This window comes from Hippoglossus hippoglossus, chromosome 8, assembly GCF_009819705.1.
Source record: "Hippoglossus hippoglossus isolate fHipHip1 chromosome 8, fHipHip1.pri, whole genome shotgun sequence".
In the NCBI taxonomy this organism is placed as follows: domain Eukaryota; kingdom Metazoa; phylum Chordata; class Actinopteri; order Pleuronectiformes; family Pleuronectidae; genus Hippoglossus; species Hippoglossus hippoglossus.
Window position 1 is genome coordinate 4,561,823 of NC_047158.1, and position 576,716 is coordinate 5,138,538.

The window sequence follows — 576,716 nt, forward strand, 5'->3', positions numbered from 1 at the left end:
GTGGGTTTTTACAGGCCTGTCAGGGCCGAGATGTGTCAGCTACACCATATTTGTTTCTCTGAGGCCGATGTTGGAGGCTGGGCAGCGCGACCCGGATCGATCCCCGGACCTTGATAAATGTCCATGAATCCCCTGCTTGTGATCAACAGCTTATAGAGTTGGCTTTACTCGATCGATTGGTGATCGATAAGGCAAACAGATGGGACTGTAAAGCAAGAGATAATTATGTGTCAGCTGGTGCTGGGAGGTTTCTTTACTGAGGGTTGTGCTGGTTGTAGGAGATAACGGCTTCTACCGTCCAGTGTCCATCGAGCACTTGATCCACAGTGTGTCTAAATAACTCATTCAGAAGAAATATGAGGACTAGATTCAGGCTTTTTACTTACTCAAGGCTCTCAAATCTATTTATTAACTCTTAAATGTATCTTTCTGAAATTTGGAAAATAAATATTGTGACTGCAACATAAAAAGATAAATATTTTTTGTAGACCAATGTTTCATATTTAAATCAAATAAGGCCAATCGTGCCGTAATTATTATTCATTAATAATTATTTCAATGACATTTTATTAGCATGGCGCAAGATCACGACAGACATTAATCCAAGGCACTTAGTGTTGCAGAGACCTTCAAATATTTAAGAGCACAGACTCGGTGTCGGAGGTCTTGACTGGTCACGTGAGCGGAGAAAAATGGGTGTGAGGTGGCTGGAAAGCAGGGTAGGTGGGGGGGGGGGGGGGGGGGGGGGGGGGGGAGACAACGAAAAAATGTGTAACCTTCACATTGGAAATCTATGTTGAGTCCTTCTTTGATTACAGTAAGATGTTTGAGAGTTTGTTGTTGGTGGAAAATGAAGAATCAGTGAGAACGTTTGTGTATTTGCTTCTCCACCGTTTTCATGGCGCTGCCACTGGGAGGTGCTACTCGCTGCTTTGAGTTAAACACAGTGTCTTGTCTTTTGTTGCTTCACAAACAGGTTCTTCTGTTGATGACTTCTGTAAAGTGGCTTTTAAACAGGTATATCAAAGTTATTCTAAAAGCCTCGATTATTAATGTAAGAGCAGAAAAAGGTGCATAGGCGCTATTAATCTAAATCTGCTCTGTTAAGGCTACGAGGGCTTCTCAGCTGAAGTTACATGGACACCCTTCAGGAATCAAATTTTTATATTTTAACCCTCAAACTGACTTATTCCAATAAACAATGACTTTAATTGTATTTATATAGTTGCTTTTATCTTTACATTTGCATGGTGTACAATGGATGTAACCTCCTACATCAGAGTTATGCTTGGATGCGACAACATCTGGGATTGGCAAGCAATATTAATTTATTACACTTTATGTGGGTCAGTGTGCGCAACACGGACCTCTCTGAAATGAAAAAAAAGTATGTGTTAACAATAATCCACTTGATTTGTGATTTTAGTAGAACATGTGGAAATATTACCTGTTACCCCTCAAATGAGATAATATGATCATTGATCTACCTTCTACGAGGACAAGCTGAAAAAGTGGCCTCAGATAACGTACACTGCCACTTCTGTTTCAGAACGTATTGTTAACCACTGGAAATGCAAACTCTGCCATAGCCTATTACAAGACGTTATATCCATATCACAGTAGTGCTCAAAATGCAAAGTGCTGAAGCTCCACAGACGACAGCTAACCCAAAGAATATAATGAAATAATAAAAGGGAGAAGACCAGCATGAACATCGTTGAGCCGTTTCACCGGTGAAGCAGGGAAGGGTGGGATGTATTTGTTCATTCGAGGCTCAGCATCAGACTCTGACCAAACCACAACAACAAAGGCAGAGTGTTAGAGAGGAGGTAGAGAAGGTGTAACATGTCATCTCCAGCGGTGTCACTGCTGCCGCCTCTGCTGCAGAACTGTAGCCTCTTTGAACGATGCCATGTTTGATCATGTTTACATTGTATTACGCTAAATCTGAAGCTACTCTGTCTGCCCCCTAGAGGAAATGCCTCAGGAACACATTTGGTATGCAGACAAGTGGGAACGCTGTAAGTCTTTGGTGAAAAATGATGGCATATAAATACTTGGTTTGAGGGTATTCCAGTGAATACATTAAATGCTTGCGTTCACTGTGGTAAATATTTCCAAAAATAATCTAACGGATTTACTGACAGAAGAATTGTTGGTAACTGGACATTATTTTAATGTTCCTTTATTTGAACCTGGGTCGAACTCTTCTCTGACAAAACCTCCTCTAACTGGCGTTGATGACACAAATCGGACACATCCTGCAAACTGTTGGTGTAAACTGGCGTTCATGGTAAACTCTGAGGCTCGGGCTAAAGCAGGTGGGCAGAGTGAGGAGGAAGTAACACATGTCAGGGGCATATGCTCTCTCTCTGTGGCCTGGCCTTCCTGCTTGACTGGACAATATGGCAGAGAGGCACATCTGACCCAAAATAATATCTGTCATGTCAACCGTCGCCGTGGCTCAAGCTCCTGGCATTTGCAAACATGCTCTCCCCATTTTCTATCTGGGTTTGCTTGGAGCTATTTTCAGACGTGTCCCTGCGACTGAGGCGAGGGGGAAAAAACAGCGTGGTAAAAGGCCAAACTTGGCCCTCGTAGATCCCAAGAGGGAGGCTGGATTTATCCCCCTCCGTCTCCAAGTATTGACCAGTGCCATCTCAGCTTACACCCTAAAACCAGGGTTTCTGTGTTGCACAGAGAGGCTTTTAGTGCTTCCTGTCTCCCTGAATCCAACACTGCAGCTTCTGAAAACAGGGTATAAATCCACTTCTCAAACATGTCGGTTGTTGAAGAATTGCAATTGGATTTCATACGTTTGTTTCCCCTCTTTCCAAACATGAGCATCATGTGCATGGACTTCCGTTCATCACTTTCATTGATTTAAATATTTTAAGATCCAACGAGCTCGAGGCGGAAACCAGGTTAAATTTCACGTTTTGTTTCAGATGTCTGAGTTCCATGCAACCATTGTTTCAAGAGCGAATACATTGCAATATCTCAGTGAAAAGGGGTTTTACTATTGTTTTGGAGAGGTATTGTTTGTTTTCAGTTGCAGTCAGCGCTCACCTTGGTGATAAATACTGTATGATTTCTGTGGCTTCACAATAAAACAGTAGGAAGTGTTGATAACCTGATGTATAGAGGGCCAGTAGCTGAATTTAAATATGCTGAGTGACCTTTGCTGAAAAAAATGCAGACTATTAATAAAAATTGGTTTTAACCCTCCCGATTTCCTCAACTTTACTAACATCGTTTATCCTTGGGGACATTTTTTGACCTACACAAAATGATTAGAATCAAAATTTTAACCCACGTTTATGTTTCAGGTACTTTATGTTTCTGTGTTGACTATTTAAATAGCCCACACAATCCACCCAACCATCCCATAATATGCAAATTGATAAATAAATAAAATAGTTTGTCACGCTCTCGTCCGCCCTGAATTGTTTCTCTGTCATCAAAGCCTATGACATGGAGACAAAACATGGAATGGCTTAGGGGCTGGAAATATTGTCCTTCCAGGTCAATATTCCAATAGGTTGTTGTTGCTCCAGCCAAAATGAGCAGCCAGGTTTTTTCAACTGTCCCCATACACGCACCTCTCCTCTAATTCTGTCATCTCATGTATATCCTTCTCAATTGACGGTTACAAAAAGCTCAAATGCGGATATTATGTCGTGGACATGGCTGACAGCATATCTGGTGGGAACTGTTTCAATGACATTAGCAGACATAAATCTACCCTGTCATTCAAGTGAAGAACGGGGACCATGATAACTTTCCATTTTCGGCAGGTATACGTGTCAGCTGGTGGTTGAGAGACAGCAGAAGGATCAGGACTAAAGCTCTTATTCTCATCAGAGGAGGATGCCTCATAATGTCACTTTCACTGTCAGAGAGCTGCGACAAAGCCTCACTGGCAGAAAACCATTTTTAGATGTTATTTTCAATTGAGAGTGAGCATGAAGAGAAAGCACACGAGCACCAGGAGAAATGGTTTAGAAAGCTGCTGTGCATGCCTCCCCGTGTCAGTGGTTCTTACACTACAACGGGAATGGTCGAGCAGATTAGGGGCCTAACGCAGAGGGAAATTCTTTAAAGATTATATAGAATGATATTTTATAATGATCTCAATATCTTCCTAAACGACCAAAACAAACGTGTAAAATATTGATACTTCATTCTTTTTACGGCTAAAATTGCCTTGGGTTAAATTGACCCCAAAGAACAGTGATGTGTACACTGTGTATTTTATGTTGACCCAGTTTCCCCATTTAATTAGGAAAATGATATCAACGATTTATTTACTTTCGACGTTAAACATTGAATGGGGTCAAATTGACCCCAAGGGTAATAGCCAAATAGTCTTGATCGCCACCTAGTGGCTGGTCGTGGTATAGGTCATAACCAACAAAAAAATTAAAATACACATCCAATACATACATACAAATAACATCAAAATGCAAAATGGCAGTGTTCCTCTCTAGTATATTCTGGCTTTATCTCTGGATAAGGGGATGTAATTGAGACCTGTCAACCATCTTTATTTACAGGCCTATGGTCTGTTATTGAAAGCAAAGTTCCGAAAGTGAAGAAATCACATGCTCTTTATATTTTGAATTCAAATCAAAAAAACGTTCATCCTCCATCTGTTTTACATGTGTGAGATGTTATCCATATTCGCGTTGATTAAATGTCTGAATCTGAATTTGCTAAGTTATCGGATAAACATTCAAGATTGAGCAAAAATAAACAGTGCCCAAACTAGATGGCTACAGAGAAAAGACAGGAATACACTATCAGTATTTCAACATACATGAGAGACAGGGTTGTAATCTCCAGGTAATTTCTCTAGCTCGTAGTCATCTTGAGGCTGTGTGTGTCACTCACCTCCTCAAACTTCTTTTTTCTTCTTGCCTGCCGTGTCTGAAGCTGCTGAATGTCATAAAGCTGTCTGGTTTTTTTTCTCTCCTCCTAGCAGCCAGCGGCGTTTCGGGTTGAACCCGGACACAACCTGTCATGCCATTAAGAATCGGTGGGTCTCTCTGGGACCTCATGCCAAGCTGAGACCTGTTGCCTGATGGATGATGCAGTCACTGCAAACAACTCAACGTTGCTTCTCAGGCTGGTGATCTTTCTCCATCCGCTGTCTCGTGTAGACAAAAAAAACAAGAAAACAAAAGTGATGTAAATAAACAGAAAATGAGGCTCAGCTGTGTTTTTATTCAGCTTGTCATGCAGTCAAGTTTACATGCTCACTTATCTCGTATCTACCACCTGCAGCTGAGCTTAGCTTGGCTCTGTACCCACAGCTGATGTATCAGTGTCTTCAAATCTCCATCGTTGTCAAACATGCCCCGATGGCAGGCACATGCCGCTGTTATCCTGTAACTCAGATTTACAAACATGACGGCAGAGACGTTTGCAATCCAAACCCATTAGACGAGCTGTCACAGACGTGTTGCAAGTTTCAAGCCAAGTTAACGGATGTAGCCAGGAATCTGAAATATCAAAACGCCATCGGTTCTTAGAGCCCTCGATTTGGAGAGGGGGGGAAAAACTCAGCATAAGGAATTCAAGAGGCAAAGAATGTGAGAAGGAGCAACAGGGTGATGATGCTTCCTTCTGGTCAAACAGACAGGAGATAGGTGTCTTGACAACATCTACGAAAGGTGAGAAAATTTCAGTTGTGATTGTCAGGTCAGTTTTAGGTCATTCTCAGATTTAAAATGGGTGAAATCTGAAGCAACAATACATTTCATGTCTGACTTGTCTTTAGTAACATGTATTAGTGCACATTTTCAAATATTTGCACACCAAAACTAAACATAAGTAGTTTCTGTGTATTAACTACTGTTATTTTTCATATAAAAACAAATTTTTAGATATATACTAAATTTCTGAATCGCTGGCCCCCAACCAAACCACTGAAGATAGCAACCAAACTTCCACAGTTTCCTATATATTCTGTTCACATTGTATACAACATTTTTTTGTTTTTATATTTATTTGTGTATATAGCTATAGATGTTCACTTATTTACTTTTACTGGTGTGTCTACTTTTGCCAATAAAGGATTATCTTATCTAATCCCGAATAAAAAGCCTAGATTGATCTGTATTTATATACGGGACACACCATCCAGACAAGATCATATTCCATGCCCTGTCTGACTCAGTATTAAAAATGTAAGATAGCTTTATGGTGCAAATACTGTGGTTTTAATAATACAATCAAAACAAAAAAGTATAGAAATTCCTCACACACCAAGTAAAACAGATAATTTTCTTCAAATTCCAGACTGTTGATAAAAACTACAAAATGAATATGACTGAAGTCTTTTTTTTTTTTGGAACTGTGCTATGACAGAGCTTGAGGATGCTCTCAGCAGGTGAGCGTCACTTAGCACCAGCCCTGAGACATCACACACATGCGGCGGCTGAGAAGCGTGTCCTCAGCACCCGGTCCACTGGACAGCTGCTCTCACCACCAGTCAGTCAGCGCCCTCTATAGGACGCTCAGGGTGCCAACCTGACACCATTCCAACACTGCCTGCTCCACGTCTCATCCGAGAGCTTCACCCTTTTAGGCACAAAAAGTAAAGACATCAAAGAATTTAAATCCCATATTCAATCCCACAGCACCAAACGCGCTGCACTGTTTTCCAGGCTCTGGCTGCGGGGCATCCACCTGCATGGACCTTTTCTTGGCTCTGGCTCCACGAGGGCAGCCTTGCCAACCAGTCCCATAATCCACAGGGTGAATAAAAATGGATTTGGCTGGAACAGACGCCCAGTAAGCTGCCTTAAACCAACAGGCAGGATCGTCCACAGCCCGGTCTCTCATGTACATCCTCCTTTTTCATAGGTCATACGTGGTCACACCTGCAAGTGCTCTGAACATGTTAACAGCCGGACTATTAAATCCAACCGAAACATTATCAAGTAGAAAAAAAGACCTTCATCATAACGTAGTTAAACTGCGTCCTCCAGCTCAGAGAGAGTGAGGTGATCAATGCCTCTTCACGAGCGCACTAACCACTCCATAATGATTTTACAGGGGAGTGAAGCAGCAGAACTGCAGGTGTTAGTGGAGGACGGAGGCTGTCAGAGTGAGCAAGTGTTCGCTCTCTGGCACGACGCTCGCTCCTCTCCTCGTCTCCAGAGGCCTCGGACAACAGACGGGTCACAGCGAAGCCACATTTTAAATCCGGTGTGCAGATGGACACCAGTAGTGGTTGTAAATCCTGAGCGCCTTGGCACCAGGCGAGTGCAGAGAGCAGGTTTGGCCCGATACGCCGTCAGGTCGATATTCCTGCTCTCCTGTGAATCACACGTCGGACACTTTGATCTGTTTACTTTGCCTCTGATATCTGAGCGAAGAGAATGCCTCTGTTTGAAATACACGTGTTTGCTCTCTGAGATTCTGCTGTGGAAATTACATAATTCTTCACATTTGTTAATACCTCTAAGCCTTCTCAAGAGACTCCTGTGGTTTTCACGCCTGATTGTTGTTCATGTTGGTTTTAAATCGTTCCTCTTCTCACCTCAGTCTATATTTACACTTTGTTCTCACACCGGCATCAATTCAATCTCACTTCTGCTAGAAGTGCACTTGAGCAGCATCAGCCCTCTACTTGCTTTCAATTCTTCTGGCTGTAACAGGTTGAGTTAATTTTGGGAATGGGTAACGACTGCAGGATTTAAATATAAGATCTCTCACTTCTCATTTTTAGCCTCCTAATGGAGTGGAGCAATGAAAAAAATCACTCTATTGTGTGACAACGTCCTTGTTTATGACACTCTGGTTAAAGTGTGACAATGCACGCACATGACGTGACAACGTGTCCTGCAGCCTGTGAGTTTTTCTCAGCCGGCTGCATCATGCATCAGACTACCTTTAAGTAAACAGCTTTCAGCCTCGTCAGCAGGCCGCTCCCGCTGTTAAACATGAAGCACCGAGGCAGGAAGAAAAACTGGCCTGGGTGACACTCACTCCACTCTGGACGGCTTAATATGATTGTGGTTTAATACCCATTACAAGAGTATGGAGGGGCTGTCATTAGGAATTCAGCCGGGCCCAAACTCACCTTCCCTTTTTCAACCTATTAGGGAAAATAATGATAAGAATCCTGGAAAGAGCTGGGCTATTAATGGAAACAAAAGTGCTGGGCTTGACAGAAAAGGAGCTCTAGCTATAATTTGTGGGATTAGGTGCGCATGCTGCTGATGACCCGCAGCCTTCTGGGTAATGCAAGGTCAGGTGGGAACTGGGCGATCTTAGAGCTGGCCAATAGAAACCCCCCCATTGCACAAGGCAAGAGGCGGCATATAGATGGCGAATGAGACGGACGGAGAAATGAGTAAATGAGGCTGAGAAGGAAGAAATGCAAAAAGGAAAGGGAGGAGTGAGAAGATACAATAATGAGTTGGTCATCATGCTTTAGACTTGCGGCTAATGGTTGTTTTTAGTATTGATTAACCTATCTAGTAAAATAAATGGGGAATTTTCACATTACATTTCCCAGGACACACATCCACGTGGTGTTTTTGTCCGACCATCAGCCCAGATTCATGAATTATTCCAAATTCAATATAAAAATCCAGCAATTCCTCAACAAGGCACAACAATTGTTTGGTATTTTGGCTCAAGAAATGACTGAAATGAGTCAGTGACAATCAAAACTGCCGTTAATTTAAGTGAGACCACGACAAAACTACATTATTTCTCGTAAAAAAAACAGTATCAGATTTCCAAGCTTTAAAAAGAATGGTTCACCCCCACGGTCAGTGTTTGTTATGGGCAGTAAATTCTTCTTGGATAGATGAGAGAGAGAAACACCTTCGTGTGAGTGTTACCAAGCAACAATGTGTGAAACTATCTAAGCATCATGGAAACTGTCTTATAATATGGGCACAGATTCAGACAGAGAAGAAGTTAGAAGAAAACATACTATGCCATCATGACTTATTGCATTTCTATGATTTAAGATATCATGTCAATTTTCACGAATTTTCACGACATTTTTACGACTATAATAACTATACTACCAGAATTTTATAACCTATTATATCATGCCATTTGTAGGACTAAGTTTTAGTAAACTAGAGCATGAAAAATGACATAGCATAGTCAGGCATCAGCAATGTAATGAAATAGATAAAGTGTAGTAAGACATTAAAATGTCATGAAATAAAGTAAGTCTCAAAGTAAGTACGGCATCAAGGTATCAAAACAAAAAATTCCCATTATAGTAAGGCATCAAAAATGCTGTATTTAAGTCATATTATATTGAGGCATCAAAAATGTTTTGTAAATATAAAAGCACAGTAAGGCATTCAAAATGTCATGCAAATGTAAAAGTATATGAGGCTCAAAAACGTCATTGTATGTAAGGTATCAAAAATATCCTAGACAAGTCATACTATAGTAAGTAAGTCAGAATGTGATGTAGCAGATTCTCATCCAGGTCATGGAATCTTCAGGAGTTGTACCAGTGTACATTCTGGACATTTTAGTTTTTATCGTCCAAGAGGCTTCTTCAGTTTCAACTGACTATTGGGAGGTTTCAGGTATTTAACCTCTGCTGGTCTGTAGTCATTATAAGTCATTATATATGATGTTGTGGTTTTCTCCTGTGTCTGAGGTGCTGAGACACTTCGTGCCGGGTCGGAAGCTGCAGCACGTTTTACATTCAGTAGGTTTTCGTGTCGTCTTCAGTTGATCCTGGTTTCAGCCATAGAGTCATTAAGTACAACATAAAGTACAACATTTGAAGTGCATTCCTAAATGTCATTACTCTTGTTACACCTCCTGAGCTTCATCCATTGCACAGTTCTACTGCAGGAGAGTTCCAAGGGTCTTTTCCTGGTTTGCAAAATGAATTACTGTTGGAGTTAATCCTCAGTGTTTACGTAACACGTCCTGTAACTGCAGCAAAACACAAAACATTACTTGTGAATGATGTGTATTGTGTTCTCCCTGGATGTCTCCATCTCTGAGGTTGGACATTTAGGTCCCTCTTCTGGACAGGCAGTGTAATTACTGCATGTTGGATTACATCACTCTCTATATCCAATTTAAATGCTGCCAGAGTTATTTATAGGTGTTTAACATAATTTTATGTGAAGAAAATATTTCAACTTTTCTCTCTGAATATGTTGGATGACTGGTGTTACAGGGGGAGCATGAAACACACTGTTTTAAACCACTGCTTCACAACACAGCTTCTGGTCTCCTCTTTAAAAGCCACTCAGCACAAGTTGTGAATCCAGCGTAAAACTTCTCCGAGCGAAGTTGGCCGCAGATGGCACTTAGTTGGGCCGAGCAGTGCAGATGGTGGAGTGTCGTGCTGATGGATGTGCTGTCTAAAACTCCAGACAAGAAACCTGCTGGTGCCCCGCTGTCTCAGAAAACGGAGGGGGAGGCTGAGGAGGACCTGCAGCCCTTAAAAACACCCGGACCACACACACACACAATCATCAAAATACCTTGTGTGAAAATATATAAAGAAGAAAAGATATTTGATTTGATAGTTGCAAACTTGCAGTTTTTTCCAACAACTGTTGATAAGTGACAATTGGTCAGTCAGTCAGCAGCTGCTGTTCTGTCTTCTGTTTCATAGAATGGTAAATAAATAAAGTTTGGATTTTTGACTCACGGCCACACTAAAAAAATCTATATGAAGACACCATTGTGGGTTAGAGGAACTTGCAGTAGACATATTTTAGTTGACAGAACAATCAATAATATAAATATTATTTATGACTATAGAACAATGTGTAGAGCCTGGATGGCTTAGGGGGAAATGTTCAGGGAGAAAAAACATATTGGTGCATTCTCATACACAATGTACATAATGTGCATACATGCATACACACTTGCGTACAACAACCTGCAAAATACAACAAAAGAAAAGAAACGTCATGCACTGGATGCAGACATGCTCAAAATGACCATCGGTTGTTTGCAGACACATGAATGTTGAAAGGTCTTTGCATAGTTTAATAAGTTTTTGTTTCGCATATGCATACATGTTTTTATATTACACTTATTTGCACTTTGCTCAGCATAATATACATTATGCATTATATTACCACAATAATACAATAATACAGTTCTGCACACTGTGGTTCTCATCAGTGCAGTTTTAATAAGACATGATCCACCAGTTGTGTGTTTAAACGACATGTTCTTCTTCAGCCAGAACAAACACAGACATCATCTTAGGCTCTGGTCATAATACTCACATGATACATGTTCATGACTTACAATGATGGGACAATAAATACACATAGAGAGACCAACACCAAATCACATGTGTAGATACAAAGAAAACTATACATTTATATAACATATACATTAGTTCAATATGACTAAATTAGAATAATTAAAATAGAATAGTTCCTCTACTTCAGCACCTGCTTATGTTTCACGCGAGGGACATAAACATCTACGACATTTTTGGAAACTTAGCTAAAACTAAAGCATCTTCTGTAATAAATCCTTATTAATAAAACTTTTGAAAGTACGCTTTTTTCTGTAGTAAAATCTATATAAGGACATGCAACATGATGTACTTCATTAAATATGATAAATATGATAAAGGACCTGTCAGAGTTCATAATGTTTGGTAAATACTTCACGGAGGTGTTGAGCTGATGTTGAGTTGCAATGTGTGAACAAAATATTAGAAAAATTTCACAAATAACACATTACAGTTTGAATGCATTATATTCTGTATCAGTTCAATCGGCAACAGTTTCAACAAAAGCATGTTCACTTTCATTAGAGGAGAACGTCTTGCATATACAAACAGTGCAGGTCAAACTCTGCTGCCCAACGCTGAGAGAAATGAGTGTGATATAAATACTTGATTAGACTGAAACGTGTCATCAGCTGGTTTAGATTCAGCTGTAATTCGGCTCATGAAGCGTCTTTGTTAATATCATTTGCTGCCGGAGTCTCACAGGGGAGTCCTGTTCCTACAAAATTGAACGCGCCTGCACAATATTTGAGCAGTGTTTTTCCTCGACACCTACAGACTCGCCGTTTCTTCCGCTCCCCTCTGCTAGATGTGCCGTGACTTGATATATCGGGTCCTGTCGCCCCTGCTTTGGCTCCAATCCAAGGCCCATTTTTACAGATGGGTTTTACGTTGGCCATTTTAGCAAAGCACCCTCCCCATAAAGCCAAGTGTCTCATCGCTTCATAATTACGTGATTATGGTCAATTGCTGTGGTTGGGGTGACAGATTCTATTCGAGCCCAACAGATGCTTTTATCATATTTTAGTTCCCCATTTGACCGTAATCAACCGTTACACGTATGAATAAAACAGGGAGGTGATATTTCTCTCCTGAGGTGGATCAGGTGTCCGACAGGTGCGGGTGCGGCCGAGGAGCGAGTGAAGCCAAACATTTCACTGAACAAAGAGAAGTCGGGGTGAAGCTGAAAAGTGGCGACAGTGAAATACTTTCTCAGGCCCACTGCAGAAAGGAATTACACAGATAGATGGTGCCACCATGTGGGAATTAGATGACATTACAATTACAATGTGGGGGTCTAGTGATATACATATAGTATAAAAAAGTAAACATTCTGTCTTTTTGACACTGAAAACATGAAACATTGCTTCATAGTTTGTTTTTTTCACAGAAGACTTATGTTTTCCTGTCATGTCATTCTATATAAACATTTGACTATAATATAATACAACTTTTTTGTTTTGTTAAATACTATTTGTCTACTTTGTTTTTCTTTTTAGTTCCAGGTTATTTGAGGTCTCGTCTTCTTATAGAGTAAAGGCTCAGACAGAACTACCTTCTGGAGGGATGCTAACTGATAACCAGCGACCACCAACAGTTCACAGCAGCTGTGTCCTACTTGCATGCAATAGATACATTCCAAACAGATGGAGTGTAGAGAGTACTCGGAACAAGTAGCGTACTCAAAACAGTCAGTATACACACACAACACAAAATCTTAATTTCACTGTGTCACATTGCAGCAGGCGAGAGGAAACGCTGCAAAGCCTCAACACAAATCGCACTTACAATGCACAATAGACCCAATAAATGTGTGTGATTGTTTTTTGTTTAATTTCAGTTACTTGGACACGTTGGCTTGTTTGCTTGTTTGAGTCACGGGGACATACATGAGTTGTTTTTCTGGGACACGACTTCTTGATCTTTACTTTGCGCAAGAGCGGCTTCAAAATGGTTTCTGACTCACTGACATCGGGGCTCATCTGGTTCTGTTCAGGATTGTTGCTTCACAGTTGCTGCAAAAACAAGTTCTTTAAAACTGTCAAATCATCTTGTTTTCTCTGCAACAGGCAAGCGCTGTGCTCAGTAAGAAAATCAATGATACAAGTAATGTCATTAACTTCAGCTGAAGAGTAATGACTGAAGTATTGATCATTGATGATTATTTAGTTTTAAAAACTGATAGTGTAGCGTAGGACACATGTGGCAGGTCTTAAAGTGCTGGTTTTAGATGCTGTATATGTGAAAGGATGAAGTAGGAAATAAAGATTATATTATCACATGTTGGAGTTAGAGTCTGGACTGTCATCAGAACTTTAAGGAAAATGGGAGAAGCACATTCATCATGAATCCTTTTAAAACTCGATGTTATAGTTGGCAGAAATTGGACCAAACTAACAAGTATTTACTGACGAGTGTGTTGGTCCGCACACTTTCCATGTTCGATACTCGGTCTGAACATTCGCACCTTCCTGTTTCAGCCCTGCTTCTGATCGTTCAACCTAAATGATGACAAGAAGCAATGAAAGTCTGATTTAATTGGGTTTTAGTCGAGGCCTCGGGCTAAAAAAGCCTCAGAAATTCAAAGAGCAATGCAGAGCATGCTCACCTACTGAGAGAGAGTGAGCAGAGGCCGTGTCGAGCACCGGAGTGACAGAAAATAACAACAGTGTTTTCTGGATTTTCATTTTTTCTTTTTTGGCTGTGACAAAAAAAAAAATCCATCTCCCATTGTTTGTCGAGGCTCAAAGGATTAAACAAAGTCAACAGTGATGGAGAGGCAGTGATCTTTTGAAGTATTTACATTTGTGTTTTTTGCTTCTCCTCCTTCCCCCTGAAGGCGTGCGTCTCTATTTTTCCTCTCGCAAATTCAGGCTCAGAGTTTGTCTTTGCTCCGGTTGGGTAAATGTCGGCCTCGGCGACAGACAGGTGCTCTCCATCTTGTAAACCCTGAGGGGGTTTGGTATAAGATAAATGGGTCTGGGGGCATGGCCCCGCCCTTTTCCACCTGGCTCATCTCGCATGGTGGTGGCGATGTTGTGTCATGGGATTTGTAGTCTCACCATGAGCGCCTGTCTGCCCCTGAGCTCACAGAAACTCACCACAAAACAGCGCTGAGACACGGAGGCTGAAGTAGACAAGTTTATTAATGATAATAATGAGGATGATGAGGATGATGATAATATTAATAATTAGTCATAATTATAATAACGTTAATGTCATAATAAATAGAACTCTTTATCTGAAGCACGTAAAGAGAAGCATACAGAAAGAGAAAAAACAAAAACACAAAGTTCAGAGTACAGAGCCAGAGGAGGGGGCAGGGACTTCTAGAGACATTTTTTTAACCTTTCAATATATTCATTTAATTTTTTAACATTTTTAAACTTTATTTAACTGGAACATTTACAAAAAGGAGAAAGAGATAGATTTTAAAAAATCCTTATAAATAAATTTTGTCATTATTAGAACAAAATACAAGATTTCGGGGAGTCATAGGATGTTTTTTTTTTCTTTTTCTTTTTCCCCCTGAAAGGACAGCTGGGGGAGGGGGGGCGCGGGGGGAGGACGGGTGAGGGGTTATTATGTACAGAACACCAGGAATACAAAAGGGGCCAGTCGACTCACATACTAGAAGGCTGGGGGGGAGGGAATGGTGGGGCGGGGTGGGCGTGTCAGGGGTCATGGGGGAGGCGGGGGTCTCTCAGAGGGGACATCCTGCTAGTGTCACAGCTCAAGCAGTTGTGCTCAGGAAGATCAGGACCTGTTCTCTGTACTCGAGGCATCTGAGGGAACTGAGGGAGGGAGGGCCGCCTCAACCCTGTCCCCTCGCCTCCCCCCTCCCCCCTCCATCCCACTGTCGAGCCGGAGTTTCATAGACATTTCATTTTTTTTTTGTGAAGGACAGAACTTCTCTGGACGCAGAAACACACTCGCTGCTTCAGGTCAAAACTGGATCAGCGAGGAGAAACGACAAACAGCCACAGTTTTGTGAGAGTGTGCGTTAAAGCTACCTGGTAAATTAGCACCTAAAAATAAAAACATGAAATATTCTCTTCAATTTCATACCTGACCACTGATGCTAGTGCAGCTACTGACATGGAAGACCAGCCGGGCTAACAAGTTAGATTGGAAAACGTAAAAGTTCCACCAATTAATGAGTTTAAAACTCATAATATAAAACATCTCAAGCTTAAAACTGTTTTTTTTTTTTTTCATTTCAGAAGCAAAGTCTCATGGGAGCTGTAGTTAAATGTGAACAAAAAAATAAATCACGTTTCTATGACTGTCCATCATCGCACCACGTTCGTTTCAGAACTTTTCCTCTTCTTTTTGCACCAAGACTTCTGGATTCTGTGAAGCTAGCGAATGTTTCCCTCCTGACACATGCTACAGGTAATGTGATATTTTTTTCAAATAAATAAAATATGTAAAAAAAAAAAAGAAAAAAGAATTGAAAGAGGAAGCTTTGTCCTGATGTGTGTTACTCAGTACTGTATAATATTAATCTTCCATTTAAATTTGCTCAAACTAAAACGGTGGTTTGTCTCTAATATAAACTCAAATTAAACCTTGAAACTTAACAGCTTCCTGTCATTGAATTTAGAAAAACTCTCCTTTGACCGAGGAAGAATCCTGTGAAAAGACCAATGACCAAACTTCTTCAGAGAGCTGTGTGGGTCTCCTTTCACGGGATTTGTTGACGATAGTGCGATATATAATAACACCTGCATTAACGCAGTCTTTTACATTTTTGAACTAGTAGCGAAGTAGAATGAGTAAATAAGTGGTTTCCCCTTTGTCACATGTGACATCACATCTTTTTTGTATTTTTTGGCAAAGTGCATAGATAAAATAGTGGACATCATGTGACCAAACAAAAACTGTGGTTGGTTCGTCATCTCTGCCAATTGAATTGGAGGATTAGGCTGATTCTGCCTCCAGAGCGGCTCTGGCTTCCAGGAAGTTCCCATTAAACAAAATCTCCGACCCGCTCCCGAGTCTTCTCTGACCCACCACAAGTCTGTAGCGCTGTAAGTAGGCCAGATGAATCAGTTGACTCTCAGAAACAAACCTACAGGTATGAAAATGCTAAGTCTGCATATGATCGCTGCATGGGAGAGAACGAATGATCGACTTTACCCCATTTAGACTTTACAACAGTTAGTTGCCATGATATAGATACTCTTTGTAATATATGAGAAGCTGTCTACAGATGAAGAGAGGTCGCGTGGGTAGGAGCCCTGATTCAGAACAAGTTTTTTCTTTTTTTTAAACCTGAAATAAGATGAAGTTAATCAAGAAGTGTGAGGTGAGATTTACTGTACAGGATAATAACAGTACACACTGTAGTTTTGTACAGGAAGTCAGGAGCTCAACCTAGTATTACCTTCTTGGAACCATTCACACAAAACCACTACACGAGTAGTGTACCCTGAACTCTCAAACAAAGTTGTGCTTCACCCGAACCTGCTGGCCTCTGATGATAAAGTTTCTGCTCAGGGCCAGCAGGTCATTTCCAATATGCAATAAAGCCGCCCGCCCACCAGGGTCAGCAGGAGAACAGCGGTTCACAAAACCAAGGCTCCTGCAGGAAGCGGCCCCGGGGCTTCGTCGGTGGGGCTCGTTACATTAGCTAGAAGAGCGAGCTCCTCCTCAGCAGTAATGAGTGTTCGAAATCTGGGTCACGTCAATACACATCCGGGCTTCCGCCGCCATCACAGAGTCCCGCTGTCTCCTGATCAAAGAGCACTGAGACTGCGTGTTCAAATCATACTTTGGTTCAAGTAAGAAAAGGAAAAATCAATATTCATCCGCTTTTTATCTGACACCTTGAACTAATTAGCAGGTCGCGGCTCCAACACAGGGGCCGGAATTACAGAATACTGCAGATGTGATTGTTTTCCTGAAGCGGCCGGTGGGTAAACCTAGGATGAGATATTTTATGTTTTTGCTCTGAATAGTAAAATATCTAGTTTGTGTGTGTGTGTGTGTGTGTGTGTGTGTGTGTGTGTGTGTGTGTGTGTGTGTGTGTGTGTGTGTGTGTGTGTGTGTGTGTGTGTGTGTGTTTCATTCTAGATATGTTGTAAATTGATGCTTCGCTGCTTTGGATGTGTGTGTGTGTTGTTTTGCGTAGTAAAGGGGGAGGGGTATCGGGGAGATCAATTCACACTATCACCATCACACTTTCAATCATATAACACATGATCACATGTTACAGTAAATATCAGGGACATATGTAGTTGGAGGGGGAGGGGGGGGGGTCTGATATCTATGTTCGGGGGCCAGAGGCTTTCCTGCCCACCCCCTCTACTCCCTGACATCACCACAGCCCATATAATAGATATGTATATATATTTATATACAGAAAAAGAATACATACTTATTGGACACCCTAGACATTAAAGTACATTCAAAGAACTGAACCAACATTCTTGTTTAAACACGTTTACAGTGACTCTCCTGATATAAAGAATTAAGGTTTCGCTTCCACCAAATTAAAACTTTTTTTTCCTCTTTAAAAGTTTTCAGTGCTGCAAAAAAACAAACAAACAAACAAACAAACAAAAGAATCCACACAAATAAATATTTTCAGAATACATTGACAAAAAGAAATTGACATATTTCAGCCCTCGTTCCTTGTTACCGTTGGATGGGCACTACTATATTTCTATAATGTTTTATCTAGCGACATAGTCTATATGCCTCAGGCTTGTGTTTTGGTTATGCACCTGCTGATGTAGTACAATGGGATTATTCGATTATAATTCAATTTGTTACATGAACGTTGATGAGTTATTCTCGGCAGGTGGAAACGTGCATCCTTGGTAGTTGTACGCACCTTTTTATCACGTGGGTCTGATAGTTAGTCAGTCGGTGCAGAGTGACACAAAGGCTTGGGCTCGGAGTCTGGCAGGTGAGTAAAGTCGGCGACTTCTGCGCCATCTTCTCTAACTAGTCCATAGTCATTGACCTCTGCTGGGGCGTGGAGAGGGGCAGACCGGGGAGGCTCGGCTTTATACCGTCTCACCGTCCCGCCGTGGCTCAACCCCCCACTCCCCAACGCTGTAAACCAGTGACGCTGCCCATTGGGGAGGGCGGGGATGCCCAATGGTGCTGCCAGGAGGAAGTGACATCACGACAGTATCCACAGGGGACGCTGCTAACAGTAGGCGCTGCTGGCCAGTGACACCGCAACAAGGAGGAAGGAGCGACATCACCGGCCCGAAAAGGAAGAAGGGAAGGAAGGAAGGAAGGAAGTAAGCAAGTGGTCGGGGAGGTTGGAAGGAAGAAGGCGGAGCAGTGAGACCAGGAGGCTGACCTCTGACTCCACCCACAGGAAGTAGAGCGTAGAAAGTGCTTCTGCCTGGATGCCGAGCGCTCCCTGCCACCTTTATGTTTATGTTTTTGTTTACACAACCTCGGCGACAGAGCAGTGTGCCATAGAGAGAGGAGGGGGGCGCTCCTCCCTCCTTCTTCCTGCATACCACAGAATCAGCATCAAGGGCCAACTGTTCATCTCCCTTACCAAAAAACATAAAAACAGATTTGTACATATATACTGCTTTATACACACTTTTTACCATTGTAAATCACAAAAGTATAGAAAAATAAAATGTTTTATAATAACGGGACACTTTTCTTTCTCTCTCTGTCTTTTTCTACCCGGCAAAAAGGTGGTCCCTGGTGGAAACTGGCTCACTCCGTCTGTCAAGTTTGTGGCTGGTTTGACACCGCTGCCGCGGCGTCACTTTGTACGCCTCCCGTCTTCCCTCGCCAGCCTCAGTAGAGGGACTCCTTCTTGTATTCTTCTTCTTCTTGTGTTATTTTCTTAAAGCTAGATCTCCTCTCTTCGTTGTTTTCATCTGTGATGTCCATCAATACTGAGTACAGCTCTTCCTTTTGTATTTACTGGAAACAGGGGAGAAAAGTAGGGAGACTGGTAAATATGCAGCATGTTATGTTTCTTACGTTAGGCATACATTATGAGAGGTGCTATGAAGAGTCAGTGTGGAGCAGCTTCAGGGAAACTTTATTCCTTTCTAGACAAGTTTTTAGAAGTGAGGATCTTGCCACAGAAAATAAAGGGCCGGGAGTAGTTCTTTGAAAAAATTGATTTCCAGTAAACATATGAAATAATGTCTAGAATAAATAACACACACCTTCTGTAAATTCCTACCCTCCCAAGTTTTATAAATTTATGCAAAATACAATAGTACACTGAGCGAGTTCACAATATCAGGTTAACACACATCAACTGAGTCAAAACAGCCAAATGGAAACAACGTTTGAAACTAAACTGCAAAAAAAAAAAAAAGAAAAAGTTTGGGAGCCGAGAGACAACAGCTTCATTCACTTTTCATCCGCCTCTTGTAATGTGGCATAAAAGAAGCAGGAGCAGAGGCTTCCCGCCTGCCAAAACGAGTGCTGCCGCTCTCCCCAGAATAAAGATCAGAGTGCGCCGTAATCATACAAGTGGAGATCGGCAGTTTGGCAGTGCAAAGTGAAAAGTCTCAGTGTAATGGGACTGGATGGAAGCAGGGGAAGAGGTGGGGCGGGCTGTGTGCAGGTCGGGGGGCAGGCAAGGCAAGGCAGATGTCCCAGGACCCCCGTCACGACAGATGCTCGCTAATTCGGAGTGATCCCCAGCAGCTCCGTGGAGTCTCTCGCAAATAAATAAATAAATAAATGAAAGAAGACGAGGCTTTAATTTTGAAATGGCTTTGTAGTGCATTACCCAACCCCCCCCCCCCCCCAAACTTCCAATCCAGAGAGACAAACAGTCAACCAAGTGGCATGCTCAATCAGTGTCTCCTCGTATCTGTTTCTTCTCATGGAGGAAGTGGCCTGAGCTTCTCCACCTCCCCCTATCTACCCTATAGCTCAGATTTACCGAGCACTCGCCAGGGACCCGCCATACAAAAATATCCACATGCAGGCTTACAGCTCAGCAGGGAGGGAGCACAATAGCGCCGGAGCTACATATAGTCCTCACTGACAGGCAGCCTAGAACTGGAAGAGCTGCCGACACAAATATATTAATCACCCATATGAAGGATTCCGGAGGGGGTGAGTTCAGGTATTAGAGGCTGTCCCTCTTCCAGTCTTAGTTTGTTAAAACGAGTCTGAATTTAGAAATTAAAACTTGAGCCTATTAAAAGGGTCAGTTCACTCAAAGAACAAAGTAACAACTTGTCTCCTTAGACCTAGATGCATCGAGCCATGCGGGGAGTTTTGGGGTTTATTTGTAGCCACGTTTCGGGATCTCTGCTGCCACCCTGGTGCAGTGGAGGTGAATGGGACTGACACAATGTCCGAAATCTGTGATGGATGACAACTGAATGCTTTCAACTACACCGAACGCCTGAGATGCCCTGCACTTTCTTCGGAAGAGGTGCATGAGTGAACGCAAATGTCCGAGTGAGAGCCTCCAGTTTATCCGCAGACTTTCTTCGCCTGGGCCCCTAATCTAAAGTCCACAGAAAGACGAGAGAATCCGCTGTCAGATCACGGCGGGATGCTGTAAACATGATCACGTGATCTCCGCAGTGGAATTAATATGTTTCTTCCTGCCTGTGCCTGCTGCACCCGGCTGCACCACCAGGATTTTGTGTTGTTGTAAATGCGTCTGTGCAGAGAAACGGACCCTATTCTCCAGACTTTATCTGCAGGTCATTTCTAAATAAGGCTATAGAGCCAAAGGGTCAGAGGCCATGTCTCACACAACTGAGACGCTTATTCTAAATGTGCTGGAAACATGTTGAGAGAATTCTCCTAAAACCTGAAATATATCACTTTATCCCACATACTTAATTGGTAAATGCTAAACTTGGAACATCCAAACATGGTATGATTCCGAGTCTGAGTGAAATATTTATGTATATATAAATCATAGACTCTATATTAAAGATACATGACAGCTCCCATAAGTGGAGCCAAAGAGTCTCAGCTGCACCCTGGTGGCTAGCTGCAGTGTATGTCATAAACTCCACCTCCTCCACGTTAGCAGATGGGACGTGGACCGAACTTGTCGGTTTTGTTCAACAAAGTAATGTTGAACAAAAGATGATTTCTGTCATTTTAGGTAGTTCTTATAACACTGATGTATCTTCATGTGTTATTTGTTCAGGTAAGTATGGTTTTAATTAGTTATTTGATGAAAAATAAACGAAACGTCATGTTTGACAGCTGAGACTGACTCGTGTTTGGTTGTGTGAATGATTCAGTAGGACCTCCATCCCCACTGCACAGACTCCGAATGACATCTCAAGGATACGTTGGCGGCGTTTGTTTCCAGGATACTTTGCATTCATTTCTGGATAGTGGGAGTGTTAACTTGTTTGTCTGCATGACTTCTGTGTAATTGTGTGTATTTTCTCTCTTTGTACTAGGGTGCTTTGTTTGTATTTGAATGTCATTAATTAAACAGCATTGCATTGAGCTCTCATCCACCACAGAAACTTCCCCTTTTTACAACCACCTGCATCCCCGCACAGCGCCAGAGGTGAGAAAGTGTTTTTAAATAAACCAAAAAAAATCCAAGAAAAATAAAATCCAATAAAACGCAGAGTTTGACTGAAAACCCTTAAGTTGACAACAACATCCATGTGTGCAGGCAGACATAATCTTCTTATAACTGCTTTATTCTGACACTCAAAACAATCAGAGATTACTTATGTCACATATTGACAACAGAAATAATTAATGAATAAAGAAAAAAAGTCATCATAGTATACTTTTACCTATGAAATTAATCCAAAAAGAAAATTACTTTACACCTTTCAGACAATATATTCTCATTATAGAAATAACATACAATTCAAGAACAAGTTCAGCTGAATTGGAAATACACAGATGACCCCACTTCATATAGGAATACATATAAAACAGTTACTCAGAGAATTGCGATATAGTGTGTGTGTATATACAGTACATTTAAATGTATTTACAAGTACTGTAATTTTTTTGCTTGGTTCTTTTTCGTACAAATCTTTTTAGGTGGATTAATAAATGCACCTGCCAGCTTATCAGGGCTTAGTGAATACTTGTAGTAAATATAAATGATGGATAAATATTATTTTCTGCTCATATGTAAACATATCTCAATACTGCTTTTAATAAGTACGAACAAATGTTTGGATCAAATAGAGGTCTGGTTGCATATTAAGCTGGTTATGGAATACAACGAAAGCAAACGAACCCAAAAATATCAAAGTTTTTGTTTTATAAATTCACCTTTAAATGACTGTTGACTGTAAGCGTAATAAAAGACCTCCACAATACTGCCAGTTATTTACATGTTATGTCCTTGACATTTAAGCCTTGATAAGCCGACACTGAAACAGCTCAATGCTAATTTTAACTTTTTCTGTAAACTGTAGACAAACCCGTGCAGACTGATGACAACACTCCAACTCATCCCTGTAATAACATGACGGTCGAAAGGGGGATGCTGAGTGAGACTATGAGATATTTCCCGGGACGACAATACTTTCATTTTCATTTTACTCAAAGCAAATTGACATGACCTCAATTCTGAGGACAAATACATTCAAGTTAAGTAGAACAGTGACGATCACTGGGATAAATGTTTGTGTTAATTTCAGTTGAGATAATAGTCACTTAATTGTTTAATAAGTTCAGCAAATTTAGTTTCTCATGCAGAAGACTATTTCTTTTTAACTTAGTGTCGTGCTAAAAACAAAATAAAAATCCCTGTAAGATGATACAATTATTCTATTGCTGTTTTTGCACATTCATATTTTAAGCTTTGGCTTATTTCTGAATGATTTTAATGAGGGTCGGAATCTTGTGGATATACGTCAAATTTGACCAATTAAGTTTTCAGTGCGATCTTTCACATCGCCTAAAAATAGATTTATTCCCAAAAATAATGTGCTGTTAATCTACAGGCAGAAATTATACATGAAGTGATAATTTAGTGATAATTAACATTAGTTTTAAACTTAATGATTTAGATGATTAATGCTTGAAAGACAAATTTTCTATTTAGTATAACTTTCATCATTCGTGCAATGAGTTCCATCATCATGGACTTCATTATGTTCTCAGGTTATTTTAACATTGCTGCTCCAGCACATACTGTGCATGTGTACAGTATGAGTGTTCAAAAAACAAGGTTTATTAGGTGTTTTTTATCTGTGTCTTTTGGTCTTTGTAGTAATTATTTCAATTTAAGACCATAAAGACTTAATCTTAATCAATCTTATCTCTATGTTTACGTCACATATTGCCTGCGAAAGCAACCCCGTCTCCGATCATATTTAAGTAGACCAGACGGGTCAAACTCCCAAAAAGCCCCTGAACAATAACTTTAGATTTTCCTGCCACCGATGGATCTGAGTTCAGCGGCTGTTGTGACATTATTACAGGGTGAGGGAAGAGTGACATCACGTTAAACTTGCTCACTGCAAACGACAGCGTGTTAGTTAACTGCATTTGCTTCTTCTTTCTCTCCTCCCTTCCACACCCAGCCACATACATTCTAAATGCATATATGTATATATTTGTATATATATAGCACATAGGCACACACATTCAAAAATAATCTATTTCATTCCAGTCTAGCTGACTAATGGTGATCACTAACTGAACGCCCACACACGTACTCTGCTGCAGAGTTTATATGAGAAACTCCTACAAATGCACAAACCAGTTCTCCCATTTGAAAATGGTAAAAATAATATTCAAAGTTTGTTTTTCGACTCATATAAAAACCCCAAATGGTGCATACGTACTAGCATAGAAAAGGAAGAACAATGTTTCTTTACCCACATAAAGTTTTCTTTTCTTCGTAAGATAATGGGTTAATTCTCTTCTTTTTTTTTTTTTTGATATACAACATTACTTTATAGCATTTTAACATTTTGACTAAACATAACTAGCTGTGTATGATATTTTTTATAAATATGTTACATCTCAGAAAGGATTGAAAAACAACAATAACAAAAAAATAAAGTGCAACAAACAGATTTTTTCTTTTGAGACCACAAACACTTTTTGTGAGCACATATAAATTAAATTAACGCTAAAAAGAAAAGCTTTGAGTCGCGTTGCCTTCGCTGTGCTGACATCTTGACAGCTGACTGTAGCTACACAGAGTCTCTTCTCAATCTACCTCACGTAGCACAAAGCTGTAACAGAAGCAACGACTGTACGTCGACTAAGAGGCGAGCGCCACTGCACTCTACACACTTACACTGTGTACCCTAAAACTCCTGGGTGCTTTTATAGAACATCGGACTCTCTTTCTGTGTGTGTACAGTGTAAAATGTGTTATACAGTATATGTCTACACACACACATATATATGTATATATATAATACAGTAGCTTTAATAAAGAACAACAGTCTTTATTTCATCGCTCTCTCTTGGGGTCTCTGCTTAAATGAAAACTCTGAAATCAAGCTCATCTAAAAAGCTGCGTTGCTAAGAGGACAAACCTGCTGGTTGTGTTGGAGATGAAACTATCCTGCCTGCTGAGAAGTGAACAGCACTGTGTTGTCGTTTGTGAGTTTCAGTTAGCTTATCCTGAGGTAAAACACTTTGTGCAATGCTTTTGAATAAAGAGACCAGTGACTTGTAGCAGAACAGCCCTCTGTCAGGTTCACCCTCCTCAGTGCTGTGTGTGTGTGTGTGTGTGTGTGTGTGTGTGTGTGTGTGTGTGTGTGTGTGTGTGTGTGTGTGTGTGTGTGTGTGTGTGCGTGTGTAAAATGTCGTGGACAGTTTATCTGCTGTGGTGTATTAGTGAGGATATGCAACTGTATCTTCTGCAAATGAAGTTCATATGCAACTATTCTGCATTTGCCTGTTACATTTTTAGAAACATATGATGACTGAGCAGAAATTATAAATACATGATAGAATGATTTCTATTCCAACTATAATTTTCATTTTTATTAAATATATAATCTATAAAATGATCCATAAAAGTGTGAATCGCAATTTACAAGAATAGGTCTATGTTTTGTCCAGAGCAAAACAAATATTCAGTGACTAGCTGGATTAACCTTTAATAATTGTCTTTAGTAATTCATTTATCATTAAAACTATTTGCACTGATCCAGTACAATTGAAATCACACTAAACTGTATTTAGTTATACAAAATACATTTTCTAGATATTTAAAACACTTTCCAATAAATTGTGTTTCAATATGACCTCACAATCTAAGGCTGCACAATGTTCCATAGAACCGAGTTGACCACTGATTCTAGAACATGCAACAGAACTACAATCTGACAGTTCAGTGCCACTTTTCTTAAAAATCAGATTTCCACAATATTTCTAAAAAGTGACATAACAGGACTGAATTTGGACGCAGATGCAGAACAGTTGCATACACACATGTGCAATTATTTGCAAGAGACTGGGCTGGAGTATGAGCAGTGACAGAAATCTGACCTTTGTGACCCTTTACTCTTTGCATGCTGTCATACTTGAGCCTGTTAGACTCAACTGCAAGTGCACAACAGTAGGGACACTCGAACGTTGAAAGAAAAAACAAACGCAATCAGAGCAGTGCTGTCTTTGAACTAAGAATTACCAAGGCATGTTAGTCAGCGTTTTTGAGCTCTTTATTTCTGCATGTCAAATGGAGAATAGAGGCTAGAAAGGTAATTAACGGGGACGGGATGGGTGTCCTGACCTGATAAGACCTGCTGTGTTTCCTGTTTGTTGTCTTTACATATATATTATAAAAATGCCCCAGTATATTCTTAGTCAGATGACAGCGGCTGCATACACACACCTCTGAGCATGCATCATGCGTGCTACAGTAGGCTCACATTGGTTATGGTGACACAGCACCCATATACAGCAATCGAGATAATGCACATGTGCATAAAACTTTCCAAAAGAAAACCAAAAGCACAAAATGAATACAAAACAAGAGCAGACCAATGATGACATCAAAAAGGTTGTTGTAGAAATATCGGTGTCAGGGGAGGGGGCTCGGGATGGGGACCTGGAAGCTTTTAGTTTGATTTAGCTCCCCACCAAGGGCCGCTTGTTTTGTGTTTGTCTTTTTTTGTTCTTATAGATCTTTTTTTTGTTAGTTTGTTGGGGTAATGTCTCTGTCTTTTCTCGCTTTTTTTCTTTCTTTTAGTAGGGAGTGAAGCGACTGTACCCTCCTCTGTATAGGCTAGCCTGCAACATCAAAGATGAAAAAGTACCAATCAGTATTCAAGTGACAGCTGTAGTCGGTTTCTCTTTCTCCACAAATTTCCTTCCTTTTTCCATGCACGTTACTATTAATTTTAATAAAGTGGAATAATGGTTTTCATTTATGATTGATAGTTTGACACGTTTAAGCCAAATGGTTTTGGTTGAATTAATTGGATCGACTGCGGGTGTGTGTTAGGAACAGGGTCATCAGGAGGTAAGGTGGATTCGGAGTTTAACTGGTGCAGTTCAATTAATTGTTGTTTGTAAAATATTTTAAATATGGCACCAAAAAAGAGCACTTTCTTGAAAATTTAAATCTGAGGTCGGAGCTTAGTTTTTTCTTTTCTGTCTTTTTCAATTTTAATACATTAAGCAATAAATTGGAAAATACTGCGCTTTGGGCTTTTTCACTTGAGGAAATCCATTTGTTTTCAGGCTGTAACAATATCAGAGTTTGGACCAAAGCAGAATAAGTTCAGAGAGGTTTAATCACAGCTCCTTTTCAAGTCTGGCAGAGGTGCCTGCACCTTTCTGCAGGGGCAAACCACCACAGGATATTAGCCCTTAGATTTAGCACCATGCTCAAGATATCTAGGGCAGACACACACATAAAGCATGCACGTGGCCCTCTGCATGCACACCTACACATGCACACGCACGCACACACACAGACACAGATACACACACACACACACCACATGGGCCCTCCTCTTATCTTTCGGTGGCTCCGCTGCAATTAGGAAATCAGATAAACTCCAAAGGCTACTGAATGTCTTCAAAGGCTAATTTTGCCTAATTTTGGGGAGCCCTCTTGCTTGAACAAAACTTTCATCCATATGAGATGCTTCTGTACGCTGGAAGTGAGTAAAGAAAATGTCCAACCTCAACCTCAGAGGAACTAATTATTGTATAGCTTTTAAATGCAAAAATGAATCCTCTCTGCTGGAGAACCATTAATCAAATATGATTAAAGAATAAGGAACCAAACTGGTCGTATCTCTTTAGCACATAAGTATATTTGATGTTGGCCTCAGCACAGCTCAGCTCCCAGTAGCCTCGCCATTTGGTCAACACACTCACTCTTACACACTCTCTCTCACACACACACACACACACACACACACACACACACACACACACACACACACACACACACACACACACACACACACACCCTCTCGAGTCTGCGTTAGCTCCCTCAGCTCCCAACACACACAACATTAGCGCTAATTTTTTTTAGGGGGGGCCAAGCCCGGTCTTCTACTTTCATCAAGAGGACGATTTAAGTGTCAGAGAAATGGAAGGAAATTCGGAGGAAAAAGAAGAAAGAATAAAAAAAAACATTCAAGCACATTTTTTAATTAAGTAAATGAAGAGGAAAAAGAAATGTCTTAATTAATGAAAGCTTTTAGCTAGCAGCTGCACCGGGGAACTGTACGCTGTTTTTTTAATATGGTTAAAAAATCGCATGCATGCCGGAATGGTAAATTTCAGTCATTTCTCAAGAAGAGAGCACGCCTCCGATCCAGCTTGTGGGCAGGAGGGGGGGGCGAGACAACTCCCTCCCTCCGTCTTGCTCTCTCTTTCATGTCCCACGGCACACTGCTGCATGCGTTTGATGGCCCTTAATATCTAGGTTTGGTCCGCGAGCTCGATCCCATCCCCTCCTCATCATAAAGCAAAACCAAAGAGAAACTCTCTCTGTTTCAAAGAAAGACGTTCTTTTATTTATCGTCACTTTTTCATCTTTGATGTTACAGTAGCTGCAAAAGCTAGCTAAAAACAGACATTAAGAATTCAACGTCACCCCTTCTGGTTTGGCATGGATGAACGAGGAAAAAAAAAAAGAATAAAGATGATCCAACTCACTCTGCGGTGAGTCGAGTGATGGATGAAGGAACAGAAAGCTTGGAAATGTGGTTGTTATGTAAGATGCAAAGTTTGTGTTGAAAAGGAACACAAAGAAAAACACTGCAGTGATCATTCATTCTCATTTCAGGAGAAACTGGTGTCAAATCAATATTGCAAGAGGTGAGCTTTTGTGGCATAACATTCGTTTGTTGCACTAAATGTCTGAGAAATTTCCACATGCCGGGGTTTTATAGTATTGCTCAGCTCCACCAGGGTGTGCCAGAGAGCATGACAGAATAAAATCAATTAATGAGTAAATACACAAATAAAGACCAGCGACCGCTGCGGTCCCTGCTCTTTATTTTGGAGTGTGAGTTCAGTGTGTGCTAGCTCGTGTCGTGATGTTTGAGACAGGGTGCAGACAGGAAGAGGCGGCGGTCTCGTAGACTTACCATAGTCCCCACACTGTACGTGGCAGCAGGGCCAATCGTGTGGTGGTAGGGGTCTGCTGTTGCATAGACTCTGCCATAGCTGCACAACGGGAGGCAGAGAGAATGCGGTCATTGATCTATCATTGACGAGGAGAGCAGAACATTTATGCATGCTTGTTTAATGCTCAACCCCTCAAGTCAACTCTTTCAAGTCTCTAACACAATCAGTTATTTCCCTCCTCAGCCTCCTGGGCTTCCTACATTATACAAGGTGGTTCAAAAAGGGGAGTTCAAAGGTTGGTGAATTCGACTTGTCTTTTCATTGTCATCTTGATTAGGTGGATGGAATAGGTAATGAGCACAGAGAGAGGGGGAGACGGAAAGAGAGAGGAAGGCAGCGGAGGGAAAGAGTTGGTGCTGGAGGGCTTGGTCTCTCACCCTGTTCTTGTTTACCCAGGCTGCACACTGGGCTCACACCCCTGTCTTTTCATTGTTACTGGTTTGGAACTAATCCTTCCAATTTCCTTCTGAGACAGGACAAGATGTGTCTGCCTTATTTATTTATTTATTCGACTTCACATATTCCTCTATTTACTTCCCTTTTTTTCCCCTCTCCCCTCAATGCTCGCTTGCAAATGAGGGTCTGCACGGAGCAGATAAGGCACACCCAGCCAAGGACTGAGGGCACCAAATCAACCAGGAATAAAGAAGTGGAGAGAGGAAGGAATTCTCCTAAAGGAGACAACAAGACATACAGCGTTCATGCCTTTCGCATGAGCTACATTGAGTTATATAAGATCTAAATATGGCTCTGCACATTTAAGTCCGGCAGCACCCAAGGTCAGCGAGCAGGACGTGAAATCAGAAAAGGCTGCCTCGGCTCCTTGGGGAGGAGGCCGGTGCCATGAGATGGTCAGGGGAAGTCTCCGTGGTCCTCTTATCTTCAGTGAGCACCGAACCCCACAGGCCCTGTAAGGCTAATGTATCTACAAAATGACTCTCACCAGAGTGGCACTGCTGACGAGCAGCAGGTCAAACCACCCTGTGCAATGTCACACAGCCTCAACAGAGCTGATTGGAAGCCGGCAGGGTCCCCACAATGTGACTGGCTCCTCACAAGGTCTCTTTGATACAACACACTCAATGGTATGAACTCAGTTTAGTTACTTAAAGGGCTTTGGTAATGCAGCCTGTGAGCACTGTGGGCTTTTCAGATAATAAATGTTTCATATTTTACAGAGGTTTCACACGCCTTCCACAATCCCGGTGACCTCTTTTTATGATTGGCTGACGGCTCCACGGTTAAATCTGATAAGGTATTGCCGAGACAATACCGACAAACCTCTATTGATCCAATGGGCATGACCGCTTATTCAAAAGGAAACAAACAGACAAAGCAAAACAAACAACTTGGCGGCGAATTACATTAAATCTCAGGGAAAAGTATAGGCAAGAGAAGCACGAATTAAATCACTCTGGGGGAAAAAAAAGAAAAGAAAAAAAAAAGCTGCTGTCCAATTTCTGCTCTTGCTGAGCACGGCTGCTCATAATTCGAGCTGCGGCGAGGCCTGATAAATCTTACATTATCGATATGATCTTCAGGCTCTCAGGCAGGGTGTACGTTATCACAAGTGACATGCTCAATCCTTCCCAGATTAGATTCCCAAACCAGCCCACATCCCGGGCTGACAACGGCTTTCGGGGGCCGAAATGAATCAGCGACGCCTCCTCAAACGGAGCACACCTGAACCAGAGTGACATCACTCAGAAGTGATAGAGTTCCTGCCGGTCCATCTCTCCTTCTCTCTGTCTGCCTACCTCCCTTCCACAGACCTGAGGCCATTCATAAATACTGCAGTGATATACCCGCTCTCCCATCACAAGTGGAGAGTCACGACGTATATCACTGCTTTTCTCATCGAGTCCAACAAGGTTAGTCTTTTTTTTTTTTTGGTCTTCTTTAGCTCCGAGCTAAAAAGAATGCGGCAGTTTCCCTAATAGATAAGAAAAACCCCAGGAAACCAAAAATAACCAATATTGAATATTATAAAAAACTCGTATGAGGGAGCGCCCTCATTCATCACATACATTCCCCCTCTGCGTTTGGCCTGTACACGTCTTATTTCTTGTTAGGAAAACAGTAATTAATAAAAAACTCCACCTTTGCTTCTTAAGATTTTAGTCATTAATCTGTGATGTGTTTTGTGACAAACACATTTTCATCTATTTCTACTTTCCACTGTAATTCCCTCCAGGTTCAACACAGAACAGAGACAGTAATGTCGAACCATTTCACTCTAAACTCAACATGTGTTTTATCAGCATTACATTATGTTTCGTATGTCTGTTTTCAAAAAAAATTATAATCTGTAATAACGGATTTCTTGCTTGTGATGATTTCAAATGTTTCGGTTGAATTTGAGCAGTGACGACATGACATCACATTGTCGACGACGGGCCAAAAAAGGGACGCACGAAAATTCATTATACATTAACACATTCAGTCATCTTTGTACAACATGGTAATAAATTGATACATTAAAAGGAATGAAGGGGGGATCAGAGGGATTCTCACCTGTCACTGTAAGCAGCGGTGGTGGCGGGCTGGGCAAATCTGTATGCTGCATAGCCACCCTGTAAAAAAAACCCCAGTGTTAATAAATGATTAAACAGAACCTGCACATTGAAAGGTTAGCGCTCATAGACACATAAAAAAACACAATACAGACACAGAGGCTCGGGTTTGCCTTCATAGTCAAATGTCACCGCGCAGTGTTTTGGTCATCAGTTCACATTCCCCCAGCTGCAAATTCCCTATCAAACACCAGAGGGCGCTGTTTGATATATGCTGTGTTGGGCAGGTGGTGGCAACAGGGGAATGAATGATGCTCTGGAGAAGCAGCGTATCTGGGGGAAGCGAGTCATTGTCACACTGGGGGCTCATCCCAGGAGCAGAAACAGCGTAACAGAGGCCACGTGAGCCAGCTCCCCAAATTCAGCCCATTTTTAGATTGACGAGACTCCGCTCTTGCATTATTGAAGAGCCCCTTTTTCCTTTACACGACCCCCCTAGCTCACAAATGAAGTAGGAAGGCAGAAGATGACCGGACCATTGGGGAGTCAGGACCGCTGTATTCATTTGCCAGAGTGGGGAAGGAATTAAAGACCTCATTGTGGAGTGCTGCTATTACTCTCTTTGAAAAATGAAGCTGTTCTCCCACTGTTTTTCTATTAGTGCCAGTAGAGTGTGTGCCCATCTGCGTCCATACGCCGGATAGGTGGCTTTTAATAATGCATGTTTTCATTCATTTTTAAACTCACGGGGGAAGACGTCCGATGGAGAGCGGCGCAGCGAGGCACCGGTGTGATGATCGCAGCCACGGCTGGCGCATGAAATCAGGTCAGGGGCAGCGATTGAATCCCGCTACCCCGATCCCCCCCCCCCCTCAAAGATTCTCCGCTGGGACAGGAAGTCACAGTAGTTGAGGCAGATGACTTTCTGTGGGACGGCCATGCCTTGGGACTGCGCTGATTACAGCAACAGCCTGAACAAACACGCCCAATAAATCACTCTCCCTCTTTGTCAAATCCTGCACACAACAGTGCAGCACATTTGTTATTTTGTCGTGCCGAATGTGTGTGTTTGTGCATTCATCTATGTGTGTTTCATGCATATGTATGAGCACATGCGATGTATGTAGTGTATATTTATATACGTAGGCATTTAAATTCCCTCTCTGCTAATGTATTAGCAGGTCATTTATTTCCAAAGGGAAACTTTGACACATCAGCTGGCTGATAAAAAAAAAAGCCAGTGTCCAGTGAATGATGGTGAAGGACACTGAGGGCTAAGGGACAGCTTCCTTTTGGTCACCGGAGACCTTCACGCACACTCAGTCAGTCTGAAGCAGTGCAGCGGCCAGTGCCAAAACTAATGGCAGTAAAACACCAGGGGCTGGCCTGACGGGTTGAGTGATGGACCAACCTGGCTAGGCAATGGTCAAGGGACACAGGGGTGCAGGACTTAGCTAGAGGTGGCAGAGCTAGTGTGAGAGATCACTCAAGGCTCGGCCGGGGTCTCGTCCATGGTGGTGGTTGTCCCTACAATAAAAGCTGGTGAAATACGGCGCTATCATGTGTGCTGGTGTGTAAGTCATATATCACTGGGTTTCAGCATTTTGTTCCCAGACGCTGGTTGTCGGTGAGAGTGAGAGGCAACTGTCATTGCTGCTGTGCCCCCACTGTCATTTCGCTTGCAGTCGAATCAAAGGGACAAATTACATCCCCCCCCCGCAAACGTTTGGACTGATGTCAAAGTGGGGCAGCGTGGTAATTTCAGCATTATCTCCCAAGCATCCATGCTTTTCTCTGTCAAGGGCGACGTGGAGCAAGGCCAGCCCCTGATGTGACCCTGCCTGCACGGACAGCTCCAGAGGGACGGCTAATCCCTTTATCTTCCGCCGCTCCCCTTATCTCCCACATGGTGATGGCTGGGAGGAATCGGCTCCACTCAGGCCTGTGCAGAACCCCTGGGGCAGGGATATCCCAGCCAACCCCTCTGAGTGTACACAAGCGGGAGCGAGGAGGGAAAGAAGTAGCGAGAATTGGGGAGGGCTGCAGAAGATGGGCCACCTCAAAAACCCAGACGAATCTAAAGCAAGAAATGACCTAACTTGACACGGGACACTGAGCGCGGGTCTGCCTCTTTGCCAAAGTCTGAGATCATAGGAAGAGAGGAGAGGGAGACGAGGGAGGAGCACAGGGGGTTTTAAATTTTGTTGTCGGGTTTCTTGGCAAAGCAGACAGAGACCTAATCGACACTGGCTTGGCAGCGAGGCTGGGAGAATGCTGAGGGCTGAGGAGATCACGTTTTTGTCTCCGGGGCTGGGCTTTTTGTCTGCTTTACTTCTGTTTCATCTAAGCAGGCAAGAAGAAAAGAGCCAACTGTACTTACATAGATCTCTGCACCGTAGAAGCCATCTTGGTACACCACCCTGTGAAATGAAAGAACAGGAAAGGAGTGTTAGTTATGCTGCCCTCCTGAATCTCAGCCCCTGACACTCTTCCTATTTCAACCATTTGTGTGCCTGTGGGGTCAGCTCTTAGCGGCTTTAGTGTAGTCTGCCACAAATAATGAATGACACATTAAAGCGAAAAGTGCAACCGTTTCACATCCCCGTCCAATTTTCTGCTCCGGTAAAATTGTTTGTCTTTCCAGTTGCTGCAGTGTTGTCAGGCGGGTGGCGGGGAGAGGAGGTGAGGACAAAAGAAGGCAGCGAAGGAGCTCCGTCACATGACTCCGCCATATAAATCAACCAGCTGCCATCAGTAGCGGAGGGCCCCGGAGTGGGAGGGAGGGGAAAGGGGGACGTGGGATTTCAAGTCCCGGCTTCGACGGTGAGTCTCTCTGCAGCAAGATGGATCCTGATCTAATCACAGATAGACAGCTATACTGGGCCCTCGGCCGGCCTCCGTCAGACCTCTCCCATGGCCACACAGACCACTGCTGATAAGAGACGAGTGTGAGGCCGGGCTGCGCAAAGCCAGGAGATCAGCATAGGCCCTGGTAAGAGTCCAGGGAGATCTGCCCAGTAATACGCTATCTCAGCTCACTGCGGCTCTCCCTGTGGCTTTGTTAGTTCCTCCTTTGTCAATACACAGCGCACAAATGTGAGGATGGTCTATACATACCTAGATACCAACAATGATTTTATTCCCTAAAGAGCCCTTTAGGACGAATAAAAAGTAGATGACCAGAAATATTACTTAACTGTTTTTGACAATTGACACTTTAATTGTTTTCAGCAAAACTAGGACAAAACACTGAATCACACCAGGTCCCTCGTGAATAAAAACTGCTCGGTGTTGAGAAATAACAGAAATATATCTCCATTGAAATGTTCATATGATGGCTACAACCATACATGTAAATATAGTACAACCCAAACATGGACATAAAAACACATGAGTGTGGCAGGAAGGTCTTGTGTACAGTCACTCATACTACACACACTACTACATACAGGTTAGAGATCAGATACTCACGCTCCGTAAGCTGGGATGGGTGGTGGCGGCGGAGCTGTGCGGAATGTGTTGTACACAGCCCGCCCCCGACCTCGCAAGTGGGCACCCCTATAGGCCACCGTAGCGCCTGTGGCAGGGTAGGGAAACCCTGTTACTGTGGAAGCAAACACACAAGAGAAGAGAAAATGACTTTCAGAGAACATCCTCGACTTGGCATTGCTTACCTTATGACAGAATACATTAGAGAGAGACGTGTGGCACTGCTTTCCCTATGACAGAATGCATTATGGGGAAGACAAGGAAACAATAGATTTAATCTTTTCTAGGTGCGCCTCATCGAGCACTCTCGCCTTTCTCAGCTCGCTGCTTTGTGCCGTACTCAGCAAGGATCCACATTTGCTGTACGCATCCTTTCCCGAAGCCTGGCGAGGGGCAGCCTTGAAGCATAGGCAGGTAATAGATGCAATACCACTAGTTTCGCACCACGGCTTTTGCACAGTTTAGACACAATGGGCTAGCAGCAAGGAGAACAGTGGGAGGGTGGACGGGGGGAGAAGCAGAGGGCGTTTCTAGGTGTTGGGTAGAGACGAATGAAAGGTGAAGGTTGTTGAACAACCTGACTAGATGTTCAGAACTTCCCCAAGGGGAAATGGAGCAGATGGGCTGGACAGCCAAGGCCCAAACCTCAGTATGACCCCCGTCTCCAAACCCATCTGGGAACATCTTTAGCCAATCACACAGCTCCATATGTCCTCTGCTGACGGCTACCAGGGAATCACAAAGGGGAGGTTGGGGTGAAAGGCTTCAGGGGGACTGGTAAGGGTTGGTGTGATGGTGCGGCAAAATGTTCATGGTCACCGATTAGAGGACAGGCGATGTGATCCTCAGCTCTCTACTTAACCTTCAATCAGTCCACTGACTGTCTGATTACAAGCAGTGAAGGTGCATACAAACACACCGATCTCGAGACATGATTAAGTTGGCCACCGCTTTGCCTGCAATCGAAATTCCCTCACACCCTCTTTTCTTCACCCTCTCTCCCTCCCCCAACGCCTAGTCAATCACGTTACAGTCATCTCCATTATTCTTCATCCCCTGCAACGCCTCCTCATCACCCTCCCCTCACCTTATTCCTCTTTATTCATTTCCATGAGATGTTTTGGGTGAATTCATCACAGACCACTTCAGTTTCTCCAATCAGAGATCGCTTGGAGCTGCAAAGCTCCTGTCTGGTCCTGTTGGAGTGGGGGTTGGCTCGGTTGGGGTGAATAACGCAGGTTAATAACATGTATCCACCGTGTTTCAGATCAACCCGCCGCCACAGAGGAGACAGCAGGCAGCCCCTCGTGATCGCAGATAAACGAGGCCGCAATGAAGATCCATGGTGGCTCGTATATATTTGGCGGTGTATGGGTTTCTGCCTGGGGAGTGACGGTCTGGCGTCACTGGGCCGTGTGCGGCGTTAACCCCGCAGGTGGACGAAACCAGTGAGCATCCTAATGAACGATGCACACACCGGCCCCGCTGCTTCAATAAAGCTGACAGGGAGACAGATTAGTAGTGCTTTTAAAAACACAGAGAGCCAGGTTTAATGTCTTCTGCCATTAACATCACGCTCCATTAGTGGGTCCGCACACATATTCAAACTCTGCGTCTCATTTGGCCAGGTAACACCCACATTCTCCCCTCCTCCCTTCCACACACCCACCAAGGTACAGGGCACTTTGTTTGCTGCCAACGCACCAATAGACTGCCTGGACTCGCAGGGTGCCCCCTTTCCCCCAAGTGATTTATAATGCTGACCTTGACATTTAAATTAGTCTCTTTTTTTTGGAGCACTGGACATCTGAGCGTAGTCGCTAAAGGGCAAAAACTATCCTCTTTGATAGTTTCTGAGGTGTGTGTGTGTGTGTGTGTGTGTTTTTTACCCTCTACATAAAAAAACTCGCTGCTATTTATTGGCCACCACAAAGTCCAATTGCCATTTTCTTTCTTTTTTGGAAATTTGTATGCAATATGCATGCACTGATGTATGTGAATGTAAACTCGTAATGAGTTGGCGATAGGCTACACTGCTTCAATAATAACCCATAAATCAAAGGCACTGTCACACCTTAGTAAGCCTGTGAAAAGCAACAACAGCCACGGTGTATGAGAGCACAAACCTGGTCTAGCCACCAAAGTCAAACACCTTTTCCGGGAGGGGGGCTGGAGAAAATATGAGTTATGTGCTGGAGGGCGGCGGGGTCACGCTGCACCTCATATGTCATATGTGTCAACCTGAGAGAAGCTCAATACCTGCAGAGCCAGTTGGACCTGAGGTAATCCAGCTCTGTGCCAATGATGGGGTCATAACCGGCTCCCATAAAGAAAGATCTGATTTTCCACAAGGTTGATCTCTCTAATACTTCCTGCTCAAATACATCGGGCAATGAGCACTTAATCCACGCACTGGGGACCAAAAACAGCTTAATCTAATCAAGAGTCTGGAGCTTAATTATCCCCCTAACGTACACTCCAACAATGAGAGGATCTGTCGACATATATTAAGATGGCAATTAGCCTTTCTTTTCTGTCATTTACACAGCTGGTAAGCTTTCCATGAGTCCTCAAGAAAAGTCCACCTTAGTCGCAGAAAACATGAAGTGGTGAATGAAAAACTACTCATCTCCTGTCTCTGCAGGAATTAGGCTGCAGAGGAGAGGCTCTCTCTGTTTGCCTCGGGGCAACTGGCCATATGAAGGGATTTCTCAGTGGCAGCTGTCCATGGTGCTGAAAATACCCAACACAAGGAGTAATTTAGAAATCTTTGCCAATTATTTTAAGGTGAGGTAAACAGAATCATATGTATTGCATAAAGATCAGAGGCATCTAGATATCTAAACTATTTCTTTGTGCTTTGATGCAATGGTCAATGTTTGCAATGTTTTTTATACATAAGAAAGTGAATGCAAATGTTAAAATCTGTGTATAGGATTACTTGAATCCATATATCTGTATATAAATATGAATGCTTTAATTTCATATACAAGTATGTCAAACGAAATTATGATACATAAATTAAAACCAAATGTACATTTAAGTCGATGAATTGGACCAAAGCAAAGACAGCTAGATGGTCATTATATTATACTGTATGGACAAATCTACATGTATGTGGCAGAAAACAGCAGAAATCTGAGCACAAAAACTGAATATCTACCAGCTACCACACACCATGATTTGTGCCACTGCCAAGTTTTATTGGCAATCCCTTTATTTGACTGCGAACCCAATCACCTTGCTTCTCTTACTTGGTACAAGACAACCCCCTTCCCCCCTACAGCAGGCCCCTGGGGGAGCTTTGGGTGTTAGGGTAGAAACAGAGGACATGGACCTGGGATCAGTGCTGCCTGCCTGTACCCGACCAACTACACCCCCCCCCTCCTCTCCCCTCTATCAGTAGGAGGGGCCAATCTACCCTGGAAGAGGTTAAGAGCGGGGAGCTGGCGTGAGGCTCTCATCCGTCATTCTCCTGAATGGGTTTTGAGGACAATAAACCTGTAGCGCCAGGACGAATGGAGACGAAGTGCGCTGTCACCGAGTCAGGATTTATGGCTCCCAATTTTACTGATCTCCCGCACAGAAATGAGGACTGATAAACAGTGATTAATCGCCTTTATATCCCATTTTACTCCCACCAAAAGTATATTAACTGTAGCTATGATGATTTTCCTGGAACCTGACTTTAGTTTTTTTTTTTCCCTTGTTTTTCTTGGAGATGGGGGAACATCATAGTCAAAGGCATGATCAGTGTTGTTGTTTTTTTTCTGTCTTTTTTACAGCTAAAGCCGCCTTTTTCTGCTCATTAGTGTGGTTTTGTTTCAAAAATGTATCTCTTATTTATGTTTCCCATCTTCCCAGCTGGCAAGCATATGTTGTCGTTTAGGCTTGGCAAACTCCAGCGCCATGTCAAGACGACTTGAAAAATTAGCAGCCAATAAATCACCCAGCCCCTCCTGCTTCCTCTGCCTGGAGTGGTGGACCACACTCCCTCTGATTTATGAGATGATTTGGGAAGTGTGTGAGTGTGTGTGAGTCTGTGTGTGTGTGTGTGGGTGTGTGTGTGTGTGTGTGTCTGTTTTTGAGAGAGTGTATTATGGAGAAAGTGTGCACGAAAGAGGCGACATGCATTAGTGTCTGTGTTCTACATAGGTTATCTATTTCTGTATGCTGGAATGCACTTGGTCCGAGTGTAAAAGCAGGGCATGGGGCAGTGTTATGTGTGTATATAGGTCAGTGAAATGATTGTTAATATAAGTTAGACTTACTTAATGTGTAGATTTTTTATTCAAGGGAAATTCTACCTGACCCATAATTTATATGTTTGAGTGTATGCATGCAACATAAGAGAGAAAGAGAGGGAGAGAGGGAGAGAGACAGAGAGAGAGTATGTTTGTTTGTGTGAGTAATTATCAGGGGAAGATGTCAAAACCAAGGGAATGCTGGGGGGAGGAGTAGGAGGGTAGGTGGGAGGCAGGGGAGGAGGCATGGAGGGGGTGAGGGGTTGGGGATGAAATAAAAATGATAGATGGCTGCTTTCTGTCATGGACAGTTATTTAGAGGTTCGCCGTAAAGCTGTCCGGGGAATGAACAGATTTTAGTCTAATGAGCAGAAAGGAAAGCCGTTAAAGTGGCGCGATGTGCTCAGCACTTCTTCCAAATGAAATAGTACCATTTCCCCCTCATTAAAATGCAAAGGGTTCATATAACATACAGCAATAAAGCTGGCATGTCGAGGCACAGAGAGATAGGGAAAACCCCACTGAGCTCATCTCATTCCTCCATTACTGAGACCAGAAGGAATAGCGGCCTTCGACAGGGTAGGTGCCAACAATATCGCTCACTCAATCTCCCTTATTCGGTTAGCTCTGTAAAAGTCAATCTGGCGCACTTGGCAAATCCATCCACAGCAGCAGCCTCCACAATCTGATAACAGTTGCAGGGGCGCTTGCTCTTGAAATCATTTTTTTCAGCTTTACAGTTGCACACCGTGCAAACAATGGCTCAGGCTCCTTCAGCCACTCAGAGAAGCTTGGATCATCCACTGCTTATCTAAGCCGCTGGCAGATTCACTTTGATTTGAGGGGAATTTCATGTTCAGTAGGTTCAGCATGAACCCGATTGTGAAAATTCAGGGGTCAGATTGGGATTGGCTGTGGCTGATAGTGGCCTCAAGTACACTTGCAGTGCATGGGGTGGAAGGTTGAGAGGAAAGCATTCAAAATTCAAACAGCAGGAGCTGCAGGTCTCTTACCAGCATACAGTTCAGGACCATAGACAGCTCCGACCACTGGATTCAGCTTCCAGCCTGATGAACAAAATAAACTCAACTCACGACCAGAACTGAATGGGAATACTCTTGTGACTTTTGTTTTTAGGTATTGTTATAAGGTTTGGCACTTACCGTTCGTGTAAGGGTTGGCCACTTTTTTGTTTGTCATCACTCGTGCTGTTGCATTGTTCACCTGTTAAAATCAATAAAACAAAAGGTGATTACAGACCCTCACATTTACTATCCAGACACACAAGGGTGGGCCAAAAGCAAGAAGCAACCGAAGATGTAACAAAGTCCTAAAGTAATATGTTAATAAATAAATAAATAAATGATTATGTAAATATGTTTGTAGCACTTTGGTGTGATTGTGTTTGGTTCACCCTTTCATGAATTTATTCATCATTTCAATTTTCTTACACATTAATAAATTACTGGAAAGAGAGGGGGAAGCATGCACCAATTACCCACAGGTATGAATACAAAAAACAACATCCTTCAAAATCAGTAATTGGTTGAATAAACAAATGGATTCCAAAAGAAAAACACAGGCATTGCTTTGATTTTCTTCTATTGACCTGATGAGAATGACTGAGCGGGGGCTCGGCTCATCGTAAACAAGAGCAGAATCAGAGCAGGCGCCGCTAAACGATGGTGACGGGGGAATGCAGGTCTTCTCAGGTTTGTCAGGAACCCAGAGGATGATAGCATGCATTCATTCTTCATTGTCAGGTAATGATGGACAACCAGCGTGTCCAGGTTGACATATATGAAACGTGCATTCTAGTGAGAACAAGTTATATGCACCATTATGCATGCATGCATCCAGGCACATGTACATTCTGGAATGCAGATATCCACTCACACACATCTCAGCCACATGCAAATGCATGGGTTCGTGGGTAAGTTTAGGAGGCAGCAGGCAGGAAGTAGAAAAAGATGAGGAAAAAGGGAAAATGAAAGCACCTCAATTTTGCGTCCCTCTACGATTGTACCGTTTAGTTTCTCCCGTGCACGATCAGCATCTGTGCTTGTTTCGAAAGTTACAAACCCAAAGCCCTGAGATCGCCACGTTAGCAACCGGTAGAGAGAAAGGAGAGGGAAAGATTGGAGACACACACACACACACACACACACACACACACACACACACACACACACACACACACACACACACACACACACACACACAGACACACACAGACACACACACACACACACACACACACACACCACACATATTCACATACACACAAAGAGGAAAAAGAAAGGGGCAGGGAGGAGAAAAGGGAAAGAGGTGAGAAGACAGGAGTAGGTGAGCAGCAGAGTCGAGTTGTAAGCAGCCAGATTAATTAGAGGCAGTTAGTGAGGCGTCAGGAAACAGCAAAGAGAGAGATCCGAGGAGGAGAGGATGGCGGTGACGTGACCTCACACAACAACACCAACAAACCTGCCCGCTTTACCCAATTAAACAGCACAGCACTGGTGCCATGGGTGAATGTCAGGAAGTAGCGGATGCAAAACACTGTGTTAGCTGCCATAATAGTCGTATAATTATCTACACAACTCCAGCAGCACAGCCCTCGTCTTTCTTTGAAGGCGTGGGCAACGGGGGAAGGAGTGAGGATGAATTCTCCAAAGAGAGATGTTAACTTGATCTCTGACTGTTTCTAATTCAGTGCACTAATAAGTGGGACATTTTTTACAGAGGCAAAATCACACTGGCTCACTGATGCAAAAAAGTGATTGGTGTCACTGCAAATACCATCGTCTGTGATAGAGGAGAGCGAGGATGTTGACTTTAAAACCCCGACCAAAATATACCCAACCTCTCATTTCCATCCCCCCTCCCCCCCAGTTCTCTGTCTCCCTTGCTCCCCTGGGGGGGTTTGTCACTTCCTTGAGTTATGTGGACGGGGATACTGGACCTGAGCTCTATAGCAGGAGCATTAAGATATGCTGGCCAAACAAGTCCCATTCCTTTGCTTTCTATATATACTTATAGAGGTATGGGCAGGGGAAGAGGGAGCATGGCCGGCGCTGCCTCATAATTGCTTGAGGATGTAATACATGTGAGAGATGGCGAGCGGTGTGATCTCGTATGCATACGCAGGATCTCCGGGCTGCTATTCCTAGCATAAATAACACGGGACCTGTCCTTGGGGAAAGAGAGATAAAGGAATAAATTCAAAAAAGGAACTGAGGGCAAAATTAATCCTTTGGACATTCACCCAACTGTGGTTACCCCCTCTATCTTTTTTTTTTATCATGCACACATAATTAGCTTACAAGAGGGGAGAGTGGAGCCACCATTTTTCAAAGGAGACAAACATATTGAATGCAAATTGCCAAAGCTTCATAGGAAATAGATTGTTTATTAATGGCCTGGTCGGTTCATTATAAAGCACACAGGGTGCGGGAGAGGGAGAGGGAGGGAGAGAGAGAGAGAGAGAGAGAGAGAGAGAGAGAGAGAGAGAGAGAGAGAGAGAGAGAGAGAGAGAGAGAGAAAGGCATCATGGGTAATGGCTTTGTAGGGCACAAACAATAAATGCTTGTTACGGCGGAGGAGGCAGGTTTATCCGGTGCTCAATCTTGTCTGGCAGAGGGGGCTGAGTGCAGCAGTGTCGCCTGGTTCCAGGGCTCCCTGCATGCCTGCATACGAGCCCAAACTACTCCCAGGTATGAATGGGAATCAATAGTATTCATGCCTCAACACCCAGCCAGGGAGCCTGTCTGCTTTATGAATGGAAAGCTGTGGAGCTTAGTGCACTCCATTAAATGAACAGCTGGATGAGGAGCACTCGGCTGTTCACACCTCCGCAGGCTTCACCTGTCCATGGTAGGTGGTTAGGAGAATGATATTGCAGTGGCATAGCAGGGCTGTGGCTAGTTTCCTGGTTGACTTTTTGCTAATCTTGGTTTAGGAATTCAAATTAGCATCAAAATACATATATGCGGACACAGCTGAAATTAAACTTTGAGCGGTCAAATTTGAATTATACCCAGTATATTTGTGTTTCTGTATTAATGTCTTATATATATTTATATATATAGCCATATAGAGTAGAATAAAGAATAAATATTTTAAAACACACCAGTAAGTAATGCACTGGGTGATCCTTCATTAATATTACACACATTGTACTTTATTTTGACTCACAAAATCCTACTGCTTCAGTACTTCTCTGGTTTTTCTGAAATATTTACTGGAGCACCAAATGTGGATGCAAATTAAAACTATTGTCAAATGTTTTTTAAACCTGAAATCTGTATGTCCGTGATAGGATGGCAAAGATTTACCCCTTCAGCAGGAAACATTGGGTTTAGGGCTGACAAAGTAGACAGGCCAGAAAGTGCTGCTAGAGAAACACTTTCATGCTTTTGGTTGATTCATGGGATTTATTAGCAATAAAGGAAATTGTTGAAAAACCTCAATCTTTCAAATGTCTCGTTTAAAGCAGCACTCTGCAACTTTTGCTGAACAACAGCGCCTTCTGCAGCCAATAATCATAAGTAATTCTGTTGGGCTCTGAGCTCCAGCCGTTTTAATGTACAGCAAACAAAGCTTATCAATCTCCTGGCCACAGCTCTGATTGCGTGGTCCCTCTCAAAGAAATGATACATGGCCGCATGGTGTATGTTCCTGTCTCCGTAAAAATATACACCAAATTCTATTCAAAATTCTTTATATTTAAAAAGTTTCTTCGCTTTCTAAGCCCTTTTCAACTGATCTTTTGAACTTATGGTTTATTTCGGCACCTCTCGCTGGAGATCCTGCCTGCTCACCAAGGTTATACAGAGTTGAAACTGCTGCTATTTCCAGGTGAAACTGTTGCATAGTGTTGCTTCAAAATCACTTTAACTACCTTGGATTTGAACCTTTATTGCATTCAACACACAAACACTTTAAATAAAAGTTAGCATTAGTATTAGCCTCCAAATTTCTTTTAGCCAAACAACATTTATTTGCAAAACCACCCCAGAGGACACCATTACTATCCTGAATTATCGTCTATTTAAAACAAAATGATAAAACCTGAATAATGTGGAATCTGTGGAATCAACACCCGGCCTTCAAAGAGAACCAGGTCCCTTAACAAGTGGTTTCAGCTCCATACGCTTGAGGACCTGCAGCCTGCTTGTGGATTAAGTGAATTGTGAAACAGCTCAATAATGAATTGATTGACAGGGCTAATGATTCACAACTTGGGTTAGAGCTGCAACAACAAAAACAATAGGGAGGGAGGGAGGGAGAGAGAGAGAGAGGGGGAGGGAGAGAGAGAGAGAGAGAGGTGTGGTGGATGTATGTCTCCCAGACCAGGCTTAGAGACCACTACTCTCAGCCAATGTACACACTACACTAATGCCATCATTAGGAAACAGAAGAAGTACATGGTAATGAAGCAGCTGGCGTTCTAGTTCACTTACCTTGGATCCTCGCTCATTAAAGATAATCTCCACATCTAAAATCTTTCCAAATTGCTGCAGAGAGAAAAGAAAAAGAGAAGAGCGGGGCAGAGTTAGAAAGCCTCATTGGCTGTGAATTCATGAGAAGGACGACTGGAGAGAGAAAAACCATTAAGACAATATGGAAATGTTGCTTTTGTGAGGAAATGGTGGTCAATTTGCATTTGTTAGCTCGGCAAACAGTTCTTTAAGCTCACTGGTGTGCTTTAAAAAGAGAGCTCATAGTTGCTGCTCTGGTGCATTGTTGTATTTCAATCAAAACTCTACATGAGATCACAGAGTCTTTGATTGCACATCAGCATTTCTGATGTTTGTTTCCTTGTTTCAACACAGAGAGATAAAGAAGCATCAGACGGTATTTTGATGACTTGAGATATGGATCCACCTCCACGATCACCTGGTCTGAAAACTTTGTTGGATCAGTTCTAACTGCACCTCTCTGTCCTTTTATAAGCCTCCCTCTGTCTCTTCTGTTCTTTCCCCTCTCTTCCTCTCTTTGTTTGTGTGCTCTCCCAGTCAACAGGACCTAAGGGCCAGTCCCCAGGGGTTAACATGCTCCAGCCTTTCGATTTAACAGGCCTGCCTTTGGATCATTAAAAAACAGAGGAATGAAAGTAAACTGTAAGTTCCTCTAATGAGTGGAGTGAGAGCGACTTTTAATTGCTGTCTACAATGGCCGTATTATTTCATTAAAAGTAATTACCCTGTCAAGCGGTCCGCGTCGCCTTCATTTCTGCACAACAGGGAAGAAATGGGCCTTCCATGTGGTCGACGCTCAATGGGAATGGATGGATCGTTTGACTGAGTCTCTAATAGGGGTTAGGAGGAGCTGGCTATTATCTGGCTGGAGTGAGTGGGCTTGAGGAGCTGAGGGTTTATGCGTCAGCGAAAAACATATGCCCCCCCCCACACTCGAAAGGGTAATGCAGTGACCTCACCACACCAAGTTCAAATGGAAGAAAAAGACTTAGTTATTTAAAACCTCCTCAGTGTTATCAGGTTGTGTTTCCTCTCCGTTAAAAGATATTCCATAGATCCCATCCACACATTGGCCTCATACGATGCGCAGCTCCGCTGATTCGAATGGGTAGCGGCGGCTACGATCACGCACACATTTATATCCCAGCGTGATGCCCCTTTCTCGCCTGAGATGACAATGCTTCCCCCATGCAATGTGCAGATGCTAATTGTTTTAACCGAGCGTAATGGGCTTGTGGCGTTGATTAATTAGTTTCAGAGGAAGTCGTCTTTGTGGATTTCCACATGGCGCAGGGGACTGCTCGTTGCTCACCAGTGATCTCATGCACTTCTGTCTCCACCCACCCACTCATACCCACACACTCTCACACGCACACACACACACACAAAAACAGCTGCATCAGCAGCACCGATAAACAATAGCTCCAATGGGAGGAGTCTCAAGAGGGAAGACGAGGGCTGCAGTCAGATCCATGCACCCACAGACTATAAAAACAACTCAATATCAATATAAAGACAGAAAACACGAAGAAGCATCCACAAGTTAAACCCACACCAGTGCATTTACATGTTCATTTATCAAAAATAATTAATTTTACTTCACAGCTGATCGCGCTGCTTGAGACATTTAAGTCTTTTTTTCCCTAGGTATCCATAGGTTTCCGTTCATTTCTAATTCCATATGGGTTCCTTTACTGTTATTTAGGAAACGCCGTGGAGACGTCTCCAGTCATTCTGCACTTAAAACAAATTATGGGGAAATGGAAATTAAATTACATGACTCAAGCAGGTTTAAAGAGTGTGGCTGTTACACATAAATGAACAGAATCCAATGGCAGCCAAGAGATGTAGCAAAAATAATGACATTAAATAACCTAAAACTGTACGACATGCATAGAAAGATGTCAGCAATTGAAGGGATTCTTTGACACAGTGTGGACTTGCTGCCTTTTTCCTGCACAAAAACTAGAAAACAAATTCATGACACACAGTGTTTCCTGTGCCTCAAGCCAGCCAGTGTGGGAGCAACAAACACGATCAACTGTGCCTCCACCTTTCATCAGCTTGGATTTCTTTAAGCTCTTCAGAAACCTATAATTACGCTACAGCGACTGTGTGTATTCAAACAGTAGCGTGGCAGTGTGGAGGATGTTCAGGCACAGCAGTCAGTGTGACAGCGGGGTGAGGGGGGGGGGGGGCAGAGGTCCTGATTGCTCTGGGAAATGCTGTGAGAGCCCTTACATGCGCCGAGAGAAGCACAGCTGAAGAACCCGGTCGCATAAACGAGGGCACCCTCAAGTAGCGCAGCATGGGCGCTGTGCAGAGCTCGCTCGCACTTGGAGTGTTTTCATTCCCCACACACTTGCTAGCTCTCAGAGATCACAGTTTCTAATTACTGATTGAGGTCCGCTGTGGTCGTCCTAATGAGCCCTTCATTTAGCGCCTCGTTAAAGGCTCGCAGGTTTCTCCACACCCGTAACCCTGTGGTGCGCTGGCTGAATCTCAGACCCTCCCTTCTTGTTTCAGGGTGCCGGTTCCACTGCCTTTTACCGGCGTTGAAACCTCTACTAGCGTCACCGGGGAGGGTTTCTCCGTGCTGCGTGGGAGCAGATGGAGCTCCTGGCGGGGTTTAGCCTTCTTTAGTGGGCCGTGCAGCACCTCCACTCTCCTCCTCCTCCTCCGTCTTCCCGCCTGCGTGTCTGTGGGTTTCACTCAAGCGTAACAGTAATGGCGTATTGAGCCGGTGGCGCTCCAGAAGCCATTAGAGCTAGAGGGATGAAGCTTTCCACACGCTGATCACACAAAGGCCCATTGTGGAGGCCATGTCAGAGGGTGGAGCGGACCAGCTATCTCCTTGCCAAGCACTACCCCAAGACAATCAATCCCACAATCCTCCGCAATGCCAACCGCCGAAAGGGGAAGGGGGGGGGGGGGGGGCAACACGTGGGTGAGGAGGGTGATTGAGGGGGACTGGGTGGGACGCGATCAATTTTGTATCGTATATCTGCATGAGCCGGGCCAGGCACACAAAGCCTCGGAGCTAATTACTGAGGCGATTTGGATTCCACATGACCTGCACCAGAGCTGGGAACAATAAAGCTAACAATCAGAGAGAGAAAGAGAGAGAGAGAGAGAGAGAGAGAGAGAGAGAGCAGCCATGTTGTCTGCAATTTATAAAGCCACAGCCCGGGCAGTAATTAATATCATCAGCTGGATGTTGTCTTCATAACGATGAGAATTAACGCCTCTGGGTTCTAATGGTCCAATTAGCGCATAACATTTAAAGTACATTTTTGGCCATCGTCTCCATTCAGATCCATTATCATTATTGAATTTGGGATGTTTGGGTCAATTCTTATTGAGGCTTCTGCGAGACACACGGGTGAGCTGTTGAAATATTCATCGCCTCATTAATTGGGGCGAGAGCCGGAGACAAAGAGAAGTTTTCTGCTGAGGACCTTTGGATTGCTGATATGTAATATTTGTCTTGCTCTGTGTGTGTGTAACCTCTGAACAGGTAATCAGGACAAACGGTTTCCTCCGTCCCAATTTCAGCAGACAATTTAATGTTATGCGATGGTCTAAAAGCTACTTAAGAAGCTTTTTTGTGTGGATGAATGTGTAATTCTAGTGACCAAGACAGAAAGAAATTAAAGATAATACTGCTGCTTTTTCCTCCCTAATTTGAACCACCATTCCTTTTGTTACTAATGACATTGTTCTCATCAAGCTCAGGTTAATTACTGAGATTTAGGGAGGCGGCTAAATAGCAGCCTCGACGGGTTAAAGACAAAGATGAATGGTAAAACTTCAGGGTACTGGGTTCCATAGCTCAAGTGCAGCAGGGAGTTTTTACCCCCCCCCCCCCCACACATCAGCACCTGATTGTGACTGATTTGCCTGTTTTTCTCTACTTTTCCGGACTTGTAAAAACTCAGAAAGCACTTTTTATTTCTCCTGACAGTGTAGTTAATGATGTAAATGCCATTAATTATGCGGCTGTTGTTGTGCGATTTGGTCCCACTGCTCATTTCTCATGAAGCTTAATAAGCCAAAGTGTAATAATTTCTTTCTTTGTGTCAGGCGAGGTGAGATGCCTTCACTACCATCCTTTCAGGTGGATTAAATTTTACTAACGTGGTTTGGAACGTCTTTAGATACTTCTAGGCCCCCGTTCATGCCTGGTGTTAACATCCGTCCTGAAACCTTATCACAGGTGGACAGCTTTAAGTTAATCTGTTCAGACCTGTCATGAAAATGTGTCTCCTTTGACCGTGTGATCGGTAAGCAACAGCTTGTAGAGTTAGTGGTGGTGTGCACCTTGTTGTTTGTGATCCAACAGTAAACTGAGAGAAGAGGGAAGAAGCGGAGGAACACCTAATGAAGCACCTATCGACACACGGATATATTTTAAAGCAGACAGTATTTTGTGGTATTAAGAGTGGTATTATTTTGTTGTAAATGTTATTGTACATTCCGTATGTTAAATTATTGTCGTCTGGATACGTTTTATTTGTAGTGTGATCTTGTGAATTTTGCACTTATTTATAGTGTATATTTAAGTTAAATATACTTTAAACTGTTAACAGATAATTCGTTAAATTTCAACTTCCAACTTGCCGTAGCAAAAAAATAGACACTCTTATCACCAACTGTCGTTTTGTGCTTTTTTTTAGGAGAAAAGTGTCGGTTCTGGCACGAATCCATTTTAAAAGTATCAATTTAGCACCGGTATCCAAAATAAATACAGACGACATCCAACCCTAGTGGTCAGCTTTGATATTGTGGCCACAATCAAATGAAAGGAAGGTCAACGAGAAGTGTAAAAAATATGTTCATTGTGAAACAGTAGCGGGTCAGAGGACGTCAGCTGAGTAGGTGGTCCTTCATATGTGCATTTGCATTATCATTACGAAAATAATGCAACCACATGCGTCCCAGACCACCTCTCAATGTGGTCACCACTCAGGACACATTTGGCTGCGTTCAGACCTGAACTTAGCACTGACCACTTGTGATCGAATCACTCAGGACCGATGTTAACACCAGGTGTGAACAGGGATCTGCATACTCTACATGCTGAGTGTGCATTGCCACCTCATTGTCATATCTCAGTAATTAACTTGACAAGTACAGCATCACTATAACTAATAGATGAAGGCCTAACCCACAAGACAATACGGAGTATTAATAAACTGGAGTTTTCCTCGCAGGCACACTCACCCCAAACATTTGCCTTAGGTCAGGGTCCCGGAAGCGGAAGGGAATGTTGGAGACATGTAACCGTTTGGGCTGCTGCTTCTCTGAAGAGTCTGAGTGCTGGAGCTGGAGCTGCTGAGAGCCCTCTGTTTGCGTCACATCATCTGTCTGCCGGAGGGAAACAAACACAGAAAAGACACACGCTGCTCATTAGCTGCTACAGTATACTGTACCTCCCGGTCCTGAAGCAGGCAGTGGGTGTGGGGGGAGTGGATGTGGCAGGGTGCGGGGGTGGGGTTGGGAGGCCTGGCTGACTAACTTACTCGGCATCTGCCATTTTTCAATCTGGCGAGAAAGCCAAAGCGATAAACAGCCGATGACTTATAGTGTCAAACCTGAGGTTGTGCATTACAAATCCACTTATTAATCTCTTGCACTTAGCTCTTGAGCAACAGGGAAGATTGAAGGCGCTGACAAAAAGGCGTGGATATAGATCCCACGGAGCCCTGACATGTCTAGACTAAAGACACATTATTGGTGACGTTTGCACACAGGCATCAGAGTGCGAGGCCCAAAGCCCTCAGCGTTGTTGTTTCCATCATTATGAGAATGCTATGCTGACATTTCTATATAAATGACGTGTCTGATGTCAATGACAAATTCACTTGTTTCTCTGTGTGACACCGGTGATGGATTCCACTGAGGGAGCTGGTGGTTTGTCTGTTTAGATGGACCTTGTTTTTGAGGCAGTTTCTTTCTCTGATGTATTTTCTGTGGACAAAACCTCATTGGTCAACAACATAGTTCATCCGCTCTTTTATTCCCGCGGTGTGGGACAAGTCTATCTACACAGGACCTCATATTTGGTGGTTTTTGAGTCAATAAAAATGACACTTTCACAAATCAGCATCCTCTGATGTCGTCTCTCTGATTCAGAGCAGGTTAAACATCAATGACAGTGATGTGATTTCTTGATATTCATAACATCAATATCACTTGAGCATTAAATATGAATGCAGAGTCAGGACATTTAAATTATTTAATTAATGTTAATTAATGTCTCTGTCCAAAGTAAACACAAACAAAAAAGGATTAAAACGAATGAAAATAATAAAAGATGTCATGTACATACCTCTGGTGTTTTCAAATATTCTACTTTTATTTGATCTTATTTTATTGCCTATTTTCATTCTATTTTGTACTTTCACTTTCACTCTCTTGTCTTCTTCATTGTTTACTATCTGCTGCTATCATGCTTTTCTCTGCATTAGATCAATAAAGTTTATCTTTCAGTTTATCTTAATTAAAATTAGGTAATTAATGGAATAATTTTGAGAAGGAAGCAAAAATATAAAATCCACTAAAAATTTTCAAAATAAGTTCATTAAAAGTGAGATATGAACACAGGACTATTTGTTGCAGACTATTGGGTATATACCTTATATTATATGTTCGTGGCTGTAAATTAAAACTGTATAAAAACAGGGTAGATATATAAGCTAAGGTTTCATCCTGCACCTCTTTCGTCAGTAAAAACATCCCAAAAAAATTTGAAAATATATATTTAAATGCGAAAAATGAAAAAAAAGAAAACAGTCAATAAACAAAAGTAAAAAAAAAAAAGAAGTTAGTTTGTAGTTATGGGTTTAGTTTTGTGCCGGAGTTATTTTTGCTAAACTCCAGGGTGCAGGGACTCCTGGAGGTGTTAGGAAGAATGTTATTGTCACACTGAAGCTGCCAGGTTAGGTTCTATCGCGCCTGAGGTCTACTAATATAATTCTACCAAGAAAATGTGAGTTCTGAAATTTCTGTTTCAACAGGAAAAGCTGCAGCTAAACTCACAAGAAAGAGAAGTATTAAAAGCAACTGAAGCACTATTAAGTAAATGTAAAAATAAAAACTGCCGTGTGAAGACAGAAACAAGTTTGATTGGGACTCAAATTGTACCAGGACACAGACTCAACTGAAACTAAACTGCCACAAAGATAAAGAAAGTAAAAAGGTGAAAAAGGACTTGAGTCCAGTAAAACCCTACTTTTGAAGGAAGGAGTAACTGAATGAGAATGCACAGTTGGAAAATTAAGGTTGTAAACTATAGTGCTAGAAACATTGATTTAAAATTAGAATTTTGTGGGATTTCCTACTGTTAGTGAATGCACCAAGTGCTGTTGGAGACCTGGATTGGGCTGAGAGACAAACTCAGGGTAAACAGTAACAGACTCATATCACCGCAGTGTTCCTATTGTGTTACACTCCGCTGAGCGTGGTGACGTTAATTGTTGAGATACAGTGACTTAAATCTGCCTCTGTTTCCGTTTTTCTTCAATGTAAAGCTCAGTTTACATTGAAGTCAATGGGGTGATACAGTAGGTGTATGATCCTCCCGTCACTCACAGGCTCATGCAGCAAGTTGTGTGAGTCTGTTTGGTTTGATTTCACACTTTGGCTGAAAGACGACAGACTTTCAGCAAAAAAGGTGTGAAGAGTGAAATGTGTGACCTCAAGGACGCGTTGAATAAAAAATATTCAGAAGGGTTCAACTCACTTCACTCTGAACCTTCCACCCACCGTAGACACAGATACAAAAATCCAAATAAGGTCAGAAGAACTCATGACAATTGAAGGGTGAATAATTGTGTCAAAAGTGTGAAGGGCACAAAAGAGCTGAATTGATGTGTTGCAGTCCTATTTTCAATCAATGTTTTAAAGTTTGAATAAAGTTTCCAGGTGCATGTGTGAATGAGGAGGACGAGCTTGAAGACGAGTGGGTGTGAAGGTTTCTCTCGTTCGCTCTTGTTATATCTAAGGTTCACACTGAATACTTGAAAAATGTAAAAAAGTTTGAAGAGGATATAAATTGGAATACGACCATGAATGAAGGGACGTTTCTGGACATGTTGACATCTGACATTGTTGGTGAGTAGAAGGGCCACAAACAGGGAGTGAGAAACTGGCGATTCTGTACGCTGGAAAACTGCTGAGATATATTCAACATACAAATATTTTGCTAATAATTTTTTCGAATAGGGGAAAAATAGTAGATAGATCAATTAAAGTAACTTTTACTGAGCAACAGCGCCCTCTGCAGCCACACGTGGTGATTGATTCTGTTGAGCTTCGTGTCCGAGCGATTAGTGGTTTTCATGTAGAGAAAAAAATAAAGCCTATCAATGTGTTGAACAAATTAACAGTGGATATTATCCATGATCACTGACTTCCTAGACCAGAAGAGCTGCTGCTGTAACAAATAAACAAAACTCTGTTTAGAATTCTTCATGTTTTAAAAGTTTCCTCAATGAATATCGTAGATTAACGTAGCTTTTGAATGACATCTAAAGGCTTATTTAGCTACCTTTATGTTTGAAAAAAGATATGTCGGTCCCTGCCCACATACTTCCATGCATCCTTTACGTTTGGTTATTCAGTAACATATCCACTAGAGGGCAGCGCTGAGTCAAGGGTTTCTGACAACAACAATGTAGACAATGGAAGAAGGTGTAATTAAGAAAGAAGCAAAAGCAGTATTGTGTCCCTGAGCCGGGGCGAAGTAACATCATATCGATGCCCGTAGTTTCTTTTTCGCAAAGTCTCTCCTCAAAAACCTCTGCCAATGTTGAAATATGGTCCTATGGTTGTCTTGCTTGAACTATCAGCTACACTGCCCCCCCATGTTTTCCTGTGGTACTGCTCCTTTTTGTTGTTTCTTCTGCGCCCACAAGCTTTCAGAAGACGTGCACAAAAATGGTCGAAATGGAAGAGTACAAACAGAAAGCTCCGTCCCTTTCTTTCTTCTGACATTTGAACTTGCAGCTACCTGTCAGTTACACACTTCACACATAAGATCGCACCAAAGTAACATAGCTGCTGGTGTATGGCCAAAAACAGTGGAACAACGACAGGAGCCTATAATGGTAATAATAATAATAATGTTGTTTGTAAAGAAGTGTCAGCAGCTATGAACAATGAATTCCATTGTTTTCCTTTATGTGCAAATGAAATGCACCCGGTGGATTGGTGAGCTCTGTAGGTGATGGTATAGTGTATTTGAACTTTGCAGAGATCCAGCCGTGGTTAAAAGACTGTTGGCAGGAGGTGAACTACAAAGAAGTGGTGTCAAAATCAGACACAAAATCATTTGCCTTATTCCCTCCCTGCGAGGTTTTGCAAACCCATAAGTACATCACACTGCCGTAATTGCTCTCATGACCACAAGAGGTCACTCATCAGAGAGAAACAACAACAACAAAAGGTTGCTTTGAGCGTTTGAACATTTGTTTTTGATGCCGTGGGGGCGGTCTCCACTCGGCAACAGCAAGCCATTGATCAAAATGAACAAAAATGAGTCCTGATTTAGTGGCCGCTGACTCTGGGACTAAATAAAGTAGCGTGTGGAGGAGGGGAGAATGAGAAACGAGAGAGTGGAAGTGGCAGATATCGAGCACAAAAGCTGTTTGAATGTGATATGTAAACTGCAAGGTCTCCCGGGAAGTGCTCTCTGAGCACGGCAAACACATTGTATACTGGCTGGGGAGTCACATACACGGACACAATCTTGTACTGAGATACAGACGTGAAAAGGGAGTAGGTTGTTGCCGGAGTACAAACGGTTCGAATGACACACACACGCATACGCACGCTGATAACCCTCACCCTGCTCCGAGCCGGTCGGATGGCTGCAGGCCTCTCTTAGTGATACATTTCCCACCATTTAGGAAATGGGGTAGGGATTTATTCATTATAATTCATCATCACAGTATTATCATTATCATCATGATCGTAATGATGATCGCCTTTATTATTCTCATTATCATAATCACAATCCCCACTGTAATGGCTGTCATTTATTTGGTTTTTATGGCCCATTCCGAGACGGTGACATACATTGTTAACAGTGACAGTTGTTTGATTCAAGGTCCCACTTTGTCTCCCCTGCAGCCATCCAGGTAGGGCAGGTTGGTGGCGGCTTCCTAAGTCCTGCCTGGGCTTTGACTCTGTCCAGACCAGAGGTTAACAAGTGGCGAAGGACAGGAGAGCCGGAAAATGCACCACGATGACCGGCCTGCTGGTGAGGAGTGGATTTGTGACAGAGAGAGAGAGAGAGAGACGGGCGGAGGGGTCTTAACTCTGCCGTGTCCTCCCGCGCTGGAGGTTAATAGCCTGAGTAGCCATGTTGGGCCCTGGGGGTGACACATAGCAGACAGATGCTGGGACCGTGGATGGTGACAAGGTACCGGAGCCCCGTGGGTCAATCTGTTTCATCGGTCACACATGACACTATCGACCTTTAGCGTATGTTGCCAGACTACTGAGCACCACTGTCCTCCAGCTCTGTCTGTCTGGCTTTTTATCATGGCAGGCGTGGTTGCGTGTTTGCAAACATCCAGATTAACTTTCAGTCTGTGCTCAGACAGGCCAGCAGCACGCTGACACCGGGGGCAAATACACATGTGTAGAACACAAATACTGAACTGCTGACTCCCGAGCACCCCAGACTGCCTCCTACTAACTCAATAGCTGTGAGTGTCACTGGGACCCGGGATGCCTGCCTCCGCACGCCGCTCCCGAGGATCTAACCTGCCTGCCTGGTTGTGAGATGGTGGTGTTCCAGTGGAAAATAATTACCTCCGTATTACCATAGGAGGCCACCATCAGTGGCACTTTACTGTCCCGACAGCTGCTGTCACGGAGACGGGGAGGAGGAGGAGGAGGTGGGATGCAAAACACGCCGTCACCGCCAAAGCCAGCAAACCAGAGAGTGAGAGAGCTGTCAACTCCGGCAACTCTCCGGCTTCCTGTTCAGTCATTTCTCTAAAAGACTCCCTTGCTGTTATTTGCAAATCGCCTGCAAAGTGCTCTGCTCAGCACTTTCCCCCTCCTCACAGAGTGGCATTACAAGAGCATAATTGAAACTATCTGATTGGAATGCTGCCAAGCAGGTAGATTACATCCGATTAAATGGGGGGGTAGAGGGGTGGGGGGATGGTTGAGTCTTCGCTCACAAGAATTATAATGCCTGAGCTTTAATTCATTATTTCTCCTCTCCTGGTCCTCTACTGTTTGTTGTCTTTTTCTAAAGAAGCTGCTAATATATCCCCTCCATCACCCCCGAGAGTAGGGGGTGTGAGGGGAGTGAGTGGTGGAGCAGAGGGGCCGCCCCCGCCGACTCGCCCTGATTCATACCAAGTAGGAAAAGGTGGAAGTATCGGAGTCATTTCAGGACTTCAGGAGACCATAAAAGTCCTGTTCAGTCTCTGCACAGACGTGGCTCAGCTCAGCACCTCGGAGGCTCCGACAGACATGAAACGCTGGTACTTGAATCATCAATACGAAAGACAAGGATGTGTATTTTAGAAAATATCTGCTTTGATTATGAAAATGGCCTAAGATATAGACGTGGATACGTGAAAACTGAAGGAGAGAAGTCAGCAACTGTGGTGCAGTGCTCGGTTTTAACTGCAACTGTGTAAATCTAAATGACGGGCTCTTAGTCTGTATATATAAATAATACGTCTGGAGATACTCAACAAAACATCATCAAAATACAATGACTACGATGTCACTATTATCAAGGCCTATTTTATTATGCTCCCTGCGCTAGACAGTGACATGTTCACAATTGACAGTTTATATGGATTTGATTTTTCACTACAGTGGATTTACCATTTCTTTCAATCAGATTAAAAACTGACAGATTTTTACCTACTGTCTGTCTGTTAGCCAAATAATCTATTACATTTTTGGTCCTGATCCGGGGACAGGATTTGTTTCCTACTTTCCTTAATACTTTTGTTTCTACTTTTTTGTGTATTTCTCAGAGAATAATTAATTTTAATTAAAAAAACAGGCATGTTTAGGGGACTGAGATTTATGAGTTTGTGCAGTTTGGTGCAGCTCCAAACAAAAACTTGGATCTGGTGAATTTAAATGTGGTTTCAGAGGACTGCAGGGCCCTGGTGGAGGTATGTGCTTTGCTCAGGTGCCCTTGAATTTTTCTTACCCAGCCTTTTTCAATAAGCATTTATTAAGTATTTATATCTTCACACGGAACAGTTGGAGCTTGAACAAACATCAGAAAGTTGTTGTTTTGAGTTTTCTCTTCTCAGAAAATATACACTGCATCACCTGCCTTATCCTTTAAAGGATCCAGGAGAGTTGTCGGGTTGTGGAACTCTGAGCATATCTATAATATCTTGAATTTACAGTGTGAAAATCGGCAGCTCCTCCCCCTTACAGATAAAATGGAAGCCGGCGTTTAATGGTGGCGTACATGCTGCCGTCAGCACCGCCTCTGAAAGCTACACCCCGGTGGAGTCTCAATCCCTTAAACACAGTTCATGTGAGATGAGGATGTGCATGTGCGTGTATGTAATAAATGTTTGCATGTGCTCACTCATGTTTTCAGAAAGCCCTTGTGTGTTTGCGTGCATGTGCGTGTGTGTGTGTGTGTGGGTCTATGTTATCACAGTCCCCCAGAATACCCTTTGGAAAGTCTTCATGCCGCTGACACGAGCTGTGAAAAATCTGGAATTGAGTGCTGCCCTAACGCCACTGCCTTAATTTGTTATCTGAAAAGAGAATGATTACTCATGAAATTCAACCAAACCTCAGACTATTTGAACTGAGCCAGATAACGAGCTCAGTTTTTTTTTTTTTCTCCAGCAGAGCTTCCTGGCAGCCCTCTGCTACCCTCATCTCTAAGGATTTGGAGAAAAGTTGGGGGCTGCCTCTCTTACTCAAGTCACTTGCTTTCAAGTCAGCTTGTTTGAACATGGCACAGAGCGAGGTCTCAGAGGTCTGGGTCTGGACAACGCCACCTTCCCAGCACAGGCGGGGGACTGGTAGACATAGACAGAAACAGAGAGGAGAAGTGAGGAGAGTCCCTGCGCCTCATTAAAACATACACACGCTCCGCTCTCCGCGGGGAATTCGCACGAATCCATACGTTTCACTGAATTTTCACTCTCTCTTGACTCTTTTTTAAGTCTTTAAGTCGAGAAGATGTGCAGAGTAAAGCGTCGTCGTGGGGTAGAGGAGCTGAGCGCAGCAGAGTCGAGCCAAGGGAGGAGGGGTGGGGACGAGGGGGGGGGGGAGTCGCTGCGAGTAGCTGATCTGCTCCCTCAATCTGTGTTTCTGCAGGGTGCCCTAATCAAAGGCACCCGGGCCCGTCTGTGGCACCCAGAGCAAACGGGCTGGGTCTGTCATTAAAGCCGGGGAGCACAGCGGTGGGCGACACTACACCAGCGGCCCCCGGGGATTTGACTCTCTGTTTACACCCCACTAATCTCATCTCTCTGTCCTCCCTGAGAAAGAGATGGGTGGAAGTGGGGCAGAGAGTGGATGCAGAGAATGAAGATGGAGGAAAGCGGGGACAGCGCGAGAGAGGAATAGAATGAAGGAAGGCAAGACGAGCTCTCATCTCTCCATGGCCACCATCTCTGGGCTTTCTTCACAGCGGGTGAACAGATGAAATGAAATCAAATGCGAAATGGAGAGAGAGAGCGAGAGAGAGAGCAAGAGCGAGAGAGAGAGAGAGAGAGAGAGAGAGAGAGAGAGGAGACGGTGAGAGACAGAGAGTGTAGGAGTGGTGTACAGTGTCGGAGGGGGAGGAAGAAGAAGGAGGGGGAGGAGGTGGAGGCTGAACCTCCTGCCAAGTCTCTCCTCACTTTAAACTCGCTTGTGTGTCAGCCATTACTGTAAGTGCGGTGCATAACCATGGAGCAGTTGGGAAGCGTCACACAAATCTTTAAATCAAACATTGCGACACTACAGGACGATGATAATATGCTGTGCAATTCTATCGCCGGGCTTGTGCCGTATAAGCACTTTTCTGACGCCAAATGTCCGTAGCCGCACGATAATTGTGAGGCTGGGAAAATGGAGTTATTAACAGTGTTCTTTATGAGTGACCCAGATCTCTCTCAGGAGGGCTGTGGCCTCGCCATGACCTCACCCAGCAGGTGTTTTAATGCTAAAGGGGAGAAGAAGGTATGAAGGTCTTATTTTTTTCATCTCTGCCAGCATTATCCATCTTTCCAGTGGTGTCTCTTAAGTTTGGAGCCAAGTCGTTCTCCCTTTTATCTACATCTGCCTCCTGTTAAGGTAAATCCCAGGTCAAGGCATTTCATATAAAAGGTATCACTACACAAGAATGAAATATATCATATATAATTTTAAATTACACTCACTTCCGAGATGTGTATCACAACGTGAAGCATTGCCAGAGATTTATTTTTCGAGCTGGAGTGCCGAATCAGGTCCTGGCAGAGGACTTTATCTTATGTTTAAATAAAAGTCTCAAACATTTGACTGCATTAACAGCTAATTAGCTGATTAAAAAGGAGATGCTTTTTTCTGGCTGAAAATGGCACCACTCTTTTTGTCCTTCGAGGATCAAGACGATCGTAGGGTCCTGAATAATCCATGTCAGTAGCATGTCCAATCTCCACACAGATATATAAAAGGTTTACGTGTTTTTAATGGAGCCTCAAATTACTCTTTAGAAACACACTTTGATTTCATCAGCGCCTCTTCAATCAAATTCACCTCCTTCGTCAACAAGCAATCTTTGCCATGACACCAGACTCCGCCGCTGCTCACTAATGTGCAGAACTCCAGCTTTTTATTAAGAAAGGTCATTTTGTGTTTGTAGGAAAATGATTTGGAAAGTGATTAGAACGTTGCTTCGGGGCCTAGATGTACTACGTCACAACACGGCTGGTGCAACTGCGACATTTTTCAAACACTGCAAGATGTCAGTTCATTATGATGGAGTATTTGGGCCACTTATAGAGGAAAAAGATTTAGAGGAAACAATAAGGTCAAATTATTATGAGAATAAGGTCATAATCTTAGGCTTTGTATCATGTTAGAGGGGTAATATCCAAAGATCATTCTGTCGCCTGCGTTACAATGAGCAATGTGGAGCATCTAACCTCTGTATAAATTTAACAAATAACAACGGACTTGAAGGACATGGTCTCTTTAATGGGGGAGGACATGTTTGGTAGTGGTCGACTGTGAGGTTATCGTTGGCTACATCAGGGTGATATTCAAAAAGGGTTTCAAAGTTTCTCATGAAACAATGATTGCTTCAAGATTTGGGGTCCAGAAGTTATGAAACTCCGTGATGTTTTGTTTATTTTCTCAAAATGTTATGACTGTTTTCTGATTAAATTATAACTTTATTCTATTGTGACTTCTTGAAAAGTCCAAAATTTTGTTTCTTCAATATGGCCCTAATACACCGTCCTTATTAAGACAATTATAATAAGTATGATATTCAACTAGATACAGAGGGAACATATCTGTGTATTAAGTTATTTTCAGAGCAGCAATCTATTAACGTATATTTTCAAAGTAATGTATGTGGGGGGGGCAGACATCTTGCAGCACAAATTGTGCTCCAAAGCTTTTCAGGCCGGGAGGCGATGGAAAGAGGGAAAAGAGAAGCAAACATTTTTAGTTTGTTACTGATAAAAATGTCACAATGACAATGACAATCACATTTAGCAATTTAACATTGATGATAAAATATATCAACATACTAACTTCATAAAGTATCAACAGTTTAGCATTTTATTTAAACATCTTATGCAATGATATGAAAAAAAAGAAAAAAGAAGAGAATATGAATATATTTTACTTGCTGACAGTCTGCTGAGAACAGTGTTTGCAGGTGATGAAGGACACTGACCGGTGCGGTCGTGGTGGCGGTGATGGCGGGCGTGCTGTTGTCAGTGCCGGCCGGCTCGCTGTGCGTCTGTGTGGGTGTGTACAGGGTCATGGCGTGCTCAGGAACCCGGCTCTGCCCGGTGTAGTCCTGTGACGGAAGTGGGTGTGGTGCGGCAAATTCTGCGGGGATTCCATTCTGTGGGGGAGGTGGGTACTGGGCTGGGGTGTACGGCTGGGCCATCGCTTCTGGTGGGTTGGTGGCCTCTTGGTTACCCTGAGAGAAACACACAACAGGAGGCAAGTGTTAAAGCTGCGGTCGAGATTAAAGTTGAACTGCATTGTTTGAGTAGCGCAAGCAGCATGAAAGACGTGCGAGCTCCCCTGTGCGAACTGGAAGGCAACTGGGGAGAGTTGTCCTGCAGACCAACTAAGTCAGGGGGAAACAGCAGTCATATCACAGCTCAGCTCGGATTAGAGAATTCCTTGATCATTGCTAATGAACACGGTTTATGTTGTAGAGCATGGCTCGCATGGAGGGGCAACAGTCAGGGGGGAATCTCAATTGCACTTGTGGCAAAGCACAAGAGGAAAGATCAATTAATTGATAAAATTTTGATTAGGGCTTTTGATTTAAATGACAGGTCTGTTAAAGTAGCAGCTGCTCCCTCTCCAAGCGCCACGTTACAACTTTTAACACCAACCTCCGCTTCGCTTTATGAGCTTTTCCCACCACCCCTGCCTTTGTTTCCGTCTCACAGTATCAGTTGGAACACAAAACGACCCCCAGCAGTGCCGCTTTCTGTTGTTTTTAATCTGGACTTTAACAAGTTTTAATTTTAAGTAGCCACACAAGAACCATGGATAATTAAAATGTCAAAAACAGGGGGACATTTTAATTAAATCAGTGAAGGCTAAGAATGTGACCAAGCATTTGATTCCGACTTCTGGTACAGATTGGAATGCTTATTTCCGTCAGGGCCCAAAATATTGTCCTATTCATAAATCTCTAATAAAATTAATTCCTCATGCGTCCAGAACCCACAGTTTGTGTTATCTACACCACATATGTTATTTTTGTCTCTGCTCCTGACTTAAGTGATTGATGGCCCTTTGCAACGAAGCTGTTCCACAGACCCTTTGTCTCGTGTGGATGCTTGAGATGATGAGCTGCAGAAATAATGGACTTTTCTGGCTGGTGCACATTGTTAAACTCAGTAATGGCTGGACTACACAAGTGCATGTCTTATTGTTGCGAAGCACCAGGCTCTGCGAATCCAGACTAATGAGCAGAACGGTGAGATCAGTGCTGCTGGAGCGGATATCCATCCCGACATTAAAAACACAGAGGGAAAAGGTGAGACAATAACACCAAAATCCAATAACACCCCCCACAAATACCCTCAATCAAATTTAAAGATACAGATCATGCGAGCTCAACGCATAACTCTTTCGATAAGAGAGAAAGGAGGAAAAAGCACACAATAGCAGCCAGAAGTGAGGGTTTATGATTGGAGAAAACAATAACAGTAAACAGATAGAGAAGTTTCTGCCTCTTCCTTTACAAGCCGGCTGGGGATGGTGAGATAGGAGATAAATGTGTTTTATTCTCCTTCTCTTTTTTCGCTGCTGTGGTGTTTGGCCTCCTTCTGCAGATTTCCACAGAACGCTGTTTCTGGACAGGAGGAGGCTGTGGTTTTAATGAGAGAGCTGAGCAACACTATGCTGTAAATGTAGTGGAAATAATTCTACTCTGACGTGTTGGCAAACAAACCTCAGCATAAACTGTGCTCTGCCAATTAAGGAAATGCTCCATTATCTAAATGAAAAAAGCGAGAAGCCTTGAGAGAGGGGAAGGATTGACCAGCCTCCTGCAGCCTGCTGGGCCTCAAGGCTGCTCCTGCCGTCGGAGTGGACCCTCACTCCTGTCTGACCTAATCCCCCTCCTCTTTTTCATTATACTACATTTCTATCTCCTCTGTCTCTCTCTCAATCCCTCCTCCCCTGTTTCCCTTTCATGCTCATCTCTCCCCCCTTCTCTTTTTATGCAGAAACTTTTTTAATCTCTACCCCTGTGCTCTACTTTTCCTCTCCCTCCAGTCATGGCATTATATAACACACTTGCATTGCGGGGCATTCTAATTCAAGGAAGCTCTTGATGTTGGCAATTTTCAACTTCTAAGCACCCATTTTAAAGGAGAATGGGGGTTGGTTACCTCAAAAAAAAAAAGAGAAAAGATGCACCTCCTGGTGTGACAGCTAAAAGTACTACCAGATCCTGTGTCCTCCTTTTCAAACCAGCCCGAGCAAAACCATCAACACATTGGTGCTCAACAGTCCAGTGAAGACAGAAAGCTGAGTAGCCTGGAAACAAGAAGGTGCTGTGTTCGACTCTACATCAAACACGGTTCGTGTCATGAAGCAGATCAAAGCTCCACTTCTCATCCTTTTGTTAGTCACTGTCAAGGCCGATGCCCATGGTCCTGATTCGTGATTTTGAGGATTTGCTGAGGAGTTGTTCAGTGTGTTTATATGATATATATACATAAAAGATCATCATACGCGCATCAAATTCTTACTCCAGTTTTGCGAAACCTCATTCCGCTAGCTGGGCTACTGGCTGACGCACTGACTGGTTAAATCCGGGATACCGTGGCACCTCAGGCCGTCGCAACAGCACAGAGTCCTCATTAGTTTTTCACACCCACATTAGCACAGGGGGGGTCCTGAAGCCGAGGGCTCTGGCAAAAACAACGAAGGGGATGCGGGAAAAAAAAAAGAAAGCTTGAGAACGTCTCAGCTTCTGCCGCAGCGCATTTCAGTGTCATCCTGCAACAGAGTTTCATCCAATCAAACACAGGCAATGTATATATCTTGACTGTCAATATGTACTGATATCTGAGTTTTGTGTCTTGCAGTCACATTTCAACATATGGTCTTAATGTCTTGTGAACCCTCATACTGATGGATGTTATACTTAAATTGGACCCCCTGCATCATATTTCAGGAAGTTTAAATTCCCCCACCAAAAGATGCTCCCTTTTTGGTTTTCCATGTGCACTGAAGCGTTCTCAAATCCAAACGAATAGATGATATATGTGCGTACAAGCTGAAGTGAAAGTGAAAGCCTAAAGATTAAATGGTGCTGTTGCTTTTGTCCAACCAGGAGCATCCTCAACTTGTCAGATAACTTAGGTGGAAACAGAAACGAGTGTGGATTCGATGTGAAGCCTACAATGACGTGGAAATTTAAAAAAAATGTGAAAACGTTGGAATCAACACAGAGCTGAAGAGTTGGGATCGTTTATATTTCGTGTAAATGTCAAAATATCCCGAATATCCCCAAACCGAGATAGGACCTGAAATCATGACACTAAAAGAGAGAAACACACTGTATGAGAATGTGACTGTGGCATTAATCATCAGGTGGTGTTGACTATTTTTCAAGATCTGTGGATTCTTCTCTGGTCATAAAATGAAAATCTCCTTTCCTTAAGAAATGTTTTTGTGCTTTGTTCTCTTTCCTATTTCTGTTGAGCACATTGTACGAGAGCTTTTTGGTATTAGTTTCTTGTTTGCAATATCCTCGGCTTCTTAGTTTAGGAACGCCTGTGATTTAGTTTACTTTCCTCACTTGCAGTGCTGTTCGCCGTTTCTTCTTCATGCCTCAGTTCGACATTAGTCATGACACGTTCCACTATACTTGTTAAATCATCATCTGCCCCGAAGTGTCCCTCTGAGCTCGGGCCACAATCTGGAACCTCACACTCGCAGGACACACACAGGAGACGAGTGACACACAAACAGGATAACAGCCCGGAGCTGGGTGTTGGGGAGAGAAAACTACCAAAGTGTTGTAGCACCATGCTGCTGCTGTTTCAAAGGGCAGCGGGGCGAAAGCAAGGAGGTGGAGAGTAAAGGCCTCATTAGTGAAACACAAAGTAACACTGGCTCTCGTATGATCTTCGCCTTCCTCTGATGTATGTGACAAACGAGTTATTCGACTGGAGATGAACTGGGAGAAGAAAAAAGGCCCATGCAAATCAGGGGAGCTGTGCTTGTCCCAGTGCGACCGCGTGCCCTTTTCGCTGGGGCTGACTCGCCGTCATCAAGATAATCCACGTTGCCTTAATGAAAAGCCCTTCATGACAAACCAGTCAGGTACACAGCACATCTCATTCCACCGAAAGATATTGCTGTTCATTACGGCTGCGAACCAGTGCTACGAGTCGTTGTTATATTGGGATTCGGGTGTTTCTCTACCTGCAGGCCTGTTTATTGGAAAAGAACAGGTCCCTTTGCGGCACTTTAATACCCCCCTTACATGGCCTGCTGCCATGAGCCACCTAAACCTCGTCTCCATGGACATGAAGACGAAGAATAAAGGCAACTAGCAAGAGCATCCTTTATCGATCTCCCCTCCTTTCCATTCCTCTTTCCCTCCTTCCCTCTATCTCTCCTTTCATCCCTTCTACTCCTATTACCGAAGAGCACAATAAAAACACTATCTCTAATCTTAAGCACTCTCCTTGCGTAAAATTGGATTGGAAACCCTTACTTAAGGAGATCACTTTTGGATTGGAGTTTTTGTTTTTACAGTCAGCGTCAGGAGCCAAAGAGGTCAGGAAGGCCATGTGATGATGTCCGATGCTGAGGCTGGCAGTCTGAGAGAAACTCCCAGCATACAGTTCTCAGAGAGAGACAGAGACTGGTGCTAACCCCGGTGTAGATGGTCAGGGCTATATTCCATCTCAGCAGGTAGAACGACTTGGCTGCTCGCCAGCGATCCGTGATCCTCTTTAGCGGCAGTGGGAGGGACGGTGTTGAAAGGCCAAGAGGAGATGGGCTGTGCAAATACAGGAGCTGTTAGGAGGAACTCATATCGGCAAAGTGCTGCACTGACTCATACACGTGCGCTGGAGGGTCAAAGAGCAATGCGAAAGCAAAATACGGCAGGCGACTAATTGCGCTGCATTGAATCCGGAGGGAAATCACTCAAATAGGAGCGGGCTGATCAATCTCAGCGATAGGAGCCGTGATGGAGTGGGCAGCTTTATGGCTTCAGCTCCCTCACATGCGGCTTGGATCATTTTTCAGCAAAGGCCTGCTTTACATAGTTCCTACTGTATGACACTAATAGTCGGAAGCAAGAAACGCTCCTCCTGATTCTATACACTAAGCAATTCAAACAGATTTATGAACAGCTCTGCTGTGTCTTGCATAATCCAAACAGCATGAATAGTTTAATATGGAGTTAACATAAAGCATCGCTGTCTCAGTCCTTCATGGAAAACAAGTGACTCGCTTTGTCAGATAACAGATGACATAACATCTTTAAGTGAATCTCAAGCTTTTCAGGGGCTGAAAATTGTTCCTGTGTCATCCGAAGCATCATGCACCAAGCGCTCCCCTCGACAACGCTGCTCATTTGGTTATAATGACCGCCTGACAGTGACAGTGGCAAACTTGTGACAAATCCCGCTGGGCCGTCACAGCACCAGCCCGGGCAGAGTTTGTGGGGAAAAGTGCGGAGCAGCTCAGCCAACGTGCGGCAATCAGTTGATGCAACCCAAACGAAACACTGAGTGGTTTTCAGCCAGCTGCATGAAAGCCTCTTGTTGTCCCCGGCTCTGCTGCTGGTGCTTGGTTAATTGTAGCCCCGCACACAGGCAGGCAGTCAGGCAGGCAGGAGAAAGGACGGCCTGCGATGATTTCCACAGGCAACTGGCATTCATTTTGTCTTGAAGGCGCATAAATAAAGGCTGTCTAGTCGGGTCCATTTTAATTAGGCGAGCCACATGATCTTACTCCGGCTCTCTCTGTTAACACTCACCAGAGGCTGCGGCATGTGTTAATTACAACCGCATGCCACACAGTGAATCCAAGGTGAGCTCGAAAAGAGAAACTCAGAAGAGGTAAACAACAACGATAAAAACAAAACACCTTCAGCGGAGTTTCTCATGATGAGGCACATATTTGGTGCAACGGTTATTCCCCTCCCCCAGTCAACCAATTACAGCGCAATGTTGGGAGAAAGAGAGAGAGCCGGGAGAGCCGGGAGGTGTGGAGAGGCAGCCCAATTTAATGCAGATTCACAACACACCCCCACCTCAACAGAAACGCGGTCTTCCTCACCTTTACAGTAGGTTTATGATTTCAAATAGGCTGGGGAGAGGCTTATTGTTTTCTCTCACATTTCCTCCCTTGCAAACTCCCGTCTTTCCATGTTTCCACCTCATTTGTGGAAAAATCAATTCGTGAAAATAAACACTCTGTGTCTTTGCTCCGCGTCCAAGTCAATTTCGATTTTGTGCATGTTTCTTCCCGCTTTTTTTCCGAAAGGCTTAATCGTTTTCACGTGTCACATATGTTTCATCGCCTCTAACGTGATTTTTCCTCGTTATTGGGAGCACTTATTTGCTCCACGTCCTTGGATGGAGGTATTAGAAAGAGAGTTCATTTTCCTCAATCCCTTGCTGATTTCTTCATTACATTGCAGCAGAGGCGCTGCACGGCGAGCCTCGTACCGAGATGGGACTGCTCTTAGCAGTGCGACTGCGAGTGTTACTATACCTCCGAGACGCTGGAGCGCCACTTAATAAACAGAGTAGACAGAGGATCACTTTGAACTCCTGTGACATGTAATGAACCTGTCTGTCTCAGCCACCGCTCTGTCTGGGCTCAGGCGGCGCACAGTAAAAACGCAGAAAAAAAAGAAATAAATAAACAAAAACACATCCAAATAAGCCTAGAGGCCCTGTGAAAAAGCCATCAGTTACACATGGTTAGACTCATAGCATTTTGCCAACGCCATAAGAGGAGATAATTGTCTGTTTCAGTGCTGTTGCCTCTTTTGTTGCATAACAGATATTTACATCTGGGACTAATTACTCCAGATTGGGTGTCAAAATTCGGATTAACTTGTGGGATGCATCCAGTTTGGTGTTGAGACTCATTTATTAGCGAGAGCAGACACTGTGCTGCTTTGACCCGATCAAAAACTCACCAAATAACTTTTTTCAAACTCCTCTTTCTTCTCTGTATTTGTTTCTCTAACGTCGTCGGAACAAAGGGATATTGGCATGTACAGGCAATCTATAAAAAAATTCTTTGAGATTGCTGTTGATGACTCCTAAGACTGAACAGTTATCAGTTCTGCTCATATCAACCCGTAAGTCAATCCCACGGTGTCGTCATGCCAGTGTGCAGCTCTTCAGATTACAGATGAGTCTTTTGTAATCCTACAGGGGCTAAAAAAAAATGCCAACATTTGTTTTAGAATCAGCTGATTGTCATGTTAATTCTGTCATTTTTTTCCCCTTCCACACACAGGGGTTGTGATGTGGGGCCAGAGTTCCTCGTGGGGACAAAATGCCATTACTTAAGCATTCAGGAATCTCGACGTGACATTCCTTGACCGCTGTGACAATGGCAAACATATGCAAATGAGGAAGAGTGCCACTGTCATTACGCCCCTGTCAGGGAGACGATGACACCTCCCACTGGACCCCGAGCATGTTGGAGGAAAAAGGGGCAAACTGAGGAAGAGATAACGGGAGAAGCAGGAGCGACAATGAACAAACTCTGGGAGGAAAACAGGTGTAACAACACCGTTTACCTTATCTCTGCCTCCTCTCATTCTCTCTGCTCTCCCTTTGTAATCCATCGCTCTGCTTTCCATTGGCCTATTTGCCTCACTGAAGTTTTTTTTTCTGCCTCTGCTCTGCAGTGGAAGGAGGGACAGGTTTACATGGGTGGGATTCTTTGAAGTGAAAATGCAGACTACTCCCTGCTGTAGCCAAAGCTCATCTAATCAGGGTCTAATTCCAGTTATTAAGATTTGAGAGATAACTTTGATTCATCACAGTCCATCTACCCCGATCGGTTAATCACTGTCGCGCTAAGCTCTTTTTTAGTCATCCTTTTGTTTCCGCTCCCTCTGGCACGCAGAGAAAGGGAATAAGAGAGATAGAAGAGAAGGAAAGGGAGAAGATATTAACAATATTAATGACCCGTGATTCTCGTCTCCTTAATGAGAAGGGTTATTAACCGTGATTATCCATGATGAAATGGTGGTAATTCTTGAAAGCTTGAGAAAACTTGTACAATCGCTTGTCTGCTGATTTGCTCCTGTGATGTTTAAGAAACAAAAAGGTGAGCGCAGTGAGGAAGAAAGAAGGAGAACTTAGAGGATAAAGAGGCAGGGGCAACCCGGGGAAACGGAGATGCTCACAGCAGGAAGCTGGGAGGGATTTTCTCTTCTTTCCTTTTTTTTTTTTTTTTTTTTTTTAAAGGAGGCTAAAGCATCCGTTCTCTAGTCCCAGTGCTGCTGCATTTCAGACAGTTAAAATCTGTCTTCTTCACAGAGATGAATCCAAACTCTGAAGTGTTTCTACTTTTTCAAAACCCCTGGCACCATGTCGCGTCTCGCGTCCTCTCCCGGAGTCTCTTCTTGTGGCTAACGAGTGGGGACAAAGTACGCACCCAATCGCACATCTGCTGGTTGACACTGCTGAATGGCTGTTTGAACACCTATGCCGCTCTCGCCAGATCCCTGATACAGCATTTCCTCCACTCACCCTTTTTTTTTTTTTTTTTTTTTCTCATTCCAATTATGGGAAGTTGCATGCTTGTAGAGTCCCTGTCGGCTCCGCGCGATTCCCTCTACGGAGAGGAGGGGGATGCGGTGGGGGGGGGGGGTCTGGGGGGGTGCGCTGTCTGGTGAATCATTGATGTGCAGTCAGACTGTTTCATTGCAGATCTGTGTGTATGTGCATGTGCGTATATATGGAGTGGGTGTGGGGTGTGGGGTGGGGGTGGTGGGGGGTTAGCAGCAGACAGATAACAATCCTGAATTATGCATGTCTGTCCCTTGCAAGGAGCGGGAGATGGTGATGTGGATGAGCCACACTCTCTGAAACCCCCCCGGGACAGATTTGGATAGAAAAGAGCTAGGTGTGGGAAAGTGGGGCCCACTGTGAGCGCTACCTGACCCGCTTCAGACGCCTCTCTTTAGCTCCACAAACTCCTCAAACTGTGATGGCTGCCGTCTCACACCAACAACTGCGCGGGAGATCTGCTGAGGAAACTGCCCCGTTACGGAGCCCCGTTCTGCGGTAATAACGCTAACAGGCCGGAGTAGCAGATTTGCCAACTTATTTGTTAGATGTTCCCTTTAAAAGCACCTCTGGGAATTAAGCCTGAGCCACGCGAAATGCTATCACCCTCCTAAAATTACACTGTACCACAGAAACACCTGCTGGGCCCATTTTAGATAATAATCCCATTTCTACATGCCAGTACAGCTCTCAGACGGGAGAAATTGGATTGTTTGCATTACTGACCTGTGGAGCAAGCCAGTCTGGGAAAAGCAACAGCCTTGAGGCTTTATTAGATTCAATCGGTCTTTCATAAACAAAACCTTAGTTTTCAGAAAGGTAAAAAAAAAAAAAAAAATCTGCTAAATGTGGGTAGGCCAGCACTTTGTGGACACACTCCATTTATTTTCTCCAATTAAATCTCTTTAATTGGATTGAGGGCTGGCACCTGGTTTACACTCTGTCAACCACGCAATCCACAATAATTGATGCCAGAGCTGTGGTGTGTGTGTGTGTGTGTGTGTGTGTGTGTGTGTGTGTGTGTGTGTGTGTGTGTGTGTGTGTGTGTGTGTGCGTGTGTGTGGTGTGTACATGCGTGCGTGGGCTGTGTGGCGATGGGGGAGGGATTTAGAGCATGTCTCACTACTCCACAATTTCACTGTGATCAATTTATCAATGGCGCGCCTCCTGTCCACCAGCGTCCACTGCACTGAGATGGGAAAAGCCTCTACACAAACAGACACGCACACACGCACACACACACACACACGCACACACACACACAAAATCTGATATTAAAAGATTAAGATAAAAAAATTGCATCATTTTAGCTAATATTATCAAAATGTATATCATTTCATACTTTAGCTGTTTGAGGTGAAGCTAATCTAACCAACTTTCAAAATGATGATAATGTTTGTAGATAATGTCTAATATTATGTTCATTATTTTGTTGTTTTTCCACATGTCTCATATGAATTAACTTTTCACTTTAAATTCATATTTTAAAAAAACAATGTTAAAAGCAGCATAATCAATAGTCATTAACAAAGAGCTGTCATCTGACACACTTATATATTCACATCCTGGAAATTTACAGCTTTTACAGCATTAAATCAAAGTAGATGTACTGTAGATAGCGTTTTTGACGCATGTCTACAGCAAAACAAAGTTTAATGTCAAAATGAAAACACACTCTATAATCTGGTGTAAATCAATTAAAAATACACTTACAATACTCTAAATTTAATTCCTATGTAGTAAATTAGTGAGTATTTTCTGACACAATGTGCAAAAGTAACCAAAACAGCTGTCAAATAGATGCGGTGTAGAATCATGTAAAATATTTCCCTTTGGATTGTGTTGAAAAAGAAGTGTAAAGTAGCATTTAGTGAAAATACTCGAGTTTCAACCAGACAGGAAGAAAAACACGCCTTCACGTGTATGCACATTTAAAAAGAAGTTCAAACACATGCTAATGAAACAGCTCTGATACATATGTGAATATGCACACCTACGGAACCGCTCCTGAATACAAAATGCCTGCGCAGAATACAAATGGTGTGCGCCCACACGTGGAAACACGCGGAGATACAAATCCAAGAGATGCATCACGGCGCGCTGACAGCATCTTTAAGACACTTTGAGAAACACCCGGCTCCTGAATACCGAGCTCCGCCACCGTACAAATGGAGAGAGGCAGAGACAGAGCGAGGGAGAGGCCAAGGGAGACCCGACACAGTAAATAAAAATACAATTTCCTCCAGTGACATGCCCATTCTGTTGGAATCCTGACTCTAATTATTCTAAGCACTTTGAGGGATGGCTTTCCACTGCATTAATCTACACACCCACTAGCCCATCCACAGTCGATGCACTTTTAACTACCTAAGGACGCCCCGAAACTCTTCCTAAAACCTCGGGAGGGGGGAGATTGACTTTGTACAGTGATGGGGCAAAGTGCTTTGCCTGACTGAATCTTTCTCTAAATCTCACAGCACAACACCCGAGCAACAATTTTCATTTTCAATTTCAAAGAGCGTATCTCCACTCCCACCCCCACCACAAGGAGAAAAAGGAGGGAAGGGGGTGTACGCCGTGCCGCGCAGCATCAGAATACGTCTGTGAATCCTCATTACAGGGCTTGTGTGAGAGTGTGCGGTTGTTTTCCTCTGGGCAGGAAAGCACTCGTAGCTCATTTGGAACCGAGATGAATCGATAAATCACTGGGGACCATCAATCAATCAATGGGCCTATCAATACTCGCTGGACGAGGCTCCTCCCAGTGCGAGGGGCAGGCCTTGGTCGAGAATATGACGGGCAAATGGGCTTTTTACATAATAGCTCCCTCCACTTGTGCTGAGTGCAAGATTGATGTTGTGCAATGTTTACATGTTGACACAAGCGGTAATATTGATACACAGCAGGTCCCTTGTTTACATATAAAATAATCAACACACACTCACACGTACACACACACATAGATATACTGTAATGTGGAAGCTACAAACATTCTGATCATGTTTATCAAAATCTAAACAAGATCAAACTATCTTTGAAGCAGCTCTGCTCTCTGATCGAGGCTATATATTTGCTGCACTGCAACATCTACCCTTTATAAACATCTGCCCCCTTGGCGGAGAGAAGAGAAAAAAGGAAAGATACAGAAATAGAGAGGCGGAAGCAGAGATCCATCTTTCCTAATTAATCAACACACATATTTTAAGTACAAAGTTTGTATTAATGTGGCTTCCAGCTGCTCTTTTCCCCCCCGAACAGACACCGAGGCCAAACTGCACAGCACGTGATGAAGAGAGTGACGTTTTGATGGAAAGTGGAGGGCAGGCTCTCTCTCTCTCTCTCTCTCTCTACTTAATATCCTCAAGACAAAATGCGGAAAAGGGATGAGGCTGCAATAACAAGCAGCATTGTTGCTCTTAAAGGCTGCTGATATTCTATATTTCTCTTACTGTCAGCAGATCCTGTGAAAAAATGGAAAAAACATCTTGTTCAAAGAGTGAAGCTGAAGATAAATTGATCCCACAAACGAGTATTGCCAAAGTGCACTTCATTACCATGAACTCTATGCTTCTGCTGCTGCCAATCCTGACATAAAATGTAGATCAATCCGCTGCTGAAAGTAGTCCCCAGCAAATGCACTACTGCTTAAAGATTCCTTCCGGTGAAAGAAAAATAGAAGGGAGACGCGAGACAGAAGCCATGAAATACAGATATGTCCATACGACGCTTCATTTAAATACCTTTCATTAACAGCGTAATAAAAATGTAGTATTCACTAAGAGGGATACATTTGTTATCAGTGGGAGCAGAAACCTGAAATTTGGAGAAATGTCTCCTGCAGAATATAATTCCTCACACTGGCTGCAAGCATGAAGTGTTGGCAGGTAAATTAACTTTCCTCTAACTTACTATCTCCAGCCCACGTGCCCTTCAGCAAAGCACTTATCCCCTAACTGAGCTGCTTGGTAGCCATCAGCAGAAAACCGAGACTGCGCTGAGAGTTAACGTGCACGACTGTGTGAGAGCACTGCAGGGCGATGCCTGAAAAAGAGGTTGCATACTCAGCAAATGCGTTGAAACTAAAAAAAAAAAAAAGAACGAAAAAGAACGAAAAACAAATGAATGAATAAACAAGCAACCAAACAATTAAATGAATAAATTAAGTTGTCATGTTTTTATTGAGAGTGAAGTTACTAGAGTTTAGGACAAAGTATGAGGAATTTGTTCTCAGAACTAGTGGATCACAAACGCTGATTTACCTTGTGGAAAAAAAGAAGCAGCTTCATTCCTTTTTTTACTCGGGCTCCTAAAAAAAGGATTTTAGACTTTTAAGAACGGCGCAAATCAGAAAATGAGCCTGTTGTAAAAGGAGATACTGCCGTCAAAGAGACAGAAGAGTGTAAAATTCAGTCGCAGGATAACAGATGTAAACAGTGCGGTTCTTTTTTTTTTTTTAAGAAATGACTGAAGAGAAGAGAATAGAGTGAAAATGGCCAAGCAGACGTTTTTTTTTTTTTCCTATTCTTGTTCCGTGTGCCACTAACGTTGTGAAGCTGCTCCTCGTGTGTCAGGGTCTGGCCGTCGTGGTCTGGTCCTGATGATGGACAAGCAATAAACGGTTGTGCATGAGTTGGTCTGTGTGTTACGACCACTCTCCAATTGAAGAAGATGGAGTGAAGGTGTCGCACACGCATGAGATGGATCTTTTGAACTACGCCTGCTGACGGCCGCTAACACTAAACCCGGTGAAGAAAAATGGAAACTGTTTACTAATAACACAAATGTAATACCAATGCTTTGCTTTACGAACACAACAGTTTATACCCTTAAAGAGCAAAAGAAAAATGGAAAAGCAAATTGACAACCTAACAATCTGGACAACCTAATATAGCCTCACGTATCCATTAATGATGAGGGAGCTTGTTTCATTTCACTTATAAGAAGCCTTTTGTTTTTGCCTCTAACAAGGTTCACATTCCCCTTAAATAAAATCTTTAGTCCACATCTGCAGCAAAATACAGATGTTGAGAGACAGCCATGGCGGTTTTTAGGCATTTTTCATGAGCAAATAGTGACAATTTTCTTTTTCTATATGTTTATAAACAAACAAACAAAAAAACTCTAGTCGGCCAACTTTCACTGAATTCCACTTGTTTCGGAGATACTGTTGGCTAACAACCATAACAACTACTAGATTCTGACCAAAAACCTTCCTCGGCTGAGGTAATGATCTGGGCCCTTATTTTTTTTATTAAACACAAGTTTTGGTCCAAATGCAACAAGGCTCCATCATTTCAGATGAGCCTGTCTTGTGATATCTATTGCATATTTAAAGGCCAGAATCTGCTGGATGTATAGGTGCAACCCAAGTACATAAGCATCAGTGTGTGTTGTGTGTGTGTGTGTGTGTGTGTGTGTGTGTGTGTGTGTGTGTGTGTGTGTGTGTGTGTGTGTGTGTGTGTGTGTGTGTGTGTGTGTGTGTGTGTGTGCACTGAGGCTCTGCACACAGTGCTACTATGTGGCAGCTGACACAATGGAAACAGATTGCCGTGGTTGCTCTGCAGCTCTCCATCACACCGCAGCAGATAGAGGGAGCATGAGGCCTAAGGGTCAGCGCCGTGACTGCCTGCAGACACACGGCACCGGGCCCAGTCATTACTGTTAGCTAATTGGAGTTTTCCTCGGGGTCAGGCTAGCCATCTGTGGTGCCTATACCACCGAAGACCCCAACCCCCTACATCATTTTTAACGCTTTGCCTCAGCTTGACGTGGCTCTCTTTCTCCCTTTTTTCCTATAAGAACGGGGAGGGTTTTTCCTCCAACCCAGTTAAGAAACCCTGCCCACTTCTGAATGACCAACGCCACGACAGAACGACCGCAGTCTCAACCCTAACCCTTACCCCAGCAGAAAATGGTTGGAAAAGCGATAACAGCGTAGGGAGCTAGGCTAGGGGGAGGTAGGCGGTGGTGGTTAGGGAAAGAGTGTGATCTCCCTTCACCACAGCTGGTTAATAGGAAAAGTCTCTGTCTCCTCTGTGCACCATTCATCATGTCAAATGGTAATATCTTTAAAGGTCAGGCCGAGTCATAAAGAAAAAAGAGCCTTGGCTAAACTTTCCTTGGGATTTCCAGAGGTCTAATCACCAATCACCAAATCTGAAGTGTCTCTTTTGATTGGCTTTTGATGACCTTGTTTCAAAGTGAGTCATTACACAAAAAGGGACATTTAGAAGACCAGTACCCAGCAAATTTTTACATAATGGCATGAAGGAAACTCTCTGGATGGAATTAACCAGCCTCACACAAAAAAAGAAAATGAGAAAAATAGAGGCTAGAGGAAATACAAAAAAACTGCAGCGGCATGATTTATCCAGCCGACTTCAAGCTGAAAAGCAGCAGGGTTCACAAAAAAGGAGCTTAAAAGCTAGATAAAATAGAGGAAGAAAAGGTGGCGGGAAATAAAAGAGAGGCAGAGGAGCTAAAGACTGCTACTGTCTGACAAGTGTCACACTTGCGCTTCGATCCAGCCTTCCTCCTGCGCTAATGACTGTCAACACGACAAGCAGGGCCGTCTGAAGGGGGAGAAAATTACTCGCTGAAAAGCAATTGACTGACCCCCATCATTTCTCAGGGAACCAGTGACCTGTGAATATTTCATTATGGGGAAAGTCGTGAGGCCCATATAAATGGGGGGCAGAGGGGGTGTTGATCCGGTGAGCTGTGCCGTCCCACGCCAAGGAGGGAAACCGGGGGCTGCCCTGCTTGCATGCCTGCCTTGTAGCCTTTTCACTACTCTACTCCTACAATGTATTTTGTCTAGCTAGGAAAGAAGAATTAATGAAAAGACTTATATTTTTCAATGGAGCGTGTTAAGACCTAATGTAGAAAGAAGGGGGGAGTATCTGGGAGGAGGAGGTGTTTCCTTTACCAAAACTCTGGAGAGAAAATATATGAAGGGGAAGAGAATGAAAGCGAGGGGGGGGGGGAAAATGTTTTTTTGTAGGTGTGGGTCAAAGCATGCCATTCTTTTACCCTCTGCGCGACATTCGTCTTACACTGAGAAACATCAGAGGCCTCGGGATCGAGAGGGGCAGGAAGAGAAAGAGAAGACGAGAAAGATGAAGGAAAATCAATCCCCTGGCAAGCCTGATTGATCGGTGGAGTTTTGGACAATTTCATCAGGAGACTCCACTAACCAGAGATGACACGACCCATATTGGAGAGAGAACGCATTGTGGAGATTGATACCCGCATTAGAGGCATCAGGTCGGATAAACGCGGGCTCTGGCAGTAAATACACTGGGTCCGTGTGCACCCTCAATGACGACTTAATGCCAGAAAAATCCTCGCAACCCACACTTCACTTTTCAAACTTTGACTGGACGCGATAATTGAGTCAATTAGGAGCACCTTAATCCGTGGAAGGGATCTTCAAAAGAAATATATACAGTCAAGGTTTGGGTTTGGTCTTAAGGATATAAATAAAGAGAGCTCGGAGATTGTCTCTGTTTATCCAACGACGGAGGGAAAGAGCAGAAGGATTATATCTGATCTCATTCAGGAACCTCATGTTACATATTAACTTCTACTCTTGACGGTTTTAGTAAAACTTTAATTCACCATTTTTGAGGTGACTAGCACTATTTTATAATTACTTTGTGACAGTTAAGTATTCGTCAACATTGAGGGAAGTGTTATGTTCCATCTGCGCTGCGACAAGCTCTGAGACAATATCAGGAACACCTTTAATTAGATAAGAGCAGCAGAATCAAGAAAATGGAATTTTCTGGTCATTCTGACATTTCTCCTTATTCGCCGTTATTCAAAAACAAGCTGTGAGGGTGGGTGGCAAAAGAAAGTAAACAAGCGCATCATGATCTAAACTTCCACTGAATCCACCTCGGTGAAAAGCTAGTTCCCTGCACTTCGCCGTGTGTCAAACCAAATGGAGGGAGGAAATGGACAGGGCGAACAAGGGGGAGGTGCAGAGGGACAGAGGGAATACTGCTGATCGAGCAGATCGGGCAAGAAAGCATGAAATACTACATTACAGAGGCAAAAGGACAAAAGCAGCCACCAGGGCCTGATCATGTAGGCCTGACAGGGAGGCAGAGGGTGGAAGTAATCGAGGGTCACGCAGGCCAGATGACTGATCGGGGGACGGCGGGCAAAGTGACAATTTTTGCGGATGGTAAATATTTCAAAAGTACTCGGCGGAGTGGTGGAGGTCAAGCCAGCTCCATTTTGAAACACAATAGACAGACACCTTTAATAAAACATCTCACATAAACACACATACCTGAGCTGCTCACAGGCCATTTTCACACTCGCACGCACAAACACACAGAAAACCCACACTGTCCTTTTTCTTACGTTTTAATGGTCTAATTTTCTGGGCTGCAGCCAGGAAGTTACCTTTAGAAAAAGGGATGAAATTCAGGTCTGTGTTCATAAGCAGGTAGGGGACGTGACCATGACTGTCAGTGACATTTTGCAATGATCCATTTCACACATTTTAATGCAACGGAAAGGCCTCCGCAGTGCCCGTCTCATCTCGGCTTTAAAAGCAAAGCCTTAAAGAGCATGTAGGATTTTTTTTCTTTTTCTAAGTGCTCTGCAGAGGAGAGGGGAGGAAAAAAAGTAGAAATTTGCCAAAAACAAGGGGAGAAAAATCGTCCTAGCTCCCAGCTCATCAGACTGGCATCCCTCCAGATTGTGGAACTGGAGTGTCTCACTGATATGCAACACCAGTGCCGGTGTGACAGTGCACATGGATCTCATCCATGTATCACTGGCTGAACATCACTTGCAGCAGCTCCGGCAGACACATCCAAGTCAAACCCTTTGTTGACTACCCAGAGTGGCCCTGTTGTTTTTGTCCATCAGCACAGGTAGTCAAAGCACAGAGAGACAAAGCCAGACTCTGGTCCAGAGGCTGTCTGCTGGGTCCCTTCTCCCAGCTCCTGTGAACTTGGCAACCGATGTCAGGTGCCGCTGAGTGGGGTTGGGATAGCTATGGTCCCCCTTTTACTCCCAATCCTCACTTAGACTGTGATAAGGCAGAACTGGGGTTGGTGGAGGGGGGCAAACGGGCCTTGTTAAGTGTCAAGAGATGGGATTGGCCTCTCATCCTCTGCTTTACATTACTGCATGTCTGCAGGAAAGTTGATTAAAGCACGGGCACAGATGTGAACTCCTCACCTGCTCCGCTTTCATCACTGTTGGGGTGGGGAGGTTGGGGGTGTCAGCTGCTTTTCTGTGCTGTGAATGCACTGAGATGATGATCGTGAAGGCTGCATTACAGTGTCCTCAAAGGGTAATCAGAAGCTCGGGGTGGGTGGGGATAGGGTTGCCTGTGTGTGGGTGGTGGTAAGAAGCGAGATGGTGGGTGCTCATTTATCAAACACCTCCAGGATGACCTCCCTTCTCTTTCTTTCTCCTCCATCAAAAATGTGCGGTGCATGAAAAAGCCTCTCCTGCCTCTCAACCGTCTTTGCTTTGAGCCTGCTTTCTGGTGCACCGTCCTTGTGGCAAATTAGCACTTATAATGAGCTGGAATCCAGTCCTCTACACCACCATTAAAAAGGGCCCATGGGTCCCAGGTGGACTCTATGACAAGACCATTGGTATGTTAAAGTGGTGAATGCATACCAAAGACCTCTAGCATGTACTGCCTGAACTTATGACCCCTGCCCCCCTGCCCCCCATCCTATCCCATCTACATCTCACATCGGTCCCCTCTGACACAGTTCCTAAGAGGTGATCCCAGAACCCATTCACCCATTTACCCGTTTTGAAACAATAAAATGGCCACAATGACTTCTTGGACTGGATTCAATAGGTACTTCAAGAGAAGGCAAACCTGCTGGGATTGGCTTAAATGATGAAAACTATTGTGCTCAGAAAGAATCAATTGATGCTTTTCAGCGTAATTCGATTCTATTCACAAAGGGCTTGGGAAGCAATCTTAAAATGGAAATGCTACTTTGCTTGGAGTGGGTGGGAAGAGATAAAGAGAAAGAGGGATAGTTTCGATGGCGAGACACCATCTTCTAAGGATAGCACACCTTTCAATCATGTCAGTATGTGTCTTACAAGAGAGTGTAGACTTTATGCTGAGTGCAACAAAACTAAAATGGGTTATCGTTTTCAGCCAAATAATTGCGGTGATGTGGGTGGGACTCCCCTCGTCCCCTACATCTACCACAAAGCAGCTTCACGGCAGCTGGAGTTTTAATTTGATCTCTGCTTGCATTCTCACCAACTGCAGTCCTTAAAGACCACTGTGCAATATAAGAGCATTTTAAAAGACTAGAAAGTCGAGTTGGGACTGCAGATCAGCTTCCTGAAAAAAATTAATAAATGGCAGCACTTTCCTTTTTCGAAGGAACACGAATGCTGCAGGTTTGGCATAGATGCTCGCATACTGGGAGCCTTACAGGTATTCACTGTTGGGGCATGTGTTACATACGGTTGCGTAAGATATAAAAATATTACATCTTCTGAATAACAGCATGTTGTTATCTAATCATGGCAGAGCTACAAATTGGTACAGCTGCTTTGATAAAAGAAGGCCAGAGGGCACACATGCCAGAAAAAAGAAAGAAAAATACAAGCAACTTTTTTGTGCTTTAATCAGAAATGGCACCTTTTCCTGGATTAAGCTCTTGTAAATTTTTGTCTGCACCTTGAGTCAAGCTGGTGGACAAACTGCATTAGGTGGAAATAACTGCACATGCACAAGCCGATCCTGCAGAGGTAGGGCTGTGATGCGTGAAAAAATAGATGAATGGTGGAGCTAAAAGCCAACTCCCCTCTCCAGTGCCAATCCAGCAGGATGTCGCTTATCTCTCTGGCTGGTAAAGTGCGGTTGAGGCTCCGGTCAGCATCCTTAACCGCTATCTGTCACTCTACCTCCTTCCCTTCCCCCCCGCACCTGCCTCCCCCTTCGCTGCTCTGGGAGCGGCTCAGTTTCAACCTGGCTGCGGTTGGAGACGGACAGGATGAGGTAGACAGGGAGTAGGACTGAGTCTGCAGGCAGGCACGGAGTGTTGAATGTGCAGGGGGAGTGGGGGGGGGGGGGCATTGTTAGAGGCTAACCCATGGGGCTGTTCAGTTCAGGGGCCATTCTCCTCTCCCTCTGCCTGTCTTGGCAAGAGAAGAGGTAGTGTCTCCTGCATCATTAATGAAGGCGGTTGACGCCCTGTACAGCAAAGCCCGGCAGCCAAAGTCTCTCCTGCCTGCTACCAGCCTGGAAGTTTGAAGGAGAGCTGATGTCGAGTATATCCACACTATGGTAATGACAGCGGTAAAGCCAGGCCTCACACTACTTTGGCACTCCATGCTGTATAATCAGCCATGATGAATAGAACAAACTCAGGAGATGGAGAGGTCTGCTAACTTTGGGCTGGCACACGGTGGACACCATTGTGAAGTTTATGAGTAATAAAGACGGCAAAGTCAAAAAGAATCCATCGCATGAAACTTCTGAACATGAAAGCTGCTGTTAATCTCGACTGAGCAGGGAAGAACAATGAACTAATTAAAATGTGCTCTTTTTCAAAATTCAAGTATGATTGAATCCTGGGTAACTTGCATCTCAAAGAGAGATGGAGTCTCCGTCAGAGACTGTTTACTGTAAAATGCACAATGGAGACAGACAGAAAGGAATGAAAAAAAAAAAATTACTTTCATCTACAGTGAAGACAACCATGTCACAATTGTTGCCTCCTCAGATTTCCTGATCAAAGTGCCTTAGTTCAGTTCCAAGCCTTCAAATCACATCCATACTTCATTCTGGGAGTTGAACTCTCTGTTGGTGCAATCGATACTTCTTTTTAATTTCAGCTGGAAATTGCCACTTCTCAGAAATCTCAGCAAGCAAGATGACAACAGCACATAAACTATATTTAGAGGTCCACCCTGTAATTCAGAGATAAACGTAGGATAACCCCTCTAAAACATCTGAATCAGGAGACAGGGAACGTTTGTTCTGAGGCTGAATATGAAACACCCCAGTTTTAAAGGAGCCGGGATAAGTGTGTTTAAGTCAGACTAAATTCCTTTTTGTTTTCCCATCAAGCTGAAAGGAGGAGAATACTAAAAGTCAAAAAGTGTGTGTGCAACTGGAGGTATGCTGAAAAAAGGGAGACATTTTCTTTTCTATAGTGTCGAGGCTGATGTCACAGTAAATTGAGGCATTTAATCCACCTTTGGAAATTAGTAAAAACAAGACTCTTATTTGGGAATATTATCATATATCATATTATTGTTTAATTTACCTCCTTTTCATTTTCGATGCAGATTTACTTTGACCATAAAAACACTTTTCACTCCACATTTTCTCCATGACAGGCCATGTATGAAAATATAGTTTATTACCATCAGCTCTTATTATCCATTCATGTGAGTGCACTTCTGTCAGTTTTGTTATCTGTGCCATCTGTGGAGCGATGAGCGTCGAGTCCGCCCCTGTTCGAAAAAGTTTGCGTAGTTTGAACACATCAAAGACGTCAGACGGAGACAGCCGCTGTTGACTTGGTCTTCGTCCGTCATTTTTCACTTTTAACTGTAACAATACAAAAATACAGGCTCAGGCATAGAGACCGCCACGAAAACGTAGTAAGGAGGGAGACGGATGAGAGTCAGGAGTTAATTCTGACTGTTTCCATTTCCATTTGTGGTCTTAAACATTAAGCTTATAACACGCTTGCAGATACACCTTTTTTCCCATATAGAAGGAAATTAGCAACAAAAAGTAGTTGACCCAGCTTTGCTAGTAAGCCTCCAAAGCCTTCAGAAGCTGCATGAATACATAAAAATACTGCTCGAGTTGGTCAGTGTTTACCTGTGTTTTATAAATTCACATTTACACAACAAGGTGGTGGTGGTGGTGGGCAGTTGGTGTACAGCTACATGGGATTTGTTTACTCCTGCAACATATGGGCTGGAAGGCACCGTATACTATGTGGTATGTGTGGATTCAGAGAGTGCCATTAAATATTTTATTCCACCCCACCTGTTTTAGAGCAGAGTGCTTGGGCAATCAACCTGAGAATTTCACACAGTATTTCACTGACGTTTGTTTGCATTGTCAGCAGGTGCAAGTGAGGAGTAACACAGTTAAAGTATATATAACTGAGGAGGTAAGTAAAAGCCTGATTACGATCCCAAAATGCTGCATCTGAATTCAAAATGAAAGAAAGAAAATAACAAATATTTGTGTAAAAAAATGCCTCTACATAAGATTCAACATTTTAAGGAGTACTTCACCAAAAACACATTCATGTGCACAGATAGATTGGAAAAAGGGACATTTGTGCAAGTGTTGACAAATGTGCTCGTCAGTTCCATTCAAATGGGAGAAGAGCGGACTCAATGCTAATCGACATATGAATGAAGCCAGGGAGGCAAGCTTATTTAGGAAGTGTACCCACTGCAGCCCTCCACTCCCAGAATAGCCTCCAGCTTTACTGTATCTGTGGCTCTTTGTCAGTGCTTCGCCTCCAGCCTCCGCCTGCTGCATTTGAGCAAAAGCGACAACAAAACACTTGTTTTTAGAGGGAAGAGCCCGAATCTGATTCAACTTCAGAGGATTAGAGCAACAATAGGGAGATTGCGCACTCACACGTGCATTCAAACACACTGACACACATACACACACACACACACACACACACACAGGAGCAGTCCCTTCCCAAGTGGGAATGAACTGCTCCAGAAAGGCCAAGGCCTTGGCAAGGTAATTAACCGAGGGTACTTGTTTCACATGGCAGAGTCCATTAAGTGCCATGTCACACTGATGTCAGCTTAAAGGTAGCGCACGCACGCACGCACACACACACACACACACACACACACACACACACACACACACACACACACACACACACACACACACACACACACACACACACACACACACACACACACACCGAAGCCACCTACGCTCAGCTTTAAAATGGGGAGAGAGTGTGGAGATTGTGAAGTGAGAACGACAGGAAAACGAACAGGGAGAAATGGCTGTGGCTTCTCCAGAGCTCTCAAACCGGGACCTCCCTAATCAGCAACCCCATTCCCCCTCTAGGTCCAGCCATCGATTGGTAGCACTACCAACCCCAGCGCTGTGATGAGGAGTGAGGGGGGGGAGGGATGCGATACCCCTACGTATACCCTCTAATTATCTGCCTGGGTTACCGCCACACAGCCATCCCAGCAAAATGGCCACCACACCAACTGATGGATCAACAACTCTGCTGGCAAAGCTTTATAATGGGCCCCAATGTAAGCCCATATAGGATTGGGCGACCACACAAAACAACTCTCTGAGTGGGGGGGCTTGGGATGAGTTGGAAGGGCTGCATTAGCTGAGGGAGGAAGTGGGTACACTTGCCCCCATAACCACAACAGTGAACAAGCCACGAAGGCACCGCACACCTGAGAGGGTAGGCCTGCACATGAACCCACACATTTGCACGTGCACACACACAAACACACACTGATGCGTATACCTTTCTGTGCTTCTCAGACTACTGCCGCATCTCAGATAACATTGTCTCCACTGAAGAGACTTCCACACTAGCTAACTGAGGTTTATCTCCCACTTAACAGATGAGCCAAAGGAAACAAGAGAGGCACTCAGGGACTGAACGAGGAGAGAAGAGGAGGGGACAAAGAAGAGGTAGGGATAGAGAGAGACAAAGCAACAAAATGCCAAAACAACAAAGTCTCAGCAAAAAAAAGTACCAGTGCGTCACATGGGTTTGCTGGGATTGAAGTGAAGCTGCTCGATGAGAGGACGCAAAGGAAAGGATGATCGTCGCAGGCAGGTTTCTTTGACTGCTCTTAAAACGATGATCACACTGAGCATCGCCTTAAACTTGATTGCATGGAGTGTGTGTGCGAGCGGTGGACCGTGGCGGAGCACGGTGACGGATGGATGTGCGCCCGCAGCCCCATGAGCTGCCGTTACGCTGCCCAGAGCAGCACCGCAATTAAACGAGTAAAAGGCCTGAATGCTAAGACCGAGGAGCAGGGGCCGGTGAGCTTTGGACGGCGAGGGTTGAACCGAACACTGTGCTGATTTGTGCACTGACTGTCCCCGAGAATAGGGCCATGTATTTTTAATCAATGTCAAAGTGATGAAGTGTGTGTTTGCTTCAAAAAAAATCCCCTGACAAACACAAATAGAGAAAGACAAACTCCCCAAGGGGACCCTTCATGCACGCGCACACAGATATAGAGCGCCACAGTGCAAAGGCTGGACGGAGCATTCCAGCAACTGAGCCGAGCAGCCTCCTCCGTCTTACTTTGGCGTACAACCTGATACTAAAACCTTTTGTTTTATTCGTATTATATAAACCAAACGTGAATTTGGAATGCAATTAACATTTTTAATAACAATAAATACTGTTTGGATAAGTGGTCGGCTGGCCGATAATTAGAAATTGGCGGATCCATGGCCATCCCTCAAGACAGACACATGCTGACGTTTCTGCAGGTTATCTGGTATTGGGAATCATTCCTGAAGCATAAACAAGCCAGGGAGATAGGCTGGCTGCCCTCCAACAGCCTGTCTCCTCAATTTTACAGGCCTCTTTTCCCCTTTCAGCCAATTCAGCCCCAAATATCGATCAGCAGAGAGAGAGAGGGAGAGAGAAATTGAAAGAAAGAGATGGGTAGAAAGAAAAAAACAGAAAGGGGGGAATTGGAGAGCTGGGATGGAGAGGCGGAAATGGAGGCCAAAGAGGTGAGGTATGTGGGTAAGTTGCAGAGAGGCAGAAAGTTTTTTAGTGAATTCCACGCACACACACACACACAACCACGTTACACCAGCAAAAAGAGCGATTGTGAGGCAGGTGTGGAGGAGTGCGGACTCAGTGGAAGAAAGCAACAAAAACGTAGGTGTGAAAAGGACGAGAGATCATGTTGTGTCTCAATCCAGACATGTGATACTGAAAGCAGTGGCGCCATAATCAGATCATTAACCCAAAGACCACTGACCTAAGGAGAATGCTCAGCGATCCCTGACTGAAATGCAGAGCATTAAGGAGGCTTCTGGATGATTGCTTCAGAATTATGGAACCACAGAACATAGGCAGGCGGGCTTGTGGGCGTAAATGAAGCCACAACCACAATTCTGTGATACATTATTCTCTTAAGTTCTCTCAGCTTTTATTGGAGTCTTTACAGTCTTGCCCCCCATTTGGACTCCACTGTACTGTATGTAATCTGACAAGGGGCTTCAAGGGCCTGATGCGATTACATGAAATGAAATTACAGCACATTCACTGCGCCAAAGCACTTCGCCTTATCAAAAGAACCAATTGAAATGCTACTTAAAGAACGCCAGATGTTATGTGGCGGAAGACTTGGGACGATCTTTGACCCTGCAGGAGAGCCAATCAGTATCAACGCATCTGAGGGCCCTCAGCAGAAGGAGGGGGCGAAGGAGCGAAAAGGGGGCCAGTCAAAAGGCAAGCTGTACATAGTTTTACACACTATAAAATATTCATTTGCTAAGTGGTACAGCATTTTGCCCTTTGAGAGGTTCATGCATTGTTTAGGCAGTGGAGCAGAGGAGGAGGAGGCCGGATGGTGGCAGAGGAAGTGCTCAGTAATGGGGCCAAACAGGAGTGCTGATTTATGTGCACAGTCACCTAGGCAAAAGAGAAAAAAAAGAGGAACAGAAAAAAAAAGGGGTTTTACCGATGCTCTATCTTCAAAAGCAGTTCACCGCCTCTGCACTGCACCGTGTTCGGCCCAGCTATCAACGACAGCTCAGTGCTGGGGATGCTGAGAGCTAGCTCCAGTGATGCTCCTGTTAAACTTTTCCTAAATTGTATCTACTGTATTTTTAATTGCCTGTGTTCTCAACTGTCAATTAAGATGAAGTTAAAAGCCACCTCTGGGACTGGTCGTCTTTGGTGAAGTAGCAGATGGTGGGCTGCAGAGCACCACCCAGTAGTGCTGACTGATCTGTGGCATGTGCTGCAGACAGCCACACGGCCCCACTGTCTGCTGCACAACACAATTCAAACCCTGTGATACTGTCATCAGGGTATTATGAAATAAAAAGCCGACACTCTCATTTTTTTCTTTTTACACCCTTCTGGCTCATTTACCAAATGTTATGGCAGCCATTAAGTGACATAAAAATACAAAACACCACAGCTAGAAACAGACATGCCAGACTAAATGCTGAAAGTGCAGCGGGCGAGTTGAGATATCTTCAGCTGAGTTACCTCTGACTGCATACCAGGACACCCAGGCCTCCGGGCTTGTAATGCAGTTGCCCCTCCCTGCATCCCACATTCATAACAATAGCATACGCTAATGCTCGGGCCAGAAGTGGTCACCACATTCCCGGCAAACACAACCCAATCTTTAACCTCTTTACAGTGCGCATGATATACTTTGCAAGCAGGGGCCAAGGGTTTATCCATTATGAATGAGACCCATATTACTCCAGGCATTAGCAATGTATGAGCTGGGCTTTAGAAACACACGGTCTGGGTTTTTTTTTTCTGCCGGCCTCCCTGCCACTCCTTCCTTCCCTCCTCTCTTTCCTCACTGTTTTCTTCCCTTCCTCGCCACGTGCTGCTGCTCTCACACAGCCTCCCGTGGATGCTCCCACTCCTGCCTGACAGCTCGTCTGGGCTGAGTCCTGCCTGTCCGATCGGCAGCTCCTTGAATGCAGGGCGTTTGAAGAGGCAGGGCCGCGCCCGGGGCTGAGGCCCTCCACTGACTTGCTTTGCTCGCTCTCCAGCTCTCCACCTCTAACCCAGCCGACCCTCGGCTTGGCTCCATCGCTCGCTCTGCCCTGTCTTCCTCAGTCTGATCTCAGTGCATCTACTGCCTCTGTGATGGTATCTGATTGCTCAAAGCCAGCCAACTGAAACTTTAATGAATTACAAGCAGGAAGAAAGAAACTAAATAATATTAAGGCTGAATGTATACGATTGTGTTATTCTTACCATCAACATGGCTTACAGCTTCCGATACATTTTTCATGAATCTGCCAGTTCACAAAGGCTTTATATGGATTGTTTAGTTTGCTGACGCGCATGCAGCGTTTGTTAGAAAAAGATCACATGGGCAAGTGACGAACAGACCACAAGGATATGTTACGGATATGTTATGGATATGTATGACTTTTTTTTTTTTTTTTTTGCCATGTGAAGCACTTCGTTCTGCGTGTGTGTATGAGAGGTGCTATATAAATAAAGTTGAGGACGTATGCACACCTTCATCTAATCAAGCACAAGCCCTTCCTCATCACATCTAACAAACTAATCAAAGAGGGTGAAGCGTTCGCGGGAGCAGCAGTGATGACCAGAGCACCTTTACTGCTTACTTTTAGCATTTTGGGAGCGCAGTGCAAGGTGGGAAGATGGAGCAAGTGCTCTCAGCGGAGCCTGGGACTCCCCAGGGCTGCAGCCGTCATCTCCACCCCCTTCATACCCTACTGTGGGACAATGAGATTACAGCAGCCCCCAGGGAGAGCCTGGCTCCCAGCAGGCACCACGGACCCCTGCTGGTAGCCTATATGAGAAATGGAGCACACTTCAAAAGATGTCTCTGGTCCTAACATTGGTCAGCTCGATAAAGATTGTGTCTCGCTTTAAAATGAACGGAACAACACGCTCAAACCGTTAACCTCTAGCGTGGTCTTGCATTGCATTATTAAAACACTGCAATGTGATCAGTATTAACAATGTGACTATGGGTGGTTTCAAATCCCACTGATGACTGGAAATGTACAAAATGTAATTAGCTGCAAGGTAAAAGAGGAGCACTTGTGCCATGTTGTCCCCATGTAAAAAGGAAATTAACATAGTTTCAGCTGCGTTTCAGCCACAACAAATAGCGGAGGACAGGAAGAAGTGCGGTGAGCAGCCGAGCGGCAAGAGGCCTGGACAAGGCCTATTATGACAGGAAGCTCGACTCATCAGCCATTCAGGGCGCTGTAAGAGGAGACATAAATCAATGGCGTGCCAATTATGACACCACACTGAGCCGTGTGAGTGCAGGGAATTAGCAGCACAAATCTCAGTATCAGGTTCAGTTAGATGGGCTGCTCCGGAGAGGGGAGGGAATGCCAAAGAAACACCACAGGGAGGTTAGAGAGGAGGCAGGGAGAGGAAAAGAAAGACGAACAGAAGTAAACGCTGAAATGTGAGACGGCTCATTACAATTGATGAGGAAATCGGCCAAAACATTCTTGTTTGTCTCTTTTGTTCTTTTCCAGCACATAAAGTTATAGCATAGGTGGAGGAGAGGAAGTTGGAAAGGCTCGGCGAGCGCCATTATCAAGTTCTTACTGAGCCAGTGAGGAGCCAAAAGCATCTGAGGTAAAACTGTAAAGACTGCAGTCCCCACACATCAAACATGGTTCTCATATATCATTCTCTCACACTGAAATTTCTCTCTTAAGAACATTAAACCTCCCGTGACACCTCCCCCTCTACACACACACACACACAGATCCTCGCAGAGTGCAATCAAGCGGGCGTCTCGGCCAGTCTCAGGGAAGCTTGGAGCCCAAGTTTGAAGCGGGCAGCAGCGGCGTTCCACTGGGCCTGAACACGATGCCTCGACACCACTGAGCACACAGCTGTATCCCAGAACTTAGATTCTGATTAAATGGAAACAGAACAGCCCATTAAAGTCATTAACATACATCTAGAGTATGCATGGGGGGATGTGCACCAAAGGGTGTGCATGCACAGTAATGTAGCGCATATATTAAGAAAAGATCCGCAGATAGGACTTGAAAGAGCATATCTTGCAAAAGCTTATATATATTATTTATCACTCAGACATCAAAAAGGAGACTTTGTAATGACCTTTTTTTAATTCATATGCAAAGGTAATGCAGATTCTGAAAATGGAAATCCACCAAAAAGCACAGGAGGCTGTAGCATGAATGTACTGTCCTGGCATGGCATGATATTCCAATTCACAGCTGCCTGTATATTTAATTTAATGTCACACTGGATATGGTACCGCTTTATCTCATGGGCTATCATAAAGCATAAAATCCCATTTAATTTTTTTAGATTATGATGTTGTAGTTATCGAGCCTGTGTTTAAAAATAAGGGGAAAAGATGTGTCAATAGAGCAGAATGCGTGACTAATATGGGAATATTCCCAACAAACTCATTATTATTATAGTATAGAGATATTTTTACCAATATGTATCAAACGCATTTGAGCCAGAGAAAGCAAAGATGTAAAGCTTACGAAGCAAGAAACCAAAGATTGGTTACCAACTTTCATTTTGCAGCATTTAAAGATGTAAGATCGTGTGTGAAAAACAAACAGCAGGATGTTTCAGAACCACAAATATCAGCGCACACTGAAATACGGGCTCGCTGTCTGAGATGGGATAGAGAGATGTATCCTGTATGTCTGATAAGTCATCACCTCCACTGTTCACACACTTGGGAGCAGCAGGAGCCAGAGCGTCAGTCCGGGCCGAGAGTTATTTGATACCCCCAGTGAGCTGCTCAGGTCACACTCCTCTCCACAGTGTGTGCGTGTTCAAGTCGTCAAACATCAAGGTTTGCTGCCTGCGATCCCTGCTGATTTTGGATTCTGTTCATTGGCTGATAAATCACGAACGTTTTAATTGTACGCTGACCTTGATGAAATGAGTGGACATCATTTATCAATTAGGAGTGCAATGGGGTGATGTAGGGAGAAAGTGTCTGCTGACAGACTTATTTTTCATCTCGTCTTTGGCTCGGTCAGCCTCCCTCTCTACTGCACACCTTTGAAACGGTTGAAACAATTTTCATCCTGCAGCGGTGCTGTTTTTTCCTTTTCACTTATTATTACTATTATCATTACATTTTCTGCTGCTCATGAAATCCTTTCCCTCAGTACAATCCTCAGCTGTTTACCAAGTATAATTCAAAAGGAGCAAATAAAGAAGGAAATGTAAAAAATTGAGAGAGAGCTGGTATGACCAGCCTAATCTGTGCGTGGGTGCTTCAGTGTGCTTGCACAGTATGGCTTTTCATGACACGAACATCAAATCCCCAGAGAATACAGCTGCCACGATGAGATGTGTTTTTATGGGGATTTAGGCTCTGGAAGAGAGATTTGAGTATTACCTATTGTTAAAAAATGTGCAATGTTAGAAGAGCTGCAGCAGTGGAGGATGGGGATATTATACAGGCCTGTTAATGTTTTACACAGTGTTGTTGATGCTCCTGTAGACCTGTAAAGTCTTGACAGTAACTCTTGGTGTTGAGTGGTACAGGAGCCTTATAGAAAGGTGGCGAGTGGGAGGTGCATAAAGGGAGATAATTCTGCTTTTCTGAGGGTTTTGGAGGAGATGCAACCCACCCACCCCCCACCCTCATCAGCCGTTTCTTACTCAGAGCAATCTAGCATGAAGAGGTACATCATTTCTCATCCCTCACAAAAGGCTCAGTGAGCCCTGTCTTTAACCAGCTAACAACAGACCAGCCTACCCTTTGGTTCTTCAGATAGCCAAACCCTGGCGGCGTTCACTTTAGTCAGGCAACGGGAGAATCAGCTCGGGCCAGTTTTTCTAACCTGAAGTGTAGTCTAGCAACGCACCCGGATAGATGTGTGACCACGAGCCAGAGAAGCTCAGTGCCGACCTTTTGAATGGTGGGCTGCCATTCTCAAACACCGGGCCCCAGATTGTCTTCGCCCTCAGCCAGATGAGAGAGCCTGCTCATGTGTGAACAGCCCTGACTGCCTGCATGGGCTCGCCAGATCCAAATGCCCTGCAGGTCTGAAGGAGCATTTTACAGCCTGTTTAACAGTAACTTCAAAAATCCCCCCCCCCCCCCCCCCCCCGTCCCATTTTTTTTTTTTTCACAAAGAGATTTCTCCGACATCAGGCCTTGCTTGCTGATTGCCTCTGAACGTGGTGTTGATTAAAAAGTCAGCATTGTTCAGGCTTTCTTGTTTTCTCTTTCTTGTGGATCCTGGGAGTACAAACAGCTCGATAGGCTGCGTGTGAAAGTCTTCGGGCCTTGTGTCTGACGAGGGACCCGTGGTGAGAGAGAGAGGGGCCCGCTTGCCCAGCTTTTGGAATCCAATAAAGTGCTTTATTCCAGGGCTGGGGCCGACGTGAGGCTAATCTTTGATCTGAACTGGAAGCTGAGGGCTCCGGAGTGGGCCACGCTACCCGATTATTTATGGGAACTTCAAAGGTTCGCTGATCACACTTGTGTCTCTTATCTAGCGAGCAAGAAACAGCCACAACAACAAAAAGTGACTTTGCGGGGAGAGTGGAAATTCAGAGCACGGAGAGAAAGGTAGGGATAAAGGCGTGATCGTTTGAAATAGCAGGGGGAAGGGTTTGCGGGGCTCTATGGGGAGATCTCCAGATTAGAAGTGATCAGACCGATGTATATGGGCCATCTGCCTGGGAATGTGCCTCTGGCTCTGTCCGAGAGACAATCGGACCTGAGGAGGATAAGTGCTGCTCCTCCTTCCTCTCTGTTCCCATGGAGGAGAGGCCGCCGATGTCAGGCAACCCCGCTCTCCTCTGTTCCTTCTTTCCTTTTTCAGCCTCCCTCTCTCTCTCTCTCTCTCTCTCCCTGCCTCTCGCCGTCTCATTCGCTTCCTCTCTAGCTCTCCCCCCTCCAACCCTCCTTCCACTATCACCACCGCCACCTCCACATCACATCAGAAATGTGACTGGCCTCAAACTGCTGACTTGCTCACAGTCCATTGAGTTTCCTCTCCTTATCAAATTACAGCCACCTCAATAACCCACTCACTGCAGCACGCCGGAAGAAATGAGGTTTTCTCCACCGCCCGCCCCTGGCACTGCACTCTTTCCCTCGCTTTTTTCCTCTCTCACATTTTTCTTTCAAAAACAGCAGACAGGGGGAAGAAGGGGAGGTGTAAGAGGACAGCGGTGGCTGATGTGAATGTTGGCGTATTTTTTACGAGTGGGCATGCGGACATAATGTTTCGTACAAACGTGTGCGAGGGGGAGCAGAGATGCCCCGTTCGCTGCACATTGCTGATTTGCAGACATGGGCCGATGTCCAGATGGCAGCCGCCTTCCGGGAGTGCGTTTTTTACTTCCACCCCAACTGCTCGGTCGCAGCAGCCCTCCAAGGCCCCGGTTACCTCCTCCTAGCATCAACTATCGTGGGTCACTACCCCTAGTTGAGCCACCAGTTGTCAGAATATGGCTGCCATATCTCTCGACATAACCCATCATCTTCCTTCTTTACCACTCCAAAAAGAGAACTACTACCACGTCTCGGAGGAGAAAATGACACAGTCCCATCACCTGGTATATACCTGCAATGAAAAAGCTTAGGGGAGCCTACGAAACAGACCACGCAAGGTCATCCGTCTCATTTTGTGAGCGAAGCTGCAGTTATTACAAAGTCAAAATGAAAAGCCTCATCCCCAGGTCAGGTGTCTGACAGTTGATGGATGTCATTTAACCTTCCCAGCAGCTGGTTACTGGTTTAGACACCAAAGTAAATAAGGCTAAGGGAGGAAAAAGTTGAAAACACCTCTAGGCCTGGACCCATTTTCTCCTGATATGACAGTCGCCTCCGAAGAGTAAAATTGATTAATTTTTTACGTCAGCGGCATTGATGTCTTTTCTTTTTAGGTCGTAATTGCTCCTGTGTTAATGAATGCAAATGAGAGTTCAGGACAAATTTACAGGAACTTGTAACACCCCCCCCCCCCCCCCTCCTTACCCATAACACACACACACACACACACACACACACACACACACACACACACACACACACACACACACACACACACACACACACACTACTCCTCCAGTGTGAATTAACATCAATATTTATCTTAGTTCTATTATCCAATTCTTACCTCATTCACATGCTAATTGCTACAATTACCATTAAATAAGGGCCCTAGTTCAGAGGAAATAACCTGCTGCTGAGCACTTGAATCACTGACTCGTCACCTGTGTGCACACGTACACACGTACACACCTACACATGCAGACACAGCGAGAGGAGAGGCGAAGGGGGAAGGTGCGTTAACGCCTGGCTCGTGGTGCATTCCTGAATCCCAAAACACCCAACAAAACTACAACGCAACCACGAGTTTATACGTATTTTTGGAAAGCTGTTCTGTCAGTGGCATCACGGTTGGTTCACTCACATGAGAAGACAGCAAAAATAACTGGAAGAGGAGCCCAAATTGAGAATGAATGCTCATGTATAATGATTGGAAGGAACCCGGGGAGGGTTAACATGAAAGCCCAGCAGAGTGCCAGCCCCAGTTACCTGGAGAGCCGCAGTCGACGTGCTCTGCCTTCACCTGTTTTATTGGAGACGACGCCGGCGTGTCAGTGACAGCGAATGTCCAAGTTGAGTGGGAGTAGATTAGATTAACTCCCCTGTGAAAGAGCCTTGTCTGCTTCCATTGTGCATCCTGTCTAGTTAAAACTACACAGGTATGCCATGGCAATAAGCAGGTGCGCTGACATCAAGAGTCGTGTTGGGAATACTGGCACTGATAGGAAACCCTATAGAGTATTCTTCAAACACAAACACGCGGCTTGACGTGCAACTTCCACCCCCATGAGTGACCGTCTTACATGGAGATCAAGTGCGTGATTCTTCAGGGCCGGTGCGGTACAAACTGCACTGCACCCACCGGACTCTGCGTTTGTTCCCTGAAGGGTTTCTCCCTGCAAAGACATCCATTTTGTAAATCGTCATGGCGGAAGAGAGTGCGAAGGGCGTTATTGAAAAAAGCTTTTGCAGGGAGTAGAGGCTAGAAACACTGCTGCAACCAAAATAAAAAACCCAAAACGTAACTGGATGGAGACACAGAGCCCAGTACTAACTGAGTTGTAAACTTCTATTGCCCTAGGGCTGCAGTCAAACTCTCATTGAATCAGCCTGTAACATATGAGAGCGAATTCAGACCTTTTCAAAAACCAAACTAAAAATATAAATAAATAAAAGCACAGCAAAGACAAACGAATGCAAACATTGCAAACTAAATAAGAAAAAAATAAGTTAAGGAAATCCAATTCTCCTCTTGGGACCAATATCAATGCCTCTGAAACTTTCTAAGAGAGAAATCCAAAGACTAAACCATGGGAAAAAAACGGACCTTAGCAACTGAGCCAAAGATGCTTTCATGATTTCTACGTGGGATTAAGAAAAAAAAGGCTTCCTAGTTTAGTGCATACAGAGCGCGAATCTCCCTCAAACAATAACATGCATGAAGAATGGTTACTGATGTCCGGGCCATCTTGCTTTTCTGGCCCGGCCTCATGCTCGTACAGCACAAAGAAGGGAGCTGATGACCTTTGCTGATGGCGGAATACCTCATCGCGACGGCCTCTCAGTCGTAAAGTTGTAGACAGGGCGTGCAAGATCTATTAGTTTGCTCTTTTATCTGTAATAATCCTGACAGAACAAATAATACTCCGGCATATTCGGAGCAAAAAAAAAATAAAAAGGTAGAAAAAAAAAATTCAAATAATCATTCAAAGTGATGCTCTGGGAATGAACAGAGCGAACGTGAAAATGAGTTCAGTTTCGATAAATCGGCCGCACTTGCGGGGCTGAAGTGAATGGAGGCTGTGGAGTGGATGGATACCATGAAACACTGTCTGTCTTGCGCACACAAACCTCCCTCGTAAATTATCTTGAGCAATGTAGAATTTATGAGGCAGAGATATCTCAGCGCCGGCCTATCATTTCCATGGCTCTGTCACCGTAATTCTCTCCAAAACTGCCCAAACCCATAGATAAAAAAACGGCCACTGCAGCTACAGATGGAAATGCGAGAAAAGGCAAAAAGGTGCAGGCTGTGGTCTTTTCCTGACTCGAGTGCCCACTACACGCTGGGCAACCAGGAAATATGCAAAAACAGAGCAAAGAAGGGCACAAGTGTGACAGTCAGAATTTGCTTTGTTTACGTTGTGTGGAAATCAAGTGTCGGGGGAATTTGAGTGAATTGGAAGATGAGTCAAATTGCCAGGCATATGGTGCTTACATCCTCACCGCAGCTGGTGCGGCTCCTCGGCTCGACAATAGCCTTTACCTTTTGAAATATGTGTTTGTGTTTCTCCGTGTCAGTGGGAGTGTATAGGAGTGTGTGTGAAGAGATTCGGGGGAGCTTTTAGAGTGCTATCATAGAGTAGGTGGAGGACGGTGGAGTGTATCAGAGAGGGCAGTCCGCACATGCTGCCCTGTGAGATTGGATTCTCACCCATGAAATGTAAGCACACAGAAAAACGCTCTGCAGCAACAACCTCCAATTTACACAGCAATTTTCCACTCGCTCGCGACAGAACTAAATCGTATTTGTTTCCCTGCCGTTGATACCACGCTGCCCTAGAATTTCATTCATATCCAGTTAATTAGCACTTCCTTCGCCCGGCACCAGAAAGAGCAATCATTGGACAAAATGCGCGGAGTAATTTATTACAGTTTATTACAGTTCATTGAGGAAGCCAGAACGTGTTGGATATTAGAACGATTACTTGTGTTTGTGCTGATAGCAGTCAGTGTGACGGGAAGGAGAAAAAAAAGTTATTTACCAAAAACAGCTGGACGGATAAATTAGGCCCTTTCTCTACATGACAGTATCTCCCCCGACTGCGCTGTTTCAACATTTCTGGGTGAAAAGCGACGTCTCTCAAGCTTTACTCCCTCCTTTGAAAACGTTAATTGCTATTCATTACTCGCTATTGCTGAATGATAACAATGTTGGAGGTACAATTCTAGGTCATTAAATTAGAAGGAAGGGGATGAATAGGAGGAGTGGGCAATAGAAAATCCTCATTCCTGTTGAGGCGTGACAGTTTGTTACAGTTTAAAGGGTCGCTTCACCCAAATTAGAAAAAAAAAAACTCATTTTCTCACTTACCTCTTGTAGTGTCTAACCCCGCTGATAGTTTTCATTTGATTTGCCTACCCCCAGTACAATGATGAATAGAATTTCAATTATGGAAATCAGGTTAAAATTAAAAAATATGCAGAAACATGGTCCTCGCTACTCTGGACGATCGACCATACACATACAGGAACTATATCTTCAGATAAACACGCTGAAGACCGTTCACACTGATGCTCCACGGATGGAATTCATCTTCTTAGTTTCTTAAAGTATCTTAAAGGTTTATATAGCACTTCATGTTTCTGCCTTCTTTTTTTTTTCTTTAATTGCTTATGCTCAGCAGTTTTGCTGTCCAGAGTGAGATTTTACTGCATCAGATTCACATGGTCGGTGGTCGAGGTGGATGCTTCATGCACCTGATATAACTATGCCTGAGTTGCCAGAAGCAGATTTAAAAATGTGTCCTTGTTATGTGGGTTAATCCAGGCAACATACTGAATCCTTCAAAACATTTGCTGTTGCAGTTATGTTGTAAATAAACACAACATTTTATAGGAGACAGGTTTCCAGGCAAAATAGAGCGAAAGTGAAGAAATATGCAATTTTATTTTTATTCGGATGAAGTGATAAGTTAAGGATGGAAATCATCAACCTGACACCTAATGCTGATCCCGCCTCCCGGACTCCTGCAGCACCATCATCACTAATGCAGCACTCAGCCCAGCAGCTGCAGCGGCGGCAGACATAAACACATTCATGTAGGGCTGCTTGCACCACCGATCTCTAACATACACACACAAACATGTTCCTTCATCAACTGGCCACGCCTGCATCTGTCTCTGCACAAACACACGGCAACACACAGTCGCGGGCGCCCGACACACGCACGGGCCTGCGGAGGCTGTAATCTGTAATTTGTAAGTTCCATTTGTTTTTAACACACACCAAAGCAGTGGTCCTGTGGGACCTAATAAAACCTCATAAGCACATGGAGAGGAAGCCCGAGGCGCTGCTCTTTCCCACAGATCTCACCTTGATAGATGATTTTAGAAAAACACAGAGGCGTGCTCCACTAACAAAGTGCTGTGAGAAAAAGCAGTGATATTTCGACTCTCCATCTGAGGAGAGGAAAAGTGAGGAGGAAGAAGAATGCGAGCAGGGGGAGGAGGAGGAGGAGGAGGGAGGCTCTGATTTGGGATAAATTACATGAGCTTCTCTCCTTTCTTACTGGTTACCCAATGAGAAGCAGAGTAATCAGTGGGATACCTGTTTGGTTGCCCGCAAGGAAAGCGGATCAAGTCTAAGCTTTTGCTATTTTTTTTCTCTCTCCTGCTGTTCATGCGAAGCCGAGCTGAGATTAACTAAAACAAAAGCCCCGGTTTTTCTGTTTGGAAAGTCCATCCCGTGATCATTTGTTTCACGGTGTTAAAGGGAGTCGCCAGTGGAGAATCATGGACATTACTTTATATTACTTTAGGTCTCTAAAAACGAACGTGCCGTAACTGGCAATTTCGGACCCCCACCTATGCAATATAGAAATAATAATAATAATAATAAAAGGGCTCATTTAATTTGGAGAAACAAAAACAATTATGAATCTGCCTGGGTGGAGGTCATCTCCTCTCTGCGGCACTTCTCCTCTTGGTTTCATTTCAGAATACCTGTAGACTTTTTCAAGGAGAACTTGAAATCAATTTCAAGCCCCATTTAATTTTATACCCCCCTACATGCTGACCCACAACAGCATAGTTCAAATATTGATCTTCTTTAGCGGGTGACCCAGCGTGCCTCTTAGTAGTCAAACACAATGTACGGTTGCATCCTTTAAAAATTAAATAATGAGATCGACTACAAGGGGGGGGGGGGGGGAGAAATTGAACTTCTGAGGCCTGTTTGATAAGAGAAATCATTTCCTCAAACTTGGTTCCCATGCAACACGCACGCCGCCGCGATGAAGACAGATAATGACCTTTTGAAAAACTAAATTTCAGTGTTTGCCTGGAGATGTATCTGTCAGCAGCAGCAGCAGCAGCCTGTCTTGTGGTGGTGAAGGAAACGGGCTTGCAGAAGCACAAGGAGAGGCGGCAGTAATGCTTTGCTGTTCACCACTGCCATTAAGCCGCTGGTGATAAAAAGGTGCAGTGCTTTTAATGGCTTGTGATAGCTTTTTTTTTTTTTTTTTTTTTTTGCTTTCACTTGTACGGCCACTCTGTTAACTCAGCACACGGGGTAATACGTCTCATTTGAGAGGATCCCGCCGAGAGGAGAATGCTTGAAGGACAGTATGAGAGTGACACTACATTATAAACATAATAATCACAGCTGGCTAAGATACTGCAGTAAAGAAATAATTGGACTCAAGCTGGTCTGGCTGCTTAAGCATTTTAGCGTGCCATTTGCAGAAATAGAAAACCTTGGGACAGATTATATTCTCAGGGGGGGGAAAAAACGGGCTACAAACGGTCTCTACTGTGAGGTGATCCTCCTGTCTTTATCCTCCTGTAACAGTATGCGAGTGAGTGTATAAGTGTGTGTGATGTAGTGAGAGCTCCCGCAGTGTAAAGACAGGGAGGCGTTGTGTCGTATGTCTTGTCTTTCTCCCTCTCGCCAGCCCTTCTCGCTCGCGGTCTCCGTTTGGCCGGAAGGAGCAGTCAAGCGAATGAGCAGCAGAGATCTCGAAACCTAGTGGACATTCCTGAGATGTATTAAACAGCGCGGGTGGGAAACAAGGCCACTGCAATGCAGAGCTGACAGCGGCGAGTGTCAAGAGCCCACTGTGACCAGCAGTCTTTATCTGAACCTTTGCATCTTTGTGTCGCGGATCACAGATTTGCAAGGATATGCAGCCTCATTATCCTCTTAGCAAAGAAATGTTACTGCATCTTAAAACCTTTTTAATTCCAGGAACTAGCATAAAAAACCTTCTCAGATTTGTAATCTTTTTCACTTATTTTAGATTATTTTACCTAAGCAAAACATAGCAAAAAGGTTGGGCTTCTTTTGTTGAATAAAAAACAGGGAGAAAACAAGGTTTAATTATTCTTTAAAAGTAATGTATCGGTAAATGCAGGCATCGCATCACCACCACTCAACAAAAATGACTCTAGGCTCGATATATTAGCAGGTAACACAGGAAGCATCTCCTGTGGTTTCATATTTCCTCCGTTCTGCGTGATGAGCAGCACCAAATGTTTAACACTGACGTTAATTAAAAGCCTCATTAGAAATTTGCCACCTTTGAAAAAAAAAAAAAAAGTTGGTAATTATTGTGAGGTGAGGACATCTGCAAGTGCAGCTTTGTTTTCCAGGAGTGGAGTATATTAGCATCAGCAGCACTGTGAATGCTAATTCACTGACACTATAGGTTCAGAATATAGACACTCCGGGCTAACGCGCAACATTAATGACTGGAGGATATTTAGCATTATTGGCAAAATGTAAATACACATTTATTGATGCACTGCACAGCAGCGTGCATGCAAAGCCCTGCTAGCATCCACCTACAGATGACAAGGATTCCTCACAGGGAGACAAATAAATATACATATGTAAGCTCAAATATGTGCGCTCACATTAAAACTACAGGCAGAGCCCCAGAGGAAAACCTTTGTTGGTGAGTAAATCTACTGCAGTGTTTGTGCCATTCTTCTATACAGGGAACAAATTTAATTTTGTTCCATTTACAAAGGTCTAGTGGAGTAAGACGGTGGGTAGCCTTGAGAAAAAAAACACACAAGTCAGCCCGACTGTGAAGTCTCTGTGAAGAACAAGGCAGCACTCGCTCACACACCAAATGAAATTTCAAAATAAACGACTGAGCTGTGATTTACAATTCTCCTCGGGGGCAGAGAAAAGTGAGAAAACATTTCAATCAGTCCCTCCGCCTTTGTTATGCTGCTATGAATCAGCTGTTTAAGGGACAAAACAGCTGAAAGGCGGCAACAGAAAGACGCTGAATGATTTCGCACCACAACATAGAACATATTGAGAGGTATATTCCAGAGCCCATGACATTAGTTTTTAACTTTTTTTGATTTGTGCCTGATTGAATCGGAGAAAACGGTGCTCGACTAAATTGTCTGAAAAACAACAAAGCTGGCAGAGCTTTGTGATATAATGGAAATATTTCAAATGCAGCGTTTATTTACGACTACACAACAGAGAAGAATCAGATAGTTTGTGAAAACGGACACAACAAATGCCTAAATCATAAGATCTGAGATTGACTTGCAAGTGTGAGCCGGGTGTTGTTATATATCTAACCTCTTATTGTTAACTGATCAACCAAAAAACTGTTTTTCCATCTCCTACCTTGTCTGAGACTCTGAATTCATCAGCTCCTACATAAATCTTTGAAAATAACATGGCTTCAATAAAAAAAAATAAAAAAAAGCCTCAGTAATTTCTCAGGAACATTTGGAGACCAGAAGATTTTAATGGAACCAAAGAAAAACAGCGCGATGTGTGTGGACTATTTTTAGCTGCAGATTATTAAACATTTGGTGTTTTTCCTGCAGCAGGACAGTGAGTGTGGGATTGATTCAAAATAAATTACTGTTACCATGTTTATGGTAATGAAGAGACGTGTCACCCAGTGTGGCTCGCTGATGTGTTTCTGGACAACGGTGATGGCGAAGAGGAATAAGATACACCGGGCTTCGGAAACACAGACAGCACTTGTTAGGGGGGGGATCGTTTGCTAGATTGGGTCTTTTTCGTGGAATTTCTTGACAGTAAGAGGAATATAGAAAATCACCAGCCTCCTCTTTTATAGATGATGGGGAAATACAGTATGAACAGTAAGAGGCTAATGGTGGATCGAAAAAGAACCAACCATTATGTGTTAACCCTCTTCCCCGAGAGGTCGGGAAGGGGTGGCATGGTGGGGGTGGTGGTCTCTCGGAGCCCTATTTGAAGCCCGGCGAGGCCGTGGCTCATTTCTCAAACTCATCTCAGATGCACCCACACGGGCCTAACGAGAGCCCATGTAGGGACAAAAACCTATTAGGCCTCCCCAGTTAAAGACAGCATCTCCATTTACAGCTGTCAATAGTACAGCTTGGCCTACAATAATTATCCCCCAGGAAGGAGCCGTCTCTGCACGGTCGCATTAGTCCGTCCCCGGGAGACCACCAACCTGAATCCTTCGATATCTAAAGTCCCTGTGAATAGCGGCGCTTTGGGAGGCAGGATCAAGGCCTGAACTGAGGGGGAAGTGTGTCGCGAGTATTCCCAGTCCTCCCCTCCCTGCATCCCTCGCCTTTAACCAGATGTATCAGTGTGTGTGTGAGGAGGGAGAGAGTCGGCTCCAGTACAGTAGTAGAAAAGAGATCAGCATGAGTAGGAATAAGTGGAGGAGGAGGAGGAGGAGGAGGAGGAGGTGGAGGAGGCAGCTGAAACCAGAGAGCCCAGGCAATTCCTCGCAGGATCCACCAGCACAGAAGGATCGCCTCTTCTCTGTGACCTAACCATTTAGGACGATACCGAAGCCGTGTACAGTTAAGGGGGAGATTCAAAACAGCCCGACCAAAGAAGCCACAAAAAAGAAATCAATAGATGCAACAATAACAATAGACATCAGCACAGAGGAATGCCATGATAGAAAATCCAATTACAAATCAAAGCGAGGCAATTTTAGAAAACGGGAGATCTCCGGATAAGTCCGAGGCAAAGACAGAGAGAGAGATGTGACACAGAGACAAAAACAGCCGCTGCGTTTTCCTCTTTAGACATAAGTAACACCCTGTTTCTCACCCAACAGCATCCTCTTAGATAATAGAGTTACATTTACGAGCGTTGCCATATGCCCACCCAGTGCCTGGTAAATAGAAAATCCATGCGATGCCATGTTTTTATGGCTCTGAAGACAGCTACTAACTACCATGAGCAAACCCGAGCTACCCCGTCAGCTTCGGCTCGTACCATAAATATATTTATACTTTAATACAGGCCTACAGCGGCGAGCATTGCATCCCGTAAAAGCCTCCCCACACTGTAATTCATAACTCCCTCAATATCCAGCGCCATAACTCACGAAATGAGCCACTACAATACAAATTGGCGGTGGAAGAAAAGTGACATCATCCTGCGGAAGGATGAAGCCGGCACCCCATGTGGTGGAGAAACTCTCCCCGTGTCGAGAGGAGGATCGGCCCTTCAGCAGTGGTGTGATACCGCCACTTTTTTGTAATCAGAAGCCCACAGTTCTCCCACCACACCGCAGGGAGTCTCTCCTTGTGCTAATGAAAACAAACATTTAGCCGGGATTTATACGCAGCACAGCTGACTACAAAGAGCATCAAAGCAAACTGCCTGAGAACACACACCCAAACACTGCTGCACACAAATAAAGGCAAGGTATGCTTTGCTAATCTTTTATGTAATAAACTCCTGTCTTCCTGTGATATCATGCGGCGCCATGTTCACACATAATAAGCAAAGCTGTTCCGAGCCTAACTTAATACAGTGTCTTATTTGAAATGCAAACAAACTGTGAGGCAGAGGCTATCACCTCAATCTATTCCCCTTCTGTTCTCTGGCTGTCATCTTACACGAGCCAACGCTGCAGCCCTGCACTGTGGCGAGGGGGGGGGAGGAAGCAGGAGAGCAGCGGCGGTGGTGTGGGAGGGGGGTGGGGGTGGGGGGGGAACACGGGCAGCATCCTGCGAGGGATGGCTGATGTGAGAGGAAAGGGGATGGCGGTGGGGAGGGGGGGGTACGCTGGCCACAGTGTGATTCAGAGGGTTGTTTCCCCTCACAGCACTGCAGGGCGAGGATTTACCGCAAAGAGAAGAGAGAGAGAGAGAGAGAGAGAGAGAGAGAGAGAGAGAGAGAGAGGGGGGAAAGAAAAGCAGAAAAGAAAAAGAGCAAAAGCTGCTGATACATTAAAGGGATTTGAAACAAAAAGGGTTTTTTCATGAAAATAGCACACAGGAAGTTTCAATTTCAGCTCTGTCTAGGACCGACTGTGGACATAAACACACACATGTGGCCGCGCGCGCACACACACACACACACACACACACACACACACACACACACACACACACACACACACACACACACACACACACACACACACACACTCTCTCAAGAGGCTTACTGGCCATCCGGAGGATTTGGATAAAGGTGAATGTAGTGGCAGGTAAACCCACCTGAACTGGGTTTACTCACAGTTTTACTTGTGGATCTTAGAAAGCTTTTTCACAACATGACATAAACAATGAAATATGATTTTAAAAGAAAATCTCGTTTTCTAATTAGATTAAATAAATAAAAAAAGGTCTGTCATGTTTGCAGATCCTGAGGTCAGAGATTATCCTAATTTTCCTAAATTCAGTTTTACTTTAACTCTTAGTGAATCTAGTTTCAGTTTGAAAGTGGAAGAGGTGTTGGTTTCTCTATAGTTGGTGTGCGCTGGTGGAGCCTGGTCTTCACCCTGTCCCTGCCTGGCCGGTTGGGTTCGCCCGCTCTGGACAGATGGGTGGGAGGGGGTGAGGGACATTACCATGATGGCAGGGGGAGAAAGGGGTGAGGCAGCGGGACTCAAAATGAGAAAGCAGGGGTTTCCATCACGAGCAGGCTCACGGTTATTTCCCCCTGCATCACTGCAGTATAACACACACACACACACTGTTTACTGCAACACATGCTGCCAGTAGTAAAAACTGAATTGGACGCTCGCCCCCCCCCCGCCACCACCCAACCAAACTCCCACACCCACCCTCCGCCCATGCAGCCCCCATCATCCCAGCACTCACAGCACTCCTGACCCCAACTCGCTGAATTAAAACATGTGAATAATTCAGCAGCTAGACAGGCCCACGGTCTCTTAAGAGTCACCTTGTTGTTGATTTTTCACCTCCCTCCAGAAAATTGTAGTGTTCAGGTTTCACAAAACAAGGGGATCAGTGACTGAATCAATTTCCAAAGGAGGGCGACAAAAAAAGAAAAAAAGGGAAAATCAATGTTAATTTGCAGAGATGTACGATTATTCAAAGTGTTGTCACTTGGTCGTGATTAACATTAGAAATATGAAGAGCTCACTGTGGGGCCCTCTGACAAACAGAGACATTTTGCTTTCTTTTTCAAGTCTGGACGTAGTGTGTATTTCAATTTAATGTGTAAAACATCCTTAAAGTCAATGAGACAATAATAAGCCAAACAAAACGCTGGCAAACAGAGATGAGACGAGAGAGAGTTGGAAATTCTCCACTTACAATTTCAGACAATTTAGTATTAGTTTACATGCCAAACATCCACTATGAACTTGAGTGCAGAATTTATTAAACACCAGCACTGGAGCCTCACATAATGATTATTTTGTGCTGTAATCATATCGGCTCTAACTTCTCGATTTCAGAGGTTCAACTTGAATTTCAGCTGTAATCTGGTTTTGTAAATGTTGAGCGGCCTGGGGTTCAGATTGGGTGACAATTCAGGCAACACACACACACACACAAACACACGCACACACACAAACACAGTACAACGTGTCAATAAACGAGGGGTTTTCTGCATAATTCTATAAACAGCTAAGGAAAAAGTTGGCACCCTCCTGCAGCCATGCAGCACGAGTCTCTCTTTTTTTTCCCCCTTCTCATTTTGAAAACACACCTGACTCTGAACTATCTTTATCTTTGCGGCAGCAGAGAGAGCAGCGATGGCCAAGTGTGAACACAACAAACTAGAGGAGGGAACACTTCCAAGCTCGGTGAGTCACGAGGCAACAGATGTACACAAACACTGCTGCGTGGTCCCACGTCACAGTGAAATCGCCAATTCGCTGCTCTTAATTTCATTCAGAAAGGGGGTTGGAGGGCAGGCAGGCAACACGAGGAGGATGAGAGGGAAAGAAGAGAGGACAAATGAAAGGGGGTGACCCTCCCCTCCACATGGGCAGGGTGAGGGTCAGGGGTTAGGGGGGCGTAGGGGTGGGGGGGTGGACGAGGTGAAAGTGCTCAGGGCACAACGGCACAAAGCGAGCGCGATGCCATCACGTGCCGCGGAGGAGCGCACGGAGGAATGAGAGGCACGGATGGAGAGAGCAAGCGAGCGAGAGAGCGAGGGAGAGCGAGCGAGAGAAAGAGAGAGACAGAGAGGGTGACAAAGCGAGCTTCATTCAGTCTTACCTCGGGCAGGTAGAGGAAGGCAGGGGGACACTGGAGCGAGTGCGGTAGCATCCCGGAGCCGGAGAGCAGCAGGCAGCCGGAGTTGGCCATGGAGCTCAGCGTGGGGTGACGGGACGCTTTGCGCATTTAGCAGGGAGATCCTTTCGCTCTACTCTCTTTCTTCCTCTCTCGCCCTCTCTCTCTCACTCTCTCACTCTCTCTCTCTGGCTCGCTCGCTCCCACTCACTCTCTTTCTCTCTGGATCTCCTCCTTTCTTCTGCCTCCTCTTGCCTTTTTTAAATGTCCCCTTTGCTGGCTTTTGTGTCTCTACTGAAGATGGAGCAGGAATGCGAGCAGCGCGCAGACAATGTGCATGTTCCACCTTTATCAGTATTGCACTCTCTCGCTCTCGCTCTCTCTCTCTCTCTCTCTCTCTCTCTCTCTCTCTCTCTCTCTCTCTCTCGCTCTCTCTCTCTCTCTCTCTCTCTCTCTCTCCCACTATCCCTGGCGCGACTCTGTTTACTTTGAGCACGATAAAAGCCAACATAAGCATTCAGACACAGAAGGGGAGGTTCTGTGCAAGCCGAGGAGGAGGATGAGGAGGAGGGGTTGTAGAGCCGGGGCTGGGTTGGTTAGGGTGGGGGTATGAAAAGTGGCGGTGGTAGCATTTGGGTGGGTGGGTTTTGGTGGTGGGGGTTACGGAAATCCCCAGTGGATTCATACATCAAACGAGGCCGGCTGAGTAACAGAGGGGACGTGAATGACATTAGAACAGCTGATCCTGGGCATTAGCACCTCCCGGGACACTGCACGCTGCCTTTTAATTGTTGCCCCCCCTGCCCTGCAAACACATACATAAACACACACACTCAGTGGCCAGCACTACCTCACCCAGTGTGTGTGAGAGTTTGCACGCTCAAGGACACATACTGTACAGCATGTATAGCAGATAGATCTGTGAAGCCGGGGGAAAATGCATAAAAAGGAGGAAAAAAACAAAAAAAACAGGCTGTTATTAGGCCCGGTCGTGACATCCTTCTTCATCTGCTCTTGCATCTACTGAGCTGTAAATATGCATCCATCCAAGCATGTACTGAGGAGCACGCTAAACTGTACAAGAAAAACAACTCAGAGTTTCCTTTTAATGTATCTTTTTGATTAATTCTGTTTGAAACGGCTTAAAAAGAAGCAGACAGAGAGAATGCACATGATGTATCTGTTACATCATGGGCGCCAGTCGGTTATGGATACCGCATTACCTTAAAAATGCAGGGAAACGAACCCAATTTATCACGAAATCCGGCTTCAAAACCTTGATGTCTCAGGAGAGATCGGTGGAACATCCCGTGGTCATTTACTCCCGGACATGTGATTTCAGAATTCTTACCGCAAACAAGTCAAATTAAGCAAATTAACAATCTGTACAATGTGAATGATATATATATATATATATACTGTATTATGCCCTGTATCCTTAGATCCTCGAGCATGATACTGATATGCCACCAAAGACGATTTAAAGAATGAGCCAATTAAAAGTTAAACCTTGTACCTCGGAAGATGAGTTTTTATCTTGTATGTACCTTCTTCTTTATTTTTCCTGTTTAAAGACTTGGGAATTGCGTGTCCACATCTCAAATTGTTTTCAGTGATTCAAATAGATCTGGCTCATTGATGTTGATGAAAAAAAATAAAAAATACCCAACCCAGACAATCAGAGACCTGTAGGCAGGATTAAGAACAGGGATGTTATCTTCCAGTGCCAGAGTCAGAATAATGGCAGCAGAAAAAGAAACCTGCCACAAAAATGGCGACAAGATGAGACTGATGCAGCCAAACAGGGAGATATCGTGCTCGTGGGAGATGATCAGCTTGTAACGCTGCGACCCGACGCCTTTATCTGCGAAGATCTTCCACTTTGTGACAAGTCTTAAATCAGCTTATTTCTTCCACTGATGCAGGGAAAATAAAAAAAACTACTCCTCATACGTGCTACTACATCTTGTGTATCCAAGGAAAGGGATGTTTATAGCTAGGGTTGGTAATCCTGGAAAAGCTAGCATGGGGCAGGCAACCCACCCCCTTATATTGGCCCTCTTGTCAAAACTACGCCCAGAAGAAACCTGAACGTGCACTGCCTGACAGCTGCTAGAAGATGACTCTTCCCTGACTCACTCGCTGACATCTGGTTATTGTCTTTGCTTCAGCACAGGCAGGGTGCAGGCAGGCAGGTCAGTTAGTGGCACAGAGGTACGCCATGTAATATCATTTGGTCCGAATGAAATGACTGGTCATGTTTATTACAGTCCTGCGAGGGACTGTAATATATGATATATAAGTTTTATATAAGTTTATAAATAAGTTTTTTTCAGACAACTCTATTGGCTTCTGATGACATGAAGAGGATTTAAAAAAAATAAGATATCAAGTGTCTTATAAAGAAATTACCAACCGTACCTTTAATGGAAGGATATGTTACATGCTACTGAATGCTCCTAACCATAAAATGGCCAAAATGTCAGATTGCATAATGAAGTGAGAATTTTCCGGTTATCACGTCATAAACTGGACTAAAAACATTTCTTGTTTCTCCATTTTTCTGCAAGTGCAGTTTAAAAAAAAGTCTCCTGTTTGCTGCTTTGGCCTGCACCAACAGTAATGATGGGGTCCTGCTGTGGCAGACACAACACAACCACAGAGAGAATTAACTCGCTCTGGGACACTTCCTCTGCAGATTAAATAATTCAGCAGCAGGGGGACGGCTGACCTGTAATTACACATTCATACTTGTATTTCATGAACTCCACTGAAAGAGGCCGACTAATAAAACATCGGTAATTCAAACAAATGCTCACCTCCACCGGCAGCCATCTTTATTGCCCGTATACAGTCTCATTCCTGGATAATTGGCCTGACTGTTTGATGCAACGATCAGTCATCACAGACGTTTGACGTGGTTTAAGCCGAAACAATTTGGCATCGCCGGCTAAAGATAGGAATCCATCTCCCTGTCTCTCCTCTATGTGTTTTTCTGTCTATCGCTCTTTTGCTCTCCTTTTTTGCTCCGTTAATAATTCAAATGAGCACTGCCAGATCACTCCCTTCAAAGGGAGTTGCTGGAATGTTCTCAACAGTGCCTTTTCTTTTTGTCATGTGAAATCAAAGGCCTCAGACGCGGTAGAGATATCCTCGGTTAACTCCCCACACTGCTATTCTGCCAATTAAAGAAAGATCAACAAAGGCTGCAAAAGGCTCACAGTTGATCACCAAAAGCAGGAAAAAAAGAAACTGAGGGATTCTAATCATCATCATCCTCATCATCAGTTTTGTCAGTGTCGCCCTTTGTCTTCCTCTATTTCTTCCTTGCGGCGCAATCACCACATCGCTGTGGCGGCCCCGTAATAATCAGCATAATCATTATTACCACAATCACCATCATCATCACTGTCACTGTCGACTCTGTCACGTCTGTCTTCTGAGCCCAAGTCGCTGGCCTGCTGCAGAACAGGATTTAGCCTCCGAGGCAGGTCTTAAATGCATTTGATTGTCACCGAGTCTGCCCGAGTGTGTGTTTGCGCAGGTGTGAGTCCCTATATACCTCATGAGATTCATCTGATTTGAGGCATCACAAGATTTTAAATCCGGTGTTAATCTCCTCTCAACCAAAAAAAAACAAAAAAAAACCATCCACCGACAAATCTGTCTTTGTGTATGAGACGCAGCTTCAGCGTGACAGCAGACATGGAGTGGTTTGTCTTTTGAGCCAGTGCTGTTTAAATGTGCTCCTCAAAAAAAAAAAAAAAAAAAAAGGAAAAGGAAAAAGGGTTGAAAGCAGCAGTTCTAGCAGTAAAAAGCCATCACATGCACTGGGAGCTCAGTCAGCAATAATCAAAGGCAATACAAGCAGCGACTAATGGGGCTCAAACGATCGGCGGTGCATTCCTGTTCTCCACTGTTTATCGTATGACCGCTGATCAATATGGCGCACTCGCACTAATCATCATAAGAGAAGACTGTTTATTTCCCTCAACTCCCATCACTCTGACAGTGGAGGAAGACGTGTTTACATCCTCTACTTAAGTAAGAGGAGCAATAACACAGTGTAAAATAATCCATTAAAGCTCCGGTCCGTCTTTAAAATTCTACTTATGTGAACACATGTCTTATTAGAGGAAACATATTCAAAGGCAATTATATGGAGTTATATGTAACATCATTATTATTATTACTGATGCATCAGTGTCTTTGATGTGGTAGCAGGTTGACATGACGCTAATATTAACTACTGATACTGTAAAACACCTTAATACATTTTTTATGTAAAATCTAAATTTCAATACTGTTTGACATCGTTATTATTGTAGGTATTTTTATGCCCTTATCCTTTATCACCAGTTTTTTGTCATATTCTTATTGTTTCCCTGCATTTAAAATTCAATGTTGTGTTTTATTTTGAATCTACAACTTGTTACACGTATTTTCCAGTATTTGGACATATATTTGCCTTTCATGGTTAATCCTATATTCTATTGTTTCTAAGTATTTTTAACTATGCAACACCTGTGAAATAAAAAAAAAAAGAAATGTCTTGTATTATCTGTCTTCAGTTTGTCCTGTATTATCTTAAATCCAAAACATTTCTACAACAGAGAGCCTAACCCTTTCATCAGCTCTGCATCCTCTATCGCAGCGATGACGGTTTACCCTTTTCACCTGCGCCGCTTGTTCAGATTCCTGTACCCACTCCAAAGTTATTAAGCCATTAAGTGCGTTGACTCTGTATTGTCGTTTTGAAAGCATTGTCATTCTTGTCCCACATCAATGTGTACTTACCCGTGACAATTTGTGCCAGCAATGTTTGTCACGGGGCCGGTAAATGGTTGAGTTTATGACCCTCTCACAAAAAAGGATGACTAAAAAAAGTTTCAATCAGGACTGATATCAATGAAGTTTAAGTCGCTCCAGCAAACCTCCAAACCGGCAGAATTTAAAAATACAAAACAAACACAACAAAAAATCTAAAATCTTTGAATTGCTCGCTCTTGTCATGTTTTCTTCAACTGTTAAATCATACTTCTGTGAATTCTACTTCCCAAAGCCTGCTTCAAAAGCTCTCTCCACGCTGCCAGTGAGGAAATTCTGATGGGGGAATACTGAAGCTTTCATTTAAAATGAAAAAAAAAGAAAAAAGTTTACTGCCTAAAAGTAGAGAGAAATTTGAATATACCCAGTCTAAAATGAGTGAAGTGTACAAACAGAATACAGGAACGTGCTATACCTCCGCTTGCTCAATTCCCTGAAACATTCTGAGGACATTTAATGTAGCATTCTCTGTGGTTCTTAAAAAGTAAAAAGTACAACAGTTTCCTCTGAATTCTACTGAATAGAAGTAGCAGGACTTGATAAATGCAGATGGTGCAGCAGATGAGTAAACGCACTCTGTTGCTTTCTAACCGCTGCACTGTGCGCTTCACTATGGACACAGCTCCCCCATCAGGAGGACTACCGGAGCTTGAACAACACAAACACATGTCAGGACGAGGATTACGCAACACTCTGCGCACGCCCAAACTTGGTAAATATGCATGGAAGTAAATATGGAACTTGCTCTCTGTTATATTCTTCATTAGTCACAGTGTGGCGTATAATTAGCCCATCTGATGTGATCAGTTGAGCTGAGGAAGAGATTGTGGACTCTGAAGGATGGGGGGGGGTGTAGTTTGGTTCCCTCTACGCACACACCCCCCCCCCACACACACACCCCCCGGCCCACTGGACACAGCAGCCAGGACCTCTGGAGACGCACTCTGAGGGAAAACAAAGCGGCAGTGTTTGGTGCTGGTGGGTTCTGTTGAGAAGCAGCGAGGCCTTTAGAGGGGCACCCTTGAAGTGCCCCTCTGACAGGCTTCCTCATTATCTGGCATCTCCAGAGTGCCAGCCAACCCCGCTGCAGAAGTGGGGGCACGAGGACGCCTCGATCAGCCAGCCCTGGGGGTAGTCACAGAGGGGAGGGTTGTGCACTCACTAAAGGTCCACTGATTACATCTCAGGCCCAGAGCTTCAGGGATCCCTGCTAATTAAAGGTTGTGTCATATCTGTTAGAGATAACAAACCTACGTAGCGCTTCTTTTTTTTTTTTTTAAATCAAGGAGTCCATTTTATAGACTTCCCTCCTCCACTCTGATGTCCGCGCTTTCCGGCATCATGTCAAGTTGCGAGTCTTGGTCTGCATTCAAGGCTGACCAGCTTTGCGCACCCAGAGGAGAGGGTTCCTGTTTAACCTGCCCTCACCCTTCTCAGCGTGCCAGCGGTGTTCTGGAGGCATCAGGGATCCTTTGTCTGGAGGCATAATTAAAGCTCTCGTTCATTATTTCTTCACTTTGAGCGCAGATCTGAGTAATTAGGAGGTAGTGTCACCGGGGGGGCTGGAGATTTCGTGGAAGCACATGCACACACACACACACACACACACACACACACACACACACACACACACACACACACACACACACACACAGACAAAAACACAATCACACATGTCTACACTCATAAAACCTACACACACACACACACACACACACAGAGACAAAAACCAAGCACTTGTTCAATCTTAGCACCAAATGAGCCGCATTCATCTCCCACCTATCTTTGGATGCCAATATCTGGCACCGAGTGAAGCATGCTTTTTCTCCCCTCAAAGCTGTCATGTACTAATGCATTGATTAAAAATTTTGATTAAATGGACAGTTAAGGGAGGAACTGCAAGAGTGATCTGCAATCCATGCCTCAATTGGAGGCTGGGGTAGGATGTGGGGCCCCGGCTTCTGCTGCGTTTGGAGCTCAGGCACTTGCTTCTCTAATGGATTTTGAAACAGAGCTTGGCTTTTATATGGTGTCATTCATCCTCATATGTTTTCGCCTGCCACGTCTCACAATCACTGCTTTCTTTATGGCAAACTAATGCACCCAGTGCTAAGATCAGCAGGTTGGCTCTGGCCATCGCTCACTGCGCGCTGGCCAGATATTAGGACGTTTCAAGAAGCTTCCATCGGAGGAGGCAGTGCAGGAGCCGAGGGGCACTGACTCTGCCTCCCACACGGTCATATATCAACCTTCCACGCCACACCGTCTACACCCCAAAACACACACTCACAAATACACACGCCAAGCCACTGCTCCTCCCGCTGCTTTGACAAGGAAGGAAAGGAGGTGGGTGATGGAGCTTTATGGCGGTGGACAGTCAACGTCAATACATCGAGCGTTTTACCACCCTCTTTTACAAAGGTCTGGCTCGCTCGCGGTTACGGAGTGCCGAGGCCACGGGGTGTTTGATAGTCCGAGGAGGTGGGTGGAAGACAGGGAAGGGTTTTGTTGAGGCATGGTGGGAGACAACAAACGGGGGCGACGGCTCATGCTCTGTTAGCCCTCTGGGCCGAGAGAGAGGCTATGTTAGGGAGCGAGAGAGAGCTGACAGGGCAAAGGGACGGCCAAGCATGGAAATCACATCAGATCAATGATGAAAAATTCAGTGGCGGCAATAGTCGCTCTCGGGGACAAAGTCACATGGTGCATGTAAGCGTGCGACTATGGAGTGTGTATGAAGAGGCTGATGTGTCACCCAGCAAATATACATTGGCCCATTTTGTCTTCCAGGGGTGGAGCGGTTGGTTTGAAATGAGCTTAATAGCAGGAATGAAAATAAATACAAGAGACATATTTGTAGAGCTACACTTGTGTGTGTGTGTACACTTCTGTTGGTATTTAAAATTATGAGCTCGTCTCCGGGGCTTTCGCTCTCTACAACAAACGTTATTCTCTGTCCCTAAAGCCTCAGTTACGCCAATTTAGCAGAAAAATAAAATGGGCCCACTCACCACTTACACAATAAGAACATATTAACATCACCCACAAGGATTGTTGGCACCGGCGTTGCTTGAAACTTAACACCACTAACAGAAGTCCACCAGTGCAGGGACAGAAAGTATGATATCAAATTATACTATGCTGTTGTAAACTGCCAAGACGACATTTTCTTCATATATTTCCACAGGAAGAGTAATTAAGGACGGGAATATAATCAGGGAGAGGTAAAAAAAAAAAAAAAAAAAAACACTTAAAGAATCCTGAATAGAAAAGACTGTAACGCCAAAAGTAGACACATTATCCCCCCTCCCTCCAAAAAGCCACTCATGTACTAAACCAGGAAACATTTAGAACTGTGCTGCTGCAGTAACACTTGCACAGTTGCCGGTGCAGGTGCTGTTTTCAAAGTGCTCCGCTTGGATGAGCTGATGGCGTCACATCGCTCTGCTCGGAGTTGAACTGTAAAAAAAAGTTGGTGCATTGTGGAAGTATAAGAAGGGGATAGAAACAGTTTTTAACATTTAAAATGTAACTTTGATGTGAACTCACCAAACTTGAAATGTTTTTTAATTCGATAACTGGTGATAATATATACATATAGACAGTTTGTGGTTGATGTTTGAACATGCAGCTGTGACTCTCCCCATTCATTCAGATAGAGGCTTAGTCTTGTTAACCACAACAAACTATCAGCTGCGTAGTCAAGATGGCTGCAGAACTGCGAGGCCCATAAGGACTTTGGTGACAGGCCACAGTGAACCACTAAACAACGATTGTGTTAGTTTTATCTCCATTTTCTCTGACTTGTTTTTATAGACATGTTCCCTGTGTTGCTTTGCGTATCTGTTACAGTTTCAAAATTCAGTGATATATAATAAACCTATATTATACAGAGGAAGATTTCCTCTTGAAAAACATCCCCGACAGAATTACACTACTGCAGCCAAGGTTGCAAAGCTTCGTGGAAATTATGGATTCACAGAATTTTTAGCAAATAAAAACTCAATGCGCTTTACATTAAAATATAAGTGCACTTTAAAAAAAAACACTCACTCAGCAAGAAAAACCACATACAAACCACAGACGTAATTTACACCGCACCACGGGGAGACTGTAAAGCCTCACCAAGGAGTTCTCCCTCAACGTATCTTGATTTTGCTAAATTAGACATAAAACAGGATTTTCTACCTGATCATATAAGCTATAAACCGATTTTATATTGAATATCTATAAAATGTATTTCTCCACGATGCATGCAATAATACAGCATGACTCCATTCCTCGGTGTCCGTTTCTTTATGTTGGTGCTGATCACAAGTTGCTCTTATTTAGACCTAATCTCTATTCTAGCCTTAACTCTGCACTCACGTCCCAACCATAAACTATCTGCAACTTCACTGAGGCATTTTGTCCATTTTTATAACCCACACACACACACATATGCACACACACACACACACACACACACACACACACACACACACACACACACACACACACACACACACACACACACACACATGCACAACCAAGCAGTACTGTAATCATGCAATGCTGAGTTTAGCACCAATCAATAAGTCAGGCCAATGTTCTCAAATCCAATCCTCAGGGTCCAGAGTACCGCTGCTTCTTTCTTTCTGCCACCCAGTTAATTGCATTCATCGGTTGTCCCGGGCCTAAAATCAGCCCTTGATTCCACTCCTGGAGCGGACACCTACGTGGCAGCAGTGACAACCTGAGCCCGCGGACTGAGCCTGAAGGTACCTGACAGGATGTGCTGCTTTACAAACACATTGCACATATCAGGTGGTCTTCACAGCCAAAATGTCCCACAATTCAAATCCATCCAAAGCAATCATTCTCAAAATCTACCAGCCTGGTGCATTTCAGATTTCATTGACATTCTGTACAAAAAAAAGGAAAAAAAGCAACCCTAACCATAATGGCTGCAGCCCAAAGCGAAGTCAATTACATAGATTGGTGCGGTGACATAAAGTGTATTCCATTTGGGAGCAGATTGGTCACACCCAGTAATGTTCCTTTCCAGCAGGCATACCTTTGACCATTACTCTAAACAGGCAGTTGGGGAACCAGAGACCTATTTCCCACAACTGTGAAGGCTGGTGTGTCTCCCAGAGGGGTCAGGGGTTCACACTGCAGCTACCATGCTCTCATATTTAGCAGCGGCAGGTGAGAAATGGTACATCAATACTGCCTGACACGCAGGGCCAGAGAGGCCTCCAACACACACACACACATATACACACACTCACACTCACACACACACACACACTCACACACACACACATAAAAACCACAGCCAGGCCACAAGGTGTCAGGGAATGTGTGAATATAGTGTTTGTGTGTCTGTCACTTTACACACAAAAAAACTAAATGTGTAGTTGTTGGATCATCGGCGTCGTTACGGTCAGAACCAAAACAAAATCAGTAAATGGAAACAATTGATAGCCTCATGTTTCTCCATCTTAAGACCACACCATTTGTCTTTCCTGGTTCACTATCACATTACAAACGATGAAGGAAAAATGCCAAACGTTCTTTGTTGGAGTATCATGAATTTAACGTTTTTGGCTTTTGTGTGCGAAAAACAATTCATGTGAAGGCAGTTCGTCCTCATTTTACAGATGAATGTGCGATAAATGATTTGAATTGATAATGAAAACAATCATTAGTCGCAGCGCTCCACTCCTTCCAGCATCTGCTATTGCCGGCAACTCTCAAAGCAGACCCACATCAATCAATCAGTCCATCAATCAGCAAATTTGAACCGAAGGCTCCCAATGCAACAAGCAAACCGTCTTCAACACCCTGAGGTGGAGGAGCACTGCACGCAAGACATGTTAAGAATTTGGATTTGAGTCCAACAATGGCGTCAATACGTTTAAGGATAGTTTAAGGCCTCATCCATGTCCCGCCCCCAGCTCCATCTCTACCCATTACAACCCCCCCCCCCCGTGAGCTTTAGTTCCCAAAAGTCTGAAGGTGGCTGAGCCTTTCGTCGGAGCCTGGAGGCTGTGGACGTTGAATCAGTGGCTTCCTCTGAATCACTTCTCGAATACCATTTGCTCCAAAAGGCCTTTTCATAAATCTGACTGTTGAATGTTTTATGCATCGGATTTTTTTGTTCTATCAGTGTATTTTTTTTTATTACGATGCCTTTTTGGTAAGCGCCTGTGTTTTGAGAGGTGCTACTTAAATAGAGGCTCTAAATATAAAAACGTGTGTGGGTGTGTGCCTCTGTCTCAGCCCCAATGTGTTTCCCTGAGTGTGTGAGTATTTGTATCTCTGTTGGTGTGTCTCTGGCTGTAAATGTGTTTTCTGTGTAGACACCTGCCGGGCTATAAAACCCTCCTGTGCAGCATGAAGTGCCTTAAGCGTCTGCTGTTGTTACCTAAGATCCAACCCTGCCCTCTGACCACATCACCGGCAGCGTACAACAACGACCCCGTCACCTCCCGCATTCTTGCCATTCCACCGCCATCATAACGCAGCTTCGGGGACTCTAGCACTGATACAGATTTTCCACGGACATCTGCCCTGGAACGGTGGCGGCTCGAAGAGAAAGAGTCGGAGACATTCTGCCCAAAGGAGGTGGAAGAAATGTGAGCGTAATATCTCTGAGTGGGAGTCATGAATGTAATATCACACCGAACCAAACTGCTGCGATCCCTGCTCAATATTTTAAAAGATGTCTGGGTTTTAATGCCGCCCTTTTGAGGGCATAATATCAATGGCTCCAATGGAAAATGTTAAAGTGTCAAACTCTGCGAGGCACATAGCTGTGAGAAAGAAAATTACAAACATACATATATACACGTGAAGGTGTCATGCAGGCTAATGTTCAAGCACAGCACCCTTGGAGAGAGAGATTGTTTTTCCTGGTCATGCGTGTCCATTGTGATCAGTCATGCTCATGTTGCTGTATTACTTCCTGTGATGCTCACTCGCTCTTTCCCTAATGCTTCTTTTTCTCCACTCTCTAAATGCTATCTGTCAGTAGGTGTTGCACGACTGATAGAGGCTCGTCCGTTGCCTTTCTCATTACAGCGGGAGAGACAAAATCCAGCGAGCGCGGTAACCTTTCATGGAGACAGAAGGAGGGAGGCATCCACACAGAGCCAGCACCTCCGTCTACTTGACATAACCCTATTACTGCTTCCTTAATTTGTCCCGCCGTGACAACTCGCAGCCAAAGAAACGGTTAAAAGAATGAGTGAACAAAAGCTGCATTGCATTATGGGGGGTGGAGGAGGAGAGCAAGGGCAAGGGTGGGTGGGTTGTTGAGGGTTGAAGACAATGGGGGAGGCAGAGCAGCGCTGCATCAGCCATATTGGATCATTTCTAAAATGCCAGCACAATATCCGGAGGTGGGCCTGAGCATACTCCACTTTACTGATCGCTCTCCGTCCCCACTCAAAGGGCTGGTGTTGTAAAAATCCTGTTGTTCACCATTTACCTTTTTCAACATCGAGACGTGGAGGTTTTTAAAAAATGCCGTCACGCTGATCAACTCCAACGTAATCAAAAGAATTCGTCAACAGTTTACACAAGCTGAGTTTCACGACGCTCAGAAACGCAGAGAATCTTTTATTCCGTTTGGCCCCGTCTCCCCCTTGAGAACATCGACTTTTGTTAAACGTAATAATGTTTGTTGCCTCATTTAATATTTGCAAACACGGAACCTTCAGTGCTTCTCCTTTGTTCCCTAAATCTGTTTCTACTAAACGTGATCAAAGCCGCGCGTAGACACAGCGTACCGCAACATGGAAATGACAACACCTCAAAAAAACAACTAAATGACTGGCAAAATGAGTAACAGCTTCAAAATGGCTGATAATAAGAGCGGCTGAAGTACGAGCACGGTGAAAGTGCCAGACGCTCAGACAAATGTGACACTAAATCCTGCGTTTGGCACATCCTAAGTAAACAGAAGTGTTGATAAAAGGAAGCCGGAGCAATCTTGTCTTTTGTGTGCAAAATGTGAAGAAAAAAAAAAAAAAAAATCATAATGTGGGGTAGTGTGGGGGCGGTTGAGGGGGGGGGCCTTTCTTTTTTCTGTGGCAGCCCCGACGCTTCAGCTCAGGCACCTCGCCGCGAGACGCTCGACTCGATGACAGACACAGTTCCCTGCGATCACACACAACTGGTTTCAATTAATAAGCTTGCGGTGCTTCAAACAAACGTCTCGTGTAATAACGTGTATCACAAACTGATCCAACAAAAGGCTGAAGTCATCTGAGTGCAGCTCCTGAAATAACTACTTTGGACAGTTTTAAGCACCAGTGGCTGTTATGACACGATGATTACTCTCATTTACTGTTCATAAGTAAAATTGTTTCATTCATTTATCTGAAGCAGTGACCGCAGACCGTGAATAAAGATGGACAATGCGTTCCCGACTATCTAGAAATGAAGCCAACACGATCGTTGGAGTCAGAGTCTGTGTAATAGCGACTGGAGGAGGGAGCCACACTATCGAGGCCCTGCTGATACACACGCTTGACCAATCGAGAGTCAGTCTCATCTGTCAATCATGGCACCTCAGTCTGTTTTTATATCATCAAATAATTTAGAATAAATCAAACTTATTAGACACACTTAAACATAGATCAGTGTGATAAGACTTACCTAAAATGACAGGAATCATCTTTGAGAAAAGTTTATCTGACATTTTAGTTTGGTCCATGTCCCATCTGCTAACACTGAGGTGGAGGGATTTATGATATATATTGCAGCGAGCCACCGGTGTGGGGGGGGGGGGGGGGGGGCTATCAAAACACTTGGGCTTCACTTTAGAGGAGCTGTCATGATGTCTATCATTATTTACTGTGACTGTGTTAGTGGCTTTTTGAAAACAGAAATGTACAAGTCGTAAAATAACTAAATCAAACAGACAATTATAGAGAATAACAAACAATAAAGTAACAAGAAAATTATACTTTCTCATTTATTTATCTTGAATGATTATTTTTCTGTTCTAAAATATTAAAGCCTGTCTCTGCATGTGAACTTACGGAAATATCAGTTCATTCATCAGGATGCATTTAGATCCGGGTTTAATGCACACAACATATCATCGGCTTAAAAAACACGATGTAGATTAAACTCCCGACAGCGGTGCAGGAGAAATCCTCTCCCTCTGGACCAGCTACAAAACAAGAATGCTGTGGAGGTTTTAATACATCAGAAATTCTAATCCAATAATCCAGATGTCATGATCTGATTCTGCTCAAAGAATAGTTTTACATTCTAAACTTTAAGGATAATGCTGTTCTTTATTTTGTTATAGCATCAACAAATCCCACGGAAATACCAAAGCTAACAATGTGTTCGTCTGCCTCTCACTCACTGGTCTACTCTCTCTGTCTGTGGCTCTCAGATCCAAAACCACGGTTTCCCACTAATCATGTAAATCTTTAAAACCAGTTCACAAATATATGGTTTCATTTTTAGCATTGATTAATTCAATGGTTATTTATTGGAGGATTGGTGTTTGTTGGAGCTGTGTGGCTCAGTGGAATAAGAAATCAGGCTTGGGAGGACACACACACACACACTCAATATTTGTTAGTAGGATACATTCAGTGTTGGTTTTGGTATGTCCATAGGATTTGTATAATATAAGAAGAATTTTGAATTCTACAAGGCGATATTCCCACAAATTCCCACAAAAGAGATGACTGACGCTGATTCTCCACCACAGCGTGTTTCATGTAACGAGCAACTTTGGTGCGTGTTAAAATATTTCAGTGTGGGGAAAAAAACAAAATAAAACTGGGTAGTAGAATGCTTAATGACGGCATCTACAGCTAATGAGACAGAAACACTGTTGAGCACCGGAGACACAGTAACTTCATTCTCTTGGAGCCTGGACTCCAGCGAGCACACAGGCTGTGTTGTTATGGAGGAGCAGGAAGTCGGGACACATTTCACAAAAGACTTTCTTGGATATTGGAGAGTTTGCCCACCTCAGGGCCCACGACCTCAGTGTTGGTGACCCTTGTGGCTTGGCCTGACCCCCCCCCCCCCCCCCCTATTCCCTGGCCTCTGAGCTGGGCTGCAGCGGCGGCAGCCATGGGTGTGGGTTCAACACCTGAGCGCGGGAGCTGTCTATGTAGAGAGATTAAAGGGCCCGTATCGATCCACAAGAGCTCATGCATTTTGCATGAGGGAGACATTGTCAAAGAGGCGTCTCAGATTAAAAAAAATAGCAGAGGGAGAGTTCTAGAAAATATGCTGAACTCTGTGAAAAATCTTAATGTTGAAGTGTTATGCATGTAAACTCGCCTTTATATATTGGATTGTCCATGAACTCTCATCGACCCGAGATATTACTCGTTTTTCATTTCTTCTCCCCCTTGCAACCCACAACACCACGCCGTCTTCTTCTCCTTCTCCTCCTCCTCTGTTTTTTTTTTGGGGGGGGGGGGGGGTGGTGGTGGTAGAGGTTGTAATGTTGAAGTCAGAATGTGAAAAACAAGCCTCACCGAAAAATAAAAGCAAAAAGAAAAACTGGCAGCCAGAGAGTGTCTAATGGCGGCAGTGAGTCCGTTGGAGAATTCTCAAGTAGAGTGTGAATTATTTAGAATGTGTGGCTAGTGTGCAGAGCATGAAGCCACCCCACCCGGCAACTGCCAGGCAGAGTGGCCGAGAGAATTCAGTGCGCAACAAACATTTTGCCCGTCTGAGGTCTTTATTTCCCCTCCTCGCCATCAGTTTGGCGGAGTGCGAGACCGAGGTTAGGCTTTCGGCAAAGAAAAGAAAAAATAAAAAAAATAAAATACGAGACGAGAGTTTTGGAGTCGAGCGAAAATATAAATGATTTTCTCTCTGCCTTCGCGCAAGGAGAGAAAAGAATCCGCGCACGTGTGTATCTGCCAAAACAGAAAGTGAAGCGCAAGGAACTCACTTTGACCCATTTACGGCTCCCATGATGCAACTGATTATTCATCATCAACATTTCATGCAGGTCATCATGCATGTTTAAAGGCACGCAACTGTACTGTACTGAAGACGCCCCTCCACCTCCACCTCCCCGCCTCCTCTGCAGTCTGAGAGCCTCTCGGAGCTCCTTATCCTGCGAGCACATGTCAATCTCACCTGAACGACCCCGATAACAAGACAAAAGCAATCAATCTCTGATATTGGCCGGGTGGGAGAGTCAGGGATAACACAGACACTATCAGCGAACGGCAACAAAGACGGAGATTTTCTGTGCCCGGATGATTAGAAACACGGCGGCTGCTGTGACACGCTGATCTGCGGCAGTTAAACAGAGGCGGCTGTCATCGCTGGCAAATGATGACGCCGAGCGCCGATAGAGGAGATAGGATCTACGTGAGTGTGTATTTGTGTGCGTCGATCAGAAGGGTTGTGCTCATGCAAAACGCAGAAATACTTTGTACACACTCACACACACACACACACACTGAGGCAGGGGCCACACACTTCGAAACATCCATGGCAAATCAATGAAAAACAAACATGTACTGTAATTCAGGTGAACACAGAGACGTTAGGTTCAAACTGTTCAGGCTTGTGAACACTCCAACGGATATTTCTGAACTTGAAACATAAACAGGTCCGAAAGAAAAGATTATTACATGAAAGTTAAACAAATCTTTTGAACACCCCCACCTAGTAGGAAAACTCTGCGCTTTTTAAACAAAGGCTTAACTTAAAAAATATCGAATGGTTAAATGAAAAGTCCATAGATGTAAATTTAATGGCAGGTTTTCCAAACTATTTTATTGCTGCTGTGGCCGAAAAAAGGAACCTCCATCGTACAGACACTGGATGCTGCTGTTTGTCTGATACAAACACAGGGCTGCAGCAAATGATTCTTTGATAAACAAATGAATTGTTCACTTTATAAAATGTCACAGCGTATTATTATTTTAGTTAAACAAGAAGTGAGTTTCTCAGGATTTAAAAGTCATTTTCCTTGTTTTAACAGTGTGCACATAAAAGATGGAGGAACTGTATTTCCATGGCACTAAGCCGTGCACGTACAGATCTACTCATCAAGAACGACTCGGGGCTCAGTGTCTTTATTAAAATAAAAAACCTTCTATTTAATGGACCACCTGCTCTGCTACATGAGCCATGTTATATCTGCACTAGTTCTGCAGAGGACGTTACCAGTTGTACTCAGTATAACTCACAGTGTAACTGCAGTCACGCTAAATAAGTAGACGGAGGAAGGAACAGTGATAACTGAGAAGTAAGAGGGAAAAAAGTGTGAAACACTAGGAACTATGGAAGCGTGTTGCTGCCACGGCAGGACAACAGAACAATCGTGACAAGGGGTTCAATTGTTATTTATGTAATTATAATGTGACAATGAATACATTGAGAAATATGGATATTATTATGATAATTATCATTATTATTATTACATGATTTGATTAAGTTCTACTTCCTGCTTGGGTTGATGGAGGATCTTGTTTTCAGGACATATCACAATTAGTCCACCTCTGCCCGAGACCAACTCATCCAACTCCTCATGTTATAACATGGTATAAAAAAACTGTTTCTTGTTATAGTGTAAAAAATATTGCATGCCGCCATTATGTCAAAATATCAACAATAAACTTTTCACGTTGTAACGTGACACTGATCCGTTGTCCTTTTTCTGTGATGGCTGCCGTAAATAACAATACATGCACATCGATAAAAATTGATTTACGTCCATGCGTTGTCTGTTGTCCTGGTGCATGCTGGGGATTGTCCCACACACCCACCACCTATGCAACTCTATAAATCAAACATTTTATGTCGTTTCAAGTAAGAACCTGTAATATTTGTTACTCCATCACCAACTTAAACTCGCCAATAAAACTGGCGATTCAAACTTTGGTCAAAATCAATTATTCAAGGTTTTTGGATCAATAGAATGAATCAAAAAAATGAATAGATAATTTACTCCTTTCCGTGTGTATGAGTAAAATCATCAAATATCACATTCATAAAGCTGACACCAGAGAATGGTGCTTTTTTTTTCTTTTTTTGCTGAGCGACTTATATGATTAATTGATAAGCAAGCTGGTTATTGATTCATATCTCCTGCTTCGATTTGCAGCTAAAAGTTACAGCACAAGTCAGAAATATATGAATAATGAAACAGCACCTGCCTCACCCTATAGCAGCCATAAATGCACATGCGCTGCCACAGCCTCACTGTATATATACGCAGCGTGTGTGACTGGAATTTTCCGACATCAAAAATCAAAGCATTTAAGTAGATTGTACACAAGCACGTCTTGGAAGCTTGATCTTACTAATCTACAAATGGCTTCTTGTTATTAAACTGCTAATTCAGAGGATTAAAGGATCCATGAGAACACAATCCCCTTTACTTCCTTTCCAGGGTATGCTGAAGGTGGCTTAAATATTAATTAAGCACACACACACACACACACACATGTTGGCCCATATGCACACACATACGGCAGCATGCTTACAGTGCTCCCTCTGCACAGGACTTAGTTTGAATGTCTGGGAGTTTCCCTCTTTCTTTGTCTCATTTTGTCAAGCAGCGTTTTTTTTTTTCTTTCTAAAACCTCAATTTCTCTCTGTCACAAACACACACCCAGAGAGACTGACACACACACACACACATGCCCACGCTCATGCACGCACACACACATGCGCGCGCACCCACACACACACACACACACTCACAGAAGCCTATTTTCATATCTCAGACAACCATATCTCCCTGATTAATTCCTTTCATTCTTTTTTTAGGATGCTCAGTGCTGTCATCTCTCCGCTCCTCTCCTCTCACATCCCCCCAAAATCCTTATTTGACTTCATTCTTTTGTGTGTGTGTGTATGTGTGTGTTTGTGTGTGTGTGTGTGTGTGTGTGCATGTGCCACAATGGTTCAGGATGAGGAAATAAACTCTGGCCGCAGAGTACAGCGCTCTGTGTCAGGAGATTTCACGGGCTTACGCAACCAAACTCCGAGTCAGAACACACCTGTATGTTCTGGCCAGTGTGTGATTTACTTTGTGGCTTGTTCCGGGTGTATTTCCTACTTGTTCGGAAATGTTGCGTTCAGCTCACAGCTCACTGTGGATTCATAAAAGCATGTTATGTGGGGAATATAAGTGTAGCCACAAGATTTGTATTTGAAAACACAATATTTCCATTTTGGATAGGAGTAACAACCTGAATCATTTTTATGGTTCTATATCTCCAACATAAAAAGGACTCAGGCTAAAAAATGTGCTCATTTTGTCAGCCAAGGGTACGCCAGCTCCTTTAAAAACTACTGTAAATTGTTTGAGTTTCTTTTTTTTCCCCTCTGATTAACGCCCTGTTTCCACATTTTTCAAACGGCGGAGATCCCATTTTTTGATTGAATCCGTGATGGTGGCACATTAGACATTATATATAGTGCATTAAGACTGACACTTATAATACATTACATTACACCGACATGCTTGTCTTGCTGAAGCTGCACAAACCGCTGGTAATGTATGACAATGTATCACTGCGGCCACGTGAAATGAAAAGTTAAATTATGAACCAATCTATTTCTGATTTTAACAACATCCTCCGACGACACATTATTTTAAGTGTTCCTGTAAAAAAAAAAGCCATTAGGAATATAAAACACCTCAAATTATTGTAATACCCTGATTTAAAAGGAAAAGTTCACCTCGCCCCAACTCCTGCTGCTCCTAAAGACAGAGACAGTAAATTGACATGGAGTGTCAAGCGTGTGTAAAAGTCAAAGAGTCAAATCTGCGCCATAGCCCAGAGAGAGAATGTACCGGGGCCAGCATGAAAAACTACTCACGGCGGATCACATTACCTGCCTTTTCCACTGAAATAAGCAGTGTAATTTATCCTGACCTTTTTAGATTACTATGAATGTGCTGTCTGTGTAATTTTAACTGAAGTCCTCAGCAGCTTTGCTGGTCTGGAAACACTGGCTATGAAACCTGAGGAGGCGGCCGCTGATGGAATCAATGGGCTGATGCCACCAATACAGCAATGATACAATAGCAAACACATACTGAGGGACCGCCTGACATTCGCGGCTATTAGCACACATGGAGGAAAATCACTTTCTTTCATCATCAGCGCCATGAGAGACTCACCTTCAGACGCTGTTTTCCAGTTGAGACAGATTCTTCGCCACTTCTCCTGACGGCTAATAACAAAAGCAGAAGCCTGTTTTAGCTGTGACAAGTGTTTTTAGGATTAGAATTTCATTCCTAATGGGTTCTCTGGTAACGGTTTAATTCACTACCTATGCGATATCAATTCCATTATAATCTCATTAAGCTATTGCACACTGAGGTGATTTCAAATGAATGTGAAACAGCCAACCGTACGCTCCCCTCTAATTGAGCAATACTTTTTATTCATTATTATTGCCCATTATTAAATTAATGAACTTAATGGACTTATTTTCCAAATTGCAAAGACCCCTGGCAACATGTTTTTAATTCCATTAGCAGACATATTGAACTAAAAAAAAAAAGAAAAAAAAAAGGGGGATACACAGAGGTGTGTGGGCAATTAGCCTACCGCTGCGACAGATCATCAGTGGCGCAGTTTCCCTTTTCTCCCAAACAGGAGTTTGTCCATCTTGTCCTGAATCTCTGTCACCTCCAGCCACACTTCACCCACTCAAACCTCATGTTTCCAGTTTAAAAGTCTCTTTGAAAAACAAGCGTTTCCTGCCCGAGGCTCCGTTCTGCCTCGGACCTGACTCCGTTTCCACCTCTAATCTGTGGCCCCTTCGATGTTAAGATACTGTACATATTCGAATATTGTACTGTAAGCCGAACTAAACATAACCTGAATAATATATGAAATGGATTTTCCGAAATGAGATCTTTTCAGTAACCAGAGGCCGCCACGCAAAATTGCCCAGAAGATGAAAGGATCTGCATAACTGAACGGCCAATCAATACGTCTCAAACTAAAATGGCAAGTCTTGATAAGGTTATCGAATTTTCGTTTTTAATTAAAAAGCATACCACCGCGCTCTCCGTCAAATACCACGGCCGCGCTGATGATGAGAGGACGAGAGGGCTGTCCTTGTTTATTTGTTCATCGCTATTTGAAAAACACCGGCCACATTGTCGGCGCGTCATCAGTCAGCGCGGCGGAGAAACTTCCTCTCTGTTTGTCTCTGTCATTTCTCGGGATTAAGCTGTCATGGCAGCTCTCAAACCCCAAGCGATGACATTCATATGGATATTAATTCTCATTACATGTCATTCATCAGCTCGGAAACTATCAGTGTTATTCATTCTCTGCTCGCGCGACATCATTTTCCATTTAGTGTTTTCCTTTCTCACCAAAGCCTAAAAAAAAATACTTTTGTGATATTTTCCTTCAAAAATAAAAGATGCAACAGCAGCTAAACACTAAAGCATCCACATGGTCATTGATGGTGCGACATGCAAGACACTGCATCCGTTTTGTTTAATGTAAACGTCCAGAAGTGGCACACTCTCTTCCCATATTCTAGTCATGAAAATGCATAATTTAAAAGAGCTGAGACCAAGCTGTTCCTCAGCGGTGCGGAGCGAGCGCGGCATCGTATCAATGCGAACATCAGTGGATAGAAAACTCTGGTCCCTGGAGAGGGTGCCATTACATTCAATCGCCAACCTCTGGATAAAACTCATTTCACTCTGCAGTGTCTGAATGGCTCTATACATTCTGCCGAGGCCACGATGTGATAGCGCAGCATGTCAGAACCCGCACTAAAGGGCTTTTAAAGCAGGTTAGGGCGCTGCACAAAAGCCACTGCACAAAGCCACAGAGCACTGGGGCAGAACGGTGGAGGCACCGCCGCCACAGCTGACCGTCCTCACACAGCCCGAAGGACCCGAGTAAACACACGGCACAGAGTTGCCCCTCGCTGGGAGGTCCAAGCCAAGTTGTTGACAACAAGATAATGTCAGCTTCTATTTTTAGATGAATGGAAGCGTCTTCTGGTGAAGTGAGCCTGTTTTAAATATTAATTCCTTGCCTCTCTCTTTAGCACTAGCTCCACGCACCTGAGCAAGAGATTCGAGACAACAGCATCCGAATAGATTATATGATGAACACGAACACGTGCTGTTTTCTTCTCAGGTTTCAGTCTCTCTATTCACAGATCCCGGATGTCACCGCCGCACGTCTTAGCCGGGCATGTCGGACTTGATTGTTTTCATGTTAAGTTGAGCAAGTGTTACACTTTCCACATGCGTGAGTATGCAGGGATCGGCGAGGGTCCACATGATGTACATTTGTATCATCAGAGGGAGATGGAGAGGCTCTGCGCGGACATCACTGCGCCCTCCAATTTGTTGTTATCTGTGCCGACAAGGACGCAACCTGCACATGAACTCCTGCTGGACTGGAAAGACGTATATACAGCATGTGTGGTTTCTGCAGCAGTCATCACCCAAAACCACATAAAACAGTGTACTGCTCAAATTAAATCAGGCGCACTTATTATATTAGTTGATATGAGATTTTATTCAGCTGTACCTGGCCAGTGATGGTGGCTCCGCAGCCATTTTGTGAGCGGTCCAGAGGGAGATACTAAAGCTGTCGGTAATTCTCAATTTCTCACACTTAAAAATTACAACTATTAGGCCGACGCGAACGGTTTCGCAAACTCAGGTGCACATGATATGATACAAATGCTGCTCGTGAACCATGTTTTTGTGACGTTCTTTGACTTAAAGCAGTGAACAAGTACGGAAAGTGTAGAACAGAAAAACTGCATTTTTTTCATCCGGGCTGCACCTGCATTATCTAAGGTTTGGTGAATCTGCACCATGAAAAGTCATTCTGCATTAGTTACTAGCAGCGGTTGTGGTTGTGGTTTGGTTTATAACAGCAAAAGGACGAAGGGCGAGCTTTGGGTGCACAAAGCGTCCATCTGCCTTTATGGAGGGGAAACAAAAGAAAAGGAAATCTGTGTTGGTGTTCTTTGGCCACAGTCCTCTCACCTGTATTAATTTATATATATATATATATATATATATATATATTTATTTTGGGGATAAAATGACAAACGTGTCACATTATACGGTGTTTTCACTGAGAATTATTCATCAGCAGGAATTCAGTCATCTTTATGGGCTGGCCCTTTGCACGCTGCTGAATATTTCTGTTTCTAGTCGCAGCTTAAACAGGAGTTTTGACCAGCTCACACCGGGCATGGAAACAGAGACCAGTAGCCACACATATACAGCAGGTTATATAATGATCATGAAAACTACATGAGAATGGGCACCTCCCCCTCGACAAAACCAAAAAAAAACGACTGACAGGAGCGTGCACGTGTGTGGATGAGGATGCACATAAACACACACCCACACGGACACAGGCTGACACCGAGAGAGGCCCCGGCCTGACATGAGGTGAGATGAAGTAGCATTTCTCATCATCCACTGAGCCTGGCTGTGTCTGACCTGGAGGATGGAGGTAGGCCCGGGGCATGGCCTCGGGACCCGGGCAACCAGAGTGAGAAGGGGCCTCCGCCGAGACTTGTAAAGTCCCGGCCACGATTTACTGGGAAGGCTCAAATTGTGGCGTCCAGTGGCCACAGTGCGGCCGCGCTGTCAGCCCCATTCTTATTTGCTTCATTCCCTTTGACACTGCCTCTCGATTAGGGTCATAAATTCCATGAAATCGGTCAATAACCTATAACACTAATGTCACTCTCCTGCCATTAATTTTACAGCCCATGTGCCACAGTGTTTCTTCACCCTTTTACGTGACAAGTGGCTTTATACTCACTGGGATTGATTGAGAAGAGTATATAAGAAGCTTTGAAGAGAGCCTTTGCAACCCTAAAGATGAACACATATAAAAAAGGAGAAGACCAGTGGATATCACCGTTAGATTCCTGGGAATGTTTATCAGCAATTTCAAATCTTTCTCTGTAGCAAAAGTTGCGGGAAAAAGCAGTTTTTTATACTGAATGTATATCAAATAATCATTACCTCTGGCCTCTTGACTTTAAGGGGACTGTTGTTGGCAGAGATATGGTCTAGTATTTTTTTTAAATTGTACAATAAAGAGTAGTACACTCCTCCCCAGGCTGTTGAAAAAAATCCTGTGGACATGACCTCAATGATCTGAATGTTAGCTTTGGTCCTGCTGGAGTATTAAGCCTCATATTTCATCATACAAAGCTTTTGTGTACAATAAAACACACATTTGTTGCCAATATTGGGACTAATTTCTAGATTGTTAATGTGTGTATGAAATGTGACTGTTTCAATGTGCATGAGGTTGTATAATCTATATGTAGAATATTAGGTAGGAGTCCCATGAAAAAGGTCAGTGAATACTGATCGTGTAGCTCATCACTGAAAGGTTTAACAAAACGCACGGGAAAAATGTATTTTGCAATGAAAACAGAACTGAAAGCATATTCCAAAAGAGGATGGGTGTGTTTTGACTCTCGCTGTGCTTTTTGTCAGCTGTCACTTTTGATCTAAGATTGTAAATGCAAACGTGACCATTCTAAGGGTTTTTACTTGTTTTGTCAGAGTGACGCTGCAACAATCACAAAACCTACGGCTTGTGCTTTTCATTTGTGAATTTTAAAGAGCGCGCCTTGATGAGACTATTGGAACAACTGAGTATAAAATGGTGAAAAGTGCACAAATTACATTTGAGAGAAAGAGAGAGGGCAGGAGTGGTTTTCTTATCATGCGTGGCGGGCTGCCAGTGGATATGTTGCTGCCGTTCTCACCGGGGCCTCTCCTCCAATCTCTTCCGTATGTGAGAGCTGACACTTCAGGGCATATCTATGGCACAGGCGTGTTAGCGATGCATACACCTTCTGCTGCAACGCTGCCGAGGAGGATGAAGGACTGCCATGAGAGACTTCTGGAGTTACTGCCAGTGCAACAGGCCGACCGCAAAAAAAAAAAAAAAGTAAAACAAATAAATACGACTGCAAAAAAAAAAAAGATCATCGGTATATTGAATTTGGCATCGGAAAGGCTCACTTAAACAGATACTTTTGTGCGAGTGCATTTGGAAATGAAAAAGGAGAGGAAAGGGAACGTCGGCAAATGAATCAGTGCTGAGAGATGCTATTTCTTTCCTTGGATCAGCCGAAGCGGGACATTTTTAGGCCATAGCATCTAAATTGCCAAGAAATACTTTCTTTCCTGCTTCTCCAAGGCTTAAATGACACATGGTATGATCCTGAGACACACTTTTGGTCCTACTGTCAATGTGCAAATGATGTCTCCGTCTATTTTTAGGCTCAAGACGTCATGGAATTTGGGGCAAAATCTTTGAACCTTCGCTCCAGTTTCTTTGGCTCATCATTTGTTGGAGGAGCCATTATCTTAATATTTAATTTCCCCGAGTCAGTAAGATGTAAAATGTCTGCTTCGCTTTAGTTTAAAACATTTTTCCGCATAATAACACATCCCGCTGCGTGTGATTCACTCATCCGCGTTTGTTCACTCCCTCACGAGTGGAAATACAGACAATATCGCCCCGTGTTTTGGCAAGTTGGTCGGCGCTGGCAACTTTCCATCCTACTTCTCCACCGGCTCACTGTTTTGCTGCTGGAGCTGCACGCCTTTACTCTCTCGTTCTCCTGGAGAGAGACGGAGAGGGCCCTTCAAACGACGCCGCCGCCATTAATCATTAAATCCGATTTTTTTTTTTTTTTTTCGCCTCCTGCCGAACGGTCGGGCTTGAATTGACACGGAGCCTCGACTGCGGCGAGGCAAAATGGCCGCTCGTAGTAACAGCTCACAAGCCCCTGGACAACCTGAGGCATGGCCATCCAATCCCACATCATTAAGGCTAGAGTCCTTTATTGTGTTGGAGGCATTAAATGGTGCGCTGGCTATAGCCCTGAAGTCACACTCCACTAGGAGAAAACAGCAGAAAAATAACGGCACAGCTGGATAATGACTTTTCCCTGGGAGGCTGACCATGTGTACAAAAGCGCTAATGATAGCAGGTGCAATAAGCGAGCGCAAGGCTTTTACTGCGTCCGGATCTATTTTCCTCTGCTAAACTCGCCAGTGATTTCCCCTGTGTAGGTGTCTTTCTGTAGTTTAAGAACACTCCCCCTCCTCCTCCGTCTCCCCCTCCTCTCCATCCTCTCTCTCCCTCTCTCTCTCTCTCTCTCTCTCTCTCTCTCTCTCTCTCTCTCTCTCTCTCGGTATCTAATCTCTTTATCAGCTGTGCGGCTAATATCAAAGAGGACTGTGGTGTGAAAATCCTGCAAGTAAAACCTGCTGTCAGAGCCTAATCACAATTAGCTGGGCTCTAGACCCATTAGCCCCAAGGGGAAGAGACCAAAAGCTGACAGAATTATTGTTAAAGCTACTGATTGCTAATGATCCCGCAGAGTGCAAAGGGTGGAGCCTATGCGTTTCAAGGAAGAGGAAAAATGTGTTTATACTGGAAAAAATATACAGTTTACAAGCAGATGAAGTTGCTTTAATCCCGCTGGTATTAGCGGTTAAACAGATAGCAGGTTTCCTGGATGGAGCAGCTCCTCTGCTTCCTTTAGCTCTGCAGCGGGGCCGTTACATCAGCTCTGCCACAAAGACATGTGTGCCTTCCAGATTATAAAACATTAAGCTGCACGTTAATGACAGATTGCAACAGCCACTCCTGAAACGTGTAAGAAAAGGCGAGCGACGGCGCAGACAAAACAACGTCCACGCGCCCACTCCTCTCCATCCCACCCCTACCCCGGAGTGAATCACCTGCAATATAAGCCTTTTAAAGAAGCGCCTCACATTTGATGTTAAGCCCCCAAACTGTTCTGGCTGTCGGAGGACTTGCCGGGGGAGATAGAAATGTCTAAAGTTATTACAGCAGTCAGGTAAAGTGTGAGGCAGCGTGGCCCTGTAATGGGGGTGGAGAGCTGGCCAGCAGCATCTAATGAAGGCGTCTCGGGGAGTACTAAAGAGTCTACGTGACACTACTCCTGATTCGCCCGTCTGAGGACACAGATCAATTAATACATTAACAAACGATTGCAAGCACTTCATCTTGCAATATGAAACCGGCGGCCTGGACTCGCCGCCCTCCCACCCAGAGTGGGCGGGAGCAACTGTGCTTCCCTCCATACGTCGTCCGCCATGAATTTTAACATCGTCTGCCGGTTAAGCTGCAGACCCACACAGTGAGCCTCACCGGGGCTGAGACCTTACAACTGCACCGTAGCACAACACAGGCTGAACATATAGTCACTGTGTTGAATAAGGGAGGATAAAGCAGTGCTTCAAGCTACTCTTCATCTGGGCAAAATCTAAACTACTGATACAATTTGCATTGTAATGCACCATGTATAAGACCAAATCACAACAGCTTTGATTGAGCGTCTGCCTAAAAGGAATCCACTCCTGCTAATGACCAACGATCCAAAGCCTCAAAGCAGCTCCTTGCTCATTTTTACGCCGGTGTTTGTGGACGTCTCTCTGTCGATTTTTGTTTTACACATAAAAACAAAGCATTAATGCAGGCCGAACACACTTGGTGAGCAGCCTGTGGCACACTTGAGTGCGTTGGTCGGGGAAGTCTAACGTAAACCATTGCTCCTTGCCATGCCATATATATCCAGCCTCCCCATTACCACCATCTCCACTCGACAGCGAGGGCCCTGCACTGCTAAATTATTCATCACACTGAGGGGAGGACAGAAGCATGCATGGTTTCTCCACTCCATGCCTCTTCCCTTTTTCTCTCTGTCCCTAATACAAAGGAACAGCCGGGTGGAGAGAATGATATACAGGCCGCCTCTCCATCACTATGTGGCCATCGCGGGAGATGTGCCTCCACTTCTTCCAATTACCACAGTGGAGTTGAGGTTGGGTTTGGGTTGCACACTGTGGCGGACCAGACGGTCGCTGGCTTCGCCCGCCGTGCATATGGGTGAGAGAGGTGGGTGGCACCCAGGGGCCCCATGCATAACCCGGGACGTCTTTGTATACACATTCATCTATATCAGTGGGCAACAGGGAAATGTAAGCCAAAGGTAATTGCCCTGGATAAGAACATCTGCTTGGTGAATAAATATTCTAATGAGGGGAGCTTGCAGGTTCCCCAGACTGATGCACGGCTGACAGGCCTCCGGAGGGACCGCAGGTAATGCTCACCACCTGCAGTTCAAACAGGAGGCGGTCCCATCCTCCTCTCGCAGCTAAACGCTGGCCGACTGACACACACGCACACACACACACACACGCACTAGATATCAGGGATAGGTGGTAAATCATTGATCATGCACCAGTTATGATGATACTTTTCTCAGGAGTGACAAGTATAATGTAATGCTCTGCCTGGTTCACCCGTCGTGTTGCTTTGCAAATGTTCTGCAGCTGAGCAGATGTTGATTTTAGGGTCTGCAGAGGAAAAACCTGAGAAGGTGAGGAGATATCCATAATTCTATTACTTTGTTACAGGAAGCTGGAGACATTAATAATTTTCAGGATTGATAACTCCTGCTTATTCAGGAGTCAAAAAGTTATGCTCCTGCTCCTGTTATCACACCAGGGCACCGACGAAAATTAATTTCAACATCTATTAATCCGTTATCTGATTATTTTTCAGTCTAATCTGTTTGAATTATATCAAATGAAAAAAAGATCCACCTACACTCGCCTGACCCCGTCGCTTTGCTTTCAAGTTACTTGTTTTGAAAATTAATTAGGAACTTTATCATCAGCATTGTGGAAAAATTCACTTTTGATCAGGAGGAACAGCATCTGTTACACCGACAGTCCGAAAAACTCAACACATTCCAGTGAAGAGAGAATATCTGTCCTTTGTTCTCGGTCATTAAAATGTTTTAGAAATCACCGCAGAGTTCATTTTTCATATTAAAAGTTTAAAAGCTGATTCACATCGTCTGTACTATATATCAAAATCATTTTCATTATATACTGTGACTCAGTATACTGTTCTCCGATCATGCCATCAATCTTTTCGTCAACAAAATGTCCGTCACAATTTCCTGAAGGCCAAGGTGCCATGATATGTATGATACGAAACCAGCAATTCCTCAAATTTAAAAAAACGGAAAAATGATGAACTTCTGCTTTCTACTCAATCGTTTTATCTCAAATCATAGATCAGTAATTGACTCCATTTCCTCAATAAATCTATTTTTTCCTTTAATTGTCTACATGCTGGAGAAGTTGTTCTGTTTTGTTTTTAGTTTTTTTTAACCCGACAAGAAATCATCCTCACAACTGTCGACAACATGCAAAAAGGCTTAAGTCTCACTGTGGAAACCACCAGCAACACAGAGCTGACAGCATTTGGGAGGTTTTAAAGGTAAACGATAAAACAAGGGGTCGTGTACCGAACTAATGCTTAGAGCTAAATAATAACGCTTTTTCTCATGTGAATAAAAAGTTAAAGCAGTTAAATATTTAACTGTTACACTGATGAGCCTGCGGGGCTGTAAACTGTCAGCGTCACGGCTTCCCTCTACTCAGCCACCGTGTGTGTGTGTGTGTGTGTGTGTGTGTGTGTGTGTGTGTGTGTGTGTGTGTGTGTGTGTGTGTGTGTGTGTGTGTGTGTATTGTCTGAATTGCTGGAGGGAGAATTAGTGATGAAACTGGAGGTGGAGGAAGGTGAGCAGCATCCTCGCAGCAAACCTTCAAAGAGGCCAGAAGACAGTGACAAGACTCTCTCAATAAGCACCGGCACCCAGGAGAAACGCTCCGAGTATCAGGGAGGCCTGCACTGGAGTGAGGCCTTTAAAAAAAAAAAAAAAAAGGGAAAAAAAAAGAAGAAGCGCACAACATTGCAGTACATGCTGTATTATTTTTCTTTGAGTTGTGACATAATGTGGAAATCATAAACCCTCCTGTCACTTCCACTCGACTTGGAAACAAAAAGGAAACTTTTCTTGTCGTTTCAAACGCGGGCTCATTTCTCCACTTGGAGTTACTCTGGCCCCAAAACATCCCTTTCTCTCCCTCTACGGAAATCCGAGCTCTAAATCAATATGCAGCGCTGTTTCATTCATGGCACGCTTATTATGCTTTTGTTATTCATGATTTAACCTCGCTTCCAAAAATACAGAGGAGAAAAAAAGTGGTTCAAGTATTAAGTCATTTATAATGGAGTCGTCCATGTAAAGAAACTTTTTTTGCTCCCCCCCACAAAAAAAAGATGCTTTCTCCCCAGAAATCTGAACTCACGATCGATATCCACACACACACACACACACACACACACACACACACACACACACACACAGAGCACAGAGCACTGCACAGTGACTGCATTACAGCTCAGAGTGTTTACAGTGACCATGCTGGAAAAATGTGTTGCATTAGAGAATAATTCAATTTGCTTTGTTTTCTGTGAAGGTACAGAACACCAGTTAGCGGAAACAGTGGGGGATTTAAATGGTGTGCAATGTGCACTGGCAAGAAATTACAAAAAAAACTGTAAATGCAGAAAACAGTGAGCAGTGGGCCGGTATTGTTGTGGTGAGAATACAAACCACTGAAGAGACAAAACCAATCCGGCTAATCACACATGATCTCAAACAGAATTAATCAGCAGCTCTAGTCGACAATCTGTAATCATCCTCATTCTGTGCTTAATGTCGCTTAATTTATGAAAAAACTAAAAGACGGGGAAAAAAAGGGAGAAGTAGGAATTCTGGCTTGGCTTAGATATGTGGGCAACAAAAACAACAACATCACAAAAGTGTTTGAAACACAGAAGCAGACGAGGAAAATCTAAATGTGTCCCCAGCAGACCCAGAGCAGCTCGTTTTTTGAGATGCCGGCACTAAATTGGGGAGAGACAGTTTCGAATGACACACATACTGCATGCTGGGTATTTTTGACTGCCAGTGGAAGTTGAATAACAATACTTGTAAAGGTATTAGTGTGGGTAATAATCACGCTCCAACATCCTCTCTCATTTAAAGGCTGAATAAATCCGACACGTACATGCAGGCCTCTATAGCATCTGCAGCACCCAGCATCAATAAAACACATGAAAGTGGAAAACCATCAGCTCTGTTCATGCATGTGGGAGGTGCAATGGCGCACGCACACACACACACACACACACACACACACACACACACACACACACACACACACACACACACACACACACACACACACACGCACGCACGCACACACACGCTGTATAGCATACTGTAGGGGGATGAAACACACTCGAACGCATATTCCACACACACCAACTCCCTGCCCGTGCTGGTGCAGTGTGAGCGTATGAGAGATCCACACTTTGTGGACCAGTACTCACCCAAAAGTACATCATCATGGTGGAAGTGGGACAGGTGTGGGCAGGCGGGCAGACGTGAGCGGGGCCGAGCACTGGGACCAGTCCAGCCAGCGTGGGCGTCAAGAAGAGTCCGAGCGTTTGGACAGAGAGCTCTACTGATCCCTGTTCCACTGAGGCAGCCCTCCCTCTAAACTGTTCAATGGGGCTTGACTTGAGGTTCCCCCCCCACCCTTCTTCTTTTCGCGTCTTTCTTTACAAGCAGCTTGTTCTTCAGTTAATGTTTAGAAGCCCCCTTTCCTTCCTCTTTCTTTCTTTCTCCTCTTCTTCTTCCTCTTCTGAGCCAACAAAAGAGGAGGGTGAAAAAAGCAGATGAGGGGGGAAAAGGAAAGAGAGCTGGGGAGGTGTTGTAACCTCTTTTTTCTTTTGACACTCTTCCACTCTACTTGCCTCTCCACACCACTCACTTCGAGACTCTCCCTCTGCCTCTCTGCTCTCTCCCTCTCTCTCTCCCCCCTTTTGCCGTCTCTTATTGGTGAATGTGAAATCAGTCGGTACAGCACCGGGGCTCAACAAGAGCAGCAGCCTGCGCTTGACAGCTGCCTCCAGCGTTCCCTCCACCGGAGCTGTGTTGCTCTGCACAGAGGAGTGCGCCGAACAAACCGGGATCCTGCAGACGGTACTGTAAAATTCAGCATCCCGGGGAGGGAGGCGGGGGGGGGGATGGAGGGAGGGGGAGCGGTGGGGGTGGGGGGGCAGGAAGCTGGGACTTGTGGTGGAGAGTGCTGGGGCGGGGGGGCCGCTTGTGTTGATGATGATGATGCTGGTGATAGTGGAGGACTAACAGATCGCTCCTCTGTCTTACTGTTTGTTACGGATGCGTTGCACTTGACAGTTTTAGTTCATTGACGAAGACGAAGAAGATGAAGAAGAAGAAGAGGAAGAAGAAGAAGAAGAAAACAACGCTGAAAAGAAAAAAAAAATGGGGGATTTCAGAGAAAACCTTAAAGTATGCCACAGGCAATTGGGAGGCACAGCCTATTTTCCACTTGTTTTCTACTATTAGCAGTTGAGGTTCACTCTCTTCGTGTGTGTGTGTGTGTGTGTGTGTGTGTGTGTGTGTGTGTGTGTGTGTGTGTGTCTGTGCATTTTCTGTTTTTTTCTCCCACACTCATAGGTTGGTGACCAGGAGTGTGTTTGGTGAGAACCCCTTTTAGTAACAGATCAGCGGCCAGATGAAGTTGGTGTGAAACACCTTAGTGTGCCAAGCTATATTACATTACATGCTTTAGTGTGTTTTCCATCTGGCGGCTGTAAAGGGGGAGGGGAAAAATGGGAGGATGAGGGGAGGGAGGGTGTGTGTGTGTGTGTGTGTGTGTGTGTGTGTGTGTGTGTGTGTGTGTGTGTGTGTGTGTGTGTGTGCACGTGTGTGTGTGTATGTGGTGGGGGGGGTTTGGCTATCTTCTAGACAGCACTGTAACAATGAGCCTGCCTCAGCAATTTTCAAAACATATCATCAATACACGACTGGGAGCTCGCGCTTTTAAATATTAACCCTGTGGCAACCGGGGCAAGCTGCGGAGAGCTCCAGTGGTTTTGCGGCATCCTCTAGTGCTGGATCATCCAATAAAACAAAAGACGTCCTGGGGGATGAGCTAATTTGCTGTAGGATCCTAAAGAACATTTGCCAGCTATAGAGAACATTGCCGTAATGAACAGAGCAGATATATTCAGGTTATGTTACCCATCAGTAATTGCCACATAAGGAGGCTGAGTTAAATTTGCAGCTGGCTTTGAGCGAATTGATACACAAGGGGCCTCATTCATATGGCGTAACTGTCATCTTAAATTTATCACCCATTTTATTTTCCCACCTCCTTCAGAAAGGCACAAGTGAACAGTGAAATATGAAACGGCACACTGGCAGTAAAAAAAAAAATGTAATTAGTGATTTTGCAAATATTGCGATGTTTAAGAAGAATGGTTGATTTCTGGAGGGAAATGCACTTTGGATAAATCAAGAGAAGCATGGCATAATTCTTCTTTCCTCTTTCCTCACATCTGTGTCACATCACAATCCAGCCTTTGCATTGCTTTGCATGCACGCACACGCACACACACACACACACACACACACACACACACAATCTCTTATCTGTGGCATTACCATGCACATACAAGTCCTCCATATCTTTATACATGTCCACCAGAACCCAATGGATTTACATTAGCAATCACAGAGTGGGTAACCGCCCCATTCCTACATCAATCTCTGATGGGAAATAAAAATGAAATGCACTTCTCAGGCAACTCGGATTAAGGATCACGCTTTTATCAAATACTGAAGTCTATTTCAAGTCCTGCTCATAAATAACTGAGGGGAGAGATGGAGGAACAGAAAAAGGGTGGAGGCAAAATAGAAAAAAAAGAAAAAAAGGGAGAGACCGGAGGGGAGGCAGCAGACAGACGGGGGTGATGTGGATGCAGACAGAGAGCATCATGGTCTGAGGCTAAGGCCATATGGGGTCAGAGGGATTAAGGGGGGGTAAAAAAGTCAGAAAATAAGCATTTGAGGGCACTTAAGCATCATATAATCCCGATGTCTTCTTTCTAGGAATCTCCTTCAATTAGAGATGAAAAATGGAATTTGGGTTGAGATGGCGTGGCTCAGGGTGCAGAGCTGTCGTCCCTGCTTCCTGTCTCCTCTGTGCGCTGCATTTCTCCCATGCTCCACTCTCCTCACCAAGGATGCAAGTGGCTTTCCCAACCATTTAGATTTCCCACCATAGTCTAGACACTCCCCAGAGACACTGCCATCCATTATAAAGATAGAGCTTTCAAAGAGATGAGGAAGTGAAGGCCTCACACAGAGCTTGTTCTGCCTAAAATGTCCATCTGTCTCAGACCCTCACTGACTCGAAAAAACCTGTTGTCTTAATATTTCATGACGATCTCACCTCTGTTCTGTAGTGAACCGCTACATACAGAGCTTCTTCTGCCAAGCTACACTCAGATCTTGTCATTAGAGAGACTCCAGAGGAGACAACGCGCAGCGCTGCTCACCCTCGACCCCTACAACTTCCCTGTGCAGTTACAGGGAAGTTGGGCCTTTCGCCCTGATTCATCAAACGCTCGGCCCCAGCGCCGTCCGGCCTCAGCTGGCGAGAGAAGCGGCTGGTTGGCTGAAGACAGGAAGAGGCGGCGGCTGCAGCCCGAGTCTCCCAAGTTACTTTTCTTTAATCACACACTTCACTTTATGGAGTGACCCGTTTAACAACTCCACAGCTACACTCGTTTTATCTGTCTTCATCGGCTCCACAGGTAGGTACTGACATTTCCATGCTGAATACGGCCTGTCGTGAGAATCAGGCTGCGCACAGTGATGGTGAAGTTTGAAATACAGCAAACGGAACATCAGGGAAATAAAGTTATGTTTTCACTTCTGTCTCTCTCCGTGTAAAAGATTACAACTTTTTAATATTGCATTAATTAGCACCCTCGCTATTCTTGTGGAGGCAGGAAGTTACACGAGGTGCTGCAGCTAAATGGCGCCCAGCAAAGGATAATCCCAAACAAAGACAAATACAAATAAAATAACTGAAAAATAAAGCGTGTGGAATTTTGGCAAAGCATTTTTGCAGCCACGTTTAGCAACTATCATGGTCATAGCTGCAAATAAGAACACCAGGATCATGTCTTATTATTATTACAGAAATGTTTCAGGCACCTCGGCCATTTTATAGTGAACAAATACACATAGAGGGTATCTGATTGGGTGATAAAGCATTTTTTGATTTCTTGAACCTAAATCTGAAATCTGCTTTAAAGCCAACAAGATAAAAAAAAAAAGGAACATAAAAGCCTCACATTTTCTCCTCCAGATTTTTGGAATTCTGGTAGTGTGAAGCGGCTTTTGAAAAAAAGCATTTAGACGGTCATGATGAGGAAACCGTGCCATGCCATCAAGACTTCCCGACAGCCGATAAATATGCATAAAATAACAAGACAAAATACATGGCGTTACTTATTTTATTTAACTCCAGCTTGCATATTTAGCCTTGAAAACGCTAATGTTTTGCTTCCCGGCCCCGCAAGACATCATTAAACATCATTTGTAAGCATACATTACACTATATGCAGCAAATCGCCCATCTGCTGAATTTGGAGCTCACTGTCTGGGAAACAATAAATCTACTGTATGGCTCCACGTAAAGAATCACACTAAAATAACGCCCTCTGTGTAGACATACGTCGGGTATATTAAACATGGCCGTGTGCACAGACTGTATGTAGTGTTAATAATGCAGTGTTTACATCTTGGCACTGAGCAGGCAATACTGGCCCAGGGCTGCAAACTGGCAGGGCTGTGCAGTAATTAGGGGCTGTGTGTCGGGGATGTGAAGGCTTGCTGCATGTCATGCTGATACCACTGCTGGGCAGGCTTGGTGTGTTCGGCAGCGGGCACACGAGTGCAACACGAGGCCACGCCTTGCTGTCACAGCAGGAAGTCTCCCCCCTCTCACTCCGACGAGCACCGCCGCAGCCTGTGAGCTCAGTCGTTACTCAGCGGTCCGAGATGGATGTTAACGCCATGACAGCGGTCGTTAGCTGTCTTCGAAACATGAGTAACACATGTGTGCGTGTGTGTGTGTGTGTGTGTGTGTGTGTGTGTGGTCCACGTGCTCAAACACACGTTCAGATCAAACCTTTAGATTTGTTTACATTTTAGCATCAACGTGCAGGAGAAATGGACCAGTGTGACAATAGGTGACGGGAGATTGTTCCACATTTTAAACCAGCTTTCTGTTCAAATCCTGTGCTCACCCTAACCCTGATTACATCACTGTGACATCATTATGGTAATCTAGTCGCAGAGCCACATCATATATTACACAACCAAGGAGCAGTCCTGAACATGGAAAAAAAAAAACTAATGCGTCAAATCAAACTGCCCCTTTAAGAGGAATTGAATGAGTTAATAATTCCTAAAAACATCCTATTATGCTAAATAAATGCCAGGCTTTGACTTATTGATTTGTGAAATGTTTTTCCACTCTTTGTTTTTGCATCCTCCTTATGAGTTACAGGTCAAATCAGTAACTATTTGTGTTTAATTGACACCTCTTACCGCTGTCCTGTCTGACATCTTTATCAATTGTTGGATCTTTCACAGACGTGTTTATTGGCTAGTGTGTGTGTGTGTGTGTGTGTGTGTGTGTGTGTGTGTGCGCATGCTTGGTGTTTACTTTGAATTCATTAGTGCATATATTATATAAAATAGATGTATTTCACCGTACGAGCCGCAGGCTGTTACAGTTGTGCAGAGATAGAAACAGTCGCATTGCCACATGCAACACAAGCAAATCCAACAGGAATCCTAACAGCCCCTCGCATCTCCGTTTGACATTAATTGATAATCAAACAAGCCTTCACATTAGACATTTATGAGATCAGCTGAATTATCTATTTAATGTAACCCAATTATATGCAACCCTTGTGCACCAATCAACAGTAATTCCCGACTCATAAATGACAGCTACAACGACAGATTTAATCAATAATAAACATTGATGAAAACTTGCGACCCGCTTAGAAAGAGGGTAATTACCAGGAAGAAAAAGTGCTGCGCTGAATTTCTTTTTTCTTTAGAAAAATTGCTCCGCATTCCTCGTTCACAAAAAAATCTCTGCTGTGCTGCAGCTTCTATTCCAGCACCAGTGAGAGCAAGTGTAAAACAAACATTCAATTTCCCTTTGACAATTAGGGATGGACATTTATCATTAATTCTTAACACAGACTTCAACTAATCCACTTCTTAATTAAAACCTTGTAATTTTCTAAGCTGTTGCCATAAAAGTACATTTCATTAATTATTAAATCAGCCTTTCTTTTCAGTCCGGCCTCGACAGGGAAATCAAATTCCATGAACAGCATGGCTTCACCTGTGTTTCAGGGCTCGAGAAGACGCATCTTTGTTTTGCCCCACATGGGACTTCCCTACCTACGGTTCAGCCTTCAGAGAGCACAGAAAACCTTTTAAAAAGTCTGATATTTAACAAGATGCTTAGATATAGAGGAGTTCCCTCGTCTAACATCCACAGCAGACGACTGTCACATCCTGTACGCTGAGTATAACTTCAACCAACACATGTCAGCAGAGCAGGCATCAAACGCAGCCCATTAGAGACTTTGGGGAATTCTGCACCTGAAGCCTGTTTGGATTCAACAGAACCGCATGAAACTCTCCCGACAAAATGGAGGTAAGTGTGCACAGAGGGGCCTGCTGCTCTTACCAGTCTTGTAAAGAGGGGCACTCCCAAATGCCAGAGGTGATCGTTCAGCAGTCCGCTGTATACCACGTTCCCGAAGACAGCAATGCTTCCTGACTTACACAACGTGTTTCCTGCAGGGACACAAAGAAACACAGCCAGGCGTCATTGAAACGGACAGGAAGCAGCAAGGGGCAAGTGCATGCACTCCAGCAGCAAGACACGGCGAGCTCTGAGGGAAAAAAAGGCAAATTCAATCAAAGGAAATCATTGCACAGGAAGAGAAATAATAGAGAATGCAGCATCGATTGTTATAAATATCGATTTCGGAGGTTTATTGACCTTACATGTAATGACGAATACAGATAGGTAGCTTGTCTAGAATCAATAAAGTTGCACAACTGAGTCAGGATGATCTAACAACACAGTGCAAATGACCAAACTGATGATGAGAACAATTTAGCACAAAAAAAGACAAGAATCTTCAGACTCTTGATATAAGAACATGATCTAAATCTGCAGATGCTTCATCGGGACATTGAGAACGTGGAATTACTCAAAACCCCAATCACTGCTCTTTTCTTTGTTTTGCACAAATCCAGAAATGACGGTGATGCGTTGGAGTTTACTTTCATTTCAACACACAATTAGTCTAAGTGGCAGTAAACCAACTTTGCAAACGAACAAGCACTGTGAAAATGTAACATAACATTTTTTAATGTTCTCTTCTTTACGCACTCCTGTTACAAAGACAAGCAACTGTTTCTGCAACACTGCCGGGATCCTGGCGGTGTTTACACAGGAGAAATCTTTAGGCTTTGAGTACTACATGATTCGTAGTTTCCTGAGATTGAGCGAGGGTTTTCACCTGACGCCCTCCCAAACAAGGCATCAAACCACCCCCCTGGCCCACATTCAAAATGATTATAGAGTGCTTAATAAGAGCCCCATTTAGCTCCAGCAACCGCCGCTGACATATTCGGATTCACTCATGATTTGACACATGTTCTATGTTTTAACTGCGATTCATTCTTGGGTCGGGACATCTGTCACTAAATTAGTCGTTTTTTAATAAAGTTAAATAATGATGCATTTGTTAGCTTTCAAAATCCCATATCTCCAATGACATTTCAGCGCACCAGCGTCGGCTCCAGAACAAATTATAGGGTGTCGGGAATATACTGTACGTGTGATCATGAGACAAATAAACACACAGTAATGTCACTTTACAGGAGGTAAACACGAAAACACGCACAGCAAACAGCTGCTTTACACAAAAAGAGCAACAGCAAGACGAGAATCTGAAATCCCAGAGGCAGAGTTCACTTTACAGAAGATACGAGAAGTTCACGGAGCAAGAATAAAGAAACGACTGACTAAGCATCATCACGTTATCAAGACTGCTGAACATGTATGTTGTCGTTTTAAGATTTTATTAATTTAACATTGTTTGTTTCTGATTTAAGCGGCTGTTAATTCTCAAACACTTTGAGCTGCATTTTGTGCTGTGAAAAGTTTGGTATAAATTGTTATTATTATTATTGATATTATCATTTCTTACATCCCTGGAATCGACATGAATACCGACACCATTATCATCCATGTCCACTGATTCTTTCGTTTGATGTATTTTTTTTAATATCATTCTAACTATAAATAAATGGAAGTAAATAAAAACAACATCTGAGCTGTTTTGCACACGCAGCTCATTCTCACATCTGACCACTCAGCTGACCTTTAACCCCTTCAGGTCTCGGTTTCTTCTAATGGAGTGAACCACATGACATCCTGTTCAGTAATCCTACATCAAAATTGATTTTTAGTCATTTTCAGAATCTTTGGAAGAGAAGCCAGAAGTTCCAGTCAAACTTTGCCTCCACTGTCAGTTCCTCAAAAAAAAAAAAAAAGTACCAAAAAATATAACAGACACACAACAACTGTGAAAGCTATAGCATCAGCCCTCTTGTAAAAGTCGTGTCCACTGCCACTGAGCGTCAGCTCACAGCTCATCCTCTCGAAGGGACTCTTAAATTAGCTTGGTGCCAATGAGCGGCCTCAACTAACAAAAAAAACACATATGCATGCATGCATGCCCACACACGTGTCCCCAGGAGGGTGATGTAGTGCACACCGGCGTCCGCGCGCGTGTCTGTGATGAATGCAGCTTATGGAGCGAGCACAGAAAACACAGGTCCCCATTGTAATTTCTGCACAAAGGAAGGCTGCAAAGGCGCACCAGGGGTGGAGGGAAGCAGTGCTGACAAGTAGCACATGCATTATTTAAAAACAAAAGTAAAAAATGCCCATTAAAGTGTCAGTGGTGCTTTCGGCAGTGCTGGCTTGGGCGCGGTGTGCGTATTACTGTTATTAATGGGCCAGGCGTGGGGGGCATTGCTTTGGTGTGATTGCTCTGCTGCTGTTGCTATCCGCGGTTCGAGCACCCCCCCCCCCACCCCCCCCCAACCCCTCCCCCTCCTTTTTTCCATTTCTTCTGTGTGCGTGTGCGTGTCTGTGTGCATGTATCCGTGTGTGTGTGGGGAAGAGGAACAGATAAAGAGTGTGATACAGACAGAGACGGAGAGACACTGTAAGACCCCGAGTGCACAGTCAATGAGCTCCTACAGCTAATATCATTTCACATTATTGAATGCATATTAAGGCAGAGAGACCTTGTCAGACGAATAGGAGCACCAGTGCTTATATCAAATTCTGATCCGCCGTCACGGCCACGTCTAAAAAATGCCGGGAATGTAGTCAGCATATTGAAAATAAGTGCATACCATTTTTCTTTGCAGTTTAAGATCAAGGGCTATACATTACCGCTACTGACACAGCAGAATGAGGTCATTGTGCATGTTGTAATTACAGCTGGGTAAACACTCTGCTCTGTGCTGCAACACTGGAAACACAGAGAGCACACAGAGGGACTACAGGGAGGCTAATAAAGAAAGAAGGAAAAAAAACTACATACATACATAAACCAATGGCTTTGCTCTCTGCTGAAAGAAGTATAAATAGTGGTATGAATATTTAATACATTACTGGTGATAAATAAATGGAGCAAAATGATCATTGGTGTTTTTTTTTATGATCAATCCCGCTGCAGTGTAACACATTAAAAATCAATGCACCAGGTTTTTCCTTTACTGCTGGACAAACAAAGACACATCTCTGACCTATTCCTCTACGGCCAGTGTGTTGTGGCATCACAAGCATGTGTTTACATGCAGCGAACACAGCACATAATACAATTTTCCATATTTGCATGTAGGAAATGTCACGTAGAAGACGCAACTTAATTTCCCCCCTCACTACCTCTGCAGAGCTGCAGAGCCAGAGGCTTTTATTCATGTATTATTTTATCTTTTTGGTTATAAAAACTGATTGAGGTAACTCTGCATGTTCGCGCCACTGCAGCATCTGTATCTTTTCTTCCTTTTAATAAAATCAAACCTAAACTGACGACGTGTTGCTTATTAGCTGTTGCTGGTTGTTGGTAATCCTTCTGTTTTTTTCCTTTTTGGGTTGTTAATCCTGCTTTTTTTAGGGCCCTTCTCAGCAGTTGGGTGTTCTCTCATCTGCAGACTCGACAGTATTGAGCCCAACCTCTGATTAATTATTAATTGTGTGATTAAAGTGTGCGTCGGAGTGTGTGTGTGTGTGGCTTGCAGGGAGGAGTGGGGGAATGCAACCTGCAATCCACTCGGTCTTATCTATACTTCAACTTCAACAGTTTTTTTCTTTTACTTTCCCTGAGATCGTTTTTTATGGACATTTGCTTTTCAGAATAAGGGCATTTTAACTACAGGCATCAAATTATCTAATACCTAAATCATCGAACATGTTGAACAATATCTGCAAGAGCAGACGGAGGGAAGGAGAAGGTCTTGTTTTATTAAGTGTGTGATGCCTAGTTGAGTCTGGCTCAATTTTCTTCTTGCTGCAAGTCAGAGCTTCTTTTTTTTTTCTTTTTGTACATCTCAGTGCAGACGTACATGGGGAGTTTGCCCGAGATAGATTTCAAGGCAGATGCTGCTACTACCAATACTTCAGGACTGAATCTACTTATAAATTATTTGAAACGCCAACAAGACTCAACCTTAAACTTGACCAATTTTTCAAACTTTTCCAAAGACGCAAACACAAATGGAAACTTTCTCAATTAGAATCGGTTCAATAGACGACGCATTTATTATTTATGCCTCACAAACTGAGTGCAATCAAGAAAACGCTACGTATCTCTTACATATGAGATGGTGTGATGATTGCACTGTAAAAGTCTTGATCTCATGGAGACATGTCTGTCGATATTTTTGCCCCTAAGACCCTCTTTTCTTAAAACATGTAAAACAAATATCTGTGAAAGAGTTTGACCTCTTTCCGATAGAAATCAGTGCGCCTCAAGATTTTTCTGTGTATGAGAGTTGACATCGTGGAACGAGGAGATTTCTGCAGGTGAAGAGAACACTTGATTTTAGAAAGTGGTTGAAATAGTTTGAAGGGCCTCAGAGATGAGCGGGATGGCAGATTTCTTGAACTCGTTTAGAGGAAAATCAAAGTGTGAGGACGAGAGCACAGACAAAAACAACTTGATGAGAGGAGAGGCTTTTGTGTTGTGAGAGAGAGAGGATCTGTCTTTTCTTTAATAAAAGGATGATTAGCAATACAGAATATAATGGAACATGAGTTAAAAACTCATTCGAGTATTAAGCTGATTAATCAATTAGTGGATCAAGAGAAAACTGTTCTGATTATAGATTAATCATTTCAGTGAATGCTCAATATTTCCTAAAGTTCCAACTTTTGAGTAGTTACAGCTTTTGGTTGCCTTATTTGATGATGAACATAATATGTTGACCTGTAATTTCATGAAACTTTATTGACGAAATGATAATTGGTTAATGGAAATAATCGTTAGTTTCAGGCCTATAATTGTAATAAAAAAGAACTGTTGATGACTGTTGATCCAGTTGCTTGAATTTTCCACTTAAAAACTGGAAAAACAAAACAGCGTGAGTGGTGTTATAGAAAGTGTTAATTTGGAGACGTGTGTGTGTGTGTGTGTGTGTGTGTGTGTGTGTGTGTGTGTGTGTGTGTGTGTGTGTGTGTGTGTGTGTGTGTGTGCACGTGCCCCCAGCTCTCTGCCCTCCTCCCCTGGCTCTGCCGTTGGAGGTGGGTCACTTTAAGCATTCAAACTCCAGAATGTGCAGCTCATTTCTAGCAACGAGGCACATTGCTGCAATGCAATAAGGGAAAACAACACTTTTAATAATTTAGGCCCTGAGACTGCAAGGGTGGGGGCTTAGGTGTAGGGTGGCGGTGGCGGCGGCGGCGGAGAGGGGGGGATGGGTGGAGGGAAGATGTCTTAAAGTACCGCAGAATGGCTCATTTAGCTCCTGCTACGCATTATTAAAGTTGTATCGAACCCCCTCCTGGGTCTTTCCCAAAGTTTTTTTCATTTTCCTTTCCTCTTTCCCCAAAAGCCTGCGAGGTATCCAATAACAACTACCCACATTTATAAACGACAGAGTATCCTGCACCTTAGAGGAGGAGGTAAACAATGGTGTAGCTCTTAATCTCTCTTTCTCCCTGTCCTCCCCGCTCACGAGTCCTCCGGTCCGAAATTTGTCAGTGCTTTATCCTGTTTGAGCCATAACACAGAGCTCTCGCTGTCCAGATTATTTTCTGCCTGAGCTAAGCCCACGATGCATAAAAAATGTGGGGAATGAACCTTGTATGGAATCAAATTGAGTAATAAAATCGTGTTCGCAGTGGCGCTGATGGACGCATGATGGTACCGTTAAGGGCATGTTCAAAGGTACCGCAAATTGCCTCTGAGCCTGATGGCAGTTTCCAGAGCAAAGAGAGAATATGAATAAAAAGAGGCAGAAGAAAAAAATAGGAGCAAACTAAGACTGAACGTGCAGATTTTACTTATTTTGCATATAAGTGTCGATGTGCCTGGTTTCATTAATCATTATCTTTAGAAAAGAACCAACAGCCGATGTGAAATCCTTCACATCGTGTTTGTACTTTTTGTTTCCAACTAAACACCTTGGAGGTTGGAAGAAATCGCGTAAATTCACAATCCACTAATGATTTAAGTGTCTGATAGCATCATACATATTCTGCATCATCTCGTTTCAGCTTCTTATTGAAGCTTCATGATGTTTACATCAAGTGAAATACGCTGAAAGTCGGGTTGCTGAGGGGGCTGCACCACCCTCTATTGGTGAGGGGCTGTAACTGCAAGGCCAAATAAAGTTTACAAATCAATAAAGAAACTTGAATTTAACTTCACATTGTAGAGTAACATATTGAGAGTAGGATAGCGGTAGGCCTAACGTCCACCCCTTATTAATGTTTTGAATTATTTGATTTCATTTGGGAACATTGAGTGTGTTGTCTTATGCACAAATGGAGAACGTGACAAGTGTGATTTCCGAAAATTTTGTTTGCTATCTGTTGTAGTGTGAAATGTTTTAAAGTGGATGTAAAGCCCCATTTCTGACTGACTCCCAGCGTCCCTGGCTATTTGGTGTAAGGTCTGCGCGACGCAGTATCAGCCGAGTGAAGCCGAACACCAGTGTTGATTAAATCCTCTCAAATTCTCACATGTGCAGCGGTGGTCAACCTCCCAACTCTGACATTTTAGAGATACCCTGAAAGGTTTTCAGCCGGCAGCAACAAATTATCATTATTATAATTTATGATTACTGCTTACATTGCATAATACAATGAGAGAGAAAAAAGCCTATTAAAATGTCCGTCGAGTATATATACACCATAAACTGCTGCAGAGATCTTAAATCAAAGCCCAGCATGCTGGAGGAGATGGGGAGACAGAAGACAGGAGGTCAGGAAAGAGGGGAAGACAGTGGATGTCTGATGCGTTATGATTGGCTGGTATATTGGTCTTTTATGAGAAATCAAATATGGTAGAGTCAGTGTTCACCTCCACGATGATGGATATCAAACAGTCTGACTGATTACATATTTATTGCACTTTATGAACCTGATTTCTGCAGGAGGCCCTAAATCTAAATTGATCTTGATGCGACATGTTGATCAAATTTCAGATAAATAATAATATTCGTATATTCTCAGATTGAAACGCAGACAAGACGAAGCTGCCAAAGTGGCTCTGTCAAAAAAAAAGAAAAAAAAAGGGAATCAAACTCTGCCGACCAGATTTAATCTGTGCAAAAACAGCCGAGCTCTTTCTCTGTTTCTGGTATTTGTGCTAACCTGAGCTAGCTGGCTGCTGCTTCATATTTAGTATGCAGATATGAGAGCGGTGTCGATCTCCGTACTTAGCTCTTGGCAAGAAATCCAATAAGTGTGTTTCCCTAAGTGTGAAACCTCAGAAGCTCACGCTGCATTCATGTCATACGAGATAAATGGTCGAGATAGGAAAAAACTCCCAAGTTAACAACTTGCGCACACTCACGTCAGTCGGCAGAGTTTGAGGATTAAGATACTGTGCACTGACAATTTAACACCAGATCCATTAAAATTGGCTTTAATTAAACTGAACGACACTTTTTGGCTCATGTGAGGCGTCTATGCTTGTTTTTAGTTGGTTTTTAATCACTTCCACATTATTAAGCACCTAGCAGGATATATCAGAGAGTTTTCCGTTGAATTACACTCTGGATGTTGATGTGAAAGCTGTTTACAAGTCGTAAACTCACACATGATGTGAACGCAGCATTTACGTCGACAGGGACACAGTTTATGGCAGACAGGTTTGACTTTTTTTGGGGCGCTCTGTTTGTAATTCGCAAAGAAATTCGCCGGCGGTACAGTTTCAGCAAGTCCGACCCCAAACATATCACTATGCATCATCATAAACCCGCAGTGTGATGCGGGGCCTTGTACATCAAAGCAGCCCCAGTGCAGCCAGCCAGTCATCCACCAGTCAGCTGCTGCGTCTCCCGCTGAGTGTCAGACTCTGACGTTCTTCCTGCTTCGTCCATCTAAGCTGACTAAACACAGACCCCGTTTTCTTCAAAGCAATGCAAATTAGCCACGCTGCTAAGTGGATTCCTCTTCTTTTTTTCCTTCTGTGGAGCCGCAGGGCCGATTAGGGCCAATCTCTATCAACAGCATGTATATACACCTACATACAGTAGGGCGCCGCTATGCATTTCTATTCTCTCTCCCCATTACTATGCTCTCCTCTATTCTCGGTGGTCTTCCCTTTCTCATAAAGCAACCCTGCTTTAATAGATCAGTTGTTGAATATAAAGTGAAAATAATGTACATTTCTCTGCTGTAATTAAATTATTATGTGTAAAAAAAAAAAATAGAGGCAGGAGGGAGCTAATAAAGATCAGAACGCAGCAGGGACACACGGAGGCAGGGATAGCTGACCTACGGAAAATATTGTTTTTTTTTAATTGCATTATGCACACCATGTGGCCAAATGTATTTGGACACCTCTTGGTCTGAGGCCGTTTTTTCCTCTGCTGGTCACAGTTGCAGTATATACGAGTATATAATGCAGAGTATGACATTTTATTTCAGTGGTCTCTAAAAAAAGGAGTCACAGTTCAAATCTGTGCAATTTTTTGCACACATTTATGTTCATATTTTTTAGACTTTTACCAAAATCGTTTGCATAATTTTTGACATTTCAGGCCTAAAATTAAAAGTAGTTTCAACTAGTAAACAAAAGCAACCAGTGATGATTCACAAGTACACACTGTGTTGGGTCACAAACCTGGTTGCGGGAACATACTTGTAAATAAAGATAGACGACATGACAACTTTCCAAAAGTGAAGCCAAAGCATCTTGATATCCCCCTGGTGGCAGTGCGCTGTATAGGTCATAAACCCTGCCTCCTCCTTGGTAATGTATGGAACATGGACAAAACAAATCGCAATAAACGTCACAATGTTTCTCAAAGATGGTTTCTGTTCTTATCACACTGATGTTTGTTCAAGTGCTCATTTCTTTACTATGTTTGGTTATAATTCACGTCATGATTGACAGCTGAGACTGACTTGTGATTGGTCAAAAGCATGTACCGGCAAGACCTTGCTACCGCGGCTCCATCCCTGATCACGACTGCACAGACTCAGAATGCACAAGATGGCATTGTACTGTGCCGGATATTTTTGGCATTTATTTCTGGATAGTGAGAGGAAGTGGAGATGGGTCATCCATAGTTATTTACAGTCTATGGTTGGGAACCATTGGGGTCCGTAAAGAATTGGTTTCATCAGTTTTTTATCGGTCTCTCTTGCTTTTCCATCAAATTGAAATGTTACTTTTTTTATAAAGAGCCCCCTCACTCTCTTTAATCATTCCTTATTAGTGTTCACTTACATTGTGCAGATCTGTGAGTCACTGGGCAGAGACTCCAAGAACTTGTTGGTGGGGTTACTGGTAAAATGGAGGGATGAAGGGGAAGAAGGATGACAGGGGGAGGGGTGATTTTAGACTCCTCTTCGTCGTTATCATAATTATCATTATGATTGGTGCCAGAAAAGTGTGATGTTGCTGTTGTGGAATATAAACACTAAAAACAGCATCCCTATTTGCTCCAGTCATTTCCATCCCTTCTTATCATTATCTCTTCATTATCATTATCACCATTACGATCGGTCGCGGCATTATTATCCTAATTGTTCTCAGCATCATCGCAACATACTGCAGCTAATGACAACCTCAAGACGTGGAGGGAAAAGGGGGGGGGGGTTAATGCAGAGATAAATAATGCAAATACGAAAACGACCACGAAACGTCTGAACTGGCCCATCGTGAAATGTTCTGGAGCGAGAGGACAGAAACCGAAAGCTGTTTTGATGTCTCAGTCTGGATGTGCGTTGGCAACAAACAAGGGCCTCGGGATTCCATCAGATTATTGATTGTTGAGTCCTGCTTTACCACCCTTATAAACAATCTCTCTGTCAAGCACACTATAGGGCAACAAATGATTTTATTTCATAGATTTTTGGATTTGACTGATGAATAATTCATTGATGTTCTACCCTTGGTGCAAGAGAATAGGGGAGAGGGTGTTGAAAAGGCAAAAAAGACAAAGGAATTTCAAAACGTTTCAAGCACAAGTCTGTATACATGAATGATTTCTCTTCCTTTTTTTTCTTTTTTTTTCTCGCCACGAAACCTACATGGGCTCTGCTTTGTCAACATCAGCTGAGTGAGGGCTCCCAGGGGCCGAGAGATCTCCTGTAATCTGCCAGACCTCCCCTCCGTGTCCAGGACTGTTCTTTCCCTGTTTCCTTCTAAGTGTTATTGAGTCCGCAAACTCAAGAAATTTTTTTATCAATTTGGATCCGGTCCAGCACCTGTGAAACACACAGACCCAGTGAAACTACACAGGCTTTAGTGCCACACACTCTTAGCCCAGATGTTCAGGATAATGTGACAGTAAAACCACAATGAAAGATGGTTACAGGCGGTAAAATTTCACAGTTTATATTTTGTGATGTTTTCTATTTTGTAAGGTGTTTAACTGTGGAGGTCAATTGCTGCTCCCGGATTGGTTTGGGTGGAGGTGTGGGTCTGTGTGTGCGTTAGGGTCTCGGTGTCCGCGGCTGACGGCTGATGACGCCTATTTGTCCGAGATCTCTGGGGGTCACAGGTGGATCACATTAGAAATCCCGCCTTGGGGAAACACTGGGCGGCGGCAGCAGCAGCTCCTGCTGGTGGGAGCTGAGTGGGGTCTATAAAATATCAAAGCAGATCGATCGGTCCGACCTCATAGCATATCCACGCTTAGCAGCCAGGCGGGGTTAAACCCAGTCAAGAGAGGAAAACAAACACTTTATAACAGCCGTCTCCTATTACAATAAAAATACATAACAATGCAGCCTCTTTGTGCATCCAACGGCAGCAGCTGGAGCGGCGCTGGAATTAACTTTAATGCCATTCTCTCTTGTGTGAGAGACAGCGGCGGAATAATACAGCGGTGGTAGTTCACTTCCTGAAAAATCGCCCAAATCACAGGGGATGATGATTGTTGCATTGCGCCTGGCATTTGTGTTGTATCCAGTATCGGACCAAGGCGCTCTCAATTGCACCCTGGAGGCTGGAGCTTGCTAACTGAAGAGAAACCAGGTCAACTGATAGGGGAATTGTGTTGTTATCTTTATATGTGCATGCTGCAGATACAGTGGCACAGCTCTCACTAGCAGCTCGCAACATTTTTACAAAGCAATCAGGGCCTGTTATCGACACACCACTAGCAGGGCTAAACTACAGTAATCCATTCCATGTTTACTAATGAATCGCCATTTAGGGACACGGCTCAGTTCTGCGTCGGGCTGAGGGCGGGGCCAACGCTCGGGTGAATTCACACAATCCGAGCGAGGAAGTGCGCGCACGAGGGTCGAGCGGCAGCCTCGCGGACTTGACATCCCATCATGAGGGGGGGCCGCTGGCTGGGCGGCTTGCTGGCAACGCACAGTCTGTTTGTTGTGCATCCATCAACCCCGGTGTCCTGCCCAGGAGCCGATCGATAGCCAACACAAAAGCTCATTGATGACAGACAGCTCTTGACAAACATATAGCATTTTTTCTGTCTAGTATAGCAATAATCTCCAAGGTCAGTGTGAGTCATCCGACGGCGGCCGGGAGGCGGGCGGCCCGCACCGAGTCGTCTTGGTGTCTTTTCACACGGGGGAACAAAAAGCTCTGATGCATTTTAAGTCAGCACTGAAAGCTCTTGGCACATTGTTAGGCAGCTGTACACAAGGAGAATGAAAGCACACACACTTGACAAGTGGTGAAGCTGCCATGGCATGTCACTGACTGACAGCACCACCCCCAAGGACACATATCTAATCAGATACTTAATGGTGTAATGGAAAGCCAAATTAGTGGACAGTCTTGGTCAGCACGAGCTCAAATAAAAACAGCACTTAATATTTTAGGGCTGTTTTCATGAGGAGTCTTTACGTTCGGTTTCCCTCTTGGAAAAGTTAGTTTGTGTGACAGCTGAGAAGATGGACAGCCACACATTTGAGCACACACACACACACACACACACACACACACACACACACACACACACACACACACACACACACACACACACAAAAACGCACACACACACTCAGACTACAGGTGTGTTAGGGCACGGACTTGGAGTTATAATAGGAAGGCCAGGTTCCCCCCCCCAGGCCATCCTGCCAGCTGGCCGGACTGAGTGTGAGTGATGCCCAAGCGAGGCAGCCCCATTAGGGAAGTGCTGGTGGTGAGTGCAGGATAGCTCAGGTAATTAAAGCCAAACCAAAGCAGGCAGGCGAGGCGGGGGCTCCCAGATTTATGTGGCTGAGTAATGCACATACTGAAGTCAGCTCACCATCCAAAGGCCTCCCTCACTTACAAACAGTCTCAAGAGGCATTAGCTTCCTCACCACTCTGATGCAGCCTATTACTCTCTCTCTCCCTCTCTCTCTCTCTCTCTCTCTCTCCATCCCACTCTTCATTTAACGGTTTTGTTTTGGATCCCCACTCTGTGACTCCATCAGATAAAGCGTCCAGATCTTTGACGATTAGGACCTGATTTACACGTTCTCAGTCCTCTGATGTTATTAGCCAACCACATTCTGATTAAGGGCTATCACATAAAGCGCCTTATCAAGGCAGCTTTTTTTTTTCCCTCCCCAAAAAGCATTATTAATATTCAATTAGAACATGTTGGGTGCTACAACTGCTAAGGTCAGCATCCAATAATGCAGAGTGTTAGCAGTCACCTTAGTTTCACATTATAACACTTAACAAAATGACCTAGGAAATAATGGTCATAATAGTTACCTCCACCAAGTAGGTTATGTTTTTGCTCCTGTCTGTGTTTGTTTGTTTGTCAGCAGGATTTCGAAAAAACTATGGACCATATTTTTCCAAAAGTTGGTGGAAGGGTGGAACATGGGCCAAGAAAGAGCTTGTTACATTTTATTTTGCTTGAATGTTCCTGCGGACCAATAAAGCTCAGTCTGCAAGAGAGGTGTTTGCGGTGGAGCAGGAGGAAGAGGGGGATCTCGGCAAGTTTTCCGAGTTGATTAGTTTTTCAAAAAAAATTCCAGACGTTTAAGGAAACAGCAGTGGTTTTACAATGATTGAGCTTTCTGTTTTCAATGTCTCTGCTCCGGATGTTGAGAAATTCAGGATTTGTAAATGTTGCTTATACTGTCAGCTCTTCAGAAAACCCTCAAGTTTCAGGGCGTTACTTTTAAACAGTGCTTAGGTTCTAGAGTCTGTTTTTACCCAATGTCTTAGGTGTTAATGGGTTAACTTCTTTGGAGCCTGATTTAAATATGTATTGGCTTCTAATCGCCATTCAAATAATCAAGTACTAGAATTAATTTCTGCCCTATGACTGAAAATAAAACTTTTTGGGTCAAAGAAACAAACTAACACCCAAAACTCTCCAGTGATGATCTCTCCAGGTAAACTGGTCCTCGCGTCCTGTTTGAACTTCTCCAGATCCTACTTGGTATTTGCTCTCTAGTACTGTGTTTAAGTGCAGCTGTGATGTTTGGCACACCTTGTCACATTCTCCTGACACCCATTAACATGCTGTTGAACATTTCAGAAAACGATAACAGTGTGTCTGAGTGGCAGATTCAGTTCTGAAGTCAGCACTGTCAAAAATCTGTCAGAGTAAAATCTCAAAGATGAAGCTCTCAGAGGAAGCCGACCACACTCGGCATCGAGGCTGTTTTTTTGGTCGATCACACCTGTCAGCTTGTGCATCAGTTACTTATATGGGTCCTTGTTAGCTGACCGATGATGTGTATAGCTGCGGAGTGCCTGCTGCCCTGGATGGTCTGCAGTGGATCAGCTTATTTCAGACCATAACTTAACCCAGCCTGGCTGATCAGATATGCTGGAGAATGGATCAGCTCAGGTACTCAAACAGAGAGCTGAGATCAGGGGTGGCTGTGAGGTAGCATGCAGTAAAACCAGGCTCCTGTCAGATCACATTTCATTCCCATCCCAACAGATGAAAAGATAGCTGGAGACACGCAGACAAATCAGATGGACAATGCTTGGATTGTCAAATAGAAAAACAGATCAGCGCAAGAGAATGAGAGCCGAGTCCTCGGGAGGGAGAGCCAATGAGAAAAAAAAGCCAGATGGGCAGACAAGCATAAAGTAAATCATGGAGAAGCTCCTCAATGCCGGAACAGTATGGAGAATGGCAGTGCTGGTTGGGTAGAGTTAGCCGCAGTGTGCACCAGCTAGCATTATCAATGCTGACAGGCAGACAACCCGTTTATAGGGAAAGGAAAAAAAGCATCAAGGAAATCCTGCTCTCGTCTATCCCCAATTGAATTACTGCCCTGATCCAAAGATGGGAGGGGTGAGGTGGGGCGAGAGGGGGGGGGAGGCGGGATAATATTCTTTGACGAGAGGGGCCGCTCCAAATGCTCACAGAAAATGTATATCCGTGCAGTGCGTCCCTCAGGGCTCACATCTCACAACTTTGCCCATCTATTTTTATTTGTTCCCCGTGCTTCTAGTTAAAGCAGTGCTGCAGCCCACAAAATGGAGAGAGGGGAGGGGAGGGGAGAGGAGAGGGAGAAAGGGGAGGAGGGGGAGAGTGCAACGAGACGCACTGCTGGGAGGGAGCGGGGTGTAGATTGCATGACCCCTGCGATGTTGTTGGAATACTAATGTCACACAAAGTTCCCCAGCAAAAGATACGAGGGATCAAAGTGCATTGGGGAGTGTTGTAGCGAAAACACGCGCACACACAACACTACTTATGTACATACACGTGCACATATGTACACATACATGACATATATGCACCCCCCCCCGCCCAAACTCCCAGGCTGAAGGAAATAGTGAAAACACAAGAAGCCTGATGGGGGAAAACGTGTGCCAAAGGAGACTGGGCTGGCATCAAGATGACAGGAGTTTGGATGAGACGCGCTGGTCCACCTCCATCCAGCTTAGCAAAACACACAGTTTAATCACTCTTTAAAAGGTGCATCATCCTGAGCCAATGAAACAACAGTCTCTCCTTCACAGGAGGATTCAGATTCATTAAAACTGGGGCTCTCACTAAAGACACAAAGTCCGACGGGAAAAGATGCTTCAGCGGTGAGATGATCGGACGGACAGATTTTAAACGAGACAAAAAGTTAATCAAAATCATCTACGCTGCTTTATTTGGATGAAGGCATGCAGGAAACTGAGAGCCCCCAACCATGATAAGTATGGTGGGTTGAGGTTAAAGCAGGCAAGTTGATGTTTAGCAACATTGGAGCTTCCCAAGATCACTGAAATTGATTAATTTCATTCATTTTACAATTGATTTAAAAAAAAAAAAATCAGACAAAAAAAAATTCTGGGCTCAGATTTGGTTTGAGCTGGACAAATATAACACTTGTCTCCGGGTATGGAGAGATTATGATTGTGTCCCAATCCAGGATTAATTGTTGAATTGCGTCAGGATGTGAGCTACAGTTTCCCAGAGGGTAAAACCACCAACACAGCCTCCACACCCTCACTTTCTGCATCACTAAGTAAAGAGCACACTATTTCCCACTGGAGTTGGCCATAAACCCTACGCTGCAGCGGTGTTCCTTGGGTTATGGGGCTAACCAACAGGAATAAATTTCAGCCAAAGATACAAAACTAAGATTCAGTCATACATCGCTGTTGGAATTATTCTTATTCTGGTTCTGGCAGTGGGGGGCGTTTTGTGACTTCGCAGGCAGCCATATCTGCCACTAAACGCTGGAGTGCCGGTGCTTCAGCTCTCAGAGAGACTGATGCCCCGGTAGAAATGGTTGTATTACTGCCGAAGCTTCCCCTCAGTCGTCAGTGAGCAAGAAACAGGAAATGATGCATAAGTATCTGGGATTTACTGTCACATACAGTACGGCTGTCATCACACAGAGGTGCATCATGATGATATACGCCTCCAGACCTCCATTTCTACTCAATGTCTTTATAACTCTGCATTCACCCAAATCCCCGGCTGGCACTGGGAGGTGTCAGTGGGGGTTTTAACGGTGGGGGTATTTCCTCAGTCGCACCTGCCTATTACACTTGCTGCTCAACTTAATGGCACTTCTAGGCATCCTGAACGTCTCGCTGAAGATCGTTTTCTTGACAAAATGCTCAACTCAGGAAGCTCCTCCGCAATATTTCCAGAACACCTGAACACGAGGGTGTTGGGTTGAAAAGCTGACACATGTGAAAGAAATCCACACAATCACTCTCATTATTATCCACTTCTTCTCACTCAGCGCCTCGACCGGAATCGGTAGGTGACAGTTTGTATAAACTAAATAATAACAAGGCTGTTTAGCAATGTGATTTATAGAAAGAGACAAAATACACTAATACAGCTCATATCCCTATTCATTTAGATTGCAGATATAAGCATGTGACCACTCTGATGATGCGACAATAGCCATTAACACAACGCAGCGAAGGCATTAATCAGGACAGACCGTTTGGAATGAGCCAACTGAGCCCATGCTGCTTAGCTAATCCCACACATTTCTGAACACCATTGATTTCATTTGACCATTATCGTCCGAGGTTGTGACCAAAATTAGATGCAGCCTGGCTAATTACCTGACAGTCGGCAGCTAATTATCCGACTGTAGCGAGACAAAGAGACAAGACGGGGGGGGGGGGGGAAGAAGCCACCTACCACCTCTCGCAAACTAGCAAACTAGTCATCTGCAAGACTTATGATAGAGACCACAGCGAGGGTGGAGATCAGGTTGAGTGATTCCATTTAAGATCTGAAGCAGGTTCCTTGAGAGAAACAGAGCAAATTGAAGATGAATGCAAAACCCAGCCAGACTCCACAAAACCCCGTCCTCACAATGAGCCGGGAGAGAGAGAAAAAACATGAGGCGTGATGCCTGGCCTGATTTTTATCTGATGAAAATTATTTCCATCATTCACCTGACGGTGGGAGGACTCCAGAGGCAGAGCCAGCAGACCGTAACACACACTGTGTAGTCACTCATCCAAACAAATGACTGGAAGATTGCGCATAATAGCAAATTAGCACTGGTGTTACTACCCGGGGATCAGATGCTGTTCGGTCTTTTGTTTGGCAGAGATTCATGAGGTGCCGGCGCGGACATCGGGGCAGGAGGGGAAATGGGGTGTTGAAGGAAAACTCACTGAGGTCAGAGGTCAGGAAGAGAAATCAGCCACGGACACACTTATTACCCAGGATTCTATGCCCGGCCGGCCGCTCACAGACAGGGATGAGCTTCACGGGTTCACTGCACAAATGACACATGTATACACCCAGGACTCAAGCAACACATTTCATGTTTCTGTTTTAACGGTGATGGAGTGGCCCTGTGATCTATCTGTGTGTAGCAACAGTCCAGCCTCTAGAATGTGCAGATTTATTACTTTGCACCGTTTTATATCACTGTCTCTTCACTGTCTTTGGGTTTGGACCGTCGGTCCACTGGACAATTTTAAAAACAGTTATTAACCAAATAACTAAATCATTTCCTGAAGTGTTTTCTCCTGTACAAGCTCCATTTATAATTGTTGGAGAATATTTTTTAAAAACCACCTGCCTGTTTTGAAATATTTTGGGCATTTTTGCCTTCATTGATAGGAGAGTGGAGATTCAAAAGGGAAGACATAAATCAAAGGACTGGGCCGTAAACCCAAGACACAAGCCTCCCCTTCTGGGTCTCCCGCTCTGCCAGGTGAGCTCACGGTCGAGTTGATGATGGAGGTTCAGACCAATTTTCAGCAACTGCACTGGCAAATGTTAATGTAAAAAAAGGAATCCAACAGAGTGTGTGACTGAGGGACATCGGGGACTATTGTTCCCGACCATGGCTGCAATCAGTTCCTAACCCTCAACCATGTAGTTATAGTTGCCTAAACCGTCAAACTTTGATCACAGAGGTTTCGAACCGTAAAATGGAAACATGAGTCATTTTGGTTTTTCGTCATTGTGCGAGTTGTGGATGGCAGTGATAAACAACTTTGTCCTGTTGGATCTGAAAATGCTCAAATGTATTATTTTCAAAGTCAATGAAAAAAACTACTTTTTTCATTGCTAATCTTGAAGAAAGAACTTAAATGCTAAAGAAACTCACAATTCATGAAACTTGCTTTAAAACAGCCAAACTGAGCTTTAAAGTCTATAATGTATGTACGATAGTAGCCCATGCAAGATAAAAAAAATGCCTCAGTAGTTGTGCAGAGGTGTACACTAATGCGTCAATGAATAATTGATGTTGTGCTTCATACTTTTACATTTTTTATCCACTGTTTCATATACATTTTAATTAGAAACTCATTAAGTATTGGTCTTGATGCCCTTTTTGCCTTAGAAATTATCTTGAGACTTTCACCACTACAACAGTAATAATTTGCCTTCTTGCTCCTTTGAGACACACCACAGGCGTCCGTAAGGTGATGTATTTGTAACCAAGATAACCCTTTGCCGTCTCTACCCTCATGCGTGACCCCGGAAGTACTTAGAAAGGAAGCCCCAAGCGGGCACAGGTTGCCACCGGCTCTCGCCCGCCTGGCTCTCGGTAAACATTTGGTGTGTTTGTGAGAGTGATGGGTACGTCGTTTGTTTTGCTAATGGGCGTTTTTCTCCTTCACACTCCGCGGGGAGTGCTATCTAATGAGCCGCCCACCCGTGCTTTCCCTCCTGCAGCCCCCGTGCCCTGAGTGTGTGGCTTTAACCCTGGTGCAGAGGAGGATGGATCACAGGGGCTGGGGCTACGTTCCCACACACACACACACACACACACACACACACACACACACACACACACACACACACACACACACACACACACACACATATATGAAGGGGCCAAGAGGAGAGAAACATATTCAACTGAACACACATGCAGAGGAAGGGGACTGACCTAAAAATATGCTTTATAGAATATGTTACACATCTTCAAATATTGATAAGCAAATGCACACACCCATGTGAATATAAGATGTAACTATTCCCAGGCTAATGCACAAAAAAAAAACTTTGCTAACACATGTGGACATTCGTGAACTGATAAGAATGTGGTAGCCCGGCTGTACCACTCTCTAATGCACCAGAGAGGACGTTAAATATACATGTGAACCTATGAAGCCAGGGCATCGGCTTCTTAGTACCATATCACACGAGGGTTGTCACGCAAGGCAGTAGATGATGAAGGCGGTGCAGTGATCAAAGCCTCAGCATATATGTAAGTATGCATGTTTATGTGCCTCCATTAGCATCGCCGCGCTGATTGGCTGGATAACATGTTCCAGCTGGATGTGGTTTGAAGTGGAGTGTAAGTTTAAAGGAAAGTGAATTCAGGACGAGTGTGTCTGTCAGTCATGTGCCAGCAGCAGCAGCGCTCTTCCACTATTAGCTGTACTGACATCTGCTATCTTTAAATACTGATATGCTCATGTTCATATTCATGTCAGAAGTTCTCTGCATTGATCTTCAATGTTTCCACCAAAACTGTATTTTATTTAAGAACAAGCTGTTGAAGAGTAACTGCATTAAAGGACAAGTATGTAGAGTTTAGGAGAATCTATTGCCAGAAATTAAATATTATATTTATGTTTTCATTAGCATACAATCACCTGAACTAAAGAATCATTTTGTTTTCGTTAGCTAAGAATGAGCAGGTCCTCCTATTCTAGGGAGCAACTTTCACATTCTAATGTTACTTAAAGGCCGACGTCGGTTCTGCTCAAAAACTGCTCATAAAGATGGATGACATGTCTCCACTTTCTCCCACCATTCAGAAATTAAGCCAAAATATTCCGGATACGAACACTGCCACCTTGCACCAAAGGAGAGTCTGTGTAGTAGCATACGCGATGGGGGAAAAAAGCAGAGTTATGGAACGACCCAAATTACATCCACTCTCATGGAGGAGGCGGGGTTTATGGCCTATGTTGCAGCCAGCCACCAAGGGGTGATCAAGATGCTTTGGCTTCACTTTCGGAAAGCAGTCATGTCGTCCATCTTTATTTTTATCGTCTATCGTTCCACTACAGACTTGGGAATAGGATGGGGGTCTCAAAAATGCATTTTTTGATTCAAACATGGGATAAAGCCAAAATCATACATTTTCTAATTATCTGTAAAGTGGCATCAATATTTCTGATTTTAATGTTGTTCTCATGAATCTACAAGATGAGAAGGGTGCTTGTAGTGTTACACACACACAAATAATCAACACTAAACCCCAAAGCTCAGGGTTGTGATATCACCCTGGCTGTACTTTTTCAAACTGATTCCATAGCTAACCTGCTCCCGGCACAAGCATTTTATGTGCTTGGCACACCTTGTGTTTCAAGTGAAATACTGAAAGAAGAAAAAGAAAATACCGATTGTATAAATGTTTACATCACTGCTGTTTGTTAAAGCTATTAAACCAGGAGAGTGCAGCGATGAGTAAGCTAAAGCTAAACCCTCCACAACAAAATTGAAATGGTTGATGACCAGCCAGAAAGAGGCTATTTCAAATATAATAACAGAAGCACCACTGGGTCACCTAGATGCAACGTAATCACATGTAGAGGCTAAAGTATATTGGCCGCAATGTCTATCTGTGAGTTAGTTACAAACATAAATATTTGCAACACTTCCCGTACCAGTTTCAAAGTAAAAGCACTCTACTGTTTATGGCTGACTTAATAGTTTAATGTGAAGTATTTGATGTGCAGCTTCATACGGTAGACTCCTTTACTTGAGTACATAGGCCTATTTGTATTGGAGGACAGTAGTAATTCCAGAAATCTCACGTAGTAGCAGGCACGCGGCAGAAACCCTCCCCATGTGGTCAACAGACGAGACACAACAGATCAGTGACGCAGCTGCACCCGGTGCGGTCGGGGAGTGTATATCTAAGTAACAGTATTTGAGGGAGATCGGAATCAGTGGTCCAGGGAGGGAAAGCATCTTGGTTCATCTCACATATGTCCAATGTGTCAAAGTACGCAATTTGTTGCCTGCTGCTGCTTTCCAGCCTCACAAGAGCCTGTCTCACAGTAGAAGTCGCTTTAAGTTCAACTGTTTACTCCTGAGTGTCGTGGAAAAAGATTTTAGTAGCCACCAACATCTACATTTTCAAAACAGATCACGCCATCATGGCAAAATCTGTGGACACGGACCAAATTAAAAGTTTAATAAACAGGTTAAACCAAAATATAAGTGACATTTTGACGTTCGCTCTCAGTCACGCGGGCTTCACGTGCCAAATACTGTGATAAAATAACACAACGGTAAACATGTTCCATATATGACGGCATATGGAGGCCACCGTCTCCACCTAAGGCGTAGGTTTTGATGTGCACGCCATGCTTTATTCAGATTAGTGTGACATCATATAAAATGCATTTAGATTTGCTAACCATCTGGAGGCAGGATGAAACAGGTGTTCCTCCAGAGTGGAGGTGCTCCCTCAACCCAAATCTCTGCATCGATGAGAGAACACATCAATAGTGAACAACACAACACAGTAGTGCAACAATCCTAGATTCTTGTGTGCGGAAACAATCAATCCACTGTCGCAGATCAATCATGTACTCCAGCTTTTTCCCCGCTGAATGGGAATACAATGTTTTCTAATTCAGCCACATACGTTCTCAGTCCTCCCTCTTTGTAAGAATAATCTCACAGAAAAAAAATGAAAAAATGGCAGATAAACCAAAAGACACCCGCGTTTTAAATAAATTAGAAATTCAAGTCATCTCAGCTGAGTGAGGAAGGTTCAACCCACTCAGTTTGCCTCCCAGGGTGTCTATCTTCATATGTCGGATGATGAACACTGCCAAAGCCATCACGGATGAGGCGGCGGAGACAGACAGGGGGCAAAGTGCTGTGGGTTAGACGAGGGAGAAGCAGCTCGTTCTTGGAGTGCTGTGGGTATATGGGCCTTCTGTAAAACTGTAGCACAAAGGACGGAAGAACTCTTTTATTTTTTTTTGTTTTTTAAAGACCATATGCTCCTGTTCCGCACAGGAGCTCGCCTGAATGGGATATGAGGTCCAGAGACACTGCTGGTCCAAGCCCAGCAGGTGTGCTGCCTAGCCTTCCAATCACATTTATGCACACACACACACACACACACACACACACACACACACACACACACACACACACACACACACACACACACACACACACACACACACACACACACACACACACACAAACATATATTCTGCTGTTTACACTCTGCAAAGTCATAACACAACAACTCTTAATGCAGCAGCTGCCCAGATTGGCCATCTTGAGCTGAGACGCAGCTTTCTTTTACATTGTTAAGCAATTTTCAGTCGGTAAAATAAAAGTTTTACGGCCATGGGGGAACATCACCAGAGAAATATAAGATGGCTGTCAGTTCTTCTAATTTCACCTGTGGAGGTAAACACCACCGTCCACCCAATAACCATGAAGCCTAACAACAGTGTTATAGTTCAGTCATTCGGTCCAACACCATGGTGCGGAGCAACTTGGGTCTTTGTAGCTGTTGCCATTTAAAACTGCTGCAGATATTCCCAGTCAATCCTTATTATTTTGTTGACGCATCTTCATTGGTCCAACATTTTCAAAGAAGAATCCACGTCACACTTATTATTATTGAGTTATTACATAAGCTTTCCTCTTCCACCATTTTCCCATGTCTCTGATCAGAACAAACACAAATGTTTCCATTTACGCTTTAGTGCCACCCTCAGGAGAGACCCATGACCAGTAACGCTCCATGCTGTTGGTCTTATAGTGTGGGCTGGTTACATTTACAACACGTATATAATATTACCCACGTTTTGACAGTAAATTGCCGCTCTAGGAATCACCATCAGGGCTTTTGGGCCAAATCCCAATACTCTTTGTACCAGTGTGACAACATTTCTTAAAATGCTACTTCTATGGTGGTCAAGCTTAAAAGCCCAGAACAACAGTGTTAATAAAAAGGAATGTTTCATTTAATCTTAGAGCCCATTGGCTATCATCTGATGACGAATTACCCCCTGGGGGCCACAGTGAATATTTTGGGGCTTCCGGAACTTTCGTTCGCGTACACCATTTACAGTCCGACTAGTTTCTTTTATCACAAAAGATACAAGTTTCTCCACGCAAACACTGATAATACCCCCACAGTGGTAGGGGTTTTAGGTCCACACAACATTTTGGCTAATCTTGGCTATGAATGTAAATAACTTTAAAAGCCAATAGCCAATGCATTTCGGTCAACCTGGTCCCCTGCGTGCAACCAAAGCCTGCTCTGACATGATTGGTCTAACTACAAACAGAAACCAGAGGGCTTACTGCCCCAAAACAGTGTCCCTCACCCACCCAATCTGCATATTCACATTATAGAGATTAGGGTTTTCATATTAATATATAGGGACCAATTCTACGGTAAATATAAAGTTTGCCTGATCGGAAGTAACTGAACTTCAAACTGTCTGGTTACTTTTAGACCCCAGACCAATATATTGTTGCTCTAACTCACTTGCAGCCGAGTTGAAATTCAAAAGCCCTTTGAGTCCTTTTAAACAGAAAAAAAAAAAAAACCTGCTATAGGATGATATTAAACAGTGAAAACCAATTCAGCTGAATGCAGGAAGCTACAAAACAAAGCCTTCAGCGAGGTGTACAATAAAATCCGACTTGAATACCTGTGCAAATGCACACGTTCAGCTTTAAAATGCAGGTACGCACACACAGCCGAACACACACACCTACACACACCCATTAATGCATCCCTCCCCCTATTTCTACAGAGGCTCCAGTATTAGCGAAACCCCAGTCCGCTGGCAGCCCTATCCATCATCGCACCACGCCAGACAGACAACAGAGCACACCCTCACACAGCCCACACTCCCACATTTGCATTTGACCACTTTCATTAAATTCAGCAAAGGTAAGACTAATTTAGACTCTCACAGGCAACTTGATCTATCCATCAAAACTTTTTTTCTTCAACGACTGTCCTCTAATAGAATTAAAAGTAAAGGTCATGTGTAGTGTATTAGTTTGGTGATTGAGTTAGTTACTTCATCCCTGTTGTTCTGCAGCATAGGGTGACATCTTCATAAGAGGGAAATGTGATTTTTCTCTTTTTGCTGTCCCTTGAAACCAGTTGCTGGCATGTAAAAATAAATAGTCGGATGATTTACTTTTATTTTATGACCGAAATAATCATTCAAAATCACTGGAATCAATGGAAATCACTTTCTAACCTGCTCTTCAGGAAAGATAGGGGAACAAAAAAAAAACAAGTAATTAAACATCAGGGTTCATCCTCACAATCCTTATTAAAAGTCTGATCAGTGACACGTTCTGGAACTTTTTCTAAAACGGGATGACATTTTACCAGCTGCCAAACTCACAAGTCAACAGATAAAACTCCATATTGACCTCAGAATCCATCTCCACATGAAACCTGGAATGTGTCATGTATAATACATACCACAATAAGATTTCATTTTTCTTTCATGTATTATCTAATATTGAGCCAGAGTCGACCAATCTTGAGTCCGTCTCAGCTGTCAATCATTATGTTTCACCCCATTTTTATATCATCGAATAACGATTTAAATCTAAAGTTATCAGGAACACGAACACTTGAAAATACAACAGTGTGATTAGAGTTACCTAACTTACATAAGCCATCAATTGTAAAAGAAATATTGACGTGTAATTGGATATATATTTTTTTATGGTCCATATCCCATCCACTAACATGGAGGAGGCAGGATTCATGACCGATACTGCAGCCAGCCACCAGGGGACAATCAACACAATTTGGCTTCACCGTCGCGTCGTCCATCTTTTACAGTCTATCATTTTTGTATCCCTTTTTTTGTTTGTCTTTCAAAGCTTAAACACAAGCAAAGAAATAAGTGGTCTTCTTAACATTGACAATTTTTCTTAACGTTCTCTATTTTCTCATTTACACCTATTAAATAAAAATGTTATTTGTGCATGAATGTATTTCTACAGCCAATTAGCATGTGGTTTCTTCTTTGTGTCCTACGGTCAATTTTGAAACTTTCGTTCACCGTGTTAAAAATAAATCAATGTGCCACTTTTCTGGTCGATAGTGTCACAATTTACATAGAAAACAAACAGAGACGTTACTCTGGTCTATAAATAGAGTTTATCTGGAGGAGGACCATAAACTTGTGGCTCGGCTGTCAGATGACCTCATGATCTTCTCCCATTTTCTACACCACTTCTGCCCGGGTGCTTAGTTCTAGGTGGTGGACAGTTGCACCAACCTCTCACGGCTTGGGGCGATGTGAATACAGAGCGCCAAACACAGGCCGGAACTTTCATGCACACGGAGTACAGTGAGTGAGTATTTTTACTCCTCTGTTGGCCTCTGGCCTGTCTGGCTCCTGACTGCTGCTCCGACCAGGTTCTCTACAAAGAGTGTGAAGCACTGGAACAAATGAGATGTCTCCTTTCGCAAAAAACAGCTTCGGTCTACTGTGTATGCAGTGGAATACACAATGCTCGTATAATCTCACCCATGCTGAGCACTGAGGCTGTTGTCAGAGTATCTTCAATTCCTCCCCCCTGTGTATTACCGACTGCAGGTAAAGGTGCAACCTCGAACAATATGACACAATTGGATCTGTTAGGTAGAAACCGTAACATAGACAATCACTTGTTTCATCACCGATGCCACATATGTGGAAAGTAGCATTGTTATTTAACCCCACCCACGGTGTTACTCATATTAACGGCAGCAAAAAAGGTAGAGTGGAAATAATAAAATATATATTCATTTTCAACCAAAAAAGACAAAATCATTTATGGCTGATAAAAACAAGTGGAAATTATTAACTATTAACAATTTAATAACAACAGTGAGCTATATGACATGTTCAAAAACCGAAGAGATGTCAATCACACATCCCACTGAGCGCAAAAATGATTTGATTTTTATTCCCCAGGGAAACAGAAATCATGTTGTTCACTGACACTGAGCAGTGACTCAAGCTGTTCAATAACTGTGCATGGGCTCGACAAGCTGCAGGGTTTTTCGCGGCAGGTTCTGCAGACTCCAAAAGCCACTAGAGGCAGTGAAAAATTACCATCAGATAAAGAAGAACAGCCGAGCTTCCTCTCTTTTGAGTGAATAAAAAAAAAAGCCCCCGTTACATAGATGTCCTCATCAGGGGTATCTCGGTTAAAGTGGTACTCTGCAGGTTCATTGTTTTATTGATTTTATCCCCGTCGTCTGTGATAAGAAGTCATTCCTGTGGTTGATAAGAAGTCATTCCTCTGGTGTTTTTGCAAGGAGACTTGCGTTTGCTGTGACACCTTTTTCTGAGGAAGTTCATTCTGTTGGTGTTCATGGATGTTATCACAGGCAAGAGTAACTACCACGTTTTGCTTGTGTTTACAGGGATGTCAAGTTGGAGCTATGTTCTCCAGCAGGTGCAGTTAACCAAGAGAATTATACCTTTTAATTTATTAATGCACCAGATCTTTGGTTTGTTAAGCTCAAAGAGGGCTGAACGATGTGCACAGTTAACGATGGTTAGATTTGACCATCCTTCGTAAATAAAGCCCTGGTGAAAATGCAACCTTTGTCATTTCAAAGCTCTATGGCTTGAAAATGTTTAGATGCCCTAATGTTTTTTGAACACACATTTCTTTCCTTATATTTTCCATTGCTGCAGCTCCTCCTTCCAGCCTTTGTCGAAAACTCTTGATTTTAGCTCCTGTCTCTTTAATGCCCCCCTCCCGATAAAGCCCAGTCTGCATCAATATTCTAGACACTAGTGTCTTTAATTTTATGAAAAGTGTTTGGGGAATGTTCTTCCTGGTTTCAACATGACAATGTCCCATTGCACAAAGTGAGACATCTGAGTTTTCCCAGTTATCTGTGGAAGAACCTGACCCCAGCTATCCCTCCACATGCCAAACAGCACCTTTGGGATGAACTGGAACACCGACTGTGATGCAGACCTTATCCTCTGTTGTTCTTTTCTCTAACACTCTTGTGTTTGAATAAAAGCAAATCCCTGCATCAAGGATCTGGACTCTGGAGGAAAAGCCTAAGACCAGAGGAGTGGAATCTTAGCAACAGCTGTTTGGTTTTAGCGTGGATGACTGTTCTTGTGGGCATATCCTCTAGAAAACCTGGGTATAAGCGTTCATTTTTGCTTATCATAAATTGTCCATTGATTAATAATCAACTACTTTAATCAACGCTCTCTATATCAACTAATCTATTAACTCTCTAATTGTTTCAGCGCTGCAGTGCAGCTGTTATCGAATTTTGTGCTGGTTATTAAAGCATATTCTATGACAGCGGAAGATAAAGTCATAACTGCTCTGCACAGCACAGTTAGGTGTGCATAGCATACAGTGTATAGCTCAGATTGAAATGCAAGAGCGAAAGCAAAAGGGAATAAGACAAGGTCGCTGGCTGACTTATCACTTGTCTCATTACTTGAAACAGCAACTGTCAGCAACTGAGCATCTTCCTCCTGGTCCAGTACGTATCCATTGTGCAGCAGAGAGGAAATCAGTGGAACAGGGAAGCCGAGTCGGACTGCTCCTGGTTATTCCTTACAGCAGTGATATGTCTTCTGTTGAGCTCAATTAGTGATAAGAAATCTGCATGTGGATGGCAGAGTCTATGGAAGGGAGTATAGTAGAGAATTGTGAAAGGTTTTGTAACTGCAGTAAAGACAGTCAGTCTGAAACAGTGGTTTTGACGATACTGAGGACATGCAGTACATCGGCAAGTAGCAACCACCAATGATGGGTTATAAGTGAAAGCCAATTATCTTGGTGGGGTACATATTAGTGTAGTGATCCTCTGAAAATGCTGTCAAGGTTAAAAAACAATGTTTCAACCTTTAGTTTGCTCAGAGAATGAGACAGAAAACAAAAGGAGTTCAACAGGGAGACAGAATACCAAGGAAGGAAGAAAAAATCATGTGTCGAACAAAGAAAGTAAATCTGAGGGAAAGAGAAAGATGAGGGGAGAGAAAGACGGGGTGGGAGAGTAAGAAGGAGAAAACACAAAAGTGTGGCCCTCCTGGGTTGGATGCTGACACCGGTGAGAGATTACCGAGGGGAGGAGCGCGGCCATATGGCTGCATGGCAAAGTGGAACCCACGGGGAGGCAGCGGGCACATTAGCTTGCACGGGGCCCTCGCCTCCTCTGCACTGCGGTTTGCGGGGCGCACAGGAACATTGACAATGACATCAGGCTCTCCCACCTCTGTGATGGCTCCTGGATCCCAGCTGACACCGCTGGCAAAGGGCCAGGAGGAGAGAAATCACCTGCTCCGCCCCGCGAGCGCAGAGTTACTTATGCCACTCAATAATGACCCGGGGACTGCCGCAAAAACAACAAGCGTGATGGTCATGGGAAGGCTGAGACTGAAGGCGTTCACCCGGTGCTCAGTATCGCTGGCCCTTTTCAAACAACAGAGGAGAGAGTCATAATAGCACCACGTTTCACACCAAAAGCGCCTCTGTCGTTAAATCAATAAGTCATTACCTTTAATGGGATAAGCACTTTGAAAACTAATTGAAAACAGCTCCATTTACTCCAGCCAGGCCCTTAATGCAAACAATACTGTTGTTGCAGCGAAAAAAACAAAGAAAAAAAAAAACAGAGGGGAAAAAAAATGGAGAGCAACACATATGGCACAGCTGGGGATCTGGTGTCTGATAATTTGGTCAACCGTTTCACTTTGTAATGCGCTCCTTTTCAAAAACCAGTGCACCCGTTTAACCCCCCCGATCCAACAACGACCAAAGGGCAGAGAATCAAAAGAGCCACGCAATGACGCTGAACAATAGTTGACACGATCCGGCGGGGGGGGGGGGCAGACAGCGCCATCGACAGCCATGAACCTACACACACGTCGGGGATTGGGGAGACATTTCAGAAGTTCGGGAGAAAGGAGTGATCCGAAACTTTTTACTTAGCAAGGTAATATGATTAAGTCGGAGTGGCTCTTAAGTGATTTGTTTTCCCAGATTTCACAAACAGACCAATATCTCTGCACAAAATGTGTCAACCGTTTGACCGTTTCACTAGTGCTCCAAACTGCAATTGAGCAATAGTGAGCATCAAATATGTGTTGTGGCAGGTTTGGAGAGTATTGATTTATATTAGAGAAAATGACTGTGCATTCAATTCCAATCAAAAGCCTCTGTGGCAGGCAGCCAGTTCTGTTACTGGGTGAAAGACACTGTATTAAATGTAAAGCAAATTGAATGCGCAAAGCCAAATTTAAACCTTGGCAAGCTTTGCTTCATCAGGAATGGATTCTTATCAACACTGTTACTAAGTAGGGTACGTCAGTGAGGTTTTCATCATATGATAAAAAGGCAATAAAGAGATTATGTACATGTGTTTTGTTTATACTATGAATAAGAATAGGGGCACGATTTCAAACACAAAATTTGAATACCCAAAACAATATGACAATTCTACCAAATATTTCACTTGGATATAAAAGTACAACGTAGGAATTTTGGGAAAACTGTCGCCACTGTATCCTAAAATAGGAAATTAAAGCCTTGAACATCCATTCTTTTCTGATGTATAAACAATATTTTTAAGATTTTGTGTAACCAAGACTACAGCGTGGTAGGTACCATGCACCCATATCCAACTACACATGAAATTGATTCATTTAAGTGCAGACACCCATCAGTGGTGTGTACAGTTTGTCTGATAACCAGGTTAGCAATTAGGCAGAGAGATGATCGTGCTGACAGACCAAGCTGAAAGATTAGTTAACAGGTGGGAGTCTGGCGGCACCCACAGTTATCCACGACCCCACCCCCACCCCCCCACACCTTCCACACACACACACACACACACACACACATGCAAACACTCATTCTATCTCTTAGTTTTTTTTTTCCCACTTGGAAGAATGACATGCCCACATAAATGGGTGAATAAAAGAACGGGGGCACCATCTGGTTGATCCCGGTGCTAATGGAGCTGCTCAATTACACTTTGACTTTCAGTGGACTGACCGGGACAGCACACTCGTGTTTGTGTGTGCTGTTTACGTTTAACTCCAGACACTAAGCGAAGATCAAATTTAGAAAAAAAAAAGAGCAAACTTTCTGAGGCTTTTCCAAGGGCGTCAACAATGTGTCATCCATCCAGGTACCACTTCCTGTTCTCTTGACGTTCCTCAGGAAGTACCTCTGAGCGACATGGAGGGAAGGTGTTGGGTGAAGGGTGGTGGCGGTGGCGGAGGGGGCGGTCTCCACACTTGTTGTTCTATCCTTGAACGAGGTGCTCAAGCTAAATTGGCTGCGCAAATGGCTAATGTGTATAATGGAATTGAGAGTTGCCCTGCATAAGGGCGTCTGCTAAGCAAATAAATAATTTAATGCAAATCCCAGCATCGTGCCTCCTGCCAATTAAGCTAACCTGTTTTAGCTGTAAGTGATTTTATTACATTAGCATGCCGTATCTCTGACTGCATTAGGGAGGGTTTAATCAGTCTGTAATCAAATTAGAGCATAAGACAGAAGGAGGAAGTGCCGCGCTTCCACAAAGCACCTTGCTTGCACACCTGCAGGTCTCATCTGAGAAATCTATATTTAAAATTATTTTTATACAAATGCAGTGTGCACCATCATGTGGCAAGAATGCATATACTTTGACACCTTTGAGCTTAAAAGCTACTCGGTTCATTTTTTTTCACGGTGAGAGTGTGACCTGTGCCTGGTTTCCATGTTAGCTTGCAAAACTGCAAACCAAACTGTGGTTATTGTTCATCACCAGTCGTGTTACTATTCTGGTGGAGATCGATTGAAGAGACACTCCTATTGTTTTCCCAGCGCCACGTGTGTGGCTAACTACGAGTCATCTTGTCCCCGTTGATGTTCGCTGTCACATTCAATAAAGCATCACCGACGGGAAAACAGAATTACCGGCGTGATTAACATAACACGCTCATGCAATCATCCGCATTACTTTATCACGCTGACCGGAGAAGAGGGACTCAAAAACATGATCTGCGGCTACTTTGCACACACAGCGTTCCAGAAAAATTCACAGCAAGGTAGCTGCCGTGCTTAAGCTGTCAAGGAGCAGCCACGCAAAGCCTGACAAATCTGCCTCGGCGAGAGTGAGCGCTCAGAACGCACTGCCAAAACTGATACCCTCATTGCCTTGTTTTCCAGCTTTTGTTTTTCTTTTGCTTATTGGTTGGGTGGAGGGGAGGGGTGGGTGGGAGGAAGGGGAGCAACATGAGAAATGTGTTTGCCCCGAAGGCAAAGTGCAGAGAGGAGTCTTTAAAGATTCCTTGTGCTGACAGATGCTCGTGATGTCTGACAGACACCGTCTCACATGTAGGAGATCCGGAGACAAGTTCAATCGTGATCACCTTTCCCTCCCATCATTCCCCTGATCAAGACAGATAAGTAAACCAACAGACAGCTGATTCCCAGCCAATTAAATGTGCATAAACATACGTCAGGCGTACACACTCACATGTCCACCCCTGTGTTTTTACAGCGAGAAAAAAGGTGTGAGTACAGAAAAAGGAAATGAGCTTTAAGTGGCCTCCCTCCTCTCGGCTGCTCGGGTTGATCCTTCCTTTTCCAGAAGAGTGGGGAACTCTCACATCTTGATGTGCTTATCATCTGGTGCCAGGGATGTGTGTGTAAAGTTCATCCTTTTGGTCTAATTAACTGATGCCTCCCCTGTCAGCCCGCAACAGCAAAGCCACTAATGAGGCTCGTTACAGGTGAGACAATAAAGAGATTTCCACACCCTGACATATCTTATGACATTTACTACACCAACATACATTTAAGTAATGAAGACGAGGCGATAAGGGGAGAGAATAAAGAAATAAATTGGCTTGATCTGCAGTTTACAGAGAAACGGACACTAATGTCAGAGAAAAGCTCGGCTGTGTTTCCAGGATTGAGTCGAGCGCAGGATTGTTATCATCTCTCTCGCAGTCCGACCAAGTCACCATCACCGCGGAGCCACACGTGTACTACAGGCCGGCAGTGATGTAACGTTTTGTCATACATTTTACATGCACTTCACTATGCACCCAGCCCGGTCCCCACTCCACCCGGGCAGCCCTCTCTCATGAATTATGGCCTTGCAGTTTGAGGAGTCATTGATAGGAAGGCTGGGCAGAAGTAGAAGAGGAGGAGGAGGTGGAGGAGGAGGAGGGAAGTGAGGGGAGAAAAAAAAAAAAGGAAAATCAATCGGAAGCGTCTCAATTAATCTGGCGAGTGGCGGATTGATTGCAGCCCTAAACTGGGTAAACAGGATTGTCTATTTAAGGGCCATGATCCCTTAATCATCACTTTAGCTCAAATAGACCAGGATCGCCACATCTGCTGGCCTGGCCTAATGCAGATGCCAGGGCCTCGCCTTCCGACTTCAGCCTGGGCCCCACCTCCTCCCCTTCGCTCCAGCCTCCTCTTCTCCTCCCCGTGCTCCCCTTCACCTGTGATGGACGGACAAGGCGCATGTGGCCTGGAGCGCTCTCGGCCCAAATTGCCGACGTGGGACTGCTCCGAATGGTCCAACCTGAACCCTGACCAATGCGCAAGCTGGGGCCCCCTGGTTTGTGGCTTTGCTGAAATGTCTGCTATCGGGGGTTGAATACAAAACATGGCATTATGGCTTGCTCAGCTCGCCATGAGGACCATATTATAAGGCTGCGAGCGAGGTGGATGAAGGAGGAAGAAAGAGAGGGGGGGGGTGTGAATGCACATGCCAAAAGCCCAGGCTCTCGCAGCATAACATGAATTACAATGGCGAATGTTTTACAGCGGGATGCAGAGTGTAGAGGACCTGAGGGTGTAGAGACACAGCTCTGAGAAGATGGCTAGGGCCAGATGAATGGTATACCTCACTCTAAGCATAGTCATCACCATACCAGAATATCACTGTATCTCCTCCTCCCTCCATCTCTCTCTTATTGTCTGGAGTGTTAGAGTTGCCCAGGCTCCATTCTCTAGAGCCTGATTGAAGAGGCTCTCCTCTCCTCCTCACTGGTTTGATTTACTTAGGCTATCTGTGGGAATTGGGCTGGAAGCTTCCTTATTAAGAGGAGACTGTCTGAAGGGTTCCACTGACTGATTGGGCTATTGAAAGCAAGGCACGTGAGATACAACAGCTATCGCTATCTCCCGCAACACACACACACAAACGCATACAAACACCCCAGTGGTTTATGTATGAGGTCTAGCAGGCACATGTCTGTCACAATTCTTGGTAGCCAGCTTCAGCCCAGTAAACCGGACGGATCTATCTCTATAAAAGGCCCTTAAATCGCTCCCCGGTGGTGACTGGCTTGCATTCAGTGGCTGCTCCCACACATCCCGTACACGCACCGACACACTTGTGAGGAAACGGCAAAACAAAGCTGAGATCAAATCCCGTGGCTGAGGATGGAAAGAGAAAACCTGCCTCGCCTGTGTGATGCAGTCTGTAATGACAGTTCATCATTTACATTTTAGACACAGCCGCGCACACACACACACATGTACTGTACATTGCACACACACACACACACACACACACACACACAAACAAACACACACACACACTCCCCCCTCTTCCTTCCTGAACATGCTCAGAACGGTGAGCAACGGAGGCTGAAAGAGGAGGAACGGCGCTGGAGGGAGGCTGAACAGAGAGATTCGTTTTTTTTTTTCTCGAAGTCACCCAGCCCTGCGGTCACACAGCCGAGCCAGGACGAATACAAAATGTAGCAATCCACCACGCTCACTTCATCCGAGAGACAAACATAAAGCCGGAGAACAAGAAATCTGGTTGTGGAGGGGTGGTGGAGAGCGGGGGCAAACGCATTCATCAAATTACCTCTGCCCGTTGACGGCTGTCTGTGCCCAGAGGCCCGTCATCTCCCGTACGCGCCGACTGCATTCGTGCCAAAAACACGTCTTTAAGTAAAAACTCCCTCCTTCCTGCTCTGCACTGACGGCCGACGTCTTGAACGCACGATTCACAAGACCTGCTCGATGACCTCAATTTGCTTCAGTCTCTGTATCTGTAATAGCCCATCTGTTTCTTCCTACTCATAAGCAAACTGGCATCGCCACAGACTAATATCATGGCACTTATTTTAGACACAGCAGATAGGAATGGATTGCAGCAGTAACTGTGATTGTGTTTTCGATGACTCTAAGAAAGCAACGGGGGCTATAAATAAAAATTCAAAGTGGTTCAGACTTGATGCTCTCGGCAGCTAATGAAATGAAGGTGACGTATTGCGAGGTGCATGAGAGGGAGCAGTGTTCATGGACAGCGCTTCAGAACTCCTGACTCCCTCTGATGTTGCCATGATGCTTTGCTGAAAGACAAACACCGGCTTATCATCCATCTAGCGGCTGACAGAGCAGGGCCCGGGTGCATTCATATTCAGCCATATATGCCGCATAAAGATTAGCCTTCATCTTAATCAATTCTGTAAATTATTTCATCATTCAGGGGAAATCGCATCAATACAGCCTGGATATATTTTTTTTTTCTGCAGGTCGCTTGCTATTCTGCATACCGAATGTGTGCATGTCATGAATATTTATACTTTTTTGCTGATGAATAATGTTGTCTGTTTATCCCAATGATAAGGATTGTAATGATCAAACAAAATTACCATTTATGACAGTTATGGTTTCCTCCCAAGACCGTGTGAATTATTAATGAGCGCCATTGATTGCTCGGTCTAAAGAAGGTGAACCGGGTAATTCCATAAGTGCCATAGTGCAGATTGGTCTGTTAGCTCAAGCTCTGGTTCTGCCTCTCCTCCTCACTCCATCTCATCCTCCATTTGTGCCTTTCGTCAGTGCGACCAGGGCAGGGTCTTTCCTGTAATTCCATTACTGCCGCTACTATGGCATCCCATCATCCCGCAGGACAACTTAGGGACCACTTAGAGACTTGTGCACGTTTAGCTGCGTTACAGTAATGCTGCCAACTGGGCAACAAGCACTATCTATCACTATCTAACAAACAGCAGCTCCTGCTCCAGCCCCAGTTTAAAAGACACTAGTGGGACAAAACAGAATGAAAAATACATCAACAAAACACAACAGAATAAAATCGTATAGAACGCAATACAGCCAAAGATTAACAATCAGAATTAAGTTGACAAAATAGCTAAACATAAAACACACAACGACAACGCATAAAACAACACAAAAGAAAACATAAAAAATAGAAGAGACACAAGACGACAGATAATATGACAAATAACAAATAAAAATGCATTCACTCACAAAATAAAACACACAACGGTGCTTAATACAAAACATAACTTAAACATTACGTGATACGACAAAGCAGAACAAGACTTTCAGACATAACTAAATATAAACTAAGCAAAGAAAGCCTGAAAACAAACGATGACACTTTACGCCGCATAACTACATAACACATACTGACATGTAACATGGCAACACAAAACACATGGAACACATGGGATAACCTTAAATAAAAAATAGTTAAAGAAGTTGTAAATGCACACAAAATAATTACTGTTTGCCATCAAGTCACAATGCATGATTTGTGTCTCCACTTCCTCCCACTATCCAGAAATGATGCCAACGTATCCCAGATGTGAATGTTGCCATTTTATGCACTTGGAGCTAGAGTTAGCACAACAGTGATCGGGGGATGGAGCTGCGGTTGCGAGGTCCCGCCGTTACACATGCTTGACCAGACCTGTGAGTTTATCTTTTTTTCAGTCACAGTTATTGCTAATGTGCTGCTCAGCTAAGTCTAGCCAGTTAACCTTAGCATATACCGGCAAAAGAAAAAAAACTTAACTTTGTTTCATATTTGATCTATTTTGAGATCTGCGGCCTGCAAACAAGTATCTTAACAACCGAGTCATGAGTTATGTCTCATATGTCAATCATGATGATTCACCCCATGTTTGTATCATCAAATTACTAATGATAAACCACACTTCACAAACATGAACGCTCAAACAAAAATCAGTGAACTAACTGAAATGACAGACACTATCTTGGAGAAAAATGTATTTGGAGAGTATTTTTGACTTTTTGGTTTAGTCAATGTCCCGTCTACTAACTTGGAGGAGGCTGGATTTATGACCTATACTGCAGCCAGCCACCAAGGGGCGATCAAGATGAACATAAAAAAACACAATTTAGATAAGACAAATAATAAAAAGTTTATGTGTAAGGGAGAGGTCCTCAGATTGAAGGCGTTTCAATCAAAAAACTGTGCTTTTCATTTATAATTAAATGTTACAAGTAGTCAGTTCTCGGAACGGATTTTATTTTCTGCTGGTTCACAACAACATTGTGCCTCTGCACGGAGCGGAGCGGAGCAGAGGACCTCCAGTATCGGAGCATAATGGTTTATTTTAGTGCTGTGATGGCTCAGTGGATTAGAGTGTGACCACAGTAGACTCGGTGATGGGCTGAGGAAGTGCTTTTCCCCCCACACTGGGCTCACTGCTGTACTCAACAGATTAGCAGCCTTTGTTACACAAGTGGTGTTTTCTGAGAAAGGACAGGGTGTCTGAGAGCCTGGCTGAAGGCTGAGAAGAGAGTGTGTGCACAGTAGAGCACACACACACGTACACAACAGCAAAACGGGAACAAAAAAAAGAAAAGAGGAAAGAAAGCGCGGATCAGGCTCAGATCTCATCAGCAGCCCACTTTAGAGCACTTGTTTCTCCCTCCATCTTGAAGGCTCACACCTCTGTCGTCCTGTGCCCGGGCCTGATCAGCCTCACTCATTTCCACCTACGCCGGCGAGGGTAAACTGGGATGGAGGAGGGGTCAAGCGTGGGTACACCCAATAAACCCGCCTCCCCCTAATCACCCTCCTTTCTCTCCTCCCTTCCATCCCTCCATCTCCAAGCAAGAGTGCATAAATCTGCCCTTCTTGACAGTTGCAATCAACAAGGGCCGTAGTGAACCATGCGTAATGGGCGGTTAAGACAGGGGCGTTGGGGAGCGGCAGAATTTACAGCAACAATTATAGCCCCCCATACAACGAGATGCCTGGGGGTGGGGAGCTGCTCGCGAACGGGTGGGAGGGGGGGTGGTGGGTTAAAGTGAGACACAGGTACGTCCCCCCCGTACCGCCAACCACTCACAGCTGCCTCATAGTAATACATTTGGATCTCTAGCAGAGCAATGCAATGAATTCCCCTGCGATGCAAGAAAGCAATTGCCTTGCAGCAAAGCCAGAATCTGGTAGGAGAGGGCCAGAGCAAAAATAATGTGCGAGAGATAAATGATGACAAGTGTGAGGAGAATACATGGATAATCCTTTTCAGCGGGTGCTAATGCTGTACGTCTCTCTTCCTCTGCTTGTACTGTATCTCCGTTTTCTTTTTCTTTTTTTTTTTACATATTGCTAAAAAATCCCTCACATTCACAGCCGCTGCACCAAGTGACACGAGAAAAATGTGACGATATGTCAAAAGAGTGGGGAGCTTTTCATATGTTTGCCTGACCTACTCCACTAATTCATGTATCCCGGCCCTCTCTGCATCCATCCATAACAAATGGCACTATACACCGTTGGATATGACCCGCGGAAATGTGTGTGCGCGTGGCTGTGTGTTTGTGTGTGTGTGTGTGTGTGTGTGTGTGTTTATGTGTGTGAGTGTGTGCGTGCGCGCGTGTTACCGACGGATGCTTTTAACGATCACTCATTTTAATCAACACATGTGACCTTTTAAAAGCCATTATGACAAACAGATCAGCCACGAAAAGCTGGTGACCTGGTATGTGGCCCCGGGACGTCAGGCCGCTGCGTCCCAACATGACCCCTCCCCCCTGCCGTCACACACACACACACCCACACACTCAAAACCCAGAGCGGCCTGTGCACAGTGAAACCGTAATCGACTGGAAAACTGACAAAGATTAAAGCTGAAATCGTACCTCACGTTATTTGTTTTTCAGTATTTGAATGGAATCAGCCGGCTTATTGCTAAACACACTGGCAAAGAACGCTGATTGTACTTACCTTTATATTATCAAGTGAAGTGTAAAGTGAAATAAAACACCTTCTAATTAGCAATTCAATGTGCAAATTCATTTAGTGTCAATGAGCGGAGAAAGTAACAATATTCCATTTCTAATCAAATTCTTCTGCAATACATATCGAATTACTGAACTGCATGGAAAGGGAAACGGGTCGGGGGGGGAATGGGGTGATGGTGGTGGGGGTGGGGGGGGGGAGATAAACACTTGGTCATTAGTTCTAAACAAGGAATGAGATTCATTAGGATTCCCTGGGAAAAAAAAAAAAAAGTTCAGATAAACTTTAGGGGAGAAAAGAGAAATTGTAATTAGACATGAAAAATATTCCCAATAATCAAATCACATTTTGTACTCGGGGCTTTGAAATTAAATTAACTGAGTTCATATACTGGTATATCTCTCAGCCACTTTCTTCACTCTAAAATGTGTTGCCGGAACACCAGTCCCCAGAGACCAGATAGGAATCTAATTAACTAAGATCAATATTACTCAGAATTTTCTCTCTATCTTTCCAGCTCTCCAGCTACTTGTGTCTCCTTTGTCTGCCGGTCTGAGGCTCAGATGAGTTTTATTTCTGCAAAATGTGTTTTGTATGAGGAGGTCAACACATGATTCAGTCTCTCTGTCTGGGGCGTGCGAGCTACAAATATGGCTCCTGCCTGTTTCCTGCCAAACAACCTCTGCAATAAAGGATGTTGCGAGATTGGTTTCTGCCTTTAAATGTAATTCCCTTCTTGGTTTTTTCTTCCGGTGGATAATCACAGCGAATTAACTACCTGTGTTTTTGCGCTCACATCTTTTTAAACATATGGGTAAACAGACACAAAGAGTGATGAGTGAAAGACTGGAGTCTGGCAGCGCGAGCTCGCACAGGGAAGTCAAACGTGCTGATTCAGGTGAAATAAGTGAGATTTGGTGCAGGGAGAATAAGATCCCACAGCCATATGCCGTGTATAGATCAGTGGTTGGCCTTTTCCCCTCACGACGGTTCAGATTAATTACGATCATCACGTCTTGAGTCTGGGGCCCATAAATCACGCTGACTTTAAAATAATGTAGTAAAATAAGATTCCATATATGGCATCGCCAGCAATTCAACACAATTATCACATATCTTCTGAGACGAGGGGAAATTAGATAAAACGTGAGGCTCCTTATAAAACCTTTTCTCTACGCTGAAGCATAAATAATTACATTTCTAGTAAATGGCTGGAGGTGGAGAGCCACTCGGAGCAGGGCGACACAGCCGTGTGGAAATGTAAAGTTCAAATAAAGTGTAAAACGGGGATATGCGAGGTGCAGAGCACTACCACCCCCCCTCCCCCCGACAACCGCTGGCTCCCACACAACATAAATCCACTCTGAGGAAATCTACAAGGCTGTCTATCAGCAAGATAAGTTTGACCTGCCTGTATCCCAACTGGACACAAATCCTCTCAGTCATAAATCTGCAAAGGGAGAGAGGGACAGCCTCTCAATCAAGAGTCAGCTCCCGTCAACATGCCCCATGCACCCGGTGAATGCTTACGCTCGTGTATGTATATTACGCCTCTGCAAATACTCCCAACAACTACCCTGTATTACCCCTAAAGCCAGTGTCCCGGCAGGTCAATCCACTGTGATCGGTTTTGCTGAGGGATATGAATGTTGGCACTTTATTGACATGACATGTCGCTCTTTTAAAATTACAGAACCCCCCACAGTCCCAGAAGAGAGTGTGGCTCCGTTCCAGCGGCAGGTCTTAAACCGGCTCTTCTTTTTAGTGCTGTGCAGGTTAGTCCCCTAATTGATACGGGATCAACTTTTGTGGATGTTTTTAAAGTTTTGAACAATTCTATAACTATCCATATATGTGATATGCCGCTTTTCCAATGAGGGTTATGTGGCGGCGGAAATCTCAGCTGACGTGGTGAGGAAGGGCAGGGTGCATCCTGGACAGGTCGCCAGTCCGTATACAGGCCCAATTCAGACCTGATACTAACATCAACATCTAAAGCCCCTTTTCCACGGGTCAAAAACCCACTAACATCCACTGACATCTGGCCTTTGTCTGCAATGGGATCTTCATTCTTCATTCTGCAGTGGACACAAGTTTGAATCGGCTCCTTCTCCAGTCGTCAGTGATGGGAACTTCTCTACGCATTCAGAAAACCCATGTATATGTGTAAAAACATTTGAGATCTCAGTCAGACCTTAATCTGATGTGGTCTGAGACACATGTGGCCACATGTTTTTATCAGCGTGAACACAAATGCATCCTGGGTCACATAAAGACCGCCTACACTCAGCTGACATCCTCTGAGCGGCTACAGCTTCATAATGGACCCAAAGTGTAGATACACTTCTTTGTGTTTCACACACATTGATTTATTTGTGGCCACTACCACATCACTGACCACCACATATTGACTTTATATGTTTTATATTTTTTAATTATTTCAAATGAGTAAAATCGTATTTGATCTCTCACACACAAATCACATTGACAACTAATCTAGTCTGTTATAGCTGGACTGGCTAAAAACATTAAAAAAAATATCTCTTCGTGAGCAGAAATGATGATATATATATATATATATATATATATATATATATATATATATATATATATATATATATATATATATATATATGTCTTTGGACTGTGGGAGGGAACCAGAGAACCCAGAGGTAACCGCACACACACTGGCATCTGGTCGGCCGACAGGTTCAAGCTACATCCACACTACTACGTTTTCATTTGCAAACGCAAACCGTCTCTGTCCACGGTGTGAACATTTTGGCTCTTTATCAGATTGAATCTGAAACCTGAGAACACACCTCACGTACTGCGGGCATGAACGCGCCAGTGAACACTCTTTCATTCGGTCGTTAACTGCTGAATTGTCGCAGACTGCTTGAATAATAGCTCGTCTCCTAAACATGTAAACAGTTGTATCATTGTCAAACGCAGACTTTAACTGCACAACAGCTGTAAGAGAAGACAACAGGGTCAGCAATGCTTCAAATTGATTAGCCATTTTGTGATCTACACTGGCAGGCTAATGTCAGTTGTTTACTTGGGAAGGGAAGTCATCTGATAGGAGCCTGAATCTCTGAGGTCCTGAGGTGACGCAACTGTATATATTGCCCATGATGTTGTCTCTCAACCTTGAATGAACTTCTCTTTTTATGTATTTACTTTACTTTATTGTTTTCTTCCATGCAGGCCACTGGCCTATATGATAGAATTTGAATTATACCAGTTAACATTTGAATTATACCTGTATTCTTAACTAACTAATGTTTTATTCTTCACATTTAATCTATAATATCAGCCAAAAGCTCAGTTACCTTTTTAACGTGGGTTGTCTTGTGATCTTCCTGGGAAGTAACTGTGACGTCAGACATTTAAATCAAGATGAAAAAAAAGGGATTTCTTCCTCTCCACTGCCGCTGCGTGCTCGCTCATGGTGGGAGCTGCTGAGCTGCTGAGCTGCTGTGTCCATCTATAATATTGTCAGGTCCCGACCTCTCTCTGTAAAGTGCTGGGAGATAATGTCTGAGATGATTTGACTCTATGTAAATAGTAAAACTGAATTTAGTTTAATTGAAAAAAAAAGGGTACAATACACGCTCCACACTTGCTTTTATACTTATATTGTATGCATACATTCAATTTGCATGTATGCATACAATGTTAAATTTTTTTTATCTAAGGTGTTTACTCATCGAGGGTTGTCAGGTGCAACAAGCGTGACGCCACATATGTTGCACAAGACAATCAAGAGTGTCTAGGTCTCATAATGCCAACGCCACGTCAGGCCGATGAACAACGAGAAAGTCAACATAGCATGTCTTGAAATTTGAGGAGATGAAATCCCTGTCTTGTGGACATGCATGATTTGTCAATTTGTCAAAATGACTGTGAACCAACTGATATATAATGTATCTGGAAGCCTTGAGGCACTTCATGGTCTGAGGCTCCAGGCAGTAGGTGCTCACATGTTTAGCTTGTCTCGCTCCACTTCCTGCCACTGAGATGCAGATACCAGTCGGACCCAGGTAGCAGTGCTGCGATCTGAGTCGTGACGTGTCTGAGATATCTCTTGATGTTCACAAACAAAATCTAAATCGGAATTATGGGAGAGGAAATTCATTAGGCTTAGTGTGCGTGTCAGAGTTGTGTGTTTTTAACAGCAACGCCGGCGTCTGCTCCAGCAGAGATGGCATAATACCTACAATGTGGCAAACAGGAAATGTTTGCTGTCTGCTTCATTTCAGAAACACCGATGCCGCCAGGGGAAAACAAAATGTAAGCAATGTCTGTTTGTGTTTGCGTATGTAGTGTACACAGCACTAACACAATATTACATAATGTCTTCCTTGCAAATAACTCCATTTGAAATGTGATCCACCACATTGCACACATGTCGCGGCGTGCATAAAAACCACACTGATTGGGAGCGACTGAAGGGAGGCGTTTTACATCTCTGTCCACTATAAAACCGTGTAGTGCCTCACAAAGTTGTAATTACTCCGCGTTGATTGTTATTTTTTTTTAGGAGGAAAGGGATAAAAAAAAAGAAAAAAAAAAAGCATGAGAACACTGTTTACTGATTCATGAGATTAAGCGTCATTCGTTCGCCGTTTTCAAAAACACACAAACCCGTACATTTGTTAAGTACAAGTAAAATTAGAGGCTTTTCCTTGTCCTGGGCTGTTGCACCGCAGGGGCTGTAAAAAAAAAACTGATTAGTCATCGTTTCACTCCTGATGAGATTCTAACACTTCATTTGATGGGAGAGAGGGAAAAAAGGGATGTGAATTCCTGCCTTCCTTCCCCCAGAGCTGCTCGTCTTTTTTTTCTCATCCTCCTGGGATCGTAGTTTGGACTTCCAGTCTTAAACCGGGTGGAGAGATGTAATTCTGGTTTAACATAACACCCACGCGTTCTGGCTGCCTGTAAATCGTCTGAGCGTCTCAGAGAACAGATAGAAACAAACAGATAAAAAAAAAAAAGAAAGAAAGTAAGGAATGTGTCACAGAGCCTGTGGCCATGTGTCAGGCCATTGCTCAGAGGAAGGTGTAGTCTTTATTTCTGGAGTAAGAATCGTCACCCCTCCCTTCATCACCGCCCCACACACATTACCACCACCTCCTAACCAACTCTCCCTCTTCACGGGGAGTCGGAGCAGTTCTGTGCATTCAGCACATTTCAGCACAGTGGATATTTGAAATGTCAGGACATTTACTCTGCTTATGTGTGGTAGATCTGAACTTCCCTACCGCCAGGCACATTCCTGAACCGGCCACATGTATTATTCATCCTGGGCTGTATACAGGGGGCCAGTCCACTTGACTTTGTCAACGTTCTGTAAACACATGCACTAAATCATTGAGGTGTCTAAAGAAGGGCCTGTAACTCGGTCGGGCCCGCTGCCATGACAGGTTGGATGGGAAGTAACGAGGAGCTGCGTAAGCAACCCCAGACAACCATTAAAAATGTACGAGTCGCCATCTCCCTCTGGTCAGGCAGAGGATCATCCAGCCACCCACAACTTCAGCTCGACCCCTTCCCTCCGCCACGGCTTACACAAAACAACTGCAACAACACACCTGCCAATTCACTCCTGTCGCCTGTCTGTGCCACGTCACTGTCACCTCCATCAGCTGGGGACGGAAAAGGCCGACTGTCACTCCCTAACCATCAGCTGTTAGATTCCGATACTGCCGGATCATTACACCGACCCTGATGTTCACAGCAACAGCCTCTGCAACTGGCAATCACGGTAACTGAGGCCCTGTAAAGACATAAAGATATGATTTTTCTTATGGTATACAATCCAATAGATAGTAATTTCCTGATGGTCTAATTGGCCCCGGGGGGAGTTTTGTCTTCATCTATTATGAGGAGACCCACTGGACCTTAGCTTTATTGGATTTATGACAGCAGCAAGAGAAAAGATACTAAAGGTATAATTTGTTAACAGTTTTTTTTCCCCCCTCCTTTTTTGATTGGGCTTTGTAGTGTAGCTGCCTCCTCTTTCTTATTTCTGTAGAGAGTTGAAGACAGTCGTTCTCATGCGGGTTTCTCTCACAGAAACAACAGCTTAGGATATTTAAAGTCAAGCACAGAGCCAATCATATTGACAAATTACGGCCCCGTTTCGGTATCATGTGCAGTTATAGGGATTTGGATTCTGCCTGTCAAACTGTTTCGTATTGAATCCTGGTGCTGATTCTTTAAATATAATTTGGGTGAAGAAAAAGAACAGTTGATAAAGTTTGGATTCAGCGTGCTCTAAGTAAAGTAATTGATGCCAAAACTGCTTTTTGATTCCTATATTAAATAAAGGTAGAAAATTATACTAGATTCTTTCACCACTTTAATATTTCCAGTCTTTTTTTAATTTAGTTAGGCTTCTGAATCATGTTAGAAAGACTTGTTCCCTTGGAATTGTTGCAGTGCAGTGATCAGATTAGTTTTCTGCCATATTGCACCCACTATATACAGATTGTATTTTGATGCATGCATATTGGACGATGTAGGTGAAAGCGCAGTCGGTCTATAAGTTCTTTCATCAGGGATCAATACGTGTTGTGTTTTGTAACAAATGACAAATTCTTATAAATTTGGAACCGGTTCCACTTCAGATTTGGGAATCAATACCCAACTTTACCTGTCAGAAGAATTGAAGAAAAGCTTAATATAATATTTTCCCCACCAGGAATCTCAGCCTTGTGTTAACCCTCATGAATAAAACAACAGCACAACCACAGACTTCGCCTCGATCTCTCCCATTGACAATATTTGCAACACTTGCCTAACTCAATTCCCAGAAGGCCTTTCCTCCTCGGCCTCTCATTGGCCTGTGGTATGCATGCCTGCAGACCAAAAGTCAAAAGGCAAAAGCCAAAGCAATTAAAAAAGCATCTCCTCCCCCAAAGAGCAAGGTTGATCTGCAGCTCCACGGTGGGTCCATGAGGTGCACCATTTAAAGCTGAAACACCATAAGCTCTGACACAGTTTGGCCCTGCCATTAAGGCAATCTGTTTTGTGAAAGGATGGCCATCATAATTTATCTGTTTTTAAGCTGCCGTTGAGTACTTTTCCACATCCATCTTGGCACACATTAGAATTTCAAAAGCATCTGTGAATCAGAGCTGGAGACTGGCTGAGATGATTGCAGTGGTTTTCTATAGTCTCCTGTGGCGCTCTCCCTGACCCCAAGTCTGTAATCTATATTTTCAGAATAATACAGAGAAGCAGAGATGTTCAAGGGCATAACCCTCTAATCTACTCCACTTGCCATGTACTTGGAATGTCCACAACCACTCTTGAGCTCAGAGAAATAAAAGCTGCCCGTCATAACCAGCTTCAATTTACTTCAACACTTCTGCTGTCAAATCAAAAATAATGTTCGTCAGGTGCAAACATGTTTACTCGTATCATCCTGCAATTAAAACCTGGAACGTGGGAGGAAACACACACATGCCCGTGCACACACGTACACACATATATTGCACGTGACAGACAAAGCAAAACAAAACAAGAGACAGACAAACACGGAGCATATGCTCCTTCCACAATGATCAGTGACCTCCCAGACTCGCAACACAGTGCTAAATGAGCAACTTTCCTCTGCGGAGTAGTCAATAACCACACAGCCACAACGATCGTGTCAGCGTCCAGCCTGGCCAACATCCCCCGTAATTAATTAGTTCATGTCTCCTCCGCTCAGAGAGAGGGAGACAGCACAAGGCATATGTACTCATCCATTACATGTGCTATCCAGAGGTCAGTGGCCCTGGCAGGAGCAGTCGGCGGGAGCGCTCGCAGACTTTCAACCTATAGGCCCGTTTTAGAAAATTGCCCGTTGGGTTAAAAAAACGTGCCTCTTGGCTGCTGTGTCAGTCAAAGACAATTTGATTAATATCAATCAGCATTAGGAGACCGCGGATCTATATGCCGGGGGACAACTTGTCCAGAGGCAACACCAGCCGGCCTGAGTGGAGTCTCTGGGCTCGGGACGGTTGGAATGAGGCAGCGGGCCAATCCTTTCAGTCTCAGAGAGTGGGCCGCTGCTTTTCCATCTCTGTCTCAGTTTTTCACTCCTTTCTCAACTCCAATCAGTCCTGCCTATCCCCACATCACCATCCTGTCATCTCCACCAATACCAATCCCACCACAATACCCCCCACGCCCCCCCGAATCGCCAGACCCCTCTCTGAATGTCTCATATCACCCTATGTGAAAAACAAGCCCTATCTCTGGTTGGGAAGAGAATCAATCTCTGCTCGCTCTGTGGAATCCCTGACCGTCAGATACCAAGAGGAGGGAGGAGGGGAAGGAGGGAGTGGGGTGGGGTGGGGGGGCTTATTCGGGACATCAGTCTTCCCTTCGCTCACATGCTGCATTTTTGACTTTGTGCCGAGTCAGGAAAAACACCAAAGACAAAAGCAGACCCCCCAATCACGGAGCATGCCGTCTATCGATTCCCACCTCAGCTGCCCTCTGTGTCCAAAGGTAGAGGCGCGCAGCACATCTGTATCAATCTGTATATTCCTATAAGGCTGCACTCTGAGCATCTGCGTTGTCTGTGTGGGGTAGCATTTTAATCAAGGCCTGCACATCAGATTAATGGAGAAATTTGATAAACGTCTCGTATTCGCGAGCGGAATTTTGCCAACTCAGGACTTCAGCTCTGAGCAATGGGAAATGAAGAATTAGAGCTGAGATGAGGGAAGTGAGATGTTTGAGGTCATCCTTTTAAAAAATGACTTTTAATCAGAATTAAAACCGTCTCCAATATCCCAGTGATGATTTCATTACTGGGGAATCAAGATGTCATCCATTTTGAGGACGGGAACGTCAGAAGTTTTGGAACTGGATCACGGGTGGCTTTGCGAAATTTGGAGCAGCTGCTCGCGGAACTAGTCACAGTCATTAAGACAGACAAGACAGGTCTCATAAAATATTCATGTTTTAAATTTTCTCCCTGCAAAGTGAGCCTTCTCACTCTTAATTTTTAATGAGCATTAAATATCCCCAACAAAAACTAATTGACATCGCTTTAACTAGCAGGGTTAAGATTATGTGCAGTAATTGAGTTCACCAGTCGTATCCGTCTTGAGTCAGTATAAACCTGTGAAAAAGATGCTCACCTGTGTGTGCTACATAATAAAACCTCACCTTGACCAACAGTGGCATGAGTTAAATGTGAGGAACACATAGCAGAGAAAAAACGCAGAAGCCGAGAAATGAAAACACATGAAATCAAAGCGGACTCTTCCTCTGTGCATAAAAACACACCTCTATTTTTCATTATGGTTTAAATGGCTGCACACAGCACTGGGAGGATGGCAAACTTTCTTAACTAATATAGATTGGTTATTTTCTTGCTCTCTTTTGACATTGTCACAAAGCTGGGATAATATTGATGGTGAAATTATTCTATTTATTAAGTAATCTTTGCAAGGCACAGTTTCAATCCTAAGCCGGTTCCACTGGCGACCAAAGTGGCACTTTGCGGGCACATTGAACCGTGTCACCGCTAAGCGAGGCTGACACATGGGGAGATGAAACTCTTGTCATTCATTTACCAGTGACAACCTGTGTATGCTAATGTCCAAGCATCTTTAGCTCAAGAGGGAGGACAGTTCTGCTCGTGTTGGCACACAGTCGGGCCTGAAGGGAAATCTGCATGGACGTACAGTGCAGCCCCGCCGTGTGCCTCATAACAATAGCAGACACTGATAAAGCATATGGGCCGTAATGGAAACGCATGCTGCATAACTAAACTGCACCTTTGAGGTGGATGTTCAGAAAGGTAAATTGGGTTTAGATGCTCTGAAGCAGTTTCTTTTCTTTATTTCTTTTGCTAAATTGCTGTATTGTGTGGTTTGTGTTCATTACCTAAAACAGTATTTTAGACAATAAACAAGTAAAATAATGTTAGAAAGTTTGATGCAAAACTAACAACGTCACTGCAACAGCGAAACACATTTTTAGTCTTAAAGGTTCAATGTGTAGACCTTAGTGACATCTAGTGGTGAAGTTGCATGTTGCAGCTGAATACCCCCCACCTCACCCTCCCCTTCCAAACATGACGGAGAACCTGTGGTAGCCTTCAGTTGTCATAAAAACTCAAAAGGTGTTTAGTTTGTCCAGTTTGGGCTACTGTAATAAACATGGTGGCCTCCGTGGAGAGGACCTGCTCCTGATGTAAATATAAAGTATTAAAATATAAAGGGCCCATTCTAGGGTAAAGAAAACAGCAATTAGTACAATGAAGATGAAATCTTTTTCAATTTCTCCCAATAGATCTCTTTCAGTTAAATCTTACACACTGAACATTTAAGTGTTTTCTTCATATTGAAATACTGTGCATTATACAAGATTTTCTCAGCTATCTAATTTCTATTGTTCAATATTTCATGTTTCTGCACATCACCTAATGCCATTTCATCTCATATTTTATGGAAATTGACATATTCGCCCAATGAAAGTTATATGTGATGATTTATTAATGCTGTTATTGTTTGAGTTCACAGCGTTTCACATGGTCTTAAGATAAACACGGCAATGGTGAAATCTCCATATCCTGTTAAGGTCTGGATGATGAGAAACATACAAAACAGCTACAGCCGCCTGCAGCCGCCTGCAGCCAAGGTCTAGTTCCTGTCACCTGGCAACCGAGTCAAATACTAAATTCTTCAAATGCCACGCGTCAATAGAATTCGCCTTTGAGCAGTATTGACACAGAGTTAGCTTTTCAAGTATTCACAGGAGCTATTTAGAGGGCAATAATTGCATAGTATGGATCTCTGTTTGTTCAATGAATTCATTGAGTGGATTGATATACGTTCAATAGGTGGATGATGTATTTAGTGATTAATGCAAAATCTATCTTGTATAGCTATCCAAGGGTCAGTGAACTTTTCTTTACACGGAGCATGAATAGACTCTGGCTCTGCATACTGCCCATTGGAAGTCCTGTTATTTTTGTATCACTCTAACTGTGATAACAGCTCTCAGCTCTATAATTTCATCAAAATACCCCAAAAAGTCTTCTTATCCAAATATTCGATTTCTCATCATCCAGAATGTTTAACTTGCAGAATGAGATAAATAAAATGTAGAGAAGGCATCCTATAGATAAACATCCGTTAGGGTAGTTGTACACAGGGAAGACTTGAGTGCAGACAAGGGATCTTGATGAAAATTATAATTATCATTGTTTATGTTTTTTTCATTCCCATTATTCAACCATGTAATCCAAGTTGATTTTGGTCCCTGTTCTTTCTGAAACCAAAGCTCTACAGTCCAGTGAAACCCAAGTTGTTACCAGGATATCATGGCTCGCTGCTTCCCTGGTCGTACTCGCAGCTAATGGCTGAACTGCAGCACTGAGGTGAGTTTCAGGATGTGTGCATCTTCCTTTTGGCCAAATCAACTCTACATTTCTCTAACTGTAACCGCTCTCCAATTACCTCCTTAGATCGACCCAGTTAATAAAACAGTCCATTTGATCCAGGGAACCTGTTCATGTTTTGGCTCTGAGCTACAGTGTGTGTTGATGTGATCAGATGTATCGAGGCAGGCACCTGACATGTTGGTGTTACTTTCAGAGCAGCTGTCACTGCGGCCTGTCAGTGATTGACTCGCACCAGATCTGCTTTCAGATAAATATTTCATCTTTCACTTAATAGAAAAACAGATGTTCTGCAGCCATGTACACTGGGAAATACGCTGGTGGTAATGCATGCATTACTTACAGCCAGCTAACTAAATTTAGAATGAAATATGCATCTGACAGATGCCTCACAATCAAGTTCCAAAAGCCTATAATGGGATATCGACAGATTTCATTTATACGGGGCAGACTGACCTCATTGGGGGAACTAATAAAACTTTTGGTACATTCAACCGGAAAGATGCCCTGGCTGTATTTCAGTCTTAGGCAGCTCTCTGGGTGCCCTTTAAAGCATTGACCTCTTCACAGAGTGAGGGCTCCTATGTGATTAATACTGCTAGGCATTTATTGGCACGCAAGGCACTTTTACCAATAGGTCACCTGGTTGACCTCAGCGCAAGCATGGGGATCGAAACTGTGTAGACAGGAAACTATATGGCTTAGAGTGGTAACAACGGGCAAAATACTAAAAAGGCATCTCAAACTCATAACCATCCCACTCATATAAAGCTATTTGGGCTCAAAAACACACAAACGCACACATACATACGTATAGATCCTGAGTCTCTATCGCATTCACCAAGACCCACCCACACAACACACACAGCCTCGGGCATAAAAGGTTTCTGCGGCCAGAACACAAACAAACTCATTTGTAACCTGCCATGACACACTCCAATACACACATACACACACATACACACACGCACACACACAGAAAGGAAAAGTAACATTATCCCCCTGTGCAGCTAGATGGATCAGACTGTTTATCAGAGGCTCTCCACCAGCACACTGTAAGAAGGATCATAATGTCAGCAATCGATTCCACAGCAATCAATATAGATACCTATTCAGATACCTATTGATGCAATTTAACAGGAATATTAGTCCAAGCTCAGGTAAATGTCAAGAGTTCTGCCAAACATCGTGTCTGGGTCATAATTGGACTGAAAGGTGACGAAATGACATCGAACATTAAGGCAAAGTTAACTTAAGTGGGGTAAAATGTGGCGTAGGACGGAAATAAAATATTAACAGTTTTGAAGCGGTTGTGTTTTTTTCTGTATCAGGTCAACAAGCTTCTTAAAATAGGATACAATTTGTCTTACATAAAGCAGGATAGATGGAGCATCAGAATAAGAATAACAAGCCATCGAGAAATGGCGGTGCAACACAACAATATATGCACACTCTGGTTTATCAGCAGTAAATAGCCAGTGCCATGTTCCCATGCTCCTTAATCATACTGATGCATGCACACAAACACACAGCATTGTACAGGCATGCACGCACGCACGCACGCACACACACACATCCGTTTGCTCTATCTCCCACAAGCAGTTGAAAAGGTGCATGTGCAACACACACACACACACACACACACGCACGCACTCATTCGCACATATTTTCCGAGACCAAAGGAAGAGCTGACTGCAACATTTTTTCTCCACTTCAAAAAAGTAGCCAGTGTCAAAATGATAAATGAGGGATCATGAGGGAGAGCGTGCATACTTACATTAGACTGCACAAGAGCTTCAAGAGCTGCAACAGCATGGACGAACGCTGTTTTCCGATGGTTTCGCCACTCGCTTTGAGGCGCTCGCTGCTACACAGAAGGAGCCGACATGCAAATTACATGCCACGACAGTGATTAGCAATGTGAAATTACTATCTACATAACAATAACGTTTTCAACACAACGGCCGCGCGGGGTGTGTGACCTGACATTACGAGCGGCTGGATGGGGGGGAAATGTTGTGTTCCTTACACAGGTGTTGGCTGGTAAAAGGTTGATTGCTAATTTCCCGGAGGTGAGTACAGCTCACAGATGTGTGCGGAGAACATCTGATAGGCCTTCAGAATGCTGATGCAGGGCGGTGGGGGGATATTTTCAAACATCGTTTATAACATAATTTCGGCATCAGTTATAAAATGGCGGTGGGAAGATTGATGGGTGGCGGAGGGCTGCTTAATATGCGTGATTGGAATGATACACGAACCGTGCTGTTTGTTGTTGTGAGAGTGACGGCACACATACTGAAAAGACACGCTCTCGGATTTACAGGATCAACATTAATTCCAATAAAGCAGATATTGACATCTAAGCATTTCTGTCTGTCTGAGGTTTCATAGAATGATTATAAATGTGCATTGTAACAAATCAACGGTTGTTTTCTAGGTTTTTTTCCTTAAAACTTCCGAAAGTCATAACAAAAACCAAGAAAAAAAAAACAAGAAAAATGTCTTTAAAGCAATTATTTTTTCTGCGAAAAAAAAAAAAAAGACTTAGTAAAACTAATGGTCACTCCTGGTCAGTGTGAACTCAACACACATGCAGCTGTTACATGTCATTGCTGACGCTGCAGAACTTTGCGCTTTCCCAGAGAAATGGACGACCTTTTTTTTTCCTTAAATAAAAGAAAAGTCAGTGTGTCTAGTTTGTGAAGACTCAGGTGAAAAAGGCCAATCTTGAGCATCATTACGACTAGAAATCGTAAATTCCTTGCATGTGTAAACCTGTAAACCTGCCTGGCAATAAAACCTGATTCTGAAATACGTACTTAGATATAGTTCCTTGGCGGCATTTGGCTGTCGAACAAGAGACAGCTACAAGACCTCATTCTGACAGGCATGTTTTGCGGTGTGAAGACACTAAGAAGCTGAAATCTCTCACGGAAAGAGAGTTGGCGAAGGAGCATTTTTGCTTCTACGAATTTGAATTGGGGAAAGCGTCGGTTTAGCTGATCTGGAGAATATCTGGACCCAATATTCAGGACATTTTGCCTTTCGCATGAAGAAGGAAACAGCAGATTCTCCAAGTCAGACACAATCACATCAACGAGAAGGTGCCCAGTGGAGCTTGGGTGGAGCATACATGAGGTAGGACGTTGCGTTTAAATTCCGTTGTGGAAATCACATGTTTATGTTTACAGCACATCAGCACCGGTGTGTCAGCACTTATCACCTAAAGCTCTTGGATCTTTCCAAGTTGACACCCTCGTTGGTATCTTCTACGTGTATGGCTCCTCTTTCTAATCATGAGATATTTGTTTTTTTTGCTCTGCGTCCATTGCGTGTCGAAGAAATGTCATTGACACACTCAACTGCTCACTGTGAACTGTTCTGTTTTTCAAGGGTTTTTTGTGTTAGGAGGCCAGTACTTGTCTGAGAGCACGTTTTTGTTGAAGAACTGTCATAAATAAGCCACTGATAATACACAAAATATTGAAAAACACTAAACAACACAACAAGACAAATGTGTATTAGTCATTTTGGTGCGTGGGTTCACTGCCAAGTTTGATTTGAGGGAAACATGACTCTGAGAATGCATTGTACTTACAAAGGTAAGGATTTTTTGAGCAAGCCATTGTAGCTACAGCCAGCTGCAAGCGGCATCATCATCATCATCACTACCACGTGACGTCGGACGCCTCACCAAAGAGGAGCAGTTCCAGCTATCGCATTAGAGAGGTTAGTGTGATATATGTGTTCAATAATTTAGTATGGCCCTCCAAGGATGTTATAAAATTTGAAATGGCCCTTGATAGGAAAATGTTCCCCACCCCTGCTGTAGCACTTCTCCAGATAACAAAAGAAAGGAAAGCCCTTGCAAAGCTACTGCATGGGCACTGCCCAGCACACCCTTGGATCAATTACAATGTAATTACAATAGCAGACAGAAATACAACCTGGGTCTGTGCTCTGTCTGCACTGATAACTGATAGATAAGCACCTGAGGGATGGCTGAGAGAAGCACCTGGCCAGAAACACATCTCAATGCTGTCAATAAATTACTCTGCCGGGACCGCTCTTTCCTGGGTAAGGCTACACGATCGGCGGGCACCAGCCACATCCCAACCTCCTGTGCAGTCCATCTAGCTGTCCGCTGGGAAAAGACTAGTGAGGGGAAAAAAGCAGCAGTTTTGGATACTGCAGTAGAAAAAGGGCCTGGCTTTCCACTACTCCCCCGCCATGCTCTTGACTTTGTACAAGCCCTTTGGTCACCCCGCAAGTCGGTGCAATTTCAAAACTGTGATCAGCCGCTCGCTTATCAAGAACCACTCCTAGCGGAAATGTGTGACACTCGTGCAGATGTGCCAGTGATCCATCGTCAAAAGGATGAGTGGAACGCCAAATTTCGCTGCAGAGAGTGTACAAAGACAAAGAGATCAGCGATAAGACAGAGAAGTGCACCCATATCGACTGCTGTCAGTTAGGAGCATGTTAAGGAGTGTATTAAGGATTAGAGGGGATTAGTCATATCAGATCACTAGAGGGTTATCAGTGGTCGCAGCTCCTCAACGAGCAGCTCCCGGCCGCTCGGAAACAAGCACCCCACCATCCCTGTATAAGTCTTAATATTAACCCATTAAGCTGGACGATTTATGAGTTTGGGAAAACAATTAAGCCTGTGATTTTTATTAGGAGCTTGATTGAGTGCCTCCTCCCCGGTGTCTCGACACTACCAAAGTTTACCCCCTCCAGAGAGCGGAGGCCTCGCTCCAAATATTACCGTGATTTAAGATGCAAAACCAACACACATTAAAACAGCTCAGTGCTTATTCCGTGCGCGCTTCCACACAAAACCAATTTAGTTTCCATTGATCGCTTTTCAAGCAATTAGATTTCCATTGATGGAAAAAGTAGAGGCTGCTTGTATGAGACGGGGAGGGTCAGTGGTTGGGCGCTGTGATTTGCACGTTTATTCAGGCCGTTTGACCACCTCCTCTAACCCCTGACAGATCCCCGGCTCTTTCCCTCCTTCCTCTCTACCCATTCCACGTCCCCACCTTCCGGACGACAAATAATTCACCCAGCATGAAAAAATGCCTGGCGTCAGATTATATATCCGTCTTTATTTCCGATATTGCCTCTTTGTTTCTGCAAACTTGGCTGATTTTCTAAATTGTGGAGTATTGACTGTTTCAGAGCCTGACCAAGCGAGTCTGATGTAACACATTGGAGGTAATGATATCCCAGCGACAGGAGAGGCAGTGGAAGGGCCAGCACTGGACGATGGCCAGGCTCTGTAACCATTAGTCTTCTCAGGAGCCGGAGTCTGCTCTGTTCCAGCACAGCAGAGTTTGCCATCAGCACAAACGGTAACCCAACTCAACCAGTGAAACCACCACAACCCCTCCCATGTGCCTGCCACAGACAGAAATGACACCAGGAATCATTTCCTTTCATGCAGCCAAGGTCATTCCTCATCTTTCCGGAAAAAGAAAAGCTACAATATACTTAAACCTGCGGGGTTTTATAAAGGGAACAGTTCCGTATTCAAAGTACGTTGTAAAGGTGAAAGGGCGAAATGTGGATTCAAGGTATAAAATAGGAACACTGAATGCCATTAATGTGAGAGTAGGGTGTAATTCCCCGTATGCTCCCAGAGGAAATCCACCGCTCGCCAAAGCCGGGGGAATTTGACAAATGCCTTTCTCAACACCAGCAAAGGAGACAAATGTTGCATTTAAACAGAAATACTTAATTTCCGCTTTTGGTGACTTGCAGCAGATATCATTAATCAACAGAGGCCTACCACGCTCAGTGAGCCTGCTAAGAACCAGATGATCGCCCCCTTCCACTCAATCCATCAAGTATGATTGGAGAAAGAAAAGGTTCAAAAATTTTGAGTTGCACCCACGCAGGAAGAGTAATTACCCTTGTGCCAGTCGCTGAGGTGTTCTTGTGACACCTCGACCCTCTGTTTATCATGCACCAGATTACTCATGGGGGGTGTCAGCGCGGCATGACAGAACCAGCACCTCCACCTATGTCCCCTTCACTCACTGCACCCGAGGCAGACAAATATGACATACGAGCGTCCTGAACTTTTAACGAGCAAACTTATCTCGGGGATCCAGAAAATGTAATGCCCTTCATGTTCTCAGAAAATCGTCAAACGCGAAGGTCCGAAACTTTGAAGGATGGTATCTCGTCTCCATCTTTAAAGACCAATCTGTTGATTTTTGTCATTATCTTGCTCTGTCACATCAACCAATTGTTGTACCCCTGGGATATTACTCACTGTCTACCATGTGATAATATGCATTGAAATAGGTTTCTTTAAAGGTGCTATGTGCAGCATTTTGAACATTAATACATCATTGTCAAATTAATTGTGATTCATTTGTTTACCTCACTCGTAAACAAATGAGACTATTATAGCTTCTAGTTCATGAAAGTGTTTGTGGAAGTAGTTCTGCAAACTTAGCGCCGGGATACTTGACGTTTTCAGATTTTCTGTTTCTCCTTCTTTTGAAGTTGAGAAATTAGTAGAGAGTAATTTATTGATCAGACTTTCCTGGGCTCTCTTCTTGCACTGACAGAACAGCCTCATCCTCCCGATTAATAATGTAAACCAGTAGGTTTGCAACACGACGGGTTGAATCGTGTAGCTTAACATGAATCTAAAACGCGACAAAGGGAAGGGGATGGAAATAAAGCAATGAATGAGGCCCGTGTGGCACACAGTTAAGGGTCGTTGTTCTACGCTTCACCAAAATATTCACACCTCTGATGAATGGTAGAAGGTTGTTGGTACTGATGTTAACATGATTTAATGACCTCCACGCAAATTTGTTTAGTTTCCTGCTGTGAGACGACACTAATCACTCTTCAGTGAATAAATCCTCATACTACCAGGACAGTTCTTGGAGTATATGCTTTCATTAATAGAAGGTGAGGATAACATGGGGGGCAAAACACTAACGAGCCGGTGATAATGCGCCATCTGAGTAAAAACAGATACATGTACAAGTACAATTTTTTACGATGCTGTACCTTTCCTCAATTTTCTGACCTGCTTACTGAGGTTTGAATTAAACACCAATGAATTTACTTGCTGGTAGGTGAAAATCGGAAATAATTAGGCCACCGCGGTGTGAAATGCAGCATTCAGTCTGGATAAGAGCACCAATTTTCTCAGAGATGGCCTTGTTTATTTCTGTTAATCACACCAATTTCTTAAAATGAAGGTGGTAATGTTTTATTGATGTTGAAATGCTGCATGCAGAGTTGTAATTCAATTTGAAGACGAAAAAAAAAGAAAAACCGGAGAGGATTGATGTTTTTTCAAACAGGAAGAGATCGTTCTCTAAACATCAAAGATCAACAAACTTAAGAGATGCATTTAAAATGTCCGGACATGAAGAGAGTCAGACGAGGACGGATGTGCCGAGGCAATAACAGTAAAGCAAACAGGCTGCTGCCTTTGCACCACTGCTTCTTGCCTCCCTAGTGATACATGCCAGAGATAACAGCTTAATTTCAACCTCAGCACTTTTACTGCACTGTCCGAGGCATTCACTGCATCAATGTATCATTGTACCACCATGCTAGTCACTCTCCACTGCGACAACTCACAATTTTTTTTCTGTGATGGAAGCTTTCAGAAGGGTGCCACGATTTAGCTCGCACACGGGCCGCCCCCCTCTGATGGCTTTGGTCTTCGGAGACTCTGCCGGCTGTTTGTTTCTCGGAGAACAGGTCACAGGGCAGACTTTTGATTGAATCCCCCACACTGTGACGAGTGAAAGGGGGCAGAATCGCTCTTGATTTTGCTGCAGAGGCTCTTCCCTCTGCAAAACATTTCCTCCTGCACTTTGAAAAGCAGGTGCTGGAGCTACTTCAACAGTGTGAGGAGAACAAAAAAAAAACAACAACACACAGAGCCTGAGATTCTTTATGTGAAGAGATCCAGCGACTGAGTCCAGTAAATCATGACAGAGGAGGAGAAGGCTTCAGTTGTTCTTCACATTTGATGAACACGATCAGATCTATGTAATGCTATATTATGTTCTTCAATCTACAAAATTATAATGGACTTCAAAAATGCATCATGTATTCAAGAAAAAAAAATATATAAGTTTGCCTTCTTTGAGACATAACATCTAAAATCTTAGGGAACAGACTTCAAACGTTTTTTTTCCCTTTAATTTTAATAAATATTTCCAAAACAGAAATAAAAAAAAAGAGACTACGGAAAACTAAGTAATGCTTCTGTTTAACGGCCACACTGGTGCTATTAACTTGCAGCTCCTCACAGCCATAAGAGAGGATTTATAAAGAGATAATACAGACATGACTCTGCTGAGAGTTGACATGTCAGGTCCCAAATCACACGTTTCATAAACATGTGTGTTTCTGCTAAATTTAATTGCTAAATTGTTTATGTTCTAAGCCGTAGCCTGACAAGCAAACAGTGCTTGAACCAGGGCTATTCTCAAAGCAATTAGCGGTTAAATTTAAAATGTGCTAAGATAGATTACATTCATTGCAAATCCTCTGTCAATTTGCATTCATTCTCATGCTCCCATTGTAGCACAGAGACTCTGTAACATCACGGGGGGATTTCCCCCGGAAAGCCTGGATCTGCGGCGCGCTGACCCTGCGTGGCACTGACGGCGCGGTCAGCATGCCGGGCTGTTATTAACACTGACGTAAAAGAGGTCAGTGTGCGGCTGCCCGGGGTGCTGAGGACACGGAGGGATCTGGGCACCAGAGGAGAGCCACCTTGTTGAGGGGCGTCACGGTGGGAAAGCGGCCACATTACACGTCACCTCCATCTGCAGGGGGCTGCGGAGGGCAGCGTTTAAAAGGGCAAACATGAGTTGAATAAAGAATATGCTTTGTAGCACATTCCTCTGTCCTCTATTAAAGAGCAAAAATAAATAAATATTTCCGTACAGCTGTCTGGATTGTTGAGGTGTCGTTCCACCGGGTCTTATTTCAAACACAGGAACACCTTTTCTTTTTGTCATGGATCGTATAACTTGAAACGACGCGCTCTTTTTGGCGCTCCGCATGCTCGCCGTCCTCTGCTATGACAGCAGATCCCTTCTCTTAGCTCACGCATCTTACACATGAGTAATGATCTCTCAACTTAAAAATAACACTGCTATCCTACACTTTCACATCGGGGGGGTGCCGTGGCAGTTCTGCACAGGCATGTCTCCTCTTATCCATTGGGAAGGCAAAATCAAATGTGCTTTATATCATGTGTCATGAACGCTCTCCAACCGCCAACCCTCCCCCTTTCGCTCATACCCACGTTGAACATCCCGTCAAAAGAATATTGGCAAATGTTGTAATTACGTGCCGAGTATCTGCGCCTTACATGGCTCGAGGCTTGCAGCGGTCCCGGGCCTGATATTTCAGCTTTATCATATTTTAGTTTTATTTGAGGACAGTGGCAGCGTCGTGCCTCCAGTCAGCCATAATTGAAATGAGGGAAGGAAGATGTAGAGGCTGTGTGCCCCACTCCTTGTAATCAAGCCCTTAGTCCTGTGTGCTTTGCCATTTTTCAAAGTGAAATATCCTCACAATCTTTACAGTGATATGCAGCGGGCGCTCTTCATGTCTTAGCCCGTGGATAATTAGGAATGAAAAATAGCACTTTTTTTTTTTTACATGAGAGCGACATGCATTAAGAATGTTGCGGCCGCAGACGAGGCCTCGTCTGCTGCAAGTCCACTGGAAGCGTTCAATTAAATTCATGATTACATGCGCGACAACATAAGGCTGGTTTGTGACTAATTTATTATTCTTTCTGTTGCAGGCGTGACATCAGTATTCAACAAGCGGTGCTATCCGTTTTGCACATAGGCTGTGTGGGTTGTATGTGAGACTCGTGTGTTTGGGAGGTGAGTGGTGGAAAAGTGAAGCCGGGGGACTGATGGAGAAGTTGATGTATGATCCCTGGTGGCTGAGCTTGTTTGAAGCGTGGAGCCGGGCAGGTGATTCGGAGGCGCCGGCTCTTTAAACAGCGTAATGAGCCAGAGAGGACGCTGCCCCCCCCCCAGCCCCCCAAACCCTCCCACCTCCCCTTCCTTCTATCAACACAAGCAACCCAACCTCTCCACCAACAGTGCAGGGATATTGTTTATCGACACTCGGCATGAACAGATTGAGTAAGCGTTTTACTAAATTTGATTTCCAAATGAATGATTCCAAAGACGCAAAAGAAAATTACTTATTTAAAGCTGCACTAATCAATATATTTGTATTGCCAATGATCACTCACATAAATAAACCCACAGCAAATTGTTGAAGATTGCCATCTCTGCAGCTTTTATCCGTCTCGTTTAGGAGTTTTATTCGAAGCTCAATCGAGCTCGGAAGAATCAGATGTAAACCTGAGCAGCACCAGGAAGCAAACAGACAAAGACAGCGGTGACTACAAAATGCGGAGCTAGTTTTTTTAAGTTGGTGAAGTTTAAACCACCTTCTGTGTGACTGTCAGCTTGTTGTTGTCTGCCACCTGTTGGCCAAAATGAATAATATTGCAGCTTTAAGTAAGTTTTTTTTGCTTTAAACGTATGCTCTAATGCATTCCAGCTGACATCGATAGAAACTACTGGATTCCCTTCTTTTTGGTCATTTGAAACAAGTCCAGTTATGTCAAATAAACCAGGCACAGTGTATGATGGGCTACAACCCAACCATAGTTAAATCTGCTGTATTCCTCCATTTGAAGCAGTCTGGCAGTCACCAAGTCTCACGAATCCCTGAGAAACGATCCGAAAATGAATAAATAAAACCATCAGAAACAGCCCTTTTGTCTTAGTTTCGATGACCCTAGGTGGTACAGAGTTCTACTTTAATGCGATTAGTTTGTGACTGATTTGCATACTTAATACGCCCTAAACTGGCCCCGAATTCCAGTTGCACTGCAGGTTTTCACGCAGGGTTGGCGTCCTCAGCCCGGCCCTGTGGAGTCTCGTTACACTGCTCTCTTTAATGTCGTACAAATGCAGCCCAACGCTCGCACTCCTCCACCACGATCACAATACTCCAACAGGTACACACGCACAGAGGTGTTAAGGCGTGGGTAGAAAGGGTGAGAAACACAAAGTTGGTACAGGTACTAAATGTGTTTACATAATGAAGAAAGAAGCGGAAAAAAAAAACAAGACTGAAACTGGTCCTCATGCACAATTTATTGTGTGTCTATTTGCAGACATATTTTTTTGTGATGCCGAACATAACACTGCAGCCGCGGCTCGAGGAGGAAACAAAGACGAGGGGGCACACGGGGGAGAAAGATGGGCTGCGAGCCTTCTATGCAGCGTTTCATTGCCGCTGATAATATATAAATGCATGCACACATGGATGCTGCTCGTAAATGAATAAACACATACATCAATTTCAAAATCCAACACATTTGAATTTCAAATGCAGCCGTGCCCCCCTTTCACCCCCCCCCTTTTTTTTTTTTACGATATGTCTCATTTCTCTTGCTGAGATGTAAAAGGAGAGGGCTGAGAGGAAAAATTAGAGGGGTGGGAAAGAACAAATGCAGTACGGAATTTGGGATTATGTATTGGGTTTGTGCGTTTCCCTCCTGTTTAAATCAAACGTGTAGGGGCCGTGCAGCCCTGGGCTTGTTGCTGATGACAGGTTCAGTGTTTCTAGACTTCTCTCCTCCCCCTTTTCAGCGACAGTCCTGAATTGAGAAGCGGGGTGGAACGGGGTGTGGGCTTCTGGCGGAGGGTGAATTAAATAGTCACTCTCTCTCCCTCTCTCTCTCTCTCTTTCTGTCTCTCTCTCTTGCACTTTCTCTTTTTTTCAGTGGCGTTTAAAATCAATTCATTCAGTGGACTGCTGACACAGCCCGGCCCAGAGAGCCCAGGATTTATGGCTCCCTCTAATGGGCATGCTCTGAACCAAAGCCCTGCCGTCAGCACAATTCTGCCAGCCACCCGTCCGCCCCACTCCCTCACTCCATCTAGCTTTTAAAGACGCAGGCACCCCTCCTCTTCCTCCCTCCGCTCCTTCTCCTTCTCCTCCTCCTCTTCCATCCTTTTTCCTCATCACCCCTCTGGTGGTGAAAGAGAGGCCTTGGAAACACACTCAGGGCCCCAAAAATGTATAAAGCCGCCATAACACAATGCAAACAAAGGGAGCTGCACAATATGGCACTTGTCATCTTACATTTTTAACATTTCTCTTATTAAGTGCCTGGTTTTTCTTCTCTTACAGTGACTAATGTCCGGAGAATTTCTTGGCCTCTCACAAGCGCTGCCTCCAAGAGCAGCGAGAGATATTCCTCCCGCAGCGTCGGGTTCTGTTTCGGACGAACATGAACTCTATTACACTGTCAGCTTGTGGGGCTTCAACGTGTGTTTTAACATTGCGGACGTTCACTGATAAAGATTATCTATTTAGTGCTGTTACAACTGAAATGTTTGCAAAGCATGTTCTCACGAGTGCAGCCCCTCCAGAGCAGTGCACAACATCTCTCTCTCTGATTATTTACCATAAGTGTAAGGAAGAGAAACTGCATTACACTGTCAGCTTGGGTTTAAAACACAAATTTAATGTACTTTTCAGTGTTGTTGGCAGACATTTGGTGTTAGATGTTTCCTTATGATCATTAAAATCTGGGCAAAGCTTTTGCTAACAAGTGGTGCTTCCCAGAGCAGTATATAATCTCTCTCTATCCATTACCCTGTCTGACGAGTGGTGCTTCCTAAGGTCTTTGGAGCATATATATATATTCATATATTCATAACCAAGTCTAGTGTCACACGATCTGAAACAATTTATGGCGCAAGAGGGGGAAAAAAACTGTGATTGAAAACACTCGCCTATGAACTCAGTGAGTGTAAAGATATATAAAAAGGATCATGGCCTGAATTGTGATGACAATATGGAGTCACTCCTGTGCGACACTTGATTTGAGCGAGTTAGCGAGTCCCCCCGTCTGAGCGAGTGTGTTTCTGTATCGTATTTACGTCTGTGTACACTCAGGAAAAATATGCTACGCTGCTGTTGACCCTGTTATATCCTCAGGCGACCCGGTAATTTGCAGACAAATACAGACCTTTACTTCTGCCCCAGAGCCTCTAATGTACATCCTTCTCCATATTCCTGCTCTGCTCTGCAGCCTGTCAAGGCGTTATGGGCCCTGAATTAGCCTCCCATTACAGCAAGGCTCCAGCTCCCCCTAAAGTTAACCATAACTGACCATTTCGCGTTGCTTCATTATAAAGCCATGCATGTAAAATCAAGTCATGGTCCCCGGCCGTCACATCCAATTTCAAAATACAATCCCCAACCCCCCCATAATCTCCATCTTTCTCTCTTACTTAAGTTCAACCTTCTCCTTGTTTCATAAAATATGATCTGATTAAAATAGATTACACACCTTGTTAGTGGAGCGTTTCATATTTGATACAGTGGTGCTCTAAGACAGCCAGTGTCCTCCATGATTCAAAGCGAGTGTGGCCTTGTTGTCTGGCCTATTTGTTTAATAAGCTCAACTACATCAGTGGGCCTTTTAAGTGAACACGCTCCCCTGGAGCAAAGGCAAAGATCAATACCCACACCTGTAAAACTAAAATAAAAAATTCAAAAAGCAGGAATGACGGCCAAGGATTTTCTCCTTCTAAGGAATAAAAAAAATCGGTGACGATCCTAGTCCATGAGACAAATTCCAAAACAGGAAGCCGCAATTACGTGCGGACCTGCAGGGAGAGCTACAGGTCAGCCGTGAAACATTCAGCAGCGATTAGTCCATCGCAGCTTAGGACTGGAGCTTTTACAACGTCTCGAACATGAGAGACCGCGCTATGCAAATGGGATATTATAAACAGAAAGAAGAAAGGCAGAGTCTTTGAGGGTAAATGAATTCATTATAATCCTCACCTCATCTGCTGACTGATGGAAGTCTCCTCGTGTAATCGCTGATGGGGGGGAATACCTTCTACTGTACTGAGGTGGCTCAGATGTGGGAATAATAATGGGTCATATCGCCTTAAAAATGAAAATGATACTCCCCCATTTACTCTGAACAAAGTCCATGTAAGAGGGTAAAATGTAATACAGCGCTTGAGGAATGTAATTATCATTTAGCGAGTCTGTGAGTGACGGGGCCTGAACCGCATGAAAAACTCATTTTCATTTTTCTTATTATATCATGATTATATAAACATTCTTAACCAGTGGCCACAGCAGCAGCAAATTATAGCAAATTAGCCCCATATTGCCAGTTTTTAGCGGAGGCAAATGAACAAGCACTAGAACTCCAGTGTTTATTCCATAAATCAGCCGAACGCTGCACCTGTTGAGAATGTAAATCGCTGAGGCTATTTGATTAAACTCTTACATCAAAACATTTGAAGAGCACTTTCTCTCGCTCTCTTTTTTTTTAGCTGTTTATCCTCCTGTTTTCTTCTCTGTTAAGTTCACTCTCTCCTCCTACACCCACTGCAACTGGAGTTTCAATGGGCGGTGACGAGGGAGACATAACACCCACCAGCTATACGTGGGGGCACGGGAGGTCCATCATTACCAAGCCACAGTGGTGATCACGGCAATAATATAGAACTATAACCGAGCAATTAGACTAATGGAAAACGTCCCTATTTCTCCCGGTGTGCTGCAGCGAGACGCGCCGCATGCGCCGCGGGCCCCCCCTGGAGATGAGGCTGGAGATGTGAAGTGGAGAAGAGGTAATGGCGGAGGACCATTGATCCTCGCTGCCACCTGCTATATAGCTCCGTGGAGGATGGGTGGGGAGGCAGAGGGCTCCATCTGGGGAGAGATCACACTGGCTCCTGGGCTCTCAGGCATATGGATAAGAGTCTTTCTCTAGTCTTCCGCTACTTAACCAGCACACATTAGCACAATATGGCCGGATAGGGGAGAGTAAGGCGTGCATACATGCAGACTTTATTACAGTAAGGGCGCATCCGCAGCGAGAGGGCGTGAAGCCGTTTCCTCAAACTCTGGAGCGTTCGGCTGCTCGTGTGAGGCCAGGTGAGAAAAGGACCACTCAGATAATCACACTTAAAATGTGAGGCACACTTCCAAATGAATGGAGCCCATTTCTCCCAGAGGAAACAACAGCATCAGTTGCTCATATATCCCAAAACAACCCCATATTTACATTTAATAGGAAAAGAGCTGCAGCGGCCGTGTGAATAATGACTGCTGCGTGTCAGGAGCAAAGGCTGAAGCAGCAAGACGCTGGGTTCGGTGGGTGTTTGGGTCGTCGAAGTTAAACGGGAATTTAACACGCTTGAGTGTGTCTGTGTTGCAAATCGGACCACACCCAAACACTGCAGAAAAGTTCCCTAATCTTAGTTTCTTTAACCAGAAAACAGGATCTTTTTTAAACCAAACCTTGACCCAAGCAGTAGCATAACAATAAATAAGAATTTCTAATAGTTCTATATCAGATAAGGCAACTGTCGTATGAGTAATCGGAAAGCATTTACAAAAACCATACTTCAACATAAAGATGGAGGATTTGATGTCCAAAGAGTATGAAACTATCAGTAGAAAGATTGTTGTTGCACTTCCTCGACAAATGGCAGAGATTACGACAAAAAACCTAATCAAGACTGATATTAAGCAAATATTTCTACATGGTAGAAATAGTCATAAACATTGGAGAAGATATGAAAATCACAGACAAGTTCAGAATTTCAGAGAAAAAACGGAGCCAGTTGTGTGAAAAGCTGCAGATGAATTACCTCGGTTGAGGCTGTGCTATCGTTGATTGACAGTTATCTTCTACACTGGAATACTTTTTCAGGTTTTCTAACAGAAAAAAATAAAACTATGATTGCTGCTCTGGAAACCTTTTCAGAAAGGTAACAACAAAATTGTCTTTTAAGTAAAGGAGTAAGAAGAAAATTGGTAATGCCGTCACAAATCATACTTAACGTTTTATCAGTGCCCGTGGATAAGAGTTGTTGATGTGGTTTGGGATATTTGCAAACAAGGAGGCAAAAATATGACAATATAAGTGGGATGATTTGATTTCCTTTTCTGTTATCTTGCAGCAAAACAGATATTTCAATTCCAAACTTCAATTCAGGCAGTGTGAAGCTGAACAAACCCAAACTTTTCCACCGAGAAAGCGTACCTGAAGCCAGACTAGTTGTAAGTTAAGACACATACAGATAGACTGGACCTAAAGTGCACAGCAAACAGACATGAGGGGTTTGTTTAGAGGCTGACCTGCCCAGCTGGGGGTCTCCATGTACAGGTAAAGCCGGTCGGGCTGAAGCTGGGTCACTCGACTCGCTGCTGCTGCTGCCACAGGGACTGATGAACCCTGCAGAAAGAAAGAAAAAAACAGAACACACACTGGCTGTTAAAACACTCTCTGCAGCAGAAAGAGGTGAAGTTTGTTTGAGTACTTAGAGATGCAGAATTTGTTCTTCCAGTTTACTGCACTTTTACCTTTAATAGTTTAACATTTTCAGAAATCTGCTCATTTGGCTTATAAATAATATCAGTAATGATTTGTGAAGCGTATGTTTTCATTTTCAGACAACTCCAGACACTTTTTTGGGACTTTTTCCATAGTTTGACATTCACATATGAAGAACACAGCAAGAGACTGTCCGGGACAGACACGTTCACAACAACAGAAACACATTCAGGCAAGGGGTGGAGCCTGGGTAGAGCATACAGAAGTATACATTCTGCTGCAGAGATCAACACAAGCTTCTGCATATATCGCCAAAGGCTCTCAAATTTCATCTTTCCAATTTGACAGGCATCTTCTGTCTGGAGTTCAGTGCATGTCTTAAAGCAGCTTTCGCGTCAGGAAGAATATGAGGGAAGATTTTTTTGACCCTTGCTATATAGGAGATTTCTCACATTGTGTGTTGCGCCGAGAGACTAAGGCCAAGAGAGTGCAAGATACGCAAACATTATATCCGAATATCAAGTAGAAATTAAACAATATGCATCAATAACCTAAAGAATGTGAATCTGTGGGGTGTTCACCATCCTCTGTAGTGTGCTGGACAACCTGAGAGGCAAACGAACTCCAGTCGGTTTTTTGAAACCTATACTGATGTGTTTTCATTTTGAAATGATATTTTACAAAAAAAAAAAAAACGATCCCTCTCGTCCCCGCCTAATAGTAACACACCTGAAAACACATATCGCATGACCATTCAAGTAAAGTGGTTATGTTTACACTGGTGTAAACAGGAAGCAGATTGTCTATGTGTGGTTGGTTGCTTGGTTATAGACAATACTACAAACCCAGTACAGAGATGGTGGAAAGTAAGACCAGGCATCTCTATGCTTGGACCTACGATGAGGTGGAACTGTTACTGAAAACAAAGACAAAGGCTTCTGTCAGTGTTGGACTTTAGAGTGCAGGCATATGGTTATTTCCTGGAGGCACTTTAAAGGGAATTTGTATGATCTCACCAAATTACAAAGAGAAGAAATAGTAGTTTCTTCATTTGGGGCAAGCACTAGTTTGTGTGTTAAGACCTGGAGTAAGGATGTGGTTACCCTAGCTTAGCATAAAGCCTACGAGCAGGTACAAATGGTTACCCTGAATCTGTCGAGGGTTAAAAACCAGATGAATCTCTCTAACGTTCACTGATAAACATGATGCAGTTTACACGTTACCCATTCACCGCTCAACACTGTTCCTGCTGGCGTGAAGTTACTATGACGACACAACATGGCAAACAGGCACAGTGTTTGTTTGTATTTAATCTTGTGAGCAAACATCATGTCCCACATATATGGCTGTTACACAGCACATACCTCTAAGCATTACAGCATGTTTATGCCTCAATGTGGGGCTGCTCTCACACAGCGGCTGGGTTTCTGCTGACTTGTGTATCTTCGCAGGCTTCTGGTTGGCTGTTGCCCAGAAGCCCAGCCGGTGAACCGCGGCGAGAGCGCATTGATTTCATCCCAGCAGAAATCCCCTCTCCCGGTACCCGCCTGCCTACCCCGCCCCACACCTGATTAAGCATTTGCAGGGAGTGATGCCAACACAATTTGTCATTTATCAAAAGTAATTAAAAGCTATTTCTTTTCTCTTGTTGATTGGGAATTGACTAATTGTTGAGTCTGTGAAAACGGGGGAATAAATAAAACAGGGAAGGATGAATTTTACATAAACTCAGAGGAAAACATAAACGCTGTAAAACGAGGGCCAGACATCTGGCTCTGTGATTTCTCTCTACATGATTATGACTGCAAATCCGAAACAGTTGTTTAGCGCATTCTGATATACAGCCCATAGGCAGTAAATAATATATAAGAAACAGCATATTGACTAGCTGACTTAAAAGGTTGTTTTCTCTTCATGTTGTGTGAACACAAGTGTGGGAGGAAAATACAAACACTGGTTGGTTACTTGTTAACAGAAAATGGAAAAAAGCTGCTCCCACTTGTGCCAAAAGAGATATTTGAGCCGGTAAATACCAACGTCTCCGTCTGAGTGGGAAAACAACCAGATACAAGGGACAGTGAAGAGCAGGAGAGGAGCTGGAGCCATCTTACAGCCGAGGTTACAGTACGTCTATCCAATGAAACCAAGCAATACCATTTCAACATTATCGGTAACAACCTCTGAATGCACCATTACCTTCTATAAGGGCAGAATGAAATGTCAGAATTGATTTGAGAGGGGCGGGTTGAGATATAAGTGGGCAGCTAAGGTGGCCATTTTGTTTCGGCGGCCCTTTATTTGGTGTCCCTGGATCATTAGCAGACGGCAAAAAAGAGCTGGAGGAACATGAATGAGGTGTGGGTGGCCATCACAAGCGTCTCCAGTGACAGAATGTGAAATGAAAACAGCAAAAAAAGACACGCATATGCACACGCACGCACGCACGCACACACACACACACACACACACACACACACACACAGAAATCAAAGGGAAAAAAGAGGCACGCGGAAATGCCAGAGGAGTCGTTTAAATTTCCCACCACTTTGTAAATAACTTTAGCTGCACAAATACCTGGCTTTGCTCTGAGCAGATAAAAAAAAAAAAAATTTCCAGCCAACAATTTATTCTCTGCCAACAAATGGAGCCGTTGCTTCAATGAGACGATTTGAATATCCCTTTGAAGGCTGCAGATGGACAAGCAATACTATCATTGCCTGGGAACACAGAAATAATTGGGCAACAGTGGGAGAAGCCTACATTCACGTGTCTGCCGAGACAGAGCCCTGCTTGGAAATTCTAATTGAACCTCTCACTCTCCTGCCTTTTGTTTACATTCCCATTCATCATAAAAAAAAACTCAATTACTTATGTTCTCTAACATGTATGGTTATTAATGTTCTAATTATGCCTCTCTCCTCTAATCTTTCGGATTGCAATTTGGGTGATATATGTCGGAACAACACAGCGAGTCCCCTGAAAGTGAAAACTGGATTAGGAATCTATGTGCAATAACACACCTTCCCCTGGGAGCCATCTGACGGAGAGAGAGAGCTTGTCATAGTTTGTGTATACATGGGGATTTATGCCAGCTCAGTGAGCATGTGTTATTATATACTGTCTTTGTTCGACATGCATTTCGAAGCAGAAAGTTGTATAATCAGCTCTAGTGACAGAACAGACGTAGCTGGGGAAACTGGCAGGGACAGGCGAACAGCAAAAAAAAAAAGAAAAAAAAAAAGAAGCCCAAAATGGAGAGCAAACTACCTCCGTCCAGCTCTTCTTATTCTTCTTGTGAAAGGCTATAGGTATGACAGCTTTAGAGGTATGAAATAATGTCGGTGAGAGCCTTGAGGAGCCCCTGCAGAGAGGCTGAGAGGGTCCTGTACTGCCTCAAGCAATGAGTGTTCTTCAAGGCTTTTCCTCAGAGCACTTTTACAAGAGCACAAATTAGGTGTAAGGAATGCCTGTGTCGGTGGGCGCACCCAGCCAGCACACAGAGGAGGAGAGAGAGAGAGAGGGAGAAGAAGAAGAAGAAGAAAAAACTTGGATGACAGTGAAGAAACGGAGGGCGTCATAAAGTGCGGAAAATAAGCTCTCACTTTCAAACGTTTACAGCGGCTCAAATATCTGATGATACCTCTCATAGCTTTTAATCTTTAATGTGAAAAATTAATCATCCCATTCATTATTTTAATAGCTGTCATTTTTCTCTCCCCAAAGTGATGATTTATAACCATTAAGCCCTGCGTAGGCTTGTGTGCGAGGGATTTATCGTAATGTTTGCACCAGGTAGCCTCCAACCATATTTCATTACTCTGACAAGCCATTAAAATGCCCTGGTGATTAAACAACAGCTCTGAGGTCAGTGTGTATGGCTGTTTCTTTACCCATGCAGGAGCGCAGCAGTGCAGCCAGGCAGGCGGGGACCTGTAGCCTAACAAAGCCCTTTTCCCCCAGGTTCCCTTCAGACTGGAAATCGTAGTTATAGATCTCTATCTGCTGTGCTGTGCGAGGGCGACAGGGGCGCGTGATGCACATGCCCAGAAGCTACAGCGGAATAAAGTTAAGAATGGGGCTATTATGCCTTTTTTTTTTCCTCAGAGGTCTGGCATCATGATAACTGTGCACTTAGAGGAAAAAACTCCAGCCTCAGATACTCTTATGTCCATCAGGCGGTGGTGCTCAGTGTGTTCCAGGACATATTTTGTGATGGTGTGTTGTCATTTATGCCTCTGTTGTCCCACTTGTCTCTTTTACTTCTGCTTCAGTAATTGATTTTCTACCAAGCCCAACATGCAGGAGTGTGTTGAGAACATCTGGGGGCTGAGGGGCAACACAGCCCCTAAGAACCACCCCTACTTTATGACAATTCAGAAAGAATTGGCAGAAACCCGCAGCAGGAAATAGTAATGCCTGACGCACAATGACGCTCAACCTGTAGATATTTCTATTCTAGTCCAAGCACTTTGTCAGGTTAAAGTGTTTTAATATACAGCCAATACACAAAGACACATAATAAAGTGTGATACAAAAATCTATAAATCCTTCTTCATGAATATTATAGCATTCTGATTTTATTGTGATTGTTTTAGAGAGTTGTTGATTCAACTTTACGGTCATTTTGGACGATGTGGTTTGCGATGCTGTTGTGCGTTCATTGACATAAATTGGGGGAACTGAATAATAGAAACATCTGTCCGTATAAAGCACAATACACTTCAACCGTCCCACAACCTGCAGCCTCCAAATTGACCATAAATTTGAATGAACCCCTCAACATAAATGAACCTTTTTATGCCATGTGTGTAAGATGTAATTTATTGAACGGGGTAAATAAAATACGAGGGGAAACAACAAGTAATCAACAATTGTCACTGCATTATTACTTAATTACTTTAGAGTTAGTTATCATTTGTTTTTTTCCTGATATCTATATTAAATTGACACTTTCAAAACAGAACCGGTTTCTGACCAGTGCCAGAACCAATACTTTTTTCTCAAAAGTAGACAGTTGACGTTTAGAGCAGCTTTTTTCTTGCTAAGGAAAATTATAAGTTTAAATCTAATATATATGTAAAAAAGTGCAAAACTTATTATAAAGTTGCCTAAGAAAATCACATAATAAATTAAACCTAACCCAGGTACAATCATTTACCAGTCAATAACAATTTCAGTGCTTAATACAGCAAAACACTTTCAGTTCAAAACTCGCTAATTAATTGTCGCCTCGCCGCTGGGGCCAGGGACGCTCACAGTGCCGGCTGATGTGTTTGACATGGGGTCACGCACGCAGTCAAACACAGAGCATTCCTCTGCTTTCAAATGTATACACGTGTTCCTCCCTTTACACAGAATTAAAGTCAAAGGTTTGCGCATGTTCCAGTTTGCGGGAATCCTTGAAATTCTTGTATCGCATGAAAAACAGCTACACCATCAACTGATTAGCTTCAGACATTTTGTTGGTTCGTGTAGATTTGAGTTTGAGGTCGCTGCTAGCTAACTGTGGCCTAACGTTTCGAGCTGCCAGTCATGTAGAGAGTGTGTGTTACTACCAGGGTTAAGAGTAATGCTAACTTGTCACATGCCGTGATGTTTACGTTGCCTGTTAGCAGGGCATCTATCTCAGTACAGATCTCAGGCACCGAAATGAAGCGCAGAGAGAAATCTGTGTTGTGATCCAGTCCTGTACTGGGAGTGTAGGAGCCCAACACTAATTGTTACATTGGTACTCAGTACTCATGGATCGGATCATATCTACACACCTACAAATTCTGACAGTTTCTCTCACAGTCGCGATGCTGTTGTGGCGACAAAATATGTCCACAGACATACAGACATATAAAAACCTGCCAAAGTATTCAGAACCGCCTCTGTTAAGGTTCTGGCTGCAGTTGGTCTCCATGACCACATTTTGCTATGATCACACACACACACACACAAGGTTGAAAACAACACCAGCAGCACACTGTCGCAGCTGGTAACAAGGGTGGCCAGAAACACAAGGCACATTGTCAAATACTGTTTTGATCGTCGTAAAAGTGTTAAATGTTGGATTTTTTATGTGTGAAGGGCAATAGCTAGTATTCCATGGGTTGAAATGGACAGATGTCGCTTGAGAAATTGCAGGAGAAACACCAGCCTGCAGCACAAAATGGATTCCCAATTCAATCCCAGCGGAGGAAGCTGGATGAACAGCAGGCCGGGGAGTAGGGGGTGGTGGGGGGGATTTAACTCCCCTGCATGTATGTTCATGTCTAATGTCCTCAGTCCAACGGGCGGGATTGATCACCGATGCCACATCTGACAGTGACTGACAGCGCCTGTAATTGCTATGTTTGCTTTGGGAGAAGAGCGAACTACCATGGTGGGACCGTGTGTATGAAGGCGTGCGGGCGTTTCTCAATTCCATACGAGTCCAGCTCTGGTTATTACATCTTAGTGCACAGTGGTCATGGTCCGCCTGAACGCCTGAACGCCGTGAGCTTCTAGATTAATGAATATGATCAGCGCCAAAAAAAACAAACAAACAAACAAACAAATAACAGTGATTTCCCGTCGTTCAATTGAGTCAAGTTTATTTATCCTTGTATATCTAAAGCCAGTTTGGCTTTATTATTTTCATTTGAATGAAGGAGGTTAAAACACGTTAATATCACTTAAATGATTATTTAAAAAGTACTCTGGTGGAATCAACAATCAAAGCTTGGTGATTGAGGCTGCTTTCACACCTTTCCTTAAGGGGCTTTGTGCTTTATGCTTCTCTGATACGTTTCCTGCCAGCCCCCTAGTTAAATGTCAGATTGAGCCTATGTAGAAATACAACAGGAAAAAATGTTCAACACGGGGGCATGTTAACGATGTTTCTAATACATGCATCAGTTAGGTACCATCCACGTGGGAGACTCAACTTGGAAAGACAATGAGATTCTAAAGCTTTTGTCGATAAGGACTGTTTCCTTCATGTCCTAGCTCCTGTGTGTTCTACACAGATGCCCCCCCTCGCCTAAATTCTACAAATGTTCCTCTTGTGAACTTATGTGTCCCCGACAATCTCCAACTTAGTTCTGCATATGTGAAGTATTCAGATCAGCAACTTGAGTAAAAACAATAAAACTGTACAAATATGTGACGTTTACAGAATTGTTTGACACAATCATATTTAAGTATTGTTTACACTGTATGTATAATATATATATACTATTAAGGTCTATATTTCCTTGCATGCATATTCCATTTTTACTAATTTCTTACTTTAATGGATGTCTTTTTTTTTACTTAAAATTATTTCCCATTGTGGAACTAATATAGGATTAACTTATTTTATCTTATTAAGATTGAAAGTGGTAATTTTCAAAACTGAGCCTTTCAACCGTTATAATAATCTTCATATGTATTATAGTGTATAAGTACTTTTATGTATAAGATCATTTTAATACTGAAAATTGAATTCAAATGCCTACCATGGCAATACACAATTGCAGTAAATGATGATTGCACAATGTAATAACATTTTCGCTCTGCTTCTTTTGTCCGAATTTTCACAAAAATATAAAAAAATCAATTGATTCGAGTCACAAAGGAAGTTCTGTTTGCCACTGTGCAAAACAGAGAGAGGACAGTGCTTTTGTTCTCCACGCTGGCTAGCTTTTGCCAGGTAGCGGAAAATGTGGTCAGTGGAACAAGAGCTTTTTTTGTTGGAGGAGGAAAAAAAAGGTTAAGACCAAGAATGATAGAAACTGAGGTAAAACAAGGATGAACCTCGGACGGGCAAGATTTTTGGCTTCATGCAGAAGCCCACCGACGCAGCAGATTTGTCGCGATGGTCCAGATATCCGATTATGTAGAGAACTCTGGGACTTTACAAGCGTTTAGTTTGCATTCCTCTAGATCAGTAAGAAAAAAGAAAAAAACTACATTATTACTGTAACCAGGTGCTTTACTCTGCCTCTACCACAGCACTGAGATCAGGGGTTTCATTTCTGGATGGTTGTTTCCTGCTCTGGAGGCTGATAGCTTTAACCTTACTGCTAATGCAAGCAGCCAGAAACAAATATCTATGTTTCATTCATTTTCTGGTGCTGGTCTTTTTAAAATGAGCAGTGGTGAAAATGACTGTATTCTGTAATGGTGATAAATGTTATAGTGATCTTGTCTTTGAAACGGCAGCGCAATCATTTTACAACTTAGAATCACTGGGGGACAAAGTCATCAATTACCATTTTATACATTTTGTTGGAAAGTTTAATCATTTACAAAGTATCTCATTTAAAACTGGTCTATTTGTAGTGAAATCATTTTAATTCCTGAAGTAACTGGAAGTAGTGGAGTAGTGGTTTCCTCAAGCATAAAATTGAAATACTTGTGTACGGTACAAGTATCTCAAATTTGTATTTTTATTACCATACAGAAGAAAAAAAGGGCTGAGATACTTTACATCAGTGCCAGTCACGATGGGTTAAAGCATATTAAACAGCAGAAACATCCACTGGCAGAGAGATGGGATTTCAGTCTGTGCCAGAGTCTAAAATCTCTTTGCTGTTAACGTTTACGTCTCCTGCTCCCGAGGGAGAGAAGTGATCATCAGTAAAATCACCCTCATACATCTGAAAAGCCTGAACTGAAAATTAGGGCATTTACTGTAGGCCGTGATTTCTACAGTGTTATCTCTCCTCACCGCTGGTGTTTGGATGTGCTGCGGATGAATGTTACAACACCATGTTTTGGCTGCTTGTGCTCGCTACGACAATCCAACAGTTGTCAGTGAGACAGAACAAAAGCTGCAGAGCGAAATTTGCATTCTAATGTGTCTAACGTCTCGTGTTTGTTGTGTCCCCGATGAGCAGCACACACACACACACACACACACACCAAAAAAAAAACTGTACTAATTTGTAATAGATATCAAAATTCCCAGCATTAAAAAGTTAATTACCACAACAAAATACAACGTGATAAACGCCAGATAATGCCGTTTCTGCAGATGACTGTTGTTTCCGCCAACCAGAAAAATGATATTTAGTATCCAGCTGTAATTCTGGATGCAAAAGGAGGAGACGGAGAAGGAGGAGGTGGAGGCGGGGGGTACTTATAATTCAGAATATTTTTTTTTCTGCAACTTAGCAAGTTTTTCATCCATCAGCAAGGCACATTAAATCCCAGCTGGTCAGATGGTAGACTCCTGATGCTCGGCTTTAGACATGAAACAAACTACTGCTGGAATGAAAGCAGTTCTCAGAGCTGTGGAAATTCGACTCCTACAAGAGTCTATTAAAAATACATGTTCAAATGAATCTTGGTGGTAATGACAAGTTTTACCATATTCTTCTTTAACTTTTAATGCACCCAGCCACAACTTCAAAGGGGGAAATTAAATATTAAGGCTATTATCTGTGCTGTTCCCAATATTATCAAGCTTAGGTTATTTATATAGTACAGTAATAATTATGTTATATAAGCCAGTTTTCATTTTTGAGCCAACATGATGATCAAGAGGTGGCTGGTTTGTAGTTTTACAACCTAAAATGAGTAACCTAATTCATATATTTGCTGCAGTAAACCTAACAAGATTATGCAGATTTATTACAGCAGTCCGAGGTGGATATTGTAAATGTTTATAATTTATGACTGCAGGGAAATACATCTCTTTTTTTTTTTTGAAAGGGTGAATGGGAAGAGTGGTTTAAGATTTGGCAGAGTTCAGCCGATAGTCAACATAATTTTGTGCATCTGTAAAGAGAAAAACAAACAGTGAATAATCATCTGCTCTGATTGAGAAGAATGACTGTAAATCTGGTGCCGCCGAACCCAGATCACCGCTGTTTACCCAGTGAGACAGTAAATACTCTGGCTGACATTTGAGGGAGGTTAGTATGCTCGGAGAGCAAAGTGGAAGTGGAGGCTCAGATGAATTTGTCTGACAAATGCTCCTGGAGTATGTGTTGTCGACTGCGCTTCGGTGAGGCCCTGGACTGGGATTTGAGTCTGACTGAAGCCAAGCAAAGCATGCCAGATCACTAATTGCACAATTTAAAACCAAAGTCCCTGGCAGCTTGTCGTTTGAAATGGAGAGAAGAGCCATTGCTTAATCAGTGAGCTCAACATAGATCTGTGAGGCTCTCCATTGAGGAACCCCAGACGAACGTGGCTGAAGCTCCGTGTCAACAGCCAAAGCTAAGACAAAGCGATTGGCTGGCTGCTGCCGCTGCTGTAATTGAGACGTTTTATGATCCGACGCACGCATGCGATTGGGTGACTGAATCGCTGTGCATCAAAAATGTTGGTGCGGTGACAGTGATTTTATTTTCATTTAATCGTTCATTTATGCACAAGCAACTGTTGCTCACAGTTGGTGGTGATGAAGTCGACTGCAGCTATCGGATGTCTGTTAAAGTCGTCGCTCAGCTCTCTGGCCATCGCACAGTTTCATCTGTATTTTCAGTTTTTATATTCATTTGGCACTTCCTGTCCACATAGTCACATCTGGGGCAGTCGAGACTTCAGTGTCCGGCCCAGGGGACAGCTCAACACGCTGAGTAGCAGAGCCACCAATCAAACCACTAGTTTTAGCGTTTATGGCAAACATGCTCTTGTGCTACAGAGGCTAACGTGACAGCATCATGTCATTGTCGATAAAACATTGAAGCACTGATGAAGTGAATTCAAACTGACTTTATATACGTATTGTAATTCCAACGTTATTTATCTCAATCACTATTTTCAAAACCAACTTCAATGTTCTTTTCCCTTGTTACTGCGCATTAATGTTATAGTTTTTTTTTTTTTTTTTTACTTCGGGGCTTAAAAGCGAACGTAACGAATGTTAGAAACAATCCAGTGACCCATTTTTTTTTTTTACAAACACTCAAGAGATTCAGACTCATCTCAACGGGATCTCTTTATGACGCTGAGTTTCACAAATTTCAGCACCAGTGATAAACTTACTTTAATTACAATTTGCAATCGAAAAAAACTACTCACAAACAGGTCTGTGCACGCTTCAGAAAAGAGCAGCAATGACAAAAAACACACCCCTCAGTCTTTCATAATATATAATAAAATACTGTATATGTTTTACTGCTAGTACACTGTAACTCTACGGGGCATTAAATTCTCCATTTCCTGTTATAGCTATGTTACAGGTTGAGGCAATTCTCCACTGGCTATTGGGATGGGATGTAAACATTATTACTATTGAGGCCAGGCTGTATTTTGATGGTGAGAACATTAGCGGAGAGGCAACTTACTCATTGCCCCAGTGACATGAAACCGGAGGAGGTTTTTTTTTTTTTTCTTTTGCTCGGGCCTGACGAGAGAATACACACACACATCATCAGGGAGACAGACAGAGAAATGGGTGGAGCTGGAGACGCACAATCTCACACTCACACAGTTGCATTGAGGAAGAAGAGAAAAAATAAAAAGAGAATCATAAAATAAAAAAAAAAAACACTGCCCCGGAGTCAATTCCACACTTGAGCAACATCCGTCTCTGATCTGGGAGCATTCTTGCAGCGGCGGCACAACAAGAGTGATGCGGCACTGAGGGCCATGAATTAAAAAGTCAATATGTAAAACCATAGAGGGATGCCATTTTGAAAAAGCGTTCCATCAATGGAAATCATATTAACATGATAAAGGGCAGATTGGGAGGCGAGGGCATTGATTCAGATGCCGCTCTGTGGCCTGCCATGTCCACCTCAAACATGTTAATGAATCGTGCCGCCAAAAAAAAAGAGAGGTGGGGCGGTTTGATGGAGCTGAAGTGCGTCTGGGTGCCGAGGGCAGTTGGGAGAGGTGAGTTCGGGGTGGAAGGTTGACACGAGGGCAGAGAAGTTTACTTTAAAAGCAACAGGACGTGGTCTGGGAGCAGGTCAGTGGCGTGCTCCATGGCTACACCTGTGGGCGCTACATCAGTCGGCGTCTCGCAACCACTTCTGGATTGTTTTTTTCCGAAGATGAAGTTTCGAGGAGGACAGGATAGGTGGCTGACTTGCAGAGGAGTCTTTCTTTCTTTTTTTTTTTTCTCTCGGTGAGTTGGGGAGTGGATCCAATTAGAGTGAAGCCTGGGAGAGAAAGATGGAGTACTATAATGCCACCCAGAGACCCAGAGTGCAAGAGCAGAGAGAGCAGAGGATTCACCCCCTGTTGACCATGACTACAGACACATAGCCTGGGGGAGGGAGCATCCAAGGCTCCACATATTTCGTGTGTGTGTGTGTGCGCGCGAAAAAGAGAGAGGGAGAGGGAGAGGGAGAGTGACATGAAAGCAACAAGGCAGTGCTGCCAGGCCAAACAGATGAATTACTTATCAAAGACGCACATAGCAGACCGGCTATGAGGCTGCAACACGCAGGCAGCTGGGGCATTATCAATTCACCTTCAATTAGCTGTCCTTGGCACTGCCTGCCGACGGAACCTGGAGAATCAGTACATTCACAACGCATAAGCTCATTCAACAAAAAACCTTGCTGAGGATCAGGTGTATCCTTTTGAGGAATTCAATTAAAACAGTCTCGGAGAAAGACGAAGAACAAAAACAAGAACACAAAAAAAGAAAAGCACAGAGACACTGTTTCTATGGAGGCATGAAAGCAAAAGGATTATTTTCAATGCCATTGGAGGAAAAGAAGGGGAAAAAAAGAGGGGGGGGGGGCAGGCGCTCCTTTCTTGGAGTCTGATGGCACAGCACCTTTGTTAAATATGAACTAATTAAGTGGAAAAATGAAAGTGTTTCATCTTCATTAGTATCAGACAATAGGACTATGAAACATAATTGAGAGTAGTTCCACTTTAATAGAATGAACAGAAGTCATTTGGTATTGAAATGTGCAGGGTGATTTAGCCAAAAGAAAGTGTATTATTAGATTTAATAGAATACCTACACATGATCAATGCTCAGAGCACAGGTGGTAGTTTGTCTCTGGTTCTTGAAATGATTAGGCCGACGGAATAATGGCCAGCCGGATTCATGTTGCTCCCGCATTGATTACGAGGAGCAGCCCATTTTTCATGAAGTGGAACTCCACACACCATTTATTACACGTGTGGAGCAACAACTGGCGAAGGCACAATGCGCCACGCAGGCTGGATTGGGTGAAATCAAGACAAAGTGCTGAGGACTGATGATGAAGGTGACGGTGAATGATGCTTACTGCCACAGACAACATGGCTAAAACCATTACAAAAAACAAATAAATGAATTACTTAGTGGCTGTAGCACACAACCAGATTTGGGAACCTGGCTGCAGGGATTTGCCTCCGTTAACCTCAAGAGCATCAGGAAGCTTGACCGCTGATGCCGGGGGATGAGGCCAGGCTCAGACCGGGTTCCACTTTGGCACAAAGGTGTTGATGGAAGGTTGATTTATGAGCAGAGCAAAGAGGGCAACTGCCCCCAGTGCCGACAAAAGATAATCATCAGATTTACCACATGTCAAACCCCTAATTTACTACTAATGTAAGTACTAAAGTACAATATCACCTGTTAACTTCTCCCGCTTTATTACCTCCCTGGTGGTGATTTCTTGTGCAGGGATCCTGTGTCTAGTCGTAGCTTTAGGAGTGTTTATTGGTGCATTCACTGAATCAAAATACAATTCTGCGCCGTATTTGATTGAAAAGGCAACAACGCCGAGGGTGTGTGGGGGGGCCCAACAGTAGATTTCTGCTCCGGGGTCCTACAACAGCTAAATCCCATAGACTGTATATAAAGATGGATGACATATCTCTATTTCCTGCTATTATCCAGAAATAAAGCTGAAATATCCGGGATAAGAACACTGCCATCTTGCACATTTGGAGTCAGAGTCTGTGCAATAGCGATCCGGGGATGGAGCCGCAGTAGCACATTAGCATGACTAATCACGAGTCAGTCTCAGCCATCAATCATGATGCTTCACCCAGTTTGTATTTACATCAATTTGATGAGAACTACTGAAAATGACAGAAATCAGATCAGAGAAAAACTTCTCTGAATTTGAGATTTTTATGAATCCATCCACTAACATCGAGAAGGTGGGATTTATGACTTGTACTGCAGCCAGCCACTAGATGGCGATCAAGATGCTTTGGCTTCACGTTAGGGAGCCACCAGGCTGTCCATCTTAACTTGCAGTCTGGTTAACCCAGCTATGGTTACATGATGTAATCATTGCTCTTTACAGGCAAATTCCGTCCTGCCACACGAAAAATAATGTTCTTCAACAACAAACTTTGACTGTGTCCACATACTTATGGCCACAACGTGTACTACACACATGCTAGAAACCACTACAACCGGACTGCACAGAAATGGGTTTTAACTCATGCAGCACGTGACTCCCCAAAGAAAAGGTGCGGCGTCCAAAAGCAACACGGCCATTTTTCTTAAAAAACATGAGTGCATCACAGAGCTCGGCCATATTGAGACGGCTGTCTTGAGAAACAGTGGGTCTTTATCACTTCAAAGGCTGACATCCCTCCGGCGTCTCGGGGAAGCCGTGACTGGCACTCGTACAGCCCTCTTTCTGCTGCATTTGTCCAATCTTAGAAAGCCCAGAGTCAGGAAACACAAGGTCTTTTCAAAGTTAGTCAACAGGCCTTTGAAGCGCAGCCAACGGAGTCAGCAACCCAGCGACAAGGTGCCGAGCCATTATCATTCAATAGACAGCCGGGATTTTGCATATTTAACAGGAAATTTCACTTTGCTTTTTTGACACGGGGCATTATGCATCCTCTGTACATAAAATCCATCAGCACCTTGCCAATTTTGTTTGTTCTTTCCCCATTTCGCTGGGGAAATGTGTTTCTCTTGCACTGCACACTAGATCCAAAACATGCACTGGAATTAAATTATATGTCTGTTTGGACAAACAAATTGGACCAACGGTTCAAGGTAAAACCATTTTACTCATTTATTTATTTATTTCGTTAGCTTGTTTGTTTTAGTGCTGATACAACCTCGTGGGTAGAAATGCCTTAAATTACGCAATTTCCTTTTCTATCTTTGCTTGTTTGTGAAAGAATGTAATGCTATGTTCACATTAGGTTTCCTCACAGAGAAGAAACAAAATGTTTCAGACACAAAAGACGTTTTTCTTATTTGTCATTGAGATAAAACATTGGTTTAATGATAAACTATCTAGATATTGATGGCACCTGACTGCTTGTCTCATAAAAATATTTCTCACGCTTCTCTGCAAAGTGGAACGACTGTCAAATTTGTTACCTCCGCCGAAGAGGTTATGTTTCCCCTGTCTGCTTGTTTGATTATGCACAACTTGGTGGAAGGATCTGGTATGGGTCAGCGAAGAAGCCATTAAATGTTGGTGGACAATTATTGTCAGAATGATGAAAAAAGCAGGAATATTTAGAGAATTGATATGAATGAAATTGGTGGAGATACTCGCTCTACTGAGGGCCATTGTAGTTTTGAATGTATCCACAACATCAAGTATGAACTTTGATTCACCTTTGTTAACAAAAAAAGTATCAGACTTTACATTTTACACTGTATTCTCCAACAGTGTAACCTTGTTGAACAGCTAGCATCACCCGCTTTAAAACCAATGTTATAACAATAAATACAACGGCAATGAAAATAGACCAATAATGGTGCCACACACAACAACTCGAATATCTCTGATACAGTGTCCACCAGCAGGTTTTGCCATTAGTCCTGTGTAAACCATGTTTGCACTGATGTATAACAGTAATAAGAAAAGTCAATTGTAGAAAACACAGACACAGGTGTCTCATTCAAAGTAGCAGAACATACAGTGGCTCATAATGCTGGACATTATTTTGAAAGAGGACTACACACACCCTTGGACATGCACTTGTGAGTTGGACACCTCACTGCATGGCACGGCCACATGACTGTTCCTGGGTGAACACTGAATGCCTCCTGGGACGTGTATAAGTCATGTAGACGAAGCTTGTAATGCAATGAGAACCACAGACTGATGGTGTCTGTTTAAGAGTAAAGATTCTCCCTTTATGAGCAATTCACTATTTTAAACTCTTCAGTTTGAACCCAACAGCAAAACCAGTCCACAAGAACACAGTGTTGGCATTTATTATTTGGACTTGAGGGCGCCATCTTGTGTCTCTGGCGTCGTCATGAGCTTTGGTGTCCCTCTGCAGTCTAAACAGTTACAGTAATAGCCACATTCTCGCCCGTTGGGATTTGCTCTGATGACCCAACTCGAGTGCAGTCATTCCTAATGAGCGGCAGCCAGTGCCCGTCTTCTCGTGTGGGCCGTCAGCTGTCTGTCCCCTGGTAGACGGAGGGAGGGAGAGCGCCCAGCCACCCCTCAGCCCCCCAGAAGGGCAACTTCATAGAACAGGGTCCCACGGTGAGCTGCTAATGATCCATATGATGGCCTGGGCCAGCCATTGTTTGGGCTACATTACCCAGAGTGGGACAAACAATCGTTTGCAGTGTCACTTGATAATGGCCCAAAAAGCAAATCTTACAGACCTTCATTCTTCACAAGGGTAATTAATTCGCCACTGTGCTGGGATACTTTGCCTCTTCCAGCTCCTCTCACACTGCCCCCACTATACTCTCCCAAAGATTTCCAATTGTTTTGCAGACAATGGTTTCAGAAGGCAGAGAAAGACCATTGATCAGAGGGCTATTTGCAAACACCCATCTCCATACAGAGAAATGCATCTTACTGTGTTGCGTTAAGCAATTTCACATTTTAATGGGTGGAGTATTGATGGTTGATGCCAAAAGAGTATGGTATTGACACGCTCAAACAAATCCACAATGAGGTCTAGAGGGGATAACACCAGCTCAGCACAATAAATAAAGGAAGGGGCAGCAGACTGAGGAGGAGGAATTGCATAACACTGCAGAGCCCTCATAAAAAAGTTACTATAATGTGTGTCATGATTGACTTATGATCAATGCTGCTGCACATCCAAACGTCCGCGGCAGCAGAGCTCCCTATAAGCAAGTCAGATCCATACGTCTCAGGCTGGACTACGTAGTAATTACAATAGCCGATTAGCTACATGTGCATTATTGGATGTAATTAGGTGTTGATTAAAATTGGAACATTACTCGCAATAGCTCCAATGAGAGTGATAATGGCAGGGCCAAGCATTGGACCTACATCTCCATTCATCATTTAAAGAAACACAAGGGTACATAACAAAAATCATTTGCTCTCCCTATTTCTGTATTACCAATAAATCCCACGCACTGAGAGAAATGAATGATCTTTCGATGAAGCAGAGACAGCACGAGACAAGACAAATGTCTGTGCTTACATCAAATGTTCCCAGATACGAAACAATCCAACCACACCAATAAAGCAATCAATGCTAACCTAATCTCTGCAGCCTCAGCGGCACTTGCTCGCCATTTCTTAGCCCCAAAATGAAGAGGAAAAGAGAGCCTGAAAGGCATAAATAAATAAACCTCAAACCACTCGTGTTCTATCGCTGCCACTAAGGACGGGGGGGAGCACAAACAGCCATCACACATCTACAGTGTATAAAGCTCATTTTGGAGAGGAGCACGGCTTTACTCAAGCGCAGAGGTGAATTACAAACACAGTCACTTTCAAATTTGGTTAAAAGAGAGGGAGATAGAGGAGGAAGAGGCGAAGGAAGGGAGGCTGAGGATGAGTCATCTCGTCGGTCTGGTTGCCCACACTGCTTGTGCAGGGGCCGGCGGGGCGGGAGGGTGGGGGCATTTTTCGACTCTACAGGGGGAACACACTGAAGCTGGCCTAGTCAAAGGTGCTTTGGGGGGGATAAGCTGGGCACAGTGTTTCAAATGGGGACACTCGAGTGGGTAAAGCCTGCCTTAAAGAGAACTGCGCCTTTTCCCCCCACTGTGACTCTTCATACCTCCATCCAAGCAGAACTAAGGGCGCCGCTCGCCGAGATACAAAAGGGACAAAATCACTCTTTCACACTTGTACACTCCCCATCTCTGCATACCCGGCGTGTGCACGGGTGTATGTACTGTACAGCGCAGACACACACTCGCAAACACACGCCGAAAACAGACACACACTCCCAGGCACAAGACTGCACCCTTCTGGTCGCACCGCGTGGCTACACCGCCCTCCTCCAGCCCATCATCACATCAGGAGCGGCGAGAACGTGGCTGGATATTGTCCAGATGCAGTTATAATTTCACTAATGCTCACTCAAATGTCAATGGGGTCCAGTGACGAAGGACTCTTAATCCCTCATATGAATTTAGTGCCCGAAGGCGGAGAAGAGGCGCCGTGTGTGGCAAATATGAGGGAGCTGCATGAGGGGGCATACATTACACACAACTTGTCCCCGGCCTTAATGGGAGTGTTCAGTGAATTCAGCTGATATTCAAATCAGCGGGCAGATTGGGGGGAGGAAACGGCGAGAATGATGAGTATGTCGAACTATTGAACTTTCCTTTATTCACCTGTCCCCCATTGGAAACATCCTCCGCAAGTAAACGCAGATGAGTTGCCGTCGAGCCAAACGCTGCGCCACACAAACATACGCATCGCATCAGCCTAAATCACTTAAGTGGGGGAGAAACCGAGAAGAGCTTCCCCCCTCGTCCCCTAAGTGAGATGCTGTAGTTTCACTCTATTTGCCCAAATTATACTCTGCTGTCGGTGAGGCCGCCTCGTCCTCAGGAAGTGATGAATCAAAAGTGAAAGGCTAAAACTGCTGCAATTTGACTTTTTCTCTCTCTCCCGCTCTCTCTCTTTCTGCCGTTAAAAAACCTGGGAGAAGTCGAAGCCTGACGATGTATTTCAGAAAAGTGCACGGCAGTCTGCTCGGCTGCAGGTTTGCTCCTGTGCCTATTGTTCTCCAAAATCCATTAAAAAACAGCTTGCAGAGCCATACTGCTGCCCTCACAAATGTAATATACATCGGGCTGAGTAGCACTGTAGTTTTATTGTTTTATCTATTTGTGCTGCAGTTTTTTTTTTAGTTTTTTTTTTAATAAACATAACTGTATCTCACAGCTGATCGTCGGTCTAATGGGGGCAGTCTTTTACTTTTTACAACACCTCTCACTCTGGTGTCTGGCAGCAGTCAGTTTAAAGCTAAAAGTCGAAATCGTGTCTTTATGTGTAATTCTGGCAGCGTGAACCAGTTTATTTGATTTACTTCAGTGTTTGAAAGAAAGACAAATAGTGTGTTACTAATTTTGACCACCATGGTCAACATGATGCATGGCGTAGAGTTACAGGATTTCTGGGTATTCAGTTCAGCTCTTTTTCTTTTTTTTTTAGATAATTCGTATCATTTCAGCAGTAAGTGGATCAACACATTCGCTTCTCATTAAATCAGAAGGATCACTTCTGAAAATGAGGTTAGATTAAAGGACTATTATGACTGACACTCACTGATTGTTTTTCTTTAATTTCTTTTGAACATAAATTACCTTCACACTCTCTCTTGTTACACTCACACACACACACACACACACACACACACACACACACACACACACGGACCATTGTTTCCCTCCAGCAGTGGCCCTCAGAAGGGACAGCTCCTGCAGTTTCGGCACCAATAATTACTTGACTCCATGTCATAATCAAATCCCTTTAATAATGGGAACAATTCAGCGATTGCCTGGCGTAATCAAATTAGCCCGAGTCTTTTTGGATTTTCAATTATCTCCAGTCGGCGGAGCACTTTATCCAGGGCGCTGGCTGCGGCTCTGACTCGGAGCTCTGCACTGCACCGGGGCTGACAGCAGCAGCCTCACAATCGCAATGAGGCCGGGCTAATGTGATGACAAGATCGCCCGCCCGCCTTACTTAGCCTTTCATTTGTGCTGGGTCTCCTCAGAGTCCCCCCCCCCGCTCTTATCATCATGTCCATGTACCTGCTCTGCACTGAGCAGCAGAACACACTGCTACCTCTGTTTGCCCACTCTTTATGTGAGGGCAACCAGCATTAAAAGCCGTGGGTCCACATTTACTCTTTTACAGTCTGCAGAGAAAAGGTTTGTTGAGCGGGTTAGCAGCCTCTTCTCATTCATGCAGCTGTATGAAAATGCACCCTCGCAGGCTGCTCGCTGCAGCGTTCTACTGTTTGCCACCAGCTTTGAAGCAAAGTCAAGTCTTTGACACTAGCAGACACCAGTGGGGGTAACAGTGCCGTTGAGGGAATTTGAAACTTAGCATGTACTGCTAGCAGCCATATGGCAGCTGGGTTCAGCTTAGCTGTTTGGTTAGGAGCGAAAAAAAGGATGAAATGAAATCTGCTCGGGTTAAACGACACATTTTGCCTTCAGACGAGCTTCATCTGAACCAGCAAGTAGTCACACATTAGATGTATTAGTGTCATTATTAGGATTCAGTGTCATGAGATATACAGTGAAGCTACACACTTCTTTTTTCTCCTGTGCGTTGAAGCACTTACATGAAAACGGCTTTAAGATCATAACTCAATTCTTGTGTTGTGACCGTAAACATCAGACTGAATGTTCGGACCAGTCTGTAAATAAAGATGGATGACACGACAGCTCCCAAAAGGGAAGCCAAATCCTCTCTATCACCCCCTTGTGGCTGGCTGCAGTATCGGTCATAAACCCTGCCTCCACCATGATAGTAGATGGGACATGGACCAAACTCAAAGAAATCAAAGTACAAATCAAATAAATGTTTTTTTTTCATTTTCGGTATTTGTTATCACAATGGTGTTTGTCCAAGTGTTGTGTTTCTGTTTGGTTTTAATGAGTTATTTGATGATATAAAAATAGGGTGAATCGTCATGATTGACAGCTGAGACTGACCACATGTATTTGCTCCCCCAATTGCTCCTTCACAGACTCTGACTCCAGCATCTGTATCCGGAACATTTTGGCTTCATTTATAGTGGGAGGAAGCGGATATGCATTGTCCGTCCTTTTTTTACAGTCCATGTTATGAACTCGCAGGTTGGACATTTTAGTAAATATATACAAACGTTTCATTTAATAGCTCAATGGAGGCAGTGATATATTAATTCAAATTGATTTTAAAATAATGATGTTTTAAAAAACTAAGAGGTGTAAATCATTTGCGAACATGCATCCTTAGCAACCCTACAAATGATACTATATTGTATTGACTTTTTCAGTTCTAGTTATAAACATCATTTCTTGGAGACAAGGTTGAAACATATAATTCCTTGTCGATGGACAACATGTTTAAAGGGTAAAAATGCACAGTAATTAATAAATGAAAGAAACATAAAAACTGAACAATATTACATCTAATCTTTTTTTTAACCTTAATGTGCTATTTTCTTAATATAAGGAAGGTGGGTTGGATCAAATCATGAAATACCAAACAAGTATACAGTAGATAAAGGCAGTGTTCTTGGTGTATTCCAAGTATATTCCGAATAATTAACTAAAACACTGCAGTGTAAGAAAACTCCAAACACAACAACAACGTGCCACACGGTCTGATAATTCCTCTGCGCTTGGATCTGACGTTGGTTGTGTCTCTGTGGAGCAGAAACTGACTCGAACACTCTTGGGTACTCAGAGATCAACTTAATTAGCTCCTGTGCGTACGAAGCCATGTTTGATGTGACCTCTGACCCCTTCACTGATTTGTCATTAACTGTTGGAGTGGAGTGGTAAGAGGCAACACTGAAAACCTCCGACTGCGCGCTGCTGTGCCGCCGCCACAGTGGACGCATACTACACTGCACCTATGCTGTTGCATTGAACTGAACACGGGGGCGGAAGTTTTCATAAAAACTCAACTGGAAACAACCTCTGCCAAAAGTCTGGAAATGTTCAATACCAATACTTGTACCTTGAACGATGAACTGATAGAGAAGCCCCTGAAAATAACATATTGATGCAGATAAATAAAATCCCCTCAGTCGTCCCTGAGTCGTTGGCATGATGCACACGTTTTCATTTCTGCAGACAAACTTAGAAAACAAGCAGCCAGGAAAATCACAGAGTATTGGCTAAAATTATATGGAGGGAAAACTTATTTTCATAGATACTGTGGCATTTTAGAAAACAGAAACCTTTTTGCACACTGCCACAGATTGAGAGTCTTAGTGTGGAAGCTGCAGTGTCCTCAGAACAGGTGAGCAAAGATCTTTGACATTTCTATGAGTTAACCAGATTATGAAGGGTTCCTCTCGCACAGGGTGACACTCACTCGTAAGCACGCATGGCAGATTTAAAATGTTGAGAAAAAAATATATATGTTCTTGAACTTTGTGGCAGCAATAGATAACAGAAATAGGTCCAACGCCAGAAGGATTTATAAGTACGTAGCATTTTGGAGCGGATCAGACTACTGATCAAAATTCCGTGCATTCCTGTCCGCGGGAGGCTCGCTTCTATTTAAAATAAAAATTAAAAAAAAGACAAAGAGATGTGCCATCAGAGCCACCACAGGCTGTGCAGTCCGCAGGCCGTGCTGACCAGAGGCCAACTCGCTGCAAATCCTTACCGTTCTGGTTTTTCTCAGAGAAAACAGGCAAAGAAAAAGGACCATGAAATGACCAAAACCAACAATCAATCCACTTTTCCCAGACTCCGTTCCCAGCTGCCTGCTCTTTACTTTGGTTCAGACAGAGGTCGTAATCTTACAAAGACATTAAAACGTCAGTGATTTAATAAGACAGCGGCCTTATGTATTTATGAGTTGTTATAATTACGTCCGGTAATCGAGTGAGTTTTTCTGGCAACCGGAAAGTGTATGGGAGATTCAGTCAAAATTACACCCCTGTGTGAGTGTGTGTGTGTGTGTGTGTGTGTGTGTGTGTGTGTGTGTGTGTGTGTGTGTGTGTGTGTGTGTGTGTGTGTGTGTGTGTGTGTGTGCCCATGATAATAGAAGAACATGTCACCCAGTGCAGCCGTGTGTATCACTGACGAGTTTTTAATAGTTTTTGGACAATAGCAGAGCTCTGGCACCGAGGATAAACACATATTAAACACAGTCGACATTTGTCAGTTGCAGAAATTCATTGTTGGTTTGAGGCTTTTCACAGGATTTGTGGACGGTAGAAAAAAAAACGTTAGAATATCATCTGACTTTAAGCGACAGCGTCTTGTCAGCCTCCTCAATTAGCCTGAATTTAGTTTTTTGTCGGGTAAAAGAGCCTTGCCTAAGGGCACGTCAGAAGTAGCGCTGTTCATTCATTCTCTTCCAAAAGCTGCCAGTCAGACGATTCGAAGCAGGTGCTTTTTCGTCTGCAGACCTAAAAAATAGACAAATAAATCCACAGAAAACAGTGCGCGATTAAACAATTCCACGATTTAAGCATATCTTTTGAATCCTGCCTCGTGAAAGGACAAACAGATAAGTATAGTCATCTCCCTACTTACTGTAAATGTGGCTCCTCCATCACTCAAGTGATTATTCAGCCCTGTTGAGGTTTTTTTTTTATTCCTCTTGAATATTCTCTATTTGAATATCATTCCATAATCAACACAACATGTTGCTGCTTGTCTGTGTTTATATCACTGATTTGCATTCAAATCATATTTTGCCTTTCTCTCCCAGCATGCTCAAGTGCAGATGCTCCAGAGGTAGCTGGGAAAAAAAGGTTGCGTGTGCCAAATATACTGTAGGAATAAATAAACACTTTATCGGGCCACGGAAGAGAGGAGAACCTATGTACGGGGGAGGAGCAGGAGCGAAAAAGGGAGGGGAAAAGACTCCATTGTCCTCTTTCGAACGAGCGGTGTGAGAAGTGATAATTAACCGGTAATTAATTTGGTGGTCTTTATCTCAGAGCAATGTGTGCTCTGCGAAAGATTAGGGGCGCTTTTTAATAAGCGGCATAGAGTTTGATTCTGCCTATTTCCGCCTGCAACAAATAAGCCTGTGTTTGTTTATTCCAGACAGGCAGCTGGCAGAGAGCTGCTGATACGTTCACAGGAAGGCTTTCCCAGTTTCTTCTCTGTCTGCTGCTGCTGCTGCTGGTGGAGGCCTGCTTGCCTGCATGTGTCGAGCACCTGACATCAGAACACCGCCGATAATTACACATGAATGAATTCTCTCCCCCCTTTGCCCTGCATCACTGGATTCACAGAGCAGCAACACATTGGCTGTTATTTTGGGTTAAAACACCAACATGTTGCTTTTAAACAGAGAAGTTATTTATGTACACTGTGAATAGGAAATGATCAGTCGACCGAGGAAAGATTCATCTGCAGTCATTCTGATAATTGATTCATCATTTTAGTTCATTTGTAAAGTTAAAATGCCAAAAACCTCTCTGGTTACAGACTCTAAGCTGTAACTCGTTGCTGGTTTTATTAGACTTCTGTGGTAATAAATTGAATATATTGTGGGTTTTGACATATAATTGGACATTAAGAGCAATTTCCAAGATGCCACATTCAGCTATTGAGGATGGTGACGGGATTTTATTTTACGCTTTTCTGACGTTTAATCCAGAAAACGACGAGCAGACGAATGGATAATGAAATTAGCTGTAGCCCTGGTCCAGCAGATCCTTTGTGTCCAAAGAGCGCTACTTTTTAATTGAATACTTCATGTTATAATAATAATTTTGACTGCTACTACTGATGATCATAATACCGCAATGAAGGCCCGAACACAAATACAAACAATGCACGTGTTTCCTCATAACCCGTCTCAGTTTATGTTTATATTTTACAACTCTGAGTAATTTCCTGCTGGCAATCTGCTGTTAATGCTCAGCATGTATAAGGGAGGGAGCGAAATAAGGAAGGATATGAGATAATCTCATTAAGAGCATTATTTCCTTTGCAATTTGAAAACAATATGTTCAATTAACTACCATAAAAAAAACCTCAAAGACAAGCATGCAAGTCAAGAAATCTGATAAATAAATGGATTCTTCATTCCTTCACGTACAATGGCTGGTCTTTTTTTTTTTTTTTTACAGTAAAACAAATCCAGAGCACTGCTGCCATCTACTGGCCAAGACTGACACCAAAGCAGCACATGGATGAGAAGCGAGACGACCAGAGCAGCACAGTGACACATACAAAAGAAAAACAACAACAACAACAACAGAAATCTATGTCCACAACTGAATAAGAAAATGTGAACATGATATCAGAGAGATTTTTGACCACATCTGATGAGTGTTGCAGAGGTGATTTTGCAATGTCTATGTATTAGTGCAGAAGCATACAGATAATTACATTTCCATCCTTCTCTTGAGGTTCAGCAGATTTTCAAACCCCTGCAGAGCAAAAAGCCACAAAGAAAATAAAAAAAGCAACTTTCAGGTATTTCTTTCAGCACCACACTGCAGTCCCGCCTGTGTCCACCAGATGGCCCTGTGCAGACAGAAATGCCACGGGCGCGCGCCACTCCACTGTCCTCAGCCGACCTCTTCCAAAACTGCAGCAACCACCCAGCATGCCCCATGCTAAGCCCCCTCCAAACCAACCCACTCCCTGCCTGCCAATACCCATCAGCCCCTGCATCCTCAGTGGAGGAGAGTCATCATGTCTCCACACTGAGCCCTGCTGAGGAAACAGATTCAGACGCTTAAACAGGAGTTAAATCCTCCTGAGAGGCAGAAAAGTGTCTCCTGGTTTATGTGCAACACGCGCACTCTCACCGGAGGAGGACCTGGTGTGAAGCCGTGTCTGAAATGTCACATAAACCCCCACGACATGCCACCGTACGTCCTTCACCGGGCGACCTAAATCAATTGTCAGCCCACACGACGGGGTGAGTGCCCCCTACTGGAGCTTGACCTTAACACTCCCGTCGGCCGCGCACAGAAAAGAGCCTGGAAACAGAACAAATAAAAAATATTAAATTAGACTCCTCGTAAACACGGTGAATAATGAATAGGGGATGAACACCGTCCTGGACAATAGGAGCCCCGGTGGTCATTGTGCAGCTGTCCGGATGGCACCCAGCATGCACCACTCCTGGGCAGTGTGTTCCTTTATACCCTTTAACACAGTAGCACACGGAGGCCGCACCTGCTGTCCCCGTGGCTTCCCCGCACTGTCCGACAGCAACGCCACACAGCCAATAAAAGAAATATGAGCAGGATGAAGCAGGAGGGCAAACACACACGTCCCCACTCTCACACACACACACTCACACACACACTGCTCTCACTCTCTCTATGAAAAATGAGGATATACGAGCACACAAAATCCAACTCTATTTGTCTCTACTACCCCCCTCCCTCCATCTCCATCCTTTCCCTCCGCACTCTCTCTTCATCTCCCCATGGCAGAAGTGACTAAAAGTAATTATACATGTTTAATAACTTCAAGGACTATAAAAACCGCTGTCGGGGGGCGAGGAGGTCCAGTTTAACGACGGTGATAAAAATGAGGGTAAGGAAGAGGGGACAGAGGAGGGAGGAGGGGGGGTGACAGTACGAGAATGAGCTTGTGAGAGGAATCGAGGCCTCGGAATTATCCGGGGAATCGCGCTGCATGAAAAGTAGTTCAGGCCCGTTTCGACGGCGAGAGTAAACTCTATTGGCATTAGACAAGCTGAGTGGCTCGTTCATCAGAGGCTGTGGTCTGCTGTGTTACCCACAATCCTCCTCTGCTCTGTCTACCAGTTACGCTTGGAATATGCCATGCCCGTGTTCCTCGGGAGTATTGTCTTTAAGAGTCAAAGAGACAATGGCGATGAGGGAAAACCTGTTTCAAAGGCGCTGAAGTGAAGCAAATCTCTTGTAGCTCGCATCCTGACGGAGTCAGACACTCGTGGGCCGGGCTTGTATTAGTTTGAATTCCGGGAGTGTGGGATTGACGAGACAAAGCTACGCTGTCTGCTGTGTGAGAACACAGGGCAGTGAAGGAGAGATCGGGCTTTTTTGCTATAGACACTGAGTGATCCCGGGGTTAGTTGTGAATTTCTCTGCCTGCTCTGACTGACTGCGGTTCTGCCTATTTGGTGTGCAGCACAGCATGAAAATCCTCCGAATAACCCCGGGCACACTCATTCCCACAGCAGCCTGAACACAGAGAAGACTCGGCATGTTTTGGGCGAAGGAAACACGTACTGGATCACGCAGCTCATCTACTTTTACTGACCTTGGCTGAGTTACATTTTTTGCTTTCGCTCTGTTTTGACTGTAACCTCCTGATCATTGAATTATTGGAAAAAGTGTAGCTTCTTCTCAGCCTGCTCGAACTGTACAGCGGAACTCCTCGTCAGTTCATTGTGAAAAGAAACAATGAGTACTCCTGGGTTCACGCTGCCTTTGCTCTTCCTTGCCCCGGGCCGGAGCATTTGTGCTGCTATGTATTCTTTCCCAACTTGCTGACCTTGTCCAGGTCCAGGTGAGCGTATACAGGTTCAGTCGACCCAGATGCCCGGCAGGTCTGTTTGGCCCGGGCCGTGCGGAGGCGCCCGCTGTCCCGCTGGGGGCGTGGGCGAGGAGTGTGAGGGACGCTGGGAGGAGGAGGAGGAAGAGAGGACATTCCTTGGCCTCAGGTGAAGCCGGCGCAGTGCCGCAGTGTCGGACGCACACTGAGAGCAGGAATATATAAACACACTGAGCTGCAAGCTGCACCCGCTGACACACACAGACACACACACACAGACACACACACACACACACACAGACACACACAGTCAGGAAAAACATGCACAGACATGCATTAGCGCGTAGACCTGCTTGGATGGACAGACACAAATTACATTCATAACAAACATGAATGTCAACAAACAAAATGAGTGAACCCCTCTCATCTGACATGGAAATACAAAACCCCGGTTTGACTGCACGGATATTTCTTTGCCGTATTTATATCACAAATACGCCGACACGCTGTTGGGTATTACAACACACTGCCATCCTCCCGCTGCTACTTCCGGTAACGACAGCCAAGACACCGGCTCTAAAGAAAGAGTGAAGCCAGGGATCAGGCCTCCACGCCTGCCAACACAACCACCACCAACCCCCACCCCCATGCAGCCCCCGCCCCCACCCTTCCTTCAGGACCATACTGCTCCACGCATAAACCCACTCAGCTCCAGCAGCACAGCTTCAAGGATGTGGGAAGACTGTGGCAGGTGTCCCAGAGCAGGTTGGACACACGAGCACGACAATAATATTTTGCTGATACAAACACAAGGCAGAGAACAGAAGGAGGTGTAGGTGCAACATTGGACACTGGCATCTTGTAATGAACATGCATATCTACATCTTTTTTTTGTGTGTGTGTGTGTGTGTGTGTGTGTGTGTGTGTGTGTGCATGTGCGTGTGCGTGTGCGTGTATGCGCGTGTGTCTTTGCGTTTGTGTGTGTGTGTGTGTGTGTGTGTGTGTGTGTGTGTGTGTGTGTTGTGTGTGCTCAGAGCACTCAGTTCTTCCTCCAGATTTCTATTTTTGGCAGGTTGGAAAAGCCTCTGAAACAGAATTTGGTCCGTCTCAGGACACAGTGAATCCTTACTCCTTTATAATGTAACAAACACTGAAGCCGCACTAAACAATTATTGTAACTAAACGACAAATCAAATGTCTTCTTGCACGTTTTAAACTCTTCTAGCTCAGAAACTGTTTTCCCAATCCAGTGTCAGTGGACGTCTACGGAGACCACGCAGGCCGCGTAGGTTGCACCGAAATGAGCGGGGGGGGGGGGGGTCTAATGATAATTTCCTATTAGTGTCACCGGCTTGTCCCGCCCATACCATCACCCTTTGTTTTATTTGTATGTATTTTATTTTACATCCGTCCTCTTAGCTATTTGACTGAGTTGAAGCCTAAAACCTGAACTCACACTCTGCTTTGTTTTCAGGGTTTGCCACCATTTTCTCTTCCAGGTCTAAACATGTCAGTTTGGAATGGGCCGTTTGCTTGGTCTGTGGGTTGCAGTCTTCTTTCTGAAACTGTAAAAGTGACCTGCAGAAATTGAGCCGCAGCAAGTAGAGGACTCCGTCCACAGAACCCTGAAGGCTAGAATTGAAAGATAAGTTGTTGCCGATAACATTGTCTTGATCGACAACATCACTTGCATTGATGAGTCCCATTCGCCGCAGAGCCCCTGTCACCTCTTTATTAATATTGACGGTATCACATCTCCAAAATGCACCAAATTGAACACTGCTATATATATATATATATTGAAAAGTAATTCATCATCAGCAAACAGTGAATCCTTGGGTCTGTCAGCCCAGGAAGGATCCAGCTGTAGTGATGGTGTGGTTCTTTCCGGCCTTTTCCTCGTATCCATGTCCAGCACCAGTTGGCAGCTGCTCACAGCAAACTACTGTCTTCTAACGTGTCAGTCGTAACACATCTAAATGTCTGGGCTGTGCATCTGTTAACTTGTGGTGGGAAATAATTGGTGCAGCATCAACATTAAAACAAACACTCTTCTTAATACTGTTGTTCATATTAATAACAGTAGCATCATTTTCCATGTATACTTCATGGATACACTTTTGACTCAATAAAACTCCGTTCATTTCGATTTCTCTGTGGCACCATCACTACTGTGATGAGCGGATTTCCTGTCAGGGAAAGGTTGTGGGTTCAACACCAAGTGGAAGTACCTTTAATTTCCTGGAATCAGACTTATCTCAGTTTAAGAACTTCCCAAATTAAACCAGTTGCAGAATTAATCAATCCTAGTCAGGCCTGTGATTCATTATTTTTCGAAGGTTTTAATTTGCAAGTCAATGGATCATTTTGTGCATGAGGAGCCCAAATCTGAAAAATGGCCTTCACAATTTATCAAGGCTCAACTGAGTGACAGTTGAAATCTCTATAAATTTATAATAAGATGCGAAAAACAAATGAAATAATGAGACTACAAGGGCTGTAAATTAGTTTTAAATACATCAACAAAAACAATGAGTAAATCTACTTGTTTTCCAGGACTAAGATGAGAAAAAAGACAAAAGTGTGTTTTAAATAAAAAGATAACTGAATATCGCCCTCTTTGACGAAAAGGAGACAAAATATTACGCCTGTATTCTTGTTGTCTGTTTTGTGCAGCAGGTCAGAGCTGTAGGACAACATCAACCGGCAGCACACAAAGAGCACAGTGTGGGAAACACAGTGAGAACTCCGACCAAGTCACTGCCACTTTTCTGAATTAAATTAGACTAAAATGACAAAACCAATATTGTTTTCGGCTCAACTAGATTGACTGAGATGTTCAATATGATCTGATGAAAAAACGACTGAAACAGTCACAAGTTTCTTTCACTGAGATAAGACAGGGACGTTGCAACAGGGATGGCACAGCAGGCAATTAACTGGGGCACGGCAATGACAATCCTGTAGGTAGCTTTTGCCTGCAGCCCCCAAAGTCCCTAGACGCCCGTGACTAAAATGTCCATCATTTTCATCAAATACAAGTTAACAAAAAAACTAAAATACATTAAAAACAAATAAGACATTTGAGAAGCTGGAATAGAGGCATTTACAGGTCCACACGAACCGGAGGAGACGAGGCCCAAGGCCCAAGGCCCGACCCAAGGCCCGACCTGAGGCCCAACCCTGAACCCGTTCAGGTTCAGATCCACATTTTATACAGTCTGGTCCGGGAAGGGTCCCATTCTACTACTGCAGGTCCTGGGTTTAATATTATGTGTAACATCTGAACGGACCCAGCTAGCCAGGCTATCTTATTATACTGCAACCAAACTGCAAAGCTGATCGTGAACGAGTTTCTTATCCGGCACCGTGACTTTAACTTAAATCAAGGCCAGGCACAGGGGAGAAGGTTGCTATCGTTACATTAGGTAAGACACAAAGTTTGTTTTTTGCCACGTTGTGAATTAACGGTAACTTATTGTAGATCCAGCATTTCTCGCTTCTGCACAGGTCCGGGTCTCTTTTGAAGTCTGTTCGGGCTCAAGCACACATCTGTGGACCCATGAAGAACTCTAAACTAGACACAGGTGATGTTTGTAATGGTACCATTACATAAAGTAAGTTGCTGAAACTAATTTTCTGCCATTAAACTGAAGAATTACTCCACTAACCATTTAGTTAATTCTAACAAAGCAGAAAATATTCATTAAAACAACATGGATATTTCTTTATCACATTAGTTGTGGACCACGCGGCCTGGAGCAGATCTGACTTTAAATAAAAGTCCGTCAGCGAGCCAATGCCGACAGAAAATAGACAAACACACCAGAGCCTGCAGAGTGACAGAGGAGAGGGATCTGTCGAGGAGACGTTGCCTTGGCCTCGGAAGATGGCTTCCCCTCCAGAGCCACGGGAGACAGGAGAGTCAGCACTGGCTGGCTCCGGGTTAGCTCCATTTGGCAACCAGCAGGCCGAGCTGGCCTCCACGCATTCACAAACGAGTGTGGAAGGAACAGGTGATGGGGTGCGCGTGGTGCAAAAGCCAGTGGAGTCATTATGAGGATCCATCATGACTTATTATCACCATAACTGATCATATCGTACGCACGCATGGCTGCACTGTTCCTGGATGACAGCATATTATTTTCTCAGTACAAACGCTGATAGAAATGAGAGGCTTGTTGTTCCCGCCCGCCCCCGCAGCACCCAGCCCTGGCCCGATCATGAGATACACGGAGTAAAAAACGCACGCCCGCTCGTTTGATGACAATGACCTCCCCACGTCGGGCCGCCTATTTTCAAGGAGCTTTCAGGAAGTGTCTTTTTGACGGGCTGACACGCCGCGGAGCCTCGTCGTGAAAGACAATTCCAATCAGAGCTTCATTCAGATAGCACCATTCACAAACCGGGAACAATGGAATAACTGGAGTCTATCATGTTCTGCCGTGTAAAACAACCTTTGGGCTAATTGATCCCAATTAGGTGGCTGACACAAAGGGATGCTGACAAGCACACAGGTGCCTGTCTCTCAGAGGGGCATATCCTGGCTGCTTTAGCTTTGTTAGCTTCACACGGCTCTCAGAGCGTCTGCACATCAAACCAGAGCCTGAACCCCCCCCCCCTCAAAAAAACAGAAGTGGTGTGATTTATACTGAAACGAGAAGAAAGGAGGGCGGGAGAGAGGCGGCAAGGACTTTCTCTTTCTTTCTGTTTTTTTTGTTCTCCAAAACATGTTGATAGAGCAGAGTGAATTATTCACGGTGTTGGTCTGAATCTCGCTGGGATGCAGCTGTAATGTGCAGCACATTTGCTTCAGGGCTCAGGAAAAGTTTGCAGTGGACAAGACCAGGAGGGCAGAAGTAGCTCAGCTCACTACTCTACTGTACATAGTATCTCACAACAGAACATCCTCCCCAGCTAAGATCAATGTGCAGTCACATAAACAACATCACCCTGAAACCATGCTACTGTTTTCAGCTTTCAATATAAGTTATTTTCATTAATAACAAGCAAATATATTCAAGCTGTTCCTCCTACAATGGCTAAATGCATCGGTTGGTTTGCTGCCGGGCCCCTAAGACATCCCACTCTCATCCCTGACCTGCCACTGGGTCTGTGCTTTGTGTGTATTTTGTTACATTCAAACTTACATTAAATACACAGAAGACAATCCTGTTCTGTCTCTGGACGTAATGTTCAAAGACCCAAGCTCTCAAATGAATGAGAGCTTGAGGACACCACACGCCCACCTACACCTGGACACCTGCACCCATTGGACGGTACTAGCTGTCAATCACTTGGTATCCACATCACAGCGCTTTATCGTCTACTTGACTCTAAATGGGACCTTCATTTACATAATGAACATCACGCTGTATTAAAGAAGACTTGAAACTAGAGACTGAGACATAAACTCCTCAGGGACATTTTTTTCTCATAGACTTCTATAGAAACTGACTTCTTTCAAGCAAATACAGGTTTCAGTAACTGAGCGCATTAGCTTCACTCTCTCAACCCGCATTCTATGTCCATTTTTTTATATACAATCTATGCACATGACACAGGAAATGTGCACAGAACAACATAAACAACCAATATAAATAAATAAATATCGTAATTCCAAACAAGGGGACGATTCCGACCAGTTAAGACAAGGAGCTCGTACCTAAAAGACAGGCTATGTCTGACACTGACCACAACCCTGCCACGACTTTTAATGCTGCTCTCCACGATAGATCAAACCACAATGAACCTCTTTGACCACATGTGAAACAAAACAGAGAGAGCGTCGACAGTGGAGAAACACAGAAGCACTGAAAACAGAAGCTCCTGACAAAGCCCGGACTGCTCTGATTGGTCAACTGCACGTAGGAGACGTCGGCCTCTGCTCTCACTTTACCTGGCTCTGTTAGGGGGGCGGGCCAGACCAGCTGCTACGTGTGCATTATGCAAATATGATGCGTAAGTTTGGTCTGGACTACTGGCGAGGGGTTTCAGGATCTTCAGTGTTGTCTGTGGAGGAGAGGAGCTCCCTTAACTTTGCACAACTGTTATAGTCACGCAAAAAAACAAAACATGAAAGAAACACTGAAAAAAACACATAATATGTGCCCTTTAAATTGTCTTTAACATTGTTCACACTAACACAACCAGACTTGATGAACAACAGATAGAATGTCACTGTTTATAAAAGCCTTCAGAAATCCAGATAGTTGGAACTCTCCTCCTTCCTCCCCTAAAAAAAAAAAAAAAAAATTCCATCTCCAGCCTCCCCTGATTTGAATATTGACTTGACATGATGAGACCTTCCCCTTGAATCTGCTCAGGAGACGCAAACTGGTGCCATTCATCACTAAAGTGCAGATATAAAACGAAGGCTGACATCTAAATGATTCCGCCCAATCCCCCATATTTCACAGGAGGCCTACTGATATGAGTGTTGACATTTAAATGAACATTCTCATCTATGGGAAGGTCTAATTTGATCAATGCAAAAATCCAAAAAGAGGACCTCCCCCTACACACACACACACGCACACACGCACACACACACACACACACACACACACACACACACACACACACACACACACACACACACACACACACACACACACACACACACACACACGCCGACACACACACAGGGATGTGCATCTCCCTGTACATCTGTCACCTTCATGAAAGGAGACCTCCCGGTGACCTGGCCCCCATAAAGACAAGTCGCTGCTCACCGATTCACTGCGGGCTGCCTGCATCTGAGCCTCATCCGCCACCGACGCAGCTTTCATCTAGCACGGCTGCAGGCGGCGGGGAACATACAGTACAGCCGCTTCACAGAGACATGTGACGGCAGACAGAGACAAGTACACGGAGATAGGAACAAAACGCTTTCCATGGCAGCATAAACTGAGATAAAGATCCAGCTATTCTGCAATAAATCTCCCCCCCCAAAAACCTGCAGCACAATCTCAGGGTTTTTTTTATCCCAAAAGGTGTTAGGTTTGATTTAACGAGGTTAGCCAAGTTACATTACTCCCCCTTTTTATTGTGCTTTGTGACAACTTTCCACTTATTTTCTCAAATGAGCGACTACACAGGAAATGGTGAAATCTCTCGACGGCGTCATTGATGATGCACAGAGAAGAAGCAACAAGAAGCAACTGGAGGCAACACACCAGAGATTAACGCAGCGAAATCACGAAGTATTTCAAACGGAAAACTCGGCTTAAATCATCCACGCTGTTCAAATTCTCGCTGAGGTTCACTTCGAGCCACTCGCTCGCTCGCTCGCTCCATTTTGTGTTTTTGTGATTCTGTTCTGCGGCAACTCGTCCTTGAAACCCTCAACTTCAACTGTAGCATGAAAGAAAGAGTTTAGTAAATAACACATTTCTAGGTCACAAAGTGATAAATAATACACAATAAGAGACAAAGGCAATGCTTTTCTTCTCACGTTGAAAGAAACTGTCACACATAAACAAGTTTTTTTTTCTATGAGGCAGATCACACACATGGTGGCGGTGCTGCGAGGGGTAGGGGGGGCGCATTCTTTGTGTGTCGGTAGGATTATACACTGATCCATTCTCAGGTTCTATACACTGGCTTCCTGTCTGTTGCTTTATTGCACTGAATGGTTTAGGGCCAGAATACATCTTATCTACTGCCACGTTGTGAAGCAGCCGGACCCCTCAAGTCGTCTGGACCAGGTCTGATTTCTGTCGCCACAGTCAAAACTAAAACACTGAGAAGCTGCCCTGAGTTTTTGTAATGCTCCGGACATGTGGAAGAAACAGTCAGAGAACTGCAGGTCTGCTGCGACTCTCAGTTCTTTTAAATCCAGGCTGTTTCTGTCCGGTTCATCAATCCTGTTTATTAAATCGACTAATTACTCATCTCTTACTGTACCTTCTACTCTAATTTTGTATTTGTTAATTTCTAATTTAGAATTAATTAAAAAAAGAAATACTCAAAATCCTCGTTTTAATTGTAAGTCCTCTGTAAATGCTTGTTGGTATTGTTTTATGATGCTCTTACCATTTGTTGTGATGACTTTCACAACTCAAGTAAAGCACTTTGCATTATTGTACAAATACACTCTCCTCTTGTGGTCTGTACTTTATGCAAAGCTTCGTGTGCACTCACTCATCTCCAGCTTATATTTTATGCCTCTAATTCACTTATATGACTACTTCTAGTAAAATTAAATGATCAATATGTTTGATGCCTTCCTGCCGGCGCTTCACTGGTCAATTAACTGTTGTTTTAACAGTTTTAAAATATCTGTTGTTTTTATGACTATATATAAATGTTTAATCAATGGTTTATAATGCACCGTAGTGTAGTTGTAAGTAAATGTGAGTGTTTATCAGTGTAACAGTAACTTCATCTGTGAACAGCAGAGGCTGCTCTATAAACAGATCATGAATGGATCTGTACAATTATGAAATGGGTCTTCCCTCTATAATTACTGACAAACACTGTGCATTGATAAATATTTTACATAATAATTAGTTACAGGGTGTTCTAAACAATATCCATGAGCTGCTTATAGTTGCTAAATGAGGGAACCTTGAGCAAAAATGATATTAAAGTTATAAAATGTTTGTGCTGCATTTTTGTTAATCTTATTTATTTCATAATTAAATTCAATGAAACACCAGTGAACTAAAAAAAAGCACATTAAATGTGTTACGAATGAAACAGTTATTTCATGAACACATTCCGTGCATTGGAATAATAAAAGAAAAACGCAGGAACTTTGTTCACTACATTTACTCACCCAGCCTCACCTCCCAAACACAGTCCTGCACCGGCTCTCACACACATGCACACACACACACACACACACACACACACACACACACACACACACACACACACACACACACACACACACACACACACACACACACACACACACACACACACATCAAGCGGCAGCATATCAACACCCACTGTGGCCTCCCGCCTGCTTATGGGAATGTGTCACCTCTCATGGCACCCGGAGCAGATAGCAGGAGGCCGAACCAGAGTGTTTAACTCGGGCTCCGGTGAATGGCTGTAGGTCACCACTGTATCATCTCCCCGCCGCACACACACAGCGGCTTGCCAGGTGGCTTTTATTTGACTTTAATGTGGAGAAATATTAGATTTTTCCTGGGCAGGCTAAATCCTTCCCCTGGGCTGCCAGATAGCCCTGCAAAACCGTACACAGAAGACGGGTCAATAAGAGCCCTGATGCCAAATCTCCTTAAACTCGCTCTTTATTCATGAATGTGTGCTGAAACAATCTTTTGGAGGTATTAGGGAGTTTGTGAACAGAGTACAGGCCTCTCTAATCCACTTTACTTAACACTTTGGACAGAAATTTAAACATGCCCACCGCTGCACTTTAAGCCCATAAGGAGGAGGGATGATGTGCCACCTTTGGCTGGTCCGGCTGCGGAGGCGACAACATTTTTAATTTTTGTAATTATCCGTGTTATTGTGGAAGTAATGAGACTCCCAACTGTTGGTTTAATTACTACAAACAAATGAGACCCGGGATGCAATGATTCACAGCCTCTAAACCTTTCTCCAAATAAAGAAGAGGTGCTGCTATTCCAAGTGTAATTGAATAGCATTAATTTTAATGTAAAAGATAAACATAAAAATGTTCTCTTTGCCTTTTGCTGCTCCAACTCTGCCCGTAAGAGAGACGCTGGAAAAAAGCTCTTTCATTCCGAGGCAGCTTTTAAAATAAAGCACTGTTCATTCTCCCGGTTCTCCAAAAAAGTCTCCACAGTTCACAGACTGGTTCAGTTTCCAGCTGTTGGGCTAAATGCGATTCTCTGCTGGTGCTTTCTGAACTGAAATCTTCTACAGGAAAAAAAAAAAAAACTTGGCTTGCAGGATTAAGGTTCGCTTCTTTCAACACTAACACAATGTAAAATGTGGAGGAGGCTGCCAATCTCCCCAGCAATATTCCTGTTTTTCCTTTGTTTAATTACACTATGTGTCAAAATCCATGCAGTAATGAGTATCAATGTCAAAATAATGTGCGTTATTTCAAGTACTTTTTTTTTATCCAGGCTAATCAGAGCAGAATACCTCACATGACGGGCTCAGCCACAGGTTCTCTTGTATCAAAGCACCATTATTGTCATTAAATCAAATATGGAGCTGTCATCAGCACCCGCATCGAGCTCAGGAAGTGTAAAGACATTGTGAACAGACATATTAAAGTAAAAAGAATGAATCCAGGCATGAAATAATAGTCTATTATCTGTTCAAGTATGGGTGTATCTCTGTGTGTCACAGAGTGATTTAACACAACACTGATACAAACGATAACCAGATCGGGAAACGCCTCGTGTTACTGTGCCACACAGGAAATGTCACATTTAATTTGTCTGTCATCTGGTTAGTCAGCAAGAACATCATCAGCCGCCGAGGCTGAGAAAACAATCAGCCTTCATTAAGAAAAATAACCCACAGAGAAAAGCTTCACTGAATCAAATCCACTGATTGATTGACAAGTTATATCCGAGAAAACTAAAATATCACAGTGACGAAGAGAACAGAAACCTCACAGACTACAGTTTAAAGCAGTCATAGATGGTTTCACACCTGAAAGTCAGTTTACATTTGCTCTGGTTGGTTTCGGTTTCACGTTGTAATCTAAGGAGTGGACTAAAGAATGTGGTAAGACATATGTGTACGTCATATCGTCATCACCTATGTGGGCTGCGTCCTGGCTACCTATACTAGACATTCAATGGTTTGTTAAATGGCGTGCATCTGACGTTGGGGTGTTACTGGTCTGACTGGTCAGTTTGTAGAGTTGTAGTCTTTATGTTTATGTCTTCCTCAGACCAAATTTCAATTCAACACTTTGTCTCCTCCTCCGCCCCAATGTGGTAGCACGGCTCATTTTTGCTTCTCTTCCACTTCTTTTTCTTCTTCTATTGTTTAATGCTGTCTCAACTTCCTGCAATAGGTCCGAAAGATTGGACAATGCAAAAAGACCAAAGACTAAAAGAATAAACTGAAAAGTGTGAAGGTCCAGACCAAGCAAGGGGGGTGTGGAAGTGTTCTAAATCCATACATACATGTAGATTGGATCATTTAACACCTCACCTCAGCTCTACAGAGCATTTTAGCATCTTTGTTTTTCCAAGCTATGTTACATTCACATATTGATTTTGATGTGGGTTTCCATGGTAACAGACAAAACCTGACTGTCAGCTTACACATTTACTGTACCAACTTAATGATGTAATACTTGTGTTATACTATATAATAATACTATTTGTGTTGTGTGCTTGCTTCACTGTCACTTAGGAACGATGCGTATAGAAAATTAATTAAGGAATTGATTAATTAGTAACACAACTTTAAGCTGTGAGTAAAGAACATGATAACACACAACACAATGTGCTGATAAAAACGACATGGTTGTCGATTGTGCGCCTATTTCTGGAATATTTTTGACTGATTCCTGCCTGACAATTAAAAACAAGCGTCTTTTGTGATATAAATACAATATTATTTCAGAAAAGAAGCTCAAACTGTGCCACGCAGCGGAATCGCAGCATATGTCAACTTACTAATGGTTTATTCAACGGAATCCGCCGACCCATCCCCCAACAAACACGCTCAGCCTCCGTATCGCACGGCATACCACCACAGTGGAACACTAATTAAGCCGGAGCGTGTTCACTGCACGCCTTTCTGATGTATACTGTACATACGCCGATATGACAGGGGTGTGTGGGGGTGTGGCTGCTTCTGTGCGAGTGTGTGTGTGTGTGTGTGTGTCTTCGGATGTGTGGCTGGCACGCATGTGTACGTGTATTTGTCTAGTTCACCCCACAGGATGACCCATAAAATACAAATACACACTCACATCTGAATAGAATACACACACACACACACACACACACACACACACACACACACAGAGACATCTTAAAGACTACTGATTCGACTCCATGACCTCGTGACTCCGATGCTCCGCCCCCTCCCTCCCTCCCTCCCTCCCTCCGTGTCGGCCGCCTCAGTGCATCTTTCCCGTTGTTTTACACTGATAATAAAATGCTCCATCCCACTCCTACACACTCCTCCTCCCCCTCCACACGTTCCCCTAATGAGATAAATTAGCGCCTTGCAACAGATGCATGGAATATACACTAATGGCCACCATCTGTCACTCATCTCTGGGAGATGGAGTGAGAACGTGGCGCTAAATCCGATCACAAGCCCCTGGCAGAGCCCCACCATGCTGAGGAGGAGGAGGAGGGAGGAAGACAAAAAAAAAAAAAAAAAGAGAGAGAGAGGAGATGAAGAGCATACAGTACAGAGCGAGGAGGGGGTGGCAGTGTGGGGGTTTTGGTGCGGTGTGACTGGACCTCAGTGTGTGTATATAAGTGGTGGAGAGGCGTCGGAGCTGCAGTACAGCGGGTTAGAGCTGCTCGTGATTCAGGCACAAAAAGATTTTTAAAAAGTGTTCAAAAGAAGGTTGTTCAATTCCCTGATGATACGATCCTGAAAAGTAGGAATTGTAAAGCTGGCGGCCTCTGAGGAGGTAATTTAAAGGTAATTCATCTTAGTTTTCTTAAATTATATATATTGGGCCACGTGCTCCGTTTCTGAACTTTGGTGTATGTGTTGCTGTGTGTGTGCTCCTTTCTAAAGAGCTGCGCACACTGTCACCTTTATTATAATACTTCAGATATTAGACCAGTCCTCGTACTTGATGTGACTAAATTAGATTTTCTTCCAATGAGGAAATAGTGTTTGAGAAGGGATCAGTGGAAGCTAAGCAGTAGGTCTAATGAAACAGACCCACACAGAAACATCTGCAGGTGGTAGCAACATTATTATTTCCCCCTTATATTTTTCATACATGTATTTTAAAAACCTGCAGAGAAAAAATAGCAGAAATAAATTAGGTAAAATTGACTCTAATCTTGCAGTTTCTTCTCCTTTAGTCTGTTATTATCACTTTGATTTTGTTATTGATCCGTTGGATCGATTCTCTCGCCCTCAATAGTTAAATCTTTTAATACGTAACAGATTATGGGATTCAACATCAGTCTTTGAGAACCAGAAATTCCCTGTGGAGGCTGAAGGTTTCAGGATGAAATCCCTTCCTGGGGTGAAGTGTGAAGCCTTTCGGTGACAGATCAGAATTAAAAGTTCCACATTCCCACTAGGCCATATTCACTGAATTTCACTCACGGATATTTTTAACATTTGTAGATTTTTGTAAGTAACTTGTTTGTGTTGACTAAACTGAAGAGCAAACAAGATCCTGATTTCAGTGAGACTGACTGAAAAGATAAAGCTTAATAAACTAACCTGCAGTTCCTTAAAAACAAAATACACATATAAAGAGAATAGAAAAGCATGCCAATTATATATAACAACCACAATTACACCTTTCCGTATATGAATGTGAATTTAGAAATTATAATGGACTTTGCAGGGAACCTTTAAATAATGCAAATGACCATTTGAATGTGTGGTTTGCCGGGAGCAGCACGGCTTTGCACTTCAGTTCAATGTCAGAATGAGCAGGAAGGAAATTGTGTGTGAGAGAAGACTTAAGCACCTCGGCGAGGGGCTTAAGTAGCAGTCTGAATTGCACCATTTATGCATAAGGTACCTAAAAAAAATCACTTGGTAAAAAAAAAAAAAGCCTTAACGTCAACTCCCACTCTGGGATCCATCAGAGATATTCTAATAGAGCTTCCTCTTGACGGCCGGTAATTCCCTCTGCAGCGTTCGCCGTCAGAACAGCGAGCTGCTGCAGAGCAGACGGACGCTCTGACAACCTGTACCTTCTCCAAAAAGTCAGCTTTTCATATCTAATGTCGCCACGACACTTTCCTCTGTACAAATAGCCACAAATTCATTTATAGAATGTAATCAGACAATGATATATTCCGCTCTCCACTGTGGGCTGCACTGTACATTAGCATGCAGCTTATGATGAAAGTGAAAAGGAACAATGAGAAACAAAAAGGGTGATGAAAAGGCAGACGAGCTTCGCATCTCTGGAACCAAGAGAAATGAATCACCCGAGGAGCTGCCCTGCACAGCTTCCATGAGAACAAATGGACTCAAACCAGCGACAATTAATCACTATTTGCATGGAGATGGCCATAACTCTTTTTTTTAAGTGGAAATTAATTACATGTTGCAAGAAAAGAAGGAGTAGGAAAGAAAAAAAAAAAAACTTTTCAGAAGATGAAGCGACGTAAGACTGATATTATCATAAAAAATAATGAAATGAAACCAAAATATTCATCTGCTCAGAGACTTTAATCCTAAAGAAATGAGATTACATATCCATGCATTTAAAGTGGAAGTCGGAATTCCGAGCCGCGAGCAACTTCCCCGCGCATGTTCTCTTTTTGTTAAACAGAGCATGTGTATATTGGACGGAACCACTGATCCCTATAAACTTCCAAATCCAGCAATCATACCGCATCAACATTTCCCACTGAAGGCTTCACATAAAAAGTAACTGGCCTCATAAAAGCGATGTCAAATACGGACAACCTCTCATAAAAAAGCACTGATGAAATTCTCAGACAAAACTATAAATGGCATCTGTAGAGAAAAATAAAATACAGCACTTTATAGAGCGGAGCTGGACTGCTTTAGTGCATTTTTACAGTCAGATATGTAGACCCCGTGACACGCATTTGACCGCTAATAGCAGCAGCACAAATCTACTGCAGCCTTGAACATCAGAATGATGCGCAAAATCCAATTTAAACACACAGTCTATACTTTTATAGACTTAATCTTTGACATTTTCATACTTTTTTTCCAAAGCCTGCATTTGATTAAGACCTGAATGGGGTTTCAGCCGACGCTATTCAGAAAGTTTGTTCTAGAGACGTTCTTCAAGTCTTTGTAACTTTGAGCGAGTTTCAGTCGCTAATTATTTAGAACTCGAGGGATGCGTTTGTAAAGGCGTCAGTAATGTATGTACAGGTTGCTAATAAATAAAACATGTAAACAGGCGGTGACATGAATGATGCTATGCCTTTATTAATGCTGTTGTGTAAACAAACATTTTGCAGCCAACCGTGAAGCCACCCATTGCTTTGTGTTTTGAAGCCTTGAGCTTTTTTAAACCAAAAGTAAGCTTATCTTGAACTGACATGAGAAATAAAATCATTTTCTCATAAACCTCTATGGAAACTGACTTCTTTTAGAACCAGTGGAGTCGTTAATTTTTTTTGTCAGTCTAGGATTTCAATCATTCAACTCAAGGCAAAGTCGACTCGACACAACTTATTGAACGATTCTGCAAAACGGCAAATTATCTATTGTCCAATCCATTTATTGATAATTCCTTTACTCTCTCCATCGATATCTGTACACGTAATATAATACGACATGGTGAATAATTGATAAGCGTTATGGAAAGATGGTCAACAGGCCACAGACGGGGTATATTTAACAATGACTTGAATTAGCTAAATTAGTGTAAATCTAACTATTTACATTCAGTAATGTGTAGTCTCTGCAATGCTTGTAGTTGAAACTAGGCTCAACTCCCTGCTGCTGATGAGTGAACAATCATTGACTATATATTAATGAAATAACCCGGCCCTGCAGAGGAGCGTGGAGTCATTTCATCAAACAGACTTTCTTGAGCTTAATAAAGCATCATCATGTCTTTTTCTCTTTTTCTCGGGCTGATTAGAAGGTTTGCTACGCAGCCTCGTCCTTTCAACACACTGTTTCATTTTTATTTTGTGATTGGTTTCTGATTAGTTGGATGTAATTGGATTTTTTTTTTCTGATCGTGTCTTTCTTTACTTCTTTTGTCCGTCTCTCTTAAAGTCGTTTTTTGAGACCGGCGTGTGACAAAGGGCCGCGGAGCTAAACGACCTTGAACTTTAACTTTAACTTTGTCTCCCCGTCTTGTTTCTGTCTTCCTTTTCTCCGTCTTTCCCTTCGTCTTGCTCATCCTCATTTACATGGCCTGGGCTGCGGAGCTCTAACAATCCATTAGCTCGGCGAGGATGTTGAGGAGATCCATGCAAATAAGTGTGAAATTACACCGTAATCAGTCATGTAAATCGCACCGGTTCTCAATCTGGGCATCATCATTTCTCTGTACGTGTTTAGAAAATGGCATGCGGGGGCGATGGGTGAGGTTTCGGGAGAGAAAGAGATGGAGAGCACGAGAGGAAAAAAAAAGATTATAAAAGAAGTGTTTGACAAGGAAGAGGATATGAAAAACACTCAAAAAAAAAGCTTTGATTCCTTTTTGCTGAACTGAACTAATTTTTTTTCCTGTTGGGTTCAGTTTTAAAAATTCATGCCATGATCAAAATTGTTCAGCAATGCGAGACTTCCAGTGCAAAGGCATTCTGCCTCTTCTTTGATGAGGAGAAAGGGGAGGATGGAGAGAGGAAGAATCTGATGAGACAAAGGGATGGACAAGTGGGTTTGTATGAGCAGCTGCAGAACCGCGGCGTAGTGTACAGGAGAAAATCATTGAAGAGGACCATGTTTTCATGTGAGTGCAGCACAGTATGAAGTGGAGGAACTTTTTGCCCATAATAGAGGTTGAACTAGTTTCTTTACTTTTGAGGATATATTGAATTAAGAGAGAAAAAGTTTAACCCCACCAGGACCGCACAGTGTATAATGGATGGTCTACTCTGCAATTCTCACAGCTTCCCTATTGCCTTCAACACAAATCCGAGGCACTGCACTCTCTCATCGATGGGGACAAAAAGGAACATTGAGTACCATCTTAGAAAGATGTTTTAGAGCTGACAGGACTCCACCTAAAAGTGTTAAAAGAAAGAAATGGTTCTGCGTAACAGTTTTCTTATAATTTTTGTTTTAATTAAGCTAAAAAAAAGGCCACAATCAGCAGCTAACTTGTTCAGGTTGGGGGGTTTTCTGAGCGAAAGCAACAGCAGCCTCCAAGAGGGTGGACGTAATTGGCCAATCAAACGGATGCGAGCGGGCAACGTTATGGCTCCATCCATAGTACAACACTTTCATTTATTTCCAAACATCTCCATTTCTGCTCGTTCAGACTAAAACAGAGCCCGAGAGGTTTTTAAACTAACATGGGGGCAGCAGCATTTCCAAACTTCTGCGTTTTGGCGGCTCCAGAACTCCGGAGTATTGTGGACACCGAATTAATCGGTAGCAGAGTTGTTTTGTTTTCCGAACGAAAAAGTGGTGGCGTGTTGCTGATAGACGTCAAAGTGAGCATTACTGTGATGCCCTAGAGTTGTGAGAAAATGACTCACAGTGTATAAACAGCTGTGAAGTGTTTTGACATCTCTTCATTTTTCAAACTAACAGATCTACAGCATTAAGTGCAACACGCACGAGCCACTTCACATCATTTGACACCTGCATGTTGTTCATACTGTGGTAAAGAGTAAAAGACATAGAAGCCAGGATCAGGAAGTGAACATGATCACATCAATTTAGTGTTGAATCAGTTGAGTTTGAGAAATATTTACTCGTAACCATTCTATCAGACGTTTTGAGTAATTTTACAAATCAGTGTTGATATTTGGTCCCTTTGGAATGTAACGGACGATTCATTAAAATCAAAATGTAACACAAAGCTTCAGGATTTTTCTCCCAGCATTTTCATTGTGTCTCCAAGCGTTAATATTTGAACGTCTGGCTGACTGGAGCTACTTGTTGCCAAGGTGTTGCTTTTTGAATTTATTGTTAAAGCTCTGAATTTTAACACTTGGTGTCCGCCTCAGGCGCTCGCCTATTAAGACAGCATTTGTTGTTAAAAAAAGGATGAACTGACATGATGTAGGGAGAGCCGTCCATTGGAGGGAAGACGGAAAATCAATCAGAACACCATGCATAGCCAACACAAAAATGTGGGATTGGAAAGAATGGCATATCGAGCAACGTACACAGAAAAGTTTGGCCAACGGCAACAGCTGGTGACGGAAAACTTGAGAGAGCAGTGAAGAAACCAGCCTCAACCAGCATTCACGTGCACAGGGCAGGGGGGGAGGTGAGACGACTCAGAAAAGAGAAATATGGAGGAGGCACTACAAGATGAAAACCACTCATCAGTTGTAAGAATCTGAAGGATAGCATTTGCAAAGAAGATGCAACTCTTCTGAAATGAATGACTGAAGAGACCAAGATGAACCTCAACCGAAAAAAACGTGAACAGGCCGAAGCTCATGATCAAGAACATACAAGCTCATGCCCGAAGCTCGGTGGAGCTGGTGTCACTGCTGCTTCTGAAACTGACTCTAACCTTTACAGATGATGCAACATGAGCAGCAGCAGAAGGAATTGGACAGAAACAGAAACACGTTGTTTGCCAGTTTACAGAGAAATGCATCTAATCAGGAGGAACTCGAAACTGGACAAATCAATCACTGCACCTCAACCCAGGGGAGACTTTGGAAGAAACCCACCGGACAACAAAGAACTGAAGGAAACTGGGGGAAAATGCTGCAAAAGCTTCACTAATGAAGACAGCAACTTTGGTGATGTTAGTGGGTCACAGGCTTGATGCGCGTGTGGCAAACAACGGTTATGCAACTGAATAGAACATGTTATTTACTTTAAGAACCTTTAAGACCATCTGTTCCTTTACTTTCATGCAGGGACAATGGCACTGTGTCCTATAGACTGCTTAACTCTTGTGTCAAATATTCTTACTTCGGTCTTAGATCCAAACGTTCCGAGTTCTCAACACAAAAGGAATTGACCTTGCAGCACCGATCATGATGAAGTACATTTTCAGGATAATCAGTTCATATGGGATAAAGTGTGATGTGTTTTTTCTTAATCTAGCAAATACCTAGACGATTTATTGTAACACAAAACCAATAAAATCCAATAAAAAACCCAATATTGCCATAAAGCTGTTCTACTCACTGATTTGTAAAATTGCCCATAATGACATGATATGAATAGAGATATTAAAATGAGAGCGCAGTAAAAACAGCATGACATTAACAGTAAAATCTCTGATGGTATATAGGTTTATTACAACCTTGTGCAACCCACACCAGCCACAGTCGTATATAGAATGTCTCTGAAAGACGTATAAAAGAGTAATACTGTTAAGAGCTGGTCCGGTGTCAGAGCTTCAGCTGCACAGAAAATACTTATAAGAAGGAAAATCAAAGTTGCGCGCCCTTTGACAACTCTGTAAAAGCATCAGGCTATCAAGTCACTCGAGGTAAGATTAAGAAATGTGAACACCCGTCAATAACGTCTCCAACAAAAGATTGATTTTCAATAACAGGCAGTGGTTTGGTTCGCTGGGAGAAGCTGGTGCCACCGAGCTGCAGACGTGCTGCTGGATCTGAGTGGGCTGATTGGAGTGAATTACAAAATGCACTTTCAGATTCAGTTTCACACACTCACCAGTGGCTCCTGTTGAATACCACACGCTGTAACACAACACACCGTCCCGCGCGTGAGGGCGCTTGTATGTACACGTGCGAGTGTGTCAGCATATGCATGCCGACAAGCCGGGGAGGAGTGTGAAAGCGAAGCGCTAGAGGAGCAGTGAGACGGGGGATCAGGATTTTGGCTCAAATACAATTTGTGGAGGAGTCACTCAATGAGCTGACAGCCGTCAGCAAGTCCGGGTGGGGAGAGGGCTGAGCCACTGTGGTCAAAACACACAGACGCACGCACACCCAAACACAAACACAGAGAGATCCCATCAACACCGCGAAGCTCAAACAGACAGATGGGCTAATTTGTGACTGACTGTGTGTTATGAAACATTATCTCTGTGTCAGTGAAATCAAAATAACATTTTGGGTGTAAACGCAGAGCTTGTAACTGCCAACACAACACCACATGGCTGTGATGGATGCATATGGACGGTGATGCATGGCCTTGGAAAAATGTTTTGTTGCTAAACTGCTGCAAACGCTGTTTATTGAGTCATCTGGGGTGAACTGCATGCAGCCGTATATGTTTGCCAATCGCATCCCACCTGCCAGCACCAAATTAAGCCATCGAATCAATTTCAAGAGTCTGGAGGAAAATGAAGGCCATTATAGGCATTCAATTTTATTTGCTCTCTATTCAGAATTAAAGGCTATTGACAGACGGCTTTGTTTTGTTCTCTTTCCACCACTCTACGGTGAGAGTGGGGATAGGTGGTTAGGTTGCATTTTAATGCCCTGCCCCTTTAACGGCTGGCCACAGAACCACTTTATAATCCCCCCCTCGCTGGGGATTTGTGTATGCGGGGAGTGTATTGTAGCTAACTGAACCTGGCTCACTGCTCTCCGCGGATGTTTTGTTGTCAAATAATGGGAGAGTGATGGGGTCCTACCCCGCTGCGAGCCGCTGCAAAGATTAGACAGATCTTCACACTGGACGATTGGTGAAATTTATCACTGTCACTGGGTGCCAATCCAGACAGTTTTTTTTTTTTTTTTTCCTCCGACCGCCCCCACCCATTCTGTTTGTGGTGGTTTCTCATTTGGAACCTGCAAACCAGTTGTCATGTGTACTTTCCACTCCAATAGTGATAGCTTTAAGCAGCGCCTCAAAAATCACCCTCTGCTTCATGCCCTTCGCACAAATGCTCATTGCATTCCCTGTCTAGCGTGCATGGGAAATTTTTAGGGGGTGGAGGTGATTTGTGTTGGTATGGAGGTGTGTGTCGTGACATCACAGAGCGAGTGATAAATCTGGGAAAGAAAATGTAACAACCTGGTGTGTGACAGGCAAGCAAATATTACATCTTCCTCCTTCTCCTCCTTTGTTAGCAAATCAAGTCCTTATCATTCCCTCCACAAAGACGTCACAACAAAATGTTTAAATTCATTTGGCACGTCCTTCTGTCTTTAACAGGTTTGCTTTGTGAGCAGACGGCGTGTTTTGTGTACACTTTCAAGAACACAGAAGAATAACATCCAGGCTGCAATTTCCAGGTTTAATCTCCATATCCGCTGAGGGCTGTTATGAGGCAGCGGACGCGACACTTGAGCAATACCAGATTTGTTCTCTAAAACACTTGTGTGCAGCTGTGTGTTCATGTGCATGCGTGCAAACTGGTCGCCACTAAAGTGTCAGGCAGTAGGAGGATTTTTTTTCCGTTCCTTTAGTGAGTTAAGAGGCCATGTTTCTCAGCCAGCAGATTTTGATCCCTTTCGCGGCGCCGGTGGAATTAGCATGCAGAAGAGAGCTTTGAAAGGTGCTCTGGCCTTAGCTCAATCGCTCTCTCTCTCTCTCTCTCCGCCTCCCCTCTTCCTCAGGTAAAAGTAATGGATCGTAGCTGGCTCTGGCCTCCGTCCTGTTGCGTCACGCCCGCTAGCCAGCCAGCCAGCCGGCCAGGCGGGAGGGCAGAGCTGCAGGCTCTGTTATTTAGCGTCCATTCCTCCACGGTCACACTCGCTAACTCTGAGGCCAGCTGTCCAGGCACACCAGGCCTCAAGGATGGCAGTCCGCCTTAACTGAGAGGTGACACCCCCCTCCACGTTCTTTAACAGATTGCCATCTCGGACCAGCATGTTTGAATACCAATGAATAGGAAGGGGGAAAAAAACTCCTTGCTGCGGCAACGTACAGGAACAGTGAGGTAAAATAAAAGGGACCTAATTTATAACGAACAATGAAAGGAATATGGATGGAAGGAACGTAGTAAAACTTTCTTATGACACAAGCTTAGGACATAAATTCTTTTTATGTGCACTTGCACTCGATGAAAGCTCATATTTTCACATTGGATTTATTATTCAGTCCATTATATATGTTTTTGATTAATCGATAAATTTAAAATGCCGGTTTAAATTACAGCCACTGAAAGCTCACAGGTGCACGTTTTGGATCGACAAAGAAATCCAGTTTTAAACTTTGGAAAAAGGAAAAAAATGGAAGCAGCAAATATTTAGTTTTGACCTGCTTTGTTAATCATCAATAACTGTCGGCACTGATTCCCTGCTGATGACCTTTTGAATGACTTGTTTCAGCCCTAGAATCAAATGACTGTAGAATGTGACGGGCCTCACTTGCTCACCAACTCCGCAGCAGCTATGAAGCGTTTTAGCCTCTTTTAGCTCATTGTGTTAGTTTAAACCACATTTGCTGTTTGTATGACAATCCTAATCCAAGTGGCCATTGTGAGCGTTGAGTCTGTGTCGCTCTGCAATTACAGCACCAAATTGCTAGTTGGTGGGGGGGGGGGTTCTGCCTCTTTCTCTGTGCGTGTACTTCCAACAATGTCGACTGAAACTGAGCAGATCATGTTGGAGTTTGAGCTAATAAATGTTGAATAACAGCTACTTTCACTGCAACTCAAAAAAGAGAGAGGAGAAATACAACCACTGAACTGATTTAAGCTACACCCATAATACTACGTTCTTGTTTGAATACTGCATTTTCACGTATACTGGGCACTCAAATACCTGTAGACACGTGAATGCCTTGAATAATAGCTTGTGTCCTATGCATGAAAGCAGTTGTATCATTGTAAAATGCAGAATTTAACTGCACAACAACAGTTAGCAAAGACGACGGGGTCAGTAACACTCGTAATCGATTATCCACGTTGCGTTCTACACTGGTAGCCGAGGCTAATGCCGGCTGTTTTCTCCTGGAAAGGGGTCATGTGATAGGAGCCTGATGAATCAGCGCAGGCTATGTCTTCACCAAACAGAACCAATCAGCAAGCGGTTGTAGGTGTCTACAGCATAGTTTCAAAACATCTTTGTTTCTGCTCATCCAGACTGGATTGTGGATGAGTGTGGACATCGGGTGTATCTGTTGCAGAGTTCTTGCATTTGGAAACAAAAACGTACGACCAGTGACAATTGCTGGTCTGCGTCCCCACAGCGTGTAATGACATTTCTAGGAAGGTGCACAGTAGGTTGTGGTGTATGAGGCCCACGATACCAGGCTAAGATGTAGCTACACTGATGATTCAATGAAGACGTATGTCTTGGCTTTTAGTGCTCCCATCAGCCCAAACGGCAGAATGCAAAGTTGTCTGGATTTGTAAATAATGGATTTTGCAAACTTACTCTTACTCACGTCTGGGAGCTCGTGGCTGGGTTCTTGTATAAATGGTCAAAATATATCCGTGAATACAGCTTAAAATTCCACATTACATTACGAATGTAAATCATCATCCACTCTGACATAAACATCAACCTGCACATCCGGATACACGGGGGAGCAAAGGTCGTAGCTGTGTAATCGGTCCTGACAGTCACTCAGCGCTCATGCTGCAGCACGAGTATGTAAATGTCGAGGTAAGTAGATGTGCAGTGGAATGTGCGAGTCAGTGTGAATGTTGATGTACAATCAGTGCAGGAGTCCCTCAGTGAACTGACAGCTGTCTGTGGATCCTGGTGGGGGAAAGCCTGAGACACTGCACCTAATGAATGTGTGCTGCCATCAGCTCAGGATCTCAACCAAAACAGACGAGCACACAATAGTACAGACACACAAACATGTGACACACACACACACACACACACACTAACATGCGACAAAGTAAAAGAAAGAAATAACACCGAACAGAAAAAAGTTATGTGCAGTAGCTGAGGGTGTTCTCGCTCCTGACAGTCTGAACCCAGCTTCATGTTTGTGTTACATTGTTTCTATTTGATCTGGTTAATTTTGGTTTCACATTGTAATTTATGGAGAGACTATGAATGACGTCCTGTCGTCATCACCTACTGTGTCTACAGTACCTATACTTGATAGTGTGGTCTGCAGATGGGTCGGTGTGTTGTCGGTAACCCTAACCCTAACCCTGAATGGAGGCAATTTGGTTTCCATTGTATCATCAAGGTACTACTACCAGCATCAGCAAATTCTGGTGCAGCACTCCACACTCGTTCCAATGCATCAAATAAACGTCATTCAAACTTTATATCGTCACAGGCAAATACTTAAAGCAAGCCTTCGAGCCGCTTCCTCCTCTTTTCTTCTTCTAGTGTTTGATGCTGTTTCTGTCTGAACAATACAACAAAAGTGTTTTCGCACTGCAAACAATCCGAGGTTCAGTTTGATCCAGACCAAGACCTCTTTTAGTCTGACTAAATCCTGGTCTGTTTGTCCGAGACACTTCTCACACCTGCTATTTTAGCTCAGACTAAACTGAAAAGTCAGGATGTCTGGACCAAACAAGGTGTTAAAGAAAACCTTAATCACAATTACAACTGTTGTTAAAGGTGTTGAGTCGCAATCGGTTTAATGCCAGGGAGATGTATTGTCGGCTATAACAGAGGCCTGACAAGCAGCACTTATGTGAGTTTTCAAAGTAACAACAGATCCAAAGACGACAAATCATCTGTGTCCACATCACAAGTGCATTAGTCACAAAGAATCGACGAGGAGCGGAGACGAGCTGCAACTTTCCAGCGAGGATGTGACAATGCATTAATGCTTCGAAATGAAATGACAATCTAATGTGAATCTCCTGTAGAGCAGTGTTTTTTTCCCGCTGCACGGTAATGCCAGTAAATATGACCTGTATTTTTGTTCCCTACATAACACAGCTGCTCTGTGCATGCTTGGCAAAAGTAGCAGTACAAATATGTGCAACACCTGGAAAGCATTTAAAAATACAAACCGCCTGCGCTGCGATTCTCTTTCATAGTGTGTGTGCCCCATAATGTTCTCTACAAAACAGCGTTTAAAAGAGTGTCGGAGCGGAGCGGTCGCAGCAGGAAGTTTTGGACAGGTTTTGACAGCGTCGGCATGAACACAATGCTCACGTTCTATTTAACAAAAGCAGTGGATGTGAAGTTCACCTGTAAAATGGGACCTAAAATAGATGCAAGATGACGTTTCCTTCCCCCCACTGCGGTGGTGGTGCTCCATCAGCTGAAAGTGCTGGTCACAACACTTTGTAACACCAATGTGAGCAAGCAAACTTCAAATCAATTATATACTGCAACTGATACTGATATATCATGAAATATACGATAAAAAGCGCATGGATCAGAAGGGATCTTGATCATCTTGGAATATACTCTACACAGAACATACTACAGACTAGGAGATGTTTCGCCTCGTCTTTGCTTCCAACTCAGATTTTCTTCAGTGATAGTCTGGCTTTAATTAAGTGTGTGGTTTGTTGTATTTAATATTTCATGCTCTTTAAGTAACTGAGCAACAGGAAGTGTAACACAAGCCTTCCTTCCCTGAATAAAACACGACAGATTCTTCCCATTTTTCGAAATTCAACTCCGGTGAAGTGAAGTGAAACAGGAGAACGTCTCCGCTCACTTAAGGTGACAAACAAAAGCACAGTCCATTAGAACCAGCATGCTCCGGCATACTGCTGCATTAACAAATGTAATCGTGTTGAGCAGCACATGTATTTTTCATTTCTCCTGCCACTGCTTCATGAGGCCACAGTCACGCAGCTGCAATCATATCACAAGATAAAATGAGTTTGAAGAGCTCGCTGTGTGTATCTGTATTCCACGCTGCCTTAACTTCTGTTCTGCCTCCTCGCTGCCAGGAGAATTAAACCTCAGTGTCGGTAATGGCAAAAAGTGAAAACAGTCCCCATTAAATGTCATAAAAACAGTGTGATAAAACCACGTTGGGGGGAAATTTGCGATACATGTGTCGTTCAACAAGATGTATTAGTTCAGGAAGCAATTTGTCTCTGCAAGCTGTTTTTTTTTTTTGTTGTGTGTTTTAATGGATTTTTGGAGCGTAGGACTTGCGGAAGGGAAAGCAAACATGCACTTGAGCCGCCAGTGTGAGCTTTTAACTGGGGGTCTGTGGGTTTGCATGTTTCCTGGGCAATAAGGGCGACAGCAAAAAAACAAAATGCATCATGTCAGGACAGGACACAACAGGATGTGAGCTCTACATCCACAGACAGCTGGCGTCCACGGCCCTGCGTCTTTAGAATCACTCGTTTGAGAAAAAGCGTTACAGCTTGTCCTGTTTGCTAAACACGGATGATGCGTGCAAACAACTGACATCTTCTTACAAGATTTGTGGCCAGTAAAAGTGTTTGCCAACATGCACAGTTTATGCAGCATCAATCTTCGGGTATAACACTGCGCGTGCTTTGAAGTCTGTTAAAACATTTGATTAAAAAACGCAGACACACACACACAAACACACACACACACACACACACACACACAGAGAGAAAAAAACAGAAATCCCTCTTCACAGAGATGGGGAGGGGTTTATGTAACCGTTGGCAACAGATGCAGACATGGGGGGTTAAAAGGACGAGTCATAGGGCCTACACGCTGTGACCCCCTCCATCTGGAAGGGAACGCCACAGTTTAAACTTTTCCATCGACCAAAATCTGTCACGCAGCCATTTCGCTGTCATTTTTTCCCCCCTTAAATTGCCCGATACGCAGGCAGCAATGACAGTCATCTGGGAATGTCATCTAAGCGAACAATTAACAGAGCAGCAAAAATGTGAGGTCAGATATAATTAACATATGTGCTGCTCAGCTATAATTGCTCAAGTCTAAAGCAAGTAATTAAATCATTCAAAGTGAGCCATGCAGACAATAACTGACTGAGTTTTTCAGATCGGCAGGAAAGTGGGGAGGGGGTGGGGGGGGGGGGGTGGCATGGAGGAGCTGGGACGCTTTGCTCCTCTCCGTCACACCACCCCTGGGACACATATACTCAAAAAAACGAAGAAGCAATAGACGCTCGGCTTGTAATCGTGTGGCAGAAATAGCTAACATTGAGTGGATGCTACGTGCAATGGCGCTCGCTCCCACGAGCCGGGAGAGATCCCCTCCCCATTTTTTTTCCCCTTTATTCTCAGGAATCAAAGAAGTTCAGTCACATGCTTGAGGTGCTCCTAATTGACGGCACAGAGATCCGCTCATTATGATACATGCATCGGGCCGGCCTGTCAGACAGAAGGCGGTGGAAGGGAGCGGCATTAGGCGAGTGGCAGGAGCATTATCAGTCTATATTTCACAGGTGTCAGCAGGGACTTGTCCCCGTTTCGTCCTCTGGGTGTCATTTATTAAATGAGGGAATGAAAGGGATGTTTAAGGTAGAAATACAAAGCTGCTTGGACAAGGGATTACTGGGGAAGAAAAACTGCATTCGAACTTCGGATACAAAATCCAGGTTGTGGGGTTTCCCAGTCACATACCCAGCATGCTTTAGTATTCTGATCTGCACAGGTTGCCGAGTTGCGTGGACAAATCACAGAGCTTTGGAATCGTCCACATTAGCATGTACAACTGGTGTTGACATTAATATTCTATCGCCGTGATAGGTCGATTTGTTTGCTTTCTTTGACCAGTTGACCAATTTCATACTATTTGAACCCTTTTCAGTGTTCCAGCGCTGATTTTGGAGAGAAAAAGAAAAAGGGTCCAAAATACTGTTATAGCTAATTTTACAGCAACGTTCTACAGCAAATTAAATTCCCAAACAAAAGCTGGTTCATTAACACACACAGATGTTCTCTGATCTGACAAAACTGTGGTTTGGTTGGGTTAATGCACAAAAACCTAGGGAGTTATTTGTTCTAAGGGAAAGATCATATTTTGGGTTAAAATTACTCTTTTTGTGATTCAATTTTTCGTTATTGAAAGAAACATGAAAACACAAAAAAATAAAATAAAACAAGCAGGAAAAAAAAAGAAATTGAAGAACGTTTTTCGAGGTTTATCAAGAGAAGGTAGCACGCATCTATGACGTATAAGTATACAATGTATACAATGAGGCTTCCAACGTGTGGCAACTATTACTTTCCCCGCTGCTGTAAACCCTAAGGTCCACATTTGACGAATCGGATTCAGAATGGGTGCAACGGGCGAGCAGGGCAGCTTGATTTCAAACAGCTTGGACAGGTCAGCGGTGACTGTTGACTGTTGATGGGACACGGGAAGCGAATGTATGTCTCCTGCTTCAAGGTCCAACATTTTGTTTACTCATCCAACCACCTGAACCTCTGCTGACTTTGTGGCTCAGTAGCAAAGTCACTCTATTCCCTCCTTCGCTCCTGTGCTGACGAGAACTATATTTCTCTTGACCACTAGGGGGTTTTGTCACTTGAATGCAAACATGCCGTTATTGTTCCTTTTCGTGGGAGGAGAGGCTCTTTTCTAAAGACGCTCTCTGCTGAATTAGAAGCAGCATTTTACCCTCAAACAAAACAAGTACACAACGAGTTTGAACCCCAAATTAATCACAGCTTACTACACTTTTTAAATATTAATGAAGTTCCTATTAGCAGCACAGATGAGGACCGAATAAAATGAACTATGACAAGCAGTATCTACGTCGCCATGCTGCCACGACTACCTGTTTTCACAAGGATTCTGGTGTGACTAAAATACACATTTCCATTCACATGTTTGGGGAAGTCTTCAGCCCATTTATAACTTAAATATCTCTGGACCATGAGGAGGAAGCAGAGCACCCAGGGGAAACCCGCACAGGCATGAGGAGAGAGTGCACGGCCTCCACACAGGGAGGTGGGGCCACCGAGTCCTTCCTGAGGATTTGTTTCTGTCAAATGAAGAAAGGCGCTGGCAACTTTTGACATTATGTTCTCAGAGGACCACGGATGAGGTCAGAAGCAGTGCATCATCTTTTTTCTTTCCCCTCCTTCTTTTTCAATGGTGAAACCACAGAGTGCCTTGTTACAGTACGTCTCCTTTTCATAATAAACCAATATGCTTTCAACTTGTCTGACCCGGGGACTGAGGCCTTCCCGAGCAAATTCAAAACACTTTGCGTGTGCTCTGTTCTTGACATTTAAAATCATATGAAAATGAAAATGGATCCCAATTAGAGCCGCAGGAAGCATACGGCCCTCTTGGTTCTCTTAGTAACACGCTGGTTTAAACCACCCCCCCCACCTAACAAAATGCCTTGAAAATTGACCTTCTCATTCTGCGAGCACCGATAAAAGCAGCCTTGAGTGGCCTCAGATCAAGTTATTTTGATAGTCATCTGCGAGGATGAAAATGTGAGAGTAAAAATAAGGCAAAGCAAAAGGGAACATAATCACACAGCAAAGAGCTGCGGAGGTAGCACCTCGCACTTAAATGTTCCACATACTCTCAGTAAAGAAACATGACATTAACCACCACGTAATAATGTAAATCACAGGAGTGGAAGGCGCTAATAACCACTTTAGGACAGGTGATTATTATGGAGGTGACCGCCAGAGGACTGACAGTGTGTACTGGATAAAATCTAAAAATATATGAAACAATGTGAGCACATCCTACAGGCCTACTGACATAAACACAGCAGTGCTGTAAGAGGCTAATGTGAAGGAAGGTTAGAGGAAAAAAAACAAAAAACAAGTATGCTATATTTAAACTTGAGGCAGGGATGTCGGTCGGATCACCTGTTGAAGAGCATTCATTTCAACAGGGGAACAAAGGTCAGCATCCTTGCTGGAGCTTTGATTGGCAGGCGGGGGAGTTTGATGCCCACAGCAGCGGCCCAGCGGAGCAGCCATCGGTGGCGTGTGGCTTGGCTGGGCCACATTTCTGACTCAATGCTGACTAACTGAGTGTGTCTGCTGACAGTGTGTCTGACTGATAGGATCACCCCGGGAGGCTCTTCCAGGGCCTTTACAAAGTGTCTCTGATAGGCCAGGCCCGTAGCACTGGGCCCGCCGACAAATTAAATTTAAGCCCTGCTAATGCATAGCGTAATCATAGAGTGAGGTGGTGATAAATTTTTCATCGGGGTTACAGTGTGCGCGGCAGAGGAAGAGCTCAGGTGGAGAATCCGAGATGGCCGAGAGCGAGGAGAGGCGGCAGCAGCCGAGGGAAAAATAGCCGAGTCTGACCTCGGCACTGTACTGAAAAACCCTGCGCTCAGAAGCCAAAGACTCGTATGAAAGAACAACAATAACACGCCATTATGAGATGTAACATTTTGCGACGACCTACGTTTCCAGGGGGAAATTTGAAAGAAAAGCAATTTCACATTAAACTACCTGACACAATGCAGGTCTGGTGGAGTAGAAGAGCGGGCAGAGGGGAGGAGGAGGAGGAGGAGGAGGAGGAGGGGAGGCAGATAGTGAGGAGTATGCGCGTGCATGTGTGTGTGTGTGAATGGTTGGAGGGGTGCTGGTGGTGCGGCTGCTCGGGAGCTTCCCTAACAGCCATTGGCCAACTGGAGCGAGACACACACATCCCATCCGCCGAGTTAAAAGGAATGGAGTGGATGAAATTTCAAAGCCTCCCCTGCAGACACACACTCTGCTCTGCACACATCGGTGCCGAGATGTTCACATATTCGACGCCGGCGTACCAGCCCGGTCTCCTCTCCCGTGCGCTGGTATCAGACGCGGTTCTGCTGCGATTAATGAGAAAACCGAACCCAAAGAAAAAAAAGGCCAAATGCCCGGAACGTCCCTTTTTTTTCCTCCAATGATGCTAAGAATTGTTCTTAATTAAAAACAGTGTCTCCGAGTCGTACATTTCCCATGATTACTTGCTGTAGGCAGCAGAAGAAAGTGAAAGTCTCCGTGAGATAAGAAGGGAAGTGGCAGACGTTCACCTATTAAATTCCATTCACTTATTATGACCAACAATGCCATTCTGATTAACTGTCTGGCCCGTTGACATCATTATAAGACACATTCCAGAAGCGTCACACAAAGACCAACTCTGCTGCCCTTGTACAGAGAATATGGAGCCCTCGAAGCTGCAGCGTGTTCAGCTCTCCCTCCTCCGCCTTTCTTTCCCTGACTTGACAGCCTTGATTTGACCACTGGCTTCCCTTTTCTTTACGAGCATCTCTCAGACGGAACATCTGTACAGCCACGTCGCAGCAGTCTGCGCTATAAAACAAATGCGGCAGAATTATATTCCGACGTACTAAATCATGTGATAAGTGTGAGATCTGCTTCTTTTTTTTTGTTGTTGTTTTTTTCTTCTTTGTGTTTTTTAATGCATCTTTGTTGCTAAGCAGTCGTTGCTGTGGTGATTTTGCACTGCACTTCGCTGCAGTTCACAAGTCAGTCAACGACGGCGGCCGCTACTTTGACGTCTTCCTTGATGAATTCGTTGAAAGGGAACTTTGACTTTTATTAATTTATTTTCTCAAAAATATATATATATATATATATATATATATATGACTTGAGTGCGTCACACGTTATTCTTCACTTGAAGAATGGAGTGAAGGCTTGAAAGCCATCACGCTCCTCAAAGCACTGAACATAATTTTTAAAAGCTGCAGTTCTCAGCTGCACGCGCACAGAAATTAATGAATACAACATTTTTTTGGGGGAAAAAAAACAGATAATGACTTTTACAGTATTACACACAATGTCATAGATCATGAGATGGTTATAAGGAAATTGCTTGACTTGCTCTTTTTTTCCATTACTTCCTGACCGGAGATCTGGAACATCAGAGGGAGTCAGGTTCACCTATCGACTGGTCTACTGCCCCCCGCCCCCAGTCGTCTACTGGTATATGCACTCAGACGCACCTCCAGAATCACTGTCACCCTCGCTGAGTAATTACAGCGATTAATGCATGGACGGAGCTCGCCTCTGGACACTCTATCAAGACGCGTGCGGTAATGGATGAAAGCACATTCTTAATAGAGAATCCATAGAGTCCAAACCTGAGCAAAAAACCCTAAACATATACCTTTTTGATCAAGACTGGTCTTTACCCACAATCCTCTTGGGGGAGATCGTTTACTAGCATAGGATAAAGAGAGAAAGCGGTCAGGTTCTTCTGCCCTTGTCGTCGCGCTCACGCTGACCTCTAAAAATGGACAACAAAGATCATATCACGAAACCAATACTAGCGCCAACGGCCTTTGCACAAATTGATTTAGCCACCCAGAACTCACTCCCATCTCAATGAGGTGGCAGGATGCTCACAGCATATATCACTGTCACACAAGCACCCTCTAGTGAAATGTGATTTTTATCTTTATGAGCTTTTTTTTCCCCCTCCACCTTTTTGGTACAGCATGTAGCGGGTTGTGATAAGTGATGAGAAATAAAGGGTTGGCACATTACGCTAATACAGGTGCTCTCGGCGCATATGGGTGCTATCACACAGGGAGAATGACATTGTTGTGGTCCTGCGCGTTTGAAAGCGGCTGGCGAGGCAGCAGGGGGCCCGCGGTGTACGGCTCATAGATCACTAATGTGTGGGTGAGAGTTGTCACCAGCCAGCGCCTGGCTGTGAAGCACAACATAGTTTATGGCACACAACCGCTAGACGTAAGCATGAATTGTGGCCCAGGCAACAATGAGGAAAAGCGCACTAAAAATAGATGATAAGCTTTTTTTTGTGCTCGCCCCAGAAACAATGGCTTCTTTTGATTTCCATGTGTTCAAACTTTGGTAGAAAGGATAAAGGAAGCATGGCATAATGTCTAACTGGGCCTACAGTAAAAGATCTGGATAAATACAGCAGAGAGGCCCACGCTAACCTGAAACGCACTCTCAGTAAAGGCTGGAAAGACACGATAAATGTTGCACTTTCAAGTGTGTTAAACACACTAAGATAGTCTGGGCTTTCTCCCTTTCCAACTGACAACCCCTGTTACACAGTTAATTACAGCCAAGTGAAACACAGCGCTGTGTCAATTATCATGTGCTTTTGCTCTCTCCCAATGGATATTTTTACTGCTTGGCTTTCACTGCTAAAGTTTCTACCTTCTTTTATTGCTATTCTGCCCAGGTCTCGAGGCTGGATTACATTCGGCAGACAGAGCTGTAAAAACAGAAGGGATTTAAGGATTCAGATTGGTGGAGGGTAACCTAATCTTCCGTAATTGGGGGAATGGTTCTCATTTTTATCAGCCTACTTTAGAAAGCAAGCTCATCGGCAGGCTGCTATCATCCCAGGCATTTTACTCTGACGATTAATTTTCATAAAGGCCGGGGAAAGGGAGGTCGGCCGCCACAGCTTCGAACACACATATTAAACCTAATCATCATTAATCAAAGCACCGCTCTTACTTAGCAGGTCGTGGAAATCAACATACACAACGTAAACGCTGCACAAAGATCCCTCATGTGCTGGTATTGCCTGAGCCGCCATGCTGCTCGAGTGCTGTGAAATAACACATTCTGGGCTGCGTCGTCTCAAAATGGAACTAAAATGGTAATCCTTTGCCAGGCGGAGCGTTCTCGCCTCGCCAGATGCTTAGTTCTGAAATTTGCCTAATTGCCACGCTCAGATCAATCCCTTTTACTCTGCCAAATGAATCTGCCAAAGTGTGTTGCGAGTGTTTTGTTGGCCCAATATGCTTTTTTTCTTGAAAAGATTTGTGTTTCCGTGAGTCCTGGCGAAGGCCTGAGAGAGGTTCTGGTCTCGGTGACCTATCCGTGGACCCAGATGCGTGTCCACCCCTGCTGACCCCTGCGTGCCTATTAGCCATGGCGTTGCAGAGAGGACACGGGGGCCTTTCCATCTCAGCAACCCACACACACACACACACACTCACGACACCCACTCTTCATATAGCTCAAACACATGCTGTGGGCAGACTAAATATGGACCTCTGATCAAAGGGCAGCATGTAGGAATGGACATTGGATGTACACTAACTTACTGACCTCCTAGCGTGCACATTCATATTTACATATATATATATATATATATATATATATATATATATATATATATATGCACACACATATATACACACCAAGATATATATGTATAAAAACTGTCAGCTCTGATGATGCATAGTTTTGTGGTAAAATGTTGAATGAAAAATCAAAGTAATTCATGCGGCTGCTACTCTAGTTTATTTAGTGCATATTATGAATGGCACACACATATGCTCAGCACGTGGAGCTGAAGGTACAAACCAAGTCAAACACGCCGATGATTCATCTCCCATGTGTACCAACCATACATCTCACTTCACCAAGAGAAAAAAACTATGGTATAAAAAAGTCCTCCTTGCGAAATGATAAAATAAAAAGCAATGGAAGTTAAAAAAAAAGAAAAGAAAAGGAGAGAAGACAGAGGAGATGTGCCTGTGTGTGTAAATAGGAAAGTGACAGATGAATCAGAAGTTTAGTCAACAGAGAAAACCTTGGTTCCAGCTGCCCGGCTGTCTGATGAGCCACTCTATGCTTGTCAACAACATCCCCTATCATTCTTGCACAACTATCTACTCACAAAACCAAGACCCGCCCCCTTCATCCCTTCGGCGATTCCAGCATCCTCCAAGAGAAACACCTCCGAAGGCACAGAACGGGTTGCTCACAGCAGCAGCGGCAGCAGAAATCTCTTTCCCCCCTTGTCTCCTGTCTTTCTTCTCCCCTCCCCTCTCGCTTCCCTTTTCCTCTCCCCTCTATTTCTGTGCATCGTCTCTCCCAATCCTTTTGGTATCCACTTCTTTTTCTCTCTTCCCGCGCTGCCACCGCATTTGCGCGACAGATGAAAAACATAAAAGAAGCAAAGAAGGAAAAAAAGAGAAAGAAAGATAGAGAGGGAGAGAGACAGAGAGAGAGAGAGAGAGAGAGAGATGGAGAGAGAAAGAGAGACAAACCGACACCGGGGAAGGCTGGAGAAGCCAAATTAGCATGAGAATACTCACAGTGTTGTTGTTGAAGGAGCGCAGGGATGGGAGCGCGGCACCGGTCCCTCCGTCAGATACAACCTGCACACACAAGATTGAAGAGGGGAAAAAAAAGAAAACTAGGCTGTGAGAGCGGCAAAGAGAACGGGGAGAGGAGGAGGAGGAGGAGAGAAGAGCAGGACAAGGAGGAGGAGGAGAAGAAGAAGAAGAAGAAGAGGGAGGAGGAGGAGGAGGAGGAGGGAGCAGAGCATCCAATGCACGCACCAACAGGAGCCCAAATAAAGAAATAAAGGATTCCTCTGGGAACGTGAGTGTGTTCGGGCAGTGATGGTGTGTGTGGTGTTATGACTGAGGTGTGTGTGTGTGTGTGTGTGTGTGTATGAGGGGGGGGTCCACTGTTTGGGAAATATAAAAACACACACACTCACATGCGGTGTTGCACTTGGGTGCGCAATCACATCTGACAGGTCTGATCTGCAGTCCACCTACCTCCTTATCGCTACCTCACTCTTCCACTATGCTCTCTCTCTCTTTCTCTCTCTCTCTCTCTCTCTCGCTCTCTCTCACCACTGCTCACACTGATGCCAGAGATTCAGCCGCTACAGGGGAGCTATCGCCCTCATCGCTGTATGTTGCTGAGAGAGGGAGGGCACCGTCGGATCGCCCGCCCGCCCGCCCGCCCGCCCGCCCGCCCGCCCACGCCACCCAGCCAAGCTCCACCACCACACCACCCCCACACCTCCAGCTCCACCTCGAATGTACGGAGAAAGAGAATGCTTCAATTGAATGAAAGCAATCCCAGTGGCATTGAGGCAATTATAGAGGCTGCTGGCACTGTTTTCTGCCTTTTTCTTCCTCCCCTCCTCTTTCTCGTTCCCTCCGTCCTCTCCCGGGCTGATCGAGGGTCTGTTTTCTCTCTCCCCCTCTCTCTCTCTCTCTCTTACTTTCTCCGCGCTCCAGACATATGCCACTATTAATGTAGCTTCTGTCACTTGAGCTGTTTTTTGGTCAGATCACTTTTGGTTTCTGCTTCCACTTTCTCTGCCCACGTATTGAGTCTGCCATCTTCCCTACCTGGCTGTGTGGCTGCTACACCTTTCTTAGCTGTCGCAAACCCCCCCCCCCCCCCACCCCAAAGAAAAAGCTCCAAAAAAACCTGACTATCAGCTCCATCTTGCACAACCTGACAGCACCATTCCGCTCCAGCAGCTACTGAGAGGTAAAATATATTAATCCTCCTGGCCTTATCTGGTCTTTCAAGGCTAGCGCAGCATGGCATGGCACGGCACAGCGCTGAACAACACAAATGATTCAGGGGAAACTTTAATAACTGTCTTTTAGGTGTGGGTTTTTGATGCATGCTGCTCCTGTGTCTTATTTCTTCCCTTTTGAAAATCTAGCAGTACATATATCACCCCCAAAAAAAAAAAGAGCTGTAAGTCAAACACCTCAGCCTCTAATCAGGTAGCCCTCCCTCCTTCCCCTGCACCCCCGCACATTGCATCCCTCCAGCCACTACTGCACTTTATCTCCCCTCAATTAACATCTTCTGAGCGAGCTTCTATTATCTTAACCACACAGAGCAGAGGGGTCCTCCGAGGAGACGCCGTGGAGGACGGCTGAGCTGTGGACAGAGGGCTCCCAGCCCTGCTGCCGCCGCTTCAATTTGTGGGCCTAATTAAAGCCCAAGTCAGACATGACAAACTGCAGGCAGAGGTGCTACAGAAACAAACACCGACAGGAGCGTTGCCTGCGCGGGTGCTTGTAGCCTGGAGGATTCTCTTTGTGAGGATTATCTGCCAGAAAACAGACACGTTCGCGTCAACGTCATGACAACATCATCTAAATCTCTTCTGACTGTTTGTTCAGTTTGATTGTGTTTATTTTCTACCTTCTGTATAGACATTAACACAGTGTCACAGCATTCTCTATAAATTATTCTTGATATGAAGGCAAGGCAGGGAGACAAAGCCGCCTCGCTGAACCTCAAGGATTCCTGTAAAATATAGAATTTACACAGTTTACATCTTTCTGTACAATGCCGGCCCCTGTCCTGTTTCATCTATTTGGTTGCCCTCACCAGCTTAAATTTCACCCTATGAAACCATCAAACCACCCATTAAGCCATCAAGCTGCCCTCTTTGTCCTTGCTTCTCTTCTGACAACAACAGCGAGCTCAGCCGTCGCATCCCCCTGCACTCTCTGCGCCGAGGTAGCCTGGCGATGGCTGGTACCTGCTACAGACTTTGGCTCAGGCCAGACTATTAAGAGTATTCTATTACTGTTGGGTTAACCTGTCACGCTTGGCTGTGGCTCTCTTTATTGTCTGGCCGCTCTGAAAGGGCAGGGGATAAAACTCCATCAGCGGGACAAACGACCACACATGCCGCCATTCATCAGACGCCTGGGGTTTCCCCACGGATTCTCCCCCGTGGACGCCGGACTCCGCAGCCTCTCTAACGCCGCAGAGGTAGCCTTCGAACTTCCTTAAAAAAAGGTGAGCTCCGAAAGGCCGATCCACACAGCCGAGGGTGGACCAGTGGTGTCTGTGGTCACATAAGGTTTCCCTACTTAACCGTGACTCAGGGAACAACAGTTCTATCAGGGCTGAGGGAGATAATGCATTGACTAAGATCAGGTGGTGCAGCAGCCAGTGTCGGGAAGTGATTAAGACAGCAGACTAGTGATCAGTGCATGACAGGGGTCAATCCCCTGTTGGGCAATTGGGTAGTGGCCTTGGGCTAGTTACTTAGCCCCAACACATGAGCTAGACACTCAACTGTGTGAGTGGATAAAATGTCAAATTCAACTTCACCCTTTGCAAAGGTTCAAAGTAAGGAGATGACAGCGAACGCTTTGGTTATTAAAAAATTCATATCGTAATAAAACAGCCGTGTTCCATCTTCACACATCCCCCTCCAGCAAACACAGCGCTCCTTTTTTCATGGAATCCATCAAGGGAGGGCCACAATTAAGTGACTAATTTGATTAGGAGATAATGTGAGTCCCACTTAATGGAAAGGACAGACTTCACAACACAGGCAGATTAGTTTGGTGGATGCCTGCTTATTAATTAAGACAGCCCTCCGTGCCCATATTAAGTCAAATGCACAGATGCAGTTTTAATGGGTCAGGGTATGCCCAAGTAAGACGAATGGAAATTGGTATGTGCAAAAAAAAAAACAGAAGCTGGTAAAGCTTGATGATGAAAACTGAAAATGACCATGGAATTATTTGATTGAGCTTGAAAAGTTAACTTCTTAAGGAAAAAAGGAGACAAAAAAAACACGTGGGTATTGACTTACATTACTTACTGATACTGTAATGAGTAGCTGGGCCTGTTGTTAAAACATGACAAAGTACTTCTTATCTAGTGTTTCACTGTACTGCATCTTGGCTTCCACCGTGTGTCATTGCACACCATAGCAACAGCAAGTCATTGTACTTATTCGAATTACCTCTCCTGCTGCCATTCAGTGTTGTTGTCTCAAAGCCCTTCAGAAGAACCTCTGCTTTTCATGTATGGTTCGCTCCTCAAGCTGAATCACTGCTACAACTCGTGCTCCACTCTTTCCAAGATCTGATGTAAACTCATACTGAATAATTTATTAATAAGCTAATTTAACGTTTGAGCAAAAAGCAAATAAGTGGGGCCAATTTTCTCTTCTGAAAACTGTGATTATCAGGGCGGAATTATTGCCTTGACTGAGTAGCTTCCACGTAAAGATGAAAGTGCTGTGTGAATAACTCTGTACCAACTTAATTTTCTTTCTGCAATCGCGTGTGATATTTCTTTACTGAAGTCCAACAGATTTTGTTTGTAGCTTATGTCCTGCATGCCCCAACGGTTGCCCACCGCACACTGGCGAGCAGCCAGATGGATCTCCAGTGCGACAGTTTCTGAGTCCCCAAAGGTAAAAACCACAACCGAAAGCATGAGAGATTACTGTATTTGCGGCAGTCCTTGAGTTTCTGCTCTGCGTCTGGCTGGCTGCGGTGCTCTGTCATTCCGGGCACACCACACACTCCCATGTGCTCTATTTACGGTGGCCGAATCCCTGCTGCTTGGAGCGGGAAGGGTATAATCTCCCTGCGGTATTCTGGGTGGTGAATCTGTCGGTGTTGTCTGTGCATACCAATGGCAACCTCCCCTCTGTCTAAGGAGTTATGATGTTTAAAGAAAGGAAAGAAAAAAATTATCTGTGAGCTGGTCCATGATGCGTCAAGATGTTGGGAGGGGAATGCGGGGGCGTCTGGAAACCCCCAGCGGAGAAATACATTCACATCACTCCCATCAACACTACTGGTGCAAGTGTTACCACTTTGGCGGCTACTGCTACTCCTGCCACCTGCCTCTGTGCAGTCACACTTTGCTGGATTCAATCAAGCATCCATGTAAAACAGCTATGTGGTGTGTGTGTGCGTGCCGCTGCCTGCACACACATGACCCATTCTGAAGGCTGCGATTGTCTGAGCGCACGACAACGTGACGGAATGCTACATGACAAGTGGAACATCTCTGCAAACCGAGAGGTCAAGGGGGACACAGGTTAAACTGCAGTGAGACTCACTGTCTTTGGATGATATGAGAGAGGAACCCCATCCTTGATCGAATAAACACAGCTCTAAAAATCTGATTAGAGAGAGTGCATGCCACACACACACACACACACACACACACACACACACACACACACACACACACACACACACGCGCATGTAGTTACCATACAGCGTACAGTACATTAACTGTATGATAAAGCCCCAGAGAGAAGAAGTGTAATGAAGCCACGCAAGGGGCTAGTGTCTGCAGAGCGAGGTGTCAGGTGACTTCCCTCCTGGCTATATGTGCGTCTCATTGGTATGTGCAGCGCGATGAGGCCTTGGCTCTCTTCTGATTATGATGTCTGCTGAGAGCTGGGCCAACCCTGGTTGAGAGCCAAACCGACAAGGCTGAGGTAGAGGGAAGATTCAGAGAGCCTCTGTTCTCTCACCGGGGGATCCCCCACATCATTTAGCGCCTCATGCAGATCGCTGCTAGTGGCAACACAGCCCTCTGGGCCCGGGGAATTAATGTACCAAGCAATGGCAGAAGTGATTTATTAAAATAACACACCCTGATGAGAGAGAGAAGCCAGGGTCGCTCTTCCCCAGCTCGTCCCCATATGCCGCAGAGGGAGGAAATGGAATCGCATAGGTGCTAGAGCAAAAAGCAACAGAGGAGAGACCGAGAGAAAGAGGACAGCCACTACACAAATTGTGCGACAGTCCTCGCTGTCATTGCTTATTTATTTACCCTCTTTCCATTTGAGTCAGGCCTTGTATTAAATTGATCCCTCCTGCCGCGTTTTGCCTTGTTGAACAAGCGCAAAGCCCCGTTAAGTGTCTGTGAAAGGCTGGTGATTGTGTTTGCGGCGCCCCGGGTGCGCTGAAGCCGTCCGCTCCCCTCTATCTCCCCCGGACAGACGGGATTAGAAGCTGAGAGAGGGGCTGAATGACCCTCTGGGGGGGGACGAGAGACGGGCAGGCAGGCAGTGAGCAGCTCGGTTTGAGGCTCACACACAAATACACAACGAGAAACACGCATGTGTGCATGGGCACGCTATGCTCATGCACACACATTCTCTAAGTCACACACGCACAGAGTGTTAAAGGTTGAGCTTAGATTGCCCCCAGACAGATGCATGGCCATCCAGAGGCTCAGCCATGTGCAGAGGTAGATGTGCACTTATCCATGAGCTCACACATTAGTTACTGTACAAGCAGAGAGCGACTTCATGTAGCCTCTTACCGCTGATGATATGAAAACATCTGCTGTGTTACTAAACATCTGCTGTTAAATAGCTCAGATCTAAGTGCTGATATTTTATTATTTTTTTCCTTTTTTTAATTAAACAAATTGAGTTTTGTGGTAATTCTCAACAACCTCATCACTGAAATGGAACTGTAGCGTGGCTGCAGGGAACAGTGGGGCACTGTGGAACGATTCCATGTGGTTTCTAAGAGCTGATGCACACTCGGGCGTGGATTTGTACACACAATTTATCATGTTTACATAGATTTTCATCTCGTCATTTAGTGGCTTGCAGTACATTGTGATTCAGGCAAGAGCAGTGCGAGGAGGTCAAAAAAACAACTCACTAGACGATTGAAGAAAGGAAAACTCTGTGTGCTTCTGAAATCATTGTGTAGAAGAGATGTAGTTGGAAAAGGGAGCGTGGAAAAAGTTGGTATTTTTGGGAGACACGAGTAAATCAGGTACAAATGTAGCACGGATGTAGTGGGAGGCTGAGATTTGAAGTGTTCCTCCTTGATGAAAAATGGATACCGGGAAAAGTAATTGTACTCCACATCTCAGATCCCTGAGAAGCTGCAGCACACATTTTCCAGCCTGCTCCATCTGATCCAGTGAGCCCTGAGGGAATGTTACTGTACAGCTCCCCCGTCAAAACAATAGAGCCGCACTCAGTCACATCAAGGGGCACACTTTGAATCCATCCAGATCAGATGATTACAATGCCGGGCACCTTCCTCGACAGGGCAGATAAGTGGAGGGGGCTCCATTCGACATTTACATCTCATGCACCTCATCAAACACCAGGTCTTTGTAGTCATGTGTTACATTTGAATAAAGCAAAGTTAGAATTTCTAAGCAGCGTGGAAATTCATCAAACCTCGCCCCTGGTGAGGCCCTTGTCTCTTCTAGCAAATAACTCTTGGTTACCTTATGCAAACTGAAAGTGGCAGGGCTCAAATCAAATCAAGTCAAATCAAATTGTGTTCGGGTGAAAAAGTGAGGAGTAAGGAAGGAGAGGTGAAAAGGGGGCTCCAAAACATTTTCTCGGGGAATTTGAGTTCTTTCTTTCCTTTAATAGCTGGGAACAGCGATTTACTCAATAATGCAGATGAGTTTGCAGAATGGTATCTTTAAAGCCGTGTTTTGGAAAACAGAGTCAAGTGGGGAGGAAAGTAAGCAAGTCGGTGCACGGAATACAAAGATCAGGGGGAGCTTTGCAGAGTTTTATACATTTGGCGCTCAATACTGTGACCTTTCATTGTATAATTATGTCACTGGATGTCTGATATAAGAAATATGTAAGAAAAAGCTCAAGTGTTTATCCAACGACTTGAATAGGATAGCTAACAAACGGAACCCATGCTGCAGAGACACACATAGAGGCCCGGTATAAAAGATGTTATTCAAAGAAATGCCATCACATTACAAAGGTGAATTCTGTATGATGAACCGATCCAGTCAAAAACAAACAAAAATGGAGACGGGGTAGGCAGACTAACATATACAGAGCGAGAGGCAACTTCGATTTGTACAGTGCTCTTCTGCCTTCAGCTTGAACTTTCGTGGCAAAGATGAAATATGAAATAACAACGGGTTACCATAGCAATAACAGTGTAGCATACAACTAAGTAGTAGGAGAAATGGAGGAGCATCTCAAGGGAAGGGGAGGGGTGCCAACCAGCTTTTATCTGTCAGCTGCAATCCTCCATCATCAAAGCTCCTCTCCACTTTCAGTGGCAGGAATGAAAGACACCAGTGGATCATTAGTCTCCAGTGAAGAAGACATTTATCCATGTTTTTTTTTTTTCTTTTTCTTCCTTTTCCGCAAAAGTTGAGAGTGAACGAGGGTTCATGTGTGTAAGATTGAGGAGAAGAAAAAAAAAAAAAAGGGAGTCATTTCTCTCGTTTTTTTTAAGCAAGCCAATTTCTCTGGGCACTAACCTGGCTCCCTTTGGGCTACCTGTGCAGGTATCAAGCCTGCGGTCTGACGGGCTCCCCTCGCTGTGAAGCAGCAGCCCTTTGCAGCACATCAATACACTGAACTTTTCTTGCCGAGTACCTGAGCTCTCCTGTATGACCCGCTCCTCCTTTATCTATTCTGTTTAAAGATACCAGTTGTGGGAGAAGGTGCTTGATTACCTCCTGGGACATTCACGCTCCTCTTTAAGTTTGCCAAGCGAGAAAGTCTTCAGAAGTTTGTTGACAGATCTCTGCTGCGGCGGGAGGGAGCGATGGACATGGTAACCTTGGCTCTCCAAAGGACAAACGTAGAGTTTTGAAAAGATCAAGCAGGAGGGATTTTGTTTATGGAGGAGACTGACAGGAAGAGGATGGCACAGGGAACACGGGTGTTCAAGGAGAATGTATACACAAATATACATGTACAGAAAAGATCAGGGTTGGGGAGCCTCAGGGCCAAATTTGGCCTGCGAGAAAATGTGATCCTGTCTTTGAGGAAATACATAGACAAGAAAACTGAAACTCAGAAATACAAAAAAATAAGATCTCATCAACTTCTCCTTTTTTCTGCTATAAAAGAAAACAACAATTGAAACCTTCAGGGTGGTCCCCATTGGTTTAATACCTGTCAGGTTAAAAAGTTTAAAAAAAAAAGGTAAATGCGATATGTTTGTTTCCAAGAAAAAAAGGACAACTATGATGTTGTTGACGTAAAAGACAAGCCGCTGTACCTAGTTCAAAGTGATCAAACAAAATAATCTTGAGTGTTATCACAGTTGGAAATGTGCCCCTGAACCGGACGAGTTACAAGGACAAATGCTCTTAGATGAAGTGTGGGTGTCCCAACGAGCAGCTTTCACAAGACCACATTCTGATAGAGACAATGTTACGCAGGCTGCTTTTTTTGATGAGGGAACTGATCGCTAAGAAGTTGAAACTCAATTCAGAAGGGAAAGTGGTGAAGGAGCCACGTTGCTGCTGCAGAGCCGCTTGAACTGGGCAAAGTAAAACAATGTTTCCAAAGTGTCAATGACATGGAGCACGATACTGAAAAATCTGTGGAGGACGTCCCAATAAATTTCAAGTTTTTCCTCCCTGGTCTGCAGTGAAACAAGAGACACAATTGAGTAATTGAGTACGTGATCACTGCCGAGTTTGATAAGAGCGAGGGATTCCTCCCTTTGCAAGCCTCGCACAGCGCCGCCATAGGTGACAACTGTTTGAGCACGTTGATTGGCTAAAACCAGCTGCGAGTATCACCATCAACTGACATCAGACATCAGACATCAGACGTCTCGCCAAAGAGAAGTAGTTCCATTAGAGAGGTTAGTGTGATGTATGTGTTCAATAATGTTGTATGGCCCTCGAAGGATGTTATAAAAACTGAAATGGCCCTTGATAGGAAAACGCTTCACACCCCTGCTGTAGATACCATATTCAGAAAGTCGCGGTTTCCATTACTACTTGTGATTGGGTGATCGAATTAAGCAGCACCCCTAGAATTCTTCTCAATGTGAAGAGCAATGCAGATGACGGCCTAAAAAGTAGAAGGGAAGATGAGGTCCTCAACATGTGGGGTAGACTAAAACACGACCTAAATTCCTCAGCTGCTTTCTTCTGTTGGGGCATAATTTGCGTGTGTTCCTTAACATTTCAAAAAGGACACTTGATAATACAGGAATGCTTTTTAGAATCTGTGCAAACTGTCTCTGTGAAAGCCTCCGTCAATATTTGTCTAAAGCAAAGGGAAAAAATGCATTAAGTCGCTGTTGGACGAGCGAAAAACTCAGAGCGAGAGCTCAGAGCTTGGTTCAGCGTGTTTGAGAAAGATCAAGAATTTCTTCGACAATATTTTTCAAGAGGAAAAGGAAATGCATAAATCAGCTTTAAAATAAGTTAACAATTTGACATTTGAGCAATTCAGTGTTCCAATAATGCGGCGTCTACATCTAGTCAAACTTTTATAATGGATCAGGGAAGTTAAATAGTAAAAGAAAACTTTTGCCCCCAAGGTTTTCAAAAGTAAAGATGACTAGAATGGAACAGTGCATACCTCCACCAAGGCCCAACAGTCCCCTTAAATTCTATAAAGCTGCACCACATTGCAAACACTTATGGAAATCAATTCCCTACATATGGCTGATATAGTTTTTCCATTTGCATCCTTCCACCAAGTTGTTTGGTAATCTGTCCTGTCCTTTTTTCTTGCGTAATCTTGCTTACAAACAAACAAACCAACAAAGAAACGGATAGGGGTGGAAACATTAGAACATAACCTCTTTGGCGGAGGTAAGAATGCACAAAAACAAAACTATACTAGCAAAATATTTGTGTGTGTTTGTATGTGTTTGAGCAACTAGGCGTAAATGTGTGTGTATGTGTGTGTATAGGCTGTGATCTCGAATCCAACTGTCAAAGTTTGATAAGACACATAATCTGTACATGCTGTGTATGTGAATTTTGTTTATTCTTTATCATGATTAAAGGAAAAACAAACAAACAAAAGCAGTGAATCAAGCTTCTGTTACCGAGGTGAACCATTTGGTATTCAGGCAGTTCAGCACAGAGACTGCAGTGTATTTGGACAAGATGATGAATATACCATACATCTAGTCAAGCCTGTATAATGGATCCATGTGTCAGGGTGTGACTTCGAGGTGTTTCCTGAGGAGTACTGCGTGTCTCCTGGCCTTTATGAGAGCCACTGAGTGTGTTCCTGTGCAAGTGTGTGTGCGTGTGCGTGCGTGTGCGGCTTCTGGCTGCTGGGCTCCACAGGTACACAGGCCATCGATCACACGGCGCGGCCATTATACACAGGCAGGGGTGGAGGTGGATAATGCTCCCACCGCTGCCACCGCCGGGGCCTCGACCGCTTGCGGGTCAAGCGTTTGGCTGGCCAGCGGTAATCAAGCAGACAGCGGGCTGCCTGTCTGCATGACAGATAACGTCACTAATACTCATCTGTACACACGAGCACGCAAATACACCCCCCCCACCCCACCCCCACACACGTACACACAAACTCTCAGGGTTGAGTATGCGGTGCAAAAAGAAGCATATGCAGGAGGCAGCACGGCTTAGGATTAAGCATGTAGCTATGACAGACATTGGTATTACAAAGTTCATGAAAACAATACTGCAGGTGTGTTTGCACTAACAATGATCCTCCGTGTTTCCATGCATATATCTCTAATGTTGATGACCTTCATATTTAATGTTCTTGCAGAGTTGATTCGGAATAAAGCAAATGTTCACAATAAAGTAACAATCGTTACTTCAGCTTTTTTTGTGCATTTTTAATAGTTTTTTAGGCAAAAAGAAAAGAAAAAAAAGCACATCTCTATAGCACAGAGCAGGAGAGCAGGATAAACTCATTCTTGGTTTTGGTCTCTTGTGGGGATTTGTTTAAAGAAGAAGATAAAATAACACCATCGTTATCCCTTAAAGCTGCTATATGAGATATTTCTGCAATAATACAGTAACCTCATTAACTTCAAACCAGGAAATGAGGCAGAAACAAAGAGGAGTGTTCTTCCCTCTAATTGTGAGAAGGAGCTGAAGAGTGAAGATTCAAAACGGGCGAGTTAAATATAAAACTGTCTTTTAAACAGCGGTGAGCTCGCACCGATTCGGAGCAGTGACGGCTCCACCTGTTCAACACCTCCGCCCTAACCCCTCAAAAAGACAGTGAAGGCCAAGAGGTGCGTTTATACTTTGGAAAGTTGTGCATGAGTGTATGTTATATATAAATGTATTTATAGTATATACACTGCATGTGTTTTATCAGTATCATCAAACATGCGGATGTGACCCGTGGAAAATGTTTCCTGCCTGATTAGACAAACAAATGCAGATTGCAGGTAAAACCAGTTATTCACGCTGCTTCAAGTTAATTTAAGCCAGGCTACATTTCTAATTTGCTAAAGTAGTAAATGCTCAAGCAAGCGTCACATCACTGTCAATTCAAAGTCAAAACATCTGCTGTTTGAGCCTCCAAATGGCAGGTGGAATACAGAGCGGGGGGGGGGAGCGGGTGAGACACAGACGGGGAAGGAGACAGAGAGAGAGAGAGAGAGAGAGAGGGAGACAGAAATAGAGGAGAGCAGATAAAGAGAAGGGAGAGGATGTGGTGAGGAAGCAGAGCGTAGTAGAGCCAGCCGCTGGGACTGTGAGGAATGAGCTGGCTGTGCTATAGGAGGCCTTAATGAGCATTCTCTCTAAACCCTGGAGAGTCCCTCTATAGCTCTCGCCCAATCTCTGTCTTTTCTCCCAGCCAACGAGGTGCAGACACACAAAGGCGCCCGCGCCGCGCCGTATGCACAGCTTTCCCGCACGGAGCGCGGCGCGAGGGGCCGACGCACACTCAAACATGCGCATGCACACAAGCGGCACTCGCTGGTGAGTCTGAATTTGTCCAGTTAAAAATTCATTGTCACATCTGCCGGGCACACAGCCTTCTAAATCCTCTCTCATAATGGAACAACATTAACAGGCTACATGACACAGTTCTCTCTACCCCTGCAGACAACACTATTATCTTGCTCTATTTCAATTCCACGGCATTAAATTGGTAGAGTGAAGTCAGTGTGGATCCTAATAAACCAATAAACACCTCTGAACCAAAGGGACGAGTGTGGCAGCCGCGCTCAGATAATGACCATTTTATGCATTAGCAAAACACCTGTGATAATAATGGCTTCCTACTGTAGGTCCGTATTTTTTTTTCTCTCCGCAGACTAATGTGCCCTTGATTCCCTCTCACTTATCACCCCTTCCAGCTGTGCTTATGGGCAGAGGGGCATGACAGAGGTACCCTTGTAAGCGCCTGTGTGTAAAGGCCCCAGGTTTTTTATCCCCCCCCCCCACCCCCTTTAAAAAGCAGCCCCTTTATTTTTTTTTCCCCGGGAAATGGCAAAGTGACAAGGTATCCGCCGTATCCTGAATTATGACTCGATGTGTGTGGGCCTGAAAAATGGAAAAATGATGAACAACAGGAGTAAAAAATAAATAAAAAATTCCGGGGGAACAAGTTGCCGAGGCGACAGGGACAGCTGTAAATCAGATTCCGGGACAAGAGCGGGAGATGAGGCAGGGACACGACCACAGGAGCTAGTAGGCGTATCTATTGTGTTTGTTTTCTATCTTATTGTGTGCATAGGTATCTGCAGAGGGTGGCGAGGGGGACACCTTTATTTAACAAAGCGATTAGACCTCTCGGTTGCCTCTCAGCTCCAGCCCTGAAGTGGCTGTGAAGCTGCTGCCCCTGAGCCGGGCCGGGCCTTGGAAACCATCCAGAGCCACCAAACGACTCACTCTCATTAACTATTAACCAGCGACTCGGGCCTTAAATCATCCCGGTGGTCCCCAGCCTGCTGACCCTGCTGTGGATGGTGGAGGCGGCAGCGGAGCGGTGTTTCATCAGAGCTAGCCCACCGGACACCCTGCTGATTTAATGGGCTACAATTACACTGCTTCTGACACAATATATGGCAAACATTTATAGATTTCCCTCCCACCGTCTCCACAGCCTGCAGCGCAGATACATTATTATTTATTTTTTTTCCCCGACTAACTTGCTTGACAAGTGGAGTGTTCCTATGACTAAATTACATGTTGTGAATTCAGCTACGCTCTGACCTAGAGGCCAGTGCATATGGTAAACGCTGCACTGCCCAAGGCTATGGCACCACGTATACAGCACACGTGAACTTACTATACAGTAGGCCATCCCTTTGCTCATAATGCAGCTGTTTATTGTTTATTTTTAACCCTGCTGGAGGACGAGAACCGAACACAGATGCTCGCTAGTTGTTTTAAAGAACCGATGTAATGAGGAACTAGCCATCACGGTGGAAACCATATGGCTGGCCTGCTATTTATGTATAGCTGGTCTGATTAAGTCAGGTCTGGAGGCCCCAGAGTACAGCAGTTAGTTGATGGTGACTGGAATGGGCTACTAGGACGCTACCGAGCCCAATCAAGCGTGACGGGGAAAAAAAAATTAGACAACAGTCCCCCGAGAGCCGTGCCTTGTTTTTGTTCCTTCGTTAAAGAAGACATGCTAATGCGCATCTTACTATAAGCGGATCACAACTGAGATAGTGCGCGGTGCTCCGGGTCATCATCAATCATACCGCTGATGTCTATTGATTCTGTCCAGACTCATTATGACATCCGGGACCCGACGACTGATGCGTTGATGTCGTTGGGGGACTTGGCGATGTACGGTGCCGAGACGAAAATGTGACGGGAGGTTTTTGGTCAAAGTGCCGCAGTGGCTGGTGCAGACCTCAGTGTCCTGACCAGCACTTTGTGAAGATGTTCTGAAAAGTGTGGTGACGACACATTACCGTCATTACTTTTTAACAATCTGTTCTTTCAACTGCATTACAACATGACTGGAAAGAGAAAAACTAATATAATGGATCAAATTTCATGACAAACAAACAAGCACGATTATACCTGCAAGATTATAAGTGATTTCAAGACGGTGGGAGCTCAAAGGCAGCTTGACAAGCGCACTTCACACTACACAGTCTGTAGCTAGTAACCCATCACAGATCCCCAGGATTATCCACAATGTGCATGTGCTGCCTCCACAGTGCTGTGTCAGCATCAGAGAATGGTCTGGCTGCACCAATTATGATTCTGCTGTGGGGAAAAAAAAACACCCTGGCTTGTTCGTAGTGATATAAACCAATCGCAGTCATCTTGGACTGTGCTAAAGCCAAAAAGCTGCAATGGTGCCGCTGAATGAGCTAGTTTTTCATCTTGTTTATACCCACATGTGTCGTCAAGCAGTTGGTAACTGTTATATGTAGCAAGGTGCAGGGAAACCTCCAATAAGATGTTATAATGTGATGAGATGTGTACATGTCTACATAATGCGACTAAGGAGGGAACACTGCATTTGATTGTTCCTATGTATGTATGACCTTGTTCAGGTTAAAGGAATCAGAAAATGCTGTTTACATAGCAGTGTCTTATGCAGAGTATTGTCTTCGTCTATCGGCACATTGTTGGCCATATAAATGTAGGGCAAAATGACTAACTGCAAGAAAAGAAAATGCCACAAAAAAAAACTATAAATAGTTTCACGTCAACTGAGAAACAATACAATTTAATTTGGCCATTTTCAGCATGTAGGTTGCAGCTAGGAGGTTGTTATTGTTTACAATGAAAACAGGGGAGAATGCTGCTCTGTGGCAGAAATATGCTCAGAGTGTACATTCCCGTGACTCACGCTATGAATGCGCAAACGTCTGGCTGCGTCACTGATGTGCTGCGTGTCGCAGGCCCCTGTTGTTCACACAAGGGGGCGTGCGTTCTGCGGAGCCGCTTATGGAGCTGCTACGTGAGGTTTCTGAATAAAAGAAGCCCATGTGCCTGACTAAATACCAGAACTCTACGGTATGAGGCCGTGCATCTTCCATTCCTGCAAGAACAACAGAACCTTGTTCAAACAAATTAAAGGATTCCATAAACAAAAACACTTGAGTGTGAAACTGTGGTGAAAGATGATTTCCGATGTCTGTTTTGCTCTGAGCCACGCACTGTAAGTGGAGAAAGACCCTGACTCTCTAGAGGAGCATGTGGCTACCACAGGCGGCTATGTGTGGTCACTCTAACCTGACAACATGGGCCCTGAAATGAAAAGCACATACGACCCTACGACCAGTGTGGCCCAGCGAGGAATCACTGACCCCAGGATTTATCAACAGGACACGGCCACGTCCAGGAAAATTACAGAAAGATAGATGCAGCGACTGTTCATCCAACTAGCACAGGCAATAATCCATTGTAGCCACAAGTGGTCAGCAAAAATAAAAGATGAGCGTAAACGGGTAACATGAGATCCTCTATGGAACTGAACGCTGCCCTGAGATAAATGGAGAGATATCCCTTCCACTTCTGTACCATTCTAATTGATTTATATTTTTAGCTCCATGCTGCTCGAACTAACCCTGACCTCCGACACACACACACAACCCACTGTCATCGACATTCATTAGGTCATGTCACAGACTTTTCTTTGACGGTCATCCCAGTGAAATAAATGTCGCTTGGGGTGAAACGGCAAGCTATGGTTTTTGCTTATCAACATTTGATGAGATGGGACGGCAGGACGGAATAATCAGCCGTTCGCTCTGACACCGTGTTCGTATTTGATGTTTTCCGTTTGGGAGGGTGTCGTAATTTTTTAGCCCTGACAATAAGTCACTCACGTGTCCGTCACACTAATGTATTTCCATTCAACACGAGCCGCCGTAGCTGTTTTGCTGAGCGGTTATCTTCACACGTGTCACGCCGATCAAAGCAACATGCCAGTTCCAAAACGGTGCCGTATCCGAACGCCGACTCTAAACCACAACCAATACAGCTCCACTGATCTCATCCATGTTTGTCAGCAGTGCAAAAAAAAGGCTTCTAGCTCTGCCAGGATGACAGAGACACAGCTGACACGTCCTCAGTGACACCTGTGCTTTCTGGTGCGATGACAAGTCAAAATGTCGGAAGTAAAAAAAAAAAAAAGGCCTGCGAGCACAACAGCAGACCTGTTTCAATTACTGAAAAAGGCAGCGATGTGGACGACAGTTCAGAGGTGAGAACCAGCCAGAGAAATAATCTCAGCAGTTAAGGATGAGAACAAAATCAAAGAGGCAGAAGCCCAAAAAACATAAAAGATTCTTAAGCTTCCAGATGAAAATGCAGAAATAATGAGAATAATGTAACTTTAGCACTTTAGTAAAAATGGTGGTTATTATGCTCCGCTCATTAACGTTTACCTCTCCTCGTGCCTCTGGAGCAGTTCTGCCTTTTGGGAAAATGCATGTTTTGTGTAATTTAATAGGATTATTTTGTTTTTAAGAAAGTACAGCACACGTGGGCTCTTTCTATCAGAAGAATTATCTATCTTGGTAACGTAGAGGTAAAAGACAGTGACCCCGGCATTATATCCATTAGCCAGGTTTAGCTCCACCGGTGACTGACACAGTGGAAAAGCCTCAGTAAGAGTTCATGATTCAGAGCAGGATCCTTGTGGGAGGGAACCTGCTGGGTAAAACCGGCCTGTAGGAGTTGGCCTCCAGGCATGTAGGAGGCCTTTGTGCCGAACAGAGGCCCTGAATCCACCACAACACCGCACTGTGACAGGACGAGTGGAGGAGATGAGATACCAGGCCTGTCCTCCTACTCTGTACTTCCTGAGACGAGTGTGTGGTGGTGGTGTGTGCTCACACGTTCTATATAATACTGTATATATATATATATATTTATTTATTTATTTATTTATATATATACATATATATACACACTGTAAACAGAGTTCCGCTGTGCACATACACAGTGTGTATGTTGTATAATATGACTTTGTTTGCTCGCCTGCTCTCTGGGTTTTGTTTGGTGGACAGTGTGGATGTTTTCCGAGCTGAGCGGTGCGGAGGCGAGCGCTCAGGCCTGGCTTTTGGACCAAGCGTGCCATGTAGGCCTGCTGACAGGTATGGGACTCAGGCACCTGTGACCCCCCCCACCACCTACACACACATATTAGAAGTCAGCTCAACCTGGCCCCATGATTTAACACTGTGGGTGGCAGAAGTCAGAAGACAGGAATCTAAAAGGAACAGAAAAGGGCCTGACTTGTCTGTCACTTTTTGCCTCCTCGCAGTTTTCATTTTAATTATTTCATTATTCTGCTCTTGAGCCACACTGGATATGAAACCTTGCCATCTTTAGACTTCTTGTATGCTGGCAAACAGTTTCACAGATTTCAGCGCCAATGTGATTTCCTCTATAGGGAAAATAAACTCATTTTACATGAAAACATGAAATTAAACGTAACTTCTGAAATGCAGGAGGGTCTCATGTTGTTTAAAACGTGCAGTTGTACAAGATCCTTTGCTTTCACCAATGTGATATTTAAACTGTGCAAAATAACATTAAAAGGTGGGAAATAACAGGTCAGGCAATGAGGGAATGGTATTCCAGACTTGGCAGATTGTATTGGATGCTGCTAAAAGCACATGTTGGTTAGTGGCCCTTCTGGTTCGGAGTATTTGATCTTGTGTTTTGAGGCTATTAATGCAAATTTAATACACTGTGCATATTTGTTTAGTTTTGACTTGGCATTTGTCTTTTATTTCTCCAAATTCATCTTGAGAAAATATGCAGAAATTTTAAGTTTCAGAGTTCAGAGATTCAAAGTAGTGGCTTCATGTTGTGTTGTGTGGATTGCAGCACAACAGTAGGTGTGCAAAAATAAGATGTTCTGCATCATCGCTTCCCTGAGACCCATTAAGTTAACATCAAGTGTAGCTGTTTCTAATCTAACCTGTGGGAGAAATTGCAAAACTTTGAAAGTCTGATATAATTTGAGTGGAAGGTGTATTTTTTTAAAAGAAAGCATCAGTTCAAACATGAGTCATGGATTGCACGAGGGATTAACCTGGTTTGAAGGCCTGATAAAAACGCCGCAGGCACCTGATATTCTGAGCAAATAATCAGAATATTGGCACAAACTTTATATGAGAGATTTTCAGCATTGCATTTCTCTTTCAGGTGGCGAACGTTGTGCAGTGGTTAGCAGCCACAAGAATCTATGTGCGAACCTCACGATTGGTTGGGGACCGTCTGTGTGGAGTTTACATATGCTCCTCGTGTCGAATGGGATTTCCGCATGTACTCAGGCTTCCTCCGACACCACGCAACCCTAAAAAGACGAGCAGTTTAGATAATAGATATTCCACTTTTGTCTGCTCCTCACACTGTTCATTTATAATTTTTTACAAGGATATGCTTATGTTTTCATGACCGTGCATGAGCTGCTTCCATGCATTCATTTCCGGATAATCTCCTGACATTCTCCGGTACGGCTGGATGTGAGAATGCAAATGAGTGTGAGGCTCCAGGAATTCTCTAGAGCTTCTCCAACCAGCCCCCTGGTGCTAACCCAAGATAATGTCGGAGTGAGCTCATGCGAGACAACAGCAGCAGATTCTCCGGAGGATTCACTGTGAGCGAGTGGGCATGTTAACAACGCTTCTAACATGCAACCGACAAAAAGAATACAAATATCTCCGGATGAAGGAGCAGTGCCAAACAAGTAGAAGACACAGACAAAGATGTCGTCTCTGAAAGACAGATTCGAGCGGCACATCGTACCGCAAACAAAGACATGGGATTTCTGCAGCAGAGAGTGCACACGTCACTTCCTGCCTCTGCACGCTGCGCCCGCCCACACCGGAACACTCCAGGGATTTCTCCTGCTGCGTTGGTAATGTGTGAACGGCAAACTCCCAACCCCATTGTGTGGACAATCTCCATAAGTCCATGTTGTTTTTTTTGGGGGGGGGGGTTCTTTAAACTTTCTCTGTTTCTTGCACAGTTGTATTTATCACAGTCCACCTCTACCTATTTGAAGGCAACAGAACTCGAAGTGCAGACTCCTTTCTCCTCACAAGCCTGAACCTTATGGGTGTGTTAAGCTTTTAATTTCATATCAACTCACATCAACTCAGCTCTGATTGAACAGTTACTTTCTCCCCCTTTTTTTTCCCCCCCGTTATAGAGGTGCACAGGGAAGTAGGTCGTATCTCGAGTGATGCGTTTCAACTCGACTCATTCACATTCCCAGCGTGTCATTAAAGTTATATTGCAGTGAACAGGGAAGCTGTTCGCCATGACGATCAGCTTGTGCCACATTTGCTTGCGTGTTTACAGAGCTGATTCAGAGTGAACAGCTACGGTGCCGACAGTGTTTGAGGCCAAATTTGGGAAAGAGGTTTAAGATTTTTTTTAGCTAAACAATTTGGTTTTCTACTTATTAAGGCCAAGATCAAAAGAATATATCTATAATGACAGATTAGCATCATTTAGGATTAAAGGATTTACAGGAAAATACATTACTCTATTGATCACTGCCATTAGGATTATATCAGGCTACTTAAACATCGTCATTTTTATGGTGGCCATAAACGTGTGACGTGATTTCTGAATTACAACCAATAGGCTCTGGTTTTCCAACCTGAACAGGTCCACTATTAAGAATGCAGCAACTTTCTTCATCACCTGACACCTATAAAATGTATAGTGGCGGTGCAGCCATAACAACACGCGCACACACCCACACACATCCAGACGGGCCTGCTTGGACTGCCTCCTCCCTCCTCCTCTGACAGCTGGATAGAAATGGTAATTTTAAAGTCTGAATATTAAAGGTTTGGAAGATAACTTTAATCTGATCAGAGACACCACACGGGAAAACTTTATCGACCAAGGAGACTGAGAGAAGAAGTAAAAATACATCCGATGCACACATTCTGACAAATGTGATGATAAATGGAAGTTAACTGGTGGATGGGAAATAAGTGTAGGAGTGTCAGTGCCTGCTGCTGGATTTTTTTTTTTTTTTTTTACAAGGAAAAAAATGTTTTCAAAAATGATATTAACACTATCCATCACTTATGTGTCACCATAACTCATGCATAATCCATCAATCAGATTAGATAGCATGCAGCTTCAATAATAATGTTTACTGACAGTGCTCCCTACAGAGGAAATAGATTTTACTATACTTTATCAAATATGTTAAATAAGTTTAGATGCTGCTCGGATGGTGGCTATCAACTTAAATTGTGAACACTTTTAAGCTAAAAAATTGAGAATAAAATCAAATAAAATGACATAGTTACTGTAATTTTTTCCATTTTCATTGTGGTTTCCAGGCTTTCATTGATGACTCTCCTGCACCATCACATAAGAGATAAGACGGGGTCCCACAGCATGATCATTTTCATATTTTATCAAATCTGAATTGAATTATGATTGTGAGCCTCAGCTCCATAACTTATCAATTCCTGGATCTGATTGTTGTCACATTTTTTTTTTAGATAAGACGACCATGTCTCCAAATATTTATGTCCATGTAGCATTAATTTAAATGTCCTCATATAAACGTTTTCGACAGCTCAGAAAAGAATGAACACAATGTTTGTCGTGAATGTATAATAATAATCCTTAAAGCACTTTAAGGGCTGTTAACGTGCAGGGAACCTAGTTTTCGTCTCTTGGTTAAAGATTATAACAGCTTATATAATGGAATCAATGAACCAAGACATGAAACTGAATCTTCACTCTTCACCAAACCTCTGTGTGACTTCTGCACCTGACAACCAGGTAACACTTCCCGCACTGGGATTTGGAAACAGCTCCAGGATGGAAGTCAAGATGCAAATATGACTGCGTTTGCACGGACAACAATAATCCAAGTATTGATCTTATTCGGGATTGGACATTACATTTAGTATGATGTTTATATGATTCTCTATAATAACTTTCCATTCATATTCCTTTTGACGTGTTACAGAGCATAGTCTGATTATGACTCAGCATTACATCCTACTACTGGTTACACTGCAGGGCATGATGTGAAAACTCCAACAGGACGTGACACTTTCAATAGGACACACAAATGTAGGACATGTAGCTGTTTACATGGCCAGACCATTGTCTTAATCGGGTTGGTATCAGACTACTGGTGTGTTTATAATGTGCACACTGTTCCCTCAACAACATTTAAAGAAAAACTCCTCAGCAATATATCAATGCCACTTTTAGGAGATATTTTTGCGACTCTCCAGTGTTTCCTGTTCCATACCTAGAGAATCATAATCTCCAGTGACAATCAAGAACGCTGCTGACAGCAAACACTTTTCAGAACTGAAGTTTTTGTTATTGTTGTGGAGGGGGGGGGTTGATATTCAGATGAAGACTGAACAGACGGCTCCTGAAAGAACAATATAACATTCCACTGTCACTGCTTATCAATTAAACCTCACAACTTCCAAATATGATCAACAGGATCAAAACAGATACTTGTTAGGGAAGAAATGCTGCTTAATAAAAAAAGAAAGTCTCTGCAAAGTACTATAGACATTTCAGTTGACGTATCATCTGCTGGAGTTATGGCGGCGCTCCACAGCCCTTGGCAGCGGCAACCAAATTAACTTTCTTCTTGTCCTAGTGGCGGGATCCAGCGGTGGGAAATTGGCACATGACCAGAACATAGACAAAGTCATTGTGAGTCAAGAGTGTGTCCGCATCTGATGTCAAGTATGAAAAGCCTGTTAATTGTGCTGGTGGTCTGATGAAAAAAAGTTAAGTTTGCACACAGTGCACTGCGGTCCACATGTTGGAGAGGCAGCTGTTTGCAGCAACAGCTGAGCGGGGCAGGTGGTATTTTAGTCAGAAAGCGCTTTGAAACAGTTGACTGGTCGGACTGAGGATGTCACCGACTGGCGAGATATCAGTCTGTTCCGCAACTCATTAGTCAAGGTACAGAGACCAGCCAAACAGCTGTGGGACATTTTAATTCCAGCCCCAAATCAGCGGCTTGGACCCGAGCTGCTGCTTCCGATGACCTCCCGCCTGCTTCCCCTGCCGCAGAATAACACTCCTACAAACACGGCTGTACAGTGAATAATTCTCCTGTCCCTCATTTCCTCTCCGCACCAACCCCCACGCTGCTCCTCCCTTACTCCAGCAGCTCCTTGCCGAGCCCAAGGCCACGGTGTGGATATTGCTTACCCGAGTCTCAATGAGCTAATTAAGGGGGCTGTTTTGAAAGTGCTCCCGCGTTTTGTTTATTTGTGTATGACCGGAGCCCCGCAAATTACACAGACCAAAGGCTTGTCTGAACTTTTAATCTAATCACGGCTACCGCGAGCCCCCGTTTCCTGGTGTCAGTTTGCCTTAATGAGGCCTGGTCTGAGCCCTGGCCATTAGTGGAGCTCAGTGGTGGAACAGTACCACGACGAGACAGGCTCAGCGCAGTGCTGCCACGGAGCCTAATCCCCCGGACACTCCCCTTGGAACAGCAGCCATGGAGCGAGTTCTAAAACCCCCAGCTGCGCGGAACATGGATGACATTTGGAAACATACAGTATCTGGGTGGCAAATGAAGAGATGAATGCATTAAAAGCAGCACTTAAATGGCATTCAAATGACGGCCAGGTGCAGCACGAATAGATTACTGGATCGCTTTCCTGTGACATGAGCGCCGAGGAGAAACGCAGGGTTCAGGTTATGTCAGTTAGCTGTTAAGTGCACAAACCTTCATGTATAATAGGCAAATTAACACAGCGCTGTTTACTTTCATTGTCAACATTATGGTCTCATGCCACTAACCTTTTATATCAGCTCGCATTTGATTAGAACTCCCTGTATTTTTGCCTTAGACAGTTGCACTAACATCCCCATTAGCACCATAATCATGTGGAGAAGGTCCCTACACTATTATTGTCCATGTAACTTTCATTAGTTCACATTCTGAGAGAATTTAGTGCACTTTCCCATTTCCAGTTTCAAGTGCTTTGAATTCTACTCACTGCACCCGTTTCTGTGTCATCAGCCCACTCAGAGCCTGAATAATTCATAACAATATTTATTAGCACTCTGAGGTACAATTAGATGAATTGGGATTAAGAATTGGCTCGTCTTTGGAAGAGAAAGTAGAGCAGCCCTGCCAATGGATTTGGGTAGACATACTGTAGCTCTAAAACATTATCAAAATAAAGCCAAGCGGATTAATTCCCTTCCTCTACTGTTTTCCCACCTCTTGTGTGTTAAAAGAGCATACTTAATATTCCATCTGCAGGAGTACATCAGAGATGACAAGTTAAAACAAGGGCCGTGCAGGAGGCCTCACGTTTTCACCTAATCTCCAGGTCTTTGGGTGACATGGATTTTTATCAACAGAACCCATCCTCTCCTTTCACTGAACACCAAACTGTAAAGTTACATTTCACGTAATTTCTGGAAAAGTCTTCAAATTCATCCTGAATGTTCAAGTTTTAAGACGCAAACCTTTCAGCTACATGTAGTTGTGCCTGGCGTTCACACGACTTCAGCGTTTTTCAAGCCCCCAACAACTGCGAGTTTTAAAAACACTTGGTTCCGTTGTAGTATATGTGGACGGGGAGAAACAGACTTTTGAGAATGATGATGCAGTCACCCATATTCACTTCCTGATTGGGTCCTATTCAATCAATCACGATTCGACCACCAGTGTTGAACGCAACATCGATACAGAATATGGAAGCGTTTCTATGCCTTGGTCCCTGGTCTTAACTTTCGCCGTTGCTGTACTTTGTTGTAGTATTATCGGCTTTCTCTTTACACTGGCACACATATCACCAGTATATACGCGAATGGTGTTGTGATATTTATTTAACCTGATTTTAACCTTGGTTTCACCCTTTTAAACTATTGCTGTGTTACATATGTTGTATGGATAGGTATTATTTATGTGTTTATTTATGATATATTTGAAGGTGTCCTTGGGTGTCTGGAAAGGTGCCATGAAATAAAAAATACAAAAGTGAGGAGTAATTGTGGACGGACATTTTTTTCTGATTGATAATTTAAAATGAAAACCTATTTGCTTGGATTTAGACTTAAAACATTGAACATTTTACATGTTATTAAGTTTGGTTTAGTTTTCACCGCATGGAAAAATAAAATTGAGTTGAGTCACGATTTAGTCATTTGATTGTTATTACTTTTTATTAGTTTTGATCCAAGCATTATCCAGTGGAGATGAAAAAGGTTGTTTGCTCATGACTGAATCATACACACAACACTCACACTACACCTCGTAAAAAGTTGTTATTACCCAACCGCTGCTGTTTGATTGGTCTTTTTGCTGCTGTTGTGAGCATCGTATTTAGTTTTCATAACGGGAAATAAATTTCAATAAACTGTCAATAAATCTGCGTCATTGCTTTAGCTTAAAACATTATTGCTGTCAATAGTTTACAGCAGCAAAGGGACCTAGATAAAGAAATGTGAATGAACCACAGTCAGCGTAATTCTGTGTGTTTCTGTCCACTGGATCCACCTCTGTGACACTGCTCCTCGACAACTGCTTGAAGAAAACAACAGAGATTCACTGCACTAATCTCTGACGACATGAAACCTGTCCGTCTGACTCATCTCCAGCACCACCAAATTGTAGAAATAGCTTGTTTTGGACTGAGGTGGATATTTGGAATATACAGTGTAAATTATGGCTCCAACTCGAAACTCATTATCTCAGCGCACACAGATGGAAAATGAAGCTGTGACAAAGATAATCATGTTGTACGAGAGAGAGAGAGAGAGAGAGAGAGAGAGAGAGAGAGGATTGGGGGTTTCTGTGAAAACGTTGACCTTAATGCATGACCCATCAACTCAGCTCCATTGTCAATTGTTGTGGGGGGGAGGGGGTTCTTCTTCTTCTTCACCATTTTCTTTTTTTTCCCTCATCCCCAATTAAAGAAGTTTCCGTCAGCCCCTCTCTGTAACGGATGGAGCCGACGGTTCTTGAACTCTGCGTTAATTAAACGTAAGTGCGCGGCTCACTACAATTTATGGAAGTTCACAGTCCCTGCCCTATCCAGATTATATCTCCAGCTCCCCCGGGGTCATCACGTCTCTGCACGTCATCACGAACAAGGTCTAATCTCAGAGTCTTTATTACAGAAAAAAAACCGAAACTCTTTCAAAGACGTACCTGGAAGCTCTTATGCAACACTCAAAGCACAACCGAGGGCCAATTTATTTGACGGCTGTGTGTGTGTGTTTGTGTGTGTTTGTGCGTGCTTGCAGGCAACAAGCTGACTGTGCTGTCAATTAAAAATCCTCAAGTTCAGCTCATTAGGATTCATCCAAAACTGCTTTTATTATTTTATGCTTTATTTAATAGTTTTAGGGATTAACCTGTGTATGTGTGTGTGTGTGTGTGTGTGTGTGTGTGTGTGTGTGTGTGTGTGTGTGTGTGTGTGTGTGTGTGTGTGTGTGTGTGTGTGTGTGTGTGTATAACTGATGCAAGACAAAGCATTGTGGGTATCATTTCTGCTCTACTATCTTTAAATGTCAACATGAAATGGATCTTCATGTATTCTTATAAGTACATGTTTCCGGCAGGTGTGAAAACTTAACATTTCATGGCTTTGTTTTTTTTTGCAGTGCTATTTCTTATTTTAGACCAGAATTTATAGCTGTTTCAAAAGATGCAGTGTAACAAAGATTCAGTGTAAAAATGTTGGTTAGAAGCAGGAATGTCTCATAGAACCGAGTTTCTGACCTCTGTGTTGTTCCCCATTTCTGGGATTCTTTTTCAGAAAGGTTGTTTCCCCTGTTTGGACACATGACTGAGACAATAAGAGTTTTAATGTTAAAGAATGAGATGTCATGCCAGAGCCACGGAAATAACTCTTCTCAAATCTGATCATTTCAGTGGCTGTTGTGAAAAAGTTACCTACCCGATAAAAGTTATCAGTCTGTGTAGAATTGTCATATCGAGCATTTAAAGAATAATCTGCGTTCATAATTAGAAATAAAGCATTAATGTTCCTGGACAAACGGCGCCTCGCTTCTTCTGCAACAATGAATTTAAAACACTGCGCTGCATCATAATCTGTGGAAAGAACCTCTTGCTGCATTAGTGTGTGTGTGTGTGTGTGTGTGTGTGTGTGTGTGTGTGTGTGTGTGTGTGTGTGTGTGTGTGTGTGTGTGTGTATGTGTCTCCTCGTCCCTCTCGCGCTTCACACTAACTGACGATCACATATACTTAGTTTTCAAATCGATGGTGTTGGATAACATGAATCCGGATCCTTCCGGTCACTTTAACCCTGAGCTCCTGGCTGTGCATGTCACATTATGTCCTGTGTATGTGTGAACTGCGTGCACAGAAGATGTTTGACTTTTTTTGGATTAGTGTTGGTGTTTATTGTTTAAGTGTAGAGTGAGCGCGGGTCAGCGGGGGAGTGAGAAGGGGGGACATAAAGCAGGGGGATACGGAACACAGCGGAAACCGACAGTTTGTGAATGCACGCATTGGCGAAGGTACGAAGCAAATTAATCGTCATGAGCAAGATGAAGTTGATTAGAGGTTTTAAATGTCAGTTCCGATACATTAGTTCCCCAACCCTATCTACAGTTATGGACTTTGCCAGTAGAGGTATTAATAAAAGTAACAGTTCAGTACTGGACTGAAGCAGCCTCTTGGATCAGAGGTGAAATGTCTTTATTATCTTCAAAAGGCATTTCCACTTGTCCTTGATGCAACCCTCCATGGAAAACCACGACCTGGAGAATATTCAGACAACTGAAATAATAACTAGTTTATTTTTAATAGTCGAGTGCAACACAAAAGATCTGCATAAACAGAAAGAGATAGCGCGACAACTACTGCGATCCCACTCTGTTCGATCTGCTTCATGACAATGCGGGAGACTCTAACCTGACCAGCCTCGCTCCAGTGGGCCACGGAGGTATGAGGCTCTTTGTTATCAATGGAACAGTGGTGGGTAAACAGAAGATAAAGAGGCTGAGTGAGACTCTGCCATGTCTGTTTTCCCATCTTGTCAGTAAGAATGACTCAAGCCATTAAGGCACTTACCACAACATGCTGACAACATGTTCAGTTGCCACCTGGACCCAGATGTGTCTCAGCGGTGGGTAAATGGAGAGAATGATGGAGAGGAAGTTTAGGGGCCATGTCTGCGCCAGCATATGCCCCAACCTGTATGTCCTATTACTCTTCCTCTGCTTGTCCCTGCCTGGCTCGCAGCGAGAGACAAAGACAATAAGCCATTGTTATTCTTTATGAAGAGGACACAAAAAGCCACAATAAAAGGAAAAAAAAAAATGAAATCACTGTAAAGTCCTTGGCATCTCTCCTGCATTTTTCCCCCCACATCGTCTTTTGATGTGCACTGCGAATTGAAAGAGGCAAAGGTATTGTTGACAGCTGCCCTTTCCCATGCCTGAATACCGGAGTACGCATTTTCCTACAGTGTCTTTGGTTCAGTGAAAGTGATCACTTGGGAGGGAGGTTTTGTTTGCGCAGACAATCACTGGTTCTGCGAAGAATAGACTGGGGACGCCGGGATCACAAAGAACAGACCAGCGATGAGTACAGACACAACAAAAGGCCCTCGCACTCTTATCCCATCTGTGGCGATACAACGAAACACAATGGAAGATGAACCCGATTGCTGCGTCCAACTGCATCATCCGGATATTCAACTCCATGTCACTCAATCTCATCCGCGAATATCACAGATGCGACCCGCTCCCCGCCTGAGCCTCGGTGTCTGTCTCTTTTCTCTTTTCCTTGTTATTAAGCAGAAGGATATCAAGCAATTACAGACCAAGGTCTTCTCTCAGTTGGGGATTCTTTCATCCCATAAAGTTTTACTACAAACACTGACAGTGACCTTCTCTGGGTCAAAGAATCGGGCAAGAGGCAGCCAGTGCCTATTTAAATGACACGGACTCTTTATGGGGCCTTCACAAAAGATTTAGTGAAATACATGATGTGGATGATGCTGTTGATAGAGAGGAGTTGTGTAAGTGTTACTTTTAAAAACGAGTTCTTCACCATTGCAGGCGTTTAAAAAAGCAGACGTTCATTGTAAATATCCTCACAAGAGTCTTGTACAGGAAAAAAAAGATATTCGCCGCAACTATGCATCTAAATAAAAGCCCATATGCATCCGTAGCATGAAAAGTTAAAAGAAATACCTATTATGATTTGGTAGAGATAATTCCAATGCCAAAAATACGATTATAATTGATTTAAAAAAACAACAATAAAAAAAGAAGATACCCATCATGTGGAAAAAACGGAAATATGTGACTGTTTTCGTATTTTTGTTTGACTCGTAACATATCACAAGGTTTCAGCTGTTTCCATTTTACATACATTTTGCAGTGGCGGCCCAATCGCTGCACCGCCACTGCTTGAAGATTAGGGCAGATGCACATTAGGCCTGGTTGCCTTGCACCGTGCCAGAGAATCCTGCCCCCCCCCTCCGCTGCAGGCCCACTAATCAATTGGGATTGAAGTTATCTTTGGGTTTGTTTGATTCACTCTAAAATGAATGCAGCATAAACACATTGAAAAACACGTCCAGCCAGCACCGACAGTGCAAAAAAAAAAACATCCTCGAGAAAACACTGCTCCACGTGTCTCGGGCTCTTGACAACACACAGACCCAATGTGAAGCTGATAAGATGATTGGTTCTGGAGCTGTGAAAACCACATATACACAGACAGAGAGAACATTAGTAGATAGTATATTTATGACTATTACATTTTCCACCGGTTGACTCATCAACTGATCAACTGATAATGTTATCAAGAGGAAAGAAAAATATGTAAAAAAAAACAAGTGTGGAGAGAAGTGTAAGCCTCTCCACCTCTGTGTTCTTAATGTCACCGGGAGAGACACGGCCCCTCGTGACTGCCGTGATGCCACTGCACTTAAAAGGGTTTTAGAGCACAAATCAATCACCATAGTCTGACAAATGAAAAGTATCACAAACTTAGACTTTTAATCTGCCAAACAATCTGGGCTAGGTCACCTCTCTGATTTGGGGAAGATTTTCTCACTTTTTCAATCTACCCCACAGACTATCTTCATCTTCCCCCCCAACATGAGGCCAGTGGGGGCTTGTTTCCGAAGGCGCTAGTCCACCCAGGGGAAATGTAATTCCCTTCCTCCGGTCGGTCAGGGGACTGGGGACTATGAGGAGGAGGAGGGGGAGGAGTGAGGGGGGGGGGGGGGGGGGGGGAGGACGGATGCTGCCTGGCTCCCTGATTAGGAGTCGAGGATGTGACTGACTTGTTGCTGGCCTGGTTTCACACACCCGTGTGCATGTTTAAGGTGATCAGAAAGGCCGCCGCGGTGCTCATGCCGCGCTACATAAAGCAAAACAAATTACCAGCTGTGAGCCGCGGATAAGGTGGGGTGAGCATCAAACGCTTGCAACCCTGCCACTGCCTCCCCACCCGCTGGCATGGCTCACCCAACCTCCCCTGTGCCTGGCTGCAGGGCAGTCACTGCGTATGATAGGGAAGGCAGGTTGGGGGAACAGGGACCCCTCTCTGTCCATTACTCATAAGTGTCCTGGTGTTTCCAATCCCCATTCACAATAGGGTGTTTTGAGTGATCACACACCAAACACCATGATCACACAATGAACTGATTATTGTGCGCTGTGAGGGGGGCCTGGCTGGGGGGGGGGGGGGGGGCGCACACTCTGCTCCTGTAACCTTTACGTGCACGGCTCCTGCTCCTCCACACTGCAGCTGGACAGTGCCATTAGTGGGTGACGTGTGGATATGTCAGCTCGTTCAGTCTCCCCATTTTTTTTGAATCCCTGCTCCTTTCTTAGTTTAAGGATGATTACAGTTTATTTATGGAGACTTTATTACGTTTAATAATTGTTCAATTCCCCCGTCATGAGCTGTGGGTAATGACTACAAGAATGAGACCGTGGATCCAAGCGGCCAAAACGGGCTTCTATTGCGGGACGGCTGGACTCAGCATTAGATAGGGTTGGGAGCTTCGACATCCAGAAGGAGCTCAGAATAGAATGAGTGCTCCTTCATGCCGAAAGGAGGGAGCTGAGGTGGTTTGGGCATCTGATTAGCATGGCTCCTGAAATCTTCTCGGAGGAAGTATTCTGGGAGGAGACCTCAGGGCAGACCCATAAAAGTCTGCAGGTATAACATATCCCATCAGACCTTCAAACACCTCCGAATCAATCAGGAAGAGCAGGATTACGAGTCTGTGGAGGACGTCCATCCTGCCTTGCTTACAATCTGCGGTCACCATGACACAAACCCAGATAAGAAGTGGGAATAGGGACATGGATGCCTGGATTGTATCATGTTCAATTATATTTCAGATGATCAAACACGTTTTAAACAAACACAGGGGGAAGGAAAAGTAACACCATCAACTGTCCATTATAAACACACACCACAATTTAGATATCTTGATTAAGGATGTATACAGTGTTGTGGTTATCTTTAAATTGTTTCCCTACACAACAAGGAATGAATGCTTACAACCTGGTTGTGAAACACTTTCGGGTTTGACCTCCAGATAAGATGGTTGAGATAATTTGGTTAAACTATTGTCTTTTTACAACCTGTTGGACTCAGAACTCTCACAACAGAAAGAACATAAATAGTTTTAATTAAATCTCTTAGTTAGATGGTTATTACCTCAATCATGGATATTATTTTCCGTCTGCTAGTTAGGAGGATTACAGAATAATTACTGGACGAATTACCACAAAATGTGTTGGAATGATGTGGTATTGTTCAGGGAAGAACTCATTCAATTTTGGTGCAGATCAAAATAAATCGGTGGATCGAGAATTTTGATTTCCCTTTCTCTGCAGGGTTTCCCATAGAATTCGTTCAAGCTATGGCAGGGTGCACACGGACGAGCGTCTCTATACACACACTAAGTGAAAGACAAGCTCAACTACAAACACACAACTGCAGCTAAAACTGGGGTCCAACTATCTGTGGCGATGGTAAAAACTTTGCAATAATGCAAGTGAGCATGCAGCAAATAGCTTGCACACAGCCATATAATGAAGCAACGGAGCAAAGCACCAAGTTGGAGATCTCTTATATTATCAGAAGTGTCAAAATAATGGTTAATATGGAGGGCCACCACAATCAGGATGGGGTTAGAGGGACACACTGCTTTGACATGACTCGATAGAGGGTAAGCCTTGGCCCTTCCAGTTTGCTAATGATCTCACGAGGCTATATGAATCGTGTCAGTCAGAAACAAAGGCGGGAACCAGAACCTTTGGATGGATGGGTCAAGGAAGCATGACACTTTGACTCAACAGATTTCTTTTTCATTTTGAACCAATGTTTCACATTTGGCTAACTGGATCTGTAGCAGAAATCGTAAGATTCGAGATGATGTGATATTTTGTCTTAGTTTGGACGACTTGTCTCTCAGAAAGGCAGCAACTTGAGTACTATGGATACATCTGAAAAAATAAAATCATAATGAACCAGAATTTTCCTTTAACAAATGATTCTCTATTCCATCTCAGAAAAAACTCTGAGGTGTAACACACCCTGGCATGTTGCAGATTTTTTTCTTTTTCTTTAAATCAGTTATCATAGCAGTCTTTCCTATTTGTAAGTGTGTGTCTCCGGACGACGATTCCTCAGCAAGCCTCTCACCGATTAATCCGGCAGATTCTCCTTTAATATTCAATGGCACCAATACATTTTAATGCAGCCTGAGATCTGGGGATGAGACCTGTCCTTAAAAACTCCATGTCCCCCCAGGCTTAGAGGGATGCCTGTCCTCTCTCGGTGTAATTGAAAAAGATGGATCTCACCAAGTGTTTCACCGACGCAGCAGGGAGGAATTGGATTGGGAAATGTGTTCTGTATCATATTGCTATGTATGTGCTCGCCAGGGGCTTGCACACAGTTGGTGAGAGCAACGTGTTCTGCTGCCCATATTGAAAGGCAGGAAAACAGAGAGGGGAGACATTTGCAATTTTATTACTACTTTAATGGGTTTCTCTATCATTCAGGAATTGCACTTTCTAATGCATTGGGCCCATAAATACAAGGTTCAATAGACAGCCGCTCTGTTCTACTCATTATTCATACATTCACACAAATTAGAACAGAAGGTTGAATAAAATATGCTGTCCATTTCCTACGTGTCGCCATCAGAACTTGATCATGCATACAATCTAATCGGTGGCATACTATGAAATGTAATATCTAAACCTTGCCCATATCGTGGCTACACATGAATCTAGAAAATACTAATCATCGGTAATGTCGCCCAAATGGTGTTGAGTGATTACCGACTATCTCAGGTGAAAATTGGTACGGCTGCTCCTCCATCATCCCCGGGATGACAAGTATTATGATGGTAGGAGCACTAAATCCCCAAGTGCTATTCAACAGTGAAGTTGTGTTAATACAACACGAGGGTTCACTGCATGAGTCAGTTTGAGTCGTCGAAAAAAAAAAATCAGATCATCCCAATTTTTTAAGGAATAAAAAGTAAAAAGTTGAACTCTTTTATACCTGCCCAGTTTGATTTCCAATGATGACTCACACGGGGCGAGTTAGAGGTTAGAAAGAAATAAAGACTCCATATTTTTACACTTATTTTGATTATAGCTCCTGCATTGTTTGATGTTTCTCTCAGCGTATGTCATCATTGATTTCATGAGAACATACCCCCTGTCAGAAAAAAAACAACAGGTTAAATCTGGTTCAGGTTTTTAGCTTTGGAAGGAGCGGACGCTTTACGAGTGGCGCTGAGGCAATTTGTCTGCAGCTTCTTTCCACATCAAACTAAATCCCTTAACTGTTTAGACAAAACAGACAGACAATACATGTGGAAAGAGGTGATGGGCATTTATGGGAAAACAGGGACAAAAACTGTATCATTAAACCCTCAGAAAACAGAAGTAATGCTGATTATTGTTTGCATGATCCTGTTTAAATTGATCTTAAATAAAAGCCATTATAGTTAGAAAATATATTCTTTTTGCAGCAGAAAGTCGAGGCGTCTGTCTTCCGCCTCATCTTAGTCTATGCACATGATGACATCATCATGTTTTGTAGAAGAAGAAGAAGAGCAGAGACAAATTTTCAGATCTCCAAAACCAAATATATGTTTAAAGTTCAAATAATTTGTCTGTATGAGTGTTGAGAAATGTTTTGTTCATCTTTCAGTATTTACAAATATTTTGGATCGGTATGTTTTATATGTTTATTTTTGTAAATGTATTGAAAAGCATCTGATTTTTGTATTTCCAAATTCACAACACGACTTCAGTACTTGTTTTATTCTAGTATGGTTTACATGAACGTTTAGCTTAGGTTGTACAGATTTCTGAGTCACGGTACATTTGAAGATTCTCATCACAGTAAAGCACAAATATGAATGTAGGGACTGGAGAAGCATTCCTATTGCAGAGTATAGTTCCAAGGGGAAATACCATTATGTACACTATGATACGAACGGTGTCATTAATAATAAAGTGAAGCATTTTTGTTGAATTCAGATCTTCGGGTCGCATCTAAAGCAGAAGACAGATTGTTGCTTGAAAGAGGGCATTGGTGATGATTGCAGGAGGAAATGAAAAGACTGGTAATATCCTACATTTTTTTGTTACTGTCATGAAAGTCCCATCAAAGGAGCACAACCAACAATGTGTGAGTCTGTCACTCAGTACTTTCTGACTTCCCTTGCCGCACCCGTGGCACTCAGCCCCAAGGCCGTCGGCCGCTTCTGACATGAATCAGTATTTGGAGAAAATGGAAAAAGTGGTTGGGGACTATTTTAATCCACATTTAGTGCACTCTGCTGAGCACTTCTGGAAGCAAAACGATGTATGAGGGATTGAGTGAAAATAAACTGCAGGCTGTGAGTCCGTTGTAATGAAAGAAGTTGTCACCCAGTGCAGCTCATCGATGGGTTTAAATCGTTGTTGGACGGAAATTGTTTGGTATAGCACAAACACAAGGCTTAGATACACTGGTTTCAATTGTGTTTTTGAAAGCACATGTATGTTTCAGCTTGTAAAGGGAATCTAATAAAGTTGCAAAGTGGACTCAATGTTCACGATTAGTGGTCGAGCAGATGGTGCTTTTGTTTTGAAAATCGATTAAAGTGTAAATTCATAACAAAGTTTTGGCTGAAGTGAAAATTCAACACACGTACACACAACAAAAAGTTAACAATTATTATTCATCTTATCTTAATTATCTGGTGGCGAGGGGCTGCCCAACTTTGATCCTTCATATATATATATATATATATACACATTTAAGTGTGAAGTATCTTTTGATTGTACTAGTGCATTTGAAATTATGTTATATATTTTAAGAAAATGTCATTCTTATTAGACTTTTTTTCTCTTAACTCTTGTGTGAGATAACGACAGAAAAAGAAGTGAATAGAATAAACACAAAAAAACCAAATTGAAAACTATACGACCATATCAATACTGATAACCCTCGGTTGTGGAGATGTGCACTTTGGATGGACGTGTTGCATCCTCCACAGTCAAACTGGTCTATGTCAGCAGCGAAACTGCGACTTCCACCTGTCTCAGCCTGGAAGCAACAGCAACGATAATGATTCCTTCTGGCTTCACTTAGCTCACTCACCTCCTCCGCTTCCATGTGGGAGGGAGAAAAGAAAAAAAAACTAACTTTTTTGGCATGTAAGCAAATCTAAATTTAAGTCTCGGTCTTTAGCCAGTATCTATACGAAGAAAGCAGACAATTAGAAGCCGATGGGAAGCCGCGCTCACATACCTGGCGTTCACAGTGACAGAAGAGATATGAAGGCCGACCCGTGAGCTGGCGAACCCCCCCCCCCCCCCCCCCCCCCCCCCCCCCCCTTCGCCCTCTCTCCCCCACACCACCTCGCCCCTGCCTTTCAAGTCTAAACTATTTTCATAAAGCAGAGCTCAATGGCCAGCCAACTGGAAGGGAGGAGGGATGGGTGGTGGTGGTGGTGGTGGTGGGGAGGGCAAATCAAGACGTGGTGATAAAAGAGAAAAAGATCAAGTGTGGATAAAAGAGATCAGCTTATCCGTCTGACTAAAATCGAGTGACAGCCAAAGACAGAGGATATGAGAAGGGAAGGGCTGGGAGACTAAACAAAATGTCTCTGAACCAAATAGGAAAAAAGAAAAACCGCAGTGAGGAACGGGCGCATTATGAGACGGATGGCGACTTGAACGACTCCAAATGGGCTCATAACACGTCTGCTGTAGCTGCTGCATAAAAACAGATTTTGGTAATTGGGTTGTTTCCTTGTTTTTTCACACTTTCATCTCAGCTTTTATGTTAAGCAGTTGCAAACGTCAGGACATGCAAAGTTGTATTTAGGTGTTTGATTATTCATTGTTTTAAGTGGTCAGAATACTGTCCTGTGCCGATTTGTATGTATTGCTTGTTTGATTCATGACCTTGCAACGAGAAAACAGTGAGCGTGCACAGCAATGATCAGAGTGTTTATAGTACTGCATGCGTTACAAAATACTGTTGCAGCCAGGTACGGCACTGCAGCAGCAGCAGCTATCATTAGAAAGTGTCATGTGGATCTTGGAAATGGAGTGCATCTAATCAGGGCAAAGGAAAGAGTCCCTTCCTCCAGCCTCCCAGAGGAGGCAGCTGTTCCCAGGCCCTCCACCACTTGTTCATTAATTACTGTGAATTAATGCTTTTCTGCCGCCGAGAATAAATAAAAAGATTGCGGTAAGGCCGCACTAATCAAGAGTGGCTTTTATTAAATACTGTGAAAATGTCAGCTGGTTGTGGCTCAATTGGAAGGGAACAATCTGGTTCGGCTCCACTCCAATCAAACATCATGTCTTGCTGGTCGGGGCTAAATTGCCAGCACCTGTTCCGCGAGGCCTCGAGATGTATTGTCTGAGTCCAAAGAGAGATGGGGAAGCAGCGGTTTGTATCCAGGGCCAACCTTCACCGAGGCTGTGGGTTCGCTCAGCCTCTCAGGAATCTACATCAAATAAGACAATCGACTGCCAGCGCTCGCAGTGTTCCACTGGAGCGGCCCTTTGTTTGGCCAGTATCGTCTGTGTCTGCTCGCTCCAAGACACTGGTGACTCAGTCATCCGGAGGCTCAGCTTATCGATATGTTGCTATGAAATGGGATTCGTCGCTATTATAACATGCGCCGCAATCATTTTCACTACCGGACTGATTTAAGTCAGAACATATTGACACATGCCCATCACAAGTGTCAGTGGGGGGGCATCTTAGAAAAGGGATTATTCACCTCTATGGTTATTTCCTGCTCACATAAAAAAATTACAAAAATGCTTGTTTTGTGTCACCAACAACCCGACAACCGGTCCCGCTCACAGGATGAACACTGAGGGTATAATCCCGACATAAGCCGTGACACGTCTATTGTAAATGGCTTTCTCCTCCCCATCTGCTTCCGGGCTGTAACCATTTTCAAAAACCCTACAATAACAATCTCCAAGCTGCTCCTACATTACGAGCTTTGACAAAGATTTGGATCCGTGCAATCACACATTCAAAATACTAATGTTTTTTCTCCGCCAAGGAGGTTATATTTACACCCCTTCCATTTGTTCGCTGGTTGGTTTGTGTGTAAGCAGGTTTACGCCGAAACTGCTCAACCGATTTCCGTGAGGTTTTTGCGGAGGGGTGGGGCATGACCCAGGGAAGAATTCATCCAATTAAGGTAAAGATCTGAATCAGGTGACCCTAACCCGAACCCTCTTTTACATTGCTGTTATTTTTTTACAATTCCTCTGATTTCCCAGGGAATAATTAATGAATCTTTATGAATAATCAGGTGTATTCATTGAACTGGTATCTATGAGTATGTATAATGTGGTGCAGATTGATGGGGCTTGGGTAAGAGCTCCACTCAGCTCCATTCTAGTGTTTGTGGCATTTTCTTGATAAGAAAAGAGCTGTTTTAATTACAGTGCCCGACCCCCTACCTGCTGTATTGTACTGCGGCACCACCACTCCTTGCTCGGCTTAGCTGCGCCCAAGAAGATTGTGGTTGGTTATAGTAATAAAACAAACCAGAGCACATAACTGAGAGACAATCGGTGAAGTGCTACAATAATAAATACATTAATGAAATAATAATTTCACCAGTAAAAGCCCTTATTTATCTTAGTTTCTAAAATATGACTATACAGCTTGTGCTAAGAAGTGGCTCTTGTGGCAACAAGTGGCAATGACGGGCTAATGGCACATTTCCCGTATCCAGGCATTTTATTGATACATTTTTGTTAACTTTCTTTAACATTTGGTAGTTTTTCAACAATTGATTTCTCTGAGAATAATCCGTGGATCTTGATGAAAATCAATCAGACAAGCTTAGAGGACTGATATTTATGAGCCTGTGTGATTTGGTAAAGATCCAAATAAAAGTCAGGATCTGGTAAATTTTAATGTGGTTAAGATTAGGGGACTGCTGGGTCCTGGTGGAGGTAGGTACTCTTCTAGTTTCTCAAGATTATGTTCAGTCAATTCATGTGAAGACATCAATATCTAAGCCACTGGGAGCGAAATGGAATGACCAATCATGTGCAATTGTATGTAATGTAATGCAACTTAAGTTCTAGTAGAGAAGAGCCAAAGTCAGCAAACGGAAACTACTTTAAAAACTTGAATTAAACTGACAGACTTTCCTCTTGAACTTACTTTTTTAATTTGTACTATTTCCGCTTACACAGTTTTACGACACGATAACTTTTCCCGGGAAATATTGTCTCACTAAAAACCTGTTCAGTCGCCTAATTGTCCAAGTTAAGACTCCAAACCAAAAAAGAACATGAGAACAGGAGATGGATGAGGATAAATCAGACAGCAACTGGGCTGATGAGAACAAATGAGAAGCCCGGCGATTCATTACGAGAATGACACGTCGCATCCAAACAACGCGGCAGTCTGTAATACAGAGCTACTTCAAACAGATGGGAGAAACAACAGCTGTGTCTTTTAATTGGTCACACATGCGATATCAAGCACACAGCCCATCTAAAAACTGGGAGGAAGCTTCTTTTCTGCAAAGCGAACTTGGAGGGATCGTTCGCCACAAGGACACAGACAAACAGCGGCTTGACTTTTTTCCTGTTTGATGCTCACCCTCTCTGTGTACACTGAGAGAACAATACCTGTCAAAATCTGTCTTTGTGCCATAAAGCAATCCGGGCAGATTTACCACCAAATGTAACCGCGTCCCGCCAAGTTGGATTTTTATGGCAGCAGAGGCTACTATAAAAAATACAGCGACATCCAGTATCTGTACAAATGCACTGCACGCAATGTATGCAACAGGTGAAACGGATCACTGCAGAGAGAGACTGGGAATAAGTGCACTGTAAAACTTTAATAGGTTTAATAAAATCATTTTCATAGTAAATGTTGGTTATTTTATCACATCAATTTAGATTATACAATTTTTTTGGGGTTTAGAGTAAGTTAAAATTATTTTTTTGTTAAATATACTGATTTAATTTAATTCAATTTCAGTAGAGGAGATACCATCGGGAAAACAAATCAGATCCATTAACAAACAAGTGTCTGTGTTAGTTTAGTCACATAACGTGTCCTTATGTAATTCATGTTTTGGTTATTGTTTGGCAGCAGCACTGTGAAGAAACGTGTTGAGGTGACCGAGATTCAGTAAAAATATGTGCATCTGAAAAGAACATTTTAAATCTCGAAGGGTTTATTAGTCAGTGGTAAAACTGCACGGTGCATTTTACTGCACATGCATGTTTAAAGCTAGAATTTAATGGAAAAAGATAGCAAGTTAAAATAAAAAGTGTGGGATCAAGTGGTGTTGGAGCTTGATATTAGAATTTCACACTTTCATTTTGACAGTCTACCTCACTAAAATGTGTTTTATTCGTGATTGTAACATCTGTGACGTTTCTTTGTCCTTTATGCATTTCACTGTATTAATCTGACTGACATCTGTGTCAAACATCATCTAAAATAAGCATAATTAACCTTCACAGGAAGAAAAGCTTGACGTCAACAAGAAGCATGATGTAAGAACACTAGTTTACTGTTTTAACTATTCACATGAACCTGTCTTTAGTCCAAATAAACACTGATGATAAAATGAAAACATTTAATTTAGTATTAATTAATCAATGGGGTTCCAAGTTTGAGATTCAGTGAACAACATAGTTAGACTCCTTTGGAAATAACTGAATCTCTTACACAAAGCACAGCTCATCATGTTATATGGTGCATGCAGCTCTCTCCTCCATCAGGAGCCACGTATGAATTATTTATTGAAGTATTGCACAGTATTTGCGGTTATGCTTGTTTATTGACACACAACTTGGTTTTATCTCAGGCGGACTCCATTTTTGAGCCGTTAGGGAGTAAATAGTCATAACGGGACCGATATCACTTTGAAGTAGCCTTGGTTACTTTGACAGTTTGGTCGGCTGATAGTAAATTGCGTAAAAGCACACCGCAAACAAAGCATTATGCAAAATGCACACAATTAATCATTGAGAGGGTGTTACATATTTTTTTATGATTATTAATGGCCTTTGCCATGCTGTGGGGTCATCTCACCTCCGTGAAATATTTACATCATAAACAGCATGAATTATGGGGGTTGCAGGAAGGGCGCTGCTTTAAAATACAGTTTCCTTTATTTTCATCAGCTGGGGCGGTCAGAAAACTAGCCATCCGCAGAGCGCCGTATGGAAATGAGACGCACCCTCCGGTCACGTGACGCCTGAAGGACGTTGTTAGGATTCGGATCTCAGGTTGGTCGGTCAGTTACGGTGGGAGAAGTGGAGAAAAGAAGCTTCCAGCTCATTAGCCACAGTACGAGATCAATATGCTGCTGCTGACACGTACAAAACAGTAATTGAGATGTAATTCAAATTTCGAAAAAGTTTAGTTTTTTACAGCTCTTGGAATAACAAACAGGAAGTCGGATTGTCGCTGTTTTCCTTTTGACCTTTTCTAACTTTCATATTGTGATATAATGGAACAAGCAAAAATACAGACAGCTGTGAAAAAGTGTTTTAAATTAACATAAGATACATATAAACCCCCAGGCTGCAAAAAAATAAATAAATCCCTTTTACTTTCTGCACTCGTCTCAATGAAAGTTTGTAAAATAAACTTTGTCTGTTTCCTTTTGAATACAGACGTGTTTGAGAGCAATTTTGTGGATTTGTAAAGCACTAGTGTGCAAAATGTCACAAAAAAAACAACACATTTTTTTCAAAATATAGAGAAACTTCTCTCTTTTCTGCAGACAAACAATACACGCAGGCTGCCAACTTCCCTGTGCTAGTGACAAGTAATGACTTTTAACATTGCAATATGAAACATGTATTATTTATATTTACGCATTTGAGGGTTTTTTTCAGATAAAAATATGCTGTTAAAGTAAAAGTTAATTAGAAAGAATGAATGCTTCTGTGATTGTTCAACATTCACAACGTCATTAGACATTGATACTTTTAATTAGAATTCAATAAAATATGCACTTTAATAATGTTTTAATCATGGGGGAAATAGTGATTGATAAAAAAACATTGATGATGTTATCAATCATAATTGAAATAGCATTATTGGTATTAATGTAAATGGTAATATATGATTGGAACATGAATCATTAATTATTATATCAGTAACATATGTTAATAGTTTATATTCCTTCATTAGCAGATATGAAGAGAATCTGGGAAATGTGTTCTAGATTCTAACACACAATATACACATTCCCAGCATCCGAGTGAGAATTCAATTTCATTAGTCTGGACTTGATTCTTTACAATACGAATCAGGCAAATCAGACCTATTCCCTCAGTCCCCTTTTGTTCTGTTCAATTCCTTTTGAAGGTCTGTAAACACTGCTGCTGTTTTGTTTGTAACTGCAGCCAGTTTCCAGAGAAGGGAAATTGTCCTTGGAGCAGATCATCAGGAGAGAGAGAGAGAGAGAGAGAGAGGGAGAGAAAGCGAGAGCGAGGATGCCTCCACCTCCTGTTGTTTGTCCGGGATGCCAAGCTCACGCTCAGCATTGCCAGACCCCATGCGGGAGCCCAGGCCGGCCGGAAAAGACAGAGCTCTTGGAAGACTCGGGTCTGGTCAGCGCCAACACGAGGCTCATGCCAGGCAGAGCAACTGTGGCCAGCGTCTGCTAGTGAATATCTCCCCTTTACCCCTCAGCACACGGCGGACCTCAGGGGAAAGGATACGACCATCAGGGGACTGCTAGTCCATCCGGGGCCGAGTTGGAGGACAGACCCCATGAGGCGGAGAGTGGGAGGTTCGTGGCTGTGACTGGGAAACCGGCGGGCAGCCTGGTATCTTGTTTTAGTGTCTTACTGTTGATGCCAAAGCTTCCTTTAAAAGTGCAACGAGAAGCAATTTTCTAACATGAACATGCAGACATATGGTCCAGGTAAGTGTGATTCCTGTGTGACCAAGTGGTGGTCAAAACTCACTGCTTCCTGCTTCCTGCCTCAAGATGGGTTAGGTTTTTATAATTGATTTTTATCGTCCACCATTTTCTGTACAGTAGCTTTCCAAAACCGTGAATTTAACGACCACTGTACACAGCCATTATCCAGGTGGGTGAAGGTGTGGAAGAGGGCGGGATTCACTTGTTGCCATTTAGAAACTATATATATTTGCCGTCAGACATGTTTCAAAGACAATTCATACGAAACAGTTAATTCCGCTTTCTGCCGCATTAAAACCTGTCCTCTCCACTGTACAACATTTTGTTTGTAATAAAGCAATTAAGAACACATTTACTGCCAACTATCACCCAGTGTTAATACAATATGAAGGGTAATTTGCCAGTCCTTGAGAAAACAGTTCCATTGGTTTGTTCCATCTTAAAATTAATTTGGTAGTCATGATTATTTGGCAAAATATTTGGAGAAAAAAAGAATATTTTTCTTAATCAGGAAAGGGAGCAAAAACTATTTTTGTTGAACAGCTTCAAATGGTCAAAGTGTGTTTTTCTTTTTGCTTATGCAAAGAATATATTTGTGTTTTAATTAACTGGTTATTATACCACATTTAATTTCATAGTTTTGTAGCACTTATTCAACTATTTTTTAGTTTTTTACCCCAATATTGAATTGATACAATCTCAACTCAGAACGTTTTTCACACTGAGGGTCTGAACAAGGCTTCATGTCTTGATTTCAGTGTTTACATTTGATCCGGTTAGTTTAGTTTCAACACACTGAAAATGATCCATGGTTCAGTTCAGTTTGAACGGACTCAGACCCCCTCTTTTGATCGGACTAAAATTCTGGTGCCGTGGTCCGAGGCTCCTTTCACACCTGTTTGTTTGGTTCAGACCAAACAAGGTGGGAGTGAAGGCGCCTTAAGGTGAACATCTGCATCTGAGATTCATTATTTGAAATGCAAAAGTAAAACATCACGTCCAAAATGCGTGTCAACGTGCACCCGGTGGTTAATCACACCATAGTAGAGGCAGGAGGAAAATATGGAAACGGATGCAACCAGCTTGATTATTCAGTACAAATACCTCAACATGCGTGTGCTTTATACTGAGCGCAGCATTTAAATATGCATACATTTATATTTTCATCATGGAGCCTCTTCTTGTGGATGATGCCAGTGCTGCGGTTCTTCGACTACAAAACATGAGAATATGCACGTCACATAAAAGTGGCCACTTGTTATGCGGCTGCTCTGAATCCTGAATTAGTGGGTGTTTTGGGGGGGGGGGGGGAAATCCTGATTGAGAACAGGAGTTAGCGGAGCTCGTATCTGCAATCACTCGGTCTGCAGCTGGCTGATGCCCCTGATCCTCTCAGCAGGAATTACACAATATCTCAGCTGTGACCTGCATGCACCTGACTGAGGAAACCAGGGGACTGCAAAGCAACAGGCGAACGTGACAGTCGTCCGGAGCAGAGGGTAAAAATGCCAGGTTGACACACGGCACAAGTTTAATCGGTTTCACTGTGTTATTTTGTTCCTCTGTTAGTTTTGTTTTAATGCCTCCATGCTGCCAGTCAGATAAGACCTTTACACCGCTAAACCAGTGGCAGTACATCTGAGGCAGATCAAGTTGCCACACTGGTTTTGAATGATAATACTGCAGCATCATGCTTCACATTGATTCATTCTCAAAGAGAGTCACTATTATTTTCTATTGATCGGCCTTTCTTTATAAACAAAGATGATATATAGGCCGAGTAATAGGAGGATTAAATTACATGGTCTGAAAATAAGCCCGATCGATAAAAAAAAAAGTAATTTAGCACAGTTCGGTTCAATTTGTTGAAGAATCCTGGGCCGCGTGTGTGTGTGTTTGTGCGTGTTTGTGTGTGTGTGTTTGTGCGTGTGTGTTAGCATGTGAGTTGAAACGCCACAGACGGCATTGAGCCACCGCTACAGGCTTTTACCATTTCCACATTTTACATCATTTTCCTCCATGTTATCAATGCAATCCGACAGTGAAAGTTTTGTCAGGTTTAACTAGTTGACAGGAAGCCTACTCGTGCTGCAATAATGTTGTTTCACTCAGACAGACAGTTGCAGCTGTTGATGAAACCCTCACATCATCATGTTCCGAGTGTGGGAGGACTGACATTAGCATAACGGAAGAGCACAAAACAGACTCTCCGCCACGTCTCGACGCACACTCACCAGGTGTGTGTGAACACTGCGAGAGTGAGACCCCAGCCCCCTCCGCCTGCCCCCCTCCACCCTCCACCCCTGTCAGCGCTTCTGAACCAAACGCCGTGACTCTCATTTGGGCCATTTGTTTGCGTGTGTGAAAAATAATGGCGGCGGGAGCAGGTGGAATATTACTTTCGGCGGCTAACCCATATGGATCAGCAAAGCTGCTTGCCAAGTCCAAACTCCACTTTTACAAGCACATCTGGAGCAGAATCTCCATATTAATTGCCAGTTAATGTGTTTACACGCAACATGGATTAATCCCTGAGAGAAGTTGAATGACCCGGGTCAGGCGGTCAGCAGGAGGGTTGTGTTTCTTCTGGTAGTGAAGCAGTGGGCAGAGGTATGGAGCCAAATGTGCTGACAAACACGTATAAATAAGCTAAATATGGCAGCTGAAAGCCATCTGTCGTGCAGCTTCTCAGGTATTTTGAACGCAGTCCTGTCAATATCCTTGAATGGCCACAAACAGCTGAGCAGCGGCAAGCGTTCACACAGGGAGTTATTCGGCTGCGATCACATGAGGCGGTTTGTTTAACACACCTGCATTTTTTATTGTTTATTTTGGATGTGTGGCCACAGCAGGCGTGGGGGAGGCATTAAATGATTCAGGGACCACAGAGCTGGACAGGAACCCTGGAACATGTCAGGAGATGACAGATATTTATTGTGCTGGAGCTGCTGTGAGGCTGTTTCTTTTTTTTTCTTCTGAGGGATCAAAGTGCCGAGCATCCAGGCTTGCACCTCTTCAAATCTGTGAACAAGGCACTGGAAAAACTCCACAATACACCGCCTCAGATTAAGTTAAAGTCTGGAAGAATGACCGGACAAATTGGCTGGGAAAACAGAGTCAATTTATTGAGCAGATGTCCTCCACAGTAAATGGAAAAAAACATTTTGCTCGTCATTGTCTTCCAAAGCAATTCACGTGTGATCAAAATTTAAAATAAAAAACTAAAAAAAACGTGAGCACAGCTTTCAGCCCAACGCTGTCTACAACTCAACTGAGAGCGCAAATTTGATATGAAATGTAAATGCGATCACAAGCACACCTGTATTCTTATCCATGCAAAACCCTTGTTATCAACCATTTTCTCTCTTACTTTAAGTTGTTCTCTTTCACACTGGCCGTCAATCAAGGTCTTCGATGTGTCACACTAATAATTCGGCGGAAAGTTTGTTTTATATTACTTTTTAAGTTAGATTATTTACCTCTGTATTGAGAAATTTGTGCACTAACTTAAACATCGGTTGCACTGGTGGGCCTAACCTTTTCATTTAGGTGAACCAGCACATAATCTCGGTGCATCCAAAAATAATTTCTCTGCCTTTTGGCACCATAGTAATACACCTATTACACCTTTTCTTGACAGTTCCTATATGCATTAGGTTTGATTCCATTGCATTTTTTTGGAATATAGATTCAGTTCAGGATATTTCAGTGTACAATACCAATGTTAACTGGAAGGAAACCTCCAGCTTGGTGCATTCTTAAAAATATTAAGGTAGGACCTTCACAATAATCTGTGTGTGTCTGCTTGTCACATTTTCATTGAGTTTAAATACGTGTCTCATCAACTCTTGAGCGAATCAAACAAATACAAAGAAAACGTCTGTCCTGTCCAGATGCTAATAACTTGTGAGTGTTGGTGTTTATTGTTAAAGTGTAAAGTGAGCGCAGGTCAGCAGGAGTGTGGACCCTCAGACAGAGACTCTAACCAACCGCTGCTTCTGCTCTGATCCTGAAGCAGCGGCGCTAATCGTTTTACAGCGGTGGTCCATAGTGGAAACTCTTCACACTTTTTGTTTCCACCGTTCGACATCACATCACCTCGTTCACCTCCTCCTCTACCTCATCTCTGCTTCACGTGTGTCAGTGTGTGAGTGAGTGGGGGCGGGGCCAGCCTGGGGCCTGTGTGTGTGAGTGTAAACTCCGCCGAGGAGATGAGCTGAGGAAGCGAGACGACTCGATCAAATACAGAGACACACCAGCTAAATGTTTGGCGCACCGGTGCGACCAAGGAAGATTTTTAGTCCCACCTCACAGATTTCACTCAAAATCCCATGGCACACCTTGACTTGCCTCTCAACACCATTGGGGAACCACTGGTCTAGAGCATGTATCGGCAGAACCTTGATACCGCGGCTCCACACCACGACCACAGCGTTCATATTGGCTTCATTTCTGAATAGCGGGAGAAAAACACCTTGTCCAACTTTGTTTCCAGTTAATGGGTTTAGCAAAAGAAAAAGTTTATCTGTTCCCTAAAACTTAACCGCATTGCTTTTGTTAAACCTAAACCACAGACAGAACCTGCGGATGTGTGACAGCCCAACCAACTTTTCGCAGCTCCACCTCTGTTAAAAACCTTTAACACTTCATTAATTAAAATTCGTTTTTGCCTCTGAACATGATCCAGGCTGCGATTATGTTTCCTACAAAACGTATCATGTGTGCGATTCTACAAAACGCACTCTGTGTTGCAGCTCAGCTGTACAAAAAAATGTAATTTCTAGGTGACACGGTTGTTCCCCCATCCCTCACAGTCCTCTCCAGTCGTCCTGCTCTCTCCCCATAAACCAGCACCTAGTAAATCTGGGCCTGAACTCAGGACGTCTGTGTGAGACGCTGCTGAAAGCGTCGGGAAGAGATAAAGCGTCATCAAACTCCTGTTTTGAAGGTCAAGAATGAACTTGAGGGAAGACAAGAATTCTCAACCTTTAAGTGTTTCCTGATACGATGTCGCTATCAGCAGGACGACACCGTGCCCCTACAAAAATGATTCATGTGACTGTTTTCTGATTACAGCCACAGTAGCTGCTTGGTTAAGGTTGTAGAAAGATTGTGATCGTGGATGAAAGAAACCAACCCTGACTAACGGGAGGAAAAAAGGAGAAGGAAGAGCAGTCTCCTCTGTCAAAGTGACATGCTTTATTGTTAATGTAAGCACAGATTATATCGAATGAAAAAAAAGCAGCATATTGTTTTTTTTATTTTCTCTTCTTGGTTATCAGGACCTGAGCAGCCTCTCACAGTTTCAAAGTGAAACGTGTTTACTTCAGCTCCACGCCTGTGTTGTTTTTAGGCAACCTGAGGAAAGCCAACGCAGCTAATTACTTCCATGACAGAAACTGTAGCCACCAAAAGTGGAAGAAATATGAGATAAGCACCGAACAGGAAGACAAAAAAAAAGAAATCAAAGAAAGGATGGGAAGCTTAGGCTGTTCCTCTTTGCCACTTCAGGTTAGTTAGTCAGCCATCACGCTGATGGCAACCCTGAGCACCACATCCTGCAGCCTTTGAGTTCCTTTCCACAAATGATATTACCTGTTTGGCATATGATTTTTCAAACTTTGTCTCCTTGACAAGTTAAAGAGCTTTTTTTCTTTTTTTTTTTTGACTGATGCGCCTCCAATTTGGGAACAGATGATTCAGCCTCTTTGAAGTACTTTGTTGTCTTGCGCTGCTTACAAATCATGTTGAAGTGCTCATTGCTAGACCTCGTTTTTCAGAGCTGCTACTAACTGCTGTTGAACCCGAAATGATTTGGTTCTGTTTTTTACTTCATCTGTAACTTTGATGATGTATATACATCATGTTAACTTGTGCATTTTTTTTTTTTTTCTCCAAATAACACATCAGCTTTCACCCCATGCAGTCTAATTCTGGCTGATAGCAGCTTCAGGAGGCACCTGAGCCTTCGTCCCTCCCTCCTCACCCTGCATATAGCTCCCGTGTCTCTGAGGGGTTCGGTTTAGAGGGACCTCCTAATGAGAGATTTACTGTATGGAGATAATTATGGGGGAAGGCAACATCTCGCTCAGCCCTAATGAGTAAGATAAGAGCTCTTCAGTGGGTTTTCAAGCAGCGCCCTCCTCCCCCCGACCTGTCACAGTATGGGGCTTCTAGTGGTCGCAGACAATCAGCTAGAAAAACACTGAGGGCGCGCCTATATGCTTGACAAGTGCAGACACTTGGCCACACGCATACCCTTGCACGTATGACAGCGCACGGCTCAAAGATCACAACAATCGAAAGAGAGGGGACAAAAACAACGCGCATACCTCTGCCATTATATAAATCAGGCACCTGGTCGATTAAGGGGAAAATGAGTGAACGGAATCAGAAAACGCGTGCTCGTGTTTATTGCTTTAGAGGGTTCGCTGGTGAGGAGGCAGCCATCGTGTGATGATGAGAGTGGCCCCTCTGGAGACAGGCGTTCACACACTGGCAGAGGAGCTAATACAGACTTTCATTAGGATGCACACTTCAACACACTGTCATAGTATTTACAGTCTCACACTGGGGAAACAAATAAACTGCGTGATTAACAAGTTTTCCTGATGCCTGGCGCTTCGCTGTGCGCGCATTGGAGTGCCACCTCGCCGACTTAATGATTCTTAATGGTTTCTTAATGACTTCTTAATGACTTCATCAGGAAGATCCTGCAACAGCACATTCTGACAAGCGGGAGCCTCCCCTTGAGACCCAGGATCACACCACAGTGCTAACCCCTCTTCAGTTTTCTGCTCAAATAACACACACTTAAAATCTGCTTATCTGAGACAGCATCTTCGACTTGGATGACACAAGCATTTGATCCGTGGTTAACTGGGGGGGGGTTGTGTGACGTAATGTGATGTGAAAGCTCGCACGCTGATGTGTGGAAACGCACTAAAAGGCGAACGGGGATGTCCGCCTAGGTTGTGGGCAAATGCAGTCACATCAAACTAATCTCGAAACATTGGAGTGACATCTAGTGTTGTGTAACCAGAATTAAACTGCATTGTGTAAGGCTATCGAGGAAACCCATTTGGTAGCATTCAGTGCAAAGCTGTGACTGTGATGCAAGACTGGGGAAAACAGCAGGAAAAAGAAAAAAGAAAGGCCCTGAAGAGTCCAGTAATTGTAGAATTTCATTACAGCAGGACAGACACAAAAAAAAGATGCTCAAAACTCTGAGTGAAACAAGCGCTGTGTTGCCGAGCTGGGTACAAACTGCGGTCAGTGACGAAAAAAAATCCTCCAAGCATTTAATGACATAGAATTTTCTGGGTCAGCTCAATGTCACAGTTTGGAGTAGATAGCGTGGGCCATCATCGTCTGCCATGTCACTCTCACCCAGCAAACACCAGTTAAGCCTGCAAATTATCATTGCATCTCTGCGAGTTGAAAGCTCTGGGCCCTTTTAATCTAGAACATGTTCAACAGTATTAAAAAGAGAAGTTCGCCTTTCTTTGAGCAAATTCTTAATTATTTTTGATAAAACTGAATTTAATTAGCCAACGGGTGAATTACGATCGTCAGTGTCCTTGGAAAAACTGCTGAAAGTTCAAGGGACGTGAATGAAAATAGAATAAATTCCGAACTAAAAGTGAAGCAAGGAAAACAGAGCAAAAAAACGAATCCCTGAAAAACATAAGGGTCATATTGTGTATTCACACAGACACACACACACACACACACACACACACACACACACGCACACTTAACAACTGCTTAACAAATTGTATTAGCAGAGAAGCGTGACTGCATGGCAAATTACACCTGTCCTGATGGATGTCCTCTTTACGGGTTGTGGTAGCAGGCTGAGGGGCCGTGGAGAGAGGACGAGGCTCCAGCCAAACACTCAAAAAATGATGCATAGCCGGCCATGTGTCACCTCTTGGCAGAGGCGGGTGGGAGGGGTGTATCGCCCAGATAGCAGTGCCCAAAACACAGAGACACATGTGCTCCGCCTAATCCATGGCAGTCAGGAGGAGAGGTGATTCATGTCTCGCTTGTTCTGTCCTGTTTTAACTCTCTGCTGTATTTCCCAAGTCATCACTCGCTTTAATTGCAGGCCTATGTGTGTTAGAAGGTGCATGTCAGTGGTGTTATATGGGCTGTAGCTCCACATTCTTAAGGGAGAGAACTACATGGAGAAGGTCCTTAGAACTTAGGATGTGAATTGATTGAAAATAAATGATTGTGACAACTGGTTCATCGTGTCAGGGGTTAGTTTTGAGCACGGCATTTTCTGGTTCCGGCTTCCCAAATGTTTTGATTCTCTGTTTATCATACATGACATTAAATTTAAAAGCTTAAGGTTCTGAACTGAACAAAACAAGCAAATTGAAGACAGCATCGTGGCAGTAAATAAAATCAAGACTATTCGAAAAAAGATCCAAGGAAACAGTTGGTTGTTGCAGACCTGACAAATATGACACTTGTCAACAGACAAGCATACAATTACACATCAAGGGTAAAGTCCATTTTCAATTTCCAGACCAGAACGCCTCTGGGCAAAATTGGATTCAATTACAGCAGATCAGATCAAAGACACATGTGACATAGCATATCGACAGATGGTTGTGAGTGCAGTCATAGAGAAAATGCACTATATAGTTTGTGTAATACTGTCGTGTTAGTCAATTCCCCAGCAGCCATATTGGTTGTAAAAAAAAAAAAAAAAAAAGATGCTTCGCGGCTGCGTTCCCATTGGGCGCTCCGGTCTATCAAACCCACCACGTTTTACATTATCACCAATCAGAGCTAGCAGGCCATCAAACTAACTAACCACCGGTTGGCCTCAGGTAGCACTGGAGACGGCAGTCATCCGTACGCAGCCCCTGGAGAGGACGGTGAAATTCCCCGAGCTGTGTGTGTCTCCGGATGGTCTTGTGGACCCACACGTGGCAGCTGTGACATTTCCAGCATTTCCACGACAGGTACAAGACCAGCAATTGTAGTCACTTCTGTCAGTTGTCCTCCTCGCCTTTTCTGGAGGAGAATGGGCGAATGCTTGCGGGTTGTGTTTGCTCACGTTGTGTGCACGAGTAACGCGATGCATTGCGAAAATGTACTTTGCTTTTTTCTGGTTAACATCACACGATATCGAACTTGGTAAATGAACCATCGTGGAAACAGTAGGTGTCAATATTAGAGAATAAAAAAAAAACTCCCCATCCCTGGCATCATAGAAATAGAGGCTTTAGGTTTGTTCTGTATGTCGACACAGTGCGTTGGACTCATGTGATGTGACCTTCCTCTGGAGACCTGGAGAACACATCCTGTATCAATTAGCCCACTGGGGAGCTCGTCTGGCTGTGGAGAGCACGGAGCTGCAGCCCATGCCTGTCTGCTCTGTGATGATCGACCACTTCCTCTGACGCATCCACAGCATTTCCAGAGAGAAAGAGTGGGGGATTTACTGCTGGTGGGATGTACTCTTTGTTCCAATTTGCAGGGGGATTACTCATTTTTTCATCATTCCTTTATTTATTTATTCTATTTCCGAATTCATTTCTAATTCACCTGAAGCAAAACAAAAATATCGAGCCAAATGCATAAATACTGTCAGAGTGAATAGATAATGACAGCAGGTCAAGTTGTGAGTGAGTCACGTCTTCGCTCCTGGAAGAAAGTGATTACTGTAACACAGCGCTGACAATCACGACCAAGATAATCCCATTTCTCACATGAGGCTCAAATTGTATTATGTCACATTGTATTTCACATATGCTATCAAAAACTGGATTTAGATATGCAAACTATCTGGTGGGGGGGGGGAAAAAAAGTGAAAATTCTAAAGGAGAGAGGAGAAAGAAAACATGCAGCCGCAGGGTTGGCATCCAGGCGTGTCACTTTGTCAAGCTGTCTGGTTTCTGAGAGCTTGATGGTTTCTAAGGGAGGGGAGAAAAAAGTGTCGCAAAGGCATGCTCTTCTCCAAGATGAACAGATGGCAGAGTCTAAGTGTGGAGATTTGTTTTATATCTCCATCCCATGTTGTGGCGCAGTAGATGTGGGCTTCCGCTCCCCCCCCCATCCTCTTCTTCAAATGTTATCTTACAGGATAACGGATACACGCAATGTTTAAGCTAATGAGGAGTGGGTGTCGTTTTGTCTTCCTCTTTATTTCTTCCCCTCTCTCCCACCGACACATCATCTTGCTCTCTATTCTCCCTCAAACCCACGCTTGGAGCGGAAACCTATATGCCACACAATTATGCAACACAATTGGAGTGCTGCTCACAGCCTGGGTGGCCGTCTAAAAACAGTATAGCTGACAGTAGTATTCCCGGCAGCTACTGAGGCGCGGTAACCACAGTCAAAAGAACATAAGGCTCACGGAGCTGGAGATGATATCAGGTCAGTGCACCACTGCTTCCTGAGCAGAGTCGAGGCGAGGAGGTACAGTGCAGTTATCTGCTTCAGTCTTTGCCACAGCAGTTATTTGGTTGTGGGGATGACGGTCAGTGGGTCAGTCCAGCACTTTAGTTTCACAGTCAAATACCTCAGAAAATGTTGGATGGCAACACACATTCAATGTCGCAAGATGACATCTCCCCACAGAGCTTCGACCCATCAGACTTTTTATCCAGGGTCATCACTGCTATATTCTCTGACATTCCAGATCTTGCTGATTACAGTTAACACAGTGTTAATGAGCCAATAATTAGCATGTTAGCATGGTATGTCTATGTAGGTAGAAGATACGTACGCCTCAATCTCAGAGCCCATCAGCTGTCATCTAACAATGAATTAGCCATCGTCTGTTCACCGTACACCGTTTACAGCCTGACTAGATTATTTTATATCACAAGTTGAACGCTTCTCCACACAAAACACAAAGTCCAACCGTTTTTGCAAGGGTTTAAGGTACCAACGACATTTTGGCTAATCTCTATCAACAGCTATCTGCAAATTAAATTCAGATAAATTAAAAAGCTGATAACAAATATATTTCAATCAATGTGTTCCACTTCTTGACTGTTCACCTGTAGGCAACCAAAGCGAGAAATCAGAATGCTTCCAGCCCCAAAATCTTGTCCCTCGCTTTCAGATTCTGCATCGAATGCAAAATCTGTTTATAGAGATTAGGCAAACCTTAAACCATGCCAAAAAGGAAAAGAAGGAAATCAATGTACAATAACAAGAACCGGAATACTTGGGCCATGAGCACACAGCATACAACTGTAATCAATTACAAATGACCTTTTGGTACTTGCCCAGGGCCTTGGAAATTAGCAGATTAAATCACTTGATGTTATAACAAATACAATGTGTGACATACATAACTGTATCTGATGCTTCCTGTCAGCAACAGTGAGGGAGAGACGTCCTACTCGCAAATGTCCAGGACTGAAAATGAACTCAGGACCAGGATAAAGCAGGGACGACTGTACATGATGCCCCCCATGGCCAGTGATTTGGAACTCGTCTGGGAGTTGGCTCTTGGTTCTTTTCTTCAAAAATGGCCACAAGAGAGATTTAGGTTGGAAATTTTTCACTGCAAATTAGTTTGGTCGTATGTGGCTCTGTACTAGACTGGATCTAGATTACACTAACTGCTAAAGATGCATAACATTTGCTGTACATGACATGAAAGACCTAAAATCGCAGTAATTTACTAAATAATGAAAGTAACGTGATACATCTGTGGTATGTGTTGCACCATGTGTGGGGAAGGATCTGTGGGAAGTTTGTGTCAAGGGCCTGTGGTCATGATAATCCATCCATGTGTATAAAGCATGAGATACTATGATATAAATACTATATACAGCACATGTAGAGTAATTGCTACCTCTGCCTAAATACATTGAATTGGATGGTGGATCGAATGTTTTAAAATGCTAAATGGAAAATGTAATATATTTTCTTCAGGCTTCGGCTTCGCCTGATTAATGTTGCGTCAATTTTTAAAGTCTTGAGTTTGTGGTGCAGGAGAGATATTGATCCAACAAACATATATTTTTTAACAATCTCATGAACATTTAAGCCACGAGGACCTGAAGTAGGAGACCTAAGTTATATTTAATCAACATGTCTGTGTTTACATTTCCAAGCAAAGCCCAGAGCTCAAAGTCTAATAATGAGAGGCACCATGAATATGCATGGCTTCATTGCAACCATATTAGAGAACTTTATCATCTGGAAAGAAATAACTCCAAAAATGAGTAGGGGCTGGATCTCTTACCTGTGAAGGATTTTCATTCACACACAAACTGTGACCAGAACAAAAAGCAGAGCTTACAGTCACATCACTGCCTCCCGTAACGTCAACCTCATGTGCATTCACAAAGAGAAGGTTCGGAGCAATTTAATCAAATTCAGAATGATGGATTCCTCAGCGTGGTTCATTTGGTGAGGTGAGAATATTATGAATTCAGGAATATTAATAACTTCGCTCTTATCCTCCTTCCAAGAAAACCGGGAAGGAGTTGTTAGAAATTCATCAACAACAACAAAAACACACGGGGCTCCCCAGTTCATCATGCCTGCAAAGACTGCTAAAACCAAAAGAATAAATGGTGCCTGAACTCAAAGGCTGCTTTATGTGTTATTCGAGACGGCTGTAAAAAAGCCTATACTCTAAAATGACAGGGGGATGTGATGCGCTTTGACTCCTCACCTGCCGCCAAAAAATCTCTCCCCTGGCAGGATGACAAAACAGAAGGCTCATGGCAAAATAACAAGCTGGGTCCATGCGGCTTTGGTTCACAAGTCCCGGCTTGTGTTAAACTAGGCAGTGTGCACACAAACCAACCAAATATAAACATGTACCGTAGTCGACTTTTGAACTGGAACTTCTACCACAATTCAGACCAAGGCTGGAAAGGCTGTAAGTAAGTGTCTGAAAAACCGAAAGCTCCCAAAAGAAGCCAAACAAATTCCCAATATCCCGGAGCCTGGGAGACCAGCCCCTTGCACCTGTGACCAGGTAAACTTTCCACGGAGTCGTTAATGGACACAGCGGCTGTTGTTTACTGAAGACTCCCCACAGAGGAGACTAGCTGACCCATGTCTGCAACCAGTGAGTGGTACAAATGGCAAACATCTCTTGGAGTCATTATTTATGCAGGAATGCCCTTGGGAGTCTTTGCACTTGTTTACACAGTCACGGCACAGTCCATTCATGACGGCTCCGAGTAAATGAGCCGCTTGCTACCAATTTGTCCTGGACCACGAAGCTTTGGGGCTATACTACCCACAGTTACCTTGGGCTGTGTGTGTCTGAATGTGTGTGTGTGTGTGTGTGTGTGTGTGTGTGTGTGTGTGTGTGTGTGTGTGTGTGTGTGTGTGTGTGTGTGTGTGTGTGTACGGAAATAAGGTTAACTCAGCACTGCTGTACTGTTGGGAACCGACCTGGAACTACGGACATACCAGTCCCAAAGGAATCAGGAGGCAAAGTGTCACGTTTGGAAATAAATGAGAGGATGTTTTTTTCTAGAGGAATTCCGTGGACTTTGACCTCTGAAATGGGCTGTTTGTTTGCCCGAGGACGAGGACGGAACCAAAAACAAGAATTCAAAGGCAAAAGTGACAACAGAATGAATCCAGCATCAGTTTAAAGGAGACATATAAAGCTTTTTCCGTGTGCAAAAAGCACACGGAAAAAGCTTTATATGTCTCTCTTGTGAGATATTGTTTTTTTTGTGAATGTAAAAGTTCTGTAAAGTTAAAAAAGTTCAAACTCTGTGTTAAAGGGAGTTCCTACCCCACACACAAAACACAGAAGCTCCTGTAACACCTTGTCAGTGTAGTCCGGACCATAATGCACACCTAGTGGCTCGTATGGCACACCCCTTAACAAAGCTAGGTTAAGCTAGAGCAGAGGCCGACATTCCCTACATGCTGGAAGCTATTGACCAATCAGAACACATTAGGCCAGCTGGCCAATCGGAGCAGACTGGCTTTTATCAGGAGGGGGGCCTTAAAGAGACAAGAGCTACGACCAAGAGTTTCAGACAGAGGCTGAAGAGAGGAGCTGCAGCAATGGACAGTAGAGGGAAAGTGATGTGTTTTCTTGACATTACAGCAAGTAAACCTTTTCAAGTTATGACCAGAATTAAAATCATCAATCTGAATATGAGCAGAATGTGGCTCATTTCTGTTTTAAAACTGATAATGAGAATTATCATGTACAGCAAGTCCATCTCATTTAATGCAGAACACGTCTACTGTTGTGTCGCCAGAAGGTTGAATCAATTAGATCCTTCAGATAACTGATTGTTGAAGAACCACATCTATGTATAGGCTTGCTCCAAGGTTTGAATGTTTCACTTGTGGACAAGTGTTAAAATTAGAATGTGCTTAAGTATATTAGGAAAAATAGGTCATCATTTACTGTAGCTGCCAAAGGGTGAATTACATATCTGTATGAAATGTTATAACAAATCATAAAATTGGAATAAGGTTAAATAATAGGAATCCTGAAAGGTCAGATATATTTTATAGTATATTCGAGCATGTGTACTTTGCTACTTTCCACCGCCTTGATAGTCAGTCATTAATCAACTAATCAATGTAGCTATGACTGGATTAATATCAAATAGAGCTCAACCGCATGGAAGTACAGAAGACAAGTGACAAGGATTGACGGCGATCCGATCGGCCAAACCAGCAAGGCAGCTGCAGCCATTAGCCTGTAAACACTGGAAGTTGTCCTCTCCTCAGCCCTCATATTATTCACGACACTTGTGGATGGAGTGAAGACGAGAACGATCGATAAACAAGAAAAAACAGTAACGCTGCTTCATGGATTGTTACCGTCTTCTTCTATCCTTTGGTCTGTTTTGTTATTATGTGAGAGAACACAACAATCACATCTCACTGTGGACACTGGAGACACAATAATATCAGGTGCAATTATATTCAGGTTAAAATCAAATCTACATAGTATCGGTATACCAGGTGCATTTTATATTGAAATAATATTGAAATTATTTATTAGGATTAACCCCTTGAACTGCATCGTCGCGTTTTCAAGGGGATCCTCAACACAGGTATATTTTGACAATTAGACAACATATTTAACACACACACACACTCACACTGAGTTGTGTGGCAATAAAGTTTTGAATCTGAATCCACACACACGCACACACACGCACACACAGAAATACACAAAAGAAAACGAAAAAAGAATACGAACAGAACAAGCGAAATGCAAAAAGAAAAAATAAGAAAGATAACTGAATAAAATGGATCAAAAGGCCAGTAACGTCAGGTCTGTCATTGATACAATCACAAATTATGGAACATTATCATACTTATTGTTATAATAAATATCATTATAGGCAAATGACAGAAGATATTTTCTGGTAAATTATGTTGAAGCAAGGTGTATGGGGTCTTAAGAAAGTAAACTGTCGTTATTTTTCGAAAAAAAACATGGATGGAGAAAATTTCAAACAACCCAAAAAATGAATTTGGTCTCATGAGCACAAAGAAAACAAGGCAGGCTCCGGCCTAATGACTGACAAAGTAAACAATGTGAAATAAATAAAGGAAGTCAACAGGAACCATCTTATACTAAGTCATATAATGAGAAAGCAGAGGAAATCTGTGCTTTCAGCTTCTGAATACAAATGAACCATAAATTAGTGTTTGTCGCAAGTGATGTTAAATTATTAGTGACGTCTTCTGAATAAATCCTGAGTTCAAGGTTTTACATTGGGCTAATTGTGACTTTTCTTCAAAGTTGTATTGTCTCGAATGTTTCTCTCTCTCTTATTCAGAGGAAACAAAAAAAAAATCAACGGGCAGCTCTTGACTTTGTCGGTGTCATGTAAAAACAGACAGGAGGAGGATGTAAGTGCACTTGTTTGAAAAGTACATTTCAATTTCAGTGCATTTGATTTGTGATTGAAAAAGATGCAGAGGATTCAATTTGAACAGAGAAGTACTGAAGGCAAAAGACTCCCCCTACAGTTCCATCGGGCTCATCGAGGAAAACAGCAATACAAAAAAAAAAAGGGAGGAAATGTGGTTAACGGAGAGGCAGAGTAACTGAGAGAGAAAAAGAGGAATGAAGCGATGGGATAATTTAACAAGCTTCCTCCTAAACCACTCCAAAACCTCCAGAGTTTAATTGCTGGGAGGCAACATTATCCCTAGCAACACTGTGTCTGTCTCTTGGCTGGGATTCGGTGGGTACCTGCTGTATCCACTCCCCACACAATACAGCGCCCACTGAGCCACATAATCCTCTCAGGCCCTCCTCTTCTGGAGAACCACATTCAATCCCGTTGTGACATGGGAAAATCTCCTCTCCTCAGCTTTTTCTTTTTTTTTTTATGTCAGGGTACGTGCATCAAGTAAGCCCAATCAGTAGGCGCCGTTGTGTGTGCACAATGCTACAGGGGGCCGTGGAGTAGGGAAAACAGAGAGGAAGAGTTTAATAAAAAAAAATAAAAAAAACAAAAACGTTTGATTTGCTGCTGTGAAATTTGGGGCTACTTCCCATTCCTCTGTGGAGCTCCCTGCAGCAGCCATATTTCTGCTTATGTTTTAATGTGAATCAGTCAGATGAGCTGTTGAGCTCCTGCTGAATCATCCCACACTCCCCATCACGAAGCTCGGGGTTACTTTTGAACCAGCTGCCTTGTAGGAGAAAACAAGGAAGCGATGCTACTTTCTTCCCGACACCTCTTTCAAGTTGCCCTTGCAAAAGAAAATTACAACAGCGGCTTTGATGCCAGTCTGACACGCTCGGAGATATATTCTCCCTAAAAATGCGGACACATACTAGATTATCGTCCCAATGAGTTTGTTTCCGATGCCTTTTAACTGTCTGAACGGAGCGCGGGCTGGCGAGAGAAAAAGCGTTCACAGCACTGTGCAGAGGGACGTAGAAATAGTGGCTCATTACACAAAATGGCAAAGGAAGGAAAAAAAGAGAGGTTATTTCTTTCTTGGCCGGTGTTTTGTAACTTAAGTCAATATGGCATTTAGAGACCTGCTGAGACATCTTTTAATTACACAATGAGCTAAATAATGAGAAAGTACAGAGGCGGTGGAGTGGAGAAGTTCTCACTGTTTTTATTAATTTTACTTCCAGGCTGTCACTGTCCAAGCAAATGAGTTTCGGGACTTGTAATACTTAGCTCTCTGTGAGCAAAAATAACTTGTTTTTTTCTTACGTGAGAAAAAGAGGTCAGTGCTCCTTTATTCACCATTTGATTACATGATAACCTTTGAAAATAAAAACCGTTGTGCTATAGACTCATTCTGACAGGTTTTTACTTCCTTCATTATAGTTTCTGGGCTTCATTGAGTATTCTGTGATGCTGTGTTATATTTTCACCCTCCTAAAATAATTAAGTATGGGGTCAGCTATGAAGTATTGTTGTTTTTCTCACACTGAAATCGTCACTAAATCAAAATGTGCCCGTTTTTTTTAATCCACTGAAGTTCGTGGATACTCTTCATTCATGTTTTCTTTCCTCAACAGCATCACGATCAGTTCATTACAGTACAGTTCAGTACATTTTAGTTGGAAAACAGCATTTTCAAACTAAAACAATCTCTGTCCAAACAATCACACCTGCACATCACATGATATATCTACATGTTGGATGGATCTACGAGCCAGAGTAAACAGAAACGGCTTGAATAATAGCTTGTCTCCTTACAGATGTATCATTGTCAAATGCAGAATTTAACTGCACAACAGCAGTTGGCAAAGACAACAGGGTGAGCAACTCTTGTAATCAATTATCCATGTCGTGTTCAGCCTGAAAAATCAGCGAAGGCTACATCTTGAGTGAAGAGACACAATCAACAAGCTGTTGCGAGTGTCTAGGTCATCGTTTCCAAACATCTCCTTCGTTAATGCTTTTTTCAAACGACAACGTAGCAGTGTGGATGTAGCCTACGTCTTCTAAAAGAGTTGTCCTACCTTTCTGAGAGGCTGGAGGTCAGAGGTCGCAGGTGTTGGGAGAGGGAGAAGTTAGTCGATGGTGACGCCGAGAGTGAAGTCAGATGTCAACACCACCCTAAAAGAATAAGATAGAAGAAAAAAAAAAGAGTTATGGTTGATTCTTAAAGTAATGACCGAGAAGTTCCAAATTTAAATTGGAACAATCAATACTACAGCAAACCATTTCTCTTCTGAATATGTAATTGAAGACGACATGAAGTCTCCACAATGTACACGCTATTTGCTCCTCATTGTCCTATTAATGAAAATAAGTACAGTATATGACTTCCCAGGGAAATTACACTGGGTGGAAGTTTATTGTTTTTCTCTTTTCACCTGAGAAAATAAACATTATGAAAAATAAAACGATCCAAATACATAGTTTTATTAATAAAAACAGCTCAGTAATTTCATAACATAGCCCGTAGAGACATGTAGTTTTTAGTAAACGTCCGTCAAAGAGTAGAAATTATTGCATTGTACGTCGGGCACTAATTTCAGTGGTGGATATTTTACAGCAGCTAGATGGTGACTGTGGGATTGAGACAAAATAAACTGCAATATGCGTGTTTATAATGAAGGAACATGTCGCCCAGTGCAGCAGTGATGTGTTTTGAGTGGAGCTCTGAGGCAGAGGAAAAAGACATGTCAGGCTTTAGATGCACAAAACCCTCGTTAGTGGAAGATATTTATTGTTACTTTGCTTTTGTCTTTTTTTTTTTAATGCTATTAATAAAAATGGATAATTACACCAGAATCATCATTGAAAGTTCCATAAATGTTTTCTAAAAAATGGCACTTACAAGTGTCCCAGAAGTAAAGTTGCTAATGATGGGATAGAATATCTACAGCGAATCCGGAGCCGCTGCACTTTAAGGCGGCAGCTCATTCTTAAAAAACGTGGAAAACTTTCACATCCAGCACTGCTGTGAGAAATAAGATGGTGAGGTGCAAGGTTAGCTCATAATCCATAATAGATAGTTAAGATTGGCCACGTTGGCATCGGATCCTCATGAAAATGGTAACAGGCCTTGGCAGGGGGACAGAACCCAACAAATCAAAACCGCGAGGCTTCCGCTCATTTGCATTCAGGCCTTGAAGGTCGTTTCTCAAAATCTTTGTCAAAAAAAGAAACGTGGTGAGCTGCGTCTCCCCCACCTGCTGCTTTATTCTCAGGGATTTGTAGCATCGCGGCGGCCATAGTGTTAACGCTGAATGAGAGCTCTTTAAAAAAAAAAAAAAAACACCCATTTGCCAACACAGCGAGTGATTCAAGTAACATTAGATTATATAAATTGTCAGTAATGAGGCACTAGGGACAGCATCTGTGATCCGCAGAGGTCGAGCGTAACATTCTCCCTCTCCGCTGAATAAAATGCATCCTGAGTGCGATTTAACAGCCATAACATGAGCAGGTACATACAAAGAGACAGGCAGAGGTCCAAGAGGGCACGGCGCTCGTTGTTGTAGAGGTCACACACACACACACACACACACACACACACACACACACACACACACACACACACACACACACACACACACACACACACACAGAACAATGATACACAAACACTGCTGACAAGGGGAAAATATGAGGACTCGTGAAGCACTGTAAAATGTATGAAGAAACGGATGTAAGGGTCATTTTACTGAGCGGCACTATTAACATCGCTGGCCTTGTCTGAACTGTAGCTCTGATCAGTCACACACACACACACACACACACACACACACACACACACACACACACACACAATATGCAAAACGTGTACAGGCCCACACACACACACACCCACCCAAACACCCACAGAGCAGAATTCCTCCTCTTTTTTTTTTGCCCTCAGAGAAGGAGAGGTCGACATTTTAACTGCATCGGCGAGGAGATGGCTTCCTTTCACCTTGACGGGCATATAATGAACATTTTTCATTTTGAGCTTAGCTTCACTTACGGAGTCAGTCAGCTATTTTCTCTTTGAACCTTTTTCCCCCCCTTCCTGACATTTCCCTCTGTGGTTTTGCCAGAATGATCTTCACAGTAAATTTGTGCCCCTTTAAAAGAAATAGGATATATTTCAGTTGATTTTCTTTTTTCAAATCATTCATTTCCATAAAGGTCCCTGTATAACACACACAGGCCTCAGGTGCACCATGAAACACAAACAATATGCTAATCACACCTCTTTCAATTAGAGCCCGGGTATCCATGACATTCATATCATTATCGACTTATTGTTTTGCATTTTGTTTTGGAGAAGAAAACAGCTGCACCTCGAAGGAATGTGGCAAAATATTTGACTGATGAAGAGCGGTCGTGTGTAAAAAGGCACATTGTGGTGGTTTGGAAGAAAGTGAAACATATTTCAACAGCTACAATGGACATATGCCCATAAGAGACAAGCACACATTGAAGACACAAAAAGGAATGTACTGATTTCCTCACATAGGGCGCTTCACTTCCCAGTTTTCATAAAAGTATGATCTTCTAACTTTTAAAAGGCCCAGTGTGTAAGATTCAGGTGAAAGGGATCTATTGGCAAAAACTGAATATAAAATAATTCTAGTGATGTTGTCACTTGTGTGTGTTTCATCTTCAATTGTTGTTTTCTTTACCGTAGAATAAGCCCTTTATAATTACATTGGGAGTGGGTGGACTCTACGGAGGCCGCCATGTTTTTTTTTTTACAGTAGTCCAGACAGGAGAAACTAAACACCCTTTGAGATCGTATGACAACTGAAGGCTACCACAGGTTCTCTCTCATGTTTGGAAGGGGAGGGTGAGGTGAGGGGCATTCAGCTGCAACATGCAACGTCACCACTAGATGTCACTAAATTCTACACACTGAACCTTTAAAATCTGTGACGGTTTTATTTTCTTTCTGGAAAAAAATGACGAACAACAAACACAAAGAAATAGAAGAAAATGAACGCTTCATTATGAGTTGACATTTTGAAATATTTTAGATATAGTTTAAGTGTTTGTTGCATTTTAAAAGTACAGCTGGTTGTGCAGCGTTGGTTTGGATTGTATCTCGGCTGAGGCTGGTTGTGATTGACAGTCGTAGTGCGGTGTACTGGCCGAGTGTTGCAGAATGTACATTATTATAAAATAATAAACAGAACTCTATTTTTCCAAAACGCAAAAGTTTATAGCCTGATGTTTGCTCTGTAATGCTTTGCCAAACATGGCTGTCATCCTCTCACTCAAAGTGATGGATTAGCTTTACCGGAGGAAACGGAGGAGGCTAAAAGAAAAGGGAAAAGTCATTCTATGCATCTTATAAACTTAGATTAGAGAAATAAATAAGAAATGATAAAACGGAAAACTCCTCAACACCAAATGGAAAACATTCAGGAATGATTAATTATCCTTAAAGCCAGACTCGAACTGTAAACCCACCTGCAAAGAGTTTAGGGCCGAAACGTTAAGTGCTACAAAAAGCCAAACGTGCGTGCTTTCAAAAGGCTAACAACACCAGACCACATGCACCATAAGCACACACAGTCACACACACACACACACACTTTTACCCACATTTGCCCATGCACGGGGAGGGGGGTGGCTGGCAGGGTGCATTCAAAGACAGCTGGTGAAAACCGGGTGTGCTCTGGCTGCTAGAAGGAGCAGATTCAGGTGACATCTGTGCCTCCTGTTGCAGCGCAATAGTAGAAACACTAAAAGTGAATTACAACATTAATGATAGTGCTCTGCAAGCTGTCGTTCCATATTACGCATCCATTATTCCTTGCATGGGTACTCAGAGGCATCGTGGAGGAATAGGGCTGCTGTCCCCCCCCCCTCGCCCACCTCCGCTCCCGACCCCCACCTCCACACAACAGCCACCTCACAGCGAGCAGGAGCAGTTGTTGAAAGGATTGGTTGGTTTACAGAGTAACACCTTCCACCGCTACACCATGTCACCACATGGCACGCTGCTGACTGGATGACTGATTCTCTTTCTCTTTATTTCCATCGCTCACTTCATCTTTCAAGCGGGCAACCTTCCACCCTTGACCCCCCCTCCCCACTTCTCTTACCCCTCCTCCCCACGTCGCCGCCGCCGCTATTTCAGACAACATTTGTTTGATCTTGCCGCCCTCTACAGCTGAATGAAATCAATCTGGGAGAGATGTCATGTGTGAGCAGAAATGATTGGCCGCAAGAAAACATGTATTTGAGAACATGGAGCCCGTGCCCTCTGCTTGCGAAGGCTGGACGCACGCATGTATGTGCGCGCGCGCAGACACGGCGGCGGAGAGGCCGGCGCTCGTCTGATAGGCATCACACAGACATCTCCGAGCTGTCACCCATCCCCAGACTTTCAATAACTTCAAATCCCCCGAAAACTTGGAGAATAAAGGCAGAGTCGATCACTCATAGCTCTCTTCACTCGGCTCTTCTCTTCAGGGAAATAACAGCCGAAGGAGAAAAACAAAGTCAGGATCGCATCCTCTCCGGCAGAGAAGCACTAGCATCCCTGGAGGACATGGGGAGAACTCTTCTTTCATCATTCTGGTTAAGAAACAATAAAAAAAATATTAATTTAAGATGTTATGACATAAATAGCACGCAGGTAGAAAGCAAGTATATGGGAGGATCATCGGTAATCAAAGGTGGATTTTTAAGGATAAAAAGCTGTTGGAGAGAAAAAAAACTGCAGAGGTGGGTGGTGGTGGTGGTGGCATCACTAACACATCAACACGGCTTTCACGCCAGCCTACACATTTCTATAGGAGTCTGTGTGAGATCTGGATTCGTGCCATGCGGGATCGGATGGCGGGTGCTTCCCTCCACAGCGTCTCCCGAGAACATAAACAGATCGTCGGCAGCGACCGCAGCTCTGTGCCACTGACTGGCTGTGATTTCTTCATTCAGGAGAGAGTGCCGCGAAATGTGTCGTACTTGAAGTGTTTTACAATTACCAGCTGATTATATCAGCCGCATTAGCATATTAAAAGGAAGACTACTTGAACACACAGATAATGACTGACTGTTGAAAATAATTTCCCCACTCATTATCGACAGCAGACACCGAGATCTGGGAGAGGAAATGTTGATGAATACCCATAAACCTTTTATTGTGTAAATAACAACAATTACCGAGAAATTAGATCAGGCTGTGTTGGTAAAGAGGGAGATAATTCTAATTAAAAAAACTTGCAGATATCTGGGGAACAGAGCATAAAGCTGTGCATCTATAGAAGTGAATTATTAATCACTCATGTGAAAAACTTTTTGTGTTATTCACAAGGTGTCACTAAACCAAATCACTTCTCTGCTTTGATGTCAGACCACAGACTTCTATTCAGTGTGTGTAGTGCTGGCATCACAGTAACAGCTTCTGACAACATGACATCAATGTTGAATAAATAAGGGACTTGCTTCCTTCATACATGTAAGATGCTGACAACTGGAACGTGGATGTTTCCCCTCTGCAGCAGTAATTTCCTTCAACCGACTGAGCGATATGTTGATGAAATTATTTTGCAACTAATGTTTAGTCCAGTTATTGGGTAATCAATCTTTAAATTGCCTGTTTACAGTCCAAAACCGAGAGAGAGAGAGAGAGAGATTCAATTTACAAAGATATAGAGAAAATAATATGAGAGCAGAACATGTTTGGCAGTTTTCCTTGATAACTTGTGAAAATGATTAATTGATTAGTGAAAGCGCTGAAAATGTTCTATTAGTCAATTAATCAAGTGGATGTTTCAGCACTAACATTGTTAATTGACAATATAGAAGGACTTTGCTTATTTGCAATGGGCCGCGGTGTGGTATCATAACTTGATATTCAGATTTGATCATGTTGTCTAAAAAAATCGATAGAAATTATCTTTTAGTAAGACATGATGACATGAAAATCAAAAAACACAATTTAAAAATATTGATCATAATCACAGTCAAACAGTTTTCTTCTCCCCCTGAATGTTGCACATTGTCACGCATTGCAAGCTGAGAATTTAAAGGCCCAGTCAGTCATTTTCAAATGAGGTAATTTAAGGGTTTACGTCTCTTGATGTGAAATACAGCACGCATAACACTTTCATTGTCATCTGCCGGTTTTTTTTTTTGGGGGCTCGAAGATGAGACAAAAGCTTCCGGCGCCGGGGGAAGTTGCTTGCTCATTCCGGAGCTCTGTCCTCCATTGTTGAGCAGCTGAAAATGCGTGTGGACGTGAAGGAGACTGTGAATGTCATGAAATTCATCAGGCTGCTGTGAGTTTTTTTTTTTTTTGGTTTCTGAGTGCGGGGGCGAAGTGAGTTTTCACAGGCAGAAACCTCAGCGCCGGGGTCGAGAAATCATTAAGTTATTAACATTTATCAACGACTATCACAGCCTCCCTGCTGATGCGTGATGGCAAGTTTGTGAGTTTTGCCCCTTTGAAGTATTGTGATGCCTTCAAGTACTGTGAAATATTTAGTTTGGAAACGGTAGGTAGATTTCTACCGCAGCTTTTGACTTTTTTTCCCCCCTCCCTTGCAATCCACCACCTCCAGCAGCACTGTTAATCAATACACACTTTTCTTGCCCTTTTTCCTCCTTCGTACACATATCTCCCTGTCTGACCAAACTGGCGAATTTGTGCTCTTAATCAGCTTGCCTGCCTTGTCTCTTCACTGGAGGCTGGCGACACGCTTCCCTTCCCCCTTAATTCCCTGGCTCTCAACAGACAGGCGTGCTGATTAACATGCACGCCCAGGTAGGAGCTCCCTCCAACACAACCCCGCTGCCCACCAGGTCCACACACCATTATCCCCGCTACTCAATAGCACCCATCTCAATGCACATCTGTCGAGCTGCCGCATCCCCGCTCCTTAATTAGCTTTACAACTTTCCCCCACTTCGGGATGGAAAAAGAAGGGATGAATTTGTGGCCGGCGCGCAGATAAAACGAGGGAGGGAGAGTGACAGACAAAGAGGGAGGACATATGCTGAATGCTGAGACAGAAGATGAAATAGAGTGTGTGTGTGTGTGTACGTGTGTGCGCTTCACGGAGGGTGGTGGCGGCGGGGGACATTAATTCCTCTCGTGTCCGGGCCCCAGCATCACCAGGAAACCTTGTCCTCCTCCTTGCCTCCATGCGGCCATCTCTCCACCCAGAGGATGCAGCCCTACAAGCATGAGCCTTATCTTATCTGTTTCCCTCTCACATCGACCCGCCCAGCCACCCAACCCACCCCTTGGTGCTTCGGAGTTCTCAGACGATCTCTGAGCTGCCCGGTCTCACGTTTGATTCTCACCCCTCTCGCCCGTCGACGCCATTGCCGCTGGGCCCCAGTAACAGGGATAATGGTGTGCAGTTTCTTATGTTTGAGTTGTTGCTCTGGCTAATGCTAATCTGAGACGCTGTCTCAGCGGCACATTTGTCAGCAGCTCGAAAACAAACCAAAGAAGTAGACAGTGAGAAAGAGGAGGCATCCAATTAATATGAAATTGTCTCCAGAAGTCAAAAAGGCTTTAGTTCCACTTGAGTGTGTCTAAATGCACAGAGTAAGGCTAATTATAATCCCATGGAGTATTTATACTATTTACGCTTTGCCCCTGTCATTACTACAAGCTGTAATCCTCCGACCCGTGTTGTCTGCATGTGTTGATGAGCCTTATGCCAGTTGCCAAAAATACTTAAGCTTGTTTCCCATTCCTGAAGGATCCAGCGACTATTTCCTGCACAAACAATGTGAAATTAATCACCGTTACTATGGCGATGAGCAGCGAACAATATCACAATCAGTGCCACCATCAAGAATGTAGTTTCAATCCGGAGGGCCAAAGGTTGGTGTGGAAAGAAGAACAATGAGCTATTTTAGTCAATCTGCTATTCTACATACATGGCAGCTTCATTAGAACTACCCACTGTGTTTATAACCTTCTGCAGGCCTCCTACCAACCATCACCACTATTACAAATACTAATCTCCTATGTGTATTTCACCCTCCATCCTTCCTTCCATCCAGCAATTATGCCCCCCGCCATCAAAAGCCATCAAAACAGTAATTTCACTTTTTCACAGGCAGGCTTTTCACATTTCCTTCCGTGAAAGGCTTGAATCATCCCCTTATCTCCATGGCTATTACACAGTGTGCATGAGAGTGAAAACAATGGGCTCGTGTGATGAGATCATGGCACTCCATTTCTCCAAGGCCACTCCGGTAGACATAGAGACAATCCAGCAGCAGCAAGGAGGATGGGGACGGCGAGGGCCCGAGGATTTCTCGGTCACTGAGCCCAGGGCTGTGAGGCAGGTCATCCCCAGTAATAAGAGAGGGAAGAAGAAGAAGAGGAGGAGGAGGAGGAGGAGGAGGAGGTGATGGTGGTGAAGGGTCTGGCAGCCTCAGTGGACACTTTTAAGGCCCTGACACTGAGGTCAGTGACTGGAACCCAAAGTTGGACCATTTATTCCTGCCTGTGTGAGAACTCTCGCAGGATCCACCGATGCTGCTGCTGTGTGAGCACAGTGCTGAGGCGAGTCGGCCGGGGTCTTGCAGAGACAGAGAGAGAAAGAGGGAGTGCTCGACTGAAAAGGATGTGGCAGAGTGAAGTGACAGGCGCGGGGACGGAGGCAGGAGGAGGAGGCAGGAGTTGCAGGAAGAGACAGCTCACAAGTGACTAAAACAGCAGGTCTGAGAACCAAAATGTCTACACCAACTCATTTTACTTTACTTTACCCTGACTGCAGTGATCTGAATTTCTTCTTTTTCTCTCGATCAGTTAGCATGCTAGAGTTTATCTTCAAGTCCCTAAAAGTCATATTTGTGTCCTTATAACCCTTTAAAACTAAGAAATATTTTTTTTTTGCATAAGACAACAGTTTGTGACTGATTCAAATAGAGTTGTTTCTTTAATTATTACGTCCGCTAAGGATGAGATGTTTTCACTTTGTTTGTCTGCTAGTTAGCAGGATTTCACAAAAACAACTCTACAGATTAACACAAAACTTGGTGGAAAGATGTGATATGGGTCAGGAAAGAACCCAATTCGATTTGGTGCGGATCAGAATAAATGGGCAGATCCAGTAAATTTGTTTCACTTTCTCTGCAGCGTTTCTCACAGAAGTCATTCAATCCATCTGTAGTGAGGATGCGAATGCACGGGCACGAATGTCACACCGAGGCTCAACTGATTTAAAGTGACAGGTACAGAAGCTAAAGAGCCAAAGACAAGTTCTTGCTTTAGAGAACTGCATCGCACGATGAGGTCCGCCTGTCTGTGTGGACAGTAGGAACTTTATGGACGATAGAACATAGTGGAAGTTATTAGTTATGAGAAGTCTAAAAATATTTTTGGGTTCATTATAAAACACTAGCTGGACAAAGTATAATATGGTGGGCTGCGCCAGTTTGGATAATAAATGGGAAACACTGTTTTGACATGGTGAGATGGGCATTAGTGGAGGTATGGACTCCCAGAGCTCTAGTTGTTTATATGGATCATTTCATATTTTTAAAGAAATCAAACAATGCGGAAATATACTGTTCTCATAAGTGCTCATATTTATTTTGAAAGCCCTTTCAGGGATTCAGGTTTAGAACCCATCCTAGGGTCGACTTGGGATATAAACCTAGGTTGCATCAGGCGAACCTTATTGGTCACATGCTGTGCATTAAAGATGTCACATCAAAACTAGAAAGTACTCATAATCAATACATACATGTATCTTACCCAGAATGCCCTGGTAAAAACAAATGTTACTGAGTGGATTATCCTGGTGAAATGAAGCAAAGTAAACTAAACACATCTTTGCCCATCTGGACACAAATAATTACTTTATAGATTTCTGGGAATCTGCCGGTTTCTATCTATTTTCAGTTTATATTAAAACCTATACGATACTATTTTCACAATGAAGATCTTTATTCATTGTTTGTCAAAGTTGCATTATTCTTGCAAGGTAATGCAGTGCAGACTCATTAAATCAATCAATGCACGTAAACATAATTACCATGTAATTATATGCAAGTTATATAGCTCTGCTAATTACTTTTCACACTGGATGGAAATAGATGGAACAGAGGGGAATATGCAGCAGAAAACCAACACATTTGGTTCCAGGTTTAAAAAGTTAAGCATAACAAATGTGTCTCCTTAAAAAGCTGAAACCTGGGCGCATAATGTTTTCCCTTTAGATTTAAAACAAGAAATGCCGTAAACCATTGTACGCTTATGAGACACAATCTGGTTCACTGACATATCTCCCCATCTCCATTTCCATTACAGAGCTCTGTTCCTGTGTCTTTAACTCTCCATTTGTCTGTCTTTTGCAGCATGCGCGCACACACACACAAACCACACATGCACACACTTCCTCTCTATCTCTCACTCCATCTCTCTTCCTCTTTTTCTCATTGGAAAGGGGGAATCGGGTGGGGTGGAATGATCGTGTTAGGGGGTTCACAGAAGACTGACTGTTTATTATTGTCTTCGGCCCACTTAACTCTGACAGTAACAGAATGAGATGGGGAGAGAAGCGAGTGCCATTAATCACGGTGTCGGGAGGGCCCGAGCCGAGCGGAGACGCATCCATACTGCATGTGCCTGGGAGAGGAACACAAAGTGATTTTCAGGCCAGCCGGCCTCATAGCGCCGCTGTGCAGCCTCCAAGTTCAGACTGCCGGCAGATGAAGAGTGCAGGGGGAAGAAGTGGGCAGCTCTTCACACTCAATCTTCTTCATATGTTCTGACACATTGCACCTACAGCCACCCTCTGCTACCGGCAAACCTCAGCTAGAATCAGCGCTATTTAAAAAACCCAGAAATATCTCCTGCAGGGAGTGAAAGTGTCACTGCGGGAGAAGAGTCATTAACCTGTGCTTTTATTTTGAATTCATCATTGTGGAACGATGCTAACATGAGATCACCTGGATTAAACTGGGCTGTAGGCAGGTTGAACTGATATATAAAGTATACGATGTGGCTCTCGGCAGCATTAGCATACGGTCGCCACAAAACAGTGAATTCGGCTCACACGTCAATGACAGCCCCAGTCTGTCAGGCGTCAGACTGCGCGAGCCGGCCCGCTATGCAGGGGCGGCGACGCAGCCTCGGTGCCCGTGCCACCCGGCTGATTGACAGCTGTGTCTCTAAAGTCTCCCCCCTCCACGGCAACACCAGCCGCACACCTTCCTCTGCTATCAGTGACACCCAGATGTGCTATAGCAGCTGTCTCCAAGATTATTCCTCCGCGTCTCCGAGCCACCATCTACATAGACAGCCGTCTAAATATTTAATGGTGCCAGAAGGCGCTGCGGCATCGCGCACTTTAGCCCGGGAAATACAGTATCTCCAAGTGAGGAGATAGACTGTGAGGGATGAAAGTCGAGGACAGGGAAAGAAGAGAGGGAGAGGTGAAAGGCTGGCGGGTCACCACTCGGCCTGGCCGCGTTGAGTTACAGGTAAAAAACTAAGATGACAGTATATGCCACAGTTTTTGGACAAATGACAGCGGTGCAGCAATAGATGACAGGCTGCATTTTGGATATACCCTGAGGACAACCTCGCCTGACATCAAATGTCTAACAAGCCAGACAACACCATTCTGATATCCTGCCATACCTTCAGGGAGAGAAACAGGCCCCCTTGAATGTGACATTGCTAACCATGATGCAAAAATTACAAGGTGTATATATGGCTGTCTGCCTCTATGTCTAGCTTTTCAGCTTCTTTATTTCCACGTGCGTGTGCGTGTTCATCTGAGTGTGTCATCACTGACAGCTGATCAGAATACACACAGCGCCTGAGGTACTTTCTGTAATTTTGACTTTTTTTTGGAGCCTTGGCTCATTCCCAAGCAACAGATTGCTGCTGTCGCTGGAGTTGTGCCTCACAGATGGAGCAGCATCACTTCCTGAGGAGCCTGACAGGATCAATCCAGGAGCTCATTCGCTTGCAGTCAATTAAGCCATGTTAGTTTTGACAGGAGCCATGGGCGAAATAACAGCCGTCACTGTCTGGGAGGAAAATATTGTGACCAAACAAAAAAAACAAAAATGCACTTGTTTACTGGAGGGGGGGGGGGACTGACTCTGCAGAGGAAAGGGCTGTGGGCTGCACTGAGCCACAGCAGGAGCTCACACATGACAGACAGGCAACGGCTGAGCCTCAGCTACGGTGAGAAGAGTGTAATTTGTTTGAAAACATGAAGCGCCCCTGGTGATTTAATGAATTCTAAACTGAGGACTAATCATGACCTTCATCGATTCTGATGGAATATTCAGTCCATCTGTCCGACTAATGCCCGTGCCTTTCTTTCTAAGCCAAGAATGCTCCTCCGTATCTTGAGCATGTTTTTTCATTCGAGCGGTATAGGTCATCGGAGGTGGTCATGGGAAAAAAAATCCCCCAAATTCCTCCTCTGATTCCTGAATAAACCAAATTACTCTGAAGTGAATAATACAATACAGGAAAACGCAACAAGCGAGAGATCTCTGTGTACCACCCACAGAGAGAAGAGGTGGAGCTGATCTCTTTGAACCTATTGGAAGGAGAGTGAAACTCTTTGATTAGGACATGTAGGTAGGTAGCTGTGGGCGATGGACTGAAAACACTTGGCATCTGCTTGCAAGTCTCCGCACACCCGAGGTGAGGGACACACACACCGACGCGCACACACTCTTCTCTGGCTGAGCTCGGCTTTACCCTGGGCATCATTACAGACACTACACATCCCTCCTTTGAAGGGTTATCAAGGCTCCTCATTAAAGATGTCCCTGGCTTTCTTAGTGATGTGGGCCTCCACAGGGCGTAATATACCCCCTTTAATTAGTTTGCAAACTCATTAGTGTGTGCCGGGCAATTAAATGTCCTTCCTTCAGAATAGTTTACAACAGGACAAAGGGATCCCGGGGGCTGTCAAGGAAGTAGGGCTGAAAGCCCAGACAACTGTCCCTTCTGCAGGGGACTGCCATTAGGGAGGCGCGGTCCCTCGGCCAGGCCTCATCGTCTCTGCTGAGGGACGAGCCGCTTACCCTTTCCATTTACTCGTCTGGTTTATTAGTATCGCTGAAAGGGGCATTTCTACAACCCTCATAACAAACACACCTGATGTTGCACATTAAAGTGCAACTTAATGTCCTCTTTTAGGGAGTCAGATTCATGGATTCAGTGTGTGTGCATTCTGATCTGATGGTTTTGGTTTCTTTTTCTTTGCAGGTCAGATGTATTGAATATTGGTTCGTTTTCCCGACTGTTGAAGTAGCTCTGTGCAATGCACTCTTATGTGTATTGGGGTTTTATATATTGCACTAAAAAAATTGGCACCAATTTCTCGTGCAGCTGACCCTGGTTATAGTACAAACACTTTTCCCCTTCCCATTCGTTTGGACGTCACAACAGGGATGGCAAAGCAGGCAATTGCTCAGGGTCTCGACCTGAGAGGGGGGCCCCGAGAGCTGCTGATTACGTTAGTTTTCAAATTGACATGGGGAGGTGCTATGCCACTAGAGCTGCTTTCAGACATGCACTGACCTCCTGAAATTACCCAGAGGGGATGTATGTGAGAACGTCCGAGTGAGATGCTCCGGATAATCTCCGCTGTTTTTTCCGGCCGGCCCCCTCGAAACATGTACTGAAATATCCAATTGAGCCCATGTGAGAACACAGCAGGAGATTATCGGAAGGATTACGTAAAGCCAGTGGGTCGTGTCGATGGCATTTCTGCGACAGACGTAAGACTGAAAAGACAAAAAAAGAAAATAAACATCTCAGGATGAAAAAGAGATGTCACGCACGTATAGAAGACGCCAACGAACACGTCAACCTGGAGAGATGAGGAGATTTGAGAGTTTTTCATGACAGGGCAGACACCAGTGTTAATGTGCTGCAAACAAAAAACGTGTGATCTAGTTATGTCCTGCCTCCTGTATGCTGCACTACTTGAAGACTAGAACATCTAAATATGTGTGTGTTTGATGTGTCTGAGATGGTGGTCGATATTTGTACATGTAAACGTGATTTCATGAGTATCCATAACAGAGATATGCAGTCGGACAAAACAAGACAGAGGCATAAATAAGTAGAACAAATATATATAAATAGAGGGTTTATTCAGAAGTACCTGAACCCCTTGAACCGTATGATAACTGGCTCCTCTCGTTTCTCTTGATCATCTCTGAGATGTTTGTTTGGGCCTAAGGAAGTGGAAAGTCATAGTTGGTGCGATTTGGACATGTGATATGTTAAATATACATAGACTTTGAATAAACAGAGGAGCAGCGCTCAGTAGCAGCGGCAGCTGGGACTCAACAATGTAAGTGGCGTTGATGATCATGGCAACAGCGTGTTCATGACAACGTTAACGACAACTGATTTTACAATTATACGTTATGCGTACTTACTCGGGCGACACTAACCTTTAAATAAACAGGTGGACAGCTCTTAGTCCACAGAACCCTATAGATGCTGCTGCAGAGAGTCTTAACTCACTGTGGCTCAATGTCCACAGGTCGCTTCTACAGTTTCAGAGAGAAAACTGCAACCAGCATCACCACAGACCAAGTAAACAGCCAATTACAAACAGGTTAATAATGGACACTGCACTAGTAAGTCTTAAATGGAAGAACCTTGGATCAACCTGGACTCTTCTAATAGAGCTGGCCCAAACTGAGCTGTCTGGGGAGAAGGGCCTTGGTGAGTGGGAGACCCAGAACCTGCTGGTGAGTCTGGCTGAGTGTCTCCCCACAGGATCTCTGGAGCCCTTCCACAGATCTGTGCAAAGGGTCTGAATACTTAATATGTTAAAGGAATAGTTCACCCAAAAATGATAATTCACTAATTATCTACTCAGCCCTATGCCGATGGAGGGGTGGGTGAAGTGTTTGTGTCCACAAAAAACAGCTGGAGTTTCAGGGGTAAACAGCGTGGCAGCCGAATCCAATACAACTGAAGATATTAGGGGCTTATCTTCAGACGTAAAAAAAAACAACAGAAAAAAGAAAAAAAAACATAATATGCCTCCATACAGCTGGTGTGGTGTCATCCTAGTCTCCAAAAGCCCCGACATTCATAGTCGACACTAAACGAGGTCATTAACAACGTGTTTTAAAGCATTACTGTTCGCTGATATCTTCCGACGAGGTGCATTCAGGGGCCGTCACAAATGCTAACGTCCACTAGCTGCTTCTGGTGGACTTTAGGCGTAAAACGCGGTGGAAATGACCTCATTTCCACTCGCATATGAATGTCGGGGCTTGTGGACAATTGGATGACACCAAACGAGCAGTATGGAGGCATGTTCTGTTTTTTTTCCTGTTGTTTTTTTACGTCTGAAGATAGTTCACTAAAATCTTCCGTTGTATTGGATCGGCTGCTACACTGTTTACCCCTAAAACTCCAGCAGTGTTTTGTGGACTCAAACACCTCACCCACCCCTCCACTGGCACAGTGGTGAGTAGATAATGAGTGAATTATCATTTTTGGGTGAACTATTATTTTAATACTATATTTATGTTATCCCTTTTTATACATTTGCTACATTTCTAAAATGATGTATTCAATTTCTCGTTATGGTGTATTGTGTGAGGATTGGTGAGGGAAACAATTTAATTGGCGTACAGCTGCAATATATCAACCTGTGAAAACCTGGAATTCTTCATGAATACACTTACACTGGTTGGGAATGTCGTTATTGTGGAGGCTACGATAAAAACGGCTTCGATTTTAAATCGGTAAAATGTCCAATGTGTCTGTATGTGTATATATATATATAAATGTGGTTTATCGTGAAGTTCACAGCTCTGCGATCTCTTTGATACTGGCCCCAGAGGAGCCCAAGGCACATTCCAATGCACTGTGACTCTCTATAAATCCAGCCAGCATGAAATCTCAAGGAGCTAACGTTCAGAATGGAGCCAATCTGCCTGTTTACACCATCTCATTTTACACAGATGCCTCGGTGCCTGCCCCGCAGAACCGCTCCCCCCGCCTAACATGTTTGCAGGGGTGTTCATGCTGAACAAAGTGATTGTATCATCTGGGCCTACTCTTCCATTTGTGTTGCTGCTTCTCCTGAAACCCGTTTCAAGCTGTGTCACCCACAACTCAGGCGAAGTTTGAAAAATGGAAGAAGGGAACCATGCAAAGTGGACACATTCTCCAGCCTGCCGTAAAATAACCAGGGGATGGACCATTAGCCATTTGCTGCTACCGACCGAGCTGCACATCTCGCATCTGCACAAACAGAAGGTCACAAGAAACTTAACAAAAGAACGTCACAAGGAGGAATTAATGTTAAAGAGAGAAAATGTCTCTTTTTTTTTCTTTTCTTCTTTTTCAGTAAAATAAATTCATAACAGAAGTGAGAAAAGAAGCAGATGTTGCTTCACTTAGTCTAAAGGCCTGTGCAGTAGATAATCCAGCTCGTTCTCTGACCCTGCTCCGGGATGACTTGACTAAAATGCCAGCTGCACCTCCCTCTCCCCGGTGTTAGCCCCCCGTTAGCAAGGAGCAGGGTGGACTCGACATGTTCCACCACTTTTCCGAGGCACAAACCAGTCAATTTGTCATCCGGTGAAGAGGTTGAACCATTAATTAAAGTGGAGAGCTGCCGCTATCAGGGCCCCGGCTAAATGTCACATGATAAATAACGGCAGAAGATCTAAAAAAGCTCCCTTGGAGTTTCCTTCACTCACAGGGATAAAAGGCCACACGCATTACAGGGTAACTGCATATCAATATGTTAAATAGGTTCAATTGTATAAATTGATTAAATGACCCAATTGCGAACCAGCGATGCTTCAAAAGGCCCTGTTGTTTGAGCAGTGAATGTTGACAATGTCACGTAGGCTGGCTATTAATGGAAACCAAGCAGAGAGAATGTGGCGGTGAGTGACATTATTAAAGTAGATGATGGGTTTCTGAGCAGATCATTCACTGAATGCAATCGATAGCACCGTGTCTAAACGCTCGGGCAGAAATTACACTTCAAGGCGTATTGCCCAGGGTAAAATGACACTGCCATGAAAATGCATTGCTATGGACACTATTAGAAACGATTGGCTAATTACATCCAGCAGAAATCGGGATTCTTTATTAGTCCTCCACATTCACCATGAAGAAATGGCGGCGTGCGCCAGATAATGCCGCCTCAAATGTGATCCGTGCATAAATATAGTTCGACAGGCAGGGAAACTGTCTGACTGTACAATCCAATATTTCCAAAAGCCTGTTGTTTGATACCAAGTCATTTGCAGAAGCACTGACAACCCTCTTTGCACCCCCCCCCCCCCCAGCCCTCCACAGTACATCAGCATATATTTTCAAAATTGCTTAATTTCACTCTTGCTTATTATCAGGCAGTTTAATCTTGACCCTTCAAATCTCTAAAATTATCGCCCTGTCTCTTGTCTTCTCTTCCTCTCGGAAACCCTTGAATGTGCTGTCAATTCCACTAAATTCCTCTCTCATCTCGCAGCACTTGATCCCCTAATCTTGCTTTTGTGTCACTCACTCCACAGAAACTCTTCCCCTGCAACTCGCAGCCTCACCTCCCCTGTTTCCATTACCCCACCCCGCCGCCCTGTTTCACACAACAGAGATCAGCATACCGTGCTCATTTTGATCATATGATGTACAATTTATTACCAAAATAGTTTACAGACATAAAAATAAATCAGACTAAAAAGTGAGTGGAATATTCCGCACTCGTTATTGCCTGCTTTTTTTTTTTTTTAACATAATTCATTTTGGACAACATCAAAAGTAAAATTACTGTCCGATATCATTTTATTTATGATTTATTTCCAACATTTTAACCTGTAGTCTATACTCAACTATTTATAATTTACCTCTGCCGAGCAGGTTAAGTTTTCATGGCTGTTTGTCCGTTTGTAGGTCTTTTAGAAGGATTATGCAAAAACTTGGTGGAAGGGTGGAGTTTGGGCAAAGGTAGAAAACATTAACATTTGCAGTGGAGGTATATTCACCTTTTTACATCTTTCTGAGGATAAAGGATAAATGACTGAACCGATTTCCACAGAAACTTGGTGAAAGGGTGCGGAAAGACCTCTTTAAATTTTGGTGAAGATTCAGTTCAGGGGGCGAATACAGGATTATTTTTCACTTTCTTTACTACTTTGAGATACGGCGTTTTACAACATTTTCCTTGATTTCTGAGATAATCATTTATGGATTCGTTTCGGGGACATTAATATGAATGTATGAAATGTGGTGCAGCTTGATGGAATTTAAGGAGAATGTGGCCCCTCCAGTTTATTTGTTATTTGTTAGCAGGATTAGGCAAAATCTACTGAAGAGATTTCAATGAAACTTGCTGGAGGGATGGGCCAATGGTATAACTCACAAAGGTTTGGTGCAGATTCGGACAAAGGGGTTGGATCCATGGAATTCTAATCACCCAACACAGCATCTTTTGACATTTTAACCAATTTCTCAGAGAATAATTTAGGAGTGTGTGCCATTTGGTGCAGGTCCAAATAAAAATCTGGATCTGGTGAATATAAATGTGTTTCATAAGGGGACTGTTGAACCTTGGCAAAGGTCTGCTCTCCACTGAGTGACATTCTTTCTTTTTTGTTTAATTACACAAAAAAAACCACAAAAACAATTTTATTTCAACTCGGCGGAGGACAAGCCAAGGAAGAATGCATTTTTATTTTCACTTAAACATTTTTGTGAATTTCTTGAGAAAGAATGCAGATATCTTTGAGGGGACTGACATCTTTGAATGTCGATTGATTGACTTCAAGGGGAATGTTGGAATGTACACACCATAAAGTGAGTAAGATACTAATTTTGATCATTGTTCTGTTTTTAACATTCACTTATAGTGACTGTAGCATGATTAATATTGTTATTGTTTCAAATTGTGCTGAGGCAAGTCAAAGCACTTTCGTACGATTAGGGGAAGATTCAGATTTTGGAAAACATTAATGTCGACACAAGATTATTTGTGTGTTTGTTTGGTAAAACCATTAAGTACTCTATCAACATCATTATTCACAGATAAAGGACGCTCTCTTTATCCCCTTAACGTGCTGTCGAACCAGGAAAACCATGTGCTCCTTCCTTATGTTTCCCTGCTGTGGAAGATTTTCCTCCACAGTAAAGCTCCAATGTTTATCCTCCCGACTACGTTCGGATCATTTCTTCAGCTGAACTGAATGGATGCCAAGGGTAGCAACAGGTTTGTTTGGTTGCGAAAACCTGTACGGATATGTGGAGATCATATCTAAACATTTATTTGTATCCTTTTGTCGATTTCTAACGTTTGTTTCAGGCAGAGAAACGGGAAAACTCTCCTTGTATGCATGTCTGTATTGAAATACACGTGCTTGAAGACGGTTACTGTTACTGCATCTAAACTGACGGAGGGCGGATCTGATTACCGCGACTGCTCGCTGGTGTTTCATCATTCTCCGTTCTGCTTGGTAACTGGTCAAGCTGCTCCACCTTCTCATTCAATAACTGCACCACTGGTGACCTGCATTCCTTCCATTTCCAGCATTCATACTATTATTCTTATATACATGCATGTCCCTGATGTGCTTTATATCCTTTATCTTACATAAAGGGCAACCGCACACACATCTTGTACTGCTGATAGTATTAAATATATGCAGCAGATACATATATGAAAGTGAAAATAAATTACCTTGAGATTAAATGAATGTTTGTGAGACACAAAATGTGTGGATGTGGATATGTGCGAATAAACACATGCTAGTGGCACAGCATGAATGACACTGGGTATTGATCTTCATGTGTGCACCACGTGATAGAAAGAGCACATCTGTAATGTATGTGCAAATTCCACCTCGAGTCAGTTTGTCACCCGTTGCCAGAATCTACTCAATTTGTTTAACATCTTCATCAACTGATACAAATATACTTAATAATTCAAGCCTCACTGGGGTGCTTAATCTACCTCGTTTGCTAATCTCCCCAATAATTCATTTGTTTGGTGATTAATTACACTCATTTGTGTCATGTGGAAACAACATTTGTTTTTAATTGTCCATGTCAAAGGAATTTTCCAGTCGTCCTGTGTATGCTCGCGCTGGTTTTGGAGCTTTGGTCACCGCGGGGTTCCCGCGTTCGGCTCCTCTCTTCCGATTCCTCTACATCCGCCAGCGATCGGATTCTCCACCGTTGCGCCATATGTGGCATCACAGTTAATTACTCAAGAGAAATTGGCTGAAGACGCCGCATAACAGCAGGTGAGGAGCTCCAGCCCAGAGCTAAACCAACACTAACTGGTCAAGCTCAGCTGCCCTCGCTCCTCCACTGCCTCAGACGCGCGGGATGGGATCATTCACGCTGTTTGGCCTTCATTACAGATCAGGGAAGGTGCAATTAGTAGCAACCCCCCACTGGTTTATAATTACCTTAAGACACCCACTTAAAGAGAGAACCTTATAAATCAGTTCCTGTTGCCTATCACCGCCCTGTACGCCGCATTATGCCAACAGATGTCAGCTGCAGCCATGGACGGGCCCCTCAGTGGCGGCGAGAGCCAACGACACCACAAGCTGCTCTAATGAATAAGAATGGCTTTTAGGTCCGGCTTTACGGGGTTCTGCCTCAGGTCCGTGGCGATATTTCTTGTGAATTGAGAAATAATAAGAAAAAGAAAAGGGAGCAGCCAACAAAAGGTCAATTAAGAGTCGGTGAAATGCAACAGATTACAGTGGGGACCCCCCCGCCCCCCTTGTCTGTGACATTTTAGCAGAAAAATTATTTCTAATTTACAAATGCAAACGATAGTAAGGGGATGTAGAGTGGTGGGCTGAGTTTAACTTTATTTCAGGCTGATTCTTAGATGGAAAGGGCTTTTTTATTTTTTTTGGGTGACATCTGCATCCAGAGAAGAAGACCATCTGAAAACGGACATCCTGTTTGAATCATCAAGTTCAAATCGATCGAATAATAATAATAATAAAAACCATAACATCATTTTGTGGTTTATAGCCTACATCCTCATCATGTTGCACACTTGTGAAGTCATTACCTTTTGTTGATAATGCATGGTGGCGCCAGAGAGTTATAGTTAAAATCACTTGTGGACTGTTAAGAAATATTCACTTCATGTTTTTATATTCAGATATCTTGGGATTCAATATGTTGTATGTATATATTTAGCTAAATTTGATTTAGAAAAAAGATTTTTGTAACTTGTTAAATTTAACAACACAAGTTTATTATGGTTTATTGACTTACACACATTTTTTTTTTCTTAGGATGTACAGATTTTGGAGATATGAAGCATTTGAAGATTATCCAGGAATTGACATCACAGTAAGAACAAAGACCAACTGCAGAGTTCAAAGGGTTAACAATGAAGCGTCAAAAACCTTATTTGCAGGCAGAGCATCTTTACTGAACACCCGCTGTGATTCAATTATGGCGAAGTATTTTGGGTTTAGAGCGGGGGGGGGAAATGAAACACAAAATCCAACAAAAGTATCGCACAGACAAAATCCTGCAGAAGGTTTCCATAAACAAAGCACAGATTTGGTGTGGTTTTCAAGAGCGGGGGGGGGGGGGGGGTCTTTTGTTTATCAATCGCTCCAAACGAGCAAAGAAGATCCCGTGCAAATGAAAAGTTGGCTCCGACTATCTGGTCTCTATTGTCCCCGGATTTTTTGTGTTCGATTTTCTATACTTTTGTGAAAATTATCAATTCATGTTGTACTTCAAAGCACAATTTGAGGAGACAATTTAATACCAATTATTAAATCACGTTTTAAATGAACTTGATTGGGAAAATAAAACACAAAAAGCAAGCATTTTATTTTTAAGTGGCTGTGCAATGCAAAAGAAAAAAGCTCGACCTTCACTCTGCTGCTGTTGTCAGGGACCAGAGGAAAACATGAATACCTTTACAGGCGACTGACAAAGGGAGACCAGTCATGTGACGTCCCTGTCCCTGGAACCCACCGAAAGCCACTATTGAGAAGACCACCTCCTACCTCTCCACCCTCGTGTTTGCACCAAGGGAACGCATCGCTGGAATACCTGCAGCCGCAGAATAAAACCCACTAGACTTCGTGGAAAGTCAGCGCAGATATAGCAAAGAATCTCTCTCCCTCTAAAAATAAACCTGAATGAATCTCTGAGGTTTAATGAACAAAGTTTGTGCAGAGGGAGATTATTTTATTGGAAAGATGAATACACTTTCAAGGGAGGCATACTGACGAGAAATAAATGTCTTTTCAAACAGTAAAGAGGCCTCATATCTTCCATTGAGAGAAATTCATTCAGTAAAAAAAAAAAAGATTGCTTTGGTGTCTCTGTTTAAGTCCCACCACAAAAAGCGTGCGAGGGAAAGAAGCCGGCACGAAGCATTTAAACGGCCTGCTGCAGGGGAGCAGCTCAGTGCAATAAGGATAACTTCCTCTGGCAGGATGAGGAGCATTGTATTTCTCTGGGAATGAAAATGTGATATAAATAAAGTTTGTGCGTTCCTGTGATACGTATCATTTTTGGTATCACCAGTTTTGACACAGTCTCTTTACATCTGAACCAGGGAAGCAATTTGACAGAAGAAATATTCAGCAGTGATAATGAAAATACTAAGTTGGACATTGAAATCTTGGTGAGGGAATTGCAAATGATCCGACCATACTGGATGCATCAAAAATAAAAGAATTCAGAGCAGTCTGCTTTTTGCCTGCCTCATTGTCTGATTCATCCACATTTAACCCTCAGGAGTCCTGGGCTATTTTAGATTTTGGCTTCTGATTCTGCCTTTATATACCCAGAAAAAAAAAATCTTTCAGCACAATATTGTCTATATGACCAGACAATTAATTTTTCACTTTGACATATGGTATATGAACATATTGGACCCAAAAACACACATTACGTGATTTGATCGTGATTAGTAGCCCTTTACTGCTGTAGCTGGTCCAGTTGGAGCAAAGTGCAACTTGTTGCATCAACATCCCCAAATGTCTGTAACCCCCTGACTGACTGATTATGTTACGCCAATAGATGGTGTATAAAGATGAATAACGTATCTCCACTTCCTCCGACGAGCCAGAAATTTAGCCAAAATAACCCACCCTGTAATTACAACCAAACTTATGAGAAACATGAACACTTTTACACTCTGGTTTAATAAGAACTGACAAAAATGAAAACCATCTTTGAGGAAACAAAATATTCAACTTCATGGTTGTTTGGTTCATGTCTGATCTACTACCATGGATGAGGCCCTTACTGCAGCCAGCCACCAGGGGTCAATCAAGATAACTGTTACACCACTGGTTGTGTGTTTAAGTGCTGGACATGTTGCTCTTTCAAAACAATCTGGCGTCAACTGTGTCTGTTATGTCATCGGGGAGCATTTGCAGCGGTTCCTCAAAAGCTTTCAACTACCTCCTAAGTGGACCTTTGTATCGGATCCTCTGGTGACTGCACCTAATCCAAAAATCTATCTCAGCGGAATAGTTTGCTGCTCTTGGATAAAACAGTCAATCCATAAAGACTTCTGAAACCACTGACCTCACCATACAGTCCCTCCAAGGTGAATGAAATGCTTTATTAAGTTAGTATGTTCCACATTTATCAGACACTGAAGTTAATGTTACACGACAACTGTGCTTTAGCTTGTGAATTATGAAAAATGTGGTCAGATTTCCGCGACAGGGGCTGCGTTCAAATTCAGGTGCCGCATCCTGTGGAGGCTAGATTTGAGGATCAACTCCATCACAGTGTCATTTAAAGGTGGCCCGACAAATGCATTATTCAATTCCCGTGCAACACAGGATCCAACGGGTGGATACCAATGGGAGAAGGACACAGTTTGCAGAAAAATCGGGAATCTTACATTTCAAATATAGCTCCATCTCGAGCAGCTACAACAATAAAATGTTTATGATTTGACTCGTCGGCGCTAAAAATACAACATTACAATCAGGAAGTGGACGATGCCAAACAGCTCCGACAACAACAAAGGAATAACACCACGTTACTGTTTAACTGCACCTGTTCCTTCTCTGTTGCTGTGTGTTGTGCTGCGTTAATGCTGCAACTGCACTTGTTACAAATCAAAGGCCCCCTTGCAGTAAGACTTTTAACATCATGTTGCATATGGCTGATGAGTCTTACATGAATTTGTTCAATGTAACACGATGTATGTCATGTTCATACCTCTCATCATGTATCAACGTTAAAGTGTTATTATATAATACAAAATCATAATCTCTCCCCCTTCCGTCACTCTCTCTTTCTCTCTCTACTCAACCAGTCGAGGAAGATGGCCGCCCACCAAGCGCCAGGTTCTGCTCAAGGTCACTTCCTGTTCAAGGGGAGTTATTCCTCGCAGCTGTCGCCGAGCGCTCACTCGTGGAAGATTGTCAGGTCTCTGTGAATTAAACATCACACTCCGCTCCATGCGAGACATGCCTTGCGATCGCTCCTATACAAATAAAATTGACTTGGGTACACTGAATAATTAATAAGCTCCACCACTAACAGTGTCATTTGCCTCATTATAAATTCTCTTACAAATCAAACCTGTGTTTACGCACTGGAACAGTAATGGTCCAGCACGGAGCAGGGCACAGGAGAGGAAGCAGCTCTCCATGTGCTGAGGGGCCCGAGGGAGAGAACTCAGGTAAAGCAGCCGAAGGAAATACCAATACAGAGTGAGACGTCCACAGATAGAAACAGAGGAAAGAGTTGGTAGAGTTAACAGATAATTGCAATAACTGTTCTTTCTCAAATCAGATATCTGAAGACACGGGTGCAGAGTATTGTAAAGGATGTGATGTGCTACTTCAGTGTACTTTAACAACAAATATTCATGAGACCAATTAAAGTAAAATTCAAGTAAGAAGTATGGACACTAATACTGAATATCCTTGTTGCAAATAGTACAAGATTTTATAAATCCAACCGTATACTAGGTGTTGACCCTACCTCATTTATAGCTGGGTAGTTTAATCTATAAAAAACATCCATTTATTATAAGCTGATCATATATTTAGCTTTTAAAATCTTGTTGAGCAAAGTTGCTAATCGAATAGTGGAGTAAAATATACATTTCCATAAAATATACATTTCCATCTCTATCTAGAGGTGTAGAGCTGCATAAAATAGATAAAACAGATTTATACTCAGCAACATCGATGTTCTGTATTTTGAATTGGTGCAGGAAGGCACGATCATCTAACTGCTCTCCACCAGTTTGATGTCATCACACAGATAAATAAAGGAACTGGTTTTCAATATGATGAAATGCCAAGTGTCGACCAACTGTTCAAACACCCATTGGTTTGTGAGCTGCTGTTTTGAAGCCTCAAGTTCGACATTTCGTTAAGCGCCTTTTCGTTTTTTTAGAAGGAGCGGGGGTGGAGCCTGATTGAGAGCTCGAGGACACCACGCCCACCTAAACCTGCGACTTTCACCCATTGGACGGTACTAGCTGTCAATCACACAGTATCCACACTTCAATGAATACATTTCTTTATTGTGTGTTTGAAACTAAATGGGACCATCATTTACTAAATAAACATATATTGAAGGGAACTAGAGACTAGAGATTAAGACCATAAACTAAAAAAATGTTTACTGATGTTATACATCAAATGAGAAGTAGGATAATTTTCTCATAGACGTCTATAGAAACAACCAGTGGAGATGCACTGTGCTGGTCATTCCAGAGAATACAGGTTCAAGAAACTTCTGCATTGCACTCACTTTCCAGACCCAGAATTTACGACAATTATTATATAAAAGCTGACACATAATTCACTTATAAGAATTTATGTGGCATTTTTTGTCTGAACAGAGTTATTAACCAATAAATTAACATCACCTTCCTGTCATCACACAAATAAGGGTACGGTCGTGCAGAGAGACCGTCAGCCTGTCAGTCGGGGAAAGTCGGTGCAACTCTCACTTTACTCTCTCTCTCTCTCTCTCGCTTTGAGAGGCTCCGACTGAGATTCCTTTCAAAAAGTGCTGCTATTCTCTCTGAATGTAATGACAGAGAGAGAGAAAGAGAGCGAGAGCGAGACAGAGACAGAGACAGAGACAGAGCCATAAACGGAGAGTGTTTTCTATTCATGGTCTAACCGGCCCGTATAGCTTTTATTTGGCCTCGGCGGCAGATATCACAAAGATGAGAAATGCTTCAACATGAGGACATGTGGTCAGCTCAGCTGAGCTGCTGAGTGAACATAAACCAAATAATTCACTTTCTGTCAATCTCCTGCTCCAGCTTTGAGTCCCATATATAGAACTGGATGGTTTAAGTGATTGTTTTTACTTTCCCTCTTCATCTAAGTTAAAATAAATTGAGAATTTGTTATATTGTATTGTCATTCATAATATCATTGCTACGTGTTGTAATCTAATGTTCCAGGAATCTGTCTGTGGCTCTCATATCTCGAGATCTGTTCATCCTATCAGCCTCACACTTGGCATGTGTATTGTAAAGGGCCCGAGGAATTGCAGTGTTGAATTTGATGGGACTCAGGACTCATGAGCAGCAGCAGATGAGACTCAACTTAAAGGGATAGTTCACCCAAAAATGAAAATGCCCTCATTATCTACTCACCACTGTGCCTATGGAGGGGTGGGTGAAGGGTTTGAGTCCACAAAACCCTTTTGGAGTTTCAGGGGTAAACAGCGTTGCAGCCAAATCCAATACAATTGAGGTAAATGGTGAACTCTTCTTCAGACGCTAAAAAAACATAACATGCCTCCATACTGCTCCTGTGGTGTCATCCAAGTGTCTGTAAGCCCCGACATGCAAATTAGACTCAAAGCGACGTCCTTTACACCATGTTTCTAGCCTAAATGTCCTCTGATATCCTCCTCCTGGTTACTGCTGCAGTAAGTCGCTGACGTTGTCTTGCGAGAACTCACGATAGCTGCAGTTACTGCAGAAGTAACGAGGAGGAGGAAAACAGCACGATCACAGCAACTGATTCTCCAGTTTGAGTTTCTGCGTAGTGAGTTGAGCTTCACTGAACTTTGAATGAAGAGGCGAGCAGCAGCGGTGCAGCTTCAGGGTTCTGTGGACTGGGTCCCACAGCCAGTCTTTACCTGCTGCTGTTAAACTACTGCTGCTAACCAGCATTACCACAGGCCAAACTGAAAGCCCATCGCAAACTCAGGCCACTGCACTACTTGATATAACTGGATGATTGAAGTGTTGTTTGTGTTTTAAATTGTCCCTCTTCTTCTTAATTCATAATTAATTCAGATAAATCTAGATTCTCTAATATCATTATTACTTGGATGATTTGAGACTAATGTCAGGAGTTACAATGGAAAAGATCCCCTTTTGACGACCAATTTTTCATTTATATGAGTGCCAATGAAGGTGTTTCAATTGATAAAACACTCCGGGGCTATTCTGGATCATATCACATGATCTTGATCAGTTTCGTTATGTTGTGTTTTTTAATTTGAAGCTCAAATTTGAGCCACGAGTGTCAGGAAGTAATTTCGGTTCTCAACAGAATGTGACAAGAGAGCTGAAGAGGGTTGTGATACATAATTGAAAGCTCCAGGACAGCTACTAAACCGACCTCGTGGAAAGTTTTCTGTTTTCCCGACTGCTAAATCCAAGGTTGCAAATAAAACTTTGAGCATCACCTTCTTTCAAGTGTTTCTCAGTTTTTAAATTTGCATGCTGCAGTTGTCTGTCTTGTTTCAAGATTCAGATGCTCATTTATAGAAACCTCTTGAAACGAGTTAATTAGCATTGGAAATAGATTTGAAACTGTGTCTCTGAACTGGCAGCTTCTATTTTCCTTTCATTTGTTTTGAGTAAATAAGGGTTTTTAGGATTCAAATATTGAAAAAACACAGAGGAGTTGATATTATTTGGACTTATTTGCATACTATTAAAAAGGCACTGGCACACAGAATTTCATCAATGAAACAGTAATTAAAAACTAAGGTATTTCTGCCTTGCTGAGTTTATTTCTGAATCAGTCTTGCACAATTATTTATCTAAACAATAGAGTTTCAATCTGATGAATTCAAACTCTCCGTTGTCTGTTCGACACTTCATCTGTTGAATTTGCACAAATTATGTCACAAGTACATTTTTTTCTTGCACATTGGACTTTAAATCATTGTTGTCACCCTATGTTGTGATCTTGTGTTGTGTGATAGTTGTTTTTTCTTCATATCTGTCATTTGTCAGGTTTTCAATGAATTTTTTAATGACCTGCTGCAACCCAGTCCTCTTAGGTTAATATAATGAGATTGACTTGACCTAGTCAGTATCAGCTAATTGGTAATAAAGGTCAGTAAAATCGTTTTTATGTAAAGAAAACTATTGTAAAAGTCTCTCAGCCGGAGTCAGCTTTTATTTTTGGAAATTTTCCCTCTCCGCTCTGACTATGTATGTTTGTGTGTGTGTGTGTGTGTGTGTGTGTGTGTGTGTGTGTGTGTGTGTGTGTGTGTGTGTGTGTGTGTGTGTGTGTGTGTGTGTGTGTGTGTGTGTGTGTGTGTGTGTGTGTGTGTGTGTTATGACCGTGGCCGTCGGTTCATCTGTCACAGTTGCTATAGCTGGACTCTTCACATTGGGAGGTCAGTGAAAGGTAAAGGCTTTACCCTCTCGCTGATTCCTGGTGACACCCGCTGCTGAGCTCCGAGTCCGTCTGACGCAGGCTGAAGAATCTGTTCCAGACACACACTCAACCTCTTTGTCTAAACTGCCGTTCTCAAATACCAGTTCACTCACTTCCCCTAATCAGCTGTCACTGTACAATTATGTAGAGTCGCCCTCTGTTACCAGACATCCTGACATAACTGGCTGGACCACAGAATTAAAAACCTGTTATTAAGCGTAAAGATTTCAGATCAAGAGCAAAAAAAAAGAAAATCATATTTCTGTGGTTTTTCCTTCCGCAAAGAAACAAGTTCAGCTTTAGTCAAGCTTCACTTCCACCATATCAACATCATTTGTCATTTCTCCTTTTTTTTTAATAACTCGCTCGATATTAGCAAATTAAATGAACTTTTTTTCTCTGCCTCTTTCCTCACAGACTTTTGTGAGAAATTATAGGTTCCTATGGTTGACAAGACAAAGCAGGACAAATAAATCAATAGAAAGCAAATGAAAGCAAATTGAATCTATTAAAGTAAAATTACTGGGAGAAAGAAAAAAAAAAAAATCAGCTGAACGCAACATAACCCACAGAGTCACGGCCGCAGACAATTAATGACAGTGGGAGCAAAAAGGTGCTGGCTCATTAAGCCTGGCCGGTGCATGCAGACAAGGCCAGCAGCCGCACCACAGCAGAGCAGCACAGACCAGTCGGCTCGGCTAAAGTCGAGCGGCAAACCCGCAGGCCCGCGGGGATGCAACCTTCCACCTGCAGCCACCGGAGGGTAAACACCAGGGGTGTGTTTGATTTAGCAAAGATTTTGCTCAAAAAAAGAAAAGGAAAAACATAAATTAGAAAAGATGAGCTTCCCTGTGGCCTCCCCCGTCCCCTCAGCGCCTCCCCCGTCCCCTCAACACCTCCCACGTCCCCATGCCTCCGCCCATACCTGAGGAATGCCAAGCAGCAGGGTGCCACGGAGGACCTTCAGATCAGCGCGAGCCAGCGAGGGGGGCTCTCCCGGGCAGCAATGAGTAATTAGCACTAATTAGTGGCAGTGATTAACCGCACTGGGGAACGTGGGGGCCGGAAGGGAGCAGATTGATAGAGCTGGCCCTCCTAACCCATAGAGGCTCCACTGCATCTTAAGCAGGGGGAGGAGGCTGGCTGTGGCTGCCAGCCAGATGCTACCGCGGCCATAAATAAAAGGTGGAGCATGCATCGAGCATCCGAGCAGCCATTCCAACAACAGGGAGGTGGGAGCTGATGTGTGACTACTGAGGCAGAAGTCTCAAATCAAAAAGGTGTCAATTCATGATACCCTAAGGCAGGGATATTCAAATGTGGCCATGGGTCGAAATGGACCCTCAAGTCATTTCAGGTCCTTCGAGTGATTCTGGGCAGCTAATTGAAAATAGTATTGATTCATGTGTTCGATAAAATGTCGGTCTTGTGTAAATTAGCACCAATAACTGAATAAATTATTGGATATTAGTTAACGGCCCAGTGTTGTCTGCAAACAGCAAATGGCCTTCAGGACATGGCAGCGGCCACATCAACCTCACGGTGTTTACGGCAAACAAGAAACCAGGTGAGTAAGAAACCAGGAGGACATCAGGCGTCCATATATTCACCATGCTTAATGTAAAAAGAAATATGTGTTTAGCCGGCTGCACTAACTGAATTTGTTCTGCCGGGGGAACTTGACATGTTTAAGCTTTGAGGAAGTACAAATTGTCAGTTTCACTCAATCAATCAACATGTTGTGATTTTTCCCTTTCATGCCACTGCACTGCTGTCACAGCGATACGTCCCTTTTACCGATCACGTGTATATGTGGCCAAACAGTTGTGTTTTCTTTAATCCCCTTCCCCAATTATAGAAAGCAGGGTTCCGTCAATACTAGACATTCATGAAACTTGCAGGATGTGTGTAAGTGTACTCACTGGCTGTGGAGTCGGCCTGGCAGGACATTTAATTTGTGAGCAAACCAAAAAGAGGTCCACAAAGTCTGTCGTTCATTGTGATTTCATCCGTTTCATTGTCACATTTTTATTCTCCCAACATCCAGGTAGAACTTTTCTCCTGAGAATAACCTGAACAGACGTTCTTAGAAAACAAAAGGGAAATAATTGATAATACAGCAAAGAAAGGATTTACTTCACGGTCGAATTGACAAATGTTTGATATGTCGACACCTGAATAGACGAAGGAGCCTCCAAGCCGGAAATTCATCATGAGGCAGCTGTTCAAGCTGGACTGTTAAATTTCTCCGAATGTACTGTGTGTCCCAAAACATGTTTCTCATTAACTCTCACAAGGTCCATATGTTTTTGGGTCCGTCCACTGAACATTTCCAGCTTCCAGGATCAACCAATGGATATTTTCATGGCTGAAATCTGACAAACTGAGGCTTTTGGATTCAAGTGAATAAAGCAGCACTTGATAATGGGTTTTCACATCTGAAAGTCTGAACCAAGCTTTATGTCATGACACTGTTGTGCTGTCAGTTCAGCTTTTTATGAATAAAGTGCATGGAAATAAGTGGTCTTACCATTTGAATGATGGAAATGAATGAACTTCACACTGTGAATAATCTAAAGCATGGTTCCGTTTGATCTGGACTGAGGCACCTTTCACGCCTGTTATTCTGGTTCAGACTAAACTGAAAAGGTCAGAAGATCCAGACCAAACAAGGTGGGCGTGAAAGTGCACTTAAGCTCACCTATAATTTAGTCGCTGGACAGAACACTTTATTATTTTGTTTGTTCTCTTCCTCTCTGCTCTAGTTGTAGTTTCTCCAATGTGAGGACCTTGGTACGTTTGCAAGTAGCCGGAGCAAAATTTGGTCAAAGCAGTTACCTGCAGGTGCAACAGGATGTTTAATAAAGGACCAGGTAACAGACCTTGGTGGCAGGTAGACAGGCACCAATAACCCAAGTATCCAATATAAAAAAAACCTCAGGAACAAGGGCAAGAAGCCCCCAGAAACCAAATATGAGCTAAACTGGAACCAAATAAGCAAACTAAACAGACAATCTGATGAAGACAGAGGGGACACAGAGACTATATGCTCATGTGTAGACGATTGCTGTGTCCAAATTCAGGAGCCACCTCCTTTAGAGGACATGGTCTACGTGGCCCACGAAGGAAGCAGCCTTCATGGGCCGAGTAGACCATGAAGGCCGGACCCAGAACGAGACGGTCTGGTCTACGGAGGATTTCAGTGATTTGCGTCACCAGCTTGTCCAGGCCTTACCACTGTCACCTAGCAATAGATAATGCCCCTAGTTTTGTTTGTTTTTTACATTTGTATCATATACCCTGATACATACATTTAAGGTGTAAGATGTTTTTGTTTCGTCACTTGCCAGCAGCATTATCTTTTTGAAAAATATTTTGTCAACACAGTGCAACAAACCCTTGGATAGGTTGGCCAGAGAGGGATTCGCCTGTTTTAGTGTCTTTTGTCTGGGATGGAATGACGAAGTTGTCCGCTGCATTTGCAGGAGCCTTTGAAATGAGACTGATCGAATCGCTGTGACCCAATCGGTCTTCATATGCAGCCTCTGAAGGAGGTGGTGCCTAAATCGAGACCCAGCAAATCACAGGAGCAGGGAACAGAACAATGACAGGAAGTATATCATGCGGAGACACACGAGGTAAATCATTTCAAAGTAAAACAGGATACTAATACATTTGGTCCAAAATACTGGGGGAAAAAAGTCCAAACATTCCAATATACAAATCTAAAGTCCAAACTAATTATCAAAAGTCCAAGATCAATCAAAAGACCATAACAAGAGTTCTAAACACTCGTGCTCTCCCCTGTTATATCTGTTGGGTTTTCGGCTACTGGTCGGATTAAACAAGTATTTTTAAAATGTCTTCATAGGCCTTGGAAAGTTGTGATGGGCATTTTCTCTATTTTCTGACATTTAAAAATCTCAATGATTCATGTATAATAATACAATTTGTAATAATAAATGAGAAAATACACTTAGAAGGTTTGTAGGGTCATAAAAATGTGAACTCAAACCATTTGGTAGCACTCTGCCTCTTCATACATATATTCAAAAATATTTTCCTGAGGACGTATTTCATTAAAACATTCGTGTTTCATAGCAGAGGGTCAAAAAACAATATTTACAAGGAAAGTTAGGGACAAGTAAAGCAACAACAGTCAAATCTAAATTTCACAAACTGTATATATTTTTACTTGGTGTATAACCTGCATGAATAAAGGGTACTGAGAAGAAGGAAGTTGGGTTTTAAATGGCCTCTTTTTTCATTCTGCTCCATTATAATAAAAGCTAGATTAAAGTCGGTGTATTGCACCTCGCCATGAGCAAATGAAAGCTTGTGATAAAAATGATGCTTCAAGCAGAGCTCCCCCATCATGAGGTGTGTTTGTGTTACTTCCTCTTTTTTAAATGAAGTGACATGCACACACAGATGCTCGTTTCCTCACATGGCTCGAAAACAAATGACATGATAGCTCCTCGACGAGGCCAGTTTGAGCAGCCATGTGGGTTTTTATGACAAAACAAGTGGGACGTGTAGAGCTTGATTTTAAACATCAATGACTTTAATTAGTGTCATTCCACAATCACCAATAATGGTGGTGAGACGCGCAGGGCCGTGCGCCTGTCAGCCACGCAGATCCGCGGCGAGGCAGGGGGCTCTTGACAAGATAAGACCTGAAATCAGCGAGCCTGAAGGAACACCACCTGAACAAGAGTGCTGATGAAAATGACTGTACTGTCGGCTCGCGCAGGAAACAACTGAAGAGCTGTTCACACGTCTTAGGGTGAAACAAGCCAACAAACGCAAGTCGCACTACACCGGATAATTCCCCATCACTTGTAGCGCTGAGGAAATGGAATTCTTCCCTTTGTATTTAAATGATGCGTTTAAATCGTTGGATCTCTGGCGGAGAATGAGAGAAGAAGAAAATAACTGGGTGTTTTACAGGGAAACAGGCGACTCCAAGCCTGTTTGAGGAGAAAACAACTCTGCCTCTCACGACAACAAATCCCATTGAAAGAGCAAAAACTGTGATTTGTTAGTCTCTAGGTTGCCTCTTAATAGTTTGCATGATTTACCTAGTTGTCATGAAAATACTGTTGCAGAGCTTTTGATCGTATACAATGATCCTCATCAGCAGATGGAGCTGAATGACGCAGGGAGAGATTCGAAGCCAAAAAAAGAGAGCCTTTAAGTGCTGAGACCAAAAATGAATTGAACATTTAAATTCCTCAACTGTGTCTGCTAATGAGAACCACATGATGTGAGCTTCATTCATTAATTCATTAATGAATTCATTTGTTTATTATCCCAGGTGGGGAAACTCAGCAGTCAGGTGCACATAATAACAGAAAACAACACAGTAAAGTGCAAAGCTAGAATTAGTACCCTGTGGTTGTATGCCTCCCTCGACCAGTGTGGGTTCAGTCTACATATATATATATCAGTTAATCTTTGAGTAAAACTGACAATGGGTCACAATTGGAGAATATTCCCTAAAGGCAGACTTGAGATATCATGTTATATAATAATAATAATAATAATAATGATGTGGAAATACAGATATGTTCATAAATAGTCTCTCAACTAATCTCTGCAGTCTGGTAGGTGAAATTACTCAAATTAAAATGCGAAGATAACAGGTTTATTGCACAAAGGAGAACAAAAGTAGTGTCTACTTTTATTGCACTTATAACAGGGTGATCTAAATATCTGGCCTGAAGGAAGGGATTCAAACTCACGGTGCAGCACAGCTACTAAATGGACCTTGAGGGCAGATTCTTCTATTGTTGAATTTCAATTCATTCCGTCTGGAACTTAAGTCAATTTGCTGAATATTTAAATGTAAAGTTTCATATTTGTTAAAAAGTAACTCCCATGACAGCTGGGCACTGTAGACTTTATCAAACATTACACAAACAAATTAAAAAGTTTATTTGTTTGGGACTATTTTCAGGGGCGGATTAATATATCTTGTCTAGTGAGTATAGCAGACAACAGAACAGTGTACGGGGGATTGAAAAAAGATGAAGTACAGTGAGTGTGTGTGTGTGTGTGTGTGTGTGGTAATGATGGAACTTGAACATGAGGCTCACTGATGATTTTTTAATTGTTTTTGGAAAATAAGGGAGCTTTTCGGCTCAGAGGAATGAGATGTATCAGGCTCTGGACACCTAGAAAATACTTGTTTGTATTCATTTGTTATTTATCATTCATTTCTGACTTTATGGGATTTGTTGACAATAAGAAAAATGCATTATATTATCGTCCTCATCCTTTAAAGAGATTCAGGGATTTGCTTCAATTCAAATGTCTGGATGACCTTGGTTGAAGCCCACTTTATAATGGCTGCTCTCTGGTGAGGTGCGATTCACTCAGTCAGGGCTGGGGGAGGGCAGAGTAGGCAGTACACAATATATACGTGTGTGTGTGTGTGTGTGTGTGTGTGTGTGTGTGTGTGTGTGTGTGTGTGTGTGTGTGTGTGTAGGGGGGTTTAAGTGTGGGCTGTGTTTTGAGCTTTGGCTGCCTTTGGAAACAGAAGATAGTGTTCTCACAATGCCTGGTTTCAATTTCCTCCATTCTGACAGCCCATTTCATTCAATGCAACTTTGAATGAAGGCGGCTGTTGTGCAGAGTCAACACTGTAAACATCAACACATCACGTTCAGATCAAATGTCGCCCGTAAAGCTGTGACCTCTAGCAAAAGCCAGCGCTCGCTACAAAAGGTGCCACGGTGTCTTACATTATCATTAACAACAATCACAACAAGGTGGCCGTAACATGATTTAAACACAACAGTGGCGAAGTCACGGCGAACGGTGTGAACGCGGCTGGCGAGAGAGATGAGGAAAACGCTCAAGCGCAGTGGTGACACTCATTGAATTACATGTTGACAGCTCTGTGTTAGTGAAGAGATGAAAGCAAAATGAGATTTTCAAAAGTGAATATGGGGAATGACGGTATTTCTTTCTCCACATTGTCAAACTTGACAGTGCTATTACCATCACTATAACATCCGGTGCTGGCATATGGTTTTCAGTTAACAGAAATCAGCTCCCTCGTTTGAATATTGATTGTATTTCAGGCAAGAGGACGACTTACAGCACCAAACATTTTAAAAGGAAGGTAATCAGACTGAAATTACAACCGTTTGAGGAAGGAAGGAGGGAGGAGACAAGTATGAATAAAAGTTGCAGATCAAAACCAACAATTTAATAAATAGAAGACATAGGCTGCTGTGTGTTTTAAAAAATGCATTGACAAGGAGATTCAAAGAGATTTCATTTGGAACCGGTTTAAAATATTCATCTTTGAGGGGGGAAAGAAAAAAGAGAAATGGATTTTCAGGGCAGAGAAAGATAAACGATAATTGCCAATTTGTTGTGAAATAAATACAAATATATTAAAAGTGCAAAAATATGCCAATAAAAGCTAACTTCTTAGAAGTAAGGCCAAATTTTAAAGATGGACCCCCTTGAGATGAGAGGCCTTATTTTGAAGGGGTCCTCTCCAATGTCAATAAAAAAATGTTGCCAACAAAAGATTAACATTTGCCATTCTTCATCTTTTTTTCTCTTTTAAAGCGTTGACAGGCAATGTAATTAATAAATTAATTCATGCGTGACATTATCATATATGCAGCATTGATTTACAACAGCCTCATAAAGTATAAGAGAAGGTCCCATTATCGAAAGTATTTACTGACATTTCATAATATTTAATAATTTAGTTCTCATTTATTTGAGCATAATATATCAAGCAGAGAAGTAGTGTTTAGCCATGACCAAAAAAATGGGAGCTTTTGTACTATTTATCTGGCTAAATAAATTGTTAAAGATTCATAGGAAGCAAATGAAATTAAAAAGAAGACAAATATATTGTTTCAATCTATAAACCTAACGAGGAATCAAGGTCTCCAGGTAGCTTAATAGCAGAATAATGATTAAACAATATAGGGAAAATGAAAAAAAACCCTATCAGAAAATAAATGAGCTTAATGTTCCTTACAATGGATTAATCTCCTAAACCTAAATGAAAACCAAGGGAAGAGTACTTCATCATGAAAGTATGGCGAGAATAGCAAAGAAAAAGAAAACTTAACTTTTCTATAACTTACATTAAAAACGTATTATGCTTGTGAACTAGGGGTGAAGAAGAAAAAAAATCTCATTCTCAAGACAAAAAGACCAAGTAATCACATTATTCCAAGATTGTGTGTGGTGATATATTATCTCCTCATTAAACATTTGTGTTGGATCTCTGCTCGTCTTCGTTAGCTCACTCCTCTCTCTTGCACTGGGAATTGTCTCCAGATTTAGTTTGAGCCTCCGTCGAGCCCGGAATGACAGTTCAAGAGCGAATGTGTCGGTGCATTCAGTTTGACATTTCTCTCCTTGGCTCCTGAAAACCATGCACACGGCACCGACTTCGATGTTTAGTATCGCCAAAAAACCTTCTGACAAACATCAACCCACTCAGCCAATGAAAGTACAGCAGAACACCCAGCCTTCACTGTCATGCGCCGGAGAAATCAGCATACTGAGCTTCTCCTGTGCTGTGTTCATCACTCCAGAAAACAGGTAGGAGACGACTGAAAGACAGTCAGTGTGTACGATTCCACACCATCAACCATGCGCGTCCCTTTTTTTTTATTATTAGTTTTCCCAAGGCTTTTTTTTGTCTCTTCCTCACATCTGCCAGTGTTGTTATGCGGCTGCGGGTTCAAGTAATGCTCATTAAAATGTAACAGAGGACAATTCAATTGAATTTCTTCTCTTACATGTTGTTTAACTGGATGATTCCTTTTTCTATCCCGTTTGCAGATCTAGGTGCTACATTCACCTACCTGCGGCAATTGCTGAATATATATTGATTCCCAAGGGAAATCACTGAAGTGTACAGTTTCTAAAATGTACTGTACGTGACCAAAAGGTATATGGACATCCAACCTCATGATTAAGGTCCAGTGAGGATGATTATGCAGGACGCAGCGTTACCCTTTATGAAGCCATACAATGAAGAGGTGTTGAATGGTTGTCTTGCATGTTAAGCCTAGTTAATGTTCAGCCATCCCTGTCCTACGTCATTTCACTGGGGTGGAGCTTCATTTCTGCTGGTCGCGCCTCTCACAATTTTTCTTACTTGTTGTATCTAGTGCAACATGGATTTAGCTGCAGGCAAAAGTCGGCGAACAGGTCAGTTTCTACAGACATTTCTATGAGCCGTCATTAAGGGAGCATAGAGATTCCCAAATGGCTCGTAGAGGCAGATCTGTTGAGATTCTGCAGGAAACCATGGAAAAACCTCCACGAGTGGTTTCTCAAGGCAGTAAAGTACAGACAAGCCTGATGCATGTGCTCCTGAAGGAAACAAGCCGGTCCTAAAACGGTTCTGTTTGCGTTTCTTCTTCTTTTCCTTTATCCAGCAGTGGTGTTGTATTTTCTCAATGGCGACACCTATCATTCAGCAGAAGACTGCACGGAGTATAAAAGGGAAGGGCATTAAGTTGACGTCAAAGCCGGCACGTGCAATAACCAATCCTCCACAGGCATGAGTAGGACCAGAGTTTGAGTCCTCTTCCAGATCCAGGGTTTTGCTCCATTGTCAAATTAAGCTTTTTGTCGCATTGTCTTTGAAACAAAAAAGGGTCATCCCAAGACTGTTGCCACAAATTTGGAAGCATGCTATTCTCTAAAATATCTTTGTATGGGGTTCCAATAGGGATCTATTGACAGGAAGTAAGGGGGCCGAAGACAAAAGTATATGGACAGTGCTGTCGTGTATTTGTGGTCATACAAACATATTCAGGTGCTTGAATCTCTTTTAAACAACACATGTCCCTGAAAATGACTCAACATGTCATGAAAGGTCAAACTTCTGGCTTTGCTTGACCATCTGTAAAGTTTGCTCAATGTGTTGTTCAATTTGAGCATCACATCATTATACAGGAAACATGAGATGATCCCAGCCCTGTTCTGGCACTCCTTATTGCAGTCGCTTCAAGCTGCCAACATTTAATTCAACCCATGTTTATTTAATATATGCAACAGCTAATGCCAACCGTGGTGGAAACCGTCCATCAGGCCACAATAATTAAACGGTGAATTTGAGTTTCCCTTCTTAAGATCTAGCCTTGTTGATTTCAAATCATTGAGAAGAGAAAGAGCCTGGAAAGATATTTGTCTCTAAGCACTTGCAGCCCGGCAAGCACTGGTCAACATTGCTGCGAGCACAGTCATACAGTGCACTTGGAAGGAGGCGGTAAACAAATTGCCTACATTAGTACTAGGATATCCACCACAAATTGCTGCTGAGCCCATTATCTGATCAGATTTGACCACACATTCTTCAGTCCATCCAGCTGACAAAGACAGGACAAATGGGTAATGTGCCACGCGGGGCTGACCTCAGACTGGGAGAGCGGTTTCCGGCACTCAGGGGCTCTTCTTTCCTCCCACTTTGGAGTTCTTAAGTCAGGGCCACAGCAGAGACTTCATGAATGAGCCTTAATGTGACAGAGAAATTGGGGATCACTTTCTCTGTCTGGCTCTGCCAACAGCCTGATGATATCGACGACTAGATGGCGTGAACGCGGGAGACTCCAAAGAGCGGATTAGAGAAGGGAGATAAGGCTATCCACTGTAATTAAGCCCTATCTCTGTACAGCCACTGAAGAAAATAAATCACCCTTCAGAGCCTGCCAGTGTTGGAATGCATGAACAATTATTCAATAATTAATCGTTATACATGCAGGCTCCAAACACTAATAGGACATATTTTAACTACAGCATTATAGCACTGTTAAATTAAATTAAGTCTGAATGCATTTAAGATCAATGTAATAGATCACCTATTCAACCTCTTTTAATCACTCTAATGTAATTGTATTAGCTCTGTTATCAAGCTTTTTATGATGTACCCTATGTTAATTTCCCATTCCCGTGATGTATAATTGGGAATGGAGATATATAAGGTGCGGCACAAGATATACTATTGGAAAAATTAAGCAGGACCCTAGAGCAAGGTGCCAGTCATACTGGCGATAGAGTCCCGGTGCTGTAAGGGGCCGTGCAAAACACACTGATGAGGTCAAATATGGCCTTACGAGGTATTAAAGGTTTACAGAGTGTTATCAAATCTGCAAAGCACTGCGGCTGCCTAACAACCAATTCTGAATTTACAGTATCACACATATGGTCTGACCTAAGGCTGTAGTAAACCAAAGAAAAGATTGGTCGACTAAAATGCTATTTTATCTTCAACCCATTGATTGGCCACAGTGCATGAAATGCACGCTACATAATGATATGAATGTACATTCATTATAAAGAAATACAAAAATGTAGTATTTGCAGCAGATTAAGAAATTATTACACAAACATGGAAAAAGTCCAAATCACGTGTTCACACTCAAACCTTCAAGCGTTGACGGAGTATCTTAACGCTAGCGAAGTAGCCAATTGTTTTTAGATGATGCAATGTTTTTGTTGAGCTTCAATATGCAACTAATACTGTCAAAAATGTACACTTAAGGTTCTGGTAACACAATCCGAATAAATCGAGCAACCAATCAGTCGGTCAAACAGGAGACTACAGCCTTGGTATCTATTGGACTATTTATACTAGAAACTACAATTCCCTTTGTTGGGAAGGGGATGATGCGTTTTATATTTTAGCAGAAGATACTGAACAGACAGATATGAGTTTCGATTAATGTGAACCCCGTGTCACATGTTCCTTCACATGTGAGTATATTTAACAATACTCGTAAAACTTTTCCTAAGGATAATTTAATCTGTTTTCATTGATACATACGGAGCTGAAAAGATTTGTTGACTCCATTTTGACAATCAATTAATCATCAAGTCAGTTTTCAAGCATTTCCACACAGTTGTTACTGAAGGGTTTGCTGCTTGTCTTTGCCTTAAGTGACATTAAATAATTTATTATGTTGTGTTGATGAGACAATCTGACTGAGTCACCTTTAGATTAGATTAATTGTAATGGATAATTCTCACTATTTTCTGACATGTCATAGCTTAAATCTTTAATTGATTAATCGAGGAAATGATGGGTAGATTCATCAATAAGGAAAATAATTAGTGCAGTTAGTTGCAGCTCTAGATAAATTGTTGTAATTAATTATAAACCCTACCCCATTAGCTTCTAGACATTTTGGGGTATATAAACTAATGACAGTACCATCGCTGTTTATTTATGAAAAAAACGAAATGTTTGATTTGATATAAGAGACATTGAAATTGTCAATATCACAGTATCACATCATTGTACATCTGTCTGATGGATACTCAACGCGTCTGCACACTGTCTACAGCTCTCATCACAACAAGAGAAGAAAGCAAAGGGTTATGAAACCTATTCTAATTCATAAAAATGTTGTTTTCTTTATTTTCACCAATTTTCCTCCTAAAATCATCATTACCTCAAGCTGTGAGGCATCAACCAACCAAAAACCTAACAACATCTTTGTCAATGCAGGTCAATTATCTTTTTAGATAAAATGCCTCTGTACAGAAAGCAGAGCCATATTTCAAGTATTGACAAATGTGTATTTTTTTAGTTTCAACAATCTCCATCTTCTACAGCAAAGCAACTGCACTGGCAGCGTACTGTATTTCTACAGTACAGCTTGTTCTGCTTTTTGCTTGATAGCAGCTTGGTTCGAGCTCTTCCAGGTCCACATTAGGCAGTCAGATGTAAAAGGATATTACACATGAATAAAACAGAAGTTCTCTTTGAAACGATGTGACATTTCCATATCAACTGGAATGAAAACACTGTGGTACCCTTGATCTGTTTATGTGAGACTGAGCCAAGCAGCGAGATACTGTGATGTTTGATGTTCTGCTGAGGGTTTGAGCCGGTCAGCCAGCTGGTGGTTAGACGGACAAACGTCTGAAATCCCCCTAAACACTGTGGTCAACAGCACGCACAGACAACGCACACGGGCAAATGAGACGCCGACAGAATGAGACACAAACTGACCCGATGTGTGACAGATCATGAGCGCATCAGTTCTAACTGTGAGGAGGGTTTTAATATGAGCCATATTTAGCCACAAAAATACAGGAAAATAAACATGGCTAGTCTAAGATCCATCCATCCATCATCAATACAGTTTATTCTTTGAGGGCCGCAGGGTGGAGGGAACCAACCCCAGCTGACATCACATGGTACACCCTGAACAGGTTGCCTCAAAGATTAGAAAACTTTAAATACAAAATTTTGGTCAGTGTTTGGGCATCAAATCCCAGATTCTGCTCTAAATTGGAATCATGTTTTTATCGTTTTATTAGAATAAAAGCGGAACTAAAATAATGATATGAGTCTTGTAAAATGAAGCTGTTATTTATCGATGCAGAACCTTAAGACAGCAAACTGGAGCATGGGATCAAACTGAATTTAAAATTAATTCTTGCCAGGAAATATACAGTATATGTATACATATATGTGTTTGTAGTCGGAGTGGCTGTACAAGTCCTTTCTTCCTTTCCTTTGATGTAGACACAGAGGAGTACATCATGCTACAGCTGTCGGACTGTGCATTCACGATTAGCATGTGTATTTGGTATGTGCAGAAATCTGATGGATAAATAAGGATGGATAATGTGACAGCGCTCACATTCGTTTCCACCTTCTTCCTCGTTTCCGTTCTGAAAGCTCATTGATTGTTATTCAGCCGGTTGCCAGGTGCAATACCAATTACCTTAAAATGGATCACCTGCGTGTGCCCGCACCGGACAAACATTTTGTCTTCCGTAAATAAAGTGTCTTGTCATTAAGTGTGACCCTCCTCTGTCATCATTAGTCAACGTAATGAGGATAATGCACCGATTTTTTTTTTTTTTTTTTTTCCCCGGAGCGCAGTGGAAACTTGAGAGTTTAAAGAGTGGTCAACTGCCATCAACAAATCTGATTCAAGAAAGACAAATAGGAAATGCTTGCTAAGCTCCCACCTTATATGGAGCAAACGCAACACTGAGTACCGAGCTAACCTGAACAACAAAGAAGCAGTGCTAATGTTAGCAAACCAGGCTAATAGGTTAAGTGTCCAAGTGGAATACAAATCTTTAAACACGATGGGACAGGCAGAATAAATCCAATTGGTCGATGCTAAGTGAGAAATAATTTTGGAGAAATAAAAAATGCTACACATAAAATGGACTCTAAATAAAGATGGACGACGCGTCTCCGCTGCCTCCCACTATTGAGAAATGAAACTAAAATATACAAATGCGGAGATAATTTTGTGCCGATAATGTCGTTTGGAGCCAGAGTCTGCACAGTAGTTGGTCGAGGGATGGAGCCGTGGTCTAGAGGCCCAGCCGATACATGAGCTCGAACAATTGCAAATCAGTCTTGGCTGTCAATCATGATATCCCAAATGTTAACATCATCAAATACCTGATTCAAACCAAAATTACATGAGAAAAACCACTTGGACATGGAGTACATCAGTCTGATAAGAACTGCCTAAAATGACAAACCATCTTGGGAAAAATGTGTTCGACGTGTACCATCCACTAACATGGAGGAGGCAGGATTTACTACTTATACTGCAGCCAGCCACCAGGGGACAATGAATATGCTTTGGTTTGACATTTGTGGAGAAGTCCTGTCGTCTGTCTTCATATTTAGTATGTGGAATATACATGTACAGGATAACATTCTCAGTCAATAACACACAACAGCATGGGTTTTAGGCTGCTAGTATTCAGTCAACAGTTGGCATTGAACAACTGAATTTGATTGGCTTGAGGCTTTGATGCCATTTCAATTTACATGTCCAAAATTACAAATTAAAAAAGAATAATTAGGTGCATTGTTTTTATATTCTCCCACAAAATGTCCCAGGACTTCAGCTCATGCATCAAATAGTCTTTCTTTGTTCCTGAGATTTGACAGAAAAGGTTGAAGCTTTCAAAGGTAAAAGTGTTAAGTTTGAAAACACTGAACGATTTAACCATTTACTTCCGTCCATACACCACTCTCAACCTTCTTTTTTTTTTACTTTTCACCTTCTCTCCACCTCACCCCGAGGCAGTCGCTGGTTTAGGTAGAAAGCAGGACAGAGAAGCATTTTGCCAGGAGCATAGAATCACTAGATATAAGTCAGGGGCTGCTCCACACCTCCGGAGAATGACAAGCACAAGGAAACAAAGACGGCGTGATGGTTTGACTGACAGCCTTTTATGTCTTTTTACTACAAGGTCAGATGTACCCCTGAAAGAAAATAGATGTGAGTGATCCTGAATTTCTTAAAGAACGCCCTTCATGTAGGATTCAACACTGTGTGTTTTGGTAAAATGAAGATTATGAATAATGAGTGGCAGCGGGAGAGGACTCCTCTAAAGTTTCGACTTAAAAGAAAAAAGAGGAAGCCAAACAGCGGAGTAGAATTATCTAAATATAATTGTGGGACTGCTGGCATGTCAACTTCAACCTTGTCTCATGAATTCCATTAGGAAGGAACGTTCTCTGAGGTTAATTTAGTTATATTATCAAGAGAATTAAGGCAATTACCAACAAATGACAAAAAGGGCCATTCAGAACCAATTGTGAGGATAACTGACCGTGCTATGTCCTCTCAGCAGGTGGTTATTCATAATACAGAAGGTGATTCATGTGAATTATTTCCTACCTGTCATTCACTTTACTCTGCCGCCTCAGTCTGTCCAAGTAATTGTAGTCCTGTAGATCTCACTCTGGCACCTAAGGCAGGAGTCTTGGCTGACCTTCCTGGGCGCTTCCTTCTTTCAAGCAATTATCTGTGGACGTTTTGGGGAGAGAAAGAACGTAAATATTCCAGAGGGAGTGACAAAACACATACAAAAAGCTTGGGAGGAAACACATGAAGCAAAAACATGGTCGCTTAAAAGTCACTGTTTTCAAGTGCGATCACGGCTCCGAAGAAAAGTTCTGCTGTCAGTCGTGGTTTAGGAAAGGGTCAGGAAAATGAAAGGAAAAAAATAAATCACAAAGGATCAAACAGCAGCCGAATATGTTTGGTGCTACCTTTCACACCCTGTTTCTACCTGATAAAATTGTGCAGTACCTCTGGCATTACATGTGCCGTTATCCCCTGGCCCCTAAGAAGCAAACAAATATATCATAATCTGTTTTCAAATGATGTGCTACAGCGCTACGCTTTGGTATTTTTCCACATATGCTTATTCAATATCCCGGCGATAAAAACCAGCAGGACCTCAATTTGCCTTCAACCGTTTAATCTCCAAAAGGAAAACACTTCCACACAAAGCCGCGGTCATTTGGCGCCAACCAAAGTGTTGGTAAAACGAGTTTCCGTGGAGACTAATACGCTCGCACCTAAAGACACAAAGAGTGGCATTTTGGAACGTGCAGAGCAAACTGTGCAGCACAAAGATAACAGGCTTAGAGAAAGAGACATAATGTCAACACACTCGCACCACAGAGGGCTCAACCTGTAATCAACATGTACAGTAGCTGCAAAAGGTGGTAGACATTATTCTAGGTGGATGTCAAATACAAATTAAGAGCACTGTGAATCAAAACGTTAAACTCTGACACAACATCTGAATATGGCAACTTCAAAAGCTGGATTTAGGCACCACACATTAGCTCTAAATGGTATTATTGCGAACCAAAGAACGAGCTCTGAAGGCTGTTTACTTGTACCGTCAACGCATTAACAAATCATCCCATACAAAATAAAACATATAGGCTTCAAGTGGATACAGTATAAGGTCATGCTTTATGGTGCGTCTTGCATCGTTTTTCTTATGCAAGATAAATATACCACATATAAGAATGGTTATGTCTGTATTGATCTAGAAAAACACAACCTTGATCATATAGAACCTCATCTTCTGTTTAAATCAGTTTTTCGTATTAATGCTAAAGAAAAATATTATTATATCTTTTAAACGTGAAAAAAAAAAAAAAGTATAATAAATAAAGTAGAAAAGGTGTCGGTGAGCTTCACATTCCAAACAAGCATCCACTGCTGTGAATATGTAGCTGTACAGTCTTTGAAATGTATTATGACCTCTAGGTGTTTACTGTAAACTAAGATGAGCAGCGTCTTACTGACGCAGGGAAAGTTTTTCATACGTGGTACCAAACAATTATGAGCTGTAAACATGAGCAGATTTCATCCTTACAGTCGGACGATACTGTCTGATGATGCAGGGAGTCCAATGCAGATGCAAAAGATCTCACGACTAAGCTGAAAATTAGTTTGAACAGATCCACACCTTCTAATCATTTGTATTATTTCGTATTGCTTATTTGAATAGTATTATTAAATATGATAACCTCATGTGGGTTGTACTCAAGGAGTTCATAGTTTGCTTCCCATAGAAACAAAGTGTTCTATGCAGGTAAAGAAAGGTGATTCGGATTCTGATGAATCTTGCACGCCTGCCTATAAAACAGATATAAAGCCATAAAGTGCTGCTTAGAGGTGACCTTTATTTTGAAGAGCGGCCGTGTGACATGCTGTGAATTAGCCCACATCAATGCTTGAGAAATTTATGCCTTCGTGCGGCCTGACCTCTAAGTCAACAGTATGTCAGGAACAACTGGAACGATTTTAAGTAAAACAGACACTGCACACACAGCAATAAATGTATGACAATGCACGCTCGCGAGCAAACCTCTGATGTCAGTCTGCTAAGCGAGCCACTGCGGCCACTGTCATTGGTTACAAGGTGAGACACCCATGTGCACCCGGGAAAACGTATTGATGTGATCGAGTTGGGATTTTTGCTTATCACCACAATATCAAGTCACCTTGCCCTTTTATTTTTTTTTTCTAATCAAAAGTCAACAACGCTGCTATCTAACCCTGATACGGAGCCAATTAAATCCTTGTCTCAATCTATGGCGATGCGGAGCGCGTCCTAATTTGTTGTCGATTCAACCTTTAATTCCTCCTTGTCTTGTGTCCTGGCTCCCGGGCTTGCTCAATTAAATGTTTGGATTCTTTTGATTGTGCGATCAGAGGAATTAGCCGCAGATCAAGTAAATAAAGTCATAAGATCAAACTATAATGATGCGGGCGGGTTCGCGGGTCCACGTGGACTTTTGATTTTGTACCCCGAGCCTCTGTTTTATCGCAGGGTTGAGGGAGAGGGTGAAGCTATTGACACACACTGAGGTACGGCTAAGCCACTTCACATCCCAATCGATCACAGGTCCACTCCACTACAAGTGGCATTCCCCTTATAAACTTAAGATATCCTGTCCGCTCTGACTTTCAGGATCCAGACACCGGGTTGGACTTTGGTTCTTCCATGTCTTCAGCGTCTGAATCACTTCTGTCCTCTTCCCTTGTTCCTAAATCAAGCCGCAGTCAGTCAGTTTGAGAATATTTCTAGCTCAGTATTTTGGCTGCTGCAGAAGCAGGAAGCAGATGGCCGGATATTTCTGGACGGTACTACAGAGTGTCCAGCTCAAATTAAGTGTTCTTTCATCGGATCTTAGTGGGGTTTTTTATGCTTGCGTAGGGAACATTATAAAGCCTTGGACCGAGAATTTACAAATGGCCCGTGACAATGAGATTATAAAAGGAGGTTTTTAAAGGTATTTGACATTATTATACTGAATTCAAAAAGGCTCCCTCCTTACTTCCTTCAACTCCAGCTAATACCTCCCTGGAGGATGCCTATTAACCCGGGCCAACACTCTGCCCCTCCTGATGAGGCTGCAGACAGGCCTTCTCCATTTGCTTTCCTGATCTCTTGATCTCTGTCACTCAACTGGTCACATAATTATTGTGTGTCTTCACAGGTTGCATAGTGTAGAGTAGCTGCATTGTAAGCAGACATTAATTACATGAGCATGTGGACTGAGTTAATAAGACTGTTAAAAGCACAACTGAGGATGCACCTCCCCGCGCGGTTACCATGGAGTCATATTTATGGATAGGACACGGACGAACTCGGCTGTTTATGTTTCTGCATGTAAATAAATTCATGGCACAATGATAAGCTCATTCTTGACATGCCGTCTGGCAGGTGTTGACAGTTTGAAATTACATTAATCCTTATCTATTCATTATGAAATTTGAGAGTCTACATGTAGGGGTAGCAGTGCCTTATCGAGGTGAAGGGCCTCGGCTGAATTTGAATTGATTTCTATCTATGTGGAATCCATTGCAAATTCCTCTCATGGCCAGCAATGCAGGAGGCAGTGACTGCTGCTCACAGGCCAAGTCAGATTCATCTCGGTCTATCTGATCAGCCCATCCCAGGGCTGTGCAACGTGTGAGAAATAGCACATTTTAGATTACAGCAATGTCTCTAAAAGCCTTCAGCTGTAGTGCACCTCCTTCAATAGTTTTGAACAGAGCATTCATTTCATCTCCGGGCGCTTCTTTTAAAGGCTATCCCACAAGGTCCTATCACTAGGAGGTTCAAGGGCAAAATAAATCAGTGATGACACATCCCGTTGTTATGTAGGGCACAGAGGTCTCCTGTCTGCAGCAGGAGCTCAGGTTGAGAGATCCCCTTTGTGTCTGAAGCGGGCTCACATTAACGGCCTGACTCATTACATTAATAGAGGTGCCACCGCCTCAACATGAATAATGCCATTCCTTCCATGAAGGGGTTACAAACCAGTCTGACAGCGGAAAAAGCATAAGACTATTATTAACCATAAATCGATAAATGACACAGACACTGTCCATACAGGGGGGACAGATATATATTTAGAGCTGAGCCAGTGTACGTTGTGGAATCCATTAGCGGCGGATAGAAGATGATATGAGTAAAACCGTTTGTTTAGCTTTAAATGAAAGTCGGAAGTAAAGTACCTGATAATAAAAAATGAGGAGGCCAGGACTTCCAGGCACTGAGCTGTCTGAGATGAACACCATGCAGGTGCAACATCCTGGATCTGAATCGGTCCCAGGACCCCTGCCCCATGTCTTTCCCCGTTGTTGTTAAATAAAGCGAAAATGACAGAAATATAATCTTCAGAAAACGTCTAGGCTGCAAACCACCGTAGCTCCGTGCCCTTCATTGTTATGAATTGCAGGAATGCACGTGGCCGCTCCACTGGATCAGCAGAACTAGGAAATTCTTCAAAAGCCGTATCTCCTCTAACCTTATCCATTTCCCAAGCACCTTCCCCACCTAGCCCAGCACCAGGGGATCTGTCACAAATCAAGGATGGGAAGGTCAATAAAAGCAAACCATGCCAGACTCTCTGACTGACACATCAAAAGTTCCCTCAGCAGTGCTCAACACTCTGCCTGCCTTCCCTTCCGACCAATTTAGTGGAGTCCGAGGGGAGCCCCCTAATCCATGCCTGTGAAAGTGCGCTTAATCAACCTCTGATTAAGAGGGAGCACACCGAGGTGTCCAGCAACATCTTCACTGCCCTCCTTCCACTGCTGAAGTCAGACAAAACAGAAGCATCCCGGATTTATTTGTCTCTGCAGCTGTCCGCCCCGATGTTCCCTCTCAAATGTCTTAAGTCTCCTTGGTTTGGGCCTGTCACTCATTCCACATCTACCAAAATCAAACACAAAGCAAACATACATTTAGCTCCTTCTAATTTCTTTGGTCTTCCTTTTTGCTTTCTATTTCTCAGTCTCTCCTTTTGTCTCTTTTTTTTTTTTTTTCCTGTTGTTGTTATGAGTGTCCCCCGAGTGTCCGTGAATGAATTAAACATCAGTGTGTTGGTAGGAAGGGCACAGCTTCTCCTGGAAGGATTGAATGCAGAGCGTTGTTTGAGAATAGAGCAGCAGTGGAGGTGACAGAGGAGGCTTTGCACAGCACGAGGACGCGGAACCATCAGGGAACCACTTTGACCTCTAACATCTCACCGCCTTCATGCATAGTCATTTCCTTCCTCCTCCTCGAGTCGCTCCAAGTAATTGGGGTTTTCCGAAGTTTTAAAAATGGAAGGCCATGTTTTGCATTTGTTTATCTTGCCGGGCCGGTGTGTGTGGTGTGACCGTTTCTATAATGAAAAGGCAATAAATTTGTTCCTGGAGGCTTTGTTAACCTTAGACATTTAAGAAACGTTTCTCAGATTTTTACCTGTATTAGAATCGATTTTGCCATTTCTACAATATCAACACTATCTGGAGAAAGACTTAGCAGCTAAGATTCTTTCCTCTATTAACCGACATGTAAGCATCAGTGGTTGGTGGAAGAACTACCCTCTAAGGCTACATCCATATGAGCGTGTTTTTGTTAGTTTTCAAAAACCTGTTTTGATCCCCGTCTATACTAACATGCCTGAAATCGCATATCACATGACCAGTCACATACATCCGGCATGCATGTGCTGGCTCAAGTAATAGCTCGCGTCCTAAAAATATGTAAAACTGTATAATTGTAAAAAGCAGAATTTGTTTTCTTGCAGAGGGGGGTCATGTGATAGAAGCCTGACGAATCAGCAAAGGCTATATCAGGCCCAACAAGACTAAATCAGCCAGTTGTTGAGAGTGTGAACGTCATCATCTCGACATCTCTATTTTTGCCCGTCCAGACTAATGTGCAGCTCCAGTGTTTTCGAACTAATATGGGACTAGCAGCGTTTCCAAACTTCTCCGTTTTAGCGTCTCTAAACCGCCAGGTTAGTAGGGATGCCAGGCATATCCATAGCAGAGTTGATGCGTTATCAAACAAACATGTAGTAGTATGTCTGTAGCCAAATCAACACCATCCTTATCCTACCAACTTGCAGATGACGACATTAATCACCTTGTTTTTTTTATTTGAATATTTTTGTGATTATAATTCAGGCTACATAACAGCGAAGATACAGATCAGCTTCTCAGGTCAGCAAAAATAAAAAACACGATGGAACGACAAATGTATTCATGTATGCGCTGTTGAAAAAAATTAAATCTTTTTTTTGGTAAATAAAATCATAACATAACTTTTAGGGTTTTATTTTATTTAACAATGTTTTTGAGAATGAGATGAGTTTTTTAGGACTCCGTTCAATGTGTCTCACGACCAAAGAATTTTGACTGTTTATAACAGGACCTCAGTTTGGTTTTGCATATTGTTTCAAGTTTATTTATCATAAGCAGTTAACACAGGGTCAACAGAACAATGAAAGTTGTTGGACAAGAAGAAACGGGTCAGCTCACCAGTACAATAGTTACATTCAAATTTAAATTTAAATAAAAGCAAGGAGAAAAGAGCTTACTATAAAAAAAAGAGAGTGTGTGAATAGTTATTGCACTGTGTGTGTCAGTTCACATTTCCAAATAAAAGTGCAGGCAGGAAAAAGATGTGCAGAGGGTTGTGAGTTAGGAGTTGACTACAAGTATAGGAACCTGATGGCCTGATGGTAGAAACTGCTTTTAAGTCTGGTGGTGCATGCAGCCCTGCTCCTGTACCTTCTGCCAGATGGTAACAGAGTGATGGACAGTCTGTGTGCTGGATGGCTGTGGTCCTTTATGATGTTGTGTGCCTTCCGCAGATACCACCGGTGGTAAATGCTTGGATGGCTGGGAGACTGTATCTAGCGATGTGTTGTGCCGCCTCTACCACTGTCTGCAGTGATTTGCGGCTGTGAGCAGAACAGTTTCCATACCAGACTGTGATGCAGCCCGTCAGCAAGCTCTCGATCATGCAGCGGTAGACGTTTGTGAGGATGCTGGCGTTCATGCCAAATTTCTCCAAAGAAAAAAGGGCCGCTGACGAGCTTTCTTGACCGTGGTGTCTGTTTGAAGTGTCCAGGAGAGGTCCTCAGTGATGTGCAAGCCGAGGAACCTGAAGCTGCTGACCCTCTCAATCTCAGCATCACCGATGTGGATGGGGAGGTCTCCACCTCCCTGCTGTCTTCTGTAGTCCACAATCATCTCCTTCGTTTTGCTGACATTGAGAGAGAGGTTGTTTGCCTTGCACCAGCTCGTCAGTGATGTCACTTCCTCTCTGTAGGCAGTCTCGTCGCTGTTTGTGATGTGTCGTCGGCGAACTTAATGATGGTGTCGGAGGTGTGGTGACTGTGCAGTCGTGGGTGAACAGGGAATACAGGAGGGGGCTGAGCACACAGCCCTGAGGTGTGCCAGTGTTGAGGATCAGCTGGGAGCGATATGACTGACGATTCTCACAACCTGGGGCTTGCCTGTCAGTAAATCATATATCCAGTTGCAGATGGAGGTCTCCAGGCCATGAGTTTTGAGGGAATAATGATGATGAATGCTGAGCTGTAATCAACAAAGAGCATTCTCACATATGTAATCCCTTTGTCCAGGTGGGTGAGCGCTGTGTGGATTGCCAGGTCGACCGTGGACCTGTTTGGTCTGTCGGCAAACTGAAGAGGGTCCAAGGTGTCAGGAAGGGAGGAGAAAATGTGGATTTTGATTAGTCGCTCAAAGCACTTCATGATGACTGATGTCAGTGCGACAGGGCGGTAGACATTTAAGCAGGTTGCCACTGGTTTCTTCGGGGACTAGAACAATGATGGATTCTTTGAAGGGGGTGGGGACCACGGACTGATCTATGGAGAGGTTGAACATGTTGGTGAACACCTCTGCCAGTTGATCCGCGCACACCCTGAGCACACAGCCCGGGTTGCCATCCTGCCCGAGGGCTTTTCGGGGGTTGGCCGCTTCGAAGGACCATCTTACGTCGGCAGCTTCTAGGGTTAATATGGCAGCCTCCATGTCCACACATGGGCGTGTGGCAGGCACTGGGTTGAACCAGGCGTAGAAGGTGTTGAGCTCATCTGGGAGTAATGCAGTGGATTGAACCATGTCCCAGGGTCCCCACTTTGTAGTCCGTGATGCAGCGTAATCCAGACCACATGCGCCTGGGGTCAGAGCTGCGCTAGTTGGACTCCACTCTGTCCCTGTAGTATTGAATTGAAGGCGGTGGTCCGTGCTTTGAGTTTAGCACAGATTTCTCAACTGAACCAGGGTTTCTGGTTGGGGAGAGTGTGGAAAGTAGTTTTTGAAACAACATCGTTGATGCACTTACTTATGTAGCTCATGACAGAGTCTGTGTATTCACTGATATTTGTACCAGCTGCATACTCAAACATCAGCCAGTCAGTTGTCCTGCAGAGTCTCATCAGCCTTTTTGTTCCAAAGGTGGATGACCCTGGAAACCGGTCCTTCCTGTTTAAGTTTCTGTTTGTAGCAGCAGGATGAGGAGTGATCTGCTTTGCCAAAAGCAGGGTGGGGGAGGGGTTTATAACAGACTGATTGGGGTGTAGCAGTAGTACCATGTTGGTTGTCCCCTGGTGGGGTGTTGGGAGTATTTAGGGAGAACTAGCTTCATGTTGGCTCTGTTGAAGTCTCCCAAAATAAGGAAAATGGCCTCAGGGTGAGAGTTCTCCAGTCCATTTATAATCCCATACAGCTCCTCCAGGGCTAAAGATTTGTCCACTTGAGGGGGGATGTAAACAGCTGTTAGGATGACTGAGCGGAACTCTCTGGGGAGGTAGAAGGGTCGAACTTTGATGGTCAGCAGCTCCAGAACGGGCGTTAAACCACTGACATCCGTGGCACTCACAGAATTAACCATGAAGCACACACCCCCACCTCTAGACTTGTCTGGGTCCTACACTCTGTCGTGTCGGTGAATGGAGAAACCTGACAGAGTGACGGCACAGTCTGTAACGCTGGGCTCCAGCCATGTCTTTGTGAACACAAGAACCCAGTAGATTCTAATGACCCGCTGGTGTTAGATCCGTGCGCATAGTTCGTCCAGCTTGTTGTTCAGTGACTTCCCCCTCTGTGTTTTCCTCCTCGGTTGCACGAGTGAACAAAAGACCCAGGGGAGTACGTTGTCCGCGGCGTAAAACCACGGTTTAGAGTCCGAACTGGCTGACGATGGTAACTCCAAAAGGGATCATGGTCATAGTGAATTTGTGAGAGCACTGTGTGTACGAAAAGAGCCAGGGAGAAAAAGTTAAATAACAATAGTTTACTGAACTCGCTCGGAGCTCTCGTTGGTGCAGCCATCTCACGGTGGAACCGAAAATACATAGTTCTCATTTACATACAATCTTTTTGCCTTTATCTGTTGATGATGATCCCTAATGAGAGAGTCAGACTTTTACTGGATTTATATGTGATATAATTTAAAATAATGAAGATGCAACTGTGACTTGTGTAGTAAACAAGTAATCCATACGTGGCCACACTACCACCATTTCCCTTGCTTTTCCTTTGCAGTCCTGTGTCATGAGTATTGAGAGTAATAGGACGGCGCTCCAGCGTCCACAACACACAGGATCATTAACAATCATCATTTCTGGACTTTCTGCATTGCTTTCAGTTGGTACTGGTTGCTTTTGGTTGTTTTCTTTTCTTTTCTTTTACAAAGACTACTTTTACTGCACTATCAACGATAATGCATTTGAATTTTGCATTTGAATTCTACCTACAAAGCTCTCATTGGCTTTGGAACAAGGCGACAACAGTGGTACCTGTCAGACAGCCCTAGCTTTGGCCACAACAACATAATCCAAATCCACACCTCTGAGCCCGTCAGAGCTTAACCGTCAGTTGCGAGCTAAATGTGGATGGATTGCATCTTCATGTGAGGATTCAGGTGCAATAATCCACAAAAGACCATGTGAAACTGAGTTAGTACACTGTAAACAAAAAAAAGGTCACCGACATGAAGACGAGTTCAGCTCACAGAGCCCACTCTCCTATAACAGAAGCCTGTATAATATTTGATCTGCTGGAGATAGCACAGCCAGAGGCACTGGTGGGGACGTTAGTGGAGTCCTTATAAAAATATTTTGTCTTAGTTTAATACACTATTTTTAATCAAATGGCCTACTGGTCAGATGCTGAGGTTTGAGTTTACTAAAGCTGCTTTCAGACATGCACTGAACTCCAGACAATTTCGCGAATTTTTTCAGAGGGGCTGTTTGTGAGAATGCCAATGTCTGAGTCAGTTGCTCCAGACATTTTTCGGAACTGGTGCCAGCCTCCTAGTAAAATGTTCAGACAATGTCCGAGTGAGATTAAATCGAGAGAGAGAGTAAGACTGGAGCAGGAAAATGTGCAGAAAATGAACAGCAAGAGAGTGGGTGTGTTGATGACATCTCTAACACAGGATTAATGAGAAATTGGAAGAATACAAATATCTCAGGATTAAAAAGAGGAACCATACCCATAGAAGACCCAAACGATACTTGGAAAGATAACAAGATTCAAGAGCCTTTGGTGATAAGGGGCAACTGTGGTGTTGATGAGCTGTAAACAAAAACACATGATGTCCGCACAAAACGCCCTGCCTCCTGCACGCTCTACCCAGCCCCCCCCCCCTCTGAATGTTCTGAGTATTTACTTGTCATATATGAACGCGTCTGACCCGAAGAAACTCCTTCTGCATTTTCATATATAAAAAAAGAACACTTCAGAAAATGTCCAGGCTCAATTTTCTGGACAATATCAGGAGTTCTTGTCTGAAAGAAAGACTGTATAGAACTAAGCAATATTTAAATAAATACAAAGTGAAGCTCCACACATCTCCTCTGTGAAATACATTTTAGGTGGGTGCTGCACTTGCCTGAGTTCTAAGCTAAGAAACTCGATGCTGATATACAACTCTGTTCAAACTGGTATGGTCTTTTTCTCATGAGATGCATGATGCTTATATATGCACAGGGACTATCTCCAGGTCTTCTCATGTATCCCATGAAGTTATTCCACATGGTCACTGATTTATCAGCTTGAAAGAAAGTGGGCTGGTAAACCATCTATCCCCGGTCTGGTGAGCAGAATTTGCCAAACTACAGTGTTTAGGCCAAAACTTTCCATCTGCTCTAAGAGTAGGGAAACTACATTTTAATTAATATGAGCTTTCCTGTAGATTTATTCATTTACTTGTTGGCATGCACAGAGTGGTGTGCATGTGTTAAGAGAGGCTGTGCAGCAGAAACCCTGCTTTTATTTCATTACTTTTCTCTCAGTCTGGTATAATCAGGCGTGAGCATGACGAGTCGAAAATCCCACAAGCAACTTATGAAGCATTTCAAGGTGAGATATCAGATTTCCCCCCCCCCCCCCTCCCCCTAAGTTGATTATCCGGGCTGGAGAAACGAGTCTCATATTTCAAGGCAGAGATCAGTGAACTGTGGTCATGTGATTAATACCCTTGTCTGAGACTTTGCCAAAAGGCTAATGCCTAGCTTTTGGTTTACAACAACAACAGATTTGAGTTGTGCATGCGGTCAAAACAAGAAAACAGAACGAAAATAAAGTCAAAGGCTTTTCTACAGCGAGAACAGACTCGGTAGGAGCGTGGGTTAAAATGAAACATCTCCTCAGCCCAACTCCTCTGTCAAATATCTATTTCAGAGTAACTTTGATCACCAAAGCACTGTGCTTGTCCAAGGCAACACCCACAGAAAACACACAGCTGAGGTTGTGTAATCTCTTTTGCATTACCAAAAAAAAAAAAAAAAAATACACTCCCTATTTTCAGCACTAAAATGTCCAGCGATGGTACTAACCTGCAGATATGGATGACACTGTGGTCGAGCTGATCCATGAGATGCAGCGTTGTGTTTATTGCTGAATGTATAGTGAGGACTGGGAGAGGACCTGCACAGCAGGCTGGATGTACTGAGACAGGGCTAAAAACAAACAGCAGATCAATCACCCGCAGTCTGTACACACCCACACACTGAGACGCAGTCTAGTCAAGTCTAATTAGCCCCCCAAAAAAGTGAAAACACCTGTGTGGGCGGAGTATGGTTGTGTAAGAGGATTAAAGGGTCAGGACACCCAAATCTAGTTGTGCAGATGTTTCATTTTCCAAGGGTTTTGTAATAATGTGCTATTCTGAGATTTCTGTCACCGCATACATACAATGAAGGTGATTACATTCATACTAATATGGTTTCATAACACTAAAATGATCTCCAGCCCCGTTAGTGTTTTAGCTCCAGATCAGAAATAATCACACATGAAAACACATCACGTGACCGTCCACATACACTGGTTGTATTGTGTAAACAGGAGGCAGTTGGTTGCTTAGTTACAGATAATACTACAAACGAGGAACAGTCATGGTGAAAAGAAAGAGCAGGGATTTCTTTTCTTGGAGCGAGGACGAGGTCGAACTGTTACTGACAGTGAGTGTTTGCATTTACTGCTGTAGTAGAGGTGTGACTGATAAGAACCAATCAGAAAGCAAATGCAAGAAACTGCTCCAAGATCTCAAAATGTCCACACTGCAGTGTTTTCTAACTGAAACAGGACCAGCAGCTATAGGGCTGGGCGAAAAAACGATAAAGAGAATTATCGCGATACAACTTTTCCTCGATAGAAATGTAAGACGTGGTCGATACAACGTCGATAGAGCTCCTCCATCGACGTTTTGACAACACGAACAGCCAGTGATAATGAGAATAGCGCCGCGTCCAACCAATCATGTGGCTGGAATAGAGTTACAGCCACGTCAGGTTAGGTTGACGCACACGGCACAGAGCGTAGGAGGAGGAGCGGCCGGCATCAGCACACGTGCTAATGTTTGGGCTCCTGCATCGATGCAGTGACTGAACATAACCAGTTAATGTTCTCCGCTACCTTCATTGTTTTAGTGTTTTATTCACCGCTGAATTATTATAACCACAGCTGCTTCAGGATCATGACTCAACACTGTGTTTTAACTTCATTGTTGCAGAAGAAGCAACGTCCCATTTTTCCAGGAACATAAATATGAATTCAGCAGGTTTTTATAAAGATCAGTTTTAAGTGTGGTTAGAAAACATCAGAGGAGCAGAGTCACTTGTTGACCAGCGCAGAGTAATGCGCCTCAGTCCAGTGGCGCTGATTTGATTTCTATTGCGAGATATATTGATGTATCGACTGATACAAAAATGTGTGCTGACCGTACAATACACTGGCAACCTTTTCAGGGTGTAACCTCAGCAACCATCGAGGATGTGCAGTATAGAGACTGGACGGATGGATGTTTTGAGGGTGGCAGGGTAACTGAAAACAGTCCAAAAACTAAATCCAAACTACAAGTGCAGAGGTGTAAACCTGAACAAAACATCGACTTGACCTCCAGTGTAATTGCTCTCGGCTGTTAGCTGATTTCTTACATTACTGTATGTCTCTTGCATATCGAGCAGATTTGCATCTTGTTCAAAATTTGGACAAATACGGAGAATCTGTGGGTTAATTAATGGTTGTTGGCAGCTCTTCTGTCCTGCAGCCATATTTTCTCCAAGAAGTGTGCACAGCATTTTAATTTAATATTAAAATCTTGCATTATGCAATGTTAAAAAAAGTTGTGGAGGAAGCCATCACGTCCCACGTCTGCTCAGCCCTCATTCTTTTCATTGCCTCCTTCTCCGCCTTGTATCAATTTGTTTTTTTTCCCATGTCAAGTCAAAAGGAGGTTGTCACGGGAGACAGCTCGCTTGTCTCACGCACATGATCGAGGTAGCTGCGATTTGTAACGGACCAGCCGGAGCGACAGACCTCACTTATCTCGGGCCGGCTCGTCTACCAGTGCCCTTTACTCAGCCAATGAGGATGAAGGTTGCAGGTTGGGTTACTTTGTCAAAAGCAGAGGAACCATTACAAATCTACACTATCCATCCTTCTGTAGGGCAGGGAGCGTTTCCCCTGGCGCGATGCTGTTGCAGACCTGACTCTCCTCAAAGCTGTCTGACAATCTCCAGCGCCTGGGAAGCTCACAGGGGGGTTGTTATCACAAAGGACCAATTTGTTATCCTGGTTTCACTCCATCACAGGAGCCATTATTTGGGACTTTTATCTATCAAGAAAAAGCTGTTAATGTGAGGAAGGAAGTGTGTACTCTGTCATTACGCGACTGAGGCTATTGACTTCATCTTATACTGATTCAAGCTGAATGAACCTGAGGCAATTACTCCTGCAAAAGAAGATTGACACAACCACGCCGATGTGAACTACCTTGAACTTTTAAGTTGCACCCCGGTGGAAACGCCACGTCTGATCCTTATGTTAATATTATGTGTACTAATTGCACCGCAGCACAAAGTCCTTGACGGAGTTAGACACTTCCACCTTAGGTAGATCTTCCTATTAGTGGCGGCGCAGTGCTGCCTACGTGACAGCAGCACTTCAGCCCAGGAACACTGACTGCGAGATAATGCATCCACACCTGGAGGATGGACAATATTTCATAAACCTGAGTGCGAAGCTGTGATTTATCACTTTCACTTATTACTCGAGACACTTGGAATGATCGATTGGTTTATCCTCCAAGTTGAAGCTATGTATATATATCAGCTTGGGAAAAAAAGGGAAAAAGACAATCACCTGCCGAGGTAGTTAGGTAGGAGGATATTTCCTGGGAGTCAACCTTCATGCGACACTCTCATGCCCTTTGTGTCTCCATCATGCACTGTGACTTAGCCGTCAGTATCAGATGGACGGCTGCTCCGTCTATGCAAATGCTCCCTGTTCCTTCTCCTGCGGGTTCGGATGGATTTATGAACGGTAGCTGATCCAGGAAACCGAGCCAAGTGCTGAGCAACACTCTCATTACACCGTTCTCTCTGATAAAAGAGAAGTAACACGTCACCGAGGTGTTAACGACAATTACACGAGACACTGACAATGTTTACACGCACACCAATAATTAGACTATTGACCTTATTCTGAATGAGTCATTATTACGATGAAGATGTTTACAGGAGTTGCTAATAGAATATTCCATGCATATTCCAGTTGGAGCTTAGCCTGATTAAGACTCGTGTAAACATTATGTCCACTGTGTCATATGTCCAACTTTCCCCCAACCTGAAATAGTTTAATCCACAAGGCTAACGTTCATTTTGCAAAAGCTTCAACGGCTCGTTATGTTTCCATCTCGTTTGTCCACCAGGACGCTATAGAGCCATTCAGACCTATACATGTCTACATAATGTGACTTAGTAAAAGGAAATTAAACAAAAATTTGCCTCCCGAAAAAAAAAATGAAATAAATAAAAACAGCGACGAGATGAAAAAACGCTGCCATTTACAATTAGGAACCTGGAGCTTTTTCTCCACATCAGCCTGTGAAACATCTATTTGGCCTCCTGACACCTGATTCAGAAAGTCTTGACATCCACAAACCACTCGGAGTCCGGTCCAATCACTTGTCACACGCTCGGTGTGGGCTGCAGCTCCCCCCCCCCCTCTCTACGCCCTCATCACAACTCATCATTACACCACAAGCTGTCAAATTAAAACTTTTAAATTGTGCGAATGCCTCCTCGGAACTTTCCCTTTTTCCCAGCAACATATTGCAGCGATAATTGAGGATATTAGCAGCCAGACTGTTACCAAGAGATGAAAGGGAAGGAGGGCGCGGTGACAGCTCCTCGCTCGTGGCGGTAACGAGGGACTGTCAAAAGTCTCTCCGTGTTTATCTCGGATCATCTAGGGGGATTTAAAACCCTTACCTTCACAATTCCATTCTTTATGGCGTGTCCTTTATCCACAGTGATTTACGGAGGCTCAAGCCCTACGCCGTGTGATGAATGAGCACTCTTCACAAGGTGTCAGGGCCAGGCAGTGGTGGGCGGCGGTGACTCTACCCCCACTCCCCCCCCCCCCTGTGCTTAATTTTTCTTTAGCTTTCTTTTCCTCCTCTTTCTCTCCTTTCATTTACAAATTGGGCTGATTAGATGTTGACACATCAAGTACGCACTCGGGGAATTCACATTTACACAGGGAGGTGTGAAAAGCTTTGCATCGATGGTATGTGTGGGTACGGTGACATTTGAAAACATGACCTTCTGATTTCAAGGGACAGTTGCAATTTCAAATTTTTTGGCTTTGAGCTACAGATGATCTTGACACACGGCTTCCGTCCCTGGTTCAGAGAAAAAAAGCCTCAGGTTTGGTTGAATCTTATGTTAAATGAGTTCAAAACAAAATGACTTCAGCCAGGTTCCAACCAATATGAGCCCAGAGCCATGCCGCAATGAAATCTGCAAGGAAATCACCAGTTTCATTATCCTGGGGAAAAGTAGTCCGCCTCTGCAAACAACAATATGATAACTCATTACACACAATATGTCTCTCGTTCTGAAGTTGCTTTTAAACCCTAACGAGGTCATCGGGGTAATCTTGGTTTTGGCTTTGAGTCTGCATTACAAAAATGGGGGATACGATTATAGACTGTAGGGGAAACGATCATAGAGTGTAAATAAAGAGTCAAGGCAGAAGTGCCTGAAACCTTTATTCTATGAAATGACCAGCAGGGGGCGACTCCACTGGTTTTAGAAGAAGTCAGTTTCTATAGAAGTATGTGAGAAAATGACTTTACTTCTCTGATGTATTAGGTCAGTAAACATTTTCCCAAGGAGTTTATGTACTCAATCTCAAGTTTCAAGTCTTCAATACAACTAGATGCTAATTTGTAAATTATGGTCCCATTGAGAGTCCAAGAGATGATGAAGCACCTTCTGCTTTGTGTTTGACAGCTAGTACCGTCCAATGGGTGCACTTCACAGGTGTTGGTGGCTGTGGTGTCCTGAAGCTGCATCACGATGGGTTGATATTAGTAAAGGATCTAATGTGCTTGTAACTGCCCCAACATGGTTATCAAAGGTCAGGATGTCTCTTTCTCTCCTCGGTCCATTTTGACCACTCTTTTTAAAATCTGGGTTGAAATTGAGTTTCTGTTTTTGTATGGTTTCACTTCAACAAATGTTTATAACACTGGTTGACTGTGCTTGCCAGAAATTGTAGTTTATTGTAAAAAGGCTAAAAGGTTGGAGAACTCTCTGTGTTTATAGACCTCTCTCTTATAAAGGACTATGGCATGTTGCAGTTTTAATTGCCAGAACCCATAGCTCATTACTGGCAAAGTAATATTTCAGTGGTCCAAAACCCTTGACCGTAATTGGGCTGCTAGGAAATCATGTGATTTGCCAAAATTAGGCTGAATAATGATTAAATAATGTTATTGGCTTTTAAGGGCTGCAGTAATTACCTTGAACTTGGCACACGCACAGAGTGAGTGCTGCATTTTCCCTCATCGCTTCCATCACATCCTCGACAACAACAACTTATTTTGAAATGAAGTAGGTCATCAGTCCACAAGTAACCAGTCCATAATCACATGCGCTCAGCATTCAGCAGCATGAATGTACGAATGCATATGAGACCCACAAGATTTGTTGACGACAACATTTCCAATATTTAACAGGGAAAAAGGTCAGGGACTCTAATAATCTAAAAAAAAGTCTCAAATAAGACAATGATGATTACACAAGGCATAGACATCTTGTATATAACCATCAGGGGTTTTAATATAGTCTAATAGATACCATAAACTGTATAAAATGATATGACACGTCTCCCCTTCATCCCACTATCCCCATCGAAATGAAAGAAATACGAGCTTTCGCCCAATCGCAGGTGAGCCTCAGCTGTCAATTGTGACGTTTGAGCACATTTTTATATCATCACATAATTTATTCAAATGAATCTTATAAGCAACATGAACACTCGGACATACATCAGTGTGATAAGAACTACTCAAATTGACAGAAAGCATCTTTGAGAAAAAAATATTTTATATGTATTATTTACATAAAATATTTGCCTGTGGGTTTACCCTGCACAGCATGAACAATGATTCCAGAAATACCAAAAACTGGATTGCATTTGCATCTTCACTTCATAGATTTTAGGGCATCTGTCAGGCTGATTGTAGAAACTGTGTCACAGATTGAGATAATGTGGAATGCCGGGGGGGGGGATCTTACTGAAGTTTTCCCTGTTGGGAGAAGAAAAAAAATACCTCAGTGACACAAAGTGAAGTGTCACTTTATTGACATTGTTATGCTGACAACATGTTAAGATTTGTTTTAAGAGTTTGGAAATCCAGCCTAAGATCCTCTGGGAGTGTGTACGTGGCTTTGCATAAACGCTGCGTAATTAGCATTCAAGGGCGAAAGCAGATTCTCGCTGACAAGTCATGGCTCAATCATTTTAAAAGCAGCGGGGCCTTTGTGTTTGTGCTGCTGTGAGTTTGGCAGGTTAGTCCATTAAGCAGAGTTCAGCTATGTATGAACAGAGTGTAATACAACACAAACACAATAAAACAAGCCATAGCGTGGCGAGGAGAGGAATCACATCAAGGTTACTTTAGTTCCGCATCTCACATCAGTTCTGCTGTCTTTCAGAATTTCATTTTGGAAGTTTCGCCACAGTTTTTTTGGGGTTCCTTCGTGTCATTGAATTTCTTACTTTAGACATCTATCTCAGCTTTTGCTCAATTCGGAGACTATGTGGATATATATATTTTTTAAAAAAGAGAGACATTTTGGGATCAGCATGCCCCAGCAACTTTTTGAAGGCGGATTATTTCTCATAATCTGGTGAACACGCCTAATTCAACAAGCTGCTTCACTCCTGCATTCTGCTGACGGCTCTGACCACCGCAGCTTTACTGAAGCATGATGTTGCAGCCTATTCAACGTCTTGTAGCCTTAGCTCTGGTATTGATTACGTTTTGAGTACGTCTCTCTCTCTCTCTCTCTCTCTCTTTCAGGAGGGAACAAGTGTTATAGAAAATAACAAACAGTACAAACATTATATTGTACATGTGATTTATATTACTGCTCTCAGAATCATGTATTCAGTAGCATATCAAACCAGGTTATTTCAGATATATAACAATAAGGATGTTTTTTTGTGAGTGATTCTGAACTATGAACTATTAAATTAATTCAGAAGTGGGCTGACTTTACAGGCTACTTCTTTCTTTCTCTTTTACAATAGATAGTAATCATAAAGCAGCGGCACAGCCTGTCACAAAAGAAGCCTCGCTCCCTCTGTATGCAGCCTGTGTGAATACTCGGCTTTCTGAGGGGCAGCCTTCAGTATCAAAATGTGTTTGACCTGTCCTTCCTCCTGCCTCTTTGGTTGCAGCTCTGTATGATTTTTTTCTCTCCTGATTTACTCCGACAACTCTTAATAGCTGAGCTTAAAAGTTAATTCTAGACCTTGACAACATCAGTCTGACATAAAAAAAAATACAAAATTAAAAGTAAAAAAGTGATTTGTTAACTCAAGGTCCTCTCGCTGGGAAGCTTTTTTCAGAGCACATTTTTTGTAGCAAAGCAAATAACATTCCTTGCAAAGTGGAATACCTTTGACAGGAAGACAAAATACAAATTTATGAAACAGTTTCACTCTTATTGATTTCGCGTGATTATTGGCCAGGTTGTCGCTAATCTCTTCTTTGACTGTGTAGGTGGTGAAAGTGCAGGGTGGCAGTGGATCACGGGGTAAAGCGGGTTGTCCACAAACCAGAGGGTTGTGGACGACCCGAGTGTCCATTACTGATCATTGTGTCCATTCTTTAGTACTTTGGCAAGACACTGAACCCCCACATTACCCATGAAGGCTTTACCTCCATAGTCTATAAATAAATATGAAGACATGAAGGCTCCACAAAAGTGAAGCCAAAGTATCTTGATCTCCCCCTGGTGGCAGGCTGCACAAAGGTCAACGTACACGTTAAATAAATTTCTCTCAAAGACGGTTTCTATCATTTTAGCTACATGCATTTACCATTTTATATTGTTCAAATATAGCAGAAAATAAAAGACAAAGAATCTTTAACTAAAAAGATGCAGTTTTGATACTTTTTGCTCTGTCATCTCCAGTCCAATCATTTAAATCAATGCCACATTTAGATCAACTCTCTTAAACTGTGCTATACTGCTGCTCGAGTAGGAGGAGGCATGTGGTATATTTCTTTCTCGTAGATGCATTTTCTAGAATCATGGCCACAAATAAAAACATGACGTCATCTAATAAGCTATTTTTTTACTTTGTTTGATGTAAATTAGTTGTGATTTGACCTGATTTTAATTCCACTTTGATTGAATTTACAGAAACGTGATGTGACATTACGTGATCCTACGCGACGCACAGTGATGTAACATCACACAACTGTGAGTCTTGTCACAAAACAAAGTGTGTCGTGTTTGATTCGGTGTCATTCCACATTGACACCGCCGTCTCCCCGTCCATTGTCCATCATTCTCCCTCATCCGGAAAGAGACGTACGAGTCTCTCTGCAAATCCATCTCCCTCCTCTACTGTTTGTCTTGCTGAGTGTCAATGTCACATGTTAGAGCATTAACTGTGAAGACATCAGTGGATGAGGTCAGCGGCGACACTGTGCCTCTATTAAATCAGTGGCCTCTGAAAGTGTGAGAACAAGCCTCGCTGTCACACAATGGGTCCGAGCAGAGCCGAGGGTGACGGACGTTTTATCCTTGATGTTGGAGGCGCGAGCGGATGGGTGTGGCGGCGAAGCTTTGCCGAGGCTCCCCTCCACACCTGGCGTTGCCACAAAGCCGACAGCAGCCATATGCCACGCCGCTCCCATCACAGAAATGGAAATAAGCAACCCAGCCTCGCTATGATCCCTCTACCCCTCGTATGTTGTTGTTTTTTTCCCTTGAGGAGTGCAGATGGTTTAAGTGACAATAGTCTGGTATCTGGCAGATAAATTGCTCTTGAAACAGTAAACACAGTCAGTGGGACATTATGATTTAAACTGGGATAACGATGCAAGGAATTAGTGTTATATTAAAATATATGCAAAGAGTCCATTTAACAAAATGAGCTATGAGAATCACAACGCCATCTGCCCTTGAGTGGTTAGGTTGGTGCTAAGTTCCTGTCTAAATAAGTCTTGCTTAAATGCACGCCGCACCTCTCTCTGTACAATAATCATGCCTTTAGTGCTACAGAGTGTTGCAGTGCATTAAGATAAAAGTGCTAAAACAGTGTTTGTGCTGCATCCCAAATGGAGGCTGCTAAGTGAAGTAGCATGCTGTTATAGGAGTCGAGGGATGATGCTAGTATGAGTGCTTCTCTGAGTGGGAACACTTCACACTGCAGGGGTTTGCATTGATGCCATGGCATAAATTTGTCATATATCTCTTTCTCTTGTTTTGTTTTTTTTTCTGTAAATGAATGATGAGATAATCTATCACGTTTTCTCATTTATAGTACTATGCATGATATGATTTTACTTTATGGGCTTGTTCTAATCTTATCATTATTATTATTATTATTATTGGTATTATTCAGACAAATGACATTGAAGACTATGACTCAAAGACTTTTTGGAGAGCTGAACTGCACAAAGGAGCAGCATATCGTGTTAAAAAGAAATTCACAGTCATAATATGTCGATGCTCTCTCGATACAAAAAAAAAAAAAACTGTATCAAAATAGGGAGGGAATATAAAAGCCGAATCAAAGAACTTGAAAGGGGTTGGAGGAGAAACTACTGTTCCCGTAATCCAGTAAGTCACACCCTCAGCTGGAGAGAATGCTGAGAAAGACTATCGGCTTTACACTCTAATTCACCTTCCATAGTCTCTTTTTCTTACTGAGAAGCTTAAAATGGATTAAGCTCATAGGCCCCGAGATGAAAAATAACAGAAAGGTGCATTTCACCATATAGCCATCAATCTGCTTCATGTCAGATGACGAGGCTAATCACCTTGAGAGCTTGTTTTCTGGCAACACTGAGAGATAAACACCACTCTGTAAAAACTGAAGCAGAGGGATGATGAAGGCAGATGTGAGAGACGCGGGGCCCGGGAGCACGCCTGTTGCAGATTGAAACCCAAGACCTTCCCATGGTCTAACATTGAACCCGCTGTGAATGTGTCACCCAGGCAGAGGTCCTTAATGCACTGAGGAGCTGTTCGGTTGGAGAGGTCTTAAAACTCCAGGCGGGCCCTCCGACCGCACTTTGACGATTCTGAAAACATTCTTATAAAACTGTAGGAGATGAGGAAAATAAATTTGTTGTGATGTTTACGAGTCTGCACCATTGAGGCCATTGGAGCATTGCATAAAGACTAAGGACCTTGGCCCTTAGTCTTTCACACAAATGCATACATGCACTGAGCCTGATAATGAGAATCCACCTCGCCAAATCTTTCAATTCAAGGACTTGCTTAGATTGACTGTAATGCCTAAGTAATCAGCCTGTTCTGACCCACCTTGTCCTCGGCCAGGATTTATAGCACCCAATTACTGATCTCTATTACCCAGCATGCCAAGGGGATGGAAATCAGACGAGTGGACAGACGGCCAGCCCTCTGTCTGCCAGTCTGGGTGACGGGGTGATGAGAGGATGGCCTCCACTCCCCTCTGCTTTCCACCCATCTTTCATATCACATTACATGGCCAGAGACTGGCAGAGACATTTTAATGTGCTCTCAGGTGTTGAAATACTTTTGGAAGTCTTAGGGTTGGATGATATATTCTTTTTCAGTGCCTCAAATAATAGAGCCCTTGTTGTTTTAATTACATATTATGGAGGTATTAAAGTTGCAATGTGTAAGGCCAACTGTCAAATTCAAACTCAAACCATTAGGTGGCAGTATATTGCCAGAAAGTTGGAGTGTCCACCCCTATCGTAAGAAAAAAGGAAATTCACTCTTTGATTCCTCCTTCCCCTCCTCCTCCCGTGTGCCATAGTCGGACTTGCCATAGGGCATACAGGTACAAACCCCAATGCCCTCTCATTGGGGGTTCACCTGATACCATGTTGCACATCGGCCTATTACAGCAAAGTTTGTCTGACTAGTTAGTTATTGATTCGCACCTAGTCTGCCCAGTCAAGAAGGGACACGGGCGATGTAGCCGTGGCAACTGAGAGAACAAGCCACGGAGGTTGAGGAACTTGAGAACTGCTGGAGCTATAATATCAATCAATGACTGAGCAGAGGGTGAATGAATGCTGCATGAAAGTTTGGCATCTTGTCCAGCACCAGGGGTTGGAAACTGACTGAGAGCTTAACTACAATGCCACCAATGACCACCTCCATCTACGACCTATGCCTATTGGATCCTGCTAGCTTTCAATCACATGGTATCCCAGCCTCAATGCATATGTTGATGCTATTTGACTCTAAATGGGACCATAATTTACAAAATCAACATCATGCTGTTTTTTAGAAGCCTTGAAACTAGTGATAGAGACCATAAACTCCTCAGGGTAATGTTTACTGACATTATATCAAGTGAGAGGTACAGTCATTGTCTCATAGACTGCTATACAAACTGACTAAAACAGGTGGAGTAGCCCTCCGCTGGTCATTCGAGACCATACAGGTTTCAGGCACTTCACTTTAAGGAGCTGGAGTTAACGTCCATTTTCATATACAGGCTATGTCGCTAGAACGACTCACGATTGCCTCTAGAGGTAAACAGAGGTATTAAATGAAGCAAGGCCTGCGCTAGCTGACTATCACGCTAACTTCAGTAGATATCTCTGCAACACCGCACACAAACTTCGATTATAGATCACCTAAACCGTTCTGTTGAATTTCTTGTAATTTGTAATCCTTACAACCTTTGATTCATTTCATTCCGAACCACTTTCACCAGCCAAAGTCAAACAGTGAAGGACTTTCTTTCTTAGAGCTTGTCAACTTAAGCAGAGCATGAATATAGAGCATGGAGCCAACACACTTATGATTTACCACAATTATCAAAACGTTATCTCTAAACCAGTAGCTCAAACTAATTTGGTTTTTGAAGCAAGTTGAAAAATAAAACCTCTGTGGACCTTTAATCTGATTTACGTGGCATTCCTCCATGAATCCTTCGAATCATGTAGATATTTTTTTACGTAATTAAAGTTACGAGAAATAAAAATAGAAAAAATGTGGATTTTTTTCCCACTTATAACAGAACAGCAGCTCATAAAGATAATTTGGAGGAAAGCTGGTTCACAGTTTAAATAAATACAAAAAATATAATGAATCTATTGAAAAATATTCTTCACATAACTTCAGACTTCTTGCAAATAAAGTCTCTAAGATAAAGCTGTCATTCATTATGTGGTGACATCTGCCAAAAAAAGCAGCTTTGTGGGCTTACATCCATTTGGGTTTTTTTTTGTTTAGTTTTTTTTAATACTTTCTCAAGGCAATGCACGAAGCCAGGGCCATGTCGTATTGTTCGGAGCTGAAGTGGTTACTCTCACAATGCAATGCATTCAACATGCGCGCAGCAGTGAGAGTTGCTTCACAAAACAGGTGTGAAAGAGTCATGGCTATGGAAAAGGTTTGAAAAGAGGAAGTGAATTAATTTGGCAAGGGCACCGTCAATTACGCCTTCGGACACTTGCAGTTAACGGCTAAATTGCATCTGGGTCGAGCTCCTGATAACAACAAGAATCAGCCAGAGGTAAATCAGCTCAGAGGTTTCACAGTCAAGCTCATCGCCTCCTGATGTGCTCACAAAACTTCAGATAAAGTGACTTAAAGCATCACGATAAACACAAGCACCACTGTTGAATCCGATGTATGTTCAAAGCTACTAGATGTTACATAACCCACGACACCTCATATCCTCAACACTGGGTCTAGTACAGTCCGTCTCGTTCTACCCACAGGCGGCTTCCATACTGTACATACAGTCATAGCTCTGCTGAATTCTTCTGCAGCATCTGGACATTTTCTCTTCAGTGCACTAGGTGTTGACAGGAAAACACCAATATGTACAGTGTAGCATGTGCCTCCTGCAGATCAATACAAATGTTGAGCTTAAAATACGGGTTAAGCTTGTCCAATTAAGGTTTGTTTACATATCTGTTACGTCTAAGTTTTCAACATTATTTAGATTATATTATATTATGTCTTACATCCTGGTACATGTACAAATAAATAAATTACTACTAGAACGATAGTTATTTGTAAATGACCCAATTATTGTCTTTAGACTGAAGAATTAAAAATTCAGGTTGACGCAAAGGTGAATATAATTAATGGAAAGAAGGAATAAGGATGAAGACAGGTTTAAGTGCCAGTCAAAATGTGGCATAACTCCATTCTGTGAATATATAGTGTATGTGAAGGAAGGGAGGACGTGGAAGTAGATAGTAACCCAGACGCAGTGAGGGGGAAGGTGTAACCGATGAGCACTTGGATTGGGTACCGAAATTCGCTACCAATCAGGCACCAGTTCTTACACAGCCAGTACCTTCCTACGAATCACAACGCAGCTTCTGGTGCTTCATTTCAGTGCCTGAGCTCTGTACTGAAATAAATGCTTACAGGCTATGACACCGGAGCAGCAAATGTGTGAAAACCCATTCTGTGTGAACACGGGATGCATTTGAGAGCAGTTACCCCATGGCACACAACATCCTACGGCAGTGTGGGCAAACTGGGCCTCCCTGGACCCCGAGGTGAGGAGGCAATTGATTATGAGTTTGGAGCTGAGAGTATTTTGCTGTATTAATCAGTGAAACTGTGTGAAATCCTAAGGCAACTCCAAATATGTATCTATAATGTGATATTTGTTAAGAGGTTTGCACTTATTTTAGGTTTAAACTGTTAATGTGTCAAATTTCAACTTCCAATTTGCCTAAACAATAAAAAAGCAATGTGCTTTTTTGTTTTTTTAAAGAAAAAGCGATTGGTTTAGTTACTGTTTAGTAACCAGAACCTTTTTAGAAGTAGCGAGTTAGCACAGATATCTGAAAAAGCCCGTACAACATCCAACCCTAGTAATAACAAACAGCTAAAATTCTGAAAACTACACAAGAATTTGGGGATGTTGAACTGGCTTTGTTGTCGTATAAACATCCTTAACAGGCATTCGTAGATTTCAGGCTTTGCAATTATTCCAATATTGTTCTTATTTAGGTGTAAATATAGTAGATTAAAAAAACACTACTTGGGTATAATGTACTACCCTAATATGATAAATGGAAACATAACAAAACAGTGAAGTCCAGCAGCAGAGTATTTTATGGTACAGGACACCAAGTGAAGTGTTTTATTCAGAATATGTACCAACAGAGAGGAAACATATTGGCTCAACGGGAGACCTCTGCCAGATACCGTGGAGTAGTTACAACACAAGTCTCACTTGGACGACTAAAAAAAGTCAAAACTATCCTAAAAGAGCTTTTTTATGCTTCGCTGATCCTGTTGACAACAAAGCGAGATTCTTTCTGGAAGTGAGAGGTTGGGTTACCGCTGCGGACCGAGGACTCCCACCTGGTGAACGACAGCAGCAGGAGGCTCCGCGAGACGGAGCGATACCTGTGCTGCGATAAGAAAGGCAGAAGTCACCGTCATGGCTGCCTCCGTCACCCACCGTGCACCCAACAAACAGCATTAGAGACAGTAAAGCAGAATGCCAAGCCAAGCCGAGCCTGAACACAAATATTCAAACAAATTTTTACATTACACACCCCAACACACACTATCACATCTTGCATATGGTCTATGAACACTCTCTACCCCTCTCTGCAACAATCTGAATTCTGCTGTTGACTCTTAAATGCACGCATTAGGGTAATAACACTGAAATTACTTCTTCCGCTGACTGTATTCAAGACACTGATTCAAATAAAAGCGCTTCCATGCTTGATACTCGAGTGTGGATTATTTCTTCTCTAGAAAGTAGCAACAATGGAAACTGGTCACAGTAAAGTCTGTGGATTAGTTTGAGCAACTGGGGCATTGTTTCTCGTCGGAGATGTTGTTGAATTTTCGAAAATGTCACAATTTGATGGTTGGAGGAGAAAGAAAGGCCCACAATCCAAATAAACTGTTCCAAAGACTGCAGGGTCTCACCTCTCGCAGCCTCTGAGGGGCCTGCGGATGTGAAATAGTGTGCGGGGTCAGTGTATCTCTGACTCAATTGGACGATACAAACGATCCGACCAGTAAAATGTTTTAGGATCAACCACTACGTCAAACAAGCCATCAAGCGTGTGGAAGCACAGACAAACTGCTCGTTAATCCTGGAAAGCAAACCAACTAATTGAATCTAAATTCAATCACCGACCAGCAGATGATGTTGTATAAACCTAACCCGGCAATCAGGCCGAATCGTCATTTTGTTCCACTTCATTATTCAGCCTGTTCATGTTCACGTTGGGGGGGTTGCTTTTTTTGTCCTAACCATTCAGCAGCCGGTGACGCATCTGCCGCGTCAACGTAGTTTTCAGTAAACAAGTATCCTCCAACAGCGGTTTCAAGGAACAGTTCATATTTTTTTTAAATAAATATGCAAATGTGAGTCAGATAAGTCAACTTATCAGCTCTACAGCTATGTCAATCTCACATGTGCTTTTTGCCATTACTGTGGCAATTTTCCCATTACCATTTTCTCTGGCTCTGGCCTCTTAATCCCACCTTCCAGGTCTGAAAATGCAGACCTATCTGGAATACAAAGGCAAACGTCTATATCCATAAGTTGCTGCGCAAAGTGCGCGAGGGACATATTAGGTGGTATGTAAATGAACTGTGTAATAGGAACACCACATGCACAATTCAACTCACCTCCACTGTGTTAGGTAAGCGGCAGAAATCCCTGTTGTTGAGAACTTTAGCTAAATAAATTTGTAATGATGAGAATGGCTCGATCCCAGCGGGGGTAAGAGTTGCTGTTTTGATAATCCATTATCAGCCACACCATGAATGGAGAAAGGTTAATGCCATTAATTGCAGCCCGTTAGATGTTCTTGCGGTAAAAGAAAGCACAGACACCTGCTCCTTCAGCGAGCCTCTCTGATAAGGTAGCAATGCCTGTGTTTGTGCAGTGGAAGAAATATTATGAATAATTGGGGAGTTGACGCACTGAATTCCTCCAGCATTAATCGAGCCTCGGAAATATCTGATATTAGCTTCGCATGAATCATTGTTAATTCCCATGAATTCATTACTGTTCCATGTGCAACTAAAAATAGAGTCCTGATAAATCAATGGGGACACTCGAGAGTGAAGACGGGGGTTGGTGCTGCTCGCTTCTGAAGCTTCTCTTTTCTGTACTGTGCCCTTGCCTCTCGTCAATAATTATTCTCCATAATTCACTCATAGATTTCTGTGTTACAACCAACGGGGGGAGGCACAACAGACCCTGAAAGGAATGTTTCAGCCCGGTCCCTCCTAAAGGAATGTGCATGCTTCCCATGTCGAATTGGTCAAGGGCCTTTGATGCCACAAAACAGTGGCAGTACCCTTTGCTTCAATATTTCTGTAACGACTGTGACCTGGTCTTTGTCTACAGGGACGGTGACAGGGTGTTTTTTGGCAACTTTCCTCCACGCTGAAGGGAAGCCTAATCCATCTGAAATGGCGTGGCGATCTTTTGTACCGATTGCATTCGTCACAGCTCAGAAAGCGTGCCACCTTGTGTGAAGACGCTGGCCAGCACCGACACCTGCCCTCCTCTCTCCGGCACTGAAAGCCTTCACAGACGATCGCCACTGCGTGGCCTCACTCATGCACTCGGTGCAAGGGCAGACAGGTTCGTCTGCACACAATCACAACGGACGACGGCATCCCATTCCAATTGCATTTCCGCTCACGGGCAGAGGGGGGGGGGGGGGGGGGGGAGAGATCCCATGGTGCATATTACTGTGGCTGAGACAAATTTAGCCGAAATGGAAGGGGAGATGGAAAAGGCTCACCTCTTACACTAATCTGGGCAAACGACACAGCAGCAGCTTCCTATAACAACATCACCATCGAAAAATGGTTTCTAGATGACAGTGCCGCCCTGCCTGTCTCTGACAGAAGACAGTGAATTAATTAAGATAATAAATTGCACATGTCATATTTGTCATCTATTCAATCTTTACTTAATGAGGCGCAACACACACATGGGTGTGTTGCTGAGTAAAACTTGTGTCGGATATACCTTAAAAACAGACACACTCCGTGTTAAAAACTGAGTGATACTCAATGCTGACTGATATTTAATATATGTCATGTATACATTCATGCTTGCTAGTCCTGTGCGGTTTCACAGACAGACACACATGAATGCAAATGAGGCTCGGGAGGAGGAGCAAGCGTGAGAGGCAGAGTGAGCGACTCAGAAGTCTGAATATCTGATCGCAAAGCGTCCTGATTAGAATTTTGTCATGCAACAATTTATAAATTAAAATGAATTAGATCTTCCATGCCCTGACCTCCATTAAAAACACTTCATTGTTGATGAGCCATGATAGCAACTGCTATTGATTGGCAAACCATCAGTATGGCCAATCCTGTCTCTTCAAGAAGAGGTCATCCAAAGCAATTTAGGCATATTGAGAGATTGATCAGGCCTACGGAGCTGCCACTTGGGCCCACTCAAGGCATAAAAGTCTGAGGTGTGACGCAGCCACTCCCTGCTGCTCTGTCGAGGTGGGGGTGGGGGGGGGTCTCAAATCTAAATGCTAATGGTTTCCTTAAGAGCCTGGCTGCCCTTTAACCACTACAGTCAGACGTGAAGGATGTGTTTCGACAGCTTTGTCTTGTTTTGACCCCTCCCCAGTCTCCTCCAACACCAACACCAAGACCCCACTCTCCGTATTCAGAATCAAACATGTACAAAATGACTGTGTTTCTGACGGCAACAGTGTTACAAATACAGTTAAATCTGTGTGATGAGTTATTAACAAACCAGATTGAAGACTGTTCTACCAAAAATATAGACCCTGAGAGAAATGTACTCAGAAAATGTAATACAGTTACCCACTCTTTTTTTCTAAATATTCTAAATATTGTAAGTGGTATTTTTCAATTAAAATATTTAATTTTCGAAGCCCTGAAATGCTGAAAAAGTCATTGTTTGTAATGTGAAGGGCTGAATTTGAAATGTGAATATTAAAATTAAGATTCCAAACAGATGAAATCTTCGGTTAAAAATTTAATTTTAGAACTATTCTGTAAAACATTTCTCTCATTTGTTCTGTGTTTTTCTGGTTTGTGCAAATTCATAACTGGATTTAACAATAAAAGAAATACACATTTTACTGACAGTGAAAGTGCACCTTAAATCCTCAAATCCTGTTCAGATGTGTGGAAGGTACATTGTAGGAGACATAATGAATATGATTTCTAAATTATTTACCAAGGTCTTTCATAGTAAAACAAAATAGAGATTTAATACGTTTCTTTTATTGCAAAATATAAAAGCTGTTTGTGCACTGTAAAAAAACAAGTAAAACGGTTTCAAAATGTTGTTGTCCTTGAATATTGGCCCCACATTCCCCAGACGTTTTTGTTGTTACCTGAAGAAAACTAAAATGCTCAAGCTTTAAGAACAAACAAAACACTGAAGGCTAAGCATTGCTACGATTTTTATAAATACAGTATATATAATACTAGATATACAGATTTTGAGAAATAGAAAAGTTACCTGAGCAACCTTGTCTTTGACGGTATGTACTTTTAACTAAATGTTGTGAGCAACAATAGGAATTGTTCAGGTACAATCAATATGTGGATTCAGGTATTTTCTGCACAGTTGTGCAATTTATGCAAACCATTTAAATCCTTCTTCCAGTAGATATGAGCTTGATCTTGGATCCTAAGCAGTTTTTTTTGCCATGTATCATTTTTTGCTGTATTGTCACGGTGTCAAATCGAGAATTCGTGTCTTCAATATTACACATTCTGTATATGATGCCTGACCAGAGGTTTTTTCTCCTCACAGGTGGCTGACGTGAGTGTGAGGCCTCAGCAGAACTGTTTTAGATTAGGATGTTTTATGTCTTGTGTTGGGAGGTGCCTTCCTGTCCCGGGCGCTGGGATAAGATGTGCCTTGAGACAGTCTCCACTCTCAAGAAGATAACACAAACCTGACATGACTTATAGTGACCTAGGCTTGTTATCTGCACTAAACCACATGGTATGATACTGAAATGCAGCTATTGCACCTCAAGCTTGTTTGTTGTGGCTGTTTGCATGTGAGTTGTGCCAAGAACCTTGTCTGTAAACAGATCTGTTGTAATAAAAAACTATTATACATAATAAATTATATATAATAGTTACAATATAATGATATATTATATATTACAAAAATAATTCAGCCTAGAAATGTCTCATCTGACATCTCAATAAAGTTACATATATATATATATATGAAGAAAGCAGGAGATTGTTCGGGTTAGATGTGTTGTCAAATACGGGGGAAATGTCCGGAGCTTTCAGGCGAGGGATGGCGTCTGATTAGAGGATGCACATGATGTTTCGACACCGGTCTTTGTTGACATAAGTTTCAGTGTCCTCTACGTGTATCGGTCCTCTGTCATCCTGAGACAGTTGCATTCTTGCAGTTTCACGTCCATCGCATATTAGATGCATCATCAACACGCTCCAAACATCTTGTGAATTTGTCCTGGTGTATCCTCACATGGGCTCGCTTGGACATCTTTCAAACATTTGACTCGGGGGTTGGCACGGAATGCTACATTAAATGTCTCCAGCAACTTACTCTGATATTTGCATTCTCACGTACAGCCCCTCCAGAGAAATTCAGGAAAATGCCTGGATTTACTGCACGTGCATGTCTGAAAGCAGCCTTTTGTGGTTTAGTCTCGTATTTAAGGACGAAAATAGTTGTATTGTATTTGTACAGCACCATCGTCGAGACCATAGTCAACATTCATGGTGCCTCCACAGGTCAGAAGAGGACAATACTAAAAAAGGTTGTGCAGGTATGGACGACCACAGATGGTTTTGTATGTCATGAGGAAGCATGAAAATGGGGCCAGTGAAACTATAATTTGCACAAAATTGACAATTTGCAGGGATCGCCTCACATTTTCATTCTCCCTTTCTTTTTTAACCCTCCGTCTTAACCACCATTTGGACTTTTGCAGTGCCTGCTGGTAGTACATCAAAGATACACTGTGCTATTGTATCATCCGTCTATTGTGCTTGAATTCACAGTGTTGTGAGCTTCACCATGGTAACAGAGATCAGAAGGCGAAGGTCATGCAAAGAGTTGGTAGAGGTGTCGCACGGCAAGGGCAGGGTGGGGGCGGGAAAAAAAAGCCCTCCACACGGGCCTTTTTCCATACACTGAGCACGCTCATCATCATCTCCTGTCCTCCAGCAGCTCCCTGCAAGGTTAGTGAGTGTCAATAAGCCTTCCGCAAAGGTTAAGGAGACCTATAAGAAAGATATTATGCAAACAGTGATCTCTCAGGATCCAGCAGAACCACAAATAGAGTGGCATAACCATCTTTGTTCATTTTCCATCTGAGAGTGAATCACAGAAAGGTGCAACGTCTTCCTGCATGACTGCCTTATGAATTCAGTATGAGCCATCTATACACTTTGACACGGAGTACTTTGTGAATACAAAAACCAAAAGATGGCATATCAAATTGGATAAACTGCCAGTTTCGTACAGAGAATAATCATTATTTCCGAATCCATCGTCAAGGAAATTTAGATTTTTTTCGTTTTAAAATGCAGGGAGCTGATGGATTCCTTTATTATTAACCAGTGACTTATTAGTTCCTCAACAAACCGACACATCCAGCTTCAACACAAACTTTGAAGACTTTGGTTACTGAGCACGGAGCAGAAGCAGTCGCTCAGGAGAACACGGCTGCACTCGCTCACACTTGATAGAGCCTTGGCTGCTGAGTGTTTTGTATAAACAGAGGACTGTAAATAAGATGGAGTTCTCCACCCGAGATTTATTGTCTCGCAAATGTCAGAGGATTAATTAACACATTTTAAGACTGTAAGTCGTGTTCACTGTGAGGATGCTGAACATTATAAAAGCTGCTCAAGGTAACCTCAAAACCACCAAGAGTCAGACCAAGCTCACACTAAACTCTTTCATCCGCTGAGTTCGAGAACCGAAGTCTGCTTTAAAAACCTCCAGAGACATTTCACCTGCTGCACATCTTCACTCGACAAACACTGAGCTTCCAGTCCTTTGTGTTGACTAAGTGTTCAAGGTCTGACCCAAACTGACATTTTCTACACTAAGACACACTTTCGTCTCTCTGTGCTATGTTTGTGTCCAACACCATGATTTGACTGATTTAAACTGCTGTGAGACACGTACGGAACTCCGGATAATCTCCTTCAAATTATCTAGAGGGAGTGAATGTGAGGATGCAACTGTTCGAGTCAGATGCTCTGGACAATCTCCAGAGATCATCCTATCAGACCCCTAGTTCAAACTGTGGATAATGTCCGAATGAGCCCATGTGATGCTCCTCACCTTAATGCTCCAGATATTTTGTGGTATTAACGTGTCTGACTGGAAAATCTCCTGCTGTGTTGTTCATCAGTGAAAGGCAAACTCCAGTGTTCCAGAAGTTATGTCTGGAAATGGCTTCACTTACTCATCTCAGTCTAGGGAAATATTGCATCGGGTACACTTATACAGCGAGAAGTAAAAATACACTTTGAGCTGAAAAGAAACTTTTGCTTTTTGTTGACGCCTGGCATTCGCTCTACTCAAAGAATTTCCAGGCCCATAAAGAGAGGAAAATACATTCTGAAACGCCGCTGCAGAGATATCCATGTTGCAGTGACCCACGTTATTTTTTCTGATTGAGTCATGTAAGTTTAAACTAGACCATTGCAACGAACACAACATGAATAACGAATTTCAAGCATTGCGCCATTAGTCACAACAAAATGAAATTCGTAGCATATTCTGTAACCAAGCAACCAAAGGACAATCTACTTTACAGGTGATTTTTACTGCCTAAAACAATGAACTTCGGGAAACGCCGCTGGCCGCGTTTTAGTTTGAAAACTCAGAGGCTGCATTGTAGCATGGACAGGCAAAAATAAAGGTTGTTTTGAAATGTTGCTTTAAATACTAAAACATTGGTTATGCAGGGAACCACTGTCCTGGAATAAGTCTCTTTTAGCATTGAAAATCAGCCAGACAAATAAAGTGTACAGTTTGCTTCAATACACTGGCTGTACAATGCAAAGCCCAATAATTCTGTATCACCCAAATCCAAGTGGAATACAGAGATCTCTCACAGTTCTTACACAGATTACACATGTTCTTTGGCTGCTGAGACACTGGAGGTAATCCAGGGAAACTTTGTGAGTGGAAAAGCTTTTTGGTCTGCGTATCTCCGTGATGGAATTATGCGCACCAAAATAAGAGTGCAAATTTGAATCAAACCTCTGAGCGAGATCTGTGGGTTCTTGGCAGTGAAGGGGGAACACAACAGGATTCCCGCACATATGCCGTGCTCATCCGCGAGAAGCTCAGCAGGCTGCCAACACCAAAGTGTTCATCACTCTCCACCCACTCCTTTTCATAACAAGGAACACAAGAAGAAGAAGAAGAACAAGAAGAAAAAAAATCCCCACAGCCTCGGAGTCAGCCCGACCAATCAGTGGCGAGGATCAAAAAGCAGACGTTCAAGGAGAATGAAATGCCCCCATTGATTGGCCACACCGCTTTGGTCCTCCCTGCACAGTCCTCCAATCGATACCTGAGAGATAAGCAGCCGTCAGCTACTGACATTGGTGATGTATAACCGTCGTGGCTGCGCGGCGACTGATGACCTCTTACCGTCTTGGTCGAGACTCACCAGAGCAACTCGGGCTGGCGTGGCCAAGGGCAGAGCCGCACCAACAAACCAGCGCTTCCACTGAACTCCTACTCCTCAAACTGACACCAGCTGGTAAAACAAAGTGCCCTTTATTCATGTCACTCATCTTCTACATAATCTGACCCTCCTCTTTTGATTAGGCGACATCCCACCTGTGCTCCGGCTAATTAGCCGAGGTTAAAGCTTCGGAGGGGAGAGAGTGAAGCGTAACGCGGCGACGAGGATAAATTACCTGAAAAGGAACCATTGTTATTGCTCTGTTTGTTTTTCAAAAGGCAATAATGAAATAAATAAATGAAAAAAAAAAAAAAAAAATGGTTGAGAGAAAATGAAATGATGGCGTGGCGATGTTTTGTGAAATTGTGCTGTCAAACGTTTCTCCTTTCTAATTTCCTGGAGCGCAGATGATGGAGCATGTGTGCTGACAGCTGAATCAGATAAAACAAAAAGGGAGAAAAAAATGACTCCTCTTTTCCCACTGCACGGGCGTTTATAAACGACATTTATAAGTATAATAATAAAACAATTAGTCTGTGGTAAATGACAATTGACAGGAAGCATGACCTTGTATGCACCGTACACTTTTTTTTTTACTGTGGTCATTTATTAAAGTGTCATAGCTGACAGGCACGGGCATAAATACAGAGCACTTTGGTTGTAGCGCAAAATAAATAAAATACAGTCTAATGTTGATTTATAGGGGCGATGATGTTCATACTGTGCCTGCTTATCCTTTATGGAAGTATGTAAAAACATCTAACGATATTTAAATTAACTCACAAACCCAAAAGACTATTGAATTCCCCATGATGCATTAACTTTTCAGCAAGTGATGGAGCTGCTGTGCAGAATCTTACAAAGGTTTCAGAGCAAGTGTCTGGTGTGTGTGTGTGTGTGTGTGTGTGTGCGTTTGATGGGACCGTCCCAGCACAACTGTCACTTCGCTCCCCTGTTACAGGTGCTCCACACAGGGGAGCTGGCAGCTCTGACGGACGCCTCCTCCGAGGGATTTATGAGAAATGACAGCTCTCGCTAAATAAAGCCGAAGTGGCCGGGGAAGGGAAGACAACGGAAGTTCCAAACCACAAGCGCAGAGGGCTGACACTAGCTGGAATTTATTTCCTCCACTTCTGCCTGGCAATTTAGTTGGAAATGTGCTATTCATACTTTCAGGGGGGTGGAGGGAGAGAGGGAGCTAGAGAAAGAGAGAAAGAGAGAGAGCGAGGGAGTGAGAGAGCCCCGCCCTTAATCTACTTCCTCTGTTTGGGGTAATGGTCTACGAGGTCTTTCTGCTCGCGAAAATCACATTTCTTACATGGCTGACTCTTGATGAATTATTTCACATTTCACTTACTTACCTTTTTAAAAGTTAATCTACATCAATAACGTTAAAGGAAAATTTCACAGTTACAAATGAACAGTTCCCCTTATTCAAACTCGAAAGGTGTGGAGCGTTCGGCTGCTTAAAAAGTCCATTTCAAACTTCATCATTTAACCGTCCGACAGCATATCTGAATGCACACGGGCCGGGCCGGCGTTCAGATTTTCTATGTATTTAAATATGGACCATCTTTAATTGAGCAGAAACTGCTGTGGAGAACAGTGCTGAACTAATACTGAGGCTGAAATATCATTACACTGATGGAAGCCGGGCTCTCTGACTTTTATTGGCAGCTCGCGAGCTAAATGTGTGGTTCAATTCAGAGGCAGCCATAGCTGCAGAGGCAACGTAATCGACTTCGGGACAAAATGGTGTGGAAAATGACGTGTAGGCCTTTGCCTCAAGCCAACCTGGTGCAGGCAGAAATCTATCAGTCAGGTGCACACCAACATTGGCATTTTCACAAATGTGATTTAGTCGACGATATTGGAGAGTCGGTGTGCTGGACCAGTGCTCCTGCTGAAAGAAAACGACTATTTCAAGCCATGCAATCTGCTGCTCCTGCTGCTTGCTTCAGTTTGAACTCTGTCGTGTTCAGATAAAACAATGTTTTACATATGAAACCTCTGCAGCATATCAGTGCCAATTCAGGTCAAAGTATCCTGGACCTTGTGAGCATTTGGATGTGAATGTTAAATCTCTCCGTCCTCATTTGAATGATTTCGTTCTCAGCCTGAAAATCATCCCTTTGTTTTGAGACAAACACAAGATTCACTGTTATCCCACACAACTGTGCAGAGTATTTTTGGCTCAGCGCTGCCAAAGTTTGGACACAACCATTTATAATTCTCTCACAAGGAGGGGAAGCAGCTTGCTTTTCTTTCCGCACAGACTCCCCGGGATACAGACGCGTCCGTGCTGCATGTGGTCGACTCGCAGAGTCCCGTTATTTCTATGCAGCGGAAGCTTTAGCGAGCAGCGCGGCCAAAAGGGCCTCGACCAGTAAACCGAACATTAATCATCACAATGAGACATAATTAAAACAGCAATTACACGAAAGACCTTTTTTACGCTTTGGGAGCGTCTCAACTCTTACATCAGCTTCTAAACCTCACATTCAGAGTGTGTCTCTCCCAGCAGCGAGCCTGGAGGAGCAACAGTCACACCCACACACTCGTGCATACACACTCATATACTTGCAGAGCCACGGAGCAGATCAAGTGTGCCTGGAGAGCTCTATAGAGAGGCCAGTTTTCCTCATTAGACCGTGTGTGCACCACTCTCCAAAAAAACCCCTCACTCTAATCACTGTCACCAGACCTCGGCTGAAAAACAGATAATTAATGTTGGGCCCTGCATCAATCGGCTTCCATGCTAAACAGCTCTGTGTACATATGTGTGCACATGTGTGTGGGCGTCCGCACGTTTGTCTATTTGTGTTCGGAGACTGTCGACGTGGGAGTACCCCCACCCCCGTCGGTTTCTTTCCCCCCCGAGGACCGTGGATGCTCAAGCCATACACAAAAACGATTTCTTTCAGGCTCGAATTATACCTCAGAAGAACAACACGCACAGCAGATGATGCACAAATTTGTGGAAGAAATACCACACTGTACGTGAAAAGCTGTCTGCAGCTCCCACTTCACACCATCTTAAGTCGCTGGTTTTGTAACGTCCCACCCCCCCCCCCCCCTGCTCCACGACTGCCCTTTTATTTCCCCTCCACCCATTTATTAAATGGAATGGACTTCTTAATCGTGTGCTTTGCAGAGCAGATTATTTATGTTCTTTTTTTCCTTCCTAAAGGCAGTTATTAATATCATAAATATTTGATGATACTTTGTGTGACCCTGCAGAGAATGACACAGGGAGGTAATGAAGGTTAACGCTGGGGGTACAGACTGATTACATGGCGACTGTTTGGCAGAGGCCCTCGGACGGCTGCCATAAACCTGCTATTAAAATGGACTAAATAAATAAACTCTGTTCACAATTTAGCGACAGGACTGGACAACTTTAACAAGGTAATTTACACAACCACATTGTTTTATTAACCCCCGATGATATCTTTGTTAATTATTTGGGTTTATTTGCCCATGGGTTGAGACACCAACCATAAAAACCACTGGGGCGAATGGAAGTCCATGTGCTGAGCTCTTGTAAAAAAAAAAAATTAAAAAAAGGTCAAGAGACGGGACCACTGACGAATTGACCTGACTCACAGAAAATAAAATGTTATTACTTAATTATATATTTCAATCGTTTTTTTAAACCAAATGGTTCTGGCTCCTAAAATGTGAATATAATTTATATTTATTATATTTTCTTAGGCTTCTATTTCACATATTTGAATATCATTGGGTTTTCATCTGTTGGCAAGACAAAACAAAATGGCCAAATGATTCATTGATTAATTTTATTTAAATTATCAGTACATTAACTGATAGTGAAGGGATTGTTGTGTTATCATTGGGATTGCTTCAGTATGAAGACAAAACCAGGACATCTTTAAAGAACCATTGTTCAGTTCATAAATGTAATTACCTGCCGCAACAGCATGGCTGCTATTGTGTGTGCGTTTGGGTACGTGTGTGTGCGTTTGTGCATAATGGGAAGAACTTCAGTTTTGAGGTGCTTATATGTCCGTCTACTGCTGTGTCCATGCTACTGTGTTTTTATTTCACACGCCAAGACGAGCATTTTAGCTCTACACCAGAAAGAATCTCCACCCATACAGACGCACCTTAAAGGAGACATTGTGTTCCTATTCAGATTCATAATTTCAATATTTGAAAAGGTTGACATGCTCTAATGTTAAAAAAACACGGAACTTCCCTCATACTGTGCGTTGCTGCATTCTCTCTTTTCAGCCGCTGTCTGAACCACTTGGTTTTAGCTCCAGTCTCTTTACCAATGATAAATCCCAGTCTGCACCGATTGGTCAGCTGGCCCACTCGGTTGTGATTGGTCAGCCGCTCCCAGCGTGTGCAGGAAATGCCGGCCGACGCTCTCGGATTCATTCGGTGTCACAACCGCACGAGATACACTTTTTAGCACAACAAACTAAGTCCCATTTCCTTCCATTGAACTGGGTTGTTGACGGAAGTTTGAGATACACGTCAAAATTGAAATCAAAACCATCTAAAGGGATGGAAACGGTAACAGAAATGTGTTGTGAACTGACCCATGAAACAAGTTGCCAGGGTAGAAGCTACGTATATTGCAAGATAAGGCGAATGTCTTTGTTGATATGTATATCTTACAAAACCTTGTAATTGGAGTCATATGGTAATCCTCCAGTATTTTGTCAGCAGCACTTTGCCCCGCAATTACCATCATTCTCGCAAAGGTTTTTGACGAGAGGATATATCCTTCCCAGGCTCACTCAACAAATCAATTCAGCTTTTTGGCTTTCCACCAATAGAAAGAAGAAAAAAAAAATATCTTCAATATTTGCTACACATGTCCTTCATCACTGAACCGGAGTATTCATGAGTTTTGAATAGGCTGTGTGTTCCATTGTCTAAGAGCAGCCCCCACAAAGCACCAATTACAGCATCAACTTCCCTACATTGGAACACAAGTAGCACTGCATTCGTGTTGAGACTGGAAAGCATATGATGGGTTTGCAATTGTAATCAGCATCGTTGAAATGGTAACAAGTTGGCAAATTAGTAAATTCCGTCACTCATTTATTCAAGATGTGCAATTACTGGCATCCAGTACCCCCAAGTCAGGTGGAGATTTTCTGAAAATAAATGAAAACACCCCGGAGACGCTGGAAATGTGCCATCTCTTCCAGTCAACATAATTTAATCAGCAAAGTATCTGAATATTTAAAGCTCTCCAGCATACAACATTTATCAACTCTCCGACTATCTCTCTCTTTATACATTCAGACGTGGCTGAATACCTCAACACAAAATGATTCCAGGCTGACATATATAATTTGACCTTGTCAGAAGCTGATCTCCTTCCCTCCCATATTTCCTTGTGCATGCTGTGTAATTGAGCCTTCAGGGAGAGGAAAGACTATCTGGCCCTCGCCTTGTAAGGATCTGTATTGATGATCAGGACTGGTTACCAACCATCTAATCAATAAGTGCAGATACACGTCCAGATAGTAAAAAAAAAAATTGGCGTGGCAGTAACTTATCTTGCCTTCACAAGTGCTTTAGTAACTGCAAAGATCACAGACTTACATTAACAGCGCCTCTGGGTAAACGCTTTGCAGTGACAGATATATGTAATTAAATATGTTTCCTAGCATAAAAGGCCATTAATGTCCCCGAATATATTTCTCAATAATGACATATACAACGTGAGGAAGATAGATTTAAAGCGACAGTCAGTGACCAAGTCAGAAGCAGACGGGCTTTTCTGCATTTAAATTACATGATTTTTTTCTGTGAAAGCCACAGGCAAGTCCAAAATGAAAGTTGAATTAATTGGAAGAGTTTAAATTACTTTTTTTTTTGTGATGTAGCTTTTGTAATATTCCCGTGCAACTAAAATCAGAGCTTTGATGGTGGTTATAGGTGATGAACGGTCAGGGAAGCTGCAGCTTCTTCTGTAGGACACTGGATCTGTTTGCCTTTTAACTCGCACCTCATCAGCCTTTTTCCAATAATCCTTGCATGGGAAAAAAAAGGGGGCAACTACAGTGGAGGAAAGGATGGATAATTGTCTTGTTTACCTTGCTTTAACATTGTGTGTGTGTGTGTGTGTGTGTGTCTGTGTCTGTGAGTGTTACACCACAAGGGTTCAGTAAATTTGGCCAGACAGAGGAGCGAGGAAGTGGGTCCAGAGCTTTTCATCCACTTTTGCTGACACATTGGCGACCAGAGGCTCGTTGTGCCTAGAGAGCCACTGATGTGTCACTTCACATTTCTAAGAGTCAAAAATCAGGCCCTCGTTTTTCGATTCTGCAACAAGGAAAACAGGAGGAAAGTTTCAACTGTAGCAGCAGGAAATGATTCGACTGATGAATTAAGAGTGGAGAAAAAAAAATAGCAGACAAGAAACCCGAAAGTACAAACAGCTAAAACGAGGAGTGATAGGAATTCAGCTTTAAGCATAAGCAGGTGCTGTGGTGTCTGTGATCCGTGTTAAATCACATCATAAAAATGCAAATACTCTGGTTCTCACTGCAGGAGTCCCAACAACAAATCTAATGTACTGCGAGGTGTTTAACATATATATGTTTTCATTTTCCACATTTGCTCGTCAGTTTGTCAGAGCAAAGTGAGGCGCCGCACAATATCCTGGGCCCCACAAATGTAATATAACCTGGATTGCAACAGGGCCAGTGTGATACAGCTGTGGCATTAGGGCCAATGGGAGCTCTTTAAATGAGAGAGTGGCCGTAAACACCACGTCTTCTTTCCCCCTCGCAGGCATTACTAGCGGCGCTGATGACAAGTGCCGAGCATCCCCTCTAGTGCCTTTAATACAGCGGGAGCATCCTCTAGGGGAAATGCAATCTGTGTCCTCTGCACAGATCCACTGTCTGCACTTCCCCGCATGTGAGCCACTATCATATTATACTCCCCGCTCTCGAAATGGGAGAAGGAAATAGGAAATCGCCTCGGCCAGGGATGAACCAGGAACATAATCAAAAAATACTGTGGCGCAAACGGCACAGATCAGCCCGCCGCGCAGACCTCCCCTGGCTGAGCGCTAAACAATAAGCGGTGGGGATTGCTCGGGATTCTCATGAGAAGAAAGTACGCCCCCTTTTTTTTTCACCCCCACAGGCAACTATTGGCTTATAGCAGCTTATACGTTTAAGATGGGAGATAAGAGCAGGGACGCTTGCCTCATGTGGCGATCCAGCATGCCTATATTGGCAATAAAGAAGCGCGGACCTGCACAGACAAAAGAAGCTCACAACATGAGGCGGAGTGTGTGAAACATTATTCAGTTGACCTTGCATATCGCTGGGGTGATTTTTCATCTCAGCCAAACAAAGAGGCATAAATAAAAGCACTGTGGACTTGTGGCGAGGAGCATTTGGTGTAGATCCATTAAAGTGGAAGAAGAAATGTCACAAATGAACTGCAAAGTGCAAAACACACTTTTACTGGATTGTTTTTGTTTGCTTTCTGTGCACTGACAGTGACAGGACAAAGCTCAACGCAAACATAAACACACACAATCCTGCACTTCTCTCACTGACTATTCTACCTGCATGGAAATGACAAAGACACTTGAGCACAGGATGGAGGAGTGAGCATGGTTTCTGATCTGTGTGTGTAGAGTCAAGTCACTCTGTGTTTGAAGTAAATGTGCTGGACACATGTGCGTTTGTGTTTGACACACGAGGTGGGTAGGTGTGTGTGTGTGTGTGTGTGTGTGTGACAGCGTTAAGCCTGAGTGAGAGGTGAAAGGACTGCTGTACTCACAGTTGTGCTCTTGTTTTCCTGTGGTCTGTCGGCGTGTCAGAGTTTCATCCTCTCAGCGTCTCTCCATGGGCTGGGCTTCCTCTTCCTCTTCTGACCAAAAGGTGTGAGGAGGAGGAGGAGGAGGAGGAGGAGGAGGAGGAGGTGGAGTAGGAGGAAGAGGAGGAGGGGATGCACGGATTGAACGCAAAGGAATGAAAACCGGAGCGGGAGAGAGAGAGCGAAAGGAGGAGGAGGAGGAGGAGGGAGAGTGAGTGAGAAACACAGAAAGAGAGAGAGAGAGAACTGTGGATGGAGGGAGGGCGAGCGGTGGCCTGCGATTGGCCTGTCAGACCGGGAGAGGGAGCGTCGGTCTCGGCGGTGTCGGGGCGGCGGGCTGCCTGCACCCCAGTGGGTCTGCCGGTGTCTCTCCGATATGAAACGCCTCAAGAGCCGGCCGCGCGGATTCCTATACGGCGCACACGCTCGCTGGCTGCCTCACGACTCACACACTCTGCATCCACATCACACACAGGGAGAGAGAAAGAGAGAGGGAGAGGAAGAGGATGAGAGAGAGAGAGAGAGAGAGATTGAGGAAGGAGGAGGGAGGGATGATAGAGTGAGGCAGACAGATTCAGAGGGCCGATGACAGCTTCAAGCTGAAGCTTCTCCTTGGCTCCTCATCAGTGACAGGTAGTGAGGAACAAGAGACAGAGGGAGGCTCCCCCTCCCATTCACACGCCTTTACACACTGACACACATACACATACACACTCACGCTCATGTACACACACAAATCACTCACTCCACATCCAACCACAACACCACCAGTCTCCCCCTCCTCTCCCCTCCCCATCTCAATTACCATAGCCGCGGCAGATGTATTGGGCTTGTCAGCTCTCAAGCAAGGCTCGTGGAGGAGATGTGGGCTAACTTATCTCATCTAATTTAACCAAGCTATAATCAGACAACACTGTGGAACTCATTTGTGGTCCGGCTGGATGGAGGGGTTGGGATGTGGTGGTGGGTGGGGAGTGCGGGGGCCGTGTAGAGAGACACAGACAAACTGCAATTAGCAGATTCCAGGTCAGAGATGCAGCAGCGTTAAGGTTCAGATCAAAGCCATTTGCAGAAGAAAACACAAACCATGCAGGAAAATGTGCTATAGTGAAGCTGCACGTTGTTAAAGTCCTGCAGAGGAGTGTGAAGTGAAAAACTGAAGATAAACGAAAATTTAAAAAAATTACAATTGAAGACTACCAACAAGCAATGGGGTTCAACCCAGTTCATTGAATAACTGTGCTTTATAATGCTCTCAATATATAGCTTGACTGATTTCAGTGAGCGTCACACCCTGAACTTTCCCCCCAAAAAAACAGATTCAGTTTGAACAAGAAGTTCTGTGAGGGATGTTAGGCCTAATGTTTCTCCAGCTGAGGCCCGGTTTGCAGCCGAATGACAAGCTCTGGTATGTTTCCCCTTATTAACCGTCGTACCGGGTCAACAGCGGACCAACTCCAATCGGCTCCACACTGGAGTCCCATGAATCCTATCTCCGTCCTCTTCACTCCACCAAATTCAATTAAAAAGAGAAATTGGCAATTAGATCACTGTTATGATCCTGTAACAATGATCTAATCTGTAATTCATTGGCTGGGGTTCCCCTGAGGTGGGGGGGTCGCGTGATGGAGTGGCTCGGAGACTCCTTGGCATTCACCTCAGCGCGGGCAGCGCAAATGGGCGCAGGTGGAGCTGTGGGACCCCGATGCTGCCACAGGCCTCTATAGTGTCAGCACCGGGGCCTTGGTTGGCCTGCGGCAAGAACACAACCTGTGACACACACTCATTTGTTTTGTTTTCGTATGCATGAGGGCTGATTTTGCAGGTTGCACGTGTAATATATGTGCGGGCGTGCGTGGGGAGAGCAGCAGATGATGTTGCAAAAAGCCGAAAAGTGCACAAACACCCGCGCCTCTCGTGGGAGGCACATTTTTACTCCTTAATTGAATTAAGTCAATTCCATTTGGTTAATGAAGGGGTGGGGGGTAGTTTGCCCTTTCGGCAGCTCCAGGCTAACAATCACATTGAGACATGGGGGTTGGAGGTAGTTGGAGGAGGGTGGGGTCACAATCTCTATACTGGGACCAGTGTCTTGTCACCACCTTTATGACTGGCGTCGTGCAGCTGGAGCGGTGCCACAGCTCCACCGTATGTGGAGTGTCTGCAGCGCTTAGCATCACTGCTCTGACCCGAAGCAGCAGCCATGTGTGTGTATTTGTGATTTAAAAGGCCTGTTACCAGGCAACATTTACCACATTAAAGGATCTTTTTTTCCTATCTTATCATCCATCTCGTGGTGCTTATATTTAGTCCCGGGATAAATGCGGTGTCCTTTACAGCAGACACACACGCCTACGCAGACACGGAGCCAGTGGCAACAGGAAAGCAAACTGACTATCATACATGGGTGCATGTGGGCTTGCGACACTCACATACCCACACACACACACACACACACACACACACACACACACACACAGAGGCATATGCACACAGGAACAGTGTGATTGCTCTGCTTCGCTCGTTTAGCACTTCTAAGGCAGAGATCCCCAGAGGCCACCCATCACATCCAGTTACTGTGGCACACAGATGTGACCGGGCCCCACCTGGTTGCTCTCACCTCGATCTGCAGGAGGCATGAGCACCATGTCCCCTCACTCACTCCCTCACTCCCTGATACAGTGCACTGATCTCTCTTCTCAAAGATCACAAAGGATTCCCACTGTACGTTTTTCACGAACGTCCCGTCATGCCTGTAAACGTGTCACACATCCCCTCTATGTTGTAAAGAAGGTACACTGCTAGAACATGACTGTATCATAGTCACACTCACTTTTCACGGGAGGTGTGAAGAAGATCGTGAATCCCCAGCCAGCAGCCTTTTAAGAGGAGGGACTATTTTCATTTTCATCCCTGCACCTATTTTAACAACTTTTATGTAATTAACAGAAAATGAGTAAAACGTGTCAGTGAGAGAGTGCCAGGGAGGATAAGGGGTGGAATAAATAGCAACGGGCTACATTAACAGAAACTTTTAAAGAAGAGGGCTAATGAGACAGAGCTGCTGTGACTGAAGAATGCTGATGGCATCAGGTGCCGAGATGAAGATGTAATGGCTCGCTCCGAGGGGGCTACCCCAACAGATGCAAAAACAAAGGTGAGAGACAGATAGCGATACGGGGGAGGGGTGTGTTGAGGCGGTTGAAAGCGGAGGTGGGTGGGGAACGAGAGGGTAAAGGAGGTGCAGGAGGTCTGGTTGGGTGATTAGTGATCTCCCGTGCCCGTTGAGCCTGACTTGTCACAGGTTGACATGGGATGCAATTATAGAGGGGAAGTTTCCCAGCCCCTCAGGCATGTGCCAGCAATGCTGTCAACGCCGGATGATGTGTGGGCTCTTGGCACTGCCAAAGGTGTCACAGGCACTTATGTGTGCTCAAAGCTGCTACGCTCCCATGAAAATTGGCCTTTGCTGTCCCAGGCGCAGTGGATGACGACCATGCGTGTGCACGTGCCTGTGCACACATGCTCAGTTACCTTTGTTTGAGTATTAGTTAAACCCTACTCCACTCCCAACCTTCCCCTGGTCTCAATCTTTCTTATTTCCTCTGAAGCTACAAGGTAAAGCCACAACACTTGTGATTCTGCTGGCTTCTCATGCTGTTCCCACATCTTCTCCTTTTCCCGTATCAGCCTGCATACGACTCTGCCAGCAGTGCGAGTAAGCTCTGTAAGACCCAAGGCAAATTACCTCAGCGGGACGCCACACTTCTCTTCCCCCTCGCTTCCTCCTCTTCCTCATCGTCTTCTCTTTTCAGCCTTTCTCTGAATGTCACAAATCAAAGTGTGTACCTCAGCACAGGCTGCACGTTGTGGGAGTGCAGCTTAAAACCAATTCAATGTCCTCCACTGCCAGATTCATGTCTGTTCTACGGTGTGAGGGAAAAAAACTGCTCACAGAGTCCATTTCTTCACTATGCGGGGAAAAAGGAGAACAGACGCTTTTACCAGAGGACACAGATGGTCACTTTTGTCCAACCTGTCTTTTTTTTATCGTCACCTTTTTTTCAGAAAATTGATTTGTACAAAGACTTTCATACTCCCATCTAGTGGCTTGAAAGCCATGCTAGTGGGCCATCAGGTGTGATTTTCCACTTCAGACAATTTTTTAGGAGGGGAAATGGCCTGAAATTGGATCCTCTGGCAGCTTGCAGTTCCTCTAAACTAGCCTTGGGCAACACAATACTTAGATGCACCACTACTTCTCTGCTATCATTTCCAGAAAGATCTGAGTTCTACAGATGCTGCCGCTAATCGAAAAGAAGGGGCGGTGGGGAGATGGTTCTGGACAATCATTTCTGCACAATCGCGTACAAAGACAATTGTATAACATCTTTAGAGGAGTGTAATAAGTGAAGGCTAACTCTGGTTAAGTGAAGCCATGGAAGGTGTTATACTGCAGCCAGTTAACAGGCCTACGAGAGTCACTGGGGTCTGTGCTGTGCCCTGTTAGTGTTGTTAGCAATAACCGTAGTCAGCCGGCAGGACGTGTCCCCATGTCCTCTACCTGAGGCCCCGCTGTGATCACACAGCAGGCGAACATATGATGCCTCTTTGCCCCTCATAGTTCATAGCCCAACACCCCAACCAAGAGGGCCTGATTAAATCGAAGGAACAAGGGCTAATTAAATAAGGTCTGATCAGGGAGGAGTAAATTATTTAACACTGCCCACACATACTGATGTCTCTTCAGATCCCGAACTAGAGACTTCTTTTTGTTGCTTTTGTCTCCTCTGTTACATCTCTCTCTCTCTCTCTCTTTGTCCGTCTCATCTTTTCTGCAGTTTTTTTACGACATCTGCACCGCTTCCATTGTTCGTCTCATTAAATGGTGCCATTCAGTGGCCATGGCAGAGTTGTGAGACTGTCACAGAAGCAGATGTAGGGCCACGGCTGGTGGAAGATAACATTGTGTGTTGATTAAAGACACGGAGGGAGATATGTACGAGATCCTTTTGAATCAACAGAGAGGGGGTGAGACAGAAGTATCCCCCTGCGTACAAGTTTAACCATGGGACAAGCGGAAAGGTTCTCTCAGAGAAACCCCCCCCCCCCCCCCCCACCCCCACCCCCCGACTACTGCTCCCACCACACCCTAACCTATGCATTCCGAAATGAATAACCCTTCATGTTTTATTAGACCCTTTAGAAACCTGCAGCCTGTTAAGAGCGCTTTTTTACTGATGCTGTGATCCAAGCAGTACGACCAAAAGTTCACCGGGAAACTCATGTATTCATTCACTCAGCAGGGGATGGCATTTTCCATTTCTTTCGCTCAATGCTGTGGTCTTTTTTCTGACAGCGGTGCTCTCTCTGGGCCAATTTCTGAATTTCTGATCACCCACTGCACCATGCACATCTTTCAACTGCAACAGGGTGCTAACTACAAAACCTAAAGCCCACAAGAAATCACTGACCCATGACAGTACGGACTGGAGGTGGGGGGAAAAAAGTGCTCCATTGCCTTATAAACACCATATTTTGCATTTACAATCTGTTGTCATGAAACAATTAACCTTGGGGAAGGCTGCAAGCTACCACAGCATGGGAACATTCCAATGCAGCACTCCATATTCGCTATCATTACAAGGCCTGTACCAAACAAACCGAATGAATCAATTTGTTTACACAACACCAGGCCAACTGGAACTCTGAAAAGAAAATTGGGAGTCATTGTGTAAAACTGTACAAACTTCTGCCCAGTTCAGCTTCTTCTGTTCCCAGATGACCAGCGATGTTTTTGCTGGAGCCTTCTACGTCTGCATCACCACGAGACAATGCAGAGGCCTGAATGACCATCTGAACATGGCCTTGCTGTGCTTACCTTCACTGTCAGTAGTGTCTCACTGAGGAACTGAATGACTCAAACCACAATGTGGACAATACTCATTGTTCTCCAGGGTGCGTCTTTGGTTCTGTAGGGCAAACTTCAGACAGGCATTGAAGTCCGAACATTTTCCTGAAATTTGTTGGGGCTGTATGTGAAAAAGCAAATGTCCCAGTCAGTTGCGCTGGGACAGTTCCCAAAACCTTTCCTCGAAGTCCCCTGGTCAAATGTCCACAAAATGTCAGCGACATGTAATGTAAGTGACTCGGTGTGTTGATGACATTTCTAGCATGCGAGGGACATGAGACTGAAAGAATAAAAATATCTCAGGATGAAATAAAGAAACAATGGTTGTAGAAGCGCGGACAAAGACATCAACTTGGAAAGAGAAGGATATTTTAGAGCTTTTGGGGATAAGAGCCGACGCCGGTTTGGATGTGCTGTACGTCACGTCCTCCTCTACCCAGGTGCCACCCCTCGCCTGAATTGTTTTGGAAATGTTCCTGTTCTGAACCATCTGACCCGCACACAATCTCCGGCTGCATTCTTCATATCTGATGAAAATGTCCAGAGACAATCTTCCACATATTTTGCAGAGTTTGTGTCTAAAAACAGCTCCAGATTCACAAAAAGATGTTGAAGATCAGAGTGGAGCTATTTACCACTGACTTTCATTGCCTTTGCCTGTATGCCATGGGCTTTGGTCGAATTATTGCAGTTGATTGTGTACATCTTCCCGCAAGGTGCTGAAATATAAATCTATGGTCTTAAGGAAAGGTTGTAGGGTTTGTCATTGTGGTAGCTCCTGATTTGGGTGATCAATGTGTAAGGGTCATATCCTATTTTCAGGCTTATGATTAGGTATTCAAAACTGCAGGAACATTAAATTGATTTGTGCAGTTGTTTTTGTAGGTGTGATAATTATTTTACAATGTTTGTTCACTCAACATCATTGTAAATGAGGGACACCACAACGAGCTTCTCGGGTACAAATAAAGCTCCGAATGGGAAGGAATGAATATTCCCACAAGACACTATGGGAATTTTTCAGGGTTTCTGTCCATGTTTAACATTGCACACAGCTGGTCCACAGTTTTACAGAGAATGATAAAGATGAGTGAAAACTCAATAACGATGGTATTTTGTTTTAATTATCTTGATGTTCATCACGGTCGAAACCAAGTCCCCACACTGCGATATTCAAAATTAGAACTAGAGTAACGTTGTCATGGAAACACAAATCAGCAATACATGTGAAGCCCTGACATATCACAAAGTAAAGAGGGTCCAGGTACATGGAAAGCATCTTTTAACAGCCTCTACCACTCAGCATTACTTTAATTATTAATGGGTTCTACAGCAGACAAATGAATAACTCAATGTGCAGTTAAATATTGCGACACAAAACTAGGAAAGAAATAACAAAGGTATAGGAATGTGCTTTTTCACTCTGTGCTTTAATGCACTGAAGCTCTATAGGCTATGTTGTGTCTGTGCATAATCCAGGGCATGTTCATTATGAAAACAACACTTTACTCCAGTGGCAAAATGATGTTGACCTTTGCAGAATCGAATACTAGCAAACCGTGTCTCATTGTTCAAAGATAATAGCTGTGCAACATCCCCTATAAGGCAGATGATGTTGCTGGCATGCCGAGTGCCAGCCTCGCTGTTGGGTGGGTGTTGGACCAGTGATGACTCATTCTCTATCTGCTTTACAGAGACCTGGGTGACAGGTTTCTGTTTTAGCTGCTGTAACAAAGTGTTTCATGGCGTTGGTGAATTTGTACTTCATTTAGATAAATGATTGAGCAAAATCTCCTTTTGTCTTTGCAACGTCTACCTGAGGTTGACTCAGCACGGCATGTAGGAGAGGAGGAGGAAGCGAGAGACAAGCAGGGGGGGGGGGAATTAGAATGAGGGTGAAAAAGAGGGGAGACGGTGGGCCAGCCACCCCGAAGAAGCCTTGTTCATTCCCCAGGGAAATTGCATCACATATTGATCCATGCTCCCTGCATCTAATGGACACAGAGGGTGGAATTGCTGGTGGCAATTGGGAAATAGCAATGAGAGTAACAAGAAGTCATTAAGGCATAAAGCCCAGGTTAGTCACCTGAGGACCTTTCACCTGCCTTCACACAGTCCTCACAGTGCAAGCTGCCTGAAGAGCCACACATGCCGAGGAGTTAGATTACCAAAGCAGCAGGTTCACAGGCTCAGACGAGCATTTGTCTCCATTACAGCCCTTACACTGGCAAGTAAACAGGGGAGACAGACAATCATTCTACATTACATCCATGACTATAGCACTTTACATTTTCTATCAGCGTAACAGACTCCCTGGGCCATCTCACAATCCTCACATTCATTTTTTACTGCCAAGCGCACGCTCGTGTGCACACTCGTGAGCACAGATGGAGCTTTATCAGGGAAGGGATTTCCACGACTGCTATAGCATTTATGGCTGATTCTCGAGGGTAAAAACAGCAAGATGCAAAACGAGGTCTGGATCCTAACCCAAATCTGTCATGCCATCAGTCGTACCACTTCAAAACAAAAGAAATGAACGCAACACGCAGCCTTGAGTGCCCGTCTGCGCCCATTCTTTCTCCTCCGAGCTCAACGTCCGATCTGTCCACAGAAAGGGCAGCAGCTACATTTCAACCGTGGCTGAGTTTTCCTCAACAACAAATGTATTCAAAAGGCTTTTTCATCCTCGTGCTAAAGCAGCAAAAGCGAGACTGAAGGCTAAAGCAAAGCAAATACAAAAGCAAGACCAGAGCAGCCTCTAGAGAGGGAATCCGTGATTATCATTAAAGCCGAAGGAAGTGGGAGGAACAGCTTCACAGTGATTTTAGTTTCTGGGTCTCACTTTGATGCAAAAACATCAGGCTGCAGAAATGAAAGCCTGATCATTTCTGTCCAGTATTCTCTGGCTTTTTTCAACACCTAAATAGATTAACCTAACATTAAGATGAAACTCTGTTAAGTTTCCTTTAACCACAAATGCACAACAGAAGGACTCACCGCCCTGTACAACGTTAATGTAACTTCCAATCAATTTTTATGCCCCTTTCAGCTAATAGCAACTCTAAGTGTCTGTATTACATTTCAGATACTTCATTATTCTTCGAGGCGTCTGGACAATTTCACACACATCAGGCACTTACCTGCATGTAAATTATTGATCACCTACCAACCTCTCGAAAAAAAAAACAAATCGACTCAGTGCATGTAAATAAGGTTCCACAGTCAGGCGAGGTATCCCACCCCGGTGTCAGACTGGCGGTGATTTTGATTTGGTGCCATTTGGATATTAAGTGCAGTGGATATTGAGCGCTATTACAGCCGGGGACAGGCAGCACATCAATCTCTGTCAGAGAAGTGGAAATCAGCCTGCAGACAGGAGTCGACGGCAGGGAGCTACAAGAACCCATATTTCAAGATCGTCTTTTCAAGTTAGCAATCTCGCACGCTGCCACTGTTGGTCAACAGAGCGGCAGCATGTGTGGCGAGTGCAGTTTCGTGCATATTTGTTGAAGATCTACATTGCTCTGGCTATTTCCCTGGAAGTCACAGTTTTGGCTGCGAGCTGCCTCTCACGGGATCCCACCACCATCCTAAAAAAGTTACCTGATGAGCCACTGTCCTCACAGGAAACGGGGGGGGGAGAGGGGGCTCATTGTGTGTGTGTGTGTGTGTGTGTGTGTGTGGGAGGGGGGGTAAAAACAGACACAGAGAGAAAGAGAAAGCTCTCATTATTTCTCCCTAATTGTCCACGAGTGACCCTCCTGATTCCCCCCTCTGCAACCAGGTACGGTGCCTCATTACAGGCAGACTCCTCAGTTCTCCCAGGAGAAGCTCATGAAAAGGCCATGAAAGGCTTCGTCTGACAGGGGCCAGCCAGACTGGACCAATTAACAGGGTTTTTCTGTGCTCTGACTCGCCACACTGCAGTTTGCAACTCATCTACGGTGCGAGACTTGCAGACAAGACGTTCCTAGGTCAGGTTGGGATGGTTTGTTCAGAAGGTATAAGGGCTAAGGGATGAGGGCAGTGTCATTCAAGACAGTGCTTCTGTTCCATTAACTGCCTCTTGCTGTCCTGTTTTCTAAATTAAAAAACGCAGCTAACTTTTAAAAGGCTCATCGTTAAGAAGGAACATCAACTGACAATTAATTAGCATTGAGAGCAAGACCATTTATAATCAGGGCGAGAAAAGTCTTTACCACGAAAACTGCGACACAGACTATTGAAAGTTTACAATATAGATGTTTTCTGGTGCTGTGGTATCATTGCTCCATCGAGGCTAAATGTAATTGTCTCTGAGCCTCCCAGTACGAGGTGACTTAGTGTCTGTCTGAATAAATGACCCAGTCAAGGTGAGCTCCCTGTGTCAGGCCAGGAGCGTCAAAGACAAACCACGCAACCTTGCCACGGGGCCCGCTTTCCTTTCACCCGGAGAACTCCTTTTTCACTCTCCAAGGCTTGATGCATTCAAGCCCATCCTGATCGCTGTAATGACCGGTAAAAAAAAAAGTCATTCAGAGAGCCTCCTGTCTATTAGTGACATGAAAGACAAGACTTTCAAAGAGCATTCTCCTTCCTCTTCAGGTCTGAAAGAGACAGACATTCCTCTTCAAGGTCACATCAGTTTCCACTGGAGTGATTCAAAGTAAAAATCACCTGAACGTAAACAGCGTTGACTGATAGAGTGGAGGACAATGACGGGAGCCGGCGACAATGATACCACTCTGCGCACGAGTCTGTGACAGTTGCGACGACGGGTGTATTTGGGAAAGAAAAAGAGGAAAAGGGGAATGCGGGGGGGGGGGAGAGGGGCAGGGCTGGATGGAAGAGGGGTACTGATTGGGTTGCCGTCTCATGGGGTGCGTGTTTGCCTGCAGGGAAAGGTCACGGGAGGGAACAGGAGTAACGAGGTGTGAAGGGAAGGCACTGTCCTCAGCTCCTGGGCCCTAGGAGACAGCCCCAGCAAGGTGTTAATGCAGATGCTGCAGCCTCCCAGGTTCTTGTTTATTGCACCTTTCAGGGAAGCCAGCCCGGAGTTTCACCATCAGTCAATACGGCTGAAAACATGCTAATCAGAAGCAGCGAATCTGACTCCTTATTATTTTGGTGTGTACATGTACATTTCAAACTGTGAACATCTGAGGGACGGGGGTTAAACTGGTGAAAAGGATGCAGGCTCCATGTGATATTTTTGTTCTTTTCCCCAGTAATTGGCTGAGTCAAAAATCCAGCTCCCTTGCCCGTCCACTATTCTGTCAAGGTCTAACCCACCAGGAGCTTGGATATGACCACCTAACAGCTCCACAGCTGCATCATGCTGCATTTTTAGCATCCACACTATTATTAAATGTGATATGTTGGTATAACTGAAAAGGCTTAGAGACAGCAAGTAGGCTTTATCTGTCACTAGCGGTGTTGGTAATAGTCATGTTTCTCAGAATCAGGAGCACATTTCCCACGAAACTTGGGCACTGTCTAAGATGGCCCCGTTTTAGTTTGAAAAGGGATGAGGAAATGGAGACGTCTTTTGAAATAGTTGAGAGAAACACCAACATTTACTTCCTAATTGGGTCTGATCAGTCACGACTCGACTACTAGCAGTAATTGCAACATGGCTAACAAGTTACAAGCATTGCTAAAGCCCCTTTTCCACTGGTCAGCACCCTCTGACATCTGGCTTGTGTCTGTAACGTGCAAATGGCTCTGCAGGAGACACAGGTTCAGCAGATCAGCAGTGATGGAAACATGACATCAGGGGGACATTTTCATTCTTCTTTCCATGTTATGAATTTTGTGTACACAGTGGGTTTTTTTTTTTCAATCTAGGAAACAATAAGCAAAACCGATTGTTTCTTTGTATCACACAAGATTCAACACTAGTAAGACAGCTAGGTGAGAGAGCTTCTAAGTTTCCGATGCATTGGTTGTCAGCTGGTTAGTGACATTAAACATGACTCAGTGGGAAAAGTAAAACAGAAAAGAAAACTCCTCTACTAACAATGGGAAAGGAGTCAGTCGCCTGTTTCATCATTGGTCCAAGACAATAAATCCTTGCTTTTACTTTTCGCCATTCCTGTTCATTATTATATTCTCTAACTAAGCAATCATCCGCACTAGCACCCGCATGACAGGTGTGTACATGGTGGACGGAGATTATTTCGGATATGGAGCTAAAATGCTTGTCTGGACGCAGATCTGTTGAGTTTTGAAATTCAAAAGTGTATCCTGCATGAATTGCAAAGGAATCTGAAAAAGCAGCAGCTTATGTAGTTTTTCATACGATTTTCATTTCATGTGTCTGCTCCTGAACTGAAGAGCAGGATGTTGATTGTGAGAAGGTGTAGTTCTACATTTTACGTGGTAAATAGTCTGTATTTATATGGGACTTTTCTAGTCTTGATGTGCATCACTTGTTCTATCATACATTGCTCATTACTACATCACACACTGGGCAATTTGGGGTCAGTATCTAGCCCAAGGTACACAGAATGGGGAGACTGATCAAACCACTGGCTCTCCGGTTAGTAGACGACCCACTCTAACTCCTGAGCCACAGCCACATTCATATGGTGTCACACTTCATTATGTGAAGAAGCTGAAATTATTATAGTACTTACCTTTTTCAAAAAATATGTTTTTATAATAAGTTACTTGTGCACTTCCTGTTACTGAAACAAATTGTTTGATGTGCCACAAAACAGTCTCAACTCAAGCTCTACACACAAGCCCCATATGATTTTCTTAATGGTTTCAGTGACTTCATCTAGTTGGATTCAGAACTTAATATCAATACAATGTATATAATATGAAACATTAAACTTCCCAGATCATCAATTATACTAAAGTCATTATTGTGATCAATGCCTATATATTCAAGGCAGCTCTGTGTGTGCAGGCCATGCATGTTTGTGTGTCCAATCAGATAAGAATTAATTTGGTTTTAGGTGGATGATGTATATTGTTTATGTCTGTGCTGAGCTACATGCGAAATAGGGATCTAATTTAAAAATTTACAAAAAATTGTAATAGTGTCGACTCATGTTTACAGTGCAAACATACATCTGCTTCTGTATTTATCAGTTTAGATTAATTAAAATTTTTCGCACACACACAGTCTTTGGTGTTGAATCTTGGATTTAGGATGCTGGCTTTCTGTTTGTGTACAGATGGTAATTAATAACTGGTGTATTATATGCTATATATTTAGTCGTATTAATTGTGGTTGTGTATTATATGTTTCCTACATGTATCATTATAAAAAATATGTCAATATCAACATCTGTAATGCAGATGCACCAGATTTAAACTAACTTTTAAAATGTGTTATTTTAAAAATATTAACATTGATAATTTACTAATTCACTTTAATGTAATAAGTCTATCCATAAACAAATTGAATATAAGATCCACATGTAAAGAAAACAATTTTGTTTTGAAAAAGCCGCAATAAGTCATAACGAAACGACCTTAACACAACCTGACACGCTACAACCCTTGTTTTGTTTCCAGACTGGTCCCTGCAGCCGCAGCAAAACTGCTGTCTCTCCATGAACTCAACCTGAGAGGGGACCACATGGGAGGCCGACCCTCATTATGTATAAAATATCATTAATTAACTTTATTGAATGAGTCGCAGTATGGTTCCCACCACATAGTTCCCTCAGGGTGCTTTGCCCAAGACCCCACCTTGCCCTGTTCGGAGCCAGTGAGCCAGCATCCTTCACATCAGCCCGTTCTCTGAGCCGAGGCGGGTTCTAGGTGACTTTTCTCCCCCTCTCGTCATTGCTTATAGAGCTGCCAGTAATTTATAATGTTGTGACAGTCAAATAAACAGGGCTGCCGCTTGCTGGAGTGAAAAGTCCTGTATTAAAGGGAATCAAAACAGCTCCATGGGGCCTTGAATGGAAATAATCTTGGTGTAAGATCTGTTCGGGGCTGGCTAATTTAAATTTGTTCAGGGTGACGGCTTACTGGAAGAGGGACATAATGAAGTCCATTATCATCAGTGGTGCAAATTCTAAAGAACGATAACTCTCATTATCAGCGCTTTCCTGTATACGAAGGAAATATGTTCATCCATTATGAAATGTGCTGAGAATGACAACATGGAGCAAACATAAGACGATGTAAGCTGTGACTCGTCTCTGGAAAAAAATGGAAGGGAGCTCTGCGGAGAGTGGACACGTCTGTTTTTTGTACAATGCCTTCACTTCCTATATTTAAATGGATAAGGTGATGGTGATTTTTCACTACACACAAGAAGCCTGTGTATTGTTTTTTAACACAGTCAGGACTGTGATAGATGTAAATGTTGTATGCAGGGGTGTGCAACAGCAAAGAGGGCTTTGCTTTTATTTACTGTGTCTTTTCTTGCGGTAATCTGACATCTGGTAGACCATGCCAGACCTTAAACAGTGTCTTCCCCGGCATTATCTCATAAAAACAGAGCCTTGATAATGCCGTTCCATTAGACAAGTTGTGGAAATAACAATAAGTCATTTTGGCCAGAATGAACTGATAAACAGGGAAATGAGGGAAGCCTCCAGATCTGTAACCCACGATAACCACAGCTTTATAAAAACCCAGGGAGCCAGGACTTGAAGCCGTTTCTAAAATATATTCACTTCAAAGAGCATAAAAATAAGTTTGGTGCCAGAACAATCATCAAAAATAGGTTCAGTGCCGGAGAAATGTGTCGTTGAATGAGCTGGATTAGAGGAAATGGGAAAGCTAGGTGTTGGGGAGGCAGCCACACACACACACACACACACACACACACACACACACACACACACACACACTCACGCTAATGTGTCGTTAAAAAGTTAAGAGTACTAATTCAGGGACGAGAGACTGAATCCAACGCAAAGTGATGCACTAATAATTAAGAAACACTGATTTAAGAGTATTTTGCTCCATTTAGAATAATGAATTTGACACTGCAGCCTTTACCTTGAAGCCGTCTCTGCCACTAAAATGTCACATTCAAATCTTTTCATGCAGCAGGACTGAAAGAAGAACACGACTGGGATTCCTCCTCTACTTAAGAAAACTAAAACCACCTGAGCAGTGTTTTTAGGTCTGTAGTATCTAAAGGCGATTCAGCATTTGCTTGACAAATTCACAATAAATGACTAAAAAAGCTATTGCTTCATTTCTGCATAATTGATACTTGATACAAATTCCATACTGTTACATTAATGGTGACTATTTGAGTAATCCATCCCAATGAAAATCAAGCCCTAGAATTTTGTGTGGCATTAATGTCGTTATGAAAGTACTGACACTCTGAAACTCCAGTGATGGTTTGAACCACTGAGGGAAGATTCAACTTTCTAAGCGACTGATTTGCATGTCAATTCAAATCTGAAACACTGCAACATGACTTTTAAGTGGGTACGATATTTATTCTATTAGACATTTAAAGTGCCACTGGTTTCAGAATTAATGCCATGAAAAACGTTGATTTCCTTTGCCAAGGAAGTTATGCTTTCAATTCTGTTTGTCTGTCCATCAGCGGGATTTCGCAAAAACTAAGTAAAGCCAGGGTTGGTAATCCCTGAAAAAAAAAATCCAACTGATACATCCCACCCCCTCCAATCAGCCCTCTAGTCAAAGCTACGCCCCTAAAACCCAGGAGCGTACAGGTACATTGCCTGAAAACTGCTACAAGCCGACTTTACCATGACTCGCTCGCTAACTCCTGACTATCGTCTCTGCTTCTGTGATGTATGTCTCTGCAGCTTGGGAAAACAATGGTCATGTGAAGTGTGAGCACGGGCACAGTGTGTGTAGGCAGGCAGGTCGGTTAGTGACAGACAGGTATGATACAATTCTTTTTTTCCCCCAGACGGCTTTATTGAATGATGCTCACAGGATGTTCATCAGTTATTTATCATTTTGATTTAAATAAAACAACCATACTCTATGTACAGTATATGCAATATGGTGATAAAGCAGCCAATTAGATTGCCCTTCTAGTATGTAGAGTGAATTTGGGACCAAGCAGACATCTCCATGATGGCTCAGTGTGATGGATAAGAATCTAAACGTATAAAGTGCTTTCAAGGTTTGCACAGCAATGGGAAAAAGATAGGTATTGTAGCAACAATGCAAATTAAGCAGGTACATTAATAACCTTTTTTACATAGCTGTGGTTCTTTTCTTTCTCTGTAATATTACTCCACGTATATTTATGCCAAAGGGCGACAGATGGATGTCTACTACCCTTCACCTCATGTATGTGAGGCACCACACACCACATGTTGATCAAACAGTATTTCATGCATGTATACATATTAAATAGCCTTTCTTGTGCACATACTACAATCAGAAAATTAAAAGGTCGATCTAGTTTTATTCACATTTTTTTTGTTCTAATGATGTTATGATACTGTGTTAGATATATACTGGGAAAGATAGCGAATGGTTATTGTTATTGGCCCCTAAAATTCATATCTGTGCAGATCTAATCAGCACCGGCAGGTACATTGGACACTGCCCTGGAGGGTGTCAGATGAACTCTGTGACTCCAGCATAAAAAAAACTCAAGCCAGTGCTGAAGCAACCATCCTCTTCATTATATGGAAATCAGATGCCAAACAAAAGTCTCGCATATGAGTGACTTTCAAGGCAAGAAAGACAAAGGACACTCGTCCTCTAACGACGCATCCGGTCCCCTTCCCATCACGGAGGGATCTTCGTGTCCCGCACGTTCCTCTTCACCCTCTCCCTCAGGTCAATATTAGCACAAGGAACTCCAGCTACTTGATGTACCCCAGTCAAATTTACCAAACACTGTTTGACTCATGCTATTAAATCTGAAGATGAAAGAATCGCCAAGGGCAAACAGCTCCTAAGGCTATACACTAAATACTCAGACTCTCTACTTTTAACAGTAAGGCACAAATTAAGAATTTAAATGGACCGTGCATATATGTGCTTCCGCTGTGAATATGAATCTGACTTTGAAAATATCATAATTAGTGTCAAGCCTGACATTGTCCAAAGTGTAAAGTCCAGCAATCTTTAGTAGTGTATGGCAGTGATAAGCTCATCCCTGTGATTACCGGGCGAAACAAGGAAATACTAAACAAAATGAACCCGAGAGAGAATACGATAATTAAGTCAGGAGTCGTAGATGAGTTCTCCAGGAGGGGCCCGGCTGAGGCCTACATCTATTTTACCTCCACACTATTTACTTTTGGCATATAATTCCAACTCTATTACAGCAGATAGAGAAGGACAAATATGACAGAGCAACAGACAAATGGGGGGTGGGGTGGGGGGGGGGGGGGGGGGTGAGAGAGGTGCGGGGAGAGAAAGAGAGGGAAAAGGAGGAGTGGGGCGGGGGGGGCTGTGAGAGATAGGCAGAGTTGGGCATGATAAGGAATCACAGATAAAGCCTCTAGGGTGCAGACGTGTTCCAGAGAGGAGTGACCAATCAAGATAGAGTGAAAGAGGGGGTAAAATTGTGATAAGAGTGATGACAGAGTGTAAAATGACTCAGTCAGCCCTGGCAATGGCATTGGCTGTGACCTCGCATTCCTCATCCCGCTTCAGTGGAGTCCTGAGGTTTAGGACTGTGCCAGCTGCTTGTAGGACACCGTTTGAAACCTGCTGATTTCAACAAAAGCCGCCGAGCCGAAAACCCTCCAGCGCCAGCAGCCACCGCAGGCTCTGACATTGTTTTTACATACGCACGATAGATTCCTGCGAGTTCCCCCGAATCAAACGGGGGGGGGAAAAAAAACGGTCATTTGTCATTCGCCTTTCCAAAATGATGCCAGTGTTTCACGTGTGAGCGTTTTATGACCTTGCTGACTTATTGCGCGTTTTGTCAGTGCCTTCCATAACACATCGCTGTTACAATAAAATTATTTTGCTCATGATTAAAAGAATCCATCATCGGCTGTGTATCGAAAGTGGGATGTGTGCATCTGTCTCCTGCGTCAAAGTCACACACTGTGTTGACCCATTCAGCCCAGACATCCTCTCTCAAAGCTCATGTCTGCCTTCTGAAGTGTTTGAACAAACAACCAGTGCTGTTGTTTTCCCGGCAAGGACAGTCTGATATCAATATAGACTGAAAAAAACCTGTGAAACCCTCTAACTGAAACTAGGTCTGTTTTTGACACACACAGTGTATGACATACTGGAGCTACAGTATACCCTTAACTCTGCAGATTCAGGGTGATTTGCAGATTAGCTGTCCTTCAGACTAAATTAAAAACATGTCATGTAATTTCCTTCCAAAACATCCCACAAAACATTTTACTTACATTGCTTCCCATTGGTAGCATTTGTCTCTTTTCAGCGTGATTCCATTTAAGCTGCTTTCAGACCTGCACTGAACTCTGGATAATCTCCTGACATTTTCTGGAGAAGCTGTGTGTGAGAAGGTAAATGTGTGACTGAGTAGCTCTGGACTTTCTCCGGAATTTCTGCGGCCGACCCCCCCCCCCCCCCCCAAGTAAAAACTCCTGATAATGTCCGAGTGAGCCCACGTGAGAGTACAGCAAGAAAATGTCTGGAGGATTTGCTTCTGGGCGAGTTGATGACATTTCTAACACGCAACGGACACAAAATAAAAGAATACAAATAACAGCTTTTTTGCACCCCCCCCCCCCCCCCACCTTAACACTGCAGAGATTTCTGTGTTGTTGTACATCTGAAGGACGTTATCTGGAGCCAATGTCTGAAAGCGGGCTCTAATGATCTGCCAGTGCAACGGTAAAGATTAGGTTGGGTTTAGGCACAAAAAAACAGCACGATTAGTGTTTGAGAGAAATCCTGCTTAAAAGAATCCAACACTGGGTGGGAATAGGAAATGGAGCATGAACAGCAGAATCCTGTGTGTCACAGCTACCTACTTTACATGCATGCACACCAAAACACCCTCAAAGATTTATGTCAGCCATGTTCAGTGTTTCAGATAAATGAGGGCATTCCTGGTTTTGATGAAACAAAAGAAGAGAAGAAAAACAACACCCTGACAACATCTCACAGCATTTATTCTCTCAAGTTAGCACTGATCCAAGTGATTTTCAGGTAAAGGGACGTCTAAGTTTTACAAATGCTGTTTTCAGACATGAACTCCAGAAAAAGTCTGGAAAATTGGGTCCAGACATATTATTTTGAAATGTAAAATAATGCAGCCGGCGATTGTTCGAGTCAGACACGTTCACACAAACAGGAACGTTCACACCAACAGGGGGGGGCTGAGTAGAGCTAGCAGGAGGCAGGATTTGACGTAGAATTTCCAATTTTATTTACAGCACAGGCTCTGGAATCTCTCTGTCTTTCCAAGTGGACATCTTCATTGGCGTCTTATACATAGATGGCTCCTGGTTTTTATTACAAGATATTCGTATTCTTCCAGTTTCAAGTCCGTCACATGTTAGAAACGTTAGAAACGCCAGCTGGCAGGAATGTCAGGAAAACGTTAGAACTTCAATGTATGAGTGAAAGCAGCTATAGTTTGAGGGGTGATTGATAAGTCCATGGCCTGAGGCTGAAGAAATCATCCTTCAACATTGTCCCATCCTTGATTTACACGTTTAGTCCAGCAGCTGTAGAGCAGACGGATCCTTTTCTTTTTTTAGACGTCGGCGTGTTGGTGCTCCAGAAAGTGACCGGCCTTCCTGGACCGGGAGAGGGAGGGGAGGTCATCTCCCAGACACTCTCTGCCTCGTCTGAACCCAGCGGCCCACTTTGTCACGAGGCTGTAAGACGGGGTGATAAGACCTTGAGACCGAGGTAGCGGATGACTGCACAAGGGCTGACAATGTCCCCTTTTTCAGACAGTGCTGACTTGCAATTTTCAATTAGCCGAAACAGAAATACCCCAAAAGGTATTAAGTTCAAACTTTCCGCATAATCTCTCAAAGAGTTGAACCGCACGCGCATTTAACGAGAGCCGTATAACTCATCTCCTTCTACCTTTGGCCATGAACTTATCAATCACCCCTCGTATAACCACTGTTTCATTAAGTCCATTTCATTGAAATATGGTGCGTACATTAATTCTTTTAGTGGATTCTGAGCCTCTCAATGAGGAGCCAGGTTTTATGGCAAGTTTCAGACACATCCATCACTGTGGCTGTTCTGTAAAATCGGATCCTCGGCTGTATCATCCAAACTGAAAGTGCAGCAGGACCCTGTCAAATCTACGCCCCCCTGTATCTCAGGATGTTGTCAGGTGACAACAAGAGACTGGGGGAAAAAGTTTCTCGTGACAAAATGTCTGCGCGGCGCCATGAAGATTTCCTGGACAGTAACCTTTTCAAATAAACAGCGAGTGGAACAAACAGGACAGGGATGTTTTGGATGTCACCGTAACAAGGAGTAGGTGGAGTTTTAGCATCCGTGTTCGGTGGCGTCGAGAAGGATGACATCTCGAAGCTCCTTAGTCAGATCCTGCAGGGAAACCGCAAATGAGGACGCCACAAAACACATGCAGTTGAAGGAAGTGAAGCTGATCTGAGGCAACAGAGGAGACTTTTTGACAATCAAGTCGAAAATAGTTCGTTTTTTACCATAAAAGTGCATTACTTACAATGGATTTGTACATTCGATTTAAAATGTCAGCAAGATTAGAGGGTGACACACATTTGAACGGATTAACGATTACTATCACTTATAATTTGAAAACAATCCCTTTGTTCGGGCTCACTGCAAATCTCAGACGGAAACACTGGGAACTCTCCATTTTTCTGCTGGCATCATACATTTTCACAAGCAGTTGAAGCAGGGGGCATATTTTGTTTTCTGAATAGTTGACAGTTGCAAAGTGCACACATATTGACAGTGATTAGAATCTGTGAGGGCTCACTGCCGATGAATATTCAAGAGCACCTGTCTGCAGCTGAAGCGGCGGCTTAACAATGCGTGGTTGGAGCGTTCACATATTTGAGCCTCTGAGATGGAGTCATGCTACACTCTATAAAATGGGGAGCGTGTGTCGGGGGTTACACACTGGTGTGCACTGATCAGAACACACACCTAATCTAGTTGGTTTAGTGTGTTTCCAGCATTGGGCTCATTAGCGTGGGAAACGGTAGTAAACATTCAAGGCTCGCCTACACATGCAACATGCTTCTGTTACCTTGGATGAAATGGAACTGTTTATACCGTCTCATTTAGGATTTTGTCAGTTGGGTTTTGTTGGCTAGACTTCTAGTCTGGAAAATGGTAAATCAGTTGAATTAAACATCTTTATTTTTCATGCAGTTGTTTCTTAAATTTCACATCTACATCTCCAGTGTTGATAAAGTGAGTGGACACTGTCTACATACCTGTGTGTGCTTTTGCTTTTTCTAGGTCTGTTTTTTTTTTTTTAAACTCCGTAGGTCCAAAGAAGGGAATTCTTCCTGCTTCAGCACACAATGACATTTCAGACAAAATTGTGTTTCTTACTTGGGGACAAAGACTTCTCCTGTTTCCGAGCGGCAATGCCCTAACGCACAGAGCCAGCTCCGTGAAGAGGAAATGCTTTTCCCCCAGTTTGGTGTGGGGGAGCTTGATTGGCCTGTGCAGAGCCCTGACCTCAACCACATCCAACATCTCCCAGATGAACTGCACGCCAGGCCTTATCGCACATCTGCACTGGACCTCGCTAATGCTCTCGCGGCTGAATGGGAGCCAAATCCCGGCGTCCAAACTGGGTGCACAGCCCTTCCCAGAAGAGTGTCATAGCGGCATATTAATGCTGGCAGTTTTGGAATGAGATTTTGTACAATTACAAAACATGTCAGCAACTTGTGATTTAAAAAAAAAATGACCTAGACACTGCGACAAAAGAAGGCCAAGATTCTTGTTATTCTTGACACCAATCTGTCCCAGTTCTGCTGACACGCCCCCCCCTGCTGAGCCTATGAGTCACCAAAATACCAAAATGGGAATGGGAACAGGCAAGACGACTCTGCCTGGGAAACACAAACAACAACAAAAAATCCACCTCGCTGCTCACCGCCAAAGTAGAAAGGAAATCAAACCCACCCATCTCTCATGCAAGAATATCATTTGCAGGAATATCATTTTAATCAAATGGAAAAGAAGCACTGGCTTGCCTGTCTGCATTTTATAAGCCTGAGAGACAATGAGGTCTTCTATCATTACACCGGTTTAATTTTGTTTTAGTTGACTCATGTACAGTGATATAACCTAGTAAATATAGATCCATGTTTTGGATCGCTGCCTGACAAAGCCAGCTGGTTCAGTTAAGTGTGTGATGCTTTCTCTGGCACAGAAAGTAAAATAGGTGGGTGGGCGGCAGTGAAGCCGTTTCAGGGTCTGGAACTGATATCATTGTTTGTGCAATTTGAAATGTGATAACATTTGATAAACAAAGACAAAAGGCTGATGCAAACAGCACTGCATCGTCATTTACCTTTTAGTCAAAGCAATCGTTAGAGAATTTGATCACAATTTGGGCATTTGAGCTCTACACTGCTGAGGGCATTAATATCCAGCTACACAATAAGCAGCACTTAAACACCAGCGTCTACAAATCAGATTGTCATGAGCTGTTTGTAGTTTAGCTGTAAACCACTATCATGTGTGAAAATGCAGTATTTTTGTGTGAAGTGAATGCCGCTGTGCATAGGAACTGTAACCCTGCCATTCTGTAACTATGGAAACAATAATGAGGTCACTGTGCTATTTTAGCTGGGTTTACTTGGAGATCATTACTGACATCACCACACTTTCAGCAGAAGTTTGTGGAAGTTCAGTAAGACAGAGCCTCGATGGAAACGGAAGGGAACTTGTCACACGCCGAGTCACATTAAGTCGTGATGTTATCGGGCTATAACCTTGAGTGATCTCACATGGAGCTCATTAGTCACTGCAAACAGCTCAATCCTATTAACCGCCGCGTCGGAATCTGAAGGAAAAATGGAAAAATATCCACTTTTTAATTCACAGTAATTAAATGTTGTTTGGCCTTCCGAGAAATTCTCCATCTCCAATCTAAATTCTTTTCTGAATTAAACATTTGTTCGGTGAAAGGCAAGCTGTGCCGAGAGTGCGAGAGGTCTCCTCCACAGAACATACCTGGGAGTACTTTTTAATAAAAAGGTTCCCATTAGTGACTAATTGAGCTGCTTGTGTTGGAATACATTCCTGCTGCAACTGCTTACAGTCGCAAGAAGGGGGGTGGGGGCGGGTCCAGCATCATTTGAGCAACCTATGATATTATCTCCATCAATAAATACATGTCCATTTAATCAATAGCCTAATTAAAGGACGAAAGCTCCAACAAGTAAACCCAGTATAATGCTCCAAATTACACCCTAAAGAAGAGTTGTCAACCACAAGAATAAAGGTTGAGCTGCTCTGCCTGCTCATAGGTCCCTCAGGACAGGGAGGGCAAAGCTGCCATTAGCTAGTACTAAATATACAACTGTAACTGTGACATTTACTCTATGTTTGAGTCGTACGTGTTCTTTTAAAATTAATAAATACATTCCCTAGAACCAGCAAGCTAATGTGTTATTTCCATAGACTCTAAGTAAAGATGGACGACCCGTCTCCATTTCCTTAAATGAAGCCAAAATGTCCGCAATACAAATGCCGCCATCTTGCAGCGATGACGTCATTCGGAGCCAGAGTATGCACAGAAGCAAGAGGGGGATGGCGCTGTGGTATCAAGGTCCCACCCATATACACACTCGACTAATCACCATTCTATATATATATATATTACATCATGAATATTTGTGGATTACAATATTGCTCGATTTTAAAGACATTGAGAAGATGTTGGTCTTAAGCAATGATTTCTCAGAACCAAACTTATCAGAACCATGAACACAGTGTGATAAGAACTAAAATGACAGAAACCATCTTATAGAAAAATGTATTTGACTTGCATTTAAGATATTTTTTGTTTAGCCCATGTCTAATACGCTAACATGGAGGAGGCAGGATTTATAATCTATATTGCAAGCCAGCCACCAGGGGTCGATCGAGACCCTTATGCTTCATTTTTGGGGAGCTGTCATGTCGTCCATCTCCATATAAAGTCTATGTATATTTCCAGTTGCCATATATTAACCTCGAAGCCACAATTTGACAAATATAGCAGTCGATTTAGTGTTGGTGAGTGTCCCCATCAGAAAACAATGACAGAGGCCGTCATTTGTTCAGACACCTGAAGTGACCTGTTTTTGTGTTCACCTGACAAGGACCTCTTGTGGCCATGCTAATTATAATAGATGTCACTCAGGAGCCAAAGCGGAAATATTGTGACGTTAAAGCATCGCAAATGATAGAGGACGGCAGGGTGACTGGCAAAGTCGACAAATTGCGATCACACACTTGATATGGGACACTGCTGTTTACATCCCTTATATCAAGTAGTTCTCGTAGCTAAACCTGCAATCATGTCAAACATTTTTTTTGGTCAGTGTCACAGATGCAAATGTTTTGAAAGGCACTTACGACATTGTGCTGGGACATCGAATGACGAAACGTTTATTTTGTTTTTCATTTTAAAGAGGCAATATCATGACACCTGTTTTGTCATTTGTTTTGGGGAGTCAAGTTTGTGAATCGTTTGACCTTGTTGTTGTTGTTATTCAGTGAAAACATAATTGACCCAGTCAGGTGATATGAGCGTGACTGCTGTTGTCTGTGGGGGTCATTATTTCCATTTGTCCGAGTGATTTGTAGTATTATAAATAAAAAACAAACATACAACTGGAAATATGTTCTAAATTACAGCATTTACTCCACAGTCATTGGGTATTTTTCAATTTATTGTCTCTATAAATTACTTCATGGGGTTTTGGTTTAAGATCAAAGTAACTGTTAAGCTGCTTTCCGATATGCACTGAACTCTGGGGATCCTCCGGACTTTCTCTTGTCCTTGTCCACCTGACATAAAGCAAGCAGAATTAGATGTGAGAACACAGCAGGGGATCCCACGCAGTTAATCAATAGTAGGGATGTTGGGATTAACCGATTTTACGATAACCGCGGTTTCATAACGTCACGGTTTAGCAACTGTAAGAATTTGAAAAACTACGATATCTAACTATGGTGTCGTGCCTCTCGCAACTTACGTAATTTGTGTGTGCGCCGTGCGGTGAAGTCTCCTCTCCTCTCATTATAAATGTAGCCAAAAGTTTAATTCTATACTGAGAGGTAATAGTATAATAAGGACATGAAGTATGTGAGTTTGAACCAGGACAATATGCTCATTGACTTTGTCAACACTTACGTTGGTGATCCTTCACAATAAAAGTCCCAAACAGATACACTGCGTATGATGACAGGATAGGACTTCCACTATAAGGAAACTAAATAAAATGGTTAAATAGCCAAACTTTACACTATAAAAACGTACTAATAAAAACTAAACTAATATATTATGATAATAATAAATATTTAAGTTCATTAGCTATATTTTTAGCTATATATGGCTTGTTGTGTGTCTTTTTCCGTCTATAGTATCAATAATGGTGAAAACCGTGAAACCGTGATATTTCCTCTGACAATAATCGTGGCACATCAAATTTCGTGACATCCCTAATCAATACCAATCACTAATGTGAGTATAAGAAATGAGACATTTGCAACCGGAAACCCATTTAACAAAAACAGAGTAAGACGAGTCTTCAAATATGGTGAATGCGTCATTTCACCACATATAGTGGATATAATGGTAATTTAAAACATTTAAGATAAAAGAACATCATAGAGCTCTTTTTTAATTTGTTTATGCTGCAACTGTGCAGTGTTTATTATGAGGAGTAAATGAACAAGATGTTGAGGAGTGAATTACATAAAAATGCAGGACAGTCCTCGTCCGTCTGGGTCAGATTGTGGCTCATAGATAGCGACACTTAACAGTTTGCACACATTCTCCGGGCATCTGAGTGAATGTTGTCCCCCGTGTGTCGGCTCTGTCCTTAACCATTTGTACTCTGGTAATGACTCCAACATGCTGTGTTCACCAGATCGAAAGGGAAGAGAAGATGGGGGGAGAGGTAAGAAAGGAAGCTTATTGTACAGTTAAGCTGCAGCTGCAGTTTCCATAACAACTACCTGCAAAAACCCTGCTCCCTCGACCATCATTAGAATAACATTTTTACTCGTCCAGTAAGCATTAGTGGAATCTACATGAGCAATGAGATGGGAGTAACACAAAAAAAAAGTGTTGGCGTCCGTTGGAGCTATCATTTGACAGCTGTAGTAGGGAGCCTTTTTTTTTCACAAGAATATCTGACGCTGTAATTACAGAAAAGGAATTTTGAGCCGTGTAGTTTCCCTGGAAAATGTGTAAGCCTTCCAGAGGGTTGTTGTGCATGAGTTTGGCACAGCATTTTTTTCATGCCAGGTTTGGTTGACAATGAAACCGAAATGCAAAAAAACACGCTGCACATAGCTCAGGGCTTAAGAGGCAGGCCCTTGATCATAACCTCTTTTATTCTCCCAGCAGGAACTCAAGCTACCAACTCAAGGAAAAACGCGTCTTTCCCATTCAGCCCCTGCTCTGATCATGCATTACAATATCAACTTGAAAAGGGGATAACCGAGAGTTTAAAGATAAAGTAAAGCGAGACGAAACACATTAAGTGGTGGCTAGTCCAGGGTATCATTTAAAATCAGCGCTGATGGCTTCGTCGCTGCCAGGCTGTATGGACTGTAACCTTGAGCGGGGGCTGGTGGGGCCCTGGTGACCAGGGAGGGGATGGGGAGAGGGATTGGCTCTTTTTGCATTCACATTCTGCTCAGCAGGCACCCGGGGGCTATAACCCTGACAATCCGTATTAGGTGAGCCAAAGTCACCATTAATATAGAGCACTGGGCCATACTATAACCTTACACTTCACATCTCCGGGGTGTCCTGAACTGAGAAAAAATTGTACTTTCGAACAATCACTTGGGAGGACTTTCAGAAGTGACCTCTTACCAAAGTCAATCCGTTTGGTTTCTCTGTTTTTTTTCCCCTCATTCATTTTTATCTGTGTTTGCCGTTCCCGCTAAATCTCTCCATCTCTCTCTGGCTTTGCGCGGCGGCTCTGGCCTCGTGCTCCGTGGCCGCTCACGTCAGAAAGGCTGTCCCTCCTTCACTGGATGCATTTAAAGATTAGGGCCAAAACACAGGTTGAGGTAGTGATGCGACCACAACTTCAGCGGCTCCGGCCCCCGCTGAACACACGGCAGTGTGAGGTGGACGAAACATAAACAAGTCTTCTTTGTGAACGCTCGCACACAAAGGTAAAATTTAAGTAACAGAAAAGGGGGAATATGGAGGCAATCAGAAGTTAAATTTCAGAAACAGTTTTTGTTATGTAGGATTTATGAAGGAAATACATTCCATAAACCATCGCCACTGCAGATGAATATTTAATATTTTACACTATATTGCTGGTACTTCTTGTTTAAAGCCTTGTCTCCTTGTTGAATCTGAAAGGTTACTGTATAACGAGCCCACTTTCCATCCATTCTGCAACTCATCAGGCCAAATCCCACACAACTTCAAGGACTAGCTGAGGAACGCTGCAGAGGCATTTTTGTTAGCGACTCAGATCGATATATATCCTCAGCCATATTTTCCCTAACACAATATCAAACAACTGTACACTGCAGTCTGTTTACATTTTGTTTGACGTAATTGGTTTGAGAGCGGCCAATTTGAAGCCTCCTGTTTGGCGTTTTGTCCAGCACCATCTTTTGTGAGACCAGAAGTGGACCTTGACTGAGAGCTTGAGGACACTACACACCCACCTACACCTGGGACCTGCAGCCATTGGACTGAATGAGTCAATCACACAGTATCGACGCCCCAATGTGTACAGGGCTTTATCATCTATTTGAATCCAAATGGAACCAAAATCTACAAAATGAACATCATGCTGTATTGAAACTAGAGGTTGAGAACATAAACTCCTCAGGAAAATGTTTGCTGATGTTGTAAATCAGGTGAGAAGTAGCCTAGAGTCATTTTCTCATAGACTTCCACAGAAACTGACTTCGCCCTCTTCTGGTCATTCGAGAGTTTACAGATTTCAGGAACTTCCATATTGGCTTCACTTTCCAGAGTCTACATCCATTTTTCTAAACAGTCTATGGCTCACCATGTGTTATAGTACTATGTGTGTGGATACCTGATGAAATAATGAAATGACCTGAAATAATATTCAGGCCCGGGTCAAGCTTGGTCATGCTACTTAATATTTTACAATGCAGGTGGCTGTAATTGGCAAAAACATAAGGCTTGGTTCAGATTCTGAGTAAAAAAACAGAGTCAGGTTCCAGTGTGGTCTGCTTAGTTTTCTCTCAGGCTCTGTGGGGTCGGACAGGAAACTGCAGCCCCCTAAAGCACTAATGTGAATTGATCTGCTGATGCCAAACTATGTCATGTACGCACAACCTTCACACTAACTTAGGTCCTTCCACCTCTTAATCGAACCCTTAAGTTGAATTAAATAAACCTGAGATTTAGTTCAATTGTTATTCGCCAAAGATTGGACAAATGAGGCATAAGTCTAATTTAGAGATTCGATTTTTACTCAAGAGGATAATACTCAGTTCATTTACCCAGTAAAGTCTCTCACTACAGTACAGCCACAGTGAATACGAAGACATGGATACAACAAACTCCACAGTGTTAACTAAAGTGAAACAAAACCACATTTATTTTTAAATTTGAGAACAATCACCATGAATAAATATGATCTTCCCAGTTGTCCTAGAAGCTGGGAGCTCCCACCGGCCCCACGACTACACTGAACGCCACCAGACTGGAAATTTGGCTCCGACGTTGCTGGATCCTTTTTAGGCAAAAATGGGTTCCACTTTTCAGCACAACAAAGGGAGAGGGTGCTGTTCCTCTGGCAGGCAAACAACTGAAGCTTTTGGAGTTTCTAATAATAGCAGATGGAGGACAGAACGGGAAAAAAAGGCTTTCCCTACATGTTTGTTTTCTTTACAAAAATCTAAGAGAATGGCTGTCCCAGGGGAGGGTGGGCAAGGGGGGAACAGCCCTGTGTGCGACAGGAAACAGAGTGGTTTGTGGGTAATTCAGTCGTTTGGAAAAAGACTTGCAGTGGTGTGAGAGAGAGGTGATTTCCAGTAATTAAAGGGAGGTGTCGTGATGGATTAGATGATATAATCATGAAAGGAAAAACTAAATATATCGACAGACGACTGTTTTGGGTGGAGATGAGTAGATTAGCTGAGTCTTTTACCCTCAAGAACAAATACTTATTTCAGGATTTCACCCAATGAATCCTGACATAAGAGGAAAAAAATGTATTCTTGTATAGAGTTGGTTCACTGAATTCTTTTCATATTTGCAGTTAGAAAACATTACATTAAAGGAAAGCAATCACTCTGTGGCAGTATATAGATTCCTTTCATATGTTATTCATGTTACATAAACATAAACCATATGTTGGTTGGCCCTGGGCAAGGAGGAATACATGAATAAATAAATGAAATTGCAATCCTCTGCTGTAATGTGATATTGAAAATTCAGTTTTTTAATACAACTGCAGAAATACCTGGTCTGTGTCTGAATGGTTGTTTTTTTACGAGTTGGATTTTGCAAAATGTAATACAGAGAAACTGTTTGTTTGACCTTTTTCTGTTGTTAGAGTTTTACAGTGGTGCATATGTTTTCTCATTGGCATTGTTTACTGTTAAAGGGTCAATTCACCGTATATGTATTTGTGCAAATATGAGTGTTTGTGCAGAATGTCATATGCAGGGACATTTTGACACCACATCACAACGCCACACGCCAGGCCCCATGGGCACCTAGCCGCTGCTCTGGCACGCCCCTAACAATGTCAGGAGAAGCAAGAGGGGAGGCCGATGTTTGCTTCATTACATTTCATTGCATTCCATTTTGCTGACGCTCGAGTGTTGAGTGTTTAGCTCGCAGTGAGGGAGCAACAAACCGATTGGCAGAAGCAGAGCGGAGGGAACGGGCGTGGGTGTAAGGTTTGACCATGTCCTGGATGTAGACTGGACCCGATCCGTTCGCAGCACGGTACGCAAGTACTAATGTTTTGAAACAGATGCGGGCAGCCACTGGTAACCAGTGAATGGAGGAGTGGAGTAGTGTGAGTGAATTTAGGTTAAAGACCAGTCGAGCTGCTGCGTCCTGGATGAGCTGCAGAGGTCGGATGGCACTAGCAGGTAGACCTGCCAGGAGGGAGTTACAATAGTCTAGGCGTGAGATGACCAGGGCCTGGACCAGAACCTGCGCCGCCTTCTGAGTGAGAAGGGGACGTATTCTCCTGATGGTGTGCAGCATGTATCTACAGGAACGTGTTGTTACAGTAACTTCATGCACTTGCTGTTGACCAATCACAACAAGTGTGGGCCAGCTGTCCAATCAGTGCAGGCTGGGTTATTTTCATTTTGGGGGCTTTAAAGAGACAGAAGTGTTTCACAAAAAGGCTGAAAAGAGGAGCTGCAGCTATTCTATTCAGTATTCTGGAAAACAATGTGAAGTAACAAATAGAATTAGGAAGCTGAATATGAGCCGATTATGTCTCATTTAATTGCCAATTGTGATGGTGAGTGTACAGAGCAAAGTATAAGAATATGGGTCCTGTGTGTTTATGTTATGGTGAAAAGGTCAGAGGTGTATTGTTTAAGAATTTATCCTTATTTCGAATCAATAGTCGTATTAATAGATAAATCAAGGGTGACTTTTTCAAAATGGAATCTTTCCCTTGTTTTTAGTGTGTAAATGCAACCATTAGGCTAATCATGCTTTACTAGAAAATATTTTAGTAAAAAACTAATGAAATTGGTGGATTGGTACATTCTGTGACAGCAGATTCATTCCTTGAAAATGTTTCCTTATTAACGAAACATAATTTTGAAGGTGTTACTTTTCGTTTACAATGCATTTGTGGATTTCAAATACAATGTTTAGGAAACATTATTATTTTTATTATGTCAGGATAATCAATATGGATATATATAATTAAAGCTAACTAATGACACCATGACACAATAAAAAGTACAAATGTAGGTATGACTTTACCAACAGTGAAACAAATTTAAATGTTACCTTTTACTCTGATATCAACAGCGTGAAAACCATGAAGAAGCAGGAGTCCGCTGGTCGACAAGCTTTCATTTAAAGGTGGAGCTGCCTTTGGCGCCTGTTGCCCTGATTTGATCGTGAGTTCAATTTGATTTCTGTCTTGCTGTCATTGGTCTAACACTGACCAGCCCACTGGGGAGAGCAATGAAGTTAGTAATTCATCTCAGAAAAGGGCAGTGTCAAACCCAGCCAGTCGCTAAATATAATGTGCTGCCAGTGATTCATGAGATCTGGAAACCAGGCTCACCTTTGACCTTTGGCCTTTTTGGAAATGGGTAACCTTTGCCAGGTGACCCATTTGAGTCCCCACGCTGGCTGCAGGGATGTGTCTTGGGTACAAGAGCGAGGTCCGCTCTGCCTTCCAAATATATTAGCTCCTACTGTCATGATGCCTTTGAGCAAGGCTACCGCGGCAACGTAGGGCCATGCATGCTCCGTTCTCCGAGGAATTATTTCAAGACACAATATTTAGCAGAATTATTCAGTGACGGAGAGGCTGTTTTGTTCAGAGGTGTATTGTGAAGAAAGCACAGATTGGGAATTAGACTGCCAACTGGCTTCAGGAAGGGTCAAAGAATACGGCCCACCTGCCAGAACAGGGGGCAGATTAAACTCGCCTCTTCCTCAACACAACTACTAGAAGCCACCGTGCGCCCTCGGGGGGTTGGAGAGGCGATGGCGTTGGGGCTGGAGGTGGAGGTTTGATTATAATGATTGGCACCTATGAAAGAAGGTTTGGGCAAGTGCACGGACCATATCAAAGAGGATCAGCTGGGGCACAGTGTGACCTGACTGTTATTAGGTGCCAAAATGAAATGGCCGCTCTATAGCCCTTCAAGAAATCATTTAACCAGTCGCAGCTGAGAGAAATGCACGCATGCATGCACACGCTCACACTCATAAAGTCAGACATGTACACACAAACACACGCACACACACACACACACACAGTACAGTTGGACAGTGAAGATAAAGGTTGCTAGAATATATTAACCACACACTGAAAGTGGGGAATGTGCTGAGAAATCTGGTGTTGGAAATCTGTTTGCCTACAAGCACAGAAAGGTTGTGCGGAAGGATTGAATCATGTTGACGGGGCAAAAACTTTAAATGCGTCTCAGCGGTAAAATAAAATGTCAGAGCCATGATTTACTGCAGAGGCAGTGAGACGGACGTTGACCTTATGCGGTTTATAATATAAATTTTATACGCTCAACTTATATTATTTCGGTTTCTAAATTGGATGAATAATACTGACTGGGGTAGGTTGGTAGGTTCGCTGAGTGATATTTGACAAAGTGTTTTCAACTCAACGTCAACTTACTAGCTATTGTGCACAACTCAAAGTTTTCAGCAGATGGAGATTGCTCAGTTCAAGGTTTCTGCAGGTTTCAACCATAGACTGTAAATAAAGATGGATGACATGATGGATCATAAAACTGAAGCCAAAGAGTAATGTTCGCCACCTGGTGGTGGGCTGCAATATAGGTTTGCGCCTCCTCCATGTTAAAATATGGGAGATGGTAAAATTCATATAAATTTGTCTCAAAAATGTTTTTGGTCATTTGATGAAAAGCGGTGAAACATCCTGATTGACATCTGTGAGTCGTAATGGGTCAATCACCTGTATCAACGGGACCTCGACATCGTGGCTCCGTCCCCCGATTGTTACTGTACAGACTCCGAATGCACGAGATTGAATCTAAGACTTATTTAGGAGGGATGGTTTATGGCTGCATAGTACGTTACATACAGTATGTTGTGTCATTAATTCTGAGCAGAGAAAAAGGTCTCTACTCTGACAGAGAAATGAGGAAAAGCGATTTGTCTAAATCTCGTTGCCTGAGAAGCGAAGGAGAAGAAAATTAAGCGGTGAAAGAAGAGCAGAGGGACCAAACATCTAATATAAATTTGGGTTTAGTCCTGTGAGCTCGAACATTTAATCATGGATGTTTTTTATCCACCAGTGGAAAAAATAAGTTTAGTCGAACCACTTGCCAGAAGGAAGTTTGCCATCAATCTATATTAACTTCTTTGGTGAGACACAGATCCTTGTCATCTAACCCTGAAACGTCTGAAACAAGGTATGAGAGCTGGAACAATTCATACCTTTAATAAATGGAAATATGATCTGGTAACTTTATTATATTTTATTTATTATACTCAAACAAACAAAGCTTTACAGAGCCACAGTCCATGTCCACTTCTCTTCTCACAAAACACGACGCACTTCAAACAATCTGTGCCAATATATGTCTTTGTTTCCTGTCTGTTCTCAGTCTAGTAACTAGAAGCCTGGACTTTACTCTAGTGTTGAAACGTCCGACAGTTTGTTCATGACAAATATTTCCTGTCACTTAGCGGCACCGACACTCTCCAGGCGCAGCCCCTGCTCATCAGCCATGTCTCTGTTACCATTTCTTCATTTGTTGTGTCTCCACATTGGCCGAGCCGGCCGTCCCCTTGAGAGGCCGCTTCACTCATGACTTCCATTGTTGTGTCTCGGCAGTCCTCTGGCCTTTGCACAAACATATCGATCACTTCCACCTCCCCTCCTTTGTCACCTTTTCTGTCCTGGGCTAAAAATACATTTTCGCAACCAATCCGTGTCGCCAGCGACCACCTCCAATCCTCTCTCCTTCATCCTTTGACCCCTCTCCTCCAGCTTTAATCCTTTTCATATTTCTGTCTCAAATGTTTGTTTCATCGAAATCCTTCTCTCGACCTCCTCAAGCCTCTGCAACCTTAAGATGCCGTTGCTGTTATTCTGAGGTCAGAGATCTCCTGTGCATTTGGGGACGTGTTTCGCATTGGATTCCTTCGTAAAAAACCCACACATGCACCGACTTCAAATAAATGCTGATTGCTATGCTATAGGGTTCCTTTAGCTCATAAATACATGACAGCCTGTGGATGTTTACAGATCCAGGCGCTTTACAGGGGTCAATGAAATGAAATTGCTGGTCAAAGAAGTTGTTGGAGTATGACTTAAGATATAAAACTCAAACTATGACCTGATCTAAACAAAAAATAAATAACACGGGCCCTCACAGCCCTTGTCCCATACACAGAAAATCTATTGTCTTTATCTAATTGTACCGCAAGGCTCAGTCGTCTGTCCAAAACAGTGTCTTAACTCTGCCCTCATTTACCCTCATTGATGAAATCTCACCTGTGATTCTCATATCCTCTTATCTCTCTGACAAGACTGACAATAACAAACGCGAAGGTCACTGCAAAGACGCCGCGCTTCTCTTGAAAATACTAGTTTGGGTTTCATAAGGCTGAAGTAGTAGCAATATTGTCCAGATCAGTGGACCACATGCATACCCTCGGTAGTACAAGGAAGGTCTATTTGAGGGAGGCTTTGGTAAGGTCAAAGCGGCAAGGACCTCGAGTGAAGTGTCTCAGTCAAGGCGCTGCTGAGGCAGGGTCACCTGATGGGCAGTGCCGTCTGCTCCAGAGGGTACTTAACCCTGGATGAGTAGCTAATGGAGGGAGTCATTCAGAGCAGTCATCCAAAGCAGACTAACCTTACTGATTTAAATAGGCATCCACTCACAAATACAAGGACAAGCAGAGAACTGCTGAGTGCTACTAAGCCCAAAGGTGCCATAAATAACACTCAACAATATCTATAGTATAGTTTTGATCTTCCCTGAGCGGAAAGTTTAGGGAGCATAAATTAGGCCCTGTTCAGGCCCAGTATTAAAGGGATAGTCCAATGGAGGGGTGGGTGAAGTGTTTCAGTCCAAATCCAATACAATTGAAGAAATTAGTGAACTATCTTCAGACATAAAAAAACCACATAAAAAAAACGTAACATGCCTCGTGTGGTGTCATACGAGTGTCCGTAAGCCCCGACATTCAAATTGGACTCGAAACGAGGTCATTAACAACGTGTTTTAAATGTCCGCTGATATCTTCCGACGACAATCATTCAGGGAACGTCGGAGACGCTAACGTCCACTAGCTTAGCCACTTCTGGTGGACTTTTAGGCTTAAAACCCAGTGGAAATTATCTTGTTTCAAGTCGAATATGAATGCCAGAGTTTCTTCTGTTGTTTTATTAGGTCTGAAGATAGGTCACTAATGTCTTCAATTGTATTGGATTCGGCTGCAACACTGTTTACCCCTGAAACTCCAAAATAGTTTTGTGGACTCAAACACTTCAACTACCCCTCCATCAGCATAGGGGTGAGTAGATAATGATTGAATTTTCATTTCTGGGTGAACTATCCCTGTAACATCCAACCTGAGCGAAGTGATGCCAAGTGTATCTGTTTACACCTGACATGAAGATGAGTCCTGAATGTGTCTCCTATGACCTCTTGTGATCAGATCCCACTTCCTGAACTATATGTTAATAAACACGTACATCATTTGTGTTCACGAAGTCCAAATAATGAGGTTCCTAATGAGGTTTGTGTGTGAGTCAGTGTGTGTGTGTTTGTGTGAGCGCGAGAAAGCATGCAGAGTAAGGAGGGGCTGAATGAATCGATGAGCTCCACATGGGTCTATGATGAAGAAATATTTCATATTTTATCAAGATCCATGAATTATTCTCTGGGTTAAATATGGCGATTAAAAATTCCTGCATCCGCCCCCTGATCTGGATCCACACCAAAAGTAAGTTCTTTCCTGACCCATAACACATCATTCCACCAAGTTTCATGGTAATTTGTCCATTACTTTTTACATTATCTTGCTTACAAACAAACACAGAAAACAACCATCAAACTACAAAATCACAATACGATGCCCATCTCCACCAAGGCCCAACAGTTTCCTCGTTAAAGCACATTCAAATTCACTAGATACAGATTTTACTCTGAGTTGCATCAAGTCGTGCACAGTCCTAGATACCAACCTCCTCAATGTGCCAGATTCTTTTCCTCAAAAATCATGAATTATTATCCTGAGAAAATAACAAAAATGCCAAAAAAACAACAACCCGCCCCAACTGTAGCCTGTGTGCAATCTTGCTTCCAAACAAACCAGCCAACAAACAGACAAACAGGCGGGGGTGAAAACAACATCCTATGTGGTGATCAGTGTTGATTGTGGCCACATACAAATTATCGTATGGACATAGAGAAGAGTAAAAAATAGGTTTGATTCAGTGTGAAACTGTAGCGGCTCAGAAGATGTCAGCTGAGAGGGCTGTACTTTTTTTTTTTCACGTTCACACAGCAAAAGAAATGAGGCCACATGGGTTCCAGAGTGATCGCATCTCGATCGGACAGATCTTGACCACTTGTGGTCGGATCGCCCAGGACGGGTGTTCACACCAGGTATGACTGGGGTTGTAAAGACAATAAGAATCTAAACTTTTTTTTGTTGATTTTTTTCATGTCTGGGGTGGAGAGAAGAAACAGACAATGTGTGTTTTGAATCTTAAGAGAGTATCCTGACACTGATTTAAGCACACTGACATATAAGTGAGTAATCTGTGTAAAAACGGGGGGAAAAACATGCAGTAAAAAACTCGACAACATATTAAATCTGATCGCACTGTAACGAAAAGCGAGCTGTGATAATAATAAGCTCTGATGGGGCCCTCTTATGGCCCATCGATTTCCAATAGCTGAGATCATAGAAAGCTGGGGGGGTAATTACACTGTGCAAGCAGAGGTCGTCCTGAGCAAATATCATTATCATCAGATTAGAATGAAAGGCTGGCGCGGGTCGAGCACGCGGGGGTGAAGGAGACCCAGAGGAGAAGCTCCTCAGCACACAGTTCTGACCCTTCATCTGTCTCAATGTCCCCACCTTGCTCCCTCCTCCACGGGTCAGCCCTGCATCACACGGACACAAACAAGAGGGGGGGGGGGGCTGGGCAGCGCAGGTCACTAAGGCACAACCATTCATCAGTGTGAGACAAGGGATATGATGGGGATGATACCTCAGGGTAGCAAACAGATAAACAGGGGAACAGCAGTAGAAGGAACATGTGCTCCATGCAGAGCTGAAACTGGGGAGTTACATCACGAGGTTCAGTGTTTTCATTGGCAGTGGATACAAGTTTCAATATGGATTTAAATGAAAAACTGTGTGGAAAACAGATTGAAGGCTGGAATGAATAAAATGTTTGCGTATCTTTTGGTTATAAAGTGACTTCTAATAGTCGTCAAGACGAAAGAAAGACCTGCTGGAACATACATTCTTCCCTATTCACAAACATTGCTTGGTCACTTAGTCATTTTTTTATATTAATCGTTTAGTCTTCACATATTTCCTTAAGCCAGCGGCATCTTCAAATTGGTCATGTTGTCAAGGATATTACACTTTAACTGATTTGAAATGCAAAATGTAATTTGAGAAGCAGGGATCAGAAAGGTTTGCTCAATAAATGACCCAAATTAATGGCCACTTATGTTGCACATGCATTCCATATTAATCTATTCAACGAAAATAACTACCCCAGTGCTAATTTGATACAAAAAGCAAATATTTCGATGATCTGATTTCGCCAAGGAGGCAACTGTTTATTTGTAGTCTGGTTTGTTTGTTTATAAACAAGATTACACAAAAATAACCAAACACATTTCCAAAAAACTCGGTTGTATAGGTCAGGGAAGAACACGTAAAATATTGGTGCTCATCCGGGCCAGGGGGTGAATGCAGGAATTCTTAATGCCTTTGTTGGAAAAATGAGCCCCTCATTCTCAGATGTTTCCACTAAATTTGCCCAGTGTAGATTTTCTCAGTTCATCTCTTAGAGAATCAGGATTCTAGGCCACATGTCACTCACGTACAGAATCAGTTTCCTGTATCATGTTTGGTACATAACTTATGTCAGTTTTATGAATAACGTAACATGTGCATAGTAAAAAAAAAGACAAAGCCGGCCCTGCATTGCTAGTTTTGATTGGAACTGTCAGCGTCTGGCCCGATCAAAATAAATCAGACTAGAGAAAGAGTTCATGTAAAAAAAACACATTTTCAAAGACGCATACATTAAAAGTGGAATCCTCTTCCTCTCTCTCTCTCCCAGATGTCATTTGTGTTTGAAACCAAGTGTGAGGAAGTAGATGAACCATCCACAGATGAGTAGGTGGGAGGGAGCCCCAGCAGGCCCACGTCACCTCACCCATCTTCCCTCACCCTGGGTACTCCCCCACTGCCAACCCCCACACGCCAACGCAGTGATCCAGGGTAGCCCGGCGAGAGGTTGCGAGTGCCACTCTGACGAGCCTCTGACGTCTCTATCTGCGGTGCTCAGTGTGGGAGCTGGCCCGGGCCACCTACATTAACATAAACAAGGCGTGCTGCTGGGGTCCGCCTGTCAGGGGCTGTCACCGCTGAGGACAGAGGAGAGACGCCTCCGCATTAACCTCCAGGCTTATCTCACACTCTGTGCATCTCACAAAAAAAGTGGGGATTAGTGCTCAGTCAGGAATTGCTTTTGGGTCCTTGTCACTCCTGCACGATTATTGAACTCGCTCTTCTATACTCAGACTATTATTCCCATCTTCCTCTGCCACTTACCCAAAGGGAGGGAATCCCTGGGGATTTAAAATGACAACCCAACCAATCTGTGCTTATTATTTATGGTTATTTTGGTGACACCTTTGGTGATAAGTTGTCACTTCAGAGATGTCTGTGTTTACATTAGCCAATTAAATTAAAAGGTGTATATATATATATATATATATATATATATATATATATATATATATATATATATATATATAACAAACCCTATGAATCGTTATGAATTGAAATGGTCATTTAAGGTTTCTGTTTGTAGGGTTCTCTACTATTTTTCGACACCACTAGCACAGATTGAAATAGAGGTGCATTAAATATACCCCCAAAATAATAAGACCTGATCCACCAGCAGCACGATGCTGCAACAATCAGCTATTATGACTACTATGTGTTCAGAGCTGATCTCAACATGAATCAACACGCCAACCCCAGACGTGGACCGCTCCCCACGCTGAGTCCTGGATACGATGGAGTGAACTCATTTAAACCAGAGATGTTACGATTACCATTTTCCCTTCCTGATAACGATACTTGGACTTTGCATATATCCGAATACCGATCTGATACCTGTGCATTCAAAAAAAAAGAAAACAACATGTATGATGTATTTCAACAGCTGTATGCTGCTAACCCTGTATGGAAGTGGTGATTGCTATCATTGTTGAATGGTCTGGCTCAGGTTAAACCCTTTGAAAACAAAGACAGAGAATAAATGACATAGAACTTCCTTTATTATTTAGTTTGACAGTCTGAAAAAAGAACACAAATAGGTGAATCTAGGAATACACAACAATTACTTCCTTTAAAAAGCTGTTGAAGTACAGTAACAGTTTATAAAAATCAAAGACTTTTATGAGATTGCTTGTGTAGTAATTGGCATCACTAGCGCTACCCGTCAAACCTGAAGTCTTGCATACAGTAGACGTCACCATTTTACTTGTAGGACTTTCCAGCGTGAAATATAACCAAATTGCTGACATTTTAGTTCACCCTGGTTAACGCTGCACTACAGAAAATGACTTTTTCTTTGCCTCTCAAATAATAGTACTTACCAGTGGTGTACAAATCTAATGCTGTTTTCGGTTTGGTTGTATCTGTGTGAAGAAGTACTGTATACTCTATAGACACATTTTCATTTCATTATATAGATTTGCCTACTCGCTGATGCCCACCCTGTCATTTTGGGCAGTATTGGGGGCATTTCTGATGCTGGTATTGCAACATAGCTAATTAGGACCTATTCTTTGCATTATTATTCATACAATCTTAACCTATTGCTTGAGAGTTATATTCCTCATGAAGCTGAGTGCACGCCACTTTAATTTATTAAAATGTAGAAACGTCGTGAGTAGTCAAATTAAAAGCTCTATGGAAACTGTTCAGTGTGCTGTTGTAGAAGTTTAGAGAAAAAACTCAAGGTCCACTCTCAGAGTTTGAAACTGAAAAAAGCTTGCAGCAAGAAAATATTTTTCATTCAATCACTATATTGAAAAACTGTGTTTATTTTCTTCTCGGTTCAGTCATGCAGGCTACCAAAGTTTTTTTTTACCAGACACCTAAGGGCATGAAAAACCGCCAAACTCCAGATTTCTCTCTCTTGCGGGGCTCTCCTGAACTCTTACGATACAGTCTGCAAAATGACTTTCCTTCTCCTCCATCACTGCTGAGCCAAATCTACGCCAACACTGCCGAAAGCATTCGCTCAGCGGGTTCCTGACAGCCCGGCGTTTCAGATTTACGTGGAGATTCCTGCGGAGGAGCGCACCCTGGTGTCACCGACTATGAGGCAGCTTGAAGGGTAAAGGTTTTCTAACTCCTCCATGGTGAGCGCGGGCTCACGGTTGTCGGCTTCACTGACAGAAATAGTAAGAAGCATCTAAGTTCTCCTTCTTTCTCGGTCTGTGTATGTATGGCCACGTGGCTCCCGGCCAACAAAAGACTGCAGCGTTGTGCGTCTGCAACATTGTGAGCGCCTAATCCATATCTCAAGACCTCAGGCCTAATCAAATAGACCGAATGTAGGGAAGGAGTCAATAGCTGCTTAATTACTAACGAGAGTAATGACAATAACAATCACGTTCCTTTCCAGCTGACGTAATTAAGGGAGGCATAAAAGGCATACCGAGGGAGAGCTGCCTCCAAGCAAGGCAGCAATTAGGGCAGAAGCTGAGGAGGCAGCTTGTGGCAAAGACATGAGATGAGCTGCAAACACTGTCTCAGCCTTGTCTTTCGTCTAACACCTCGTCCTCCTTACAGGCATCAGTATCATCAGTCGGTGCCACACACTGACAGCACTGGGCTTCATTATATCGGTCCTGCCCATCGGTGGTGCGAACACCATGTTGTTCAACTGGCTTTCCCCCGCACGTCGCTGGCGGCTGCCATGTTTAATGACCCTCCTCCTCCTGTATCCAGCGCTCAGCAAGCACAGCGTGAGACATGGGGAAACACTCAATTTCTGTAATGGCTTGAAATGGAGTAAATATCACTCGCCCCCCTGCATTTGTTACTCATTCAAGCCCCGTTATCACTTGCTGCCTAATTTCCTGGTGCACTGACAAAGGCAGAGGGCGTTTCCATGGAGAGGGAACCCTTGCGGTTTTCGTGCTTCTCTCAACTTGGCACTCTGTTCATTTCACAGCAATTATCCTGAGTCATTCCACACATTCTGCCACAGAAACTCAAGGGAAGGACCTTTCAGCTAATTGCTTTCAAATGGAAATAAAAAATAATCACACGGCTACTTTGTCAAAATGACTCCTGTTATGCAGCATTTGGTATGGGAAATTGATGTGGGATTCCTTTTAATGTCCCATTTACAATGCCTCCCGCTCTATTTCCAGATGAAAACCTTTTCTATAAATGCATTTGGGATGAAGCCCTGATATAGTATGCAGCATGATTCTTCAGTTTCTCCAAAACCAAAACGTTGGTGGGGATAACTTTTTTAAATGCAACTCCTCCCAAGTCTGAAGCAGGAGAAGGATTGCTGCAGTTACTTTTGTGTGAATATACAGTACACGATTCAGGAAATGCACATACAAAATAGTGATTAGGTGGCGTGCTGTGTAGAGTAATTAAAATAAAAGAGACTGTCAAGCATGATTAATGTACCGACATGTGTTCAATATGGTTATAAAACGCAACATGCTTGTAAAACAACGATAAACAAGGTGGAAATGTAGCTGCAGGAGAAAAACAGCTTGAAAATGCTCAGGGAGTGTAACAAGCTTCCAGGCGACTGCGACGCAGACACGTGAATGTCAGACTGGAGAAATTCAAGCAAGAGCAATCAACTCTTTACCTGTGCGATGGCGTTAACGTTCCTCTTTCTCCTTAATGCTCAGTTCAAACAAAGATCGCGGTCATTAAATCCGAAAAGACAATCTGGACAATCAACTTCTATTTCCACAAGAAGAGAAAAGCCAATTAAGCCAAGAGAACAGATTTGTCAGTGTTGCGCTAAATGCTAACATCCATATGTTAGTTTAGCATATTAACATACAAAGATGTGACAATGGTACTAATAACAAAGCACAGATGAAGGTTGATGTGGACGCCATTTGTTTTGTAGGCCAGGAAAATTATTACGGATCCCTCCAATGTCCTGCAAACAAAACACAAACTGCTTCCATCAGGTAGATGCTACTGGGTTCCAAATAAATACAGGAAGAGATTCATGAACAGGTAGAAAACTCTTTCATTCCTCTGTCAGTGAAAGTCCTAAACTCTGGACTGAAGGAGAATGTGAGATAAGAGACTGTTACATGCACCTGAATACATTTATGTCTGCACTTGTCTTGTACTGTACCTTAGGTCTATTGTGTGCATGTATTTTTATGTGATAGCCTTTGTGTCCAAGACAAATTTCTGTTGGGACAAATAATCTTGAGTCTTGAATCTAGTGAACCTACATAGAGGAGAACAGTCACTTTTAAATGCCAGCTCATGTATTTCACTTGAAGATACAAATGTGAACCTCATGGTGTTGCTAAAAGAAAAGTCAGAGGATATCCAAAGTTATTAGGGCTCATCATCTGGGAACCAGGAATAGAAAATTACAAATCCAGCCAGTAGATGTCACTTTTCACTAACTGTATAAAAACTAAGAATCTGGTGTTGCTAGATCTGGTGTTGCTATGTGGTTATTTGGATTCGTTGGGCACTATTAATAAATTTATCAAACACCAAGTCAGTCTAATGGTTATTGCATATCCATCCAATAGTGAGGACATAGACAAGATATTTTCCCCCATATTGGCCGTGAGAAAACCTCAGTCAGAAGTCAGATGGCTTCATCTCTGTGGAACATGAAGACCTCATGGCAAACGATCCAATAGTGGCTCAGATATTTAAGTCTGGATGAAAGTAATGCACAGACCCCCCAACATGAAGCCATGCTGCTGCCCTCACCTTTGCAAAACAGAAAAACTTCAGTCTTCACTATTTTCTTCCCCCTTCTCCAAAACAATTATTAAGATTTTCCGACTCCGTTCCTGCAGTCTAGCTCTAACTGAGTTATTCGCCTGAAAAAAAACTATTCCCTGTCAATACATATCAACCGTTGTAATATGAGCTGCAGCGGGCCATTCTTTCGGGTTTAGCGAGCCTCATATTTTTTGGCGTTTGAAGGCTGGCAGGCAGGCAGAGTGGTGCTGATGTGTTGACGTATGGTGGGAGGAAGGAAGAGGCAGCTGCTGTTCATCTCCATGAGAGGAAGGCCACTCTGAGAGGATGAGTGGAGAGGGGCCTTTCAGAAGATCTCTGAGTCAGAGCGAGTGGGGAGGCATCAGGATATTATTAGGGAGGTGTGCCTGCTGCCCTGCTATTATTGCAGAGATAAATGGTTCTGCTGCTTTCGACCAAAGATACACCTGCCCTGTGTTGTTTCATCAGGTGTTATGTGCGAGATGTAAAAGAGATTTGACACTATCAAACCTATAATTCCCATCAGATTATAGGCCTGGTGGCACCTCTGATTGTTGCGGAGGGGACAAAGGCCATCAGGCTGAAGCACGTTCACCGCAGACGCAGAACGATGTAGCTCCAAGCCACCAGAGTGACGGAGATTTTCAAAGAGAGGGAGAAATATGGACCTGAATCTTTGTTTCACATTCACAGCAGTTAGGTCTGTTATCTCCTCGTCTTCAGGTGCATTTTAGTAACCTGAAACAGTTACAATATAAAACAGGGCGTCCAATAAAAGACACCCAACCGGAGGTCGGCCCTTTTTTAACTCTTTTGAATTCCTCAGCTGACTGAGGCTCTACAGACTCTCTATTATCTCAAGTGAAACAGCCACGCTGCACTTAATCTCTAGTTTAAATGCACTTAAGTAAATGATTGAATGTATAGCACAGGAACTGAAATGTCACTGATGAGCTCCTTTTTGAAGCTTTGTGTAAAACATAAAAGGCACGAACGAAAATGTTAATGAATTGTCTGAGGAGTAGAGGATCAGAGGAACCAAACGAATTTCATATCACACCTAAAGACCTGGCATTTAATTAAAGTGGCCTGAAAAATGGCTGCCTGGTTGGCTGACAACAGTTTCTCTTGAAGCAAATTAAAGAAATCAATTACTGCCGTGTGAAAGTGTAATGCCAGCACACTGGAGCCCCACAGCGCCACAATGAGACACCAGGCCAAGGGGAGAGGAGCGAGGAGGAGGGCGCCTCCTCTGTGCCACATCTGACTGGCTGGGCTACAGAGTTTATCACGTCAACCTGTTACAGGCAACAGAGCCTGAAAGGGCCCACGCGCTGGAATGAAGCCGCAAATCAGCCGAGCTGCCTCCACAAGCGCGAGCCTCCTCCACTCTGCTCCCAGTTACTCATTCTCTCACCTTCATTCCCCCTCTCTGCGTCTCACATACACACAGTGCACACATGGAACAGATGCTCGGGTTAAAGATATTCCAACATTATCATGGGCATTTATTATACAATGCATATGGCATCTTGGCTCGTCATCGTTGCACCAGAGACTGTATATAAAAATGGTCATCAACAACTGCAATGTTACGCTTTTTTAAAAAGATATTATTTGGGCATTTCACCTTTATTTGACAGGGCAGTGCAAGCGTGAAATTGGGAGAGAGAATGGGGGAGAGTCACGCAGCAAAGGGCCAGAAACATGAACACTTGAGCATACATCAGTGTGATAAGAACTACCTCAAATGAAAGAAACCATCTTTGAGAAACATGAAGCCATTAACATGGAGGAGGCTGGGTTATCACCAGAGGACGATAAAGATGATTTGGCTTCACTTTTGGAGAGCATTCACGAGTCCATCTTTATATCTATGGTTGTACCTTACACTACAGATTTCTGTTGGAGCCACAACTGCATTGCAGTTTAATACAAATATGTTGTCTTCTCTTTGAGGGTAGGTTGTTATGTTGTTGTCCTGCAGGTCAGGGGGAGAATGATTTTAGAGCATGTCCATCACCATCAAATATTTCTAAAAACAATCAATATCTAATACAAGTTTTGCCATGAGAGGACATTCATGCTCCCCAGGATGAACCTTTTGCACTTCAGGCAGGACTTTCAACCTCAGCACAACCTGTACATCTCAAGCTACTGGTGCTACTTAGCATTATAGTTGGTATGTTGTTTATTTGGTTTCATTTGGCAGTGCTTTAGACTATTGATAGGGCAAGATTACACACTTTTACTGTTTTTATAATACTGCCGCACTTAAACCCATTGGTACATAGTAAAGATTTAACTAAATAAAAAAACAGCTGACCAGATTCAGATTTTACAAAAAACCTTGCATGCTCAAACAGGATTTAGTAGTGGATTTTTTGGGGAGGACAACTCTCTTCTGAGGATAAAAACATGTTTAATACACAAGTGCCACTAGTTGAGGTTTTTGTCCACCCGCCCTTCATTTCTTGTATTCGAAGGTCTCAGCAGCCTTTGAGTCTGGGTTTTCAATTTCAGAAGCCTTTCGGTCCTGACAAAAAATAAACGTCAATACAAAAACACAATAAGCACTGATTTTAGAATTCTTTTTTTTTTAATGCATGAAAACAGTCAATCAAAAATATTCATGAACAAAAAGTTAAATGTTTCCACAAAATGTCGAGTTTCCATTGAAAATATCCGCAAATTACGTATCCCAGGTTGGTTTGGACAATCTTATCATACCTGGTAATTTTCCCATTGACACGGTAATACTACGCTGTCTGGAATCTTTGATGGTGAAGCCTTTAGCTGATTATTAACTAAATTTCAATTGTTTCCACTTTCTGATTTGCCACTAAATAACTGCAGGAGACTGAACCTCACCGAAGAACAAAGAGAGAAAAGTCATGTTTATTTGACAGACTGTGTTCAGAGGGCGAATGAGGAATTAGTGAAGAGGAAAGCTGATACACTGCAGGTTAACAACTGTTAGGTTTAGGATGCAGGTGGACTGAGAAGAAGATGATTGCATGCTAGTGGCTTGCTGGAGGTAGAGTTGCTGTATTAAAGGGGAATATCTGCTGCCACAATTCTGCTGTTCGATTTGAATACAGTATGTTACATATACTGCGCCATTCGGCCGGAACTGACTGCCACCCTTTCTAAATGTTAATCTCCTTGTTATCAAATCAAAGTTGACGCACATAACGGGAGCCGCACTCACATATAGGCTTTGTCCAAGGGTAGAGACGCACAAGCCAAGGTCAGTGTGAGTATAAATCCAGTTTGATGAAGTGCTGACATGGACATCTGACTGTTAACGCGACTACCAGCTCGCAACAATAACATTACATGTGAATGAAATAGATTACATTTATTTTAAAACATAGCTTCACCTGTGTACATTGGCCGTGCGGTGAAGCTCTGACCCTGAGCGCTGCCCTGAGCACCATGCTGTCATCACATGTTGACCATATGTGGGTGTGTACCGCACGGGGCCGGTCACATAACACACACACACTGACTGACACACACACAATCTCTCGAACCCACCTCAACCTCTGTCAGTTTCAGCATGGCTGCTTGACAGGTGAGAACATGTCCTCAGTGCAGCCGCCACATCGCAAGATCCAACCTCCGTCATACCACCTATACAGTTTCCCTGTTTCCCTCAAGGCTGATTTATGCTCAACGCTAGATACGTATACGTAGCCTTCTTCTCTGATTTAATTTCGTCCGTATTTGTGCACACCTTCTGCAAGCTTAAGGATTAATGCGGAAAAGACAAAACAGAGCAGTTCCAAAGGAAAACATGGGGGGGGGGGCAGAATAGCTAATAGTTCCAGTGAGATGACTATAGGACACGAGGAAGACATTTTAACAAAAGCAGAGATTTTTGAGGAAAGACTTTGCCAGTTGGAATGAAACTACAGGCATTTACATGATGTTTCTTTCCCCCGGCACAGGGACAAAGAGTTACTCCAGAACAGCAGGGAGGACATTGGACAGGAATTCAAAGTGCGTGAGATGGTAGCAAAAGAAAAGTGCAGGACCACGACCTGCCACTTTGTTCCAGCCTACTACTCTCTTCTGTGCAGACCTCTGGATGTGTTGCTTAACAACCATGCCAACATAAAGGCCATATGCATGTATGTGGGCAGTGGCAGTTACATTATTTGAAATGACTGTTCCGTGAGTGAGCCTGTTGGAGGCTGTAGACCTAGACTTACAACATGCTAAATATTGAGGAGTGGAGATGTGGCGTATGTATGATGTTCTTATGCTACCATTAGGGATTAGCCATTTATATTCAATGGAAACACAGTGCCGATGCAGGAAGTCGGCAGTGAAGAGGTGCTTGGGTTTATAAAGGAGCTTTTCACTAAGTGTTGAAACAGTACATCTAATGGAGCCTGTAGAGGAGGTCACTGGTGAAGGACATACTTTCCTTTTTGCATATACATGCAGTAACTAACTTTTTGACCACCTGGGGAGCAGCGGGAAACCAGCTGTGTTCACAGCATTGACATATCATTGCCTTTTAGGTTGATGTATTAAAGCTCTTAGCAGGTGCTTCTATGGATGTTTATTTTTTGTATTGTCGTTGTAAAAAACATGGAAATCTTAACAAACAATTAAACAAACACATGTTGCCGTTACAGAGCAGCATCATTCATGTGGAAATGTGTTTCTGGTCACTCGATCTCCTTAAACAGATTCTGCATGTAAACATACACAATCTGTGGACAAAGGACAGGATTTTGGGGTCGCAAGCCCTCTGGTTTCCATTTGTAGTTTGACCAATCACATCCGAGCAGGCTTGGTTGCCTACAGGTAAACAGTCTGTGTGGAGAGCAAAAGAGGTAGAGCACATTGACCGAAATGCATCGGCTATCATCTTTTTAATTTATCAGCATTCGTTTGTGTTTCGTCGGACTGTAAACAGTGTGTGGGGCAGATGAAATATTGAATATCCACTGTCTATACCGGAGTCTCCAAAATACTGGTCATTGTCCCCAGAGGCTATTTCGTTGTCAAACGTTAGCCAATGGGCTCTGAGGTTGCTGGTCACTATATAAAATGAAGTCAATATTCACTCTCTTTTATCTGCTTTTTGGTCTCCACCGAGGAAGTCCGATGAAAGCTGCTCAGTGCTTTGCTATGCCCTTACGTCTCTGACTGTGAGCCTGCTGTCTGGTGCTGAGCAGGTAGTTTACATTCATTATAAGCAGCAATCGCACTTTGGTAAAATAACCCAAAAACCAGGGGCTCTGCATTTAAAGGTTTACTGAAGTAACAAATATCAGTTCAGTTGTCTAGTCAGGTCTAAATTATTGGGGTCATAACTTGTGCATTTTACAAGTTAATCAATAATAACAAGCATTTGAATAGCTGGCAAAAATGTAGAAACTTGGAAAAACAATATCACCAAAATCCAAAGATAGAAGTGTTTATTTGTGTATATAAATCACAGAATAATCAGCTAAATGATTTGTTTATCATGAATTTTGTGTCCAATTTGTTATGGCCGTTTCCTCCCGAACATGTAATTTGCTAATGGGAAAATAATAACACCTCCAGTGGCGTTTTCCTGTGGTTTGAAGTTTTACGCTTGGTCTTACTTGCATGTAACCCGATAATGAGCCACTCATGCATCAAAAGTTTGTTTGCTCACAATTCAAAACACATCGATTTCAGCACGCTGGCATGAACTTGATGGTCTACTTCCAGTCACAGCAGGGAGAGAAAACAGTTTGCCATTCAGACGCGGAGTGAGCAGAATACAGATGCGGTTAAAAATTTATTTCCCACTATAAAGGAGATGGTGGTTGTTTTGTTTTTTTTACATTTGGTTCTGACTCCTCTTTTCATCAGAAATTCTGATTTAAGATTAAGCGTTTTATATGTGTTGTGGAAATTCAAATGTTGAACAGTTTGTTTGTTTGTGAGATGAGATCGTTAATGTTTTCTTAACCTGACACATCTGAAGTATCTCCGCCCTTGGAAATGTTGCGATATATAAAACTTTTTCCGACTTCAGATATTTAAAAGGAATTCTGCACATTCAAGGCAGTATTTTATTAAAAGAAAAACATCATTGTATACAACTCTGGGGACATTTAGTCCTAATGCACAAAGATTAAAATAAATCCTTACATACATACCACACTGAGGTCCCCAGTTATATTTTCTGTGGCTACAAAGTCTTAAAAGAACCTTTGGTGTTTGTGTTTCTATTTCGATCTCAAAGGACTAACGACTCATTAAACGACACCTAAATGTGGCACTGATGCATCTGAGGGCAGCAACTGGAACAAACTCTTGATTGTCTCCTTCTGCCCGTTTATTTCTGATTAACAACCTTAATCGAACGAGAATTACATCCAATCTGAGGCCCACAAATTCGGATCAACTGATTAATGAAACACTGGTGGTTTTGGTCCTGTATTAATCCAATATATACTTTAATTATGACATTTTACACTGAAGATTTGGAACTTACTCCCACCACATATTAGAAAGGCATCCTCTTGCCGACACATTTAAAGAACTGTTAAAAGCTTATTCGTATGATGTTGCTTTTTGAATAATTTTGTTTTCTTTTGTCGTAATCTTTTTGCATACATTTTATTGTTTTAACATCTTAATATGTTCAGTTTTTAAGCTACTGTTGTTCTGATTTATTAAAAAAAGCTTGAGCTGAGAGGTTTATCGTTATAATTTTTATAATCATTATTACTATTGTTGTTATTATTATTAATATTATTACTATTCTGGTTATTATAACTCCCTTTATTCTTTGGACCACATGAGGTTCTACCAAATATATATATTCAATAAATAGTGAATACGGCTCCTCTCTCATTCCTAATGTATCCAATTACTAATTGATTTTGTAAAATTATGCATTTGGTCTATTGATGTTTCAATGCTCTCTGATGCATGATGAAATAGCTTCAGCATTATCTTTTGATTTTTCAAAGCTTGTGTGGCATGAGTGTGTGTTTGCTCAAACTGCTTCAACCATTAACTGAACTAATTGTTTTTTCTCTGATTGGATGATTTACCGTGCATCCATGCACTGTGCATAGACTGTGGATCAAGATGAAAGACACGTCTTCACGTCCTCTCACGAACAAAAACGAAGCCAAAATTTCTCATATACGAACGCTGCCATCTTACACTGGTGGCGTCATTTGGAGCCAGAGCGGAGTCGTGGTGTCAAGGTCCCGACGATACACGCGTTCAACCTGCCGGACATCAGTCTCAGCTGCCAATCATGATGTCCCACCCTATTTCTATATCATCATATAACCAAACTTATCAGAAACACTTGAACAAACATCAGTGTGATAAGAACTACTTGAAATGACAGAAACCATCTTTGAGAAAAAAAATTACTTTTGGTTTGGTCCATGTCCCATCTGCTAACATGGAGGTGTCCCATCTTAAATACAGACTATAGCACTGTATTTGGAACTGGTGTAATTTTGGTACAAGATGAAGGTTCAGTGGAGAGGAACGTCCTATTAGATGAGTAAACCAGCAGTAAATGAGACAGCGTGTGGAGTGAAGAGTACCAAACAAAAGAAGCAAAAGAAGGACACAAAAAAGTAAAGAGAAATCCTTTCAAGCAAGACCTGGGTTGACTCCTTTTCATTTTTCTATGGCGAATGATTAGAATCAGAGGTCTTTTTTATACATATCAGAGGATTTACGTAAAATTGTATAGATGGTGACAAGACTCTATAAAAGTTTATAATAGCAGAAGCTATACAATGATACTTTATGTTCAGCCCGGGGAACACAAAGTTCTTCATTTGTGTATCATTACTGCACATTGTCAAACTGATGAAGCTGTTGTGGTTTTCCAGCTGTGGAAGGTGTAGTGCACTGGTTGTGTATGGGCAGCAGGGAGTGCTAAAGTCAAACACCTCACTTTTCTTCCCCAAGAACTGGGGAAATGATGTGCTGGGTGGAGATTGCTGGGAAAAGTTTGCCTGCCCCTTAAGTTCAGAGTGTGTGTGTTTGATAAAGTTCTCATCGCAGAAATATGAGACGTGCACAGGTCTCAGCAGTCCAAAACACTCCCGCAAATCTTGCTGACAGTGGACGACGGGCATATAGAGTTAATATGAGAAAGCTAATGAATATGAATGAGGTAAATGAAAGCTGATGAATGTTATCCCTTATCTCCATAAAGATTAGACAATTCCCTTGAACCTCTGCCAAGGACATACACAATAAAGAACAAATTTGAAGAGCTTGTCTAGCAATTTGATGGACGTTGATAAGGTTACATCACAACGCAGTGATATATAATAATATCTGGATAAGAACAGTGAGTGTGATCTGAGCTGAAACACAGAGGAGGCTGCGGTTCATTTATAATAGAATGTCCATCGTCATGGCCATTGCTAATAGAAAAGGAAAAAATCAATGTAGATTTTAAAGGAGCTTTTAACAATATCCTGGGGCTAATATACACATTAGAGTTATTAAAATGAATATGAATATTAGGGTCTTTTCTCCCCGAGACTATTGGCGACCGACGTGAGGAGATATACTCTCATTTTCCTCTTCATTTTCCTGGTGTCAGATCAATCATGCACCATCCCAACTCAAGGTGAAACCCATCAAATTGTCATTTCCCCATTGTCAGTGATTCAGAAAAAGCTGCGGCACACAGACGGGCAGGCAGACTAACAGAAAGACAGCATCAACAAGCGAGCTGGGGGGAAACAAACAGCCGTGATGCCCAGGGAGATTAATCTGTTTTACTGGCAATCCTCAAGAGCAAAACAGAGGGAAACTCACTGTGAACACAACTCCCAGCCGTAAAATCGGCTCATAAACACCACTGGGCTGCACGCACTAAAGAAGTGCTGAGATAAAGCCCGTCCAATCTAAGAGATAAGATAAATTGTTGAAACTTTGCTCCGAACATGTTGCCTTCAGAAACCCCAGGTGGGAAGCCAGGAGGAGGATCCTCATGTGAACGAAACTTTGAGCTGGAGGACAGAAGAGTCAGTCAAGATCTGTGCAGCGACAGTGTTCGCCATGATGTGGACTGCAGGTTTCTGCCTCCTGTGGGCTTTGTCCGCCCTCGGTGCTCCGGTAAACAAACAGAGACAGAGAATGCTGCTGATCTCCTTCGACGGTTTCCGGTGGGATTACGACCGCGATGTAGACACTCCGAACCTCGACAAAATGGCCATGGATGGAGTCAAGGCCCTGTATGTCACACCTCCGTACCTCACCATCACCAGTCCTACACACTTCACCCTCTTGACAGGTAAAGAGTTTCATTTTCTACCGCAGCGCTGCCAGTAGGCAGGGGATCTGCATATCATGACGGAACAGGAAACCGCTCTGAGTTTACTTTGCGAGGACAGAAAAAAGCCACGGGTAAAGGGAATTAGTTGTAATTGAATGTCCCAGAGTCCAACAGCTTTTATAGCTGAGTAAGATGATTATGCTTGGATGACTGAGGGAAGAATTCTCTGCTCCCTTTCTTATTTTGACTCTCAAATCATCAGTGCCAGCTAAAAGAAATTTAACTTCCTTGAAATTAAATTCCTATAATCTCCGAAGTTGGTCGTAAGACCTTGTCCAAAAGCGTCATGCCACTCAGCCTGTTAAGTTGATAGAATTCTTAATGTGAATGTGCCACGCTATGAATAATGAGTGCAAGCCGACTGACAGTGATTCTCCTCTCTAGGCCTCTACGTTGAGAATCACGGGGTAATCCACAACATGTGGTTCAACACAACCACCTCGGAGAAGAAGCCGTACTATCAGACTCTGTTTGTGAATGAGTGGTGGGACAATGGCTCTCTGCCGATCTGGATCACAGCGCAGAGACAGGTCTGTGCAGCACAATTTCCATATTATCTCTAAGAGACCATTCAGCCTTTTGCAATACAAGAAACCAATTCTCTTGACAAAATAACTGTAAAATCCTGCTGAATGATTTCTGATATAGATCACCACAGTTAAGCTGCTTTCAGACATGCACCGAAGTCCGTCACTTTCCTGAAATTTTACAGAGGGGCTGTGTGTGTGAAAATGTCAGAGTCGGTTGCTCCGGACATTTACCGGAACTTTTCCTGCCAGGCCCCCTGGTAAAATGTCTGGAACAGAGTGAGCGAGTGGGCATGTTGATGGTGTTTCTAACAGAATAAATCTATCTCAGGATGAAAAAGAGGAGCCTAACACTTAGATGCCGCCGATAAAGACGACAACTTGGAAAGAAAAGGTCCTGCATGCTCTGCCCAATAGCCGTCCCTCACCTGACATGTCTCTGTTGCTGTGAACACATTTGACCCAAACAATCTCCTGCTCTGTTCTTCATATCTGAAAGGAAAACTCGACCTCATTTTCTAGACAGAGTTCATGTTTGAAAATTACTGAAGACTGCAAAGTATTTTCACAGCCAACGTGTAAACCTTATGCAAATGGACACAGCTGCAAAGTTCAGTTATAGGTTTGAGAAAATTCCTGAAAATGTACTAATTAGATTTCCTTGCAGGCTGAAGCACGCGTGATGTTAATGTGTGCACTTTTTCTCTCCTAACTCTCAAGGGCCTTAAAGCTGGCTCTCTTCACTTTCCTGGCACGTCTTCCAGTTACCAGGGACAAGTTGCTATGGTGCGGGAAGTGGAGCCGATGCTTTACAACTACAAGAACGAGACGGCGTGGAGAGAGAATTCAGACAAGGTGATGGGCTGGTTCAGAGACCAGGATCTGGACTTTGTGTCCATGTACTTTGGCGAGCCAGACGGCATAGGCCACAGATACGGCCCCGACTCCCCAGAGCGCCAGGAGATGGTCAAGCAGGTTGACAGAACTGTGGGCTACATTCGACACTTAGCTGAAACTCACGGCTTGGCCAACAGCCTCAACATCATCGTCACAGCAGACCACGGCATGAGCAGCGTGTACCGCAATGGTCTGGTGGAAGAGATCACCCTGTCCTCCATTCCGGGCTTCTCCTTCAGAGACCTGTCGTTTCACCTGGTGGATTTCGGGCCCTCTGGGATGCTGCTGCCAAAGCCGGGCAAGCTGGAGAAGGTTTACAGCGCTTTAAAGGACGCCCATCCACACCTTCATGTTTACAAGAAGGAGGAGATGCCCGAGCACCTCCACTTCGCCAAAAATGATCGTATCCTTCCCATCATTTTATGGGCCGACCCCGGATACGTCATCAATGGGGTGAGAGTGCAGATAAAATGATCTTTTCTTTTTATATCGTGCTTGTTAAAGGATTTGGATGTTACAGAGACGAGTAAAGACAAATTTATGCTGCCTTTATGTACAATAAAAATATGCGTGGTTAAACATACTTCCATGCAGCCTTTACGTTGGCATTGTTAAGCATCCACTAGAGGCCAGTGCAGACAGTTTCTGAGAACAAACATGTTGACGCTGGGGGAGGTTGTGATAATGGAGCTCTTTAGAAAGAGGAAAAAACAGCCGCATGATAAACAAATCACCACATGTGGACAGTTAATTCTGAACTCTTGGCTACAGTAACCCCACATGATTTCCTGTGGTAACTGTTCCGTTTCATGTTGATGACGCTTCCCACAAAAAGGAAACAAATATATTTGCATGAAAAAGCGGCTCCACACACATGTATATGACACTGATGAAGAGGTAATGAGAGTTTGTGCTGATAAGAGTGCTGATAAGATGGCGGGGTCGATATAAGCAAAAACATGTGACCTCCGCAGCAGAATGAACAGGTTACCTTCTGTCTCTGCCTGCTGCTCCACCCCTCACCTGAAACCTGCGGAGGAATTGTTGCTGTTGAGAATCTCCTTCTGCGTTGTGCATGTTAAAGGAAACCTATAAAGAAAGTCCAGATCCAATTCTCCAGGGTTCCCTGGGGGACGTTCTGGTCCCTGCAAGTCTTACTGATTTACACTTTAAAGTTAGAGTTAAGTCTTGTTGTGATTTGTGCCCACCAACATGCCAAGTTACAAAGTGCAGCAAAATGTTACATTACAGTGAATCGACTGAGAAGAAAAGCTGTTTCAACACTTGCACATGATGCTGTTACTGTATTCGTCATTTATTAACAACCAAATTAACAGTCAGGTTAATTAACCTACTTTACTGGATATAGGGGCAGTAAATGACCGGCACTGATAAACTAATGCAGATAAATAGACAAGGAAATGATCTGAACATCCTGTCTGGTTATTCTAGAAATACAATTACGTTTTGACAACAGAAATACTTAAATTACCAGCTGCGTTTTCCTTGTAGAAATTGGTTAAACTGGACTCTTTCTAACAAGAAACAAGGCGTTAAATTCTAATCTTAGTACATTAAAATTTTAATCAAGTGAATTTGCACGTCCTTGGGATAATCCAGGCCAGGCTGATGACATGCAGCGCTCTCAAATGCTTCATGAAGCTATTCACGCCTCGAAATTCAAAAATTAGCATTTTCATTTGGGCTCCACTCTCGCTCACTCAACTTTGCAGCTGCATGTGTCCGTCAGTACTGAGAAACATCGAATCATAACTTCATTTAAAGAGTGACTTACTGAAATCATAAAAGGTCTCCATATGCTGACGATGAGGAAAATAATCAGTCCTCTGAATCTACTGATGAAGTGGGTCATCAGTCTTTTGACCGGCCACTGCATTATCTGACTCTTTGTCCTCTCTCTTTATGGTTGCTTAAACTGCTTCTAGTTTGAACCCAGGGAAGGATACGAGTGGTGAGACCCTTACAAAATAGCACAGATAACAGGGTTTTCTACATAGTGATATATATATATCAGTTTTTTTCAATAAGCTTAACTTATAGGGAAAAAAAGATCAAACAAATGTATGTATTTTATGTAAATGGTAATTTTAGAGATGGATTCAAATTCTCAGTCAGCCACTTTCGTCCGTCACAAAGAAAAGTCAGGGCGCCATTCTACAGTATGGAAATAGCTCTTTCACTTGGCCAATAGCTCCCTCTGCTGGGCTAAATCAGAGTACAGGCCGAGCTGTGTGAACTCTGATGTGTGATCTCCTGCTACTAAAATCACTGGCTTAAGAGAAGCAGTCTAATTTAATCTTAATGGGTGGAATGAGTTGTTTTACTGTCCCCATGTGTCCCTGCAGTATTTCCCGGTGCAGTTCCACAAGGGCGAGCACGGCTTCGACAACCAAGACATGGACATGAAGCCTTTCTTCAGGGCAGTGGGTCCGGCGTTTCGCAAGAACCTGGAGGTGGGACCATTCGAGACGGTGAACATCTACCCTCTGATGTGTCACATCCTGGGCATCGAGCCGGAGGTCAACGACGGCCACCTGAACGCCACCAAACACATGCTGGTTACGAGCGCTGCTACTCAGGGTGAGTTTGTATCAGACTAATGAGCCTCCCCCCGTGGCCTCAAAAGTGTGTCACTCCAACACCTGCTCCTTCATTACTGGGCCATTCATCCATCATTTCCAAAGTTATGTACAGTAAGTCCATATCAGAGGCAGAGCTACTGCAGGTTTAGACTGAAGAAATAGGTCCGGGCCGGAAAGGAAGTCAAAACACTGAGATCTGCTGCTGAGAGCGAATTTCATCAAGCGGAAATGTAAGACTTTTCAGGATCATGATGAATGAAGATCTATGTCGAGTACGACAGATATGAAAGAATTACTTACAGTACATCCCACATAATTGAAGATAAGGTGAGGTAATCGAGTGGAGACTAACCCTGGAAACACCAAGTTATCTCTCAAACGACAGACAGAGATATCGACAGTCTTTCTTAGGGACAAGCCGATATCACTGAGATCAACTCTGACCGGGTGTTTGTAGATATGATATAGATATAGATATGTAGTTATCAGTTCCACATGGGTCATGTTTGTTGTTTTATTACAGCTGCTAGTATATGTGAACTCCGACACATAGAGGCATCACAAGGCAATACATTTTTCTATATTATCATTATTAGTTGTTGTATAGGGTTTTTATTGTATTTATTTATTTTGTTAAGTATGAAGAGCTCTGTTAGTTTTGACGCAGTAAAACTTTCTATGCTGTTGTTTTTCTTGCCCTGTCACATTTTAATAATTGAAACCTTAAACATTAACTATTCATGCTCTCGAAACTTTTCTCCTGGAAAAAAAACATAACTTAAAGCGTGAAGAAAGTAGTGAACATTAGGATAACAGTATTTAACATTTGAACATACTGACAACATTTTAAGGGGTAAAATTAAGATCATTAACTTTTAGACTGTTAAATTATTGACTACACACTACCTGAAAAGCATGCTAACATTGTTCCTCACGTGCTAAGAATATCCTTCATCGGTGCTAGCAAATTGTTATATTTCCTTTTTTATTGTTATGTTTAAGCTTTTATGCAGGTTGGCAACAAAACAAGTACTTGGTAAAGTTGAGTATAAATACACACAAAGTACCAACATGGAAGATGTGGTGGCTGATATTTTCACCCATGCAGGAGAGTTGGGAAAAGTGAAGCCACGAAGTCAAAAGGGAAATATGAAGTTACAAGAGTCAAACTGGTGACTTCATAATTTCTCTTTGTCTTCATTATATGATATATATTATTATATTCACGCTATGTTTTGTTCAGTTTAATGATCCAATTTAAGAGATAGAAATACAATCTGTCAAACAAATCAAATTAAGATCTTTCACATACTAATCGACTTAACATGTACTCGTCCTTGAACATGTCCAGAGCCACAGCTCCATCTGATGACACTAGTCTGTTTTAAAATAGTTTAAGGATGATTTTTTGTATTTATCAATAAAACCCACGATAAGACAAAAAACAATAATGTGTTCATCTCTCAGTATATTATTTTTCTACCCAATACATCAAACACAGCCAAAAACCTACTGAAAACATAAATCTTTAAAATGAGAACTGTAGTTGTCAGCAAACTTTACACAGTCAGGAGGATATATTGAATATATATGGGGGACTATTTTCAGCAGAGCATTAATACACTGTTGGTGCTATAGTGAGTATTTGGGACAGTAGAAACAACCAACTGTGTCTTTATAAGTTTTGGACAATGGTGTAGCTCTATGGCACAGAGGCCTTTAATACACATACAACATTTCTAAGTAAAATCAAAGACTGAATGATTTGTTTTAGTCTTTTCATGGGATTTATATCACCTTATTTAGTAGTTCTGCTAAAACCTCTTATATATGACTCCCTGTGTTGTCACAAATAAACAGATTGTTTTCAATGCCTTGATTTTGCCATTGATGGAACTCAGAAATCAATATGTACGAATTTACTAATTAGCATTATTAATGATATTGGTGCTGGTAATTAGCAGTAGTAAAAAGTAGTAGTAATCTGACCTTGTTAGATTGTATTGTATGATGCATTACTTGGAAGTATTTTTGTGTGATTTTATTCACACAACTCGTAATTTTGCTAATTGAATTTTTCAAATTGAATTCTGGTGATTTTTAGATGTTTACGTTATCTGAATGGTGTGTTCACTTTCCAGTAGGGGGTGACAAAATCAACTGTTGAACAGAAATGATGGTATAACTAACCACATACATTTAGCATAGAGCAAAAACTTGTAGGTACTTATTTTTAACTTGAGTGTTTACATTTCACACTACTTCATATCTAAGGCCCCAGACTTTCTTTCCCCACACAAATGTGTTTGTGTTTCCTGCAGCAAACACTGATTACACACAGTGATCACAGCAGTTTGGGTGAACAGGCTCCTCTAGTGGAGAACAGGGCTCAGAGCATGCAGAGGACTTTGGTGCCTGGGCTACACAGTGAAGAAGTTATTGTGCAAAATTAAAAGCAGTTGTTATAGCACCATCATGTGGTGAGTTCATGTTGTTTAGTGCTTGAGGAGGCAGTACTTTGGATGCTTTGGTTTGTTTGCAGGTGTATTTTGAGGAGGAAGCAAAGGAATTAGAAAAATAAAATAAAATGGGGTAAAATAACATTGTTGTTCTTGAAAGATGTTGGCAGAAATGTCACAAAAATCAAGTCAACAAAAAAGAACATCAAACCTCCAAGAAACAAACGTAAAATGTGAGTGTGTTCTTCTGTTTTTCAGGTGAAAATAGGAATGTCCTCACAAACACCTCGACTGGAATCGCTGCAGTGGCTGGATGCCTTGTTGTAGTTTTTGTTGTTGTGACGTCCCACAAACTACTCAAGAGAAAACGCAAGGATAAAAGGTAATGACAAAGTAATTCAAAAGAAGCCTATTTTTTCATGTCAAATTCGAAGAACATTTGGTCAAATAAAAATATATTTCAATACTCACAATGTGGCTTTTTGTACCTTTCTGTTTTTCAGATCAGGAAATCTGCAGCATCTCCCAGAGGAAGAAAATACAAAACAAACTGCACTTTGATCAGCGCACCAGCTGATTATTTCTCATCTGTCCTGAGGAACTAACAGATGTTAATTGCACAAATAACCTTTTTAAAAATTCAGATTTTTTGTTCAAAATGGACAATAAATAATGAACACAAAAGGGAGAAGAGAATAAAATAAAATACCTCATTGACTCACTTTGTGTTTACTTTGTTTAATAATTTGAGGAACCCTTTATTACATAGTAAATGTGGTATATATGTACTTTACTGTTTAATAGCATGTTGTTATTAAACGTGGGAATTAATAAATTGTATTTACTTTGACCTATTTTTTTCTACATCATTAGGTTGTGCCATGAATAAAAGCCCATGAGACCTTACAGAGCAAATATGTATCTATTTTGGACTAAATTACAGAAAGTTGAATAAAATTGGAGCATAAAAATAAAAGTAACAAATGTACATACTAGTATGATAACTGTGTTTTAAGGTCTGATTTGGGAACAAAGCCTTACTTTATCACGACCATATCTGTACTTCATGTTTCGATCAGAGGACGGTATCTGCCGAGGGACAAAATTCATCAAACACGTTCTCAGTTGCCCGCCTCTCTTCGCATGATAGTGTCAAGTGACGCACAGACGCACAGAACTTCCGGTTGCGACTTTCAAAAGACTATCATACTGTTTTGTCATTGCCATTTTCATTTCCAATACATTAAAAATACACATTAACACAAACACTGGAATTATGTTGTTTCTATATGAAAATGTCCCTTTTGGTAGGAAGCTTTGGTTCGATTTATATCTTAGATAAAGAAGGAGATGCAGAGGAAAAGATATGTCCTGCAGCATGTATCTTTTGAAACTATTTTTAAAGAAAATTATTTTTGGCAAATCATGTTTCATCAACTGATATTTTGATTAACTTTTTCATTATGACTACGCACGTAATTTGCAGTTGACTTCACTGTCTATTGCATTTTTGACAATGATTCTTAAAATGTCACTGTCAAACCCTCATGACAAAGATGAGTAATTGAGGTTGTATATTTTACAGTTGAAAAAGAAAGTTTATAATCATTATATCACTTATTTGGTAATAAATCAATTAAAACTACATTACTTAAGTTGTCTGAGCTCATTCCATCACACAGCACACACATACACAGTGTATCGACTTTATGAGCGACACTGTTTAATCCTTTTTTTAGTGTGAATTTTTTACATCTGGCCAAGAACAACAGACATCCTGGGTTAACAGTTCTTATTCCGGGCCGTTAAATGACCACCATGCATCCTTAACAAATGAATCCTGAAGAATAACGAAATTGTAATGAAAAACACTGATTGACCACTGTTTTCAGTCTTATGAGGTCTTCACTTCCCTTTCTGTCATTGACACAACAAATTTTACAATTACACATTACTAAAATGTATAAATTAGACAGTTATCTAGCTTACTTATATAAAACAATTTGTTCAGTTAATTTATAGACATGTAATAGTTCTGTATGTAATTTGTTGTTTATTATGTGTTTTTGTTTTTTATATACATTTTTGGGTTTCCATGTACGGCAGCCACAGATCCCTTTTGTCTGAGGCCCCCAAAAATCCCTTAGAAGCTCCCCTGTTTATAAGGACGTAAATAAACCTACACTGAAATAAAAAAAAATAGTTATTCTCCTCCAGATGTTACCTCTTCGGACCAGTATGGCACATTATTACCACTGAGTTATCACCAGAGCTTTAACTGTGACTACCCTTGTTCTGAAGGGAAGACTCCACACTTCCGGTGATGCCCGAGCCTGCCTGTGATTGGCTGCGGGCAGCCCTCGTCTTTTGGTGAAGGATTCTTATTGCAGGCAGACATGGAGGAGCTGAGCGCCGTCGGTGAGCAGGTCTTTGATGCGGAGTGCATTTTAAACAAGCGCCTGAGAAAGGTCAGAGCCGAGAAACGTCGTAACTCCACCAAGCGACTCGTTGTTTCTCCCGACTTGTTCACGAAGCTTCTTCCTGTCCCGCTTTTCTTTCAGGGAAAGTTGGAGTTCCTCGTCAAGTGGAGGGGATGGTCATCCAAGTGAGTACAAGTGGAGCAGCTCAGCCCCGAAACAATGAAAACAACAACAACAGCGTGTCGCTTGTTGCTTTCCCTGCAACTCTCGGACACTCCGCGCGTTTCTTTTCTGTCCGAACCATCGAGTTTACACCAGAGCCAACGATCCGTGATGTTTTTGGCTCCCGAGGCCAGTTTATTTTGGAATACAGCTCCAGCAGTCCGCCTCTGCTTTTCCTTTCTTTTGTTCATTACACCTCAAATTTGAGAAATTGGCTACAGGCAAAAACTAAATATTTTTCAAAAAGCTGCACCAAATGGCTTGTTCTAGATTTTTACGTGTGTAATTATACAGATAATCGTGATGTTTAATATTTTTTGCAGACTCGAAGCAAGTTTTTTTTATTTTTGTGTCTCGCATTGGAAAGATACAAAAATCCGTAAAATCGCGTGGATGTTTGGCTTCGATGTTAGCTTTTTAGCAACTTAATGTCATGCTGCACTCGTTACATAACTCTGTGTTCTAAAGTTGTTGTTTTTCCTCCATATATCTTTCGCTCATCATCTGTGTCGCTGTGCGTGAGACTCCGCTCTGACTTCATTTCTTGTCACTTGTCCTTTTTCTCTTCACTCCACATTGTTGCTGTAATCCACCATCAATGCTCAGCGTTGCCTGCCAGCTCCATGGCTTTCTGTTAGAACCACATCCTTTGTGTGTGTGTGTGTGAGAGAGAGTGTGTACGTGTGTGTGTGAGAGAGAGAGAGAGAGAGAGAGGGTGGGGGTCGATCAGAATAGGCTATTCAGCTACAAGTGATGAGGAGAAAGGTCATTACACATGCATGTAGTTCAGATCGCTTCAGGAAAACCAGCTGCAGTAAACCTGACCCTTTTTGAAAACAGCATTGTGACCTGTACATAATGTACAGGTGCAACAAAACTGCAGAATAGTGTTTGTTTTGTTGGTGATCTAAACTGCACTCTGTGCTGTGTTGCGACAAGCACAACAAACCTGCTATTTTCATGAATTCCCATAAATGTCGCAGAGCTTCCATGGTGTAATCATGTTTTGGTTTTTTCCCCCACATCACGTGAACAGTTGTTGTTTTTTTCACCACGACTAAGTTCACTGTGAAAAGGAAAAGGAAAAGCAAAAAAACTGAAGCTGACTTGGTAGCAAGTTGTAAACAAGCTTTTTTGATATTTCACCGAAAATGTATCAAATCCTCCAGTTTCCCTTTTGTAAATGCAGTAATATATATATATATATATATATATAAAGACGCAAAAGTGATATTTAGCCTTTCTGAAGTGCAATACTCACGGGAACAGTTGAAAAAAACGTATAATTGAGATAAGGAGCTTGCTAAAAACTGATCATGGAGCTTTTTATATTTTATCTTGGAGCAAGGATTCAGTACTTATCTCTGCACACCTTGATAAACACTGTGGTAAATACATATCATGTTATTGTCAAAACATTTTAGACACCGTAACACAAACCGACAATTTCATGACTGTTCATATTTTCGTCTGTCAGATTTTCACGTTTTCGTGGTATCTATGGAGAATGGGTTAGGGTTAGGTAACCGCTAATCAGTTAAAGTCATATTTAACTGTGTTGATTCTGTGTATTGTTTCTTTTTTGTCAAATTAATTTAACTCAAAATAGAATAAATTACCTAGATGTACTGTTAAATTAGATCGTGCACATCATACAATTGATACTTGCTTTTTTTCTCCTCAATGTAAAAAGCCTGATTTGAGTTTCAACTCACTTCTGAACATACAGAATTATTCATAACGTTATCACAGAGTTATTACCGTGTCTTAACTGCTCTTTTAATGTCTATCCATCTGTACTCATTGTTTTTCTGGAGCAGAAATGTTTCTCATTTAACTTCATGTCATGAAAATCATTTTTTTAAAGCAATTGGCTGTACTCTAATCGCTGAGGGAAATGTTACTACTTCAGTTAACTGTGATGGCACCAAATGATCTGCTCTCTCAAGTTTTTTGGGGGTTGTGTGGCTGTATCGTCTCCTGATGTGACTGCCTTGTTTATAGAGGGCTGCGCTGAACTCATCTATTCGTCCACGTAACTCGAAGCAGCCCTAAATTTAAGTGTCCTCGCTGCTGAGGCTGAAGGATACGTGTAATCTTGCAGGGCCACTTTTGCTTCTTTATTTTGACTAACACTCATCACATCAATTTATTTCAGACATAACAGCTGGGAACCCCAAGAAAACATCCTTGACCCGAGACTGTTGGCTGCATTCAAAAAGAAGTAAGTGTCCTTATCGCGATATTATCACACCAACGGCTGGTCTTATCCATTAAGTTAGCGAGTGTTGTCTGGCACTTACTTCCACATTCCTGTGCAAACATTTCCCAAGCAGTCATTACCTTGCTTCATTTTAAACCCAAATAATTTATTTCCATCAGGAAACGAAATCTGAAAGACATGGTTGTTAGATGTAGTTGTGATCCTCGTGGTAACAAAAGTACTCTTTATTGATTAGGATGCTATAATTTTATTTGAACATTGTTGGCGATACTACTGCTCCTGAAAATGTTTTAAATTTAGTCAAAAGCAGTCGTACCCTTAGTCAGTGAATTCTGCTCATTCCCACATTGAGCATTTGTTCAAATTGATTTTTTATAGAGAGCAAGAAAAGGAGCTCCTGTTACGTAAGAAAGGGAAAAGACCCAGAGGAAGACCACGGAAAATCCTTGTGAGTTCAATTTAAAGCTTTAACAATTTAAAACAATCTACTTTGAGTGATCAGTACACGGTAACTAATGTTCATTTTTTGAATTAGGAAAATGTGCCTGAAGCTCCAAAATCAAGCAGCTCTTCATCTGGCTCATCGTCGTCATCCTCCGATTCCTCATCCTCCTGCTCTTCCTCTTCGTCCTCATCAGACGACGACGATGAAGACGCTAGCGCCAAGCCGGCGACCCAGAGTGTCAGAACACGAGACCATCATCCTGTCCCGCAGAAGAAGGCCCAGATCGTTGTGGCAAAACAGGAGCCCTCGAAGAAGCGAACCAGGAAACCACTGACCCCTGACCCGAAGGAGTTTCAGCAGAACAAAGGCCTTCGCAAAATCCTGAAGACGTCAAAAGATACAGATCTCCCAGGAGCAATCAAAAAGCCTGTTCACCCAGCAAGCTTCACCTTCATGGGTTTCCATCGGAACTCTGGTAGGGATACACTGGGTGGTCCGAACAGGGGCTCTCCGACCCAGGGAGCAGCTGTTAAAAACTCCACGAGCTCTGCGGGATCTGGAAAATCAGTCCAACCTGCCTCCCTCTCTCTGAACAAATCCAGCCAGAGCAGGAGCCTCACTGAGGGCAAACTGTCAATCTCCAGCATGAGCAGCGGGGCAGGTCTGGATTTGAACACAGCTGCTGGTAAATCAAAAGGGGTGGCAGCGTTGAATTTGAATACATCCAAACACCCCATTCAAGGCACCACTCAGCACACACTGAGCTCCCCCAATGGACAAAAGAAAGCCCAGGCCCCCGTGTCAGCACTGCAGCGGTTACCCAACACCAGAGCAGTCGCTTCTGTCCCAACTAAGAGCGCCTCCTCCAATCAAGGTTCTGGCCTTCAGCCGCTTAACCTTCAGAACAAACCAGTGCAAAGCAATAGTGCTCCTGGGAATGGTGCCACGCCAGTGTCAGGCCTGAGAAATGCAACAAACCCAGCAAGGAAAACTACTGTCGCACAAAACCAGGACTACAATGCTCCCAAGAGTCCGGCAACCCTGGGAAGACCGCAGACCAGAAAGAACCAGCCGGGAGCAGACAAGGTCAAGGAGCCGACTGAAATCCAGTCCTCTAGAGTCCAAGGCAGGCTGGAGAAGAGCACCGTGCACAAATCCCCCGCAGAGGCCCAGAGCCAACCAGAGAGACCGGCCTACAAAGACGGCAAGAAAGCCAAAACGAACGACATGAGCACGGGGGAAGAGGAGAGCAGCTCAGACTCTGACCACGATTCTTCCTTCATCGGACAGGATCGCGCCATGAACCAGGACTGGAAGCCCACACGTAGTCTGATAGAGCATGTGTTTGTCACGGATGTCACCGCTAATCTAGTTACTGTCACAGTCAAGGAGTCACCGACCAGCGTGGGCTTCTTCAGCATGCGCAACTACTGATGGGATTCCAGACGCCGCAAACCAGATGGGCTGTGAAACACACGGAAGGGATTTGAGGTCGGAACTAAATAAAACCCCTTTTTTGCTCGAGAACTCCTGAGGAATGCATCAGGGAGTGGAGGTCAATTAACATTTCAATTTCTTTCAATAATAGACTCATTTTTAGATTAAAAAAGAAACCGAACCGGACATCAGTTATTGATTGTAATTATTTATTTGCTCGTGGCTACAAATTGTGCAAGAAAGATTTTTGGTCTCCTATGATAATCTCAAGTAAACAAATCTTCTCAACGAGTCCAAAATTGTGTTGACACGAGGGTCGTAGAACAATTTATTCAGCTTAAGAATCATGCGTAAATGCATTGGCCCATATAGGTTTCTGAATCTGTGCATAAATTCACATTTATTCATATTGATTTCTTCTGTGTCGAGGAGATTATCTGCTTCTTTTATAGCATACAACTTTAGCATATAAGAGGAATGTCTTACTGAATAAATTGAAGATGACCTTATAAACCGTAGGCATGAGCAGGAGGGCTAGCTTATTTTATGGCAGACATTTAGTTCATATTATGTAATAATATGTTGTGGATTCATATCAATCAATAGTAAATGTAAACCAGTTTTTTCTTAGTATAGAATTGTTGTTTTACTGTTTGGTTAATTAGCTACCTCTGTTTGTTTTATTTTATTTGCTGCAAATGTATATTATTTTCATCTGGGAGAGGAAAACCTTTCCCTCCAGGGTAAACCATATAATTGTTTTTATATAGCTCTAATGTATTGACTTCTCATGCTCTATAAACCTGTGTTAGTACCAGAAACCAGCCTGAGCAGCTTTGTTTCTGTGAAGTGAAACACTCTCCATCAGGATGGGACCGGAGTTGTGCCCAGAGCTGAACTGTGCGCAGCTTTTATCGCCTTGAAAAGAAGGTTCATTCCACAGTGCAGCCAGTTTATCTTTGGGGTTGCCCAAATGGGCTGAAGCATGTCAGGAGCCAGATACAGTATCTCTGTTCCTCCCTGGCGCTCTGATAACACTTCAGTTGTGGCTGCGGTTTGCGCTTCTGTCTCTGCATCAGCTCTGTCCCTCAGCGAGGTATTCACCAGAAAATGCAATCTTCTCAGACTTGTAATTAATACAGACAAAACCCAGAGAATAAGTGCTTGTGTTGACATGGCTGGACGATCACGGACAGTATATCTGTCAAAGCTTCTCTCTCAGTCTGTCAAAGCCTCCAATGAGCCTTTCAGATCGCCAAAGGCAACACATTTCGAAGTGTGAAGTGGGGGAGAAAGTTGGGTGTGGACAGTAAACCTTTCAGCATTGTTTGTCCCAGACCACAAAACACCAGATTCCATTGTGCCTGTTGCTGCTGGTGTTTCCAAATGCCAAGTGCTGAAATACCAGATTGGATTTGGTTTTGTTATTTTATTTTTGTTACTCGCAGCTGCAGACGTCTCATTTCACCCGCCTGCACGGCCTCAGGAGCTGCAGGCCCAGCCACTGAGAGAAAAAAAAAAAGAGGTCTTTATCTGATGTAACGGAAAAGAAACCTCAACAATGTGCGCTACTTTCTGCTCCCTTGAGAGGAATTCAGCAACAAAGCACTTCGACTGAACTCTTCGTCTAATCCTGCTCCGCAGACTGTGCCTTTCTTTCTCTCAAAGACTAAACACAAAGACATTACCCCAAAGATAGCTAGAATTTCAGGTTGTTCAATAAAGGAGTACCCCTAGGGCACGGCATGGAGACTGTACCGTTGTTTTTCTCGTCCATGTTGTTGTGAAACAGCTAAAAAATGGAAGGCCTCCTGAAAGACTTTATCACAAATGTATGGAGCAGACACATATTTGATGCCTTGTTGAAACAATGAAAGTGGTAAAGGTGGAAGTTATAGAAGTGCTCTCCACTCCGGTTCAGCAGAAAAACACTGAGGGCGTTCTCATATTACATGTGTTACATATGGAAAGACTGTAAGGGCGCAGCATTTGGTTTCATCAGTGTAGCTCTGTTATGTCCACAACAGTCCTTTGTCGAAGAAATGCATCAGGCCAGAGGTGAAGATCAGTCTAGGCTCAATCAAAACATCATTCATCACAACCATGTAACAGATTATGGGGTAACACAAAAGGTGTTTATATGAATTTCTTATATGAATCTGCTTTTTTCTAAATAATGAAAAGAAACACATTTTTCATGTTTCTTCATTTATTTCTTTTTTTAGATACTAACCATATCAATGGGATGTTGTTCTCTTTACACTATTTATTTCAAATTAAGAGCCTTTCAGGGTAGGACAGTGTCATCAATCCTTGTATTGTGCCGCATGTCAAACTGACTAATAAATGGTGCAAACCTTATTTCTTACTTTGGTTTCTTTAAAATTATTGTATAAAGCAAAAGTGTCAAAGTCTGTTGGTGCAAACATGATTGACCTACTTAAATATTTTTGGACGGATTTATCGATTGGCTGATAAATATCGGCCAATATCAGCCCTTCATAAACATTTCTGTGTGGTTTATTTTTGTTAAAATGCAGAGATTATGTGCATTTATGTTTAAATTTACATTAAAAATGTGCTTAATTCAAGTTGTATACATTTTGTTGCATTTGTGTTGTCTTAATTATGATTACTAATGGTAAAGCTTATCTAAAAACATAAATATAAAACCTCAATTACATTTCTTTGTCAAAATTGAACATTCAAATCTTAGGAATAATTGGCAATTTATTTTTTAAATGTATATTTCCGTATGTATGGGAAATCTTTTATTCTGCTATTTCTATTCAGGCTCTATTATGGACTACTACCTGGATGAACAGTTTAAAGACACTATGTTTAGGTCCTGTGATGTCTATTTTCACTATCTTCCGACATTTTAAAGATAAAACAGTAAGTTAAATAAACAGATTGATAATGGTGCCACAGACCTTGTGTATAACAGGACATGTATAAACATAAGATGTCATGACTGGATTCTCAGATGTAGTTTGATCCTTCATTGGCACCAGTTTGAAAAGAAATCCCTGAATGCACAATTATCCACAATGAAGAAACCTGACACCAGAGGCCCAGTCATCCCTCAGTCAGCCTCATGGACACATGCGCTGTAAAAGCCACTAGATGGTGCTCTTGTACTTAAAGGTAAATTCACGTAATGAGGGCTTTAGTTTCATAATGAACTATAATCACATAATCCAATATTTAACACACTTGACATTGAAATCCTTCATCTTAACGTGTCTTATTAAATACAGAAGACGAAGGGTCCGTTTTAAGATTTTCTTACTTTAAAAACTCCTCATACACATCACAATTGTATTTACACTAACTATTTCTAGACATGCATTGAAACCTATAAAACACATTTTGGTATCCATCAGTCGTTTCAGTTTATGATCTCAAGAGCAATGTACATGTCCTCTGTTTCCACTACATCCTCTGAGATCTTGCAAACATTGCAAACCTGTGCATGCTACTGACACGCCGACACTATATGACCCTGGGATCAAATTTCAGTCTCTCGTTCCACTCTGCCTCAGGACTGTATAGGTGTTGGGTATGTGTGTGGCTCGGTTGTGCGATACCTTACATCGCTAACCCACTAACCTGTGGTATCCACCGACAACAGAGGAGTTCTGCACTGGAGGCAATGGCAGATGAACTCGCCCTCTTGATTTGGCACTTAGTCGTGCAAATCAAATCCTCTCTGTGACAGCACAGAGGGCAGAGCCGCCGGTCTGTCTGACGGTTTCAACAGTTTCCCATCAGTCCTCAGTGCTGTGTCACTGTGACCCACCTGTTTTATGCATGACGAGAAAAATGCTCTTCCATTCAATCTCCCAATTGAACCCACAGGATCCCATGATTTAATAAGATTCAAATAAAGCACCAGTTAGGGTAAATGGTTTATAATATATAATGCTTCCCTTGACTTGATGTCCACTCTAAGCTCTTTACAGTACAATTTTGCCATTCACACACACATTCATACAGTGCATCTATGTGCGGCACTTACTCTACCACACATCACTCACACACTGCCCAGATAGCTGTTAGGGGCAATTTGGGCTGAGTATCTTTCCCATGAACACTTCTGCACACGGAATGGGGGAGACTGGGATTGAACCACCAACTTTCTAGACAGCATACGACCCGCCCTGGTGACACAGTGACCCAACAGTTGATCCTAAAATTCAATATGGAACCCAATGCCAGATCATACTGTCTTCTATGGATGAAACGTGATGTTAAATTTATGTGTTTTTTAGTTTTTCTTGTCTTAGTTGTATTTTATGTTGCAAGTGGAGCCGTTGCTGTGATGCAAGACAAGAATCAATCAATTTCATAGACTAAGCAAATAATGAGAAGAACATGAGAAGTAAATAGAAACAAAATAACAATGAGGTACACTGCACCACTGCTGATCTGGATGAGGGAGTAACAGTTCTTCAATGCAAGTCCACGTTCACAGAAGCTACTTATCCTAAGCAGAATGCTTTTTGTGCACAGTCCCGATGAATATATCCAGTTAATAAAAGCTCAAATACATAGACAAGATATACTTTATTCTGAGCAGTTGTGAAGGAAGTATAAAGATACTTCAGCAAAACCAAAGTGTAAAAATGCTTATTTACCGGCAAAACCCGTTAAAATCTTTCTTATGGAAACGATGAGAGGAATTAAAAGCAAGTATTTTTCATGTAGAATGACTATATATCTCGAGACAGAGGTATTTGTTGTGTAGTTCAGTCCATGGCAAATTAAAAGCAGATTTTTGTGTCTGTAAAAAAAACGAATCCGAAAACTAACTTTCAACTCTAACTGTCAAGTGAACGTAGCGTAATGTTCCCCCCCGAAGTGTAACGCAGCAGAAAGCAAAAGGAGGAGAGATGTGTCATTCGAACACATTGTTATTGTTCTGCTGAGGAGACTAAATGAACACGAGCGTCTGTGGCACTTTTCAACACACAGACGCCCCTCTCCCTCTCTCACCACCCCTGTATTTACACACTCTTAAAAACACTGTCACACGGCCTGACTAACTGACAGAAGTTATCATTACACAAAGCGCTCGATTCCATAATTTATAGAGATCCCCGTCCCAGTCATGTGGAATTCTCCCAAAATAAATTCAAGTAAACACTTATGCGACAAAGAGGCACTCACAGTGGCGTGGTATGCATAAACAGTATGAACAGTGTGACAGTGTAATCCCCATCCCCACAGCCCCCCTACCCAACACACACACCTCAGCCCAGCGCTGGAAAGGAGCCTAAACCCCCACTTCACCCCCACAGTGCCGATGCACCAACCCCAGCCCACTCCACACCTGACTCCTGGCAAAATAAGCCAGGCTACAATCCATCTTCCATCGCAATAACACACACCCCAAACCATGTTGTTATGAAGAGCGTTCAGCAAGTTCATCTCCGGGGATGTTTTCTTTTTTTTTCTCTTCTTCTTCTCTGAGACATCTTATTGTTTTAGCTCCACGAGACGCCGTAAATCAATCAGCTCGTCTTAACTCTGGACTCGGTTTAAAAGCCAGATAAGAGATTTTTCCATGATGCTTTGTTGAAAGTGAGGAATTGATATGAAGGATGAATCCAAAAAAACAGGATTAGAGACGTAAACCGTAAATTAATAACTCAAAAATGACTTCTTCTCAGTAAATACAACACTTGAGATTACCTCAGCTGAGTAGATTGCTGTTTTACCCCCAAATTCCCCAAAAACCTGGTGGAAGGATGCGGTATATGTGAGGGAAGGAGTAAATACATTTTGGCGCAGATCCGGATCAGGGGGCGGATCCGGGGTTGTTGTTTTTTTCACTTTATTTAACAGATTTGAGATTTGTTTTTTGTTTTGACATTTTCACTGATTTGAGAATAATTCAAGGATCTTAATTGACTGATATTTTTTATGAGTTTGTTAAATTTGGTGCAGCTTGATCGAGTTTAAGGAGACTGTTTGGCCTTGATGGAAGTATGCGCCACTTAAATTTTTTTATTTGTTTGTTTGTAAGCAGGATTACGCAAAAATCTACTCAACAGACTTATATTAAACTTGGTGGAAGGACGGGACATGGCCCAAGAAATATCTCATTAAATTTTGCCGCAGACCGGAGCAAAGCAGCAGATCCAGGAAATTTTCGGTCACTTGCTTTAACACTGCATTTGTTTTTACATTTTCACCAATTTTCCAGGGAATAATTCATGGATCATAATGGAAATAAATCTGACATATTGAGGGGACTGATATCTATGAGTGTTTGCAATGTGGTGCAGCTTGACTGAGTTAAAGGGGACTGTTGGGCCTTGTAGGAGGAATGCAATCTACGGAGTGTCTTTCTAGTTTGTTTTTTATTGCTTTATTTTGGCTCCTTAACAAAGTAGAGTCAACAATTCACTCACAGCTTTATTCTCTGTTTTCTCATTGGCCAGATTCCAGGCTGGATGTTGACTAATATGGGGATATAAAGGCCAATGCTGTTATTGATATTTAATTCCCTCTGTTTGTATTTGTGTTTGGACTCCTCTCTATCTCGAGGATTGTAACCAAACGGGGCTGGTTGAGTTTAAAGCGCCTGGGATGGCTGCTATTCGATTTCAAAGGGAATGTTTAGAAACCTGATCCGACCCTCCAGCAAGCATACCTTCTACACCCACGTCTCCCTCGCCCCTCATTCTAAATCACTCCACTGGAGCAGTGTAAACAAACTTCAGTTTGCTCTCTGATATTGAGAGGTTAAGACAAGCGGCAATCCTCCGCTATGACAACATGGCCTCAGACAGACGATGTCATCTGTCTTACCTCACTCTCCATCCATCACTGCGCCGGAGTCGACATGTCTGACAGTCCCACTCTCGCTTTTCTCGCTGGCACAGGCCTCCACATCTGTCACATTTTCCTCCGAGCTTACTTTTATTACACCAGATGAACTCCGCCTCCTTCCCCCTGAATTCACGGACACCTGAACGGAAAGCAGGGAGAGAGAAACCTATTGATTAGTCATGGTATCTGATGTCACCCTGGCTCCATAAACACTTTTTCAATTGCCACTCCGCTACCTGTAAAACCTGCCAGAGCCATAACATACAAAAATGATTCCTTACAAGCTTTGACTTGCACATTTAAAGTGTGCATTTAAAAAGTAGACATAAGATAACTGAATGAAATAATGAATGAGTGGGAAAATTGGCCAAATCTGAATTTTATTTATTGGATTTGTAGATCTGGGAGCTCTGGGAATAAAGTTTTCATTTCAATTAACTTGATTCAGAAAATATTAGTAACGAGGTGGTTCATAGACATCCAAAGGATGAGCTTCTTAAAAGTTATTAAAAAGTTCTACCTTTGTTTCGGATCATGATCATGACCCAGCAGACTTTATTCCAGTGTAAGTCTAAGCACAGACAAATTAAATGAAGTCTACTATAAGTGAAATTTTACAGGCAACAATTACAGTGATTTGAAAAAAATAATTTACTTCAGTCATTGCTTGATAACTACTGATTTATCACTTTCTCTATAAATAAAAGCATTCCACAAAAATCCAAGCTAAAAATAAGCATAGAAACATGGTATTGATAATGTAGCTGTTACTGGAAGCTTGAGAAGTCTTTGTGTTGCAGCCAACATGCTGTGCAATGATTTTAATTAACCACATGAGCAGTGCGTTTGTAGGGATGAGCCTGTTGTTTGGTCCTGAATGTGATTCCGACGAATATCGGATGGTTTTGTACGACGATAGAAAACTAGACCTGTAAGTACAGCCTCTTTTCTTCTTTGTGTTTGGAGCTTTTGAGTAAATGATAGCATGTTAACATGCTAAACTAAGATAGTAAACCAGCAGGTCAGCATGCAGGGATAAGCATTTTGCTCAAATCCCCATCGTGCAGCATCACACTGTCGCTAACTTGACTGAAGACTCACTGATAAGACAGATATCAAGCTGTAAATTGTGGTTTTTAAAGTGTCTGAGCCAAATAACAGTACTAATGATCCCGTAATAAAAACATGATGACACAGCAAATATACAGGATGGTTCAATAAAAGCCATTGACAGCAGTTTTTGACACAAAAAGCTGATTCCCTCCCAGCGAGCAGTTTCTTTATAACAACCACAGGATGCAACAGGGAGGAATCTCCCTCAGCTGTGAAACTGAGGTAACAAAGTCAAACTGTGTCCACCAGACACAAGGTGCCAGCAGGAAGTTTGCCCTCCTTTGTATAATCTGCTGTGGGGAAGACGTAGCTTCTCTCCTTACCACCTTCAAAGACTTCTCTCCTTAACTTTCAGACTCGCCTCCTAATCTGATTGAGGAGGAGAGAAAACACTGAGTATTTTGCAGGACAAAGCAAAGTAAATATTTGAAACCATTGCTTTAATTCACAAGTGGAAATGGGGCTCGAATACCGACTAAGTTAAACCAAATTATTTCGAGGCAAAAAGTCATGGTGCAGCTTTTTGTTTTGAATATATTTCAGCAGTTGGGGGTTAATTCAATGTTAGTTTGAAGGGTTTAAACACGTTAGAAAATCTTATTATACAGATTTTCTTTCCAGCCTAGACATTCACATACACTGAATTAATTGTCTGCAAACTGGGGTCCTCTGGTCGACCCACATAAAGCCGGCGGCACCAGGAGAGGCGCACTGATAAATCAGCAACAGGCCGCGAACAAGGCCTGTTGCTGGCGGACCTGTGTGCAACAGGACAACTCTATCGGTGAATTTCACAGGTCATTACTCTGGCTCCAGCCATCGCAGCCTCCAGTGGCTCTGGAGACGGCCAGCTTTTTCTCAGAGACAACAGCTTACTGGGCTTTGTGCTCGCTAAACAAGCGTGTCTGTCTCACAGCAGTAGATTAATGTCCAGATAGAAGGTTTGCTCCTCGGGGAGACCTGTAGAGGAGCCATCCATCAACCTTCGCAGGCCATTACACAATAACAAAATAACAAAAATCCGAGAGAGGGGCTCATTGACTGAAACCTGCCTTCTGGGGCTACACAGAGAGATTTCTGGATTAAGTCTTACCGAAGAGAGGTGGGATGAATTTCCGGATAGCACAGAGCGAGTGCATAAAACAGCTTTTCAGGCTCTGCAGGAAGAAAGGGAGGCGTATTTTAACGACTGTTTATATATTATATTAGAATAACTTCCGCCTGTCCTTCTGTTGATTTGTTTGTAAGTAAGATTAAACAAAAACTAGCAAACGGATTTCAACAAAACTCATTGGAAGGATGCCGTATGGGTGAGGGAAGAACCCACAAAACTTGAAGATCTGGATAATCAACATTTTCCGTATATAAATTTAAGGGGGTTGTTGGGCTTTATCTATGAAACAAAGACGTTTTTTTCCTTTTATCAGACAAAATATATTCAGTTGAATATATATTTCAAATCATTATCAAAATAGTAGTTGATCAGCCAATCGATGAATCAGTTGATCATTGCAGCTCCACAGCCGTGCTTTCTCACTGCTGTGTGGGCCGTAATGCAGCTTAAAGAGCATTTTCATTGAGCGTCATCTGCGAGCTGTGTGCACTGAACACACAAACCGTCGGCTAACCCTCCACATGAATGACAGTAAACAACACAGGATCTCTGGCTCGGGCCCCCCCCCCCCCCTCCCCCTCCCCTCCTCTCACACCCCCCAACCCTGAGGAGAAAGGGGTCACACACAAACACAGCATCTGACTGGCTCTTAATTTGTTTAAAGCAGCCAACTCAAACAGGATCCCCAACAGAGAGAAAATCTCGTTTCCAAGGCTGTCGCCATGGCTCGGGCCGTGTTGCTCAGGAAGGAGATCAGGACGCCGCTGACGACTCAGCTGACTTCCAGCACACACAGCTTCACAGAGGCGCCAGGTTGTAATTAACGCTTTGCAGATTACGTTTACAGGACCAACATGGTCTGCCTGAGTTTTATTACCGCCTGGATTGTACGTCTGCCCTCCGGGATACAAAGCACTCTGTTTGACGCTGTCCTGTCCTGTGTGAGAATGTTTGACAGGTTTTGATCGCGACGAGACTCTTCTGGCTGTTTGCAGATAATGAGAATCTCCCTTCGCTTCTGCCAGTTTTCCAGCTATGACGGCATGAAGAGACACAGCACACTCTGACAATAGTAATCTATTTCTGTCGCCCTATCTGCGGCATTAATTCATTTATTCGGGCTCACGCTGTTGGTCTAACAGTCTTATTAGAGGAGCGGTGAAACTAATCCATTTCTTGGCAGCAGGCATCAGACAGCTGGGCAGTGTGGAGCCGCAACAAAGTGGCTGATATAATTGCGGTGTAATCATTTTCATGCAGCTCCTCGGTTACTTCTTAGACAGTAAGCAGCGCTTCAGGTTAACATGCTAAGGCAATAAAACAGCCATTAATGTGCCCATGACCTCAGAATGTGAGGGGCCACGTCTTTCAATTTTCATCAAACAGGCCATTCAGCACTGGTTCTTCTTAGCCAACACAAAGGATTTGTCAAAACACGCATGCAGATATGCAAAGTATCCTCAAAACCTGAAAATATAGGATGATTAAAAAAACTTGCAGAGGTCCAAAAAAGCTCTTTTAATATCTTGAGCTCTTGATTCACCGAGTCAAAACTGTTCAAACAGATTCCTCAGTGTTACTCTTAGATCTAAAAATATCAGATAAAAGCTGAGCTCATCCAGTGCTAATATTAGTCCTAGTTAACATGCTGAACACTTGCGCCATTTAATCATGGACGGCAGCGGCGAGGCAGTTTGCATTCTGTCTCCGCTGTCACCCGGACAAGCACAAGAGGACACACATTACAGTGCAGCTGTGGAACACATCTGCACACATCTGCACCACTAGATGGCAGATATCGCCCTGACATAGTCCTTAACGCAGCTTCGTGCTGTGCAGAACTCAGCAGCTGTCATTAATATTCCTTCAATGAAAATTCACAACTGATGGCTCCCAGTCGTGTCAGGAAACACAAGTCACTTTCACTGGGCTCTTAAAAAATATGGACATGTATCTGAAGTTCAATCCCAATACACTGAATCAACATGCAGCAAATTACCACTAAAACCTGTCAACAAGTAGCTATGGCCAATGCTACAGAGAGAGTGAATTATAGATCAGAAAACCCAGAGGTGTCAGTCTTGACGGAAAACCCTTGACTGGGTTTTCCATTTATCTCCCCAAACCACACTTGTGTGTTTTAAACACTTCACACCAAATTAAACTGAAGTGGAAATGCACTCTCTCCAGAGGAGCGGCGCTACTTTCCACTCCATGGCTGGATGATAAATCTTCAATGTTCCCTCCTCTGCCGTCTGCTTCACTTGTTGCTCTTTTGAAAGCATGGTCTTTGCTCTCTGTTCAGGCAGCAACCGATCGCTTTGCTCATGAGACAGAAAACAGAGAAAAGGCTCCAGGCCGGAGGGTCTGTGAGGACAACCAGCGCCAGAAAATGTCCTTAAGCAAGAACCAGTTGTGGAGACACATGATGGCAACAACCCATACCACACAGGGGCCTCACACATATAACTAGTGTCACAAAGTCAAGGGGACATTGTATGCCCATTTTACCACAAGTTGATATGGTTCCTTGGGGTCTTAATGAAATGTCTGTAACATACTTTGGTCAAAATACCACAAGGATCATTTCAAACAGCACCCTTTTTACCCTGTATAAAACAGCCCTCCACAGAGTGACCTGTTTTGAGTGCCTGTTCCTTTAAATGCTAGTGAGCCAGCTCCCCCCTCCCCCCTCTCCCCCCATGATTTTAAACGATATAAATTACATATTTTATATGATATAAATTATCAAATATGCGTCCCATACTTTGTATTCCCCTTCTGTTGTCCTGGAGTTTTCATTTTCCCAATCACATAATTAAATGTCCCCCTCTGCCCATCCACTACAAGCACACAAGCAGACAGACAGAGAGAGAAAGAGAGGGGTGGGGGGGGGCTATGAAGACCATCATTTACCCCCGAACCCCGACATTCAACGGGTACAACAACAAGCGGAGAAAGCAGAATCGCGGGCTGACCAGCGCGGAGAAATGCGTGTCCCATGTGAACAGCCAGGCGGCTGCGCGCTTGAAAACATCCTATCTCAGCCCCTTATTTTGGATTCAACCCAAAATGGGTTCTTTCTTGGCCCATGTCCCATCCTTCCACCAAGTTTAGTGAAAATCTGTTCAGTAATCTCTGCATAATCCTGCTAACAAACAAACCAACCAACCAACCAACAAAGAATCAAACAAACCAACCAACCAATGGACAATCATAACTATGGGCTATGGTGTTTTTGCATAATCCTCCTGACAAACCAACCAACAGATAGGGACGAAATATACGCAGGTAAAATATGCATGAATGCAAAGCAATGTGCAGCAATGTGCAAATAACATGTTATTATTCCTAAAGAATGTTATTATATTCCTCAGGGTCGTATCCAGGAAATCATCCAAGTTAAAGGAACAGGTTGATATTTTGGGAAAGACATTTATTTGCTTTCCTTCCATGATATAAATGAGAATGTCGATCAGCGTAGCATAGCTTAAAAACAGGAAGCCAGGCTCTCTTCAAAGTAAGAAAACACAAGAATGCTAAAACTCACAAATTGCCATGTTGCATCTTGTATATTTGATTTCCACGCAAGCAAAACGTAAAAACTGCAATTTGCGGTTTTAGGAGGGGTCCGGTGCTGGGACTATGACTATGATAAACTGAAAAATGCCTCTAAACCCAAATCTAAGTGCAGCAGGTATAAGATAAGATCAAGAAATTTATCTTTGACACCTTTACTTGAATCTCACTTGTGAGCTCTAGAATTATGCCTGAAGTGGGGGCTCGTCCTGCCCATAAAACAAAGTATTTATGTGACATGTTTGTGCAGCACCTTGACTGAAAGCAATTACTGTATATCAGCAACCCACAGGCGTGTTAATGATGGTGCTCCTTCATCAGGATGGAGACGTGGAGTTGATTTCGTCTCAGTTTGCGGCGCTGAAGGGCATTTGCCCCTTATAACCTTTGTATGTTGAATTACTGGCATTACTGTTAATGTAACAGAAGACCTGAGCAACATATCTAAATCAAGGTAACCAAACCGTGGAACCTTAATGTGAACATAAAGCACTTTTCACTTGACTTTTCTTTTCACTATTTGTTGCAAAATTACCTTCTGCTCCTGGAGCCAAGTGACAAGTAGTTGAGATTTGATCTTCTAAAGTCGAGACTATGCATATTCATAAACATCTTTGGTTTATGTCAAGAAAGCCACGCTGGGGCATCACTTAGCTCCCAGGGATGATATGCGAGCTAGCAAAAGGCTCACACTGCCAAGAAAACACAGCTGCTACTCCCGTCACACAGCTTTGAGGAAACCCCTGAGCCCTTCATAAAGCATCCATCCTACTGTAGCCAGGGAAGATGCAAAGATGCAGGATATGGCTGCAGAGACGATGCTGTGAGTAGTTGCTTGTAGTAGCTACCACTTGAATACATTCTGCTCATATTCAGATTGATCATTTTAATTTGTGTTGTTCCTTGATGGTTTATATGCTCTTCAGAAAACATATAACTTTTCTCATTCTGTGTATTGATGCAGCTCCTCTTTTCAGCCTCTGTCTAAAACACTTGGTTTCAGCTCCCGTCTCTTTAAGCCCCCCCCTCCTGACAAAGCCCAGTCTGCTCTGATTGGTCAGCTGGACCATTCTGTTGTGATTGGTCAACAGCTTTCGAAAGAAACACTGAAAAATACGTCTCCTTTAAGCATTCTAAATGTTTCTATAAACTATGTCTGCTTTAACAACACCGGTGTGTCCATGTTGTTTAACACACAGAGAAAAGAGACAAAGACAGTCCATGCAGAATTGCTGCCAGACATATTCCCAATGTCCCCAAACATTTACTTTCATGCTGCGATTGCCAAGAGGCCAAAGAATTGTGAATCATCCTGAACCATGAAGACCATGACACAAAAATTCTGGATACACAACAAATCCAGCTTCCATCTGGATATTGAATCTTTGGTCGTTTTACAATATGTCCATTATGTGTGACATATCAGTTACCTGTCGTATGAAACATTCCTGCAGAGCTTCTCATGTTTCTTTCTGGTTTTTTGCATTAAATCGCAACAGTAGAGAATCAAAGAAACGTGTGGAGGACAGCTAAAATCAACAGTCTGTGCCAGATAACACTGTGGTTACATGACATGTACACTAAAAAACAGCATTATTATTGTTATATTATACATGATTTAAGTTCTGACTGAATCAATCCGACCATTCATTTACACATTACACCAATTTAAATGTATCAATCTAGAATTTCTTACAGCCTGAGAGGAATTAAAGACCATCTGTTTGTCTGTCTGGACAGATCATTAAGCAATGTGACACAAATTTGACATAAATTATCAAGAATCTTAGAATCGAAATGTCATCAGACTCCTGAAAAATCTCTGAAACAATCTTGTGGGCCCCTGCTCTCCACACTGAGTTGTTTCCAGGATCATGTTATCGTTGGTATAAAGTGAACACTAAATGGTATTTCAAGAGTTAGAAATAATACCGGCAGAGTATTACTGCTTGGTAATACTTTCTGAAGTTATTGTAGGTGAGAGGTTGAATCAGAAGGAGGTGGGCCTGGAAACCATTTGCAGAGATCTCACAGGTCATCTGAGAATCCCACAACCCCCCTGAATTCATCTCCTAACATCTGATCAAAGCGCAGCAAAGTGTGAGGAGTGTGAATTAATAAATATCCTTAGGCGGCTTGTTTAGTTTTTAAGATGACAGGATGATAGGAAAGACTTGGCATGCACTCTGGAGCGGGTAAACCTGAATACACTCCAGGCATCGAGAGGTGCCAGTGGGGGGGGGGGTGCATTAGAAGAAGCAGGGAGACACGGGAGAGGAATGATGGACGGCTCACACGCCAGCCATTGTGAGAAAATTATAGCTAAGTGCCGCCAACTGAGGCAGCGTGGCGGCCAGCCAAAGCCCCGGGACAACAAAGAGCCAGGATCCCTGTGTGAGTGAGCGCCGTCCTGCCCGCGGAGCCCCAAACCTTCATATTTACATGCAACGCTCAAGAGTTAATTGCATTGAATTCCTGCGCTGGGTGCAAAGTGGGGGCTGTTGTTGCTTTATTTTACATAACAAACACACAGTTTCCACTCATGCCTATGTGTTTCCAAGAACCCTAAAGCAAAAGAGGCTAAATCAAAAGAGCTTCAGACTTAAGAACAAATTATGAATCATTGGTATTTGTCTCGTCGTTCAGGAATGACAGGAATAGGAGAAATTTCATCATCGTAAAAAACACAAAATCGAGGAGGACGCAGCAGGTCAACACATAAGGATATTGTGTTTATATCTTCTATGTTATCGCGGAGCTTTCGTCTTATAATCGGCATTGTTGGCTCCCCGAGGAAAACATGACAGTTCCACACATTCCTTTAATTACCCTGCGTGTTTGGGAAATTATTTGTATTCGATTGTGCTTCTCAGGAAATGTCCATGTATGCGTTTTCAGCAGCGGGAGAGCTAAGGGGCCCCTTTAACACACCAGACCTCATCCTCACAGTAGTTGATGGACAAAAGCCAAAATGTGTCAGGGTTGCTACGGTTCCTGATCTTTCGTAAACGAACAGTGCCCTCTCGACTCCGCAGACTTGGCAGAGTCGGCCCGTGCACATCAAAGTAGGGCCTGACCTTGCATACCATGTGAGGTTTGGATTAACGAGCTCTGGACATCAAACAGCAGGATCACCACCCACGAGTCATCAAACCCAGCTCGGTGAAATTTACAGCGGACAAAAATGCTGGAAAAATCAACATCAACCTCGCCACGTATCTCAGCTTGAACATCGTGACCAGGACAGGGAGCGGCAGCAGCAGAGGATATTTCAAAAGCCTCCAATTATCTGATGTGTGGGAGAGCACAACGAACTGGGCTGCATGCCAAACAGCATCCTTTACCAAACAAATAAAACTTTTGACAGGACGTGTCTGCCTTTCAGAGGACTGCACACCAACAATCCACTCCGTGCAGGGCAGTGACAAACGCTCCTGGAACTGAATATTAGACATAACATCCATATGAAAAAGAATTAATTCCAGAGAGGAATTACAAGACATAAGCATAATAGCACTTGACTATCCCACAAAGCAAACTTGAAATGTGTTGACAGGCACTGTAATCACAATCAAACATTACCAGAGGGCTGGGGTAAGGTCTGATGTCAAGCCTAGTAACAAGTGATAGACTTCTTGAGATTTGAGTATGTTTGTCTTACAGCACGAAGGTTCCTGGTTCGGATCCCAGTTTGGCCAGGGGTCTTTCTGTATAGAGTTTGCATGTTCTCCCCATGTCTGTGTGGGTTTTCTCTCACAGACCTAATACATAAGATTGGGGATTAAGTGAATTGCTATTTCTATGTCAGCCCTGTGATACGCTGGCGACCTGTCCAGGCTGAACCCCGCCTCTCACCCAACTGGATTGACTCAGCCCCCCCCCCCCCCCCAGGATCCTCAAAGGATAAGCGGTATAGATATCCTAATGGATGAAAGAATCTAGTTTACAAGTATGTCATGACATCCAACAAAAGGAAAAATGTATCAAACAGTTTCGAAGCCACTACAAATGTTGAGGCAAAAAGCCTGCTGTCACACAGAGAGGGTGATGTGTCACCATCTGTCAAACATGCCGGCGCACAATTGTAAGAATGTCAGTTTCAGAAAATTGTTCAAACTGAGACGTCAAAGTCGACAAAGACTCAAGAAGCAATCGCTGAATCATGAGCCATTTATAAAAGGCTATTACTTAATTCCCTTGAATGACAAGAATGAGGCAAAGTAATCTTATTATCACAGTAAAAACTATTATTATTAGCCCTTCTCCTGAATTGGCAGTAAAAAAAAAACTGGGTTGTGCAGGATGATCACTCTTCTGATATGAAGAAAAAAATTGCCAATTATTATCTTGGTTCATCGTTTGGTCTCACCCAGAGATATCTGGTAGAAAGACAAGACTGAGCAAAGAACACAGACTAAGACACTGACACTTGAGCTGTGCATTTGCAACAGTGTGATGACTAAGGGGGGGTCCTTCAAATGCAACAGACAAATGGGTCCTTCCATTCCAACAGTGGGATCCTTCTCGGAGCCAACCTATCCCAGCATTCATTGCGTGTGGCTGCCAAAGCTGGGAGGAAAAGTTCTGAAAAACATCCAGAGCAACTGACTTGAATATTTGTGATCCCGAATGTTTTGTACTGATCGTGTTCAGCTGTAAAATGGTGTCTAAAAGTCAGAAAGACGGCAGCAACATGTGTGATTGTGTTCACTTTAGTCAATTTCTTAAATTAAAAAAAATGTAATACTAAGAATATTAAATATTTCGAATAACCGGTATTGATTTACCAGATACAGAATGAAAATAAGGCAGTGCAGGTCATTTAAAGTAGACATATGATGGTAAATCCTCCTGTTCCCTGCAGAAAACAATCAATCAGAATTAACCACTATTCAGACATACGCAAGTGGAACCCTCGCTGTCATACTGGTCATACTCAACAGGGGTAAAGATAAAAACCTTATGAGAATAAACAGGAAAAAGTCTGGATAAATAAAAACCTGAGGTTTAACCTGGCGACAGGTTGATATGTGAGTCGTGTGAACAGCAGATCCCTGTTCCACTGGGAGCGAACACCTGCCGTCATTCAGAGATGTTTCCCTGAGGCCTCTGCTGCCGCCACAGCAGGACATCTGGACAGCGAATGAATGAAACATCTTTATATTTGATCATATTGACAGATGCATGCACACAAATCCCTCAGGTCATTAAAGCAGCTGCTTGTCCACACAGACAAGCAGTGAAATACCAACGAACTGTGATATTGAAGTCGTACGGAATTTAAATTCACAGATTTAAAGCTAAATAAACATTTTAAAAAGTCACACGCAGCATAAAAACAATTTCTTCATTTTAGTGGACCATCTTTCTTTCTTTTTTTCAATAATGACAAAATGACAGTTTCAAAGTCTTACTTCAATTGAAGCCAAAACTGACTTAAAATAAACTAAATTACCTTTAAGTTTAATATTGTTTTTTTCCGTTGCTCTTCCTCTAAGTCTGTTTAAATTTAAACATTTATTCTAGTTTACAAAATTTTGCATATATACTTGTACATACATATAGATATTTTCTTTATGGACACACTCTACAACACGAAATACATAACTTAAAAATCCAAGTTCACCCATAACATCTTAGCTCTCGACCACATCTCAGTCTTCCTCCATTACGAGAGTCACTTCAATACTTTGGTCACGTGATGACAACTGAGGTGTCGCCATGACAACTGAGCACACACTATGTGTTGAGGAAGACTGAGATGCAGATGAAGGCACTGTAAACAGTTTGAAAAGGTGACTTTTGATGTTTTTGATTTTAGATAAAGTGGAATAAAGCTGTTTTGTGTGTCTACGTCGTTTCATCAAGGAAACTTTCTCGTTTCTGGATACATTTCTAGTTTTTCTCAGCTTTTGACTGAATTCTAATTCCCTTCCCAAGTTAATCTTTAAAAAATTAAAACTCACAATTACTGGCTGATGAATAGGAGCAACAGTTCAGTCATACTTTCCAAGTTATACTTTTTATCTTTAAATAAAAAAAACATATTTGAATGAGTTGAATTTTGACTCCTTTAAGTTGAAATGATTTTATAAGGAACGTGTCTATGGAGATACAAAACTTTCCCTGGACTTCCACAGTTGTGAAGATCAAAGGGGATTTTTTGGCTTTCATCACTGTACAAAAGCCCAAAACGCATGTTTGGTTTTTATTATAGGTGTTGTGGTTTCAAGTACAGTGGTGAACGTTCATTTCAAAACCTCATCATTACGGCACATCCTTTCATGTGCTGCACTGTTTAACAGCATTATTTGAAATATGTCATTTGCACTGAATAAACATTGCTGAGCTGTCTGACTTGTACTAAGTGAGCTGGCTTGTTGTTGTATTCGTAATGAAGGTGCCACGGAGGCTACCTTTGGGCTATTAATGAACCGGTGAGGGTTATTAAAACTAATTTTATCATCTGTAATGAAAAATGAACGACTGGTGTTTGATTTTGTTGGCAAAACTAACAAGGAGAAGTTTGCTTTGATCAGGCAAATATCTGAGGCCTGTAGGAGAATTTAATCAGCAGCAATGTTTTGGCTTCAGAATATCTGCATAGAGGAAAGAGAGAAAAAAAAGGAAAGTTGATGAGGTTAAAAGGGGTAGGGAGTAAAAAAAGCAATAAAGCCAGCCCCATACCCAAAGAGATCATTAAGTTAATGGATTGCTGGTGGCTAAAAGCATTACAGTGTTGGGTAAAGATCTGTGGACAGCCGAGGCCGAGGAGCGCCACGCTGAGCGACGATGCTGAGAGCCGAGGGCCGGCTCACAAGTGACGAAGGGCATTAGCAGCCCCGCATCCTCCAGTCTGCAGCTGGTATTAGCAGGCACCGAGCGCCCTGTCAACACGTAGTGTATTACTCCACACGCAAATCACCCAACTGGCGTCGACACCAGCGTGTGCCTGTGCTGAGGCAGGATGAACTGCGGGGAAAGAAACTTTGAGAGGAATAATTCACGTTTCTCAGATGTGATAAGAAACATTTGGGAGAAAGTCTTGTTGGAAAAATAAATCATAGAAAGGATATTAAAAGGGTTTACCGTAATCTGAAAGCACAGGAAATACACTTATTTAAATATCAAGTTGAAATATAGTAGAATCAACGTTATAACCAACTATTATCTGCTGTATTTTCCAGAGCAGCTGTTAACAGACTATTCTCTAATCCTTCTGGGAGCTTGAACGCCGCAGGATGACACACAAAACCTGAAATAGGCAGATAACCGCAGAGCTCGTGAACTGTGCAGCCGGACCGCAGTGAGCTTTATGCAACAGGACAAACGGTATCATGTAAAAGACAAGAGGATCACTGTCGGACACTTGAGGATCCAACACGCACATACTTCAAAAGGCTTCTCATTGTGTTTGTTTAAGCCGTATTGTTGCAGATCTTCGCCCGTGTGCGCTTGCTCTCCGGTGACAAGCACAGGGATTTGTCTGCTGCATGTGTACAGGCAGGGCTGGCTCTGGGGCTAAGGAGCATCATTATGGACTAAACACAACTAAAACAAAACACAGGCTTTCTGGTGCCCAACAGTCTACCCAGCTGAGGCTGAGCGGAGGGGGGGGGGGGGGGGGGCAAAGTCACTGCGAGAGAAGTGGCTATACCTACATGATTAGAGAAAGTGATTCATTGAAAAGTGTGGTTGTAAATTCCCAGACCCGCTGTTGGCTCCTTCATTACAGACTCATGTTGTTTAGCACGCTGAGTTCAAAACTCACAGAACTAAGAAGATCCCAAAGTTTTTCAAAAATATAAAAATGCTGACGACGTAATGCACAAGACATTTATAACATTTGCTTTTTTGAAATGATGCTGCAGACTTCTGAAAATACAGCACCGGGCAGCTTGTATCACGAGCTGGAACAGAATATGACGCGTGGATCTCGATGTGTACCGTTCCATAGTATATTGTGCATATTTTAATATCACGAATCATGCATTGCTTTGTTAGAAGCATTGTAATGTTGCAGCTGGAGGATGAGGAGCTTCTGCGCATAATGTTGGTAACTTCAACCAGTGGTGAAACGTAACTAAGTATTACTACTCAAGTATATTACATGAGGAACTTGTATTTAACAGGTTTATTTCCATTTTATGCTTCAACTACATTTATTTGACAGCTACATTTAGTGGCTGAACCAAAAACACAGGAGGTTATAGAGTTGGTTGTACACGTTAATGCGTCAGTACGATAATTCAATAACAACACATCACTGAGGGGGGGGGGGGGGTCTTAATGAGTACTTCTTATTTTTTGATACTGGTCGATGACACTTCAGTACTTTTACTTCAATCAAGAATTTAAATGCAGGACTAATTCTATTAATTTTATTATTGTAATAAAGTTTCTTGTCGATAAAATATTTATCGACAAAACAACTTGTTGTAAATGGAGCTATAAAATAAACGTCCTTCAATCAATTACTTTCCTTTTATAAGTGTAACTATAGCTGAATTGTTAATGAAACAACCTGGCCGACGTGGGATTCAAGCTTTAGTATTGTTTTCTGCTGCTGAGATATAAAAAGGGCAGAGATTCAAAGTCACTGATGTGGTGGGTTTTTAGAAACGTGGAGCATCAGCCTCTGCATCCTCCACTGGAGCAGTGATCCCTCTCCTCAGCTCAGCTCCTGCTGGGCTGCAGATGGAGAGGAGGGGTTTGTGAAGGTGGCAGCTGCTGATTCCCTCAGTCAGTGAATCTGGACTGCTTCTTTTATCAGCTTGTAATGGGTCTAATGTATGTCTGACAGCCTCACAGTGATAAGATGGGGCTGATTAACTGGCGAGGGGGGGGTATACACCACATGTTGATATTAGGTTGTAATAAAACCAGTATGCCAACCAGAAGTTCATCATCAAACCATCTTCTGTCTCTATAGTTACAGTGTTGGAACATAGTTGTAATGGAGAGTAAATCAGATTCCATCAGTGCGTGATAGTGATGCGTATTTGATTGTGTGCACGGTGGCAGATGACTTTAAGGTGTCCACTCGCTCAGACTGGGTGCAGGTGATCAAATGAAGGAAAAAAGAAAAGCATTTAAAATTATTTCAGTGTCGTTTTATTGTACGAATATAAAGAATAAATAGCAAATTTCATTAATTTACAGGATAAAACAAGTCACCGATACACGACTGTGTATCAATGATTCCACGTTTAACTCTGAGGTTCATCTGCTTCATCCAAACATGGGAAACAGCACAAGTCCTTACGTGGCTCTACGCGCCACATCTCCATAAATACAAAATATATAACCAATATTCTCCACAAATAAAGTAGACTCTGGTTACAAATAATACTGACTTTGTACAGGGAGTTATACATAACTGCGTGGCAACCGCATATACAGAAAATACATTCCTACACTCGGTGGTGCGTGTGAGAGGGAGATCACAAAAGAAATGTCGAGCTTATAATTTATGTCGTTCAGCTGGAACAGGAGCATTTGCAGTCTGTGATGATGGGGTACTGCACCGGTATCCACGCGCACTTCAGCCCCCCCTTCCTCTGCACGCATCTCCACCTCAGTATCGTCAGGTGGGTCGAGTTCGCGGGTTTGCACACCATCCCCTCCGGCACCGAGCACGACCTCTTGCTGAGGCAGCTGCCCACGCGCACGAACCGCGGCCAGAACCTGTTCCCCAGGTCGGTCCAGGTGTAGACCACCGGGCAGAACGAGTACGCCCACAGCCACTGCTGCAGCCGCCGCTTCAGTTTCTTACTCGGCTTGTGCTTCTTGCCGAACTGTACGTCGAAATCCATCGCTCGGATCTCCTTCGGCAGCACCCCGCCGGGCTTCTGGACGTCCAAGTCGTCGAGCTCCTCGTTCCCGGTGTATTTGTCCTCCGCGGGCGGCGAAACGGACAGAAAGTGGCTGTCAAAGTCCCCCAGGACGCTCTTCAGCTCGGTCTCGTTTAGGTCCCTCTCCTTGGGGTCGAAGACGGGGTCCGGGTCCTCTTTTAGTTCCACCAGCGGCAGACTGTCGCTCGGGATGGGGCGGAGGAGGTAGTAGTGCTGACAAACCCCGCTGTCCATGAGAAGTCCGAGAGACAGCACCAGCAGATACATGGCCACGCACTGCTGAGGTTGATCCATGTCGGACGGTCCAGCCGCGAGTTCAGTGCGCACACGGAGCTGCTAAAGGGGCCACTGTCTTGTGCGCAATTACGCGTATCCAAACCTGAGTCTTGAGCGTCTTTTCAAAAATCGCCGCTTCCCATGATGAAAATCCGTGACAGAAATAAAAAAGCGGCATCAGGGGAACCGAGGTTTCGTGACGAACTTCGTGGCAAGGCTCAGATGTCTCCTCGGGCTCCGTGCGCGCGGTCTCGGCATGATGCCTCTGGTGCCTCCTGTTGCAGAAAAGCGCCGAGCGTCACCCGCGACCTCCGTTATATCCTCCGCACGGACCGTGATGTAATTCGTGTGCCTCTCTCTGAATGTGGGTTTGTTGTCTAGGAGGAGATCCCCCCCCCCCCCACCCCCCAATACCTCCTTCTTCCATCGTACTGGAGGCGGGGGGGACTGAGGGGACGGGGGTGCGGGGTGTGCAGGCAGAGGAGACGCCCCCTGTCGGTTTTCCTTAAATCAGTCTCACAGTGGGCATGACTGGTGATTTTTTTTTATTCTCTTGGGGTTTTGCTGGTGAATCCTTCCCTGCACTCTCCCAGCACCAACAACTTAGAGTCAAAGTATAGTAACCTTCCGATACTTTATTTAAGGATTTCCATTTGAATCCTCTGTAGATTAAGATGTTTAGTTGATTCAAATAAGACACGCAGTCATTAAATTCTTTCTTTTAACCTGCTACAACATGCAAGTGCTGCTCAAAGCAACAGTAATGACAATAAGGTCAAAAATAATCAGTCCAAACCATCCAAAACCGCTGCTAGGATCATCACCCGCACCAAATCCTCACATTACACCACTCCTCATCTATTGTCACGGGCTTCCGGTTCAACAAAGACTCCATCATAAAATGTTACTGTTCTCCTTTTTAAAAAAAAAGCATAACCTCCATATACCTGCTGGACCTTCTCCATCCTGTGCCCTGCGCCCCTCTTCAGCTGCTCCTCCCCACATTTGAACTCAGCTCTATGGGTGTCAGGGCCTTCATCTGCCCTGCACCACGACTCTGAAACTCTCTGACACCTCACGCCTCCCTGCTAGACTCTATATTGGACAGTTCAAATATCAACTCACAGCACATCGGTTCGGATCAGTCTACCAAACATAACAGCTTGTCCATTCCTCCCCAATCCAATTGTAATCTTTGTGTACTGGTGTTTTTGCCTCTTAACGGGAATTTATCCTTGTTCTACTTCTTATTCTCCTATCGCATATGGTGTATTGATAGGTGTTTGTATTCCCTAAACCAATTTTAATGTTTGGTTTGACTTTAATTACTATGATGATTAGTATTGCCTGCCTGAGCAAACAGAGTCTACATGAATTACAGCTCATCCAACACGCAGCAGTCGGACTTCTCACCAAATCTGCTAAAAGAGAGTGTAATATATTAATGCAATTTTAGCTTCTCTTCACTGGCTTCCAGTAAATTTTGGAATTGATTTTAGGTTTTTATTGTTGACTTTTAAGGTTTGGCTCTGGACTTGCACCTAAGTACATTTCAGATCTTTTGACACCATATGTGCCTGGTTGTAACCTGAGGCCATACTAACCATTCCACAGTCAGGGCTCCCAGTCTGCAGAACAATCTCCCTGAAGATATCCATCCAATGAGCTCCTTATCCTTTGAAATATCTCTTAAAGACACATTTTTATATGTGTGTTTTCTCCTAGTTCTGATCTTAGCATCTATTTTAATAATTTATTATGTTTTATTTTGGTTATCTTTGTTCATCTTGCTTTTACATTTATGCTTTTCAAGTGCTTCCTATTGTCCCTATTAATTTGCAGCTTGTAACCGTGTTTTAAAAGCTGCTAAATAAATTATTATTATTATTATTATGATTTATGATTTATTATTATTATTATTATTATTATTATTAATACACAGTAATATTGATAGTGCCCACGAGTACTTTTACATTAAGTACATATTTCTTACTTTTACTTTTGGAATGCAGGACTCCTGTTTGTAATGGATTACTCTTAACATTGGTAACTACTTTTACGTAAGTAAATTATGTCTATTTATACATAAATGTTTTACCTCTGGTAAAAAAAACTATAATTAAGTTCTGGAAACCCGCTTCATTTGGTTCAGAGGCCGTGTAAACATTTTAACGACAGACACACAGGATTTTCAGGATTTAAAACTTTTTTCTTCACCTCGGAAAGTTCTCGACTCTCCTCTGTATCATGATCCAGTTTTCAAATAAATAACAAACTCTGCACATGATCATAAAAAAGTACCATTTATATTTGTACACTCAGAACATACTGTAGTCCATGTACCTCTGAACAAAGTGACACTGCAATATTCCTGCAATTGTCCGCTACTTCTGGACAATATTATTCTATATTTGATGACAGGAAGGAGAGCACAATTACTTCAGATGTTTATTGTTCAAATAAAACAAAATATATGCACAAATGTCTGAGCCTAATTATTCCATTTAGTCACAGATCTCATTTTTCTCTGAAGCCCTAATAAGCAGCTGCCAGACGGAACGTTGTCAGTCCTGGGTTGGAATATTTTCAAAGAGCAGAAACAAACAAACTCAGTCGTAAAAGGCAAAATGAAACAATTATTTAAAACTTGAAAAAAAGAAGACAAATGGGTGTTAAAGGTGAAATGGATTTTAACTGTTTACAATTTCCTCACAAATCGTATTTTTCTTTCTGATAAGAATCAACATTCTTGTCTTTATTAAAGATGGCTGGAGGCATCCTGCGCAGGAAACAAGCAAAATCATATCACCCAATAAGCTGAACCTTTCGCTAGTTTGAAGAAAAGTCCAATTTACAGCGCGAATAAGGGTCGAAATAGCCAGTTCAGTACACTTTTTACAGTGTATTTACCGTTTGTGTCCAGCTCGAGTGGGACAATATTTCTGCCTGTAGCGGTGCCACTGCAGCGCGCCTCTCAATAAAGCCAGCCAAATTAGCTCCCAAATAAACAACGCTCGCTAAGCGGCGGCAATGGAAAGTATCACAATTTGCAAACCTGTCTAAACTCATGCTCAGAGAATCATTCTTTGAAAAATAATTTAATGGAAGAACTTAGCCAGCTGCTACATCAGCCATAAACCATTCGCTTTAGATAAATGCATCTCTGTTTCATTTTGAATGAGCTAATTCACACAAGCACTTGAGCACACGACTCATTTAGTTTACGGTCGAATGATGGTGAAAAGTCTGGAAAATGTCACCCTTATATTTTTCATCTGACCAGCACGTATCATAAACTAGCTTCCCCCTACACCCCCTCCAAAAAAACGCTTGACAGATAGGTTCATTCCAGTGGTGCATTCACACTTCAGAGGGAACGACATGTACAAACCTAATGTATGCTTTCATTTTAAAATGCCTTTAATACATACAAAAAAGCATTTTGTAATGCATAGTAAAAAATATAGATTTTTAATACATAATTGAAGACTATTTTGTTTTTGACAACTCAAATGAAGCGGCCACACGCTTAGAGGAAGTTTGAAAATGAAATTGGCATGTTTTTCCTTTTCAGAAATCATATTTCACACACTGGAATATTTCATCTCCGATGTGGCTGCGTGGGTGAAGTCCAAGTATGGTTCTCATTAAGGGTCATCAGGATTGCCAGGCTCATTTAACGCAGAGTTGTTTTCATTTCTTCTAATCCCTTCCTACTGTTTTACCACAGGAACATTTTGATAGTGATATATTCCTCCTCGAAAAGACGGGCTAGTTGAGACAGACGCCTGCTTAATTGAGGAGATCTTTTATTTTTTTTCTTAAGTTCTCCAAACAATTCTCTTTGGCTAATAAACTGCCCGAGATAATGACCATTTCTTGAAGGGGTCTGGTTGCTGAAGACTTTAAAACCTGCGCTTAAGGATATCCATTCAAAATGAATCTCCTTGCTTGAGCCGTGCACAGGTCAATGTGGCCTTCCCTGCTGATTTCTCATTTAGTGAGAAAAAGCAGACTTCTCTCTTGGCAGACACCTTCAGCGCTGGTACCAAGAAAAGGCACGCTCAGGTAGAAACACACACACACAACAGAAAGGACCCTGATAGCTTTCATCCATGCAAGAGCTAACCGCAAAAGTCCCTGAGATATTAAGACAGTCTCTTTTGGTCCTAAATCATCCAAGCAGGCTCTCGGGGCTCGACGTCTCCTCGGCAGCGGCTCCGTGCACGAGGTTATCACAGTGACACGAAGCAGCTCCAGAGTCAGAAAACACAAAAGCACCTTTCACGTGCTTTATCTCCATCGCTACGTTGTTTCACACCTGGTGCTAATTGAGGCCGCGCTGCCAAGCTGAATACACACAGACATGAAGTGGGTGCTATTCTGTTTACTCTGGCACTTGGGGAGGTGTGCAATTTGCTAGTTTGTTTAGCACTTCCCCCCCCCACCCGTTCCTCTGCAAGCCAAGAGCACACAATCACAATAATCACTCCTGCTGAGAGCTTAATTAAAATTAATTGCTACTTCTGACCACTGGCCGTGAGTCGGAGAGCAGTTTTGCATCATTGCAAGTCTCATGATTTTTGTCCTGTCTGAGCTTATAAGGACGTTTTCCTCAATACTGATAAAAAAACTAACTTTTAATGGTTATTTTAAGTATTTTGCACCAACCTGAAACATGAAAATCTAACTGGCTTCAGTTTAGCAGCTGATTATCTGAAGATTTCTAAGGCTACAACAAATCCATTGTAAAGTTTTCCTTTACTTGTGTGATACATGAGTCAGATAATATATCATTCAAATGAAACCTTCATGTTAAATCCTTATAGTTACCTTCAGGTGGTTGAGAACACTCATAAATATCTGTAGCTTTTAACAAGGACTATATTTAGCACATGTGGGTCGTTTTTTCCCAACAGGATTCAGTGTCAAAACTCAAAGCACCTAATTCCCTGTGGGAGTGTGTGTTCCTTCCATTCCTCCATAAAATCTCACAGAGAGAAAATCTGCATCCAAACAAAGTCAAGAAACCATGAAAGTGCTTCTCTTTCCTAATTATAGATTCTTCAGTAGCAGGAGGAAAACTAAATTTCAAAATAAAAGTCCTTGAGCGATCATGTGGTTGATGAGATTTATAAATCCACTGTTACACAATGTAATGTGGCATTGAAACAAGTCTATTTAATGTTTTGGCTCGTTACTCCTGAACTGTGCTGTACTATTCTTTTAACTTGCACCCCCTCAGAGTGTTTGGCTCAGTGCTTGCACCAATTTTTCTTCCTGCTAAGAATGTTTCCAGTGATTTTGATTTTGTTGAAAAAACACTTCACAGTCTATCTAAATTAAAATTTGCACAAAGTTTTGTATTACATTTATATACATTATTCGGCTGTAATGAAAGAAAACACAATGGACACAAACAGTTAAGTATTGCCATGTTTGGATCATAGACTGTAAATTAAGATGAACGACATGTCTCCATTTCCTCCTGTTGTACAAAAATGAAGCCGTTATATCCAGGATACGAAGGCTGCCATCTTGTGCCAATGATGTAATTTGGAGTCTGTGTAGTAATGATAGTGGTGTTCATCCAATCACGAGTCAGTCTCAGCTGTCAATCATGACATGATGTAACTGATTAAAACTAAACTTATCAGAAACATGAACACTTGAACAAACATCAGTGTGACAAGAACGACTGAAAATGACAATAACCATCTTTGAAAAATATGTATTTGATGTGTGATTTGACCTTTTAGTTTGTTCCATGTCTAATTTTCTACTGTGGAGGAGGTGGGGTTTATGACCTCTACTGCAGCCAGCCACCAGGGGGCGATATAGATGATTTGGCTCCACTTTTAGGAGCTGTCATGTCGTCCATCTTTATTTACAGTCGTTCAGACTCCAGTTCTAGCAGAAAGCAATGCGTTTTCAACTGTCATGCAGAGCTGTGTTGGGCAATCACGACAGGTCATTGATGAGTTCATGGCCTAAGGTAGAAGGAGTAAATTTTAGAAAACATTTAATTTTATATATAGTCCCCTCCTATGTCAACACACTTCGTCCAGTGGTCATAAAAACTGACCCTCCAGGACGAGGGATCATCTTCCAGGCTCTCTCTGGAGCAGCCCACTTCTTCACCAGACAGGAAGACGGAGCACCCTTGCTAAAGTGTTGCCACCACGTTCTCGTGGGCACCCACCGCACGAAGGCTAGTTGTGTGCATTTTCCTACAAAAGAGCTGAATTGCAATTTTGTTGCCCGAAACAGAAATGCCAAGAGACGGTGTTAACTTTCTGCACAGTCACTCAAAGTGTTGAGTGCATGTGAATGCAATAAAACACAAAATTGTAATTTGTGACTATAGAGGAGGCCAGGGAACTTATAAATGGGATCTACTGATCATTTCTGAAAGTGAAACGTGACGTCCTGAAAGTATTTTGGATAAAAATGCTAGTATTAAACCAAGTCATAACATACGTTATCTCAAGGCACTTTACATAGTAAGGTTGAGACCTTTCACAATTATAGAGACACCCAACAGTTCCATATTTGGAGGTCAGTGGGTTGATCCCCAGCTCATCCTGTCTACCTGCTGAATGCTGAACCTTAAACTCTAGTTGACAGTTGTGTCAAGCAGTGTGTGAATGATGTGTGAGAGAAAAAGTGCTGCATGTAACGATTTGAGTTTATTATCACTGTCAACGTATTTTACCAAAGACATGAACTCCATTACAGCATCAACTACAGTCTGCTTTGATTCAACATGATTCTCCTCAGCTTGCTCTGGTCAAGAAAACTAACATTGACTACACAAGCTCACAAACACCAAGCATTCACTCTCACTTGGCCAGGTCAGCAGTTTCAGATCAGCCTATATTTTACTGGAATCCAAGTAAATACTTGAACCCTTGATGGATGATTCAGTGTCCACCAACCCGCCATGTGATATAAATGAAGTCTGACAACCAACACAGACACACAGCAGGGTTCCCCTGCGGCCAGCGGGGCATTTAGGGCATTTCAATGTCCACATGGCGATCTGGCCGGACTTTTACAGATCAGCAGAGCTGCGGCCGTGCCAGATGCTCCTGTGAATGAGCGAACGCGCCAGGAGTTGGAGCGCAGCGGTGGGTGGGTGGTGGTGGTGGTGGTGCGGATGACGGGAGGTCGCGGTGTCTATAGCCCCTACAACACAGACGGCTGTTTGTGCCATGCAACACCCCCACCGACCCCACCTTGGTCTCCAACTCTCAGCTCCTAGTTCACACTTCATAAATCAAGATGGCCTGTCCTCGTGTGAATTCATCTCTCTCTGTGCTGGATAATAGTGGCGGTATTGTTCCACGGCAAGGATACATTTCAGAGACATAAACTACCCTCTAGGCCGATGTACGGCCTTGATAGCTCTAACAGGTCCTGGGTGTCCATACGGAGACGCTGAGGACTGAAATTGCAGTCCTCCCGTGTCATGCCACGTCTGGTTGGTTATATTTTCAACTCCTCTGGCAGCTAAAATAGTTCCAAAAATAAGAACACTAATTGGCCAGTGTTTATTTCTGTATGGGAGAAATACTCTAAGTGTTTTTAGCAGGTTGTTTGTGGCACGATGGTTTAACAGTCAGGGCTCTCTGGGAGGTACGGCTCAGTCCACTGCATGGAAAAAGAGCCGACTCTCCCCTTTTTTTAATAAATAAGGCCTTTTATACGAAAATTGGTAATACAGTATAGTTGTGTGTGAGGCTGGCAAGGCAGCGTGTGACATCATGAGTGTTGACTCATGAGCAGATGAGTGATGCACACTGAGCTTTTTGCCTCAAACTCATGTTTAGTGCCACAGCAAAGTAGTAAAGCCTCTCTCTCTCTCTCCTTCTGTCCGTCTCCCTGTCTCTCGCTCCACGGCTCAGAGTCGGGGAGGGGGTCTGGTAATGAAGCAAGTGTTTCTATGCGTTGTGAGGGGGGCTGTCAGCTCCACACACAGCAGACCTCTGTCACCTGTTGCCACCAGTGGGAGTCTCGGCGGGCGACAGGCACGGGGCCAAGCGTGGCAGCCAGTAGCAGGGCCCCGGCTCCACCTATAGACGAGCTCGGCGGGGTGATTTACGCTGCCTCCACGCAGAGGTGTCTACGGACACTCGTGGAGCAACGGCGGCACACAGCCAGGCCAATGTCTGACTTTTTAAACTCCCCACCGTCTCATGTAGACATGAAACAAAGTGCAGCTCTCACTGTCGGAATATTTGGCACGGTGATAAAAATGAAACGGACGGCACAGCTAATTGGTTCTTTCATCACTGAATTAGCTGAGGATGAGAACCTTCGCAGGCAGCCCCAATGAGGACACATTGAAAAGGGCCAGTCACGGTTCAGTATACTTGAAACAAACAACAGTACGTTGTCTGACCTCATCTGAAAGCAAAACATTTTAAACCCGAATTGAACAGCCTCACAACTTAAGGCGCAGTGAAAAGCCTGTTGTCATCAACACTATTAGCTTTTAGACTCACTCAAACTGCATTTATGCCTGGCGTCTACTCTCAAACTCTTAATTTGACAGCCACTAAGATGGAGACTTTTGAGAATGCTGCTGGCATCGTTTTAGTTACAAAACTTTGCGGTCGTCTCTTATGGAGACAGAGACTTTTGGAAACAATGACGCAGACGCCCACGTTCACTTCCTGATTGGTTCCTCCAAGTCTCAACGTATCCTTCCCTGATTTGTCACACTCCCATCACGTGAGGAAAAGCGTCGCTTACCTTGTTTGCTATGCTGCTACAACAGCAGTTATTTGAGGTATCCGCGACTATTTCCGTAGGCATGCAGTCCAATCCCAGTGTGTGTAAAGGGTCATGTGATGTGGTCATGCTTTAACAGAAACAGTTATTGTGTATTCACATAGTGTCAGAATAACCAGAACAATTAGTTCCTGACTGGGAAAATTCATGTGAAAGCTATCTCAAGTTGGAACAACAACTAAACAAGGAAAACTTTGAGTTGCCGAGTTGCTAATACACAAATTAACAATTTTACAATCAGCTCTAAACAGAAGCTTTTAACTTGAATTTGTCAAATGTTATGTTACACCGCTATTTAACCAAAACTGTTTTCATGATTAACTTTCATACCTGATCACATTTTCTTTGCTCTTCTTTATAATGCAAATATTGGAAAGATTCAGACTGTTGTTAAAATGCTCTAAACACAGAAATACAACATATTTTGATAATAGCATCCATGTTTTTTCCACATTCTGATTTCAATGAACATGAACATCCTGAACATACCCACAACTCAGGAAATGGGACCTTCCGAAGACCATGTGAACGCACAGTTAGTATTCTCTACACAAAGTCATTCATGGTGTTGCACTTGGTTGAACTCAGGAAAAGTGGTGAGAGCAGTTGTCTAAAGCAGTGGTTCTCAACCTTTTTTCAGTGATGTACCCCCTGTGAAATATTTTTTCAGCCAAGTACCCCCTAACCAGCGCAAAGTATTTTTGGTTGAAAAAAAGATGTAATACACAGCGCTGTGCCATCAGTGTCTGATTTATTAAACACTTATCTTTTATTGAATATTTATTAAATAACTATTTTTAAAGGATTTTTGAATGGATGCTAATTTTAAATATATTTTAAAAAAATCTCACGTACCCCCTGGAGTACCTTCACGTACCCCCATTTGAGAACCACTGGTCTAAAGGATGGTGAACAGGACCAGTGGTGGCGCATGCGCTTCTGACGCTCTAGGCAAAACTTTTTTTTACTGCCCCTCTTTTTGCAACGTACCATACCAGCAACAACACACAAACGGCAATATGCCTTACACACAAAGTGCCTTACACACACTAGTAATCTAGTGCAACACTAGAAAGCTCAAAGTGCCAACAGTATTAAGGTATGCATGACGCAATATGCAGGCTTTTTGTGGATCCATATCATGAGTCATTTTCCAAATAATCAAATTTCAGCTCCTCAAACTAAATAATAACAGTGCAAATCTCCCCTATATACCACTTAGTTCCATTTTTATTAGGATGGTTATGTTGTAGTAGATGACAAACTTACGATCATGTATTTCGTTATTAATCGATGGGGTGGATCGATGTAGGATCATGAATCTGTGTCGGTCACTTTAACACTGCGTCACGTCTCATGTTCTACTGAGCAGTAAAATATCGACGACTCATTTTTCATTGTGTTTAAATGCAGCCTCATAAACTCTGGAGCAAATCAAACAAACACTAAGTTACTTAATGTACTGATCAGGTCCTGATAACTAGTGATGAGTGTTTATCAGTTAAAGTGAGAGCAGGTCAGAGTGGAGGAGGACACAGGAAACAAACCAACCTTCTTATCATAGTGCAGCTGTGGAGAAACTCTGTGTTTTCACTGTTTGTTTCCACGGTTCTACAACAAAGTCACTGACCTGCTTCACGTGAACGCTCCTCTCATCTTACTGTGTCGCTCTGAGCGAGGGAGTTGGGGCGGAGCCTCTGGGCCTGTGTGTGTGCTGTCTTGGACTGCACACACACATTTTCTCTCACTCCTGGTATTTCCCATGATAACATATACGATGATGACTAAAGAAACGTCTATCACAAATGATAAAGTTGAGCGACGTTCACTCCAGTGAGAGTGAACGCCGCTCAACTTTATCATTTGTGAAGTGATTTGTTCAGTTCTGCATTTACAAAAAATATGAACATGCACAACACTGCATCAGTATATTTTAATAATGAATTTCAATAGTCGCCTCTTTTTATATTCGCAACCAGATAATTTTGGTTGTTTAAACATGCTGCAGTATCCTCTCAATGGATTTGAGGACAATCTCTGATAAAGTTAAATAGCGTAAAAATTAAATCGACCACTGACTCTTGAGAGCTGGGGGCAGGAGGCAGGGAAAGAGGCGGCTGTGATGCAACAAGAACTTAAATCAGAAGCAAACTGACGTCAACAAGTTCAAAGTAGAGCCAAAGTGGATTTTTGTGGCCTGATGCCGATACCAATATTAGAGCTTAACACATTTCAGCATGGACATAAAGTCACATCTTTTCTGCATTATGTATTCTGTAAAATAAAACTTTTTGTATCAGCAATCATAAACACAGATACTGATCTCTGAGAAAGGCTCATATCGACAGCAGCACGATGCAGTTCTTGCTTTCATAGTGCGCAACAATGAAAAGACAAAGCACTTAACTTCATGAAAATAATCTGAAATACAGTGCAGCTGTAATTACACTGGCAATTACATAGAGGAGAGTGGGTCTTTACAGTGACTGCAGCCTTTGCAGTGGCTTTCCACATGGTAAACAACATGGTAAAAGATGGTAATAATGGCTTAAGTACAAAACATAGTTATGATCTAAGTTCATATACTGACATAATCTTGAGCACTTTAATGCTACTTTCTGGAATATTTCCTGAAAAACACTAGAAATGCCACAATGCGTCAGATTGAGCGCTCATGAAGTTTTTCAGGTGAGCTCTCTGTGCGGCTGAAAAAAAACCCCCACAGCAGCACGAGATGAGACGGAGTAATGAAGACTGACGGCAAGAGCAATGGGATTTGAGTCGGGAGGGGGGAGGGGGGCTAGGGATTGAGACTGGCTCGCCGCTGCAGCAGCAGCAGCAGTCAACACTGCAGTGGAAAGGGTTAACACGAGACAGTAAAGTGAATCCAGATGTGCTGTTATTATTAATATCTCTGGCTGATGAATGGGAAGGTAAAATTACAGGCGCCAGCCAGGGAGGCCCCGTGTGCTGCCCTGCCACCCAGGCGCTTCCCAGTTCACCTCCACAGCTCAAGCAGCAGCAAATTGGGGCGAGACCATCGTCGAGCCTCCACGTGGCCTCAGCGTGTCCAGGAGCAACCAGGAGGCGAAGCGGTCGAATTAGACTAACAGGCAGTCAATGTCACAGGCCAGTGGTCCAGCGGCGGCCACAGCGATGGCTGACAGACATTCTGTTGCTTGACACTGTAAGTCCAATTGAAATGCAGGAATGATTCCATGCTAGTGTCCAAATAAGGGTTTGTGAAGGACCATACATTGGATTGGATTTGTGTCACTCATTTTTTAAAATCCATGTTTCAATGAAACTAAAGCAGGACAAATAATCAAAAGCTGTCAGGAGGGCAGCAGGAGATTGTCCGGGTCAGACGCGTTCACAACAACAGGAACATTTCCACAACATTCAGGTGGCACCTGGGTTGAACCCGGGAGTTTAAGTTGAAATATTAGTGCGTGTATGGCTCCTCTTTTTCATCCTGGATGGTCATTCGCGACCTTCTCGCATTAAAAACATCATAAACACGCCCACTAACTCATTGGCGATTTTGCTGTGTTCTCACATGGTCTCACTGGAAAAAATTCTGAAAAATGTTCGGACTTCAGTGCAGGTCTGAAATCAGATATATAGTCAGTAAACAAAAGTTAATTACAGACTGTTTTCATAAGATTGATTGTTTGAGTTTCTTAAATTTTCCTCTGTACAATAAGCCTGTAACCTAAACATCTTTGGGTTTTGCTCGGTTCATCAGACAAATAAGGGACTTGAAGACATCCCCTTAGTTGTCGGAAGTTATAACATAAAACCTGAAAAAATAAAATAAAATAGAGCAGATTGAAACTCAGCGATTAAATCAGAGAATCAGAATGTGTTTCGTGAGGCCCAAACAACATTTTTGTTTGTTTAACTTGACTGAAGCGTCAGGCAGCTCTGTGGGCTTGATAGGAAGGAACTATAATCACTTTATTGGCTCTATAAGCTCCTCACACCTCCTCCAATTCACACCTCAGTCAGCCTCTCGTGTTGGTTCAACATGCGACTGTGTTGTTGCTGTGAACTCAAACAGACATGGAGACAGACAGGATTTCACACCGATTCTGGGAGGCAGAATAGTTTGGTTTTTTCAATCTCTTTTCCCTCTTTTTTTTTCCTGTGACACAAGTTTCTGTGTCGGGTTATTGAGCAGAACTCCTGCTGGTTTAAAGTTTCCAATTTTGTTTCCAAAAACGCTTCAGATCGCAGCCGTGATACGATGTTTGCACTACAATCATATAGTTAATCCATTTTTATTTCATTTTCACAGCTTCCCTTTTTCAGGTTTCAGTTGCTCCACACACTTTCCAGCCTTCTTGTAAAATGGAAAATGTCAGAGTGAGCCCATGTGAAAATACAGCAAAAGAATGTCCGGAAAATTCAGTGTTTGCGAGTAGGCGTGTTGATTAAGTTTCTAACACGCGACAGACACAAAACTAGAATAATACAAGAATCCAAGGCTTTCGACTCTTTAGTTGATTTTGTGTCCAAATGAATGCATATGGCACTGTTGTCAATGCCAGAATAAACATAACAGCTAATTCAGTAGCTTCTTCTCCCACCATCATCGATTATACGTCATGTCCTGCCATGAACTATTCAGTGGGAGATTCTCAGCTCAGATGCATTCACAACAACACAGAAGTCTTCAGGTGAGAGGTGGTGCAGCAGGCAGAGACAGGATGTAATGTATTAATTCCACTGCGGAGATCAAGGGATTTTGTTTACAGCGTCGGCCCTTATCACCAAAAGCTCTTGAATCTCGTCTTTTCAAGTTGACATTTTCGTCAACCTCTTCGACTTGTATGGCTCCACTTTTACATCCTGAGATATTTCTATTCTTTTTGTTTTATTTCACTTTTGCATTTGTCACGTTACAAACATCATCAACACGCCGGCTCGCTCGCTGGGAATTTTCCAGACATTATCCTGCTGTATTCTCACATGAGCCACCTCCATTTTCCAGACATTTTACAATGGGTTTGGTAGGAAAAGTTCCAGAAAATGTCCGGAACAACTGACTCACAAATTTGTGTTGTCACACACAGCCCCAAATTTCAGGAAAATATCCGGACTTCCGCGCAGGTCGAAAAGCAACTTCACCGCTTCAGGCAACCGTTCTGTGATGGCTGTGTGTATTAGGTTTGTACATAATGTTGTTGAAGAAGCTGTTTACAAGAGCAGCAGCACATCTCTCCAGACGAAGAAATTCAGGGAGAGGAGAAGGTTCCTGGCCGATGGAGGAGGAGACAGAGGGGAGGGTGCAACAGAGGCTGGTGGGAACAAGAAACAAGCGTAAATCCAGTAGGGGAGCTGGAGCCTGGCTGGCCACAGGGGCTGTTGTTTTAACCGTCAGACGCATGGCAGCAGGGAGGGGGGTGTAGGTAGGATTTGGAGGGGAAGGGTGGTGGGTGGTGTCCCTCTCGGGTTGCTGCTGTCCCCAAGCAGTCCTGTGGGAGCTGACCCAGCCAGCCTCTCTGTCGCTGGCTGCCCCCCTCCACCAGCACTGTTGCCCGGTATGGGGCCCCCACCATCCCTCCACATGACAGCTCAGAAGACAACCTCACGCTGGCTTTACTCACCCTCCTTTGTGCGTTTTCAACACAGGGATACCAGACAAATTATGCTTAATGACCGGCGGTGGTTGCCAGAGGAATGGCTGCTTTGTTGCCAGTGCCAAGTGTGTAAATGTTAGGTTGCAACCTTATCCACTCGCCCTCAGCCCCACTGAGCAGATGCTCTTTCTGTAGCTGGAATAAACAGCCTGCGCCAGGTTAGGGTCTTTGGGCAACATGAAGCTCCTGAGTGCAGCTAATCAGTGGCGGCTGGATGTTCCCACAGTCTGACTTTGCACCCAAATGACGGTATATTAGATGTTTTATGCCTCTCGCTTCTTTACTAAGTAGATTCCGTGGCTGTTTCATGTTACTGAGCCCAAATTTTTATTATCATGTAACTGACCTTTAATCTGGAAAAGTGCTGCATGCTATAAATTAATTCCACTGAAGTCAAAGGAATAATCCAGGATTGTAGGTTTGAAAACAGAAATCAAAAAGTCAAAAAAAACACAGAGGTCACACATTGAGTTAACTTTGCTTGCAAAAGGAGTGAGATCAGTTAAACCTGGTCTTAAGTTTAAATTGTACAGCCGTTATTGCTTTTAATTGATCCTTGTAGTCACCGTCCTTCCCCCATGTGACATTTCTAGAGCATGACTGATTTATTGGTTGGCCGATAAAAAACAGCCAGTATCGTATTGCCACAATAAAAACTTTTATTTCACAGAATAAACAATGCAGAAAAAAATTTGCATTTATGTTCACATTAGAAATAATATTTTCTTAAATCATGTTCCATATATTTGGTTGTATTTGTATTGTTCCTCAGTTCTTAGTTTTTAGTAGTTATTTATAATAAAATATCAAGCCTAGTATTATATAAAGAAAGTAAAATCAATCTCAGTTAATCTACACAAGAAAAAGCTGAAGATGTTCTTCATATATCTTATTGTCAACAAATCCGGTGAAAAACACCCTAACGGTGAAGGTTTCCTGAGCACAAGGATGGTGTGTGAATCTTATTCCCGTGTCATAAAGCTGTATTTTTATCTTAACCCCAAACACTCTGCCTTGCTGCCATAGATCCTCAAGAAATGTGGATTAATCCACCACTGAAAATAGTCCCAAACATATTAGATTGAACTACAACAAGAAAATTGCAGATCCTTGGGAGAATTCAAAAAACAAAACTATACATCATTGTGACATTGTGTTCAAATTTTAATTTAAGCACAATAAAAACTGCACTGATTTATTTGTTGCAGTTTTTTATTTGAACACATGGACTCCTTACTGTGTTTCGTATCGTATATTGAGTTTTACTTTTTGTTTATTGTGTTTTATCTGAACTGAGAGGCTGACAGGACTAAACTATAATTCAGCACTATTGTTTCAATTCTAGATTTTCTTCCTACTTCAGAGCAAGTAAAAAAACAAAGTTACTGCACAGACTTTACTTTGCTCCGAGCCCTGATTTATCTCCGGTGGAGTTGAATTACAACTTTCACAACAGGAAAATGTTAATTGATTTCTAATCAATGTAACTGAGCTGTGTGGGTACGGCAAACACAGCGAGCTTAGGTTTCGTCTAATTCCACAGGTCTGAAAAATGAGGAGTGGCAGAGAGAGGAGACTTTTTAAAAAGCTGGAGTCAGTCTGATTGCTCCCCAGGGAGACATTTCCACCCAAGTGTCCCACAAATGACATGTTTGTATGTAACGTAATATGCTTTCTTTAAGAGGTGACGCTTTGGTGCGAGACACATTCTTCCCCAGGGCCCTGCAGTCAAACACTGAAAATGTGTGGCTTGTTCTCCTCCATCTTTCTCTTGTCGAGCATTAAATACTAGTGAGAGATCATACCTGCTCAGGTGCCTGATTAACTTTGATTTATTCGCCCTGCTGATTCACTGACTTCCTCCAAGAGATCTCTCCTTATCATACATTTATTCACACACGCTGCATCAACAATGTGAAGAAATAAATTCACTATATTCCAAGTGAAATTAAACTCTTATTTTTATTTATTTAAGGAGGGATTCTTGAGGGCAGATTTACTGGACAATGAAATCGCACATCTGTGTTGCACACAAGCAAATTAACGGGGCAATTTGTACCAACGAGATCTGTGTTGGTTTAAATTAGGCCGTCACATAAACACAGAAATAAAAAACATTTTCCACTGCTCCGGGCTGCGAGACGTTTGTTTTCTGAAGCATTTTTCTCACGCAGCACGACACATAAAGACGTCCACAGAGCTTCACTGCAGACACATGCTGCATGTGCAAGTTTGATCAAAAAAAGTGATAGTATTTAGATGACACCCATGCTAAGTTTTGGCCCCTGATGTTGCAGTGAAACTGAGTACGCAGACAGAAGCGATGGTTTCCAAGAAGCCGACGTGTGAAACTCTTGACAAAAGTATAAGATTAAGTAAAAGACACATTACAGGCAGGGTTGGAATTTCATGTACCTCAAACAGAAAAACATTTGATAACGTTCGGTCTGTGCTGTTTGTTGTTGTCTGGCGTTAATTTATTGACCGTTTAAGTGTTTTTCTTACTTGAACAGGGAGGAAAAAAATGTTTAGTTTAGTAAATTATCCCTATTTTCCACATCAAGAATTACTACTACTATTATATATATATATATATATATATATATCATAATATTTGATGTTACTTTGGCATGAATTTGTAAAATAACATCAGAATATTGTAATTGCTTTTAAAGAAATAAAAAATGGTGTATGTGCTCTGAGAAAGACCAGGAATCAACACAAGACCACCAAAACCATAGACTATACTTCAAAATGGATGTAGACTCCGGGTCCGGAAAGTGAAGCCAATGCAGAAGTACCTGAAATCTGTATTCTCTTGAATGACCAGCAGAGGGCGACTACACCACTTTCAAAAGAAGTCAGTTACTATAGAAGTCTATGAGAAAATGACTCTACTTATCTCTTGATCTATAACGTCAGTAAACATTTTCCAAAGAAGTTTATGATCTCAATCTCTAGTTTCACAGCTTCTCCAATACAGCACGATGTTCATTTTGTAAACCATAGTCCCATTTAGACCCAAATGGACGATAAAGCACTGTCTGCATTGAGGAGTGGATACCATATGATTGACAGCTATTACCGTCCAATGGGTGGAGGTGGGCGTGCATTGTCCTCGAGCTCTCAGTCAGGCTCCACCCCAGAAAAATTGGATTCAGCTGACAACATATTTCGTCGGGTTCAAACTTAGACAATACCAACGTGATTCATCCATCAGTGGATTTTGTCCCCATCCCTTACATGGAAAGGGTTTGCTTTGAAAGAATGATTACAGTGATCGACAACTCATTTAAATATTGTTTTAAGACAAAGTTGAAACCGGTGAACCTGTCCTTTAATGTAAATCTGAATTAATGACGTAAAAATATGAATGTGTCCTACTAATCCCACAAATGTATGTCAGTATGTGGAGCCCATATCTCCAGAACCCTTCATCCTATTGGCTTCGACTTGGCATGTGTATTGTTAAAAGCAGAGGAAGTTCAGTGTTTAATTTGGTACTATTTGGACACGCCATACGTTCTATATTAATAAACAGACGACTAGCGTCTTGCAGTCAGTGGGGGCAGGGGCCTTAACAGTCAGTCTGCAGACCCAGTTGAACATGTCTTCTTCTACGTGCTCGGATAACCTACAACAGCGGTGGGCAACTGGCAGCCTGTGGGCCAAAACAAGCCCGCCAACAATATATCTGATCCACCAGATCATTTTGATAATTTGACTATTTGTATTACACCATATTAGACTGACACAGACATTCACGGTTGTTGCTAGAGCTGATCTCAGTCATGTCAACAACGTTCATAGAATCTCTTTCTCTTAAAAGTAAAAGCACATTTGTTTTGTTGCTGCAAGCGGCGTTGGACTAATGGTTGGAGAACAGGGACGTCGGACTGGAAGGTCTCCGGTTTGAGGCCACGGACTGGCAAAACATGATACCCTGGAATGGGTCTGTTCAAGTCCAAGAGGAGCGAAAAATGGACACTCCTCTACCTATCCCACTGTCTAAGTGCCCCTGAGCAAGGCACCTTACTCCCCTCTAACATCTGCTCCCTGGGTGCTTTCCAATATGTAGTGGAGGTCGAATTTCCCAATTTGCATGTAGCATGATTGTGTGTGCATGATTGATGTGTGACGAATAAAGGAAATCTTAATCAAAGCTTTATACTGAACTGTTATTTTGAAAAGTCAAGTTGGATCTGAAGATTGTGTTGATTACTTAACAGATCTCTGAAATAACTGACATACACTGCATGAAAGAAATAACAGCAGTTCAGTAAATCATTCAAACGTATATATATGAACCACACAAATTCAGTTTCATTTTATGAAAAACATTGACTCACAAAAAATATGTTGATCATAGCTCACTTTCATAGGAAAGAAAGCTCAACCCAGCATCACCACAGGCCAAACTAACAGCACATTCCGAACAGGCAGGTTTAGAACTGCACTACTTATCCCTAATAAAGTCAAATTTTATGTCATTCCCACAAAGGGAGGAGGTGTGCAGTGGAACAAATCCACTCTCGAAGCTCACCCTACATTTCATTTTCAAATAATCTCCCACGTCATATTAAAAAGGACTAAATTAAATTAGTTAAATCAAACTTCCCCTTTTGTGTTTTGGACTGTAAATTGTCAATCATAATTTTCCCACATCTCCAAGTGACCGATGATTTGCTTGTTCTGCTTTTAATTTAACTGTTTGTATCAAATGTCCAACAGCAATAAAGAAGAAAAGAGGCAGATTTTCACAGTTGAGCAGCTGCAACCCTTAAAAACTTTTCTTGTACTTAAACCATTAATCTCTTATCAAGATTAGTATTCGATTATTCTATTAATATTCGCTTCAGCTCAAGGAGTCACGAATGCACATATGCTGCTGAGAGTCGGCGCGCGTCGCCACCGCCTCCTTGTCTAGTTTCAAATCTTCTGCAGATAAATGTTGTTTCTTTGGGGGGAATCGAGAGTGATAGATGGTCTGCTGGGTTGTGACATGGCAATTTGGTGTGGAATGGTTCACTGTCACCAGGCTCCAGTGATCAAAGCAGTCACCGGGGTCAGCAGGACAGTTCACAGCCTTCACACCCAAACCAGCCCTCCTTCACAATCACGGCATGTTTCTCCATCCCCTGCCGTGTGAACTCAGGAGGCCTGACGTTTGGATGCAGACAAACTACTTCTGCGTTTAGAAGCTGCTCTTAGTTTGTGATGCTTTTCTTTTTGCACAGGACTTCATTGAGATCACTTGCTCATCAACGTCTCCCCCTTTGGAGTCTGCATGTTTGAGCATCTTTTCTTGGCAAATATCACCGCCCAGTATTTCTCCCCAGGACGCTTGGTATTTACAGCTACAATAAAAACTTTAATGAACTGGAGCCTCATCAAATTGCTGTTGTGTGCTATTGCAGTGGCGAAACAGATGTGATCTATATTTTTAAACTATTGATTATTTGCCTAATTCTGTTAGTTAGAGGCAGAGTCCATGTTGTTAACCCTTTAGATCCGTCTGCTCCGTCAGATATGAGCTCTCTTTTGGGGGGATCAAAGAAATTCTCGGCCAGCATGGGCGCTGTTTGACTGTGAAAACTCAACGTCGTGCCCCCGACTAGAAGGGATTCACTGTGAGATAGAGACACAGAGGGGGATCAGTGGTCAGCCCGGCTGAGGGCAGGGAGCGAGGGAGGGGTTGAAAGCAAACAGCCTACTGCCAGTGTGATATATGTCTAAGCCCACTGGGTGCAGAGCAGAGACACCCAGCTTAAGATCTTTAACTCGTCTCAGCAACCGGGATGGTCGATCCCTGCCGACTCTGTGACCCAAGCTGGTGCTTTATTAAAGAAAAACAGAGGCTAAATGTCCATATGAAGGCAAAGACGAGAGCACGGCCTCAGATGAGAAATCTGTTTGTCAGATAATTACGTAAGTTACATGTGACCTGCAATTGCATCATTTTAGACTCCTCGTGAGACTCTGAATCAGTAAAATAAATTTCACCAGGTAACAGTTGTATTCCAGCACATTCCTCGCCGTCTTTAGACACGAAAAGTAAATGGGCTCATCAAGTTACAAGAAATGTGGAACTTTTTGTCCAAACTGGGTGATGTACTGACAATAAAATCCTCGACCTTTATATAAGTTTATATTGGGATATCAGTATATGAAATAACAGAGCATATTTTCTGGAATATTATGGACAAAACAACTGAAAATGTATTTTTTGTCCAATCCAGTGGATTTAATACCTGACTAAATAAATAAATAGATGTCATCACATTGATGCCAAAATCCCAGAAAATACTATATATAATAGAGGGATTGATACTTTATTGATCACGAGGGGAAATGTTGTGTGCTATAATATTGCCTTCTAGAGTCTTCTATAAAATGCTGAATTAAAAAATGTGAATTTGTGACTAAATACAGAAAAGAGGCTTAGCAATGTAAATGCATTAAATTAAATGTATAATTTATGGGCTGGTATGACAAATCATTTAGGATATTGTGCAACTGTAGTGATATTCAATCTGATTATATTTGATGTTTATGGTTATTTTATGTCTTTTTTAATGGTTTATGGTTAAGTGCAGCCAAGACTGTTGCTGTCGACTAGGACAAACTGTGGACTTTGCCTCCACAAATTTACTCCACGAATAGGTTGATGCATTTTTTAAAAGTTCTCTTCAATCAGTGTAAATTGATGCAGAAACCAGAGATTATAAATAGATAAGTTTCATTTCACAAGTTTCGGTCTCATCTGTTTTTGCATTTAGCCTGACACGGCTTAAGCTCTGCTCTGCTCCGTCCAGCTGCTCCGACCAATTCTTCGCAGCGCCATGAAAATCCATCAAATCGCCTACGAACATTTACTGCTCCAATTCGTCTTCTTCCCAGACACTGAAGTATGAAAATAGTGGTTCAGAGACAGAGGCCTGGTACCTGACCCTGAAACTGACTGACTTAAATTCTTCTTTTTTTCCTTCTCTCTCTTCTTTAAAATGTCAGTCAGCCGCCAACTGAGGTCTGCGAGTAAAGACGGGGACGGTTATTTGCCATGCTGTAACAATTAATTAGGAGTTGCTCAAATTACCTGAGCGGTTCGGAGACAGTCAACTGAGACGCTCCCATGAAGAAAGACCAACTCAGACCACCCAGATCCCTCAGAGAGCACCCACTGCAGAAGACTTTTAGAATAATAGCAAATATGGTGACAACCTATGGCAGCTAAAAGAACAAAAAGCTTTCGGATCATCTCATTATTTGAGCTCCTTGTAATGGGCTCACGACGGCCTGATGGGATAAAAAAAGGTCACATTTGAGAAAGTTTTTCCTCTGCTGAGTTTTCAAAAATAAAAACTCTGGCGTTCACAGAGTCTGCAGGAGAATGGCGGCGGCAGCGACCGAGTTACGGCCGTCACAGCTTGACAAGCAACGGTTCGACATCCCTAACCCCTGTGACGCGGTCTGATGTATTTAATATTGTAACCCATTTCACAGAAATCTCTGCAGCAACAAACGAGCTGGTGAGGACAGACGTGAAAATGTTGACAGTGAAAGCTGAGGAGTCTGTGGTCACGTTGTTTTTATCGTCTTTCTGATTCTGCTTGGCGGGGTGCCTGCCTCTGTACCTTCTAGCCTACTGGGCTTTCCTTCATCCCGACGAGGTTTACACTTAACCAATGTGGGATTTGATATCATTTACACAAGCATCTGGCTGGTTGTCACAGAGCTTAACAGAAAAAAATATACTGGATATGTGATAAGAGAAAAAGTCTTTGTGGGTCAGGCCCTAAACTTCCTCAGCACTTTCCTACATTTCCCAGAGAGAATTGTGAGCCAGAGAGGATGATTTTTGTTGTATTGTACCCTGGTGTTCATAAAGAAAAGATAAAAATGATATTTCACATGACACCGATAAAATCACCTGCAAAGATACAAACTGTTGGTCGACTACCTTCTGCTCAGATAAGAAAAAAATCACCTCAGCCTCTTAAACTAGATCAGAATCAGAGGTGGAAAGTATAAACTGATAGAAAATGATGAAGGATATGTCCATTTTATGTAGACTACATTTAGTGTAGTTTTTTTTACTCATTGGTTGGAAGTTATTTCATTGTTTCACTCAATATAAAGTGCCTATCATGATGCTAGTAACTATTTATGACCACGTTAACATGTTAATAGGGTCCTTACACATCACGCATTAAAAATGATTAGTTTTATAGCAAGTGCTTATGTACCATTACATTATTACATTCAGGTTAATCGATAACATTTTTGCTATTACCAGAAATGGTTTTAATGCTCTAATGTTCAGAAAACACATCACTGTCCTCATACGGTCCATTGCTGCAGCTCCTCTTTTCAGCCTCTGTCTGAAACACTTGGTTTAAACTCCTGTCTCTTTAAAGCCTCCTGAGCCCCGTCTGCTCTGATTGGCCAGTTTTTACTCCTGGTAACAGACAGACAAACAGCAATGAAAACGTGACTTCCTGGTGGCAGTAATAAGGACGAAGAAAATTGCTCAACTCAATCATAACTTCATTCTCATAAAGACGGGGCGACATCTAAAGGTAGAGACACAAAGAAATGAGAGAATTCCTTTGGCTAAGGTTGGGAAATTAAATTTAAAGCTTTAAACTGACATATTTCCTTGTGACGGTGTCACTATAGTTGAGAGGTTGAGTTATGGGAGCAGATGTAGCCCTGTACAGCTGATAGTGAATGATGTGCTGCCTCTTGGGATCCGCATCTCCAGAGGCTTTAGGAGTAGGAGAGACACAGCGGGGTCAGACTAAACAAAGCCCTGGCCCCCCCCGGCCTCACTGCGGACTACAAAGACCGAAGCTGCTCCTTCTCAATCCACTCTGAATCCACACCGACGAGGTAAACCACTGGAAGACCTCACATGATACGAATAATCAGTGTCGTATATTCTTCCGAGGTTTCGCTGAACAACCCCCTCACTTCATAGATGTATTATCTGTCAGGTCTTTGCTTGATTACAATGAAGTACAACAGGTCAGCATTGGTATGGGACACAAAATGGTGGTGAGTTACAATAAGAAAAGGAAATTGTAGAGATAGAAAAACACTGCCACAGCCCAAAGATCTTTATGAGGTTTGGACATCCAGAGTGCCGCCTTACTTCCTGACTTGTGGTCTCATTTATGGTTTAGGAGATTTCAGAAACAAACAAGGTTATTCGTCAAAAGAAATTTTGATAATTGTCATCATTCATTCATTTCTTAAGCAAATGTTCCCCGATTCGAGCTTCTGAAAAGTCACTTAAACTCTGCAGGTTTCTGAAAGAAACTAGTTGGAGATTATCACACTAGTCATGAATGTATCATAGGGGACTGAATCACGATACTGTTACAGACCACAGACTCTGTATAAAGACTGACAACAGGTCTCCAATTCCACCAATTTTACAAAAATGAAGCCAAAATATCTCTGATATGAACTTTGTCATCTTGCTCAGACAACGCGCTGGACGAGCTGTCAATCATGATGTTTCACCCCATTTTTATATCTTCTAATTAAAACTAAACTTATCAGAAACATGAACACCTGGATATACATCAGTGTAATAAGAACTACCTCGAATGATAGAAACAACTTTCAAAAATTGCAAAACTTAACATATACTTGAATTATTTTGTTTAGTCCATGTGTCATCTGCTAACACGGAGGAGGCAGGGTTCTATAACCAATACTGCAGCCAGCCACCAGGGGGTGATCGTGACACTTTGGCTTCACTTTTGGGGATTGCCATGTTGACCTTCTTTATAGACAGTCTGTGTATATAAAGAGTGTTTGAGATATTTGCTTTTTTTGAGAAATGAAAAGGAGTCTTTGTAGAAAATAAAACCTTGACTTAAAACATTTGATCAGTACCAAACTCAGGTATCTTATTGGTAATAGCATCACATGATACTCAGCCTCAGGTAAAGGTATCATATACAAGAAGCCATTTTTTTCTCGTATTTCAAGACAACTAATATCATAATTATTGTGCAGAAAGAGAAGCAGGCAGTAAATCAAAATGAATAGGGAGAAAGAAATGTGTATGTGAAGATAAGGGGCCTGGTTTTGATGTATGATACAGCATGCAACAGTGAACACGGAGGGGGCTGATGTTATTACACATCAGAAAAAAAGGGGCCTCAACCAAAGTCTCCATCTAAAGTCGATATAAATTTTCTTTAAACAAGCTCAGATTTTAGATCAACTCATCCCATAGTACTTGTGAAGGCGGTATTCCAGGGTCAAGCGTTTTCCTCCCACAATGTTTGTACAGATCAGCCTGCGAGTGATTGTATATACATCCTTGTTTTGAGCAGTGTGTGTGTGTGTGTGTGTGTGTGTGTGTGTGTGTGTGTGTGTGTGTGTGTGTGTGTGTGTGTGTGTGTGTGTGTGCGCCACTAACAGCACAGAGCTAAAACAAACTACAACATGTGGAATCAGCCGACGTAAGAACTGTGGCACCAGACTCATCCAGACAAGCCTGAATGGCGAGCTCTGTGAGAATCCAGTCTGCCGCTTGAATTCCTTCCAGCATTTGTGAGACAGCTTAATAACTGTAAAATTAAACTAATTACAAACACAAAGTTGCAGCGGCAGGGCTGTTACGTGCCAAGCTCAGGGAACCCTGAGAGTCTGGACGTCCGCCTATCTCCTGATTCCAAAAACACGCTTGAAAAAATCAAAAATAACTGGATTAAATTGAAGCAGATTGAATTATTCATGCAGACGCACACACACAAGTCTCATTCTGTTAACTCCATTGTGTTTGCGGATGCAGCAGGTTGCAGCAAATTGCAGAGCCGACGTGAAATCGAGAACAAAATGTGGGGAAGTGGTTCAGCTCTGGAAGTGACAGTTAATTCCAAACACAAGTGTGCGAGTTTAGCTGATTAAGACACATTTTTTGTTTCCTTTCCCCAGGAAAAAGAGAAAGAGGCAGAATTTCTGTTGCCATGGCTGCAGCCATTAAACACTTTCGATTCCTCCCGGTATGTGCGGATCCGAGACCAAAGCCGTAATGAGCAGTGGCATTAATGACACTGCAAGATGTGCTCCCGCCGCAGCGCGCGTTGCTGCAGTTAACTGGCTTCGTAATGGGGTCGTTTTCCAGGCACGTTTTTGTAAAGCGCCGACAAAGAGCAGGACTCAATCATATCTAAGTGCATTACTGGAAAGCAGCGAGAGGATGTGCAGTCATGATCGGCGCCCATTACTGCCGTCGTACGGAGAGATTGGGTCAGGCGAGGTGGAAGGGGGTGTCATCTTTCATTTTTTGGAGGCTTCTTTTTCCAACTGGTTTTTAAACACAAATGTGAAGCCTTAGAATTTGATCTGCAAAGCATCGTTTTACATCCAGAGTAAATTACACAGATATTTCAACAACGTCCCTGCAGCAGCACATGAATTATATCTATTACTAGTGATTTGATAGCAGCAGCCGAATGATAACAGTAATATTGTCCCTCCCACTTTGTTTGTGAAACGCGACGGTATGAGGGTGACTGGCCTTTGAATCACTAAATCCGTCTGCAGGCTACGATGACACATCTCGTTTGAGGTGTTTGTGTATTTTGGGGTTTATTGGTCCCAGAATGCCTCCTTATCCATCTCTGACCAGTTTTTTTTTCTTTACTAGGGAACACACTGTTAAGAAGTTTATAGAAGAGCAGTTCACAGACAGTTTACTGCTGGCTCCGTGAGCACGGTGTGAAACAACAAACATTTCTCTTAAAAAAACGGTTTCACTGCTCAACAGAAAGTGCGCGGCTGCTGAAAACCAAATAACAGCAGAGACGCAGAGATCTACAGAAGGTTCATGAGAATTTTATTTAGTGTGCACATTTACTTTTCAAGTTTTATACTTGGTTAATTTGCTGATTATGGTGTAAAATGCAGCATGTGATGCTCACATAAGTGCAACCTGAGGCTGAATGAGGCATTTAGAGAAAACTTTGTACCAAAAACTGTCGTGGAATTGTATGCGAAGGGATAAGAGCACATAAATATGAAGAGAACTAAAAAGATGTAACTTCCATCATTTGTACAGATCCTGTTTTAGTTTAACGCCAAATTAACTGTCAATCATGTTGTGTCATGCACTTTTTATATAATCAAATAACTAATTAAACACAAAATTATCAGACACACTTGAATGTACACCAGTGTCAGAAGAACTACATAAAATGACAGAAACCATCTTTTTAGTCAGGTCCACGTCCCATCTGCTTACATGGAGGAGGCCCTGGACTGCAGCCAGACATCAAGTTGTTTTCACTTCACTTTTGTCCTTCTTTATATACAGTCCGAGACATTTGCCTTTTTTTGTCAAATTAAAAAGGCGCTTGGAACAAAACACCAACTTTAAACTGATGAAATTTCTTAATTTTTAAACTCAGGCATCTTATTTGCACTATCTTAAAAAATCTCACATGATCCTCAGCCTCAGGTAAAGGTGCCATATGTAAGAAGCCATTTTTTTCAAAACGGTTGTGAGAAATAAAATGACAATTCAACCATTTCCACTGATCATGTTTTATTTTTAAATCATGCCAAACCTAATTTATAGAGCTCCCTTCAAAACAGCCATTAAAAAGCACTTCACTAAGAAAAATGTACATTTGGGACGACCCACTGGTCAGATGGTTAAGTTCCTGGTTTGACTCCCAGCCCGTTGACCATTGACCGTTGAGTTTCTCTCCCCTAACTCTCTCACCCCTTCTGTCTCCTTGTCAAACCTTGAAGGCAAAGGGCCAAAAATAAAACAAAAAGGACAAATTAATAAAACAAAATAATTCATTAGAAAAAATTAAAACCACAAGTTAAATAAAACATAAAACAGCACTCAGTAGAGGGTTAGGGCGGCTGTGGCATGGCGGTGTCCTGGGGCAGCTGTGGCTCAGGAGGTAAAGCCAACCAGAAGGTGAGCAGCTTGACCCATTTCCCCCACGTCCAAGTGTCATCAGGCAAGATACTGATCCCCAATGTGCCCCTGGCAGCTGTGTGTGAGTGATGTGAGCTCGAGAAAGTGCTGCACATAGATGCACTGTATGAATGAATGGGTGAATGGGTGTACTCCACCAAGACCCAACAGTGTCCTTATGAAATCACATTTAAATTCACTAGATCCGGCGTTTTATACACTCATTAACATCAGTCCCCGAAACATGTCTGACTTTTCATCAAGAAGCACATTTAGTTATTTCCTTAGAAATCAATACAAAATTTGAAAATCTCACACGTTTTGGCGTAATCCTTCTAACTGACAAACACAGACGAAAAGATATACTCCTCGGGGCAGGCAATAACTATCGTGTAAAAGCCATTCTGTAAAAGTTTGGTCTTGAGAGATGATTTCAGGATTCAAGAGCCTCTCAGGTAAACTGTTCCTCAGGGTTGAGGCCCTAACAACATGGATATCAGTGTCCATCTTGCCATTGTTTAGCAGCCGTGTGCTCACGTCTTGATCAGCTGAACACCAAGCGCACCATGCACACGTCTTTCCTCATCATGTGCTCCATTTGAAGGCATCACTATACTGAGTGTTCAGGGCAACATGACCTGCTCCAAACAGAAAACTGATAAAACTAACAGTGATTAATAAAGTGGAAACAAATTTACTCCGATTATCAAGCTATTTTTAAAGCCAACTCTGGCTTCCCTAGTAGTTGTATTTAAACGACTCAATCAGAAGACGACATATCCCTCTGGCACCTACTAATCTTGAAAGAGCCGATCATTTGGTTGCGGTCACAGTTATCTGGATTCCTGATAATTCTGCCATGAAACCCAAAACATCTAAAAGGCTCCACTTCACAACCTGATTAACATAATTGGGACCTTCCATGAAAACAAAAACGGTTTTCATGTTGTGCTCCAGAAAATGATTAGACAGATAAACTGATCACTACATCCCCTGCATTAAGTGCTGGGGGGTTAAAAAAAAAGTTACTGTGGCGGAGCGCCAGGCAGAGTAAAGAGCTGATTGCACCATGTGATTATCTCATTTGTCCTCAAACAATAACATACATTTATCTGAATATTTTGAAAGAGGCTATAAATCACTTTGAATGTTTTGTGTGTCGGGGCATTAAATGCGTAATTTTATGTAAATGAAACTGGAACTGTATCAAACGCTTAAACCTGCCAACCGAATGCCTCAATGAAATACAAAACAGATCTACTTCTGCACCAGTCAGAGGTCGAAAGCTCGTTTCATTTTTCAAACGCAGAACCTTCACCTTCTTTTTCTGCAGGTCTAGTGTTTCCCTGCTGTTTCTTGACTGGTATTAATATGATTTACTCTAATCCAAATAATCAGTGAAGGTGAAAGCACCACTCCAAGAAAAGCACTCAGATGGTGCCAGTGCAAATCATGCCATTTATCATTCCTCGGTAAACATGTCTCTGCATTACAAGCATTTTTTAACCAACACCCTGGTTTTCTAGATGCTTTACACCTCCTTCCATTTTAATAAGATGTTTGGCACATCAGCACATACTTGAGTTTTATGTGTACGGTGCAGGGTAATGATATAATTTGAGGTGTGGGATCCTGAAAGTTTCGGTAAAGTCGGAGTGATAAATCTGCAAAGTAGCCAATTAGCAATCACACTTCATTAGACACCGAGAGGGGAGACGGAGGATGGAGAAAATATTGTGATATTTTCGAGATGAGTGTGAGGTGTTAAAAGAGATTATGGGACGTGATACGCTGCTCAAAGTTCTGCTTCTGAGGAGGAAAGTGAGCGTGCCGCGTTTTGGCTCCATCGCAAAACTGTCCTCCGAGGACAAAGAGCGGAAAACTGACAAAGCTGAGAGGGAAAACAGATTCTTCTCCTCCGTATCCAGAAAGAAACGCTTCACCTACTTTATGTTCAGCCGCTCATGCTGCTTTGTTTCAAGCTGCTTGGCTGACTGCGGGTCTGGCCTGCTGATTGCAGTGATAGACATGGAGGAATCTGGCGCTGGCTGCCAGAAACCACAGAAGAAAAAGGAGAGGACCCTCAAGTAAGTCTGCCGTCTGCCTGCGCCGGTAGGGTGAGGTAAACACAAGTCGTCCCTCCCTGGTATGCACGGCTTATGTTGGCCCAGAGAGGAGCTGCCAGTCTGTAGTCTGCTCAGCAGAAAACACAATTATTTTTAATGAATGCAAAAGAAAAAAAAAAAAAAAACGAGGAAAACAAATAGCTGGCATTAGCTGTGCAGTCTGCAGCGTAAGAGCATTACTGTTATGCAATCAAATCCATACTAGCACAGACAAGTAGCAGTTTAGCCTTTTAATTTGAGACGTGCGTTCACTGTAAGTGTACTGTAAAGAGAAGGAGGTCGTCTTAATTGCAGCATATAGAGAAACTGGTGCACCGCTTGCTTCACTCATGATTTACAGTTTAAAAACCTCTTGTGGAAATTATGTCAATCACAGGATAGAACGTCCACACTACAACACACTGAGAGTCTCTCTGCTGTTTTTCACACATAAGAACTGAGTGTTTTATGAATTAATTATTTATTTAGTAAACAATCTGAAAACTTCTGATTTCTAGCATCTGGAAAACAACAACAAAATCTTGCTTGGTGGCCACACTGTCAAGATAAAGAAAACTGCAACGAATCTCTTACCCATACACTGTAAATAAAAATGGATATCGACTCCAGGTCTGTAAAGTAAAGGCAAATTGAAAGTGCCTGAAACCTGTATTCTCAAGAATGACCAGCAGAGGGTGACTCCACTGGTTTTAAAAGAAGACAGTTCTGATAGAAGTCTATGACTCACTTGATTTATAACGTCAGTAAACACTTTTCTAAGAAGTTTATGTTCTCAATCTCTAGTTTCAAGTCTTCTTCAATACAGCATGATGTTCATCTCTTAAATTATGGTCCTGTTTAGTGTTGATAAAGCACTGTATGCATTGAGTGGATACGGTCACAGCTAGTACCGGCCAATGGGTGCAGGTCGCAGGTGTAGGTGGATGTGCAGTGTCCTCAAGCTCTCAGACAGGCTCCACCCCCTGCTTCTCCAAACATGGTTACTTTCGGGTTTCAAAAAAATCAGGATGGCCAGTCCGACCATTTTCCTGTTCTGACATTTGAATGTGGTCAGAGCTCATTACAAAAAACCCTGAAAAGAGTGTTTTGAATGCATGTTGTCTGTAATGTCACCATGTTAACAAAAAACTGCAAGATTTACTTAAACGCAAACATAGATCATATCTAAACTGCACAATCTGAAGACAACGCCATCCTTTATAGGAAACCAGTCATCTGAATAAGCATTTAGGCTTTGTCCAGTTTGATGAATTACCTTAAAACATCCGCTGTTTGATTTATTCCACTGGAGACTGGCAGGAGAAATATAGCAGTGCTCCAGTCACTGAGGCGGACTGCAGTGAAATCTGTATTCTGTAACAGACATCAGAACATTATCAGCTGGTATCTATCCAAGTTTTTCTTCTGGTTAAAACAACTTAAAAATATTGATTTAATGCATGTATTAATACTTCTATACTTTGTTTTTTAGAGGCAGCAGTGGTGCTGGAGAGGTTCTGTAGCACAGATAAAAGCACTGTTATTAAAAGAAGGTTGATAATGTTAAAGGTTAATAATCTGGTTGATCATTTTAATTTGTGTTATTACTTGAAAAGGTCTAAGCCTAGTTCACACTACACGATGCAGATATGCCAGTTGCCGACAAAAGCTGTTGTTAATCGCTATGAGTGAACTAATCAACAAGTGCAAGACGGGGAGAAGGTGGTGAAGGTACGTGTAGTGGAGAGGTGCCCCCTGATTTTTTAGACTGCATATGTCTGTAATCAGAGACATCAAGCAATAAAGATCCGTGTGAGGGACAGGGTAAACTTAGTGAGGCTTTTACCAACTGCATTGGGCTGAAGTCGAGTTCAGACAGAAAAAACAGAATGCCTGTCAGGTTCTGGTTGGGCTCAGTTGTTTTCTATCGACTTCGGGTCAGGTTCAGACAAATAAATGCAGCCCTAGCCACCCCTATTCTTTAGAACTATGACGTCCACTGAAGCGTTTATTACATTACATTATGTGATTTACCCTGGTTAAATCAAGTGCATCGTGTTTCTTCAAAGAGGGGGGGATGTGACATGAAATTATGTGAAAATATGGGATTGTCCTGCAATAACGATGTAACGTTAGCATGCAAGTGATTGTTGAAAAAAAAAAAATGACCATGATACATCGAAACGATATTTAACGATATTACAATTATTATCGTTATTCTTAAATCCTTCCAAATACTACATTTGTGGGTCTATCTCCCATCTTGCCGGTGATTCGCAAGGGATTCTGGGAAATTCTCTTAGCCATATCTGTTTAAAGTGTGGGTCTGAAAAATCTCTGTTTCGAAAGCTGTACAGCCCTAACACTGTCCCGCCCCCTGTGTCTTTAAGGCTCCCTCTCCCAATAAAGCCCCAGTGTGCTGTGATTGGCCAGCTGGACCACTCGGTTGTGATTGGTCAACCACTTCCAGCAAGTGTAGGAAATGTCGGCCTCTGCTCTCACTTTACCCGGGTTACGCTCAGCCCAAGTAAAACATAGCTAAAAGGTTATTTAACCGTTTTATCACAGTGATTCAACTATTGTTGCAGAATAATTCTCAGAGGTAGATAACATGGGTTTAAATACATGTTAAATACTTTAAATATACTTGATGTCACAATCTCTGCTTTTGCCATCTGGAATGGCTCCTTCCAACATCTTCAACTGATGTGAACGCCAAGCAGCAGCTGCCACAATTTTTAAAGAGCTTTAGAATAAATTGTGTCACTGCCTTTTTATTATGGCAGGATTTATATACACGTCTCTGCTGATTGGACAACAAGTCTGACACACCCTCCACAGGAGAGAAAACGGGCCTGGAAGCCCGCTACACACCGTTACGAGGAAACATGGCGTTCAACCCGGAAACAAGCTGTATTATGCAAATGAGGGGCATCGATGGGACATCTCAATGATACAGAAGTATGGTCCAGACGACTGATGAGGTGTTACAGGAGCTGCAGTGTTTTCTGTGGGATAGACACAGACTTTTTAACCTTGCAGAAATTTTACATTCACAACGACGATCACAACTACTGTAATATGTATTTTATATACATTAATCCATAACTAGAGATGAAGGTATCAAACCTCAAGAGACTGACATTTTATTTCTTTGATTAGATATTTCTTAATCTAATGAAGAAAAATTTGATTTACAACACTTCTTCATTTAACACGGACGCACTAAGCTCCTGTTTGTCGTCTCCAAACTAAGGGAAGTGTATTGTATCAGTGCAAAAGCTCAAACTGCTCTGTTCTGGCAATGATCTTTAAATGAATTACAAAAATTCAGAATTCAATACGCAGCTACTGCTGATGACCGATTTTCTTTGGGGCAAAGAGCCAGGAGAGTTTCGCTCGGATGAGTTTCTGCTGAATTATGGAAAAGTGCTGTCAGATGTTGCACTGGCGGCTTTTGCTGATCTCTCCAGCGACTATGCAGCTAAATAAGAATATTGAAATAAACACATGTGGCCGTGTTCAGTAGCATGGCTGCCGTCAGTGTTTGTATGTTGCATGTTGATGCTTGAGGGGGGATTTTTCAGGAGTCAGTTTACTACAAATGCACGGCTTGTTGGACCACTACCACACACACACACACACACACACATTTTACCTATTGTCAGAATTTCCGGCTCTGTGTCCAACGAACTTTGCAGCTCTTTCGAAACCAACAGTCCAACAACAACACTCACTTTATGTGATTGGCCGGGAGTGAAGAGTTGAGTAAGATTTGAACTTAAAGCTCTTTCCTTCGTTCTTGGCACAACTGCTTCCATCGATATCAGAGAATGTGCAACACTACAAATGCCCCAGAGAATCTATAATGAAAAGTTATTCATTCTGTATTATAAATGTATAATGTATATTGTAGCCTATTACTTGAAAACGAATGTATTCACACCATTACTGTCTTCAGACATGACCACCGGAAAATGTCCATAAAAGTGGGTTCGGATATTTTTTCTTTCACATATGAGGAACGCAGAAGGAGATTGTCCAGGTCAGACGTGTTCAAAACAACAGGAAAATGTCCAGAACATTCAGGTGAGGGTGCAGCCTGAGGAGAGCATGCAGGAGGCAGGACACAACATATTAATAAGGCTGCAGTGTTTTTGTTTGCAGCACAGCGACGATGGTGGGAGAAGAAGCTAATGATCAGCTGTAATATATATTTTAGTGTTGACAACACTCAAGGGTCGAAAGCCTGAGAAATTTGTATTTTTCCAGTTTCGTGTCTGTCACCTGTTAGAAAACGCCATCAACACACACTCGCTCATTGGGACGTTTCCTGACATCTTCCCGCTGTCACATGGGTTCACACGGTCACATTCCGCACATTTTCCAAGTGTGCTGCCAGAAAACATTTCAGAAAATGCCCGCAGCAACTGATTCAGACATTTGCCTTCTCATATACGGACTTCAGTGCAGGTCTTAAAGCAGCTTATGACACTTCGGTGAGTGATGTGTGGCAGAGATAGTGCTGCGTGAATGGGTGAATGGCAAAACTGTACTGTCTAGTACGTTGAGTGGGGTTAGGGTTAGAAAAGCTCCATATAAATGCAGATACATTTACCATTTACTTCTGGATAAGATGCAAGGATTTCAGCCATTCAAGTTTCCATAAGCAAATATAATTTCATTCTGTGGCAGAGAAAAAAAAGAAAGAAATTAATGCATTGAAATTAGTTTAGTTTTTCTCCTGTAAATGAGCTCAGGTTGAGCTTCCATGATTATCTGCATGCATAAAAGAGCAGGAGGCCATCCCCCGGAATATTGCTGCTTTTCACAGCGGTAAGTAGGAAAAGGAAGAAAACACATAAAAGCCTATTCAGGATAAAGGATTCCCTTGAGTACACTAATATCTCTAATAGTAATCTATTAAAAATCTCACACACATACACACACACACAAACGACTTTGAAAAATAGGCTTCCAAGTGGAGCCATTATTTTGTTACCTCTGGCAGACAGCGAGGCACCTGGGAAATCTGAGCTGACGTTAAGGGGGAGCAGCAGTCCAGCAGAAAAACTATATCACTTTCTTAAGCTAATTAGCCCTGTACATTACCAATCAAAAGAACCTCGCTCTGAAACACAATGGCCGGCCAAGAAATATATTTGTCTTCCATTTGTGAAGGACTGGCAGTGGAAAGAGTCCACGAGCGAATATTATTCACCCGAGACATTCCAGGGGATAAAATGTTGAATTAAAGTGGGATCGTAGTGTCCCTGATTTTTGTCACTCCGACCAATGTCATTCCCAAAAAAACGGATGGACGATCTCTGTGGAAACTGGATCTCCTCGCAGTTTCACATCGAATCAGTCAGACAGTTAACACAAAAAAAAACTCACAGTTCGACTGCAAGTTTTGGAAACTAGTGTCACGTTTATAACCAACTCATTGTTGTTCACCTACAGACACCCAGATTGGGCCTGTAAACAACTGTTTACTCTGACATGTTGATCTGAAATAAACATTTTATCACTCACTATCTAGGGACTTCTAGAGGTCTATATAGTGAGTTTATTGGCAAAAAAAAAACACTTTCAGACCAATTATGTCATTGTTGCAGGATTATGACAACAACAACAACAACACAACAACAACAACCATTAAAATGATATAAAATGAAATGATGATTATTAATGCGAAGTGTAAAATGTTTTTACACTTCGCATTAATACTCTTAGGTAAAAGCATGATAATTGGCCATCTTTAAATATCGAAATAAACTTTTTTGCCTCATTATTTGCTGTGATGCGCTGCTCTGATTATTGATTTTAACAACACAACTCACAGATTTGTCTCTTGCTGGTGACAAAAAAACTAAGTACACCACCAGAAATATTAGGGACGTACACTTTAACAGATTGTTTTAAAATCAGTCTGAAAATGACGGCAAATTTAAACCTGTCTGTCTTTATCTCCACAATAATTCAGATATCTTTGATCAGAATGGGGAGTGGAATCATGGTTGCACTTTACTTTTCATGATGCACTGTGGGATACAATGAGTCCACTACAGGGTATAAAAATGTCACTAAATATTAGGACAGCACTACAAAATGGCAAATTCGAAGCATAGTGGAATATAAAGTGATTAATGAATCACAGCCTCTGTGTTTGTGAAGTTTAACTTTACTCTGGATGATTCTTTTAGGGCTGATCAATAAGAAATATTGCTTATATTTTGTGTAAGTACGGTGAGGAGGTATAAGACATAATTGTTCATCAGACCTTTATAATATGAATGTGCTGCAGGATGGAAGTGGAATTCACAGTATATGTATCTTATGCTACAAATTCAAATACAAATTCTGTGTGTATAGAGTAAATGTCCTTAAAAAAAAAATGCTGCACATCTTCCCCGCTCTCTCTACACTACTTCACACTTACGCTGTTACAACAAAATACAGGGAAGGAGACATTTAATCCGACTTGTTCAAATGTGAGCTTTGCTGATAATTAACTGCTCTGAACCTAGAAATGTCACTGCCATTGTTCTCTCCTATTAATGCACATGGGCAAGACCTCAGTCGATGTACGCATTTCACCACCAGAGGGAGTAAAAACATCAAAGATCACTGAGCCATCAGGTGGTGGCAAGTAGCTTTTTCTACTTTGTGACATACAACATACAAAAGAAAATATAACAATGAGGTTATTTTAAAAGTGAAACAACAACAGTCTTCACTCTGATATTATAAAGGACCAGAAATATAACAAAATTAATCTTCATCACCAACCAGCAGATACAGTATGACGCTGAACATGATGAAGAGAAATCACTCACTGTGGAGCTGTATTTTCTGTCATTCATTCACTCACAACTGGTCCCAGCATGTACGTTCATTTATATTCCAAATGTCACCAACACAGAACCATGATTTTAAATCATATTGGATTTGCTTTATTATCCCATATCTAATGTCTGCACTTTAAAAAGCCAAAGTCTCATCCTGTACTGAATTCATCTGTTTGTGGAAGTTACTGTTAAATGGTTTAAATCTGGAAACGCCCTGTTTTGTTTAACTATTAATGATAGTTAATGGCTGGTATGCAGACGATTCTACGTCGCCGTCTGTGTATCTCAAATAAAAGTTTCTTTAAAGATTAGTCTTGCTTGAAACACCAATTTTTAACGTGATGGAGGCAGTTGGAAGAGTCGGTGCAGAGATGCAGTCACGTGATCATGGTTGACGGACAGCGAGGGGGAGAAACGGTCAGTGCAGACCACTGCAACCATCACTACTACACCACCAGCAAGGTGACCTCATAGGAAACCACAACCATCTTCTTCCGCCAGGAAACATCTGGGCCAACACTTCAGTCTCTCGACTCATCAGAGCACAGGAAAAAAAAAACAGGGCGGGATGGGATGGTGTCAAAGCACAGAGAGAGAGTGTGTGTGTGTGTGTGGGGGGGGGGTGAAGGTCCCTGGCCTGGTTTCACTGTGTGGTAGCAGAGTAATCAGTAGGATTATAGGAGTGACAAGGAAATGACCCCTTAATTCATTGTTTCCACTTAGAACTTCTCCTCAGCAAGAAGTAGAATTATGATGTATGTGAGGTCTTTGATTCAACATGTGTAATAGTTATTATCCAGAAATTGAAAAACATTCAATACCAGAATAACAGTGTATTCCTCCACCAAGGCATAACAGCCACATCTAAAGTCACTAGATCCAGATTTTTATTTAGATGAGCACCAAAAGTCACAAACTCATAGATATCAGTCCCCTGAACGTGCCCGATTTCTTTCATCAAGATCTATGAATTATTCTCTGAGAAAACAATACAAGTTTTGAAAAAATCTCTATGTTAGAGCTGGTGAAAAAAAATAAACTGGATCCGCCCCCTGATCCAGACCTGCACCAAAGTTCAACAAGTTCTTCTCTGACCTGTAACACATCTTTCCACTAAGTTTCATGTAATCTGTAGCTTTTGTGTTGTCCTGCTGACTACAAGATGAAAACACCCTCCGTGGGGGAAGTGATCATCTACTCAAATGTGAGCATTGATCAATCATTGCACCATATGCAGCATATTAATGCCTTTAGATCTGGGAGGAGGCCTTTCAACTATCACATGTGTGTTGCTGTCATGTTAATGTTAATGTGGCAGTGATCAAACAGCATGAGTGCCAACATGCAGGAGAAGCAACATAACGACAGACGGCGCCAGAGCCAAAATGACATCAGCAGTACCAAACCCCAATTAGATTTGTGTCTGTTAAAACCCTGAATGTTTCAAACTGAACGCACCAACCTTCTCAACATGTGGCTGTCTGCTCCAATGCTCTGTTCATGTGGACAGGAACACGCCATCACAGTGTCACCCATTGGAGGAGGAGAGATGTCAGGTCTTTGCTGACTTCAACATTTCAAATTTCATTGAAATTTCCCAGGAGGACATCTGCGCGAGAATGAAACACAAGAGGGAAGACTGAGCTGAGTCTCTTAAGGAATGAATGGAGTCAATTTCTTTACAATTGGTTTGGCAACATCTGGCTTAAGAGTCCCACTCCTTATATAGTAAAGTTGTAATCACCCAAAACCTCTTGTAAAACATTTAGTAAAATCACAAATTAGAGGAAAACTGCCTCATACTGCAGCTCGTCTCATCACAGTCACAGAAACAAACATCGGACATCCAAAGCTGACCGAATGTACAATGAACTTTTCAATAAGCAAGAAACTGTCTCCCCCTTTTTCACTTTTCCCCTTTATTTTTTATGTTAAAGATCTTTTATATGCATATATATACATATGCATGTACTGCTTTACTGTTTCGGATTAATATTTATTTATCTACATGGCTGTCTATTTAACTGTACTGACACTTTGTTAACTGTGTTGAGCACATATGGATCCTAACATTTTATATCTTGTTGTACAGATCAAACAAGGAAATAATACATGTCCAACCTTTGTCTGGATTAAAAGTGTCTTATTTGAAGATCTTTTTTTACTTGTGTAACAGATTTTTATTATTTTAACCATTGTCTTTTAGATCTGATAATGATAGTTTTATGAATAATTTGTTTTAACTGCTGCCCTATTAAGCCCTTTGTAATCTGGATTTGTAAAAGTGCTCGATAGAATCATATATTATGATAATTACAATAATAATAATAATAAAGAAGTGGCACGAACAGGGGCTCAGCTACCAGCTCAGAAAATACATTCAAGGTTTATTACGTCCACACAAAGATGATCAAGCAGCAAGAAAACAAGTTTGTAACATTTAGCAGTTAGCTTGACATAAATGTAGTGAGTCAACCATAAACAGAAGTTAAAGCAGTGGCTGATTCTGTTTGAATCGTTTGGTTTAAATTAGATTTGGTAAACTTTGTGTATGGTAACTGGAAATCTTGCTAAAGCATGAGTCAAACATCACATGATGTGGTCAGGGAGTTAACATGCTAAACACTTACAGACATTAGAAGGATGCTAACTTGCTAATTTTAGGTATAAACCTATGGTATAAACACGGGAAAGTACCTGGTCAGCTCGAAAATGAACCTTTACCATCACTAACAAACACAAAGTGAAAATATAGTACTGTACATTGGGTTCTTGGTTCCACCCGGTTCCTCCCGGTATCTCCCGGTTCCTCCCGGTTCCTCCCGGTTCCTCCTCAGGACTCACGCAGCAAACTGACGCCGACCTCAGGCCCCTCCGCACGGCAGCAGCAGCAGCACCTGTCAGGTGTCACCGGGTCGGACCGGAGGACCAATCAGAGGCCAGAACCCGCCCAACACCCAGCACCACATACGCCGAATTCACCACCAGTACTTCCTGGTTGCCATGACCCATTGATTTTACATGACAACTGTGAGTGAGTTACTTTTATACTGAGGAAAAGTCAGAAACCTGATGATTCTCAGGCAAATTCTGCAGCATCTTTTTTTTTGTGGATTTCTTTTTTCTAACATCTGTTTATTGATTTTGAACAGTTTTATACCACAAATCAAATGCACACAGAGAGTAAACAACAAGAAAGAAAGAAAGAAAGAAAGAAAGAAATTAAAACCTATATTTTGAAGCAAGGAAGAAGGAAAGAAAAAAGAAAGAAAGAAAAACCATTGGTAGTAACACAAGAAGGAGATGTTGCACATAATTTAACATTTAGAAAGTATTGACCAACAAAGACAGAGTAAAGCAGTTAGACCATCAGCCGTTCAATTAGATATTTCACTTAGGCCAAGTGAAATGATGCCAGATTTTCTGAGAGTCTCTCTGTTTGATATAGAAAATCCAATTTTCTCCAGATGTGAAACATTACTAAATTCTTTCAACCACATATCAAACATTTGGCTAGCAATGTGGGTAGAGAGCATATGACCATGGACTCTCTTCCTGACTTGACCAACCCAAATAGCGCAGATTAAGATGCTGGGGGAAACACCGAGCTAAAAGCCTTGCCAACACAAAAAAAATCAAATAAATGATCCAGGGCCACTGTGAGAATAGATGAGCCAAAGTCCTTTGATCTACTGAACATTTGACACAGAGGGGTGGAATATCCTTCCTGAGAATGCTTCTTTGCGATGGACATCAAAAGTAAATATATCCCAGGAAAGTGCAAATAACACCAGATCTAACACTTACCTGGAAACTGACCTAACAGTACGCAAAAGTAGCCCAGGATTTACAACCTGTCAAAACCCAGTGTGGCCTGACAACCTGACACTGTACCTGTCATGTTAGAGTTTTCTTCACTGTTACAGTCTGGCATGGAAGCAAAATGGTTATTTAGTATTTTCATATAATTACCCTTGGCCTGTAACAATTATATTGCAGGAGTATATTACCATTAGTGCAAATTGTTGGTGCATAGGGAACCTATAGTTTTGAGTGAGTGAAATTTGGTGCAGAATTCAAGGGGACTGTAGGGAAGTAAGAGCTCTCAGTGGCATTCTGGTATTTTTACATAGTTTTAAATCGCGGTAACGTCAATTTCCTTTTTCATTAACCACATTTCAAACTGCATGGCTATTTACATCTTTTCATTTTATTCTGTGGTTAAAGTTTAAAGCAAAATAGACAACAGAAATAAGGAAAAGTCTAATAAAAATGTTCAAATTAAGCACTGATAGACTGTATGACTAGAGGTATAGGGATGTTAATCGTAGAGTGAATGTAATCAATCAATATGGTGGACTTTCTTTGTGATGCGACAGTAACTGCTGGAGAACAAAAAAGCGATATACAGTTTGCACGTCGAAAATTTCAAATTTAAGTTTATTTATTCCAGTAACACAGCAGTATTACACAGTAATAAGTGTTTCATTATCAGATTAAACCACATTCATCTGTATCAACAGGAGTACTGAGGTACTGAGGTGCAGCCTAAATACAGTAACAAATCAGATACTGTATCTTTGATTCAATGCATCCATAACATGATCTTTGCATAAGTAATGAACCCTTGAGAAAGGACAATCAAGAAGCCGAAAAAAAAGTGTAAAAAAGTGCTTGATTCGTTGCTTGAATTTTCACTTCCTTGTAGTATACGAGTGAATTTCAAGTGAATCAAAGTGGACAGTGAGAAGACCGAAAACATCATTATAAATCAGATCTGTAAACTTACAGTATGAAGAAGAGACATTAGCTGCAACTTTAACTAGCTGGAGACCATCAGAAGAGATGTCTTTAAACATGTGGACAATCCGACCCATGAGTACTCAGGTGTCATAAGGACTCAGTACTCCAGAGTCGGATCCATAGATTGTATTCAAGATAGACAAAACGACAGCTCCCAAAAGTGAAGCCAAAGCATCCTGATCGCCCCCTTGTGGCTGGTTGCAGTATAGGTTATAAACCCAACCTCCAAGTTAATCAAAGTACACATCAAATACATTTTCACCAACACAGTTTCTGTCATTGTATGTAGCTCTTTTCACACTGAGGTATGTTCCATTGTTCATGTTTTTGACAAGTTTGGTTTTAATTTGTTATTTTATTATTTTAAAAACAGGGTCAAACATCATGATTGACAACTGAGACTGAATCGCAATTGGTCGAGCACAACTCTTGACTCTGAATGACATCACCGGTGCAGGTTGGCGACGTTGGTATCAAGGAGAGTTTGGCTTCATTTCTGGATAGTGGGAGGAAGTGGAAACAGATAGCATGTCGGCATTCTGGAATCAGGGGCTTCACAACAAGCGTCAGCATCTGTCCCTTTTTACATAGACCTTGATTTGGCTCTGTTGGTGTTGTTCCAAAAAGTGATCGTCCACCAAAAACTGATCACACAGCCTCTTAATAGTTGTATTACCCAATAAATTTATGTCTACAGCTGCTTTGGATGAATACATAACGTCCTTGGCTGAGGTAATAAAGAAATCATTTCTTTGCAATAATCTTTATTTTACCTTGTGACCTAGACTGTGACCAATCGAGTCCTTTTTAACAGTTTAAATAAAGGCAGATATACAACTCATAAAAGTTAGTTTTCCACTTAACAGCAACCAGATGATCAATCTTTGATGCAACACTGGCGCAAAGTCCTCCTGTTCAGTGTTTTTACCTTTTATACAGAACATAAAACATTCCCGCCTTCAAAAGGCTGTGAGCTGGTTTTACCATTTAGGGCCTAAAGTAATAAAAACTGATCATATATATATATTTATAATATAATCATTTGATTTCAAAGAAAAGAGAATACAGTATTGTATATTACAGTACAATGGAACAGAATTGATGGGAGGCTGGTCATGCACATCATGCCTGAGTCAACTGCAAGCTACAACCTCAGGTAGCAGCTCACACCATGCCACTTTCACCCCGCACACAAAAGTCACATTTCAACACACAACATAAAAAAATAAAAGATAAAAATGGAGCAAAGCCCTTGAGCCCGAGTCCCACTCCACCCTGTTCATTTCTTCTGGCAGAAGGATTCGTATTTGCTGCAGGCCTTCTGCATGTCTGTTAAGAAACCTGGCACCCCACTCTGTTTAACACAAACACACAAAGAGAGTATCCGTCAGTGAGCGTCATGAGAGCAAGTGCCAAGAAGACCCACCCAGGAGGAGCACGAAGTGAGGAGCTGATTGACATCACCCTGCCATACATCTGTTAACAATAACGCTGGAACAAGCATGAAGCAGGCGGAGCCACGGAGCTCTCTGAGGCCTGTGAGTGAACCCGTTTAACGCCCGCTTCAAAGATCTGCTTGTGCAGGGCGACAACAGACACATACACAATTGTTGACTGTGATGTGGTGGTTGGGAAATGAAGTTACTCAGAGCACATTATATCCTTAGGATATTTAGAACAAATCTTTCACTCTCAAAAGGGCAAAGTTCTCTCCCACAGAAAACTCTGTTCCTGACAAGACCTGTTTGCAATCCTCACTTTTCTCTGCAAAACGTGTACGTGACCAAGTAACAAAACATGCTCAAAATGTGAACTCAATTCGGAATTACTGTTGTTACTGTGGTTACAGCGGGGGAGGGGGCTGACTGAGAGCTTGAGGACATAGCACGCCCACCTACTCCTGCGATGCACAGTACTTTGTCATCTTTTGACTCTAAATGTGACCATCATTTACAAAATGAACATTATGCTGTTTTGAAGAAGACTTGAAACTCAAGGTTGAGATCATATACTGAGGTTTTTAATCAAGTGAGAAGTAGAGACATTTTCTTATAGACGTTAATAGAACCAACCACTAAAGTCCCCTCTGCTGGCCGTTCGTTTCATGCAATTCAGCACTGGCTTCACTTTCCTAACTCAGAGTCTATGTCGATTTTTAAATAGAGTCTATGCACAAACCCTGAGGGGTTGGCCAATCACAAAGAAGTAGGACAGCTGACCCATCGGAGCAGACTGGGCTTTTTGGGATCGGGTCAACAGATCATTAGACGATGCAATGACACTAATAAAGTGTGATATATATGATCAAAATATGGAACTTTAAAACTAGAGCTTTTCGAATTTGCTCCCCTGAGTGCAGCTAAGGAGACATAATCCTTACACAGCTATTCAAAATATACAAAATCCCCTTTGTGGAAAAATATTCCCAAATGAGGCTGGTTTACATAAAATAAACAATTTCATTCTACAGTAAATCATGGAAAATGTTACACAAGATATGTTCTGGCCCCTATCTTTTCATCTACTTTCATAATACGAGAATAAAATGACCTACAGACATGAAAGCTTGATTCAAACCAGGCATGTTAAGTTACACTTCATTTATCCCAGGGAGGAAATTCTCTGCATGTGATCCATCTGTAACTGTTCAGTGAGGCCAGTGCCCCCGGAGCTACTCAATCGTCTGTATACTTGCATTGTCCTTTTTTTCTCCGTAATGCATTGCAGTCAAATAGAAGCTGAAGTAAACCTAACATGCACTGACTTACCTTAGCTGCCCAGTTCACCACCCAGTTAGGAATCATTCCGCCAGGGTTGTCGAAGTAATTCATGAAAACTGAAATAAAGCACATGGTCATTTATGTTAGGGCTGCAACTAATGATTGTTTTGAGAAATGAATCTATCTTTTTTTTAACGACAAGCTGGTGATGCAAATAGGAAATTGTCCGTAGAACAGATGTCTCATTTCCACTCGACCACTAGATCAAATCCTCCAATGGATGCGGTCCCTGAATTGTGTCACAGCTGTTATATTCCCTCAACATGTGTCACCTTTAGTTCCGCAGGCCCCATCGCTCTCCAGTGCAAGACTCTGCTTGTAGTCTTTGACCCGCAGCACGCCACTCTTTTCTGGACACGGCATCTCCGGAGAGCTTCTGGCCAGGATCACCCGGATCTTCCTGCCTTCAACATCCATGTCTCTCCTGTCTCTAATGTACACATACTGAGGTTTGGGTCTGTTAGGGAAGACACTGTGCTTTCATGGAAAAAATACTCTCAACAACAGCCTCCTCCTTTCAGCTTTGTAAACCATATTTGATGTGAACGGAGAGTAAATACACTTTAAATCAACAGGATACGTCTCTGTTTGACATAAGAGCCGGGTATTTGACTTCCCAGTAGATTGCTGTCTGTCCATCATAGTCCTTCTCATAGAGTTCTGAATAAAAAAAAAAAACATTTAGTAAATCAGCTGCAGGACGATGGACACATCCGATCCTGTAAAGTGACACGAACTCATTGATCAGTGGTTCTACCTAAGTCTCTACATATAATTTATAAAGGAAAGAAATGAAAACAAGACTCCACCAAAAAATCATCCTACAATGGAAGCCACTTCTACAAATGTTATTTCTGAAACTATAACTAATGTAAGTGATTCACACTTGACTTTAGTGTCTATCCCACAAGGTCACTACATGACTACTTAACTACTACTAGCGTAATGTATGTTACCTTGTTACTGCGGAGGTGCATGAAGAAGAGGAACAAAAATTTAAAATGCTGCTTCTTTGTAAAACTGGAGCGATAAAACCAAGCCTATAGACCGGACATCATTTCATGACATGAAGAAGAAAAGGCTTCGACAACAAAAGGCTACTGAATGTGAGGGGGAATGTGAGCAACTACAGAGGTTAAATTGATAGTTCACCGAAGAATGAAAATTCACTCATTATCTACTCACCACTATGTCAATGGAGGGGGGGGGGTGAAGTATGAGTCAACAAAACACTTTTCACGCCTCTATGCTCTGGCCCAAGGGCCACGTGATGACATCAGCGACTCAGCAGTAACTGCAGCTATGCAACGAAGCTAATGGAAGTAGCAACACTAACAGAAGTAGCGACGTTACCGCGAAGGGGCTCCAGAGGAGGATATCACAGGACATTTAGGGTAAAAACATGGTGTAAATGACGCTGTTTCAAGTGGAATAGGAATGTCGGGCCTTACGGACACTTGGATGACACCACACGAGCAGTATGGAGGAATTTTCAGTTTTTTTTCTGTTGTTCTTTTCTGTTTGAAGAAGTGGTCGCCAGTTACCTCAATTCTCTTGGATTTGGCTGCAGCACTGTTTACCCCTGAAACTCCAGAAGTGTTTTGTGGACTCAAACACTTCACCCACCCCTCCATCGGCATAGTGGTGAGTAGATAATGAGTGAATTTCAATTTGTTGGTGAACTATCCCTTTAAGCAACTGTTGAGACTAATGGGCAATTTTGAAAAATAAAGATGATTTCTTCGGCACGAGAAACATGAATGAAAGCTGATTTTAAGGACAATGATTGTCTGAGCCTCGCCTTACTCTTTCAAATGTCATTATGTTTTACCTTTCACATATGCATCCCAATGTTTCCGATAGGACAAGTCCATGTAGACGTCCGCACACAGCTCTGGGGTGCAGCCGCTGAGCACGCCGAAGACTTTGTACTCATAAAGTCCCGTTTCCTGCAAACAGCACATGAAAGTTCTGCTCAGGCTCCACACCACACCCCACAGTATGTAACTAATCCCAGAGCACACGACTCTGATTAGAGCCGCTCGCCGTTACACCCTCTCTCACTCCACACTGAGGAAATGTGTTGGATTTGACTCTGAAGTTCAAACACTGTTAACTCCCTTAAGTGCAATAAACAAACGGAACACGGAGTCAGATTTGTGCAGATTCTGTGGCTGAGCTTGAATAGATAGGAAAGTCAAACCAACTCCATTCACAAAAACATCAATTCAAGGTCGCTTCACTTTCCCTTAGCTGTGGACAGCACATCAATACCTCTAACCAAATTGATTTTTAAAATGGAATAATTGATTTCCTGTGCCTTATCACTTCATTCTAATGTTTTAAGTTGTAATATGAAAAATCGCATTTGGACGATGACACAAACATATTCCAGTGTGTGCAGAATGAAATGAAATTGAATGATTTGATGATTTAATTGTTGACGGAGCTTCATATAAAATATCAGCTATTTAATCTGAAGGACAGTTTTTGCACATTACAATAAACTGAAGGTGCCAATAGGTGTTTCAAAAAGCACACAACATATTTGTATACCTTTTATTTGCTAATTTTTCAATGAAAGAATCTGATGCATTGGATAGAGTCTTTGCGTTATTCATCGCGCAAGTGATTCTCAAAACAACTTTTTATCTTTTATTTTAGAATATAGGACTAGATGGTGAATATCCCTTGTACGTTTGCAGGTCTTCTGCACAATTTAATTTACAAACTACCAGTGGATGCTAGCAGGTTTTAGTAGCCTCCAGCAGATGTTAGGGAGATAACTTCAGTTGTGCACCTTAGCGTCATCAAGTGTTTTGGCCTCGTAATCAACGATACAGGCCGAACTTGAGGGTACCCTGAGGCTAAAGGTAAATCTGACTGGCTACTGGCTTGTATGGCAGCACTATGAAAACCATGTGACCCACTCAGTAGATCAGACATCATTACCTCTGTGCCTTTTTAAGCTATAGGATTTGATTCAATGTTAGACTTTTATTTAAATTCAGTTTAAGATGCTGGACTTGTGAGGTGTCCTCTATATTTTTGCATCCTTTCCTAAAAGTATTTAGCAGAGTTTTACCAGATGTGCATATCTGCAAAAAAATTAAAAAATAAGACAAAGTTTCTGAAAGGAGTTTGGTGGAACGGGTAGAGCCGGTTTGTGACTCAAGAAAAAGAAATCCCAGACTCTCGCTCCATTTCCTGGTATTTCCCTCTACCACCGCTAGGACACCACTGCTGAGGTGTATTATGAATGTTGTCTTTAGTGAATTATGATAAAGCTAACAAGGTGACGTCACTACGGTAAAGAATAGTGACAGTAGAAACGCAGCAGGCGGACATTCATTCGTGGAGTCAGAGGGGGGGTCCTGCAGTGAGGACCTGGATGTGGTGCGGGTTTCTGGGGGTTTCTGGACCTTGTCGTAGAGGCGGTGGATCTTCACTCCCATGGTCTCAGTGAAGAGCTCCCATCCTCCCTCCAGCTGCGGCTCGTCCAGCTCCAGCCACGCTCTCTGGAAGTCCTCATCGGTGAAGCGCTGCGACATGACGGCGGACTGCTGCTCCTGCACTTACACACGCAACACTACACAACACTACACACAACACACACAGCTGTCAGCGGCTCACACACCGCGCTTCCGCTCACTACTTTCACAATAAAAGAGTTGCACACGCGCGTTGTGCTGTTGCCTCATAGATGGGAGGTGCACACTCGATGTGAACAAAATGTAATCAAGATAAATAATTCCTTCCAGTAGATATCGATGATTATCAAGATAAATGTCACTTTATTATTCATTTTATCGTCTGATTTTCTTTAAGAGCAGACAATGAGAAACATCAAAACTCAAACTTTATTTAACAATAAATGTATTGTTATTCATCAATGATTCATACTTTATGTATATGCGTGCATGTGTGTGTGTATGTTTGCAGTGTTTTTTTATAATATAAAGTATATATATCGACACTAACATGAGTGTTGTATTCAAAGTACATTTTGCTTTAATTTTACAGAAGTGCCATTTTCAGTGGAGATTTTTGTTGCATTCACTGTATAAAAAAGTTGGTTTAAAGTGTTGTCACATGTTTGTACTGATGAAAAAATAACAGTGTATCTACTCTACTCTGCAGGTGTCGTTTTAAATCATTGATGTAATGAATTGATAAAAAAAGATGTCAAGCTCCATTTGCTAATCAATATTATGAATAGTAACGGAAATATAGGAAATTTGTACTTCAAAATAAATACAGCCAGTAAACAGAGTCATTTAATTAATTCATCTAAAATCATCGTGGGATTTATTTTGAAATACGCGACCAGAACAGGTATTTTCCTCTCGTCTGCCTGAGCTTCACAGTCATGGATACTAGACACAGCAGCTCTGACTGAGGATGGCACAGTCCGACCCTCAGCCACTCAACCTGAGGACGTCTCCAGTGAACGGAAGCCTGAGAGGGACGAGAAGAGAAAATTGGTTTTCGACTTCAGCTCAGAGAAGAAAGTTTGTGCTTAGAAGAATAAAGTGAATATTTGATGCTGGACAAGTTTCAGTGCAGCAGAGGAGCATGGACATGGACAGCTGCTGCTCTGAGGTAACAACTCACTGTTCTTCTCTCTGCACAGCTCAGAGCAAACATGTCAAGTTCATTCACTGGGAATTATTATTATTATTATTATTATTATAGGCTCCATAAAGTACTGTTATTTGTGCAGAGTTTACATGTTGTAGATTAATTAGCTTTATAACCACATATTGAACCATTGAATGTTTTATCTAAAGATCCAGAGTTCAACAGACCTCATCCTCCCCTGTTGCGGATTTTTCTTCATTCTCCCTTTTATTTTTTCTCAGTTAATTTCTTCAGTCTGTCCTTGTGCCTTCGATCAAATGCATTACTTTACTGTTTATGTATTAATTTATCATTTAAAAAAGAAGATATTTTGGATATTTGGTAAAAGAAAAGAAAACATTGCTTTGGGGATTTTTCAAAATTTTACTGACTTTTTACAAATGAAATCACGTATCAATTAATTGACAGGTGAACCAATAATAGAAATGTTCAATTTCATCCACAAAGTGATGTAATGATAATTACAAATTAAAGGGAAGTAAAGTCACATAAAAACTAACATCAGATGAGTTAACCTTACTTCTGCAAATTGAAAGCTTTTTGTTTCCAACTGAGAGACAGAAAACAACTGCTCTTCAGTGGATGTCAAAGGACACAAGCTTATTTATAAAATGAGAATCTCAGCATCTTCACACATTTTCAGTAAAGTCATGTCAAAGTACAGAAGGACCCTCATCACATTTTGGCCCTGCGAGCACTTCAACCACTTTTACCTTTTTTTGGTTTCACAATTACAAATTAAAGATAAAGATGTTTGGAGCTGAAAACAGAAAACAGATAAAGTTAAAGTTTCTAAATGTCTTTGAAGTTTTTTTTTCTTGGCTCAAAAGCCCACATGTTGTGTCAAAACAGAAAAGACAACCGTCTTTAATGACGTTTCTTATTTGGGGGACTTTTATACTTTTTACCTTTTCTGCTTTCTAAAAACGTTATTCTACTTCTACTTCTTTTTTATATATATATATATACATATATATATATATATATGTACATATATATCACTGTCCTGAAAACCTTCATCGATATTGGTTACATCTTGTTTTCAGTGGAAGATTTGTGATTTGCAACTCGACTTTTTGGGGGATTAGCTTCTAAAAATCTGAAAGTTAATTCATCCCAGACACTTGACCTTTTCAACTTCTTGTTTGTTGAAACTTGTTTCCTGTCAAGTGATCACATGACATTGTCCCAGTGTCTTCGCTGTAACATCAGCTCAGAGCTGTGATGCGCAAAACTAGCTCTAAAAGACTGAGAATACCTTATAATCATTCATGTCAATGCAGAATGAACAATGTTTTGTTCTGTTTTGTTTTTCTGCAGTGATGCATATAAAATAAAAATAAAAAGCGAAAACACACCATTCAAATTTGGACGCTGGTTACCATGGCGATTGTCGAAGCTTGATTTGAATGACATTGAATGACTTTCTCAGTCTTCCTGAACATTGATGGAAAATGTGAACACTCAGGACGATACGTCGAGAATTTAATGGCTCTTCCTCTGAGAATGTCAGTGTTTCTAAAAATATATCAGAATGTTATTTTCAAATAAAATTGACCAAATAAAAGGCAAAAATCTTCTCAGCACAGTCAGGATACAATTGTGATTGAGAAATAATGAGAAAACGTAACCTTAAAACCAGTAAAAATATCAATATACTGCCAATTAAAGCCAATTAAATTTCCATCATCCCACCAATCACCCTCCAAAGTACAGAGGATTGGGAGCATGAGTAGTGCATAACACATTTCACCATTTGACACAATGAAAAATACTCATCTCTTAACACACAAAGATGAACAAACCCGTGTTTAAAGCCCTGACATTGATGGAAAGTCCAACTGAAACCGTACTTCCCCTTTATTGTCACTCAGCATCTGAATCACAGCTTTCCATGCACCACACCGGGGGGGCTGTAAAGAACGAGTGCTTGTGAAATTGCTGGTGATTGCGAAGCTCCTCGCATTTCACGGAGCAGTTTGTAATGTCATATCCTGCGTTCTCCAGGGAATGTCTCAGCTCGTGCTGGGCCGACTTGTCCTGCGTCATTCAGACAACTCCTCTCGCCCGGGTCAGGAGGCGGCTGCGCAGGGAGGTTACAAGGGTTTATTAAAGCAGCATGTGGCGGTCAGGGAGAGGTGGTTAATTGTGAAATGTTGGGGTTGAATTCCAACAAAAAGGATCTGTAAGGTCTTTGTTTTCCCTTCTCAAAAAGCTGTGTCCAGGGTTGAGCAACAAGTTTGACTCCCTCTAATGAAAGGTTTCTCTCTCCTCGCAGACGGGGAGACCCTAGCGAGGAAAAGGGGTAAAAGGGCGACGCTGAGGAACCATCTGTGGTTGGTTGAACAAGAGGCTGCAGAACCCTGCGATGCCTGAGGACGCTCATAAGGACGCCATGAAAACCCCTGCGACCCCAGAGAAGCCCAGCCACAACGAGCACCCTATGGTGACCACAGTAAACATCCCGCGGCTCAATGAAATCCAGCTGACTGCAGCCACCGGCGGGGCGGAGCTGTCCTGCTATCGCTGCACCATCCCGTTCGGAGTGGTGGTGCTCATCGCGGGCATCGTGGTCACCGCTGTGGCATACAGCTTCAACTCGCATGGATCCACCATCTCCTACTTTGGCCTGGTGCTCCTCTCGGCCGGAGTGGTGCTCTTAGCGTCCAGCGCCGTCTGCTGGAGGGTGAGACTGGAGAGGAAGAAGGAGAGGCGGCGGGAGAGCCAGACCACCCTGGTCACCAACCAGAGGAGTATTTTTTCTTGAATCCAGATTCCCAGAGTGTGAAAAGGCCGGAGAACTCAACCGTCAGCAGATGTTGTCCAGCACGCATTGCATTTCCAATCTGTAAACGCTTCGAGCGCCGACTCTCAAGGCCCAGAACTTAAAGCTTTGAAGGCACCGTGAGGGATTTATTTGTCAGACAGACGTTGAGCATCTGGCGAGCTGGGAATGCAGCCAGGAGGAATGTATCACAATTAAGATGAATTACCACTGTGCGAAGCGATGTAGAGGAAGTCTCCCATTAATCTGCCATTGGATGTGGCGGCTTTGATTGTAATGGGACAGATTGTGGTTTGAAGAGTCCGAGAAGGGAGAGGGAAAAATCCAGAACAATGAATCATGCCTAATTTTCTACACTTCAACTTGCACATATCTGTTTATAACGTCTCATTGTTCATCTTATAGGGAATGATTGGGAATTGCCTTTTATGGAAGAATGGTACTTGATTTTCTTAAAAATCTGCCAATATATTCTCTTTTTAACCTTAAATATGTATTCACTTAAAGCACTTTGATTCCTCATAATCATCATATTCAGTATTAAACAACATCTTACGTTAAAAATATAAGTAGTATGGCTTATAATGGCTTAATATGGTGAATTCTTTTATTGTGTTGAGGCGATGGTCTCATTGTCCACAGTGAAACTTCCAAGATGTAAAAAAGATATAACATGTAACACATGTTTTGTTTTGATGTAATCGTTTGCATGTATTAACTGTTAACAGGACGTCATGAGGTTCAATAAACTCATTAACACTCAAACATGTGAAAGTGTGAAGAACGATTGTGAAGGTTTATAAGAGGGAAACAGATATTTTAAGGGTGAAGCCCAGTTCAAGCTTCTCCATTTTCAACCCAACAAGTTTTGCAATTCGCAGACAAAAGCCCCTGATCGGCATGGAAACGGCAGTCGTTGATCGCTATGTGTGAACTCTTGAACAAAGCGATAAGAGAGGACACGTCCCTGACAAGACTCAGACTCTTTCCATGCTGCTGGAAATCTAGTCAGAATCTGCAACAATGCTGGCCACCTCCAGCCAATCAGAGCGCGGGACGGGGTGTATGGGTGTGCCGGGGTCTGCACACACAAATATACTGACTCCGCCTCAACCGAACGTGGGTGAAATATCTTGCAGTTAAATAAATAGGTGGGTCCTGTCAAATTGTCGCCAGATATTTGGCGGTGTAACCTGAAGCTCTTCTTCCTCCACAAAAATCTGTGACTCGCCTCCGACTCGTGTGAGACTTGGCTAAGAGACGACGAGAATTGACCACTGAGAGGAGATGAGAGAGAGCACTGGAGACAGGGAATCACTCGACTCATAAAATGATTGGGTGTTACATTTGGTTACATTTCTAAACAATAAAGGCATCAGGCCTGATTGATCCTGACAATTCTTACGTTGTCATCTTGTGTTGTCACCTACAGGCGATCGGCCACAGCAACCTACTCCTCTGTTCTGTCACCAACAACATCTTTCCTCCTTCTTTTGTCCGGACGCTGGGAAGCACAACGGATGCTCTGCTGGTCGTCTTCCACCGTGAAACACTGTACACAAGACAAAAGAAGCACTCGTTGCACCTGATGCTCACACTGCCGAGAAGTTAACTGACCCTTCAGGCCTGTTTTCAGTCTGTCACCTTTTAAAAGTCACATTGTAGTCAGAGAGTCTTATTTATATATTTCCCCTTCTAGGATTTAAATTCTCAGTGGGAAAAAAGAAGCTGAACTCTCCTGTTTGACCCTGTTAAGTTTAAAATAGCCCGGACGTGGAAATATATTTTTAGGCAGCATTTGCATTGCTATGCGTCCGTGTGACACCAGACACTACAACTAAATGGTTTCCTTGCGTCAGAGGAGAACCTACAACACACTTTGTCACTTATGGGAGATCACCCCCACACACGCAGTCGGCTATAGACTGGTGCCGTGTGGACTCTGGGGATCAGGTCCGCAACACATTTACGAGACACACGACACGGCGAGGCGTCACCTCCCCTTGTCAGGTTAGAGGGAGGCAGACTGAAGCTGGAAAAAACGGGTGACTTGATATGAAGTTTGACAGGTGCTCTCCGCCAGTGTCTTTAGCCTCTTTACCCACGGCTGGCAACTCATGCACAGAGTGTGTGCGTCACGTTTTGTGCGTCACATGGTTTCACTTCACTCAGAGCCACGCTGCCGGGTTAGCAAACTGATAAGCAGCAACAAAACTCAAGTCATTTAAGTGGAATTAGTAAAGAAAAGACATGAGGAAATCAAGGAAGGAAGGAAGAAGTGAATACAAAGGAGAGCAAAGACAGAAACTGGGAAAGATGGAGGGGAAGAAGAAAAAGGAGAGAGCTGAATGAGCTGAGATGGAAAGAAGGGGAGAAATAAAACAAGGGAGAGAGGAAGGAAGGAAGAGCGTCCATAGTAAGGAAGCACATGAAGAAGGAGAAAGCTGAAGAGGTGGAATGGAGGAAAAGAAAAGTGGCAAGAAGAAAAATGAAAGGCAGAAAAGAGAAGAAAGAAAGAAAGAGGGGGACAGAGAGATTTAAAAAAATTGTTAAGAAAGAATTAAAGACTAAAATGACCTGAAGGAAACAAGCAAAGTAAAAGAAGGGAAATGACTAATGAAATGATTAAATCTAAACCTCTACCACATGCTTTCTAACTTAAGATTTAAATGGATTAAAAGTGAATTTCCCATTGAAAAACAGTGGATTAACATTTTCTAGAATGGAAACACTGCAGCGCGTGATTATGATAAATACAATAAGTACAGTTCCTCTTTCTAGTCTGGAACAAAACACTCAACAAAACTTTCATCTGAAATTCCAGACTTCAGCACAACTGACTGCACTCGGTTCAAATCCAACACAATTAAACCTAATGAGTTCAGCATCACAGGGATCCTGTTCACTTCACTTCAGTCTATTAAAACAGCTGCAGACGTAGCGTGAACACACTGAGACAGACGTGACCCGACAGCTCGCTGACCAGCTGACTGGACCGAGCTGACATCCGACAACCTGGAACGCAGAGAAGCCAGATGTTTGTAGAGGCTTGTTTTATTTGACCCGACTCAGCTCGTCTGGATGTTGACATTACTCATTTTTTGCTCTGTTGCTGGACAAAGAACAAATATTGTGTGGATAAGATCTGTTCCAAAAACAGAGAAAGAGGTTTTTTGGGTGTCAGGAGACTAAGATGACATATCAAAACTAAACTTGAGAGATTTCATGTAACTATTTTCATTAGATTTCATTGTTGCTCATGTTTCCGTTTGGCTCATACTTCACAAAAGTCTTATTTTTGTTGGATATTTCTTCAATTTTAAGTTATGTTGTTTTTGCAATTCTCAGAGGCTCCGCGAGGCCTCTCTCAGACAGCCCAAAAACCACAACTTAGGCAGCTTTCACACCTTGTTTGGTCTGCACCTTCGGACTTTCCAGTTTACTCTGAACCAAAATATCAGGCGCGAAAAAAGTGCTTCGGACTACGGTCTGGATGAACAGACCAAAACGTAGAGAGGTGATCTCGGCCTGGTTAAGACTGAACCATGGAGTGTGAACATACTTTTTCTGTCCTGGTCAGACTTTCTGACCAATTTCAGGAAGTTGAGACATCATTAAATAATAGAAGAAGAAAAAGAAGAGGAAGTGGCTCACAGGATTGCTTGAAAGACATTTGATGCATTTGAACTAGTGTGGAGTACAACCTGTCCAACTGACAACACACCAACATCAAACACACGCCCGTCTACAAACCAGTCAAGTACAGGTAGATGTAGCCCACGTAGGTGATGACAACAGGATGCATGTCATACAAAATTCCTAAGAGCGCTCCCTAAATTACAATGTGAAACCAAAACTAACCAGATCAAATTTAAACAATATAACAAAGACATGAGGCTTTCAGGTGTAAAATGCGTTTAGACTGAGCCTAATGCTAACAACAGCATGCTAACAAGCCTACAACATGCTCGTGTTTAGCAAATTAGCGCAGAGGACAAGAAGCCACATCCACACGATTACTCGAGAATTTCTAATTTGGGTAGAACTTCCACTCTCTGTAGTGAATTTTAATTTTTGGCCGAACTATCCCTTTAAGTCATAATGCTAATGTGATATGGGTAAAAATCGTCCTCCCTGTATGAAAACCGAATGGTAATAAGTATTTTTTCATTTTAATTCTAATAAACAATCAACAGTCTATCAGCCAAAATTAAAGAAAATGTGGACAAAATAGTTATTTTTTCCATTTGTCTGCATTCACCCTAATTCATTGAGGATTACCTGGCGACTAAACTCCAGGGAAATTATAGGAAAAATACAGACTCTCTTAAGACAGGCTCTGATAATATGTTAAAGATTTAAAAAGCATCACCAAAGGCTTTCTTCAGTCTGGCGTCAGTCTGGGATCATGTGAAGACACTAGAGACTGTTTAAATCCACAGAACGACTGCAGGAGGATCTGCCTAATGCTTGGAACAACCCACGTGTCTTATATCTTGTAAATCTGATGTGAATTAGTGCTGTTTTAAAGCCAAAGGGAGCTCATAGCAAATGCTTTGATTCCTTGTGCTTACTGCACCTTGAATGCTCCCTTTACATTGACTGACAATACCATTTGCACAGTACTGTGCAGTATATGAGCCGTGGATCACATGGATCTGCTCTGGAGTCTGTACACGTGAACAGCAGCTGTTTGGGGATCTGTGGATGTCTCTGCTGCTACATTCTGGACCAAACCTCCATATAGGAGAGGACAGCGCCCACTGGAAGGAAGTTAAACTCCGGAGTCGGAGCATAAAGGTGAGCCAAACGACATCAATGAAACGCTTCTCAGTCTCACGCATCAGCTCAGCTCCTTCCTGACAGGAGAGGTGCGTCTGTTCCACGATCGCTTGGTTTGTTTTGGATTGAACAGAGGCAGTTTTAGAGCACAATGCAGGAATATGACAAATGCAGAAAAGAAAATGACAATAATAAGTTATTCTGTTGTCATCAACATGCTAAATCTGACAGACTACAACTAGAACTACTTCATTGAGTGAACCCTCTAATTAGTACCAATCGGTCAAAAGAAAAGACCATATGGTGCGGACAGAGTGATCTGATTTAAGTTTGCTCTTCGTTAGCAAGAGTAGCATTAGCCAAATACCCCCCAAAAACTAGCCGGACTAGCCAACAGGTGTGCTTCACGCAAATGTGGAGCATTGTGATGTCATGTGACATCACAGTGAAGTACGGTCCAGACTGTCAAGATGTTTGCAGAACTTTAACATTCACAAAAACCTAAATGTTACACTTGACGATAGAAACCCAGAAAAAACTTATTGTAAGTCGCTTTGGATAAAAGCGTCAGCTAAATGAAATGTAATGTAATGTAAAAAAACGTATTATGTTTCCTTTGGCATGCCTAGCTACTGAAAAGCTCCGATGTCACATAGCTGGGCACAGAAGAACTGCTTTCATGAGTACGAGCTGGCACGAGGCTCCAAACTTGTGCATCATTTTACTGGAATGAATGGAACACAATGTATGAAGGCATAATTATGCTATCTTAATCCATCCATGCATCATGAATGGGCAGACAAAGACTTAACGGAAAAGCTATTTCAATTTCAAATGTAGTGGGTGGAGGTGTTGCAGCTTTTGTAAAGTATAATGCAGAAGTGGTTGCGAGGTACCACAACTTCCAACATGACCAATACATTCAACAGGCTGCAGGTCAATTCACTTTCTGTCCTACATGCATAACAATGTCTGGCTGTGAGCCAGTATCCTTTATACCTACTTTCTTTTGGGTTGTTCTTTATTGAGAAACCCATGAGAACCGAAATGTCAGTGCAAAAGGACACAGTTTATAGTTTTGGACCAAAGTGCAAACCCTCTTCTCTGAACAGAATAAGAGGCGGCAGTATTTTAGAGTGTGAAAGTGGCTCTGGCGTGACAGGCTCTGTCTATGGTTCTTTCATGTGCTGCCAGTGGTTCTTGGAGTGTCTGATGTGTTGGCTGCCCGCACTCCCACAGGGTTCGCCCTCATTCCATAATAAAGAGACTGCTCTTCCTGACAGTTCCTCCCATTTTTTTAACAGTAAATCTCACCTCAGCAGAACTATAGTGCCATCTACAAAAACATTTTCCTTAAAAGATTTACGAAATCAAAAACCCAACAAGGGGCTTAGAAACAGTACTACCCTTAATTTCCTGAAAAAAACTGTTAGTCTTTGTATGACTGCTTTCAGACATGCGGTCCTGACATTTTCCTGAAATGTATGTGAGGATGCCAATGTCAGTTGCTCCAGACATTTTTCGCAACTTTTCCGGAACTGTTAAAAATGCCCAGAGAATGTCTGAGTGAGCCCATGCGAGAATACAGCAGGAGAATGTCTGTACAATTCTCAACGAGCGAGTGGACGTGTTGATGTTTCTAATGTGCGATGGGCACAGAACGGAAATAATACACATATCTCAGGATGAAAAAGAGGAGCCATACACGTAGATAATGCCGAAAGATGACAAGATTCTAGAGTTTTTGGCAATAAGGCCTGATGCTGGTGTTGATGTTTGTAAACAAAAACGTGATTTCTGCAGAAGGATTAACCCAGACAATCTCATGCTGCATTATTTATGCATTTTTTTTGTAAGGTAATTTGTCCTTTCATTTTTGATTTTACCTACAAACTACAAAATAGTGGAGATGCTTGTCACCAACTTCTGTCAATTACGATTTGGACAACAAGCTGCGGTACATTCAAGACTGCCCTTCGATAAAAATATGACTCTGCAAGCAACCTTTTATGACCCATATGTAACAATACAAGTCTGTATCAGTTTTTCAGTAAAACATGTTTTTCTGAAAACTATAAAGCCCTTTAGTGGCTGCAGTAATTATGACAGTTTAAAAGTAATGAGGTTTTAATCACAGAAATGTCCTACACATATCACGTTAAGAAGAACACAATAGGGCTTGTAGGAACACAAAAGTAGCTTCGTAGAGGTCTGTGTGTTATAACAGCAGTTGGATGTCATAGTTTAATACGATTATTTAATTAAATGCTTTGCCACATCTGAATCCTCTTTCCTCAATTCAACGCCAGAGGAACACGAAGGTCTCGAACAAAAAAAAAACTGACAGAACAAAAGGAAAGTTAACACCCTGTAGTCAGTCCCATCACTTATCACGGATGATTAAGTCCATATGTGCGGGGGAAAACTCAAGAGTTTGTTTAGCATTTCCCAGGACTGTACTTGATGTTGCCTCCTCTGACGCACATGCTTCGGCAAAAGATGGGAAAAGTGTGTGTGTCAGCCTCTTACTCATCGTCCCATAGAGCGATAACACACTGTAGATGGCAAAACCTGTTGTTATTGTGACACTAAGATTTCTGGAAGAGGTGCTTCTTGAGAAATAGAGTCATTGGAGAATTTGTTAACCCTTTGATCCACAACGTGGGTCAAAAGTGGTTTTATTTTCTATATCTTTGCAGTGAATACATTTCATCATTCAGCTTTTCAGGTATTCCCCAATTAACTTGTTTTTGATCATCACAAATCCTTATTTAAATGTTTTCCTTTGTTACTTTTTGAATAAAAATCATTTTTGTATCACTACCCTTCTAATGCACAACATGGGTCAAAAACGACCGTATTCATTTCCTGTGTTATTTCATGCATGATTGAGTATTTCTTTCCTATATGTTTGAAATAAATGTATTTTATCATTTAATATTCTAAGCAATCATTAAATATCTTGTTTTTGATTACCACAAATCATTATTTTGCTTTTTCCTTTCTTATTTTATAAACAAACATCACTTTTACACAAATGGGTCAAAAATAACCCATAAAGCATATGTATTCACTACGGAAAACACCTACCATTCATTTCACACAGCTGCTTTTGCACATCTGATGCATGTAAGTCTTATTTTACAATCCATTACTAGTGAGAAAGAGAAATATGCACAATACTAACTAGCTGTTAGCTAGCTAGCTTCTTTTCTGGCTAGCTTACCATAGCTAGATCAACAAAATAAAACTCGAAATATAACAGTATATACTTATTAGACTGATTGATATGCATTTGAAAATATGCTTTTGATTTTTTGTATCCAGAGTGTTAGTACGGCTGGTTGACATGTTCACAAAGATGCTGTATGAAGAACTGGAGGAAGAAGATTCTGAGTCTGTAATCTCTGATGCTGAGGGCCTAGACTTTGTTCCACGGGATCAAGCTGGAGTTGTGGGTGTGTCTTGGAATCCAGCTCCCCTAAATGAAGAAGGAAGAATAATAATAGCAAAGAAACAACCAGCCATGCATGAAATAACGCAGGAAATGAATACGGGTCATTTTTGACCCATGTCGTGCATCAGAAGGGGTTTGCATAGCTTGTTTATCAAAGGGTTATTAAGGGTTAATCGAAGATTTTTGCTCCTGCTTTGATGAATCAAATCTCTCAGAGGCCTGTTGCATAAATCTGGCCTGACGAGCGCACATGAAGCAACTGGAAACTCTGTCATCAGTCACATATGATGCAGTTTTAGCAAAGCAGGTTAAGAAGGTTTGGGATGGGCTGGATAAACGATAATGACTCAATCTATCTTTTATTGTAAATCCTAATGATTGTGTGTACTTTTTATTTATGGATTTTTGAAAGGGAAAAAGTTAAAAGAGGGGAAAATCTATCTATGTAATAACTCCAGAAATGTCAGTCTGTTATCTCAAGGACTGTTTATCTTTTCAACTTCACATGAATGCCAATTGGCATGTGGATTGTTAACGGCCCAAAAAGGTGTAGGATGACAACTGATTCTCCAGTTCTGGGTTTTGTGTAGTGAGTTGAGCTTTACTAAACTTTGAATGAACAGGTGAACAGCTCTTTGTGGTACCAGCCCAGCTAAGTAAGGAATAATATGCAAGCAGGACAATGATATCATGTTTATTATTCCAACTTTGATGGCAGAGGTCCGCAAACCAAAAACAAAGTCGTTTTCTTTTACTAAAACCACCTTAATCAACTCAAATGAAAATGCTTCAATGTGATATATTGTTGTGTAATTTGATGAACTTGTTGCATTATCCTTCTGCAGCTACAACAATGTGAATATTGTGTTCAGGTGAATGACACTTACAAAAAAGATTGGTAATTAAGATGCTAAATTTTAAATATAGATTTTTTTTACGGTATGCTTTACAGTGTTCTTTATTTAATAATTGGAAATAATTTACAGGAATGTGATGATATTATTTATTCACCATAAACCACTTAAAGTCAAAAAGCATCAGTTTCTAATTGAGTCTTGTTTTGCGTCTAAAGCGTTTTCCCTCCCTTCAGTGAATTAAGTAAATAATTTGAACGGCTCAGGGAGGAAATAAGAAGGTGTGTCTGACATGCCCGCAGAGGTCATATAACAAACACAATGATGTCATGGGAAGTAGCGTCTTCACAGCACTCGGTTTCCTATTCATCTGAACAGCTGAGCTACTTTGGGGAGCTGAAACTTTCCTGCCCGAGTCTCATAAACCCACAGAACTCCCAAACTGTTTCCATTGTCTGTTCCACCTCTTCACGTGCAGTTTGTAACAAATCATTATAACTAAGTTATTGTTGCTGTCAGCAGGAGTAAGGTTATAGGACCTGCTCTTGTTAGAGGTTTTGGATAATTCTTAATTTTTCCACACGTATCTGAGAAAGTATGACATTAAACAATCCATACATCAGTTTCCAACAAGTTTCAGTTACAACATGAAGCTTTGCTCATCTAATTAAATGTATGCCTCGTCTTATAAACTCAAATCAAGTTAGTTATCACTTATTTCGTTTTTTGTATATATGTAATCTCAGATTTCCTGTTTTTCATGGGAACCGTGATACATTATGTTGTTGTGGATATAGGTTGTTTGGACTCATGCAGCTGAATTTAGCTCCTGTGCTGCACAGAAATAGAAAACACTTGATTATAGCCCTGCTTCAGTGGCTCTGCAGTGAACATGTCTTTCAGACTGCACTGAATTTCAGATAATCTCCTGAAATTATCCTGTAAGTGAGAACGCAAATGTCCAAGTTAGTTGCTGCAGTGTTTCTTTCGCCAGCGTCCAAGTGAAAAGTCTGGATAATGTCTAAATGAGCCCATGAGACTGTCTGAAGGATTTAATGCGACTGAGTGGGCAAGTTGATGACGTTTCTAACATGAGACCTACACTTTCCGGAGATTACCTTTTACATATGAGGAGCCAGCAGAAGATTGTCTGGGTCAGACGCACCCACAACAATAGGAAAATGTCCAAATTATTCAGGCTATATGAAAGGCCAAAGGCTACATCCTTCTAGTGTTGCAGTGGTGATATCAACGGATGATGTCAATGATGGAAACCTGACGCTGAACTATAAACCAAGTCCAGAGCTGTAGTTATCCCCACTGGGGATCCTGTTAACCCCTTACATGAAGTATAAGTCCAACTTTAGACCTGTCACGGTTGATTTTTCTTTTGAAACTGGTTTTATGCTTGAAAAGTGTTGAACAAACACACGCTTGTCTTCCCTAAACCAAAACATGTGACTTCATGCAGCCTTCTCCTGACACGGATGAGAAAACATCATATATGAGCCGCATGATCATACATCTAGAATCTATTTGACATTTTCAGCAACGGTGCAAATGAACAAATGTGAAAATGTAGTTTTCGTGGTAAAACAGAAACCAGCAGGCCACCACCCTGGATTCCTCCCCCGCCCTCCCCAGTCTCACCCTCCCTCCCGAGTGTAAACAGCGTCAGTGTGAGCCCCAGAGGGGGAGGTGTGTTTGGATGAGACCTCGGGGTGCTTCTGTGGTGTTTATCAGCTGTGGACATTCCTCCGAGTGCTGCATGGGGAAGGAGCACACAAGCTGCTGCGATGACGTACAGGAGACAATGGTGCGGAGTCAGTTCTCCGGCCCCCCTGCTGATTCAAACTGGGTGTGAATGTGGGCCGCAGCACAAAAGAGCCGAGGCATTTAAACTGAGACAAAGCTGGAAGAGAAGGCCCAGAGAAAAACATGTGCCATTAATCTGTGAGATATATGGTCCTCTTATTCACCAGAGGGAACTGAATCATTTGCACTAAATCAAACTGATTTTAAATGTGGATCTGTGGTTTGGAAGCTTGTTGAGTTTGTGTCATTGGGAGGATTTGATACTTTGTAATGATTGTTTTGGCTGTGAAACATGCTGCTAAAGACGACACCAAAAGACGATGGCAAAAGTTAATATATTGATTCAACTGTGTTTTTCCTTTCCGGCCGAACAGTTTATCTAAGTCTGTCAATAGTTTGTTGCATTTACAGCAGAAACTCTCACAGTCAAAAATGAGTTGGACTGCTCATCTGTACCGAACTGTCATCTTAATATTTCCAATAAAAACATTTTGTATATTGCAATTTATAGAGCCTCAGTATAATCAAAAGTACAGAACTTAATCCAACATAAATCATATGTGTAACTATTCAATCAATCAATCAATAAATCAAACATCACATTTGATCTGTATTGCCCATATTCATAAATTACGATTCGCTTCATGCGACATCCTCTGCCCTTAACCCTCGACAAGAGTGAGAAAAACAACCCAAAAAAAACCTTTAACAGGAGAAAGAAAAACCCTCAGAGAGCCACAGTGGAAGTGTGAGAGGATAATAATTGGAAAATATGTTGTCCAACAGGAAGTTGTTGAATGGAAGGAGAATGTTGAAAGACGGTGAGCGTGCCTGTCGCTTGGTGCTGGTGAGATCATCATAACAAACAAATAAATTACAATAATCACAGTTTCATGTCCGGGACACACAAGCCGGCTTTCGTGTGAGCGTGCATATTGTTCACATTTGATTTTACCACAAATAAAACTGAAGCAGAGATAGATAGACAGATAGACAGACAGACAGACAGACAGACAGACAGACAGACAGACAGATAGATAGATAGATAGATAGATAGATAGATAGACAGACAGACAGACAGACAGACAGACAGAGAGACAGAGAGACAGACAGAGAGATAGATAGACAGACAGACAGACAGACAGACAGACAGACAGACAGACAGAGAGACAGACAGAGAGATAGATAAATAGATAGATAGTTCATGCAGACTGGTGGCGGGTCCTTGGCGAGAGGAAACCATGAGTTCTGGGAGGAGCAGGTTCCCACACCCAGAAGAAGAGACTCACATCGCTCTAACACAAACAGTCCGACACTCAGGAAGGAAAGGGCTCTCTTTGGGCCTTTATTTATCAGATCTGCAAGATCCTCGGCCCGTCCATCACACGCTGCTGTCCGAGAAGTGGAGACCCCACCCACCCTCTTCCAGTCTTCTTCTTCTTCTTCTTCTTCTTCTTCTTCTTCTTCTTCTTCTTCTTCATGTATGTCAGACCCACAGTGCTGGAGTACTGAATAGAGAAAGAATCTTCACCTGATGTTGCACTCATTGTGTATCTGTCTCCTTCTGTGCCTTGTTTGGAAAATATTTCTCCCCCAGTCGTTTCCTTTAAAAATGTTGTGTAATGTATGTGTCACTCAGACTCATAGGATTTCTGTAACTTTTCATTTCGTGGAAACTTGTAGCAGGCTCGTTCTTATTGTTTTCGAATGATCTGTCTTGGGAGTTTCCCAAATATTAAAAATCGGAGATGGAAAAAAAGTGAAGCCAAAATGTCTTTATCGCCCCCTGGGGGCTGGCTGGAGTATAGTCATAAATCCAGCCTCCTCCATGGTATCAGAAGGAACTTGGACAAAACAAATCAAAAGAGGGTGAAACGTCAACTGAGACTTGGGATTGGTCCACGATACGTGTGTATTGTCAGGACCTCGACACTGCGGCTCCATCCAATGATCACTACTGCTCAGCCTCTGGCTCCACAAGAGTAAGACTGCAGCGTTTGTATCCAGGTTATTTTGGCTTGATTTTTGCCCAGAGGGAGGAAGTGGAGACCTGTCCTAGTCTATGGTACAGACTGAAGTATCAGTTGTTAATGCCGATGATTTGTTTTCATGTTATGCCAATCTTCTAATTAAATGTTTTCAATGTAAAAACATTTTCCATCCACTTTCTGTGTTGTTTTGCAGAGAAGAAGAAGAACCTGACTTCATTTTCTCACTCAAACCGATTTTAATTTCTTTTCTTTTAAACAAGTGGAACGAGTTGTTTCACAGTAACAGCCGTGAGTTCCAAACAGAGTTTCTGAGTGTCCCTCAGCTGTCTCCTGGTTGTGTAACAGCACCTCCTTGCTGACCTCATGGAACGTCTCAGTAACTCAAACAGTCTGAAGACACAAAGGAGACGGAGGATCACGTTAACCATGTCCACAGCCCCTCACCCCTCCTCACCCCTCCTCACCCCTCCTCACCGCCCTCTGCCCTGCACAGGCTGGTTCAGACTGAAATAAATATTCCCCCATTGGTCAGAGACTGACTCGAGTCACATTTAAAACAACGTTGATGGTTGATGGAAACAGAGGTGCTCTATGTTTTTTAAGTGTGTGATCTTAGCTTCTCTTTCAGTGTCACATTTTATTTCCATTTGAGGAAAACGAAGTTCACAAATTCAGGATTCTGGTTAACCATAAATTAACTAATGGACCCCCTGTAGTTTTATGGGAACGTTCACTGAAGGCAACCAGAGAACAATATTTCTAAGAAATCTTGAAAACATTATTTCGGTTTATAAGCAGGAAACTTGAACATGTGTTAGAGATAAAAATATGAATTTAATACAAAGAGCGAGGGCATGTGTCCTTGTTCCTGCTCTTTGTGCTCCTTCTCAGAGTTTTACCCTCATGGGGGCGCTGCAGACAAGAAGTTGCAAAGGAAAATATGCTGGAGGTTGTTCAATGGAAGAACAACGTTGCATACAAGAAAACCTGTTTAGCACCCAGACAGTATTTTTTAATGTAATTTAAAGGACCAGTGTGTAGGATTAATTGGCATATTTACAGATTGATGATATCTGTAGAAACGTGAGAGTGGCTCATTCTAGGGTAATGAAAACATACAATTATATTTATAATACTTTCTATTTCTGCTGATATCTTCCTAAATCCTACACACTGGACCTTTTCATATGTTGTTTTATGAAGACAAAATAAACTACAAACAAAAACTAACTAAGTAACTAAGTAACTAACCAACTAACTAACTAACTAACTAACTAACTAACTAACTAACTAACTAACTAACTAACTAACTAACTAACTAACTAACTAGGTAACTAACTAACTAACTAACTAACTAACTAACTCACACCTGAAAGTCTAAACCGAGCTTCATCAACTTTGTTACATTGTTTAAATTTGATCTGGTTAGTTTGGTTACACATTTTAATTTAGGGAGCATGACATTTGTACGTCCTGTCGTCATCACCTACGTGGGCTGCGTCCATACTTGACATTGATTGGTTTGTGGACGTGCGTCTGACGATAGCGTGTTGTCAGTTGGACAGGTAGTATTCTTTCTGTTGGAATCAAGAAAATGAATGAACCGGTCCATTTGGTTCATTTGGTTGCCACAGTAATAGCATTAAGGTTTTACTTTCGGCAAAATGAACGTCCCCATTGTTTACATCAGAGGTGAAGACTACAGACAATCCTGCAAGTTGCGTCCTCTTCTTTTTCTTCTATCCAACTGCAAATGATCCAAAACACGGTTGATGAACATTGATCTGGACCGATTCCACCTCTTCTGGTCTGGACCACGGTCCGAGGCACCTTTCACACATGTTGTTTTGGTTCAGACTAAACTGAAACGTCTGAAGGTCCAGACCAAACAATGCGGTTGTGAAAGAGTTTATCTTATTTAATCAGGTCTATTTCCGAAAAGTGTTGCTTTTTGCATTTATTTAGTATAAATTGTTTATCAGAGATTTCCTCAAACAACAACAAACTGACCAAAGTATGACAGCACGTGTTGAGGATACGTTATGAAACCATATCTCTACACGGGTCATTGATCAGTCAGTCAGCATCCTCCAGGCTCCAAGAGAAAGATGATATCTCAGTGGGAGTTCACAGCGGGGCACCGCGGCTTGTTTCTTGCTCCTCATTTGTTTTGGATGGTTGATGGTGGGAGAGCAGAGGTTGAGGGCAGGATGTCTCTGATCCACCACAGACTCAGCTTCACACTGTGAAAATGAGCAAACAGCATGTTGAGGCTCCATGCCTGGGAGACGGAGGGCGAACACAGACTCTTAACATCCTCAGCTCTCAGCCACAAACAGCTGAAGTCCTCCCGCACGATTTGTCAACATATCCTTCCACATCACTCCCTGCCTCTGTCTCTGTCTCTGTCCCCCTGGTCCCAGTCGGGCTGCCGGACTCACTGGCACCAGGGTCTGGCGCTGGGGAAGATCTATATCTCCAAGATATGAGCAGGAGAAACTCCACCCTAGAAGCCCACACACACACACACACACACACACACACACACACACACACACACACACACACACACACACACACACACACACACACACACACACGTGCGCACAGATACATCCTCTGAGCCAATCATTCCCTGACGCCACAACAACACAAACATTCCCAGGACAGAAACACTTCTCCTCCGACCTGCTGCTGTTTTTAGAGCTTTAAATCTTTGCTGAAACTGACACCAAACACGTCTTTTCTTTGTTCATAGCAAAACTATTGTTCTCTGATGTCTTGTTTTTTTGGATTGATTGATTTTTACGAAATTATTATGACATCATACCATATATACAATAACAACACACTCTGCCAACTTTATTTATTAAATAAAATATTCTGAGCAAAAAGTAATCTTAACCCAAAAAATACATTATTATTGCAATGGGCAATGTGCTCTGACAAGTTATAGATACAGTGCAAACACTGATGAGATAAACAAACAGCACACAGATACATACAAAAAAATACATTTTTAATCATAGTAAAGTTGAATTTAATTGATCCTATAATGAAAAGTACATTATAAACGTAGTGACCAATACAAAAATTAACATCACAGCCATTAAGCATCTTAGAAATAAGACTTTTTCACAGATTCCCCTTAGAATAATTCATGGATCTTGATGAAAACAAACAAAACTGACAACACATGAGTGTGTGTCATTTTCACAAGGTGGTAGGTTTTTCCAGCCACTGTATGGTAACAAACAGGACTAAAAACCAACCACCAATACGATAAGATCGCCTTACACTTCAAAAAGAAGGTAACAATTTGCATGGATCATTTGAAGTAGCTCCAACTCAGCCATTATCGAGGAAATCAAATGATAGTTTTTTAGTTTGTCAAACACAAATAGAACAAACATAATAGATTTTTCCTCTAAAAGCTTAATGTAGGTGAGCCATCTTAATTTTAATGAAAAGTGTTTGGTAATATTAAGCAGTAAAATTCCACCTTCTTTATATCACTTATACAACTAAACTTATTTCACTTCAGTAAAAAAATACTAGAGCAATTCCTTTTGATGGAACAATTTAATTTAAAATCAATGGAAATATCTTTTAAAACACTTCAAATGTGTTTTTCAGTTCTTTTGCATAGCTGAGTTTGATGGTGTATATCTGCCTCAGGAGCAGGGCACATGCTCTGGGTCCACACGGGTATTCCACGTCTCCTGTTCCCTTGTGATTCTCATGCTGGATGGACATTGTGGATGTGACGGTCTGTATCACTTCGTTGATAATGTCCCCACCATCCTGATCCTGGCATATGTAGGTCAGAATCAATGTCAGTGTACTCCTCATAATTAAAACAGCTGAAAGGCTTATTTGCCTTTATCCTTATTTAGCTTAATACTGTTTATATTTCCATAGATGGAGGCTAAAAATAAACATAAATTGGCCTATAAATGAAACACCCATAAATCAATTTAACTGTATGTCCCCCTCATCAGCTTTAAAACACAAAAAACAAAAAATGTTCTTCAGGAGATTCAGGATCACCACCAGGGGGAAGGATTTGGCCCTTCAATGAGACACATGCTGCTGAAAGTGTTATTTAGAGGAAATATTGTATTGCAGGATCCTTTATTACCCAGATTTGAGAGTATAATGCACCATAAAACATGTTTTTTGCATTTTCCCTCTTGTGTAGTGTATCAAAAACATTCTTTATAAGCAACCTTATAGTCATGAATTATATGAAGCATTTATTATCCATGAGACACAGAAATAGAAATAGTTTGACATTTAATCCAGATTTATAGAATAAAAGTCCATGTAAATACCATGACAGTTACTGAGAATCAATCAATCAATCAAGATGATCATAGTATGACACATGCAATGAAAAATATTAACAATTTCAAATGGTAATAATGTCTTTATAATGGCAGCAGCACATGGATCTGTGACGCACAGAGGTCATCTTCACTTCTCAGCCCCCCTCCCCCCACTCACCCACACACACAAACAAACACACATTCACACACGCACACCACCACCATCATCGTCAGCTCTCATCTGTGCGCAGGTCGCTGAGGGCCGGGGTCAAGTGTTTTGCCTCTGACATCAGCTTCCTACATTCAGAGGGATTACAGGCCTGAGCGAGGTCAATCTGTGCTCTGCTGATATAACGCACACATCTGCTCTGCCACTGATTCGTACCAGGAGGCAGGAAACATCACATGTGTCAGAGTTTGTTCTGCAGCAGATTAGTGCTGGATTTCATGCTCTCCTTGTTTATGTTACCAGAACATTTTCGTTGAGAGAGAGAAAAATAAAATCCACTGTGCTGCCTCACTGTTTCTGTTCTCCTCTCATGGAGCTCTTTTAGTTTTGCTATGATTGTAAGGATTAACTATAGATCATTATAGACTATGATGATTGCAGAGATTGTACAAGGCTCTGAAAACCCTATCGTTAGTGCATCATCACAAACTCATTTTATGTGCACAAACTTTGTGCAAACTCACACAACTGCATTTTAGATTCAAGTCGCGAACCTGCAGCTTCCAAATATTTACATTAATGCATCATCTCGTCTTCATCTCGTCTTCAGCTCGGGGAGCGCCGAGTCTCTCCGGCTCCTGCAGTGACTGACGTGTACGGGCAGCAGTTGATATACACATTTACAAATGTATGTTGGACGGGGTGTTATCTGCCATCATCACAGGCCTGAGCTGCGGAGCCACGTCTGTGGAGAGACAAGACTTATCATCCCCTATAAATAACACTGATTTGATCAGCTTGGTCTCTGACAGACATCACAGCACACTGTGTAAACATCCTTCTCCCAGTTTGCCTTGCAGGTTTCTTCTTTTTCCAAACAGGCTTTTGTCCAAATGAATCTAGCACACTTAAGGATGTGTCAACCCGCCTCCCACCCTTCTCCACTTCACTCAGCATCCCACTCTCACCCTTTTATACACAGCTCCTCCCTTCCTCACCCCCTGTTCCCTGCTCTCCACAGCTCCTTTTCCCAGCTGACGTATGCCGTCTGTCTCTCCCAGCCTTTCCTTGGGAGAAGAAGCCTCAGTTATCTCTTCTGCCTGCTCCCACACTCTCTCTCCCTGCTCAGAGCGACAGGCGGTGATGCGACGCTGCAGTCAGCCTCTGTACAGCACCCACTCCCTCTCCTCTCCTCTGTGAGATTCAGATGCAGCTCCCCATCACCCTCCTGGTGAAGTCGAAACCTGAGCACAATATCATGCAGTTTGCAGTAACAAGGCTAAAGATGCAGACGCAGTTTCAAGAGAAAGAGAGCAAACAAGCAAACACTATTTTATCATTTATTCCTAAATCAACCTTATGTTTAAATTTGTGCCTGGTTGGTGCGGTAAGGTGGTGGTTCAAAATATTTTAATCTTGTAATCCCAAAATGAAGCCATAGTCACCATCTGACACCAGTCACATACGTGTGTGTGTTATTAAAGGTCAACCAAGGAGCGATTTAGAATGGAATAGAAAGCTTTATTGTCATTGCACATTGTATATACTCTGCCGAGTGCCATTCCAGTTTTTTTTGTTTTCCTGTTTTGTTAATTATCTCACAACACTTTAACTATAAGGTTTTGGTTTGAATTTAAAATAGTTAATTATGACAAACTTAATAGTTGTTCTTTTATCTTAAAATCGAAAAAGTGTTTGCTAATTAATTATTGACTTAAGTCATTTCATTTAAGAGTTCAAACAATATAAATATTGTTATATATAAAGACTGTATTTACTGCACATGGGCCGACCAGTTAACTCAGCTTCTAACTAACAACTATTCAAATCATATCATTAACTCTTTTTCTACTGACCATACAGAACTATGTAAGGACCTTTGTATCAGAGATATCTACAGTAAAGTGTATTATGTTGTTGTCAATGATGTTGGGCACCTGGTATTTACACTTATAAATGAAAACAGTACGATCTTTCTTTTCTTTGTCTTTTATTATTCCAACTTCTAAAAACGGTAGAACAAGTAGACCAAAACCTACAGTTGCGTTTTTATGATCTCAAAATGTGAGCTACATTTCTGAGAAAATATCTAAGAATTTGTCTTTAAAGTTAAACCTTGAAAAAAAAAAAATTTGCTAAAGCAACAAAACAAGATAAGAGAACAATGGCTATCTCAATAATGTAGAAATTTAAAACAGAACAAGAACGATGACACACATAAGACTTGTGGTTTCAGGTTAGAAAAAGTGGCCTGGTCCTTCACGCATTCTGTGTGTTAGGAGGCTGAATCATTGCGTCTTTGATGTCCAAGACATCGATGAGCTCCTGGGGAAGAACAAGCAGTACAATAATGAATTTATAACCAAAGATGTACACTAGGTCTTTTATTGTTGCTAAATTATGTCTAACCCTCCACATCTTTGGACTCATAGTGATAATGCACTGGTTACAGCTGCTGGATCCTGCAGCTTCCGCCTTCCCCTCCCCCTCCTCTACAGGTGCTGAAACACAAAAACACACAATGTAGCCTGAGACTTTTTCTTTCCTATTCCCTTGAATTCCCTTGAGATGTTCCTGTTTCCTATTCCCCAGCCGGAATACAACTAAAAGTCACATCCTCTCACCGATACAAGGCATTTCGTCATCCAGATATATCCGTGCAAAACCGTCCTGAAACACACAGACAATGCTGTCACTAGAGGGCAGACAAGGTCAGTTGTTAAACAGACTTTAACACAGGCAGCGCACCCTGATCAGAAAAGATGTGTAGAAAGTTGTCTCTATTGTCTGGGAAAAGGAGTTGGGGTCAGTGACAAACTCGTAGTACGATATGGGTGATTTCGCTGAAAAAGAAACAGAGACATGTGTGTTAATAATAATTACACCGAGATTAAATGTTGGCGTCAACTTGAGGTCAACTTTAAACTCACGATTGTCTCGGTAATAACTCTTCAGATATCCCCAGATCCTTTTCACCTCTGTCTCGGTCGTCTCTTGATTAGACTCTTTTATTTTCACCAGCTGTCAGCAAATATGAACACGAGGCAGTAAGAAGTAAGTGTATCGTTATCTGTTTGCAAAAGCACAGTTGAATGCATGCAGGTAAGTGGAGCCATGGAAGGGTAGGCTTGGCTACCTGAGTGGGCATTATTTTTTTGGCATCTTTGGTAGAAGCCTTGGTTTGCCACAATCTCCTTTGCTGTGGAGGAGGCAGTTTTGCATGGAACGAGCCCCTCCTAATGAAAGAAACAAGAAAAATAGATTACTAAAATTACCGCAGTGCAGTTGTATGCCTCCGCCAACCGGTGCAGTGTGCACATTTATACACTTTCTTTTCTTCTAGATTCATATAATGTCACTGTGGCCTTCACCTTTGACCTCTGACATCTAATCACTTCATCTTTGAGCCCAAGTGACAACTGATCAAAAGGTGAAGAATTTCCCTCAAGTTGGTGTTGAGATATCACATTCAAAAATCCAAAAACATGTTTCTGAGGCCACTGTGACCTTGAACTTTGACTTAGAAATTCTAATCAGGTCATCCATG

The 576,716-nt window shown here is 42.9% G+C and overlaps 7 protein-coding genes across 16 annotated transcripts in view; 3 read left to right on the forward strand and 4 right to left on the reverse strand.

Annotated features, from left to right (window-relative positions):
• Window positions 1-19,102: 19,102 nt before the first annotated feature.
• Window positions 19,103-416,615, reverse strand: LOC117765858 (RNA binding protein fox-1 homolog 3-like). Of its 10 annotated transcripts, none has more exons than XM_034592407.1 (17): window positions 416,128-416,610; window positions 373,677-373,803; window positions 329,436-329,532; window positions 269,951-270,013; window positions 208,014-208,110; window positions 142,391-142,500; window positions 60,363-60,665; window positions 49,745-49,888; window positions 44,504-44,557; window positions 41,042-41,134; window positions 40,208-40,268; window positions 40,058-40,111; window positions 34,783-34,915; window positions 33,692-33,731; window positions 31,313-31,371; window positions 28,759-28,837; window positions 19,103-19,180 (listed from the first exon to the last, which is right to left on the reverse strand). In XM_034592407.1, exons 5-17 carry the CDS (start codon window positions 208,033-208,035, stop codon window positions 19,178-19,180), a joined length of 1,155 nt encoding a protein of 384 aa, XP_034448298.1. In that variant the 5' UTR covers window positions 208,036-208,110; window positions 269,951-270,013; window positions 329,436-329,532; window positions 373,677-373,803; window positions 416,128-416,610; the 3' UTR covers window positions 19,103-19,177. The 10 variants fall into 10 exon arrangements, with proteins under 10 accessions (XP_034448298.1, XP_034448292.1, XP_034448299.1 ...); XM_034592401.1 differs by lacking the exon at window positions 19,103-19,180 and adding an exon at window positions 26,218-26,437 and having other exon boundaries at window positions 416,128-416,614; XM_034592408.1 differs by lacking the exon at window positions 19,103-19,180 and adding an exon at window positions 26,218-26,437 and having other exon boundaries at window positions 60,414-60,665; window positions 416,128-416,612.
• Window positions 416,616-467,364: 50,749 nt separating this feature from the next.
• On the forward strand, window positions 467,365-475,712 carry LOC117765854 (ectonucleotide pyrophosphatase/phosphodiesterase family member 7-like). Its single transcript, XM_034592397.1, has 6 exons — window positions 467,365-468,360; window positions 468,787-468,932; window positions 469,650-470,279; window positions 472,193-472,427; window positions 475,147-475,270; window positions 475,392-475,712. Exons 1-6 carry the CDS (start codon window positions 468,126-468,128, stop codon window positions 475,447-475,449), a joined length of 1,428 nt encoding a protein of 475 aa, XP_034448288.1. The 5' UTR covers window positions 467,365-468,125; the 3' UTR covers window positions 475,450-475,712.
• A 1,520-nt stretch (window positions 475,713-477,232) lies between these two features.
• Window positions 477,233-484,004, forward strand: cbx2 (chromobox homolog 2 (Drosophila Pc class)). The gene is made up of 5 exons (XM_034592390.1): window positions 477,233-477,356; window positions 477,450-477,493; window positions 479,689-479,754; window positions 480,133-480,202; window positions 480,290-484,004. The coding sequence occupies exons 1-5, from the start codon at window positions 477,285-477,287 to the stop codon at window positions 481,631-481,633; spliced, it is 1,596 nt and encodes a 531-aa protein (XP_034448281.1). The 5' UTR covers window positions 477,233-477,284; the 3' UTR covers window positions 481,634-484,004.
• A 19,369-nt stretch (window positions 484,005-503,373) lies between these two features.
• LOC117765862 (noggin-like) lies at window positions 503,374-504,787 on the reverse strand. Its single transcript, XM_034592417.1, has one exon. The coding sequence runs from the start codon at window positions 504,428-504,430 to the stop codon at window positions 503,762-503,764; it is 669 nt and encodes a 222-aa protein (XP_034448308.1). The 5' UTR covers window positions 504,431-504,787; the 3' UTR covers window positions 503,374-503,761.
• A 41,387-nt stretch (window positions 504,788-546,174) lies between these two features.
• pctp (phosphatidylcholine transfer protein) lies at window positions 546,175-552,003 on the reverse strand. The gene is made up of 6 exons (XM_034592418.1): window positions 551,770-552,003; window positions 550,179-550,296; window positions 548,928-549,007; window positions 548,620-548,791; window positions 548,336-548,403; window positions 546,175-546,921 (listed from the first exon to the last, which is right to left on the reverse strand). The coding sequence occupies exons 1-6, from the start codon at window positions 551,896-551,898 to the stop codon at window positions 546,847-546,849; spliced, it is 642 nt and encodes a 213-aa protein (XP_034448309.1). The 5' UTR covers window positions 551,899-552,003; the 3' UTR covers window positions 546,175-546,846.
• A 727-nt stretch (window positions 552,004-552,730) lies between these two features.
• On the forward strand, window positions 552,731-556,538 carry tmem100a (transmembrane protein 100a). The gene is made up of 2 exons (XM_034593880.1): window positions 552,731-552,949; window positions 555,267-556,538. Exon 2 carries the CDS (start codon window positions 555,357-555,359, stop codon window positions 555,753-555,755), a length of 399 nt encoding a protein of 132 aa, XP_034449771.1. The 5' UTR covers window positions 552,731-552,949; window positions 555,267-555,356; the 3' UTR covers window positions 555,756-556,538.
• Window positions 556,539-575,148: 18,610 nt separating this feature from the next.
• LOC117766331 (non-structural maintenance of chromosomes element 4 homolog A-like) overlaps window positions 575,149-576,716 on the reverse strand; it is a 5,505-nt gene continuing 3,937 nt past the window's right edge. The window contains exons 5-10 of the mRNA XM_034593257.1: window positions 576,306-576,405; window positions 576,100-576,190; window positions 575,918-576,012; window positions 575,794-575,839; window positions 575,579-575,670; window positions 575,149-575,494 (exon numbers count right to left, since the gene is read on the reverse strand). Of these exons, the coding sequence (XP_034449148.1) occupies window positions 575,429-575,494; window positions 575,579-575,670; window positions 575,794-575,839; window positions 575,918-576,012; window positions 576,100-576,190; window positions 576,306-576,405 (490 nt within the window). The 3' untranslated portion in view covers window positions 575,149-575,428. The remainder of the gene's footprint in view (window positions 575,495-575,578; window positions 575,671-575,793; window positions 575,840-575,917; window positions 576,013-576,099; window positions 576,191-576,305; window positions 576,406-576,716) is intronic.

Coding starts and splice junctions, on each gene's coding strand:
- LOC117765858 (XM_034592411.1), bottom strand. CDS start 174,981: ATGTTTTGTATTCAACCCCCGATAGCAGACATTTCAGCAAAGCCACAA. Junction 40,269..41,041: donor TAGAGGGACGCAAAATTGAG/GTGCTTTCATTT, acceptor TGATTTTAACAG/GTGAACAATGCAACAGCACG. Junction 33,732..34,782: donor CCCATCCCAGCTTACGGAGC/GTGAGTATCTGA, acceptor TTCATTTCACAG/GGTGGTGTACCAAGATGGCT.
- LOC117765854 (XM_034592397.1), top strand. CDS start 468,126: ATGATGTGGACTGCAGGTTTCTGCCTCCTGTGGGCTTTGTCCGCCCTC. Junction 472,428..475,146: donor TACGAGCGCTGCTACTCAGG/GTGAGTTTGTAT, acceptor TCTGTTTTTCAG/GTGAAAATAGGAATGTCCTC. Junction 475,271..475,391: donor AGAAAACGCAAGGATAAAAG/GTAATGACAAAG, acceptor TCTGTTTTTCAG/ATCAGGAAATCTGCAGCATC.
- cbx2 (XM_034592390.1), top strand. CDS start 477,285: ATGGAGGAGCTGAGCGCCGTCGGTGAGCAGGTCTTTGATGCGGAGTGC. Junction 477,357..477,449: donor TAAACAAGCGCCTGAGAAAG/GTCAGAGCCGAG, acceptor CTTTTCTTTCAG/GGAAAGTTGGAGTTCCTCGT. Junction 479,755..480,132: donor TTGGCTGCATTCAAAAAGAA/GTAAGTGTCCTT, acceptor GATTTTTTATAG/AGAGCAAGAAAAGGAGCTCC.
- LOC117765862 (XM_034592417.1), bottom strand. CDS start 504,430: ATGGATCAACCTCAGCAGTGCGTGGCCATGTATCTGCTGGTGCTGTCT.
- pctp (XM_034592418.1), bottom strand. CDS start 551,898: ATGTCGCAGCGCTTCACCGATGAGGACTTCCAGAGAGCGTGGCTGGAG. Junction 550,297..551,769: donor TCCACCGCCTCTACGACAAG/GTCCAGAAACCC, acceptor TGCTGTTTGCAG/GAAACGGGACTTTATGAGTA. Junction 548,404..548,619: donor TGGGGCCTGCGGAACTAAAG/GTGACACATGTT, acceptor GCTTTATTTCAG/TTTTCATGAATTACTTCGAC.
- tmem100a (XM_034593880.1), top strand. CDS start 555,357: ATGCCTGAGGACGCTCATAAGGACGCCATGAAAACCCCTGCGACCCCA.